Raw genomic sequence first — 523,675 nt, 5'->3', positions numbered from 1 at the left:
CCTTGGGTTCAGTCCCTAGTACCACAAAAATAAATAAATAAACAAACAAACAAATAAATAAAACAACTGGGAAGCAATTAAAGGCAAACTTAGATAACGATTGTTTGTCTTTTACTTCATTGTAAAACATAGTTCTAAGGACTGGGGTTATAGCTCAGTTGGTGGAGTGTTTGCCTGGCATGTGTGAGGCCCTGGTTCAATTCTTAGCACCACATATAAATAAATAAATAAAATAAAGGCCCATTGACAACTAAAAAAAAAAAAAAAATACATAGACTTTTAAAAAAAGATTAAAAAAAAAAGTTCTAGCTTTTAGTTACTTGTCACAATCCAACACTTTTATTTTTAAGTGGAAAAAAAGTCTTCTGGATTAGCCTTCCTAAATCTTGTTTTACTACTCCTTATAGATATAACTTTCTAAAAAAAAAAAAAAAAAAGATTATTCCCTCATTAAGAGTTTTCTAGTTGTCTCATTTTCAGCTTTGATAATTTTAATCAAAGAATCTAGACCAACCAAAATTTTCCTAGAAATATAAATAATGAAATCTCTGTCCACAAAAGCCTTTTCTATAATGTTTTTATTACTAGCATCTCCTTTCACAAATTCTTTTGTCTCATCAAATTTTCCTAGCACTGTTAGCCAGTGATATACATGTGGAAAAAAAAAATTATCTTGATATCCTGTCCCTGTTTGTAACCAACAAGGTAAGAAGTGCTAATGAAAATCAATCACATACAATAGAGCAATGCAAATACCTTGCTTTCTTATTTATTAAAAACATTCATTAATACTGATGATGGTGGGCCACACCTGTAATCCTAGTGGCTCCAGAGGCTGAGACAGGAGGATTGCAAGTTTAAAGCCAGCCTCAGCAACTTAGTGAGGCCCTACGCAATTTAGTGAGACTCTGTCCTTAAATCAAAAATAAAAAGTGTTTGGAGATGTGGCTCAGTAGTGAAACACCCCTGGGGTTAATCCCTAGTACCAAAAGAAATAAACTCATTAGAAAAAGAAATATTCATTAATGATTTTTCTCCTTGGCATTAGACTTTCACAGTCACATATTAATAGATCACACTAATGTTAACTATACTGTTATTTCAGATTAAGATTAGGGTACTACACTAGATTTATTATTTTTCATTACTACTTTACAATGTATACCTCACATGGTTTTGGTTTATATGTTGTTAGAGATAATACTAAGGCACATATTTTAGCAGGAATGGTGAAATTTATTTTATTTTATTTATTTATTTACTGAACCAAGAATTGAACCCAGGGACACTTAACAATTGAGCCACATCCTCAATACTTTTTTAGGTGGACACAATATCTTTATTTTACATTTATGTGGTGCTGAGGATTGAACCCAGTGCCTCATGCATGCTAGGCAAGCACTCTACCACTGAGCCATGACCCAGCCTGAGTACTTTTTATTTTTGATTTTTGAGACAGGGTCTCATTGAGTAGCTTGGGGCCTCACCAAGTTGCTGAGACTGGCTTTCCACTTATAATCCTCCTGTCTCAGCCTCCCAAGCTGCTGGGATTATAGGCATGCACCACTGTGCCTGGCATAGGAATGGTAAATTTTTGAAAATGTAAAGAAATGGTTATTTAGTAACATGAGGGAAGGAAGCCAAGATTAAAGAAATACTGGAAGTTGAATATTTGACAGTTGGACACAGGACCCAGAAAAACCACTAACATCTAAGAAAGAAATGAGAAGTCAAAAGATATTGGAAAAAGAGAAAAGATGATAATTTCAATTTAGAAAAAAGTGGGAAAAGTGATCTCTGAACTATGCACAATTCATTGCAAATGTACTATTATATAATCCTAAAATTATAATAACTGCAGATGTGGGCTTTCACTTGAATTATTCTGTTTGAAAATATGGATCTACTATAGTTTAAACTGATATGTATATTCAGTGCTTTTTGTAATATTTTTTGTGGGAAGGGGTAACTGGGGATTTAACCCGGGGCAATTTACCACTGAGCTACATCCCCCAGCCCTTTTTATTTTTTATTTTGAAACCGAGTCTAACTTAGTTGCTTAGGGCCTGGCTAAATTGCTGAGGCATTTTGATCCTCCTGCCTCAGCCTCCCTAGTAGCTGGGATTACAGGGGCATGTTGGAATTCTTTAAGAGATGACTGCCAACAGTTTTCACAGTTTATACAAACTACAGCTCCTGATCTGGGGATGTAGCTTGTCTACTGGAATATTTGCCTGGCATGCCTTAACATGCCTAGCATGTGTGAGGCCCTGGGTCAATCCCCAGTACTGCAAAAACAAAGAAAAATAAAAGAACTAACGCTCTGGATTCAAATGCAACCCAAAGTTTTTCCTACTACCTCAACCTTACTACTTTGGATGGTGAAAATAACCCAACAGGGTTAAGGATATAACTCAGTTGGTGGAGTGCTTGCCTCACATGCACAAGGCCTTGGGTTCAACCCGCAACACCACATAAACACCAAAAAAAAAAAAAAAAAAAAAGAAGAAGAAATAACCCAACATTCTAAATATAATTAACAAAACCTTCCAAAAGTGTTCCTTAAACATAGATAAGGAAGTCAGATTTTCATTATTACGTACAGATTGAGAAAGGAAAAATTTTTAAAATGACGCCAAAATTCTCAAAATGTAGGTAAATTTTCCCAAGCCCCTTAACTACATACAAAAGTATAGACTTTATAAATACCTTATAATTTTTTTTAAATGTCCCCTAAAGAACAATAAAATTACAAGAGTCCTTGATTATGTATAAGTAACCTATTGCGCACCACCCCTGGGGGTTCTTATTGTTGGACGTTATGGCCAGGACTTTCCCTGGGGAAAGGAAGATCTCGATTCATATTATGCCTTAGAGCCTAACATTGACCCAACGAGGTCAAATTATCTTGCATTTGTTCTCAGGGGCGAGCTCACACTGCTGCCCTCGATCGAGACCTGGGGGGATTGAGCAGGATCGGAAGGCGGGTCCGTAGGACAGCGCCCTGTGGCTCCGGGGACGCAGCGGGGCTGGCGGTCCTTCTGGGCGCCAGCTACCGGGGAGGCGCAGCCAGCCTAGTCGCGCGCAAACACCTGTGAGCCTGGCGGGTTCCACCGAGGGCGATTGGTTCTGCCGGCTCAGATCGCCAAAGAGGAAGACCGCCCCTTGACACGCCCCCACCTTGAGGTCACTTGACTCCGTCCCAAAACTGCGGAAGAAAGGGCCCTGGAGGAGGCCGTAGACTTCCCATAAGGGCCTGGCCTCTAAAAGACTGAAGCAAATATTGTACTTTTTTTCAGTCCCCAAACCCTCTGTCTTTATTATAACCGGAACAATTTTACAGCGATACAGTATGTTTTTTTACTAATTTAAAGGTTAAAACAGTAACAGTAAGATTGTTGAGACTCACGAATGTGTTTGGGGGTTATACTGTAAAGTCATTATTTTGCTTGATATTTTCTTTAAACTTCCTCGTATCATTTAGAGTGTCAAACTTAAATTTTAACTAAACATCAGTATGTGTTTTAAGAGAAAAAAAAAATTTTAGTTATTTTCATGATAAAAGGGTGAACAGTAATGATTCTTTGAGTTATATAATTGTGATTTGCCAAACATCTTTCAATATTGGCTCACCATTTTGCTATTGAGCGTAATTTAAAGCAGTTTTAAGTAATTTAAATTTTGCTGTGGCTTGCCACGTTTTCATCTTGCTTGTGCCAATTGAAAATTATTTTTAAAGGGTATTTTAGAATATGATTAAGCCAAGGAATTATTTGGACTGAGAAGCCAAATAAAATGGCACTTCTGATGGCAGACGCTGTCCTAATATTTATAGTATTTAATGTAATTCTACTACCCACATTTTATAGATGGAGAAGTTATATGCAGCAGTTTATGCACAAAAAGCAAAAACAGACACTCTTTTTTAAAGTTTTTCTTTTTCCTTTCTTTTTTTTTTTTTTTTTGGCATAAAATGGTAAAATGCAATGTACCACATTGCTTTTTTCACTTAATACCTATTGGCAATCTTGTGAGTCTTTTAGAGCCTCACAAATAATTTGAACCCGGAAAATCTGCCTGGAGAGCTAGTCCTCACCCTTCCCAACAGCTGTAGGTAGCCTGCTGTAATGAAAATAGCAATGGCATAAGAGTCAAATAATCAACAATTCAATCCACCCTCTCCCACTTATAGATCTTGTGACAGCCACCAGTTCTGGATTCCTCTGTGTGCATCTGTGAAATGGGTCTGCTCATCATTTATGCTTAGAACCTACCTCATAATTCGAATATGCAATGACATGCAAAGACATGGAGGCACTTTATTAAAGAAGGCAGTGTGTCTAAGGCTATTTGGAGAATGCCTGCCTTGTTTTTATGCCTTGTAACATTAACTTGAGTCAGTAGAGAAAATAAACTCATAAATATCTTGTTAATTATAAACATTTAAAAATAGGTGCTACAATCAGGCAAGAGAAGGAAATTAAAGGAATACAAATAGGGAAAAAAAAAAAAAAAGTACAAATTAGGGCTGGGGATATAGCTCAGTTGGTAGAGTGCTTGCCTTCCATGTACTAGGCCCTGGGTTCAATTCTCAGCACCACACACACACACACACACAAAGTGCAAATTATCTCTGCTGATGAAATGATCCTATATTTAGAAGACCCAAAACACTCTACCAGAAGACTTCTAGAGCTCATAAATGAATTCTGCAAAGTATCAGGACACAAGATCAACATCCATAAATCAATCATTTTTTTTTTAATCTCCAATGACCAAATTCACAATATCCTCAAAAACAAACAAACCAAAAAACTTGGGAATCAATCTAACAAAAAAAGGTGAAGCAACTCTACAATGAAAACTATAGATCACTAAAGAAAGAAATTGAAGAAAACCTTAGAAGATGGAAAAACCCCTCATATTCTTGGATAGGCAGAATTAATATTGTCAAAATGGCCATACTACCAAAAATACTATACAGATTCAGTGCAATCCCCGCCAAAATTTCAACAACCTTCTTCATAAAACTAGAAAAAGCAGTTTTGAAATTCATTTGGAAAAATAAGAGGCCAGAATAGCCAAAGCAGTCCTTAGCAAGAAAAGCAAAGCAGACATCACACTACTGGTCCTCAAGTTATACTATAGAGCTATAGTAACATAAACAGCATGGTACTGGCACCAAAACAGGCACGAAGACCAATGGAACAAAATAGCAGACAAACTCACATACATTGTTATCTGATAACAATTGTTATCTGTAATCCCAGGAGGATCCAGAGTTCAAGGCTAGCTTCACTAATGGTGAGGCACTAAGCAACTCAGTGAGACACTGTCTCTGAATAAAATACAAAATAGGGCTGGGGATGTGGCTCAGTGGTTGAATGCTCCAGGATTCAATCCCCATACAAAAACAAAAACAAAACCCACCATATAGGAGAAAGATAGCCTTTTTGTTTGTTTGTTTTGGTACCAGGGTTGAACCCTGGGGGACTTAACTACTGAGAAACATCTGCAGATCATTTTTAAATTTTGAGACAGGGTCCTCACTAAATTGCTTGGGCCTCACTAAATTGCCAAGGCTGGCTTTGAACTTGGAATTCTCCTGCCTTAGTCTCCCAAGCCACTGGGATTACAGGCAGTTACCATTGTACCCAGCAAAAGATAGCCTTTTTAACAAACGGCTCTGGGAAAATTGGAAATTTATATGTAGTAGAATGAAATTTAACCCCCATCTCTCACCATGCACAAAACTCAATACAAAGTAGATTTTAAAGACCTTGGAATTAGATCAGGAAACCTGCACCCACTAGAAGATGGAGAACCAACACTCAAACATGTTGGCTCAGGAACTGACTTCCTTAACAAGATTTCTAAAGTACAAGAAGTAAAATTAAAAGGTTATGGAGAGATTGCAATAAATCACTGAGTCAATCTTAAAGCAGGAGACAGAACCATCTTTATTCACTAGCACATGGAATAGCAGCTGGAGGGACAAGGGCAAACTGCAAGTCACACTACTCGACCCCCTCCAGGGGTTAGAGCATACCTTTTATATCGTAAGTAAAGCCTATCAGTACATTAATCATAAATGTCTAATGTTATGATAACCATAAACAAAAATCATGATATCTGAAATCATAAGCAGAAGAGGAAGTGGGTCAAAACAACCCTATTTGAGTACAATTTGAAGAATGGTTACTAACGCCTAGACAAACGTTAACATTCTATGCAGTTAGGGTACATTGCCCAATACAGTGTATAATAATGGAAAGAAAAATTTTGCCAATATGCTATGCTAAGCAATTGTTGATAGGTACACAGGTGCGGTGTTCCCATCGGGAAAGCATTTCTCACATGACATGGAGTCTCAGGGCAAAATGGAGTCTGTTTGTTCATTGGTAAATGTACAGGACTTCAGAGGTCAGTCTTTATATCTACTAACATTTGTTGAGGAACTGGGTTAGCTCAGTGGTAGAGTGTGAGGCCCTGGGTGTTCCATCCCCAGCATCAGGAAAAGGGGGAAAAACAAAACATTTATTGGGCATGTGCTGTGTGCCAAGAACTAGCTAGGCAGTGGGGGACAAACTTAGTCCCTTCTGGATGATGTACGTGATGTGGCAGAGCCCTGGAGAGATAGAGAAGGGAATATTAGGAGGAAACAGAGGCTGGTTGCAGTGGTGTATGCTCAAGGCCACTCTCAGCAACTTAGTGAGGCCCTAAGCAACTTAGTGAGACCTTGTCTCAAAATAAAAAGTAAAAAAGGCTGGGGATATGCCTCAGTGTTTAAGCACCACTAGGTTCTATTCCAAGCCCCTTTCCCATCCCCCCAAAAAGGAAACAGAAGACAGCAGGAGAGTATGAGCAAATTGGATCAAGTAAGCCTACGGTTTCTTGGAAGAGAGCAGCAAGGAAAGCTCAAAAGAGGAGAGCTGGGGAGGAACAGTGGGAGTCAGCCAGAGAAGGAGGCCATAGAGGTGAGTGCTTTGGGTGACTGCCCTAGGAAGAAATTGTTCTCCACAGACAGGAACAGAGAGCAACATATGTCTGTCTGGGGTATTCATGGAAACCCCCTGAGAAGCTTGTGAAGAACACTGGAACACTGTTGACCAACTGGCCTGGGTCCAAGTCCTGCATGCACCACACCTTACTGAAAGTGTTGCCAAGTATTTGGTGTCTTTACAAAAGGAAGACAATAATACCTGCCCCATAAGATTACTATGAAATTTAAGAAGAGTATCTCAGGTACAGAGCATGGTTTTTGTTTCTTTGTTTATTTTGCTTTTTTGCACCAGGTTAGAATAATAATTTGCAGGGAATTATTTGTTTCTTTTTCATTTGTTTTAAACCATGATGTATATTGTATACTGCTTAAAGAATGAGACAGCTCTGAAGCTGGAATGTCTTCAACTGGAATCCCTCCTGTTGGCTATAGCACAACTAGCCACAGGATGTTTAACAAGTGATTTAGCCTCTCTAAGCCTCGGTTTTCATATTTATAAAGTGAGGATAATAGTAAATAAATATCTACCCCTTTAGCATGTGTTGAGGATTAAATGAAACAACGTAAAGTACTTAACACAGAGCCAAACACTAGGGTAAGCATTCAATAACTTTTATTTATTTTTTCTTTTTTGGTGCTGGGGTGTGAACCAGGGCCTCACACATACACATGCTATACCACAGAGCTAGCTACATACTTAGCCCTAATAACTCTTAATGGTTGCTTGTTATTTCATTTTTTTGTTATTTGAGATTCCTCATTAACCGAGTGTTGATATAAAATGAAGAAATGAAGTTTCCGTCTTTCTTTCTTTCTTTTTTGGTGCCAGGGATTGAACCCTGGGGGACTTAACTACTGAAAAACATCTGCAGAACATTTTAAAATTTTGAGACAGGGTCCCTCTAAGTTGCTTAGGGCCTCACTAAATTGCTGAGGCTGGCTTTGGACTTGGGATCCTCCTGCCTTAACCTCCCAAACCACTAAGATTACAGGTGTACAATACCACACCTGGCAAAATGAAGTTTCTTTATTAAGAATAATGGCATAGCTGGGTATGGTGGTTATGGAGCACACCTATAATCCCAGTGGATCCGGAGGCTGACACAGGAGGATTGGGAATTTGAAGTCAGCCTCAGCAATTTAGCAAGGCCCTAAGCAACTTAGTGAGAGTCTGTCTCAAAACAAATAATGAAAAGGAATGGGGATGTGTCTCAGTGGTTAAGCCTCCCTGTGTTAAATCCTCCCCACAAAATGACTGGCATAATGACCGTTTGCTTTGAGTTCTATGTTTCACATTCCTGCTTTTCTCTTATTGATTTTCCGCTCAGTTTCACTTTCAAGATCTTTCTTTTGTGGAGGATGGATGGGTACTGAGGCTTGAACCCAGGGACGCTTTACCACTGAGCTACATACCTGCCCTTTTTTTCTTTTGAGATAGGGTCTTACCTAAGGTGCTGAAGCTGGCCTTGAATTTAAAACCCTCCTGCCTCAGCCTCCTTATAATACTCCTTAGGCAGGTGTGCCCCACCATACCCAGTTAAAGAAAAAAAAAAAAATTTAACTGGGAGTGTTTTAAAAATCAAAGGCAATAAATAAGTCGGGCATGATGGCACATACCTGTAACCCCAGTGGCTTGGGAGGCTCCGGCAAGAGGATTGCAAGTTCCAGGTCAGCCTCAGCAATTTAGCAAGGCCTTAAGAAGTTTAGGGAGACCTTGTCTCAAAATAAAAAATAAAAACGGTTGGGAATGTAGCTCAGTGGTTAAGCACCCCTGAGTTAAATCCCTACTACAAAAGAAAAAGGCAACTGGACAGTTAACCTTGATTCTGAAATCCTGTCATATCGTTGTACTTTCTAAGATTAAATGTCCTTTATCCTTTTTTCATTTTTAGTACAGTATCTTTTGAATTGTTGCTGTGTCATCTTTGTTTTCCTAGTACCATCTGTTTCCAGTATGTCTATTGGCAAGCCATTCCTGTTGCCAAAGGAACTTTGCAGACTTAGTTTTAAAAAAACACCCAATCATTCTGTATTTCACACAATCATCAATGAGAAGGGGAAACCAGGTCTCAATAACTGGGCAACCACTGAGGTAAATTCTTAGATCTTCATCTTCTTTCTCTTCCTTTCGTGTGATTCTGGAGATTAAACACAGGGCCTTGCCAATGTCAGGCGAGTACTCTGCCACTGCACTACATACCCAGCCCTGTTTTTACAATTTTTTTTTTTTTGAGACAGAGTCTGCTTTAGTTTCCCAGGCTGGCCTCAAAGTTCTGATCCTCCTGCCTCAGCCTCCTGAGTCTCTGAGATTACAGTTTTGTCTTCCTTTTTGTTGCGAGCCATTCATGGGCTGTGTGTGTGAGCTATCCACACTTGAGCATATGAGGGGACTGGTCTGGCCTTGCGCATTGATTGGGCTGTGTGATGCAAGTGTGCCTTTCCTCTCACTCTGCCTGTGATCCCACACAACACCTGAGACGTGTGTGACTTGCCAAGATGTCAATCAATCTGCTGACCACAAGAAATCACCAAGCAAGACTCCACCCTTCAAAACCCTACCCCTTGCCTTATTTGGGTGGAATATTCTATCAAATGTCTTTTCACAATAAATAGGGGGGTTCTGGGTACGTTCTCTCTCTTGCTCCTTCTAGCGCTGTTTAGCATGGAGCTGACCCTTGAGGTCACTGAGCAGTCCCACCCTTGAAACTCATGTTCGTGTTTTGCATGATTTCTTCACGGTTTTCTCAGTTTATTGTTGCAGTCAGCTCCTTTGAACCCAGCTCATCCCACCAGCCTGGCCAGCTGGTGACACATTTTTTTTCTTTTCTTTTTTTTTAGGACAGACTCATTCAAATAGACCAAAGAAGCTGAATGCCATCATGTACATAAAGATTATTGACAGCGGTGGCGCACTCCTGTAATTCCAGTGGCTCAGAGGCAGGAAGGTCACAAATTCTAGGCCAATCTTAGCAATTTAGTAAGGCCATAAGCAACTCAGTGAGACCCTGTCTCTAAATAGAATATTAAAAAGGGTGGGGGATGTAGCTTAGTGGTTAAGCACCTCTGGTTCTATCCCTGGTCCAAAAAAAAAGACTATTGACAGTGTTTTCCATTAATTCATATATATATATATAGTCTTTTATACCACTATATATATATATATATACCACTTGTGTATCCACTGCAAAATAACTACCACAGTCCTTTTTTGTATAGCACTTAATTATCTCCATATTTGATTTAATTAATTCCACGTAGGGCTGGGGATGTGGCTCAAGCGGTAGCGCACTCGCCTGGCATGCATACGGCCCAGGTTCAATCCTCAGCACCACATACAAACAAAGATGTTGTGTCTGCCGATAACTAAAAAATAAATATTAAAAAATTCTCTCTCTCTCTTTCTCCCTCTCTCTCTCTCTCTCTAAAAAATAATTAATTCCACGTAACTATACCAACCTTTGCTCTCTAGAATAATAGACTAATAAATAATAGAATAATAAAACTAGTGAAAACAACTGGTTTTATAGTTGAGGAAAAATAGAATGACTGAGGGATTTGTCCATTGCTAATGTAGCTAAAAATCAATCCTGCCCATCCTTAGACTTCCATTTTTTTCCCTCCATTAGATAAAGCAATAGGGATTAAAAGTACATATTCTAAAAGTGGGCATGATGGCACATACCTATAATCCTAGCTACTTGGGAGGCTGAGGCAGGAGGATCACTTGAGCCCCAAAGTTAAAAGGCAGCTTGGGCAACATAGGTAGGCCCCATACACCCCCCGCAAAAAAAAAAAATGCAGTTGGGCATGGGGGCACATGCCTTTAGACCTAGTTGTGTAGGAGGCTAAGGCAGGAGGACCACGGGTTCAAGGTCATCCTTGGAAATTTAGTGAAACTCTATCTCAAAATAAAAATTAAAAAGGGCTGGGAATATGGGACTAGGGTTGTGGCTCAGTGGTAGAGTGCTCGCCTAGCATGCATGAGGCACTGGGTTCAATCCTCAGCACCACATAAATGTAAAATAAAGATATTGTGTCCACCTAAAGCTAAAGAATAAATATTAAAAAAAAAAAAAAAAAAAAGGGCTGGGGATATAGCTCAGTGGTAGAGCCCTCTTGGGTCTGCTCCCTAGTACCACAAGGGGGAAAAGTACACATTCTATAGCCAGATTAACTGGGTTCAAAGCCCAGTTCTGATATTTAGTAACTATGCGACCTTAGAGATATTACTTAACCTCTTTAAATACCAACTTCTTCATTTCTAAAATGGGGATAATAGTACTTATTTATAGAGTAGTTAAGATGATTACATAAATTAGCATGCAGATTTTAATGTTCTTCATATTCTCAAACTATTATTATTTTGTGTTTTATTCATTATTCTATCCTCAGTACTTAAAACAGTATCTGTACAAAAAAATATTTGTTAAATGAAGAGCTAAATAGAGAGTAAGCTGCCTCTCTGTGACAAAATTAACTAATTGACTCAAGAAATTTTTAAAAACAGCACATTATATACAGGGAAGCAATGATTGAAGTGACTGTATAATCTCAGCAGCTCAGGAGGCTGAGGTAGGAGGATAGCAAGTTCAAGGCCAGCCTCAGCAACTAGGCAAAATCTTTTCCCAAAATAAACAATAAAAAGGACTTGGGGTGTAGCTTAATGGTAGAATTTTAAATTATTAAAATTAAGTTCAAATTTTCATAGCAGCTTTATTGTAATCACCCAAAACTGGGAACAATGCAGATATCCATCAACAGGTGAATGGATAAGTAAATTATGATTTATTCATGCACTAGAAAGCTGCTTAGCAATAAAGAGGAATGAACTACTGACTTGATGACATGAATACTTTCAGAATAACTGTGTTGATTGAAGAGGACATACAAAATCAAACAGAATACAAATTGTATGATTCTTAACACATATAAAATTCTAGAAAATGCAAACTGATCTGTGATGACAGAAGTATATTAATCATTGCTAGAGGATGGGGAAGGGGGCTAGGCAGGAGAGAGAGGAGATCACAAAGAGATATGAAAAGCCTTTTGGGGAAGATGAATATGTTCATCATCTTGACTGTGATGGTAGTTACATGGGTGTACATATGTGAAAACTTATCAAATAGGTACAATTTAATCATATGACAACCATACCTCAAAACCTTGAAAAAAATAGAGAGAAAACAAAAGAAGGCAAAATAGATACATTTTTGTATGGGAAATGCTACAAGGGCTGGGGGCAGGGGGACGGGGGGTGGTGGGCAAAGCTCAGTGGTAGAACATTTGCCCAGCATGTACCTGATTTTTAAATTCTCAATACCACAAAAATACATAAAGGAAGGAAGGAAAAGAAAGAAAGAAATGCTTTAGGATGTTCTTTGGGCAGAAGAGAAATAACATCAAGTGAAACCTCAAATCTTTTGGAAGGAATAAAATAGAGAAGATAAATATCTAGGTAAATATAAAAGACTTTTTTTTCAGTCACTGTTGTATGACTATAATCTCAGTAACTCAGGAAGCTAAGGCAGGAGAATGAAGCCAGCCTCAGCAAGTTAGCAAGGCCCTAAGCAATTTATCAAGACCTTGTCTCAAAATAAAAAAATAAAAATAAAAAGGGCTAAGGATGTAGCCCAGATGTAAAGTACCCCTGGGTTCAACCCCCAGTATCATCATCATCATCATCATCATCATCATCATCATCATCATCATATATTTTACTCTCATTTACTTGTTGAGCTTGGTTTAAACCTCTAATGCCATCAGTATAAGGGATTTGCAATTTTTTTTCTATAAAGATCAGATTATAAATGTCTTAGATTTTGCTGGCTGTATGGTGTCTGTTGCAATTACTCACTTCTCCTGGTTCCTTAGTAGTGAGAGATAATACATGAATGGGTGTGGCTAAGTTCCAATAAGATTTGGGGGGTGGGGTACTGAAGATTGAATCAGGAGCACTCTACCCCTAGCTACATCCACTGTCCTTTTTATTTTTATTTATTTTGAGACAGATTTTCACTAAGTTGCTGGGGGCTCACTAAATTGCTGAGGCTAGTCTCCAGCTTTTGTGTGTGTATTGCTGGGGGAATCAAACACAGGATCTCTTGCATACTAGGCAAACCTCTATATTCTCCTTCCTTCCTTCCTTCCTTCCTCCCTTCCTTCCATCCATCCATCGAACTCAGGGACACTTAATCACTGAGCTAATCTCCAACCCTTTTTATTTTTTACTTTGAGACAGGGTCTAAGTTGCTTAAGGCCTCATTAAGTTGCTGATGCTGACTTTGAATTTATGATATTCCAGCCTTAACCTCCCAAGCCGCTTGGATTACAGGCCTGGGCCACGCATCTTGTTTAACATTTCTTTAATATCAAGCCTCTCTCATGTCTGAACAGTGAAAGTACTAATCAAAAAACAAGACCTTACTCAGGCTAACAAATTATTATTCTCTATGACACAACTACAAACTGCACCTTAATTAACAGCCTTGCTAATTACTCCTTCCTAATGGCTCTTTTTAAAATCATGCTGATCATACATGATCTAATCCTCTGCATTTGACATTTGACCCTTCGCCCCCTGCCCCAAAGTTCATTCACAGTTTGTCTTTCTTGGTCACTTTTCAACTTTATCTTCATCAGTGTTAAGCTATTACAGTCCAGGAAGAACAGTTTTGTAAGAAGCTCATTAAATAGCTAAGGCTTTTAATGGTTTGTTTGTTAGTTTGTTTAAACTGAAACATTACTCAATGTGTGGCATGCTTTGCAACTGTGTGAGTGTAGTGAGTTAATATCAGCTTGTGAGTACCATTCATTAAAATTCAACCTCATTGTTAACTTGGAGAATGATGATAATGCAGTAATACTGCCAGTTGGAGCTTCCTCCCTCTTGATTACCGTGCTAAGTTCCCAGAGGATAAAAAAAGAATATCACTACTTTTAAGGAACTTGAGCTTCAGTATAAGAGACAAGATGAATGTACAGAAACCGTAATGGATTCATTAAGTCCAGAATTTTCAGTAACTGTAAATTACTGTATTATACATCATTTAGCCCTTACATATTAAATGAGATACATGTTATAAGCATTTCACAGATGAAGAAACTGAGACTTTGAGAAATGAAGAAACCTGATCAAGGTGGCAATTTGCAACTCACAAATCAATGCTTGGCTCCAAAGCAAATTACTTTCCCCGTTCATCATTCCAATTATCTGTCTACTCTCCTCCATTAAGGAAATAAAGGGTTAACATGGGGGAAATAATTGATCTACTCCTAAATTAATGATTTATAATAATGACAATTGTTAGCGTAAGTAATAAAAAATATGTGCTTAGGCAAAAAGGCCATACTGATGTAAGAAGCTCATATTTGACAATCCAATATACAGGAACATATTTTGCATGGGGCATAATGCTGTATAGGAAACTTTTAAGATGAAATTTGAAACATTTAGTCTAAATTTAGTTTATAATTTTAAACATTTTATTTAAATCTAAATTTAGTTTGAAGGTTTTTGTTTGTTTGCTTTCCAGTACTGGGGATTGAAGCCAGGGCCTTGCAAACATTAGGCAAGTGATCTACCACCAAGCCACATTACCCTAATCTTAGGTGGTTTTTTTGGGGGGGGCGGGGGGAGGGTGGTGGTGGTGGGTACCAGGGATTGAACTCAGAGGCATTTGACCACTAAGCCACATCCCCAGCCCTATTTTATATTTTCTTTAGAGACAGGGTCTCACTGAGTTGCTTAGTGCCTTGCTTGTGCTGAGGCTGGCTTTGAACTTGGGATCCTTCTATCTTAGCCTCCCAAACTACTGGGATTATAGGTGTGTGCCACTGCACCCAGCTCTCATCTTAGTGTTGAAATAAAGCTACAGTGCATTGTTGGTGCACACCCACCAGTGTTTTTTGTTTGTTTGTTCATTTGTTTTTAATTTTAAAAAGGGCTGAGATGTAGCTCAGTGTAGAGTGCTTATCTAGAATGTGTGAAGTCTTGGGTTCAATCTTTAGTAACTCCCCGCAAAAAAAAAAAAAGAGTCTTTACTATAGCCTCTATTCCTTATAAATGCCCCAGGTCTTAGGAAATGTGATAATATAAGGTTCAAGGGCAACCATGAACTCCAGTTTATCAGAGAAGCAAAAGTTTATAGGTTAGAAATGCAATTATCAATCATAGGACTTAGGAATTACAAATCACATCTTAAAAGCAAATAGATATAACTCCTTAGTCTTCACCTACTAGATTGCTTCAGATGGCTCCTCTGATAAATGAATATTCTTGGCCTTCCTATATAGATAGCACCAAGCTTTCAACTCTTAAGTGCTACAGTGGTGTAAATGTTAACTTTTGGGGCTGGGGATGTGGCTCAAGCGGTAGTCCGCTCGCCTGGCATGCGTGCGGCCCAGGTTCGATCCTCAGCACCACATACAAACAAAGATGTTGTGTCTGCCGAGAACTAAAAAAAAAATATTAAAAGAATTCTCTCTCACTCTTTCTTAAAAAAAAAAAAAAATGTTAACTTTCTTTCTTTTTTGGAAAGGGAGGTACTGGAGATTTAACCCAGGGGCAATTTACGACTGAGCTGCATTCCCAGTTCCTCTTTTATTTTATTATTTTTTTTATTATTATTATTATTTTTTAAATTTGCCTTCATGCAAGTGTCTTTTTCTTAGGATTTTTTTTTTAAGAGAGAGAGAGTGAGGATCGAACCTGGGCCGCATGCATACCAGGTGAGCACGCTACCGCTTGAGCCACATCCCCAGCCCTATTTTTTAAAAAATATTTATTTTTAATTTTTATTTTAATATTTATTTTTTAGTTGTAGTTGGACACAATACCTTTATTTAATTTATTAATTTATTTTTATGTGCTGCTGGGGATCGAACCCAGGGCCTTACACATGCTAGGCGAGGGCTCTACCACTGAGTCACAACCCCAGCCTTCCTTTTTTATTTTTTATTTTTTTTTATTTAGGGCCTCAATAAATTGCTGAGCCTGGCCTTGAATTTTCTATCCTCCCGTCTTAGCCCTATGAGTCGCTGGGATTACAGGAATGCACCACCAGGCCAGATTAAATGTTTTTCATCCTTTCTCTCCCCTTTAATTTTTCTTTTCCTTTTATTTTATACTCTATAGTATAAAAATACTGGAAAGTGATTTTCACTAATATTTCTACATTAGTGAAATATTAACAATAGATGTCTCTAGTTAGTGGGGCTATGGATGGGTGGATTGGGGACCTCCACTTTCTACTTTCAGGTTTGCCAATGCTACATCAGTCAGCAAAGTAAAACACTTCTCTATGAGAAGGGAGCCACCTTAAGATGAGGGTCTACTTTGAATCTTCATCAGTAGGTGTACTTTTTGAAAATACTAAAGAGAAATTAGAACTGTTCTCTGGCTCCTCCCCCTCCCCCTCCCCTCCCCTCCCCCTCCTCCTCCTCCTCCTCTTCCTCCACCTCCTTCTCCTTCTCCTTTCTTGCTGACCCTGTCTTCTTACCCTCTCCAAATGTGAATTCTGTATTAGGAAAGGAGCTGGATGGCACTTGCTGGAATGAAGGAACCACTGTCCTGTTCTTGCTATGTAAGTTTAAACCACACACTGCATTTCTGTCTGGCCTCTTTCTCCTGCAGGCTTGAGATGCCTCTTTGTAATTCCCCTGCTATTTTTAAACGTCCCTACAGGGTAAGGAGAAAGCCATCCTTTTCATCTCTGAGCTGGTCAGACTTCCCTCTCACTGTTCCTCTGGCAAATAATACAGAGCTGAAAGCTTCTCCAGGATTTAGAAAGTGATCTTGGATAATGACTTCTTTCCATATTCCCAAAGAAGCCACCCTCTTAACGCCTTTTTTTTTTTTTTTTTTACACTGGGTCTAAATTGCTTAGGACCTCACTAAATTGCTCAAGCTAGCTTTGAACTTGTGAACCTCCTGTCCTCAGCCTCCTCCTTCCAAAAAAAAAAAAAAAACCTGGAGTCTCATCTGTACTGGGCAAGTGCTCTACCACTGAGCTGCACCCCCAGGCCCAGACTTCTCAGTTATTAAAAGACCACAGGAAAGTCAGAGAATTTGTTTTGCATTTTTGAAAGACTCTTACAATCATTTATACCCTTAAGTTTGTATGAGAGAAGAAATCCTTAAGCAAGGAACATCCCGGTGCATACAGCAAAGGCAAAAGAAATCCGGGTCCTTGCACTCCAGACTCAGTCCCCGGGCCATGTGGCCTTAATAATTTCCCTGATTGCTCAGGAGACTGTTAATTTTTTAGTGTGTACTTGAAACAGAGCTATAATTGTCCACAGAGCGCAGAGGGAGAAGGTAAAGCAGTCCCCGGAGAAGGCACTGCTGAGCAAGGCGGGTTGCCATGGCTGTGCCCGTCGCTCGGCTGCGCTTGGCTGCTCACGCCTGCGGAAAACGCGGGTCGCCGGTCTGGTAATAGGGAAATGAATCATGGGTCCAGACACAGCTATCATTTTTTTTAGCTATGGGGATTATTTAGCAATCTACAGTCTCAGTTTTCTTCGAATTGTGAAGATCCCACTTAAATATTTCAGATAGCACTAAAAGTAGAAGTCCCTTGACTTTTCAGAAAGACAAAAAGTTTTAGTCATTTGCATCACCATAGATGGTTATGTTGGTACAGTTACATTAATACTTGTCATTAACCAGGAGTAGTGGTGCAGGTCTATATTCCCAGCTGCTTTGAAGGTTCAGGCAGGATTGCAAGTTTGAGGCTAGCCTGGGCAATTGAGGGAGACCTTGTTTTAAAAAATAAAAAGACTGGGTATGCAGCTCAGTCTTACAGAGCTCCTGGGTTCAATCCCCAGTACTCGAAAGACAAACAAACACTCAAATAGTTCTCGGTACTGGTTGGGAGTTCATAAAGCTTCTCATGGTAGACTTTGACTACACTTGTTCTCAAATTTTCTTTGGAATTGTGTTGGTTACTCTTTTACATAGAGAATAAATGTCAGGTGAGACTTCAGTGAGATGAAGAAAACAATAAGTTTTAATCAGGGGTTTAAACTGATAGGAATAATAATTTACATTTATTTGCCAAGTGTACAGATACATAGGTAAACCAAAAACAAGTAAATTTGGAAACTCATTATTTGCTTCATTTATACAAGAAAAACAAAACAAAACCCTAGGTAAAACCAGATTCATAAAATTTAAGTTATTTATATGCTGACTCTTTCCCATGAAAGAAGTTAAACAAATTTAAGAACCTAGTGAACATGCCAGTGAGTGTTGCAGTAGATGACCATTCAGCCATTTTAATTAATGTATGTATCCCAGTGTCCTTAGTAATCCAGAGACATAAAAGATAGGTCATTCACCCTCAGGAGGGCTGGTGTGGATGGTCTGAGCACGAATAAGAAATGAGTAGCTCAGTATGGCATTAAAAGTCTTCAAATCCTTCCACCCTTGAGATATGAAGTTTCTGAGTGGCTCAGGGAAAGGATGTCATAAAGGGTTGGGGGTGTCTAGGACTGAACTCAGCAACTGTCTTACTTTGCCCAGGGTAGCTGCAGGGTGAAGGGGATGAAGCGCCTCATCTCTATTAAAGATAGAAGCTGATTGGTCCTCTTTCCCCCCTCTTTCTTCACTAATTTGATCTCTATTATTGTCAGTTTTGTTGTTTCTCTACCCTCTTTCCCCACCCTGCAGCTTCCTGTCTTCTCACTGAACAAAAATCACAGAGGTGCACTGGCTTAAGCTCTAAACTCAAGTATGCAGCAGGCAGTTGACTTGGTTAATTAAGGAGCTAGGTCTAGTCTACAGCTGCTACACTTGGGCCTCCTGTTTTCTTGCTTTTGTCTGATCAGGAAACCTTAGGGCAAAAACATTATTTTTTTCTCCAGGTCCTGGGGTTTGAACCCAGGGGTGCTTTACCACTGAGCTGCTGCATTCTTACTCACACTTTTTAAAAATTTTTTTAGATTCCCAGCACCACAAGGAAAAAAAAAAAAACCTGCAAATAGCCACTGCTTATATCTATAATAGAAACTAGAGAGTTCACACTCCCTCCCACACACACTCTCAAAGGAATCTCACTTCTACTTTCAAACTCCCTTTCCAAACCCAGTTTCTAAGATACAAATCATTGAGCAAATCCTCCTTCCATACCATTTTTAATCCTATTTCCACCATTAAAATAGGCAGAGTCAAATTTTATGTATGACAATTATAGTACCATAATCTTCTTTGCAAAGTTGAAAGTGACTTACTTACATAACTGGGCATGTTGGCGGTGGCAGTGGTACACACTTGTGATCCCAGCATTGAAGAGACTGAGGTGGGAGGAGCTCTTGAGCCCAGGAGTTTGGGATCAGCATGGCAATTTAGCCAGATCCCATCTCAAATAAATAAATAGAGTAAACAAAAAGTTAATTTAGGATTAGCACTCAGTGGTAGGGCACTTGCTTGATTACCTGACATATGAGGCCTTGGATTTCATCCCTGGTACCACAAAATAGCAACAACAGAAACAAAACCACAAGGAAAAAAAGTGGGGGAAAGAAAAAAAGAAGTTAACTTCAAATAGTTAGGAATCAAATTTAGGTGTGGTGTCTGTAATTCCAGCAATTTGGGAGGCTGAAACAGATTGATCACAAGTTCAAAGAGAGCTTTGGCAACTTCCGCAAGGCACTGTCTCAAAAAATTAAAAAATAACAGCCAGGCGTAGTTGCACAAACCTATAATCCCAGTGGCTCAGAAGCCTGAGATAGGAGGATCGTGAGTTCAAAGCCAGCTTCAGCAAAAGCGAGGTGCTAAGCAACTTAGTTAGACCCGTCTCTAAATAAAATACAAAATAGGTCTGGGGATGTGGCTCAGTTGTGGAGTGCCCCTGAGTTCAACCCCTGGTATCAACAACAAACAAAACAAAATCAAAAAAAGACCCAGGGACTAGGGTGTAGTTCCATGCTCAAGGCCTTGGGTTCAATCCCTGACACCAAAAAAAAAAAAAAAAAAAAAAAAAAAAAAAAAAAAAATCAAAGAAAATAAAAGCCAAATAAAAATCAAAGTCTCAAAAACACATTCTAATCCCATCACTTCATTTCTTTAACTTTCCTATGGTTTTCTTTTTCCCCTCTGATTCTCATACATTCGATTGCTTATTTCTTGCAATGCTGAAGATTGAATTCAGGACATTGTACATAATAGGTGAGCACTCTACTCCACTGAACTACACCCCCAGTCCGTTTCTATATTTTCAAAGGTAGGGGAAACTGGGTGTGGTGGTTCCTTTCGGTAATCCCAGCAACTCAGGAGGCTAAATCAGGAGGATTCAATGTTTGAGGTCAGCCTCAGCAATCTAGCCAGATCTGATCTCAACATAAAATAAAAGGGTGGGGGTGCTAAGGAATGAATTTGATCAAATTACAATGTCATATTTTATGCATATACAGTTTTGTTTTTGTTTTTGGTGCTGGAGATTGAACCCAGGGTCTTGTGCATGCAAGGCAAGCACTCTACCAACTGAGCTGTATCCTCAGCCTGCATGTACAAATATGTACAAATGTGTGACAACAAATCCCATCTATGAACAACTACAATGATCCAATAAAAAATGTACTAAAAATGGTCTGGTGCTCTATATGTGTAATATGAGATGAACTGATTCTGTCATCAAATTAGAATGGATAAATAATTTAATAAACAAATCAATAAACAAATAAAGGTATTGTGTAAAACATGAATAAATAGATTCTAGATGGACATCTAGAAATAGAGCTTAAACTATACCATATTTCATACCTGAATGATAGCTTTGCACAGTGGCAGTATCGTAGCCAATGAGGTTTATCCGAGGCGCAATTATTGCTAATTGAAAACTTTTCATACCTGATTGAGTTGCTAGTGATTAAAAATTCAAATGTTAAAAAAATTCACTTAGTGGGAATGGTGGCACACACCTGTAATCCCAGCTACTTAGAAGGCTAAAGCAGGAGGATTATAAATTTGAGGCCAGTGTGGGCAACTTGGCAAGACTATCTCAAAAGCTCAGTGGTGGAGCACATGCCTAGCATGTGTGAGGCCCTGGCCCTGGGTTCCATGCCCAGTTCTGCAAGAGAAAGAGAGAAAGAGGGAGGGAAAGAACCATAAAGTTCCAGATAAAAGCTTTTATATTCTTGGTGTGGAGGATACTTTTTAACAATGACACAACAGTAGAAGACATTAAAGTAAAGAAAGATGGTGGAATGAGATGGACATCATGACCCTAGATATATGTATGATTGCCCTACATTATGTACAACCAGAGAATTGAACTGTTGTGCTCCATTTGTGTATAATAAATTGAAATGCATTCCACATCATATACAACTAAGTAGAACATAAAAAAAAAAAAGAATAAAAAGTAAAGGGAAAAAAATGACCTGGTGCTAGAGCACCCCTGGGTTCAATCCCCAGTACCAAAAAAAAAGAGGGGGGGGGGGCAGTGTTATAGCTCATTGGTAGAGTGGTTAATCTAGCATGTGTGAGGCCCTGAATTTGATTCCTGGAACTGAAAAAAAAAAAAAAAGGGCTAAAAAAAAAAGATAAAAAAGGAATAATTTCCTGACATGAAAATTCTATAAAATTCACATTTCAAGGTTCATCCATAATGGTCTATGCAGACATAGTCATGTCCGTTCATTTACATGTCATTTGTGGACTTTCATGCTACAACACTACAATTGTTCAATTGGAAAGAGACAGTATGGCCCATCAAGTCTAAATTTTTACTATCTGGCCCTTTATAGAAAAAAAGTCTGCTAATTCCTGCTATACAGAGCTTTGCAACTCAAAGTGTCGTTTGTGGACCAGAAACCAGGGGCAATCTCTGGGAATTCATCAGAAAGGCAAAATCTTTGACCCATCCCAGACCTGCTGAATTCAAGTCTGAATTTTAGCAAGTTTCCAAATGATTTGTATGCACACTTCGGTATAAGAAGCACTGCTAAAGTACTGTGCTGTTTTAGTTGAAGGGTTTGGAGAAAAGCAAGACTAGCAACTAGGAAACTAAGCGGTTTAAGAATAAGAGACAGAGGGCTAGGGCTGTAGCTTAGTGGCAGAGCGCTTGCCTAGGCACTGGGTTCTATCCTTAGCACCATAAAAAATAAATAAAATAAAGGCATTCTGTCCATCTACAACTACAAATTAAAAAAAAAAAAAGGAGACAGAGGTAGAAGGGACAAGGTCCAAAGACATTAAAAGAATGTCTGCCATTGGGTGTGCACAGACAGCAACACATTCTTGCCTCTAGGCCTCTGAGATTCCTGCATATTTAGTGCAAGTTAACATACAAATCTGCATTCCCCCACCCCCACTACGGGCTCTAACTCAGGGTCTTGAGCAGGCCTTATACTACTCTCTACCAGAGAGCTACATCCCCACCTCCCAATTGCATTTCTTATGATTAAAGTGTGTTTTGCTATGGCATCTTTTTTTTTTTTTTTTTGGTATAGGAGATTGAACCTGTGGGTTCTTAACCATTTGAGCCACATCCCAAACCTTTTTATTTTGAGACAGGGTCTCACCAAGTTGCTTGGGCCATTGAAAAGTCCCTCACTAAATTGCTTAGGAACTGGCCTTGAACTTGCAATCTTTCTGCCTCAACCTCCTGAGCCACTGAGATTACAGGCTTGTGTCACCATGCCTGACTGCCATGGCTTCTTGAATTAGCAGAAAGATACTCAAATTAGACAATACTCAATATTCTCATCTCTGTAACAGGCAATAGCTTCCATTCTGCCAGAAACTGGCCTGAAGCACTGCTATAGTAAAGTGTTTTTGTTTTGGTTCTGGAAATTGAACCCAAGGGTACTTACCACTGGGCTATATCCCCAGCCCTTTTTTATTTTTTATTTTGAGACAGAGTGTCACTAAATTGTTGAGGCTAGTCTCGAATTTGCGATCCTCTTGTCTCAGCCTCTGGGATTACTGGGATTACAGGCATGTGCCTCCATATCCGGCAGCAAACTATATATATAATTTTTTTTTTACTATTTTTTGGGGGTACTAGGGATTGAATTTAGGGGCACTCGACCACTGAGCCACATCCCCAGCCCTATTTTGTATTTAGAGACAGGGTCTCACTGAGTTGCTTAGCGCCCGGACTTTGCTGAAGCTGGCTTTGAACTAACAATCCTACTGTTTCAGCCTCTCAGCCACTAGGATTACAGGTGTGCGCCACCGTGTCCGGCTAGCAAACTATATATATATATATATATATATATATATATATATATATATATATATATATATATATATATATATATGTTTTAGTTGTAGATAGACACAATGCCTTTATTTTTATGTGGTGCTGAGGATCGAATGAAGAGCCTCACACATGCTACCACTGAGCCCCAGCCCCAGCCTGCAAACTATATTTTTAAGGATGATTTTACATTCATCTAACTAAAGAATGTGCTAGACTTCAAAGATGTACATTTATATATGTGTGTGTGTGTGTGTGTGTGTAACAGGACAAAATGGGTCTGGATTAAAGAGAAGATAGTATGTGAAATAGTAAATAACAAAACAACATTTTGAGCAAGCACAGGGAATGAAACAGTGATTCTAACTTAAAATTCTTGAAATGCTGGTAAGTGCACACACATACATTTTTATATATTTACATATAATGTTGTTAACTGTAATATGCATTTATATATGTATATAATATCTCTTAAATTTTTAAAATCACTGATATAAATTCTTTATTTAAACATTAACTTTGCATTATTATTTTAGGGTATAAAGATTTTCATATACATTGGACAATGTACTATGTATCTCATCATCAACTATTTTTTTTTTAATTTTTGTAGTTGTAGTTGGACACAATACATTTATTTTATTTATTTTTATGTGGTATTGAGGGCCGAACCCAGCGCCTCGCACATGCTAGGTGAGTGCTCTACCGCTGAGCCACAACCCCAACCCCCATCAACTATTTTTTATTTAAAAATATTTAATGGGCTGGGGATGTGGCTTAAGCGGTAGCGGGTAGCGCGCTTGCCTGGCATGTGTGTGGCCCAGGTTCGATTCTCAGCACCACATACATACAAAGATGTTGTGTCCGCCGAAAACTAAAAAAAAAATATATATATATATATATTTAATATTATATTTATTTAGGCACAGTCACTTTTTTCACTTTTTTTTTTTTTGGTACCAGGGTTGAATGCAGGAGCATTTGCCCTCTGAGCCACATCCCCATCCCTTTTTCTATTTTACTTAGAGAAAGGGTCTCACTGAGTTGTTTAGGGCCTTGCTAAATTGCTAAGTCTGGCTTTGAAATCTTGGTCCTTTTGCCTCAGCCTCCCAAGCCACTGGGATTACAGGTGTGCACCACCACTTCGGGTGGCACATGTACTTTTTTTTTTTTTTAATTGTAGATGAACAGAATGCCTTTATTTTATTTGTTTATTTTTATATGGTGCTAAGTGTCGAACCCAGTGCCTCACACATTCTAGGCAAGCACTCTGCCACTGAGCTACAGCCCCAGTCCAGCACATGTACTTTTAACTTTACTTTTTAATAAGGAAAAGTTCAAACACATGAAAGTAGAAGTAATGAGAAAATATTTCTTCCCTGATCTTCTCTTCTCCATATACCACCCACCAAAATGCATCTATTATTAACTCTTGGAGGTCTTATTTCATCCTACTACTCCCGCCTTTCAACTAAATTATTTTTGAAACACATGGCAGGTATCGCAGCATTTTTGGGAAAAGTAATGCTGGTTTGGGTCAGATTTTAAAGGACGTATAGGATCTGCCTATACCAGGAAGAGAGTAAGAAACCTCCAAGGGGAGGGTCTGGTTTGAACCCCAGTAGGAGGGCAGGAAAATGCAAGTCCAGACCATTTGGCTGGTGGAAAGAATTTTATAGGTATTTGTGGGAAGTAAGTTTGAAAGGATGGTTCAGCTGGAATGAGGGCAACAACCATGCTTATCTTTGTGGTTTTGGTACACCTTGAGGGAGAGTAGTGCTCTGTTAGGACAAATATTACAGGAGATCATTGTTTTGGACTAAGCTCCTTTGTAGACCAGACTAAAAATCAAAATGGAGTCTCTCACACTACAGTTCCAGGTCACCAAACTGAAACTGAGCTGTTTATCTGAACTTCACAGAAGTCAGGATTAAAGGGATAAACAGCCAAACTCCAAATCAGCCAATTTCAATTGGCATGATAATGAAGTTCCATGTGCTTTAATCCTTCCACAAGAGAAGTAACCTGAGGGTAATTAATCAGTTATTTCCCCATGGTACTATCCCCCTATACAAGGAAAATAACTGAAGCCAGGTGCTGTGACACACACCTGTTACCCAGATACTTAAGCCTGAGAGTGGAGTATAGCAATTTCAAATTTGAGACCAGACTGGGTAATTTAGCAAGACACAATCTCAAAAGAAAAGAGAGTGCATTGGCACAGACCTGTAATCCTGGTTGAGACAGGAGGATCACAAATTTAAGGTCAGTCTTAGCAATTTGGCTAGATCCTCAACAACTTAGTGAGACCCCTGTCTCAAATTTAAAAATTAAAAAAAACAAACAAAAAAATGCTGGGAAAGATAGCTTACCTCAGAGGTACAGTGCTTGGCATGTGTAAGGCCTCGGCTTCAATACCCAGCACTGTAAAAGAAAGGCAGGGGAGAAGAGGGAGAAAGAAAGAAATAAAGAAATATAATATGTCATACACATGCCAAGTCCTCCATGGGAATTGGTCTTGTAGGGTCTCGGAAATAACCATCTGTTTTAATGCAGCTTCCTGCCCTGAGTCTCTGGTAATTGTAGACCTCACTGAATTTCTTTTTCTCTTATATTTTATTATCATATCATTATCATTTTGGTAAATAATAACATTGGACCCATGGGTGCTTTACTACTGAGTTTTTCTTTTTTTTTTTTTTTAAGAGAGAGAGTGGGATATCGGTGGATACCCAGGCAAGCGCACTACCATTTGAGCCACATCCCCAGCCCCATTTTTTTTTTTTTTTTTTATGTCTCAATAAGTCGCTTAGGGCCTCCCCAGATTGCTAGGCTAGTCTCAGCTTTAACTTCAGTCTCCTGCCTCATCCTGCTGAGCTGCTGGAATTACAGGCAAGCACCAACATGCCTGGCATGAAAAATATTTTAAAAATATCTTTTTAGATGTAGATAGGCAAAATACCTCTATTTTATTTTTATGTGGTGCTGAGGATGGAACTAGGTGCCTCACACATGCTAGGCGAGTACTTTACCGCAGAGCCACAAATCCAGCCTCAGTGAAGAATATTTTTAACATGTCATATACATGGAGCAAACAGCAATTTTATTTATTTGTTTATTTACTGGTACTGTAATAGTGATCAACTACAGCCCTTGCTGCTCGGCCACTGCAACTTTTTAAAATTTATTTTTTAGTTATAGGTGGACACAATACCTTTATTTTTTTTGTGGTATTTTGAGGATCAAACTAGTGCCTCATGCTAGGTGATCACTCTACCTCTGAGCCACAACCCCAGCAACCACCAACACACGTGCAACTTATTTTTATTTTTTCTTTAGATTTTATTAAGTCATAAATGTACAACAGCTTCTTAACTCTACACATGCACTTATTTTTTTAAAGGAAAAACGTTATGTCTTATTACATCATGATCCTGGCTAATAGCTTTTCAAAACTTTGAGAAAAATCTTAAAGTTTTCACATGTCACCTGAAACTTACAAATTTAACATTATCAAAGAAGGAATGCTTCTACACTTAAAGAACCGCTAGAAAGTAACAACAATTAAAAAGCTAAGTAACTGTCTCAAAGGCTTTTATTATTTTTATTTTCTACAATCCTTCCCCCACAGTAAGGTAATGTTATTAAATAATCTAATCCATTCCCAAAATGGCTCTCTGCCATCTGCTCTGGTGTCTTCTGCCATATCATTGCATATTTATGCATGACTGAGAGAAGAGTTTCCTTAACATTGTTATTATTTCGATAACCTGAAGCTGTTCAGTTACCTTTGAGCTCTCATCCTCTCCTATTTATACAATGAAGCTCAAGGCAAATAGGATGAAGCTCAGTATCAGCTCCTCCCACCAGAACCCTCACTTCCTCCAGGACCTTAATTTCCTCTACCACGGGGTCGCCCCATGTTCCTGCTACCCAAGTTTCCACTCTTCAATAGACTATATTTAGAAGGTTGCTGGTTACAATTTCCAAAATCATTATGACTTCCACTTCCATAATTTCCTCCTCCAGAGTTGTCATAACCACCTCCATAGCCCCCACCCCGTTTTCCATATCCAGATCCTCTACCACCATAGCCTCCTCTTCCTCCTCCATAACCAGGGCTACCTCCAAAATTGCCACGTCCAGGTCCTCCTCCAGATCCATTAGAGCCATCCCCAAATCCACGTCCGCTTCCATATCCATCAGATCTTCCTCTAAAGTTGCCTCCTCTTCCACTCCTGGAACTTTGGACTTTTTGCATTTCTTGTCTAGACAAAGCCTTTCTTACTTCTGCGTTATGACCATTGATGGTGTGGTATTTTTGCAATACAATTTTGTCCACAGGATCAGGGTCATCAAAAGTCACAAAACCAAAGCCTCTCTTCTTTCCAGACTGCCTATCGGTAATTATCTCAATGGTGTCAATTTTTCCATATTCTTTAAAGTAATCTCTAAGGTGGTGTTCCTCGGTATCTTCTTTAATTCCGCCAACAAACAGCTTCTTCACAGTCACACGGGCCCCTGGTTTTCCAGATTCCTCTCTTGCTACAGCTCGTTTTGGCCCAACCACTCTCCCATCAATTGAATGAGGTCTTGCAGCGATGGCAGCATCAACCTCAGCCTTGGATGAGAAAGTTACAAAACCAAATCCTCTTGATCTTTTGCTTGCAGGATCCCTCACAACCACACAATCTGTAACTTTTCCCCATTGCTGGTAGTAGTTTCTTAAACTTTCTTCTGTGGTTTTAAAACTTAAGCCACCAATAAAGAGTTTACAGAAGTGTACCTTTTCTCTCTCCATGGCGGACTCAGTCGCTTCAGCCCGATTTCCCGCAGGCAAGTGAGATAAGAGAGATCTCTGCAGACAAACACCAACCGGACTCGTCCTGGCGCTGTAGTGAGAACTGCTGCTGAAGAGCACCTCCACACAGGACCCGCGCTGCTGCTGCTGCTGCTGCTGCTGCTGCTGCTGCTGCTGCTAGAGAGGCTGCCGTTCTTTTTCTAGAGCCTTCCTCCAACTCACTCCAATTTATTGTTAAAATGGACTTGCTCCTCCCTAATCTCTCCCCTCCCTAATCTCAGGGAAATGGGATTACCTTTTTTCGCCCCCATGTTAGGCAGATTTATCTTGTCCTTGAGTTCACACCCACCATAGGAATGAAGTAATCCAGACTTTCGGGAGGGTATCAGAAGATCTCAGAAATGACTCTCTCCCAAATTAACAAGTGAATTATAACTCCAGACAGAAAACCTGTGGAATGTAGCCTTTGAATCACCTCTTTAAAAGTCCCTTGTTCCTGCTGATGGACAGAATCACAGCCTTTAGGACAGGTGTCCCCTGTGTTTCTCCTTTGCTAGCAAAGCAAAAAAATCGTCTCTTTTTCCTTTTTTCTCAAAACCTTGTCCTCATTATTGATTGGCATCAGGGACAAGGACCAAGCTTTTATCAACAAAAGGAAGCTTGCTGCTGTGTTTTCAGCATGTCCCTGGCATGTTCTCAGCCCACAGACAGAGTCAATTTTCCTTTGCTCAGCCAGTTTCATGGCAAATTGGTTGTGCAAAAGAGCTGGGTACAAAGTATCCATACTTCAGTTTGTGTCCACTTGGCCTGTTGTGTATATTTTCTAGAAAATGCTGGGGTGGTATGACTGTACATTTTGAAGAAGAGTAAATGAGGGGCCAGGACAGTGACACATGCCTGTAATCCCATCGGCTCCGGAGGTTGAGACAGGAGGATTGTGAGTTCAAAGCCAGCTTCAGCAGAAGTGAGGCACTAAGGAACTCAGTGAGATGCTGTCTCTAAACAAAATACAAAATAGGGCTGAGGATGTGGTTCAGAGTTCAATCCCTGGTACCCTCTTACCCTTCCAAAAAAAAAAAAGAGTAAGTGAGGGAAGCTGAGCAAAGGTGGCTGAGGGAATAGACTAGCAACCAAGGATTTGGATTTAGACTGCCAAGGATTATTAAATTGAGATATAAATAAAGTTAGCTCTTGGCATGGCCATGGATTCAACAAACCATTGGGGATGCTCAATTTCATATACCATGCAAGTCAGAATGAGAAACAATGGATTCAAGGTTTTCACACTAGAGCTACTGCAAGAGCCCCTGATACTTTAGAATAGTGTTTGTCACACTTCAGGATTCATTCACATTTCCTGGAGTCCAGGTTAAAACAGAATCCCATCACAGAATTTGTGAATTATTAAGTCCCACCCAGAATCAATACTTTGCATTTTAAAATAAAATAAAAAGGTCTGAGGATGTAGTTCAGTGGTAGAGTAGCCCTGGGTTCAACCCCAGTACCACAAAAAGAAAAATGAACCAGTGACTTGTTACCATCATGGAGGAGCCTCAGGGCTACTTCAGCATACTTCCAAGCCTCATCCTGTCAGCTACAAAACCAGTTCAGAAGTGTTGTTTTCCCCAGTCATTTTGCCCTGTGTTATGAATATCCAAGTTAGTTTATGTGCATAGTTGTAATAGTTGACCAAGTATGCTTTTTGATATAATAATGTCTTTCTAAATCAAGAACACCACTACAGGGGCTGGTAGAGCACTCACCTAGCATGCACAATGCCCAGGGTTCAATCCCTAGCACCTGGAAGGGGGGAAAAAAAATCAAATACCACTACATAGACTATAGGATAGTTTCAAAGAATTCATGTTTATAAAATGGATGCTCTCCAAGTTGGCCTCTCTTTGGAAAGATGGTCAAACCCTATGGGCCCCCAGAGTTCCGGGGCAGCCAATCTTGTTGGTGCTTCTTTACTACATAACTTACTTTTTTTTTCTGACTCCCTTGGTGTTGCCATTTTCCCCTCACGTGAATGTACACACTGGCCACAGCATCTGGAAAAATTGTGGTAATACAGCAGTTTGGGAACGGAACAGCAGGATTAGGGCAAGTCATGATGAGTAAGTATACTTTCAACCAGGAATATCCTACATCGTTGGAAAAATTACTACCTCTGCACTGAGATTGCTCCAGACTGCAGAGGCACACAGCTGTAGGGACTCAGATGAACCAAGAACCCATTGTGGAAGCTCAGTTGTGTTCAGCACACATAATCAGGAGTCTCTCTGTTTATCTAAATGCATACTTATTAAGTGCTTCCTCTTTGGGTATGTTTATCGTGCTTCTCCATTTCTGTATGTTCCCTAATGGCACACAAAGATTAAATTATTTTAAGTACAGCTTTGTTGTGCCAACATGCATTTATTCACTCATTTATCTGTTCATTCTCAGTCACTTGTCTACTAAACATTAATTCAATGTCTGGCACCATACTTGGGGTGACATTAGAAGTACAAAGATGGGCCAGGCATGGTGGTACAGGACTGTAATCCCAGCTGCTCCAGAGGCTGAGGCAAGAAGATCACAAGTTCAAGGCCACCCTCACAACTTAGTGAGGCCCTAAGTATTTAGTGAGACCCTGTCTCAAAATCAAAATTAAAAAGGATTAGGGATGTGGCTTACTGGTTAAGAGCCCCTGAATTCCAAAAAAGGAAAAAAAAAAAAAAAACAAAAACAAAGAACAAAGATGAGTAGATTAAGTAGATTATAGTGTCAGATCATTAGGGCTCTCAGGGTTCTAGAGGACACAAATGTGAAAGCAGATAATTCCTACAAAGCTATAAGGAGTGACAGGCAGGTATATACAAAATACCCGACTGATGGAGCCCCAAAAAATTACCCGGAGGAGATGATAATGGACCTGGGTTTTGGGTAGGGACCCCAGTAGGGAGACTCTAATCTAGATCGAGGAAACAATGTGTATAAAGACAAGGAGGTAAGAAAGCAACTGACTTGCTCATGGCTGCCTGTGGCCAAGGAGTGGCAGCAGATGGAACTGGAAAGGTAAGCAAGGACATCAAGTAAAGCAATTGCCCACAAAACTAGATATACCTGCTTTCGCCCTGGATAATATCATTCAAAATATATTGGTTAAATATGCAATAGGAAAATTTCAGAAAGTATGACACAAATAACTGGGGGTTTTAGTATATTAATTTTAACCTTAAAGTTTATTAACCTTAAAAACAGTCATATTGTTTGAATATTATCACTGTCATAGGAAAAAGGTTAAGACTCATCAGAAGGAGATTGTTCCCATTAGACCAAACAATATAAATTTTCTCCAAGTTTGTACAACTTTCTTTTGGGTGCACTCTACAAATAGACTACATCTTAAGCCCTTTTTATTATTATAAGACAGGGTCATGCTAAATTACCTAGGCTGGATTTGAACCTGTCATTCTCCTTCCTCAGCCTCCCAGATTGCTGGGATTACTGACATGAACCACTTTTACCTGATTTGGGACTGATTAGTTAGCTTATCAATGTTATTTTTTTTAATATTTATTTTTTAGTTGTAGTTCAACACAATATCTTTATTTTATTTATTTATTATTTTTATGTGGTGCTGAGGATCAAACCCACGGCCCTGCACGTGCTAGGTGTGCATTCTACCGCTGAGCCACAACCTCAGCCCAGCCCAGATTATCAATGTTAAAATTTCTCATTTCAAATTTATACTTTTAGTCTTGACTGTCTATAGAAAGAGGGATGTTCTCATCAAAATTTCCTTTCCTTTTACAATTTTAGTATAAATTAAGTTTATCTTAAGCACAGTCATACAGTTATTCTCTGATATGTAGCTACCAAAAAAATCTTTTTTTCATACTATTGAGTGAACCCAGGGGTGCTTTACTGCTGAGCTACATTTCCATCCCCATCCCTTTTTTTTTTTTTTTTTTGGTATCAGGGATTAACTGAGGGGTACTTAACCACTGAACCACATCCCCAGCCCTTATTATTACATTGTTGTTGTTGTTATTCTATTTTTGAGACAGGGTCTTGCTAAATTCTTAAGTCCTAGTTAAATACCTAAGGCTGGTTTTGAACTTTGAATCCTCCTGCCTCAGTCTCCTGAGTTACTGGGATTAGAGATACGTGCCACTGAGACAGGCTTAGATTCTTCTTTTTTTGTAAAATATTTTTAGTTGAAGATGGACACAATACCTTTTATTTGTTTATTTTTATGTGATGCTGAAGATCGAATTCATTGCCTCACACATGCTAGGCAAGCGCTCTACCACTGAGCTACATCTCCAGCGCTCAGATTCTTTTTAGGCAGATTTCCTTACAACATTCAGATGCATTTGTGTTTAGTACAAAAGAGAAAAGGAGCTAGGCTCGGTGGTTCACACTTGTAATCCCAGCAGTTTGGGAGGCTGAGGCAGGAGGATCACAAGTTTGAAGCCAGCCTCAGCAATAGCAAGGCACTAAGCAACTCAGTGAGACCCCATCACTAAATAAAATACAAAATAGGCCTGGGGATGTGGCTCAGTGGTCAAGTGCCCCTGAGTTCAAAGTTCAATCCTTCCCCTCCTGCCCCTTCCCCTCAAAAAAGACAGGAGATGCAGTCTTTTTTTTTTTTTTTTTTTTTTTTGGGGGGGGTACTGGAGATTGAACCCAGGGGTACTTAAACACTGAGTTACATCCACATCCCTTTTTATTTTTCATTTTGAGACAGGGTCTCGCTAAGTCACTTAGGGCCTCACTAAATTGCTGAGGCTGGCTTTGAACTTGCAATCCTCTTGTCTCAGCCTCTCAAATTGTGGGAATTACAGGTGTCTGCCACAAAGCCCAGTAGAATATTTCAAACATTTAAAAGTACAGCAACTAATATGTTACCAATATAACTAGCCTCTAGATTTAACAGATAGTAATTTTTCTTTTTTTAAAATTGAGCCCTCAAAGTTGAGAGCAAGCTAGGTATGGTAGTGCCTTTTCCTACAGTCGCAACTACTCCTTGGGCAATACAGCAAGATCTCCTCAAAAAAAAAAGAAAAAGAAAAAGAAAGGAAAGAAAGAATGAAAGAAAGTAAATAAAAAGAAACAAACCCATGAGCACTTTTTTCCTTATAAAAAGAAGTCATAACCCAGGCATGGTGGTGCATGTAATCCCAGGGTCTCAGGAGGCTGAGGCAGGGGGATCACGAGTTCAAAACCAATCTCAGCAATTTATAGAGGCCCTAAGCAACTCGGTGAGACCCTATGTCTAAATAAAATACAAAAAAGGGCTGAGGATGTGGCTCAGTGGTTAAGCACCCCTGGGTTTAATCCCCAATATCCGCCCCCCCAAAAAAAATCACAATGTTAAACACTTACAGAATTTAATGGCTTATAAAGAATTTTACATTGTAGAAAATCACCCTTCCAAAGCTGAGGAATATTAAGAAGGCATTTTAAAGACTAGAAAACAGAGCCTTAAGGAGGCCTGTGACTTGCCCACTGTACCAGCACTGAGTGACAGATCTTTGGCTAGAAGCCACATAGATTTTCACTATACCACGTAGTCTTTTTTTTTTTTTTTAGCACTGGGGATTGAACCCAGGACCCACACATGCTAGCAAGTGTTCTATCACTGGGGTGACCTCCCTAGACCTCCACATTACTACTTTTGACTGACTGGTGCATGGTGTATTCTCTGAGACAGATTGGAAGAGTGTCTTTGTTAATTGTGGCTCTGCCTTCCCTTCTAGTTTTGGAGCTATAAGACCTGTACATTTTAAGTGAACCATAAAAGTATGTTTGCCTTAGAGCAGGTTTGTACAGGCACTGTAGCTGCTTCTAAGTAACACGTGCTGAATTGAACTTATAAGCATGTTTCTTTTTTCTTTTTTTTTAATAAAATTGTTTTAATTGTAGATGGACACAATACCTTTATTTTATTTATTTTTATGTAGGGCTGAGGCTTGAACCCAGGGCTAGGCGATCACTCTACCACTGAGCCACAACCCCAGCCCTTAGGAGCATTTTTCTATCACTCACATAGTGGCATTTCTTTAGTCCATTTTCTTATTGCTGCTCCTCTTTAACTATGGCCCTGTGTTTGTCAATTCTGTCATCAGACTTTCTGGCTTTTCTTTCAAATGACTCATACAAGCAGTAGGTCTAGGCCCCTGCCAGAAAACACTGTCCTATCAACAGCAGAAAATGTGACTTTATGGGCTGTCTCCTGGCAAAGGGCTCCTGCTTGTTCAGCTTTGGGCCAGCCCCAGGGTCAGTCCAATCTGGGAGAGGTATTTTAGGGATGTGACAAATGTCTGCTCTGGGAGATTGTGCAAGCTCTGGCTACCTTGAGAGCACATTGCAATAGCAGCTGCTGGGGAAGGGACTTCTGGCCCTCCTGTGCTCCAAGATGACATCTGCAGCTATGCTGGTGCACCTGGTGAATAAAGGATCTTTACTTCTAATTCACTGGCAATTAACACCACTGAGCCACAGAAAGATCCTAAGAGGGATCCAGAAGAATTAGCTAGGGCTGGGGTTATGGCTCAGTGGTAGAGCACTCGCCTAGCACGTGCGAAGCCCTGGGTTTGATCCTCAGCACCACATAAAAAAACAACTAAACAAAATAAAGGTATTGTGTACAACTAAAAAATAAATATATAAAAAAAGGAATTAGCTAAATATCTTTCTTGTGAGGAATGCTGGTGGAGGAACCTGGGCATAGGAGATTGTAGATCTAGATTTAAGAGTTAGCTCTCACTTGATGCTTTGAAAACACTTACTCAGTCTGGTTTAAAGGAAAGGAAAATATATTTTTTTCTAACCAGAAGTAGAGTGAGCTGCAGGCCCTATATGATCAGCGATGTTAATAAAGAAGCAGGCACGATGACGCACACCTGTAATCCCAGAAGCCTGGGAGGCTGAGGCAGGAGGATTGCGAGTTCAAAGCCAGTCTCAGCAAAATTGAGGCGATAAACAACTCAGTGAGTGAGACCCTGTCTATAAATGAAATACAAAATAGGGCTGGGGATATGGCTCAGTGGCCGAGTACCCTCGCCTCCCAAAAAGGAAGCAGGGGTCCTTTTGTCCTCCTACTCCTTCTATCCTGAGAGTTGGCATCATCCTAATGCTAGTCCTGTCTGATTTCCTCATGGTTTCAAGATAATTTTCACTAAGACTGCCAATGACAATCAGAGCTACAGGCTCCCTTGGTCTCTACCAACAGGTGGAAACCTCTCCAAAACAGGGACAATAAATCAGGTGCTTTGGTCTGACTGGCCCAATTTAGGTCTCCAGCCAACCACACTACTGGACCCATAATGGCTACCATGGGAATGTTGTGCTGATGGGCTCAAACCTGCCCATCAGTATGCCAGTTACTAGACATTGGTGGCAATTGAGCTCCTGAACTGTGGCTGGTCTGAAATAATATATGTTGTAAGTGTAAAATACATTTCAGATGTAAAATAATTTTATACACACATACACGTAAGTAAAGCCTCTAATGTTTTTTATATTTATTATACATAGATTTTGTTTTGTTTTGGGGAGTACAAGATGTTGAACCCAGGGGCACTTTACAGCTGAGCTATATCCCTAGCCATTTTTACATTTTTATTTTGAGATAGTATCTCCCTAAATTGATTAGGGCCTCACTAAGTTGCCAAGGCTAGTCTTGAATTTTCGATCCTCCTGCTTCAGCTTCCTGAGTAGTTGTGATTACAGGTGTGCACCTTTGTGCCCAGCCTGATTACATGTTTAAATGATGTTTTCGATATACTATGCTTCTCTCTCTCTCTCTCTCTCTCTCTCTCTCTCTCTCTCTCTCTCTCTTTTTTCTTCTTTTTTACACTTCTGGGGATCAAACCCAAGGTGTTAAGAATGCCAGGCAAGTGTTTTACCACTGTGCTGTCTTCCCCACATCTGTTTTGGGTATTTTGGGTTAAATAAATACATTTTACTAAATTAATTTCACCAGTTTGTTTTACTTTTCTTAATCTGGCCACTGGAGCTTTTCAGAACTTGATAGGAATAGATTCCTGAACAAAATCACGGTTTTCTTGGTGTGACGGCAAACATTTTTAATTCCAGCAACTTTGGAAACTGAGACAGGAGAATTGCAAATTTAAGGCCTACCTGAGCATTTTAGGGAAAAACTTGTCTCAAAATTAAGATTTAAAGTAAAAAGAACTGGCAAGGGCAGGGGAAATAGCTCAGTTGGTAGAGTGCTTGCCTTGCATGCATAAGACCCTGGGTTCAATTCTCAGCACCACATAAAAAAAATAAAAGATTGGCAAGAGCTGGGCGTGGGTGTACACATATAATCCCAGCCACTTGGGAGGTTGAGGCAGGAGGATCTCAAGTTCAAAGCAACCCTCAGCAATTTAGCAAGGCCCTAAGCAACTTAGTGAGACCCTGTCTCAAAATAAAATACAAAAAAGGCTGGAGATGAGGCTCAATGGTTAAGTGTCCCTGGGTTCAATCTCTGGTACCCTCCCTCCAAAAAAAATTTTAAAAAGGACTGGCAGGATGGATCAGGGAGTAATGGGGATATAGCTCAATGGTACAGCACTTATCTAGCATATGCAAGGCTCCTGGTTCAATTCCCAGTACAAAGAAGAAAAATAAAAAAGAGAGAGGGAAAGAGAAGAGAGAAAAAGAAAATTGGGCTTAGTGACTCATGCCTATAATCCAAGCAACTCAGGAAGCTGAGGCAAGAGCATAATAAGTTAGAAAGGCCAGACCTTAGCAACTTAGTAAAACCCAGTCTCAAAATATAAATAAATAATCAAATAAATAAATCAAATAAGGGCCAGGGATGTAGTTCAGTGGAAGAATGACCATGGGTTCAATTCCCAGTAAAAAAAGAAAAAGGCTTTTTTTTTTTTTTTAAAGTCTTTTTATGATCAATGCTTCATATTTTTTTTTGTAGATATTTAGCAGAGAGGATGGATGAAGGGCAAACAATGTAGGGCTATACATTCACTGAGAACTATTTGTGTGGAAATGTGCTGTGCTAAGTATTGTGTGGAAAAGAAATTGCTGACTGAGTAGAGGAGATAAGATATGTGGGCCTGTGAGTGGTGCAGATAAAGGCTGTAGGATTTCAGACTTTGGAGAGATTCTGTCTTGTGTGACAATGGAATGACAGTTTGATCTGGGCCTTGAAAGTAAATGGAATTTCAATAAAAGAAGTTGTGTAGAGAGGAATGGCTTGGGAGACTTTCTAGATAGAGGGAAAAGCCTAGAGAAAATGCTGAGGCAGGAAAACATGGAGTTTCAGTTTAGCTTCAGCTAAGGATTACAGGGAAAGAAGATGGGGTCACACTGGCTGATAGTCTTTAAAGCACTGGGGTGAGTTCTTGTAACAGCTTTTATTTGGAGATGGCTAATGGGAGCATTTATTAGAGGTATGGGCAACAATAAAATGTATCTTTAAGTACTTTAACAAATAAGTGTAATCAAGCCTATTTTCAGCTCTCCTATTGCCCTTAGGAAGCATTCACAGATCAGGTCAGTGCGAGTTTTAGGATTTAGCAGCACAGACTCTACAGAGTTTTGTTTGTTTGTTTGATACTGGGGATTAAACCCAGGGGTACTTTATCACTTACCTACCTTCCCAGCCTTTTTTATTTTTCATTTTGAGACAGTCTCTCTAAGTTGCTTAGGGCCTCACTAAGTTGCTGAGGCTGACCTCTACCTATGATCCTCCTGACTAGCCTCCTGAGCCGCTGGGGTTATAGCCATACACTACTGTACTCACTGAATTTTGATAAATTGCTCAAGTTTCCCAAGGTGAAGTACTAGTACCCTACTTAGGGACAAGTTTTCTGCTGTTATGTAAGTATTAATGTAACAGGACTTCACTTGATGCTTTGACTAGATCCCTTGTGGCTTTGAAACTTACGTATTTCTTTTCTTTTTCTCAATCTTCTTTTCCCTAAACTTCTCCTCCCTGATCTCTCCTCCCTAATCTCATTTTCTCTGAATCACCTCTGTAAAAGCCCCACAGCCTTTGGGACAGGAGTTCCGTGTGTTTCTCCTTTGCTAGCAAAGCATTTTCCTTTTTCTCAAGACCTTGTCTTCGTTATTGGATTGGTGAGGACGAGGACTGAGCTTTCGGTTACATTAATAGCATCCATTTCCCTCCGCTCCCCCATTCCAGTACTGGGGATTGAACTCAGGGGCACTGAGTTACATTCATGGCCCTTTTTATTTTTATTTTGGAGAGAGGGTCTTGTTAAGTTGCCCAGGCTGGGCTCCACCTTGTGATTCCCCTGCCTTAGCCTCCTTGTAAATAGAATTACATACGGCCATACACCACTGTGGTAGGCTCCTTTCCCTTTTAAAAGTATTGGTTTGGATGGCGAACTATATGGTTATCTCATCTATAGGAAAAGAAGAGAGTGAAGAGGACTTAGCATGTATTAATTAGCATATCAGTGACTGTGAGTACTAGTGTATCCCTGGAAAGAATTAGAGAGGCAATTTTTGAATTTTGATGATACTCTGGACTTGGGCACAGGCCAGGAGCTATTATGGGCAGATCCTGGGTAAACCAGATGCAGGGGTGCTGCAAGTGGAAGTTTGCCAGTCCCCAATGCCTCTTTTTCTCAGCAGGGCTATGCTCCAGAGTGGCCTGCAAAGCCTGGGCTTCAGGGAGGTTCCACAGTGCCTTGGGCTTGAGGGCAGACTTCCTGAGGGCATTGGTGGAACTTTCCAACTCACCTCAGACCTCAGTTCATCCCAGCAAATACACTGCAGATGAAAAAAAAAAAAAACAAAACACTTGTCCACAACATAGTCTATTGATGTTTTATTTATTTATTTATTTTTGTTTGTGTAACTTTTACTTTCCATTAACAAGATATAATTTTATAATTCACAAGTATAATTAAAGTCAGAGATTAAATAGTTCTTTAGGGCTAGTACATAAAAAAAAATCACAAGTTTTTATGAAAATTAAGTTTTATACATTGCATTGTTAATGGGTGTTTTAAATTTAATATTCTCTCATTATGTACTGATATTTTGAAGTTTAAATTTATTCTTCCTTTTGATTATTGCCTGCATCAACCCTAGTCACCCTTACATCAGTTGAGCACCGCAGGCATAATTGTATCATTATAATTTTTATGGGAATTAATAAGTTCTGGTTTCCCATCTCCAAATCTTCTTCATATACTTTATTATTATTTTTTTTTTCTGGTTATATACAAAGTATATTCACACCAATTCGTGTCTTCATACCTGTACTTTGGATAATAATGATCATCACATCCACCATTATTAATAACCCCATGCCCACTCCCTTCCCCTCCAACCCCTCTGCCCTCTCTAGAGTTAGAAAAATATGGAAAGCTTCACGAATTTGTGTGTCATCCTTGCACAGGGGCCATGCTAATCTTCTCTGTCGTTCCAATTTTAGTCTATGTGATGCCGAAGGGAGCGCTCTATTGATGTTTCAAATGTTGGCTGCACCCTCTAGATTCCTCGACAGTAACTGAATCCCACAGATGAAACCCAAGCTCAATAGATTCTGTATGAGGTGATTGCATTTTCAGTTCTTCTAACCACCCAGGCCTCAGGCCAATTTCCTCCACTTTTGCCAGAAAGGGCCAATTCATTTCCAGTGAAGTCCAAGCTGGCCTCCTCCCATTGTAGTGAATCCCTCATCCCTCCCTGGCCTGGAAGCAATGGTTTAGGATGTGGGGTTCTCAAACTTTTTATTTTATTTTTCCTGAGGACGGAATCCAGGGCCTCACACATGCTAGGCAAGCATTCTGACACTCCCCCAGCCTTTCGCCCTCTTTTTTTCAGCACAGTTTTCTCTCTCTTGCTTTCTCTAGTCTCTCTTCTCCTCCCAATCCCCGATATCTCCCTCCCCTCCTGTTTCCCTTCTCCCTTCTGGGTATTGAAGCCAGAGGAGCTTTACTATGAGCTACATCCCCAGCCCTTTTTATTTTGGGACAAGGGCTTGCAAATTTGCTGAGGCTGGCCTCGATCTTGCGATCTCCCTACCTCAATCTCTTGAGTCGCTGGGATTACAGGCATAGTCCACTGTGCCTGCCTAAACATGTTTTCTTAATTTACCCGAAAACTATCCCCCAGGGCGCAGGGGTGTCCACCTGTAATTCCAACAACTGGAGAGACTGAGGAAGGAGGATGGAGACTTCACAGCTAGCCTAAGGGATTTAACATGTCCCTGATCTCAAAATAAAAAACAAAAAGGGCTGGGGATGTAGATCAGTCATTAGATGCCCCTGTGTTCAATACCCTACTAAATAAATAAACAAACAGATAAATAATTGTAGTCTTAAAAGCTAATTTTGCATTTTAATCTAAAAATCAAGAAATTAGGGGTTTAAAAGGTCACTTTTTGCCTAGCATCCCTGCTGCCGCCCAGTGGTCGGGGCGGGTGTAGACGCGGGTTCCGAGACCTCGCAGTGACTTTCCATTCAGCTGGAGGCCGGCTCCCACCCTAGGCTGGGCTGAGTCATTCCAAATTCCTTTGTGTTTTCTCTCCCCGAGCGAGTGCGCAGAGATGGTTGCTTTAATAGTCACTTTCTTTCCTTAGACAAAAGAAATCTAGTCTTTGATAGTTCTGATTCACGAGTTAGCAAAAATATGAGTCAAACTCATGTTTCCTGAGAGCTATAAATATTTGCTCTCCCCGCCTTGATGTGAAACGCCCACCCATCGTTTCGGCACTGAAAGGCTCGAATCTGGAGGATTCCAGTGTAAAATGATCCACGCCTCGAGTGGTGTTTTTTAGGCAGTGAGAAATGCGGTGTATTCCAAACGCTTGAAGAGAAGAGGAACGTGTTTGTATGCTTTAAAAATCTGTTCTTAATTTAAAAGAGTCTTTAAAAGTATAAAATTATGGACATTTAAACTGTGATCGGGAGCAGAAAGTAGGAGAGCTGAATGTCAGCCTCCAGGGATGTCAGTTTGGCTTTTTGGCAAGTAAATATGGGTCATTTGGCATGGCTTGTGGGCTGACATTAATATCGACAAGAGCCACTTTGTAGGCCGCGGAAACCTCTTCAGTTGTCCTCCCTGCAGTGTGAAATTTGAGGAGGTTGAAGCCGGGAGGGGCAGGGCACTCCAGCCTGGAGCTCCAGGCCAGAGATCCTGGACTGAGCAGAAGTAGGGTGGAGTTCAGGGGCTGACTCTGAGTTTTTTCTCCTGATCAAATGATTTTTAAAAAATTTTTAAAATAAATAAAAAGCCCAAGAAAGAAAAAATTAAATTATCTTTTATCCATTATCCAGAAATAATCGCTGATTATTTTGATATTATTTTGATGTGTGTTCAGTTTTTTTTTTCCCCCTAGGCCTTTTGTTTAAACAAAAGTGGTATCACTAAAGTAAAAAGAAATGGAAGACATAAGCTCATACAAAACATCTGTAAGCAAATGTTCATAGAAGCATTATTTACACAGCCAAAAAATAGAAACAATCCAATATGTCCATGAACAGATAAAGTGTTCCCATCTGACAGGACTCCAGCCTGCCCCAGCCCCCCCAAAACCCAAAGAACCAAAACCAAAAACAGATGAATGATCAAACAAAAAAATGGTATAAAAAATGTATTTGCCCTGGGAGGTGATATATACCTGTAATCCTAGAGGTTGAAGCAGGAAGATAGCAAGTTCCAGGTCAGACTGGGCAATTTAGCAAGATTCTATCTCAAAATAAACAAATAAAGAGGCTTGAAATAATAGCTCAGTAATAGAGCACTTGTGAGGCCCTGGGTTCAATCACCAGTACCACACACACAAGAAGAAATGACATACTTATATTGCTTACAACAGGACACCTTGAAAACATGCTAAGAGAATGAAGCCAATCACAATGGACCATTTATTATGCAATTCCATTTACTTAAAGTCCAGAATCAGAATATCTATAGAAAATGGAAATTAGGGGTTGGGGTTGTGGCTCAGTGGTAGAACATTCACCTAGCACGGGTGAGGCACTGGGTTTGATCCTCAGCACCACATAAAGATAAATAAACAAAGCTATTGTGTCCATCTACAACTAAAGCATATTAAAAAGAAAGAAAGAAGTCTAGAAAGAAAGAAATAAGAAAGAAAGAGAAAAAGAAAAAGAAAATGGAATTAGAACCAGTGAGTTTGAGCTAAGGAGGAGGTCATAGACTCTAGAGGCTGAGGCAAGTTTGAGGCCAGTCTCAGCAACTTAGTGAGACCTTAACCTACTTAGCTAGACCCAGTCTCAAAAAACAAAAACAAAAAAACAAAAAAACGTTGTGGGGAGGTTTAGTGGTAAAGTGCCCCTGGGTTCAATCCTTGATACAAAACAATAAATAAGAGATGAAAAGTTAGATTAGTGGTTGAGGGGGATAGCAAGTGACTGCTAAAGGATCTAGCATTTCTTTTTTTTGTTGGGAAAATGTTCTTATTAGATATTTGTTAGCTGTGTAATTCTGTGAATATATTAAAAGTCACTGGCCAGTTGCAGTGGCGCATGCCTGAAATCCCAGCCATTCAAAAAGCTGAGGCAGGAGGATCACAAATTCAAAGCCAGGCTGGGTAATTTAGTGAGACTGTCTCAAAATTTAAAAAAAAAAAAAAAAGGGCTGGGAATGTAGCTCATTGGTAGAGCAGCCCTGTGTTCACGCGCGCGCGCGCGCACACACACACACACACACACACAGAGTCATTGAATTGCACTCTTATTTATTTATTTTATTGTGGGACAGGGTCCTGTTAGACAATTACCCTACCACTGAATTAAATCCCCAGCTCTGAACTATACATTTTTATTGTTGTCTCAGTACTGAGGTTTGAACCCAAGGCCTGGGGCATCCTAGGCAAGCACTCTACAACTGAGTTACACCCCCAGCACTATTTTTAAAATTTTGTTCTGAGACAGCGTTTCATTAAATTACCCAAGCTTCTGCCAGGCATGATGGTACATGCCTGTGATCCCAGGGGCTTGGAAGGCTGAGGTAGGAGGATCGTGAATTTAAAGCCAGCCTCAGTGACATAGTGAGGCCCTAAAGCAACTTAGAGAAACCCTATCTCTAAATAAAGTATTTTAAAACCCTGGGGTTGATGGGTATATGGCTAATTGCACAAGCAAGCTACGCTTGATTTTGTGATGTTTTTGTCTCAGCCTCCTGAGAAACTGGGTTTACAGGTATGTGCCATTGAACCTAGCTGAATTGTGCACTTAAAAAAATATTATTATATTTTAAGTTGTTGATGGATCTTTATTTTATTTATTTAAATGTGGTGCTGAGAATTGAACCCAGTGCCTTACACATGCTAGGCAAGTGTTCTACCACTGAGCTACAACCCCAACCCCTGAATCGTACACTTTTTAAAAGTGAATTTTATGGTAAGTGAATTATAACTCAATAAATCCCTAATTAAAAAAAAATAAATAAAGACAGGTGTGGTGATACCTGCCTATCATCCCTGCAATTTGGGAGGCAGGAGGATCACAAGCCTCAGCAATTTAGTGAGATCCTGTCTCTAAATTTAAAATAAAAGGGTTTAGGGGATGTAGTTCACTGGTAAAGTGCACCCAAGTATTCATGTTGTAGGAGTTGGGGATATAACTAGTGGCCTAGTATGTATAATGCCATGGAACTGCAAAAAAGAAAAAAGAAAAAAAAAAGAAATCAATCAATCACTATAAGATATATTATGAACATTAATCCAACATTCCCAATAACTATTCTTCTGCAGCATTTTTAATTTAATTTAATTTTGAAATTTTTTATTACTTTTATTTTTAATTACTAAAAGAATGCACATTCCTTATAATTTTTAAAAAATATCTTTATTTGTTTATTTTTTAATTTTTTATGTGGTGCTGAGGATGGAACCCTGGGTCTCACGCATGCGAGGCAAGCGCCCTACCACTGAGCTACAACCCTGGCCTAAATTTTTTTTAAATACAGAAGAGTAAAAAATTAGAAAATATTTTCTCCATGACCAATTTTAACATACTTAGAGTACTGACTTAAAAATTATTTTTATCACATAGCCTTCTCTTTATAGAGCCTTATGTTCAGTGCAAGCCCACAGTCTTTATTTTTACTTCCCTCCTTCATCCCTCATCTCTACTCATTCTCCTCCCCTGCATTACTACCCACTCTATTGTGTTTATTATGCTCTAAATTCTGAAGTATCCTTGGAAAAACACCACTTTTTTTTGTATTTTTGGTTAGTTTTTGGAAGTAGTGTTAACTATAAATCTTCTTGCTAAATACTTCTTGAGGTTTCTGTACATTATTACTATATTATGTCATTCCTTAATAAACATCCATTACATTTAACTTTTATTACCCTAATGATAAACACCTGGGTTGCCTCCAGCTGTGTCACAATAAACAGTGTGGTACATATGTTCTTTTATGGACTTGAGCAAGAATTATTCTGGAACATAAATTCAGTTGTGTGGCATATATATAGGGCCAAGAGGCATAATCCCTTTTGGTTTCCGAATGGATTTACCAGTTTATAATCCTCCCCACTTCTCTGGTGGAAAATAATTTATATTTCGCTACATCCTTTGCTAACACTTAATGGTATCAAATTTACTTTTTTTCTTTATATTGTGGTATGGAGGATTGAACTGAAGGCCTCTCAGTGTTAGGCAAGTGCTCTACCACTGAACTGCTTTTTTTTTAGTGGTAGGTGGACAAAATGCCTTTATTTTATTCATTCATTTGATGGCCCTTTATTTTACTCATTTATTTATATGCAATGCTGAAAATTGAACCCAGTGCCTCGCACATGTGAGGCAAACACTCTACCACTGAGCCACAACCCCAGCCCTTATTCATTTATTTTTATTTGGTGCTGAGGATGGCACCAAGTGCCTCACATGTGCTAGGCAAGCGGTGTACCATTGAGCTACAACCTCAGCCCCACTGAAAGGCATTTTCATCATCATAATAAAATTGTTATTTTATGCTGGGCATGATGGCACCCTCCTGTAATCCCAGCAACTCAGGAGGCTGAGGCAGGTGGATTGCGAGACCCTGTCTCATTAAAAAAAAAAAAAAAAAAATTAATAAGGAGGCTGGGTATGTCGCTCAGTGGTGAAGTGTCCCTGGGTTCAATCCCTGGTACAAAAAAAAAAAAAAAAAAAAAAAATTTGTTACAGGTTCTCGAATTTGTGATCCTCCTGACTCAGTCTCCCAGGTAGCTAGAATTACAGGGACATACCACTATGCACTGGGCTTTCTTTTTCTTTTGTTTTGTACTGGGGATTGAAGCCAGGGCACTGTACACTGGGATATACCCCAGGTTCTTTTTATTTCTTATTTTCAGACACTCTCAGCTTCCTGAGTCACTGGGATTACAGGTGTGGGCCATCACGCCTGGCTGCAGTTTTTTTTTTTTTTTTTTTTTGAGATGTTATCGTTATCTCAGTATGTTTCCCAGACTGGTTTTGAACTCCTAGGCTCAACTGTTCCTTTTCCCTCAACCTCCCAAGTAGCTGGGGCTACAGGTAGGTGCCACTACATCTGTTGTATTCAATTGTTTATTATACCACAAGATGCTACTACATTCAATTTTGAATATATCTGTTCACTATATCCTCATCTACTTTAATTTTTACTCACTTGATCATCTCAGATAGTCCTGGTACAATCCATTCTACCTTCTTCGTTCATATTCTCCTCAGATTTGGAGTAGAGGAACTAGGACTCTGAAGAGTTAATGTAACATAGCCCAAGACTGCCTTCCCTCGAGAGAAGCTTACTTACTCATCAGCATCCATAGACTCCATTTTAGAGTGGGACTATTGTCTGAGGAAGCTGCCCAGATAAAACAGAGGTAATGTATATGAGAGTGGTATACAAATGCTGTTAGCATATGCTTGCTTCTCTGATGGTCAAGCAGGATTTGGGTATGTCCCAAGATAAACCTTGTATCACTGAACAGCACTATTGCCATCTATTTCTTTTTTTTTTTTTGTACTGGTGATTGAACTTAGGGGTGCTTGATCACTTAGCTCTATCTCTAGACATTTTTGTTTTTATTTTGAGACAGTGTCTCAATAAATTGTCCAGATTGGCCTCCGATTTGTGATCCTCCTGCCTCAGCCTCCCAAATACCTGGGATTATAGGTGTGTGCCACCATGCCCAGCTGAAATTTTTTTTAACGTTAAAAAACCAAGTGCATTATAGTAGGTATTGTATGGGTGATTTATACAATATACAGACTCTAACAGCATCACAATACTTCACACAAAACAGTCCTTGAGCATTAAAAAGACCAGACTATTTACCCTTCCCACATTGCTTTCAATCTCAACCAGATTGCTGTGGAAAGCTGAAGTTTCAGACTGTGGAGGGAAACTATAAAATGCTTACAACAAGGAGCTATTTGTGGTATGCTGAAAGAAGACTGGGACCAATATGCACAGTTGATCCTGAGAGGTGACGGCACAGTTGAAAATACGAGCGTATTTCAGTTGTTCAGCCAGCAAGAGTGCTTAAGAAAAAGATTTCATGCTGTATATGTGTGTATATGTATATTTAATAATACCTATATATCTGTATCTATATCTCCCCTTGCCCCCATGAAAGTCTAGACTATTTTGGCTGAGGATGTGGCTGGCGGGGAGAGAGAGTTCAAGCGCTTTTTCAGCTCAGTAGGGCAATAATGGCTACTCCATTATCAGCACAGGACTGGCAGTGACTAGGAACTTCTGTTTCCTCCTCCCCCAACATCAAGATAAAGTGAAAGTAAACAGGCACTCTGGAAAATTACTAGTGTTCTTCCTCCTGAAGGCACATGAGAAGAAAGGACAGAAAATTCATTACCTTTCTTTTTTTTTTTTTTTTTTTCCAGTTTTGCTTAGACTCAGCCTTCTGTTGCAGAACTCCTGGAAACAATTTTCTCTATTATCCTTTATCAGTAAGAACTTTTATGGTTGGCTTTTCTACTATGGTTGCTCTAAAAAGCAGAGGCATCTGAAAAGATTTTGTAATCTATCTTAATTTATATTTCTACAAGAAAATTAATTAAAAAAATAGAAATTACATATTTACCCATGTCTATTTATCTGAGGCAGTAACATGCTTTTACTGAGAGGAACCAGGCCATTTCCTGGTGCTCTTCCTGTCTTCAAACTTAAATACTACATAAATATTTCTGTTTGGGGCAATTTTATTTTGAACAGTAATGTGCCACCCTTAGAGAGGAGGCTAAACAATCCACTTTGCAACAGGAATCAAACTCAAATTCAAGCAAAATTCTCTGCTTTCTTGAAAAATGAAACAAATGCTGAAGTAAGAATGACATTATAGTGACTGATTTTAGCATTTGTCTTAATTTTTTTTTTTTTTTTTGGTTCCAGGAATTGAACTCAGGGGCACTTGAGATCACTGAGCCACATCCCCAGCCCAATTTTGTATTTTATTTAGTGACAGGGTCTCACTGAGTTGCTTAGTGCCTCATTTTTGCTGAGGCTGGCTTTGAACTTGCCATCCTCTTGCCTCAGCCTCCCAAGCCGCTGGGATTACAGGCGTGTGCCACCACCATCTCTTTTATAAACCTGATTTTCAAGGTCAGTTGGCACACTCATTCCCACAGGATTTGATTGTTGGGTGAAGTTTTGCATGGAAGTTTTTAAAGGCTGGAACTTATGAAGCAGAAAAAGGTTTGATAAATAAGAATGTGAACCCTATGAGAAAAGGGGTATCCCCCTACCCCACCACTACCTTATCCCTGTGTAAAGAACAATACCTGGCACCTAGTGAATGCTTAATAAATATTTAAGTAAGTGGAAGAAGTGTTTTGCCTATACAGAATTTAGCTATTCTCAAATACTTTCGAAGTCATTTACAAATAATTGCTTCTTATAACTTATTTTTTTGCAATTTTTTATACCTTTATTTTATTTATTTTTATGTGGTACTAAAGATCGAGCCCAGTGCCTTGCATGTGCTAGGTGAGCGCTCTACTGCTAAGTCACAACCCCAGCGCCCTTATAACTTATTTTGAAGTTTACATATGTTCACTATAAGGCATCATTTCTTCTTGATAAGAGTTAAGGTTGCAGGCTGGGGTTGTGCCTCAGTGGTAAAACACCTGCCTAGCACATTTGGGGCATTGGGTTTGATCTTCAGCACCATATAAAAATATAATAAAGGTATTGTGTCTGTCTCCAACTTGAAAAAAAAAAAAGTTAACGTCACATTTATCCCAGCCCCACCTCACCCTTTTGGTACTGGGATTGAACCCAGGGGTACTTTACCACTGACCTGCATTCCCAACTCTCTCTTCCCCTTTCTTTTTTGAGACAAAGTTTTGCTAAATTGCTTAACTTGGGATCCTCCTGCCTCAGGCCTCATAAATTGTGAAGGCCCTATATCCAAATAAAAAATAAAAAGGGGCTGGGTGTGGTGGTGCACCTGTAATCTCAGCAGCTCAGGAGCTTGAGACAGGAGGATTGTGAGTTCAAAGCCAGCCTCAGCAATGGCGAGGAGCTAAGCAACTCAGTGGACCCTATCTCTAAATAAAATACAAAATATGGCTGGGAATGTGGTCCAGCGGTTGAGTGCCCCTGAGTTCTATCCCTGGTACCAAAAAAAAAAAAAAAGTTTGGGTATCTATCACAGTGGTAAAGTACCTCTGGGTTCAATCCCCAGTATCAAAAAAAGAAAAAGAAAAAACAATGTGAAATGAAAACTTTTAATTTATAGTTCATTTAAAGAGTTCCTTACAAAATGTTTATTGAACACCTAAAACTGACTAAGCACATGTTGTGAGGGAGGCCACTGTGTGAGAATCAAATGGAGCTTGCCCTTAAGATGCTTGTGAAGGAGCTGGGTTCAGTGGCACATGCCTGTAATCCCAGTGGCTCAGGAGGGATGCTGAGGCAGAAGGATCCCCAGTTCAAAGCCAGCCTCAACAACTAAGTGAGGCCCTAAGCAACTTAGAAAAACCCTGTCTCAAAATAAATAAAAATGGCTGGGGATGTGGCTCAGTGGAAGTGCCCCCGTGTTCAATCTCTGATATTAAAAAAAAAAAAAAAAATGTTTGCTAAGAATCTAACAAGACACAGACATGTGTTCTTAAGTATGAGAAAGAAGGGGAAAGGTGATCAGGAACCAGACTGAGCCCCAGGAAGGGAAAGCAATGGCATATCAATGGCCTATTGGTATCATTATTAATTAGAAAAAAGAGGAAATACTTAATATTTGTTAAATGAATAATTTATCTCTTCCTCATAACTGAGCTTAAATCCTTGAGCCAAACCTAAAGAACCCCAAATAAATAAATAATATAGTGTTTTAATGGATCAAAGGAAGAGATTGTCTCTCCATCAGGGAGGGTGGGAAAAATCGGGGTCATGAAGGAGGTGGGATTGAAGAGCAACCTTCTAGGACCAAAGGATGAACTCTTGAACCACATTCCAAGCCCTTTTTATTTTAAGACAGGGTTTTGCTAAGTTGATTAAGACCTTGAACTTGGGATCCTTCTGCCTCAGCCTTTGGAGTTGCTGGTACTGCAGGTGTGTACCACCATGCATGGCACTGGGACCATTTATCTTTTATACTCCAGGGGGAAACAAAAGCTACAAGCCTCTATTTTTTAGGAGATAGCAGAAGGATTAAAAAAAAAATTCTATAGACATAAAAAAACTGTTATTGAAAAAAAAAGATAGGCAGTTGATTAGATGTGTGGTTGGGGATGGGAGACCAGGAAAGAACAAAACATGATTCCAGGTGCAAGCCTACATGACTGGGGAAATCTTAACAGGAATAAGGAAGGTGGCAGATATAGCTGGTTTTATCTGAGGAGGGGAGGGGAGTGAGGTTGAACTTAAATAGTCTCAGTTGCAAAAGGGATAGCCAGTTGGGGATGTCTAGTAGGCAGCTGAAAACCTGGTGGTATTATACAGCAGTTTGAGCAAAAGGTAATTTTATTTATTATTTATTTGGTGGGACTGGGGATTGAACCCAGAACCCTATACAACTGAGCTATGTACCTAGCCCCCCCCCCCCCCCCCCCGCCTTTTTTTTTCAGTATTGGGGATTTAAAACAGAAGCGCTTAACCACGAGTCACATTCCCACTCCTTCCTTCTTTCCTTTCTTCCTCCCTCTCTCCCTCCCTCCCTCTCTCCTTTCCTTCCTTTTTTATCTATTTATTTATTTTGGGACAGAGCCTCACTACATTGCTAAGGCTGGCTTTGAACTTTTGATCCTCCTGCCTCAGCTTCCTGCTGCTAGGATTACAGGCATGTGCCACTGAAATCAGCCTCCTTTTTATTTTTTGAGACAAGGTCTCCCTAAGTTGCTCAGGCTGGCCTTGAATTTGCTATCCTCCTGCCTCAGTCTCCCAGAATTGCCAGGATTATAGGTATGCGCCATTATGCCTGGTGGTGTTTTGCTTTAAAATAATGTATTTGAATAGATTATACTGCTACATTTGGTAAAGTAAAAATTAATTCCCCTTCTTATTCCTGGTGGCCTGTTTTCTCACCCCAGAGGTAACCACTAATTCCAGTTTCTTGAGTATTATTCTAGAGATATTATGGATATATATGCTTTTTATGTCCCTGGGAGATTTTTGTATACTTGTTTAAAGGCTAGAGAAGACTTGCATATCTTTGAGACAGAAGGGAAAGGGTCAGAGAAACAGATGGAAGAAGCAAATTAGAAGAATTACTGAAGCAAGTTCTTAGAGGAGGTAGGAGGAGACAGAATCAGTGATGTCCTTATGTACTTTAAAAAGCAGAGTGCGAGGCTGGGAATATAGCTCAGTTGGTAGAGTGCTTTCCTCACATGCACAAAGCCCTGGTTCAATCCCCAGCACCACACACACACACACACACACACACACACACACACACACTAATAATAGTAATAATAAATAAACTAAAAAAAATAAATAAAAAGCAGGGTGGACCCTTTTAGAACTATGAAGGGAAGATGGATGGTAATAAAGATTTCCGATGCTGTATCACTTTGATGGTCTGTTTCCTCAGTTTGGTGGTGGTTGAGATGCATTTTGAAGTAGATGGATTGCTTCAGGAGAATACAGAGAAGATATAAAAATAGTCACTGTGGACATGAGAAAATACCATGGAACTGTCAGATTGAAAAATCAAAAAGGTTTATTTTGATGATTTATAAAAAAAAATATCACCATAGCAACTTAATTTATATTTACACATTAAAAATTAATTTACATAAATATATTCACATCATCTTATATTAAACATTTTCAGTTAAAACATTACAGGTAATCATAAACAAAACATAAACCAAATTTTAAACATAAATGCCCTCAAAGTATGCTCAATAACCACAATAGATGAATCAGGAAAAATAAGATTTCAGGAACAAACAGTACAGATGATTCCATGGGCCACAGGCCCTGTGGTCTTTAAAAAGCCACTTTCACTTATTTATTTTTATGGTGCTGGAGATTAAACCCAGGGTCTTATGAATGCTAGGCAAGCACTCTACCACTGAGCTATATTCCCAACTCTAAAAGTCACTTTAAACTAACCAGAAGCTTACATGAAGCCAGCTGAAGAAAAAGAGATTTAAATTTTTTTTGTCTTATTTTAATGTAGTTAAAAAAACCATAATTTCAGAATTTATACTCTGATTCACATGAAATTCGTTTTAGTCAAGGATGCTATTATTTGTGGGATAGACTGGGCATCTCATTTTTTTTTTTTTTCCAGATTCCATGAGAGTAGATAGTCCAAAGTGCTGGGAAGGGAAAGTTTGAGGCTGCATCAAGACCATAATTGTGGATCTTACTGCTCTTGTCTATTCAGGGCTTCATATACACATTAATAGCCCCAGAAAGAGAACACCATACAAAGATTTTGGCATTGGCCCTGGACTTGGGTGCTGCTTCTGATAAATGTTGGACACTCTGTCCCTGATGCCAGAGAGGGAATGCTTGGCAGCTGCCTGGGCATGCTTTACTCAATCTAGGTGCCAGGCCTAATTATACAGTGGCTAGCAGCTCTATGGAGATGCTGAAGTTTGAGACTAAGTGTCACAGAGAGCTAATAACAAATAGTTTTCATGAGAAAAGTGAACAAAAACAGGTGTTTACCAAAACCTGAGGTTATTATCTAGTTTGATAAGCAGTATAAGAGGGTTCATTTAATTTCATTCCCTTAAATGCGGCCCTTAACAATAAATAGAGTTCTCCTATTTCATGTCACCTGACTTGCAGCCAGGTATCTGAACCTAAAGTTTAAAGTCCTGCATATATATTATTAGTTATTAAAAAGAGCAAATTTTCCTAATCTGGCAACTAGTGACACTTCATGATTACAAGCCTTAAAATTTAATACAAGTACATTTTTTAATATATAGAATGCTTACACATTAAAATATCAAAGGCACTTTTCAGGTTACATGATAAATAAAAGTACATTAATAGAAAGAGGATTATTTATTGTTTTCTTCAGTTTTTGTGTCCATGGTAATCACTGACAGCCCACTTCTGCACTTCGCCTTTGGCCAATAGTACAAAGAAAATGGCACCAAATACATTAATAGCAGCAGCGATACAAAAAACAATTTGCCATTCTCTAACAGTGTTCTATAGAGAAAAAAAGAAAAAAATGAAATGAAAAAATTTTGTGTCCAGTTTATAAAAAAGGTTGTATCACAAAACTGTTATGACAGCAACTTTATTCATCAAAGATATGCTTGAAATAACTCAAATGTTCACCAGCAGTAGCACTGTGGTGTGTAAGTTCAATGAAATATTATATAGCAATGAGAATAAATGAGCTACAATATGGATACATCTCACAAAGTGTTAAGCAAAAGAAGACAGAGTATATATGAAGTGATTCCATTTATATAAAGCTAAAAATCAGACAAAACTAATTTATGGTTAAAAGTCAGGAATAGTTCCTCTTGAGAGGGGTGAGGGAGGAGTGGCAGGAATATCAAAGAGGCAAAATTCCCTTGCTGAGGGACCAATGATCTATTTATTGATTGGGGAATGGCTACACAGATATGTTAATGTTTTGAATATTGATTCAGCTGTACAATTATAACTTGTGTATTTTAAAAATACATGTTATATTTAAAAAAAATCAAAAAAGCTTATATGTCATGCTCTTGAATCATGTGTTATTAGGCAAGTTATACTCTGCGTTCATTTCCCAAATTCTTAGGTGGGAGGTGTCTGGTGGATCAATCAAGTGGATCTATCAAGTCCTTCTTATCATAAGTTCAGAAGGACTCTGAAGTTCAGGTTTGAGGATTTGGGATGTTGCAGGGAGGCCCGACCAGTGTAAAAAGTTTTGACTGGCACAAAGTAGGGCATGCATGGGATTTGTCTACAAGAAATCAACAATTGTTCAATGTATAACCTAAAAAGTAGTATAAAAACATCAAAGTTACATAACTTTCTGGGTTATAGGACTACCTTTAACAACCAATTATAAAATTTTGATGATTTTAATCTAACCAGAGTGCTACTTTGCAGCATTGTAACAAACAAAAACTAAATAGTAGTACTGGCAACGTGGAAGAAAAGGTAAGGCACTAGGGAAGTCATTTTATTTAGGAAAAAAGGAGAAACATGGAGAAAGAAAGGAGCTACCTGTGACTATTATACTTGTCTGAGGTACAAAATTTTAGAAATACATCATAAATTTTAGCAACTAAACTTAGTAACTAAAATTTAGCAACTAATTTTAGTACTAAAATTTAAATACGCTAATGATGTGTCACCATTCTAGGGGAGAATCTAGTCAATAATTTTATCTTGTACCAGAAAGAAATATTTAAGACAGTTTCTTAGGATTACCTAAGACAAATCTCTATGTGGGCTACCATGATTCGTGATTTAAAATCAATCAACTGTACCAGAAATTTCATTTTTTTTTTCTTTTCCTGTACTGGGGATTGAACCCAGGGTGCTCTGCACAGAGCTACATCCTCAGCCCTTTTTCATTTTGAGACAGAGTCCTTCTTGCTGGCCTGGTACTTGCAATCCTCCTGCCCTAGCCTCCTGAGTTGCTGAGATTACAGATGTGTGTGTGTTTTGTTTTATGGATCTTGAACTCCTGAGCTCAATTAATCCCCCTGCCTCAGGCTCCCAAGGAGCTGATACTATAGAGTGTGTGCCACTACATCCAGCTACATCATCTTCAAAATCCAGCTTTGGATTTTGAACACTCAGGATTTCAGTTCAGGAATCCATATTTCTCTAGCAGAAGTGCTAGAATTATCAACAATAATACATGGTATTATACATTGATAACTAAAACATGGTAGTGTGTAGATCTAAGTTCTTGGGTTGCCACATTGCTCTAAGAAGACAACATAGAACAGTTCTGACATGTCCATATTGAGACACAGAACTTTAGAAAAAACAAGACTGCAACATGCAACATCCTTTTTATTGAGAGGAAATAGTGATGTGAGGCACCAATTCACTTAAGTAAGGAATTAGAAATGGTGAAGAGTGGAGAACAGTGGTGAACACATATGTGTCTGAAATCAAGATATTTGGTAAGAAGGTTTATATGTACTGAAATTCAACAAATTAGATATGATATTGACTGGATCATAAAGCCAAACAGAAAGTTAGGTTTTCTTGAGAGGGTTAAGTTAGCCTATTGAAGAACTTATTCCACCAGCCTTAAGATACTTAAAAAAAAAAAAAAAAAGTATCAGGGATTGAACCCTGTGGCATTCAACCATTGGGCCACATCTCCAGCCCCCACCCACCGCGTGCCCTCTTTTTAAATACTTTTTACTTGTAGTTGGACACAGTACCTTTATTTATTTATTTTTTACATGGTGCTAAGGATAGAACCCAGTGCCTCACACATGCTAGGTAAGCGCTCTACCTCTGAGCACAACCCCAGCCTGCCAGCCCTTTTTTATATTTTATGTAGAGATAGGGTCTCACTGAGTTGCTCAGCACCTTGCTAAATTGCTGAGACTGACTTTGAATTCCCAAAATACTGGGATTATAGGCATATGCCACTGTGCCTGGCTTGAGATACGTTTAAACTTTAGAAAGTAGAGTTGGAAAGAGTAATGTTTCAAAAGGCTCTGTTGACTGACCTGGCCTCATGCTGCCCTCCAGCTTTAAGACCTAACCAACCCTGGCCCACCTTGCCTCTCTGCACTTGGTGCCCTTGCCCAGGCCTATGTGTCAGACCCTTAACACCCACATGGCTTACTCCTGAGGGGCTCCTTCCCCACTGCTCTCTCTCGCAGTAGCATGCCACACTATCTTTTTTTCTGTAGCATCTGTCAAACTGCACTTTAACGCTCTAATTACATATAATCTGTAAATGGTGAATTTTTCAGAAGTATAGGAGAAGCTTGTCATTTTGCCTTTGAATCTTCAATATCTAACATGCTGATAAACACTCCAGAAATGCCTTTTGAGTAAATGTTCCACTGCTTCAGGGCTTACTGACTCACTCATAAGGCAGCACATTTTATAAAGTAACAGCTTTGAACAGAAAAATTTCCTAATGTCTCCCATAACTTCTCTCCATCTGTCTTTGTAGAACTACTGAGAATAAGTCACCATCTAGTCCTTCAAATATGTGAAGACACCTATCAGGTCTTCCCAAGTCTTTTGGCCCTTCAAACATTGTTGACTATTTCAACTGTTCTTCCTTCATTCTCACATTATTTCATGACACCTCACTCACCTTGATGGGTCCCTTTTTTGAATTATTTTACATTGCCAATTTTTATTTGTTTTATTTTATACGTAAATTACTTATATGGTAAGCTACTACAGCTTTTAATACTGTGTGGTTTTGACCACAGGATTATCATTTAACTTAGTTATACTGTTCTAAAACCCAAAGAGTATCCTTTAAAAATGTATACTTTCTCATCCATTAAGGCTTATAGATTTTGTTGCCATAAATAATTTCTTAAGAATACATATTCAAGAGCTGGAGCTGTAGATCAGTGGTAAAACACCTGCTTAGAACACATGAGGCCTGAGTTCAATCACTAATACCACAAAGAAAATAAATAAACATTCAGAACTCTACCATTAAAATATACTCAACTCTGACACAGATGCATAATTCCCAAATCTTTTCAGTTTATAAGCAAAATGTCTACTTACATCAGGGGTCAGGCTTTTAGCAATGACAGGCCCAACCATTCCTGGAATAGTGGCAAATGTATTCGTGATGCCTAGGAGGATACCAGCATACCTGGGGACACATTTTCATAGAGGTTTATTACTATGTTACACATTGAAGCAGTTTTTTCAATAGATTACTATTCTACTGTCAGGTTGCTTTCTTATGAAATTTTATGTTTCAAAGCAATGATTTACCAAACTAGGATTTTATATTCAGCTGATGGAAAACTTGCATTTCAATAGTTAATTAACATTCTAACATTACATAGAGGAATACAACCAGTGAAATTATCCTTTTTATCCTGATGCAGAATAGTGCTGACATATGATTTCTATACATCACTGTATCTAGATAGGAAGTTTTGTGTGTCTAGCTTATTATTACTATTTTTTTTTTTTTTTTTTTGGTGCTTGGGATTAAACTCTGGGTCTCATCTGATATTATGCCAGCTCTCCACCACGGAGCTGCATCAGCAGGTGCAGTTTTTTGGTTCTGAGGATTGAACCCAGGGGCACTCTACCACTGAGCCAAATCCCCACCCTTTTTATTTTGAGACAGGGTCTTGCTAAGTTGCTGAGACTGGCCTTGAATTTGTGATCCTTCTGCCTCAGCCCCCTAAATTGCTGCGATTACATGTATGTGCCAGTGTACCTGGCTTAGATAGAAATCTAAAGAATTTCTGCTTATATTTGAAAAATGGTAATGTCCTGTTGATTTTTTCAATTTATAATATATAAGGAATGTATGTAAACTAAAAAAGTATATTATGGCCAAGATCTTCAGGAAGTACCATCTTAAGAAGAATGAAGTACTTATCATTTTCTATAAAGAAATCTTGTTAGACTGATTATCAGAAATCTAAAGTTTTTTGGGGGGATACTGGGGATTGAAGATTGAACCCAAGGTTGTTATACCACTGGGGCACAATCCAAGTCCTTTTAATTTTAAAATTTTGAGGTCTTGCTAAGTTGCTTAGAACCTCACTAAATTGTTGAGACTGGGGCTGGGGATGTGGCTCAAGTGGTAGCGTGCTCGCCTGGCATGCGTGCGGCCCGGGTTCGATCCTCAGCACCACATACAAACAAAGATGTTGTGTCCGCCAAATACTAAAAAATAAATATTAAAATTCTCTCTCTCTCTCCCTCTCTCTCATTCTCTAAAAAAAAAAAAAATAAATAAAAATAAAATAAATTGTTGAGACTGGCCTAGAACTTGTAATCCTCCTGCCTCAGGCTCCTGAGCTACTAGGATTGCAGGCATGTACCACCACACTGGGCTAGGAACCTAAATACTTCTAACCTAGATCTACAAGGTGTGAGCTCATGCAAGTATGTGATAGATTGTCATGCAAGATATGTGATAGATATCTATGTGATAGATAGCTCATGCAAGTATTGATAGATTATCTATGAGTTCACAGATATGCACATGTAATATGTCCAGTAGTCCCAATGGAGCACTCTCACACCCTATTAGGTGTACTAATAATTTTTTTTTGTTTTTGTTTTTTTGGTATTAGGGATTGAAACCAGGGGTGCTCTACCACTGAGCTACATCCCCAGCCCTTTTTATTTTTTATTTTGAGACAGTTGCTGAGACTGGCCTTGAATTTGTGATCCTCCTGCCTCAGCCTTCCAGGCCACTGGAATTATAGGCATGTGGCATGGCACCTGGCAAGGAAATCTTTTTCAATGTAACATACATATGAAAAAAATACACAAGCCACCAGTGTACAGTTTGCTGAATTTTCACAAAGCAAAGACAACAATGTCACTAACACCTAATCAAGAAATAGAACCTCAGAGAATAAACATTCTTTTTTTATTTTTAAACAGAGAGAGAGAGATTTTTTTTTTTTAATATTTATTTTTAGTTTTCGGCGGACACATCTTTGTTTGTATGTGGTGCTGAGGCTCGAACCCGGGCCGCACGCATGCCAGGAGAGCGTGCTACCGCTTGAGCCACATCCCCAGCCCGAGAATAAACATTCTTAAGGGCATTTTACATATAGTTGATCAGCCTCTCAGATTGTATAAAATTTAATTTGAATAGTCATGATTTTGTCAGGTCACTCCTCTTCTACTCAGGTACCTACAAGGATGGTCTAACATTTACTTTAAGAAGACTGCGGGCCAGGTGTGGTGACACATGCCTGTGATCGCAGTGGCTCAGGAGGCTGAGGCAGGAGGCTCATGAGTTCAAAGCCAGCCTCAGCAAAAGTGAGGTGCTAAGCAATTCAGTGAGACCCGGTCTCTAAATAAAATACAAAATAGGGCTGGGGATGTGGCTCAGTGGTAGAGCACCCCTGGGTTCAATCCTCAGTCCAAAAGAGAGAAAAGGCAAAAAAAAAAAAAAAAAAAAAAAAAGAGGATTACAGTCTTTTGCCTGGATTTACCATGACCTGGCCCTGGCCCATCTATACAGCCTTATCCCCAGTACTGCACAATCACACCTTCAGATCATATCTGCCATATTCATCTCTGCTATCTATTTTTGCTCATACTATAAATATGCTACCTAAAATCCACACTCCTTCCATCCTAACCCCTTGCTTGGTACTTCTCATACTGACTAGTCATATCAATATCTTTATGGCTTTAAAGTAATTGTCCTAATTTGAGTTTGCTGATTCTGACTCCAGTCTCACTTCAAACTCATGCTTTATTGCCCTTAATTATATCTAGTGCCCAGTACAATGCAAGTGCTTATTCAATACATATTACTAATGAATGGTGGCATGTGACCTACAGCAGAGAGTCATGGGGCCCGGACAACACTGAATGTGGGAGCTTTGATCCATGCAGAGTAGTCCTCCCTTCCCCCTGGGAATGGGCTCCATGGGTGCAAATTTCTGATCAGGAATTTTATATGACTAGAAGACCCTGTCTCAAAATAAAAATAAAAGGGGCTGGAGTTGAATGTGGTACATGCCTATAATTCCAGTGGCTTGGGAGGCTGAGGCAGGAGGTTTGCAAATTCAATGACAACCTCAGTAATTCAGTAAGGCCCTAAGCGACATAGGAAGACCCTGTCTCAAAATTAAAAATATAAAAGGGATGGGGATGTTTCTCAGTGGTTAAGTTCCCCTGTGTTCAATCCCTTGTATGAAAAAAAAAAAAAAAGGTGGGGGGAGGGTGGCCGGGATGTAGCTTAGTGGCAGAGCACCCGGAGTTCAATCCTCAGTACTGCAAGTAACAACAATAACAAAACCAATCTGTGGGTATCATCTAGTTCATTTTTAAAAGTTGCTGTCATTACCCTCTCTCTCTTTTGGTACTTGGGATTGAACCCAGGGGTGCTATACTACTGAACTACTTTTCTAGACCATTTTAATTTTTTATTTTGAGACAGGGTCTTGCTCTGGGCTTGAACTTGTGATCTTCCTGCCTTAGCCTCCCAAGTAGCTGGGATTATTGTTGTGCACCATTCCTGACTTGCTGTCTTTTTTTGATTGAAGATACTGAGATGTTTGTCCTGTACATATTCCTAAATTTTGGATTTTATAGGTTACATCCCTGAAGTGTCATTTAACATAATCCCCTCCCCTTTTATTTTGATATTGGGGATTGAACTCAGAGGCACTCAACCACTGAGCCACATCCCCAGCCCTTTTTTGTATTTAATTTAGAGACAGGGTCTCACTGAGTTGCTTAGTGCCTCGATAAATTACTGAGGCTGGCTTTGAACTTGTGATCCTCCTGCCTCAGCCTCCTGAGTCACTGGGATTATAGGTGTGCAACACCACGTCCAGTTCATTTAACATAATTTTTTTTATGTCCCCTGTGTTTCAGCACATTGGAGGGATGTAGCCTGTAGATGCTAGAGGACTCATTAGATTTAGGTTTGATATTCTGGCAAAGTGATAGAGGAGTTTGGTTAAAAAAATTACTTAATGGGTTGGGTTGTAGCTCAATAGTAGAACGCTTGCTAGTACATATGAGGCACTGGGTTTGATTCTCAGCACCACATAAAATAGATAAATAAAACAAAGGTATATAAAAACAAGTACTTAAGCACATAAATGGCATTTATTAATTTATTTTTCATAATGGTTACCTAGACATATACAAAGTCTAATCACAGCTTTCAATTTCTTTTGAAAGAATAGGTGTTATTATAAAGTAAAATTTTGGTTGAAAGTAGTTTGTTGTTTTATTCATTTATATAGTCCTTTTTTAAAAATATTTTTTTTAGTTGTAGATGGACACAATACCTTTATTTTATTTGTTTATTTTATGTGGTGCTAGGGATCGAACCCAATGCCTCATACATGCTAGGGAAGTGTAGTCTTATTGTGGGATAAAGCAATTTCTATTAGGGATTTGGATCTTCAATACCTAGGCTACAGACTATTATCTGAAATCCCTTTCCACATTTTGAATGGGAAGGTGCCTAAATTAAAAAATCCTAGCCAGGCATGGTGGTGCATGCCTATAATCCCAGCAACTTGGGAAGCTGATGTAAGAGGATCATAAGTTCAAGGCCTGCCTTAGTAACTTAGCAACCCTGTCACAAAATAAGAAATAAAATGGCTGAGGATGGGACTCAATGGTAGAATGACCCTTGGTTCAATTTCTAGGACAAAAAAAGATTCCCACTGAACTAAATTCAGTTATCTGTACACATCACAATTTTTTTTTTTAAAAAACCATACATCCATACATAATACAATACCAAAACTATGAGGCACAGATTTTTTTGGCTTATCCCCTTTAGGGAGTGTATCTTAAATTAACCAAGCTTGGCAGGCCCTGTCTCCTTCTCTCTTTTTTAAAAAAACTATTAGCACCTTGGCAGTAGGAGGAATCTGTGATGTTGCCAGGTCTTTTTGGTGACAGATATTAAGTGCAGATGAATGCTGTGAAATTCTAAATGTCAGCACCAAGAAACTCATTCAAGTATTTATATTACACTTGGCCAGGAAGGGCCATGAAAGACTGATGACTGCTTGGAAGAGAACATTGTTGTATGAACTCAGTCTGGATTCTGTGCTGTTGGAGTACTAGAATTCTGTGACAATAACTGTTCAAAATCCTATCCTATAGGGTAGGTAACTTGGATATTTTTTTCTTCTCTGGCATCCACTTCCATTTTCTTTTGACAATAGCTCTAATTTTTATTTGATGATCTGATTTTCTTTCATTTCTAGTTCAAGAGAGCAGGGTTTCACCTGATTCTAGAACTTTGGATAGACTTCAGGAACCTGATGAATCCTAAACTATACTTCTGCTCCATGAAATAGAGTAGGTAGATTATTACCTTCCTTCAGGCTGGGTGGCTGCTGAAGTAACTTTATATTCTCTATAATTTTTACTTCTTATATTTATTTACTTAGTTTTATGATACATTTACATCAATTGAAGCAACCATGTATGTGTCTCTGCAATGAGTTCTTTCCCCTGAGTTTTCAAAACAACTACGAGGATCTCTAAACAACCAGTTCTTTAAGATTTTCCCATCTGTAGATTCAACCAAACACAAATCAAAAATATTTATTTTTTTTTTTGCTCTTTTTGATGGATTATTCAGGAGAAATTTTTAGAATTAGTTTATTTGTATGTGTATTTTAAAGGTTTTTAGTGATGCTTCCCAGACTTTCTTTGAGGAAGAATTACCAAATTATGTTTCAACAACAGTCTGTGACTGGTTGTTTTCTTTAATTTTTGTCCAAACTGGACTCAAGCACCCTTTAGGCTTTTTAAATTTAATTTAATTTTATTTTAGTTGTAGTTGGACACAATACCTTTATTTTATTTATTTATTTTTAATGTGGTGCTGAGGATTGAATCCAGCGCCTTGCACATGTCTGGTGAGCACTCTATTGCTGAGCCATAACCCCAAGCCCTCAAAAATATTTTTAAAAATTCTGAACATGTACATTTTTTCTTGTCATTATTCCCTAAATAATACAGTATTAAAACAATTACATAGCATTTACATTATATTAAGTATGATAAGTTATCTAGAGATGATTTAAAGTAGGGCTGGGGATGTGGCTCAAGCGGTAGCGCGCTCGCCTGGCATGCGTGCGGCCTGGGTTCGATCCTCAGCACCACATACAAACAAAGATGTTGTGTCTGCCGAGAACTAAAAAATAAATATTAAAATTCTCTCTCTCTTCCTCTCTCTCTCTCTCTTAAAAAAAATAAATAAAGTATATGGGAGGGTGTAGGTTATATGCAAATACTATGCAGTTTTTTTTAAATTTTTTTAAATATTGTTGTTTTAGTTGTAGTTGGACACAATACCTTTATTTTATTTATTTATTTTTATGTGGTGCTGAGGATTGAACCCAGGGCCTTGCACGTGCTACGTGAGCGCTCTACTACTGAGCCACAACCCCAGCCCTATATAAGGGATTCTTTATTTTATTTTTTTGGTCTGGGGGATTGAAGCCAGGGGCACTTAACTGGTGAACCACATCCCTAGTCCTCTTTTTTATATTTTTTGAGACAGTGTCTCACTAAGTTGCTTAGACTCTCACTAAGTTGCTGAGGCTGGCTTAAACTTGCGTCCTCCTGCCTCAGCCTCTGAAGCAGCTGGGATTAGAGGCATGCACCATTGTGCCTAACTCTATATAAGAAATTTGAACTTCCTTGGATCTTAGTTGCCATGGGAGACCTGGAACCAATCCCTTCTAGATATCGAGGGACAACTGTAAGTGAGAGGCAACTTGAAAGATCCTTGGACTCTGGAGCTAGAAGACCTGATTTTAAGTCTTAAGTCTACCACCAAGTTATATCCTTCTCCCTTTATGTTTTTGATTTTGAGACAGGGTCTGACTAAGTTTCCTAGGTTGGCCCTGGACTTGTAATCATCTTGCCTCAGCCTCCTGAGCAGCTGGAATTATAGGTATATGCCACCATACCTGGAAGTATGGATTCTAGTTCAGTAGGTCCATGTTGGGGCCTGAGATTCTACATTTCTTCTGAGTTCTCAGGTGATGTTGAGGCCTCTGGTCCATGAACAGGACTGATAGGATGAGATTACTCTATATCCTCCTGGTTCTAACTTTCTATAATTCTGAAAGCTAGCTACATAATTGAACAGTATAATTTGTTTAAGAGAAATATTTTCAAGATTTGTTTCTTTGACTTAGTAGCATAAAAGAACCTATTTCAATTCTTTATTTACTATTTCCTTGAATCCATTTTAGGTAATTAGGTTTAGTTCCTATTTTATAAATTTCAAATACATGCCCCTAGTCACTGTGTATCCACATTAGGAAAGTAGACATCTATCTGCCCTTTCTCCCATAGAGGTGGCTTCTTGTGCCTTTAGTCCTTAACTTGAAGGTTTGTTTATTATTTCAAATTATCTGATTTTTCATATTATCACTAAATTTAGCAAAGTTGCCTTGAAATTACTTTGCTTTCCAAATATTCCTTTCCTTCATTGTTATCTATCTATTTATTTATTTATTTAGTTGGATACACTACCTTTATTTTATTTATTTATTTTTATGTGGTGCTGAGGATCAAACCCAGGGCCTTGCACTTGCTAGGCAAGTGCTCCACCACTGAGCCACAACCCTAGCCCCTCCTTATTATTTTAAGCTTCTTGAGCTCATATTTCATCTATATGTACACTCAATAAACAACAAACATTTATCTGTGGACAGAGGTGATGGTAGTTAAAAGTTTAAATTTAAAAACAACTGCATAGCCCCTGATTGAACCCAGGGACACTTAACCACTAAGACATACCCCTCCCCAGACCTTTTTCGCATTTTATTTAGAGACAGGGTCTCACTGATTTGCTTAGTGCCTTGCTAAATTGCTGAAGTTGGCTTTGAACTCGTGATCCTCCTGCCTCAGCTTCCTGAGCCGATAGGATTACAGGCGTGTGCCACCATGCCTGGCTTTCAACTGTAAATCTTATGTTATTTATGTTTTACCATGATTAAAAAAAAGAATTTAAAGTCAATCACAGCAACTCTTTATACTTGTACTCACGAAGGTGCAATATCCAGATGGTTGATGCTAAATCCAGAAGAGCAAAAGCCTCCCAATGTTGTTGATATAGTTAAGAATGCAACAGCCAAAGAATAATCACAGCCTATAAATCCAGCAGCTACCAGGAATACTGCAGGTCCAATCATTCCTGGAGTTAAAAAGTTATAAAAGAAAAAGCTCCCGCATTAATATTTGCTCTACCTTAAGATAGTGTAAATCTGAAATTCAACACTGCTGCCACCTAATGTAGAAACATTGAATTGCCTATAACACATGAGTGATGTATGAGTTTCATCAAAGAACAAAACTCCAAAACTGTTAGAAAACTATGGGCAGAGCTGGGGATGCAGCTCAGTGGTACAGCACTAGAAGCATGCATGAGGGCCTGGATTCAATCCATACCACTGAAAAAAAAAGAAAGAAAGGAAAAAAACATATGGGCATAATACAACTAATACAATAGTTAACCATAATGAGGTTAACCAAAATCTTATTATACAATCTGCATGTGATCAGAACTCAGCTAAAGGACTATAGAGTTAAAAAAAAAAAAAGATAAAAAAGAGAATGACTGAAAAGTATGAGTGCAGAGAGAAGCCATATTTAACAAGATGACTTAAAATTAGAATAACAAAAGAAGATAAATTAAATAATAAACTGTATTGCATAAAGTTAGAAAAATCTCTGTTTTTAATAAGTAAAAACTGTTATGTATAGGTCATTACAGGCAATTAGGCATAAAGTACAAATTGTGGTTGTCAGTTTTTTGGTGTCTACAACAATGCTATATAGTAACTCTGTGATAATGGAAATGTTGCATTTGTATATACTACAACTGAGGAACTTATTTTAAAATTTCAATTAAATTTAAACAGCCCCCTTAAATTTAAATGGCTAGTGGCTACTGTAAATGGCTAGTAGCTTTTGTATTGTATAGAATGGAGCAGGTTCATCCATAGAAAACTAAAAAAGAGAAATCAGGTTAAATCCAAGGGATTTATGTCATTTGTAGATATGGAGTCAAAGGAAGTAAGCAGTGGAACAGGACAGCATGTTCCAGTGGTTAGATGGCAGATGTTTGCAGAATTAATATAAATAGGATCCTTTCACAATGTAATTACTGAAGTATAGCCATCAATAACTTCCAGGGTCTCTAATTACTACAGACCTTTAAAAAGCTAAATAACTCTCTCAGATAGTTCTAAAATTTAACTTTCTGAAAAGAGTCTCAAACACATGAGTACTTAAGATTCCTTGGAGATCTTTGATTTAGAATTCATTTGTTATAATGATATTAGTAAATATTTTGAAGTTGAAAGTGCATTTACTTAGAAAAACTATTTTCATTGCCAATTATAGATGAAACAAAGTGATTATAAAATCCTGGGGATGATGTTTAGCAAAATAAGTCATTTTTTGTGACCATGAACTATGACAGAGACAACAGAAATTATAAATCTTAATCCTCAAAATGTATGGTTCAAAAAAACCCATCATGTACTAAATGCACTAAATGCATCAGAGTGTTTTAATATGTAAACAAAATAAATGACAGATTATTGTTTTTATTTTACCTTGTTTTGTTTTGATATTATAAGAAGAAATATATATTTGGTCTCTGCACATAGCTCCTAAGAATTCTGGAGTGATAAGATTGTCTTTTGTTTGCTAATAAGATGACTGGTGCTACTGGGACTAGTGCCTGTTGCTTCTGGATGGGGGCTGGTGACCAGAAAGACCAGGGCATGATTAGAAGATTGGGACTTTTAGCTCTAGCCGCCTCCAATATTTGGGGGAGGGGGAAGGGGCCTAACAAGAGTTGATCATCAATGTCCAATTATTTTACTCAACAATGTCTGCATTATGAAGCCTACATAAGAGTTCAAAAGGACAAGGCTCCGATAAGCTTCCAAAAAGCAGAAAATGTGAAGGTTCCTAGAAGGTAGTGCTCCTGAAAAGGGCATGGAATCTCATTGCCCCTTTCCACATACCTTGCCCTCAGCCACTCTTCCATCTGGCCATTCAACCATTGGCTTTGCAATAGCCTTTATAATAAACAAGTAAACATAAGTAGTGTTTAACTGAGTTCTGTGAGCTGCTCTAGGAAGTTAACTGAACTTAACATGGGGTCATGGGAATACCAATTTATAGCTGATTACTCAAAAGTACAGTGTACAAGCTGTGTGCAATGGTCCATGCCTATAATCCCAGTGGCTCAGGAGGATCACGAGTTCACAGCCAGCCTCAGCAATTTAGTGAGGCCCTAACAACTTAGTGACACCCTGTCTTAATAAATAAATAAATAAATAAATAAAAAGGGCTAGGATGTAGCTCAGTGGCAAAGCATCCTGGGTTCAATCCCCAATACAAAAAAAAATTATATATATATATATATATATATATATATATAAAAATATAAATGACTTGAGATTGGCATCTGAAGTGTGTGTGTGTGTGTGTGTGTGTGTGTGTGTGTGTGTGTGGTCTTATTGGACTCAGCTCTCAACTTGTGGGACCTACAGTATACATAGGTAGATAGTGTTGGAATTGAAATACAGAACACTCAGCTGGTATCCACTGCAGAACTGGCTGTGTGCGAGAAATCCCCACACACATATTGGTGACCAGAGGTAAAATGTTTTGGTGTGGAATATTGTGTTAATTATGTGTGAGAGTAGAAAAATACTTTGTTCTCACTGGCCCCCCATTTCAACAACTGTAACCCCAAACAGGGCTGGGGTTGTGGCTCAGTGGTAGAATGCTCGCCTAGCACGTGTAAGGCACTGAGTTCGATCCTCAGCATCACATAAAAATAAATAAAATTAAGAAAAAAAAAAAAAAGAACTCTCTGTAACCCCAAACAAAACTTGATTCACTTCACTCACCAATAAGGGTAAAAATTCTTCGAACACATATAGTTGAAACATTCCACTTTGCCCTTAAATTGTCAGCAGCTTGACCAGACAGAATCATACATAACCAACAACCAAAATAAGGCAATGCAGACAAAAATCCATTCTGGAAGAAATAAGAAGATACAGATTAATTATGGTGGAAGGAAAAAATGAAGTGTGTGCATGCATGTGCATGTGCGCACACACACACACAAATACATGCATATCAAAGCCAACTACCAACAATGATAACAAAAGAAATAGGTAGCAATATTCTGTTAATGTTGATATAGTTACATGTTAGAGTCTGTAAACAAGTCAAGATGGTGCCTGGCATTTTGCAGAGGGAGTGGTTTGTGAAGTAATGCCAGCAAGCCATTAAGTGTGGAGATTCCTTATTGGTTGACTGCTGTATCTAGTTTATGTTAATTAAGATAAGCTGTGTGGAATGTATATATACCCCTCTGGTCCTACAATAAATGGCTCCCACTCCTGCTGTATCAACGTACACAAGTTGTTCGTCACCCCACCCCCCCACCCCCGTTCAACGTAGCTCCCTAAGAATCTGTTTTAGAGGGAAACCAGGCTCATCATAGTCTTGTCTGCTTAAGGTAATCTTGGCTGTTACTCTGAAATATGGGTTGTGGGAGAAGATAAGTCTTTCTATTAGCCTGTTGATTCTCTCCACTAACCATTTTTTGTCTTTGATTTTTGCTTTTTAAATTTATTTGGTACTGGGAATTGAATCCAGGGCCACTGAACTACACCCCAATCTTTTTTATTGTTTTAGTTTCAGACAGGGTATCCCTAAGTTGCTTAGGGCCTAGGGTCTTGAATTTGAGTCCTAATGCTTCAGCCTCTCCAGTTGCTGGGATTATAGGCATGTGCCACCACTCCTGGCGATTTTTACTTATTTATTTCAAAATGTATATTTTTATTACAAAATAAAATGCACACAAAGAAAACCAAATGAATTAAATGTAAAGCTTAATGAATTATTCTAAGAACCACCTAGGTCAAGAAATAATTCTCTTTAAGAAATAGAACTTTGCTGGCCACTACAGAGCCCTTCCATGGTTCTGGCCCAATCATAACCATCTTCCTTTCCCCATAAGAAAAGCATCATCTTGCTTAGAGCAGACAGTAATCATACTCACAAGTATCTGTAGATGTGCCTTCCTAGACACCATAGTTTTAGTTTCTTTATTCTGAAACAGGATCTTGCAACTGCCAAAGCTGGACTCAAAACTTGTGATTACAGGCTTGTGACCCTATGCTAGCTCAAACTATTTTAGAGCTGAAAATGCATTTTATGTTCACATATAAGCATACAGTTTTTTTCTTTTCCCAGAATCTGGGCGCTTGGTAGTTTCTTTTCCCACGTTTTGCCTCCAGCACTGTCTGTCTACGTCCTTTGTCAAGCACTGTCTGTTCTACGTCCTTTACAAAAAGATGAGTCTTTCTGCTTCTTTGTCTACCCTTCTTCTACCCATATGAGGCACTGCTTATCTATTGCCTGGACTATGGCTCCAATCTCCTACTTTCTGCATAGATGTTCCTATTACTAATAACTTCAACCTTTTGATTATCTTAGTTTCATGCTTCCCATTGATTACTACCTATCTCACCAGCTCACTCCCTCTAATACCTAACCCTAATCCATTGACTCTGTCACATTTTTACTGTCCTTTGACTCTTTTGGTACCAAGGATTGACTCTGTCCACCCCCCCCCCCTTTTTTTTAATAGAGAGAGAGAGAGAGAATTTATTTTTAGTTTTCAGTGGACACAACATCTTTTATTTTTATTTTATTTTTATGTGGTGCTGAGGATGGAACCCAGGTCCTGCCCGTGCTAGGCGAGCGTTCTACCGCTGAGCCACAATCCCAGCCCCGTATCCCCTTTTTTAAACCAATTTTTGAGATAGGTTGCTTATAGTATTGCTGAATTGCTGAGGTGCAGGAGGCTTGAGAGTTCAAAGCCAGCCTCAGCAAAAGCAAGGTGAAAAGCAACTCAGTGAGACCCTGTCTTTAAAGAAAATACAAAATGGGGCTGGGAATGTGGCTCAATGGTCAAGTTCCCCTGAGTTCAATCCCTAGTTACCCCCCCCCCCCCCAAAAAAAAAAAAAAAAGGCTTCTATATGATAGAAATATTTTCAAATCCTATTCACATATCTTTTAAATACATAATATATTCCCCCCTCCCCACACCCCAGGGCTGCGGATGGAACCCAGGGTTTCAATGCTCTACCACTGAGTCACACCTACAAGAGGATCTATGTTTGTAATTTTCTTGAGTACAGACCTAGGAATAGAATTGCTGGGTCATATGATAACTTTTTAACTTTTTGAAGAAGTATCAAACTATTTTTTATTTTTAAATAACTTATTTTTATGAGATGCTGAAGATCGAACCCAGGGCCTTGCACATGCTAGGCGAGTGCTCTACCACTGAGCAACATCCCCAGCCTCCAAACTATTTTTTATAGCAGATGTTTTACATTCCTACTACCAATGTAGGAGGTTCCAATTCTTCCACATCCTCATCAACACTTGTTATTTGTGTGTGTGTGTGTGTGTGTTTTAACAGCCTTTGTAATAGGTATGAAGTGATATCTAATTATAAATTTGATTTGCATTTCCCTAAAAACTAATAATGTTGAATATCTTTGTATGTACCTACTGGTCATCTGTAATCATTGGAGAAATGTCTATTTAAGATATAAGGCTGGACATGGGTAAAGCCCTACTATCATTCTTTTTAGAAGAAAGTATTGTTTAAATTTGTCATTTGATATCCTAGCATACTGCCAGGAATTAATAAAAAAAAATTTATTTATTTATTTATTTTAGGGGGGAGAGAGAGAGAGAGAGAGAGAATTTTAGTATTTATTTATTTTTAGTTTTCGGCGGACACAACATCTTTGTTTTTTTTTTTTTTTTTGTATGTGGTGCTGAGGATGGAACCCAGGCCGCATGCATGCCAGGCGAGCGCGCTACTGCTTAAGCCACATCCCCAGCCCAATATATATATATATATATATATATATATTTTTAATACTGGGTATTTAACTCAGGGGTACTTGACCACTGAGCCAATATCCCCAGCCCTATTTTGTATTTTATTTAGAGAGAGGGTCTTACTCAGTTGCTTAGTACCTCGGTTTTGCTGAGGCTGGCTTTAGATTCGTGATCCTCCTGCCTCAGCCTCTAGAGCTGCTGGGATTATAGGTGTGCACCACCATGCTGGCCTAATAATATCTTTTTTAAAAAAATATTTTTTTAGTTGTAGATGGACACAAAACCTTTATTTAACATATTTATTTATATATGGTGCTGAGGATCAAACCCAAATGTGCTAGGCAAGTGCTCTATCACTGAGCCACAACCCCAGTCCCCTAATAATATCTTATAGATAAAAGGATTCTAAGCAAAATATATCATGAATTAAGAATTAACACAGGGCTGGGATGTAGCTTAGTGGCAGAGCACGTGCTTAGCATGTGTGAGATCCTTGGTTCAATCCCCAATACCAAAAAAAAAAAAAAAAAAGTTAACATAAAGAGAAGGCTTAACAGTAGAGACAAAAAAGAAAAGTTCCTAAAATTTAGTACAGCAGAGTAAAAGGGAAGACACAAATAACTTCAGTTTCAAAATATATAAAAATAAATTCTGCATGTAATTGTAAAATGTATATTCTATTTAAGAAACAGATAATTATTATTTCTTACCTCTTGAACATTGAACCTTAGGATCTCCTTCATGTAAGTAGGCAATAATGTCAATAAAGTATAAAAAGTCCAGTTGTACGAAAAATGAGCAACTACAATAGCCCAAAGTGGTAGTGATTTTAAAATGGGTATCCATGGCACTGACTTCTGTGAAGAAAGCTAAAGAAAACAGACAAAGCTAGAATAAGCTATAGCTGTGTTAATGTTGAGACCTGTATCTTATCAGCTGAGACTCAATCTAGACCACATAGAGAACATCAGCCCTGATTAGTAAATTCTACATTTAAAAATCAACTCCTTTGAGATATTAAATAGAATACATTATAAATGTTTGTTTCATTAAATATATACACATACATATAAACATATAAGTTCATATATATATATAAATATATATACATACATATATCAATATACATAAATATATACATACACACATATAAATATATATATAAATTTATATATACATATATATGTATTTATGTATATTAACTAGAAAGTTCAGGATTCGGATTACAGGAAAAAAATGGCAATATAATTGTAGAGTTATAATGTCAACGCTAAGAACTCCTTATGATGTTAGAAGTCACCTTCAACATCAATATCTCCATGAAATAGAGAATAGTTTCAAAATCACAGTAAAAAGTTCACATAAGGATAAATAAAAGAGATCAGAAGATCAAGTTAGAATTCATATTTTATTATTCAATCTTTATTCAATTTAAATGATTCATAAGAGTTGTGCACGCTGGGTATGGTGGCTCACGTTGCTAGTACTGGCTACTTGGAAGGCTAAGGTGGGAAGATTGTTTGAGCCTACAAGTTCAAGACCAGCCATGGCAACACAGTCTGACCCCATCTCAAAAAGAAAAATAAATTATGTAATAGAAAGGATTTGTATATAGCCATATCTAGTAGTGGTCTTCAAAGTAAGGTGTAAGCACCCCAGAGATATATATATATATATATATATATATATATATATATATATATATATATATATATGATGACCCACTGGGGTGAAGAAAGACTTATTAGAATTTCTATTTACACTAAATTTTTTTTTCTGAAAAAGAAACTAAACTCTATCAATATTTAATAAATAGGCTGGCTCTAGATATATTGGATGATCATGTATGGAATGATTTCCCTAATTCAGAGGAGTTAATAATGGCATCCTCACTTGTCTATTTGCCCTCAGTGTTTTATGACATATTTTGAAGTTTACAATTTAAGTAATATAAGTGGATTTATGATTTGAGTTTTAATTAAAACAAACCTCAAATAATGGACCATGTCTTCAAAAGATTCCTACAGAGCAATAGAAGAGAATCATAGTAATATAAGCACGGTGAACATTAAGAAAGTATCTAATGTGTAACTGATGTGATTCTGCAATCTGTGTATGGGGTGAAGGTGGGAGTTCATAACCCACTTGAATCAAAGTGTGGAATATGATATGTGAAGAAATTTGTAATGTTTTGAACAACCCACAATAAAAAATTAAAAATATATATAAAAAAAAAAGAAAGTATCTAAGCTGCCATTTTTCCTCCTGATTATTTTGTTACTAACTCATCAAGCAAAACAACAGGAAATCATAAAAGACAGCATATTCAAACACATGGCCTTCATTAGACAGCAGTATTATGTTAACTAATTAGTACTATTTTTAAAGTGACAGCAAAAAGGTTATTTCTATTAAAAACTTTAAAAATATACATGTATACTTTTTATTTCATCTTATTCACCCTTTAAAAGGTCTATTTTTTGGGCTGGTGATGTAGCTCAGTGATAGAGTGCTTGCCTAACATGTGCAAGGCTCTGGGTTTAATCCCCAGTACAACACAAAAAAGTCTATTTTTGTATATACTTATGATGAATGCAAGTACAATAATATATTTGGGTAACTTCTGAGTAAATATAAATACATTCAGATTGTGAGCCCCCTACCTGTTTATGGATGGGTTGCATGATCAAGAAAGCTTGGAGATCACTAGTCTGGGGTATTGGATTTTTATATTTTCTATACACTGAGGTTCTCTGGTTCCTTTCTCAAAAACAAGAACAATTTGTTTCTGTTTCCAGGGTTCACTGTTATTTCAAAAAGAGGAAAAATCAGCATTAACCTTCTTCTGGCCTTTTTCATATGGACTTTTTACTGGATATCTTAGTAGATATACTCTTTTATTTCCTATCTTATAACAGAGATATAAGGGGTATGCCAGGTGCAATGGTGCATTTCTATGATCCCAGTGACTTGGGAAGCTGAGCCAGGAGGCTTAAGAGTTCGAGGCCAGCCTCTGCATTAAAAAATGACAAAATCATAGAATTTGCAGGGAAATGGATGGCATTAGAACAGATTATGCTAAGTGAAGCTAGCCAATCCCTAAAAAACAAATGCCAAATGTTTTCTTTGATATAAGGAGAGTAACTAAGAACAGAGTTGGGAGGAAGAGCATGAGAAGAAGATTAACATTAAACAGGGGTGAGAGGTGGGAGGGAAAAGGAAAGAGAAGGGAAATTGCATGGAAATGGAAGGAGACCCTCAGGGTTATACAAAAGTACATACAAGAGGAAGTGAGGGGAAAGGGAAAAATAATACAAGGGGGAGAAATGAATTACAGTAGATGGGGTAGAGAGAGAAGATGGGAGGGGAGGGGATGGGGGATAGTAGAGGATAGGAAAGGCAGCAGAATACAACAGACACTAGTATAGCAATATGTAAAACAGTGGATGTGTAACCGATGTGATACTGCAATCTGTATCCGGGGTAAAAATGGGAGTTCATAACCCACTTGAATCAAAGTGTGAAATATGATTTGTCAAGAACTATGTAATGTTTTGAACAACCAACAATAAAAATTAAAGAAAAAAAAAAGAGAGTCCGAGGTGTATAGTAAGACCCTATTGCAATATAAAATTTAAAAAAGGATAGGTATATAGCTCAGTAGTTTCCCTGTTAAATCCCCAGTACAATGAAGAGGAGTGGGAGAGATAAGGGGTAGAAGGGAAGAGGGGAATTTATTCTTTTATAGCAGTGATTTTTTTTTTTTTTTGTACTAGGGATTAAACCCAAGGACACTTAACCACTGAGCCATATTTACAGCCCTTTTTATTTTTCATTTTGAGACAGGGTCTCACTGAGTTGCTTAGGGCCTCACTAGGTTGCTGAAGCTAGCTTCAAACCAGCACTCCTCCTGCCTCAGACTCCCGAGCTGCTGGGATTACTGTGCCAGGCTTACAAAAGTGATTCTTAATTCCAGCTGTACTTCAGAATAACTTCTAGCACTAAAAAATTGCAGATGCCTGTACTTTACCCCTGACCTTCTGAACAAATGAAAACAAGCAAAACAACAACAAAAATCATCTGAATGTAGTACCAAGGAATCTAAAATTTAGAAGGCTTTTACAGCTGGTTCTATAGAGTAATGGTTCCTAAACTTTGCTGCCATATTAAAGTCAACCAGGGAGATCAACATCATTCTCCACAACAATTACATAGTTTGGGGATGAATGAGAGGTAGGCATCTCTCCCACCCACCTCTAATCTATCTACTGTTGTCCATCTATGAGAGAGAGAAATCTATCCATCCAGACAGCCATCTACATTTTTGAAGATGAGGTCTGTGTTGCCCAGGCTGAACTCAAATTCTTGGACTCAAGTGATCTTCTTACCTCAGCCTCCTGAGTAGCTGGGATTACAGGCACAAGCCATTGTACCTTGCTGGCATCTATAGTTTTTTAAAGATCCCAGAGGATTTCAATGTGCAGCAAGTTTAGGGATCAATCTTGCTGTAAAGATTAGATTAAAAGAAAGCCCACTTCCTCTCATCCCCTTGATTGAGGAGCTCAGGGAAGAGGATTTTAGAGACTTAATGAATTAAGAACATTTTAATATGGTTTTAAAATCCATAAAGGAAGTGAAATATTTCAAAGATTGTATGGGTCTGTATGTGTCTTTTATAGTTTTCTGCCAGTATTTAGTAGTAATCTTATTTATACAAATGAAACAATTTTAGCCAGACTGGCATATTTTCACATCCTATAAATATCAATTTAATTTTTTTTAGAGAGAGAGAGAGAGAGAGAATTTTAAAGAGAGAGAATTTTTTTAATATTTATTTTTTAGTTTTCGGCAGACACAACATCTTTGTTTGTATGTGGTGCTGAGGATCGAACCCGGGCCGCACGCATGCCAGGTGAGCGTGCTACCGCTTGAGCCACATCCCCAGCCCTCAATTCAATTTTTGATAATCTGATGGAGTTTTTTGGGAGAATCACCCAATCAAAATCAGTTGTATGTCCAACATATGAGCCTGACAAAAAGTAGGTTCTCTCTTTTTTTGGTACTGGGGATTGAACCTAGGGGTGCTTTAGCATTAAGCTACATCACAAATTCGATTTATTTATTTATGGTACTGGAGATTTAACCCAGGGGACATTCTACAGTTGAGCTACATCCCTAGCCCTTTTTCATTTTGAGACAAGGTCTCGTGCTAAGTTGCCAAGGCTGGCCTTAAACTTGTGATCATCCTGCCTCAGTCTCCCTAGTAGCTGGGATTATAGGCATGTGCTACTGTATCTAGGAAAGATAAATTTTTAAATGTTATTAGGATAAACTACCCAAGTATCTAGAGACATTAAAAAAAATTCTTCAAGGCTTTTTTTGGGAGAATCACCCAATCTCCCAAAGGTAGCACTGTCCCAGGTAGCACTGTCTAATAGAACCTTCTATGATAATGCAAATGTTCTTCTGTATTTGTGTTTTTCAATGGTAACCAATAGACATGTAGCTATGACAATGAAAATGTTATTTTATATTTGTGTTGTTCAATATGGTAACCAATAGACATGTGGCTATTAAGTCCTTACAATTTGGCTAATGTAACTGATAACATGGAATTTTTAATTAAATTACTATTTACTAAGGGTGCTAGGGATTTAAATGAGGGCCTCATGCATGCTGAGCATGTGCTCTACTACTGAGCTACACCTTCTACCCTTAATTATATCAGTTTCAATTAAAATTTAATGTCCACTTGGGGCTGGTGGCTACCATACCGGATAGCATAGGTTATCATAGACCTTAATGAAGTACAAACAGCTTTTTCTGATTTTCTAAATCCAGAGATTATTTTCTTGTTATTATTTCCAAGACATTATTATCAGAGATGATTTGCCAATGAAGCAATATAAACACATATTCTCCATGGCTTCATTATAGCCAACTGTTGGCCAAAAAATCTTATGAAAGCTTTTATTAGAGCTCTACATTCTTCTAAAATGCCACTGCTGATAAATGAAAATACATACAGGTAGGAAATTTAAAAATTGCTCAGATCATTTGTCAAGGCAATAGTTTGAAAGCAAACTTTCCTTAGAGATCTGAGTGATAAAATAGGCATTGTGGTTTATGTCTGTAATCCCAGCTACTCAGGAGGCTAAGGCAGGATGATCATAAATTGAAGGCTAGCAACAGCAATACAGAGATTATGTCTCAAAAGTTAAAAAATTGAAAGGTCTGGGGAGTCAAGTCAGTGGTAGAGTTCTTGCACAGAATGTGCAAGGCCTTGGGTTCAATCCACATTACTGTCAAAAAAAAAAAAAAAGCAGTTTTGAGTGATAATGAAATTCATGGAAGAAAAATTGATGAAGTATTGAAGTTTAGCTAGAGAATTTTTTTTTTAAAGGGAGAGAGAGAGAGAGAATTTTAATATTTATTTTTTAGTATTTTGCGGACACAACATCTTTGTCTGTATGTGGTGCTGAGGATCGAACCTGGGCCGCACGCATGCCAGGCGAGCGCTCTCGCTTGAGCCACATCCCCAGCCCCTAGGTAGAGAATTTATCATTAAATTTATAACAATAGCTCAAGCAGCATTTTTTTTCCATACAAATTGAAATGGAAAAGAACAAACTATAAAAATTATTTGTTGCCAAATGTGTAAAATCTTGAATATAAGGAGAGTAAGATCATTCAACAAATACTTGAATATATTCTAGTGTGACATTGCATAGAAAAATATTTTCTTATAAAATGCAAACAACAGCAGTTGATTTACAAAAGTTGCATGCAATAATTTTTTTTTGTACCAGGGATTGAACTCAGGGGCACTTGGCCTCTGAACCCCATCCCCAGCCCTATTTTGTATTTTATTTAGAGACAGGGTCTCACTGAGTTGCTTAGCGCCTCACCATTATTGAGGTTGGCTTTGAACTTGTGATCCTCCTGTTTTAGCTTTCGAGCTGCTGGGATTATAGGCATGCACCACTGCGCTCAGCATCTAATGTTCTTAATTTACAGCAACTAAATATTTAAGCTCAGTTTCCCATTTTATTTCCTTCATAATGCTGCAAAATTGTACATTATTTTTAAAAGATAAAAGGAAAAACAAAACAGTTGTAAAACATCCTATCCTCAATAGTTAAGAAAAGAACAAAAACCAAACAATACCAGGTATACAGAAAATAAAAACTCAGTGGTTGAAATGGCAATGTCTTCCTATATATTTTTTTTTTTTTAAAAAAAGATCTTTTAAAACAGCAGTAGTTGATGATCTTAAAGTAGTAGTACAAGTGGTCTATAAGCTAGTCATGAGACAGCCTTTTGAATTAATTTTATGGTGCCCTAAAGTTTTGATTCCTCTTTGTAGCAATTTCTAAATCAGAATTAGAACTACATATGCTATACAGTAAAGGAGATGATTAAAAGCATGAGGAGAAAACCTACAGAATGGGAGAAAATCTTGGCCAGCTACTCCTCTGATAGGTGACTAATATCCAGAATATACAAAGAACTCAAAAAACACCAAAAACCCAAATAACCCAATCAATAAATGGGCAAAAAGAACTAAACAGAAACTCCTCAAAAGAAGACAAATGGCCAACAAATATATGAAAAAAATATTCAACATCTCTAGCAATCAGGGGAGATACAAATCAAAACTACACTAAGATTTCACCTCACTCCAATCAGAATGGCAATGATCAAGAATATGAACAACAGCTGGGCACAGTGGCACACGCCTGTAATCCTAGCAGCTCCAGAGGCTGAGGCAAGAGGATGGTGAGTTCAAAGCCAGCCTCAGCAATGGCAGGGCGCTAAGCAACTCAGTGAGACACTGTCTCTAAGTACAGTACAAAATAGGGCTAGAGATGTGGCTCAGTGGTCAAGAGACCCCGAGTTCAATCCCCAGCACCCCCCCGACAAAAAAAATGACCATAAATGCTCCCACTCCTTGGTATATACCCACAGGACTTCAAAACAGCATACTACAGGACACAGCCACATCAATGTTTATAGCAGCACAACTCTCAATAGCTAAACTGTGGAACCAACCTAGATGCCCTTCAATAGATGAATGGATAAAAAAAAATGTGGCATATATACATAATGGAATATTACTCAGTAATAAAAGAGAATAAAATCATGGCATTTGCAGGTAAATGGATGGAGTTGGAGAATATAATGCTAAGTGAAGTTAGCCAATTCCCAAAAAAAACTTATAAGAATGCTGATTCATAATGGGGAGTTGGGGGAGTTGGGGGAGGGAGCATGGGTAGATTAGACCAACTCTAGATAGAGCAAAGGGGAGGAAGGGGAAGGGAGAAGGCATGGGAGTAGGAAAGACTGTGGAATGAGATGGACATCATTACCCTAAGTACATGCATGAAGAGAATGGTGTGAAAATACTTTGTATACAACCACAGATATGAAAAATTGTGCTCTATATGTGTAATATAAATTGTAATGCATTCTGCTGTCATATATATAACAAAATAGAATTTAAAAAAAATCACAAAATAAAGATCAACCAAGACATTAAAAAAGAAGAAAAACAAACTTAATACTTACTCAGTTGATAATAATTACTTTAGAAGGTTTAAAATGAATATTTTATTTTATTATTTTATTTTTGGTATTGGGGATTAAACCAGGGTCTTATGCATGCTAGGCAAGTGCTCTACAACTGAGCCATACTCTCAGCCCCTAGAATGACTTCAAAAAGTAATTTTTTTCATGGTTTTAATCTAGAAAAAATTGGAATTTTTTCAAACAATTTATTATAATAATAATAATTTTTTTGTGTGGTGCTGGGGATTAAACCCAGGCCTTGTGCATGCGAGGCAAGCACTCTACCAACTGAGCTATATCCCCAGCCCTGACAATTTATTATTTTTGTAGTACTGGGGATTGAATTCAGGTGTGTGCTACCACCAAGCTATATCTCCCAGCCTATTTTTAGTGTTTTTTAAAAAAATCTGTTCTAATTAATCATACATGACAGTAGAATGCATTTTGACACTGACACAATGCACACAAATGTAGCACAACTAATTTTTTTAAAGGAATTTTAAAAAATAACTTTATTTATTTATTCATTTGTATGTGGTGCTGAGGATCAAACCCAGGGCCTCACATGTACTAGGCAAGCACTCTATCGCTGAGCTATCACTCCAGCTCCTAGCACAATTTCTTCTTCCTCTGGTTGAACATGGTGCAAAGTTGTACCAGTTGTGTAATCATACATGTATATAGGGTAATAATGTCCATCTCATTCCACCATTCCCACGCCCCCTCTCTTCCCCTCACTCCCTTCATTCTCTCCCCCCCCTGCCATTGTGGATCAGCATCCATTTTTCAGAGAAAACATTTGACCTTTGGTTTTTTGGATTTGGCTTATTTCTCTTAGCGTGACATCTCCAGCTCCATCCATTACCTGCAAATGCCACAAATTCATTCTTCTTTAAGGCAGAATAATATTCCAGCCTTATGTGAAATATCACCACATTTTCCTTATCCATTCATCTGTTAAAGGGCATCTAGGCTGGTTCCATAGTTTAGCTACTGTGCTATTTTTAGATTTTGAGGCAGGATCTCAGTAAGTTGCTGAGGCTGGCCTTAAATCTGTAATCCTCCTGCCTCAGCCTCCTGAGTCACAGGGATTACAGTCAGGTACCACCAAGCCCAGATGATGCCTTAGCCTCCTGAGTAGGTGGGATTTTAGGATGTACCACAATACTTGGCAGGTTAAATTTTAAACTTACCAAAAGGTAGAAAACATAACAAAACATATATATTTCATTTGCCCAGGCTGCTTTGCTTAAGGAATGCACAGTAGAAATATCTATTTTAAACAATTGGTATCTTACTTTAGAAAAAAGAAGTGTTTAAAATTATTTTTAAATTTTGCCAAAGTCCATACCTGATTTTTTAAGGATGAAAGAATGTATTCCTTTTCATTATTGGAGATTGTCTTGTGAGTTTCTGGTGTATCACTAACTAGCCACATCCATAAAACAAACCAAAATATTCCAACTATACCTTAAAATAGAAAAATAATAAATTAAATAAAATTAGAATGGACCAACATCAATTTCTACATGTCTTAAAAATTATGTGACTGTAGGTTCAATGTAAAATTAGTTTCAATTCTTTAATAAAATAAATGTTATAATTATATTATTTCCTACACATTTTGAAGAAAACTTAAATACATGACTCTGCCTATAAGGGTATATCAGACAATCTTTTGGAAAATAAATTTCCATAATCTACATATTTCTGTAGGTGTCTGTTTTGTTTATTTGATTTTTTGTTTTGATGTACATATACCTTCTGCATGAAATGTCTAATCTACTTATAAAAAATTTGTGATATCCAGACAATGAATCTAAGAAATGAAACATACCTTGGGACTACACAAAATTTTAAAAAAGATTAAAATTACCAAGTGAGAGCATCTTATTTTGCTTAAGAATAAATACTTTTAAAACACACATTTTTATAATAACCAAGAGAGTAACTTTTGAAAGTGTGACATTTAAGTTCAGGATGCAGCAGCAGTTTCTATTAAGAAATATTTGAAAACTAACATCAGGTCATAACTCAGATCCTTTTAATCACATAAACAGGTTACTAGTGTTTTAGAACTTTGTGGATTAGGAGATGATTATTTTAGTGAGTCAGAATATATATTTTTAATAATTAGGCTACAATTACATTTAAAACAATTTTTTTTGGTACTGGGGACTGAACATAGAGCCTCATGCATGCTAGGTAAGTGTTCTATCACTGAGATATTAATCCACCCCCTGACTTGTTTATTTTTTATTTTAAACGTATTGACAACTTGCTGAAGATGGCCTTAAACTTGTGATCCTCCTGCATTAGCCTCCTGAGTAGGTAGGATTATAGGATGCACCACAATACTAGGCAGGTTAAATTTTAAACTTACCAAAGAGGTAGAAAACATAAGTCCAATTCATATAGTAGCAGATTATTCCACAAAGAGGAAGTGAAATTACTGTCCCAAGCTGTGCTCCTAAAAAACATGTAAGACTTCATAAACTTTGGAGAGAGAGAGGAACACAGAAAGGCAAGAGCTACTGCTTCAAGAGGATGGGGAATAGAAAATAAAGAACAGAAAGAATGACTAAAATCTGAAGGAACTGAATTAGTCTCATGTAAATATAAATAATCTACTTTCTTAAGGGAACAATTTCTACAAAATCTACAATATGTAAAACATGTACATTAATATGTAGTTATATAAACTGCAACTATGTAATTATTGATGAGTTAGGAGCCATCAACCAAGAGAAGATTCATTACAATATGACAAAGTAAATGCTACATTTTTTAGAAATCCAGGTGCCTGGGTGCCAGTTCAAAGGTGGTTTCTAAGGCTGAAAAAAATAGCCTACTACAGCATACTTGTTGAAATAAGAATAACATTTACATTATAAACAATTATTTCAGATAAATGTTATAAAATATATTTTAACCATTAAATGTGAGACATCTTAGTAAATGCAATGAATCAGATATTATTTGTAGTCCGAAACATCCCTCTTAGATAGAAGATAAATAAATGATTGTTAAGTTTCACAGAGCAATGTGGAGTTCAAACATGGTAGATATTATTCCCAAGTTCCGGAGGTGAAAAGTTGTATGTAGCAGGCAATAAGACTTTGAAAAGGGTTTAAGATTTGGTCCCATAGAAACATAAGAAAGAAGATATGTGCTAATGTTACAGGATCAGAAAAGGAGTGGAAGTAGGTGAGCAGAGAGTAGTTTTGGGAACATTACTTAGAAAAATAAGTTGAATGCTTACTGTGTACATAACTCCATACAGGTACTATGTACCAGGGCCTAGGCTGGCTGTAATGAAGTGATAGAAATTATAAAAAAATCTTCACCCCCTAGGTCTTCAGACTTTATTCAATAGGTAAAGGGGAAACATAGTATCTGTCATTGACTTTATCACCAGATTTCTCATGTCAATCTCCTTATAACTACAAGAATGATTTTTAAAAAAGTAAACTGGATCTTATCTCTCACTTGATTAAAAACCTCTAATGTCTCCCCACTCTATATTAGGGGAAAAATCTACATTCCTTCCTGCATCCTGCAAGGTCTGATATGATCTGGTTCTTGTCTATTTCTCTAACCTCATTTTCTACCATTATCTTCTTTATTCATTTTGTTTTAGCCACCCACAGTGGTTTTTCACTTCTTTGAACTCATTATTTTCTGCCTGAGAGCCCTTGTACATGCTGTTCTGATTGGCTGGAATGCTCTTCTCTCTGTTCTTTGCATGACTGGTTTCTTCTTATCCTGCAGATTTTTGCTTAAAAGTTATCACAGACAGGCCTTTCTACCACATATTTAAAATCAGTCAGGTGGAAAATTTTCCATTCAGTCAATGGAAGAAAGGCTAGGAGTTCTTATGTAATCTTGTTGAATAAAAATTCACATATATAAAGCTCATGCTATCTCACCTGTAGCTCTAAATTGTGAAAGTAAGTGCATAGGAAGATATGTGAAGAGAGGGGTTGAGAGCCATGATATGTTCATTACACAGTCAAATTAGAAATCACAATTAAAGAACAAAAGTGCTCAATTTTCCAGCTCATGGGTTTTTCTTTTTAAAATACATAGCATTTTCCATACCAACATTTCAAAAGAAAATACACTTTGAAATAAATGGTGGCAGAGGGGAAAATATTAGGCAGTTAACATACACTGCAATATGCTGCTGAGCTAAAGATAAAAATTAATAATACAGTTATACCCCCAAAAGTTTTATTTTCCCCCAGAAGAGGTACCCAGTATTGCATGATTCTGGCATGCAGGCACTTTCTCCCCAAGATTGGTATATACCTAATAATGAATCATAGTAAACTTTTTATAAGAGTAGTTATCTTACCTGCATATGAAATACTAAGAAGCTTGCTTCTTTCTAGAGGGGGAGCCCAGGAAGACCACATGGCATGCATGGCTGGAAACGTAACACCCTGAGGAGTGGGGAAAGTATTTCTTATGAAATATAAGGTGGCTTTGTTAATGTTTTAAATTGAGTACTTTGTTACAAAAGAAATTTTCAGAATTAGATTTCATTAAGTGAGATGCTTTTACAGTATTAAGTGAACATATCTTATAACGAAGCATTTTCAAAATATAGACAATGATTTATGGATTTGGGGACTTCAACCCAAGGGTTATGATAAATCTGTACTACTAAGTGGTGACATAAAGGAATCTTCTCAAGGTTTATTTTACTCATTTACTTTATTGACTTGGATGACATAGGAATATTACTAATTTATTAATTTTAATAAATATTACTAATTTATTACTTTTTAAAAAACACTGACTTAATACTTTGGGATACTAGAGGATACTGAAATTGACCTAAATCAAAAAGAAAAATGGTCTTATTAGAAAAAGGATAAATTCAATGAGAGTGTTTATAGTCTTTTATTCCCCAGTGATAATGTATCAGTATATGCCAATTACTGATAATAGAGAGGTAATGGGACATGGAGGCAGGGAGGCAACAAATTTCTCCTGTGGATGGAAAGACACCACAGGAGCGTATGAAATGATAGGTTTGGGCACACACAAATCAACAGATTTGAGGGCTTGGAGTACAGCTCAGTGGTAGAGCAAGCCCAGTGCTTATTCTCTAGGAGAGAAAACAAAAACAAACAAAGCAGAAAACCTAAAACAAACTCTGCCTCCCCAAAAATCATATCAATGAATTTTTAGTTCTTGGCCACTCATGAGCTGTGTAACCTTAGAAAGACTAATTAACCTTCTTGAACTTCCATTCTTCAACTTTAAAACAGTGGTAACATGCCCTATCTTGCATAATTGTAAATATTAGTGGTAGCTCATATTATTAACAGAGAGAAAAATAAATGTTAATAGTTTGTGCTTTCTGCTGAGTTCTTCAAAAACAAAAAAGGAAGAACTACCAAGAAAAAACTAAGATCATTTAGGCTACATGGCAAATCAACAGGAATCTATATGCATGGGACAAATCACTATAGAATAAAACTTGAGATGTCTAGAAATGCCCACAGAGATTATGTTGTGGAAAACTTTAATATAAATTTTCTTAGGGATAATGAAGTATATTTATGGTAAATCAAATAGTAAGGATGAAAGATACTGACCTAAGTTTATGGATGAGGCACGGAAGAACAGAGAAAGATTAGAGAACCTAAGTATACACAACTTAAATTCTATTTAGAAATAAAATGGTCACCTAGATAGCAGTAATAATATATGCAACATGCTATGATATTAAATTAGAAGCATAAATAGGAAGCTAAAATATGAGAATACATTGAACAAGGAGATTTAGTACTTGGATCAGAGAAAATTAACAAATAAATATATTTTATCTTGATAAACAGAAGAAAAATCTGGTAATAGAGGGGCAATTTTAATTCTATAATTATAAAGGTTTATTTAATATATCTCTATTGATAAGGACAAAATAAGAACATTCAATGAGTGATAAATGTTAAATTAATTTGGGGGTGGGTACTGGGGATTGGACTCAGGGGCACTCAACCATTAAACCACATCCCTGCCCCCACCCCCTCCTTTTTGTATTTTATTTAGAGATCTCCCTGATTTGCTTAACACCTCGCTTTTGCTGAGGCTGGCTCTGAACTCACAATCCCCCTGCCTCAGCCTCCCAAGCTGTTGGGATTACAGGCGTGTACCACTGGGCCTGGTTGATAAAATGTTAAATTTAAATAATACTTGACAAATTTTCTAAGTACTCTAGCATATATAAGCTTTATATCTATCCTGTGATTGACAATGGGCAGGTATTTTAGTGTCAATTTGGTCTAGTGGTTAGGACTTAACTCAAGGTTTTAGTCTTAGAAATTGTTAGTAGATTTTTAAAAACTTTTTTTCTTTTTTTTTTTTTCAGTTTTGGGGATCAAATCCAGGGGTCCCCTACCACTGAGATATAATCCCAGCCCTAAAACATTTTTTATTTTAAGATAAGGTCTCAATATGTTGCTAAAGCAGACCTCGAACTTGAGATCCTCCTGCCTTAGACTCCCAAATTACTGGGATTAGAGGAGTAATCCACTGTGCCTGACCAAACTCTGATTTTCTGACTTGATAGTCAAGTGTTCTTTCCAACATAGTATGACAAAATATTACTTGACATGACATTCATGCTATAAGCCAGATCCAGAGGGCCACTATTTTGCCTGAATTGAAAAAATGCAAGACAGAAAAGTAAATCTATGCCTGGGTTACAAAGGTGAAAGTTCAAAGTTACAAAGAAGAGATAATAAAAGATAGCAGTATAGGGACGGGGTTGTGGCTCAGTAGTAGAGCACTTGCCTAGCATGCGTGAGGCACTGGGTTTGATCCCCCGCACCACATAAAAATAAACAAATAAAATAAAGGTATTGTGTCCATCTACAACTGAAAAGATTAAAAAAAAAAAGACAGTAGTATACAAAAGAGAAATAGAGAGGAAGATAGGAAGTAATTTTAAAAATGGGGTTGGGATATAGCTCAGTGGTAGAGTACATGCTCAGCATGCTCAAGGCCCTGGGTTTGATCTCTAGCACTAAAACAAAAACAAACAAAAATTTAAATAAATAATAAACATCTTGAGAGGGAAAAAAGAGATAAAAAATTGATGATAACAATGCTTATAGCATGAAAGTCCAGAAGAATCATAGAACTAAATCAGGATAGTGACATATAATCATAAATTATTTATCACTAAGCTAGAAGACCAGAAAAAAGAAAAAAAAAAAAAGACAAAGAGGAAGTTTCATGAATAACAACAAATTGAAAAATAAAGTAAAGCAATTCAACAGTCTATCTTGTAAAAATTGGCAAAAGTACAAGAGGAAATAGATGAGGGAAAGGAAGTCTAGTAGAGTAGAGGAAGGAAAACAAGGCTGGATGGGAGGGGAAAAGGAGAGGGATAAGGGGGTCCTGAATTGAATACCATGCATGTATGAGTTTGCTGGGATAAACCCAAATACTATGTGTAACTATAAAGCTCTAAAAAATGTAGCAGAGATAAAGATGACCTATCATAACCATTTTTTTTTTTTTGTACCAGGAATTGAACTCTGAGGCACTCAACCACTAAGCCGTATCGCCAGCCCTATTTTATATTTTATTTGGAGACAGGGTCTCACTGAGTTGCTTAGTGCCTCGCTTTTGCTGAGGCTGGCTCTGAACCTGCAATCCTCTTGCCTCAGCCTCCTGAGCCACTGGGATAACAGGCATGCACCACTGCGCCCAGTTATTAACAATTTTAACAGTAGTTATTTTTCTTATCTCTTTAAGGTTGAGCTATAAAGTCTCCCTTGGAAAATGTTTTCTCCAGTCTTTCAGTAAAGCCATAACTTTGGACTGCTCCTACTCAATGACTTTATCACTACACAGGTTCTTTAATAATTAATTAATTTTTTTTTCTAATTTGTTATTGTCCAGTGTTACTTCTTGGTTCATATTCACACCAAAGAATGAGATCCTTCAAAGGAGGCGAAGGAGATTTAGGCTAAGAAGTAAAACAAGAGACAAAATAAGGAATAAAGAAAAATTAAAAAAAAATTAAATCACCTCTCCTAGTCCTTCCAGTGCTCTGAGTACAATGAGAGCTGCAACTCCTAAATCTGCAGCGATGGGAGTGAACAGGGTAAAGACAGAGGTGCCAAGGATCCCAAATCCTAGCAGCAGTTTTCCCCCTATTTTGCTGGCAACATATCCTCCAGGAATCTGTGTGATAATGTAACCATAAAAAAAAGAACCAAGAATCCATCCTTGAGTTTCTGCATCCCACTGGTACCTTTTGCCCTGTAAAAAGTAGAAGGGAAAAAAAAATCAATCCTTTAAGACTTGATTAAATTGCACTTTTCTCTTATTGAATATAAGTCCATACAAATAAAATTGTGCATCACTCCCCTGGATTGCAGAACATGCAAATGTTTTAGCAGGTGGGTGAGTGACCACAATATAAACATGCAGTTTCTAGAAAACTGGAAAATAATTAAAGTGAGAGCAAAAGAAGTAAAAGCCATAAACTTAAAGAAGGCTTGCTATTTTATGAAAGAAGACAAGAGGATGAGCTGTAGAGGTTTTCTAATATTCCTGACCAAAAAGTCCTCTAAAAGAGCCATTGGCTTAATCTAGAAAACTATTAAACAGAATACTGGAGTGATTGAGTCAAGTTTTGGAGCCAGGCCTGGGTTAAAACCTAGCTCTATCACTTACTGGGTATGTGATCTAGGAATATTAAATTTAATATTAATTAAATATTCACTTAATGTTGGTTATTAGGATGCACAAATATAGATAATAATATCTCTCCATTTCAGACCAAGCACTTGAACAAGCTCATAGAACTAAAAAACAATAAGAATTTAAACTAAGCCATAAACTTAATATGAGTAGGACCTGTCTTAATTAGGAGCAACACGTAGTAAGACACTAATGAAGATTTAGTGATGATCTGAATAGCTGAACTTTTTTTTTTTTTGGTGGTGCTGGGGATTGAACCCAGGGCCTTGTGCATGTGAGGCAAGCAGTCTACCAACTGAGCCATGTCCCCAGCCTAATTAGCTAACATTTTAAATACATGAAGCCGTATAACCAAGTCATTGTGTTAAGAACCATTCCAGGATTTTTTTTTTTAACTACCTATATAAGGCAGATAGGTCAACAAATGCACTTACCAAAGGGAAAGATACAAAACAAATCTCTTATAATTTGTAGTTTATTTGTGAAACCCTAGATTTTGTGAACTGACCACATTTCATAGAGGTCATTGAGGTTGGAATGGAGACATAGGGTATTGTGTACCCAAATACATATTCAGTAGTATTATTAACATTAAATAAAGCAAAGTAAAATAATTAAAGTGTGTAAAACTCAATCTAAACAAATTAAGAATATATTTATCAATTATTATAACACAAAGCAGGAAAAATGACTTATGTAGCTTAGGTTAGGCATGTATAAATTTTCACAAAGAAACTGATCTAAGAAATTGACCAATTTATTTTTCTCAACCTGCAGCTGAAATTATCTATGGTCTCATGCAACTGTTATATTATAAGTGAAACAGCTATTAAATAATAGTTCTGTCACAACTATTTAGTAATATTTAAAACAAGCTTATTTTCTGGTAGATCAAACAAGTTTCTGCAAATTCTCTTCATGGAAGGCATGTTTATAGAGGAAACTGAAGAGCTACTTTTCATACAGATCAAGGTATATGATAGCGCAACAGCAGTAGCTAGAGTTGTAAGTTACTGTTCAACCAGTTCCTGGGAAAACACAAAAAGGAAGCAATTCAGAGTACATATAAAATCAACTGTTTTGGTTTCTTTCAGATGAAGAAATATTTTTCAATATTTTTACTTGGAAGTATTTTAGGATTATTTGCTTAGAAAACAGTACCTACCGTTTGATTTCGAAGAACTTTTATGGGAGCAGAATGATCTGCACACTCCTTGGAAGTTCTATTTTCTGCTAAAGTTGTATTTGAATCTACCATATCCACTAATGCAACACTCAGATTCACACGTAATGCATAGAGAACGAAGAAACCAAAGAAGGCCAACATTGCTAAGTTGTAACGAGCAGAGCAGCATGCTGGAGCTGAAATACAGATCCGGAGAAAACTAATTAAAAGGGTAAATTAGATACTGTTGCCTAAATCATGAAAACGGTTATTTTTTAGAAGTCCCCAGAGATTAATAATCATCAATATTTTCTAATAATAACCTCAGTTCAAACATATCTAAGAAGATCTATCAGAGGGAATTTGTTCCCCTTGTTTGAAAGAAATTTAACATGTGAGAGTCTGACCTGTAAGAGCTCATTGAAATACGGAGGTGACAGCTTTATCAATTTTGCCTAGAAAAATCTGTTCTACAGTTAAACTGAACCCCTAATCCCAGTCAGCTGGCAAAGACTGGCATGAGAAAAATAGGTAAAGTTATTTAATGGCATCATAATTCCTAAAAAATCTCAACCCTATCTCAAACAGGGTCAATAAGTACTTGAATACTTTGATATCACATAAAAGCTACTGGGTTAGTAGCCATTTCACTTAAATGCAGCACAGAAAAAAAAATTATTGTATAGGCACAGAACCCCTCTTGATCAATTTCTTACCTGGGAGAATATCCTCAGAAGCTGGGTTTAAATCAGAAGCCATGATTAATATACTTAAGGCTCTCCTAAACTAAAGGTACTTAAGAATCCAGAAACAAACTTGCAGAATCTTTTACAGTTGTAGCATCTATGACTCAATAGGTATTATGCTTAAAGGGCCCAAAGTAGAAAGGGAAGTAAGTAAATATACAAGACAGCAGAGTAAGTTGAAGGAACCAATGAAAGAAGGATCATGTGAGAGGAGTTTGACCTAATCTTTACTCTAATTGTAGAGTTCCTTTTTCTTCATTTACTGAGTTGCAGAATTGGAGAGAAAATACAGGAAACTAATAAGGGTGTTCTACCTCTTAGCGACAAGGAGAAACTGGCTAATTTATGGTCTTACATCTTTAAGTTGGTAAATGTTGAGTGTTTAGATAAATACCTGTTTAAAAGCTGGGTGTGGTGGTGTGCATCTGTTGTCCCAGCTACCTAGGAGGCTGATACAGGAGGCATACTTGAGCTCAGGAGTTTAGGGCAATAATGAGATAATATAATGAGATTCTGCCACTTAAAAAACAAAAATCCTGGGCTGGGAATGTAGCTCAGTGGTATAACATGTGTCTAGCATGCATAAGATTCTGGGTTTGATCTCCAGCAACAAAGATATAAACACTGATTTCATTAGGCTATACAAATTAAATTATACATGAAAATGTGTTCTTTTATTTGGTATTGATGCATTAACATCTGTGTGTGTGTGTGTGTGTGTGTGTGTGTGTGTGTGTATGTATGTTTTCCCCTTACTCAGGAATCCTCTTGTTTTCATTGACCTGACCTCATACAAAAATATATTGTATAAAGGTCTTGGTATTGATTCAGAATGATTGTTTCAGACTGAAACATTAATGAATATGGCACAATTATACAACTAGATAGGTACTGGGAATTGAATGTAGGGTCTCATGCTTGCTAGACAAGCACTCTATAAATGAACTACATTCCCATCCCTACGTGGGTGGGTATATATTAATACATTATGATTCCACTCACTTTTCTATAAGCCTTCATACACTTAACTATGACCAATTTTTTTCTTTGTTCAAGTTAACAGAAAACTTGTCATTTGATACTCTTAAATCCTTTTTTTAGGGGTATAGCTATTAGAATTATAGTGCTACTACCATAGTTAGATCTAGATCTGTGAGAACTACGTTTCTAAGGCTCAATTTATGCTGTCACTGTTACATGAATTTATACAAATTTGCTCTCTGTTCCAATCAAGTGGTACCTTTCCAGTTAAGGACAGTTTGGATGCTGTCAGTTATGTTCTATAACAGAATACTTTATCATCACTTTGTTGGGCAATATTACATGAAAGTCTGGATGGAAGAATTGTGATCTCATCAAATATGGGCAATAAAAACACATTACTTTAAATAATTTTGAGCAAGAAAAATCTGGATTCATGTGCTATGTCTGTTTCATCATGGTCTCTATTTTAAAAGTTCATTACATCAGCAGAATGACAGGATGTGAGTTTTGGTTTAAGAGCTTATCTGGCTGCTGTGTGAAGATTGTTAAGGGAAGAAATGTGAATGGGTGTGGGGGATGTAGACTCAGGGACTGTTATTGCAGCTTTCCAGGTTGAGATGAGGACAGCTTAACCTGTGATGAAAGCTGAGGCAATGTAGAGAAATGGGCAGATCTGAGGTGTGGTTAAAGTCTTGCCAAAATGCTAGATGTGGGAGAAAGTAAAAGGGAAGAATGAATTTATCAGGAATTCTTACTCTAAACAACTTTATTTTATGCTACTCTTGCTTGTAATGTCATTATTTTGTTCTATCCTTATTTGCTGTTACCTTATTTTACTGTTTGTCATTAGTTTTTCCTCAAGTGATGTTTGATTTGGACTATGATTTTCCTTATCATGTGAGGAAGTTTTAGGGGTAGAAGCTTGGGAAGTGAAAGAAAGGTGAGTAAAGTGATTTTAAATGACTAGTGGCATTACTGTTTTAGTTATCCTTTGATCACTGTGACCAAAACCTGATAAGAATAATTTAAAGGAGGAAAAGTTTATTTTGGCTCACAGTTTCAGAGGTTCAGTCCACAGTTGGCTGACTTCATAGCTCAATGCCTGAAGTAAGGCAGAACATCATGATGAGAGTAAGTGAAGGGAAAGCAGCTCTTAACATGGCAACCATGAAGCAAAGAGATTGAGCCCTGATTACCAGGGATAAAATATAAACTCCAAAGGCATACCTTCTGTGACCTACTTCCTTCAGCTATACCCCATCAGTTTACTGTTACTACTCAGTTAATCCATATCTGTTGGGTTAATCCAACAATTAGATCACACCTTTCATAATCTGATCATTTTACCTCTGAACCTTCTTGCATTGTCTCACGAAAGAGCTTTTAGGGGATACCTCATATCTAAACCATAATACTGACTCAAAATCTGATCTAAAAGTTATGGGTCAGGCAACTTTATATTTTGGGGGTAGTCAGAAAAATAGAGCCTACAAAGATGCCACAAAATATATAACTTTGAAATTTTTAGGAATTAAAACTACATAGTTGCTTTATAAAAATTGTTGTGATTATAAATCTATTTAGTCAAAACAAAAAGAAAATATAGTGGTAGGACAAAACATGCCAATGAATTTAGATAACCTCTGAAGTTGATCCAACAGAAGAAAGGCTGCATGAAAAAGGACATCCATGGAGCAACGACCACACTGAAATCAAGTTCAAAGCAAAATAATGCTTGCATAACGAACAAAGAAACCATCAAAATAAACATGAGCTTCTAAAATGTGCTTTAAACTTAGGAATGTAGAGTGGGTGTAAGGGAAAGAACATAGGCTAATTTAGAATGAAGCAGACCTGGGAATGAATTTCAGTTCTGATTTTCACTGGCTGAGTGGTTTGGTAGAAGTTATTAATAGTTTTAATTCTCAGGTTTCTCAGCTCTAAAATGAAGAGACCAACATTCACCTCACTGGAGTACATGAGATTATATGAAAAACCACCATTATAGTATATCCTCAGTAAAAGTGAGTTCTTTCTTTTTTTGCCTCAGAGAAAGTTATACAAATAAAATAAAGTGCTATGCACATAAGTGTAACAAGGGAAAAGGAGGCCCATCTGTCTGCCTGGGGTCGGTGCTGGTCAGGGAAGGTCATTCAAAGAAACAATATTTGACTGAGTCTTCCTTAATGAACCAGAGGAGAGAGAGCAACCCAAAGGCAGCAACATTCTCAGAAGTATGGAAATGAGAAAGGCAAGCACAGGGAGAATAGGAAATTCTAAATGATCTGAGGCTACTGGACAAGGGACTGTAGCAACTCTAAGAACTAACATCAGTTATGGTGATGCACGTCTGTAACCAGTTATGGTGATGCACGTCTATAATTCCAGCAAATTGGGAGGCGGAGGCAGAATTGCAATTTTGAGGCTAGCCTCAGCAATTTAGCAAGGCCCCTAAACTAGTAAGACCCTGTCTCAAAAGGGCTGGGGATACAGCTTCATGGTAAAGCACTCTAGGTTCAATACCCAGTATGAGAGAGAGAGAGAGAGAGAGAACACTAATACTATTGAGGGGGATGATAGCAGGTATTGAGTTTAATAATGTAATAACTAATATTTATTGAGAACTTACTATGTGCTTGGCACAAGACTGTTTCGTATGTATTAGGGTTAATATAACAATTGGCTGAATTAGTATGTATAAAACACTTAGGGTACTGCTTAGTACATAGTATCCCTCTGGTAAATGAATTGTTGATAATATTGTTTTTCTAGATATTAGAAATTGAAGTCATATGTTAGGAATCATTTGTGAGAAATTAGGATTTGTGGGATAAGAGATGAACAGACAGGACTGCCCAACGGATGGACTCTTATACAGAACTGGTAAAAGCAATCTGCCCTAGTATGTAACTTTAAGCATTGCATGTCTGTCCTCAGGAGTAGATGCTAAGAGAGCAGACAGTTGGCACTCAGATGTGATGACTAAGCAGAGGACAAGAGAGTTTAGAGTACTGGCAAGAAAATAAAATGTCGGAACATGATTCTAACTCCAAAAGAAGGTAAAATGGAGAAGGCTAATAGTTTAGGAGTATAACATTTCTGTGAGGGCAGGAACTTTTGCTCTGTTTTGTTCATCTCCAATACCTAGACCATCATCTGCTAGAACTAGCATACAGATGTTTTTTTGTGGCTGAAAAGTAGAGTGGAGTCTCCTGATAGTAGTACACAATTCTACCTATGAAGACCTTTTGACAGTAGATAAGGCAGACAGAAATCATAATCTGATCAAATCTCTATATCCACTAATTACCAATTTATAGTAAACATGCGGAGTGCAGAAGAATATGTTAAATGATCACACAGGGATATAAACTGCAAGAAAGAAATGGGGCAAGGAACACCTAAGGATGAAAAAGATATAAGAAACATTTCAATCATTTGGAAGGGATGGACATTATTAGGATCTTGATTTGAATAAACTACAAAATTATGACAAATATGAGCACTGAGTAGGAATTATTTTTATTTATTGTGATAATGATACTGAAATTATGTTAAAAAGTATCATCTTTTAGGGATATATATGGAAATGTTTACTCTTAAAATGACATGATATCTGGAATTTGCTTCAAAAAAATCATGTATGAAGTTAAAAATAAGTGAAACAAGATTGGTCATGAAGTATTGGTTATGTGGGGGTTCATTATACACTTCTCTTCTTATTGTATATGGGCATATGTGTGAACTTTAAAACATTTTTTTGTTATAGATGGACACAATACATTTATTTATTTTTTATATGGTATTGAGGATCGAACTCAGTGTCTCACACATGCTACGTAAGTGCTCTACCACTCACTACAACCTCAGCCCCTATATGGGTGAACTTTTCCATTAAAAAAAAAAATGAATGTCACTGGGGAGGCTGAGGGAGGAGGATCACAACTTCAAGGCTAGCCTTAGTAACTTAGTGTGACCCTGTCTCAAAAAAAAAAAAAAAAAAAGAAAAAGAAGGTCCAGAGGAAATTAGACAGTAGTCAAAGTAGGGTGGTTACACAGGCAACTAGGAAGGATGTCTAGCTGTGGTCAAAGTAGTTGTGGGAGATGACATGGTATAAGATGACCAGAGGAGGGAAAAAGTCATAAGACATATAGGAGCGCAGAGAACTGAGGGACATGGAGTTGGATAGGAAGTCAATAAGGATAATGGCAGAAACTATAGAGTGTGGAGATGGATGCGAGTCAGGTGGCAAAGCCTATGGTGAATGAAGCAAAATGTGGCAGGAGGGTAGATGATAGCATCGATGTAATGGAAAGGTGGTTTAGCCCCAAAGCATTGGGGTTGGGGGTAATTGTCTGGAAGCATCATTGTGGAACAAGGAGTCCTCAACTCTATCAATTAGTATGAACATGAAAAAAAACCACCTCTTGAAAGATCAGTGGGGAACAGATGGTAGATCCCCTAAAAGCCAGGCTGCTACTTCTTTTTTGAGATGGGGTTATCACTAGGACTTCATTTTCTTTCCTTGTGGTGCCAGGGATTGAACCCAGGGCCTCCCACATGCTAGGGGAGCATTCTACCACTGAGCCACAGTCTGGCCCTGAGATGGGGTTCTCAATGTTGTCCAGGTTCATCTCAGTCTCCAGAGTAGCTAGGACTATAAGTGTGTGCCAATGTGCTAGCTAAAGCCAGGGTTCTGATGAATAAAGAGGTACTATTGTTAAGAGAGGCTAGTAAAAAATTTAAGGATGTCTTAGTATTTATTTGGAGAAAGATTTCACTGTGGGGAGGCGGCTTGTGCCAGGAGCAAAACAAAAAACAAAAACGCAGGGTCCTTTGGCATCCATAGGGGATTGGTTCCAAAATCCCAAAGGGTACCAAACTCTGCAGATGCTCAAGTCATTTATAAAAGATGGTGATCTTGCAGATAACTACACACATCCTCCCGTAGAATTTAAAATAATTTCTAGATTGCACAAAATGCAAATAGTTGTTATATGGTATTGCATAGGGAATGATGACAGGGAAAAAAGTCTATACATGTTCAGTACAGATGCAACCATCGTAGGCCTAACTATATAGGACACCTCTATAAAACCTTTATCATATATATTATTTTAAATCACATATGTGTGTGTGTGTATATATATATATACATATATATATACATATATATATATACATATACATATATATATATATATATATATTTTTTTTTTTTTTCCCTCCAGTACTTGGAATTGAACCTAGGGACACTTTACCCCAAACTACCTCTCCAGCATTTTTATTTTTATTTTGAAACAGTGTCTCACTAAGTTTTCAAGGCTGGCCTCAAACTTGGAATCCTCCTCCTTCAGCCTCCCAAGTAGCTTGGATTACAGGTATTCCAAACCACTCCTGGCCCTTTATCATATTTTAAATAGCAAAAATAATGTGTTGCTATTATTTTTTCCTTGTTCTTTTTAGATATATGTGAATATAGAGTGTATTTTGACATATTATACATACATGGATTATAACTTATTCTAATTAGGATCCCATTCTTGTGATTGTACATGACATGGAGTTCCACTGGTGCTGTATTCATATATGAACATAAGAAAGTTATATCTAATTCATTCTGTCTTTCCTATTCCCATCCCTTTGTTCCTCTTTGTCTAATTCACTGAATTTCTATTCTTCCCTGCCCCCACCCCTGTTGTGTGTTAGCATCGGAATATCAGAATATTTGGTGTTTGGATTTTGGGGATCGGCTTATTCACTTAGCATGATAGTCTCCACATCCATCCATTTGCTGGCAAACATCATAAAGTGATTCTTTTTTATGACTAAGTAATACTGTGTGTGTGTTGCTACTACTTCTACTTCATGTGTTTTCCAGAGGGTAAGTTAAAAAAAAAAAAAAAAAGAAATAAAAACGGAAATGGTGTAATGAAGGGAGTCACCTGAAGTCAGGAAGAACAGAGTGTACATACATTAAGAACTATATATTCAACCTATGAGTCAAGTGAGGGATGTTCTGAAAAGTGACAACAGGAGCTAATCTTTTTCTGATCAGTTTTATCAAAGTCTAATTTATGTGATAAATGTATACATCTGTCCAACCCAATTAAGATCAAGATGTAGAACTTTATTACCTCAAAAAGTACCTTAATGCCTCTCTGAAGTCAATTTTCTTCTGCCTGAGTCTCTAGCCAACCACTAATCTGCTTTATATATTACCTTTGCTAGTTCTAGAACTTCATATTGATGGGATCATATATTAATATGGTGGTTTATTTTGCTCAGCATGTTTTTGAGATTTACCCATATGTTACATACACCAATATTTTGTCCCTTTTCATACATAGTTTGTATATTCATCCACTAAATTCATCTATTTCCAGTTTTTGACTATTTTTTGAATAAAAATGTACATATACCACAGGTATATACATTATGTGGTCATGTGGTAATATAAAAATTTAAGATTTCCCAAAGTAGTTGTACTATTTTACACAGTTACTAGGAATGTGCAAGAGTTCTAGTTATTCCACATCTCTGCCAATATCTGGTATTCCTATCTCTCTATTTATCTACCTAGGGATTGAATTTAGGGGTACTCTACCACTGAGCTATATTCCCAATACTGCTTATTTTTTTTGGGGGGGGGGCGGGGAGTACTGGAGATTGAAATCAGGGGCACTCAACCACTGAGCCACATCCCTAACCCTATTTTGTATTTTATTTAGAGACAGGGTTTCACTGAGTTGCTTAGTGCCTTGCTTTTGCTGAGGCTGGCTTTGAACTCTCAATCCTCCTGTCTCTCCATCCTCCTGTCTCAGCCTCCCAAGCTGCTAGGATTACAGGCCTGTGCCACTGCACCTAGCTAGTACTGCTTATTTTTTGAAACAGGTTCTCACTAAATAACCCAGGCTGGCCTCATACCTGCAATCATCCTGTCCTCACTGCTGGGACTACAGGCTTGCAACACTGTGCCAGGCTCCCAACCTTTGAATTTTATCTATTTTATTAAGCATTGAGGTTTGAATTTGCATTTTCCTGAATAATAAAGATGGTTGACATTTGAGCTAAATTTTCATATATGTATATATGTATGTACATACACACATATATTCCAATTACAGCAGAATACAGTAGTATATTAAATAGTCATTTGTTTCTGCATTTCTATGAGATTATTTTATAGAGGAAGATTATATAATTATAATGTTATAAGCCAAGGGAAAAGATCAGTTTATGGAATTAAATACAACTTTCAGGTAAAATACTACTTTGGTACAGTTATTTACACCTAGCATTGACTAAAATAAGCTCCAAGATGCAGGACGGAGCTACAATGTTGCCACCTCTACTGCCACCATCTGGTAATGTTAAAAACAAATAAAAAGAACATAATATGCTTGGTCAACAAAAGTCAGATTTCCAATTCTACTCTAATACTTTGAATCTTTGAAACTACAGAACGCATGCAAACTTATCTGTTTTTTTAGTTTTCATTACTTCTTAAGAAGCTACATTATAAAAGTGGAAAATAGCAAAATATTGCTATTTTCCTAAATTCAGAGACCATGCTTTTTGAAATACCTCCTTTTCGATTTGTTGCAAGATCTCTGGCAAATTATCTTACAGCTCTGTAGATAGCTTATCTTGAGGACAACCAAACTGTTTCCTAACTTAAATTGTAGACTGCTAGAAGGGAAGAAAATTGAAATGTCTGCAATATTTTTAGTCTCTTATAGCACAATATCAAGATATTTTTGTTGGATTATGCAACACTTGCTCTCTGCATACTCAGAAATATTATATCTCCTATCCTTTTGTCTCCTCTCCCTGCCCAACTTGCAGGCTGATACGCAGCTGTGGAAACCAGGAGGTCACAAGGCAGGAGACGAATCAGCCTGGCCATTTGCTCACCGATTTGCAAGTTTCTCCCCCAGTTCGCCCTTTCTTCTTTTTGTGCCGGGGATGAAACCCCAGGGCCCTCAGTTCACCCTCCGTCTGGCCCTTGCCCATTGATTTGAAGGCGCTCCCCAAGTTGGGTTTTTCACCGGGTTCCCGGCTCTGCACTACTGAAAACAGTCAGCAGCTCAAGCACCTGCCGCGCAGAGCCGCTCCCCGCTCCAGCCCAGCCGAGAGGCACTAGCGGAGGCCAAGCGAGCCCGGCACAGCCGTTCCCGCCAGCCCGTCAGACCCTCGGGCGTCGGAGAGGCTTCCGGGCACTGGGACAGGCGGGGCTAAGAGGGGCCTGAATGGGCTTTCTCTCCTCATGTCCCCTCGGCGCCTGTCAACTCTGGACCAGACGGCGGGGGTGCCAGTACCCTTGGCCACTTCTGCCCCAGTACCACCGCCCGCCCCGGGAATGTTGCGGGCCTAGAGCCCGTAGACGACCCGGCTGCTCACCGGCTTCGGCCTGCCGGGCGCCCTGAAGGAGCGGGGTGCTGTCGGTGCTGTCCTCGCCATCGTTCACCACCGGACCTCGAACCGAGGACCTCATGATGCCTACAGGGAGCTGGCTGCTCTGAGGAGAGGAGCTCTGCAGCCCGACAGCCGAAGCCCCCGGCTGCGGTGGCTGGGCGGGCCGGGGCGGTGGCGTGGACTCTGGTACCGCCCCCATCCTGGCACCACCTCCTGGCCACGTAGTGTCACCGCTGCCCCGCCCAGAGGCAGCCGCGCCGGTTCCTCCCTGTCGCCATCTTAGGTTTGGGCAACCCTGGCGTAGGTTGGGCGGGGAAGGCTGAGTTCCGGGACTTCCGCCGGGGGGGTGGGGCGGGGGGGAGGAGATCGGTGTAGAGATGCACAGCTCCGACGGCTTTGCGCGTGCTAGGTGGCCAGTGCTGTTGAGAACGTGTCCCTACAGGAGACCTCCCGTAAAGCTCCCGTGCGGCCCTTCCAGAGCGAGGATAAGTGGAAATCTGCAGTCGCCTGCGGGGACTTTAAGCGTGCCTAATTAAGGGGAGGACTTAAGTCGAGGTGGTGTGTACAGTTGTCATGACTGTTGGCAACCTTTGTACTGTCTACCCCGTGACAGCATACGGTCCCTAAATTGCTTTTGAGGTGACGAAGCAGCAAATGGAAATATATTAAAGTTCAATAGGGTTGCCAGTTTTTTTTTTTTTTGGGGGGGGGGCTCGGGTGAAGTACCAGGGGTTGAACCCAGGGGCTCTTAACTAATGAAGCACATCCCCACATCCCCAGCCCCTTTTTAATGTTTTGTTTTGAGAGGATCTTGTTAAATCGCTGAGGCTGGCTTTGAACTTTTGAGCCTTCTGCTTCACCCTCCCAGGACAGGGCCGCCAGGGATTACCTGCGTGTGCCAAGAGACTGCCGATTTTATAGAAAAAATAACCCAATATAAACAATTTCATATGGTTCAAGGTATCAACTCTTCTGATGCATCTCTCTGCGTGTGTTTTTTCTTCGCACTTCTAATTCAGAGAGATTGTTGTAGTTACTGACTCAACAGTAAGAGGAAACTAGGAAAGAGGAAACTAGGAAAATGCTTGCCTAGGCTGGACAGACCTGGAGCCGCTGTTCTAGCCATAGGCTTCAGTTCAACAATTTTCCTGGGTAATAGAGACTATCTTTGTGGAGATAGACGGGAAAATAAGATGTGTCAATGCCCTCGAAGTGTTCAGGGCAAATCCGGAAGACTCACAAACCAATAATTCAGTAAACGAGGGGAAAGGATTGGTGAGGTCTACATGGGAACAAAGACGAAGCTCCTTTATCCAGAGAAGAGGGTGCGGATTTTTGAAGGCATCCCTAATTTCCAGATTAGTAAATTCTAGGCCAGTTTTCAAGTTAGGATAACAAATTAGACCTTATTTCTGAGTGACAGAAATAACCACGTAGATTTCAAATTGGGTTGTTGAGATGACACTCTTATTTGAGTATGCATATAATCACTTGGTGGATCCTTGTAATATAGCTTCAGATTCAGCAGGTCTGGTGTGGTGTTTATTTTATGTGTCAAATTGGGGGCTGTTTTTGGATGAAGTTAACATTTAAATTGGTGAAACTGGTTGCCCTCCATAATGTGGGTGGGCCTCAATCAGTTGAAGGCTACTAGAACAGTGTCACTCTCCGTCTCCCTACCCCAAGCAAGGGGAATCCTCCAGAAGACTATTTCATATTTCTTTCTTTCTTTTTTTTTTTATGGTATTGGGGATTGAACCCAGGGGGTCTCTAGCTACATCTCCAGTCCTTATTTTTTTATTTTGAATTAGGGTCTCATTAAGTTGCTGAGGCTGGCCTTCAAGATGTGATCCTCCTGCCTCATGTTCTGGACTAGCTGGGGCTACAGGCCTGCTCTACAAGGTTTGGCCCTCTCTTCAGATTTCATCTGCACCATCAGTCTCCTTGAACCTCCAGGCTTCTGTACAATTTCTCTCTGGGTATAGATCCTCCAGGCCTATGCTGGGTGAGCCTCTACTTTATACATATCTTCTCTTTTTCTCTCTCTTATTGGTTCTGTTTCTCTGAGAACCCCAGTATATCTGGGATGGGCCTGAGATTTCATATTGCTAACAAGCTTCCAGGTCAATAGCAAGGTTGTAAAGATTTTAGGCCAGGGAATAGATTCTAATAGTCTTGAAAGGTTTTAAACTAGAGGAGGGCCTTGCTTTTTTTCTTTCTTTCCTCCTCCTCCTCCTTGTCCTCTTCCTCCTTCTTTTTAATATACCTTTTATTTTAAAAAATAAGTTACTACCTAAGCTTACTGAAAAGTTGTGAAGATAGCAGTGAGTTCTCCATCTTTTACCTAATTTGACCTGTTGTCAAGATCTTATGTAAGTATGTTAGTATGATATATTTATAACAACTAATGAACCAATATTGATATATATAATTAATTGAAGTTCATACTTTTTTTTAGATTTCTTTAGATTTTACGTCCCCCCCCCCCCCTTCCAGGATCCCAAGTAGGCTGCTGTTACATATAGTCATTGTGTCTCCTTAGGCTTCTTTTAGCTGTGACAGTTTCTCAGATTTTCCTTGTTTTTGCTGACCTTGACAGTTTTGTAGAGTACTGGTAAGCTTTATAGAAAGTCTCTCAATTTTAGTTTCTTATAATTAAACTGTGGATATGGGATTGTTTAGAGAAAGACCAGAGAGGCAAAGTGCCATTCTCATCATATAATTTCAAGGGAATGTGCTGGCAGCACAATTTATCACTGATAATTATCGCTGACGATGTTAAGCTTCATTACATGCTTGACTTAGTGTTCGTCAGGTTTTTCCACCACAAAATTACTGTTTTAACACCCCCACCCCTTTGCATAACCTTTCTCTTTGGAGGGAAGTCAGTATGTACCGCCTACACTTAAAGTGTGTGTGGGGGGCAGTTATGCTCTACCACTTTCAGAGGCAAAATTATTTTGTATGTGAGATTTGGCTATTCTCCCCTATTTATTTACTTATTCAGTCATTTATACTAACAGAGTTCTTATTATTTTATACTTTGGATTGTAATTTGCCACTATGTTCTTTTATTTTGTCAATCAACTTGTTTCAGTTTTGGCAACTGGGAGCTTTTTCTATTGGCCCCTCTCTTTTAGTGTTTCTTTTAAATGCTCCCCTTGTAATGTTTTCTGAGCAATATCTCACTTTCTGGTACAATGAAATGTTCCAGGTTCACTTGTATGTTCTTTGCTCTTGCCATTTCTCCAAGGAGAATGATATTAGAAATCAAGATCTAGGAACTGGGTTTTCTTCTTTCTGCTGAGGTGTCATGATTTTAGGCCCAGAGAAGATACTTTTGTTATTGCATTTAAAAAAAAATGATTATCCCAAGAGGAGTTTTTATTTTTTAATGTTTATTTATTTATTTTAGTTATAGGTGGACACAATACCATTATTTTATTTTTATGTGGTGCTGAGAATCGAACCCAGTGCCTCATGTGTGCTAGGCAAGCAAGCCACAACCCCAGCTCCCAAGAGGAGTTTTTAAAAAGTATAAGATGACATCTTTTTCTTCCTTAAAATCTGGCATTTACTTCCTGATTTCATATCACCATAGAAGATTGTTGTTATGTTAATATTATTTATTTTTTGATTGGTAATTCCTTCCTTTGCTAGTACTCTAGACAACTGCTATTCAGTAAAGTATAATGCAAACCACATATGTAATTTAAAAATTTCTAGTAGCCACATTAAAAAGTATAAAAACAAAAAAAGTGACATTAATTTAATAACCTACACTGTTTAATCCATTATATCCAAAAATTATCAATTCAACATCTAACCAATATAAACTTATTGAAAAATGCATGCTCTTTTTTGGTATTAAATCTTTGAAACCCCGTGAATGTTTTATACTTACAGCACATCTCCATTAGGACCAGCAACATTCCATGTACTCAGTAGCCCCACTGTGGCTCAGGCTGCCATACTGGACAACACAGATGGATACTGTGTGGGAGCTTATTCTCCCTGCCTCTTCTCTACCCTCCAAATTCTGTTCTTCATTGGGAAAGGAACATCTTTTGGGCAGGGTACCTAATTCAAAAGTCTCTACCTGCTTTCTTCAGTTTCCTCTTTAAAATAATGTGATATACACTTTACCTCCCTCCCCCACTATTTTCTTCCCTCTCTAATCTAGTTAAATTTCCTAGATTTTCACAAAAAAGCTGGGAAGGAATCATTAAGGGCTTTGCTTCTCTTTTAGAATTGAGCTAGCTTGAGTCAATTTCTGTGCCTGCAACCAAAAGAAAATTAATATAGTGAATTGAGTCAAAGGGAGCTTTCTCAGTTTTTCTATTGATAGCTTTATATTTTTTAAGGCAATGTCACTTTGTTTTGTTTACAAATATATTTAATATCTGTCCAGATTACTATTTTATTATTATTATTGTATGAATTTCCTTGTCTATTTTGCTTGCTTGTTCTTGCAGATGGAATTTATTATTTTATTAATGTTGCCAAAAATTTTAAGTAAAATAGCAATTATAATAATAAAATGATTTATGAAAGAAAAAAAATAATGTGATATAAAGCTCAAGGGTTATTTTAAGGATTAAATATTTAAATAAGATGATGCATGTAAATTACAGTACCTGGTGGGTAGTAAGTCTCAATAAATTAGCAGTTAGCATTTTATTTTGGCCAAATTTGCTTTAAAAAATTAGCTTACACATCTAAGGAACACCTATTTGATTTTCATTGTATTTCTTTTAAGACACATACTATATTACATGTGGAAGTATGGAGTTGGTGGTTGGTTATATAACTGTTAAGTTCCCTTTTATGACTGTAGGTTGCCTAGGAGCTGGGACCAAACAAATATTATTCATTTTTGTACCTGAGCAGTTCCTAACACTGGTTCTCCTTTTATATATATATATATATATATATATGGACACAATATCTTTATTTTATTTTTATGTGGTGCTGAGGATCGAACCCAGTGCCTCATGCATGGTAGGCGAGTGCTCTACCTCTGAGCCACAACCCCAGCCCTGGTTCTCCTTTCACTGTGCTTGTTATATTTCACAGGATCTCATCATGTTGGCCTTGGATAGCCTAATATGAGAATTTCAAGTAAACAGGAACATATGGGGAGTAGAAAGTTGAATGGAGGACAAATACTCTAACCATTAATTTAGAAGTGATAAAGTTGGTAAAGGAATGTTTTGATGACCAATGTTGTCTTATAAAAATCATTCCTTTTGTGCTAGGGATGTAGCTCAGTTGGTAGAGTGCTCGCCTCACATGTACAAAGCCTGGATTCAATCCCTAGCACCACCAAAAAAAAAAAAAAAAAAGAAAGAAAGAAAAAAATTTTTTTTTTTTAATCCCAGCTTTTCCTTTAAAATGATAATCTCCAGTTTCATCCATTTACTAGCAAATGCCATAATTTCACTTTCCTGCCCATTTTTACTTTTAAATTTTGAGACAGGACCTTGCCAAATTGCTGAGACTAGCCTCAAACTTGAAATCCTCCTTCCTTAGGTTACCTAGTTTCTGGAATTGCAGGCAGGTGCCACTGCACCAGATATTGCAACTTTTATGGAAGTGTTAATAAAAAAAACAAAATCCTCAGAATATTTACTCAGAAAATAGATTTATGCAGAAGAGACACACTAAAACTTTAAGTACCACACATGTCAGCTTAACTAAAACAATGACCTAATGTAATTATTTAAGGTGGAATGTTAAAAATATTTTTAAAAGATATCTTGATAAGTAACTTTCTAGTAAGTCTAAGATTTCCCTCCACTCTAGTATATTCATTTTGCAATACTTTTTCCTGTGAAAATGCTCTCTTAGTAATGTGGGTAGGGTACTATTGTCTCTTTTAAAAATTTCTTTAATGTAGTAATTCATTGTTTAGGTATTCAAATTTTATGGTTGTTTCTCCTATCAATAAAAGTTTGTTTTTTATTTTATTTTAGAGCTTAGTAGTTATATGGAGTGGTTGGATTCATCCTGACAAACTCATACATGCATGGAAATTGATTTCAGTTCCATCAGTAAAAATTTTAAGATACACCTAACATGTGTTTATTTCTTTATATGCACACACACCCTAAGGTAATCAAAATTAAAATATAGAAATAAACACAAGTTCTGATTTTTCCTGGGATCATTTTGCAGATGTTCTTGGATGAGGGCACCCTACTTTGGAGACCCATTTTTTAGAGAATAAAATCCAAATTCTTTGGTATAGAATATGAGGCCTTTGCCATCTGCCCCAGTTTATGTTTTCAATCCCATCTTCCACCATATCTGCCACCTTCTCTGTACTCTATGCTTTGTTTTACTCATTGAATCTTGTGCATATCATGTCCTCTTTATCTTGTTCCCTCCACCTATTTGAAGCCTTGGCTTATGGTGAATTCTAATTTGTCCTTGAGTCTAATGTTGCCTTCAACTTAATGATTCCTTGATAATCTCTCCCTTACTCTGCTCTTATGTGTGTTGCAATACCTTTATTGTAGCACATTGTGTTAGTTATCTAAGATAGTTTAATAAGGAGTCATTCCTTGAGAGTAGGAATCTTGTCTTTTTATCTTCCATTCCTAGCTCTAAGCACAGAACAAATATTTATGGAGCTCCATATTTTGTGTTAGTCAGTGTACTGGTTACCATGGGGGCATCCAAGATATATAAATACAGTTTCTGCCTTTAGGGAGTTTAAAAGTGAAATGTACTTTGAAGGAAATATTTCTTAATACTATCCAAGGGAAATATATTTTCCTAACAGTTATGAAAGTTAGAAGGCATATTTTAATTTCCATTTTCTAGAGAGCAGGTATTGTGTGATTAATGTATTCCAGAGGAAGAAACCACATGTTTTTAGGGAGAAGTCTCAAAAATGGATAGTCAGATGTGCTTTCCCATATCCTATTTTCTTTAGGCAGCTGTATGGTTAGGTGTTTTCAGACAGTGATCAAAATAAAAACAAATAAGACAGGAAAATATAAACAGTTTTCTGTCACATTGATATGATATCACATGTTAATAATTTTCACAGCTGAGTTTGAATTTCCTCATTGCTTTACAACTTCAAAATTGGGTAATTCTTGCAACATAGAAACATGTGAGTATTAATTATAACTCTTTCAGAGAGGAGACCTAATAGATGGCAAATGAATTAAGTGATTTGTCCAAGGTCAGTGGGAGCCACTATTACAATTAAGATTTTATTGCTTCTACTTATATTAAATCATAGGATGGTGCTTCTTCATAATTCCCTTAATTTTCTGTACTCTGTATGTTACCTTTGCATCATAAAAACTGTTTTGTTGTTGTTGTAGTGCTGGGGATCTAATGCAGGGCCTTGTGCATGCTAGGCAAATGCTCTGCCACTGAGATACAACCTCAGCCCTGCAAAATTTCACTTAGACTTAGTGAAATTTCACTAAGTCATCTTGATGGTAAGTATATAATAAATGGGGTTGTCAATTGTTGCTTATGAATTATATGGAATTTTCTTTGCCAATTTCCTTTCATTTACCTGATGTAGGGGAACTATAAAAGTGGCCACATTAAAACGAAAAAAGGACATAAATAATACTGCCTCTATAAGAGCCTGGTAGAGACTGATATCTGAAACTTAAACATACTGAAACATTTAAGAAGACACACCATAGCTTTATCTCTTCAACTTGAGGGAGTTTTAAATAAAATTTGCAAATGTTGTGAAATACCAGTGGAACAGATAATAAATCAGCTGGGAGAATCACACAAGAAGCATGAGAAACAATGACCTTCACAAATGAGCTATAAGTGCCTGCAAAGCAACACAAAATTGAATGACTCAGGTAGATTAGAAGATTAAGGTTCAAATCTATTCTGGTAAGTAGTATGTGAAGTCATAGTGCTGTTGAGTCAGCCTTTCCTGACAATCCCTTTTGGTCAAATTTTTTTCTACATATATATTCATATTTTCTGACTAATGAAAAGTGTAGTGGCTCAAAAATTAATTGTTATCATTTTAGAACAAAAGAAAATCTGAAATCAATGTAATTAAAACAACTATTGAGACACAATTATTATATAAAAACTACACATATTTATTGTATATAATTTGATGAGGTTGGACAGATCCTTGCACCCATGAAACCATCACCACAGTTGAGGTGATAGACACAGTTCACCACCTCTAAAAGTTTCCTTGTGCCTCTTTTTATTTTGTGAAAACACTTAATGTGAGGTTTACTTTCTTTTTAAATGCACAGGACAGTATTCTTAACTAGGGACACTATGTTACATAGCAGATCTCTAGAATTTATGCATCTTGCATGACCAAAAAAAATTTTTTTTTGGTACTGGGGATTGAACTCAGGGGCACTCAACCACTGAGTCACATCCCCAGCCCTATTTTATATTTTATTTAGAGACAAGGTTTCACTGAGTTGCTTAGTGCCTCCATTTTTGCTGAGGATAACTTTGAATTTGCAATCTTCCTGCCTTAGCCTCCCAAGCTGCTGGGATTGTAGGCATACGCCACTGCACCAACTGACCAAAATTTTATACCTCTTGAACAACTCTCCCTTTCACCCTGCCCCCAATCCCTGGAAACTTCTATTCTTCTCTGCTTCTAGAAATCTGATTTTTTAAAACATATGTTATACTTTGGGTCCTAATTACTGTCCCTGAGAGATGCATGGTTTGAAGGCTTGGTACCCAACCCATAATTCTACTGGGAGGTTGTGGAACATTTTGGAGGTGAGATCTAGTAGAAGAAATATGCCCTTAGTGGAGCTATGAGGAACCAGGTCGCTCTTTTTTCATCCCAGCCACCATGAGGATGAGTACATTCTCTCCCATGTACTCCTTCCATGATGTACTGTGCTGCCATATGCCCAAAGCAACAAGGTCAACTGACCATGGCTGAAATCTCTGAAACCATGAGCCAAAATATTTTCTCCTTAAAAGTTTATTACCGAGGCTGGGGTTGTAGTTCAGTGGTAAAGCGCTTGCCTAGCACATGTGAGGCCCTGGATTTGATCCTCAGCACCACATATAAATAAAAAATAAAGGCATTGTGTCCAACTACAACTAAAAAATACATTTAAAAAAAGCTTATTATCTCAGGCATTTTGTCACAGTGACAGAAAGCTAACAAACCTCATACAAGCAGAATTTTACAGCATTTGTTCTTCTGTGCCTGACTTATCTCAGTAAACGGTGTCCTGGGGGCTGGGGTTATGGCTCAGCCGTAGAGTGCTCATCTCGCATGTGCAAGGCCCTGGGTTCGATCCTCAGCACCACATAAAAATAAAAAAAATAAAATAAAATGGTGTCCTGTAGGTTCATCCATGTTGTCATAAATGGCAAGATTTCCCTCTTCTTTGAGACCAAGTAATATTTCATAGTATGAATATGCTGTGTTTTCTTTACTCATTCATCTTTCAATGGACATTTGGGTTTTCATATCTTGGCTACTATGAATAATGCCACAATGAACATGGAAGTACAGATATATTGTCAAGATCCTAATTTCTTTCTTTTAAAATTTTTTTTTTAATATTTATTTTTTTAGTTTTAGGTGGACACTATATCTTTATTTCTACGTGGTGCTGAGGATCGAACCCAGTACCTCATGCATGCTAGGCGAGTACTCTACCACTTAGCCACAATCCCAGCCCCAAGATCCTAATTTCAATTATTTTGGATATGTACTTATAGAAGTGAAATTGCTGGGTCATATGCTAGTTCTATTTTTAATTGCGGAAGTACCAGACTGTCTTTCATTGTGACTGTATCCCTTTACCTTCTTACCAACAGTGTATAAGGGGTCCTTTTCTCCACATCTTTACCAATAACTGTTAACTTTTGTTTTTTGATAGTAGCCATTTTAACAAGTGTGACATGATATCTCCTTGTGGTTTAAATTTGCATTTCTCTGATGATTGATATAGAACACCTATTCATTTTCTTGCTGGCCCTTCATACATTCATATCTTCCTTTGAGAAATGTATGTTTAGGTCCTTTGCCCAGTTTTTAATTAGGCTATTTGTTTTCATGCTGTTGAGTTGCTTGAGTTTCTTGTATTTTGAATTTTAACCTCTTATCAGATATACAGTTTGCAAACATTTCTCCAAATTCATGCGTCTCTTTATTCTGATGACTATTTGCTATGCAGAAACTTTTTAGTTTGAAGCATTTATTTTTGCTTTTATTATGTGAGCTTTTGATCTCATGCACAAAGGTGACTGTTAAAAGCTTTGTAAGCTTTTTCTTCTAGCAGTTTTACAGAACCAATGTCCTGGACTTTTAGGGCATTATCCTAGGAAAGAGGGCTAAATGGTTTATAGAGCCTCATGACTCTGTGAAATGGAAGAAGATACCCTGAAACTTCTCCCCCAGGAGAAGGAAGGAATGAATATGCACATTCATAATAAAGATTTGAAAGTCTCCTAGAATTTCTACCAAGGCCAACTGGTAAAAGTCTTTCTCTATTGAAGTCAGTCCTCAAATCAAGGAAATTTTGGTATTGAGGAACTGAACTCAGGGTCTCACATGTGCTAGGCAATAGTTCTGCCACTGAGCTACTGCCTAACACAGCCCTGTTTACTTTTTTTATTTTGAGACAGGTCTTGCTAAATTGCCGAGTCTGGCCTTGAACTTGTGATCCTCCTGCCTCAGCCTCCCTAGTCACTGGGATTAGGGGTGTGTGACACCACACCCAGCTCTGATAATATATTCTTAAATTTTTACATAAATTGAATTTGAAGATAACACATGAGAATTTGCTATCTATAGAGAAGCTATGATTAATCATTTTGAAAAAGTTTAACTGAATTTTCAGTTTTTGTGTTCTTTTAGTAGGACACAGTTATACTGGATTTTCTCTTCTAACAATTTAAGTAAAAAGAGAAATACAAGTCATATCTGGGTTATCTTTTTTTTTTTTTTTTTTAATGTGGTGCTGGGGATCGAACCCAGGGCTTCTTGCGTGCTAGGCAAGCACTCTGCCACTGAGCCCCAGCCTCAGCCCTCTGGGTTATCTTCTTAATTGAAATTTTTAGGAATAAAATTTGTTTATTTTTTTTTTAAAGAAAGAGTGAGAGAGAGAGTGAGAAAGAGTGAGAGAGAGAGAGAATTTTAATATTTATTTTTTAGTATTTGGCGGACACAACATCTTTGTCTGTATGTGGTGCTGAGGATCGAACCAGGGCCGCACGCATGCCAGGCAAGCGCGCTACCGCTTGAGCCACATCCCCAGCCCCAAGGAATAAAATTTGTAAACTTATAAATCTAATAAATAATATTATAATGCTAATGATCAGAATATTAAACTTCCATTATTTCTGTTTTTAAAAAGTCTGCTAGAAATGGTTAAATGGTTATGTCAATTGTGAAATAACGCCAATCCCTGTCAATAGTCCCCCTTTTGTGGAAACAAACAAAACCATTGAACAAAAATGTGACAACAGTAAAACCCAAGACTTATTCATAGAATATGGTTAATTGACCACCCTTTCCAACCCCAGTAAAAACCAACAACAGTAAAGCACATAATTAATAATGCATATATTAACATTCTTTCAAATAAAGGAAAGCACTTCAGGTACTTTTAGTTTTAATTTATAAAATATGGTTGTAAAATAGGTGTGTGAGGGAGAGAGATTCAGGTACTAGCTCTTAAAATAGTTCTAGGAAGAAAGAAAGTTCCAAAAGTATTTTGAAGGATACAGCAATCAGAAAAGGGTATTTAATCTGTTAAAATTTGTATTCTCTTTGACCTTAATTTGTGTTTACTGGGGAAAAAAAATCCCAACAGTCGTATTGCTTTATTTTTGCACTATTTTTTCTCATGTAACCAAACTGCCAGCTTCATTATAGTGATGTCAACAGAGGCAGACCCTATACAATACTTTTCAAGGAGAAGAGTATCAGCTAGATAAGGAAAAAATGTATATTTTTTGGAGGGAGATCAAAGAAGGCAGATTAGAGGAAAGGGTGCACTTTCCAAGTGCTCCAATTGCTCAAGATTCAAATAGTGGGGAACACTCCTCCTCATCAAGGAGGGTGACAGAGGAAACTCACTGATATTCAATAATAGAGAGTGAGAGAATCATAGAGACCCAGAGTTCAGGTGCTTTGAACAAGAAAGAACACATTGGAGCCAATCTGGTGGGGCAGCCTTGCTAGTTCACTGCAGAGGGGAGGGGTAACACAAAGAGAGAGAAACACATTGAACTGATTTGGCACAGGAAAACTTGTAGAACAGAAAAGTAGTCTTAGCTGAATCAGAGGCTGCACAGTGAGCTGGTGTTTGAAAGGTGCTCCGGGTTTCCTAACTGGCATGTGTAGAGTTGGGGCCAGAGCCATCTTGAGGAGGCCATGCTGTAGCTTGCTGCTGTGGGAATTTAGGAGATCATAGCGTCTGGCAAGTGTATACCATGTGGCCTAGTGTGTGCCTAGCAGAATGCAATTGAAATGGGCACAGAAAGGATTGTACTTAGGGTGATTCAGATTCAACATATGGAAGGGAACGCAACTTGTTTTCCTTTTGTGTCTGATGGCTCACGTGATCAGCCAAAGAGGGTAGAGGAATCTGGACAGGTGGGTTGCAATTGCCCTAGGGAACTGAGTCTGGGAAGGTCACATTTGTAAGTGTGTGAAACTTGTAGAGGGTTAATTTGTAGAACAAATGGAGTTCTTGTAAGGCCCCTAGATCTGCATGCCCAGCAGAAACCAGCATCTGTATCTGCACAGCCCCAGGAGTATTACCTGACAAAGTTCCAAAGTCTGATGAGAGCTAAATCCTAGTTGCTGGAACTTCTCATTTAGAACTCTGTATCAGCCCCACTCAGGGAGTACATTGATTTAGTCTGTTTGGACAAAACTCCAATTGACAGTGCTTTCCATTCTGTCCTACTTTATATTGGTAAGACAGGAAGCTTTCCAGGCCACTCCAGCTGGCAGCTTGGTGAGCAACACAAAAAGAGGAAGGATTTAACCACCCCCAACCTTTGCTCTCTCTCTGAGGAGTACATAGCCCAAAAAGAAATGGAGAGAAGGCCAATCTGACATAGGCAGTGAACACCCATCCTTGTGGACAGTTTTGATCACCTAGTGGAGACAATCCTTTCATTTTTCATCAAGAATTTTTTTCTCCTTTCTCTCTTTCTTTCTTTTTCTTCCCTTTTTTATTTGTGTGTATTCTTGCTGTGGTGATTGGATCATGGAAACAAATACAAACACACATATTTGTTTCTTTTTCCTTTCATTTTTATCATTTTTCTATGTGTTTGTTATTTCACTGTGTTTTGATTATTAGGGATTTTTGTTTCTCTTGTTACTCTTTTTTTTTTTTTTAAATCTTTTTGTGGTTATAGATGAACAGAATGCCTTTAAAAAATGTTTTTGGTTGTAAATAGACATAATACCTTTATTTATTTATTTATTTATTTGGTTCTGAGAATCGAACCCAGAGCCTCACATGTGCTAAGCAAGTGCTCTACCACCAAGCCACAACCCCAGCCCAGAATGCCTTTATTGTACTTGTGTATTTTTATGTGGTGTTGAGAATCAAACCCAGTGCCTCACATATGCTAAGCAAGCGCTCTGCCACTGAGCTACAGCCCCATCCCTCTCTTGTTACCCTTTTTTCATTTGTTTGTTTGGTACTCAGGACAGACCTTGTGGTATTCTTGCACTGAGTTATATTCCTGACCCTTTAAAATTTTTATTTTGATATAGGGTCTTGCTAAGTTGCTGAGGCTGGCCTACGAATTTGTAATCTTCCTGTCTCAGACTCTTGAGTTTCTGAGATAACTGGTGTGTGCCACTGTGCCTGGCTCTCGTTTGTCTTTTTTCCCTTTCTTCTACCTGTAATAACCAGGTTATCTTGTTCTTTTTCTTTTTTTTTAAAGAGAGAGAGAGAGAGAGAGAGAGAGAGAGAGAGAGAGAGAGAGAGAGTTTTCTTAATATTTATTTTAGTTTTCGGTGGACACACATCTTTATTTTATTTTTTATGTGGTGCTGAGGATCGAACCCAGCGCCCAGCGCATGCCAGGCAAGCACATTACCGCTTGAGCCACCTCCCCAGCCCAGTTATCTTGTTCTTTTTCTCTCTCCTTTTATTTATTTTATTTCTCCCCCCCTTTCCTTCCTTCCTTCCTTTTTTCTATCTTTCTTTCATTCACCCCCTTCCCCTTTCTCTTTCTTTCTTGGTACTGGGGATAGAACTCAGGGGCACTCTACCACTGAACCAGCCCTATTTTGTATTTTATTTAGAGACAGGGTCTCACTGAATTGCTTACTGCCTTGCTTTTGCTGAGGCTGGTTTTAAACTTGCGATTCTCCTGCTTCAGCCTCCCAAGCCAATGGGATTACAGGCGTGCACCACCACGCCCAGCTCCCCTCTTCTTTCTTTAAGACCATTACTTACTATTTCTCTTCTGCTTTCTCTCTGTTCACATTTTGAATATTCTTAACTTTCTTTGGATTTTCTACCCCATTTTCTTTTATCTTAATGAACTGTAATTTTATCATCTTTTAGAACAAGTTTATATAATTCCTGCCCCACCATTCATGTTGTCATAGTTATTAGTACTGTGGATAATGTGGTTGACACCTGCCATTTACTTTAATACTAGATCTAGTTAATGGCTACTTATTGTTGTTAATTGCTGATCCTCACAATATCTCTTTTTGTGATAATTAGCATTTTAAATGTCATAGTAGGTACTGGGTGTTTATTTTATGCTGTATATTGTTTGTTACTATTATTTGTTGCCTCCTTTTGTGAGAGGTGCTGGGAATCTGCTGGAAAACTATGAGTTCACAGGGTAGAGACTCTGCTGCTGTGTTACACCCACAACCCAGCCAAGAGACAGCACAAAACCCCAAACTGATGACAAAGCCCAGATAGGAATAGGTAGGAGAGCTCTCAGGTCCCATTCATGGATACTTTCTCCTATAGCAATAAGAGTGAAGTTCCAATTTGGCAGCTCAAAGGAATCTCCAGTGTTGCAGTGGTGAGTTAAATCAGCAGTTCTGTAGTGGCATACTGAGAGGCTTTGGGGGTGATTACACTGAGCCTATGTGTTGACTCTAGGATATACCAACAGCACAGCACTTACTACAAAAGATATAACTACCCACCAAAGGACCCCCTTATAAAGGAGGAAGAGAAGTCTATCTCAGCAAATATACAAGCGTAAGAACTCTGAACACACGAGTAAACAGGCAAAGAAGCACCCCCTCATCCCCCAACAAAGGAACCACAGATATTGAAGGGAATAAAATTCAAGAGAAAGACCACAAAATTTTGATTATTGAGCTAAAGACTCTATAAAAGCATAAACAAACTAATTCCACTGCTCTTATTATTGGGCATTGCTTTGGCTATTCTGGGTCTAATTTTAAAGCTAAGGGAGCTCTATCTTGAGAATCTCTCCTAATGGGTCCCTGTTTTTTTTTTTTTTTTTTGCAGGGGGAATACTGGGGATTGAACTCAGGGGCACTCAACCACTAAGAAAACATCCCCAACCCTATTTTGTATTTTATTTAGAGACAGGGTCTCACTGTTGCTTAGTGCATCACTTTTGATGAGGCTGGCTTTGAACTTGTGATCCTCCTGTCTCAGCCTCCCGAGCTGCTAGGATTATAGGTATGCACCACTATGCTTGGCTTGGGTCCTTGTTTAAGAGGTGGACATCAGGGACAGATTTGGGGTAGAAGCACTTATGAAGAGGGAGAGACTACTTGGCTCACACTCTGGGGAGTAACGGGTCACCTCTTTCCTATGTCTTTCCCGAAGACCTCAGATCAGACTATGACTTCATCTCAGGATTCAAGATTCATTGGGTGAGGGTGCTTCCCACCATCAGATCAAGTCAATCTGAAACAGACAGGCAGATAGTAGTCAATACTTGGTACCCCTGAGGGCTGTTGGGGTCAGACTAGGGACATGAGACCCTCATGCAGAACCTGGGAGTGACCCCAAATAGCTGTCTTTAGTTGTCTCAAGTTTTCCTCTGTTCCATGCACCACCTTTCTCCCACAGAAAAGAAACTGAAGCAAGTCAGGACTAACATTCCCAGTACCTGATTCTTAGGCATGAGACTGTATAAATGGAATACTATGATGCAGGTTTAAGGAAATTACCCATATTTATTTATTTATTTTTTATTATCTACACATGACATTACAATGATCTTGGCAATTCATACATTTGTATCATTGGGGAAATTACCCTGTCTTTAGATTGGATTACCTAAACAACATAAAACTTGAAAAAGAATTTCAATTTTACTTAGTTAAAGCCTAATCATCCCTACCCTTTCTCCTCTCATCACTGTACAACAGGGGTGTGATTTGAAAATCTAAATTACATTCTGTTTCAGTTTTTTATGTAGTCATGAGGGAATCAGCTCAGAATAATCCTTTAAAAATATTTCAGAGCACATGCCTTAAATTTTTTTTATTATGAAAAATTTAAAATACGCACAAAATAGAGTATGGAATAATAAACTGCTATTGACTATCCAACATCAATGATCACTAATATCTTGCCAAATTTGTTTCAGCTATCTCTTATTCTACCTTGTAGCTCTCTGCTTTCTTCTTCCTCCACACCTTCCAATCCCCCAAAGTGATTTCTAGACATCATTTTGTTATTTCAGTTGTTTATTACATCAAACAAATTGCACAATAATTCCCTAGTATCTATCACCATTCATATTCTAAGTTCTCCATTTGTGTCCAAGATTTTTTCTTAGAGTTACTTGGTTAGAATCAGGATCCAAAATACGCTCAATCAAAAATGGTTGATATGTTTGTAAGTCTCTCTCTCTTTTTAATTAGTAGAAAATATAGAAAGTTCCCAAATTTCCCTCTCTTGCCATTATGATTAACTAAAGTCCATAGTTTACTTTGGAGTTCACCCTTGTATTGTACAGCTTTCTGAGTTTTACCAAATGTGTAACTTCATATTACCATCCTTAGATATCATACAGAACAGTTTCTCTGCCTTAAACCCCCCAGGCTCCATCCTTTCCTTCTGTCCCCCAACTCTTGATCTTTCTAATGTCTCTATAGTTTTGTCTTTTTCAGACATCATGTGGTTGGAATTATACAGTATATCACCTTTTCAGATTAGCTTCTTTCAATTAACAGTTATAAGCATAGAAGGTTCCTTCCTATATCTTTGTTGCTTAAAAATGCATACATTTTTATTGCTGAATACTATCCCATTGTATGGATATTCCATAGTTTATTGATTTAGATATTTAGTACATCTTGGTTGCTTCTAACTCTTGGCAATTATGAATAAAGCTCCTGTAAATATTTGTGTGCAGATTTTTATATGGACGTCAGTTCATTTGGGCAAATACTAGGTGTTTTTGCTAAAGTGTATGATAAGAGAATGTTTACTTTTGTAAGAAACTGGCAAATCATCTTCCAAAGGCTGTGTATTTTGCATTCCCACCAGGAATGAATGAGGGTTCTTATTAACTCCATATCCTCACCAGCATTTGGTGTTGCTAGTGCTTTTGAATTAACTACTGTACTGATATCTCATTATTTTTTAACATTTAATTCCTAATGACTTATGATATAGAACATTCTAAGTCTCTTTTAGCCTATAAAGGTTATATAAATGTTTTCTTCCCTTTTCTGCCATTTCTTTGGTAAAGAATCAGGCCATTTGATTTTTAGGATTTTTTTTTCTTACATTCTGACAGAATCACGTATAAAATTGCCTCTTTGGCTGAGGGTTAATATTGTCATCTTCATGTTTAAAATTTTTTTTTGTAGTTGTATATGGACAGAATGCCTTTATTTTGTTTGTTTTTATGCAGTGCTAAGGATCAAACCTAGTGCCTAACACATGCTAGGCAAATGCTCTGCCATCAGCTACAATCCCAGCCCCATCTTGATGTTTGAAATATACAGAAATGTTGTGCATCATTGTACATGCCTATAATTCTAGAAACTCAGGAGGGTGAGGCAGGAGGATTGCAAGTTCAAGGTCAGCTTCAGCAACTTACTGAGACCCTGTCTCAAAATAAAAATTAAAAAGAATTGGGATGTAGTTCAGTGGCAGAGCATCCCTGTGTTCAATCCCAAGAAACACAAAACCAACTAACCACAGACAAGAGATCCTATTGTATTAAAAGACCTTAAGATTCTATGGCAATTTAATGATCGCATTTAAGTTTAATGTTTTGAAATGATTTGCTTACATACGGATAGAGAAACATCATGTTATTTTGGAATACTTCATATATTTTAGATGAGTTTTCTTTTTGTATGCTTTTTCTGGTCTTCTGTCAACCAATAGGATTAAAAATAAAAACTCTGGCCAATACGAGTTAAAGCCCCTCAAGGTCTGCTCAATGAGACTTATTTCTAGGAATTTAGGTGCACATTAAAAGGCATTTTGACCTTGGGAGGCTGAGGCAGGAGGATCGTGAGTTCAAAGCCAGCCTCAGCAAAAAATGATTTTTTTTTTTGTGCTAATCAACTCAGTGAGACCCTGTTTCTAAATAAAATGCAAAATAGGGCTGGGGGATGTGGCTCAGTGGTTGAGTGCCCCTGAGTTCAATTCCCAGTACCAAAACAATGCAAAAAAAAAAAAAAAATAGGGCTTCGGTTGTGGCTCAGAGGTAGAGTGCTGGCCTAGCATGCGTGAGGCACTAAGTTCAATCCTCATCACCACATAAAAATAAAATAAAGGTGTTGTGTCCACCTACAACTAAAAAATAAATATTAAAAAATAAATGAAGCATTTGAAAATATAATTTTCTAAAATTGCCATAGGCTAATTATATTTTTTGGAAAAGTGATATTCTAGCTCTCTTTTGGAGTAATGAGAACTCAAGTGTTTGATTTAAAATGGATTCAAAGGACTACCATTAGAGTTTTACTTTCCAAGTTCTAGTGTGCAATTGGTCATGATGTTCCTGCCTCATGAGGTAAGGATTTCTCTTGAAAAACAGCATTTTTTTCCTTTTAAAAAGGATCTACTACTTTATGGTTCATTACTCTTTTAATTCCTATGTCTTAAACAACAGTGTGGAAAAAATTGTTAGTATTGTTGGTAATCTATGAACTGATGAACATAACAGAAAGTTGAAAAGAAGCACATTTTCTATGTTTAAAAAAATACACATTTTATTTGTTTAGAAGCAACACATGATTTTAAAAATAAAGATTTAATTTAGTGAAAACCATGAACTATAATGCTCAGTTTTACTACTATACTTCCCATGTCATATATATTTTGGGGGACTGACAAATTTTTATCCAGATGTCTTAATATTTCTACGGAAACTGTTCTTAAGTCTAGACTAAGCTGTTTGTGCTATTCAGATTCATTCCTGTTCATAAGGAGTCTCTTAAATTCTTTACCCCATTGTAAATGATGGAACTAGTGCATTCTGCTCCAGAAATAAACTCGGAACTTCAATGTTGCCTAAGGAAACTCTGCATGTCTATAATTATATTCTTACTTGGGAATTAATGGAATTGCTGGATGTTAGTGTTGGTTATTTTGAAGGAATAATATTGAACTAGCAATTATTTCCTCAAATTTTAGCAACCTCTAAACCTTTCTGACAGACTAGGGAAAGGTAGAGAATGTCAAACCTTTCTTCTTCTCCTTCTTATTTTGTGATGCTGGGAATCAAACCCAGGGTCTCATGCATGCTAAGCAAGCACTTTATGTCTCAGCTACATTCTCAGTCCCAAATATTTTCTAATAGTTACAAATCCCATATGTGTAAAAACAAAACAACAACAAAAAAATCCATACAAACAAACCTGGGCTTAAAGAAAAGTAGATTTTAAAACATAATAGCATTTCATTTTCTGGCACAAAGCCAAGACATGAAGACCAATGGAGGAGAATAACGACACAGAGACATACCCACACAATACAGTTACCTCATACTAGACAAGGTGCCATACACATACACTGGAGAAATGATCGCTTCTTCAACAAATCATGCTGGGAAAACTGGAAACCTATATGTAGTACAATAAAATTGAACCCCTGTCTGTCTCTCACCCTGCGCAAAACTCAACTGGAAAGGTCGATCGAGGACCTAGGCATTAGATCAGAGACCCTGTGCATACTAGAAGAAGTAGTAGGGCAAATCTCCATCTTGTCAGCTTAGAAACTGACTTCCTTAACACTCCTGAAGTGTAAGAAGTAAAATCAAGAATCAATAAATGTGATGGGAGGGCTGGGGCTGTAGCTCAGTGGTAGAGCGCCTGCCTCGCATGTGTGAGGCACTGGGTTCGATCCTCAGCACCACATAAAAATAAAAAAAAAAATAAAGATACTGTGTCCATCTACAACTAAAAATATAATAAAAAAATAAATGTGATGGTATCAAACTAAAAAGCTTTTTCACAGTTAAGGAACTAATCAAGAACTTGAAGAGATAGCCTACAGAATGAGAGAAAATCTTTGCCACCTGCACCTAAGATATAGCATTAATCTCCAGGATATACAGAGAACTCAAAAAACTTAACACCAAAACAAAACAAAAACCAAATAACTGAATCAGTAAATGGGCAAAGGAACTGAACATACACTTCACAGAAGAAAAAATACAAATGGTCAATAAATACATGAAAAAATGTTCAACATCTCTAGCAATTAGAGAAATGCAAATTAAAACTATACTGAGATTTAATTTCACTCCAGTCAGAATGGCAATTATCAAGAATACAAGTAACAAAAAATGTTGGTGAAGATGTGGGGGAAAAGGTACACTCATATACTGCTGGTAGGAACGCAAATTGGTGCAACCATTATGGAAAGCAGTATGGATATTCCTCAGAAAACTAGGAATGGAAGCATCATTTGACCTTGTTATTCTATTCCTCAGTATATACCCAAAGGACTTAAAATCAGCATACTATAGTGACACAGCCAATCAATATTTCAAGCAGCTCAATTCACAATAACTAATCTATGGAACCAACCTATGTGCCCTTCAACAGATGAATGGATAAAGAAAATGTGGTACATATACACAATGGAATATACTCAGCCATAAAGAAGAATGAAATTATGGCATTTGTCAGTAAATGGATGGAACTGGAGACTACACGCTAAGTGAAATAAGCCAGTCCCCCCAAAACCAAAGGCTGAATGTTCTTTCTGATATGTGGATGCTGAAACACAATAATGGAGGGGGGAGGGCAAAATAGAAGTTCAGTGATTTAGACAAAGGGGAATGAAGGGAAGGGATGGGGCACAGGAATAGGAAAGAAAGTAGAATGAATCAGACATAACTTTCCTATGTTCATATATGAATACACCACTAGAGTAACTCCACATTATGTACAACTGCAGGAATGGGATCCTAATTAGAATAAGTTATATTCCATGTATGTATAATATGTCAAAATATACTCTATTGTCATATCTAAAAAGAACAACAGTGACCTGGATGAATGCCTTGCTTTAGTTTAACAGTGACCTCATTTATTGTGTGGATCTCTGTTTGCCAGACTCTATCTCATTTAATCTTTGTGGCTCCCTCTTTCGGACAAAGATATTGAGGCTTGGAGATGGTAGGCGATTTGCTTATGGACACAGATGGTAAACAGTAGAGAAAGGATCTAATCTAGGTGCAGTATTATGTTCTGAAATTCCTAAGTTTGAAAGTTTAAGTGATGCACAAGTTGATACAATGCCTAGAGCACTGTAGACTTCCATGAATCTGTATTTGTTCCTTTCTCCCCTAGACCATGGAGAAGAAATACCCTCCTTCTTATGTATTCTCTTCTTTCTACTCTTTTGCCCTTAAATATGTAAGATTAGTTTGTCACTGAGTATATCCTACACTGGATCTGTATTAATATATGATTTCTAGTCAACAAGAGATGAAAACTTTTTCTGGCCTAAAACCAACCAAACAAACAAATAAAAAGCCCAACATGTTAAAACACTGATTAATTTCAAATTAGAGATTAGCATTATTGTGGAAGTCTGGGTGAGTGATGCCTTTAAAGTACGTGTCGACTAGAGGTGAAGCTCTGAATGATCCATGAATGGTCCCTACAAAGGATGGCTTTGCATATTTAGGGCTCTAAGCTTGGGAATGGTCTTGACATTTACAGTACCTCTCTAGAGGCTGCCTCATGGCTTGGTGTCCTCCACAGCTACTACTTTGGAGATACCTCGGATTGTGAGATCATTCAAACTTACCCTGACAATCTCTGGAGTTGGCTCAGAGTAACTCAGAGTAACTCCTTTTCACAGCAAAGGTATTAGAAAAACCTATTCTCCAGGAAGTATGCGCGAAAGATATCTCTAGGGTGGTGGCTTTGTTCTAAAGTTGAGTTTGGCACTGAGTTGAGGCCATCTCCATGTTTTTTTGAAGGGAGTTAACATTCTTTTGTCCATAGTGATGTCTACAGTGACAAATATAAGGTCTCCTATGATTATGATGGTAATCCTGAAGTCCCTTGGGTCCTTATCTTTATTCCTTCCTAGATCTTTATAGGGCTGAGATGACCATTGAACTGTGGTGTAAATTGAGGTTATTTATGGAGTTTCACTGATGTTTAAGTAAGTGACATTATACAATCATCTCAGGTAGACTCCTAATTACACAACAAATAAGAATTACATTTCTGTATCATTAGGAGCATCTTATTTATTTATTTATTTATTTTTATTGATTTTATTTTTAAAATACATAACAGTGGAATGCATTAAATTCTTATTACACATATAGGGCACAATTTTTCATATCTTTGTATATAAAGTATGTTCACATCAATTCATGTCTTTATACATTTACTTTGTATTTTTTTAGGAGCATCTTCTTGTATGAACCTTTTCAACTATTATTGCTGTCACACTGTGCTCTGTTCTGTTTTTCCCCACCCTCATTCATGCTAAAATCTAATCACTAATGTGATGGGGTTCTGAAATGGGTCTTTTGGGTGGGCTGATTGCCCTTATAAAAGAGTCCCCAGAGAGCTGCCCTGCCCCTTTTACCATGTAAGGTCTTGGAGAACAGGTACCATCTGTGAACCAGGAAAGAGGTCTGCACTAGACACCGAAAGCACCAATACCTTGACCTTGGACATCCTGCCTCCAGAACTGTGAGAAATGAATTACTGTTTATAAGATTGCCAGTCTGTTATAGCATCTCAAATGGGCTAAGCTACAGTGTAACAGGAAGTTCTACTCTCCTCTCCACCTTGATTTTACAGAATAACCATTGACTCTGAGGCCTAGAAAAGGATAAGGTTATGTACAGTTTGTCTGGTGACCCTGGTAATGTGATGCATCAACTTCTGTGACCACTAGGTGTCAGGCTGGCTGCTGTGGGGGAAACGAGTGTCCCATGTCTGGCAGGTCTTGTGGGCACTGGCATGATCATGGTGACTGTTTTCAGCATGCTTTTCCTGGATCCAGAATTTAAGATCTGGATAAATTCAAGCTTTTGTCACTTTATGGTCCTATAAATTCAATTATTGTTCCTTCTCATTTCTGCTTTGGACCTTCAAACACAAAAAAGACTGAGGATCCTACTTCAGATAATAGAAATGATAACGTTATCCCAGTTGACCCCTAGACAGATATCTAGGACTTAGAGAAATCACAATCTACAATTTTGAGTCATTCCTGGAAGCTCATATAACCATATAACCAATATTTAAAAAACAAGATCCAAAGAACCCAGAAGAGGTGATAGAAATCCTAAAGAAGGAGTCTATTTATTTATTTTTTAAAAATCTTTTTAGAAGTTGATGGACCTTTATTTTATTCATTTATTTATATGTAATGCTGAGAATCAAACTCAGTGCATCACACATGCTAAGCAGGTGTTATATCACTGAGCTACAACTCCAGTCCCAAGAAGGATTTATTAACTACAGTTTCTGGATAGTTGCGGCAGCCCCACAAAATTGTATCCCTTTTTATGAGAAGTCAAAAGGGTTTCAGTCTAAATTGGTTTCCAGTGGCAAATCCCTGGTAGTGATCCAGTTCTTTTCTCTTTCACTTTACTCTTTTCTGCTTTGTTTCTCCAGTAGTGAGGTTTAGTGTCCCAGCCAAAATAAAGCAACTTTAAATTTTTTTTCCCTATGGTACTTGGGATTGAACTCAGGGATGCTCTACCACTGAGCTACATCCCTGGCTGTTTTATATATATATAAATATATATATATAAATGACAGAGTCTCACTAAGTTGCCAAGGCTGACCTTGAACTTTCTATCCTCTTGCCTCAGCCTCCCAAGTCACTGGAAATACAGTTGTACACCACTGTGCCTGGCTGTAAAGCAGAAAGTCTACTTTTATCCCAAACTGAACTGACCTAAATGACCCCTGTGGGTAATGTTGTTGTATGGTTCAGTTACTGCCTTTGATGCCTGAATCTTCCTGGATTCTTCCCACCTCTCCCTCCTACCACCCGGATCTTTTCTTTTATAACCTTACCTGTGGTTCCAGTTCAGTGCATTCCTCTATGGTGCACTAGCTTGTATTCTTGCTCACAATTCCAGCCCTGCCTTGATAGTCTTGTTGCCATGTTACTGACCAGGCTCCACTGCTAGCTCCTGAACTTCTTACCTCTGCTGCTCCTGTTTCAAGACTCTTGTTGCTGTTCACCATTTGTATTTTTCATTTTCTTATGGTTGCTTTATAGAAATGAAGTAACAGAAAATCCAAGAGACACTATGGCCAAATTCTTAAAACCAGTAAGAATTCAGCAAATTGCTGAATATAAAATTGATATGTAAAAATTAATGATATTTTTGATAACTCATTAGGTAATAGAACAGAAAAATATATCATTTACAATAGCATCAAAGTCTATAAAGCTGACATGAGATATGCAGAACTTTTATGGAGAAAAAGTACAAGATGTTATTATAGTACATAAAAAACATAAAGATAGGGCTGGGGATGTGGCTTAGTGGTAGAGAGCTTGCCTGGAAAGCCTGAGACCATGGGTTCAATTCCCCACACTATACACAAACACACACACACACACAAAAAAAAAAAAAAAAAAAAGAGAGAGGAAAAAAAAGACCATAGAATTATACCATATCCAATTATAGGAATACTGAATACATAAAGATGTTGATTCTCTGTAAGTTAATCTATAAATTAAGTAAAGATTAAGTAGAAGTATTTTTATTGCTGTCATGTTATTCCCTCAGTCACTAAAATCTAAAGTTTATAAGAAGGAGGAGTAGTCTAGGAATAGCTCCCCTCAAAAAATTTCTGAAAAAGAACCTAGGAGGGTATATTTGCCTATAAGACATCAAAACTTCACAAAATTATACTAATTAAAATGTGGTATTTGGCCCAGTGATAGATAAATGTAACAATAGAAGAGAAATAAGAGCTTAGAAACAAACTGAAGTATACATTCAAATTGACATAAATGTGGTATATTAGTTAGAATTTTTTTCTGTGAGGGGTAGAAAAAATATTTCCTGAAAGGTGACCATACTACTTTCACAAACAACTCTTTTGCCAGAACATGACCACCCCCAGTTGCAAGTGAGAATGGGAAATATAGTCAGTTCTGAACACCCTTTATGGAGAAAGGAGAAGCAGAATACTGAAGAACAATTAGGTGATCCTGTTACACATGTCAGTATAAACCAATGGAAGATAGACTTATTCAATACATGTGTTGGAACAGTAGATTCACATGAAAAATAAAATCAGATACCTTCCTCACTCTGTACGTAAAAAATCTTAGGTGGATGAAAAACCTAAATGAGAATAAAAAAAACCAAAAAAAAAAAAAAAAAAACAACCCAAAACCTTTATGACTACTTGAAGCAAATATGGCTGTGTGTGGTGATACACTCCTGTAATCCCAGTGACTCAGCTGGATGAGGCAGGAAGGTGACAAATTTCAGGCAGGTCTCAGCAACTTATGAGACCCTGTCTCAGAATAAAAAAATAAGAAGGGCTGTTGATGTAGCTCAATGGTAAAGTGCCCCTGGGTTCAAACTCAGTACCAGAAAAATACATATTTACACATATATATGGATATACATATGTATATATCTCTTTGCACTACAAAGAAAGTTTTTTAAAGCAGGAGACATAAAGTACAAATCTTTAAGTAAAAATTTGATATATTTGTCTAAGTCCTAATTAAAAGCTTCTGTACTACAAAGGACAGAATAAACAAAAACTGAGAAAGACATTTGGAACATATATTAAGATAACATTTTAGAATCCAGAATATATAATTTCCCTCGAATCCATAAGGAAAAGACAATATAAACTGGACAAAAATCTTATTGAGGGCTGGTGCTGTAGCTTAGTGGTAGAGCAGTTGTCTTGCATGCGTGGGACTCTGGGTTTGATCCTCGGCACCACATAAAGATAAATATATAAAATAAAGGTATTGTGTCCATCTATAATTAAAAAAAATAAAAATCTTACTGAGGCAATTTATGGAAGATGACAACAGAATGGCAATTAAGACATGGAAATATATTCAGCTTTACTAGTTACGGTATTGACTGGAAGGATGCCTACCAAATTCCAGTGATGGTTGCTTCTGACTGACAATACCAAATTTCAAGTGAGGGAGAAGAAAAGCAATGGAGGAAACAATAAAGATGAGTTTAATTTCTTAGATAACTGCTGGTCTTTAAGTTAAAGAAAGAAAAAGAAAAGAAAGGAACAAATCCAAATTATTAAACCTTATTGGTTTTCCTCAGCTTTACTTGTATACTCTTGGATGGGGCTCACTGAGGTCTGCCTATGCACTTCTCCTGGCTGCATGCCAAGTGGAGAAGGGACAGCCTGAAGTGTTAAAGCACTTTCCCTCCCTGATGACTGTGTTTGTCCTGATCTTTACCAAGGCCCTGTGAGGAAAGTGACCTATCATTTTTGCTGACACCCTCTGCCTCTAGTTCTCTTGGTTTTCATATCTCTATGAAGGGAAACACAGGGATCCTGTTTTGGCTTTTGAATAGAATACCTGCTCTTTTCCTAATCTTGCAAGAAGCTTCTGCTATTCTCTGATTCCGGGAGGCATATAGGCTACCTAAATCAATTTGTTCTTTCTTTCTTGGCAGGATATCATCCTGGGACTAGAATTCTTAACAAAGTCCCTCATGGTCCCTTACCATGGGTTGGACCTAGATAATTAAAAGCCAAAAATAAAAAGGCAATGTGCAATAAAATCTTTTGATAATTGAAAGAAACATCTGAAAGGAGGTCCTCATTAATATCTGATTTCTTAACATATTTCTTAACATATCTAAAATGGCTGGGGATATGGCTCAGTGGCATAGTCCTTTTCTAGCATACATGAGAGTCTGGGTTCAATCCCTAGCACACACACAAAAAATTTAACCTATCTAAAGTAGAAATGTTATCTTTCTGTCAGAGACCATACACAAGAATAATTTGATGGTGGTATGATAGCTATAGTGTTCTTTAGAAGTCTGAAGTATATCCATAACACCTGTGAAAGCAAGGGATTGAGAACAGCCACTGCACAACTTTGGAACAGAGATGAGCCCCAGAAGCAGAAGCCAAAAGGAGTTAAATGTGCATGAAGGAACACAGACCGGGGTGAGCCTATAGAGCAGGGACTGCATGGCAAAGCAAATCAAGCCTACATGGGTAAGAAAATATCAGACAGAATTAAGACTAACAGAGCATATCTTTCTGGTAGAAGGTCATGTTGAATTTAAACAAATGACTATTAAAAGATAATTTTAGGGAAGAATGGATTTAACTATTGTTAAGTTTCTCAAGCTCACATTTGAAAGTTTCTACAGTAAGGGACCTCATGAAAACAGAAGGGAGATCAGTAGAGTAGAGGAAGGGAATCGGGAGAAGAAGGAGGGAAGAGAAAGGAGAGGCACTGGGGATAAAATTGATGAAATTATGTTATGTGAAAGTACAGATGTGTCACAATGAACTCTACTATTATGTACAATCATAATGAACCAATAAAGAAAATCAATTAATTAAAAAATAAAAGTTTCTGTAGTTTATGGTTAAAATACTGCAAATTCTTTACCCTTGGGTAATTAAAAAAAAAAGCTTAGTATTTTATCAAACAGGGAAAGGCAGCATTTTATATTTCAATACTAACAACAGTAAGGAAGACATGAGAAAAACATTGTAAATGTTTTTTAGGTATATTTTTCTTTTTCATTACAGGAGATTGAACTCAGGGCTTCATGCCTGCTAGGCAAACACTTTACCATTGAGCTACATCCCCAGCATCCCCTTCCCCTGTTTTTAATTTTAAGATAGAATTTCACTAAGTTGCCTATGCTCACTTTGCAATACTCCTGACTATGCCTCCCAAGTACCTGGGATCACAGGTGTGTGGCATTTTGCTTGGCTTAGTTGTATTCTTGGGAGCCATGTTATACTTCAAAAATTTAAGATAGTGCTTTCTCAGAAGAAAATAAAACTATATTTATTTATTTTTATGTGGTGCTGAGGTTTGAACCCATGGCCTCACACATGCTAGGCAAGCGCTCTACCACGGAGCTACAGCCTCAGTCCCAGAAAATAAAACTGTATATGGCTGAAAAAGAAGTGAGTCCAAAATCTACAGGCAGGTAACCAAAAAGAGTGAAGCTGAGACAACAAACCCAGTGATTTGAGTGGATTCATAATTTCTCTCTTATTTCTCTTATTTGTTTCCAATTGAAGCCTTTTTATTTTTGTACACTATTTTCTAAATATATTAGGTACAGATTTATATAATTGTTTTATATTATTTTTGTTCTTTTTCTTATAATTCCTTTTTGAAAAAAATCTGTGATTTGCTAGAAGTGTAACAGGAAAATGCATTTTAGCACAAGAAAGTAAATATAATCTTTTTTTTTTTTTTTTTTTTTTGTACCAGGGATTGAACTCAGGGCACTCAACCATTGAGCGGCATTCCCAGCCCTATTTTGTATTTTATTTAGAGACAGGGTCTCATTGAGGTGCCATTGCTGAGGCTGGCGTTGAACTAGTGATCCTGCCTCAGCCTCCCTAGCCTGGGATTACAGGAAGGCATGGGCAAGAAAGTAAATATAATCTTATAGCAGTCACTGCAGTATAATTGGGTGATACTCATGACTTAAACATGACTGTGGAAGGGTATGCCATATTCAAGAGAAAAAATATTTATGAATGGGTGGATAGCTGTGTGATGTGGGGCATGCTTGTTATCCCAGCTACGTGGGAGACAGAAGCAGAAGCATCCCAAGTTCAAGACCAGCCTCAACAACTTAGTTAGACTCTCTTTCAAAATAAAAATAAAAAGGACTGGAGATGTAGCTCAGTGGTAGAGTCCCTGGGTTCAATCCCCAGAAACACACACACACACACACACACACACACACACACACAATGGTGGAGACTTTGCTCTATGTCAAGAAAGTTTAAACCTGGTTGAAATCATTGACCTCAATAGTCCATTGTATTTTGTGTGAGCTGACAGGATGCAAGGGATTACTTTCATATTTGGGACAAGTCCTGAAAGGGATATAAATACCTGCATATAGCTTTGAGGTATCAGCAGGTTCACTGTGCGGCTGGCCAAGCTTGCCCCCAGGGAGAGTCCTGGGGGAAAGGCTCAGTCTGAAAGTCAGGCACTAACTCAGGAGCTCCCCCAAAAGCAGGTGGACTGAGGGGAAAGTGGGCATTTGGAGCAAGCCAGGGCTGCTATAACTGCTTAATTGTGCATTCAGTAATCCAGTGTTCTCTCTCTCTCTTTTAAATTCTTCCTGGCTTTTGTCTTGTGAGTTGCAAAGTATAATGCTTGTGCTCTGAGTAGGATGAGTGGAAGAGTGAAGGATCAAGCCTCCCTTCAGGAGGAAAGTCTTCCTCTGTAGTCTTTTTTTTTTTTTTTTTTTACCTCTTATTGTCTGGAATTATGTCTCATGGTCATGCATGGCTGAATTGAGCCTAGAAAGTTTTCTATTATAGCTTCCAACCACTCTGGCAAAGGAATACAAAGCAGAGTGAGGCAATGCATAGCTTTTCAGAAGCCATTCTGTAGTGCTTATTTTGAGGTAAGTTTACATAGAAGGCGTTCCAAACCCAAAAATGAACAATAAAATGAAAAATAGATGTGAAGTGATATTGGCCAAATTAAATTATTATATTGTGTGCATGTATGATTATGTAACAAAAAATCCAATCATTATGTACAACTGTAATGCACCAATAAAAAAATTGGGCAGGTGGTGGGGAGAGAAAAGTAGGAGATGCCAAGAAGTTAAAATGTGGCTAACAGAGCAAAGCAAAAGTATTAGGTCAATGTGACACAATTTTTTATGTATGGGTAATGTTGACCTGGTTGAAAAATCTAGACACAGAGTCCTGGTTCTGCCTCCTTTGAAAAATACGTACATTTAACTTTTTTCTTTTTGCACTACCAGAGATTGAACCCAAAGTACTCTCTACTGAACTATATCCGCAGCTCTTTTTATTTTTTATTTTGAGGCATGATCTCATTAAGTTGTCCAGGCTGCCCTCAAAGTTGCTATCTTCTTGCCTTAGCCTCCTGAATCACTGGGATTACAGGTTTGTGCCACCACACCTGGCATTTTTTTAAAAAACTAATAATAGTCATCCTAATGGATTTAGAGTAGTTTCTGTTATTTTGAAGCAAATCCCACTTCTTAGGTGGTGCTGTGTTGTTCTATTGGAGGACATGGTATCTGGATGTTTCCCTTGTGATACTAGCAGGTACTTGTGATCTTTGTTAAGGTCTTTGCAATCCAATATGGTAGTTATCAGTCACATGTGACTATGTAAATGTAAAATAACTTAAATTAAATTTAGAGTTAAATTTCTCAAATCCACTAGTCACATTTCAAATGTGCAATAAACTCAGGTTGTTCATAGATACTGTACTAAGAAATTTTCCATAACCAGAGCATTTCCATAATCACAGAAAGTTGTATTGCACAGCACTATTCTAGACACATTAATTCATGAATAGTTGTGATACTGTATTATTCTTACATCCATTTTACATTAACAAGCTGGAAAACTTTTAAGGGAAATTTTCCCAAATAAACTATTTGGTATCCAGTGATATAGTTCATAAAGGAAAGTCAGAATAGAGCTTAATTCTTTCCCTTTAATGAATTCATGATATAGCATTCTCTAGAAATACTAATTTTAAAAATCATTACCAATCCATGAATTTAAAAATTTCTTTCTTTCTTTCCTCTTCCTCTTCTTTCTCTCTTCCTTCTTCCTTATTTCCTTGATAGGCTGATTGGTCTTCATGGGAATATTTTTCTGACAAACAGAACATGGCTTTGGTCAAACTTTGGTAACTGTTTTGGTAGACTGAATTATCATTTCCAATTTTCTACCATCCATATCCTTAGCATATAATAAAATTTATTCTTCTAAAAGAAATGTAGAACATGCCACCTATTCTCGACTCTGTCCTTGACCATGGAGAATGAGAAACATGGAGTTATAAGCTGCCTCAGCTGGCTACAGAATTGTGGATCTGAAATAAAAGTTTATTGTTCATATTATTCCAAGATTGTTTCTTTGCTTATTAATCAGTCAATTAGTTTGTTTATAAATCATTCTATTGGGTGACATCTATCAATTTCCAAGCTAGCACTGGTGGAGGTCATCTTCCCCAGGTATTATGTTGTTAAAAATTTTATAATGGAAACCATGCACTAGTATGCTTGGGACTTTGTAAGAACTCAAATTAGCTGTGATTTTGTGTTTTCTGGTAATTTTTTTTTTTTGGAAAATACTCTTTAGTTTTATTGTGATTTTTATGGTAATTACATCAATATTTTAATTCCTAACTTGTGGACTAATACTAATTATACAAATTAGTCTCTGCCAGAGTTCTTTTTTTTTTTTCAGTCATTATTTTTATTTTTGCTAGTGAAAAAACTAAACTTTCAAGTGAGTTATGATCCCACTTGAATCAAATGTATGAAATATGATATGTCAAGAGCTATGTAATGTTTTGAACAACCAATAAAAAAAGAAAAAAAGAAAAAACTAAACTTTAAAGAATTCACATATGCATCCTAATTTCACTCATTTAGTTAACAGTAGAGTTATAATTATTGTAATTATTCCATGACTTTTAGTCACATAGAATATTCTGCCTCACAAAATAAACAGTTTGATAATGGAGACAGGCAATTACAATATATGTATTATGAAAAGTGTTAGTACATCCTTATGTGTTCATTTCGGTTCTCTCTCCTCCCCCCCCCGCCCACTTCATACATTGAGATCTCCACACTCTCCCTTCTCTTTTTTTCACTGCTATTCTGTCTTTGGACTTATCCTATGCTTCAGACTCTTCTTCACTACTTTCTTTTGTACAGTCTTCAGTGATAGCTCTCACCCTCATCCCTCCTTAACAACATTATATCCCTAGGACTCTAAAAGGCTTTCTCTTCTTATTCTGCCAGAGTTCTTAAAGTCATTGTAATTTCCTGAAGATAAGCGTGCTACTGTGTTATAATATTTGGTCTTTGAACCTGGTTCCTGGCACAGAGCTCCTAAGAATAAAAGTGTTTGACATAGAACTCCTAAACCCTTTCGAATTTTCTGGGTGATAGGATTGTCTTTTGTTCTAATGAAATGACTCTTGTGGACTTCTGCATTGAGAGTGGCCACTAGAAAGGCCAACTATGATTGTGAGCTTGAAGCTTTCAGCACCACTTTTTGAAGAAAGGAGAGGGGCTGGAAATAGAGTTAATAATCAGACATTCCTGCATGTTGAAGCATCCATAAAAATCCATCAATTACTGGGTTCTGAGAGCTTCTGGGTTGTTGAACACATCTGCATGCTAGGAGCATGGTGTATATGAACGCCTATAGGTGCAGGAACTCCTGTGCTTTGGAACCTTCCTGACCTTGCCCTATGTATCTCTTCATCTAGATGCTCATCTGTATTCTTTATTATATCCTTTCTTAATAAATAGGTAAGCATAAGTAAAGTGTTTCTTTTATGGTTTGAATCTGAAATGTTTTCCAAAGGCTTATGTGTTGAAGACTTGGTCTTTAATGCAGCAATTATCAAAGGTAGAGCTTTTGGGAAGTAAGTGGATCATGAGGGCTCTAACCCTATGGATCAATCTACTAATGAATTTATAATTTGATGGACCTTTGGGAGGTGATGAAAACTTAGGAAGTGGGACCTAGTTGAAGGATTTGGGTCTTTGGAGGCATGACTTTGGGGACTGTGTCTTTTCCCCCAGTCCCTTCCTGCCTCACTTTCTTTCTCTCTCTTCTACAAGGTGAGCAGTTTTCCTCTGCCATGCCCTTCAGCCATGATGTTCTGCCTCACAGACAGACAGAAAACAATGGAGCCAGCAGATCATGGATTGAAACCTCTGAAACCATGAGGCAAAATAAATCTTTTCTCCTCTAAATTGTTTTTCTCAGGTATTTTGGTCATAGCAATGAAAAGCTGACCTACACAGTTTCCTTGAGTTCTGTGAGCTACTCTAGCAAATTAACCGAATCCAAGGAGAGGATTGTGAGACTGCAATTTATAGTTGATGTGTCAGTATCGCAGATCACAACCTGTGTTTTCCATTGGCATCTGAAGTGAAGAAACAGTCTTGTGAATCTGTTGGGATCTGATGCTATTTCCAGCTAGTGTCAGAACTGAGTTGATTCAGAGAACAACTGACTGTTGTCCACTAGCATATCTGCTGGAGATTGATTGCTTGGTCGGTTTGAGGAGGAAACCCCACACATTTCATTGAACAGAGGTGAAGTGTGTACAGGTGAGTGTATGGGAATAGGAATATACTTTGGTTTGGTTTTTCCTATATTTTCATAATACCTTTACCTTTAATATGCTTATGCCTTATTTCTTGATCCAAAAACAGTAGGCACATAATTTTTTACTTTATAAGTTTCTTACCTTCTTGGTCATCCCTTGAATTCTCCATCCCAGTTTGTCGTCTTAAATTTTGTCATCTGTACTTTTTCCATGTTTTTTCTTTCCACAAATTTTTGTACATAGTGATGGGATTTACTGTGTACATGCACATAATAGAACAATATTATTTGGCCAATATCACTCCCCAGCACTTCCTCCCTCCCTTTCCTTCCTCCCCTGCCCCTCCCTGTTCTTCTTCCTTTGATTTTCTTGAGATCCTCATCCCCCACCCGTCTTTTCCTTTTTTCTCTATAACTTCCACATATGAGAGAAAACATATGACCCTTGACCTTCTGAGTTTGGCTTATTTTGCTTCACATAATGTTCTCAAGTTCCATCCATTTTCCTGCAAATGATGTAACTACATTTTTTAATGGCTGAATAAAACTCCATTGTGTTTATATACCACATTGTCTTTATCTGTTCATCTGTTGATGAACATCTGGGCAAGTTCCATAGTTTGGTTTTTGTGAATTGTGTTGCTATAAACATGGGCATGTATGTATCACTATAGTATGATGATTTTAATTCTTTAGGATAAATACTTAGGAGTTGTATAGCTCGGATGCGTGGTGGTTCCATGCCTAGTCTTTTGAACTTTTTCCATTTTAAAATGTTAATGCAATTCACATTTTGTTCTGTAAACACAGTATATTTCACATATTTCATCAATCTAAGATACCATCAGTTCTAAGATACACCATTTTCTCTACGTATTATTACCAAAAAATAAATTTCTAGTTATAATTATAAAGTACCATTGATTATAAGTTCAGAAATGTTAAAAATGTGTATTTTACTCATGTTTTACTATGTTGCCCAGGCCAGTCTCAAACTCATGGGCTCAAGTGATCCTTCTGCTTCAGCCTCTTGAGCAGCTGGGACTAGGGCCATCACATCTGACTCCTCACTCTTCTTTATCAGTGTTTTGTCCTATAAGTTATAAATAAGTAAGTAAACAACACTTTCAATGACATGATTATATAATTTTTTGCTGCAAAACCAAATAATGAATCATGCTTACATTTTTTTTTCAATTCCGTGTTTTGTTTCCCATTGAGGTTCTAAATTCCCTTCCCTTTTATTGCACTATTTTACTTTATCACAGTCTCAATTTTCCATTGTGCATATCTATACTATTAGGATTTTTTTTATTTCCCTCAGGACCTTACTCCCAGGGTTCTTCCTAGTAGAAATTCTTTCTTCATTACTATCAGGGATTATACATACTTTTACCTTTTTCTTGGCTTATTTCTTTGGTTTGTTCACTATGTCCTCCTAAAGTAATTTTTAAAAATGTAGAAAGCAAAGTTTCTGAGCCATTCCGTTTCTGAAAATGTTTTTATCTCATCTTTGTTTTTGCTTGATATTTTAGTTGGGTACAGAATTCTAATTTCAAATTCTGAACCCTCATATAGAAAGTTAAGGCCATGTACCACTATTTATTATCACTTATTAATTTCAAAATCATTCCTTGTCTTCCAGTGGACAGGAACTTCCTTCTGCCCCTAGATAAAAAAAAATCTATATAAATAGTTCCCAACTGGATCTCAAATACATGATGAATATAAGTAGACATTAATTCCATACATAATATTTCTGAAATTTTAAAAATTTGAACTGCAAAAATAAAAAAAAATAGATTCTAGAATGTGGCATGTGCTCAAAATCAGCAATGAATATTTTTCTCCTAAAGCCAACTTCTCTGGTGTGAGAAGAAAGGGATGGAAGTAAGTGGTTCCTCTATTACCTCTAGTGATCCACTTGTGAAACTTTTGCTTCTCATTCCTGCAGTATGGGGCTCTTAAGAGATCTCAGTACCAAGACAGGAATGCTTCCACTATGGGACACCATGATGGTTCTGTCAAATTCAAAAGTTAAGACTGCCACCTGGCTACTTGGGGTTCCTCTTGACAGTGCCTCAACAGCCAGAGAAGGGGTTACTCTACTGGCTGGAGTGATTAATGATCCTTATCATAAGGGGTTGCCACTAGTCACTGAGATAGAATTTCTGGAATATACAGGAAAGCCCTGGGGGCATTTCTTGGTACTCAGAGGGCCTGTGATTAAATAGAAACAACAACACAATTGAGAAAAAAGGGATATTTGTATCACATTAGGTGAAAGTATGATTTTTCTATTTTATGAAGTTAAATCGTTAAGGGGGTATATGTGGATGCCAAGTGCCATTGATTTATAAGTTCAGAAATGTTAAAAATGTGTGTTTTACTCATGATGAAACATTGTAATTAAAAATTTAAAATTTGAGATGAGGCATGGACTTTGGTGGCTTTGTTATTGTGCCATCTTCTCTAAGACAGAGCTGAACTTCTCAGATTTCCCTTTGCTTGTGCTTTTAGATCATGTTGGCCATAGGACATTTTGCATGAATTTGGAAGCCAAAAGTGAAGGAGAGCTATGTATCTTTTTACCCTCTAAAGATCAAGGTAGGAAGAGAGCAAGGCAGGTACGAACACTTGCTGTAGCAAGTGCTAGCTCACTTTTTGGTTGTGAGGTGGTGTTCAGGCCTGCAGTTGCTGAAGTTCTCTGAGGATCTCCTCCTTCAGTTTGTCTGAATTGTGACCCAAACACATATGCAGCTTCTCTGCAGGTTACCCATGACATTGAAGTTGGAAGTGGTAAGAGGGGCTTGAGTTTCAGTTCTCTATAAGTTTTTTAAAAAATTTTTTTAGTTGTAGTTATTTTTATGTGGTGCTGAGGATTGAATCCAGTGCCTCACACATGCTAGGCAAGTACTCCACCACTGAGCCACAACCCTAGCCCCGTCTATCAGTTTTTCTTTGTTGTTATCTATATTTAGCTTTCATCCCTTGGCTGATCTATGGTGACTTTGGGAAATTATCTATATGGTCTGCATTACCACCTCCAAGGATTTCTTAGTATCTGTCTGTCTCATTTCAAACAGTCTGCCATTGTCACTGAGCCACAAACTAAAGACAGTTCTGAAGGGACATGGGAACAGTGTGGGGTTGTTATCTTGAAGAGAATTCAGTTTTCATGGGAGAACACACATAATATTTTTGATTTAAAAATTAATGAACTTGTCAGGCATGGTAGTGCATGCCTGTAATCCCAGTGACTTGAGAAGCTGAGGCAGGGGTATTGCAAGTTCAAGACCAGTCTCAGTAACTTAGTGAGGCCCTAAGCAACTTAGCAAGACCCTGCTCAAAATCAAATAATAAAAAGGGCTGGGGATGTGGCTAGTGGTTAAGCATCCCTGGGTTTGATCTCTAATACCAAAAAAAAAAAAAAAGGAATTTTACTCAAGAATTTCTAGGATACATCCTCAAAGACTGTTTACTAAGGCAGCATCATTTTGTTTTCTTCTTCCTACAGGAAAAATAATACATATTCTTCATCAGAAATATGGCACAAGGATTATAATACATATTCTTAATAATAATACATATTCTTCATCAGAAATATATCACAAGGATTCTGATAAGATTTTGGTGAACACCTTTCAAATCTTTCTTTAATATGTATAACTATAATGAGAATGTACACTTTATTTTTATGAAAATGAAATCCCACTTAAATTCTATTTTATTAAACAGACTTTTCCAGGGCTGGGGATGTGGCTCAAGTGGTAGCGCGTTTGCCTGGCATGCGTGGGGCGCTGGGTTCGATCCTCAGCACCACATTAAAAAAAATAATAAAAGATGTTGTGTCCACTGAAAACTAAAATATAAATATTAAAAAATTTTCTCTCTCTGTCTTTAAAAAACAAACAAATAAACAAACAAAAAAAACAACAGACTTTTCCCACCCAATAATATATCATAAATATTTGTAATTCAACACCATGATTTTTAATTACTTCAGAGTATAGTATGACATGGATATATAGTCATTTATTTAACCCAATCTCTTATTGTTAGATGTTCAGGCCATTTTAAGTTTTTTTTTTTAATTAATTAAGAAAACCAAAATTCTGAGATGAACATTTTTAATTAACCTTTTTTTTTTAATTGTGTAGCTATTCTGTACCAAGTTTGAAATAGCATCATCTTTATGCGAACCCAAACATCTAAATTTTTGTAAGTTTAAAACTTTCAACAAATGTGCATTGTGGGGGGGTTGGGGTTGTAGCTCAGTGGTGGAGCGTTTGCTTGGCATGTGTGAGACACTGGGTTTGATTCTCAGTACCACATAAAAATAAGTAAATAAAATAGTATTGTGTCTATCTATAACTAAAGAAAAATTTTAAAAAATGTGCATTGTGAGAAGGAAGGCATAAACTGGGAAGGTGCATCAGTTCAAAATCTACACAGATTTAATTTCATAAAATAAGTAGGTGGTTCTGAATCTTTCTGTAGGTCCTCTTGTAATGCAACATTATCAACTAGTCTTTTGGAGTCCTGCTTATATTTGCTTGCCTGAATTTACTGTCTACTGTTCTGAATTGAAAGCTTGAGGGGCTGGGGATATATCTCAGTTGATAGAGTGCTGGCCTTATACGCACAAGGCCCTGGGTTCAATCCCCAGCACCACAAAAGGTGTGTGTGGGGAAGCTTGAGAATTATCTTAATGATCTCAACTTCATTTGCTCATTTGAGTGCCCCCAAATTGTCCCTATGTGTAGAATCTCCATGATCCACTGTCTGCTAATGTGAAGCAGGAATCTCTGTCCACATCCTGTACCGCTGAATCAACATCTGCATTTTAATGTGATTCTCATACACATCAGAGAGTGAGAAGCACTATTTAGACCACGGCACTTTGCCCACACTTGAACTTGATCTTCCTCTCTGAACAACATAGGTGAGGCCAGCCCTACAGTAACAGCTATGTCAGGAACAGGCAGCTTCTGACACTTCTGGCCATACCCAAGTCCCGCATGCACAGGAGGTCAGTCACTAAAGATAGGCTGCCCTGGGAGAGGAATGAGGGATGCTTGCAGGCTGTTCAGCTGGGTGAGAAAGGGTGGAACAGGAAAGGGAGGAAAGCAAGTTCCTGGACTCCAAAAACCACAGTTGGTCTAGGTGCTACTTTCTCCTTTATTTAGCACATAACTGTGCCATGAGACATTCTTTTGCTGACCTCTTTTCCGTTTGCATTTTGCCCCATATTAAAATTTCACCATCTAAAACTTTTCCATGAATTAGAAAGTTTAAGTTGTGAGGGACTGAATGTGCTGTTTTCCAACAGTTTCTGGCAGTTCCTTGCTTTTATGGTGTAGTCATGGTGAAACCTGAGTCATCTGAAGATGGTGGCAGTGCCAAAGAGGGTGGCTGGGCAGGAACTACAGACAAGCCAGGAGAAGAGATGGGGATCAATAACTGTTGAGTACCGCCACCACTGGCCACTGGCCTTTATTCCAACAGGCCCTAATTGTGTTTAGACAAATTACCCTAGGCTTTACAGTTCTTATGAATACTTTCTGAAGTAAATGTTTAGTGAGAGTTGTAAGTATAAAAGCTTCTTCCCAGATAATTGTTTCTCAGAGTTGCACGAGGCAGGGGACCACTCCCCTTAACCCCCATGGCACCCAGGGCCGCGCGCATGCTAGGCAAGTGCTCTACCACTGAGCAACACTGCCCCCTCCTCCTTTAAAGTGGAGAAACCATAACGCGTTCTCGGCGAGGAAAGCAATATACTTCAGTTTTTGTTTTAAGGAGAAAATGTTTTTCTCTGTTCCCAGTCCTATACATCAAACAGCTACCCTCCAAATGTACCCATTTGGCGTGCATACCGGCGCCCGCGCGCGCGTCTGCATTTCTCTAAAATTCTGACTCATAGTCTGGAGGACAATGATTGATTTTTTTCCACTTCACATAGTTGCTATGAATTTCTCCTCACAAGGATGGGCTTGTTTATTCACTCCGGGCACCGTTGGTAGAGCGCTAGTGTAAACAGCCCTAGGAACCCGGTGGGCCGGGGAAGTGGGCGCCCTCAGGTCTACGCGGGGAGCAGGGATGGCGGGGTCAGGTTGGGCTGACCGCATTTAGAGACCGCTTTCTAACCCCCTGGATTGGAGAAGTTTGCCAAAGCTGAGAGAAGCGCCATTGTAATGCGGGTGGGAAGGGTGGAGCCACCTAGTCCCGTCTCAATTTAGATCTCTCACTCCGCTTTTAGGCGCTCCCATTTCAGATTGCTAAACTCGAGTCAGGAGATAAAATTCGAGAGGAGGTGACAAGCCACACCCCGCAGTGCCTGCGAATTTGCCCAGGAGCCGACCTTCTCACGAGCAGACGCTGCCGAGATGCCAGGCCCGCCGCTCCTGACCGCTGCCCACCTTCTCTGCGTGTGCACGGCCGCGCTGGCCGCGGGCCCCGGGTAGGAGCGCGGGCGCGCGGGGAGGGTGCGCGGCGCGGATGGGCCTGGGCCGGGGCTTCGGGAAGTGGCAGCGGCTGCGCGGTCGCAGTCCCCAGCCCGACCTTGGCCTGGATGTTTGATCCTATCGCTGCAGGGTGGCTCTTCCTGGGACAATTGCGTTCTCCACCCATAATGTTTAATCGTCTTTATGGCTATAGCAACTTTATAAAGAAAATAATTTTATTTTTAGCCCATGTTGCCTCTGCCTTTTGCTTCTCAATCTTTTGCTTCCAACTAATGTGCTGCCTTCTCTCAAAGACAGGATAATTATTTTTTTCCTAAACAAGATGTCTCAACTTTGGCATTGTCAAAGTGGGGCTCAAGTACCTGAAGTATGTGTTCATAAGAAAGATCAGAACTTTAAGATAATAGTGCCCCATTCCTAAAGATTTTCGTAGTTGATCCCTAAACTGTAGATTTAGCAAATTAGCAGATAATGAACTACCTTAGTGAGGTGTTTTTTTTTTTTTCCCTCTGTTTTACCCGGAAATTTCACCACTGGTAGTTTATTTTCAGATGGTATATTTCAATCAATGTTTTTTTTTTTTTTTTCCCCTTGGCTGTATGCCCAAGTATAAAGGTTTGAATAAGAAACGGGCAAAATCCTAGTCATTTTTTTTTTTAAGCCAAGAAAAGCAATCACACTGGGATGAAGTTAATCTGTAAAGTAGAAACTTGGAGGCTTCTACCTTGCCTATAAGTTCTGCATGCTCCAGTGTAAGCCTTTCACATCTCAGTTCCTCTTGTGCTCTTTGTGGTTTATAAAATGGAAATAATAACAAGCCTTCCTTTAATAGTAATGCATGGATTACTGCATTATAATAGTGTTTTGGGAATTACTGTTGTTTCATAGGATTTAACTGCATTGCTAAATGGAGCAGTGGGGCAACGTTAATTGTAAAACTGCAATAAGGACAGTATGGAGAGTCTGTCTCACTCTTTATGATATTGTAGGGTCACAAAAGAATGAAGATGTGAGGATAAAAACTTGTCTTTTCCCTTGTTGGGAACTCTTTAGGCCCCGTTTTCTGGTGACAGCCCCAGGGATCATCAGGCCTGGAGGAAATATAACTGTTGGGGTGGAGCTTCTGGAACATAGCCCCTCACAGGTCACTGTCAAGGCGGAGGTGTTCAAGACCATGTCAAACCTAACTGTCTCTGTTCTGGAAGCAGAAGGAATCTTTGAAAAAGGTGCGTGGATTCTTACCCTTCTGCAGTAAAAATTGGAATATGTTAATAAAGCCATGGAGTAGGTAGTGTAACAGAGGAACTCAAATTCACAGTGACTTTCATAACACATTTTTTTTTTAATTGTTAGCACCCCTCTCAATCTTTTATTTTTAAAAATTTTTTAGATGTTAATGGACCTTTTTATTTTATTCATTTATTTATATGTGGTGCTGAGAATCGAACCCAGTGCCTCAAACATGCTAGGCAAGTGCTCTACCACTGAGCCACAACCCCAGCACCCCCATAACACACATTTAATTTTTATTTTTGTAAAGTCCAAAATGGCATTCCTGAATGCTCTTCCTAGTGGGATTCAGACACCCAGGTTCCTTCCATATTTAGCTCAATCATCATCAAAACATGGCTCCCCAATTTGTAGGGGAAGAGCACAGAGTCTCTCATATAAGAGGATTTTCTGGAGTAGGCCTAGAAATGGGTCATGCTACCACTGTCCATTTTCAGTCAGCAAAGGAGGCTGGGGCCCATGATCATATTGGCTCAGTGAATGTTTTCTTTTTTAAGAAAAAGGGAAATAATAAGTATAAGGGAAAAATAATTTTAGGGGGTTAATACTTAAATACTTAAAATGTACACTTACTGTATTTTTTCCTTAGTTGCAAGAGCAATATATTCTTGGTACTTACAACTTGATTAATACTGGAAGTAAAAGAAAGAAACCTAAATCACCCATGATTCTGCCACCCAAATATAAACACAACTAACTAAATTCCTATAAAGTTAAGAACTATCTTTAAAAAGTCATTTAAGGGAACATAGTGAAGAATGGATGGGATTCTACAGTTCTTTCTTTCTTTCTTTTTCTTTTCCCCTCCCTCCCTCCCTCCCTCCCTCCCTCCCTCCCTCCTTTCCTTCCTTCCTTCCTTCCTTCCTTTCTTCCTTTCCAGGGGTGCTTAAACACTGAGCCAAATCCCTAGGCCTTTTTATGTTTTATTTTGAGATACAGTCTTGCCACGTTGTTTAGGGCCTGCTAAGTTGCTGAGGATTGTCCTGCCTCAACCTCCCGAGTCACTGGGATTTCAGGGGTGCGCCACTGTACCCAGCTACAATAGTTCTTTATATAAACGTTTATCCTCTACCAGCATAGAGAAATTAGCACTATCATCAAATGAGATAAAAGTTTATCTACATCTGTGGATCTCTTCTCCAGTGAAAGGTGACCCACTGGGTGGGTAAATTTGGTCTAAGAATCAAGGAGAGGAGTGTGTGTGTGTTGGGGGGCAGGTCACTTTGTTACTTAGAGGAGCAATTCAGAGAGGTGGTAGGCTTTGTTTTTCTGGAGAGGAAGTGTAGGTTAGGTCTTAACATCTGAGTTTGAGTTCTAGAACTGTTCTGATACTAGTTTTTTGATCCTGGGCAATTTATTTAACTGCTCTGAGCATCCATTTGCTTATCTGTAAAATGGAGATAATGAAGCCAACTTCCCCAGGCAGTTATGAAATTGAAATCAGTATGTAATATACCTATTATGTACTCAATACAGAACAACTGCTAATATTATTAGAAATAATACTGAAGAAGAAGATGCAGAAAGCATCATTTCCTTCTTCACTGGAGGCAGATCTCATTTTTGATTACTGAACTGTTGTTTCTGAAAATGAATGAAACCTGGTCTTATACTAGGGCTAAAGAAAATATTGAAGTATTAAATCACAGGGGAGATACTGAAGATAGTTCCATGTTTGCTATTTATTCATTAAAAAATTATAATTTGGGCAGTTTTACTGCAGTGCAGAGGTACAAAATAACAGATGATTTTAAGAAATGTTTGGTCTTTGCTTGGACTTTGGTCTTTGCTTGCATACGCTTATTCTAGAATTTCTCTGTTATCTTTTCTGCAGTGTCCTTTATCAGTCTCTCTTTAAAAAAAAATTTCTAGTTGCAGTTGGCCATAATGCCTTTATTTATTTATTACTTATGTGTGGCGCTGAGGATCGAATCCAGTGCCTCACACATGCTGGCAAGTGCTCTACTACTGAGCTATAACTCCGGCCTTATCAGTCTTTCTTGTACAACAGACAGTACCTGCACTGGGAGTACATGATACTGTGGCTTGGTTTTAAACTTTATTCTTAGATTTTTTTTTCTTTTGGGAGAAGTGTTCCTCATGTATTCCTGGGAAGGACAAGTGCTCAAGACTAGGTCCGGAAAACCCTGTCCAAGGAAGAGAATGGATCTCTGAAAAGGAAAGAAGGAAAATGCTACTTCTTTCTTGGGCAGTTTTTGACTCTGTCAACATAGAGTTTCATTGAAACTCTCCTTGCTAGGAGCATTCTCTCTCTTTCAAACGAGAGTGTTATTCTTTTATCAGAGCTGTGAGTATTGTTCTCAGAACAGGTGCTTCCTGTAAATGTTAGCACTTAAGGATCAAGTCATTTCTCCCTCCTTGTCCTTAACATCCTTTACTTTATCTAACTTCTTACATCCTTTGTTTATGTAACAATTTGTAGATAAATGAGGACTTTTAAGTCTTCTGGGTCTGGATCTTCATAAAATTCATGTTTTGTAATTTCCCCCCATTACTGTAAACACAAACAAATGCATTTCAGATCTGATTGCTTCATCAGCTTTCTCTGCAGGCCTCCAAGCAAAGACTGGTTTTAATGGAGATTTATCTTTTAGCAGAGTTAAGGAGAGGGACTGATTTTGAGTGCCTCAATTCCAATGGTCCTGGACAGTTTTAGAAATCCCTGGGGTGGGTTTTTTTTTTCCATTAGCAAAATATATTTTGGGTTTAATTTGTATTAGAAATAGTAATAACTAATGGATTCAGATTGCTGAATGTACTTTAATAAAGGCAGAAAAATATGGCTTTTCTTCAGGGGAGAGTTCATTATTTGATGGATAGACATAGGGGAAATTTTATTTACATTTCCATGCTTGAGGCCAACAGTATTGATTGCATTACAATTATTCATTTTAAAAAATAGATTACTCCTACGTTTATTGGGGAGTGGTGACTGGTTATGTTTTTCTTCCTTTCTTCTAATTTTTTTTTTTTTTGTGTGAAAAGTAGCCCTAAAGAAAAAAATGTTTCTACTAAACTTTATGGAATTCTGTAAAGGTGTATTAATGTCTTTTTTTTTTTTTGGTACTAGAAATTGAACCCAGGGTGCTTAACCACTGAACCACATCCCCAGCTCTTTTTTTATATGTTATTTAGAGACAGAGTCTTGCTGAGTTTCTTAGGGCCTCACTAAATTGCTGAGGCTGGCTTTGAACTTGTGATCCTCCTGTTTTAGCCTCCTGAGCTGCTGGGATTATAGGTGTGTGCTAGGCTTTTTTTTTAAAAAAAAATAATAATAACTTTATTTATTTATTTATTTATGTGGTGCTGAGGATCAAACTCAGTGCCTCACACATGATCGACAAGTACTCTACCACTGAGCCACAACCCCAGCCCCCAATGTCTCTTTAAAGATTTAGATTCTCAAGAGTACTTGTATCAATCTCATGTCACTGCCACCACTATCATCATCAGTAGCATCATCACCATCATCTCTCAGTTAAATCAACTATAGAGCTATTTTAGTAATAAACATAATTGATAAAGCATTTGGAAAAGTTCAGCAGGTAATAAATACCAGAGGAGTGAAGATGGAGCAGCCCTTGGCTTGGAATCAGTCTGTAATATTGGGTGGAGAGTGAGTCTGGCCCCTTTTCTCTTCCTTAGTCTGTTTTTTTTTTTTTTTTAATCTCTTTCTCCCTGCAGAATTGCCCTGGAGTTCCATGCCAAATTAGGAAAAAAAGTTTAGAACATTGGGATTCACCAGTTGTAAATGAGAACTCTTAAGGCATATGAAAGCATTGAATTATTCTGATGTCATTGAAATAATCTCCATTTTATTTCCCTTCTCTTTCTATAATATGAAAATTTCATTTATACACTTTCACTAGTTTTCTGGAGCAAGATTTACTTCAAATAAGAAAGAACATAGTCTTTCTCTCCATTAATGAATTAATTTTCACTAGTTTTGGAAATTTGATTTAAATAAAAAAACTGAACTAAAATGCTAGCTGAAAATGGGGGGACTCTGCATGGGCCTCCCCTGGTGAGTGCCTTTTGGCTGGAGGCACCGTTAGATTTTAATGTTGCCAGACCTACTCCTATTTAATGTTGCCAGTACCACTTTCCATTAAGGTATTGGGATGAGGTACTCTCTATGTCTATATCCTCTGATAACTTGCTTTTAGTTTTTGCCTTAAACTTTGGAGACTTAATGGAGCATCTTCACTTCCTATTTTTTCAGAATTTAAAATCTATTTTGTCTTTTATTATCTTTCTTTCTTTGACTATGGGGTATTTTATTTTTTTATCATGTTCTGGTAAGGGTGAGAAAATTTTAAAATTTGAGATATTAGCTGAAGAACTTAAAAAAAAAAACCCATCTGGTTCATTTAGAATGGCTTTCTGGTGAAAACAATGCTACTGAACATACATTTCATGCTGCACAGCTCAAAATCAGTCCCATGGTTTTTATGAAAGTAGATTAATTAGTGTAGTGTGTGGGCAGATCTCCCAGGGCAGGTTTTCACAGGCAGCTTTGCCAGTGGAACTCTGTCTGAACCTGTAGTTATGTGAGAATTATTTTTAAAGGGTGTAGGCTCTTCATTCACATATCTTTGGTATTGTGTGGGATATATATTAACAGGTAGGTGGATCCTGAGGATAAAGGACCATAGTGTAACAGATGTGCTTGGGCTTTGGAGTCAGGCTACCTGGGTGCAGGTGCTGGTCTTTTTACTTAATGGTTGTGTGATTGTGGGCAGTTATGGTTTCAGTTTTATCATCTGAAAAATAGTGGTTTCTGCCTCATACAATGTTATGCTTAGTGTGAGGATTAAATGAGGTAACATTTAAAGTACTGAACACATAGGAATTGTTTAAGAAATTGGTAGCTACTGTTATTATAAGAAAATAGCAACAATTCATGTCAAAGGCAATTTTATTAATCACCTATTGGGATGATCTCAAACTGAGAACTCTATATAAAGACGCATCACTAGGAAAGAATGGGAAGGTATTTAGCACATTAAATATTGTGTTTTCCCACAGTGCCAGGGACTTTATGTGAAGTATTTAATTTCTATAACCTTTTGAAGTAGGCACTATTATTTTCATTTTGGAGATGAGGAAACCTGAGAGAGAACAGTTTATTTTCCCGAGTTAACCAGGTTAGTAAATAGTGAAGCCTGAAGTTAGTTTGAGGTCTAGAGACCAGAAGGTTTTCTATTACCTGGAGAAGAGTGAAAGATTTTTGGTTTGCTTTATTTTGGGATATTGATGGAATGCTATATAGTCATCTTTCTCTAAAATCATTCTCACATTTGCTTACAGTTTAGACTGGGAACTAATGAAATCTGATTTGGATCTGAAAAACTTCAAGGTAAAATACCAGCTCTCCTCTTAGTTTATCAAGAGCTTTATAGAGTTTTGGAGCGGAAGGGATCTCAAAGATAAGCCAACTTAAACATCTTATTTATGGAGGAGGAGACGGAGGAGAGGTATGGTGTTTGAGGACTTAGTCAAAGTTAAATCACTTATTGGTGGCAAAGCTGGAAACATATTGTAGGTCTCCAAAATTTCAGTCCACTGCTATTTCCATTATCCTTCAAGAAACTTTCCTAATATATGGAGAACTCTGGGTAAGGCCTATAATATATTTGCAAATGTTAATTATTCTGATGTGGAAGAAAATAAAGCTTGGAGTTTGAAAATGATTACTTGCATATTTGTGCAAGTGTCTTGTTTCACTTCAAGGTAGGGCTGCTTTTATGGACTACTGCTTCTGCATAAGGGGTGGAGACTAGGTTGGGAGCATCATAGATCTTTAAAACATTAAATTCTATAGCCATGTTTCTCAAAGTATGAATTGTACTTTCTAAAGATGCAGATTAATGGCCACTCTCAAGAAATGGGTAAGGTATAGAAATGTAAGTTTTAGGTTCAGCCATCACAACAGGTGATTCTTAGCCATAATAAAATGAGACCAACTATCTTTAGTGTCTCATAAATTGTACTTGACCAAATACTGGAAATCCTGGGAGTGAGTGGCATGCCCTTGCAAGCCTGAAATGACTCATGGCAGCTGAGAGGGCCCCTCCTGGACTTCTGTGTTTGCCCTTGGAGCAGCCCCCAATCCACTGGTGTCAATTTTCAGCAACAGAGAAATGTGCCTTGGGGCTTGATTGTGAATCAATGATTGGGTAAAGTTGAAAGTAAACACATTAATTCTTTAAAACTTAAGTTAAACATGTGCTGCTCTTTTTCTAACACTCAATGAGTCACTGTCTTTGTGACTCACTGAAGAGTTGTGGTGGAAATAGAAATCAGATCCTGTAAAACTTTGGGCTGGGTTACTGTTGATCCCTTATGTTCAGTTAAGATGGCTTTATAATACTTTATAATACATGCCATTCATTAATTTATTATTTATGGATTATTTCTTGTGTGTGAAGCATGAATGAATGGATTGTGGGACAAAAGGAAGGATTTCACTGGAGATTCCGGAAGACTAATATACAATATTTAAATAGCACAGTGAGGCTTATCAATTGGTACTAAGTTACAGTTGCATGTAAGGCATTCTGGTGTGCTATTGCATTGTAGGGTGACTATAGATAACAATAATATACTGCATGTCAAAAAGCTAGAAGAAAGGATTTTGAAAATTTTTGCCATAAGGAAATGATAAATGTTTGAGGGGATATGTTTAACTTGATTTAAAAATTACATTATGTATACATCACATGGTTCTCCATGAATAGGAACACTTTTAATGTTTTTGTATATCAGTTAAAGTAACTTAAAAAAAGATTTCTGACTTGAGGGATTGGATAAATGCTAGTAACATACACATAAAATGCAGAAGACTGGAGAAATTTTCATTTTTTGTTTGTATAAAAAATTCAGTGTGGTTTGCAAATAGTGCTTCTTGTGTCTGACTCTGTGCATGGTAGTTACCGTTTACTTCCAGATGGATAAAGATGCCCATTCATACATGTCCCATGGTTATTCACAGACTAGAGAAGGGAAGGGTGTGCCAGAGGAAAGAGCTGATGGCTGGGAGTTGTGTCATGGAGGTGGTAGGGGTTTCTATGTGTTTTCTGAAGAGACATTTCGTTCTGCTCTGGGTGTGAGTTTGATGATGCATTCAGGTGGAGATGCTCAGCTGACAGTTTTGAAATTGTAGTGGGGGAGAGAATTTAAGGCATTGTTTCCATAGAGACAGACAATATTTGGAACACATGAATGGAAGAGAAAGACTGAGGGCAGAAGCTTTGGAGGAGGAAAATAAGCCAATAGCTGTCAGAGAAGAGTAGATTGAAGGGGGTGAGGTGTCTCAGAATCTAGGGGAGGAGAAAATTCTGAGAAGGAAGCTTTGACAGCACCAAGGAGTCCCTAAAACCAGAGAGAGACGAAAAGGTAAGGGCAGAGGAAAGGACATCTGTGACCTATATACGAATGGCTCTAAGTTGCATGTTGGGAGCAAAGACAAGTTTTTAGGAATGAACAGAAGGTAAGAAAATAAATCAGAAAGTGGTTTCTTTCTAGAAGTTTGGAGGTTGAAAGGACAGAGGCAGATAGTCTTTTAAAAAGAATACTAGCGAGATAAATGTGACCAAAGGTGGGGATGGATAATTCATGGGTCAGGAGAGGTGGAATCAGGATCAGGATCAGGGGCACAGGGGATTGGATTATCTTTAAAGTTGTACTTTTCATTTGATGAGAGAAAGAAATAGAGAATATGTAAGGAAAGAAACATTTTGACGTATAATTAAGATGAAAAAATAAAATTGAAATGCAGTTTTAGGAAAACTTTGCTACAGTTATCTACCTGTCTCTGAATAATACAGATCCTGCCCGTACAGAAATTCCTCTCTGTAGGAAGTAGGGATAAATGAAGTGGCACACCAGAAAAAGAAACAAAGAATTGGAAAAATTCTCTGGTAGTGCCCTAAACTGCTGGACTGTGAGAAATTGGAATGCAATTTGGACTTGTGTTAGTGTCTAGAGGGCAGCGTGGGGAGAATAAAAAGGAAAGGGTTGTTTGTGCTGATGGTGTGCCTCACCTGAAGAGTGAAAGGATGGGTAGAGTTATTTTATTACTGTTATGTTGTCAGTGTATGGAGTGGCATTATAACTATTTCTTGGTCTGCGCTAAGCTGACCATCATACCAAAGGTATAGTAACAAAATTTGAGGAGGAGGATTTTAGTGGATCCTGGCCTTGATTTATCTCTTTTACTCTTTACTTCCCTCAGGAAAAGTCTGAATTGACTTGTTATCCCTTGCCAGGCTCATGGTGAAGTTGGTCAAAGAAGATTTAGTGGGGGGAATAGCAGTATGTAGCTCTGTGGGACTTTACTTCTGAAGAAATGATTCATGAATTAAAATCTAAAAACCAGAGTGGTAAAGAGGTTGGAAATAAATGGGGATTTTTTTTTTTTTTAAGACCGCCCAGAAGCTTCCATTTGGTGGGGCAATGTAAGGAATTTACATTTATGAGGTTGTAACTGGCAGAAATGATTTTGTATTAAAAACCTAAATTTTGCTAAAATATGTATGATGTCTCCTCAGGCACATAAAGATAGGCCATTTATTACTTTAGCATTTTAAACATTATTACGCACCAAATTGTACATGGCACGATGCTAGGTGACATAATTTGTGACCACACATAATTCTTGTCTCTGTGCTCTTCCCAGGGAAGCAGAGTAGGCGTCATTTCATGTGCCAACTGTAATTGATGGTAAAGGCTGGTTGGTGTGCTGTGTGGACAGTTTCAAAGTCAAGTTGGGTTTACTGGATTGAAAGTTAGATGAATTCACTGTGTGTGCTAGTGGGAGGGGAGAGTATGGAGTGAATGTTGCAGATGATTCTGTTGGGTTGGAGAGGCATGGTTATCTATGTGGCTGAGTTTGAGTTAATAATATGGGCAAGAGAAAAGATAAAAGATGGGATTTATTCAAATACTTATGTGAGAGTGTAATAAAACTATGGAGGGAAGATGGGAATATGTTTGGACTACTTTGGAAGGAATAGCTCCCTCCTTTGGAGGGAGCACAATAGTATGTTTGGAAGGCACATGTGTCAGAATGAAAGTTCTAGAACTACACTGAAAATTAATCCTTACATCACCTGATAATCATAGTGCCTACCTCACAGATTTGTTGTGCTTTAAATTTGATAATGCTTTAAAGCTGAACCATCCAATATGGTAGACACTAGTTAGGTGGTTTTTAAGTACTTGAACTGTGGCTTATATGAATTGAGATGAGCTATGAATATAAAACAAATTGGGTTTTGAATACTCGGTAACAAAATTTTAACAATACTCACAATTTTTTGTATCGATTATGTTTGATGATAATATTTCAGACATATTGGGTTAAATACAATATGTAATTAAAATTAATTCGACTCATTTCCTTTTTCTTTTTTTAGTGCATTGCTTAGAATGTTTATTACAGTGCCTGGCATGTAGTAAACAGTGAATGTCAGTTAGTTGGCATTTCTTAGTATTGGATATTAATACTAATGCTTCCCTTTGGAGGGAGCACAAGCTTGTGGCACGAGTCCATGGCTCTCTGTTCATGGCTGATGTTAGGCCTTCAATCTTATTCCTTGAGAAAGGAGGTGGTGTCTCTAAAAAGTGCACCATACCACATCGGGTAACAACCTTTTTCTGTAAAGGGTAAATACTGTAGGTTGTGCTGCAATAAAGACCTCTTGGTCTTTATTGCAGCTACTTAGTGCTGCCTTTTAGCTTGAAAGCAGCTATAGACTCTTCATGAACAAGTGAGTGTGGCTGTGTACCAACAGAACTTTACTTATGGATGCTGAAATTGGGAGTGTGTATAATTTTCAATTATCATGAAATATCATTCTTCTTTTGATTTTTCCCCATCTGTTTAAAAATGAAAAAACCAGGTCTAGTTCATGGACTATATAAAAAAATAGTTGTGGGCCATATTTACTCTGTAGGATATAGCTTGCCAACCTTGCCATTTAGCAGCCAAGACTTTTGCCTCTTAGTTTTTCATTTGTAACTAACCTAACATTTAATTTATACTGTGTATTTTGTTTATGTTTAGTGGTTTTTTTTGTTTGATCTGATTTCACTGAACTGTCTAAATGGAATAAAACATTATGTATGAAACTCTTATTTATTGAGGTATTTGTAAGCAAGGGGAGGCAGGCGAGAACAATCAAAGAAACAAACACCAAAAGGAGGATCTAAGAGACCATAGGAGATTTTGTTCTGTTTTGATGACTTGTAATTTCTATATAAATTCAATTCACTGGATGATTATTTAACCTCTAAGTGACAATAAACTATAAAGTAGAAACATTGTATTTTAAGATTTGTCTTCCACAGATTTGAGGTGGAAATCCTTCCTTCTCATTCTATCCATTTGTAGATCAAAGAATATGCTGTCTAGTGAGATAAAATTTAATATGTTGATAAAGGGGTCAAAAATTTCAACTAAGAAAAAGTTTGTTACTGCTTATGACTAAAAAGCAAGAGGAACCAATGAGAATTAAGAGGTAAACACTAAGTGAGACTATATATAGTGGAAAATCCATTTTTTTTTTTGGTAGAGTATTTCTGGACCTAGATGGATTTCCAATTACACACTCTGCCTTCAATGATTCTTCAGGACAGATGTCAGAAGAGGCAACATATGGTATTATAGAGTGTGTTTAAAAAGTTAAGGGAAGGTTAGTTTTTGTGTATGCTTATTATACAACTTAAAAATAGCTTTGACTCTATTTGTAAATCAAATGGCCGGTTCTCAGGCTGTGCCAAGCGTGAAGTCTTAAAACAAGGTCTCTTTTGAGTTGCTTAGGTGACGTGGGGAAGGAGAAACCATCTGAGAGGGTTTTCAGATTGACTATCTCTGGTCATACACAAAAATAGTCAGTTTTACAGAGTTATCCAGAATAACACTAAGAAGAACTGTAAGTAAATTGTATCTTTGGTTAGTGGTTTCAAAGACTTCCCTGCCCCCTTTTAAGAGATGGTGACTAGTTCCCATGTCTCAGTGGAGCCTTGCCAAAAGGGAAAAAATATTCACAACAGTTTGCAAGTACTATCCATTTAATTCTCAACCTAGCAACAGCAGAGAAAGAGATTATTATTCCTCACCTAACACTGCCCCAACCCCCAGTACTCCTAGTTTTTATGTTTTGGTGGCATAAATTATTGCTAAAATGTTAGGACTTTCAGATATTAATTCGGACTCAATAAACACCTAGGAAATTCCAAGCTGTGTTTGTAAATTTAAAGGGAAGACAGAAAGTTAAAAAAAAATTATTATTTAAAGTTGACCTTTAAATAAGAATACAGGAAACCAGTAACTATTCCATCAGTCCGATTTCTCTTTGCATTGTCTGAGCTACTCCTGGGATCCAGCAAGAATGAGAGGTGGGTGAGACACTCTAGTTTTTGGATGGAGCTTCTCTCTCTCTCTCTCTTTTTTTAATTGATTTTATTTTTTAAATACATGACAACGGAATGCATTACAATTCTTATTACACGTCTAGAGCACAATTTTTCATATCTCTGTTTGTATGTAAAGTATGTTCACACCAATTCATGTCTTCATACATGTACTTTGGATGATGATGTCCATCACATTCCACAATTATTGCTAATCCCCTGCCCCCTCTCTTCCCCTCCCACCCGTCTCTGCCCTATCTCAAATTCATCTGTTCCTTCCATGCTCCCCCTCCCTACCCCACTATGAGTCAGTCACCTTATATCAGAGAAAACATTCGGCATTTTTATTTTTGGGATTGGCTAACTTCACTTAGCATTATCTTCTCCGACTTGGATGGAGCTTCTCTTTCTGGCCATGTATCTTTCTTGGTTTTGTGAACAGATGTGGTCACATGTCTGCATGGGACCTAAGCATGCAGTCAGTCAACTTCTCTCTAATGAGCAAACCCTTCCAAGGTTTGACTAAACTAAAAACCACATTAAAAAAAAAAGTTATAGGAAATGGGATTTCTTGCCCTTCAAATCTGGCGAACTTGTTTTGATTTGCTAAAATGCTTGCCCTCCACTTGATCAACCTACGAGATTTATTTGAATGGATTGTAGATTCCCATCCCTTTCCCACTTTCTCCTTGCTTGATGTCACTCGGACAAAAATAAATTCCCGCCCCCCCCCCCATCCCTCCTTATCTTTGCAAATTTGCTGGCAGTTGGAGGCAGACTGTCGGTCAGACCAGGGGAGAAAGGAAGCATATTGTTTCCTCCAATCACTAAGCTGACAAAATAGTCAACCCCTGATGATTTATCCCACAATAATGAAAAATAAGTACCTCTCAGTAATGGAGGGCACTGTTTTATTGGTGGAGCTCATTACAGTTTAATTTTTTCTGTTTTATTCTAATGTGGGACACTAGTAGACGTTGTGCTGGACTATTCAGATCCCCTGCAGGCATGAAGGACTTCTTCCTGCAAGCTGCTGAGGATCCTGCTGTCTACTGCTCTCAGAGCGGTGCCCTTTTCCCACCTTTTGGAAAGGGCAGCATAGGCTCCTGAATCCACAGATTCTGATGACTGATTAACATAGAGTTGAGGAGAGAAAGGAGTTCAAGATGACTGAGATTCTTAACCTCTGTGATCGAGGAAGTGAGGGCTGGCAGCATTCACATGGGCTATGCAGGCTGTGGAATTTTGATAGTAGATGAAGGTATGTACGAGAGTGTAACTGCTTCTTGTACTGAGAGTCAGGGCAGAGCAGTCATAGCTCAGACCCAGGAGCCTGGCTGCCTTGTCAGAGCCCTGGCCCCATCACTCTAGTCTGTGTGATCCCAAGTGAGTTTCTTCACATTTCTGTGGCTCAAGGCTCTCATTTGTAAAATAGAATTGTTGTGAGGATTAAACCAGTTCATGTAGGCAGTGCTTTTAGAACTCTATAAATAATATTATTATTTTATTCACAAAATTAAAAAATTGTATTCTTTCAGCTCTGCTTCTAAGTAAAGATTTAAGTATTATATCCTTTAGGCTATGGGTGTCTAATAGAAATATTATAACTACGTAAGTCTTGCTGAAAGCTCGGGCCTTGTTCCTGATGCCAATTCAATAATGAGGACACGGTTTTGAGAAAAAGGAAAATGATTTATTGCTTTGCTAGCATAGGAGAAACATGGGACTCTGTCTCAGAGGCTGTGATTCTATCCATCAGGGTAACAAGGAGGGCTTTAAAAGAGGCCATTTAAAAGCTACATTTCATGTGGTCTCTGTTGGAGTTGTAATTGTTAATTTAGGAAGTAGTCATTTCTGAGATCTTCTGGTACCATCCCCAAAGTCTGGATTACTTCCTTCCTATGGTGAGTGTGTACTCAAGGACAGATAAATCCGCCTAAAATGGGAAAGAAAAGTACTCCCATGTCCCCTGAGATTAGGGAAGGGAGAGATTAGGGAGGAACAGGGAAGGAGGAAGAGAAGGAAATGCCAGTGGCTGAGCAGCAAGGGCTACATTAAAAGCACAAAGTGGACACTGTTACATAAATAATTGAAAATTTTCTAGTAGCTCTATTTAAAACGGTAAAAAGAAACAAGTAAGATTAATTTTATTAATATACTTGAACCCAATAATTTACAAATAACAGTTCAACATGGATGAAATTATTGATAAGGCATTTTATACTCTTGTTCTAAGTCTTAAAAATATGGGGTGTATTTTATAAGTGCTGTGTATTTCAATGGCTCAATAGCCACATGTGGCCAGAGGGTACCACATAGGACCTCCCAGCTTTAGAGGTTGCTAATTAATCTTGTTTCACAAGTGTTCCAGTTACCTATCTTCATGAAATAAGCCACCCCCAAATTTATTAGTTTAAAACAACAGTGGTTTATTATTTCTTATAATTCATTTTTTTACTTTTCATCTTTTATTCTGTCACCATTTGATTATTATTATTATTATTATTATTTGAATCAAATGGGGTATATTCTTACGCAGCTTATTTGTACTTACTAGATTGATGATTATTGCCTGATCAAATATTTCTGTGATAGTTGTGAAATTTTCTAATTCTAGGATTCTGTCTGTATTTGTTAGATGAGATTTTATGATAAGTAAGAACTTCTGTTCTCCCTCGTTTAACCATTTATTTAATTATATAGCAGCATGTTCATTGAACTTTGAATCTTGTTACCAATTTTTATGTCCATTGTCAGGTTGTCTGGCCATAATATTTTTATTGAGAAAACATTCTCTCCAAAATGTAATGAGGTGCCTATTAAGAGTTTTATTTTTCCTGCTATATTGAAATGTTCAATTGTTTCACCTCAAATCTTTCACAGGGCATGTCTTTTTGCTTGCAGAGCACCATGCTTCTCTCATGGAAGGGCCTTGTGTATGCTGGGCAAGCACTCTACCACTCAGCCATACACTTAACCTAACAAATATTTTGTAAGACAGAATTTGTTAAGTAAATTGGCTGTATTTTTTTCCAAGGATTTACCAAGTTTAGTTGCTACAGCACCCTAGGGTTTTCTAATTTGATTTCAATTCATTGTGGAATATATTTATTCTATTAAAAATAAAACCTTAATGAACAGAGCCCCTTACCCCATTGAGATATTCTCAAAGCACAACTGAGTATATATACAAAGGATATGAAATCAGCATGTCAAAGACATCTGCACTCCCTTGTTCATGGGAACATTTCTTGTAGTGATTATTACATTGAATCAACCTGTCTGTCATCTGTAGGTAACGGGATAAAGGAAATTCGGTATATATTTACAATGGAATACAGTTCAGCCTTAGAAAGGGAGATTCTGTCATTTGTGACAACATGAATAAATCTGAGGGTATTATATTAAATGAAATAAGCCAGGCACAGAAAAACAAATACTACATGATCTCATTATATGTGGAATCTAAAATATTGAACTTAGAGAATCAGAGAGTAAAATGATGTTTATAAGAGGCTGGGCTGGGAGCTTGGGGAGATGTTGGTCAAAGAATACAAAATTTCCATTTGACAGGAGGAGTAAGTTCAGGAGATCTATTGTACATCATGGTTATGGTGATTAATGACAGTATTTTATATACTTGAAACCTGCTAATAAAGTAGATTTTAAGTTTTCTTACTACAAACAAATGAGAAATGTGTGAGGTAATGCATATATTAATTAGCTTTTTAGCCATTGCACAAATTATATGTATCAAAACATCTGTACACCATAAATATATGCAATTTTTACCTATCAAAAAGAATACAAATATTTCAAATATGCAGATTAAACCTATCACACAATAACATTTTACTAACAACAACAACAACAAAAAATCCAGGACAAATGCTAAATCAGGATGTGGATAACAGGGTCACTTGGGATACTGGTATAAGGGCTCACCCTGTGCAGAGAGCCAGCCTCACCTCTGCTGCCCTCTCCTGGCCAGTGGCTTGACCCAACCAGGTCTTTGCTTCTGTAGACCTCTGCTGCTCTGGATTTGCTGCTCCTCTGCCTGGAGCATGCTTCCTGTCCTTCTCCACCTTGCTGATTTCTCCTATCTTAGAATGGTAGATGCTGGCATCTTTTTCTCTAGGTGTTCTCCCTCCATTCCTTCTAAATGCTCCCCACTCACCCCCTCTCTATCTGTTCATTGTGGAATATATTTATATTTTTCACTTTCCTAAAACATGTTTTGTCCAGCGTTCTCCACCAACTGTCAATGGTGACAGTTAGATAAACTGATTTATGCTGGGTGACAAATGATGGTGATGACTTTCTTGTCTGCTCCTGAAAATGTGTTTGTGTTTCCTTGAGTTCCACGGAGGCTGTGGTCTTTTGTGGTGGTGTGCGACCATCTGTACAAGATTATTTATAAGAGTTAAGGTAGAAAATGTACTTTCATTTTTAAAGTTGAGAAAAACTAGGAAATTAAGGTTTTCTAATATTTGATAGTTTGAGAAAACACATGTACATAACTTTATGAATGTAGTTTGACATGGGCAATGTGTATTAAATATTTTTATTTATGGAGTGCTTCATTATAAAAGTTTGAAGAACATTGTTGTAGAGGCATGCTGACATTCCCAGTGGAAAACTCTTCAAGCTTTCTAACATACATCAGCTGTTGCCTATGCATCAGGATCTGTTCTGTGCACTTTGCAGGCATCAATTACCACCTCACTACCACCTTGTGAGGTTGGTGTGATTACCAACATCCTCATTTTATGGATGAAAACACTGGGCTGGAGAACCAGATAACTTGTTCAAAGATAGGGCTGGCTTATGGCAGATTCATGATAGAACCTGTGAGATCCGACTTCAGAAGCCATTTTTAAACTTCTGCTCTGTACTGTGCCACATTTTAGTGCCTCTCTGATCCCACATGATAAACCCATGTGGCTTCCAGGAGGAGAGGGATCATATCTGTCTTGTTAATTTTGGTATCTTTAAGATATAGTTTTTAAATTAATCAAGGAAAGGAGGTCCTATTATCACCTCTGATTGGGAACCTCAGATAAATACTTTTTAATTTCTAACTTGAAACCATTTTTACCTCAAAATAAATGGATATGATGAGAAATTGGTATGAATTAAAGTAGCAGTCCTATGTTTAGAAACTCTATGCAAAAACATCTGTACCACCTAATACTCGTGAGTCAGTGGTGAGTTTCAGCTCCTCCTTGACATGACTAATGTCTTCCTTTTCTTTCTTTATCACGAGAATATGAGAACATAAAAAATAAACATTGCTGGGGCTAGGGCTGTAGCGGTAGAGCACTCATCTGGCATGTCTGAGGCACTGGGTTTGATCCTCAGCACCACATTAAAAAAAAAAAAAGGTATTGTGTCCACCTACAACTAAAAAAATATTAAAAAAACCCACATTGCTGGGAGTGTAGATCAGTGGTAGAGTGCGTGTTTAGCATGCATTAGACTGTGTTTAATTCCCTGCACCACATATAACAAGCAAGAAACAAAGCAAAAAGTCCCTCAACAGCAAAATACCCTCTTCTTGAACTCCCAAACCGCAGGTTCCCCTATATGCTCTATGAAGTGTCCCTCAGAAGCATATTAACTTAGGACAGCGATGAGAGCCTAGCAGCAATGAGAACAAATAATAATGGCAAGAGAATCAGATCTTCTGTTTTGGGGGCTCATTCACTGATGTCTTTTTAATTGAGATCCTTAAATCTTTGGCACAAGGATATATGATAATTTCTAGTATATTCTGGGCATTAATAAAATTGTTTTGGTTTGACCAAATGCATTTATAATCCCATCTACATCTAAGAGTTTTATGAATTTTGTGTTATAATAGTACATTCAGATTATGACAAATCTCCTTTCTTTCCTGTTCTTCTTTTAGGTTCTTTCAGGACACTTACTCTTCCAGCAGTAAGTATTCATTTGCAACTTTTGGTTTCAGAAACACATTGCCTCAGTGAGCTGAATAAATTAACATTTAATTGGCTTTTGTGTTTATATACATTTCTTGGAAGTTTGTCGTGAGTCAAGATTAGCCTTTTGATTGTTTAAGAATACTGTTATTTTAATGCTATTGGTTGTTAGGTTCTTCAAACTCTTAGCAGGGATTTTCCTTTTGTGAAATAGAGAAGTTCACTGTATTTTGTTCCCTGATGCCTTAATGAGCCTTACAGTCTGGAATGTGCAATAAATACTCTTCTCTTTAGTTTTTTTTTGGTCTTTGAAGAGGGCAGTGCCATGGGAGCCATTTTGGAATCTGAGGCAAAAGAAGTCAGTAATACTGGTCCTGTCTTTGTTAAACTTTTAACTTTGGGGGTCATAATATTTTCTTTATATTAATTTTGATATTTTAAAATATTACATTACATATTATTTTCTTGGTTATTGAGTTATTTGGTGCCCCTCAAATTTTGCCTCTGAGGTAAGTGCCTGACTCACCTCACTCTATTCCTGGCCCTAGAAAAGGGATAAAGATAGTCTGTAGCTCATAGGGATGCCTTGGAGTGAAATAAGATGTGAAAGCATTGTAAAATTTACTACAGAAATGGAAAGGGTTATTATTTTGTTGAGAGAGCCATCAGACCTTATTATTATATGTTGTTTATGAACTCATCCTGTTTCCCATGGCTTTGATTTTGAAGTCTGTGTTTTAATAACTGTGCTTTGTTCCGGATTTTCAGGCGGTTAATGTACAGTGGACTAGACCTCATCATTCAATAAGAGTCACAATTTGATGTTTTTCTGAGACTAGATGACTAATGACTTTGGCCCTAACATATTATATACTTGTGTAGGATCAGTATTATCTCATTAGCTGATTCACTTATTACTTCTTGATGGCTATTTGTTTAGCACATTCGGAAACCACATTCATTTTGGGGGATTCCTAGAGAATACTGTGTCCCAAACAGTATTTATAAAAATTACTTAATATGTCTTATCAACTAAGTTTCTAACATATTTGTGTTTGTACTTTTCTTACTGAGAAATATGCAGTTGCTTGCTGGGCACTGTGGCATGTATCTGTAATCCTAACTACTCAGGAGGCTGAGGCAGGAGGATTTCAAGTTCCAGGCCAGCCTGGGCAATTTAACAAGATGCTGTCATGAAGAAAAAGAGAAATAAACAAGCAAACAAAGAACAACAACAAAACCAATGAACAAAGGAAATGCTTAACTAGCTTGTGCGAGAACTCCTGGGTTCAATTAACAGCACCATAACACACACACACACACACACACACACACACACACTTCTGCTAACAATAGAAAGTAGAGTGAGGGTGAGGAAAAGGCATGAACAGGCAGAAGTGGGATGCCCCACCCCACCATAATCTTTGTGACAATTAATCATTAGCTGGCATTAATAGAACCTAAAACAGTAGATTCTGTGTGCACAACTGCTGAAATGGGAGGCTGGTGGTGAAATTAAAATAAATCCTGTGTATCATAATTGCTCTGTAGCAGAAGGAGAGAGGGATTTAAGTTCAGGAATCATAGTTTGATGCCCAGTAAACTATTTGGTTTCCTCAAGAGTTTGCATTTTCACAGGCTGGAAGTGTAGAAAAGCAGGAAACAGGAGGAAGCAGGGCAAGTAGTACCACGTGGTTTAAACCGTGCTTGTCTGGAATGTCCCTAGCTAGAAATTTGACTACTAGAGTTATTTTTTAAATCTTAAGTTTATGAAATACTAACTACAAACCCTACGTTTTAAATATTATATATGCCATTTCCACGCTATGTAGCTATAGCAACTATTTATTAAAAGCTTTACTAGAGATTATATTTAGGAGTATTTCCCTTTTTAGTAGAACAGATTTTTAAAGACTTAGTCATAAAATGTCTGGGCAACTTTGATAATACTGGCAAAAATAGAAGAGTCTATATTTTCATGGGTGTTCAGTTAAAGGGGACCCAACTTTTAAAATGTACTTGCAGTCTGATGTTTGTAAATGTAATATTTTAAATTATTTTTTTAAAGGTCTTTATGATTTTTTACTGAAAAACATGTGTATTTTAAGAGTGAACTAAAATAAATGTGTCTTATCTGATTTAGTCATTGTTACTTTTTTGATACAAATAGCCCTCAGTAAGAAGAAAGTAAAAACCATAATTGATGCTTAATATAAAGATTATTTTGTGTTTAAAATATGGCAGAAAGATTTCTCTTATTCTCATGCTAAATGAATCCAACTTAAAATGAGGGAGTGGTTTTATTAGAAGTGTTTTAAAAATTTACTTTAAATAAAGTGATTAAAAACTATCATCTTAAATTTATCAGTTTTTTTTGGGGGGGTGCCTGGGATTGAACTCAGGGGCACTCAACCACTGAGTCACATCCCCAGCCCTATTTTATATTTTATTTAGAGACAGCATCTCATGGAGTTGCTTAGTGCCTTACAGTTGCTGAAGCTGGCTTTGAATTCTCGATCCTCCTGCCTCAGCCTCCTAAGCCCCTGGGACTATAGGAGTGTACCACCACACCCAACCTTAAATTTATCAATTTCACCTAAAAAATTTATCTTCTAATTCTTTAGTAACTGGCATGTGTAAATAAAGATAAACATTATTGTGTCATTTCAGATTTCCTTAGTGCAATGAATCTGTCAGTGGAGGTGAAAGAGCTCAGATTAGAATGAATTGTGCTTATTTACTGTCCACCAAGGATCTTTTGAGCTTGCTTTTCTTATGTACCCTGGGCAGAAAGTTATCATTGACTCAGACAGATTGCATTTATGGATGCACAGAATAGGCTTAGCATAATTGAGAATCAACAACTCAACCCAGAGGCTGATATTTTGTCAATAAGAGCCTCTTGATACTGTCAACTCCTACACTTTGTCTGGCTGCCATACAGTTTCCAACTTTGGCAACCTCTCTCTACCTTCCTCCAGCTCTGTTCCCTCAGGTCAAGGAACAGGAGTCCCAAATATCCATGGGAAAACTCTGATTTCCTTATAAGAGATATGGACGTCTTTTATCAGGGGACTGCATTATTACCCATTCTGGAAATCCTTTTTTAGTAAATGGCCCCAAGAAGGCAGAAGGCAATTGACCAGCACAGATGCATGAGCATCTGTGCCCCAGGGTGTCCAGTCTGCTGTGGAAAGCAGGTTACAACCCATCCCAGGTCTGGCAGAAAGAGAGTCTGTCTATTCATGTGCCAAGGCCCATGTCATAATTCTGACTTTCTAGCACTGGGATTAGCACTTAGTCTTTGAGGCTGCCAAATTACCTAAGTTTTATGTATGGTCAAGTGGGGTTTATAATGGGCAAAAACTGAAAAAGTGAACTAGTTATGATAGCCAAAAGGAGCAAAAAGATGGGCAGTAACATCTCCCTTGGAGTCAGCGTCAGCTCCCTGAAGGAGGAGGGAGAAGGGAGCACAGGAAAATGTTTTGGGGGCACATTTGTGTTAATTCTAATTCTCTGACTCTTTGCTTCCTTGTGGTTAAGAAGCCTCTGCACTTCTGCATCATTAATTTAACATTAGTATTTAATCTACCATCTGTTCTGGGGCTCTGTACCAGTAAAATAATCAAACTATATCCAAATTATAAAGAGCAATGCCATCAAATATCTTTTGTTTTTTTTGTACTGCGGACTGAACACAGAGGTGATTTACTACTGAGTTGCATCCCTAGTCTTTTATTTTATTTTGAGAAAGGGTCTCTCTGAGTTGCTAAGGGTCTTGCGAAGTTGCTGAGGCTTGCAACTGAAATTGAACTTGCAATCCTCCTCCATCAGCCTCCTGTGCCACTGGGCTTACAGGTTTGCATGGCATGCCTGGCTCAAGTATCTCATTTTTGCATAAGAAATATTTATAAATCTGTGCCAGTTAAAAGCATATTATACGCTGGTTCTGGACATGTATATTTTCTTGCTTATAGTATTAAGGAATCTGATTAAAATAATCAGAGGACTGAAATATCACTTCAGAAAATAGAATATAAAAATGCAAGACTAGACTCTCAATTCCTCGAAGGCACGGGCCTTTGGTTCAAGTTGTATTCCAATGCCTAGGAAACCTGGTACATAGGAGATGCTCAATAAATATTTATTTATTGAAAAAAAGCAAAAATTAGTACCAGAGGTAACTTGAAAGCAGCATTATTATTATTTTTTTTGAGAGAGAGAGAGAGAGAGAGAGAGAGAGAGAGAGAGAATTTTTTTTGTAGATGGACACAACACAATGCCTTTATTTTTATGTGGTGCTGAGAATTGAACCCGGGTCCCGCCCGTGCTAGGCGAGCGCTCTACCGCTGAGCCACAATCCCAGCCCCTATTTGTTTTTTTTTTTGGTAACATTTTATTATGAAATTTTCAAATGTACAAAAAACCTTAAAGAATTTCATAGTGAACTCTGGAGAATAAGTCTCACATTTTTTTTTTTTTTTTTGCCTGTATTGTGGATTGAATCCAGGGCTCTGCTCATGCTAGATAGGCTCTATATCACTAAGCTACATCCTGAGCCCTAGGCTCCACCTTTTGAAGGGAGAAAGGTTAGAGACTTTTGAACGTATTTTAAAATTACTACATGAAGTTTTCTTTTCCTTTTTTTTTTTTGGTACTGGATATTTGAACCAAGAGGTGCTCTACCACTGAGCTACATCCTCTCCCTCTTTATTTTTTGAGATGGGATCTCACTAGGTTGCCTAAGCTGTCTTTGAACTTGTGATCCTCTTGTATTAGCTTCCTGAGTGGCTGGAATTACAGGTGTGTACCATCACCCTCAGCAATTAAGGTTCTTTTTAGAGTAGTATAGCTCATGTTGGGTTTGTGTCTGGGCTAGTGACCTGAAGAAACCTCTTTAGCTCCTCTAAGCCCTAGCTTCCTTGTTTGTGGAATGGTTTTAGTCTAAGCATCTACTAAAGGATTGAAGTAGAATGATATAGTTAATTGTTTAGTATGGTTTCTCATCTGTTAATGGTAGAAGGTAGGGTTTCTGTTATTAATAATAGTAATGCAATTAGCAGCACCATCATCCTTACTGAGACTGACACATGATGAACAAGATGCAGGAAGACAATGCAGATGTACCTTTCATGGGTGGACTGTCTCGAATAGGGCAAGCACAGAAAGGATGTGGGGGATGTTGAGGGATTCTGACCCCTAATAACTGTCGGGGAGAATAATTTGCAAGTGGAGTTGGAAGCAATAAATTGTCTCTTGCTGAGAGGGAGCGAGCTGTGGGGTGTGTGTCCTCTCTTCCTGAAACCCTTTGATATAATCAGAGAGCAAACTATCAGATGTTAAAAAAGGAAAACAAATTGTTTGGTGCCCAGGAAGGGCAAATTGTTCAACATTGCAGTTACTTCTGATAATACTGTGTATTTAAATTTTCTATTCTAGATTATAATGAAGACATTTTTGAGGTAAAAAATGAGACCTTGATATACCTTATCTCTTCTCCCCCACAGCTACCTCTGAACAGTGCGGAGGAGATTTATGAGCTACGTGTAACTGGACATGCCCAGAATGAGATTTTATTCTCTGATAGTACACGCTTATCATTTGAGACCAAGAGAATATCTGTTTTTATTCAAACAGACAAGATGCTCTATAAGCCAAAGCAAGAAGTGAAGTTTCGGGTTGTTACACTCTACTCGGATTTCAAGCCTTATAAAACCTCTTTGAACATTCTAATTAAGGTAAGTCGCAAACACAAGTAAAGCAAGGAGTTCAAACTGCCTTACCAAAGCTCTCTTGAAGTTCTGTTCATGTTCAGCAATGATTTAGGATTTGGTACATGACTGTTTTGTGGTGCTGCGGATGGAACCCAGGGCCTTGTGCATGCTAAGCAAACCTCTACCAGAGAGCTACATCCCCAGCCAGTTCTGCTCATGTGACTGACACTGTAATATCTTAGAATTTCACCTAAGATAAGCTTTGTTCTCAAGATGGGAATCCTCTGTCTAGGAAGGGAGGTGGTAGAGGCCTGGGTTCAGAGCTCAGGCTTCAAGGTCAGCCTGTTTCGGTTCGAGTCCTGGCTTCTTCATTTTTTTTTTTTTTTTTTTTTTTTTCATTTGTCATACATTTAATGGACTTCTGTATTCTAGGTACTGACACAGGGCAGTGAAGAGAACAGATTAAGTCCCTGCTCACATCAGGTCAAGTTTATTCTTTTTTAAGTATTTTTTTTTTTTTTAGTTCTGTATGGACTCAATGCCTTTATTTGTTTTTATGAGGTGCTAGGATTGAACCCAGTGCCTCACACTTTCAAGGCAAGTGCTCTGCCATTGAGCCACAACTCCAGCCCCAAGTCAAGTTTATTCTTGGTATTGTATCAAGTTTATGGGTAGTGAAGAAACAGATAGTGAATAGCATATATAAATATATACATATATATGGTATTTACATATATGTATTATATACATACATATATGTATGTGTACATGTATATATAATTTATACATACACTTATATGCTATTTATATGTAATATAAATACATATATATGTGTGTGTGTGTTTGGGAGAGAGGAGAGCAAATTAGTTTGTGTTTGCTATTTTCCATAAAGTCGTCAGTGGAGACAATTTGAGCAGAGGAAATAAAAGGAAAGGAAAATAAAAAACATGAGCCTATACAAAGGAAATAAAAGAATGAGCACATACAAACTGAGGGAACAATATGTGCAAAGGCCCTGAGGTGGGAGCTTATTTGGCACATTGAAAGAACTGGTGATGCACTGGGGCCCAGGGAGTGAGGGGACGAGTATTAGGAGATGAGATCAGACACAATTAGTGGGTTGGGAGCTGGGCCCATGTGGGGTGTTTTTGGCCATCATATGGACTTTATATTTTACACTGAGTGAAATGAGAATTCACTGGAGAATTCAAGGAGAGGCATGACACGATCTGACTTAACATCTTAAAAGCTCACCGTCAACTGTAAAAGAATAGATGTTAGTGTGTGACCTTGAGAAAATTAACTTCTCTGAGCCTCAGTTTCCCTGTCTATAAAATGTGTAGTAATAATACTTCACGATGCTTTTGGGAGGATTAAATGAGATAATTTGAGTGAACCATTTAGAACCGTGGCTGGGGCCTAGTACATGATCACCAGTGATTAGCTGTTACTATTATAATAAGAACCTTTTTTTTTTTTTTTATTTTTATGGTGCTGAAGATGGAACCCAGGCTTTGTACATGCAAGGCAAGCACCCTACCAACTGTGCTATATCCCCAGCCCCAAACCCTTTTTGAGAGAATTTATTTGGTATCTGCTGCTTGAGCACTCTGATATCAGAGGGTAGCATGGCTGCAGATTGGGTATTTCCCCTTTGAGAGTGAAACTGAGGTCCAGCTGGGCTTGGTTTTCTACATTTAAGTGGAGGAACATGCTATACGTTTGACCATCATGTGAAAAGCTTATTCCAGTTGGCCTGGGAAGCTGCTGATTTTAAAATCATGGGTTTCGGGAGTCCCTCAGTCCTGTGACATCAGTTACTCTAAATGTTTTAATAAATAACAGGGTGGAAGATAAACCCAGGCTTTTTATTTTTTTTAATTTTTATTTATTTATTTATTTTTGAGAGAGAGAGAGAGAGAGAGAGAGAGAGAGAGAGAGAGAGGGAGAGAGAGAATTTTAATATTTATTTTTTAGTTTTCGGCGGACACAACATCTTTGTTTGTATGTGGTGCTGAGGATCGAACCCGGGCTGCACGCATGCCAGGCGAGCGCGCTACCGCTTGAGCCACATCCCCAGCCTGGCTTTTTATTTTTTAAACATTTATTTTTTAGTTGTAGTTGAACAAAATACCTTTATTTATTTATTTATTTATTTTTATGTGGTGCTGAAGATTGAACTCAGGGCCTCGCATGTGCTAGGTGAGTGCTCTACCGCTGAGCCACAACCCCAGGCACAAACCCAGGCTTTTTAGTTTGGTATTTTTAGTTTTTTCTTTTTATAAATTAAAACCACCACCACCACCACCAACCAAAAGGGCAAGTACATAAATAAAATTCAAGCCAAGATATGTCTATAGCAAAAATCATGTCGGTTGTCATGGTGCCCAATGCATATTTCTTGAATTGAAATATGAAATCTTTTGAGTCTTCAGTTCTGTGAATTTCTGCCTTTGCTAGCTAGGTATGGAGATGTCCATAAAGCATGTTGATACTGTGAATAGCGCTTCTAAGTTCATGGGGCTCTGAGCAGGGTTGAACTGACTCTGTTCATACCATCTGTCATTATTCACGTACCCTGAGGACTTGCTATTGATGTAAAATGATGGTTCAGAGGTGAGTGCTAAACAGCTCTCTGGCTGTTTTCAGCTGTTTCCTTCCATCTACCTCAGGCAGAAAAAAAAAAAAAAAGACAGCACCAGAGAAATAGCTTGTTCTAGGCTTTAAATCAGAACTACCACTGCTGATTCTGGACAGCTGTCCTCTTTTTCCTTTTGTCCTTCCTTCCTTTCCATTTTATTTTTATATTTTGTGGTACTGGGGAATGAACTTGGGGCCTCACATGTGCTCAGCTATCGCCGTGCCTTTGAACTACACCCCCAGAACTGGCCTCTGCATTTTTTGAGGTTCTGCCTCTCCACTCTAGACTCTGTCTTTGAAACTTTAGATCTGTAGATTCTTTGGACTCTTCTGTTCAATTTTGGACCAGGCCCCTCACATTTGGCTTTCCTAGTGAGACCTTCCTCTGTTAGCTCTGTGTTAGCTCTAGGATGTGTCCCCCTCAAAAGCTTGTGCATTAGGTAATGTGGCAATGATCAAAGGTGCAATGGTTAAATTATGACTTCATCCGTGGATTTGATGGATTCGTAATTTAAATGGACTACAAGGAGGTAACCGTAGCATGGTGGGAGGAAGTAGGTCACTGGGGAAGTGCCCTTAGGGATTACATCTTGTCCCTGGCACCCCACTTTCTCTCTCTGCTTTTTGGCTGTCATGAGCTGAGCAGCTTTTCTTTGGATGTCCTTCTGCCATGATGCTCTGCCTCATGTCAGGCACAGAGATATGGGGTTGGCTCACCATGGACTGAACCTCTGAAACTATGAGCCCAGATAAACTTTTCTTCCTCTAAATTGTTCTTGTTAGGTATTTTTGGTCACAGTGACAAAAAGCTGACTAACATACTCTAGTTCTAAGGGATCCTACTGGCCTGGCTAGTGTGTGACCCTTTTGCCCAGGGGACAGGAATTTAGGCTGAAATGCAGTGTTTGGGGTCAGTTCATGAGGGTGGCTATATCCTCTCTGTACCTGGAGAGTGAGTTTGGCTAAGGAGTCAGATCTAGCTATCTCCCTCTTGTAACTTGTAGAGGCCAGGTTGGGCATTGATATGAATGCCCACACTGTTGTATTCCTTCTGCTGAAAGCAGTCACTTGGGACAGGACCTTGTGATATTTTCTGTATTTTTCTTTTTTTTTTTTTTTAGTGTAGAATAATTGGTTTCTGGGCAGAAATTCCAAGAAAAAAGTTGCAATTTGTGAATCTGAGCCCCTGACAAGGTCGGTTATTATACTCCTAGCAATACCACCTGTAGGCTGATGTGCAGAAGCACTCCTGCAAGTCAGCAAGCTGACTTTTTGGGAATTATTTTACCCAGCCAAGAATGGCTGTAAGACCTAACTAAGATAGGGACCATCACTGCCTATTCAGGGACCTTCAGTGTTTTTTTGTGGGGATTGCTGGTGTTATTCATTTTGCCTGCCCCAGTCATTGGCCTCAGGAAAGAAAGGGGCTTCAGAGGCTTTTTGGCAATGAGTAACATGCCTTAACTTGAACATCCTCTGTCAGTTTGGCCTAATGTTATAGACATAAGGGTCTCTGCCACTGTGAAGGCTGGCTTCTACCCTGAACTTTTTTGTTACTCCTGGTATAGGTGAACAATCTTGTGTGGGAACAGGTATATTTGGCTAGGGGTATATCCTCTGACTGTGCCCTGACACTCTGCAGAAGCTATCGCAACTTCAAAACCATAGCTCTGGTCAGGTGAGGGGGCCATCAAATCCTGAGTGATTTGACTTCTCTGATTTTATATGCCAAACAGACACAAACCTTGCATATAATCCTGCATTCCAGAAGCAGTCCTTGTAGACACATTCTCCAGTCACGGAATTTACTGCTTGAGACAGTCTGGTGCAGGCAGCAGGTACAGTGCTGTGCTGAGGCATCTGATGGAGATCCAAAGCCATCCAGAGGTGACTCGAAGAGTCACCATTCCAGTGTTTCTGGCACACAGCTGTTGTGGCTATACGGGGGCCACTGTTCAACTCTAAGTGGCCTCCTGTGTGGGTACAGCAGGAGCTGACCATGTACAAATGCTGGACTCTGCTGTGATGGTGCCATGCATGGCCTGTTCAAATCCCGCTGTGCTCGGTAATCATTTCTGGTGGTTCTATATCGCCTATGTCTTCCTTACTGGTGAGGGTTAGATGTAAGTCCAAGATGGGCTTGGGAAACCAGAGGGATTATCTCATGCACCCCACAACAGAGATCTTCCAGGTACAAAGTCACCAAGATGTCAGTTCATGATGTCCTCTGTTTAGAGGGACATGACACCTTCACCACAATAAGACATTGGCAGAATATGGGTGTTCCCTCCCTCTACCCTTTAAGTAATGTTGAGAATTATTGTTCATTTTTAAAGTCTTTGTCAGTCTACAAAAAGAAAAATAGTACTTTATTGTTTTCATTTTCATTCCCTTAATTACTAGACAGCACATATTTATTAGCTATTTATATTTCTTCCTGGGCCTTTAAAGTGCACAGCTTTCCCATGCCTCATGCTGTGGCAGGCCCAGTAGAGCCAGCTGCCAGTTACAATACTTGTCTCAGGAGTTGGCCAAGGGTACAGTGACCTGCTTCTTCTTGATCTGCCTTTGGTCACTGGTTTTAACAATTAGTTTCTAGCTTACTGCTTGATTCTCAATTGATTAAACTACTGCCTACTCAGTTCTCAGCACTGTGCTTACCCTAACTTTCATCTCCCTACTCTGGCAGAGAGATTTCTTCTGGTTTCTAATAACAGAGCCAACTCGTTAATTTTAGTCAAAGGACAGAGAATAAGAATCAGAGAAAACATTTGCTCCCTGCTGTCAGGAATTCAAATCTAGTTGGGAACAAAAATATTTTTTGTAAAATAAAATATATACAATAAACATTTTTTTTTTTACTGCCTATACTAGTAAGTTACACTCAAGAGGAGTAAACTCCAGAGGTATTGAAGGTTCAGTGGTGCCCACATAGTCATTTTTGCCTGTTGGAAGTGTGTATGGAGGGTAAGAAGCTGGAGCTCATTTCACTAGTGATCAAAGAAGGAAGAACATTCCATGTAGCAACTGCAGAGGTCTAGATGTGTGGACTTCCTGGGTGAACTGCAAACAAATTTGTATGTTTGGAAGAAGATGCGTGTAGAAATGTAGATGGGGACAGATTGCTAAGGGCCTTGTAAACCATGCAAAAGTGTGGAGAGTCCATTCTGTAGACTAAAGTCATCAGTATCCACTGGTCTATTAGAATGATCACTCCAGTGTTTACTCATTGCTTGCTACATGCCAAGAACTATGCTCAACATTTCAACCATGTACCTCATTCTCAGATCTATGTTTCAGATGGATCACACTGTGCAGTGGGGAAGCTGTATCAGAGGGGGCAGACTGGAGGGATGAGATTATTTGCAGTTGTTAGAAAACAGGATATGGTGGTAGACTGTGAGGATGAAAAGGAGAGAGAGAGATAGAGAAAGAGAGAGGGAGAGGGAGAAGGAGGATGAGACAGAATTGATGGGGCTGGGAATGTGAGAGGAACCTGGGTTAGCTGCTGGAGTGCCTGGGGTGAGTACTCCATGAAGAGATACTGTCTGGGAGATTACAGGAAGACTCAAGTGATTTTCATCTATGTCCTTAGTTAAACATCTCTCTGATATGCTGTGATTGAATTGAAAGAGACCCGGATTTGAATGCTCAATTCCATCATGTGTTTGGTGCTAGAATATTGGGCCAGGCATTAGTTTTCTCAACTACGAGGTGAAGACAATGCAGTCCTGCAGAATTAGAATTATTTGAGACAAGGCAGAGTGCCTGACATAGTGAGACTCTAATAATTGGGGCCTGTTATTTCTACAGCAGATTTTTCTTTTGGTGATGTCCATGTTGTAGAAGGAAACATGGTGCCAGGAATTAAAAGTTGGAGCAGAATCAAGATGTTCTCGGGGGAAATAGAAGAAAAAATTTTGATTTGTTTTCTTTAGTAGTATAGACGTGACATTTCCCCAAACCTATCTTAGTGTCTTATTTTGGGGAGTGTTCTGGATGTGTCTCAGGGTACTACAAACATCATTCCTAACCTAATAGGATACATGTGTACAGGGGCAACCTTTATATAGTTAACATGTGTGGTTTTTGTTTTAGGACCCCAAATCCAATTTGATCCAACAATGGTTGTCACAACAAAGTGAGCTTGGAGTCATTTCCAAAACTTTTCAAGTATCATCACATCCAATCCTTGGTGACTGGTCCATTCAAGTTCAAGTGAATGTAAGTATAAATGTGTTTTGGGGGGATATTAAAATGATTTAAATCATTCAGGTGGGAAAGTATATCCCAAGTCGCTTATTTAACAAATAGGAAAAAAAATTAATATGACCATCAAGACAATATAAGTGGTTTATTTTTAATTTACCATGTTTATCAGTGGGTTAGCTATCATCAAAACATTTTAATCATTGTTATCTTTTTTCTATAATAAAATGTTTGAAAGCTAAAACCTTTTAGCATTTGGGTATAAAACTGATTAAATAAGTGTTTGCTTACTTATTACATGCATTGAGTATTTTAAAACTAAGAAATGACTACGTAGCTATTTACTTGGCAAATTTTATGTCTCAGAACAGTTCCTGGCAAGTGATTGAACTAACTAACCCTTTGTCTTTGTTTTAAGAAATAATGACTTTAAACAGTCATGTTGACCTCTGTTTCTTAAACCTTCTCTCTCCCCAGTGCCTTCACCTATTTCCTTTATTTGCTGCCAACTTGTGTAGCTCTGAGATCTAACAGGGCAGGGCATTAAAATACCTTCATCTCTCTGCCTCAGGTTTTCTCCTGTGCATTACTGTATGATACTTGAAGGTCCATTCAGTGTTTCCCCATTTTTCTTTGGAAATTTAAAAAATATATATTTATGAGTAAGAGCTGTAAACAATAATTCTATTAGTACAGGGCTTCTCACTATTGATGTTTGGACAAAAATTCTTTCTTGTGGGCACTGTCCTATGAACTGTAGGACATTGAGTTGTATGTGTGGCCTTTACCTACTAGATGCCAGTAGCAGCTTCCTCTCCCCTGAGTTGTGAAACAAAAATATCTCTAGTCATTGCCAAAGTTTCCTGTGAGGGAAATACCCTCCTCCTGTACCACTGAAAGCTACAGTATTAGAAAGAGTAATCACTCATTAACCTAAGATCCGAGTAAGATAAGAGTACCCAGTATTTAATAGGTGCCTCAATTTTAGGTATCATTATTTGGTGTTGGGGATGGAATCCAGGGTCTCAAACATGCTAGGCAAGTGCATTACAACTGAGTTACAACTCTAGGTGTGCTCCACATTTAATTTGTATTATCACAATCATTAATTAATAATTCTGAAAACAGATTTTATTAAACTCAATTTCTAGATGAGGAAAACAAAGTTTGAAGGAGTTTACCAATTTGCCAGGAAGCCTGGAGCCAAAAGCCTGTGCTCCAAATTAACCCTATAATTCCATAACCACAACATTATGGTAAAAATACCTTGAATCTGGGCCCTGGTTAGTAGATGTAAGAGGTAGTACACCTTTCTTCACATTCAAAGCAGTATCTTTTAGATGAGTTTAAAAGAAAAAATGATAAATTATCAGTTTGGACATGAAATTATCCTTTTTTAAGGTCAACAGTGCCTAATAGCAGCAATTTTATATGGTTTAACCTAACAGATAACCTACCTCCAGGCAAACTTGTTATTGATAAGAGGAACCTCAGTAAACAAATGGAAATACATGATTTTTTTTATCATATCTTAGAATTGTGATTCTATTTCTAGGAATTTCCATTCCCCAAAGAAGCAACCCAGGGAAAGAGCTTAGCTTAGTTTTTGAAATTTCAATTAAAATATTTAGTATTCTTAATTCTTTTTTTAAATACCTTTATTTAATTAATATATTTTTTTGTGGTTCTGAGGATCGAACCCAGGGCCTCACATGTGCTAGGCGAGCACTCTACCACTGAGCCACATCCCCAGCCCGTAGTATTCTTAATTCTTTCTTCAAAATTTTGTTCTTACTTTTGCTCTATTTGAAAATAATGGGCTCTTCTTAACTCTTAAAAAGGAAGGCCATTCTGACACCTGATGAACCTTGAAGATATTATTTTGAGTGAAACAAACCAGTCACAAAAGGACAAATGCTGTGTGACATTTACAGCAGTCAAAATCATGGAAACAGAAAGTAGAATAGTGGTTTCCGGCGGGGTGGGGGGGTGGGGGGGTGAAGGGGCAACTGGGGTTGTTTCATGGTAGAGTTTCAGTTTTCTAAAATGCAAAGTTCTGGAGATTTGCTGCACAGAAATGTGAACATATTTAAACAGTACACTTAAAAATGGCTAAGATGGGAAATTTTTTGTTATGTGTAATTTACCATAATTAAAAATAAAGAAATTTAAAGTAATGGGATATAAATTGGTCATTAAGTGCATAGTTGATATTTATTTTTTTATAATATGTATATTTTATAACCTACAAATCTATGTTTTTCCTTATGTCAAATAAAGAAAATATATTGTAAGTTTTTCTTTATGTAAAAACTAGGTGATATGTAAAATGATCTGCATGATCTGCATGAAATTACAGCTTGCATGATGCACTGTAGTTTGGAGTCTCGTGTAGGACTCAGTTGTGGGAACTGACCTATATGAAAGAGGATTGTGTTAGGGTCATAATAGGACTCTTTTTTCCCCCTCTCACCATGAACATTTAAAAACTTTTTTTTGGTCTTTTTTCCATATTTTTTTATTGGTACATCATAATTTTAAACAATAGTGGGATTGTTACATACTCATTTGTGCACACAGTATAATGACATAATTTGACCGATATCATTCCCCAGTATTTCCTCTTTGCTTCTTCTCCTCCCTCCTGCTGGCCCATTTCCTCTACTCTGTTGATCTCCCTTCTATTTTCATGATATGTCCCACCTTTCTTTTCCTTTTTCCTCTCTTATTTCCACATAAGACAAAACGTACAACCTTGACTTTCTGAGTTTGGTGTATTTTGTTCCACATAATATTCTCAAGATAATCCATTTTCCTGCAAATGACATAATTCTATTCCTCATTCTGGCTGAATAAAACTCTTTTGTGTATGTATTCCATGTCTTTTTTATTCCATAATGGGGCTTTTGATACTTGCTTGATAGCCAGACTTCATATTTATGGATGTTTACAAGATGTGTTTACCAATTTTATCCTTTTTAATTTAGCAGAAGTTCTATTGAGCACACGATATGGTTTTAAAGAATATTGGAGGCCATGTTATAAAAAGTTTCAAACTTGTAGAGAAAAATGTTATGGGTAATTATTAAAAGCATGATTGGGGCTGGGGATATGGCTCAGTTGATAGAGTGCTTTCCTAGCATGCACAAGGCCCTGGATTCAATCCCCAGGAACACACACACACACACACACACACACACACACACACAGAGCATGATTGTAGGATTGGCATCTGAGGTCTTAAGTTATTTTATTTATTTATAATATAGCTAAGTAATAGCCAAAACAAAATGTTAGACAAATACAAAATTAGAGAAGACATAGGGGCACTGTTTTACAGAGAGAGAAGGGCTGGTGTTCAGGGGTTGCTTATAATGTAAACACTGGGCCTTCATACTCTTTGGTTTTATCAGCTAGTCCTCTCTGTAGTGTCATGTAATTATAATGAGTTTTAAGAAGGTTGGCCTGGCACAGCCAAGGTATTTTAGATATGTTCTCGTATTTATTCTGCATACTGTGTAATTCTGTAAGGTGGGCATGATTGTGCCCATTTTATAATGAGATACTTATCTTGGCCCAGCCACATAGAGGAACTTCCCAGGTATGCTCAGCTAGTAAGCATGAGTTGTTTGACTTCTCATTTGATCTTTAGTTCAGTTTGGAGTAAAAGGCTGCTTTCTATTCATTTTATTGCTTTAAGATTCTCAAGCTCTCAGTCTGGGGTTGTGGCTCAGCGGTAGAGCGCTCGCTTAGCACATGTGAAGCCCTGGGTTTGATCCTCAGCACTACATAAAAATAAATAAAAGTAAAAGTATTGTGTCCAACTATAACTAAAAAACAAATATTAAATATTAAAAAGGATTCTTAAGTTCTCTATATTAGAGCAATAAACTTCATAATGTCCACAATCTATAGATATATAAGTATTCTGTAGACTCAGTTCTTTTCTTAAACTGAGGAACAAAATTCTTTAATTTTTTTTCTCCCGTAGTTGTGTGGGGCCACATGCTAAAAACAGCAAACCAAGTATTCTTTAACTCTTTTAGCTGCCTAAAGCTGAAGAGCACACTTGGCCTGTGGAGAGGTTGTGGTATGGGGTGAGGGTGGGGGTGGGGAGGCAGATGCAAAGTGAGGAAGCACAGAGACAAGACACTTGAGCTTGTAGAGAAGGAGGAAAGTGTTGGCATTTGTGAGACTAAGGGGAGAGGGAAGGATTTGTATAGAGGCAGGGAAAATGGAAGAGTACCTGTGTGTCTGGAGATTCCGGAGAAGTTTAGTATTACTGGAGCATGTAGAGAATGATGGAAATTGGAGACGAGGAAGCATACTATAAATTTTAAGGAGTTTGGATTTTATTTTCAGTTCTCCATGAGTCAGTTGTTTATCCATCCATTCATCCATCCATCCATCCATCCGTCTGTCCGTCCAATGTGTGTTGAGGGATTATAGTGCTCTAATGAATATAAGAAAGCTAAACATGTGATATCTATTTTCAAATATCATAGCTGTGGTGATATGAATAATATTATTCAATGTCACAAGGGTGACAGAAGAATACAAGGCACTGGGGCTGGGGATGTGGCTCAAAGCCGTAGGGCGCTCGCCTGGCATGCGTGCGGCCCGGGTTCGATCCTCAGTACCACATACAAACAAAGATGTTGTGTCCGCCGAAAACTAAAAAATAAATATTAAAAAATTCTCTCTCTCTCTTGAAAAAAAAAAAAAAAAAGAATACAAGGCATTCAAGGCACTGTAATAACAGCAAAGGATTCCATAAGATGGTTGAGCTACCTTGGTGATAAAGAGTGTTTATTGTAAAGATGAGTGCCAGTGCTTTTGGGGCTGTTTTCCCGCCTTATGGGCCTTCATTTTTTTTTCACTTTTCCACCAACCTTTGAGATGTTCTCATCTAGATATGAATGGGGCTGGTTACACTGGCCCAGAGCCCCAGAAGCAAACCTCTTTTTGAATGGCTGGCTGTCTCCTGATGGGCTGCCCTTGGGTCAGCATGTCCTTTGCTGGTCCATTCAGAAACCACCTCTGCACAGTGAACAACAAGGGCAGTTTTAGCTGGAGGAAAGGTCCTAAGTGATTAATTTGTTCAATAAGTGGTGGACAGAATAAGGACCAGTGATAAGAAGAGTAAGAGAGTGGAGGAAATTTGTGGGAGAGATCTTTCTGTTCAAAGATCAACAAAATTTCTTATGTAGCAGTTATGGACTTGAACTCTCATATTGCTTTGGTAGGGGGAAAAACACTCTTAAGGTAATTTAGTTGCTTAACAAATTAAAAAAATATTCACAAGATCTAACCTTTTCTCACCTCTTTGGTCTTAACTTCCACCTTACCTTAAACTCTGTGCTTTAGAATACTATATTCTTTTTAAAAACTATTTATTTTTTAGTTTTTAGGTGGACACAATATCTTTATTTTACATTTATGTGGTGCTGAGAATCGAACCCAGTGCCTCACGCATGCTAGGCGAGCGCGTTACCACTTAAGCCACATTCCCAGCCCTAGAATGTTATATTCTTTATATCTCTTGAACTCGCAGTCTGTCTCATCCTAGAGCTTTTCCTCATTCCATTCCCTCTGCCTGGGATGCTATTTTTTTCTCCTGGTATTCTAGCTACTTGCTTTTACAGGCATTCTCTAATGTGGCCAAACCCCTCCAAACATTCCCCTAGCATTCTGTGCCCCTCTCGTTGCATTCATGTCCTTTTAGTTGGTGGTCCCTAATAGACTGTGCTCTTTATAAGGGTAGCTACTGTTGTTCACCCCTCCATTCCTGGGACCTAGCACAGTGGTTTACATATAAGCAGCAGTCAACAGTTATTAAATGTCCTGAACTAAATACAGTCCCCCTTTCTACATTTTATTAAATATCTGTTTCCTTTTGAAGGCAAGCATATTTATCATGTACTTCTTATTGCTGATGAAATATTAACTTGTGTCCCACAACTATGAAAAAAAACCCCCAAAAAACAAAAAACAAAAAAACAAAAAACAAAAAACAAAAAAACCAAAAACCAAAAAACCAAGCCATCCTTAAAAAAACTTTTTAATTGCCACCAGGGGTCAGTAGAGTCAAAGAAATATTTGGAAATGCCACCCAGACTATCTTCATCTCTGGTTTTTGTCCTCTGTTGACTCCTGAGCATCACTAAGGACTATATATTGCTTATTATCAGCTTTTCTTTTTAGCAGTGAATAATGACTATGGAGGAAATATATTTATTATAAAATAGTCCACCATCATAGATTACGTTTTTACTTTCCTGAGGCAGTGACCATACTCAGTATAAAACTCAGTGAGGGGAAACTTATTTTCAGTACAATATATATATATTTTTTTAATTTTTTATTGTGGGTTGTTCAAAACATTACAAATTTCTTGACATATCATATTCCACACTTTGATTCAAGTGGGTTATGAACTCCCACCTTCACCCCATACACAGATTGCAGAATCACATCAGTTACACATCCATTGATTTACATATTGCCATACTAGTGACTGTTGTGCTCCGCTGCCTTTCCCATCCTCCCCCTTCCCTCCTCCCCACCTCTCCCCTCCCCTCCCCTCCTCTCTCTCTACCCCCTCCACTGTATAACCCTGAGGGTCTACTTCCATTACCATGCAATTTCCCTTCTCTCTCCCTTTCCCTCCCATCTCTCATCCCTGTTAAATGTTAATCTTCTTCTCCTGCTCTTCGTCCCTACTCTGATCTTAGTTACTCTCCTTATATCAAAGAATACATTTGGCATTTGTTTTTTAGGGATTGGCTAGCTTCACTTAGCATAATCTGCTCTAATGCCATCCATTTCCCTGTAAATTCTATGATTTTGTCATTTTTTAATGCAGAGTAATACTCCATTGTGTATAAATGCCACATTTTTTTTATCCATTCATCTATTGAAGGGCATCTAGGTTGGTTCCACAGTCTTGCTATTGTGAACTGTGCTGCTATGAACATCGATGTAGCAGTGTCCCTGTAGCATGCTCTTTTTAGGTCTTTAGGGAATAGACCAAGAAGGGGAATAGCTGGGTCAAATGGTGGCTCCATTCCCAGCTTTCCAAGAAATCTCCATACTGCTTTCCAAATTGGCTGCACCAATCTGCAGTCCCACCAGCAATGTACAAGTGTACCCTTTTCCCCACATCCTCACCAGCACTTGTTGTTGTTTGACTTCATAATGGCTGCCAATCTTACTGGAGTGAGATGGTATCTTAGGGTGGTTTTGATTTGCATTTCTCTGACAGCTAGAGATGTTGAGCATTTTTTCATGTACTTGTTGATTGACTGTATGTCCTCCTCTGAGAAGTGTCTGTTCAGGTCCTTGGCCCATTTGTTGATTGGGTTGTTTGTTCTCTTATTGTCTAATTTTTTGAGTTCTTTGTATACTCTGGATATTAGGGCTCTATCTGAAGTGTGAGGAGTAAAGATTTGTTCCCAGGGTGTAGGCTCCCTATTTACCTCTCTTATTGTTTCTTTTGCTGAGAAAAAACTTTTTAGTTTGAGTAAGTCCCATTTGTTGATTCTAGTTATTAACTTTTGTGCTATGGGTGTCCTATTGAGGAATTTGGAGCCCGACCCCACAGTATGTAGATCGTAGCCAACTTTTTCTTCTATCAGATGGTGTGTCTCTGATTTGATATCAAGCTCCTTGATCCATTTTGAATTCACTTTTGTGCATGGCGAGAGAAAGGGATTCAGTTTCATTTTATTGCATATGGATTTCCAGTTTTCCCAGCACCATTTGTTGAAGATACTATCCTTCCTCCATTGCATGCTTTTAGCCCCTTTATCAAATATAAGATAGTTGTAGTTTTGTGGATTGGTTTCTGTGTCCTCTATTCTGTACCATTGGTCCACCCGCCTGTTTTGGTACCAGTACCATGCTGTTTTTGTTACTATTGCTCTGTAGTATAGTTTGAAGTCTGGTATCGCTATACCGCCTGATTCACACTTCCTGCTTAGCATTGTTTTTGCTATTCTGGGTCTTTTATTTTTCCATATGAATTTCATGATTGCTTTCTCTATTTCTACAAGAACTGCCGTTGGGATTTTGATTGGCATTGCATTAAACCTATAGAGAACTTTTGGTAATATCGCCATTTTGATGATGTTAGTTCTGCCTATCCATGAACAGGGTATATTTTTCCATCTTCTAAGATCTTCTTCTATTTCTCTCTTTAGGGTTCTGTAGTTTTCATTGTATAAGTCTTTCACCTCTTTTGTTAGGTTGATTCCCAAGTATTTTATTTTTTTGAAGATATTGTGAATGGAGTGGTTGTCCTCATTTCCATTTCAGAGGATTTGTCGCTGATATACAGGAATGCCTTTGATTTATGCGTGTTGATTTTATATCCTGCCACTTTGCTGAATTCATTTATTAGCTCTAATAGTTTCTTTGTAGAGCCTTTTGGGTCTGCTAGGTATAGAATCATATCATCTGCAAATAGTGATAATTTAAGTTCTTCTTTTCCTATTTTTATGCCTTTAATTTCTTTCGTCTTTCTAATTGCTCTGGCCAGTGTTTCGAGAACTATGTTGAACAGAAGTGGAGAGAGAGGGCATCCCTGTCTTGTTCCAGATTTTAGAGGGAATGCCTTCAATTTTTCTCCATTCAGAATGATGCTAGCCTGAGGCTTAGCATAGATTGCTTTTACAATATTGAGGAATGTTCCTGTTATCCCTAGTTTTTCTAGAGTTTTGAGCATAAAGGGATGCTGTACTTTGTCGAATGCTTTTTCCGCATCTATCGAGATGATCATATGGTTCTTATTTTTAAGTCTATTGATGTGGTGAATAACATTTATTGATTTCCTTATATTGAACCAGCCTTGCATCCCAGGGATGAATTCTACTTGATCATGGTGTACAATTTTTTTGATATGTTTTTGTATCCGATTCGCCAGAATTTTATTGAGGATTTTTGCATCTAGGTTCATTAGAGATATTGGTCTGTAGTTTTCTTTCTTTGAAGTGTCTTTGTCTGGTTTAGGTATCAGGGTGATGTTGGCCTCATAGAATGAATTTGGAAGTTCTCCCTCCTTTTCTATTTCCTGAAGTAGCTTGAAAAGTATTGGTATTAGTTCCTCTTTAAAGGTTTTGTAAAACTCTGCTGTATACCCATCTGGTCCTGGGCTTTTCTTAGTTGGTAGTCTTTTGATGGTTTCTTCTATTTCCTCAATTGATATTGGTCTGTTTAGGTTTTCTATATCCTCCTGACTCAATCTGGGCAGATCATATGACTTAAGAAATTTATCTATGCCTTCACTATCTTCTAATTTATTGGAGTATAAGGATTCAAAATAGTTTTTGATTATCTTCTGTATTTCTGAAGTGTCTGTTGTGATATTGCCTTTTTCATCCCGTATGCTAGTAATTTGAGTTCTCTCTTTTCTTCTCTTCGCTAGCATGGCTAAGGGTCTGTCGATTTTGTTTATTTTTTCAAAGAACCAACTTTTAGTTTTGTCAATTTTTTCAATTGTTTCTTTTGTTTCGATTTCATTAATTTCAGCTCTGATTTTCATTATTTCTTGCCTTCTACTTCTTTTGCTGTTGTTTTGCTCTTCTTTTTCAAGGATTTTGAGATGAAGTATGAGATCATTTATTTGTTGGTTTTTTCTTTTTTTAAGGAATGAACTCCAAGCAATGAATTTTCCTCTTAGAACTGCTTTCAATGTGTCCCATAGATTCCGATATGTTGTGTCTGTGTTTTCATTTATCTCTAAGAATTTTTTAATTTCCTCCTTGATGTCTTCTATAACCCATTGATCATTCAGTAACCTATTGTTCATTCTCCAAGTGATGTATGCTTTTTCCTTCCTTCTTTAATCGTTGATTTTCAGTTTCATTCCATTATGATCAGATAAGATGCATGGTATTATCTCTACTCCTTTATATTGTCTAAGAGTTTCCCTGTGACATAATATATGATCTATTTTTGAGAAGGATCCATGTGCTGCTGAGAAAAAAGTGTAACTGCTTGATGTTGGGTGGTATACTCTATATATGTCAATTAGGTCTAGGTTGTTAATAGTGTTATTGAGTTCTATAGTTTCCTTATTCAACTTTTGTTTGGAAGATCTGTCCAGTGGCGAGAGAGGTGTGTTGAAGTCTCCCATGATTATGGTATGGTGGTCTATTAGACTCTTGAACTTGAGAAGAGTTTGTTTGACGAACATAGCTGCACCATTGTTTGGGGCATAAATATTTATGATTGTTATGTCTTGTTGGTGTATGGTTCCCTTAAGCAGTATGTAGTGTCCCTCTTTATCCCTTTTGATTAACTTTAGCTTGAAATCTATTTTATTTGATATGAGTATGGACACTCCTGCTTGTTTCCGAAGTCCATAAGAGTGATATGATTTTTCCCAACCTTTTACCTTCAGCCTATGTATGTCTTTTCCTATCAAATGCGTCTCCTGTAGGCAGCATATTGTTGCGTCTTGTTTTGTGATCCATTCTACTAGCCTGTGTCTCTTAATTGGTGAGTTTAAGCCATTAACATTTAGGGTTATTATTGAGATATGGGTTGTTCTTCCAGCCATATTTGTTTATTTATGTTACTAAACATGGTTTGTTTTCCTCTTTGATTATTTTCCCCCGTTTAGTGTCCTACCTCCCACTGTTGGTTTTCATTGTTATTTTCCATTTCCTCTTCCTGTAATGCTTTGGGGAGGATGTTTTGAAGAGATGGTTTTCTAGCTGCGAATTCTTTAAACTTTTGTTTATCGTGGAAGGTTTTAATTTCATCTTCCATCCTGAAGCTTAATTTCGCTGGATACACAATTCTTGGTTGGAACCCATTTTCTTTCAGTGTTTGAAATATGTTATTCCAGGATCTTCTAGCTTTCAGAGTCTGTGTTGAAAGATCAGCTGTTATCCTGATTGGCTTACCCCTAAATGTAATCTGCTTCCTTTCTCTTGTAGCTTTTAAAATTCTCTCCTTATTCTGTATGTTGGGCATCTTCTCTTATGATTTTGCACATTTGGCGTCCTGTAGGCTTCTAGGATTTGGGATTCTGTCTCATTCTTCAAGTCTGGGAAGTTTTCTCGTATTATTTCATTGAATAGACTGCTCATTCCTTTGGTTTGGAGCTCTGTACCTTCCTGTATCCCAATGACTCTTAAGTTTGGTCTCTTAATGTTATCCCATATTTCTTGGATGTTCTGCTCATGGTTTCTTAACAGTCTTACTGAGCTGTCTATGTTCTTTTCCAGTTGAAATACTTTGTCTTCATTGTCTGATGTTCTATCTTCTAAGTGTTCTACTCTGCTGGTAGTATTCTCCATTGAGTTTTTAAGTTGGTTTATTGCTTCCTGCATTTCTAGGATTTCTGTTTGTTTGTTTTTTATAACCTCTATCTCCCTGTATAGTTGATCCTTTGCTTCCTGGATTTGTTTGTGTAATTCATTGTCGAAGTGATCTTTCATTGTCTGATTTCACTGTTTAATGTCTTCCTTGATACTCCAGATCATCTGAAGCATGTATATCCTGAATTCTTTATCTGACATTCCATCTGCTGCAGCTGTTACCTCTTCTAAAGTTGCGTTGACCTGCATTGCTTGTGGTCCTTTCTTTCCTTGTCTTTTCATACTGCTTGCGTATCTTTCCTGCAGGCGCGGGCGGCGGCTCTGCTCTCTCCTTATTCCAATTGGGGTGTTGTGGCTACCACGCCGGCAGGTCACTGGGCCTGTTCTGGGCGCTGGCGGCGGCTTTGTTCTGCCCCTACTCCAATTGGGGTGACGAGTGTACCATGCCGGCAGGCCACTGGGCCTGATCCGCCGGTTGGTTTGCAGGTTTGCCTACCCTGCAGGCGCGGGCGGCGGCTCTACTCTGCCCCTACTCCAAATGGGGTGACATGTCTGTCGTACGGGCAGGCCACTGGGCCTGTCCCGCTGGTCGGTCGCAGATCTGCCCACCTTTCGGGCACGGGTGGAGGCTCTGCTCTGCCCCTACTCCAATTGGGGTGTCGTGACTACCCCGCCTGCAGGACGCTGGGCCTGTTCCTGGCACGGGCGGCGACTCTGCTCTGCCCCTACTCCAATTAGGGTGGTGTGTGTACCATGCCGACAGGCTCCTGGGCCTGATCCGCCGGTCTGTTGCAGGTCTGCCTACCTTGGAGGCGCGGGCGGCGGATCTGCCCTGCCCCTCCTACCACGCCTGCGGACCCCTGGGCCTGATCTGCAGGTTGGTCACAGGTCTGCTCACCCTGCGGGCACGGGTGGCGGTTCCGCTCCGCCCCCCACTCCAATTGGGGTCACGTGACCACCACACCGGCAGGGCCTGATCCGGGCGTGGGAGAAGGATCTGCTCTGCCCCTACTCCAGTTGGGGTGACATGTGTACCACACTGGCAGGCCACTGGGCCTGACCCGCCAGGCTGTCACAGGTCTGTTTACCTTGCAAGCGCGAACTGCGGCTCTGCCCTGCCCCTCCTACCACGCCCATGTACCACTGGGTTGCGGGTCTGCCCACCTTGCGGGTGCGGGTGGCGGCTCCGCTCCGCCCCCTCTCCAATTGGGGTCACGCGGTCACCACGCTGGCGAGCCACTGGGCCTGCTCCGGGCGCTGGCGGCGGCCCGGCTCCTCCCCTCTGGCTTGACGACAAATTGAGGAGACTCGGGTGTCTGTGCCTCACCCCCCCTACCAGGAGACCAACTGCTTATGTCGCCGCTGGTATTGATGAAGTTCTCTCCTCTGCTGCTTTCTGATGACATCAGATCTCTGCCATGTTGGTATCCTATGCGAATGGCAGCATTTCGTTCCCCTTGCCGGGCAACCAAAGCAACGGTTGAGTCCTGACCGGCCCTCAGCAGGACCCGGACCGAGAAGCAATTTCCACGGGCTCCTAGCCCTGGGCCAGGGAAGTTCCGGGAGCCGGAACTCGGCCGCTCCGTGCTCGGTGTAAGCTCCTATAAGTGTAGGCTCCAAGAAGCATTCCCCGCGGGCTCAGTTCCGGGAGCCGGAATTCGGCTGCTTAGTGCTTGGTGTATGCTCTGATAGGAACAGGGTCCAAGAAGCAGCCTCCGCAGGCTCCGCGGCCCTGGGCCAGGGCGGTTCCGGGACGGTTCCGGGAGCTGGAACTCGGCCGTCCTGCGCTCGGTGTTCGCTCCGATAAGATCAGGTTCTAAGAAGCACCCAGGCGCTGAACCCTAGCAATCTGTCTGCAAGCCGCAGGCGAATTGCAGCCTGAAATTACCTGTTCTATGGCTGAATGAGCTGCGGTCAGTCGAAAACAGGTATGGTGACGTCAGCTTTCCAACATGGTGGCTGCTGGCCTCCTCTGTGGTCTGACCGGTGTGGAGAACCGAGATGGACCGCTTTCTTCCCCCGTCTCGAACCCAGAATTCAGCCCTGAGTACGGTGCTTGCACGGCTGGCAGAAACTGCAGCGCTGTATCCCTGCGTCGCTATCTCCTCGTTTCCCAGCGCGCGCTGCAGACTCTAGCCGCGGGGCGATTTGCTGAATAAGCAGTGTTACCCTCCGTGCGACAAACCTCTCGCGTTAGAGTCCCCGTAGCCGATCCTCGTGCGATGGAAATCCTTCCTCCAGGTTCCGGAGCACCCCACTATTGCTGGAAATTCCTAACAAGATATCCTTTAGCCGTCCTGACTTGTCATACTCCCACACAGTGAAGCAGCACACGGGGGCAATGCACTCCCCTCGCCGCCATCTTCCAGCAGACTCCTCAGTACAATATTTTGAATCCCATTTGTCTGAAGATAAGGTATGCAATGATGTTATCATCACCACTGAAGGCCAACGTATTAAAAATACAGGACTTATCAGATTATTTGATTCATAGTGACTATGTGGATAATCAGAAAGTGGCTTTCTTTAAATATACTTTCTTTTAGGTCAGAAAAGGGTCCTTTAGTGAAACACATTTGATGGACTCCATGGCTTTTATCCAATTATAACAAGTTAATTGTAGAAGATTAAGATAATGTGTCATTTATTTTACTGTTAACCTTTCTGGAGTAACTTAAATTGCATTTCACCTTCAAGTATTGCTTTCACCTTCAGTATTTTTAATGATGAATTATGAAATGATGAGTACTTATTTTGATCTAAGTTTTACTCTTTTTTTTTATGTCCTTCATTGTGTGGTATATGGTGGAAGGACAAGGACAGTTTATATATTAACGAACCTATGATTTTTTTTACAATGCTTTTTTTAAATATATATTTTTTAGTTGTACTTGGACACAATACCTTTAGTTTATTTATTTATTTTTATGTGGTACTGAGAATCGAACCCAGTGCCTTGCATGTGCTAGATGAGTGCTCTACTGCTGAGCCACAACGTCACCCCTCAAAGGCTATTTCAATTGTAGAGGAACTCTTGATTATTATTTTGAAGTCTTCTTAAAGTCCTTTGCTAATTTAAAATTAGTAAAATTTCATAACAACACTGACACATTTTGGTGTTATTTATGCATATGCTTAATTTGCATAATTGCATCAAATGTGCAGTTTTTTTTTTCCTGCTTTAGGGACTATACTTCTCTTTAAAATTTTTTTTCTTTAATTGTAGGTGGACATAATATCTTTATTTATTTCTTTTTCCCTGCTGCTGAGGATTGAACCAAGTGACTCACATGTACGAGGCAAGCGCTTTACCACTGAGCTATGGCCCCGGCCCTGTACTTCTCTTTAGAAGAATCGCCGTCTCTTCTACCTCTCCCATACTTTGAGTGCTCAGTTCTCTTCTGTCATTTCTCCCTCAGCTTCCTTGAACACCAAGCCTCCCCTCAAAGGGAAGAGGTTTATTTTTAGCTGTGACATTTCAGCATTGAAGTATGTTTTATGGGGCTGTCATACTTTAGCTACATTCTAGGTTAAGTGGGGAAATGTGTTCTGATTTGAATTAATGTGCAAATACACTATGCAAAGATAACTTGTTTTAAAAGTTAGACCTTGCTTGTTTTTTTTTTTTTAATTTTTTATTTTTTGCAGTGCTTCTCTGGGCATTTTATCTTTTTGGTGGTATTGATGTCTTTCCCAAATAGTTGCAGTTTTCCTCTGTTTTTTAAGTTGCAATAAAATACACATAAAGTTCACTGTCTTAATCATTTCCAAGTGTATAGCTCAGTGGAATTAAGTATATTCATATTATTGTGCAACCATAACCACCATCCGTCTCCAGAGCTCTTTTTGTCATGCAAATCTGGAACTCTGTACCTATTAGACAATCACTCCCAATGTCCCTCTTTGTTCTACCTTTGGCAACCACCTTTCTGCTTTCTGTCTCTGATTTTGACAAATGCTAAGTACTTTGTATCAAGGAAATTCTAGGAAATTATATTTGTTTTTTTGGACGACATTTTGAGAAGTACTGACAAATGACTAGAGAGTGAGGCGTCTTTAGTATTTATTCTATTGAGAGACATTGTTGTGTAATGGACACTGTATGGAACTGGGGACAGGTTATCTGAATTATTTGAATTTCCTAGTGGTGACACTCTCAGCTATTTACTTTATCTCTCTAGGTGACTAGCTCAGTAGATCTCCCTGCATCTTAGACATACTAAATGAGAATTTTTGGGACAATCTATATTTTTACAATAGCATCTCTGGTGCTTCTGATACACGCCAGCTTGGGAACTATTAAGCCCGATAATCTTGTAGTCTCTTGTAGCCATCACTGAAGTTTCTCAGCCTTTGTCCTAATCTTCAGTGTTGAGAACGGGAACAAGAAATAGAATGCTCATATAGAATGCTCATAATAGAAAACTCAAATAGATTCAAAGCTTGAAATTTCTCTTTTGGGAGACTGTATAATAAATTGTGAGTGTCAAATTATTTGTAATTAATAAACAATTTTCATTGAATTGTTCCTTTGCTCATAACAGTGGCATCTACTTTCTCTAGAGTTAGTTGTAGAGGGCTGCAAAGATCTTACTACTTTTCAAAGCTTTTCAGAATACTCCTTATCTTTCCCAGTCTTGCTGCCCTGCTGTTGCCTACTAGGTCAACTTGTATTCACTGTCAGGAGCTGTTTTTCCTTTGCAAATGAGCACATCTTTGTTTGGACAAATCTTGTCCCTGAAGCACTCTACAAATAGCATCTGGTAACCCCTCTGGCTTGTGATGACAACTTAACAGGAAGCACGAAGGGTAGAAAACAGTGGCATCTTCTCTGGAATGTTGATGAGGCTTCCAAAATACTGTTGCTGGCCTCTGCTTATAAGAAGAATGCTTTTTTTTGCAGGGAAAGATCTCCAGTTCTTACTTGCATGTGCAGTGAGAAAGTGAGAGAGGAATTGGTTTTAGAATGCTGATTTCTTGGTAAAAGTGTCATACTTTGTTCTCCATTCCTCAGAGCCTTTAGAGACAGCACTATGACAGCACTTGTTGATCAGTGTCTTTTTTTTTCCATTTAACAAATATTGTGAAAAGATACACATAACATTGGATTTGCCATTTAATCAGTTCAGTGGTATCAAATACCTTCACATTGTGATGCCACCATGACCACTGACCAACTCCAGAATTTGTTTTATTTTCTCAAATTGTGACCAGTGTAGTTAAAAAAATATGTCTCACTCATTAGACTGTGAGATCCTGACCTGTTTTATTAATTTTTATATTTATTCTGATATGGCATTTGACCTGTTATAGGAGCTTGTTTATGTTTGTGGGTTGAAAGAAAGTGAGAATGGAGTGAAGGAACAGTTTCTCCTGAGCTCCTGCTATCAGTTATTATCATTTGTGATGTTCTTTGACTTATATTCATTCTATGCTGTATGGTTCTGCAATTTAGTAAGAATATGTTTATTTTTTTTTTTCATTTTGAGAACTTCAGCCAGTGGGGAATATGACTTTTGGATTAATTTTCTGGACTTCCTGATTTATAAAATTAAAAAAGATTGCAGTCAACTTGTATTCACTGTCAGAGCTGTTTTTCCTTTGCAAATGACCACATCTTTGTTTGGACAGATCTTGTCTTGATGCTTCTAATTCCTCATAAAATTTAAACTGTCCTTACAGTTTTCATTGCAGATTATTCCTATGACTTTATTGAGCCATTTGATCTATTACTGCCAGTTCTTTGATGGTGTGCATTTTAATTTCTGAGAACCCTGTGACATTTTTTTTTTTTTTTTTTTGGATACTGGAGGTTGAGCCCATGGGCATTTTACCAGTGATCTATACCCCAGCTCCTTTAAATTTTTTTTTTTTTTTTGTATTTTGTGATGGGGTCTTGCTAAGTTGCTGAGGCCTTGGACTTGTGATCCTCCTGCTTTAGACTCCTGAGTTGCTGGGATTACAGGCCTGTACCATTGCACCCGGCTGATGTGAATTTTTGTGAGGAATTCTTATGTTGCTCTTTCTCTCTCTAGGAACCACCCTTAGGAGTGCCTTACTTTCAAATGTCTTGTCCCTATCCCTCATCTTTTTAGCATCAGTTAGAAAACTTTAGGATCAGACCTAAGTATGTCATTATCATCAGTAACATTGAAGATCTAAGGAAACCCCAGCACATACTGTGGGGTTTCAGAACTGGAGAGATTAGACATCGCTTGGGTCCATCTCCTCATTTTATGAAGGAAGAATCTGAATGAAGGGTGGTGATATGGTAAGATTCACATAATGTATTATAGTAGGGTTTGGGTGAGAAGCTAGATTTCTTGATACTTTCAGCCCTATAAAATTAAAATGTACAGCTATTGCTGTTTTAAATGATCACTTTTTTTGGTGTGAATTTAGATGTCATCAGAACCTGCTCTACCCATTGATGGAGAAGATGCTGTTGTGTGGTTTGAGGGTGTCACATGGATCACCTCGCCACACATGAGATTGTTCCTATGTGTCTCAGATCTTGGCCACAAGAGCCATGCCTTCTGAGTGAGCATGTGAGACTAGGAGACTTGGGTTTTAGCACATAGGTTATCTGGTAACCATTATCCATTACTGTATTATTAGAGATTAGCTAGCATTTAGCCAGCCATATAATCTTGGTCATATAAGGCATAAAAAGATTAATCTTCAAAATAACTTTATTGGCTTCCAATCACTCCTGCAAGGTAGGCGGGCCTGCGACCCACCGGCAGAAGAGGAGCAGCGGCCTGCTGAGAGGCAGAGCCGCCCCCTCCCCCTGCGCCGGCAAGGTAGAGGGAACTGGGACCACCCACAGAGCAGGCCCAGCAGCCTGCTGAGGGGCAGAGCCGCCCCCCACCCCCTGCGCCTGCCAGGTAGGCGGAACTGTGACCACCAACAGAAAAGGCCCAGTGGCCCGTGGCGGGACAGAGCTTCCAATCACTCCTGCAAGGTAGGCGGGCCTGCAACCCACTGGCAGAAGAGGAGCAGCGGCCTGCTGAGAGGCAGAGCCGCCCCCTCCCCCTGCGCCGGCAAGGTAGACGGAACTGTGACTACCCACAGAACAGGCCCAGCGGCCTGCTGAGGGGCAGAGCCGCCCCCCACCCCCCGCGCCTGCCAGGTAGGCGGAACTGTGACCACCGACAGAAAAGGCCCAGTGGCCCGCGGAGGGGCAGAGCTTCCAATCACTCCTGCAAGGTAGGCGGGCCTGCAACCCACCGGCAGAAGAGGAGCAACGGCCTGCTGAGAGGCAGAGCTGCCCCCTCTCCCCGCGCCTGCAAGGTAGACGGAACTGTGACCACCATCAGAACAGGCCAGACCTGCAACCGACAGACAGAACAGGCCCAGTGGCTTGAGGAAGGGTAGAGCCGCCCCGCCCCCCGCGCCTGCAAGGTAGGCGGACCTGCGACCCACTGGCAGAACAGCCCCAGAGGCCTGCAGAGGGGCAGTGCCGCTGCCTGCGCCTGCAAAATAGGCAGAACTGCGACCACCGACAGAACAAGCCTAGCGCCCCGCAGAGGGACAGAGCCGCCGCCCGCGCCTGCAAGGTCGGCGGACCTGCTACCGACCGGCAGAGCAGGCCCAGTGGCCTGCCGGCGTGGTAGGCACATTGCCCCAATTGGAGGAGGGGCAGAACCGCCACCAGCGCCTGCGAGGGACACTTTGCAACTATACAAGACCAATATAAATATATAGGGGGAAAATTCAATAGCACAACAGTTTCACCAAGTAGAAAGGAACGCGAACAGTATGAAGAGACAAGGAAAGAAAGGACCACAAGCAATGCAGGTCAACTCAACGTTAGAAGAGGTAATAGCTGCAGCAGATGGAATGTCAGATAAAGAATTCAGGATATACATGCTTCAGATGATGTGGAGTCTCAAGGAAGACATCAGACAGCAAAATCAGACAATGAAAGATCACTTCAACAATGAATTACATAAACAAATCCAAGAAGCAAAAGATCAACTACACAGGGAGATAGAGGTTATAAAAAACAAACAAACAGAAATCCTAGAAATGCAGAAAGCAATAAACCAACTTAAAAACTCAATTGAGAATACTACCAGCAGAGTAGAACACTTAGAAGATAGAACATCAGACAATGAAGATAAAGTATATCAACTTGAAAAGAACATAGACAGCTCAGCAAGACTGTTAAGAAACCATGAGCAGAACATCCAAGAAATATGGGATAACATTAAGAGACCAAATTTAAGAGTCATTGGGATACAGGAAGGGACAGAGTTTCAAACCAAAGGAATGAGCAGTCTATTCAATGAAATAACACGAGAAAACTTCCCAGACTTGAAGAATGAGACAGAATCCCAAATCCTAGAAGCCTACAGGACGCCGAATGTGCAAAATCATAAGAGACCCACACCTAGACACATTATAATGAAGATGCCCAACATACAGAATAAGGAGAGAATTTTAAAAGCTACAAGAGAAAGGAAGCAGATCACATTTAGGGGTAAGCCAATCAGGATAACAGCTGATCTTTCAACACAGACTCTGAAAGCTAGAAGATCCTGGAATAACATATTTCAAACACTGAAAGAAAATGGGTTCCAACCAAGAATTGTGTTTCCAGCGAAATTAAGCTTCAGGATGGAAGATGAAATTAAAACCTTCCACGATAAACAAAAGTTTAAAGAATTTGCAGCTAGAAAACCATCTCTTCTAAACATCCTTGGCAAAACATTACAGGAAGAGGAAATGGAAAATAACAATGAAAACCAACAGTGGGAGGTAGGACACTAAACGGGGGAAAATAATCAAAGAGGAAAACAAACCATGTTTAGTAACATAAATAAACAAATATGGCTGGAAGAACAACCCATATCTCAATAATAACCCTAAATGTTAATGGCTTAAACTCACCAATCAAGAGACACAGGCTAGTAGAATGGATCACAAAACAAGACCCAACAATATGCTGCCTACAGGAGACGCATTTGATAGGAAAAGACATACATAGGCTGAAGGTGAAAGGTTGGGAAAAATCATATCACTCATATGGACTTCAGAAACAAGCAGGAGTGTCCATACTCATATCAAATAAAATAGATTTCAAGCCAAAGTTAATCAAAAGGGATAAAGAGGGACACTATATACTGCTTAAGGGAACCATACACCAACAAGACATAACAATCATAAATATATATGCCCCAAACAATGGTGCAGCTATGTTCATCAAACAAACTCTTCTCAAGTTCAAGAGTCTAATAGACCACCATACAATAATCATGGGAGACTTCAACACACCTCTCTCGCCACTGGACAGATCTTCCAAACAAAAGTTGAATAAGGAAACTATAGAACTCAATAACACAATTAATAACCTAGACTTAATTGACATATATAGAATATACCACCCAATATCAAGCAGTTACACTTTTTTCTCAGCAGCACATGGATCCTTCTCAAAAATAGATCATATATTATGTCACAGGGAAACTCTTAGACAATACAAAGGAGTAGAGATAATACCATGCATCCTATCTGATCATAATGGAATGGAACTGAAAATCAACGATAAAAGAAGGAAGGAAAAAGAATACATCACTTGGAGAATGAACAATAGGTTACTGAATGATCAATGGGTTATAGAAGACATCAAGGAGGAAATTAAAAAATTCTTAGAGATTAATGAAAACACTGACACAACATATCGGAATCTATGGGACACATTGAAAGGAGTTCTAAGAGGAAAATTCATTGCTTGGAGTTCATTCCTTAAAAAAAGAAAAAACCAACAAATAAATGATCTCATACTTCATCTCAAAATCCTAGAAAAAGAAGAGCAAAACAACAGCAAAAGAAGTAGAAGGCAAGAAATAATGAAAATCAGAGCTGAAATTAATGAAATCGAAACAAAAGAAACAATTGAAAAAATTGACAAAACTAAAAGTTGGTTCTTTGAAAAAATAAACAAAATCGACAGACCCTTAGCCATGCTAGCGAAGAGAAGAAGAGAGAGAACTCAAATTACTAGCATATGGGATGAAAAAGGCAATATCACAACAGACACTTCAGAAATACAGAAGATAATCAAAAACTATTTTGAATCCTTATACTCCAATAAATTAGAAGATAGTGAAGGCATAGATAAATTTCTTAAGTCATATGATCTGCCCAGATTGAGTCAGGAGGATATAGAAAACCTAAACAGACCAATATCAATTGAGGAAATAGAAGAAACCATCAAAAGACTACCAACTAAGAAAAGCCCAGGACCGGATGGGTATACAGCAGAGTTTTACAAAACCTTTAAAGAGGAACTAATACCAATACTTTTCAAACTACTTCAGGAAATAGAAAAAGAGGGAGAACTTCCAAATTCATTCTATGAGGCCAACATCACCCTGATACCTAAACCAGACAAAGACACTTCAAAGAAAGAAAACTACAGACCAATATCTCTAATGAACCTAGATGCAAAAATCCTCAATAAAATTCTGGCGAATCGGATACAAAAACATATCAAAAAAATTGTGCACCATGATCAAGTAGGATTCATCCCTGGGATGCAAGGCTGGTTCAATATACGGAAATCAATAAATGTTATTCACCACATCAATACACTTAAAAATAAGAACCATACGATCATCTCGATAGATGCAGAAAAAGCATTCGACAAAGTACAGCATCCCTTTATGTTCAAAACTCTAGAAAAACTAGGGATAACAGGAACATACCTCAATATTGTAAAAGCAATCTATGCTAAGCCTCAGGCTAGCATCATTCTGAATGGAGAAAAATTGAAGGCATTCCCTCTAAAATCTGGAACAAGACAGGGATGCCCTCTCTCACCACTTCTGTTCAACATAGTTCTCGAAACACTGGCCAGAGCAATTAGACAGACGAAAGAAATTAAAGGCATAAAAATAGGAAAAGAAGAACTTAAATTATCACTATTTGCAGATGACATGATTCTATACCTAGCAGACCCAAAAGGGTCTACACAGAAACTATTAGAGCTAATAAATGAATTCAGCAAAGTGGCAGGATATAAAATCAACACGCATAAATCAAAGGCATTCCTGTATATCAGCGACAAATCCTCTGAAATGGAAATGAGGACAACCACTCCATTCACAATATCTTCAAAAAAAATAAAATACTTGGGAATCAACCTAACCAAAGAGGTGAAAGACTTATACAATGAAAACTACAGAACCCTAAAGAGAGAAATAGAAGAAGATCTTAGAAGATGGAAAAATATACCCTGTTCATGGATAGGCAGAACTAACATCATCAAAATGGCGATATTACCAAAAGTTCTCTATAGGTTTAATGCAATGCCAATCAAAATCCCAACGGCATTTCTTGTAGAAATAGAGAAAGCAATCATGAAATTCATATGGAAAAATAAACGACCCAGAATAGCAAAAACAACTCTAAGCAGGAAGTGTGAATCAGGCGGTATAGCGATACCAGACTTCAAACTATACTACAGAGCAATAGTAACAAAAACAGCATGGTACTGGTACCAAAACAGGCGGGTGGACCAGTGGTACAGAATAGAGGACACAGAAACCAATCCACAAAACTACAACTACCTTATATTTGATAAAGGGGCTAAAAGCATGCAATGGAGGAAGGATAGCATCTTCAACAAATGGTGCTGGGAAAACTGGAAATCCATATGCAACAAAATGAAACTGAATCCCTGTCTCTCGCCATGCACAAAAGTGAATTCAAAATGGATCAAGGAGCTTGATATCAAATCAGAGACACGCCGTCTGATAGAAGAAAAAGTTGGCTACGATCTACGTACTGTGGGGTCGGGCTCCAAATTCCTCAATAGGACACCCATAGCACAAAAGCTAATAACTAGAATCAACAAATGGGACTTACTCAAACTAAAAAGTTTTTTCTCAGCAAAAGAAACAATAAGAGAGGTAAATAGGGAGCCTACATCCTGGGAACAAATCTTTACTCCTCACACTTCAGATAGAGCCCTAATATCCAGAGTATACAAAGAACTCAAAAAATTAGACAATAAGAGAACAAACAACCCAATCAACAAATGGGCCAAGGACCTGAACAGACACTTCTCAGAGGAGGACATACAATCAATCAACAAGTACATGAAAAAATGCTCACCATCTCTAGCAGTCAGAGAAATGCAAATCAAAACCACCCTAAGATACCATCTCACTCCAGTAAGATTGGCAGCCATTATGAAGTCAAACAACAACAAGTGCTGGCGAGGATGTGGGGAAAAGGGTACAGTTGTACATTGCTGGTGGGACTGCAAATTGGTGCAGCCAATTTGGAAAGCAGTATGGAGATTTCTTGGAAAGCTGGGAATGGAGCCACCATTTGACCCAGCTATTCCCCTTCTCGGTCTATTCCCTAAAGACCTAAAAAGAGCATGCTACAGGGACACTGCTACATCGATGTTCATAGCAGCACAATTCACAATAGCAAGACTGTGGAACAAACCTAGATGCCCTTCAATAGATGAATGGATAAAAAAAATGTGGCATTTATACACAATGGAGTATTACTCTGCATTAAAAAATGACAAAATCATAGAATTTACAGGGAAATGGATGGCATTAGAGCAGATTATGCTAAGTGAAGCTAGCCAATCCCTAAAAAACAAATTCCAAATGTCTTCTTTGATATAAGGAGAGTAACTAAGAACAGAGTAGGGTCGAAGAGCATGAGAAGAAGATTAACATTAAACAGGGATGAGAGGTGGGAGGGAAAGGGAGAGAGAAGGGAAATTGCATGGAAATGGAAGGAGACCCTCAGAGTTATACAAAAGTACATACAAGAGGAAGTGAGGGGAAAGGGAAAAATAATACAAGGGGGACAAATGAATGTCAGTAGAGGGGGCAGAGAGAGAAGAGGGGAGGGGAGGGGAGGGGAGGGGGGATAGTAGAGGATAGGAAAGGCAGCAGAACACAACAGACACTAGTATGGCAATATGTAAATCAATGGATGTGTAACTGATGTGATTCTGCAATCTGTATATGGGGTAAAAATGGGAGCTCATAACCCACTTGAATCAAAGTGTGAAATATGATATATCAAGAACTATGTAATGTTTTGAACAGCCAACAATAAAAAATAAAAAAAAAACAAAATAACTTTATTTTGAAGTAGATTCACCGGAAATTGCAAAGGCAATACAGAGAGGTCTTGGGTATCTTTTATGTAGTATACCCAATGGTGATATCTTCATGACTATAGTTCCACATCAAAACCAAGAATTTGACATTTGTGTAATATATGTTTATAGTTCTATACGATGCTTAATTTTCAGTGGCATAGAGGGAATTTTGGAATATTATAACTTGCTGGTGCTGACTGGAGGTGACAGTACCAGAGTGGGGTGCTAAAAAGGATTATTAGTCTTCCCCTGGATGAATTGAGGAGTAAAGGATAAGAAACAGAATTCTGTTACTGCAGGGACAATTTTCTCATTAAATATGAAGCTGTGGCTATGTTACTGCTTTTTCCAAGCCTTGCTTGCCAGAGTTTCCAAAAAAGGTAGTCATGTTATATGTTTTTACAAACCTTAATTCTTTGGGAAAGAGAGGGCTATGTGAGTGATTTTTGTTTGTATGTTTCTAGTTAGTACTGTTCCATCAGGGAAAGCCAGTGTTTTTTCTTGTATGGTGCAATGTACTTGAATAGCAAATGGGAAAACTTTTTAGGAATGAGTATGCCTGTGCCACTGGATGCCTGACCACTTTCCTTCTCACTGGAGCCTTGTACAGTTCATGTCTGACATCTGAGGTAGCTCCATTTCCCCCAAGTCCTATCATTATGATTAACTGTCAGGTATAGAATGACTTCAGCTCTTCAGATGGTTAGTTCCAGTCTTCATGAGCAACAGAATATTTACAATATTTTCTGAGGAGGGACTCAGGAAAAGTCTGTCTCATAGGAAATTCTGGTTCCTCCCTCCTCATCCCAGGTAGATTCTCTCCCGCTCTGCTTCACAGAACTCATCAGATGGGTCTTTCTTCAACTCCTATCTGCCTCTGTGTCCATCTCATGCTTACTGTTCTACAGAAAAGATGTTATTCTTCATATCTAAGACCAATACTTCTACTCTGCCTTGGCTTCTCCCTTCTACTGCTATCTCACAAAATTTACAGTACTAATAACCTCTCATTTCTCCTAGATCATCAACCTGGATCCCTTTCTCTTTCAGATCATTCCACAAAATCTATTATATTTAAGTCTTTCACATAAACAAACAGAAATAGAGCACTTTGACCTTATATACCTCTACAATGATTTCATACTCCCTGTCTAGCCAGTCTTCTAAACAGAATCTCTTTGCCTCCATTTTTCCAACTCACTCCAGTTTTGTTTTCCTGTTTTCCAGCTAATTGACTTATTCTGCATTCATCTAGTTGTACAAGTGGGTGGCCTTGGAGTTCTCCTTAACAGCTCACTCATTTCCTACTCATATGCAGACCATTACCCATTCCCATAATGTTTACCCTTTAATATTCTTCAGATATTTAGATTATAAGACACATGATTCGGTAGCTCTGGGGTGGGAACCAGGATCTCTATATATTAAGCTCACCATATTTGATCCTGCTGCTCAGTTGGGTTAAAACCCTTACAGAAGTAGATGGCAACTATAGTTTAGACCACAGATGTTTATGCCCTAAACAGGAAAGGAAAGGATAATGTAAGTGCTAATAAGTGAGTTAATCCACTGAAATGGATTAACTGGTGGTAAACATAGGCAGGTAGGTTGTAGCTGAAGGAAGTAGATCACTGGGTGTGTGCCTTAGGGGTTTGCATTTTGTCCTTGGTGAGCAGAGCTCTCTCTTTGTTTCCTGGTTGCCATGTCCTGAGCTGCTTCTCTCTAAGTTTTTACTTTCCCCTCTCGCAGCCAATTCTTCACTCAGCAGTAAAAGGAATCTAAACATTTTTGGATCTTGTTATTCTCTAGGTTAAAACTCTCCAAAGACTTTCCATTGCTCTCAGAATAAAATTCATACGTTTTACTATGGCCTACATAAGGCCCTACCTGATCTGGCTCTTCTTTCCCCATCTCATCTCCAGATGTCTTAATTCTTGTAGGTTTAATTCACAGGCTTTATCATAGTTTGTAATTATGTACTTATATGTGTGATTATTTGATAAATATCTTTCTACTTAGGAGAAAATCTCCATTCAGGGAAGATATATCCCCACCCCCCAGCACAGTGCTGTTGAAGGAGTAGATGGATGAATGCATTGCTATGTTTGGGCCTCAGCCTTGATGGTTCTGATTCGGTAGCTCTGGGGTGGGAACCAGGATCTCTATACATTAAACCCACCATAGTTGATCCTGCTGCTCAGTTGGGTTAAAACCCCTACAGAAGTAGATGGCAACTATAGTTTATAGATGGAGTTTAGACAACAGATGTTTAGGCCCTAAACAGGAAAGGAAAGGGTAATGTAAGTTCTAATAAACACTTATAGTCATTTTGTGAATCCTGTTGACTCCATCATTCCTCTAGGTAGGCAAATATACATCTAATGGGGCTGGTGTTGTAGCTCAGTGGTAGAGTACTTAGAGTGCTTGCCTAGTATGTGTGGCGCACTGGGTTTGATCCTCAGCATCACACAAAAAATAAATAAATAGATAAATAAATAAATGAATAAAACAAAGATATTTAAAAATATACATCTACTGACACTTTTATAGGATGATATTTTCATTGTGATTTCTTATTTATTTTTAAACTCTTTGCCAATTTTATGGTAAAGATAAAAGAGGAGAAAAGACAGGCTGTTATGTGATTACTGTTATGCTGGCAATAGATTTTAAACAGAGCCAAGTTAGTAAGGATCTAAATAAAGCTAAAACTATGTAACTTTTTTTCTCATGTGCTAGATCAGAGGAAACACCAGCCAGGAAACATCTGAAGATGATAAAGACACCCTATTTTCAATGAGCTTAAAATTGGGAGGCTTCATGTAGTAAATGCAAAGAGTATTATTGGATTGGAAGTTATGAGATGAGGGTCCTGGGCCCCCGATGAGGGATTGTGGGCAAGTTGCTTCAGCTCTGAATCTTAGTTTCCTCAACTGTACAATATAAGACTTGGATCAGAGAGCTTCACAGCTTTCCAAGTCCATGTAAATAGGTGGGGCAAGAGGGACCTTAGGACTTGAATGGGGATGAGTGGAGGTGGCAGTGAATGGGGCTCTGAGTTAGGTGACAGAGTCCTAATGTTGGGAGCAGAAATGTGCCTGGAATGAGGGCTTGTAGATAGTAGCAGTCAAAGAGAAAGTCGGAAGAGTTTGTGAGCTGACCTGTGGAGGGTATTGGATACCAGGTTTAAGTTTTAGATTTCCTTTTATAGAAAGTAGAAAGCTCTAAATAGTTTTATTTCTCTTTCCTTTCCATGCTAATCAGTGTTACAATTTCATATAAACTTCTGAGGACAAAGAAAGCACACACACACACAAAGTGTGTGAATGAGCTTCTTGAATTATAAATGATAAAATCTTACCTTTTCAATTTTTCTGATTGTTAAAGCAATGCATAATTAAGATAAAAATATCTAAACATTACACATTGGAAAGTATAATACCCTTATGATAAACTCCCAAACAGAAAAATCATTAACATTTGTTGTCTTCTTGTTGATTTTTGTAGAAGTTTTTAGGTAACAATTAAAAAAAAATTAATACCTCCATTTTTATGCCATGCTGAGGATTGAACCCAGTGTGCCTCATGCGTGCTGGGCAAGTGTTCTACTTCTGAGCTATGCTTCCAGCCCTAGGTAACAGTTTGACATGATTGAAGCAGCATTTTAGGAAGCTCATTTTGGTAGCAATGTGTGGTTTTGGTAAAGAGGGGAGAAACTGAAGTCCGAGGATTAGGATCATTGGTTAACAAATATCTGAATATCTTCTGTGTTAGTGTGTAATAGTCCAGTCTGAAGGTCATAAGGGACTATATGAGGGGTGCAGAAAATATTAAAGAGGAATGGATGAATTCAAGAGACAGTTTAAAGGAAGAATCATCCAGTGACTGAGTGGGTCATGATTAGGGCAAAAGAGAAAGAGGAGCAGAAGAAGGTGATTGAAATTTCAGATGTGAGTCTTTGTGAGTCATTTGTTAAAGCTTTGGGGAGGAAGCCCAGTTTAGGGAGGGAGATAAGCAAAAGATATTTGGACTGAATTATCAGAAATTACCACATTTAGAATCTCAGAAGAGGAGACACTCAGAGCATTGGAGAAAAGACAGCCAGACCCCGGAAGAGAGAGCCAAGAGAGTGCAGGCACAGAGCAGTGGGACAGAGGTTCAGAAAGAGTGGCTACAGTGTCAGGTGCTGAGGAGGCCTTAAGGAGAACAAGCAGAGAGAAGGGATGGGCAATTAGAGGCAAGCTGTGCTGTTTCCTGGACATCCTCTGGTGCTGTGAAGTGGTAGAGGTATTATCCAGATTACAGGTGTCATAAAGAGTGGCTTGTTTGAAACTTTTGTTCTAAGGAAAGTGAATATGGTGAGGATAGCAGCAAAAGACTGTGTAATTTCCTTCATGTTGTGGTATTCTCAGGGTATTCATATTCATGCTTGACATGCTTATGTTAGGCAAACCTTTGTGAATTGGCCTAGAACTGATTGCTGTGGAAAAACATCTTACAAGTTGGAAATTTGGCTATCTTCTTCATCCTCAGCCTTTCATAGAAGAACAGCTACCCAGTTCTCTGTGCCCAGTTATTTCATGTAACCGTGAGGTTGGTAAGATTGAAAATTTGTTACTCAACAGGTATAATAGTAATAATAAAAAGCCCCACAATGTTATTCTTTTGCCATTTAGTCCTGTTCTTTAGTACTAATTAATCGTTTTTGGTTATATTCAACCTCTCCCTGCATACCAATCTACATTCAGTAACTCATATGTACTACTCCAAAAAACATAGTGCTCCCTTCTCCCAGCGTGGGTCTTCTTTGGTATGGCTCCCTGTTTCCAACTTACTGGGCTGCCTTTAGTTCTTCCTGGTTGAATTGGGAGAAGGGAAGAGAGAGGAACTATAAAAAAATTCTTGTTATTGCGCTGGGGATGTGGCTCAAGCAGTAGCGCGCTTGCCTGGCATACGTGGGGCGCTGGGTTCGATCCTCAGCACCACATAAAAGTAAAATAAAGATGTTGTATCTACCGAAAACTAAAAAACAAATATTAAAAAATTCTCTCTCTCTTTAAAAAAATTCTTGTTATGTATAAAGATGAAATATATGAGTTTGCAAATATTTATCCTACAAAATGTGGTTCACAGTAACAGTGTTGTCATGGGGCATAAGAACTCTCTGGGCTTAGAAGGCATTTAAAACTAGCACTTTTTCTTTTTCAAATTGATTTGTGGGTTATTATTTTTTCTTTTCTTTTTTTTGTGGGAAGGGTACTGGAATTTGAATTCAGGGGCACTGACCACTGAGCCACATCCTCAGCCTTATTTTGTATTTTATTTAGAGACAGGGTCTCACTGAGTTACTTAGTGCCTCACCATTGCCTAGGCTGGTTTGAACTTGAGATCTTCCTGCTTTAGTCTCCAGAGCAGCTGGGATTACAGGCATGTGCCATGCCTGGCTCCTTAGTTCTAAGCATTTGTTTTTGAATCTAGAAGCCAAAGTTGAAAGAAACTGACTTGCATTTATGAATATTTGTAAATGGTCATGTAGTGTGCCATATTCCTTCAAATTTGTTAAAAATAGAAACTCTGAAGAGCTGGATGACTTCATGATTAGAGAAGGAAAACTCTGTAACTGGAATAGATGGTTTCAATAATTCATACGTCTGCAATTTGTACCCTAGTCATAGCATGACTTCTTAGAAGTCCTTCCTAGAAGGCAGTAAAAATGTTTTCTCTCTTTCCCTTTCATTTGACTTATTTACATAACACATAACCTCATAAAAAGTTATTAATTCAGGATCAACGTTTAGAGAAGTTACAAAGATTGCTGTAGGAGTTACAGAAAATACCCACTGGTTCTTCTTTTCTATTTTTGCTTTAGAAGTTGTTTAGAAAATCTAATTGAGGAAGGCTTGCATCTGATGCAAACAGATGCATCTACTTCTAAAGCAGAGGTTTCTCTATGGAATGATGACTATATTGGGTAAGAAGAGCTCAGAGGGCGTTGATAAGTTATGTATTCTCTTGCCAGGAAAGGTGCTTGTTTAGAAGACAGGCTGTCCATGTATTTAGCCTTCAGGTCATACTGCTTTCTCCAGTTTCTGGCAGAGTGAATGAGCATAGCCATATTTGATGACCTAAATTGACATACCAAGTCATTTGGAAGGAGGTTCAGTTCCTTTGAAACTGAATGAAAATCATTTAGTAAAGCAAACTCGTACTTCATACAAAAGACCAGGTTTTTTTTTTTTTTTCCTCCATGGTTTTAGATAAATTCAGTCAGGTTTTATTTAGTTCAGCTAAAAGTAACAGAGAGATTTCAAAATAAATTTAATTCCTTTTATTAGATCAAGAGGCAGCAAAGCCTAGCATGAAGACAAAGTTCAGCCTGATACCTGTTTTTTTAAATATATATTTTTAGTTGTTGATAGATCTTTATTTTATTTATTTATATGCCATGCTGAAAATTGAACCCATTGCCTCACACATGCCAGGCAAGTGTGCTAACGCTGAGACCCAGCCCCAGCCTCTGATACCTGTTGTTGTAAATAAGGTTTTATCGGGACACAGTCCCCCTCCTCCTCCCCCGCCCCACACATATTATTTCTAGCTGCTTTTGCAGCACAGTGGCATTATTGAGTAATTATGACAGAGACCATATAAACTGCACAGCCTAAAATATTTACTGCCTGCTCTTTGCAGATCCCTATTCTAGACTAATGAAAATACTTAATATCAATATTGTTTTGGTTATGTATGGCATGAATGGCTACTCTTTGTATGAATTGTTATTAATTTAAAGTATTTCGGTATCTTCTACCATTCTGGATTACAAACAACTTTTATAAAAATAACTAACTCATTGTGAAGATTAGTATCCTGATTGGCTAGTAGACAATACACTAGATGTTGCAAAACTCGATTTTGTTTTTGACCAAATCCTTTGGACAGTGTTCTAGTCATCTTTTTCACTGGTGTGACTAAAAGACCGATCTGCACAATTATAGAGGAGGAAGAGTTTATTTGAGTGCTGGTGGTTTCAGAGGTCTCAGTTCATAGAAGGCCAGCTCCATTCCTCAAAGCTTGAGGTGAGGCTGAACATCATGGCAGGAGAGGAGGGTGGAGGGAAGCAGCTCACATTACAGTGATCAGGAAACAGAGAGAGTCCACTTTCCAGATACAAAATATATACCCATAGCCAAGCCCCCAATTAACCACTTCCTCCAGCCATACCCCACCTGCCTCCAGTTACCACTCAGTTAACCCCACTCAGGGATTAATTCGCTGATTAAGTTAAGGTTCTAACCCAACCATTTCTCCTCTGAACCTTCTCGCATTGTCTCATACATGAGCTTTTTGGGGACATCTCACATCAAACCATAAAAGATTGTAAAACAACTTATTTCTTAGTATGCATTTAAGCCATTTGTAAAATCTCTGGGAAGATATGGTATGATACAAAGTGTGCTGTCAGCCCTTGATTGCAAGATGATTTCTTGATTTATGTAAGTAATTAAAATGACAGTGAAAAGAAGCATTTTCCTTTTTCTTTTTCTTCAGTTTTTTTGTTGGTGGCCTCGTCTACTCCTTAGCATTTATATTCCTTCCAAATAAAGGGCAGAGGTAAGGTTATTCTGAGGGTCATTTGCCTCCTTGGTGTAGCCTGGTTCTTCTCAAGAGTTATTTTAATGTCTTGCAGGAGATACTTTTTGATAACTGAGGCTAATCTCATGAGCACCATCAGAATCAGCCTGGGGACAAGAATCAGTTTTCAGTCATTTACAGATACATGAATTCAACAAACTTTGACAGTTTGCTGGCCAGGTGCTATGCTAACAGGATTTCATAGTCATTTATAGGAGATGATGTAGAACAGATAATTAAAATATATGTGTTAAATAAAATGGTTGAGTAAATCACAGGGCAGTATGGGAGAGAAGGGGATTCAGCATGTCACAGAGGAGCACATCATGAAAGTCTACTTGGAAGGGGTAAATCTATATAAATAAATCTGGGACATTTGGTGGAGATATCCAGCAGGTGGATTTGAACCTGAATTCCTGGGTTGAGGTATGAGCCAGAGATAAAGATTTAAGAGTCTCTAGGATAAAAATAATGGTTAAAAACACGAGATTTGATGAGCTCACCTACAAGTTGGAGTGGGGAGAGCATTGGGTTCATATGTGAAGGGCCAGAAGTTAAGAGTCAGAAAGAGAGCACACAAAAGAAACAGGAGTCAGAAAGGTATTTAGGAGTACAAAGAGAACAAAAGACTTGAGGGGAAGAGACAGACTAAAGAAAGATTGAAAACCCAGGGAGTCATCAGGAATGATTGGCAAGGTAGGGGGCAGTAGGAGAGAGAGAACTTACTTAAAATATTATCTTCTATAATTATGTGGTAAGCAAATAATTGCCTAAAACTTGGCTTTAAGCCTTTTGTTTAAAGTAGGCCCAAATAAATGTGATGATTTTCTACATTTGTAGAAGCTAGTAATTTTTTTTTTAAATCTAACATATTTATCCAGCACCTTTCTTTTTTCTTTTTTTGCATAAGACATGGGGTAGGTTAGCAACCCTAGGGATAAACTATGAACAATACAGAAACCATCCAACATGAATCTAGACCTGACAGAACTTGCAGCAAGAGAAGGCATGAATCTAAATACTTACAGTACAGGTAAAAAGTGACGGGAAGTAAAGGAAGGGGCTAAAATGAATGAAGGCTTAGAGGGCAGAGAGATTGCTTTTCGTTTGGGGATTCAGGAAAACAATTTTGAGCTAAGCCTTGGAAGATAGGTAGAGATGGAAATATCAGTAAGTCAAACATAGGAAAAAGTACGAGCAGAAGCACCGGGCAGAAATCCTGAGACACTGTCAATCATGTACAGTGATGCTTCACTTAATGGAAGGAACACAGTGTGAGAAATGCATCACTAGGCGATTGTTTTTGTATGAACATTGTGTATGGAATACACTTTCGACACTGAGGTGGTACATCTTCCTACACACTAGGCTGTATGGTGTGGCCACCACGGTACCGTGCCCATTGTTACATAGTACATAGCTGTTATAGCCTTTGACTATGTCCTTCTCCATAGCTACTGATGCTGAGGTCTGAATTCATTTTTATAGAACCTCATGTGGTGTTTTGCATGTACTACTTAATTAATATTTGCTACGTAAATTTAATTACTTATCCACAGCCTTACTTGTGCTGGCCTCAGTAATAAAGCAAAAACCAATTTTAAGACTAGAATTCTTTGCCAGTAAAATAATACAGGTACTTGAGTACTTTACCTTCTTGATTTGATTTTTAAGATGACAAATTAGAACTAACAAATGAATTAAATACATGTAATTTATAATATTTCTGTATTTGACAAGAACAATTTAAGTCACACATCACAGATATGATTAAGTTTGATCAGAACAGCACAACTTATTTAGGATATTATTTAAATGACCATATTAAAATCAACTTTCAGACGGCAATTTATTATTTATTTTTTGGGGACTGGGGATTGAACCCAGGGGTGCTTAACCACTTAGCCACATCCCCAGCCCTATTTTTTTGTGGGGGAGATAGGGCCTCACTAAGTTGCTGAAGCTGTCTTTTGAGCTTGCTATCCTCCTACCTCAGGCTCCCAAGCTTGTTAGGATTATATATGTGCGCCACAGCGCCTGGCTGGACAACTATTTTGTTACATATAAGTACTTATATTTGTTTTATATTTTGAAATGCACTATATCCTTACTTTTTTTTGTTTTCTAAATAAATCCATACAATTTTATCATTAATGTTTGTGTTCTTTATCTCCGGCATAGAAGGACTATTAATAAGGAGCCTTTAAAAAATAATGGAATAGCTAAATGTCAGAGGAACACTTTCATGCATGACTGTTTTAATGAAAAAATATTGGCTTTTAAAAATTATATTATTTTTAACTCACATTAATTGTACAATTAACAGGTTTGACTGTGACATTTTTATAAATGCATATATTGTACTTTGGTTATATCCACCTTCTCACTGCCTTCTCTTGCCATACTTTCCCTGTCCCCCATGGTCCCTTTCTCTTCCCTAAAATCCCCCTCTACTTTCAGATAATCTTATTTATTCATTTATTCTATTGTCTCAACACATGACAGAAAATAAGTGATACTTATTTTTCTGTGTTTGGCTTATTTTGTGTAACATGTCCTCCAGTTCCATCCATTTTCCTGCAAATGACATGATTTCATTCTTTATGATTGCATGATACTCCAGTGTATGTGTACGTTTTACCTTTTCTTTATCCATTCATCTGTTGATGTGAACCTAGGCTGATTCCACATTTTGGTATTGTGAATAGTACTGCAATAAATATAGGTAAGGAGATGTTCCTTTTGTATGCTGACTTCATTTTCTTTGGATACGTACCAAAGAGTGGGATACTTGGATCATATGGCAGTTCTGTTTTTTAGTGTTTTGAGGAACCTCAACACTGTTTTCTATAGTGGCTGTACGAATTTACCGTCCCACTGAGAGTGTATGAAGAGTTCCTTTTCCCCACATCCTTGCTAGCATTTGTCATTTTTTACTTTGTTGATAATGGGCATTCTAACTGGGGTGACATATAATCTCATGTAGTTTGTTTTACATTTCCCTGATGGCTAAAGATATTGAGCATTTTTCATATACTTACTGGACATTTGTACCTCTCTTGGGGAAGTATCTGTCAGGTCATTCATCCAGTTTTTTTTAATTGGATTAATTTTTGGGGTTTGTTGGTAAGTTTTTTGAGTTCTTTATAATATATTCTGGATATTTAATTTCTATCGGCTATTCATGTATATAATCTGGATATTAAATTTCTTTCAGATGAATAGCTGGCAAAGATTTTCTCCCATTCTATAAGTTGTCTTTTTATTCTGTTGATTGTTTCCTTTACTCTGTAGTATTTTTTTAAAATTTTTTTTTAAGAGAGAGAGAGAGAGAGAATTTTAATATTTATTTTTTAGTTTTCGGTGGACACAACATCATTGTATGTGGTGCTGAGGATCGAACCCGGGCCACATGCATGCCAGGCGAGCGCGCTACCACTTGAGCCACATCCCCAGCCCTCTATAGTATTTTTTAATTTGGTGAAACCCCATTTATCAATTTTTGCTTTTGTTTCCTGAGCTATTAGAGTCCTATTTAGGAAATTGTTGCCTATGCTAATATATCAAAGTGTTTCTTTTGTTTTCTTCTAGTAGTGTCAGAGTTTCAGGTCTTATATTCAAGTCTTTGATCCATTTTTTTATGGTACTGGGGATTGAACCCAAGGGTGCTTAATCACTGAGTCACATTCCCAGTCCTTTTTGCATTCTATTTAGAGAGAAGGTCTTGCTGAGTTTCTAAGCGCCTCATTAAGTTGCTGAAGCTGGCTTTGAACATATGAGCCTGCTGCTTCAGCCTCCCAGAGCCGCTGGGATTACAGGCATGTGCCACTGCGCCCAGCCTTTTATCTATTCTGAGTTGATTTTTGTGTGGGTGATAGATAGGGATACACTTTTAGTCTTCTACATGTGGACATCCAGGTTTCCCAGCATCATTTGTTAAGATGCTGTTTTTTTTCTCCAATGTATGTTTTTGACTCCTTTGTTGAGAATCAGATGATTGTAAGAGTGTGGATTATTTTTGGATCCTCTGTTTTATTACGGTCTATGGGTCTGATTTTATACCAGCACTATGCTACGTCGTTACTGTGGCTATGTAGTATGTTTTGAAATCAGGTCTTGTGATGTTTCCATTGTTGCCCTTTTTGCTTAGGATTACTTTGGCTATTAGGGCCTCTTTTTTTTTTTTTTAAAGAGAGAGAGAGAGAGAGAGAGAGAGAGAGAGAGAGAGAATTTTTTAATATTTATTTTTTAGATTTCGGCGGACACAACATCTTTGTTTGTATGTGGTGCCCGGGCCGCACGCATGCCAGGCGAGCACGCTACCGGTAGCTTGAGCCACATCCCCAACCTATTAGGGCCTATAGCCTTCCTTTAAGATTAATAAATAACTTCTTCCATAGTGGAACAGGGGGATAGGGAAGAATGAAGGAATTTTGGCTTGTGTAGAGGGGAAGAAAGGGAGGGGTGGGACTGTGGGGATGGCAAGGATGGTAGAATGAGATAGACATTATTACCTTATATACATGTGTGATTATACTATGGGAGTGACTCTGTACCATGCACAGCCAGAGGAATAAGAGGTTGTGCTCCATTTGTGTACAATATATCAAAATGCATTCTACTGTCATTAATAACTAATTAGAACAAATTTTAAAAAATAAATTCCCAGTAGACAGTAAAGAAATAACTTCTTGATATGCAGATGTTTTAGATTTAACTTTAGGAAATGTTAATATTTCATAGTCATATCAGTGTGTTTGCTTTGATGAGTTTAGGGAATCAGATTTAGAATACAGATTTCAATGTTGGAATTACTTAGTTATTTTGAAAAGGTTCTATTTAATGTGTTATAATTTAGAATGGACAGTTTGAAATATGAGTTAGAAAAATGATATAATAAACCACATGTTTTCTTCTTGATATTAGAAAAGGAAATAATTATGGTATCTATTAAATTAGAATAAACTGTATTGATTTAATGGTTAACTAGATAATAATTCAAGGAATTAGAAAGGTGGAGCATGTTGGTTCATGATGATTTTGTATCCTAGATTATGTATAAGAATTTGGAATTCATCATGATGTCTCATGCCTGTGATCCCAGCAACATGGGAGGCTGAGGCAGGAGTATTACAAGTTTGAGGTCAGCCTCATCAATTTAGGGAGAACCTGAGCAATTTAGTAAGACTGTCTCAAAATAAAAAAAAAATCAATTATGTTTAACATCATTTTAACCATTGTTTATTTTATAGTGATACCAAAACAAAATTGAAGTCATTCCTATTTAACTGATATGGTTTATCCTTACTTTATAAAATTTGTTGATTATCAAATTTAATCCTATTTTGCAAATGATGGAAACCATATTAAACAGTTTTATTTAAATGACCTATCTCAAGAGATAGGTCATCTGTTTATGTAAGCAAAGTTGAGAAGTAAAACTCTGAAATTTTGTAAGCTTATTATTGCAGTTGTCTAAAAATAAACTTTCACAAATTAAGATAAACTGTTTTGTTCATTAAATCATAATTTAATGAACAAAGTTAATTTTCTAAACGTTTATATGCAGGTAAGTAAGCAAGCAAAATGATTGAATAAGAACTCATATGCTTTGTCTTTTTTCTTTTTCCTCCCAATAGGACCAGACATATTATCAATCATTTCAAGTCTCAGAATATGGTGAGTTCCTCAGTTTATTTTGAAGGAAAACAACAACAACAACAACAACACATTAATTACTTTCTACAGAGATAAGAGAAATTGTCAAGAGATAGGCTACTTAAAGTGGAGATAAAATTCTGGTGTTCCTTATAGGCCTAAACAAGTATTTTCCTTTATAAAGTTCTAAAATCTCACTAAAAGAATAAAGTAGGAAAAAATATTACCTAAATTCTCATTATGCTAGTCTTTTCCTTTTATATAGTTTTTCTATTTGTTGTGACCATAAAATATTTAAAATTTTTTGAGTTTTTAAAAGTCGAAACATTGGGGTTAGTTGTGTGTAGTGCAGTGATACATGCCTCTAATCCTAGCAACTCAGGAAACTGAAGTAGGAGGATCCCAAGTTCAAGGTTGGCCTCAGCAACTTGGTAAGGCTTGTCTCAAAATAGGAAATAAAAAAAAAAAAAAAAGAACTGGGAATGTGGCTTGGTGGTAAGGCACCGCCGGTACCAAAAAGCAAAAAAAAAAAAAAAAAAAAAGAAAAACATTGGGGTTCAGTGGTAGAGCATGCAAAAGGCCCTGGGTTTCATCATCACACCACAAAATCAAATTTAAAAAAACTCTCATCTTACTGTCAATTATTTTCCACATTTTATTTGGTTAACATTGCTGAAGACCACCTATTTAACTCGGGTTAATCATATTCTTATAAGTGCAGCACTTATAATATTGTGTTAAAAACAGATGAAAACTGTGGATTCAGCTAGTTGGTTTATGAATGGAGGAGAGATGAAGGTGAAAGCATGGGATTTCCATCTTAGTTTGTATATTGAGTTTTTTCATTTAATTTGTGCCACTTTTTGAGGCTGTGTTTCATTCAGGCAGCTGAAATTCTGGAAGTAGTGTGCTTATCCCTTTGTGGCTCAGGCTTAGGATCTCAGCACACACTGTTTCTAGGGGGTGGGGTACAGCGTATGATTGCCAACCTATAATGTGTGAGGAGAAGGTATTTGAATTTCCCTTTTGGCCTCCTGTCTTAGACTGGTCCAGGGTACAGGAGGGACTTGGAGCATGAAGAGGGCCTGTAGCATTATTTGAGCTGAAAGTCTTCCCTCATGGGACCCACAGGTCTTTTTGATATTTGTCTTCTGTTAATTGAGTGGTGAGGTACCTTGTTATGAGACTTAGATTTGTCTTTGATCAGTGAAATTATAGAAAAAAAATTTCAGTAGATCAGAAAAAAGCAAACAGTTTTTATTCTGGTGGGGTGCTTTATGCCAAATAGTATTAATTAATACATATTTCATACTTGATTACATAAAGCTGACCTAAGTAAGGATTTCTAATTTGAATAAAATAAAGGGGTATTCATCTGTGTTAATGTGTGTTTGGATTCTAATGATTCTAAGTTTAATAAAAATTATCAATTCTTTCAGAAAATTTTAATTTTTTATTTTGCTCAGCTGAAGATAATGGTAAAACATATTCTTTAAAAGATTGCTTTTCCCCCCCAGTGTTACCAAAATTTGAAGTTGCTTTGCAGACACCATTATATTGTTCTTTGACTTCTAAGAATTTAAATGGTACCATCACCGCAAAGTAAGTATTACTTTTCTTTTGATAAGACTCTCAACCATTATAAAACTGTAAAACAAAAAGCTCATTATATATTCCAGAATATTAGCACTATGCTTTGCTTATCAAAGTATCCTAATAGGTGATAAACAACTATTTATAATAAGTAATCAAGCATGAGACAGGTCTTTATATCCATGTCTCTGTTTCCAAGCGAATCTAGTCCTAAAATATTTCCCCAAACCAAGACTACTTTAAGGATATACATTATAAGTTGCCATATTAAAAAAATTATGTATATTTCCTTATTCTCCATTCAGATGATGTAGAGTTGAGGCAACTAACTTAGCTTTTCTTAAATCCTATGCTGTTTTTCTCATTGATAATGGAGGTGGGAGAGGAAGTGGTTGTCTTATTGAAATTGGCAGATATGTGAATAATCAACATTCATTCATTTCACCATATGTACACAGAGACCTTCAGTTCACCCTGTCTCACATATGTCTGGTGGCTGTCATGATTTGGACCCCCTAGCTTGAACAGCACAGCATTTTGTATTGCTGAGGCAAAAAGCTTACTCAGAGTTCTAGACTAGTGGTTCAGGCTGGGATGGCCCTCAAGTAATTCAAAGATTGGTCTTTTGTAGCTTTTATTTTTTGATGTGTCTGTATCTATGCTTCAGCTTCTGAAATTTATTTCTAAGAGCTAAGAAAAACTGGACTCCCCTACTACTGTCTCACCACTGTATCATCACTGGTGAGAATCTATGTCAGTGTAAGCAATGGGCAGTGAATCTCCTGGCAGAAGCACTTCACAATCCAAAATGTTCTAAAAATTCCTGCTTTAAAGTGTGCAACAACAACAACAAAATTACATGAAACACACAATACAGAAACAGAATCATGTCTATGATTTATACCAAATTATTATCTGCTTATGTTCAAGAAACAACGTCCAATATGAATTTGGAGGTTGTGGATGGACTTGTGGTTTGGAAAACACACAAATGCCTGCATTTTACATAATTATTATACTGTACTTGATTTCAGTCAAAGGTTCAGCATCCTGTTTGGGGTTTATTTTGAGTTCTTTGGTAATGTTTTTAAAACTTTGAACAACTCTGGTACAAACCCCAAATATATGTAGATCTGCACAATCCATGTCCACATAGGTTCGATTGAGCCTGGATCTCTTCTTTGATTCTGTTTTTGGTTTCCAGAGGTGTGCCAGAAAATTTAGTAGAAACAGTCAAAACAGTGGTTGTTAAAGTTGGGTAACCTCCAGAAAATTTTACATGTAATTTTAGGGTGCCATGGACCCTCTGAGCTCTCACCACTAATATCCTTACCTCAAGCCCAATAGGGAACCTTATAGTTTCACCACAGTTTGTAATGCTTGAATTTCTAACTAACAGTTGAGAATGACATATTTGTGATAGTCTCCTGGCATTTCTGTAGTGCTCGCTGTATTGCAAACTTAGTATGTGTATAGAGGTTGGCCAGAGAAGTAGAAGCAGTAAGAAACATATAGTAATATATGTTTAGTACAAGAGGATATAGTACAAGAGATAGGCTTAGTGATTGCGGCACTGGTTAGGTAGTGCAAGATCCATAGGGCAGGCTGCCAGGAATGGAGGATGAGGTTATAATTCTCAGGCAGAGGCCTAAGTTGCTTCCACAGGCAGAATTTAGGGAAATCCTAGCGCTGCTTTTAAGATCTGTGAATTGATTGAATCAGGCCCACTCAGATATCTAGGAAAATCTCTTTTACTTAGAGTGAACCAATTATGAATTCTAACAACATATATAAAATACCATTACCTCAATACCTAGATTAGTGTTTGATTTTGTAATAGGATGATCTAGCATGGTGAAGTTGACACACCTACAGGACCATCACAGTGTGCTTGGTATCTCAGGTGTGGATAGTGAGCCTCTTTGCTGCTTTCAGACCTGGCTAGCTCTGATGAAGGTTTATTCTGTACTTCCTTTCTATTAACATCTCCTTCAGGCTTTAGTTGCCTGGAGGTGATGCCCATGGGGGTGACAGATAGTTCTATTCCAGAGCAGTGCAAGTAAGAAGAATTGCAACTAACATGGCCTAAACCCTTCCCATTCCATGCCAAGGCCTGTGAATAAATCATGAACATTCCTTCTATACCAAAGTAGAGTGCTGGGCCTACCAGTGAATTTCAGAAGAGTGTGCTTTTGCCTTTAGGATTGAAAATCGGACTGAGAATGTAGTTTACAACATCGCAGTAGAGTAAGGAAATACTTGAGATTTTTTATCAGGTTTTTGTTTTGATACTTGGGATTGACCCTAAGGGTGCTTAACCATTGAGCTACACCCTCAGCCATTTTTTTTTATTTTTTGAGAGAGGGTCTCACTAAGTTGCTTAGGGACTAAATTGCTGAGGCTGGCCTTGAACTTGTGATCCTCCTGCCTCAGCTTCCCAAATTGCTGGGATTACAGGCATACACCACCATGCCTGCCTTTTTTTTTTTTTTAAATCAGTTTATAGCTGAGCGTACACATACTCTATAAATACTGTGTCCCAGTAGAGGTGGAGATGAGGTGGTTACGATCTCCCTGTCTGTATCTCCATCATCCTGACTGACTGTCAGGATGAAAGCTGCAGCTCTTTTCCTTCTAAAGGCTAATTCTTCCACTTGTTCCTTGTCAGGCTGCTATCAGGAGAGTTCCAATCCCACTTCCTCTTCCTGAGTTGGAACTTTTCCATTCAGTATCTTTAACCTTTTGTTCTTTAGAGGCATCTTCACTCTTAATCATTTCTATCATTAAAGAAACAAACCCTCCCCTGTCCTTCCATCCAGGGCCCTATCTCTGGCTTCTTAACAGCCAGTCACAGATGCATTTTCCACTTCTTCACATTTCATTTATTCCTCAACCACCTACAATCAGTCAGAATTGCTTTCACCATGATCACAAAGACCTCCTTCCTGCTCAGTCTCATGGGCACATTTTTTAAAAATATTTTTTCCCCTTTTGTAGCATTTGGCATTGCTATCCACTCTAATTTCCTTTCTGGGTTTGCTCCTTGCCTTTAACTACTCCTTTAAGACTCTTTGCAGTCTCTTCTTTCCTGGCCATCTTTGAAAAGTTCTTGTTCCTCAAAGTTCCATCTTTGGCACTCTTCTTTCTGTACACGTTTATTTCATTTCCTTCCCCATGGCTTGGGATTTTGCTATGGTGTATAATTTGACGACTCTTAAATCCTTGTCTCCAGCCCCAATATCTGTCTTGAGGTTTAGACCCTCATATCTTGCTGTACACTACACATCTTCCCTCAGGTATCTTATAGGCTCTTAACTAAGCATATCACCTCTCTGAAACCTGATGCTTCTTTTGTGACACCCCTCCTGCCATCTTGGTGGACTGAACCATCATTGGTTTAGCTGCTCCAGTCAGCCACGCTCTTCCTTCTCTTTTAACAATTCCCATATCCAATCAACAACCAGTGCTGTTGATCCTGTCTCCTTAATATCTCTCAAATCCATCCACTTTTCTCCACGGCTACTTCCTTGATTCAGACCTACATTATCTCTTCTTAATTACTGTTGCAGTTTCCATTAAATGTATTTCCTGACACCATGCAGCCCCTTCTCCTCTCTCTCAAACTCTACTCCCCAAATTTTACTTGTGCTTTCAAGAAGGAAAAATGCTTTCTATGATCTTTATTTAGGTAATTTCAAGGCGTGGCTACTCCCCCTGACCCTCTTTTATCACAGAACTAGTTGCACAGCTTTGCTGTTTGCTGGTTCACTTCTTTGAAAATGAGTCTGTCTTACTACTGCACCTTGGTGCTTAGTACATGTCAGCTATGGAATAGGCATCCAGTAAATACTGCTGAAAGAACATTGGATGAACAACACAGCTCCTAAGATTTCAGTTCCAAGCTGTATGTAGCACAGCCAAGGTCTTCGTACCAAATTTAAAGGTTGTGATTTGGAGTGAACCAGATTGAGTTGTATGGGCAATAGATTTGGTCTTATCAAATTAGGGAGTAGAACCCGAAATCAAGTTCCTCAGGTGTATTTTGAAAGATGGGTTCTGTTGTCTTACTTTTCATGTAGTTGTTTTTAAATTTTAGAAATGGTCTTGCAAATAAATATTTTATAATAGCTGTCATAGTCATCTCTAAGGGTGCATGATAAGAAATTTAGGTTACTCTTTTTTGCAAGTAGACATCTGTTCCATCAAGGTTATTTTAAATGTACAGGGCATTGCTACAAATTTCTTGGAGAAGGTTAAAAGGTTCTATTTGGTACAATACCCTATGTGCATATATTACTTCATGATTGGTGTGATCCTATATCACATACAACCAGAAGAATGAGAAGTTATTCTCCATTTATGTATGATGTGTCAAAATGCATTATACCATCATATATAACTAATTAGAATGAATTAAAAAGATTTCATTTGGTTTTGAGATCTTTAAATGAGGTGACTAAAAAAATAAAAGTTTTTGGTGTATTTGTCTGTTACCTTTGATGTGAATATCTGCTTATTAACTACCTCATTAAAAATAAATAATAGATTCTTTCTTCCTAACCACAATGAGCTTTAGAGGATTCTAAATCAAATAACACAGCATATATCTAGTTTGCTCCTACAACTCCTGGGAACAGTAGAATTAAAATAGATTATTTAATCTAAGGTTTATTAAAATGTATTTATTTGATGAATTAAGACATTTGTATCTTGGAAATAACATGAAGGAAAAAAAGGTAGGTGGAGAGAAACATGAATTATAGGGTTCATTTTTTAAGGTGTTATTTTATAAATTTTTGTACTATGGATGTTTTTAGAAAAAAAATTCTTGTCTTCTTAATGATACTATCCCAGAATATCTTTGATTTGCTTTGTCAAATGTTGTCAAGTTATTTTATGAATAATTAAGGTATTCTAAATACGTTCAGATTTTATTTAGGATACTAATTTTCAGTATTCCTGTTTCACAGTGATTATTATCAGCTTGGTAGAAAGCTAAGTCAGCCTCACATTCGAGCCAAAATTAAAAATTTGCATCTGAGAGTAAATTATTATTTAAAAACTCTACTAACATGTGATACAGCTCTTTTAAAATACAATATGCTGGTATTATAGCTTTGCTTTTATTTAATCTTTAACAAGATACAAACAATGTTAGGTTTGGAAGACTTTAGAGTAAGTGATTTTGATGCTAAGGTTTCTAACGTGGGTTTCTACTACCTTTACTATTTTTGTTTGGAAGGGTGATACATTGAAGGTTGAAAAATTTTTTTTTGAGATTTGCAATGTTTGCTTTTGAGCTGAGTTGACCCGGATGAGGGGCTATTTCTGTATCTAATCACTGGATTCAGGAAGCTGTAGTTTACTATACAATTTATAGAATTCAAAGCAAAATTATTTTTACATTTGGCTTCGCATTTCATAATAGAGATGGAAGAAATCTAGAAAACACATTTTAAAAAGACTTCCTGGCAGTAAAATGATTCATCAGAGTGCCTCTCCTTTGCATGAGGAGAATTTCCCATGATGAGAGTGGATACTAATAATACATAGACTGCTAACATCAGAGAAGGAGATTTGATTCAAGAAGATAAGTTTGATACTATAGATTTTAAAAATCACTATTTTTGATTTTTCTTGCAAAAAAATAATTTTTGGCAGCTGTGAGTTCATTCAGTGCTTCAGAATCTAAGATCAAATAATCCCTCCTGACTAATACTGGAACATGCAGTCATTGGCCATGGTGATTGCAAGTTCAACTGACATTTAAAAATCTTCAAATTGGGTGTGGTTCATACTTGTAATCCCAGCTACTCAGGAGGCTGAGGGAGGAGAATTGAAAGTTTGAGGCCAGCTGGATCGATCCTGTCTCAAAATAAAATAAAAATAGTAGAAGATGTAGTTCAGTGGTAGAGCATTTGACTCGCATGTGGGAGGCCCTGGGTTAGTTTTTAAAAATTTGCTGTAGGAGCATGTATTTAATATAATTCTTCTATATTAGATTGCTAGTGTATGCTATTGAAAGTAATATTTTTTATTTTGTTCTTCTGATAATGTTAAGTTTTTTGGGAAAACAAAAAAACCCTGTTTATTGTTTTTCAGGTATACATATGGGAAGCCAGTGAAAGGAGATGTAGTGCTTACATTTTTACCTCTATCTTTTTGGGGAGAAAAGAAAAATATTACAAAAAAATTTAAGGTAATTTTTTTCAGTTTATAACTCGTGATGGGAAAATATGTGTATTTTTCCTAAAAATAAGATTTTGTACTAAATTAGCAAAAAAATTGAATGTAAGAAAATCAAGAACTTTGTGGCATTGGAAAAGTGAGAATTTACCCACTTACAACACTGATTAATATGGAGCCGTTGTGGTGTTGTGACTTAGTTTGAGTTTTATTTCTAGAATTTGAATTGCTAAAGTGAGAATAAAACTGAACTTTTAAACAAAACAGATAAATGGATCTGCAAACTTCTCTTTTAATGATGAAGAGATGAAAAAGGTGATGGACTTTTCAGATGGGCATTCTGAACACTCGGATCTCTCTACTCCTGGGCCAATAGAAATTCTAGCCACAGTGACAGAATCACTTACAGGTTTGTGGACATTGACTTGAAGGTAAAGCTACTTGTGTGTTGCTGCTCTGAAATCTCTTTTTATAACTTGCACTTTCACTTGGGGGCATTAGTTGCTTTTTTTTTTTTTTTTAAAGAGAGAGTGAGAGAGGGAGAGAGACAGAGAGAGAGAGAATTTTAATATTTATTTTTTAGTTCTCGGCGGACACAACATCTTTGTTTTTGTATGTGGTGCTGAGGATCGAACCCAGGCTGCACGCATGCCAGACGAGCGTGCTACCGCTTGAGCCACATCCCCAGCCCCCATTAGTTGCTTTTTAAAAGATGCTATTTAATGTTGAAGTTTTCAAGACTATAACTTGTGAGATGTTTTCATAATAGGAGTGAAACTTATTTTCTGTGAAAGTTTGTGCTTCAATCACATGTGATAGCTATTTGCATTTTTCAATTTTTAGTCTCTTTTTAGCTTGAAAACCACCCAGAAAGGCCTACATTTTCAGCTATTATTTCTTCTTCCTCTTTCTTCTCCTTCTTTTTTTTTTTTTTAGTTGTTGATAGACCTTTATTTTATTTATTTATATTCGATGCTGAGAATCAAACTCAGAGCCTCACACATGCAAGGCAAATGTGCTACCGCTGAGCCACAACCCCAGTCACCTTCTCCTTTTTTTAAAATTACTTAACATAATCTGAAATCTCACCTGGTTCTAGATGATTTTCTCCTTTAATTAAAAAAATGTTAGTTATTTGTACATTTCTGTTGTTATTTCAACAGCTTTAACCAATCACTGGAAGAGCAAAAGACTATTCTGTCACTGGCCCTAATCTGCTTTTGTGTGTCTATGTCACTGAGGGAGGATGATGGTAGTAGTGTTTAATTAAAAGCAGTCCACAGAGAACATAATAGACCATGTGGTTCTCTTATTGTGTGTTAAGCCAGTATAGAAATGAGGCTTATGTGTCCTGATATCTTCAGCCTCTTTTACAAGTAGCTTAGATGGAAAGATTTGGTGGATAGAAGCTGTTGGTGAATTATTTCTTTTTCATTCTAAATGATGCAATTTCCAAAATAGGCATCTCAAGAAATGCAAGCTCCAATGTGTTTTTCAAGCAACATGATTACATCATTGAATTTTTTGATTATCCTACTGTCTTGAAGCCAACTCTGAACTTCACAGCCACTGTAAGTTGGTATATTTATTACTAGTCCATAGCAGCAGTAAGTTCAGTTGAATGAAACAGAATGGGAAAGAGTATACTCAGTGTTTCTTCAAAAATTTTAGTCAAAAATTCGATATATTACCTTTTCTCTTTAGATATGTGAGGTATGTAGAATTGTTTCTAAGTGATCTGGGCCTACTTTTTCCTAAAAGAGTCATTTCTAACAACAACAAAATATCTTCCTAGAGATTTATTTAGCAAACAGTTTAAGTTAGATTTGTTACATTGAAGCTTTTATTAATTGAAGGGATTTGATAGTGATCAAAATTTTAATTTAAATCACTTTTCTTTTTTTTTTTTTTTGGTACTGGGGAATTGAACTCAGGGGAACTCGACCACTGAGCCACATCCCTATCCCTGTTTCCCTATTTTGTATTTTGTTTAGAGATAAGGTCTCACTGGGTTGCACCTCACCTTAGAACTCAATCCTCTTCTCTCATCCTCCCAAGCCATTGGGATTACAAGTGTGTGCCACCACACCGGGCTTAAATCTGATTTTTATAATGCTAATTTTATTTCTAGAAAAGATACAGCTTTAAAATTTAACATCAAATCTCTTTTTTTTTAAAAAAAATGTTGAATTAACACTTGTTACTTTAATACATTTTGACAGAGTGCAAGGTGTGGTGCAAGGCAGGGCTTATGGAGCTAAGAAAGACCCAGTGCTACCTAGTTCAAGGTTTTTCTGATGGTGACAAGAAAATATGCACAGAACTATAATTCAAGGAAGTATAAGATTCAGTCATGAGTTAGTTTCTGTAGGGATTTAAAGCAAGTGTTGCAAACTTTTACTGTAGAGATTAGATAGTAAATATTTTTAGCTTTCTGGGCCATGTGGTCTTTGTCACATCTACTCAACTCTGTCATTGTAATATGTAAGTAGCCACAGCCGATTTGTAAACAAATGAGAGTGACTATAGTCTAGTAAAACTATATTTACAAAAATACTGGATAGGCATGCCTGCTTTCCAGTTAGCTAACTCTTGTTTAAAAGAAAGGAGGGGCTGATCCTTCTTGAATGTGTGAAGAGAAGTTTTAGATAGCTACTGATTTCAGTTATCTCAATAATTTAGACAATTTGAAAGATAAAAATCACAAGGCTGCTGACATTTGTTTCCAGATGAGGGAAACAATGGAGTTCAGGAAGGAAGGTTTGGGTTTGGGTTAGGAATGGGGGTTAAGGAATACTATATGGAAGAGGAAGTTCTGAATGCTTTGTTAAAGATTAGTAGAGTTTTAAGTGTTTGGGCATGGGGGTGGGAGGTGGGGAGCAAGATGAGTTGAGACAAAAAACAAACAAACAATAGTGAGAGGCTGGTTGGCAAATTCGGAGGTATTCAGAAGACAGTGATTGGACAATTGCAGTCCCAGCTGAGCATTGTTTCTGGGAGTGATAAAACTGGAGGATCCTGAATGTGGACAATTGCAGTCCCAGCTGAGCATTGTTTCTGGGAGTGATAAAACTAGAGGATCCTGAATGTCTCCCATATGGATTTGAACTTTATACCCTAGGGATATGGCGGAAACTGTTTGAGTAGGACTGATGGGGTTATGTGCTGGAGGATGGAAGCAGCCTCGGTGTGGGGCGATGGGGAGCCTCGTGGTGGTGGCTGGGAGAGTGGCAGGTAGATTCAGAGAAATATATGACTTGGTGTTCATTGGATTTTGGAGGTAGGGTGAGGGAGGGAACATTCGGAAAGTAAGTTTTGAAGAATTGGGGTATCAATGAAAAAAGCAAGGCAAGATGGTTGTTCTGTGTTAGACATGCTGAGTTCCTGGTGACTGGTAGCCAAGTGAAAATTTCTTGGAGGGAATTGGAGGTATTTTGTTGTGAGATGCAGTGCAAGGTAAAAACAGGGTTTTTGAATTTGCCGTATAATCCCAAGGAAACAACAAGCTAAGCCCTAGGAACACTGAGACCTTTGAGGAAGAGTTTACTGATTATTTGGCCTTGACAAATTCCCATAATTTGTGAGAGGAAAGGGGAACCATAAAGGACACTGAGAGGGTGCACAAGGAGAGGTATGAAATGAAGGAGACTGTTGTGGAGCCATGGAAGTCAAGGAAGCCATAATGTTAAGAAAGCAGGATCGTGGGCCTCTAGATGCCTCCTACAGAGAGGCCAATGAATCTGAAGATGAGAGTGCCATCAATAACTGTTGAGACTTAGTGTCTTGGGATATTACAGATGGAAACTGCAGCCAGCTGAACTTAAATCATTTTTTAAAAAAATTACCTATTTTAAAAATATCTTGTTTTGACAATTAGGTGAAGGTAAGCCGTTCTGATGGCAACCAACTGACTCTTGAAGAAAGAAGAAATAATGTAGTCATAACAGTGACACAGAGAAACAAAACCGATTTCTGGAGCAGACAGAACCGTGGCAATCAGGACATGGACACTGTCCAGATCATGAATTATACGGTCCCCCCAAATGGAATCTTTAAGATTGAATTCCCAATCCTGGACAACTCCAGTGAGCTACAGCTGAAGGTGACCTCTGTTTCCCACAATTATGGTTCCGGGACACCATCATCTCAATTGTAACTATGTAGATACTCAACCTATCAGAGCTCAAAGTGCAAAGGAAGTGGACATGTTTTTGTTTTTTAAAGTGGGAGAAAGTGTTAGAAATAATTTGATGATAGTGACTAAGGATTGGCCTGAATGTTTCCTTGTAAGTTCATTTTGAAGAGCAGAGTAAAATATAACAATGTGAAGATATGATGGAGAAGCTCCACAAAACCAGGGTCTAGGTTGATTTTTTAGTCATTTGAAATTTTATTTTCAGTGTGTGATACACATCTGTAATGGCAGTTACTCAGGAGGCAGAGGGAGGAGGATCACAAGTTGGAGGACAGCCTGGGTAACTTAGAGAGCCATATAAAAATATAACATAGGAAAGAGGTAGGGATATAGCTCAGCAGTAGAGCAATTGCCTAGCATGAGTGAGGCCTTAATTAAACATGGCTTTAATCCCTAGTACTGAAAAATAAAAATAAAAGTGAATTTATTTTAGCAGGAGATGGAATCAAAGAGGATTATGTATTTGTAAAACCTTTGCTGAGCTTTCTTTCCCAGAGTGGTTTGAGAATCCTCAGCCATCCCTGTTGCCTGCCTTCTGATTACTCTGTCCTGCTCCATTCAGGGCCCTGGCTGAGCAGGGTGCTCCACAGAGTCTTCTTTGATTTTCACTCTGAACCTTGGTGGATTGAGTGAGGTGTTTGTGAGCTGTGTGTTGTGGAAAAGGAAAGGGTTCCTTTTCTATTTCATTATCAGAATGTTTCTTGATAAAATAAATTTTGTTTCTGAAAAAGAGCTGTGACACCCCCCACCCCAGCCCAGGTTATTATAGTAAAGACTCTGTGTTTTTCAAATTGGCAGATTCTTGATGGTATAGCTATAAAATGATGAAGATGAGTATCTGGTAAATGTATTTTTACTGCTCAAAAAAAAGAAAGTGAATTTGGCTTTTAGTAATTATTCATCAGACAGCATCTTTTCTCAAGGTTACTCAAGGTGAAAATTTATGGCTTTCTTTGTTTTGCTCTAGGCTTATTTTCTTGCTAGTGTAAGTAGCATGGCAGTTCATGGCATGTTTACATCTCCCAGTAAGACATACATCCAGCTAAAAGCAAGAGATGAAAATATAAAGGTAATATGTATAATTTACCTGATAATTACAGTACAATTGGACTCTCTTGCCATTGATATGTGCATATTAACTGAGTTTTTTTTTTTTTTTTAAGGTGGGATCACCTTTTGAATTGGTGGTCAATGGCAACAAGCAATTGAAGGAATTTAGCTATATGGTAATTTAAATTTATGATTTATGAATTTAAATTTATGATTTATTATATAATTATTATAATTATATATATTATATTATTATAATTTATGATTTATTATATAATTATCTTAAATGGTATCTATATTATGTCTACACTGAATTTATTTTAAAATTAGGCTGTCCCTTTTATATTGCAATCAAAATATTTTTAAAAATTTTTTCATCTGTGTTTGCATTTCTAATGTAAAATGGACGATTAATTTTAGCACTGTGTTTAAAATTCACATTTCTATTAGATTAATAATATACATCCTTGGGTAGAAATTTGTAAAATATAAGAGAAAATAAAAATTGGCATGATGGCTTTTAATATTTTAAATCCAACTTTCCCAGTGGAGTCCTGTATTTCTCCAATCAAAAATAGATTCTTTACCAAGATGAAGAAATGATAATTGTTTGAGGGGATAGATATGCCAGTTACCTTAATCTGATCATTACATGCTGTATTGAATATCATACCATGACCCACAAGTATGCACAAATGTTACGTGACAAATAAAAATGAAAATGCCAATAAATTGAGAATTAAAAATGTTGATTTTTGACTACAAAGCTGTTACTCCAATCAGCATTGTTTTAATCTTCAATTTCTATTTCTTAGGTTATATTATCTGTCAAGTAGGTTTTCTTGTATTTGAAAAGGTGTCAAGACTGGTTTAAGTCAAGATTTATGGATTTGCTTAAAATTATGATAAATATAACTTCAATTGAGCTCCTTACTAGCTTTAGCCAAAAATTAAATTTATCTATTATTTTTTTCAGGTAATATCCAAGGGACAGTTGGTGGCTGTAGGCAAACAAAATACAACAACCTTCTCTTTAATACCAGAAAGTTCTTGGGCACCAAAGGCTTGTATAATTGTGTATTATGTTGAAGATGATGGAGAAATTATAAATGATGTCTTAAAAATTCCTGTTCAGCTTATTTTTAAAAATAAGGTAAGATTTAGATAATAATATTTAAAAGAAAACCTTATATTAGTGAAGTCTGAGACATATACTATTTCTTTAGAAAAGTATCACTAAGCTGAATTGGTTGGGAGGATATATTATTCCCTTTAAAACTATGGTAAAGCCTCTTCTGTATTTAATTACTATGTATGTATTTAAAAAAATTTTTTTAGTTATAGGTGAACATAATGCCTTTATTAAAAAAAAATTTTTTTTAGTTGTAGTTGGACACAATACCTTTATTTTATTTATTTTTATGTGGTGCTGAGGATCGAACCCAGCATCTCACACAAGTGCTCTACCACTGAGCCACAACCCCAGCCCCCCCATAATGCCTTTATTTTTATGGGTTGCTGAGGATCGAACCCAGTGACTCACCTGTGCTAGGTGAGCACTCTACCACTGAGGCACAACTCCAGCCCCTACATATGTGTTTTTGCATGTGGAATTGTTTGGCTGTATGGGTCTTATTTGTGACACAATGTTCTTGGCTGTAAGACTTCAACTTAAAAACATGAAACCATTCAGAACTTTTCAAATAGTTGAGTTGATGTTGCTCGGTTGTGAAGTTCAGTGGCACCGTAATATTTGTGTGGTTTGACATTGCCATGGAGTGAGGAAGTGAGGCCATCTGCAATGAATTTAAGAAGCAGACCTGGGCTTGGTTTATCTATTACATCAGCTGGAAACTAACCTGGGACAGATTTTTTTAATATACTTGGTCACCTTGCACATGAGGACCTGTGTGAAGCCTGGCCTCCAGATGCATCAGTGCTTTTTATAGCCTGAGTAATCAGCTTGTGTAGAAAGCTGCCTTGGCCCCTAACTGAAAAAAAACATGATTGAATCATCTCACATGGATCAGCCATAGTTTACTAAAAATTACTGTCTTTCTAGTCCTCATTGTTTTAAAGCAGTGGTTTACAGAGTATGGTTCTTCCATGCTTTCTTTTGTTGAGATTGTTAACCCTAACTTTGATTATCAGAATATAAACTTCTACTTTTGTCTGATGAAAAGACACGAGATATTTTTCTTTTTTAAGAAAGAAAACACAGGGGTTGGGGGTGTGGCTCAATGGTAGAGCACTCACCTAGCATGTGCGAGGCCCTGGGTTCGATCCTCAGCACCACATAAAAACAAATAAATAAAATAAAGGTATTGTGTCCAACTACATATTAAAAATTGTTAAAAAAAGAGGTTGTGGCTGGGGCTCATGGCAGAGTGCTTGCCTAGCACATATGAGGCACTGAGTTAGATTCTTAGCACTGCATACAAAATTAGCACATTAAAAAAAAGTCATGCAACTACAAAAAAAAAAAAAAAAAAAAGAAAGAAAAGACTATATTTTGTTAACTTCAGAGCCCAATTTTTACTTCTAGTAATAGTAGTCACTTGACAAAAATGAATTTTAAAGTAGGAGTCATGGAGGCTTAACCAAGGAGACACATTTCTGAAAGTGAGATCGAGCTCTAAAAGTAGTAACAGTGTACAGGATCATGGACGTTGAGGAAGCAGAGTGTATTGATAGCATATTTCAAGAAATTTCTTAGACATATGGGATAGGAAATTAGTTTCAGTTCCATTTGCAAAGATATATCTTAAACTTTTATGCAACAATTATTGCACTATGCAGAAACTGCATGAATCATAATAGAAAGTGTTTAGGAGAAAATTTGTGAATCTTTGTTGATGTTCAACGATGACAATGGAATGAATGAATGAGATACAGAAAGGGATAAGAAGATGTAGGTTTAGAAATTATCCACATGGAAGTGTAAGTTGAAGCCATGGGGTGTCTGAGGTTCAGAGAATAGAGTGAACTACAAGGTCTAAGACAGCTTAGAATACACTACTTCCTACCCTATAACCCCTCTCTCTTTTAGAGTGTAGGTGAAGAAAGTAAACTAGATATGATGGCTTGAGGAGTGTATTGCACCAGATCAGATAGGCAGGAGGGGAATACTTTAACTCAAGACTCTACAATGGACTAGAGATTGAATTCAAGTCTATTGAAATAAAACGCAGGAGAGTGTTAAAGCATTGGGTGAATTAAAATAAAAGTACTGGAGGTTGTTGTGGGGATATTGGTAAGTGTTTAGACCCTCAGTTTTTGCTAATCGGCAGTTATTGAAGTTGGCTCCCACTTTCCCATTTAGACTAAGAAAATAGCTGGGACTCTGCCTTTCTTTATGATTACACTTTGAGAGGATGGCTCCCACCAGGATATTTACATTTTAAAGAGTCAGAGAAAGACTTTGAATTGCCAGTTGTCTAAAGCAAATGTTCTAAGGAAAGGAATGTTGGGGGCTACAGTCAGGAAGAAGCCTATCCAAAGTTTAATGAAGCCTAGGGTGGCATTAAGGCCACCTTGGACAAATGGTGCCATCATTGATACAGGGGAATGTAGAGATGCTAGATGAAATGAGAGTCCCCAGTGGGAAGGGGCCTCATGACAAAGCCCTTCTGTTCAGCAGTCATGCAATGACTGACAGTTTCTAAGAAGTAGTAGGACCACATTTCGTTGTGTATAATGACAAGAAGTTCAGGTAGCCATGGAGACATAGGACACAAAGGTCTTGGACAGAACCCCCATATCTCACAGCCCAGCTAGTTCTGTGCGTCCTCTGGGAGCTCTCTGTGTTTATTCCCAAGTCCAGGTCACCTACACATAGGTACTTTAGGTTTCTTTCCTCTTTTGTGTGCCCCTCTAGGATGTTGTCCTTTCCAGGTGTACTAGACACTGCTGTCTTATGTCAAGCATTGGCTGGGGGATGAAGAATGGGAGAGGGAGAGAGACAGGGAAGAGAGATGGGAAGGATAATTCAGATTTATAACCACTGTGAGAAGTTGACTTGCAAGTATGAGGGAATAGTTTTCTTTTTTTTTTTCTTTTTGTTATTTTCTTATGTATGGTTTTAGAATTATCCCTGGACCAAGGCAAATAAAGAAATTTTTAGATTTTGAGTCGTTGATCTGTTATTGGTAGAGTATGTAAGTAATGATTTTTAAAAAGTGAAATCAATCAATCCTATTTTATCCCTTTCTTAGATAAAGCTGTTTTGGAGCAAAGCTAATGCTGAGCCTTCTGAGAAAGTCTCTCTCAGGGTCTCTGTAACACAGCCGGACTCAGTAGTTGGGATTGTAGCTGTTGACAAAAGTGTGAATCTGATGAATGCCTCAAATGATATTACAATGGAAAATGTGAGTTTAGCTTTTTAAAAATTATACACTTTTTTTCTTTTTTAAAAAATTTGTTCTTTTTAGCTATACATGACAGAGTGTATTTTGACACATTATACATTCTAATTAGGATCCCAACTTGTGGTTGTACATGATGTGGAGTTTCACTGGTGGTATATTCATATATGAACATAGGAAAGTGATGTCCGATTCATTTACTGTCTTTCCTGTTCCCATTCCTCCCCTTCCCTTCATTCTCATATCCTTTTTGTCTCCATGGCATTTCCTTCTCCTCCTCTACCCTGACCAGATGATGGTGTCGTTTAATTCTGCATTATTATGGATTGCCCTCTATGTTCTTTTTTTTCAGTTTTTAATTCTGCAAATTTGTATTCACTCTTTTTTTCTTCCCATTTTATTTTTTATCTCTTTCTGGGACTCCTATTATTCAGAAATTTGGCATTTCTACTTTTATCCTTTGTATCTCTCCATTTTTTGTTTCATGTTTTCTGTCTCTTTTTCTGTAGTTCTCTGAGAGTTCTTCCATTGATTCTTACAGCTCTAAGATTATTTATCACCTTGTCTATCCTACTTTGATAAATTTTATTTTTTCCTTTATGCTGGCTGTGATTTTCATTTTTGTTCTTAATTTATTTTTATTTTGTTAGCTGTTATATTTTTAGTACCTGATTTTCATTTCATATATTTTTAGTACCTTTTTTCTTTTTCTTGGTAACAGGGATTGAGCCCAGAGGTGATTAACTACTGAGCAACGTCCCAGCCCCTTTTTGTACATTATTTAGAGACAGGGTCTCACTGAGTTGCTTAGGGCCTCACTAAGTTGCTGAGTCTGGCTTTGAATTTGTGATCTTCCTGCCTCAGCCTCCATAGCCATTGGGATTATAGGTGTGTGCCACTGCACCTGGCTTTTTCCTTTTTCATATTGCTAATATTTCTCTTATATCTCTTTATACATGTTTACTAGGCTTATTTTAAATTCTTGAGTTGATTTTTTTCAACAATTATGCTTCACATGCCATATGTTGTCCAGTTGGATATTTTTCTTTGGTAGTTATAACCTTTGGGTGTCTCTCTCCTCTGATAACATCTATTGGGGGAAAACTGAATACCAGGCTCCAATTTTTGGTGTAGGTCCTGAGATTTTAAAGATAAAGAATGGGTTGAAACTCATTACTCTTGTTCCTTTATTTTTGCTACGTGCTTCTATTCAGAGTTTCACTTAAACTCTTAGGGAAATGAAGCACTAGGAAGAGATTATGATCCAAGCTCTGAGGGTTTGGAAGAGTTGGGGAGGAGGGTCTGGCCATGTTTTTCTCACATCAGAAATGCCCACCTGCTATTATCTTTGGGGCATCTACAAGGGCAGTTAGCTGTTGATCTTGACAGGGAAATTGAAAAGAATGATTTTCCTGATGATATCTCCTGGAAAGAAGCAACAGCAGAATTATAAAAACTTTCCTCCATCCTGTCTCCTAGTTACCCTTTAGTTATCTTCTGCCTCAGACTGAAGCCATTTGCTTCCTTCCAGCACCAGTTCAAGATATCCTCCACTCTTTTGGGGATTTTCGTATCTCACTCATCCAAATTTTCTGTTTGCTTTTATTATTTCTCCAGAGTTGACTCTGAAGGTGGGAGTTAGGAGCCTGTGATACCAGTCTGTCCTGGTTTCCCTGTTTCTTGTTGAGTGTTTAGAGTAACTTCAATTGTACTAGATCTTCCAGGAACAATTCTTAGGCATTAGCCTTCCCATTGTTAGCTTGTGCTGCAGCTTTGCAGTGCTTTTTATTGAGGCAGTGAGAAAAGGAGGATTGCTTTATGAGATACATGCTGATTCTTGATTAGTTAACATCTGTTCCTACTTGAGTGAGAGCAAAAGCAGATCTTCAAGTATTTGTATTTTGTGGCAGAGCTATAGTCATGAAATTAAAACCTTTTCTCTCATTATGTCTGACTCTGGCTCCGTTGTCTATAGTTGGCCTAACTACATTTGCTAGCTTTTTGAGACATGATGAAACTTTTTGTTTTCTCATTTGATTGTTTTCTTATTGGTGCCTGTTATGGTTTGGATTGAAAGTGTCCCCTAAATGTTACTGTGTTAATGTAGGAATGTTCAGAGGTGAAAAAATTAGGTTATGAGAGTTGTGACCCAGTAACTTAATGGGTTAATACTTTGAAAGGATTACCATCCTAGGTGGTAACTGTAGCCAGGTGGGTCATGGCTGGAAGAGGTGGGTCACTAGGGGCATGCATTGGGGGTTATAGCTTGTCCTCCTGAATCCTCCTTCTCTCCCTCTTTGCTTCCTGGCCACCATGTCTTAAGCTGCATTCTTCTGCCATGCTCTTCCCCATGATGCTTTGCTTCACCTTTGGCCCACAGCAATGAAGTCGGCTGACCACGGACTGAACCTCTGAAACTGTGAGCTCAGAATAAACTTTTTCTCCTCTAAATTGTTCTTGTCAGGAATTTCAGTCACAGACACAAAAAACTAACACAGTGCCAGATCATCATGTTTGCTTAATGTGGATGTAACCATGGTTATTAGCTGAAACAGAGGTTGCAAGTGTTTAACTCTATCCTAGAATGAGTTTTTTCAACTTAGATTCTTTCATGGTTTTTACCTTTATCTCAGTTTGTCTTGGTCAATGCTAACGTAAATAGGGAGAAGTATCAAAACTGACCTAAAAATATATAATACTTTAATTTTGTTATTATAGTAAAACATGTATACCATAAAATTTGCCACTTTTACCATTTTAACGTACAATTCAGTGGCATTAATTTCTTTGCAAAGTTGTATAACCACATTAGTATTTCCAAAACTTTCATTGCTCCAGAGATGCTGTAAAATTCAGGCAGTAATTCCCCATTTTCCCCTGGCCCTGACCCCTGGCAACCTCTAATCCACTTCTGTCTTTTATGAATTTGATTGGTTTACCTATTTATTTATTCTAGACATTTACTTATTACTTCTACCTTTTGGCCATTGTGAGTAATGCTGTAATGAACATTGTATAGAAGTATCCCTGAGTGTTTGCTTTTGGTTCTTTTTAGTATGCATCTACGAGTGGAACTGCTGAGTCATATTCTAAATTATATATTTAACTTTTTGAGGAAAAAGAATGAGAGTTTTCCTCACTCTTTTAGCCTATTTATCTATTCTTGTTAGCAATGAGTACTATTCTTAAAAAATAATAATATTTCTAATGTTATTATTATTGGTATAATTTGGAAATATTATCTTATTGGTATAATTTGTATTGTTTTGATCATCAATGAGGTTGAATATTTTTTCTTCCTATTAATAATTTATATTTCCTCTTTTCTGAATTGTCTGCTTAGGTTATTGAAAAAATTAGGTAAATGATATTTTATAGATATATTAATTGCCATCCAGTTTAAATATCTCTGCCAGATAATTTTTAATGCTGACCTTTATATGTTGATCTGTCAAACAATGACATTTAAGTTCCTTCTGGGCAAAACTCAGTTTTGCACTCGAAGGAGTTCTGGATTGCTAAGCAGAATAAAAATAAGTTTATTGAAATTGGTTGGAAGAACTATAATTCCAACCAATTGAATCATGAGCAGAACATTCACATATTCATTACTCCTTGATTTGAATCATTTTCAAGTTTAATAAGCCTGGGGGCTATGACTAATCTAAGTTACTTATAAGAAATAATGTGGAAGACAGAAAGTATTGATATGAAACTAATCATTCTGTGTATTTTATCTTCTTTGTAGGTGGTCCATGACTTGGAACTTTATAACACAGGATATTATTTAGGCATGTTTATGAATTCTTTTGCTGTCTTTAAGGTATGTTCAGTTTTATCTATAATTTGGGGGGCTGGGGATGTAGCTCAGTTGGTAGAGAGCTTGCCTCGCATGCACAAGGCCCTGGGTTCAATCCCCAGCACCGCAAAAGAAAAAAAAGAAAGTATTAGATTTGTTCTATAATTTGAAGACCATAGTATCTTTTACTATATCAAACACTATCAGAATTAATGATCATTGTGAAATGTTAACCTTTTATTATATGTGTCACTAAAGTGCACTATTACATAAGTATAATTGGAGATGGAAAGATAATCATCCTTTCAGTTTTAAAAGTAAATGGAAAAATTCACCATTAGAGAGAGAAATGGAATTATCACTAAACAAATAGTTTATTTCCTTCATATTACTTTCTTTGACTTTGAAATGGCTGTTCATGCATATAAGAGAGAGAGAGAGAGAGAGAGAGAGAGAGAGAGAGAAACTATGTATCTAAGCTCTCAAGAATGGGCAAGAGTGAATCTAGAGTGTTGGAGACTTCTGTGATTAGAGAACATCTAAATGGTTATTTTAAAAGAAAATTAAAATTATTTTTTCTAGGAATGTGGTCTCTGGGTATTGACGGATGCAAACCTTGTGAAGGATTATGTTGATATTGTTTGTAAGTAAAAACTGGCAGTATGCTTGCAAGATATTTGTCTTTTACATCAGACATTTAGTATTACTTTATACAGGTATGGATATTTTCTGGTTGAACATGAATATTGTATCTTAAAATGTTTGGAATTTAACATACTTGGAAGTACATCTGGGCCATGACATAAAATGTTCTTCTGAGCTCCTGTCTTTGAAATGTGTGCTTTTCATTTGTTTTGTGTAATCCTTTGAGGTGGTTATATTTTGAACATATTGGTTCCAATTTGTATTGAAAGCTGTGCTATTATTTTGGAACTACTTCAAAGAAGAAACACAAATGTTTTGAAACATTTGTGTTTTCTAGCTTTTTGATGTTCACTCAGAAATAGCCCAGATGCCAAAAGTAGATTCTCTCTCTCTCTCTCTCTCTCTCTCTCTCTCTCACACACACACACACACACACACACACTTCATCCGTGGAGTTGACCACTGAAAAATAAAAAAAGTGTATACTCTTACAAAGAAATCATAAAATATTTTGATTGGAGGAAATGTATGGGTGGTTAACTGTAGGAGCTATTCCCTCTTTTTTTCAGGTAAAATTTACTAATATCATTTTGAAAGTGTTCCAGAACTATCACAGTTCCTCTGTCTGAATTCCCTGTCAGGTGTTCTCAGTTACTCTGCACTCAGCCCCAGGCTATCTGGCTTTCCGTTGGTTCTTGTCACACCTTGTGCCTCTGTTCTGAAACTTAAAAAATATTTCATAGTTTTAAAGATTTATGACTTTTTATGATATTTATTTATTAAAAACATGTGCTACACTTAATTTTTCTCATACAATTCTCTATCCTACGAGCCTTCCAAGAATCTGTCTTTATCCATTTTACAGTCTCTGTTTTTATGCATCTTTTTTCATCTCTACTTATCAAATCCTGCCCAACGCCTGCTATAGTCTTTATTTTATTGTCAGCACTAAGGAGGTAGAAAGAGAGGAGTATAAAAGTTATAAATGGCTTTAAAATGATACTTTTAAATACTTAAAAAAATCAAGTTAAAAATTTAAGCATTTGAACTGTAAGTATTTTTTTTATTATTATTGGTCATTAGGGACAGGAAACAGTTTAAAAAAATTATTTCTGGCTCTGAGGTCACTGTCCATGTGGTGTTTGGTAAATCATTTGACTTCTCTGCCTATCAGATTTCTCATCTGAGAAAATGAGAGGGTTGGACAAGACAGACTAAGATCTCCTGCAGCAGAGAGGGGCTATGAGTCCATGCACCAAGTTTACAATTCATTTTCTCCCATGACTGTTTTTCTAACCACTATCAATATTTGTTTTTAGATGATACTGCGGAGTATGCTGAGATGTTTGTGGAGGAAACCCAGGGGTATCCAGTAGATATTAATGATTTTTCTTCATTTAGCAACCCACGTGTAAGAAAGCATTTTCCAGAGACTTGGATTTGGCTAGACACTGATATGGGGTAAACATTTATAAAGTTCTTTGTTCACACATATTTCACTTAGTATATGTTTTAAATAAGGTTTGCTCTTTTTCTAGAGGGTATAGTACATAGTTGATGAAGAACTAAGTAGACCAAGAGGATTTTGTTTTAGGATGTTCATCAAATCTAACTGTAGTATTTAATAAAGCCACATGGAAATTATGGCAGGAGATTATTAACAAGAAGATGATAGGTCTTTTTATTTTTAATCCCCTAATGAAGTGTGATTTTAACTTTGAAGTCTCATAATTCTCACTGGAGAAAAATTGCTGGACATACATTTGTTGCCATTAGGTGAGAAGCACTAGTGATCACCTCCTGGACCACTGGCAGTGCTGCTACTGATACTCATAAAACATCCTCAGGGGAAGGAGGGACATGGGGGGTGGAAGGAATTCAGCTTCACTGCTAAACACTGTGCTACCTGATGAGATAAATTGTGTTCTACACAGTAATATATAGATAGCTATTTAGGAATACTCTAAATAATCTCAGAAAAAAATAAATAACAGTATTTATAGGGATATAGAAAAGTAACTCTTCTTCAAACTGAGAAAAAATTGGAGTTTGAAAATATGTATTTATTCTTTATATAAAATTTATGAAAGTATAGTGGTAATTCTGAAGATATAAATATTATAGAAAGAATTTATTGGAATTTGAATTAGTATGAAATATTATGACCTCTTTTTTGAGAACTTGGGATCTGCTTTTTTTATGCTAAATGGTTTTAAATTTAGATATATAAGTGATATATAAAATTAAAATTCTTCCAAAAATAGTTGTTGACTTATTTTGAAATATGTCAGCTCTTGGTTTTGTGATTTCTATGTTTGTCTTGATTTCAGATCCAAGATTTACCAGGAATTTGAAGTTACAGTACCTGACTCTATCACTTCTTGGGTGGCTACTGCTTTTGTGATATCCGAAGACTTAGGTCTTGGATTAACGACTGCCCCAGTGGAGGTAACCTATGGATGGGCTGCTTATTACTGTTACAGTACCATGAAGCTAAGGAAGTTCCAGCTACTCAACAGATTTTTAAAAAATGATTGCTTATAATGTTTATCATAGTTTAGAGATTTTTTTGATTTTTCCTTTCTGCTTTTCATCTGTTTTAAATTTTAGAAAGAGAGCTATATTAGAGTGTTAAGTGGTAAGTGTCCATATTAAGATTAGGATAGAAAAGTTTATTATGGATGTGCTCTAACAACTTCCAATGGCCAGAACAGAGAGAGGAGAGAGAATTTCCATGTGTCCTTCATGGATGAGTACAACTTCTCAAGATGTCCCCTAGTAGATATGCCATCACATCTCGTTTCTAGTTACTAAGAGGAATAACATGACTATGAATGGCCAAAGACCAATACTTCTTGCTTCTGTTATTCTTTTTCTTTTTAATTCTTTTTAGATGTTAATGGACCTTTATTTTATTCATTTATTTATATGCGGTGCTGAGAATCAAGCCCAGTGCCTCACACATGTGAGGCAAGCACTCTACCACTGAGTTACAACCCCAGCCCCTCACTTCTGTTATTCTTTATAACATATTTATTTTGCCTCTTTAGCATCCCAAAATGAAATTAGGAGAAAGCATAACATACCTATGTATACAATTTCAAAAAAGTTAACATGATGCCTTAAGTGAGATACTAAGAGAAATAAAAATAAAGTAACACATGATAACATGATATATATTTCAATATGTTCATGATCAGGCATTGTTGCACTAAAGATATAGCGAAATTTTAAATGCTTATGCCATGCCTGGAATCACCCTGTGTGCAATCTACAGGCTTGTTTTGATGTACATGTATTGTTTCAGCAACTCAAAATCCTTGAGTGGTGCTGCCTGTAAATTTCTGAAATGGTGAACAACTTTTGGTAAAGTTACAAACAAACCAAAATGCATTCTTCTCTTACAAAATAGTTGTATTCAGAAAAATTTAGTGTCGTCATATTTAAATTGGAATTATGTAGTAAGCTTAGGCCATTTTAAATAGGTACTTTAGCTATGTGAATATCTAAAGAAACATTCAAGAGTCCTGAGGAATATGAAACAGTCCTTCATTGTTTGGGTCGGTCCTGAATATTGCAGACCTTCACCCACTAAGTGCCAGTAGCATCCTCCAATCATTATGATGACCTAAGACACCTTCACAAATGTCCAAAGAAACCTCTAGAAGGAGTTACTGTTGCCAGTGTGATCGTGGCTTAAACTAAACCTCAGAGGCAGGGGAGGGGCTCAGCCTCCCCTGCAGGACTTAGCCAACATTTTCAGAGTTGGACCACCTGGAGGAAGCACACATGGATGTGTGTGTAGAAGTAAACTGTAACCAGGCCGGCTGTGTTGAGGTTTACCACACTAGTCTAAAACAGAGACTGTTGATTTGGGTAATGGCTTTCAAAGCAGATGATGGAGTCAATATAACATAAAATAAGAGCAACTTGCTTCAGTATTAGACAGCAACTTGCTTCTGGTTTCTCTACTTGCCTCCAACTTGAGGTTCTACTAGTGACAGATTCCATGAACGTTACTTTGCTATTTAATAGGAGCATAGAGTCTTTATAGATTTATAATGATTAAGTGGAATAATTTGTGAAGTGCCTTATTCCTCTTAGGCATTTAATAAAATGTAGGATTAATTATGTTGAATAACACAAATCAAGACAATTTGGTATAATTTATTTGGGAAAAGTTGTTATTTGCCTTCTGTTGGTAAGAAAGCGGACAATTCTAAGAGGACTTGTAAATTTCACAGGCTTTGTGAGGATTGTTTTTAATTGTATATAGTGTGAAGCATTTGACCTGAATAAAAATATATACTCACTGTGTTCTTTCCAGCTACAAGCCTTCCAACCATTTTTCATTTTTTTGAATCTTCCCTACTCTGTTATCAGAGGTGAAGAATTTGCTTTGGAAGTAACCATATTCAATTATTTGAAAGAGGCCACTGAGGTAATGTGTTTAAGGTTTTGTTGCTTGTTTATGTTTCAGGAGAAAACATGTGGATTAGCATGGGTAGTGTTTGCACATCTGTGCTTCTAGGCATGCTGTACCTTTCTGGGAGATTAATATGGATGTACTTAGTTAGTTGTTTCTTCTGTAGTAACGTCTAGGGAATCATTAGCAGGTCTGTGCATTTCCTCCTGGATTCCCAGCACAGGTTCTCCCCTTCATCCACAGTCCTTCCTTATGGTCTTGGAGGCATGCCTTTCTCTCTCCTGTCTACCCCCCACCCATGTTTCTCCCTGGTCTCCCACATCTAGAATGTGTTGTCACATCTCACTGACGTTCTGTGCCCAGTGCATTTGGCAAATTTATCCCCTTCAGGACTTGGCTTGGAACCAAGATGCCTTTCCTGAGGAATCTAACCTGATCTGCTGTGTTTACAGTCCCCATAGTTATACAGTATATTACACTTTCAAGGATTTATTTTTTGAGTCATGTGCTTTGTGTCTCCTTAGCTAGTCAGTTCCTTGGAAGGCCTGGATGAGGGCCATTGCTTGTACTGTGCCCACAGTAGTGTTAACCAAATGGTTGATATTTTCCCCCAGAGTAATTTGGGATATGCAATTAACTTTATTGTATGGAAAGATATTTTTTTATTTTTTTGGGTACTGGGGATTGAACCCAGAGGTCTTTAACCACTGAGCCACATCCCCAGCCCTTTTTAATATTTTATTTATTTAAAGATAGGGTCTTGCTACATTGCTTAGGGCCTTGCTAAGTTGCTAAGGCTGACTTTGAATTTGCAATCCTCTTGCTTCAGCCTTGTGAGCCGCTGGCATTACAGTCATGCGCCACCACGCCTGGCTGGAAATGACATACTTTTAAAAATACTATATCTATAGAATAAAATGTTTAATATTATTATTATAATTACTACTACTACTTTTGGTGCTGAGATTAAACCCAGAGCTTTGTTCATGTTAAGCACACACTCTACTAGTGAGTCTTTAAAATTTTTAATTATATTTTTTTTAATGTAGTCAGCATGGTACAGTGTAACAAAAGATTTGCAGTCAGAAGGCTCAATGTCCAGTCTGCCACGTACTAGCAAATAACTTAATTGTAGTTTCCTCATCTATAAAATGGGAATCATAACTATTATCTACACAAAAGTATTTTGAAAAGCAGTTGAGAAAATAGATTAGAAAACAATCTGTAAAATGTAAGGCTTAGAGAAATGCTATTCTTGATGCGACTAGCAACTTTGGCATAATTTACAAAAGTTTATAACCAAGATACACTTTAGGATTGATTTCTGAGTCACACTTTCCTTGGAATAACTTTCACAGAGATTCTCAATGGATGTAATAGCATCTCATCTTGTTTGTCTCATTGTTTTCTGATGGAACGACACAGTTAAATGAGGCTGCAGGTGGTACCTACATCAGGTTCTGTGTATAGCCTTATCATTCAATGGCTTTGCATAATGACAGAATTTAATGTAAGGGATAGGACTAGAAATGGAGGTGAAGAGTGCCTTTTCCTCAAATATCTTGAGGTAGAAAGGAAAGCATATGAAATGAATGAGGATTTTCCTTTTCATTCTCTCATTGGCTGAATTTTTGCCTCATCTTTCTCTTGTTTTGAGCTGCAAGTTGTAACAGCACTTATGGTGGTGGTAATACACTTTGCTAAAGAGCACTTATTATACAAAACCACAGGTATTTTTTTCTTCCAGGTTAAGGTAATCATTAAGAAAAGTGATGGATATGATATTCTATTGACTTCGAATGAAATCAATGCCACGGGACACCAGGAGACCATTCTGGTTCCCAGTGAGGATGGGGCAACTGTTGTTTTTCCTGTCAGGCCAACACATCTGGGAGAAATTCCTATCACAGTCATGGCTATTTCACCCACTGCTTCTGATGCTATCACCCAGAGGATTTTAGTAAAGGTAAATATTTGGAGTCCAAAATAAATGAAAATATGTATGTGGAATTGGAAAGGACAAAGAAGATGATTTTTCTTTTAGTTAAGTTTGTTGGCAAATATAGTACATCTTTTCCTCAATCCTCCTGATAATGCCCAGTTATTTTCTCATCTCTATGTAAAAATATAACATATATGCTTAGAAATAATTGCCAGCATACTCTTTAAATTTAATCAGGACAGTGAGTTTCAAGATCACAAAGTCTCTTTTATAGTCATTTACATCTTTAGTCTTTGTTACATTGGGATCCTATTAAATCATGGTCAGATTGATAAGTAGATTTGAAATTTTGGAATTCTCAGTGCCTGTAGAAGATATTCTGTAGACTGTCTTAGAAGACATTCTGCAGAAAAAGACAAGTCAGCATAGCACATGTGCATTTAGATTCTGGGGTGAGAGAGCCCTCATTTTGTATCTCTGCCCTGCTGAATGTGATTTTGGATGAAATATTTACTCCCTCTCTTTCGATAATAAATAGAACCTACCCTATACATTTTTTTTTCTCATCACATTTTACCTTGGTTGTTTCTACCACACTCTGTGAAACTTTTTTCTAATTCAATTAGAAGGTAAACACTTAACAGATTTGAAGTCAGAATTAAGAAATGATAATTATCTAGCTGTACAGAAACTATGGAACAACAGGCCTGATGTTTGTGTTCATATCTGCATATAGTTCTCTGTAAATAGATGTGCAGAGACCATATTAATTGTGTTCCTTTTTTTTCAATAGGCTGAAGGAATAGAAAAATCATATTCACAGTCCATCCTACTAGACTTGACTGACAACAAACTGCAAACTACCATGAAATCTTTCAGTTTCTCATTTCCTCCTGATACGGTCAGTGGCAGCGAAAGAATTCAGATCACTGCTGTTGGTAAGAATATATTCCCCTCTACTGATTAATTTGTGTATAATAATATATATTATTCATTTATTTATACATGTATTTTCTTATTATGAGAATTTTTAATTGGTCCCAACTGATGATTATATTAGAAAGGTTAGCAAATTATGCATCCTAGAATAGTTCTTCTCAGTCTTATGTGCATATGAATCAACTGGGGATCTTTTTGAAAGCCCTCTTGGTGGGAGCTGGGATTTTACGTTTCTAATCAGCTCCCAGGTATATTATCGTGAAGCTTCTGGCATATCACACCATGAATAGCAAGGTGCTACCCTGCTGTGGTTGGACGAAAGGGTTGTTCCTAAAAGCACAGCTTCTTACCTCTTGACCACTGGGGAGTATCAGAATCTTCTGTGAAGCTTGGTAAAGACACAGATATCTGTGCTTTACTCTGAACCAACTATAGTAGAATTTCTTGGGCTATGGGTAAGGCGGGTACAGTGATTGCAATAACCAAGAGATGGAAGCTACTGCCTAGAGCAGTTAGTTCTCTGCAGGACACAGGTTACCTTGAGGATAAGAAACTATGCACTGACTCTAGTTATGTCTCTTAGTAACTTAAGTGCCTTGCAATCTAAAATACTTTAGAATCAAACATAACCTTTGCACACTGGTGTCTTAGGGTTCTCTCGAGAAACAAAATCTCACATTAATCTCATCCAGAAACACCCTCACCAGGTACACCCAGGAACAATGTTTAGTCAGGGCACACCTGTCCTACTCAAGTTGACACATAAAATTAACTACCACATCTAATAGGTCCTTCTAAATGACATAGATGAATACTCTTATAAATTATATTTTACAAATAACTGTAGAAAATGTATTAATTAAAGACATCTAAATAGTTTGTTAGGCCTTTAAGACACCAGGATGTCAGGCCTTCAGACTTTTTAAAAAATCTTACCTGCAGGTGTAATGTTTGTAAGCACAAAGAACTAATCACAGTTCAGAGGACTTTATTTGAAGCCTGAGATATAATTCTTTAAAAGAATGAAAGAAGTTCTCTGTTTAAGAACATTCTGCCTATGCTTCTCTCACAGTGTTGGTATTTTGGGAGATGCAGAAGAAATACAGTGCAGGTACAGTATACATCTGCATATGCACATATAGAAGAATCCCTGAATTAAAAAAAATATTCTTGTTAGTTGTAGATGGACACAATACCTTTATTTTATTTTTATGTAGTGATAAGGATTGAACCCAGTGCCTTCAATGCACATGGCAAGCACTCTACCACTAAGCTACAATTCCAGCCCAGAATCCCTGAATTTTAAATGTATACTACCACTCTCTAAATAGGAATGAGTTTGTCCTATCTAGGGTCACAAAAATACTCAGAGGTTTAACTTTTTTTGCTGAATGCAAAGAGTGGATTTTCAAGTATTATTTTTATATGATTAAAAAAAAACACTTTGAGGTCCAAAATGTATGAATTCTAGCTTGTTACTTTGGATTTTGAAATTGCAAATTTATGTTCATTTTGAATATTAAAAATGTAACTTTTCAGGGGTAATAATAAGAACTGTATTTTTTTTGTGTTAACATCTAAAGCTTAAGACATTTTGGCATGCCTGCATCTTGTTCATATGAAAGAGATCTCTTTTTTTGTATTCATTTTTTTTAGGATCAGATTTTCACTAGTTATTTGAACTTGGCATGGTGTAAGTTTTCAAAGTAAATTACATAGACAAATACTCTTCTTCATACAGCTAACAACAGTAGGGGTCAAAATTAAAAACTCAAGCTGTATCTGAATTTTTACTTATTTCCCAAGGGTGTTTGAATGTGGGTAGAAGAGTCTGTTAAGTATCTATTTTGTCTTATTTTTAGATTCCTACCTTTGAAGAATATTCCCAATATTTTTTGATTCTAAAGGTCATTGGAAACTTATACTTGTTATTTCTAATTTGTTGCTGCCAAATAGAGGACAGTGAAAAACACTACCACCCCTGTTTTAAGAAATAACATTTGCCAAGCATTTGTATTACGTTAGTAAGAAATAAAAAGTTCTATTCATGTGAAGAATACTAATAATAAAACATTTTGTTCATGTTTAAGAATGATGGGTCCTCATGGTCCATTTCTTACATTTTTATTCAAGATTTAAAGAAGAAATATTTTTTGCCTAATTTTTGTCACTTTTTTCATATTTTATTAACATGTTAACTTTATGATTTTATAAGTCACTGTGACATTTCCATACATGCATATATTGTGCACTGATCATGTCCAACCTCCCTTATATATTCTCTCACTCTTTCCTCTCATTTCCCTTCCCCCAGTTCCCTTCTCAGTCTTTAGTAGGTCCTTCTTACTTTCAAGCTTTTTTTTTTTTTTTTAAGTTTCTACATACAAAAGAAAACATGTGATACTGTCTTTCTGTATCTGCCTTATTTTGCTTACATGAAGACCTTACATGTTTATCCATTTTCTTGCAAATGGCATGATGTCATTCTTTTTTTTTTTTTTTTTAAAGAGAGAATTTTTAATATTTATTTTTCAGTTTTCGGTGGACACAACATCTTTATTTTATTTTTATGTGGTGCTGAGGATTGAACCCAGTGCCCTGCGCATGCCGGGCGAGTGCGTTACCGCTTGAGCCACCTCCCCAGCCCCATGATGTCATTCTTTATAGCTGAATAATATTCCATTTTTGTGTGTATATATATCTATATATATCAGTTTCTTTATTCATTCATCTGTTGACATAAATAGGCTGATTCCATATTTTGGCTATTGTGGTAAGTGCTGCAATAAACATGGGTAAGGAGGTATCTCTTCTGTATGCTGACTTCATTTTTTCTGGATATATACTCAGGAGTGGGATAGTTGAATCATATGGAAGTTCTGTTTTTAGTTTTTTTGAGGAATGTCCATATTATTTCCCATAATGGCTGTACTAATTTATATTTCCACTAATGGCATATTAAGGGTTCCTTTTTCTTCATATCCTTGCCATCATTTAGTTTTTTAATTGTTTGTTTACTTTTTGATAATAGCCACTCTAACTGGGGTGAGAATTAATCTCAGTGTACTTCTGACATGCATTTTCCTGATGGCTAAAAATATTGATCATTTCTTTCCGTATATTTATTAGCAGTTTCCATTTATTTACTAGTTGCTTGTACTTCTTCTTTCAAGAAGTGGTTATTTAGGTCATTTGCCCATTTACAAATTGGATTACTCATTTTTTTTTTTTGTTCAGTGTTTTGAGCTTTTTTTATATTCAGGATTTTAAAACTCTTTCAGGTGAACAGATGATAATGAGTTTCTCACACTCTGTAGGTTGTCTCTTCACTTTATTGATTGTATACTTAGTAGTGCAGAAGCTTTTAAATTTGATGTTATCCCATATATCATTGTTTCCGGAGTGATTAGAGTCCTATTCAGGAAATCATTGCCTGCAATGGTGTTTCCTCTGTGTTTTCTTCTAGTAGTTTCATAGTTTCAGATCTTAGATTAAGGTCTTTGATTCATTATGAGCTGATATTTGTACAGGGTGAGAAATAATGTGTCAAGTTTCACTATCCTGCATATGAATATCTAGTTGGCCCAGCACCATTTATAGAAGAGAATGTCCTTTCTCCAGTTAATGTTATGTTTTGGGCACCATTGTTGAGAATAAGTTGCCTGAAGGTGTGTGGATTTAGTTCTGGGTCCTCTCTTCTTTCTGTTCCTTGGTCTATGTGTTTATTTTTATGCCAATGTGCTGTTTTTGTTACTGTGAATGTCACATATTTCACTGAGCTAAAAGTCTCCTAATTTATCATCTAATTTACAAGTTCAGTACCATTGCATTATTATTTTTCTTGTCAGGTAATTTATGTAAAGCTTCCACTCTGTTCTAATTGCTTCAGTGACAAATACCTTCTGTTTTCAGTGGAAGACTTGCCATCCGCAGATAACTGTGAATGACTACTGAATGGATTGCATGTCTTGTGCTTTCAGGAGATGTTCTCGGGCCTTCCATCAATGGCTTAGCCTCGCTGATTCGGATGCCTTATGGCTGCGGTGAACAGAACATGATCAATTTCGCTCCAAATATCTACATTTTGGATTATCTGACAAAGAAGAAACAACTGACAGATAATATAAAAGAAAAATCACTTTCATTTATGAGGCAAGGTAAACATTTTAGAAATATACTTTTATTTGTAATAAGAAGTTTGTTCTTTTTTTTTTTTTTCCAGGCAGGGTTTGCCTTAGACTATTTCAGCCTAGATGGGTATTGTACTGGTGTGCAATGGTGGGACCAGATGGTGTTGAATGTGTTAGAAGCTGTCACCATCCTTCATCCTTCATGCAGCTAACTGTTCACTAACTGCTGCTAAGGTGTTCTCAGTGGCTTAAGCAGGTAGTTTCTAGAGGGGTTTGTATTATAATAAGGGATTTAAAATTTAAAACTCTTTTAAAAATCTAAAGGAATGAGTGTTCCTTTAATCAGTACACATTTATGGAGCTCTCTTAATGCCAGGGTCAATTCTAGTGCTGAGGGAATAGAGGAAGTTGGGGCCTTTCTTCTCAAAGAATCACTGTCATTGGAGAAGACAGTGTCCTGTGATGGGGACCTTCTCACTGCATTTAAAATGTCCATCAGATGGAATTTAGGAGAGAAGTGTTTGTATGGAGAGGACCTTCCAGCTTCTCAGAAAATTCCATATTGGTGATGACTCTGCCTTGACTCTCTGAGAGGTGGCGTTGTTTATTTTTCATTTTTTTTTAGTTTTATTGATTTTATTTTCTTAAATACATGACAGTGGAATGCATTACAATTCTTATTACACATATAGAGCACAATTTTTCATATCTCTGTTTGTATATAAAGTATGTTTACACCCAATTCGAGTATATATACATGTACTTTGGATAATGATGTCTATCACATTCCACCATCCTTGCTAATCCCCTGCCCTCTTTCTTTCCCTTCCTCCCCTCTTCCCTATCTAGAATTCATCTATTCCTCTCATGCTCCCCCTTCCTACCCCACTATGAGTCAGCCTCCTTATATCAGAGAAAACATTCGGCATTTATTTTTTGGGGATTGGCTAACTTCGCTTAGCATTATCTTCTCCAATGCCATTCATTTACCTGCAAATGCCATGATTTTATTCTCTTTTATTGCTGAGTAAAATTCCATTGTGTATATGTGCCACATTTTTTTTATCCATTCATCCACTGAAGGGCATCTAGGTTGGCTCCACAGTTTAGCTATTGTGAATTGTGCTGCTATAAACATTGATGTGGCTGTGTCCCTATAGAATGATGTTTTTAAGTCCTTTGGGTATAGTCTGAGGAGAGGGATAGCTGGGTCAAATGGTGGTTCCATTCCCAGATTTCCAAGGAATCTCCATACTGTTTTCCAAATTGGCTGTATCAATTTGCAGTTGGTGGCACTGTTTAGATACCAGATGGCTTGGGCACTTGCTAATATTCACAGTTACCAGGATTGAGAGCTTATTATGTATAAGGCAGTATTCTAAGCAATTTACATCTAATGTCTCATTGAATGCTCACAATGAATATTAGCATGACCCCATTTTTACAGATGAAGAAGTGGAGGCACTACATGACACCTTGACCAGGGTCATGTAGCAAGTCAGTAGCAGAACTGAGATTTGGACCTAATATCTGGCTCCAGAGTCTGGGCTCTTAGTATTTACATCTAGGAGCAAAATGAAGAATTCTGAGATATTTTTAATAATAATAATAATAATAATAATAATAATAATAATAATAAATAATCGATTTTCTGGAATATTCCAAAAATTATCCTGAAGTTACAGTTTCAGTTTTTGCATTTCCTTATTAGAGGAAGATCACTGTGTGACTGAGTTTTTCCTGTCTGTGTGATTTGTATGCTGTCCATCAGAATCATGAAGGTTTGAATGGTTTATACAAAATGACTGGAAAATGCTTATTTAGTATGATCTAAGTAAAGTATAGTTCAATGTTTTCCAATTCTTAAGTTCTTGTTTTTCTTTCTTATAGTGAATAGGTTAAATGCAAAGAGAGGCAAGCTGTTAGCCCTTTTGTTAAATTTTGCATAAAAGAATCGGAAAACTCAGTAAAGACTGCTTTGATGTGAGCTTTTCTTGCATGTTCCCTTATTATTAGAGACCTGTTTAACCTAAAGTCTGTGTAATAATGGTAAGAGCAACTAACCCCGTTGTAAAGCCCTGCGCATGTTTCATTTAATTCTAGGAGGTAAATGGACTGCTATTTCTGTTTTATAGATGAGGAAATTGAGGCACAGAGAGGTTAACTAACTTACCTATGGTTACTCCCAGGTCATCTGGTTCCATCCATGATCTTCCTCAGAACACTACAGGATAATTCTAGTTTGCAACGCTGTTAGGTTGTTAGAAGCAGTGGGATAGAATAGAAGAAGACCAGGAATTGGACCAAGGTGCTGGAGTACCATTAATGTACTGAGGTCTTGGTGAATGTTCAGATAAAATGGTGAGAGAGAAACATGGGGTCCTGTGGGGAAGGCGACACCACAGGTTAGAATCTGCAGTGTCAGATTATAACAGTGTGAACTCTTAGGTGTTGAATTGAAATAGATGAAGTACTGTCTGTGGGCCTGGATGGTACACACAAAGGCTGAGTGGGAGTCAAGGGGTTACATCAGGAGCAATGCATGCAGTTCATGACAAACTAGGGTGATCAGGATTTGGAATTAGGGCTAAATGTGACCTGAGTTCTGAGTGAATGGAGATACTGGTATATTTTCCTTCAGATTATGGCAAGGTCCTGCAGACACTGACTGGTTCTCAAACCCAGGAGGTGGTTTGCCCTTTAAGGACTCAAAGATCTAGCAATTTACTTGTAGAGTTTCCCACTTAAAATTGCCATTTGTTATACATATATTTGTGGATTATTTATATTTTAAATGCACACATATAATAACTGTTTATTTTTCAAATTCTGTCATAATTTTGTTTAAGAAGTGCTATTAGAGCTCTCTATGGCATATTGTGTGCCATGCCTAAAAAATATGAGATCTTTATTCATTGGTGTATTAGTTATATTTAAGAAGATGAGTAAAATTTATTGGAGATTATCCTAAGTTAACTCTGCACATTTAAAAACAAGATCTGGTGTGTAGTCAAGATTTAGTTTGTTTGGTTTCAAGAAAAGAGTGCATTTAAGAAGTACACTGGTGTTTTTTAATTAATTATATTCACTCTTTGTGATATTTTAATACAGTGAAGTGAAATATTTCAGGAAATGCCATAATTTCATATCTATATATGCTTTATGAACTTTGGCTAATCTAATACTAATGCTTTTGAAAGATGGAACCTTAAAGGAATAGTTTGAAACATTTAAGGAATGATAACTTGTCCTTTAAAGATAATTTGAGGGGCTGTGGCTGTGGCTCAGTGGTAGCGCACTTGCCTGGCATGTGTGAGACCCTGGATTCAATTCTCAGCACCCCATATAAATAAAATAAAGGTCTATCACCAACTAAAAAAAGAAAATAGTTAAAAAAAAAGATAATTTGAGATTGTGACATAGATCCTTGGCTCCGGGTCAGGAAAGATTTTTTTAAAAAATGACTGGTCCAATTCTTTTCCAAAGAGCCCTTGCTCCAAAAGCAGTGCTAGTTCCTTCAGGCCAATCCTGACTAGGCTGGTGCCAAACTGTAAGTTTTTCTAAGCAGCCCTCTGAACATCTCACTGATTACTTGGGAGCTTTCTTCACTTTTGTTGGTTGTTAGAAGGTGCATAGCAGCCAGAGGGCAAAGAAATGTTTGGTCTCTAAGTGCCAAATGGTCCTCCAAATTGTTCAGACTGTCCAGCACTACTGCTGTAAAGAAAGCCTGTCTTCACTTGAGAGAAACTGGAGTCTAGGTGTTATAGCACCGGCTAAGGAGGCAGTCAGAACTGGGCTCTAAATCCTGGCTCCTACCTTGGGATTTTCTAGCCCTCTTGGAGCCTCAGTTTTCCCACCTGATACAGTTGACTTGAGAATGAAATATTTCAGCACTGTATTCAACAGTTAAGTATGTCAGTTATGAGAGTGGTTTCTTCTAACTCTGGAGTTAGGGTTGAAAGTCAGCAAACAAATCCTGACCATTCTACCTCTAGAAACAAATAAGAAATCCTTCCACCTCTCTCCATCTCAGGGCTCACTGTTCCAATTCTAACAGCATAGTTACTCATCTGGACTAATCCGTTGGTTGTCTAATTAGTCTTTCTGCTTCTGTGGTCCCTCCTCTTCAGTATATGATCTCCATATATTATAAAAGGGATCTTTTGAAAATTTCTAGATTATGTAATTTTCTAGCTTAAAGTCCTCCAATGGACTACTGACCTGGCCCCTCCAGGTCCTGAGTGAAGTGGCTTCATCCTCTATTTTTCTCCCCAACTGCCACCCTCTCTGCTTCCTTTTCTGCACTGTCTAGAGCATTCCCAGCTTCTAGCTACTTGCTCTTTCTTCTCCTGGAGTGCTCTTCCCTCAGATCTTTCCCTGACTGTCTTCCTTAGTTAGCTGTGTTTTCCTTAGAATGACCTTCTTTGACCATTTACTGACTCTGATTTACATTACTCCATTTTGTTTTTTTTCACTTAACATTCTTTAAAATTATCTTGTTCGCCATCTGTCTCCTACACTTGGAGAATGAACTCTGTGACAAGGTTTAACTGCATCTTCATTGTATTACTTTAGAAATATCTCAGTAAATAGCCAATGGATGAATGAATTATCCATATTAACTTCTTTCTTTGGGCTTTAGATTCACCATCTTCATGTGGAGATGGGCCTAGAAGATTTTTGAAGCACTTCCACAATGTAGTGATTATCTGTAGACACTCAAGATTCCCCCTGGTCTCAGCGAGAGGTCTTGTCAGCCGGGATATGTGACCGGTAGTTTCAACATGTTCCCCTTTGATATGGTGAAGTGACTGATGAAAGTTAGCAAAACTGAGTTCCCCAAAGACATCATTTCACATGCTAGTCCAAATTACATTTCAAAGTGGTAGACAAAAGTTTCCTGGTATAATACTTTTCATTATGAAATCAGACACTGATTTCATAATGAAATCAGAGACTGTCTTTTCTTTTGCCATCATATTTGCCCAAGTCCTTTAAATATAGTGTAGTTGTTTTTCTTTTTTAAGAAATTGAAGTGGCTTTGGTGTGAGTCATGATTACATTATTTAAATGTCATTTATGGACAGCGCATTGTTTTACTTAAATCATGCTTGGCCCAGGAAACCTGTAACCTAACCCATTGATTTTTTGGGTCAAAACAACAGCTACATCATTGAATGAAGTGTGTGTATTTTGCTGTTTAAAAAAGCAAAAAGCAGAATCATAAAATGAAAACTGTTTCTGATAAGGACTGGAAATCCGGTTAACTGAAGATTTAAACCTTATTTTCCTCAGATATTCAAATCATAGCATTTGTGGCTCAAGTTTTTCAAGTGAGAATCAGACCAAGTCTGGTTGAAAACACTATATTTTTGTCTATTGAAATAAAAACAGGAAAAAATGGGCTTCAGAATTCTGCTGCTGCCTTTGGCCATCACAAGTGTAGCTGGAGGTAATAGTGAAGAACCTAGAGGAGAAAAAAAACATAAACTTCTCTATCTATATCTCATGTCAGAGAAAGTAAGGAAGTGAATAATGATTATTTTTCTTTTTAGTACAGAAAATATCTTTATCAGCTTTTTCTAGAGAAAGTGCTTCAGTAGTCAAAAAAAGCTGATTTTACTTCTTTTATTTACATATAATTTTGATATTTAAGGTAAACTGTATTCAGAATGTTACTTTTTTTTTTTTTGGTGCTGGGGACCAAACCCAGAACCCTCCTGTATATGAGGCAAGTGCTCTACCACTAAACTATATCTGAAGACCTGGAATGTTACTTTTTGATGTGTTTCTGTAAACAGTACTTTTATCTTTACTATGGTAAATTCTGAAGATTTTTTTTATTCATGGTTAGCCTAAAGAAAATTCATGATCCTGAAATGTATGTGTCCTATTTTGTCATTTATAAACAGTGCTTCCTGGGTCATTATCCTAAAAGTCTCTTGACTTCTTCTGTATTTCAATTTTCATAAGTGTCTGACAATTCTGTTTATGTTATTAATTTCAAACTCAAGATCTGGTCATAAAACTATTAATTTAAAAGTAATAGTCTTGTTTTTTCATAAACGTTTGGAGAAAACCATGTTTTTGACATTCTCACTTATTGTGATGAAAAGTCATCAACTCAGGTGACTGCACTGGAATGTTGAATTGTTTTATTAAGAACAAAAGCTGTAGCTCCATCAACAGTGTCCTTTTCTGCTCATGGAGTGGAAATGAGGCCTGATGCACTAGGATGCGCTGGAGGACAAACAGCTGAGGGTTCTCCAACAATGCATGGCTGGTGTAACAGGAGGAGGGAAACCGCTCAGGGGATGCCCACAAAGACAGTCATATAAGTTCTTCTCGCTGGGTTCTGCTTGTTTCCTTTATTTTTTCATGGGAGCAGAGCTGGAGGTTTAGACTCTCAGGTTTATCTAAGTCAGTTTAAGAAATTCACTCCATTACTGGCTCTACATGGGCTCCTCTTTTCCTCTGGGCTGGTTGCCCCTAGTGGAAGAATGGTGCTAGTTGTTGATATTAACAGGAATGTTGGAGGTCAGCCACCTGAGGGTAATTTCCATAAGCACTGATCTCATCTCCATGATCTCAGCTCTCTGACCGGTTTTACAAGATCTCATACTTGGAACTGCAGTTGTTGATGTGTGGGGGCTTGGAAGTACATGGATTTCTCCCCCAGAAGAACCTCCTCTAATGACGGGAGGCCTCCAAAGGTCTCCTCTCCCCTCCACTTCCCTGTTAGATTGAGTTCACAGTTGAACCCTGGCTATCTAGTGGATTTAGTCCTGAGACTGTCTTAGACTCTTTTGCTAATATTGTTTGTGAAGATTAAGAAATTATTCTGCTTCTCTGTGATCTCTGATTGCCTCTGAAAAATTAAGAGCTTATATACTGTTTTTTTTTTTTCAGGGTTGTATAAAAACTAAAACATGATGAAATGAACTAAGTAGTGTTCATAATAAAGCTGATGATTTATTTTTTTTCTATTTTTATTTGTTTTTTGAATATGCAGAACATTAACATGCTTCTAAAAGTGAATTTTATTATTTTTTGGGGGTACCAGGGATTGAACTCAGGGGCACTTAACCACTGAGCCATATCCCCAGCCCTATTTTGTGTTTTATTTAGAGACAGGTCTCACTGAGTAGCTTCCACCTTGCTCTTGCTGTGGCTGTCTTTGAACTTGTAATCCAATAAGATTACAGGCATATGCCACCATGCCCATCCTGTGAATCTCATTTTTAAAAGTATATTTAAAGAGATCTCTTTCCCTCTCCTTTCTCTTCTTCCTACTCCCTGTGAGTAACCGACTTTATTAGTTTCTGGTTTATCTTCTCTTTTTGAAAAAAATAAACATATACCCATACGCTTTATATTTCCTCTTTTTTCTTGTACAAAAAGTAGCATATAAGATATGCTATTTTAGATTTTGGCCTTTTAATTTAAAGGTATGTCCAACAAATGACCCTACATCAGTTTATTGAGATATTCCTCTGTCATTTTTTCACAGTCACATAGTACTTTGTTCTACATATGTGTAATTATTTATTCAAACAATTTCTGACTTGGGTACTATTTAGGTAGTTTTCAATATTTTATAATTACAAATAATGCTAAAATGAATAATCTGCATATATAGTTTTATGTTATTGGGGGTGTGTCTCCGGGGTAGATTCCCAGAAGTGGGGTTACTGGCTCAAAAGGGGAGAGACACTCTCCTAAATAGTTATATCACTTTGAATCTCCTTTAGTGATGGATGAATACTGTCTTCCTTACATAATGAGTGGTCAAGCTTTTGAATCTTTGCTAATCTGATAAATAAGATATGGTAGCTCACTGTAATTTTAATTTATATTTTTCCTATGATGACGTTGAACATTTTTCATATATTTAAGTTCATCTTATATTTTTTTCTATGACTTGTCTATTCTTGTCTTTTTGTTCACTTTTTTCCTATAGGACTTAAAAAAATCTTTCCCCTGAAGTTTAAAATTTTTTTATATATGTATATATAATGTCAACATATAAATATACAAGTACATTTATTGATTAATATTATTTATGTTAGCTATTTATCCATTTTATATGTTGCAATATGTCCTTTTATTTTTTCAACTTATAGTGGTTTTTTTTTCATTGAGAAATTTAAAATCTTTTTTAATAGTCAAACTTTTCAATTTTTATTTTGTCATATTTGGTGCTTAGAAAACCTTTCCCACATCCCAGTCAGAGACCAATGCCTATCGTTTGTTGAGAGCTTAATGTGCTAAGGACTTTTCATGCAGTGTCATGTTTAATCATTGAAAGAATTCTTTGAATTATTTGGAGCTGGTTAGACCCTGGCTAATCCCACGTTCTCTATCTACCAGTTGTGACTATGTAGGTAGTATTTTTATACTCTGAGTTTCAGCCTCATTATCTGTATAAAGAGGATAATAATAGCATCTACACCACAGGGTAGATGTTGTGAGAATTACCTGAGTTAATACTTGCAAAGGACCCTGAGCAGTTCTTGATATCTAGTCAGTGTTGAATGAAGGTGGATTATTTAATTACCATATCATAATATTTCGATTGTATAAAAAGATCATAATCTAATTTCAAACTAAGCAAAATCGTTATCACTTTAAACGTTCATATTCCTTTTTCCGTTAAGTCTTAAAGATTACTATGAAACATAGTACTTTCTTTTCTTCACTATGTTTTTGGCCTATGATTTCTCAGTCATTGGACTTGGTCCTGTATGTATTGCTTTGCAAATATGAAACAACTGCATTTGATTTGAGATAATTTGTTTGCAAATATGAAACATCTGCATTTATGAAGGCAAATATTTGAGTCTTAACAAGCCTCTCCAATTTTTACTTTTAATAGTAATAATACTTCAGTTTTATGACCAAGTACTTTTTTGAGTGGAAATGTGGAATTGCTGTGGTAGGCTGACCATTGATGTTTTGTTTTGCCTCAGTTGGCCATGACCAAAAAATTTGAGATGTTATCTCAGATTATATAGCATTTCCTCTTATCTATTGCTGGTATATGAGTAGAAAGTAGTTTTACTGTTTTAGGTCTTGTAAACTTTAACTATGATACCATAGGTAAATACTATTTTTTTTTTAGGCATCAAATAATTTTAGATGACTAAGCATAAAAACCATCTTGATGAACACTGGAGCGTTAAATAAAACTCTGCCTTTAATTTGCTTGCTTTTGAAGGTCTCCAAGTGTTGTCCACGATTTAAAGTCTTTTGCATTTAATTTGGGGATATTACAGTTCTTATTTTCTGCATTCTGCTTTAAAAGTCCTAGTATTTTAAATTTCCTATAACACTTAACATAGGGAGTACTCATTATTAGGTGTTGGTTTATGTTTTCTTCTTTCCACTTCTCTGCTCTATTTCCTCAACATGGAGTCATTATTAGAAACTTTTATTATGGCAAGTTGATTACATTGAATACTAGTCCATTTCTGTTTCTTCAGGTTACCAGAGGGAACTTCTCTACCAGAGGGATGATGGCTCCTTCAGTGCTTTTGGGAATAATGACCCTTCTGGGAGCACTTGGTAAGTGATTTTTCCAATCCAACACATGTGTCATGGGATGGGCTTTTACTAGGTCACACTGGCCGTGGAATTGATAGACATGTCTCTGTGTATAGACTTGGCAGCTGCTTTTCTTAGAGCCCCATTAAAGGGATTTTCTTTTTAAAGCATGGTTTAAAACATTAATAAATCAAATACTTTTTATTTAGAAAAGATAAATTACAATTTCTCTTTTGTTTGTGGGAAAAACAGCACTAGAAATATCTTGTGATAATGATGCAGCTGACAAGGAAAATTGATTATTGTGACATTGTTCTTTCTATAAGCTGATCTGATTAGTGCAAGTGTTTTGTTAATACAGTCTATGTGGTTTATTTAAGGTTGTTTTATTTAAAAAAAAAAACAATGATTAGATTAAGTAATGAGCATTTGGAGTTTCCTCTTGAATGAATCTCTATGTGGCTGATTTTGGATAATTAATCTCTCTTCAGTTTCATATTTCAGAATAAAATTGACTGACTATGTTAGTCAGTTTTTTGTCACTATAATGAAATACCTGAGATAATCTACTTATAAAGAGAAAAGATTGAACTGGTATATAGCTCAGTAGCAGAGCACTTGCCTAGCATGTGCAAGGCCCTGGTTTGATCCTCATTTCTGTGAAAAAAAAATGTTAAAAGAATGTATCTACAAAACTTTTTTTTTTTGAGGGAGAGAGGGAGAGAGGGAGAAAGAGAGACAGAGAGAAAAGATTTTGGATATTTTTGCATATTGTAGTCCATGGTTGACCCTATTGTTTTGAGTCTGTGATGAGGCAGCACTTCATGGCAGAAGCTGTGGCCGAACAAAGGCTCTGACCTCATGCCTAGGAAGCAAACAAGCAAGCAAACAAACAACAAAACAAAACAAAACAAAACAACAACAACAACAAAAAACAAAGAAGAAAGTGTCAGGTTCCCACAGTTCCATTGATCCATGCTCTAAATGCCCCAAATGATCTAAGGACTTCCCCATAGTCCCTCACCGCTCACTAATGGTTCTACCACTTCTCAATAGTACCCTCATGAGTACTCCCTATATTAAGTGCTATAGGAAATTTAATATACTAGGACTTTTAAAGCAGAAAGCAGAAAATAAGAACTGTAATATCCCCAAATTAAATGCAAAAGAATTTAAATCTTGGACAACACTTGGAGACCTTCAAAAGCAAGCAAATTAAAGGCAGAGTTTACGCTTCAGTGTTCACCAAGATGGTTTTTATGCTTAGTTATGTGACTTTGGGGGAACACATCTTGGAACACAAGATCCAAACTATAGTAGTAAATGCTAAATCTCAACAGCATATTAACAATGGTCTCTTTTGTTTGCTGCATTTCCACTGTGGGTCAGCAGGGGACTCTGCTCTCTGTGCTTTGGCAGCCAGCATCTCACCATCAGAACAGGAGGCTCCAAGCTTGCCACAGCCCTAAAAGAGAAGGCTGCAGTATCTTGCACTGGCAATTGGATGCTTTAGTCTAAGTGTAATATTTCTACTCACTTTATCATTATCGGAGCTGGTGCCAAGGGGGCAGGGAAGTGAATCCCTTTGCATACTCAAAGTAAAGGAAAACTGGATATTATTGAACATTAATACTTAAAGGAGAACTGCATATTATTGAATATTAGTGATATTTATCATGCTAAAACTTTTATAAGATGAAATGGATTCTGCTTCAAATTTTCTCTTATCACGAGTCAGGATATAAATCCATAAATAGACGATTTTGTATATTCTTTTTACTTTAATATAGTGTTCCATATCAAGGTTGGAAAACTTTTTTCTTTTTAATTTTTTAATTAGTTATACATGACAGTAGAATAGAATGCATTAATGTACTTTGATATATCATACGTAGATGGGATATAATTTCTCATTTTTCTGAATGTACATGTTGTAGAATCACATTGCTCATGCAGTCATATATATATACATAAAGTAATAATGTCTGTTTCATTCTACTATCCTTCCTATCCCCATGTCTCCTTCCCTTTCTCTTCCCTCTACCTAATCTAAGGTAACTCTATTCTTCTCTAGTGCCCCCTTCCTTATAAATTAGCATCCACATATTAGAGAAAACATTCAGCTTTTGTTTTTTTTTTTGGGGTTGGCTTATTTTGCTTAGAATAATATTCCCCAATTCCATCCATTTATCGGCAAATGCCATAATTTCATTCTTCTTTAAAGCTGAGTAATATTGGGGGCTGGGGATGTGGCTCAAGCGGTAGCGCACTCACCTGGCATGCGTGCAGCCCGGGTTCGATCCTCAGCACCACATACAAACAAAGATGTTGTGTCTGCCGAAAACTAAAAAATAAATATTAAAATTCTCTCTCTGTCTCTCTCTCTCTTTAAAAAAAAAGCTGAGTAATATTCCATTGAATGAATATATATATATATATATCTCACATTTTCTTTATCCATTCATCTATTGAATTCATCCATTCATCTAGGTTGGTTCCATAGTTTAGCTATTGTGAATTGAGCTGTTATAAACATTGATGTGGCTGCATTACTGTAGTATGCTGATTTTAAGTGCTTTGGGTATAAACCGAGGAGTGGAATAGCTGGGTCAAACTGTGGTTCCATTCCAAGTTTTCTGAGGAATCTCCATACTGCTTTCCATAGTGGTTGCACCAATTTGCAGTCCGACCAGCTAAGTATGAGTGAAGCTTTTTCCCCATGTCCTTGCCGACATTTATTGTTGCCTGTATTCTTTTTTTTTATTGGTTGTTCAAAACATTACAAAGCTCATGACATATCATCTTTCATACAAGTGATTCAAGTGAGTTATGAACTCCCATTTTTACCCCAAATATAAATTGCAGAATCACATCAGTTACACATTCACATTTTTACATAATGCCATATTAGTGACTGCTGTATTCTGCTGCCTTTCCTATCCCCTACTATCCCCCCTCCCCTCCCCTCCCATCTTCCCTCTCTACCTCATCTGCTGTTGTTCAGTTCTCTCCCTTGTTCCCCCCCTTTCCTCTCACAACCTCTTATATGTGATTTTGTATAACATTGAGGGTTTCCTTCCATTTCCATGCAATTTCCCTTCTCTCTCCCTTTCCCTCCCACCACTCATCTCTGTTTAATGTTAATCTTTTCCTCATGCTCTTCCTCCCTGCTCAGTTCTTAGTTGCTCTCCTTAAATCAAAGAGGACATTTGGCATTTGTTTTTTAAGGATTGGCTAGCTTCACTTAGCATAATCTGCTCTAATGCCATCCATTTCCCTGCAAATTCCATGATTTTGTCATTTTTTAGTGCTGCGTAATACTCCATCATGTATAAATGCCACATTTTTTTTTATCCATTCATCTATTGAAGGGCATCTGGGTTGGTTCCACAGTCTAGCTATTGTGAATTGTGCTGCTATGATCATTGATGTGGCAGTATTCCTGTAGTACGCTCTTTTAAGGTCCTCAGGGAATAGTCCAAGAAGGGCGATAGCTGGGTCAAATGGTGGTTCCATTCCCAGCTTTCCCAGGAATCTCCATACTGCTTTCCAAATTGGCCGCACCAATTTGCAGTCCCACCAGCAATGTACAAGTGTACCTTTTTCCCCACATCCTCGCCAGCACTTATTGTTGTTTGACTTCATAATGGCTGCCAATCTTACTGGAGTGAGATGGTATCTTAGGGTGGTTTTGATTTGCATTTCTCTGACTGTTGCCTGTATTCTTGATGAATGCTGTTCTTACTGGAGTGAGATGAAATCTTAGTGTAGTTTGGATTTGCATTTCTCTAATTGCTAGAGATGTTGAACACATCATATATTTGTTGATCAACTGTTTTTCTTCTTCTGTGAAGTATCTGTTCAGTTCCTTTGCCCATTTATTGACTGGTTTATTTGTGTGGGTTTTTTTTTTTTTGGTATTAAGTTTTTTGAGTTCTTTATATATCCTAGAGATTAATGCTTTGTTGGAGGTGCATGTGGTAAAGATTTTCTCCCAATTTGTAGGCTCTCCCCTCACATTATTGATTGTTTCCTCTGCTGAGAAGAAGCTTTTTAATTTGAATCCATCCCATTTATTGATTCTTGATTTTACTTTCTGTGCTTTAGGGATGTGTTAAGGAAGTCAGATCCTAGGTGAAGATCTGGGCCTACTTTTTCTTTTATTAGGTACAGGGTCTCTGTTTTAGTGCTTAAGTTTTTGATCCACTTTGAATTGATTTTTGTGCAGGGTGAGAGATAGAGGTTTAATTTAATTTTGCTACATATGGATTTCCAGTTTTGCCAGCACAATTTGTTGAATAGATTATCTTTTCTCCAGTGAATGTTTTTGACACCTTTGTCTAGTATGAGATAACTGTATTTATGTGGGTTTGTCTCTGTGTCTTCTATTCTGTGCTGTGGTCTACGTTTCTATTTTGGTGCCAATACCATGCTATTTTTGTTACTATTGCTCTGTAGTATAGTTTAAGGTCTGGTATTGTGCTGCTTCCTCCTTCACTTTTCCTGCTAAAGATTGCTCTGGCTATTCTAGGTCTCTTATTTTTCCAAATAAATTTCATTATTGCGTTTTTTATTTCTATGAAGAATGTCATTGGGATTTTTAGAGGGAATTGCATCAAATCTGTATAACACTTTTGGTAGTATGGCCATTTTGACAATATTAATTCTGCCTATCTAGGAGCATGGGATATCTTTTCATCTTCTTAGGGTTTCTTCAATTTCTTTCTTTAGTAGTCTGTGGTTTTCATTGTAGAAGTCTTTCACCTCTTTTGTTAGATTGATTCCCAGGTATTTTTTTTTTTTTTTGAGGCTATTGTGAACGGGGTAATTTTCCTGATTTCTCTTTCAGTGGATTCATTGCTGATGTATAGGAATGTGTTTGATGGAAAACTTTTTCTATACAGAGTCAGACAGTAAACACGTCAGACATTTTGGGACACATAGAGTCTCTGTTGCATAAGCCTTACCTCCTTCCCTCCCTCCCTCCCTCTTTGCATGCCTTTCTCCCTCCCTCTCTTCCTTTCCTCTTTCTCTTCTTCCTTCCCCTCTCTTCTCTTCTGCTTCTCCCTAGGTTTTGACATTGTTGATAGGTGTATGTGTGGGGTGCAGACAGAAACATGCCCTGAGTTGTTTGGCCTGAGGGCCAGATTTGGATCAAACAGATGGGGTATGTGGGCTGCAGTACTTAAGAGAGAAAATGCCCAATCCTCTCACTTGGAGGACTACAGTTAGCTTGTGTACTAACTGTAACTAAAGTGTATACTTCATCCACAGCTTTAGGCTGAGCCACACGTTTAAGTACATGTGTAGAAGAATACAAGGATGAGTAACCTTGGGCAATTTATTTATTGCTTTCGGAGTTCCAAAGTCTCAATCTGTAAAATGAAGAGGCTAGATTAGGTGGTTTCTAAATTCCTTTTCAAATCTGATGTTTTGTGATTCAACCTGGAATTTCTTGGCCATGCTCAAGTAGAAACCAGATCTGTCTGCTAGGCAGTTGTTCATTCATGCTGTCTCTCTTCTTTCTTCCTTGTTTTTCTTTTTCAGAGAAATTCACCTTTGGTGAATATTTTGATGGGGAAAAGAGTTGTTGTTTTGCTTGCTCAGTGTTACTTGGAGGACTTTGTAAAGTGTGTTTTATGTCTTTTTCCCCTTTTCACCAAGGTTGTCAGCTTTTGTTTTAAGATGTTTCCTTGAAGCTGATCCTTACATAGATATTGATCAGAATGTGTTACACAGAACATATACTTGGCTCAAAGGACATCAGAAATCCAGTGGTGAATTTTGGGAGCCAGGAAGAGTGATCCATAGTGAACTTCAAGGTAGCAATAAAAGTCCAGTAACACTTACAGCCTATATTGTGACTTCTCTCCTGGGATACAAGAAGTATCAGGTACTTAATCTATAATAAATGACAAGTGGGAAATCCTAGGAAAGTAGATTTTGGTGGGTCAAATCTATGTCTGGAAGCTTAAAGAATTTTGCAGTTTCATATTGGGTTTAAAACTGAATTTGGGTGACCTTTGCTTTCAATTTGTGGCCACATCCCAAAATCTGAGTATAAAATTAATTCACTTTTCAGAATAAGAGAATTATAAAATATTTTCTAATATAGGTATTGTACTTGCTATTAGTAAGAGAAGTCAATACATATCTTATTATTGTTTCCTGGACACTGTGCTGATTTTCTTTTTTTTTACACAACACCTTTATTTCACTTTTTTTTTTTTTTAATGTGGTGCTGAGGATCGAACCCAGGGTCTCACACATGTGAGGCAAACGCTCTACTGCTGAGCCACAACCCCAGCCCTTATCTCATTATTGTTAGGGAAAAGAATATTCTTAAATATTGGGAATGTGTTCTAGCAAGATGAGATTGTGAAGGATTTTTATTTCTAAAATACCATGGAACAATTGCAGTGTTGGTTAATCTGGTGGAAAGCACACCCACACTCTGAATGGGCATGGGTGCTTGCATGAGAATGAGTGTGCATGGAAAGTTACACTCATGAGCTTAATTTTGCTCCAGATGTTTGACATCTTGGTGTTTGACACCTTACTGCTAACTCTCAATTACATTTTATAAGATCAGCACTATTCTTTTTATTAAGCTCCTACTATTTTCCTAGCCCAGCACTAGTCATAAACTTTCCCTTAAATTTAGAGATTCAGTATCTGAAATTAAATCAGAGAAATATTTTTCTTAAGCTGTATTTTCTTTTTTTATATCTAAGTTTATGATACTCAATCAGTTGCAAAAGCTCTACTTTTTATTTCTCATTCCTTCGAAAATAATGGTGCTTATTTAATTATAACAAATAAAAGCAGTATTATTTTCAAAATACATAGCAAATCTTTAAATGTCAATGAGCATTGTTGATTCCTATTGCCTAGGTCAAGATCAGGTGCTTAAGAAATGTTGAAAATTTTTTTGAATAAATGTTTCAAAGTACTTTTTGTTTTACTGTGTGGTTATGGGTTGAGTAGTAAAATCTAAATATTTTTCTTTCAAGCCTAATATTGATGTTCAAGACTCTGTCACATTTTTGGAGTCTGAATTCAGTAGAGGAATTTCAGACAATTACACTCTAGCTCTTATAACTTACGCGTTGTCATCAGTGAAAAGTCCTAAAGCAAAGGAAGCTTTGAATTTGCTGACTGAGCGTGCAGAACAAGAAGGTAACATGTGAACTGGATTGAATTTTTTTGGACTGTTAAGCATTATGGAAGATGTAAATTAAGTGAGAAGATTTTATAAGCTGGATATGAAGTTGGTTACATTTACAAAAATGAAATACAGAATGAGTTCAGGATGGGCCTGACATGGTGACGATGCCTCTAGCCCCTCTGGGAGTTACCTATAGAATTTTGGGGCTCAGGTATCTCCTTTTAGATATGTTCTGCTGTACATCACTTGCCATTTTTTGATTTGAAATGTTCTTTAAAATCTTGTGTTCTGAAGAGACTTGGATTCAAATTCTAATTCTGTAACTTAACTTTAAGAGTTCCAGTTTCTCCACTTTACAAGTGGAACTAACACCTGTATTAGGATTAAATGGAGAATTAAATGAGATCATGAGTGAGAATTAAATGAGATCATGTGCAGAGCCTGCCTTATAGCAAGTGCTCAAAAATATGATCTAAATGCAAATATCAAAAAAAAAAATGCTGCCAAAGCACAAGTCACAACAGTCAAATTATGGAACCAACCTAGGTATATGTTGACAGATACCTAGGTTGGTTCATACATATATATGTATACACACACACACACACACACACACATATGTGTATGTATATACACAATGGAGTTTTATTCAGCTATAAAGAAGAACAAAATTTTGTCATTTGCAGGAAAATGGGTGGACAGTGCATTGTGACAGAACAATGTGTTAAGTGAAATAAGTTAGAAATTCAAGGGTCATATACTTTTTCTCAAATAGTGGAAATTAGAGAGAATAAAGGAAAAAAAAGGGGAGGATCTAGTGAAAATAGAAGGGAGACCAATAGAGTAGAGGAAAAACACTAGAGGAGGGAGAAGGGAGAGGGAAGGTATTGGGGAATGAAATCGACCAATTCATGTTATGTGCAAGTGTGAATATTGTAATAGTGAATCCCATTGTTATGTAATTATAATGTACAATTATAAAAATGTAGAATAAATATAATAAAGTGATTATAAAAATAGTAAAAGAGGTGCTACTAGTAGTAAGTGGGTTGTATTTAGGACTTTTTTTTTTTTTTTTTGGACTGGGGACTGCTTTTTGGCTACAAAAGGACAAGTGTAGTTACTATCCAAATGGGCTATGAAGTCAGTTGTACATGTATGTGTGTAAGAGGGAAAGAGAGAGGGGTGGGTGGGCAGAAATAACTTTAAATGACGCCCACCGATTCAAATTTCTGTTCATTCAAGAAGTGATAAATGTAGAAATTGTTTAGAGACTTCAGAAACTATAAAAGATCTTATGAAAAAGGGAGAGGTTTCCCAGAATGTGAGATCTGGTTAGTGGCCGATTTCCAGAACAGGATTCTTTCCCATATGTCCTAAACTATTTTGGGGATGTCCTGGTCAGATAAATTATATACATTATTTTCCTGGAATATAATATGTTTTTTCTTTTATTTATAGTCATTTAGTCTTAAGCCAAACATATGGAATTTCTCTTGGGAAAAATAGTTCCTCAAAACATCCTCAAATAGAGGCAATATAAAAAGGATGAAAATTTCTAAGTAATAGTTTAAAAAGTGACATATGTAAGTGTGTGTGTGTGTGTGTGTGTGTGTGTGTATGTTTCTGCATAAACATATACTGGCTTGGTACACACATATACATAGATTAAAATATATATATTTTTTAGATTAAAATATTTTTATGCTAATCAAGCAGAACTTGGATCAGTGTAGGTTTAGTGGAATTAAATGTAATTTTTGATAGTTAATTGAAACATTAGTCCTTTCCTTTTTCAGGAGGCATGCAATTCTGGGTGTCATCAGTATCCACGCTTTCTGAGTCCTGGCAACCACGCTCTCTGGATATTGAAGTTGCAGCTTATGCACTACTTTCACACTTTCTGCAGTTTCAGATTTCCGAGGGAATCCCAATTATGAGGTGGCTAAGCAGGCAGAGAAATAGCTTGGGAGGCTTTGCATCTACCCAGGTGAGAGATGGTAGTTTTCCCCCTTTAAATTAGGAGCATATGATTCCTTTTTTTCACTATGACTTCATAAACTTACTCATTTTAAAAAGCTTAGTAACTTAACTCCAACACTTAAGAGACTCATTTTATTTTTTTAATATAAACTTCATATCTGACATTTATATGGAATAAATTAGTTCCCCATCTGTATTGGCTATTTTGTATCTGTAGTAACTGATAAAAGAGTAGATGCTCAGTTTGAAAATTTCTAAGTTATAATAGTTTAAAAAGTGACATATGTAAGTATGTGTGTGTGTTTTCTGAGCAATGTTCCTGGGCAAATGTTTTCTAAGCCTCTGCTATTCTCTGAGCCAAGAGATTCAAAGATGAGTTAGAAAGGCTTCCATTTTCAAGGAGGGTAGATGAATGTACAGTAGGTTTCCTAAATCTGACTACTCTTTGGGGACCTTGATATATACTTATATGGACAATCATTTTTTTTTTTTCTCTCAACAGGATACCATTGTGGCCTTAAAGGCCCTGTCTGAATTTGCAGCTCTAATGAATACAGAAAGGACAAATGTCCAAGTGACTGTGTTGCAGCCTAGCTCATCGAGTCCTGTAAAGTTTCTGATCGATACACAGAACCGCTTTCTCCTTCAGACAGCAGAGGTGTGAACCAGGGGTAGTTATTTAAAATTCTGTGAAGTTGGTTATTTGTACTGGAATACTGCTTTATTTTTAATCTGCTGACATGAGCAATGACTTCTTTCCAGAGCCCTGCAGAGAGATGGTGGGGGTGTCCTTTCAGTTGGATTTTCTGATCTCAGGAAGGATGGAGGAGATGGGAACTTTGGAAATATTGGTAGAAAAAGAGAAAATACGGGGACTTCCACATTGGAAAGGGAATAACCATGCCTTGCATTCCTGCCTATTTCTCAGGGCATCTTTCTTTTTTTAGTTGTCACACTTGAGAGGAAATGTGTGTTACTTCTGTGTCTTCTTGTAACATGGTATCTTTCAGTTCCATCTATTGTTCCTGCACAAGACAGAATTTTGTTCTTCCCTAAGGCTAAATAACATTCTATTACGTATATTTTATATATTCCTCATCAATTCTAATGTTGACGGGTACTTGGCCTGATTCCCTATCTGGGTTAAATATGAGTATGTAGGTGTCTGTCTCTTTTGCATGCTGACTTCATTTTTCTTTTCTTTTCATTTTTGGCTACATAGCCAGGAGTGGAATAGCTGGATCATAGAGTAGTTCTATTTGGAGTATTTTGAGGAACTTCTATACTGTTTTCCATAGTGACTCTACTAATTTACATTTTTACCAACCATGTATAAGGGTTTCTTTTTCTTCTTCTTCACAGCCTCACTAGAATTTATACACACACACACACACACACACACATATATATACATATATATTTATTTACATATATACATATATAATATTCATATATATAATATACATATTTATTTTATTTATTTTCTTTCTTTCTTTGTTTTTTTGATAACAGCTATAATAAGTGATATGAGATATAATCTCAATGAAGTTTTGATTCACATTTCCCTGATGGCTAGAGATGTGGGGCACTTTTTCATATATTTATTAGCCATTTGTACTTTCTTTTTTTTTGAAGGGTCTATTCAGGTGATTTGCCCACTTATTAATCAGAATATTTTATTTAGGATTTTTGCATTGATGTTTATCAAGGGTGTTGGTCCTTACTGTTCTGTTTTGTTGTGTCCTTATCAGGTTTTGATAGTAGGGAAATACTGACTTTGCAGAAGAGTTTGGAAGTGTTCCCTCTTTTTATTTTATGTAATAGCTTGAGAAGCATTGGTGTTAGTTTGTCTAAAAGTCTGGTAAAATTCAATGATGAGTCCATTTGGTCCTGAAGTTATTTTTTTTTGGAGACTTTTTTAAAATTACAACTTTAATTTCATTTTCATTATTTTTGATTGATCCTTTTAGAATTTTTATCACCTTGATTCAATTTTGGTAGTTCATGTGTATATATTTCTTTCAGATTTTTCTAATTTATTGGTATATAGTTTAAAAAAAAATTCCCTTTGAATTTCAGTGCTTTCTCTTGTATTGTGTCCCTTTTACAAAACTCTATGTAAAAATTTGGATCTTCTGTCTTTTTCTGATGGTTAGTTTAGGTAAGGGTTTGTCAATTTTATTTATCTTTTTAAAGAACCAACTCTTAATTTCATTATCCTTTGTATTGTTATTTTAGACTTTATTTCATTTATTTCTTCTCTGATCTTCATAATTTCTTTTCTTCTACTAATTTTTGGTTTGGTTTGTTCTTATTTTTCAAAGACCTTGAGATGCATCATTAGGTTATTTATTTGAGATCTCATTTTTTGGATGGTCTTATTGTTATACATTTTATTCTTAGTACTGATTTTTCTGTATTCCGCAGATTTTGTATGTTTTGTTTCCTTTTTTGTTTGATTCAAGAATTCTTTAATTTCCCCTGTGACTTATTCCATGATCCACTGTTCAATAGTGTTTTTTTTTCAGTCTCCATGCATTTGTATAATTTCTGTAGCTTCTTTTGTTGTTGATTTCTAGTTTCATTCCATTGTGATCACATAAGATGCAATAAATTATTTCAGTTTTTTGAATTTGCTAAGGCTTGCTTTGTGGCCTAATATATGACCTCTTCTGGAAAAAATTCCATGTGCTAATGAAAAAAATGTGTATACCACAGCTGTTGGCTGGAATATTCTGTAGATGTCTGTTAAATCTGTTTGATCTATAGTATAATCCAACTTTGATTTTTTTTGGTTCATTTTTTTTTGTCTGGATGATATGTCTATTGGTGAGAGAAGGGTAGTAAGTTCCCCACTATCGTTGTATTAGGGCATCTCTCTCCCTTTATGTCTAGTAGCATTTGTTTTATAAAACTGGGTGCCCAACATTCAGTGAATTTATATTTATAATTGTTATATCTTCTTGATGTATTGTTCCCTTGAATGATAGAAGCTATGTTAGTCAGCTTTTAGTTGCTGTGACCAAAATACATGACATGAACAACTTAGAAGGAAACATATTTCTTTTGGCTCATGGTTCCAAAGGATTCAGTCCATGCTTGACTGGTTTCAAGGCAGAAACATCATGGTAGGACATGATAAAGCTGCTCAGCTCATTGCAACTGGGAAGAAGAGAGAGATATAGGAAAGGACCAGGGACAGATGTAGTCCCCAAGGCCGTGCACCCAGGGAATTACTTCCTAAAGCCATGCCCTATCTTCCTACAATTACCACCCTGTGGTCCATTCAAGTTATTAAGCCATCAAATGGGTTAATCTACTGATGAGGCTATAGCCCACATAATACAATCATTTCCTAAAAGCTCCACCTCTGAACCTTACCATACTGGGGATCATACTTTGAATAGATGAACTTTTTGTGGAGACATTTCCAATCCAAACCATGACTATGTCCTTCTTTGTCTCCTTTTTGTCTCTCTCTCTTTTGATTTTTCTTAAGTCTATTTTGTTGCATACAATTATAGCTACACTGCTTTTTGGATTCTATTTGTTTGGAATACCTTTTCCATCTTTTCACGTCCTGTCTCTATTTGTCTTTGTAGGTGAGGTCAGTTTCTTGTGTGCAACATATTTTTGAGTCTTATTTCTTAATCCTTCAGCCCACCAGTGTCTTTTAATTGTAGAGTTAAGACCATTTATATTCAGAGTTATTATTGAAAAGGATATACTTGTCCCCCGCCATTTTGTTAACTTTCTTCTAGTTGTTTTGACTATCCTGTGTTTCTTCCTCTATTAGTTATTCTTAGATGTTTGCTGGCTTATTGCATTGGTAATGTCTGATTCTTTCCTGTTTCTCATTTGTGTGTCTACTCTTTTAGTGGGATTTATTTTTTTATGTTCTCTCATAATTGTGTTTATCTTTCTTCTTCTTCTTCTGGGTATAATATTTTCTTTTATAATTCTGGTCTAATGGTCATGATTTTTCTTTGTTTATGATTATCTTGGAAGGTCTTTGTTTTTTCTTTGATTCTGAAGGATAACCTTGATGGGTTTAGTAATTTTGGCAGTTATTTTCTTCTAGGACTATGTCCTCTTGGCTTTTTGAGTATCAGATGAGAAATCTGATGTTAGTTTACTGGTTTTGCCTTTAAATGTGACTTAGCACTTCTCTGTTTTAGATTGTAATATTCTTTCTTCATTCTGTACATTTGGCCATTTAACTATAATATGTTGTGCAAGGGTTCTTTTCTGATCATGTCTATTTGTAATTCTAAATTCCCCCTGTACCTGGATTTCCATATCTTTCCAAGACTTGGGAAATTTTATGTAATTATTTCATTGACTAGGTTTTCTGTGCCCTCTGTATGTTACTTTTTCCCTTTGGTATACCAATTATGTGGATGTTTGATTTTTTTAATGGTGTTTCAGAGATCTTGTATGTTCTCTTCATTCTTTTAATTTTTTTCTTTATTGCTATATGAATGAAATATTTTGGTAGAGTTGTTTTCAAAATCCAGTATTCTTTTTTTCTAATTGATCTACTCTGCTGTTGAGGCTTTCAACTGAGTATTTTATCTGACTTATTGTGCTTTTAATTTCTAAGATTTCTGTTTGGTTCTTTTTCAGATTCCATATATTTATTGACTTGCTCATTCATATTCTGCATTGTCTTCTTCAGTTCCTTCAATTATTAATTTATATTTGCCTGGATCTTATTGAGTTTTTAAAAAACTCATTCTTGTGAATTCTTGGCATTTCATCCCCTTCAGTATCCTTGAAATCTGTTACTATGGAGGTAGAAGTTATCGAAATATTACCTTATTTTTTCATGTCTCTTGTTTTTCTACATTGAGATTCATGCATTTGTTGCGATTGGTATCTCTTCCACATTTATGTTGTGTCCTTGTGGTTATGCAGCTTTCTTCTGACAATATGACTTAGGGTGTTGGCTTGTTGCATATTGTTGAGTTTATTTCCAGTGGACTATGTAGTGTAACTTTCCTGTAGCTTCTTTGGTTGTGATTTATCAGTTTGGGCCTAGAGTGTTCCATGTTGGAGTCAGAAAAGCCCCTACTCTCTCTGCAAGTCTTTAAGAGTGGAAACATTCAGGCAGATGTGGTATAGGAAGCAGGGTAGATGGAATGTGCCCTCTGTAGCCACTTCTATTAAGAGAGTGGAAGTCCCCATCAGGAGTTGGGATTTTCCACAGGTACTATTGATAGTAGCTTTGTTATGTGAAATCGATTCTGATGCTGGTTGCTCCAGTTGTGTTGAAGGGCCTCCTGAATCACTTGTCCTCTGATAAAAGATGGGGTGAAGATCTAGGTAATTCAAGAGGAGAGGGAAGGGACAGAGTTGAAATCACAGCTCCTTGCTGTGGCACTTACCTTAGTCTTATCAACCCTACATGATGAGACCAGTGCAGATGCAGCTTGTTAAAATTTTTCTCAGCTCTAATCAAACTAGTTGGGGCAGAATTCAGGTGGCATCAGGTGGCATCACTTTCCAAACCTGTATTCTTTCTGGAGGTTTTTAGCTAATACACGTGGGGCTATGGCAAGCACCAAACTAACAGGGTCTTGAACAAATTACTAGCCTTGAAGAGGTTGGGAAGACAGTGGAATAGTGACACCCCACACTGGCTTGCTCCTCTAGAGGATAGATGCAAAGCCTCATTTTGTAACTGCTTGAGGAGGTGAGCTTTGGCTTGTAAGACCATGCAAAGCTCTCAGAATTCTCCATGGATTGCTTCTACCCATACTGAGGATATGGGTACTTGGAAGGAACTAGATATGGAAAATTACACTCATTCTTCATTCATCCCCCCCCCCCCCCCCGTTTGTTCAGATTGCTGTGGTACAGCCAACTGCTGTTAATATTTCTGCAAGTGGTTTTGGATTTGCTATTTGTCAGGTATGTAATAATGTTTATTTTTAAGCTAAGTATGACTTTTAATAATAATTCTTTGGGAACATTGCTAAATTTTATCTTAGACGATTTGTATAAAATTCTTAATTATTTATTTCTATGACTTAGGTAAGATATACTACTCTTCTTTAGTAAAAGGTATTAGAGATGTTATGCACTAGTGAGTAGACAAGAGTCATGTATTGATAATCAATTTGAAAAATGAGTTTGGGGGATTATTTGCCTTTTGACGTGAGAGTTAAAATCTTTTAATATGATTCAAGTGAATAGTTGGGAACTCCCACTTTTTTGGTAAAAACACAATTCAGAAATTGTACTGTTGGTATAGTTTCTATTATTACCTGATGAACAAATACACATTTTACTTATGTATTCTGAATATTTGTCCAAGAATATAAAGGTCAGTGTGTCATTATAAGTTTTTGTCTTGAAAATAGGAAATGCATTCCTTTAATGTAAATCCTTATATAATAGTAAATAAAAAAATTAGAGCATGATTATGTTGAATGCTGTGGTACAGGAAGAAAACGAAAAGAAGCCTACTTTTTGTGATATAGCAGAGCTACAGTAAATTGGAAGTAGTATGAAAATACTGACTAGAATACGTATTACACTGAAAATACATGAAAATAATACAGACTTTAAAATCATCTCATTGGAACCCCAAATAATATCTGATAGGATTGAAAATGATTATACATATGAGTAAAAAACCAAACCAACCTCAAAACACTTGCCAAGAAAGTAATACAGTGGCTATTACTGAAAAATGGTACTTTCAAAAAAAATCAGTACACTAATTCTAATTGAGAGAACTGGTATGCTGCCAAGGGCAGGTATACCTTGCTTATTAGCAGGTATGATTTAGAAATTTCCTGATAATTTTAAACAATTATTTAGATTATTATTTACATTATTAAGAGAATGAGTACATAATCTCTGTTAATTTTTACTAACAAAGGCCATGGGAAAATTCTTATTCCTGAACTGTCTTAAAGCAAAGAGTAAATGCCAATGTAAATATTGCAGTATATTTTAGACAATATAAAAGTTATGTATGCTTAAATCAACAAATTGTTGGGATTCATTTTCGATAAGCCAAATATAGATGAATCACTGAAACCGAATGCTTGTTACTTAAGGTTTGAAGGACACAGGGATAACTGTGGTACCTAGTATTTAGAATGTTCATTGTCCCATGTCTATATAAATATGTGGAAAACAAATAGAAATGACCAATAGCCTCTTCTTATACTGGAGGGAAATAATTGGAAAAACGTTGGTCACCCAGAAATGGATATTGAGATTCTTGTGTTCTGGAAGAAGAAGAGCTCAGAAAACTATTATATTTGTAGTAGCTGTTAAATTCTTTTGGGTAATAAAATGCTAAGCTGTTGGAAATCAACTGCAAGATCTCTTGGAGGTCTATGTGAAGTGTAGAGCTTTACTGTGATCCATACATAAGTCCTAACACTTAGTTGTAGATGGGTATTAATTATGACACAGTGGAAAAATCTAATAGTCCTTGTTTGATGACATTGATCTCTGAAGGGAAAATTGCATGCCACTGAAGGATCATGATGAAAATAACAAAGACCATCTCTCCAGTTTTATGAAACCATCAACTTCTTCTCCAGGAATAATTAAAATCAATAATTAAAATTATTCTTAAAATTAATAATCAATTATTGTAGTTTGGAAAGCATTGGAGAATGTCCAGAGTAAGATAATCAGGATGATCAAAGAGATGGAAGATTACATGATTATATGATGGAAGATTGTTGGGTTGTGATAGAATAAAAGACTACAACTCTTAGATTTGAAAAGTGAAGTTTAGTGAGAAGATTTTTTCAAAGTATCTAAATATAGGAAGGACACTAATGTTTACTTCTGAGGGGTATGTGTATGTGTGTAGAAATAAAAGAAAATATAATATTGCATATTAATATTCAGCTTTATGAACCTTGGTAGTAAAAAAAGTGGATGAAATAAAACAATTAAGTAGATTCTGTTTCATCTTGGGATGAGAATGGCCTAGGAAATTTTGAGTACATTCCTAAACTTCTGATTTAGGATCACTTTGAGGAAGATACTGGCCCTCACACTGCCCCAGTATTCCCGTAGCACTTTTCACATCAGTGGTGGGCACTGACTGTGTTCTGTAAAAGACCCATTTGACTTCAAGTCCATCATTTTATCATCTTTGAAAAGCATTATATCATGAAAAAGAATCCCCAGCAGCTGAACAGGCAATGTTTTAGTTTTCATTTATCTTACTGAGAGATTTTTTGGTTCCAGTTTGTGAAAAACATTCCATTTGGTGTTAAAGTTAGAAATTCGATAAAACTCTCAAGAAGATAGCTCCACCCTTTCCTCTCAAGGGTGTGCTTTATATTCTTTATAAAAACAATATCCCATGAATATTATACACTGTTTTATGGTGCTTGCTTTGGAATATTACCTAAAATTTTTGATATAGATTTTTTTTCCTTTGTTTTGGTACTAGGGATAGAATCTAGGTTCTTGTGCATGATAGGCAGATGCTCTAACGCTGACCTACAACCCCACCCTTACCTACAATTTTAAAAATAATTTTTAAATAATATTTTGTAATAATTATTGGCCAGTGAAATGAGTTTTTTCTAGTTGTGAAGGTTACAAATCTTTTTGGTTTATCCCAAAGAGAATCATTAGCTAATATTTAGAATGTAAAATGATGGCAATTGATTGTTAATAAATATATTGCTAATTTATTATTTCTGCTAATTTGTTATTTATTGCAGTTCAATGTTATTTATAATGTGAAAGATTCAGGGTCTTTTAGAAGAAAAAGTTCTATCCAAAAGCAAGAAGGCTTTGATTTAGATGTTGAAGTAAAAGATAATAAAGATGATATCAATCATGTGAATTTGAATGTGTGTACAAGGTAGGTATCTCTTTAGGTCCTTCCTCTTCTTTAAAAATAGATTTGAAGATTTAATTATGTATAGTTATCAAACTATATGTAGGGACTTTTATTTCATGAAGAATTCAGTTATGTAATTATGACTTCAGATTACAGACTAAAAGTACTGCTGATTGTTTTCAGCATTTCTTAGACATGTCCAGAAATTGTTCACAAGTTTTTGTTGTATTTTATAACATACTAGAATATAAAAATATATATAAATTCAAATCTAATTTAGTAAAACTTTAACCAGTCATGTTTAACATTCCAAAATAGTTATTTATTGCTGTTAAGTCATTTTTCTGTCAAAATAATTTCATTTCAGGTTCAGATTTAACCTTAACTTTTTATACTTTTTTAGTCTGTTTTTTATTAGTGATATATATATATATATATATATATATATATATATATATATATATTATGTCATTCTGACATTTCATAAATGCATATAACATATTTTGCTCCATTTAACTTTTATACATTTGACCCTGAACTTTATAAGAGCATGCACATTCAATGAAGAAAAGTTTTTTTTAGATGCACTGAAAATATTCCAGTTTAGATTTGCATCTTGAATAATTAGAACCTGTCTGGAAGTACTTAATTGAGGTAATTCTTAGATGGGTTTGTATCCAGAGCATCTGAGGGTCTTAAGTCATAAGAAAAGAGATTCTACCTCAGAACTGCTGACTTCACAGTAAGGCTGTGAAGCTGCCTCTTCAGCTTCTTGGTCATACTAATGCACACACAAGTTTGAGAACAACTCTGAGAAAAGTTCTTGAATCAAGAGGCTTTGCAGGTTCTTCCTTCTCAGTCTTTCCTGTTACATCTGCATTTTTTGGTGTGAGCTGGGAGCTACTATGAAAGGATGCACTAACACCAAGGAATTGCTGTCTGCACTTTTCAAATATCCCATACCATTATGATTGAACTTAGCTTGTTGTTGGGCTGAAGGTCACTGGTGTGGTTCAGAGCTTCCAGATGTTCCTCAAGGCCATCTCTAAGTGTTCGTCCTGATGTTCAACCGATGCCTGAATCACCTGCATTATCACTACCATTTGTACTATCTTTGGGCCTTCTTATTCATGACTTTGGGACACAGTGTCACATATTTGCACCTTGCATTACCTTCTTGGACATTCTGTACTAGGAAAAGCAGCATCTCTGCAATGGCTTCCTTTTCAGCTAAGAAGGAAGTGGGGCTCCTATTATTATTATTGTTATTTACTAGGTTTGCAGTTGGTCTCTGTTCAAGAATGACAACATCAAATTGTTGTTATTGTCAACAATCAACCTACATTTATCACAAATCTATATGCCAGGCACTGTACAAAACGCTTTTACATGCATCTCATTTAGGCCTCTCAATTACTCCATGCACTAAATGCTATTATTTTCCCTGTTTTTTTCTTTCACTCATTCATTCACTCTATAAATATTGGTGAAGTCTCTTCTGTATGTCAGTAGTCAGGCATGAGAATATAATGCTGAGCCAAAAAAAGACACCAGGTTGCCTTCATGGAATTTACTGTTTGGAAGGGGAGGCAGAAATGAATACAAAGTATCCTCAAAGCAAGTCTAAAATTGTGGTTTTGAAAAAGTCAGAAAAGAGCTTTGTGGAGCTGTGAGAGGGGGATTTGACCTCTCAGGGACATCAAGTGAAGAAACAGATGAGGAAATGAAGTAGAACCATGATTCAGATCATGAAGAGACCTATTTATTTATTTATCTATATTTTTGGTGCTGGGGATTGAACCTAGGGCTTTGAACATACTGTAGGCAAGCTGAACTACATCCTCTGAACTACATCTCTGGCTAGAGATCTCCTCGTTTGTATGGGGGTTTATGTAAGGAAGCAGGATTTTAAATCTTAATACAGTATGAGGAATAAAATGGGCAACAGACATTGATTGGTAGTTAGATCCTGAAGAAGGAAATGTCTTCATGTGAAAGTGGAGGTTTTATAAAAGGTCAGCTGGTCCATCTGTCCTTCTTTTCTCCTTTCCTTCTTTTCTTTCTTCTTTCTTACATAACAGTGGATCAAACCCAGGGCATCATGTATGCTAGGAAAATGTTTTACCTCTGAACTACATTTCCAGTCCTTTTATTTTATTTTGAGACAGGGTCTCACTAAGTTGCCCAGGCTGTCCTTGAACTTGAGATACTCCTGCCTCAGCCTCACAAGTAGCTAGGATTACACAGGCATATGCCATTGTTCTGGCTATGAAGACTTTTAAATGCAACTGCTAGTTTTCTGAGAAAAGCTATTACATCAAACACAAACAACATAAAAATAATTGAATTTAATAATAATTTTCAGTAATAAAAAGCACTGAATTTTATTTTTAGTGATACTTTATAAAAATATTGCCTGATAATACAGGCATTTTATTCCTATCAACAGGGTCTAAGACGTGACCTCAGACAAGGTTTTCTGTGGGGCAGGATAATTTAGCAAATTCTTCGTTGGCTAGTAAACTAGTCTTTCAAATGCCTTTGGTCAACCAAGGTGCTTTGACAAGGTAGTGAAAGTATAATCTGAATTATACTTTTAAGCATCTAAAAAGATTAACTGTTCTTCTCATCTTTAATTTTTGCTCACATGCAAACTCCTCTGGTTTCAATCCACTTACTAAGTTTTCAATAGCACCTACTTTGGCTAAGTGCATTGCCCAGCAGATGGTTTCAGTTGCTTCAGAGTGCTGAGCCAGCTGAGGTTAGAAGTTGCATTGAATGGCTTTTCAATCAGTCATGTTTGGCAGGCATCCGCTTGCTGCTCTAAAAAGCAAACTTTTCTAATCAGCCTTCTTGCTTTTGCCATCAAATGGGACAACAGGAAGTAACTTAACAATACTATGATCCTTTTGTGTTGGAGGCAAACTTCTTTCTATAACCACACGAAACTCCTGTTCCAGATGAAAAACTTCTGCCACCTATTTGTTTTCAAAAAATATGTATTTTGAAGGAGACAACATGTTGTTGGTGCCCAGATTCTTTGATGCTCACACTGTGGTGTTGAGCTGGGAGTTACTATAAGGGTGAGGTGGGAGGTGTGACAGGGTGAAAGAATGCAGTGCAATAAAGCTTTCCAAGGCTTGCAGATCTCTCAGGGTGGCTCAAGAAAACATGTACTGTGCTCAGTGTGTGTGTGAAAACAAAGGGGAAAGCCTCTCCCTGCTAGATTTCTTTTTCTAAAACCAGATGAAGAAAACCTGCAGGCTTGGTTGGCATCTGCCACTAAGTGGTCAAGCAGTGTCTCCTCTAAAGGTCTTGGGCTTTCAGCTGGAAAGTTTGATGCTGTTAACTTTTGAGAAAGTGAAAATGACATACAGTTTGGAATCACCACTGAAAGCACCACTAGAATTTGTCGAAAGGATGTGCGTTGTACTTGTGACAACCTCAAAGCACAAGCCTGTTGGATTATAGACATTTCATCCTATCTGTCCAGTGACCTCATTGTTGTATTAGCATTACTCTTATGGTTGAAAGAATATTACACATGTAGGAAAAGGGTAACCTGTTCAGAAATATTCTACAATCATTTTTTTGAACTTAAATGGTATTAGAGTAATATTTTGCAGTTTTAATTTTTGTCTGAAAATCATTTCCTAACAATTTATAGCTTTTCCTGAAGGATTTTCTCCTTTTTTCTTTTTCTTTCTTTCTTTTTTTTTGATGTAGGTTTTTGGGCCCGGATAGGAGTGGCATGGCCCTTATGGAAGTTAACCTTCTTAGTGGCTTTACTGTGCCTTCAGATGCAATTCCTCTAAGCGAGACAGTGAAGAAGGTGGAACATGATCATGGAAAGCTCAACCTCTATTTAGATTCTGTAAGTAGTAAAACCTAAGTTTCAAAAAGGTAATTATTGATAAAGTCACCATTTTTTTGTGCTCAGAAATCTACCTTAGGGAATGGGGATGTAACTCAGAGGTAGAATGCTTGCCTAGCAAGTGGGAAGCCTTAGGTTTAATCCCCAGAAATACACACACACATACACACACACACACAGAGTCTTTCTTACTTATGTTTTCTTTAAGTCATTATTCTTTTGGCTTTTTGTGTCCCTGAATGATTTTAACATGACGACCATGTTAAAGGACATTAAAAAGACATCACCGTAAAATTAGTTTAGAGTTATTATTAATGATGAGCCTGAGGAAGATCTTGATAATGAAATCATTATTTCATGTTAGATGCAAAATGTGTAGAGATTGCCATCTTATCAGTTCAGAAATTCAGACCAGATCTCAATTTGAGAACCCCTCTATCTTCAGGAATTGCTAAACATACTTGCTCAGATGCTGAGGATGAAAGCTTTAATTACATGTTCTAAAATGCTCTTGTGAAGTTTTTAACAAATCTCTAAGTGATTATTATTCCTGTCTTAAAAGGTTATGTGCTTAGGGTTGGGGATGTGGCCCAGGGCCAGAGCGCTTGTCTGGCACGTGAGAGGCCCTACATTCTATACCCAACATCAAGAAGAAACAAAAAGGTGCTTAAATTATAGAAGAATATTGTCAGAGGTTTGGTCTACACCAAGAATTATATGCAACTGTTTCCATTGCTGTCTGAGTGGTACTGATCCAAAGATAAGAGTAAAAATCATGGCAGGAAGAGGTTAGGGAGGAATTCCAGCCTTGACTTGTTAGGTTTCAAAATTGCTGGTATGTGAATTTTTTCTCTTCTTCTAGCATCTATATGAAACTCAGAGGTTGAACTGAAACTGATTTCTAAGCATTCTTGGGATTGCATGTTACATGGGAGGAACTCATATGTTTCTTATTCCAGTTTTGCTAAGTATGAGTCAGAAATATACTAAATATTGCTAAATATTTACCTTTAAAAAGCTAGATCCTGAATGTTCTTCTTTGTTTCAGCACTTCAGAAATCACTCTGATTAAAGTCCTGTTAAAGCTAATTTAGTCTTTAAGTTACTTTGCTGTTAAGGAATTTTCTTATATTAAATTATGCTTGAAAGCCATGGACCTGATTTGGAACTTAAAAAAAAGTTTAAAGTTTTTATTTAGTAATTGTTTCTGGAGTTTGTCTTGCATCTTTGATGTGCTTGTTAATGTTTTAATTTGAGTGCCCAATAATCTCTGATTGATTTAATTTTTTTCATTTACTGCTATTGGTATATAATGAATGTTTGAAGGAATTTATTAATTTTTGATTTCTTAACTGACATTATTTGTCAGATTGGCATAAACTGCTCCTCCTGGAGTGAGGGAGGCTGGCCTTTTGTATGTGTGTGGTACTGAGGATTGAACTCAGGGGTGCTCTACCATTGAGCTACATCTCCAGCTCTTTTCATTATTTTGAGAAAGGGTCTTGTTAAATTGTCCACGCTGGCCTCGAGCTTGTGACCTCCTGCACCAGCCTCCTAAGTATCTGTGATTATAGACATGCACCACTGCACCCGGTTGAGGTGGGCCTTTGGTACTCCACATTGATCAGGGGTATACCTAATTGTGGGGTGCACCCCCACCTCAGGGCTTCACTTACTGCATGAGGTGGCCCACATAAGCTGAGGGTAATTCTCTGGAGGAGGGGGCTTCTGTGAATCATTAAAGGACAGGTGCACTCTCTGAAAGAGAGGATTTGGATAAGGAACCATGTCCCCAGAAGCATGCACCCTTAGGCTGAATGTTTGCTTAACAACTCTAATTCTCAATATCCCTTTCAGCAAAATAGAACTAAGAACAATACCTGACTTGTAAGGGTTGCTTTACAAGGTAGAAAAGATAATTAATAGAAAGTATTTATTGCAGTACATGGTAAGTACAAGTCTTCCCTAAATATCAGTTTCTGTTTCCTAAAAGGGTAAGAAAAAGATCTCTCTTACTTTTTTATGAACACATGGTGTGCCAACCCATAACCCCTTAAAAGTCTTTTTTGTATTTTTCAAGGTAAATGAAACCCAATTTTGTATTGATATTCCTGCTGTGAGAAACTTTAAGGTTTCAAATACCCAAGATGCTTCTGTATCCATAGTGGATTACTATGAACCAAGTAAGTTGTGGTCTGGAGTTCATAATTGTTAGAGTCTGTAAACAAGTCAAAATAACACCTGGCATTTTGCCAGGGGAATGTTAGAGTTAGTAAACAAGTCTGGATGGTGCCTGGCAAAATGCCAGAGGGAGTGGCTTGAGAAGTAACAAAAGTGAGCCATTAAGTGTGGAGATTCCTGATTGGTTGACTGATGTATCTAGTTTATGCTAATTAGATAAGCTGTGTGGAATGTATAAATACTGCTCCTGTCCTGTAATAAACGGCTCCCACTCCTGCTGTATCAATCTACACAAGTTGTTCGTTACCCCCTGGTTATTTTGCTGCAGCCAGACTGCGGCACATAATACTTTACAAGTGAAGCCAGGCATTCAGTTATCATTCTTCTATTCACAAGAAGTGGGGGCAAGTGTAGGAGGTGGCCTCTAGGAGGTGAGCTTTCTATTTGAATGAAGACGATTGATAATTTACAATCATTGCTAATGACAACATTTAGCATAAAAATGTTATATAGAGTGACATTTTCGCTAATTTTTTTTTGTTTTTGTTTTTTTGATACCGGGATTGAACTCAGGGGCACTCAACCAATGAGTCACACTCTAGTCCTATTCTGTATTTTATTTACTAAGTTGCTTAGTATCTCCCTTTTGCTGAGGCTGGCTTTGAACTCATGATGCTCCTGCCTCAACCTCCCAAACCACTGGGATTATAGGCATGCACCACAGTGCCCGGCATGTTTTAGGTTTTTAATTCATAATCACAAACTTCAGAGGAGAAGGTGATGAAAGAATCATCACCTTGTGGTTTTATTTATTTATTTTTGCTTCTATTTCAAGCTTCTATTCTATCAGGCTCCTGCTGTCAAGTTGGAGCTTTTTAAGGAAAGAACATTTGCAGTTGTTTCTTCATTGGGAAGGACTGATGTTTTGCTAAAACTTTTATGCATTATAAAAGGATTTTTCTTAGTGTATCGAGAAAAATACAGACTGGAAGATAACTTCTTTGATTTGACTATTAATGTTTTATTTTATAAAATGATAGGAATTTAGGATGTGAAAATAGCTGGCCTAGAGATAGCCCAAGTTAATTGTGAATAATCTACTTTCATCACAGAGTGACTTTCTGTGAGTGTGGGATCTCTGGGCTAATGTTTCTAATTTTAATGAGTCTTATCCTGAATAAGCACTCAATCATCAGAATGCATGAGAAGGATAAACCTTCTCTTATGGTAGGTAGTTTCAGATAATTACATGTTAAAAAAATGAACTTGATCACTATATACTTAAGTTTTGATAGTGCTTGACAGAGTATTCAAGACTCTCTTTCTGAGTTTTTCTCTTGCCTTATTCCTCCTGTTGGGATTGAAGACGAGAAAACCCTTGGCGGGATATTTTGCAAAAACAGGAGTAGCACTCTTTTTTCCTGGTAGAGAGATGAGATCCACCACAGAGACCCAATGACTGTACCTTGCTAGCCAACTTTGTTATTTAACCTGGTTGCAAAATCCCCCAATTAATGTTTCTTAGGTGCACGGGAAACATTTCAAGCATTTAAGAAATGAAAAAGATTCCTTCTATATAAATTTTTTTGGTGTGTGTAAAACAACCTATTTATGAGGATGCCATTGAAAAATGAGATTATGAGAAAGATAAGAATAATTAAACCCACCAATTCATTTTTAAAAATTCCAAAACAGGTTTGTGATTTACAAAACAATTACACAGAAACTAGAAAATAATGTTTTTTGTTATTAAAAATCATAAAATAAAACTCAGTTTTTTGTTTTGCAGTGAGCTCATTATAGTGCTCTATATAGCACTATAAATAGAACTAATAGACTCTTTATATAGTTTATAAAATATTTGTTTGTGCTATAAATTATACTCAGATTGAATAGTTTTTAACCCTATGTTCTCAAAGTTTTAAAACATTGAAACAAGGCATTGCATAGACAGACTTCACTACATACTTAAGTATTATTACTTTTTTTTGTTCACTTTTATTGGTGAATTGTAAGTATACATCATAGTGGAATTTATTGTTATATATTAGTACATGCACACAAGGTAACCATATAATTTGATCAATTTTGTTCCTCAGTCCCTTTCCTTTCTATTTATGTATTTTAAAATAAAGCCAGGGCCAATATTTTTTTCAGTTGTTATAATGATTAGAATTTGGTTTGCAGTTTGGGCCTTTCTTGAGCATTTCAGTTGTTTCTTGTAAAGAAAAAGAAAATGATGTGAAGAATGGAAAACTCACAAAAGTGTATTGAAATGCTCTTATGTTCTGGCAAATTCACTGTTTCTAAACAAGGGAGACGTGTAATCTGATGTTTGCCTCTCTGAACAGGGAGACAGGCGGTGAGAAGTTACAACTCCAGAGTGAAGCTGTCCTCTTGTGACCTTTGTGGAGACGTCCAGGGCTGCCATCCTTGTGAGGATGGAGCTTTAGGCTCCCTTCATCACTCTTCAATCCTTGTTATTTCCTGTGTCATGCTTCTGTTCTCTCTGCAATGTTGGTTGTAACTTATTTTTAAAGGACTCCATGTAAAATGAACATTTCCAAAAGTCATATATGATTTTTTTCATAATCCAATATTGCCTCTGACATATTTGAAAAACATTTTTTCCCACCTTCTGTGGGACTTGGGAGATGGTCATCAGGTCTTAGTATGTAGAATTGCATAGATTTCTTCACCTGACCTTGGTGGAGAAGATCAAAATGATTGCAGTTGTGTATCTTTTTTCTCCCTCTTGAAATCTTTTAGGATTGTTTTGAGAAGTGTTTGTTTTCTCCACAATAGAAGTGTTATTTTAGATTATCATTATTACCTAGGTTCTTCAGCATTATCACATTAACAGTTTGCTTTAGTATTCAAGATGGGTTTCCCTGGGAAACTGTAGGAAGAGCTTATTCTCTGTCCTTCCTACCCTAACCTTATTGCCCATCTCATGCCCCATGGTCTCAGTACATTTTTTTTTAAGTGGACACTACTTTCTTTTTAGAATGTAGGTAGTGAATTTTTAAGAGTTAAATGGTCTTTTCCCACTCCAAAACTTTTTACCTGTGCTCTCCTTTTTGTCTAGCGAGAATGAGAAAGGTTAAGCTCAGGGGTGAGGAACATACTGAAAACTGTTCTTAAGGGTGCTGCTGCTGAGCTCTGCCCTCAGGCCTCAGCCCCACACCTTGGCTGTGACAGGACAGAGTTCATTACTGCAGTATGTGCCTTAGGTGATTCAGACCAGAGTATCTTAGGACAGGAGATGATCTGAGCTACTCTGCACATCAGCCACAGCAGACTGACCTCCCTGTGGTCTGGGGAAGGGTCAGGATTTGTGGAGACCACAGAGTCTTGACATGACTGTTGATCTGAAGTTCCATAATGTTGGCCAGGGATCCTTAAAAACTTTTCCAGGCTCAGAGGTCTAAGCATCAGACTGCCAGCTGTCAAGTGACATTTGATGCTTGCTGTGGATCTTTAAGAATATTCCTGAATTCTGAGCACCTAGTTCATTAGTTACCCTGTTTTGTGAGGGTTGTATTTCTTTTTTCTGGGTGAGAATTTTAAAGGAAAATCTTTTTCCTGTTTCTTCCCTCATTTCCCCTTCTCTCTTCTTTCTTTTCTTCCTTTCAAATATATTGAAATATTTTAGACATATAAAAAAATTAGGCATTTTTTAAAAGTAAATCTGAGAAGTGGTTTAATTTTGCTCCTGACTCCATGGCTTTTTTCTTAAGTGCTGTGAAATTCTTGCCATGGGCTCCAGAGGGTGCTTTATAATATTTTCAGCTATTTAAAAATAAATTTATCAAAATCAAAGTATGCAAAGATATGTTTTAAAGTTAATTTTTAAAAAGAATGCTTATATTTAAAGAAATTATATTGGAGTGGATGTGTGTATATTACTCATGGATATTTTGGATATCATTATTTTAGTGCTTGCATCCTATTTGTAGAAAGTAGACCTTCAGAGAGTGGTAGTTAAATATTAAATATCTAATTTTCTTTTCAAGTGGAAATTTTTTTTTAATCTGTTCTACAGTCTGTTCTAAAAGTGGTACTTTTAATATTTGAGCCTCCATGTGATGATATCTGGCCTTTATACTCTGGGACTTCTTCTTAGGATGAAGTTAGGGAAGGGTGCTGGCAAAGGAAGTCCACCTCTCCTGCTCTTCCCAGGAACCTTGGACTATCCAAGGTTACATTTTGCAGTAAATAATTTACATTGAACTTCTAGTGTCATATAGTAGGAATGGAAAGGCCACTGGAAGACAGGTTCATTTAAAAACTAGAACTCAGATACTTTTTATATGAAGTACTTCAGATTTTCAGGTTAAAAGTTACCTTGTAACTCATCTCATTTTATATAAATATATTAAAAGTGAGGAGGAGAAAGAGGAGGAGAAAGGATGAGTTAGAACAGCCTCAAAGCGTGTGAGCTGTGGAGGTGTCCTGGCCTCTTCTACTACAGGCAATGGAGCTGGATCTTCAGTGTTTCAAGGCTGCAGACATAAGGAGAAAGGGTGTGAACATAGTCATGATAATTAACCAATAGCTCAGACTATTTTCTTCACATGTTGTGAGTAGTAATATTAAAAATACTCATTTTACCTTTAAGTTTGCTTGTGCTGAAGCTCGTCAATTGAGAATACTGTCAGTTTTGCTTACTCATATGAACTAATCTCATCTTTTCCACTGCCTGGGAATCTTATTAAGATACCAGCATATCTCACTTGCATTTTTGTCTGGCCAGTGGTTGCACAGACTGAATGTTGGGAATAACTAATAGCCAAAAAGTCCTAGAATAGAACACTTAATCCAGACCCACCATCTTAATGCCTTTAGTTACTGTTCCAAAAAAGAAATGAAAGCCCATTAGAGTGTGCTCAATCATTAAAAGGCTTCCTCTTTTTATATTCTCTGCTGCACCATGCTTTTCAAAATATTATAAAAGAAATATCTTGGGCTTAGTATTTCAGTTATGTTATAATATGGGGAGCAATGTGCTTATATAGAAAGCAGGTATATAGCAGGTATAAAGCAGGTATATAGTTTGTTCTTATCTATGCAACGTCATGTCCTAAACATAGGATTTTTCAGAATTGAAGGCACAACTTTCCCTGTGTCAATTCTGTTGAATCTGGGTATAGTTTTTTTTTTTTTTTTTTTTTGTGGACTGATTATATGAAAATAAAAAACGAATTTAGTCTTTATTTCTGCTTTTGCTAAATATGATTATAAATAGATTGGCAATATAATGTCAATTAACTTTGTTTTGACTTAATTTAGCTATTTAATTTGACATTTTTGGGTGTCCCATGACATTAAAAAATTGGAACTATGATTTTTCTTTTTTTTTTTTTTTTTTAAAGAGATCTTATTAGACTGCTCGCATAATCTGGAGTTCTCTTGTAACAACCTAACTTTTTGTAATTTGCTTTATTGAACTGTTGAATACTCATTTCTATAAAAATATGTTGTAAATACCTCTTTGGCAAGATTTCTCAGCACCAGGTTAGCAATTGTTTTGAGTCTGCCAAGTGACTACCATGGGTCAAGTTACTGTTGTTGGGTGCATAATTTCTTTCACATTGTAAATTTAAGACAAGTGGACTCACTCTTGGGTAAACCACCAGAACCTTTTACATTTTCAGAAGACAGCTCTGTTCAGCAGAAGAGTATATTTAACATTTCCCCATATTCTCACTCTTTAGTAAGGCTTAGCAGTTTTACGAACTTAACATTTTCTTGTTGCCTATTCAGATATTTATGTTAATATTAAGTATCTTAAATCACATTGGGAGGAATTTGAAGTTCAGTTATATTTTTTTATCATTACTTTGAGTCAAGGACTATTATTCTACTTTCTTCAAGAAACTAAACAGCAAAGGTAATTTTTAAATTAAGTACATACCAGTAAGAATTGGCTTTCATTAAAACTGTTTCTAGGCAGTGAGGTCTGTTTATATGTGCCTCATCAAAACCCAGTGTCATGTTGCATCATTCCTTAAATATATTGTCATTTTCATTCCAATTATAACACAGGAAAATACACATTTCTTAGATGATTTCCAAGTTTCTCATGTCAGAGGACACTTATATTGGTATGTGTGTGTCTCTATTATGGGAATTATATTGGCACATGTGTTGCTATGTTTAAGAATCTTTCTATGTCATATTGTTATGAGGTCAACACTTACCATCTTCTGCCCAGGGTATTGAATTGGTGGTAGAGGGTAGTTCCATGCTCCATTGGGAGGTTTTTAGGATTTATCTTTGATAATGTCAGTAGGACGTGGCTTGATTTTGGTCCTTCAAGCCTTTGGGTTTTGGACTTTTGGTAGGGTGCAGTTGATATGGTAAAGTAGATCCTTTTTGTACAAAGGAAACTGTATAAAGTTTCATTTGTAAATCCCTCACTTTGAGAAGCTGTTTTACATATGAGAAGAGTACTGTTGCAATAAAACATTATTTTTCCAGGAAGTAAAGCTTTATATATAGATCAAGGTGATTAAAAAAGTTTTTATTTTAAATGTTGGAATGCTGTGTTATTGTTACTTGCACCCTTTTATGTATACTTAATAGGAAATCATGATGTATCAATAAAAATAAAAATTACCACCTCTTTGTTATCTGTGTTCTTTTTATTTTAGCTCAAAACATGTTTATAGCACATCTTCCTTACTTAAATCTATTAATTATGCCATCTGGAATGTCTGAGGGCAGGTTAGAGTAAGCATTAATTTTACAAGGGGTTAACATGAGTGAGGTTTAAGACATTTGATCACCAGTTTCCTTCACCTTTCTCCTCATTCTTTGCTTTATGTGCTGGGGTGGGGTCTGTGGAGAAGGGGGTGATATACAAAATATGGACTGATTATATGGAAATAAAGTGGTTTATGTACACATAGGAAAACAGGGGCATGGACTATCATATCCAGAGTGCAATACTCCAAGTACACATTCTTGATTCCTACTCAACCTTATTTATTGCCACAAATTTTCAGGGCTCCTGTAAAATGATGAAGGATAGTGGTTCTTGGGGTGATTTTGCCCTCAGATGACAATATCTATGGATAGTTTTGTTTTTCAGAACTGGTGATAGTTCTATTGGCTTCTAGTGGGTAGAGGTCAAGGATGCTGGTAAACAAGCCACAGTGTACAGAACAGCCCCCTTCAATAAAGAATTGTTTGCTCCCCAAAATCAAAAGTGTTGAGATTGAAAAACCTTCTAGCTAAGTGTTACTGGGTACTTCTAGCTTACCTGCTAATGCCAATTAAATGACTAATATGATTAATGCATCCTTCCTGCTATGGTTTGATTATGGATTGTCCCCACCAACACGGAGGGTTAATCCTCAATGAAACAGTGTTGAGAGGTTGTGGGGCCTTTAAGAAGGAATTAGGTTTGGGGGTCTCCACCCTTATGAAGGGATTAGTGCAATTCTTCTGAGAGCAGGTTGTCATCCCTCTGTTCCCCCCCTCTCTTCTGCATGTGTCTTTTTCACATGCAGTGATTCCTGGCACTTCCTTGGGATTCTGTAGAGTTCCCTACCAGAACAGGTCCTGATCTTGAACTTCCAGCCTTTGGAACCATGCCAAATAAACTAATTTTTCTTATAAATTATGCAGTCTCGGGTATAGCAACAGAAAATAGACGAAGGTACTTAACACAACAAGAGTCATTAGAATCACTAGGCTGATACTTAGATTAACACTAAATCTGTATTCCAAGCTGAGGAAGCATAGCTTGGAGACTAGGGAAAAGATATAGTGATTTTTTATAAATGTCTGTGATGATAGTTTCTAAACTTGATTGATCATAAGACTTCCCCACAGAGGTTAATTTCACAAAAAATTCCTGTCTTAATTATAGAAGCTGCAGTTCAGCAAGTCTAGGTTTAGGTTCTAAATCTAAATTGTTAAGCCAACGATCTGGGAATCATTGATATATAACGAGTTTTCCAGACCTCACTGGCTTAGATAAAATGGGATGCTGAATATAACATTACCTATCCGATCTAAATAGTGTAGGACCGGCAGCCTGCAGAATACTACTTCCCAGTCTTTCCCAGGAGCATCCAGGAACATTTCATGCTCCCCCCCAAAGATGCTGAGGGCTGTCACAAGAGATTCTCTTTTTTTTCTTTCCTATCTGGCACATTTTGTTTGTGTCTAGTATAGCAGAGACTGCCACTTCTCTATCCTACTCTGTCTCCTCCATCTCCTTAGTTTTGGAGTTTAGAGTTTACTCAGCATGGCAGCTATATTTCCCAGCTTACTTTGCGGCTAGATGGAATCCAGAACTCTTATTCTATCCAGTGCGATGTCATCTGAGATGTGAGTGATACTTCCAAGATGTATCATAACAAAAAGAAGGGAGTAAGCCCCCCATTTCATTTTTTTGCAGGGAGCAGGGGCTTTGCTTCCTCCTGCTACCTGGATTGTGAATGGCTCTCTGGAGCTCTGACACAACCTTTTGATTCACTGGAGGAAGGCCAACCCCTAAGGATTACGAGGGAGCTGAAGAGTTTGAAGAAACTGGGTCCCTGATCATGATGGAGCAACCCTAAATTGTCTACCTTCAGATTTCCTTCACACGAGAGACAACTTTTATCTTGGTTAAAGCAGTTGAGGTGGACAACTTAGAGTGGTTCTCATGAACCTGACTGCTAATATTCATGCTGATGTGTATCCCCCTCCCCTCGAGTTATCTACAACTTGCTTCCAGCCAATAGAACATGGCAAAAATAACTGGGTGTACGTTAGATTGCAGTGCCCCTCTTGTTGGATTTTCTGACTTTGAAGAAATGAGTGTCATACTTTGGGTTCCCTATGTTGGAGGCCCATGTGGCAAGAAACTGAGAACAGCTTTTAGGAGCTGAGAACAAACTCCAGTTGACAACCAGCAAGAATCTGAAAATCCTACAGCTGTACAAAATTGAGTTCTGTCTACAAATTTAGATTTTTTCCCTTTGAGCATCCTAGTGCTGTTGGAGACTGAAGTTCCAGCTGATACCTTATTTTGTTTCCCTGACTCTGCTATATTTTATCCTTTGGATTCAGGAGTGGGGTTGCTTATGCCTCATGTTCGGAATTTTTAATGGAACCACTTTTAAAATTTCTCCTTGTACAGTAGATTCCCTTCTCTCCCCACCTTCTATTTATCTCTCCCCTTTCTCTATTCTTCTCTCCTTCCCTCTCTTTCTCTCTGGCACAAATCTAAGTCTAGGGAGACTGGGCTACATGCCACAGGGTATAGATACTATACAGTCATCGAAATCTGCCTTCTTTCTGACACACTCAATCCCTGCCCCATCACAACTCATGCAAAATTGAACCCTGGTTGCCCATCCTGCCAATAGTTCCCTGGACACATTTGTATACAGATACTGCAGTAGGTAAGAGTGTGGGCTTTGGTCTTAGGCAGGAGCATGAGTCCTCACTGTCCAGACCTTTACAGTGTCTCCACAAGGACATTTCCTGCTAGAAGAGAGATTTATTTACTCTCACTGCTTTCTTTAGGCCCAATCCCACCCCCAGCAACCCTGTATTTTATCTCGGTTCTTGATTCTGAAATTCTCACTTTTCTCTCTTTTCCTGTCATTTACTTCCTTTCAGAAATCAGCAAGTTCCAAGTCTTATCTTTTGCCTTTTTTCCTTTGTCTCTTGTGAGCCACAAGTCAGAGCTTTCTCTCTTCTGCCTGTTATAATGCTAGTTTATATCCCTAGGGTGAAGGAGTGATGAGAGAACTTTGGATGATGCTTTCCTCTGATTGGTAGTTGGCTTTTCTTCCCTTTTATGTTATCCCAATTATGTAAAAGTTCAAACATACACCTGAGTTCAGGATGAGGGCAGCAGTAACTGGCAACAAAGTGTGTATTGGTAACAAAAGCAAATGTCTCCAATTTCTAGTCATGTTCTAATATAGTCTGTGTGTTTCAGAGCCTTGGGACAAGTTACCAGTGTTGCAATTTAAGAAGGTGCCCCAATAGGAATCCATGTGGGGCAAAATGGCCATAATGTTGTCAGGTTGAATGATCAAAGTATGGGCAACACTCAGCAGGTAAAAGAGGCAGTGTGGATTTTAAATGCTTGTCTTCAAATATCTGAAAGGATGCTGTGAGCAAGCTCAAGTTGCCAAATCATTACTAATGGGTAGATTTGGACAATATTAGGAACCAAATAGAACCCCCTTATTTCAGAAGGTGGTGATTACATGGTGCCTGGAATTGGTTAGCAAAGGCTGATGATAGCTGGTGACTGGCATTTTAAAAACTGGTTATCTTATCCATTATTATTATTATTATTGCATTGTGTGTTAAAAATGATAAAGGTTAAGAAGTTTTCTAATTTAGCTCTTATGAAAAATTGAATGTGTCCTCTCCAAAAACATAAAGTCTTAACTGCTAGCACCTCAGATTATGGCCTTATTTGGAAATAAGATCATTGCTGATGTAATAAGATGAGGTCCTACTGGTGAAGGATTGCCCCCAATACAATAAAACTGGTGTCCTTTTAGATCATATGAACATGGCTATGTTAAGACAGTCACATAGCAAAGACTAAGGCAAGATTGGAGTTATGAAAACTGCAAACCAAAAAATGTCTAAGGTTGCCAGCAAATCACCAGATATTAGGAGAGGAAAAGAAGTGTACCCTACCTCTTTCACAGGGAATGGCACTGCTGAAACCTAGATTTCAGACCCAGACTCCAGAACTGTGACATGACAAATTTTTCTGTTGTTTTTAAGCCACTAATGTGTGGTACTTTGTTACAGTGTTAATAGAAAACTAATATCTACCATACTTATTATTCCCAAGATAATAATTTCTAAGATATAGGGAAATTAAGTGCCTTGCATAAGCTGTACAACTGCTTTTTCCCTCTCCAACATCATAAGAGCAAAATTTGGACTTTTGCATAGCAGGTAGCAGATAGTCAAAAACCATCAGAGTGAACAGCCCCTTGTTTTACCTTGTATTTGAATTTTAGCCTGTTAATGACTTTCCTGTTCCTGCTTCCTGTCCTATGAGGCCATTGCTAATGGTTAAGTCCCCAATACTCACCTCTGCTCTTGGCATTCTGCCTTCCCTCATCAGTGGGAAAAGTGGAATTGCTATCTGTTCTAAGCTAGTGCATTGTATTTTAAAATATGCTTAAAACTGTGACACCAATAGATTTCCTCTGGAGTACCAGCTGAAACCAATGGGAAATGACTATTTGAGTGGGGAGGTGGGGGAAAGGTTCTGCCAGAGATTTAAAGGCCATTTCCAAATCCAATGGCAATAAGATTGGAATCAGGATGTCTTCATGGGCAAGCCAAGATCAGATGATGGCATTTGAACTGAAACTTTTTCATTCATGCTTTAGGGTGTATGGTATATAACTTAGTAGTCAAGTAAGTTGCCTTTTAATGTGGGCGGATGGTTTTTATTCCTGTTGGTCTTGATTCACTTACCATATTGTAAGCTTGCATTTTTTGAATTTTCTCCCCTACATGTAGACTTTCTCTCTCTCTCTCTCTCTCTCTCTCTCTCTTTATATATATATATATATATATAGAAAAACTATATAAAATACTATATTTATAGATAAATGCAATCTATCTGATATATTCGATGACTCTGGGGACTCTGAAATATGGAATTGGTGAGTAATAATAATGTTATCATAATAAAGTTATGCACTAAAAGTCCTGGCATCTCAAACAAGTAAAAACAGACAACTACCTTTCCTTCTAAAGCCTTTCATTTGCTAGTTTGTGTGTTTTCTCCTAACCCCTTACTACAAGTTACCATATATTTTGTTTTCTTAGAAATCAGGCTGACAGATATTGAAGAACAGGAGAAGTTATTTAGGAATATAAGATAGGAACATAAATCAGCAAGAAAAATTTGTGGTTTGAAGGATTTTATTTTTCTTTTTGATTTTACAGAAGCACACTGAAAAGGATTTTTCCTGTTTTTAGGAAATTCAATCCAGGTTAATGTCATTTCTCTTGGCAGATTATGAGAGTCCTTTGCTCACCCTGAAAGTTGCCCCCTTTTCTTCCTTTATCTTTTCTCTCCTATACATCTCAGGTGCAATTAAAAGCAAATTTCTGGAGGGCAGAGATATTGCCTTGCTCAGTTTTGAATCTTCAGTATCTGAAGTTTGGCATATAGTGGATCCTCAACCTGGTGGATATCAAATATTTATTTTTTGGAATGAATGAAGGTAATATCTATTTTTTAGGTCTGATTCCTTTCAGAACCTTGGCTAATTTGTTTAGATACTAACCACAAGGAAGAATACAATATTATACCCATGCTAGGTACCTCACAGTACATGATATTACCTTCTACATTGCAGATGTTCAGAAATGCGTAAGTGAATATAATGAGAAGAACCAGTGATTAATTACTTCCTTGCTATTTTAGTCAGTTTTTTCGCTGCTATGACTAAAGGAACTGACCAGTACAACTGTAGGAGAGGAAAAGTTTATTTGAGGGCTCATGGTTTCAGAGGTCTTAATCCATGGAAGGCTGGCTGGGGCTCGAGGTGAGGCTGAATACCATGGTGGCAAGGGTGGCAGAGGGACATGAGGAAGCAGAGAGAGAGAGACTCCAGCTCCAGATACAAAATATATATATCCCATAGCCAAACCCCTAATTAACCACTTCCTCCAGCCACACCCCACCTGCCTCTACTTAATGCTCAGTCAATCCCATCAGGGATCAATTCACTGATTGGGTTAAGACTCTCAGAATCCAATCATTTCTCCTCTGAACTTTCTTGCATTATCTCACATGTGAGCTTTTGGGGGATGCCTCACATCCAAACTATAACATTTGTGTACATAAATGAAAGATTTAGGAGTAGCAGTAGAGGAAGTGAAGGGGGAAATCACAGAAAGAAAGACATGCAGATGGGAGAGAAATAAGGACTAATTTTAAGCATGAGCAGTAGCCAACTGGTTAGATTTCCGATGTAGGGATTAGTGGAGGATCTTATCGGATTTCATTTGAACACTTCATAAACACTGAAGATGTTTCAGTCCTGTGTTTTAAGTGCTCAATAAAAAGTTAACCTTAATTTATAAAGTTATGAACAAATGTGGCTCTGTGTGTTCATATTAAATTATATAATTTCTTGTTGACCTTGCTTGAGAATGCAGGGATAATGCAGAAGATTTTAATTACTTATTACTAAATATACTTTGGATATCATAACAATTGTGGTGGTTTAAAGGCTTGAAAGCATGGAATATCATCACCTTCTCTTAGAATTCAAGACATACATTACCATGTCAATGGTAAATTCACAGCAATAACATTTGCTTTTATTTTCTATACTTTGTCATTAAACAGGGTTTTTGTTCGTTTGTTTGTTTTGCTTTTTCACATTAGACCCATTGGCATCCTGTATAATACACCTTAGGCATGTAGGTTTTGGTTCAAACCCCAACCCCAAACCCATTTTCTTTCTCCTCAGGATAGTTAGGACTTTCCTTCTTTGTGATTCTTCTTCCTTTGTCACATCTGTTATTCCTCATTATAACAATTTCAGTTATTTCATTTGAACACTTTATAGAAGGCTGGTGAGGTGATATTCCATATTGAGGATTCCAGTGAAGGAGCAGGACCAAGTCATTGAAATGCCACTCCAGTAAAGGAACATGGACAATATAACAACTTGCATGATCTTTTTTGGGGGGGAAGAGGGGTACCAGGGATTGAACTCAGGGGTACTCAGCCTCTGACCACATCCTCAGCCCTATTTTTTTTTTTTTTTGTATTTTATTTAGAGACAGGATCTCACTGAGTTGCTTAGCATCTCACCATTGTTGAGGCTGGCTTTGAACTCACAATCCTCCTGTCTTAGCCACTTGAGCCACTGGGATTACAGCTGTGTGCCACCTCACCCAGCTTGGATGATTGTAAGGGTGTTTGCTTTTCAATGGAAAAAAAATCTTCCAAAGGTTATATAGTATGATTTCATTTATATAACATTCTCAAAATGACAATGATTATTTTGATGAACAGCAGATAAATAGTTGCCAGGGATCAGGAAGGAGACAGGGGGTGGCTATGAGAGGTATGAAGGAGTTCCTTAGTGATGAGATAAATTTGTATCTTGATTAGATTGGCAGGTAAATAAATCTACATATGTATTAAAATTGCCTCAAGTTTTGAAAAATATATACAAATAAATGCATGTAAAAAAGATCACAAATATAGAGAAAGGTTTGTAGTCTAGTTAATTGTATTATGCCAATCAATACCATGGCTTTAGTAATGCCTATAGTTATTTAAGATGTCACCGTTGGAGGATGCTGGGTGACAGGTATAGGAGACCTCTATGTACTATTTTAAATTTTTTGCAAGTCTATAATATTTTAAAGTTTAAATTTGTTAATGAGATCCTGTGTCTTGAATTCTAATAGAAGGATATGATATTCTCTGCTTTCCAAGCTTTTAGACCACCACATGAATGCCGTTTTTTCCAGATTATTTCTCTCTTGGAGTTTTCCAGGGAAGATATTTTAAGTAAAGTTGCTGTAAGTTACTATGCAATTTTAAGTACTAAAATGATCATGAGGTTTTATCACATTGTCAAGCGTGTTTATTGACTTTAAGATTTATAATAGGCATAAAGTACAATAGAGGTACTCTAATGGTGGAAATACAACAAAATATTCTTTGTGTTGGGCATCTCATTTTACTGCCACGAGGGGGCAGCGGAGGATTAAGAAAAGAAAACTCCCAAACTTGTTGCCAAATTAAAAATTCCTGTTGTATACTAAAGACGAAGAGAGATCTGAGTTGTTATTAAAGCAGTCTGCTTGCTTCTATTACCATACAACTTTTTAGGATGCATTTTTATCTTGGCATATAATTGATGCATAATAATTTGTTATTCTTAGAGTAAAAATATATTGCCTAGAGTAAGAGTTGCTTTTTGACTTTATGAAAGTAACTCCTGATGTTGAAACTGAAGAGATCATTAACCTTTGGACAGTATAGAAAGAGGCAGTATTGCCAAATTTTGCTATCATTCCTCTAGCCTGTTTTGGTTAGTGAATAAGTCATGGCAAGTAAAGTTTGACCTAGAATTTATGGAATTTTAATCTCCTAATAGAATCAAAGAGTCTTGATTAATCATCTCACACGTACTTATTGCTATCATTTTCCACCTACTTTCCTTTGCTCTTGAAATATCTCCCCTGCCCCCTTTCTTCTCCTTTTTTACTCACAGCTGGAGAAGAATAAATGCAACTAAAAAAGAAAAAATGGCAAAATAGGTGCTTGTTAGTGGAGGTTTGGTTGCCCCTTGAGCTTCTCAAGGTGTGTCTTTTGTACAACTCTAGACTCCCACAGGTTCCTTTTCTTTATGAACTAGCTTGTCTATATAAAAATATTTTGTGAGAATTGGGAGACCCCTTTTATTTGGGAGGTTGGTCTATAAATTCTCGAATAGGAAAATCCATTATTTGGCTTGATAGGATAAGGAAGGGACCTCTCTCCCACAGGGCCCCATGGGCTCTTTTTACATCAAGTGAACACTTGTTAGTGATATGATTGTCCTGGTGAGGGGACGACAGTCCTGGGGTTGGGGTACATCTCTCAAAAGGGGCAGTCATTCCTGATGCGGTGATCTGGGAGCTTTGGGTTCTTGGGAAGCTGGGACTTAGGGATGGGAGCACTTCTCCTTCACTGGGCATTTAGACATATGCTCCCAGGTAGGAGGAATTTATGTGGCCTCTTCTGTATGGGTGGAGGTGGATGACAGACTGGAGGTTGAAGATAAGCAGATTATATCATCTAAATTCAATTATCTAGTTGATCATTTTTTTCTCCTTTTGTTTTCTCCTAGCATCAGTGATTTCTAAACATTTTGGTCCTTTTCAACTGTACTGAGGGAATTTAAGGAAGAATTTAAAGTTGTGAGAGTTATGCCTCCATGTGAGCCCAGTGTGGAAGTGGCAGCATGAATAGATGAGACCTTGAAAGCAGGAATTTGAATGTGAGGGTCAAAGGTTATAGTCAGGGTCACAGGGCCCAGCCCTCCCTTGCCATGAGAACCATTTTTCATGGCCACTTGAAAGGGTGGGTTTCTCTCAGATACCCAGAGTAGGACAAGTGGAATGAGGGAACAGCGGGGATTTCTTCTCACATAAAATGCTACAGAGAGCTAGCTCCACTCCTGACAAATTTCTTTTAAATCTCTCAATTACTAGGATAAGAAAGTCAAGCAGGGGATTTTTCTATATTTATTAACAACTTAGAATGGACTCCCTTGTTCAATTGTTTTCAATTGAGGAAAGCAAAAACAACTTCAGAGAACTTAGTTGATGTTTCCAAAAGTCACCAGGTTAAAGTTGGGGCTGGGGCTAAAACTCAAATTTCCTGAATCCAAGTTCTTTTACACTGCCCCAAACAAGGTTATTTCCGTTCCCTTTGCTGGGTCTTATTTTGTAATGAGACAAAGATTTCAAAATATCAGAAGATGGAAAGCAGTCAATTTTTTTTCCTACAGATTCTTTATTTTTCATCAAAGATAGTGGTAAAATGATCTTAGATATATATTGCCCAGTCTTCAACTTTGTTAAAGTGGGGTTCTGGGTCCCCAGGATGTGAGGCTTATTGATCAAAGGAGCAAACATAAAAGAATTTTTCCTGCAATCCATAGCCTAGCCTTGAGGGTCTGACAAAGTGAGTGTTTCAGAAGGGGGTGTGTGTGTGTATGTGTGTGTGTATGGACACACACGTGCGTCCTCTTATTGCCTATTTGGGAAAGAAATGTAGGACCAGAGCAACATCAAATCATTGTCCTCTTCATTAATAGAAACAAAATGGCAAAGTCCATGAAAGAAACAAGACATATCAAGGAACATTTCTCAGGAGATTTGGAGAGTTTCTTTTTCTTCTCTACAGTGCTTTCCTTGAAAAGCAATACTATGTTGATGACAACTGCAATTGCTTAATAATTATAAAGTATTGACCCCATGTGTTTCTCTGAGGAAAGAAAATCATTGTAGAGCCTTGTCAGAAGCTCTTTAACACTCATCCTTCTCCAAAATGCCCACCACATTATTCACAGTGATTGCTTGACTCCAACATGTTCAGCATTGTTCTGTGTTCTTTACTAGATTTTTGCCAGACAATTCTTTCAAATGACTTACAAGGTAAGTGCATTATTACAGATGAAGATGTGAACGAAATGAGATGAAGTATGTATCAATAATAGTAGGTGGAGATTCTCATCTCAAATCCTGGCCGTCTAGTTCCAGAGCAAGTACTCCTAAGCCGTGTATCACCTTGCTATACCCATAGCATTTACCTGGCTTCCATTGTCCAAGATTAAACTGTGCAGAATATATCTACAATTCCTTGGGTTTTGGAATGATCACAGATATGAATGATTTATGTTTTGTTTGGGGAAAGCAATCCAGCGGAAAAACTAGAGTTGAATGATAAAATCAGTTCAGTACCATATCAGTGACCTGACGTGTCATTCCCTATATTGGACTCAATAGTATTTTCAAAGGATGAGACTAATATTTATTGAAATATTTGGTACTTAACCAAATGTCTCACATAATGCTTTATATTTATTACTTTTTAGTCCACCTGAAAAAATGGAGTACGTGTTATTATTGCCTCTTGTTTAAAGATGAGTTACTGAATTATTCCCCAACATTATATAGCTTCTTAAGAGACAGAAATGAGATCGGAGCCCAATTCTGTGGCTCGATGCCGACATTCTTCATCACAGAGTTTTATTGGCATTCTAATTTTCTGTCTTGCAATTCAGAACAAACATCTTTCTAATCAGTTAGATTTCCTGAAAAATTGGGAGCAGTTCAGACTTCATCTCTGTGTTCCTGAATTTTATTTTGCTGATTCTGTTCTGCTCCTGAGCCATCTGTGTGCCATTCTTTCTTTCTTTAGTATTCAACATTTATCATCTGGTTTTGATTTGCTCCAACTTCTTTCTCTATGCAATTTGTATTGTTTTAGTTTCTTTTTCTATGGAAACCATGTTTTAAGTTAATTTAATAATACATATTTTTACCACTTTGAACACTTATTCTTTAATTATGATAAAGGAATTTATATAGCACAAGGACTGATTTTTTTTAAATAAAAATCATATATGATGGCATATATATGTAATTTTAAGTTTATAAATTTTGGCCTTTATTATCTGAGTTATTTGACTATCCTTGTGAATTGACTGTCAAACACCACAACTGATCCAAACTCACTTGCCAATGTCACTACTTCCACTATTGCCCTAAAATATTTGTTAATGACAAAGAGAAATAAAGTAATATATCCAGAAAATCCTGTGAAAATGCAAATAGGGTCACCCTGAAAGGACTTATGTATTAACTTAAGAGCCAAACTAATTGTTTCGAGCGCAGAGAGTGGGGCAGAATTGTTGGTGAAAGGGTTTGTGACAGGTAAATTCCTTCCAAGTATAGAACCTTTTACCCAAACCATGTCTAGGTGGACCAGTGAGTTTGGTGAGACTAAGAACCTTGGAGAAGTGGGTGGCAGTAGGAGAAAAAGAGAAAATTTAGAAGGATGAAAAGCTAAAAATATGTGAGAGGGCTCATAGCAGCCATCAATGCCACTGCTGGCCAGCTTGCAGTGGCTTTCCCTTAGCTGGTAACTTCTCGTCCCCATATGGGGTTACAGTGGGAGTGGACAGGTTTGCACATGCCTCTGCCATCGTGATTGACTGGAAAATGTAGGCCTGTATGTCCCTTTTCTAATTCAGCTCTTGAGAACAAGGCATTCTAGACAGTTGACATTCTTCCAAACAGGGGACACAGAGCAAGACTTCAGTGAGAAAGAGTGAGGCAGCACTAGGCAGTGGCAGAGACGAGAAATTGCTTCTACGCAGTGTTCTAGTCTCTGCTTTTTATGACCCATTCCCTAGTACCATTTGTAACTCTGCCTTTGGCATTGACAGATACTTCTGCCTTATAATACATTTTCCTTTGGCTTAAACTTTCTTAAACTTCCTATCATGTATAACTAGTCACTTTTTATTGTGGTAAAAAAAAAAATATATATATATATATAATGTAAAAATTTTATCATTTAAATGTTTCTAAGTGTACAGTTTGGTGGAATTGTGTATATTCACATGTTTGTGCAAACATCACCACTGTCTATTTCCATAAGTTTTTTCATCTCCCCAAAGGGAGACAACATACATATTAAAGAACTCCCCACTGTCCCTCTCCCCTGCTCCTGCAATGTTATTTACATATATTCTGGATACTTATCTCTTATGAAATATGTGATTTGTAAATATTTTCTCCCATTACAGAGATTGTTTTTCACACTGTGGTGTTCTTTGATGCATAAAAGTCTTTAATTTTCATGTAGTCACACACAAAAAAGTAGTAGCCATTCTACTTTCTGTCTCTACATACCTTGTGTAAGTGGAATTATACAGTAACTGTATAATTAGTGACTGGCTTATTTCACTTAGTGACTGGCTTATTTCACTTAGTGCAATGGTTTCAAGGTTCATTCATGTTGTAGATGTGTCAGGATTTCTTTCCTTTTTGTGAGAGGGAGGTATTCCATGAAAAGAGAAGAGAGAGTGGATTAGAGGAAGGGAATTGAGGGGGAGGGAGCAAGGACAGGAAAAGGAAGAATGGTGAAATGAATTTGACCAAACTTACTTATGTACATATAGGAATATACCAAAGGAATTTTACATTTATGTATATCCACAAGGCACTAATTAAAAAAAAACTAAATAATAGAAAATCAATAGAGTAAAGGGAAGGGAACAGGCAAAGGGAGGAGGTGAGGGAAAGGGAAAGGACTGGAGACTGAATTAGAATAAATTATATTCCATGCTTGTATAATTATGACAAAATGAACTGTAATATTATATATAAATAAAATGATCTAATAGAAACGTTTTTTAAAAATTTCCTGGGCTGGGGATGTGGCTCAAGCAGTAGTGCACTCGCCTGGCATGTGCAGGGTGCTGGGTTCGATCCTCAGCACCACATAAAAATAAAATAAAGATGTTTTGTCCACCGAAAACTAAAAAATAAATATTAAAAAATTCTCTCTCTCTCAAAAAAAATTTCCTTCTGTTAAAGGCTGAATAAAATTCCATTAAATACATATACCATATTTTATTTATCCATTTAATCCACAATGTGCACTTGAATGACTTCCACCCTTTGGTTATTGTGAATAATACTGCTACAAACATGGATGTACAGATAGCTAGCTATTCAAGTACCTGCTTTCAGTTATTTTGGGTGTGTCCTAGAAGAGATTGCTGGAACATATGATAATTTTGTGTTTAATTTTTTGAGACATCATCATCCTTTGATAGCAATGTCACTATTTTACACTACTGTCTGCAGTATACAAATTTTCTAATTTCTTCATATCCTTGCCTATATTTTTTATTTTCTATAATTTTGATAAAAAAAAGCCATCTGAGTGGTTGTGAAGTGTTTTAGTCAGTTTTTTTTTCTGATACAACTAAAAGACCTGACCAGCATAACTGTAGAGGACAATAGTTTATTTGGGAGCTCACAGTTTGAGAGGTCTCAATCGATAGACAGTAGGCTCCATTCCTCAGGGCTTGAGGTGAGGCTGAACATAATGGTGGAAGAGTGTGGTGAAGGGAAGCAGTTTACATGATGATCACAGAGCAGAGAGAGAAGGAGATCTCCACTTGCCAGATAAAAATATATACCCCAAAGCCATACCTCCAATGCCAGTACCTCCACCAGCCATACTCCATCTGCCGTCAATTACCACTCAATTAGTCTCATCAGGTGATTAATTCACTGATTGGGTTAAGGTTCTCACAATCCAATTATTTCCCCTTTGAATCCTCTTGCATTGTCTAACACATGAGCTTTTGGGAAGCAATTCACATCCAAACCATAACATGAAGTGGTATCTCATTGTGGTTTTGATTGGCATTTCCTTAATGACTAGTGATGTTGAGTATCTTTTCATGTGCTTATTGGCTATTCATAATTCTTCTTTAGGGATATGTCAATTCAAGTATTTATTTTTATATTGGGTTGTTTATTTTTGTATTGCTGAGTTGTAAGAGATATTTATATTCTGGATATTAATCTCTTATGAAATACATGGCTTGTAAATATTTTTTCCCATTACATGCGTTGTTATGATTTAGATCTGGTGTCCCCCAAAAGCTCACATATGAAACAATGCAAGAAAGTTTGGAGGATACATGATTGGGTTATAGCCTTAACCTTATTGGTGAATCAATCCTTGATGGGATTAACTGAGTGGTAACTGGAGGCAGGAGGGGTGTGGCTGGAGGAAATGGTTCATTGGGGGTGTGGCCTTGGGATACATATTTGTATTTGGTAAGTGGAGTCTCTCTCTGCAATTCTGACCACCATGTGAGCTGTTTCCCTCTGCCACACTCTTTTGCCATGTTGTTCTGCCTCACCTCTAGCCCCCAGGAATGGAGCCTGCTGTCTATGGATTGAGACCTCTGAAACCGTGATCCCCTAAATAAACTTCCTCCTTTATAATTATTCTGGTCAGAACTTTTAGTCATAGCAGTGAAAAAGTTACTAAAACATGTCTTTTTTTCACATTGTTGATTGTGTTCTTTGGTGCACAAAATTGTTTAATTTTAATGTAGTCACACTTACCTGCTTTTCCTTTTGCCTGTACTTTTGGTATAATGTATAACAAACAACTGCCAAATTTAACACCATGAAGCTTTCTTCTGATATTCTTCGAAGACTTTTATTTCTTATATTAGGTCTTTGATCCATTTTAGTTTTCATATATGATATAAAGTGAAGGTCTAACTTCATTATTTTTTATGTGGATACCTATTTTTCCCAATGCCACTTTATGAAGATGTTGTCTTTTTTTCACTGAATGGTCTTGGAACAATGGTCAAAAATCATTTCATCATATACGTAAGGATTTATTTCTGGGCTTTCTATTAAATTACATTGGTCTATATGTCGATCTTTGTATCAGTAGCACACTGTTTTAATTATCATAGCTTTATGGTAAATTTTGAAATCAGGAAGCAGGACACTTCCAAATTTGTTCTTCTTTTTCAATATTGTTTTGTCTATTCAGTGTTTCTTGATATTCTGTATGAACTTTAGGATGGATTTTTTTATTTCTGCAAAAAATGTCATTAGGATTTGGATAGGATTGTCTTGCTTGAACTTTCATTTTTGCTTTATGCTCCTGTTTTACAGAAGTAATTAGTTAATTAAATTTTGAAGTATTTTTAATCTTCTCTGCAAAAGTATTTTTCTTAAATTTTGTTTGCCATTTGTTTTTCTTGTTATTGTCTCTGCTTCCCCTCCCCCATATTCCTCCTTCCTCTCTCTCTCTTGTCTTACATCTGAGCCCGGTCTCTCTCTCTGGTGGTATATTGGTGAGGTTTATCCCATGGCTTCTTTATTGTTTATTCACCCATTCTTGAGTGGAGAATGAATAGAGTTCTTTCTGCACCATATATTACAGGAAGTTCATGTAAAAGAAGGGTTAGGAAAGTTTCCAGGCTTATAGAAAAATTCCATTACAAGTAAAATTATTTATGATACAAGATCATGTGGGTAAATTCTTCTAGCTTTCATTTTCCCCCCAACCACCTGAGATTGGCAGCCACAATACTATTCATAAGGTATGTATGATTAATCACTCCTACCTACCTTGATCCAGCCTATACAGTGTCCCAGGTCATCATACCAGCCTTGGTGACTTAGGTTTTGATGACTTTGAGATCTTTGGCTAAATATTTCCTCTATGGGTGTCTTTCTACACTTCTCTTTGACCTTCAATATATTTGGCAATTCATCCTCATGTATTAGGTTTTGAGATTATAAATGTCTCTGAATTTTATTTTTTAAATTTTTTTTAAAAAATTTTTTGTTGTTGGTTGTTCAAAACATTACAAATTTCTTGATATATCATATTTCACACTTTGATTCAAGTGGGTTATGAACTCCCATTTTTACCCCATATACAGATTGCAGAATTACATCAGTTACACATCCATTGATTTACATATTGCCATACTAGTGTCTGTTGTGTTCTGCTGCCTTTCCTATCCTCTACTATCCCCCCTCCCCTCCCCTCCCCTCCCCTCCCCTCTTCTCTCTCTACCCCCTCTACTGTCATTCATTTCTCCCCCTTGTATTATTTTTCCCTTTCCCCTCACTTCCTCTTGTATGTACTTTTGTATAACCCTGAGGGTCTCCTTCCATTTCCATGCAATTTCCCTTCTCTCTCCCTTTCCCTCCCACCTCTCATCCCTGTTTAATGTTAATCTTCTTCTCCTGCTCTTCGTCCCTACTCTGTTCTTAGTTACTCTCCTTATATCAAAGAAGACATTTGGCATTTGTTTTTTAGGGATTGGCTAGCTTCACTTAGCATAATCTGCTCTAATGCCATCCATTTCCCTGCAAATTCTATGATTTTGTCATTTTTTAATGCAGAGTAATACTCCATTGTGTATAAATGCCACATTTTTTTTATCCATTCATCTATTGAAGGGCATATAGGTTGGTTCCACAGTCTTGCTATTGTGAACTGTGCTGCTATGAACATCGATGTAGCAGTGTCCCTGTAGCATGCTCTTTTTAGGTCTTTAGGGAATAGACTGAGAAGGGGAATAGCTGGGTCAAATGGTGGCTCCATTCCCAGCTTTCCAAGAAATCTCCATACTGCTTTCCAAATTGGCTGCACCAATTTGCAGTCCCACCAGCAATGTACAAGTGTACCCTTTTCCCCACATCCTCGCCAGCACTTGTTGTTGTTTGACTTCATAATGGCTGCCAATCTTACTGGAGTGAGATGGTATCTTAGGGTGGTTTTGATTTGCATTTCTCTGACTGCTAGAGATGGTGAGCATTTTTTCATGTACTTGTTGATTGACTGTATGTCCTCCTCTGAGAAGTGTCTGTTCAGGTCCTTGGCCCATTTGTTGATTGGGTTGTTTGTTTTCTTATTGTCTAATTTTTTGAGTTCTTTGTATACTCTGGATATTAGGGCTCTATCTGAAGTGTGAGGAGTAAAGATTTGTTCCCAGGGTGTAGGCTCCCTATTTACCTCTCTTATTGTTTCTTTTGCTGAGAAAAAACTTTTTAGTTTGAGTAAGTCCCATTTGTTGATTCTAGTTATTAACTTTTGTGCTATGGGTGTCCTATTGAGGAATTTGGAGCCCGACCCCACAGTATGTAGATCGTAGCCAACTTTTTCTTCTATCAGATGGCGTGTCTCTGATTTGATATCAAGCTCCTTGATCCATTTTGAATTCACTTTTGTGCATGGCGAGAGAAAGGGATTCAGTTTCATTTTGTTGCATATGGATTTCCAGTTTTCCCAGCACCATTTGTTGAAGATGCTATCCTTCCTCCATTGCATGCTTTTAGCCCCTTTATCAAATATAAGATAGTTGTAGTTTTGTGGATTGGTTTCTGTGTCCTCTATTCTGTACCATTGGTCCACCCGCCTGTTTTGGTACCAGTACCATGCTGTTTTTGTTACTATTGCTCTGTAGTATAGTTTGAAGTCTGGTATCGCTATACCGCCTGATTCACACTTCCTGCTTAGCATTGTTTTTGCTATTCTGGGTCTTTTATTTTTCCATATGAATTTCATGATTGCTTTCTCTATTTCTCCAAGAAATGCCGTTGGGATTTTGATTGGCATTGCATTAAACCTATAGAGAACTTTTGGTAATATCTCCATTTTGATGATGTTAGTTCTGCCTATCCATGAACAGGGTATATTTTTCCATCTTCTAAGATCTTCTTCTATTTCTCTCTTTAGGGTTCTGTAGTTTTCATTGTATAAGTCTTTCACCTCTTTTGTTAGGTTGATTCCCAAGTATTTTATTTTTTTTTTGAAGATATTGTGAATGGAGTGGTTGTCCTCATTTCCATTTCAGAGGATTTGTCACTGATATACAGGAATGCCTTTGATTTATGCATGTTGATTTTATATCCTGCCACTTTGCTGAATTCATTTATTAGCTCTCATAGTTTCTTTGTAGACCCTTTTGGGTCTGCTAGGTATAGAATCATGTCACCTGCAAATAGTGATAATTTAAGTTCTTCTTTTCCTATTTTGATGCCTTTAATTTCTTTCGTCTAATTGCTCTGGCCAGTGTTTCGAGAACTACGTTGAACAGAAGTGGAGAGAGAGGGCATCCCTGTCTTGTTCCAGATTTTAGAGGGAATGCCTTCAATTTTTCTCCATTCAGAATGATGCTAGCCTGAGGCTTAGCATAAATTGCTTTTATAATATTGAGGTATGTTCCTGTTATCCCTAGTTTTTCTAGAGTTTTGAACATAAAGGGATGCTGTACTTTGTCGAATGCTTTTTCTGCATCTATCGAGATGATCATATGGTTCTTATTTTTAAGTCTATTGATGTGGTGAATAACATTTATTGATTTCCGTATATTGAACCAGCCTTGCATCCCAGGGATGAATCCTACTTGATCATGGTGCACAATTTTTTTGATATGTTTTTGTATCTGATTCGCCAGAATTTTATTGAGGATTTTTGCATCTAGGTTCATTAGAGATATTGGTCTGTAGTTTTCTTTCTTTGAAGTGTCTTTGTCTGGTTTAGGTATCAGGGTGATGTTGGCCTCGTAGAATGAATTTGGAAGTTCTCCCTCTTTTTCTATTTCCTGAAGTAGCTTGAAAAGTATTGGTATTAGTTCCTCTTTAAAGGTTTTGTAAAACTCTGCTGTATACCCATCCGGTCCTGGGCTTTTCTTAGTTGGTAGTCTTTTGATGGTTTCTTCTATTTCCTCAATTGATATTGGTCTGTTTAGGTTGTCTATATCCTCCTGACTCAATCTGGGCAGATCATATGACTTAAGAAATTTATCTATGCCTTCACTATCTTCTAATTTATTGGAGTATAAGGATTCAAAATAATTTTTGATTATCTTCTGTATTTCTGAGGTGTCTGTTGTGATATTGCCTTTTTCATCCCGTATGCTAGTAATTTGAGTTCTCTCTCTTCTTCTCTTCGCTAGCATGGCTAAGGGTCTGTCGATTTTGTTTATTTTTTCAAAGAACCAACTTTTAGTTTTGTCAATTTTTCAATTGTTTCTTTTGTTTCGATTTCATTAATTTCAGCTCTGATTTTCATTATTTCTTGCCTTCTACTTCTTTTGCTGTTGTTTTGCTCTTCTTTTTCTAGGGTTTTGAGATGAAGTGTGAGATCATTTATTTGTTGTTTTTTTCTTTTTTTGAGGAATGAACTCCAAGCAATGAATTTCCCTCTTAGAACTGCTTTCATTGTGTCCCATAGATTCCAATATGTTGTGTCTGTATTTTCATTTATCTCTAAGAATTTTTTGATTTCCTCCTTTATATCTTCTGTAACCCATTGATTATTCAGTAACATATTGTTCATTCCACAAGTAATGTAGGATTTTTCCTTCCTTGTTTTATCATTAATTTCCAGTTTCATTCCATTATGATCAGATAAGATCCATGGTTTTATCTCCACACCTTTATAATTTCTAAGAGTTGCCCTATGGCATAATATAAGGTCTATTTTTGAGAAGGATCCATGTGCTGCTGAGAAAAAAAGTATTCCCCCTTGATGATGGTTCATATATTTTATATATGTCGGTTAAGTCTAGGTTATTAATTGTGTTATTGAGTTCTATAGTTTCTGTATTCAACTTTTGTTTAGAATATCTGTCTAATGGTGAGAGAGGTGTGTTAAAGTCACCCATAATTATTGACTCTTGAATTGAGGAGTTTGTTTTATGAATGTAGCAGCACCATTGTTTGGTGCATAAATATTGATAATTGTTATGTCTTGTTGGTGAATGATTCCCTTTAACAGTATATAGTGTCCTTCTTTATCCCTTTTGATTAACTTAGGCTTGAAGTCGATTTTATTCAATATGAGGATGGCCACCCCTGCTTGCTTCCGAGGACCATGTGAATGGTATGATTTTTCCCAACCTTTCACCTTCAGCCTGTGCATGTCTTTTCCTATCAGATGAGTCTCCTGGAGGCAGCATATTGTTGGGTCTGTTTTTTTAATCCAGGTTACCAGCCTATGTCGCTTTATTGGTGAGTTTAAACCATTAACATTTAGGGTTACTATTGATATATAGTTTGTACTTCCCGTCATGTTTGTTTGTTTATTTATTTATTCATTTTTAATTTGGTTTGTTTTTCTCTCTTTGATTAGTTTTTTTCTCCCCCATTTACTGATTTGCCCAAAATGCTTTGCAGTACTGGTTTTCTGGCTGCAAATTTTTTTATCTTTTGTTTCTCTTGAAAGATTTTTATTTTGTTGTCAAACCTGAAGCTTAATTTTGCTAGATACAATATTCTTGGTTGTTACCCATTATCTTTCAGCGTCTGAAATACATGTTTCCAGGATCTTCTCGCTTTCAGCGTCTGTGATGAGAAATCAGCCATTAACCTAATTGGTTTACCCCTGAATGCAATCTACCTCCTTTCTCTTGTAGCTTTTAATATTCTCTCCTTCTTCTGTATGTTGGATATCTTCATAATAATGTGTCTTGGAGTTGGTCTATTGTGGTTCTGTATGTTTGGCGTCCTGGAAGCTTCTAGGATTTGGACATCCATTTCATTTTTCATGTCTGGAAAGTTTTCTAAAATTATTTCATTCAGCAGAATGCTCATTCCTTTGGTTTGGACCTCTATACCTTCCTCTATCCCAATGACTCTTAAGTTGATTTTTTTTATGATATCCCATATCTCTTGGATGTTTTGCTCGTGGTTTCTTACCAGCCTTTCTGAGTTGACTAGACTGTTTTCGAGATGATATATTTTGTCTTCATTGTCTGATGTTCTGACTTCTACTTGATCTACTCTACTAGCAATACTCTCATTTGAGTTTTTAATTTGGTTTATACTTTCCTTCATTTCTAGGATTATTGTTTGATTCTTTTTTATAAACTCTATCTCCCGGTAGAGTTGCTGATTTGCTTCTTGAATTTGTTTATGTAATTCGTTGTTGAGGTGTTCTTTCATTGTTTCGATTTGCTGTCTAATGACCTCTTTAAGATTCCATTCCATCTGTGTCAGGTGTGCCTTGAGTTCTTTATCTGACCATTTTTCTGATACCTCTAGGTTCTCCTGTAGATTTAGACTGTCCTGCATTGTTTGTAATCCTTTTTTTTCCTTGTTTTTTCATGATGCTCGTGTTATTTTCTGGCTCTGTTTGACTGCTGTGTTACTATTTACTCCTATAAATTTGTTTTGGTTTTGTATATCTCCGGGATCTCTCCTTTGTGGTGGGAGACCATGTCTAGATATGTTGGGTTTTATTGTACTTTAAAGCAAATACATTCATTTCATGAATGACATACAGATTCTGATGGCGTATAGCGATCAACGGTTTGGTCTTAGGACTTTATGTTTGGGTCGGGTGATATGATGGTATGGGGATTGGTATATCTTAGCAACCTTGGAAGATTGCTCTACTGAAGTGGGATATTTACAGGAGAATGGACTGGAGTATTTGGGGGTAGCTAGGGACTTGGCAGTACTGTAGACCGCCTCGGAACATTCACCTATATGCATTTAGTAAATTACGCATAATTGAAGTCATAATGTTTGGGAGGAAAGCTAGGGGAAGCAGAAGGAAGAAGTCATTAAAGAGAGAGATAGAAAGAAAAAATAGGAAGAATAAAGGAAAAGGGGAAAAAATTAAAAGTTGAAAAAACAAACAAACAAACATAAATGCAGTCTTAAGAGTTTCTTCCAGTAAGTGGAGCTGTGCCCTCTGGGCCAAACATCTGCCCTCAAGATATAAGAAACAATCCCTGTGAGACAGCTCCTCCTCCCCAGCTGGGTGGCTCACCAATCCTGGTCACCCAGGGCCGTTCTTGGTCACCAGCAACCCCCCCCACCCCCTCCACCCATGCTTCTCCAGCCCGCCAGGCCCCACTCACTGGTGCCATTTTCCACAGATCTAGCTACACTCCAGGCCTACAGCCCCCTGGGTACCCTGTTCTCTTGAAAGACTGGGCACTCTCTCTATTTGCTGTTCACCCAGACCCCAAGGTTGTGGAGCACTGGAGCTGGGGGCCATTGGCTTATTTTGCCTAATTCCCTCAGGTAGCCACGCCCCCAGGAGCTTGTGAAAAATGCCTCGGCTGTCAGCGCTGTGGTCGCCAATTTCATTGTGGAGGGATCCATCCCCCGAACTCTGATGACATCAGTTCTCTGCCAGGGTGGACCCTGGTTTCCTTGCCAGGGTGTCCGATGGGAAGAGTGGGTCTGGTCTGTATCTCCTAAATCCTACCTCAGCTCTTGGTCTGCTGGACCATGGAGGCTCTGTTGGCACCACTCAAAAGATCCTCCAAAGCTCCAAAGTTTTGTTTCTCTACTCTGCTCAAGGGTCTCTGTAGCACTGAGTCGCGGTGGGTCGGTGGCGGGTCACAAATCAACCAGCCAGTAACTCCACGCTCCAGGTGGCCTGGATTCACCCTTACCTGAGCACACTGTGGCCTCTGAGACACTCAAACTGCTCACTTAGGTACCACCTCAGCCCAACATTGCTAGGCGTTCCTGAGCAGACAGCATCCAGACATTCTGAAGTCTCTCTTTGCCAGCATAGCTGAGGAGGTCATGGGATTGCTCCTTCTGCACCCACCGCCATGTTCCAACTCGGACATTTATTTTTAATTAGAAAGTTACAGATTCTGTTATTTTGTGCTGTGATAGTAACATATCACAGAAACTTATATTTTACTATTCAGGAAGCTGAGAGTCCAAGATCCATGAGACAGCATTTGGTGATAACTTTCTTGCCGGGTCATCCCATGGCAGAGGGTATAGAAGGGTAAGGGGGCACTAACTTACCCTGTTATGAAATCCTATTCCCACCATAACAGCATAATCCACTTATGAGGGCAGAGCCTCATCACCTCAAGAAACTTACCTCATAATATTTTTTCAATGACAATAAATTTCAACGTGACTTTTGGAAAGGACACAGAATCAAATCATAACAACCTTATTGACGTGAAATAAAGATTATAGTTTTATATCATCTAAAATTGGCACTACTGTAGAAAGAATCATAAACAGAGATAACATGTTAGCACATTTTGCATGGTGAAAACATTAGATGAAGAGAGGCACTTTGAAGAGAAGGGAGACCTATAAAAATACTTGGCTAAAATATGTACATATTTTTAAATAAAAATTTGAATTTAAGATATTCTTTATAATAATTCTCACTGAGTTTAACATGTATATCACTAATTGTAGAAAGATTGTTTTCCTGATTAAAAATATAATATGCTGAAAAGAGTCAACTGAGAAAATCAATATAGGCAAATATTAATTATAAAATTTAAGCATGACCAGGATTGTGGGAAATGCACTGAAGTTTTTAAATGAGATCTTCTTTAAAAATATATTCTTCAGAAAAAATATCTCTGGCATGATATTAAGGAACACATGAGGTTAAGAATCTGATTAAAGAACATGGATGTATACAAAGAGCTATCATTCTTCAAGAGTTTATAGCCAATATAAAGATTTTATCTTTTTTAAAGACACTTTGGTACTTATGAACTTTTGGAATTTTAATTTGCATAAAATATTTGATTTAAAATAAGTTTTTGACTAGAACCATTGTAGTAAATAAAACCATTACTTGTTTTAAATGGAACTGTTGTTTTACTAGAATCATTACTTTTTAACTATACCATTGTATAGGCATAGTGAGAAAATAAAGCTAATCATCAGCCAATATAAAATGTTCCAAATAATGTATAATTTTATTGTTGACTACTTCTTATGCCCCCCTTTTTTAACTCTCAAAATGTTTCACTTTGAATCTTAAATTATATGGTCACAACATAAAATTTAGACAAATAATCTAAGTTTTTCAGTGGGTGTTTAATACCAAAACACAACACCAAAAAAACAAAACAAAACAAAACAAAACAAAAAAACCCAACAAAACAAAACAATGTGTCAGACCTCTATTGAGAGCTGATGGAAGCTTATGGAAGGCCCATAAGGCTTGAAATCTTACATTTATTGATGTTGCTAGAGGTGAACATGAGTCACTGAGAAAAGGTTAAAGTATTCACAGTATCAGCCACTTAATATGGGAGAATATTTAATAGTTATTGTACAAATCTGGTAGACTCAAATGATACCTGTCTACTAATTGCAAATAGTATGTATTTTGAATTCGTTATACCATCTTGATATTGTTGAAAGCCCAGTGCAATAAGGAGGACACGGTTTTGAGAGAAAAGAAAACGAAGGCTTATTGCTTTGCTAACAAAAGAGAAACACAGGAGACTTCTGTCCCAAAGGCTGTGATTCTGCCTATCAGCAGGAACAGGGGGCTTATAAAGAGGTGATTCAAAGGCTACATTCTACATGTTCTCTGTCTGGAGTTGTAATTCACTTGTTAATTTGGGAGAATCATTTCTGAGATCTTCTGGTACCATCCCCAAAGTCTGGATTACGACCTTCCTTTGGTGGGTGTGACCACTCAGAGAGAGAAATCTGCCTGAAATGGGGAAAAAAAGATAATCCTGTTCCCCCTGAAATTAGGGAGGAGCAATGAGAGAAGAAGAGAATAAAAACATATCTACTTAAAAAATGAGTTACAGGGGCAGAGCGTCAAGAGCTCTATTCAAAACACAAGGTGGACCACTGTTACATTGACACCAGATGTGTGTAGCACTATTAGAATATACTGTGTGAAAGCATTCAATATGAACAAGAAGACTGCTGTTAACAAGGAAATGCTGCATTGATGTGCATGTGCCCACACACACACACACACACACACACACACACACACACACACACTCTTCTGGTAATTAAGAATACAAAGCAATGGTAAACCATTTATTCCACAAGTAGTTGATGAATACAAAGCATACGCCAGGCCCATTTTTGAATATTTTGTATTTGTTCAAAAAATGACTTAATTTCCAAAAATCATACCATAGGGTAAGATATAAAATTTCAGCAGATGGAGTGCAGCTGCACTTGAAATTGCATCCGGGTTTATTTTGAGAATGACTTGTAAGTATTAAGTGGCCACATGTGTGACCCATTTTATTTTGTTTCTTTACTGATATTAAAAAGCCTACATGTTCAATACTGGAAGTAAATTAATAATCTCCTTGAAAGATACAGGTATTTGGCAGAAATGCAAGACAACTTTTACAAAGAAGAGAGGTGAAACTAGTATTTGCATGTTGCGGCCCCTACAATGATTGAATAAAGGAGTTTTGAAGACTTTTGAAAGACACTAGGGGAAAAAAGCAGATGAGCAATACACTAGAGCCTGGGTCTCTGACCTGTTACCAAAATCCTTGGGCCTTGTCCCTGATGGCCATGCAATAATGAGGAGAAGGTTTTGAGATCGAGGTAAAAGGAGGTTTATTGCTTTGCCAGCAAAGGGGAAACACAGGGGACTCCTGTGCCAGAAGATTTGATTCTGCCCATCAGGGAAAACAGAGGGTTTTTAAGGAGACTATTCAAAGGCTCCACTCCAGGTGTGCCCTGACCAGGGGTTCCCAGGTGCATCCTGAGCGTGTGTTATGATTAACTAGTTGATCTGGGAGCTCATCACTTCCTAGTTCTTCTGGTGACTTCTCCTTCCTGTGGAGAACAGATAACTCAAGGTAATCTTGTTCCCTGCCCCCAGGTTAGGGAGGGAGACAGGGAGAAGGGGAAAAGAAAAACATTTCCCTTTTAAAATAAGCAGCCAGGGTTATATTCAAAAGGTAAAGTGGACCACTCTTACAACCCCAGTGCTTTCACCAATCAACTTCACCATCCAAATTGAATTGTCAAGTGTGTTTATGTCCAGCTGAATATTTCTGGAAAAAAATATAGTTCTCTTTTTCATCAGGTCTTGACCCCCAAACTGTCAAGTTCCATAGACAGAGTAAGTTCCTGGGTCCTTGGTCCACTTAGGGTGCATATGACCACTCTTTATGCAGTCAGTACCTTTATGACTGCATTGATTGCCTAGGAGATAATAGAATGAGAATCCTAGAAATGAGTGGACCTAGAACCACTCCTCATTTGCCTTTTGGCCTTTGATGTTCCCAGAGCGAGTTTTTGAACTGGGCACGATATTTGTTGGTAAAAGGCAGTTGTGGCTGTTTTTTCCCCAACCCATCTCCAACTCTCTCCTTGTTTTCCCCCAACCCCTGTCCTTGCCTAGCCCTAACCTATCCTAAACTTTCCAGGGACATCCAGACCCATCGATCATCAACTTGGGTCAAACCATGCACCCCTCGCATGGATCTAGACGGGCAGAAGACACCTCCTAGACCGGGCACTCTGGAGCACAGCGCCCAAAATCCACAGCTTCCTTTGCAGGTAAACCACCTTGCATTGGAGATTATACAGTAGTGAAAACCCTTGGCAAGGGGACCTTCGCCAAAGTCATGCTGGCCCGTCACGTCATCACAGGTAAAGAAGTGGCAATCAAGATCATCGATAAGAGACATCTGAAGCCACAAGTCCTCCAAAAGATGTACAGAGAGGTGAGAATCCTCAAGATGTTAGACCACCCACACATCCTGAAGCTCTATGAAGCTCTGGACTGCGAAAAAGCACTCTGTTTGGTCCTGGAGTACGCCAGTGGAGGGGGAGTTTTGGACTATCTGGCCAACAAAGGAAGGCTGCAGGAAGAGGAGGCAAGATCTATATTCCGGCAGGTCGTGTCTGCAGTCCAATATTGTCACCAAAAGCAGGTCGCCCACCGAGACCTGAAGGCGGAAAATCTGTTATTAGACTCACAGATGAAGATCAAGGTAGCCGATTTTGGACTCAGCAACGAGTTTACACTTGGGTATAAACTCGACACGTTTTGCGGCAGTCCGCCCTACGCAGCTCCAGAGCTCTTCCAGCGCATAGAGTACGATGGTCCCGAAGTGGATGTGTGGAGTCTTGGCGTGCTTCTGTACACCCTAGTCACCGGGTCGCTTCCTTTTGTTGGGCACAATGTGAGAGAAATTAGAGACAGAGTGCTACAAGGTAGATACCGAATCCCTCTGTACATGTCAACAGAATGTGAAAATCTGCTGAAAAGCTTGCTGGTGCTCAATCCAACTAAGCGCAGCACCCTGGCCGAAATTATGGGAGACAGGTGGATCAACAGAGGCCTTGATGTCCTCCAACCTCTTGTTGGTCCAGAGGTGGCCATCTCCCACAGAAACATCTCATTGGCTAAGCTGCTGCCAAGCAGGGTCCTCAGAAAGAGCACCAGCTGGCCTCCTCACCGCAAAGTGCAGCAAAGCGTTTCCACTCAGAAGCAGACACAGTCCCTGGACCATGCTGGAACTGGGCCATATCCGACCAGCACTGCCCAGAGTCACCTCAGAGAACATCAAATGGCCTCCCAGAAATCCGGCGGCAGTGCTGTGGGAGGAAAGGGAATTTCTCCAGCCAGGCCCCTACCTGGGATCACCACCAGTCCCAAGGAGCTGGAGACTCCTGAATTCAAGAAAATGCCTGCTGCCTACAAGAGCAGCACACCATCTGGAGGGAGGACACTGTGGAGTAAGTACATTTGCCGCAAAACAACCAAAGCAGACACACGTTCAGTGAGCCGGAATGGTCAGAACAACAGCAACTTCCCTGCTCAGAGCCCTCCAGTGACTTCAACCCACAGTGTCCCAAGTACCTCCACCCGGGGCCGCATCTGCTTCCCCAGAGCCAGTGCCCTTCGTAGAATGTTCCACCGCCAGCCCCAGGAATCCCAAACTGCAACACACGAAGGTCCTCTTGCCTCACCCAGCTGCTTCCATCCAGCTGAAGCATTGCCCCAGACTCAAAGAAGAGGCACCACTGGTGTTTTTACTAAGTTAACATCTAAATTCACAAGAAGGCCTCCAACTGAGTCTGAGAAGACCCTGAGATATAAGGGTTCAAGTCAACATGTCTCTGCTGAGCAGAGAAAGGAGAACCAAGAAGCAAAACCTCGCTCCCTGCACTTCACCTGGGGCATGAAAATCGCTAGTGCCATGGATCCTAGTGACATCATGAGGGAAATCCGCAAGGTGCTAGATGCCAACAACTGCCAATATATGCACAAGACGCCCTTTCTGCTCTTTTGCATCTATGGAGATGGGTACACCGAGAAAGTGGTGCAGTGGGAGATGGAGGTATGTAAACTTCCCAGACTGTCTTTAAACGGGGTCCGCTTCAAGCCCATATCAGAGAAATCCAAGGCATTCAAAAATATTGCTTCCAAAATTGCCAGTGAGCTCAAACTGGAACCCAGTCATTAGGATGTAAATTAAGCAGCAACTTGAAGTGTTTTCCTCAACACTGATGGACATATAGAATAACATTTAGGCAATTGTTGGGAGCAGTGACTAAATTAGGGTTTTCTTTAATTGTCCCAGGAGGTGATGCCCCTCCTGGTAATTCTTGATGCAAGGCGCTGGTCAAGACTGCCCAGTTACTTGGGTGAAGACCTGTTCCACCTGTACCACCCAGGGAGCTATTCAGTTCTTGAACTTGTGGTTCAGGTGGCAGGGCTCAGCGGTGGAACATTATGGGCACAAGCTGCCACTCATAATTGGACTGGTCTACATATGACCTTGGTTTTGATGGCTTTGCCCAAATTTTCTCACACACACAAAAAAACCTTTTAAGGATAAAACTTATATAACAAACGTGTTGAGCTGGCTCCTGACCATTGCACTCTACCAGAGTGTAATGGACACCAAGTTCCAGCTTTTTCGCCCCTTGGATTTCTGACTTTTCTCATCCCCCATGGCCCCTCATCTGGTTTCCTCAATCAACCACCCTGCAGGTGGCAGCAGATGGGACCCAAACAGGCTATTACACTGTGGAGTGCAATGACCACAAGCCTTCTCAGTGTGATCAATGAAAGGGGTTTTGGGAGAAAGTTTGTGCAAAGCAACCAAACCAGGGTCATAAATAGGGGCAACCCGATTATGATGACCAGCTTGCTTTGATAAACTTCTAACTCCCACACCTGGCATCCAAACCTCATGGTCAAGAAATGAAGAACTCCATGAGTGTCACAGAACCTCTGTTTGAACAGATCATTCCCATAGCAACTGGGAAGTCTCAAGGGGCGCTTTCCCACTGAGAGTTCCCAAGACAGCCTTTGGCTTTGTCACAGAACATTTCAAAAACACTAATCGGATGCTTCAGAGAGGCATTGTCATTTCCATCTTCCATCTTCTACTTCATGACCTGAAAATCTGAGGTGAAGAACACCACACCTGCACACCTGGGAGTGGAAGCTGGCCTTTACTATGAATGCCCTAAAGTCATGGGACACGGAAAAAGAAAAAGAAAAAAAGAGAGAAAGCGGCATTTGAGACATGCCAATTCCTAACAGTACAGTGCTCCATCAATGGCTTTCATTTCAGAGGTACTCCATCTCTCCTTACATGCTCTCCATTGGATGATCCCAAGACAGCCATTGCCTCTGTCACAGACCTGTAAAGAACTCTAATGCAGTTGCTGCTTCAGACAGTCATTGTCATTTCCATCTTCCATCTTCTACATCATGACAGTAAAATCTGAGGAAAAGAACACCATGACTGGGAGTGGAAACTGCAGTTTACTATGAATGCCCTAAAATCAAGGGACACCAGAAAAGTAAGAAAGAAAGAGCCATTTAAGACCTGCAAATTCCTAACACTACAGTAATGCATTAAAGGCGTCCATTTCAGTGGTAATCCATTTCTCCTAACAGATTCTCCATTGAATGTTTCCAAGACAGACCTCGCCTCTGTCAGATCATTCAAGAACCCTAATCCAGTAGCTGCCTCATACTAGCATTGTTGTTTCCATCGTCCATGTTCTACATCATGACCGAGAAATCTGAAAAAAAAAAAAAAAAAAAAGAACACCACGAATGGGAGTGGAAACTGCCTCTACTATGAAAGACTTAAATTCATGGAACTCCGAAATAGAAAGATGCACTTGAGACCTGCAAAAACTTAACACTTCAGTGCTCCATTAATGGGTTTCAGTTCAGAGTTAATGCATCTCTATCACATGCTCTCCATGTAATGTGCCCAAGACAGCCATTGCCTCTGTCACAGACCCATTCAAGAACCCTAATCCAGTTGCTGCTTCATACAGCCATTGTTGTTTCCATCTTCCATCTTCTACATCATGACAGAAAAATCTGAGAAAAAGAATATCAGGCATGGGAGTGGAAACTGGCCTGTACTATGAATGCCCTAAAGTCATGGGACACCGAAAAAGAAAGAAAGGTAGACCCATTTGAGACCTGCAAATTCCTTTTTTTTTTTTTAATTTTTTATTGTTGGTTGTTCAAAACATTACATAGTTCTTGATATATCATATTTCACATTTTGATTCAAGTGGGTTATGAGCTCCCATTTTTACCCCATATACAGATTGCAGAATCACATCAGTTACACATCCATTGATTTACATATTGCCATACTAGTGTCTGTTGTGTTCTGCTGCCTTTCCTATCCTCTACTATCCCCCCTCCCCTCCCCTCCCCTCCCCTCCCCTCTTCTCTCTCTACCCCCTCTACTGTCATTCATTTCTCCCCCTTGTATTATTTTTCCCTTTCCCCTCACTTCCTCTTGTATGTACTTTTGTATAACCCTGAGGGTCTCCTTCCATTTCCATGCAATTTCCCTTCTCTCTCCCTTTCCCTCCCACCTCTCATCCCTGTTTAATGTTAATCTTCTTCTCATGCTCTTCGACCCTACTCTTTTCTTAGTTACTCTCCTTATATCAAAGAAGACATTTGGCATTTGTTTTTTAGGGATTGGCTAGCTTCACTTAGCATAATCTGCTCTAATGCCATCCATTTCCCTGTAAATTCTATGATTTTGTCATTTTTTAATGCAGAGTAATACTCCATTGTGTATAAATGCCACATTTTTTTTATCCATTCGTCTATTGAAGGGCATCTAGGTTGGTTCCACAGTCTTGCTATTGTGAACTGTGCTGCTATGAACATCGATGTAGCAGTGTCCCTGTAGCATGCTCTTTTTAGGTCTTTAGGGAATAGACTGAGAAGGGGAATAGCTGGGTCAAATGGTGGCTCCATTCCCAGCTTTCCAAGAAATCTCCATACTGCTTTCCAAATTGGCTGCACCAATTTGCAGTCCCACCAGCAATGTACAAGTGTACCCTTTTCCCCACATCCTCGCCAGCACTTGTTGTTGTTTGACTTCATAATGGCTGCCAATCTTACTGGAGTGAGATGGTATCTTAGGGTGGTTTTGATTTGCATTTCTCTGACTGCTAGAGATGGTGAGCATTTTTTCATGTACTTGTTGATTGATTGTATGTCCTCCTCTGAGAAGTGTCTGTTCAGGTCCTTGGCCCATTTGTTGATTGGGTTGTTTGTTCTCTTATTGTCTAATTTTTTGAGTTCTTTGTATACTCTGGATATTAGGGCTCTATCTGAAGTGTGAGGAGTAAAGATTTGTTCCCAGGATGTAGGCTCTCTATTTACCTCTCTTATTGTTTCTTTTGCTGAGAAAAAACTTTTTAGTTTGAGTAAGTCCCATTTGTTGATTCTAGTTATTAACTTTTGTGCTATGGGTGTCCTATTGAGGAATTTGGAGCCCGACCCCACAGTATGTAGATCGTAGCCAACTTTTTCTTCTATCAGACGCCGTGTCTCTGATTTGATATCAAGCTCCTTGATCCATTTTGAATTCACTTTTGTGCATGGCGAGAGAAAGGGATTCAGTTTCATTTTGTTGCATATGGATTTCCAGTTTTCCCAGCACCATTTGTTGAAGATGCTATCCTTCCTCCATTGCATGCTTTTAGCCCCTTTATCAAATATAAGATAGTTGTAGTTTTGTGGATTGGTTTCTGTGTCCTCTATTCTGTACCATTGGTCCACCCGCCTGTTTTGGTACCAGTACCATGCTGTTTTTGTTACTATTGCTCTGTAGTATAGTTTGAAGTCTGGTATCGCTATACCGCCTGATTCACACTTCCTGCTTAGCATTGTTTTTGCTATTCTGGGTCTTTTATTTTTCCATATGAATTTCATGATTGCTTTCTCTATTTCTACAAGAACTGCCTTTAGGATTTTGATTGGCATTGCATTAAACCTATAGAGAACTTTTGGTAATATCTCCATTTTGATGATGTTAGTTCTGCCTATCCATGAACAGGGTATATTTTTCCATCTTCTAAGATCTTCTTCTATTTCTCTCTTTAGGGTTCTGTAGTTTTCATTGTATAAGTCTTTCACCTCTTTTGTTAGGTTGATTCCCAAGTATTTTATTTTTTTTTGAAGATATTGTGAATGGAGTGGTTGTCCTCATTTCCATTTCAGAGGATTTGTCGCTGATATACAGGTATGCCTTTGATTTATGCGTGTTGATTTTATATCCTGCCACTTTGCTGAATTCATTTATTAGCTCTAATAGTTTCTTTGTAGAGCCTTTTGGGTCTGCTAGGTATAGAATCATGTCACCTGCAAATAGTGATAATTTAAGTTCTTCTTTTCCTATTTTGATGCCTTTAATTTCTTTCGTCTGTCTAATTGCTCTGGCCAGTGTTTCGAGAACTATGTTGAACAGAAGTGGAGAGAGTGGGCATCCCTGTCTTGTTCCAGATTTTAGAGGGAATGCCTTCAGTTTTTCTCCATTCAGAATGATGCTAGCCTGAGGCTTAGCATAGATTGCTTTTACAATATTGAGGTACGTTCCTGTTATCCCTAGTTTTTCTAGAGTTTTGAACATAAAGGGATGCTGTACTTTGTCGAATGCTTTTTCCGCATGTATCGAGATGATCATATGGTTCTTATTTTTAAGTCTATTGATGTGGTGAATAACATTTATTGATTTCCGTATATTGAACCAGCCTTGCATCCCAGGGATGAATCCTACTTGATCATGGTGTACAATTTTTTTGATATGTTTTTGTATCTGATTCGCCAGAATTTTATTGAGGATTTTTGCATCTAGGTTCATTAGAGATATTGGTCTGTAGTTTTCTTTCTTTGAAGTGTCTTTGTCTGGTTTAGGTATCAGGGTGATGTTGGCCTCGTAGAATGAATTTGGAAGTTCTCCCTCTTTTTCTATTTCCTGAAGTAGCTTGAAAAGTATTGGTATTAGTTCCTCTTTAAAGGTTTTGTAAAACTCTGCTGTATACCCATCCGGTCCTGGGCTTTTCTTAGTTGGTAGTCTTTTGATGGTTTCTTCTATTTCCTCAATTGATATTGGTCTGTTTAGGTTGTCTATATCCTCCTGACTCAATCTGGGCAGATCATATGACTTAAGAAATTTATCTATGCCTTCACTATCTTCTAATTTATTGGAGTATAAGGATTCAAAATAGTTTTTGATTATCTTCTGTATTTCTGAAGTGTCTGTTGTGATATTGCCTTTTTCATCCCGTATGCTAGTAATTTGAGTTCTCTCTCTTCTTCTCTTCGCTAGCATGGCTAAGGGTCTGTCGATTTTGTTTATTTTTTCAAAGAACCAACTTTTAGTTTTGTCAATTTTTTCAATTATTTCTTTTGTTTCGATTTCATTAATTTCAGCTCTGATTTTCATTATTTCTTGCCTTCTACTTCTTTTGCTGTTGTTTTGCTCTTCTTTTTCTAGGGTTTTGAGATGAAGTGTGAGATCATTTATTTGTTGTTTTTTTCTTTTTTTGAGGAATGAACTCCAAGCAATGAATTTCCCTCTTAGAACTGCTTTCAATGTGTCCCATAGATTCCGATATGTTGTGTCTGTGTTTTCATTTATCTCTAAGAATTTTTTAATTTCCTTTTTAATGTCTTCTATAACCCATTGATCATTCAGTAACCTATTGTTCATTCTCCAAGTGATGTATGCTTTTTCCTTCCTTCTTTTATCGTTGATTTTCAGTTTCATTCCATTATGATCAGATAAGATGCATGGTATTATCTCTACTCCTTTATATTGTCTAAGAGTTGCCCTGTGACATAATATATGATCTATTTTTGAAAAGGATCCATGTGCTGCTGAGAAAAAAGTGTAACTGCTTGATGTTGGGTGGTATACTCTATATATGTCAATGAGGTCTAGGTTATTAATAGTGTTATTGAGATCTATAGTTTCCTTATTCAACTTTTGTTTGGAAGATCTGTCCAGTGGTGAGAGAGGTGTGTTGAAGTCTCCCATGATTATGGTATGGTGGTCTATTAGACTCTTGAACTTGAGAAGAGTTTGTTTGACGAACATAGCTGCACCATTGTTTGGGGCATAAATATTTATGATTGTTATGTCTTGTTGGTGTATGGTTCCCTTGAGCAGTATGTAGTGTCCCTCTTTATCCCTTTTGATTAACTTTGGCTTGAAATCTATTTTATTTGATATGAGTATGGACACTCCTGCTTGTTTCCGAAGTCCATATGAGTGATATGATTTTTCCCAACCTTTCACCTTCAGCCTATGTATGTCTTTTCCTATCAAATGCGTCTCCTGTAGGCAGCATATTGTTGGGTCTTGTTTTGTGATCCATTGTACTAGCCTGTGTCTCTTAATTGGTGAGTTTAAGCCATTAACATTTAGGGTTATTATTGAGATATGGGTTGTTCTTCCAGCCATATTTGTTTATTTCTGTTACTAAAACATGGTTTGTTTTCCTCTTTGATTATTCCCCCTCCCTTTACTGTCCTACCTCCCACTGTTGGTTTTCATTGTTATTTTCCATTTCCTCTTCCTGTAATGTTTTGCCAAGGATGTTTAGAAGAGATGGTTTTCTAGCTGCAAATTCTTTTAACTTTTGTTTATCATGGAAGGTTTTAATTTCATCTTCCATCCTGAAGCTTAATTTCGCTGGATACACAATTCTTGGTTGGAACCCATTTTCTTTCAGTGTTTGAAATATGTTATTCCAGGATCTTCTAGCTTTCAGAGTCTGTGTTGAAAGATCAGCTGTTATCCTGATTGGCTTACCCCTAAATGTAATCTGCTTCCTTTCTCTTGTAGCTTTTAAAATTCTCTCCTTATTCTGTATGTTGGGCATCTTCATTATAATGTGTCTAGGTGTGGATCTCTTATGATTTTGCACATTCGGCGTCCTGTAGGCTTCTAGGATTTGGGATTCTGTCTCATTCTTCAAGTCTGGGAAGTTTTCTCGTATTATTTCATTGAATAGATTGCTCATTCCTTTGGTTTGGAGTTCTGTACCTTCCTGTATCCCAATGACTCTTAAGTTTGGTCTCTTAATGTTATCCCATATTTCTTGGATGTTCTGCTCATGGTTTCTTAACAGTCTTGCTGAGCTGTCTATGTTCTTTTCCAGTTGAAGTACTTTGTCTTCATTGTCTGATGTTCTATCTTCTAAGTGTTCTACTCTGCTGGTAGTATTCTCCATTGAGTTTTTAAGTTGGTTTATTGCTTCCTGCATTTCTAGGATTTCTGTTTGTTTGTTTTTTATAACCTCTATCTCCCTGTATAGTTGATCCTTTGCTTCCTGGATTTGTTTGTGTAATTCATTGTCGAAGTGATCTTTCATTGTCTGATTTTGCTGTTTAATGTCTTCCTTGATACTCCAGATCATCTGAAGCATGTATATCCTGAATTCTTTATCTGACATTCCATCTGCTGCAGCTGTTACCTCTTCTAAAGTTGCGTTGACCTGCATTGCTTGTGGTCCTTTCTTTCCTTGTCTTTTCTTGCGTTTCTTTCTGTTTGATGAAACTGTTGTGTTTTTGAAATGTTTTTTTCCCCTATATATTTATATTGCTCTTGTATAGTTGAAAAGTCTCCCTTGCAGGGTTGGGCGGCGGTCTGCCTACCTTGCAGGTGTCGGCAGTGGCTCTGCTCTCTCCTTACTCCAATTGGGGTATCGTGTCTACCACACCGGCAGGTCACTGGGCCTGTTCCGGGTGCGGGCGGCGGCTCTGTTCTGCCCCTACTCCAATTGGGGTGATGAGTGTACCACGCCGGCAGGCCACCGGCCCTGATCCGCCGGTCAGTTGCAGGTCTGCCTACCCTGCAGGCGCTGGCGGCGGCTCTGCTCTGCCCCCCCTCCAATTGGTGTGACTTGTCTACCACACCCGCGGACCGCTGGGCCTGTTCTGGGCGCGGGCGAAGGCTCTGTTCTGTTCCTACTCCAATTGGGGTTACGTGCCTACCACCCCGGCCGGCCGCTGGGCCTGATCCACCGGTCGGTCGCAGTTCTGCCTACCTTGCGGGCACGGCGGCGGCTCTGCTCTGCCCCTATTCCAAATGGGGTGATGTGTCTGTCGCACCGGCAGGCCACTGGGCCTGGCCCACTGGTCGGTCGCAGGTCTGCCTACCTTTCGGGCACGGGTGGCGGCTCTGCTCTGCCCATACTCCAATTGGGGTGTCGTGGCTACCACGCCGGCAGGTTGCTGGGCCTGTTCCTGGCACGGGCAGCGACTCTGCTCTGCCCAAACTCCAATTGGGGTGACGTGTGTACCACACCGGCAGGCTCCTGGGCCTGATCCGCCGGTCTGTCGCAGGTCTGCCTGCCTTGCAGGCGCGGGCAGCGGCTCTGCCCTGCCCCTCCTACCATGCCTGGGGACCGCTGGGCCTGATCTGCAGGTTGGTCGCAGGTCTGCTCACCCTGCGGGCACGGGTGGCGGTTCCGCTCTGCCCCCTCTCCAATTGGGGTCACGCGACCACCATGCCGGCGAGCCGCTGGGCCTGCTCCGGGCGCGGGCGGCGGCCCAGCTCCTCCCCTCTGGCTCAACGACAAATCGAGAGAGACTCGGGTGTCTGTGCCTCACCCTCCCTACCAGGAGACCAACTGTTTCTGTCCCCGCTGGTATTGATGAAGTTCTCTCCTCTGCCGCTTTCTGATGACATCAGATCTCTGCCATGTTGGTATCCTATGCGGATGGCAGCATTTCGTTCCCCTTGCCGGGTAACCAAAGCAACGGGTGAGTCTTGACCGGCCCTCAGCAGGACCCGGAAGAAGAAGCAGTTTCCGCGGGCTCCTTAGCCCTGGGCCAGGGCAGTTCTGGGAGCCAGAACTCTGCCGCTCCATGCTCGATGTATGCTCTGATAAGAGCAGGCTCCAAGAAGCACTCAGGCACTGAGCCTGAGTAATCTGTCTGCAAGCCGCAGGCGAATGGCAGCCTGAAATTACCTGTTCTATGGCTGAATGAGCTGCGGTCAGTCGAAAACAGGGATGGTGACGTCAGCTCTCCAAGATGGTGGCCTCTGGCCTCCTCTGTGATCTGACCGGTGTGGAGAACCGAAATGGACCGCTTCCTTCCCCCGTCTCGAACCCAGAATTCAGCACTGAGTACGGTGCTTGCACGGCTGGCAGAAACTGCAGAGCTGTATCCCTGCGCCGCTATCTCCTCGTTTCCCAGCTCGTGCTGCAGACTCTAGCCGCGGGGCGATTTGCTGAATAAGCAGTGTTACCCTCCATGCGACAAATCTCTCGCGTTTGAGTCCCTGTAACCGATCCTCCTGCGATGGAAATCCTTCCTCCAGGTTCCAGAGCACCCCACTATTGCTGGAAAATTCCTAACAAGATAGCCTTTAGCAGTCCTGACTCGTCATACTCCCACACAGTGACGCGGCACATGGGGGCAATGCACTCCCCTCGCCGCCATCTTCCTGTCTCCTCTCTGAATTTTATTAAAAATAGAGCTATGCTTTCTGTTTCTTATTCTCCTAGTTGTTTTTGGGTGATTTCCTGAAGGAAAATAAACTAGCCTTATAGTTTCCAACAATGAATCTGGGAAGCAAGAACCTTAGCTAGTTGAAATAACAATCATAGAAAGTTGACTTTCATAAGCAAGAAATGTGAGGAGAATGGATAATATCAGAATACCAAACAATTTCTTTATGGTGAATTCTAGCTAAGTAAAGACACCTGCATGTCTGGGAGAACTCGTAGATGATCTGCATGAATGACAACATGTGGAATGCAGAACTGATGCGAATTAGCTGCCATTGCCCTTAACAGTCCAATTTAGGGTGTTCTGGAGAGCTCTGCTTTAGTCTATGTGTATTTCTTAGATTTTTTTTTGAATCTAGTACTGAATTGTGATTTGATGTTTACATCTATATCCTGGTTCAAATATTTTCACAATCTTCCCTGTGGCCTTGACTTGGACATACTTAGTCCGTCATCTTTGCTGTCCTTTCTTCCTTCCACCCATCCCAGTCAACAAGTATCTGCTTAGAATACTAGGTAAATGTCCAGATTTTGAGGTAATATGAATGTGACAGGGGAATAGTCTTTGTTTCCATTAAAGATGCCGTAACTGAACTTACGAAGAGGAGATGAGACATCTGTGGTTGTACCTTACATTCAGGATATGATCAGAAATTGTAATCAGGTCTGAATAGAAAGAATTATGCATACCATATGAGATCAGAAATGCCCCAATAACATCACTGTTTGGCAGCCAAGAAATGGAAGTGGAATACCCTAAGGAGGTGTTGTAGAAGAGAGATTTAGATGAGGATTTATTTCCTTTATACTTAGCACCTGCAAGATAAGTGTGCCATAAAATGTATTAATGGGTAATGTCAGAGTGGTATGGTGCTAGAGATGGTGAGCATTTTTCCACGTACTTGTTGATTGATTGTATGTCCTCCTCTGAGAAGTGTCTGTTCAGGTCTTTGGCCCATTTGTTGATTGGGTTATTTGTTTTCTTATTGTTTAATTTTTTGAGTTCTTTGTATACTCTGGATATTAGGGCTCTATCTGAAGTGTGAGGAGTAAAAATTTGTTCCCATGATGTAGGCTCCCTATTTACCTCTTTTATTGTTTCTTTTGCTGAGAGAAAACTTTTCAGTTTAAGTAAGTCCCATTTGTTGATTCTTGTTATCAACTTTTATGCTATGGGTGTCCTATTAAGGAATTTGGAGCCCGACCCTACAATATGTAGATCGGCGCCAACTTTTTCTTCTATCAGACGCAGAGTCTCTGATTTGATATCTAGGTCCTTGATCCATTTTGAGTTAACTTTTGTGCATGGCGAGAGGAGGGGATTCAGTTTCATTTTGTTGCATATGGATTTCCAGTTTTCCCAGCACCATTTGTTGAAGATGCTATCCTTCCTCCATTGCATGCTTTTAGCTCCTTTATCAAATATAAGATAGTTGTAGCTTTGTGGATTAGTCTCTGTGTCCTCTATTCTGTACCATTGGTCCACCCTCCTGTTTTGGTACCAGTACCATGCTGTTTTTGTTACTATTGCTCTGTAATATAGTTTTAAGTCTGGTATCGCTATACCGCCTGATTCGCACTTCCTGCTTAGAATTGCTTTTGCTATTCTGGGTCTTTTATTTTTCCATATGAATTTCATGATTGCTTTATCCATTTCTACAAGAAATGCTGTTGGGATTTTGATTGGCATTGCATTAAACCTATAGAGAACTTTTGGTAATATCGCCATTTTGATGATGTTAGTTCTGCCTATCCATGAACAGGGTACATTTTTCCACCTTCTAAGATCTTCTTCTACCTCTCTCTTTAGGGTTTTGTAGTTTTCATTGTATAAATCTTTCACCTCTTTTGTTAGGTTGATTCCCAAGTATTTTATTTTTTTTGAGGATATTGTGAATGGAGTGTTTTTCCTCATTTCCGTTTCAGAGGTTTTGTCGCTGATATACAGAAATGCCTTTGATTTATGCGTGTTGATTTTATATCCTGCCACTTTGCTGAATTCATTTATTAGTTCTAGTAGTTTTTTTGTAGACCCTTTTGGGTCTTCTAGGTATAGAATCATGTCATCTGCAAATAGTGATAATTTAAGTTCTTCCTTTCCTATTTTTATGCCTTTAATTTCTTTCGTCTGTCTAATTGCTCTGGCCAGTGTTTTGAGAACTATATTGAATAGAAGTGGTGATAGAGGGCATCCCTGTCTTGTTCCAGATTTTAGGGGGAATGCCTTCAATTTTTCTCCATTGAGAATGATGCTAGCCTGAGGCTTAGCATAGATAGCTTTTACAATGTCGAGGTAAGTTCCTGTTATCCCTAGTTTTTCTAATGTTTTGAACATAAAGGGATGCTGTACTTTGTCGAATGCTTTTTCTGCGTCTATTGAGATGATCATATGGTTCTTATTTTTAAGTCTATTGATGTGGTGAATAACATTTATTGATTTCCGTATATTGAACCATCCTTGCATCCCAGGGATGAATCCTACTTGATCATGGTGCACAATTTTTTTGATGTGCCTTTGTATCCGATTCACCAGAATTTTATTGAGGATTTTTGCATCTAGGTTCATCAGAGATATTGGTCTGTAGTTTTCTTTCTTTGAGGTGTCTTTGTCTGGTTTCGGAATCAGGGTGATGTTGGCCTCATAGAATGAATTTGGCAGAGCTCCTTCTTTTTCTATTTCCTGAAATAACTTGAAAAGTATTGGTATTAATTCTTCCTTAAAGGTTTTGTAAAACTCCGCTGAATACCCATCCGGTCCTGGGCTTTTCTTGGTTGGAAGTCTTTTGATTGCTTCTTCTATTTCATCTATTGTTATTGGTCTGTTTAAGTTGTGAGTATCCTCCTGACTCAGTCTGGGCAAATCATATGACTTAAGGAATTTATCGATGTCTTCACTATCTTCTATTTTATTGGAATATAGTTTTTCAAAATAATTTCTAATTGTCTTCTGTATTTCTGTAGCGTCTGTTGTGATATTGCCTTTTTCATCCCGTATGTTAGTAATTTGAGTTCTCTCTCTTCTTCTCTTCTTTCGCATGGCTAAGGGTCTGTTGATCTTATTTATTTTTTCAAAGAACCAACTTTTAGTTTTGTTAATTTTTTCAATAGTTTCTTTTGTTTCAATTTCATTGATTTCCGCTCTGATTTTAATTATTTCTTGCCTTCTGCTACATTTGCTGTTGTTTTGCTCTTCCTTTTCTAGGGCTTTGAGATGAAGTGTGAGCTCATTTATTTGTTGGTTTTTCCTTTTTTTGAGGAATGACTTCCAAGCGATGAATTTCCCTCTTAAAACTGCTTTCATTGTGTCCCATAGATTCCGATATGTTGTGTCTGTATTTTCATTTATCTCTAAGAATTTTTTGATTTCCTCCTTTATGTCTTCTGTAACCCATTGATCATTCAGTAACATATTGTTCATTTTCCATGTGATGTAGGATTTTTCCTTCCTTCTTTTATCATTGATTTCCAGTTTCATTCCATTATGATCAGATAAAATGCATGGTATTATCTCCACCCCTGTATATTTACTGCGGGTTGCCCTATGGCATAATATATGGTCTATTTTTGAGAAGGATCCATGTGCTGCTGAGAAAAAAGTATATCCACTTGATGATGGTTGATATATTCTATATATGTCAGTTAAGTCTAGGTTGTTGATTGTGATATTGAGTTCTATAGTTTCTTTATTCAGCTTTTGTTTGGAGGATCTGTCCAATTGTGAGAGAGGTGTGTTGAAGTCACCCATAATTATTGTGTTGTGGTCTATTTGATTCTTGAACTTGAGGAGAATTTGTTTTATGAACGTCGCAGCACCATTATTTGGTGCATAAATATTGATAATTGTTATGTCTTGTTGGTGAATGGTTCCTTTTAACAGTATATAATGTCCTTCTTATCCCTTTTGATTAATTTAGTCTTGAAGTCAATTTTATTTGATATGAGGATGGCCACCCCTGCTTGCTTACGAGGACCGTGTGCGTGGTATATTTTTTCCCAACCTTTCACCTTCAGCCTGTGTATGTCTTTTCCAATCAGATGTGTCTCCTGGAGGCAGCATATTGTTGGATTTGTTTTTTTAATCCATGTTACCAGCCTATGTCGCTTTATTGGAGAGTTTAAGCCATTAACGTTTAGAGTTACTATTGATATATGGCTTGTACTTCCAGCCATGTTTGATTATTTATCTTCTTCTTCTTTTTTTTAATTTAGTTTGTTTCTCTATGGTTAGCTTTCCCCCCGCCCTCTGTCTTTATAGAGGCACTTCCCACTGATGGTTTTGGTTATTGTTTTTCATTTCTTCCTCGTGTAGTGTTTTGCTCAAGATGCTTTGCAATGCTGGTTTTCTGGCTGCAAATTCTTTAAGTTTTGTTTATCATGAAAGATTTTTATTTCGTTGTCGTACCTGAAGCTTAATTTTGCTGGATACAGAATTCTTGGTTGGCATCCATTGTCTTTCACTGTTTGAAATACGTTGTTCCAGGATCTTCTCGCTTTCAGCGTCTGTGATGAAAAAATCCGTTGTTAACCTTATTGGTTTACCCCTGAATGTAATCTGCCTCCTTTCTCTTGTAGCTTTTAATATTTTCTCTTTGTTCTGTATATTGGATATCTTCATAACAATGTGTCTTGGCGTTGGTCTACTGTGATTTTGTGTGCTCGGTGTTCTGTATGCATCTACAATTTGTATATCCGTTTCCTTTTTTATTTCTGGAAAGTTTTCTGTAATTATTTCATTCAGCAGGTTACTCATTCCCTTGGTTTGAATCTCTGTACCTTCTTCTATCCCGATGACTTGTAGGTTTGGTTTTTTTATGTTATCCCATATCTCTTGGATGTTTTTCTCGTGGTTTTTAACCAGCCTTTCTGAGTTGGCTAGGCTCTTTTCAAGATGATATATTTTGTCTTCATTATCTGATGTTCTGGCTTCTACTTGCTCCACTCTGTTGGTGATACTCTCAATTGAGTTTTTAATTTGGTTTATCGTTTCCTTCATTTCTAGAATTATTGTTTTTTTTTTTTTAATAATCTCTATCTCCTGATAAAGATGCTTAACTTCTTCTTTTATCTGTTTATGCAATTCATTTTCAAAGTGTTCTTTCACTGTTTGGATTTGCTGTCTCGTATCTTCTTTAAGGTTCCATTCCATTTGTCTAAGGTATTCCTTGAGTTCTTTATATGACCATTTTTCTGCTGACTCTAGGTCCTCCTGAATATTTAGGCTGTCCTTCATTGTTTGTACTCCTTTTCTTCCTTGCTTTTTTATGCTGCTCATGTTACTTCTTGTTCTGTTTGACTGCTGAGTTTCTGTTTACTCTTATAGATTTATTTGATGCTTGGGAGGAAAGATATTAGAAGGGAAGGGAAGAAGTCACTAAAGAGAGTGAGAGTAGGCAGGTAGAATTCAAGGAAGGGGGAATAAGAAAATTGAAAAGAAATGAAAAGACAAAAGGAACAAAAATAACAAAGATTAGATAATAAAGAAAGAAAGAAAAGACGAGAAAAAAATTTTTAACAAAAATAATAATGATAATAAAAAAATGAAAATTAAAATTAAAAAAATAATAATAATAAAACAAAAAAATAAAAAAAATAGAAACATTGAAAAAAGTTAAAGAACATCAACAAATAAAAATTGAAAATGAAAGAAAAAGAAGGAAAAAAAGAAAAAAAAACTGATAATAATAATAATAATAATAAATGCAGTCCTAGAGTTCTATTAACTTCTCTTCCAGTAGGTGGAGCTGTGCCCACTGGGCCAAGCTTCTCCTCTCAGTAGGTGGGAACCATTCACTGTGCAGCAGCTCTTTCTCCTAGACTGGGCTGGTCTCCAATCCTGAGTGTCTAGGGCCTTGTCTTGTGTTTCCTCAAGCCAGGCCGTGCTCACCTGTGGCGCTCACCACAATACTGTCTACACGCCAGGTCTGCTGCTCCTGGGAGCCCTGTTTTCATGAACACCTGGGCTCACTCTCCCTGTTTGCCTCCCTCAGACCCTAAGTTTGTAGAGCTTGGGGCTGAGATCCCCCAGCGAATTTGCTTGCCCTCCTGTAGCCACGCCCCCGGTAGCTGGTGCAAGAGCCCTCAGTTGTCAGCACTGGTGGGAGCGGTAGCCGGGAGTTCCGCGCCACAAGTCCCGCGCCACTCCTGATTCCCTCGGTCTGGTTATTGCGTTCACAGGAGAGCTGGGAGTGGCCCTTAAGGTTTCCCCGCTGTGTGGAGAGAGATGACTAGGGGATTACACACCTGTCGCGCTGGTTTCAATGCAGTTATCTCCTCCGCCCGTGACGCCATTTCTCTGCCATGGTGGTTTCCCATGCAAATGGTGACCGTTCGTTCCCTTTGCCGGGTGACCAATGCAACGGGTGGGTCCTGACTGTCTCTCCCAATCCCCGTTTCAGTCCTGTGGCCACTGCCTATGACGGCTCGGTTGGCTTTTACCTCTGTAAGTTCCTAAGGGCCGACCAATTATTTCAGTGGGATCGTTAGTGCTGAGTCACACGAAGCAGGCGAACCGGAGCTTAATTGCCTCCGATTCGGGCTCTGTGTGTGTGCTCTGAGGGGCCCAGCCTGTACACCCCAGATCCACGTCAGCTCAGCATTGCCTAGTGATCCTGAGCAAACAGCATTTAGACAGTTTACGGCTCCCTATGCCCGCGCAGTTGAAGATGTCAGAGACTTGATCTCTCTGCGCCTGCCACCATGTTAGATCTCCTCAGTAATATTCATGTTGCCCTTACAGCTTCCTGGCATAAGCAAGTTCTTGGGTTTATACAAACTGCTGCTTCTGTTTCCAGTCCAGATTTCTAGGAATGAAACCCTGCCGCCATCGCCTCTGTCTCTGGGCCGCGCTCACGGGCGCTGCGCTCGTGTGCGACCGTAGCAGAGCCGCCCTGGCCTCCGCAGCTCTTCAGCCCGGTGCCCGGCCCCTGGGGCCCAAGCGGCTGCCGCCGCGGCTCTCCGTCCCCCTCCTCCGGAGCATGGGTCCCCTGGCAGGGGGGTGTAGAACGACCCCAGAGCAGGCTCTGCCCGAAGGTGCAGCGGCGAACAGGCCACCGAGGCGCTCAAGGCTGCAGTCCAGCCTTTGGAGGACAGGGCTCGGCACACAGCCCAGCTCCAACCTCTAGGCGCGGCTGCAGGACAATGTATACGGAGCCATCAAGACAGCAAGCAGAAAGCAAATGGCGGCTCCCGCGGAGTGGATTTTCGGCACAGAAACCACAGCCCCGCCAACAATCCCAATCCACAAACTCTCCCTGTATAAAAAATATTCAAAAAAAAAAAAGAAAAAAAAAGGCGGGGCGCACTGAGCTTTCTTTGCCTTGGGTACTTACAATCCACTGCTGATTACACACTCAGCTTCTCTGCCCGGAGCGAAGCGAAAGAGCCATTTAAATTTTAGAAATGAGAAACCTAAGAATCTTGTATCAAGAGCTGTGCTTTTCAAGAATTTATAACAAGAATCAAAAATGGGACTTACTCAAACTAAAAAGTTTTTTCTCAGCAAGAGAAACAATAAGAGAGGTAAATAGGGAGCCTACATCCTGGGAACAAATTTTTATTCCTCACACTTCAGATAGAGCCCTAATATCCAGAGTATACAAAGAACTCAAAAAATTAAACAATAAGATAACAAATAACCCAATCAACAAATGGGCCAAGGACCTGAACAGACACTTCACAGAGGAGGATATACAATCAATCAACAAGTACATGAAAAAATGCTCACCATCTCTAGCAGTCAGAGAAATGCAAATCAAAACCACCCTAAGATACCATCTCACTCCAGTAAGATTGGCAGCCATTATGAAGTCAAACAACAACAAGTGCTGGCGAGGATGTGGGGAAAAGGGTACACTTGTACATTGCTGGTGGGACTGCAAATTGGTGCAGCCAATTTGGAAAGCAGTATGGAGACTCCTGGGAAAGCTGGGAATGGAACCACCATTTGACCCAGCTGTTCCCCTTCTCGGTCTATTCCCTAAAGATCTAAAAAGAGCATACTACAAGGATACTGCTACGACGATGTTCATAGCAGCACAATTCACAATAGCTAGACTGTGGAACCAACCTAGATGCCCTTCAATAGATGAATGGATAAAAAAATGTGGCATTTATACACAATGGAGTATTACTCTGCACTAAAAAATGACAAAATCATGGCATTTGCAGGGAAATGGATGGCACTAGAGCAGATTATGCTAAGTGAAGCTAGCCAATCCCTAAAAAACAAATGCCAAATGTCTTCTTTGATATAAGGAGAACAACTAAGAACAGAGCAGGGAGGAAGAGCATGAGAAGAAGATTAACATTAAACAGGGACTAGAGGTGGGAGGGAAAGGGAGAGAGAAGGGAAATTGCATGGAAATGGAAGGAGACCCTCATTGTTATACAAAATTACATATAAGAGGAAGTGAGGGGAAAGGGAAAAAAAACAAGGGGGAGAAATGAATTACAGTAAATGGGGTAGAGAGAGAAGAGGGGAGGGGAGGGGAGGAGAGGGGAGGGGAGGAGGGATAGTAGAGGATAGGAAAGGCAGCAGAACACATCAGACACTAGTATGGCAATATGTAAAACAGTGGATGTGTAACCGATGTGATTCTGCAATCTGTATACGGGGTAAAAATGGGAGTTCATAACCCACTTGAATCAAATGTATGAAATATGATATGTCAAGAACTATGTAATGTTTTGAACAACCAGTAATAAAAATTAAAAAAAGAGCTGTGCTTTTGTTATCATATTTTAGACTTGTAAACTTTTAAACATTGAAAAAATTTAAACTTGCAGGAATAGAATATTAATTTTATGCATGTTCTTCACTTAAATTCATCAATTGTGTTTTAGTCAGCTTTTTCATTGCTGTGACCAAAGGACCCAACACGAACAATTTTAGAGGAAGAAAAGTTTATTTGGTGCTCATAGTTTCAGAGGTCTCAGTCCATAGATGACTGACTTCATTCTCTGGAGGGGAGACAGAATATCATGGTGGAAGGGTGTGAAGTACAAAGTAGCTAGGATAGGTCATGGGATGGGTGAAGGAGGGAGAGAAAGAGAGAAGAAGGGTGGAAGCAGGGAATGCTTCTCTCACCATGGATAAAATATATACCCCAAAGGTATGCCCCCAATGACCTCCAGTCATTCCCTGCCTGCCAACAGTTACCACCTATTTTATCCCTATCTGGGGGTTAATGAACTGATTAGGTGAGACTCTCATAATCCAATCACTTCACCTATAAACTTGCATTGTTTCACACATGAGCTTTTGCAGGACACCTAACACCTAAACCATAACATTTTATTTTTCTTTCCTTCTCTTAATGTGGTTGTGTGTCTACATATGTTTCCATATTTCCTGTGCCTCCTAAGAACAAGGAATTCTGTTGTAAACCATAGCTACACTGTAATGATTACATTAACAAACTTTAAAATTGATATAATACTACCTAATACATAGTCCCTATTATGTACATTCCATGTAGGTATTATATATCAAAATGCATTCTACTGTCATGTATGACTAAAAAAAATAAATAAAAATTAAAAAAAAAAAGAAAAAAAAATTCCAACTCTACCAATATTCTCATAGAATTCTACTTGTCTCTTATCTCTTTAATCCAGATTAAAGAATTGCCTCAGGGCTTTTTTTTATTTAAGGGTTTTATTTTTTAATTAAAAAAACTTTAAAATAAAAATTAAAATACAGAACAGAAAATATAGAACAGTTATTTTGTAGTCTGAATGTTCTGTGTTTTCCCAGATTAACATGGTGCCAGAGCTTTTAGTGGTTGTGTCTTTCTCCCTGCATCATACCAGGTAGTATATGGTGTCAGTTGGTCCCATTATTTACGGAAGCTTTGATTACTAGGTTAGGGTGTATCTTTCGGATTTCTCCACTATTATGGTATCAATAGCCCCCTTTCCCCCCATATTTTTTATTTATTTTTATTAAATTATTTATTTATTCTAATTTATTATACACAATGGCAGAATGCAATTCTGAAATTCATATTACACATATAGAGCACAATTTTTCAAGTCATTGATTGTTCACAAAATATGAAGACACACCATTCATGTCTTCATACATGTACTTAGGGTAATGATGTCATTCCACCATTATTCCTACCCTTTTGCCCCCTCCCTTTCCCTCTCTTCCTGTTGCCCTATCTAAAGTTCCTCCATTCCTCTCGTGGTTCTCCATCGCCATCATGAGTCAGCATCTTCATATCAAAAAAAAAAAAAAAAAAAAAAATTCAGTCTTTAGTTTTTTGGGATTCGCTTACTTCACTTAGCGTTATATTCTCCAACTCCATCCATTTACCTGCAAATGCCATGATTTTATTCTCTTTTAATGCTGAGTAATATTCCATTGTGTATATATACCAAAGTTTCTCTATCCATTCATCTACTAAAGGACATCCAGGTTGGTGCCACAATTTAGCTATTGTGAATTGTGCTGCTATAAACATTGATGTGGCTGTGTCCCTGTAGCATGCTGTTTTAAAGTTCTTTGGGTATAAATTGAGGAGTGGGATAGCTGGGTCAAATGGTCCTTCCATTCCAAGCTTTCCAAGGAATCTCCTTTCTGCTTTCTATATTGGCTGCACCAATTTGCAGTCCCATCAGCAGTGTATGAGTGTGCCTTCCCCACATCCTTGCCAACACTTATTGTTGTTTGTTTTCATAATAGATGCCATTCAGACTGGAGTGAAATGAAATCTTAGAATAGTTTTGATTTGCATTTCTCTAATTGCTAGAGATGTTGAACATTTTTTTCATGTGTTTGTTGATTGATTGTATATCCTCTCTGAGAAGTGTCTGTTCAGTTCCTTGGCCCATTTATTGATTGGGTTATTTGTTTTATTGGTATTAAGGTTTTTGAGTGCTTTATATATACTAGAGATTAGTGCTCTATCTAGTGCTTGTGGTAAAGATTTGCTCCCATTCTGTAGGCTCTCTATTTACCTCACTGATTGTTTCTTTTGCCAAGAAGAAGCTTTTCAGTTTGAATCCATCTCATTTATTGATTCTTGGATTTAATTCTTGTGCTATAGGAGTCTTATTAAGGAAGATGGGGCCTAAATCAACATGATGGAGATTTGGACCTACTTTTTTTTCCATTAGGCACAAGGTCTCTTATTTAATTCCTGGGTCCTTGATTCACCTTGAGTGGAGTTTTGTGCATGGTGAAAGATAGAGGAACTTATTTTGTTGCATGTGGATTTCCAGTTTTCCCAGCACCATTCTTTTCTCCAATATACATTTTTGGCACCTTTGTCTAAAATAACTGTAATTATGTGGGTTAGTCTCTTTGTCCTCTATTCTGTCTACAGGTCTATTTTGATGCTAATACCAGGCTGTTTTTGTTATTATTGCTCTGTAGTATAGTTTAAGATCTGGAATAGTAATACCACCAGCTTCACTCTTCTTGCTAAGGATTGCCTTGGCTATTCTGGGTCTCTTATTTTTCCTGATGAATTTCATGACTGCTTTGTCTAAATCTATGAAGAATGTCATTGGGATTTTGATTGGTATCGCATTGAATTTGTATAGTGCTTGTGGTAGTATGGTCATTTTGACAATATTAATTCTGCCTATCCAAGAACAAGGTAGATCTTTCCATCTTCTAAGGTCTTCTTTAATATTTTTCTTTAGCATGCTATGGTTTTTATTGTAGAGGTCTTTCATCTCCTTTGTTAAGTTTATTCCCAAGTATTTTATTTTTTTAAGGCTATTATAAATGGGGTGATTTTCCTAGTTTCTTTTTAAGAGGATTTGTTACTGATGTACAGAAATGCCTTTGATTTATGGGTGTTGATTTTATATCCTGCTAGTTTGCTGAATTCATTTATTAGTTCTAGGAGATTCCTGGTGGAATGTTTTGGGTCTTCTAGATATAGAATCACATCATCTGCAAATAGTGCTAATTTGACTTCTTCTTTTCCTATCCATATCCTTTTAATTTCTTTCATCTGTCTGACTGTTCTGGCTAGAGTTTCAAGAACTATGTGAAATAGAAGTGGTGAAAGAGGGCATCCCTGTCTTGTTCCAGTTTTTAGAGGGGAATGCTTTCAATTTTTCTCCATTTAGAATGATGTTGGCTGGAGCTTAGCATGGATAGCATTTTCAATGTTGAGATATGTTCACGTTATCTCTAGTTTTTCTAGTGTTTTGAACATGAAGGGGTGCTGTATTTTGTCAAATGCTTTTTCTGCATCTATTGAGATGATCATATGATTCTTATCTTTGAGTCTATTGATGTGATGAATTACATTTATTGATTTTCTTATGTTAGACCGATTCCATCCATTTTCACAGTTCCATTCATTTTCCTAAAAATGCAATATTTCATTTTTCTTCATAACTGAATAAAACTCCATCGTGTATATATACATTTTCTTTATCCATTCATCCATTGATGAACACCTGGACTGGTTCCATAGTTTGATAAATAGCCCTCTTTTAAAATTAATTAATAAATCATCTGTGGGGAGATATTTTAAGATAATATAACGTGTCTGTTCCCTACAAACTTTCATTCAGTGATTTTAGCCTCTGGTTCTTTCTGAACCAGTTATTGTTATAATAGTTGCAATGGAGTAATTTACTAGCCTCTGTTATTTCTTCTATATTTGTTAGTGAGATTTCTACTTTAAAAACATTTTTATCTTGATTATAGTCATTTGTTGTGTGACATCAGTATGAACTCATGGATTATTTTTATTAAAGATGCTTTATGATCCATGACTTTCAATATTCATTCATGCTCTAAAGGCTGCAAGTTTGGGCACTGGGAACCCTATCAGGCTGACTCAGAAGTCCATTTACTATGTCTCCACCATTTTTTGAGCCCTACCTTACTTGGCACAATAAGATATTTAGATTTTTTATATATATATATATATATATATATATATATATATATATATATATATATATATTTTTTTTTTTTTTCTGGAACCTGCTTTTATCCCTTTAGTTTGGAAGTGACATTTAAAAAACAAGATCTGGATGTCATGTACTCATAGCTACTAGTATGTCTTTATCTTTAGGCTCTTTCAGCTGTCAGAGCTAAAAATAGATTTCTTTCAGAAAAATTAAATTTTTTTATTGGTTGTTCAAAACATTACAAAGATCATGACATATCATCTTTCATACATTTGATTCAAGTGAGTTATGAACTCCCATTTTAACCTCAAATACAAATTGCAGAATCACATCAGTTACACATTCACAATTTTTACATAATGCCATATTAGTGACTGTTGTATTCTGCTGCCTTTCCTATCCCCTACTATCCCCCCTCTCCTCCCCTCCCATCTTCCCTCTCTACCTCATCTGCTGTTGTTCAATTCTCTCCCTTGTTCCCCCCCCTTTCCCCTCACAATCTCTTATATGTAATTTTGTGTTACATTGAAGGTCTCCTACCATTTCCATGCAATTTCCCTTCTCTCTCCCTTTCTCTCCCCCCACTCGTCTCTGTTTAATGTTAATCTTTTCCTCATGCTCTTCCTCCCTGTTCTGTTCTTAGTTGCTCTCTTTATATCAAAGAAGACATTTGACATTTGTTTTTTAAGGATTGGCTAGCTTCGCTTAGCATAATCTGTTCTAATGCCATCCATTTCCCTGCAAATTCTATGATTTTGTCATTTTTTAGTGCTGCGTAATACTCCATTGTGTATAGATGCCACATTTTTTTTTATCCATTCATCTATTGAAGGGCATCTGGGTTGATTCCACAGTCTAGCTATTGTGAATTGTGCTGCTATGAACATCGATGTGGCAGTATCACTGTAGTACGCTCTTTTTAGGTCTTTAGGGAATAGTCCGAGAAGGGCAATAACTGGGTCAAATGGTGGTTCCATTCCCAGCTTTCCCAGGAATCTCCATACTACTTTCCAAATTGGCCTCACCAATTTGCAGTCCCACCAGCAGTGTACAAGTGTACCCTTTTCCCCACATCCTCGCCAACACTTATTGTTGTTTGACTTCATAATGGCTGCCAATCTTACTGGAGTGAGATGGTATCTTAGGGTGGTTTTGATTTGCATTTCTCTGACTGCTAGAGATGGTGAGCATTTTTTCATGTACTTGTTGATTGATTGTATGTCCTCCTCTGTGAAGTGTCTGTTCAGGTCCTTGGCCCATTTGTTGATTGGGTTATTTGTTATCTTATTGTTTAATTTTTTGAGTTCTTTGTATATTCTGGATATTAAGGCTCTATCTGAAGTGTGAGGAGTAAAAATTTGTTCCCAGGATGTAGGCTCTCTATTTACCTCTCTTATTGTTTCTCTTGCTGAGGAAAAACTTTTTAGTTTAAGTAAGTCCCATTTGTTTATTCTTGTTATTAACTCTTGGGCTATGGGCGTCCTATTAAGGAATTTGGAGCCTGACCCCACAGTGTGTAGATCATAGCCAACTTTTTCTTCTATCAGACACAGTGTCTCTGATTTGATATCTAGGTCCTTAATCCATTTTGAGTTAACTTTTGTGCATGGCGGGAGAAAGGGATTCAGTTTCATTTTGTTGCATATGGATTTCCAATTTTCCCAGCACCATTTGTTGAAGATGCTATCCTTCCTCCATTGTATGCTTTTAGCCCCTTTATCAAATATAAGAAAGTTGTACTTTTGTGTATTGGTTTCCATGTCCTCTATTCTGTACCATTGGTCCACCTGCCTGTTTTGGTACCAGTACCACGCTGTCTTTATTACTATTGCTTTGTAGTACAGTTTGAACTCTGGTATCGCTATACCTCCAGATTCACACTTCCTGCTTAGAATTGCTTTTGCTATTCTGGGTCTTTTGTTTTTCCATATGAAAAATTAAATTTTTATTGTGATAAAATACATAGAATATAAAATTTATAGATTTCTTTTAAAAAATTTAAATTTTTATTGTGATAAAATACTCAGAATATAAAATTAATTTTCTTAACTGTTTTTAATGCACAGTTCAGTAATGTTAGTTACATTCACAGTATTATACAGCCAATTTCCAAATCTTTTCTCACCTACCCAAACTAAAACTTAATATCTAATAAATTAGAACTTCCCATTCACCTATTCTCCCAGCTCCTGGAAATCACTGTCTCTGTGATTTTGACTGCAATGGATACCTCATATAGATGAAGTCATATAGTATTTGTCTTTGTAACTGGCTTATTTCATTTTAGATTTGTTTTCTTTATTTCTCTTATTTTTTTGGTGCATTACAATTATACACAACAGTGGGATTCATTATGCCATATTCATATATGTATATAACAAAATTTGATCAATCTCATTTGCCAGTACCTGGATTCCTTTTTAATCACGAACTGAACAAGGGTAATTTTGAAGCATTATGATTGGGTTTTATTAAAGTTGATGAAACATTTTTTTTGACAAATGCCATTTTAGCAATAAGTGAAGTTTCCAAATACATGTAGTATAGGCAAGGATGTTGATCAAGTATTTGGTATCTATACAACTTGGAAACTTGGCTTTGGTAGTTTATAAATCTCATCTACTTTTCCTGAAGACACATTATTATTACTTGAATTTTATGAGTGCTTATGAAAGAGACTATGACTGAAGAGCTATCCTAAGCTGGAAAGGGATAAATGAATTTATAAGCAGTAAAACTATCACTGATGAGCATACATTTACATTTTTCTAGCTGGAAAACTGAAAAGTCACTTAATCACTTTTTAAGATATTTTAATCTCCATATCTATCTATATGCATGATAGATTAAAATATGAAGTATTTGATTTTCTAAGGGAGTGTTTTACATATATGAGATGATGCTTTTAAAAACTGACCAGAGAAGCCAAAAACTACTAAAGGCTGTAAAAGAAGGACCCTTTGGAATTGCATGTGATTCAGATTTTTGGATGTGTTCTGAGTTAGGATATTTAAACAAATTTGGTTTTAATTTATGAAGGATTGTCTCAACACGTTGCCAGTTATGTATTTATCATCTAATACTGAAAGTAGCTTGAACGCTATTTAAACATTCTAACAACCTCCTCCCCTTTTTGTGGTACTGGGGATGAAACTCAATGTGTCCTATATGCTAAGCAAGTGCTCTACCACTGAGCTACATCCCAGTCCTTTTCATTTTATTTTGACACTGGGTCTCTCTAAATTGCCCCGTCAAAGGAAAGACAGTAGAATGAACTGGATATAACTTTCCTGTGTTCATATGTGAATACACAGCCAGTATAACTTCACATGGTGTACAACCACAAGAATGGGAAATACATTCCATGTATGTATAATATGTCAAAATACATTTTATGGTCAGGTATAACTACAAAGAACAAATAAAAAAAAATTGCCCAGTCTAGCCTCAAAATCACGGTCATACTGTCTCAGTCTCTCATATTGCTGAGACTACAGGTGTGTGCCCCTTGGCTCTCTATCTCTATAAACAGCTAAGCTTTTCAGTTCTACTCTTTAAGCTGATTTAAATTAGAGGATCTTTTGAATCTGGAGTAAAGAGATCTAATAAAATTCATTGTGAAATATGGGTCTGGGAATTGGGAATGGGGAGTGGGAATTTATTTTCATAAGTAAGCTTTTCATTAGGGCCACTTAGTTACTGGGCTGGCATCATAAAATCAATCTAGTCCCAAACTCTCTCTTACAGAGATTGCTAAATCTCTTTCCCACAGCTTATTAATCCATCATTAGAAAGCTCTGGATACTAGAAAATTGTCTCCTTACAGCTATCACGCACATGTCCTGTTCAATACACTGGTGCCATAGAGAAATGTCTAATCTGTTTTACCCATGACTACCCTCCAAACATTTAAACAATATGATTTTCATAGACTGGGATCTTTCATCAATATAGCCTAGGGCACAATTTAAAGGGGCAGAACAGATGCGGAAGAGGAAAACAAAGAACTAACACAATTTCGTTCACAATTTGTCCACCTCTTCCCACCTCCCCTGCTGCCCCATAAACTAGAACAAGATCAGCTAGTTTTACCAGCCAGATGTGTCTTCCTCACTCTGCCTCCTCCATGCAGCCCCTGCTGTCATCAGCAGACTGCAGGTGTGCTCCAAATTCCACAGTCAACCCTTATAGCTTCTTGTTACTTTTAATAGGAAAAAGAGTCTTCCTGGCTAGCTAAAACACATACTTATCCTTGAAGTTATTTAGGGATGAGCGCACTTTGCTGTTTCACAGCTAAGAGTAAATCAGGGCACTTTAGTTGTCAAAATTGTAGGGACTAGTGGGAAGGGTATTACTTCCATCCCTTTGTTTGACTAGAATATTGAATTTATATGTATCACATCTGAAGTGTTGAGTGTTATAAATTCATGTAAAAACATTGTAAGATTTATGATGTGTTAATCTCACAGTTCAGGAAGAAAGAGCACGTGGAATTTGTCTTCAGCAGTCTCACTCTCTCAATGATCTTGCCAGTTTGCACCCCATGGCAAGCACTGGACTATGCGCTACATTGGTCCCTGTCCAATCCCAAGGGCGGATGCTGGTGATTGTCAAAGTTATGTGTGTGTGGGGAAGAAAGAGGATATTTTAGACATTAGGTTAATTCTTTGTTTTGTGGAATTGTTTTATGTATTTGAGGACATATAACACCACATATAACATCCTTGATCCTGATCTCTATTATCTAAATTCCCAAAGCATCTCCCATCACTGTGACAACTAAAAATAGTTCCAACATTTTTAGGTGCACATGTGAGCAGAGTGCGGGGTGATACAAAGTATAGGAGGGCATGTTGGGGTGTGGGGGCTCCTAGTTACACCGAAAGCCTCAGCATAGGGCAATTGTGGAGACCCCTTTTCTCTTGACAATGATTGGTGTAGGCATGGGGTTCTGATGTAATTCCGGCCAATGAGAGTTGTTCTGGGAATGCTTTGACTCAATGAGACACATGAGAAGAAACAGTTTATTGTGGATAAACAAAACATTTATCTATCCAAGAAACAGTTTCTCTGTCATGTCTCATTGTCATGAAGATATGATGTGTAGAAACTGTGCTGCCATTTGTTTGAGGAGGAAGTGAATTTGCTGAAGACAGCTAAGCAAAAAAGGAAAAGAACTTAGTCCTTTAGAGGTGCCCATGAGCTGCTAAGTCAGCCTGTCCTGGAACAATTTTGTACTTGATTCTTACTATGTGAGATAATAAATTCCTTATTGATTGAGTCAGTGAGCCAAAGTTTTTGGTTTGTTAAGTTAAAAGCATATTAAATGATACGCTCTATCCTGCTTTCTTCCTCCTACCTTTTCTATTTTAAAGATCACTTTATTGACACACGTTAGTATTAAACACCAATGCTCCTTGACATATCTGAATATGTCTTCTACACTAGTCAGAAATAAATCATAAAAATAAAGGCTGAGTCTTAATTCCAATCGATGATTCCAAAACCAGAACTAATTCTATGAGTATCTAAACATTTTCCTTTAAAAAGTTTACTGGTATTTGAATACAATTCACATGACATCATGCTATGTCACAATATTCAATCATGGTGGCCTTTTCTTTTTATCTTTTTATTCTTACTTGAATCATAACAATTTCTAAATGTTTTTTCCAGCTGGCATTTCCCAATTTGACCTTGGCTTTTGCCTGAAAATAAACACATACTTAGAAACTAAGGGCAATGTCTCATAGATGAATCAATTAATTAGTGGTGAACTTTGATCTCATTTTAACAAGTTTAAAATATTTTCACAGATCTGTGGAATTTTTGTTAGAATAATTTCAGGAGCAGAAGTGGGTAGTATAATGTGTTTTAAAGTTGATATACAGTCCTTAAGAAATAACATGTCATGGTGATATAAAAGAGACCAGTGTTGGGATGAGATCATGTTAGTTCTTGGTTTTACCTTTGACATTTCCCAGGAACATGACAAGACTAAATTACTTACCCCAGTTTCTTGATCTATAAAATATATTTTAAAATATTAGTTCTGCTGGTCTTGGAAGGTTGTTGTGAGAATTAAACAGAACAGTGTGTTATCCAGAGAAAAGGTATTAAAAAACACCACCATAACCACACTACACAACACACTGTTGGGAGAATTTATTTTGAGTAAGAACCATGGCAGATACAAGTTAAAAACCAGAACTCCACTGCTTTCTGGGACTACTTTACCCCTTTTACCATCAGGCTCACTCTTCATTCATCATCAGTCTCTGCCTGGATATCACTTCCCTTGAGAAATTCTTCTGGTCTCCCAAGAGTACCCTAGACCGGGTGCCCTTCCTGGAACATCTTTACTGTCCTATTCAGATGTTACAGCCTTTACTTGTCTCTGAATTTCTAATCAGCAGAGTTTCTTTATGCATAAGAACCACCAGGGAAGTCATTATATGTGAGATCACTGGGCCTACTCCAGGAGATTGAGATTCAGTAGGTCTGAGACCTGGGAGTCTGGATATTAGCAAATCATTGTTGGTGATTCTGATGAAGTGGTCTTTAGGCTTTACTTTTGAAGTTTTGATCATCTCCAAAGTGATCTCCACAAGAGCCAGGCTTTTATTTTCTTCTTTGGATCCCCTGTATTTAGAATATAGTATATATATATCTATACTAGATGCTCATTGAACAAATATGTACTGAATGCCAAGTGTTTTCTGAGGTTTAGTACATAATTTAGATATATAATTCCTTTTGTTTCCCACACAGTAATTTATACATATTTGAAAAAGCAATATACACCTAAGAAGTTTTGCCTTTTTGGTTCAAACATTGATATTTATGAAATTATTATCATTCTGTTAAAAGAGAAACCTTTCAGCGTTTTCCAGATTTTACAGAAAGGCAGAGAAAATCTTTGTCTATTCGAAGGTAATTAGTCAATTACTTTCAACATACATACACTGTGTTGGATGCCACAGGATTAGGTATTACAAATAAATGTTAAGAGTTCATTTGCTCATGAACTGGACATCCTGGGTAAGTATAAAAGTCATGTAAAATAGCTCTGCAAAGTACAAATGAGAAAGTAGAGATTATTTAGGATGGAATTTGTGGAGTTGTTGAGTCTTAAGGAATTAGGAAATGAGAGGGACATACTTCTGAAGAAGATAAAACATCTAATGAAAGGCTTAGAGTAAAAAAATAATATGCCTTACATCAGTACAAAAAATGTGTAATATGTGAGATGATGGATATTATAATTTGCTTCACTTATAGTAACTATTTTACTATCAATATGTGACTCATAACATCATGTTGTGTACCTTAAATACACAAAATTTATTTATAAAAATTATGCAGGTGAGAAAGATGCACAAATGGGGTCAACAAGAAGTGATGACCACCAGGATTATAATCACAATGTCCACACTTGTTGGAAATGGCAGCCAGGAGTGGGTTTGTTCTATCTTCACAGAATCCCATCAGGTTGTGTCTCAGTCCTGGAGTATTTTCTTCTGGGGAGTTGAGGAGCTCTCACCTGTGCTGGGTTCATTGCCCTGTTTGGGAGTACCTTTTCCAATATTTCATTGAACATACTTTGTTCTGCTTAAGGGTGTGTGTCCAGTGCTTTCTGGCTAGCCTCACTACTGAATCTTCTGGAGGAGAACAGAGGGAGGAAAAGGGGTCCTTTTTCTGTAGTTCAAGTGGGACGTGTGCAGACTCTCTTCTGGCGTGGGCTCTGCACAAGACCTGGAAGCCATGGGGACTGATATTCACTATTGAAGCTGCCTTGCTATCTCTTCTCAATGTGAGTAAAATGCGTTCCACCAACAACAACACTAGACATGGCTCTAGCAGATAGTCCTAATAGGAGTACTAGGGGCTCTCCCTAATGATGCTACTTCTTCCCTCCCCCAAAGCTGAACAAACAAAAATAAAGCAAAAGATAGTAGCAGATAAGAAACCAAGATATTGTCTAGATTTTAATATATATTTTTATTTGTTCTAATTAGTTATAACAGTAGACTGCATTTTGACCCATCATACATAAATGTATAATTTCTCATTCATATGATTATTGTCTTCATTTCTGATGAAGGCTAAATCTGAGATTCTGGTTTTGTGTGAAAGCCAAAGACATGATAACTAATCACTGGAGAAGTAGCACAATGAATAGTGTATATAGGTGGTTTTCTTCTAAAAGAAGGAAAGACTGAGAGGAGCAGGCTCCCCACATTTTCTGATCACATAAGTCACTGCACTGCATCTTACATACTTTCAGAGAGAGAGAAGTGGCAGCGTGAGGTCTCCAGTGCCACTTTCATTAAACTCCCTCTACCTGTAAGGAAACAACAGGAGTAAGAAGGAAATGTTCCATTTAACAGTCCCTGCTTTGTGCTGTCTTTCCCAATGGGCTTACCATTAAGCTCAAGGTAAACTGAAAACACAGCTACTCCCAGATAACATAAGCTGCTGTCTTTAGGACAGTCTTGATCCACCAACATGTAGTCACCCTTCAATACTAACCATTGCTCCTTTGGGTCTCATTGTGGGAACACTGGTGGACAGTGTATATTTCTATCCAGAAGACAGTGAAGTGGATAAAATGAATATTATCTAAATAAGTTCAATGAGCACTTCATGTCCAGGGGTGAAAAATATTTCCATTTTCAAATTCATATTTATCCCAATTTATGTTTAGCCATGTAGTCCAATATCATTTCTCAAGGTTTCAGTGAGATTATATGTAATTGCTAAATAAATGTAATAATAAATTCTTTGCCTCTTAAGCAAGTATTGTGTATTCTTTCCACAGAAATATAGAGCTACCCAAAATCTAAATTTAAACTCTTGTACTTATAAAAATTAAGAGAATTGAAAAATCTATGTAAAAAAATAAGGTCCAAAATCATATTCTATAACCTTTGTGAATTAGAGCATACATTCTGCTCAGTCTTGGCTAAAGGTTCTTTGTTCCTGTAAAGACAGCTGGACCTTGTGTGTCACTCATACAGAGGATTGCAATTGGTTTAGGGCCTCAGAATCTCTGATGCCAATTCTCTGACAAAACTTTTAAAAGAATCTAAAGAATCAACAGAGCCCCATAGTATTAGTCCCATACTCATCAACTTTAGTGAGTAACCTAGGCAAAATTATATTTCCAGAACCTAAGACATAGTGTTGACAAAAGTTATGGAAGAAAGCCAATGGCATCTGATGTAAGGAGTGTAGATGACACAAAATAAAGCAATAACAACCAACCGACCAGAAAATCAACAACAACAACAGCACTTGGTTTTAGTTTCTTTAGAATGCCAATCAATGCCAGTTGTCCATAAACCACAACAAATTAATTTAAAATCAAGTGGGGGAAATGTCTCATTGGTTTCTTTTTTTTCTTGTTGTGTTAGGTATTGAACTTAGGACCTTGTACATGCTAAAAAAGTGCTCTAACACTGATCTACACCCCAAGCCCAACTTTTCCCTTTCCTTTCTCAAAAAGTATTTGAGACATTGATACCTTCTTATAAAGTTTAGAGATTGGCAGCCCTATCACCCTCATTGTGTGCAGCCATTTTGGTCCTGCATCCCAGTGGCTGTTTCCACTGCTTCTTCCTGGGGGATTTGTTAAGTCTATAATATCTACCTCCTGAGGGGGGATTCTTTCTCATGTGTGATTAAATTCAGAACACACTTGATAGCCTTTCTTAGTGAGTGACTGTAGAAGTAGTGAAAAACAGTGAGGCTGATGGTGGTTAACAGTGCTACCCTTGGAGATGCAAAATGAAATCCAGTGCTGCCAGGCTAGTGCTGCCTAACCTAGTCCTGGCTATGAACAGCTAAATCTAGAACTTGGAGAGTGTTCAGTTGCATTGGCAGAACTCATCCACATTGAAGACCTGGCTGAGAAACACAGTAGGTTAAAAAACTGGTAAATAATCAATTCTACCTACAACTGAATCCTTACCTAAGCCCACCTTTGTTGCCCACTGGCTTATGTCAGGACTCCTAAGGAAAACCCTCTTCTTCTTCTGAGGTTCCCTCAGGTGTGCAAGTACAAAGTTAAGCCCTGCAGCTGGGTCTTGAGGCTGCCTGTAAGGTGCTCACCTACCATTTGGCTCAGCCTACCACATATATCACTCCCAAGTGAGACATTACAGTTTTAAGCCCCACGTCTTTGACAGCTTCACTCATGTCGATTCCTCTACCACTCTCATTTTCACTTAAGACAAGGCTTGCTCAAGCCCCTCAGCTTTGCTGAGCCCTCACAGCTTACCAATACCTTGTTCTATTCCATTTCAGGTCATCCAGGCTAAACTGTCTATGTTTAGTTACATTGATATGAAATCTACCTAGTGAGCCAACCAATAACTGTGGGCAAGGATTTAAAATAGAAAGTGTGGGCTAGACTGGATAGTATGGTACCAAATGGAGCCATTTGGATATTTCCAAGAGTTAGAATAGAACAGGGTCAGTGGGATGCAAAGTCTTGCAAGCTGTTCTGACTGCAGATCCTACCTTACTCATTCTTTCTTCTCTGCTCTATCTCTTGAGAGGAAGGGTGTAACATCTAGGAGATTTCAAAGGGAACATTTATTAGGTGACAACGAAATGGTTGTAACGCATGTCACGGAAGAGTCTTGGCAAGCCTCAAGTTATCCAAGTTACGCTGATGTACAGCATTGGAATGTGTGTCTGTTTTCCCCTTTCAGGTACTTGAAAGATGCCCTCCCGGCCTGGATATAATCCATCCTGATGGTAAGTCTCAGACATCTGGTACTAAGACAGTGCTCCTGATGAATGGCTAACATTTTAAATAAAGGAAAATGTTGCAAATGGCACTGGAGTCACTAGATGTGTCAATGTTAAAAAGTCTCCTGGACTCTAGGGAGCTGGGAGTAATGAAAAGAATTTTGCAATTTCTCCAAATTTCTAGGCCTTAATTTAAAGAGCATTGCCTGAAAGATTCATCTTCTTTACTCTTGTAAAGGGAGAGAGATTACTTTTTACCCAATAATTGTTCAGCTATCATGGTAATAATGTCCACCTGCTTTCTACTAACACAGATGTTTTTCTCCATTCCAGAACAACTGGGCATAAAGTGTCTCACCCACTATCAGCACTTAGCTTCTAGGGCCTGACTAGAATCCAGATTGACATCAATTCCAGTGATCTCCTAATGAAACACAGCCTTACAATCCATAAGTGAGGTAAGGCATCCTTGCTGGGGCTGGGCTCCATGCAGTGCACCCCAGAAGAAAAGGGGATAAGATGTTTTTGTTCCAGGAAATTTTCCCATTTATGTCTCTGGGGCCATTTGGAACCCATCAGTAAGATATTTTAGTTAATAAAATGTTTTACTTTTAGTCAGAAGGAAAACATCTGGAGGAAAACAAGAATCTGTTTCTGTGTTATTTAAAGGAAAAATGCCACTTGATAGTCACCACCAAAATAAGCCTGAGGAAGAATTGAGCATTGCTTATGGGTAAGGCAGTGAGCTTAATGCTGAACAAGACTTGTGTGTGTGTGTGTGTGGTGCTGGGGTTGAACCTGGGTCCTTGCACATGTTAAATGAGTGCTGTACCATTGAGTTATATCCCCAGCCCCCTGAATAAGTTTTTAAAATGAAGAAGATCTAATTTCTACTAATAGGAAATTTATAACATAGGTGTACTGATGGCCACTGACTGACTTTTAGAATGTGGAGTTCTTGATGAGTTGCTGTCTCCTATTTCCACCCACAGACTTCACAGGGGACCTTTCATGGACGACCTGTGCCTTAGTCTCTTCCAAACCAACAAACAAGCTACTCAGGTGTTTGCAACTTTCTTTACTGAGGGGCACAGATGATTCAAAATAAGAGGAATTTATACAAAGGAAGTGGAAAGTAAAAGAATGTATTTTGACTTTCTTCAAAGTCCAAAGGGCAAGTAGTTAAGCAACAAGCAAGCCCTTCTCCCTGAGAGGTGTTTAGGGGCACAAATCTCTTAGTGGGTTCAGCAGGGTGAGAGCCCTTCTCTTCAGCCTGTGCATCCTTTTGTGATGCCCACCAGTGAGGGAGTTGCAGGCTTTACATCAGGTATTCCTCCTGGTAAACTTGGCAAGTGCTCACATATATCCCAAGGCAAAGCCTTAATTCTCAGGCACTGGCAGTCTCAACTCCTGAAGAAGACCATCTTTTTTTTTTCCCCCCTGTTTTGTAATTTGTAAGCTGTTTCTCTCTTTTTTTTTTTTTCATGCAAAGTAGTGTTCTTTTTATTCTTGTTTTCTGATCATGTACCTTAGGGACATGGAACAGGAATGGGCCTACATTTCATCTTCTATTTATTTGCATATAAGAAGGCAATCTGTGGGGCTGGGGCTGGGGCTCAGTGGTATTGCACTTGCCTGGCATGTGTGAGGCACTGGGTTCGAGTCTCAGCACTGCATATAAATAAATAAAATAAAGGTCTGTCAACAACTATAAAAAATTAAAAGAAAAAAAAAGGAAGGCAATCTGGGAGATGAGAGTTCTAGCAAGGGTTTTCTTAATCAAGGAGTTATTGTTTTGTGGGGGAAAGTGAGAGAGAGGGTCACTGGTCTGGCATATCATTTCTGATCTTGATGGTAAGCCATATATCTTAATTATTGAATTAGCATCTTTAGGTTACTAATAAAACCAAACACTTTCCTATACATTTATCTGCTCATTTGTATCTCTTCAGAAAATTGCTTGTTCTTATTTCCCCAGGCATGTCATATTTTTCTTACTGATTTGTAACAATGTAAGCATCAAATCTGAGAGTGCATACCATCATGCAAAATCAACGTGCTTATTCTATTTTCACATAGAGTAACTGTTGTGTTCTGAAAAACTTAGGCTAGATAAACTCTTTCGAGTTCTGTCTGTGGTAGACTATCTTAATTTCAAGCAACAGGATGGATGATATGCACTGATGATATAAGATCTTATATATTGTCTTGCGTCCTTAAAAACTCTTTTATATGCACACATTTGGAACCCAGTGAGGTGTACCTAACTTCTAAGACCATACAGGATGAAGTCTCTTCGTATATCTCACAACTATATGAACTAGCTTGTTATTGTTTATGTTCATGGGACTTCAGGCTCCTGGGCACTGTGTGTCTCATATTACAGCTGATGTCTGTAACTACCCCTGGCTAATGCTAAGAACTGGAGGAGACGGGAACCTGTACCTTGGCTTTGATGTTCACTTTGGCTGACCCAAGATTTGATTTGGATTCAATGGAGATACCACTGCTTCTTTAAAAATTATTTTAAATTGTGACAAATAAATTATAAAAGTTACCATCTTAACTATTTATAGGTATATAGTTCAATGATACATTGTACGATTGTCACCACTTTGCATCTCTAGAACTCTTTTGTCTAGTAAACCTAAAACAGTAGCTTCTGGTCCCATTGGCATTCCGTGGCAATCCCCATTCTACTTTTTATCTCTATGAATTTGACTATTCTAGGTAACTCATGTGAATGGAATCAGAAGTATTTGTCTTTTTGTGACTGACTTATTGTACTTAGACCATTGGCATTTTGGGCAGGACAGTTCCCGGTTGTGTGTGGCTGTCTGTCCCTTGCATGATATTTGGCTTCTTGGGTTACTCTCAGACACTCGATGCCTGTGGAAATACCACAGCATTGTGACAATCAAGACTGGAGGATGGTATTGCTCCCAGTTGAGGACTCAGCCTTTGGCTAGGTCTCCAAATAAAATCTCCAGACCATCTGAAGTTGATTCTTTCAAAGGCAAATATGTATTTGAAATGTAAATAGCTTCTTATCCCAATCTGTGTAAACAAGCCCCAGATGCCACTCTTAGACCTGAGAAAGCCAAGCCAAGTTTCATCAAAAGCTCTTTCAAAGTTCAATCCTTTACCAGGCACTTGTAAACAAGTTTAAATGCTGTGCTTGGAGTGTGCGGTTTGCATTTAGGCTGTAAGAATCCAGAGCTCTTGACTTCTTCCAGCAGGGATAGACTGCTCAGCTTCTTCACTTCTAATTTCCTCCACAAACCACTTTTGATAGTTCCACTTAATGCTCTCCACATAAACAGTTTACTGCCATGTTTATTACTATTGATTTTTTCCATATATTTTTATTTTAGCAGAAATACCACAAATAGCTTAAAAATGCTTCAAGTAGCCAGCATGAAGTGCCAGTGGAGATGAGCAGCCTTCCTGGTAGAAATGGTTCCTCAGTGGCTCTGGGCTTTCACAGATGTGAAGAACAGATAATACTGAGGGTTGTTATTACCACACACACTCATCACATAGGACTTTATTATTTTTTTAAAGTTATTTTTGTATCATAAAAGTAATAAAAGCATATTAGGAAATATATAAAATAAAATTATGAAGCAAAAGAACAGGAAGAACAAGAAGAAAATGATCACATGTAATCCCACCATCTACAGGAACCTATGGTTCACCTGTTGGTTCGTCAACTCTGGTACATTTAACGCATTTAAAAAACTCAGTTTCATCTATGGCCATACTACCCCTAATGAGCTTGATCTTGCCCCCAAAACCTAGTTCCCACCTATCTTCCCAAATACTAGGTAGTAGTTCTATTTTCAAAAGGAACACGTCTTGCTTTCATTTGTGCTAAATTGATTGACCATACATTGTGGGGCTAAAATTGAATCTAGTGGTTGGCCACTTCCCCCTCATTTTATAATGAAACACTTTGGACCATTATATAAATATTGTGCTGTGGTCACACGACTCTCTGTAGCTATTTTTGGTAACTCTTCCATTCATGCAGTGGATAATTCCAATGACACTTTAAGTTTGGAAAATTATAAAACCCACCTAGAAAGGCTGTATCATGAACCGTGAGTGCTGTCTGTTAGTCCTGTGGCTGTGCCTCTGCTTCTGAAGCCTCATGCTAGTTCTTCTTGGTTAGGGCTTATAATGCATTTCTTCCTATCCACCCGTAACAGTTGCTTTGTAAGGTTACCTGGTGTTTTGCCAGCTCTGCATATATCCCACCTAGAGACCTAGAGAGGTAGGTTGCTATCAATCACACGTCAATCTGGTGGAAAAGAACTAATTCAAAACAAGAAGGCTTGATTTCACCTTTACTTTGGGCAGTCACAGGATTTCTTTAAACTTCACTTCCCTTCTCCGTTAAATGGCATAGCAATGACAATGGACAAGCTTCTCTAAGGGTTAATGAGGTAATTATAAGAGAACGCTTTTAAATGAAGGCTAATGTGAGTATATTATGCCCAGATCACTGAAATTATACAGAAATGTTAGATATATTTCTCATTTTTGAGGAAAGATGGCCAAACTGAAAACACATGGTCAAAGTAATGTGCCCAGGTTAATACAGCCATTTACATACCCCTGGTGATGTTTCCTTTTGAATTTCTTTTAATGTGAATTAACCAAGCAATTGGTCTTTGCCACATGATCAGTACACATCTTTCTAAGGATCCTTTTGATGGTCATTTGTGCATTTAATCTTCATAATCAGTATATATATTCCTGGAGGGTCTGTCCTTTAACTTCTATTTTCCACATCTTCCTTGTAGCATGGAATGCAGATCAGGCACAGACCAGGCTTCCCTGTTCATGCCCCCTGCAGAGGGGTTCTCAGTGGAGGAGTGATCAGCACAACTCATAGTGTCACTTTGCATGCGTGGCTAGCTGGGTGGTGGGAAGAGGAAGAAGATGATGGGTAGTATCAGCATACAGGTATAGGAATTAATAAACAGAAGAGAAGGAGCAAAAGGATGGATTTGAGACTCCCAGGACACATTTTACCTACATTCGATTTTGCTCTGAAACAGGCTTGATGGTAGAGTTTGCTTCATGTCCCATCATTTGGGAAAAGAGTGACTTGGAGAGAAGGATGTGTATACTATCTCACAGGTGGAAACATGCAGGGCAGCCTCTGCCGAAATGTTCTTCCTGCCTCCATCCTGTAATTCAGATCTGGCTTCAGAGATCATTTCGCTAAAAGGCTTTCCCCCTGTCACTTAACTTAAGGCTATCCTGTCTTCTGTCCCCCTGAAACAATCACTTTCTGTGTAGCACTGCTGATTTATTTCTGTATGGTCTTTGTCATTACTTGAAATGATACCCTTTTATAAATTCACCTTTTTATTACTTTCCTTTCCAGTAGATAATAAGTTTTCATACCTCTCTCTTGTTCTTCTCTCTTATTTGTTCTCAAAACAATACCTGGTCCTGAAAAAGTGGTGGGCGAATAAGCAAAAAAATTCCATGTAGTCACAATTAACTATAAGGAGACATCCAATTATTTTGATGAATTAAAATTTTATTATTAAATATTTTTTTAAGAGTCTACCATTTGAATAAGAATTGAAACTAAGTGTGTTTTGTATGGTAATGAAACTTGAACTATTATTATTACATTACCACTAGATGGCCACAAAATATTATGGTTAGTTGTGAGAATGGGAAAAAAGTCAAAATAACACTGGGGAATGAAAAGTATGCCAGGTATAAAGCTCTTTATCTCAATGTTTTCATCTGCCTAATGACAGAATTGGAATATTGACCATCTCAAGGGACCTCTGTAATTCTGTGTGCTTTTTGTAAGAGGAAGAAAAAGCAAAGTCTTTAACATGTGTATATGAATCGACAGGTTAAAACATTTCTTTAGAGGAACATAGGATACCCTTTTAAGCCATTGTGAAGCGTGCCCATTAATGAACTGATTATGGTTCAGTCTTGTAGGAAGAGCTTAGAGGAAAATGAGGTAGGAAATAATTTCCAATAGCTTTCATTATTAAACAGACAGCTGTCTGGTCACTACAGGAATTTTCCTTTAATTTAGACCCCAGTTGATGACATAAATTGGCTTGTCCAAGCATACTGGGAAATCTGTAGCCAAACTTGGAGTTTTTTTTTTAATCACTAGTTTTAATCAAAACTTACTTTCCAACTCCAAGAATTAAGTTGCTGCTGCTCTTCTTTCCAGCTGCAGGCTACTGCTTTCAGTCTGATTATCTTGGGACTAGGTTTCCAATATGAGCTAACAGAAACATTTTAAGTAGAAGATGGTAGAAGGTCAAAGCTTCACTTACAGAGAATTTGGACCAGTCTACTTTTCCCTTTAAAAATCCACTGCAAATGAGTAATTAGAGTGTCAGCAATGTCTCATGAATGCAGGAGCTGAAAAAGCACTTATAGTGTCTTCCCTGTGGATTGTGACAGCAGATGCCAAGTAACATTGACCTTAGATGGAGGGTCTGTGGCCAGGTGAACTCACTTTATTAGATCCTTCATACATATCATACATATCTGTAACATACTTCATTCACCATTTAAGAAAATGAATTCTTATTTTTCTTTTGTTTCTAAATGTTAATGAGCATTAAGGTAACCCTCCCCCACAAATTGACCTGTGTAATACAAATCCCAGCAGAAAATTTTAATTATTATTTGTTCTTGTGGTGCTTATTTAAGTAAAGCTATAAACATCATTGATACTTTTACAGGGAAATACAGATGTGTTCTGATTGTTCAGCAAAATTACTTGGTTGTTAATCAAATCATGGTGACTTTAATGAGATTTCCTTTAAAAATTAATCTTAAAACATGTGTATGAGTCATTATCAGAAAAGCAACATAGTAGAGTGGAAAGAATTCTGGATTGGTGGTCAGAGTACCTGGGTTTAAATCTTGGTTCTGCCTCAAACAGAGAACTTTTATAATCTTTCTGCAACTTCTTTGCAACTTTTTTGTTTATAAAATGTCCCAGTTTGGATTTCTTCCTGGCATGTGATCCTAGGGATTTAAGGATTTATGTAAAAATTCTATCAATCTTTGAAAAAATGATTTTGAGGAAATCAGAATGAAATTGATACTAAAAGGTTTTAAAATTGCTGTTGATCATTTTTATTGGGATTTTCTATTTCTTGTCCCATTTTCTCTTTGTAAGGGAACACAAACTCCCTATAAGTTTTAGGGAAGAATTTTTTTTTCCTACCCAGATGTGAGGGAAGATTTTTTTCTCCTGGCAACAGTACTCCTTGTTGGAAACATCATTCAATTAAAGATGGCTCTTCTCTTGGCCTCCACCTGAAAGGCAGAAATAAATGGGGGAATAAACTGGGAAATCCAGAGATGCCATCTGGCAGCCCAAAACTTCCTGGACTCTCTGGGTTGTGTGGCATGGAGCTTGTGCCTAGGATCAGCCTGTGCACTCTGGAGTGTGTCTATCTGCGTGTGCATGTGCCTGTGAGATAGGTGAAGGAGGGAGGTTAAGAAATTCATTTTTCTTAACCTGGCAGGATACATTGATGTGAGCCTTTTAATTGAAGAATCAGCTTCACTAAATGTTTTAAATGCCTACTTCTGAAAAAAGACAAAGAAAGAAGACTCTTTCCCAGAAAGTTACTATTTTGTGCCAGCAATCAGTCATTACTTGATACATGCTGCAGGGTATGATCTGATATTTAGCCTAAGCACATGCTCCATTTATTTTCTGGATACAGAGAAGGCATTATAATAATTCTTTTGTTATGGTAGGACTTGTTATAAAAGTGTTTCCTCCCCTCCTTCAAAACTAGAATTACTCAAAGAGTCTAGAATTAAAAAAAAAAAAAAATTGGGACTGGCATTTAAGAGTTTCTTGGGCCCCTGCAACCATTTTCCTAGAAGATGATGAACATGTTTTAGTGGTTCACCATTTCTGGAATGTGAGCAGGACCAGTCTCCAGGGATCCAGTGCAGGCCTGCTGACCTTGTAGCAGCCTCCAGTCTTGCTGAGAACAAAGCACACATCTTTCAATTGCTCTTCTATATTTCATTTCCTTCAATCATACTCATTAAACAATGAATAATATTGAGATATGTGGAATGAGTATAATAAAACCAATCTTTTTGCTTACACGTGTTAGCTGTATGTTATCCTTCTATGTAACAAAATGTCTTAAGTTAGTTTTAATAATTATCTAGAATTTCAGAAGTGATGGGGAGATATTTCTTACATAACTACAACGCTCAGTGCTCAATAAATCAAAGCAATATAGTTGTATGATTTTCTACAGATATGAATGGCCATTGGTATTTTCATTATTTAGTTTTCCTTAAAATGAGTAAAAGTATCATTAAATAAAAGCGTTTGTATGGCCTTTAAACTTTCTAGGGCACTGTATTTTTTTCCTCTCTGTATTATTTTAGTTACTTCTGATATCTATAACTAAGCTCATGTGATATGATACTCTATTTTTCTTTACTTGCACTGTCCTTACATAGTTAAGAAATTCATTTTTCTTAACCTTTCTTAATTTGGCCCTTTTTTATTGAAAAGAAAGTCTGATTGGATATTTAACTGTTTTCTAGAATGATTGATATTAATATAGAATTTAATGGATAGAGTTTGATATAACTTACATACAAAATTATTTGTTTCTTTTTTCTTTTAATTGGGAAGGGATATCTTTACCTTTTTAGATTCTTTAATGCTTATTGGTTTATTCAAGCTTTCTATTTCTTTCTGCACTGCTTTAGCTTTTAAAAATCTTCTAGCAATTGAACCTTTTTATGTAGGTTTTCAAAATTGTTCATATGCAATCCTTCATAAAACTTTTTATTATTTTTAAATTTTCAAAATATTTATATTTAGACTCTAGTTTCTCATTCTGCATTTTTCTTCTTTTATTTGTTCTTTTTAGTTATACATGACAGTAGAATCTATTTTGATATATTTATACATGCATAGAATGTATCTTATTCTAGTTAGGACCCAACTCTTGTGGATATAACCGATGATGAGATTTACTGTGGTGTATTCATATATATTTACATAGAAAGTTATGTCAGATTTATTCTGTTTCCTATTCCTAACCCTTATTCCTTCCCTTCATTCCCCTTTGTCTAATCCACTGAACATCTATTCTCCTCCCCTTCCCTCTTGTTGTATGTGGCATCCACATATCAGAGAGAATATTTGGCCGTTGGTTTTTTGAGATTGGCTTAGTTCATTTACCATAACAGTCTCCAGATCCTTCTATTCACTGGGGAATATTCACTCTATATATTGTTTATTTGTCTTTTTTCTTTATTTTTCTTGAGTTTTGATAAAAGTTGGTTGGTATTATTAGTCTTCTGTTCAAGGAACCAGTTTTCAGTTTTATTACTTTTCTCATTATTGGATTTCTAATTATTAGATAATCGTTCTCTTTTTATTCCTTTTTCTCAATGTTTTTATTATTTCTTTTATTATGTGTCTTCAAGTTTTCTCTTTTCCTAATGCCTTGAATTGAATGATTCACTAATTTGTTTTATATCTTTCTTGTTTCTTCATAAATGTATTTAAAGTTAAAATTTCCACCTGATTATTGTTTTAGTTATTAAGCACAAGTTTGAAAAACAGGTTTTGTATCATCAGTCATTTCTAAATATCTCTTGATTTTCTCTTTAGCACAAGAATAATTTGGTAACACATATTTCCAAACACACACACAAACTCTCTCTCTCTCTCACACACACACACACACACATATTTATATACATTTTTTTTGGTACTGTGGATTTAACTCAGAGTTGTTTTATTACTGAGCTACATCCTCTAACCCTTTTTTGTTTTTTTATGTTGAGACAGAGTCTTGCTAAGTTGCTTAGGGCTTTGCTAAGTTGATGAGGCTCACCTTAAATTTGTGATCTTCTTGCCTCAACCTTTGATCTTCTGGTATTACAGGCATGACAACTGGCTAAAAGAGATATTTTAAAAACCACTTGATTGTTGTTAATCATAAATTTTATTTTATTATGCTAGAAGAATGCAATATATAGAACATTGATGCTATGAAATGTAATGAATTTTCCCTTATGCCTAATATAAGATTTGTCTTTTAAAATATTATATAGTGTATTCGTGCAGAATGAATCCTTTCTGTTAGGTGGAAAGTTCTTTCAGTATTTAATAGCTGTAGCTTATTATTTATATTATTAAGATAATTGATATCACTATTTTTTTTTCCTGGCTGGAAAGAAGATATCTAAGAGGATAGTTAAAAGCTCTAGGTAACATTGTTGATTTATCTGTACACTGATTGATATATTTCTCAAGTGTTTCTACTTTTTAATTTTAATATATATTTTAGTTGTAGATGGGTACAATATCTTTATTTATTTATGTGTGATGCTGAGGATTGAACCCAGGGCTTTACACATGCTATGCAAGCGCTCTACTGCTGGGTTACAACCCCAGACCCCAGGTGTTCCTACTTTTTTTTTTTTGTAACTGTCATTCTTCTCCATTCCTTATGGCAGTTTTTACATTGAATTTAATTTTTTCAGATATTATGATTACCATCCCATATTTCTCATATTTATTTGTATGTCATTCTCATCCCTGTATCTTCATTTTTTTCTGTATTTTTTTGTTTTTCATATATTTTTTGTAGACAACAAAGAATTATTTAAAAAATTTAGTCTGAGAGTCCTGACTTTTCATTTGCTAAATTTAACAAGCTGTAAAATTTTAAAATTATTATGTGATTTTCTTCTTTCTCATGATGTTGATATTTTCTAGGGCTTTAGCCTATTGCTTTTATGCTTATACTTTCTCTCTTTTCTTGATGATACACACACACACACACACACACACACACACACACACACACACATATATATATTTAAATTAGTTCATCCTCATTTTCCATATTTTTTGAAGCACTTTCTGATTTTTTTTGCCCCTTCTTTCATTTGAATACTTCTTCCAAAACAGTCTGAAATGTCAATCCTTGGGTGGCAAACCTTTTCAGGATATTATTGAGGATTTTTTAGTATTTTGACTATATATAAAATTCACAGTTCAATTCTTTGCTTAAATATCTCAAAAAATAGCTTTACTATTTTTTTTTTCATTTATTTTGCTGTTGAGAATCAGATGTCAATCTTTGTTTCTTTATAGGTGACCTGCTTCTTATCTCTGGAATCTTTAAATGTTTGTCTGATTTTAACATTTGAATTTCACTTTAATATATTTGTGTGTGTGTGTGTGTGTGTGTGTGTTTTGGTCTCTTCTGTTTGGCACGAATTGGGTCTTTTTTACTATTGGTCTTTCATCAATCTTTAATTCTATGACAATAATGTGTGTGTGTGTGTGTGTGTGTGTGTGTGTGTGTGTATTAGAATCCATGCATAGAGGGGTAGGAGACACATTTCCAGGAACAATTTGTGTATATATGTATGTATGTATGTGTATATATATATATCCTTTAAAGACTCTTTCTATCTGGATGTCATTTCTTGCACTACTGCCTTCTAACTCTCTAAGTTTTCTAATTCTTGTTGCCTTTCTGGGGGAACTCCTTGACCTTGTTATCTAACAATTCATTTTCAAAGTACCTACTTCCTTTACTCCAATTTTCTGTGTTCTATATTTTGACAATTTTCATATCTAATATTTCTATGTGGGCTTTTTATTTTTAATTTCTTGTCTTGATTTCATTTTGTTCTTTTTATTTCCTAGCAATATCTATGATGCTTAATTTAAAATCTTGATTTGTCTGTTCCAGTAATTGCATTTCAAATGGTGTTATTATAATTCACTGATAAATAGTATAAAAAATGATGTACATCTTTCAGTTTGTTGGCTTTTTTTTAAAAAATAGAAGTTACAGTCTTCATATGTCTTTTTGAATTTAAGTCTGTGAATTCACATCCTTCTGGGGCCACCAACTATTGTGTATTGGGAAGGGATATGGATAGTCTTTAGTATTGGCAAGTTAGGGGAGAGGGGTGAGGAGAAGCCCGAGTTACAGATTCCTGTTGATAATTGTTTACTGATCATATGTTCAATTACTCTCTGGTAGGGGATTGATCTTGCCATCCCTGTGGAGAAGCATTAACGGAGGAGATAGCCTCCTGGGTTATAAGACACAGCCCTGGGGTTTGGAGGGTTGAGGATGGGTAGTCAGTCACTGTATTTTCTAAAATTCTTTACCCTAGATGAACTTGTGCATAGCTCTCATATTTCCTCCCTGCCATCACAAATTGCCCAGGTTATTGTTACTGGTACCTGTGATATAGATTCAGGAACAAATATTCTAAGACAAACTGGAATGAAGCAAGAGCAGAATTTTAAAAAAGTATTTTCTGACCCAGTCTCTCACTGCTAATTCCTGGGCTTCATCCACCCAACTTTCACACAAACCAGTTTGTGGCAGGCTTTAGTCTCAGGGGATTTCTCATCTTTTTATTTGTTTTTAATTGCTATGATCTGTATTTTCTTCTAGCCTCTTTGGTTTTTCTAGAGTTGATTTTGGGAGAGGAAGCCAGAGGCTTGTCCTAGATTAACTCTTGGCAGGAGCCAGAGCTGTCTTCCTATCTCTCCTCCCACAGTCCTGCCTTTATTAAAAACTGTTCAGAGAGTATGAAGCAAATATTTGGTAGTAAATTTAAGAAATCCATTTGTTTTCATTCAGTAAAAAGTAAATCATGTAGGCAAATGGGAACCTGTGTACATTCTCTTAGTAGAAACAAGAAGCCTCAGTTGGGCAATGGCATTTAGTAGCAAACCTCCTCATTCTTTTTTATTTTCCCAAAAATATCCAGAAAACATATTTAAAATGGATGAAAGCTCAGTTGGTGTGGGGAAAGGAGTCTGTAGTAGTGGGCGCTCAGTTCACCAACCTCATATTGTAGCACATGGGGAGGCTCCTAACGCAGCACTACAAAACCTCAGCCCTTCATCAATTAGAAAATTAGCTTGTCTATGTTTTAGGAAATTTTCCCTTAACTGTTCTACTTAATACCATTTAAGGATAAATTAAGTAAACAGGGGGTCATTGGCCAGAGTGGTCTCTAGACTGAGTTCTTGTTCAACAAACTTCAACTAACTTAGTATGTAAACAAGCTGAAATTTAAGAGCATAACAAATAAATCTCAGGCAATCACAAGCAGTTAAATGATCAGACCATAACTAAATAAAGGAAATGCTGTATCACATCATATCCAAAATAAGACTAATGACTATCCATAGCCAAACAGATGCTTCCATCTTTGGCCTATAAAAAGCTCACTGCTCATGCTATTGGGTGGAGCATTCTGAACCTCTTCTGGTTCTGGGTGCTGCCCAATTCATGAATTATTCTTTGCTCAGATCAACTCTGTTAAATTTAATTTGTGTAAAGTTTTTCTTTTTACACTAGTTATTTGCTACCTTGCATTCTGTATTTTGCTCTTTTTATAATTTTCTCAGATAAGAGAACTCTATCCAGATACTTCACTATGACATAGACAGGACTGTTTTTGTGGGAGAATGTTTTGGGTCAGTGTTTTGGAATCTCTTCCTCAAAATGATATGTCAGAATAGTTTTACAGGGGTTCTGGGTGTAGCTCAGTGGTACAGCATTTGCCTAGCACATGCTAGGCCCTGGTTTTAATCCCATAACCTCACCTACACACACACACAAAATCTCACTTTTGTTACATAAAAATTGCTAATATAAACAATATACAATGTTCAAACAATAAAACATTCTCATTTATATCATTGTCCTTTTTTTAATAGAGGAGTTCTAACCTTATTAACATAGTTTCATAAGTTGGTATGTTGTTTCTCTTGCTTTTTCATAGTCTGCTGTGAGATGGTGGTTTTAGTGTCCATGCTGCAGGGACCCAGAGTCACTAGTTTTGAGTTCTATGATTGGTGAGCATTTAAGTTCAATATTACTTGAGTGTTAGGGCATTTGGTGGGAGGAAGAACACTAGAGTCTGAGAAATAAAATTTTGAACTAAAAAAAATAAGAGATCTGGTGGTTTGAGGATTTGGGTGGTGGATTTCATGGACCAAGAGATAGTATAGATGCTCAGAATCAATATTTATTACTGGGTACAAGAAAATATAGATTATATAAGTATACTTAGAAGGTTACTTTCTGTCAGTTTAATTCTATTATCTTTACTATCATTCTCTTTTTTATGTTACTCCACATGTCCTTGGCCTCAAGATGATTCATTTGCTTCATGTATTTAAATTTATGCCAAAGTTAAGATTCAGTATTTCTTTAAATAAAAATGTAAAAAGATAATATTCTCCCCATTTTCTACATTGTGTAACCTATTTCTCTGAAAATATTATTCCAAATTATATTTTAGACAAAGAGAATACCAGCCTAATGATAGATATTCCATATAATTTTGAACAACTGAAACTGTTAGTTTTCAGAAACATTTTGAACACCTATTTGAATTTGTGACTTCTGATGCCAGTTTCACACTGTTCATACATTTAAAATAAAATACTACCAAGGCCATAAAACTTTTCAGGGTACATGTAAATGTATTTTTAATATATTTCATTGCTTTTCATGGGCTCTATGCAAGATTCAATTTATACTATGCAACATTCCCCAGCCATATGAACATATTGATCAATAGTCATATACTGATCATGTATAAGTAAAACAAATGCTCTTTATTCCTTATTTGTGTTGTCTTCATCAAAAATCCCATTCAGTAGAGGTTGGATGTTCTTGACCTGCCTTACATGTCCATTGTGTCCTGACTCATTATTTTTACATTTCCATTACTTTCTCTGTACTCAGAAGAGAAACTTTAGATGATGTCAAAGCAGACTTCTAAGATGATCCTTAATGACCCTGACCCTGTATAATTCCCTTCTAAGATGACCTTACCCTGTATAATTGTGGGTAGAAATGAGCTATGATATAATGTCAGAATTATGTTTTATGACAAGAAGAAGATTGTTTTGGTTGGCCTAACCTAACCACGTAAGACCTTTAAAAACAGAATTTCCTTTGGCTGGTTGACAAAGAAGTCATCAGAGAAATATAGTTTGGATAATTTAGAGAAAGGTTAACAGATGTGCTGAGAACTGCCTATGATAGCCACGTGGCAAGGATCTGCAGGTGGCATCTGGATGCTGGTTGAGAGCTATTAGGAAAATCAGACCTTAGTCCTACAACCACATGGAAATTAACTACCAACAGCTGAGTTCAGAAGAGATCCTGTGCTGCAGATGAGAACCGTTGCTCTGATTTCAACCTGGTGAGAGCTGGAGCAGAGAATAACACTGTGCCATTATTGGATTCCTGGCCTGCAGAAGCTATGAGATGATAAACTTGTGTTATTTTAAGCCACTAAGTTTATGGGAATTTTTTATGCAGCAAAAGAAAGCTAATACATGGGAAAAGTGCTCAGAGCTGAAGGTCAGTGACAGGTCTACATTTGCCTGTGGTAATGATGCCCATTCTGATGTTCTGTGTTCACGGGGTTCAATTCAGTCATGTTGCTCAAGACGTACATATCTACATCTTGAGACTAAGCATAAAGTCACAGGTTTAGAAAGCTGTTCAGAGTTTTCTGATCAGTTTGGATCCTTACTGAGGCTTTGCAGCACAAACCTTACCATTAATCAGGTACTGACTATAATTAATAAGACGCTTATTTAGGTGCATAGCAAAAGCAAAGACATCCCAGAGCTTTTCTTTCCTTATGTATCTTCCCAAACTTCTAGATGGAGTAAGTCAGTATGGAAATCCTGCGTTGCTTCATTGCTCAGTAAACAAAAAGATAACAGCAAACCAATGTATAGCATTGATGAAGTGATATAGCCACAAGCCATGAAGCCCCAATGATTGCCACCAAACCACCAGATGCTAGCTCTCAGTGGAAGCATGGCTATGATGGCTCCTTAGTTTTAGACTTCTGGTCTCCAGAACAGCAGGACAATAATTTCTGTTGTTCTGGCCCACCCAGTTTTGGTCTTTTGTCACAGTAGCCCTAAGAAACTAAAATAGCTGGCAAGGCTTTACCTGAAGTAAGGAAGTCTGAACCACTTGCATCTGCTGCTGAGTGGCCTGAAGGAATTTTGTGCAAGGGGTCAGTGACGGCACTTGGTATTTGCTCCTTGCAGAGTGGAAGGCAGCAAGACTGTCTCTTGAAATTTTTTCCCCGTTCTGCACCAATCCCTCAGTGTCAGGAAAGTGTGATCTCAATTAGTAGTCTAATACTTTGCCAAGGGATCTACTGAAGACCCTTTCACTTGAATAGCATTGGCTTTGGATCACAAAATATTGGTGTAAATATTTCCATTTATGTTTGAGGCAGCTTTTTTTGTGCTGCTGTGACTATAATACCTGAAAACAATAATTTATTTGTTGTTTTCAGATATACATGATAGTAGAGTGTATTTTGACATATTATACATATATGGAGTACGACTCATTCAAGTTAGGTTTCCATCCTTGTGGTCGTATGTAATGTGGAGTTATACTGGTTATGTATTCATTTATGAGCAAAGGAAAGTTATGTCTTATTCATTCTACTATCTTTCCTATCCACTGCCCCCTTCATTCCCTTTTGTCTAATCCTCTGAATTTCCATTCTCCCCCTTCCCATCTTCCCTTGTTGTGTTTAGTATCCACATATCAGAGAGAACATTTGGCCTTTGGTTTTTGGGGATTGGCTTATTTCACTTAGCATGATATTCTCTAGCTCCACCCATTTATTGGCAAAATTCATAATTTCATTCTTCTTTAAGGCTGAGTAATATTCCATTGTGTATATATACCACATTTTCTTTATCCTTTCATCTGTTGAAGGATACCTAGGTTGTTTCCATAGCTTAGCCATTTTGAGTTGAGCTGCTATAAACATTGATGTGGCTATATCACTGTAATATGCTGTTTTCAAGTTGTTGGGATATTAACTGAGGAATGGGATATCTGGGTCAAATGGTGGTTCCATTCCAAGTTTTCTGAGGACTCTCCATACTGCTTTCCACCAGCAATGTATGAGTGAAATTTTCCCCCGGACACTCTCATCAACACTTATTGTTACTTGTATTCTTTTTTTTTTTAAATCATTTATTTACTCTAATTTGTTATACATGACAGCAGAATGCATTTCAATTCATAGCACACATACAAAGCACGATTTTTCATTTCTCTGGTTGTACACAAAGTATTTTCACACCATTCGTGTCCTCATACATGTTCATCTCATTCCACCATTTTTCCTACCCCCATACCCCCTCCCTTTATCTCCCTCCCCTTTGCTCTATCTAAAGTTCCTCCATTCCTCCCCTGCTCCACCACCCTCATTTCCATTATGGATCAGCGGCCACATTTCAGGGAAAACATTTGGCCTTTTGTTTTTTGGGATTGGCTTACTTCACTTAGCATAATATTCTCCAACTCCATCCATTTGCCTGCAAATGCCATGATTTTATTCTCTTTTAATGCTGAGTAATATTCCATTGTGTATATATACCACACTTTCTTTATCTATTCATCTACTGGAGGGCATCCAGTTTGGTTCCACAATTTAGCTATTGTGAATTGTGCTGCTATAAACATTGAGGTGTCTGCATCACTGTAATATGCTGTTTTTAAATCCTTTGTGAGATGGAATCTCAGTGTAGTTTTAATTTGACAAGAACAATTTTAGAGGAGGAAATGTATACTTAGGGGCTCACAGGTTCAGAGGTCTCTGTCCATAGATACCAAGCTCCATTCCTTGGGGCTCAAGGTGAGTCAAAACATCAGGGCAGAAGAGTATGGCAGAGGGAAGTGGCTCACATGATGATCAGGAAGTAGAGAAAGCTCAGTTCACCAAATATATACCTAAAGGCACATCCCCAATGACTATTCCTCCAGTTATACGGTACAAGCTTCCAGTTACCACTCAGTTAGTTCCTGTCAGGGAATTAATACACTAATTGAGTTAAGGCTCTTATGACCCAATCATTTTATCTCTGAGCCCTTTTGAATTGTTTCACAGATGAGCATTTGGGGGATACCTCTCATCTAAACTATAACAATACCTTACTAGAAATTCTTATTTTCTTGAGAGTAATTACAAACCACCAACATTTTTTGCTAGTATGGTAAACAATATCTCTCAAAGCATGAAAGGTTTTTGAGGCCAAAAGCACTTAGTGGTGAATTAAACAAAACTGAATATATCTCTTCTTCCATACTTCCTTGTAGAATTTCTCATAGTCTTCAATATGTTCATATATTGGGAATCTCTAAGGCATAAAAAAACCTGGGGAGACATTTTCAGGGACACCCAAAGTTATTTGCCTACATGCACTTTTTATTTTGAAGGAACAAACTGAGGACCAATGTTCCTCAAAATATAATTTGAGAAATGCCAAAGCAAAATAATAGGATTTTTAGAGCTGGAATATGAGTTGGTGATTTATCCCAATCTTGAGGTTTTAAATTATTGAGAGTCACACAAAGAATTAGTGGCGGAGCTAAACTTACAGCTCAGCCCTCTTATGCCCTCCATACCTACTGTTAACCATTTTGTATAACCTATACATAAAGATAGAGCTTTTAAAATTGCATAAATTTATTGGGTCAAAACAAAGAAATTAAAACTGGATGTTCAAGTTTAAATTAACTATGAAACTGATGCTCTATCTTTCTATTATCTGAATAGCACTCACGAGAATTGTTAGCATTTCCTGTTTGATCAGAACCATGCCTGCTTTTCATGAGAGGAAAGTGTTACCCTTAGATTTTGGCATTGTCTGTTGAAGCAGAAGGCAACTTAGAAACAGATGGAGACCAGGAGGTCTACAGATGGGTGTGAGGAACTGGAGGAGTGGGAGACAGAAGAGGAGCCATCCAAATAAATGATGCAGGAACAGCTGAGTCAAACCCCAGCTTCACTAAGCTTTTCGGTTTCTCTCCTGAAATTTGGAAATATTAACATTCTGCAGTTCCCTCAGGGTTTCACTTGCCTTTTCACAGACGGGGGAAGGCAATGGCAAGCCGCCTGTTCCGCCATCATTCCCAGGAGCTCTTGCCTCTTCAGCCCTCACACTCTGTGTGCATGCCAGCATTGCTAACTCCAAGACACTGACCTCATCTCAGGCACTTGGGGGGAAAGTATGTGTCCTAGGACTGGGAAAATCTTTGTCAGCTCATTCTACTGGACAACATCAGAGATAACTGTGGCAGTCTCCTCAAATTGCTTTTCATCCATCTGATCTTTCTTACCTGATATGGGAAAACACACAAAATGCAACAAGTACATGGCCCTTTGGAGATGTCCAGGATCTAGTCCAGGGCCTCAGAACATCAGTCATCTGTGGATTTTTTTTTTTCTCAGTCTCTGGATCTTTTTGAGGACCATGGATAAAGTTCAAAGGGTCTGAGAATCCCTGAAATGGTATGCCATATTTGTGACCAAAACCTTTTCTGGAGGGCTGAGATTGTGGCTCAGCAGTAGAGTGGTTGCCTAGAACGTGTGGGGTCCTGGGTTCGATCCTCAGCACCACATAAAATTAAAATAAAACAAAATAAATATATTTGTCCACCTACAAGTAAAAAAAACAAAAAACAAAACAAAATAAACCTTTTCTGGAAAATAAAGCCCATGGCTTCCAATAAGCTGATATCCCAAGAAAGTTTAAAAATTATCAATCCAGCCTAACACTACTTACTAGTTTATATACTTGAGTAACTGAATCTCCGAGAAGCCAAGTGATATTATTTAGGAATAAAATTATATGGCTTTCAGTGGAGATTAGGCCTGTAGTACTCTTTCAATCCAATTTGAACTCATTATCTAGCAAATGTGAGTGGCTTTTAAAGAAATAAACATAAATTATCTAAATATGTTCTCCACCAGTAAATTCTAGATAATATAAATATTTTCTCTATTATGATATATTCTATATTATACATATTTTCTATATTTGAGCATTCATTGTTTGAAAAGGATGTGGGTTCCATATGGGATTAGTTATCATCCCAGGATGAGGCTTTTAATCCTCCTTTGTGAGACATTTAGAAGTGAGAGGATAGAGCTCCTCCATCTGCTGTTATTGCAGATTTGTTATTGCATATTTTTCTTCCATTCTTTCACTAAGTATATCTTCTTTCCTAGATACTTTCAAATACTCATGATGATGAACAGAAATTGCAGAGATGTCTCATATTGTACATGGCTTAGGTTTTATGTTGGTTAAAGTCCAGCCCGAAAACAGTACAATGACTTTGAGATTTTTAGTAGAAGCAATTTAATGAAGGGATTGATGAAACAAGTGATAAGAGAGCTCAGCAGTTAGACAGGAGATGGCGAGGCAATCCAGAGAACATCAACAGCAGCACGTTGCTCCCTCCATCATGCCAAAGGGATAATAAGGAAAACGATATTTCCAGACTTTAAAATTTAGAGCTATATGGAAAGACCTAAAACCATGGTAGAAGCTGTCTAGAGGGCGGTGGACTACAGAGGCAGTACAGTGGCACCACTGGTAATAGCACAGAAGGGAAGTGGCTTCACTACTCCTCTGCTCAGTTTTCTGCTTCTGTCTGGCCAGAGCTACCTGGAAGGCAGAGGGCAAGAAACCCTGGAAACCATAACTCTGGAAAGCACATAATCAGAAATGGGGTATGATGGATATGAGAGTAAAAAGGAAGCCACCGGGCATAGATACTAAAGGTAACATTAAGAGCAATGTTGTATAAACTCAAAAATGTGTTTAAAAGGTCCTTAAGAAAAATGCCACTTTGGGGGATGGGGTTGTGGCTCAGTGGTAGAGCGCTCGCCTAGTGCAGGTGAGGCACTGGTTTTGATCCTTACCACCACATAAAGATAAATAAATAAATAAAGGCATTGTGTCCACCTACAATTAAAAAATATTAAAAAAAAAGTAAGAGGGCTGGGATTATGGCTCAGCGGCAGATTGCTCCCCTAGCATGTGCGAGGCCCTGGGTTCGATCCTCAGCACCACATAAAAATAAAATAAAGATATTATGTCCATCATAAAATGTTTTAAAAAAATAAGAATGTATATGGAGCCTGGAAATACTGGGAAAAAAAGCCACTTTGGATACAAACTCACATCCCTTATGAAGTTTGGTACACCTTCTTTTTCTTCTTCTTTTTTATTTTTTTGATTGAGCTATAGATGAATCTGAAAAGAACAGGGGTAAACACAGCTTTACACCTTTCATTTCACACTCAGAAATTTATCTGTCTTTCTCAAAAAAAGAGCATAGATAAATAGCTAGTTGGCTATAGATGTAGATATAGACATGTATTAGAATGCATGGAAGAGTTATCTATACCTTATAATTGCTATTTCTCTATTTTCTATTTCTCTTTTCTATTCTTCCTCTTTTTTCCAGAGACCAAGTGCTTGAAACTCTTGTTAGTTAAATGCTGCTATAATGTTGCTCAATTCTACTATGTGCCAAATATTTTGCTTAGGGATAGAAATAAAAGATGAGTAAGACATGGTTTCTGAATTTAGAGGGCCTCTTTGTAATCCATACTTCATGCAGACTACTGAGAAATAATTCAAGAAGACTATATGTTTTGTATATTAGACTATTTTTTGGGGAAATTATTTTAAGAAATCCATTATTTGAAGGGTGTTAACACAGACCTAGTGACACATCACGAATCAAATACCGAAACCAAAACAATACCCAGGTAAAGAAATACTTTTGTTGACTCCTTGCCCACAAAAAGTTATGATTTATTCCTCATGTCTTGCTTGTTGTGATATGTGATATGAATACATTTAGTATTCATCCCAGTTTTCTGGCATATAATTTCCTTAGGATCTCTGAAACTCTTGTTAGTTAAATGCTGCTATAATGTTGCTCAATTCTATTGAATTCTACTATGTGCTAAATATTTTGCACATAGTAAAAAAATAAGCATCTTTTGCATGCTAATGAGGTAGATGATGGATGGCTGAGTACTCTAGAAAAGCCCCTAAAGATGGGGACTAATTATCAAGGAAAACCACCATATGTTTAGAAGATTGGAAATTTCAGTCCCACCTCCATGCTTCTAGAGAGAAGAGAGGGCTTGAAAGTGGAATCAATCACTGATGTCTAATGATTTAATCATCATAACTATATACTAATGCCTCCATAAAACTCCAAAGGAACAGAGTTCAGAGAGCTTTGGGATTTCTGAACATGTGGAGGTGCTGGGAGAGTGGTTCACCCAGAGAGAACAGGGAAACTCCATAACCTTTGCTCCACACTTTGGTTTCTCTCCTTATCTGGTGGTTCATTTATGTCCTTTAAATTACCATTTTTTTCCAGATAAAATATTATAGGTTTTTTAAAAAAACTTAAATTATCATTCTTAAAAAATATTTTAGCTGATGCATAAAAATGTACAAATTATACACACTAATTTTTCAATACATGCATACATTGCACAATGATTAATTTATTAAGCTATTTATCTCTGTTTTAGTTAGCTCTTTTGCAGCTGTGACCAAAATACCTAACAAGAACAATTTTAGAGGAGGAAAAGGGTATTTGGCACTCACAGTTTCAAAGGTCTCAGTCTACAGAGAGCCTACTCCATTCCTTGAGACTTGAGGTGAGGCAGAACATCATGGTGAAGGGTGTGGCAGAGAAAAACAGCTTAAGTCATTGCTCCAGGAATTAGAGAGAGGGAGAGGGAGGGTGGGGGAGAGAGAGACATGGAGAGAGGGAGACAGATAGATATGGAGAGAGAGGGAGAGACAGACTGACTTTCCCCTTATCACAGACAAAACATGCGCCCCAAAGGCATACCCCCAGAGACTTACCTCCTCCAGCAATACCCTACCTGTTTACAGTCACTACCTAGTTAATCCTTATCAGAGTATTAATGCACTGATTAGATTAAGGCTCTCATAACCCAATAATTTCATTTCTAAGCTTTCTTGAATTGTCTTAAACATGAGCTTTTGGGGACATCTCATATGTAAACCACAACAATTTCCTCAAACATTGATCACTTATTTATGGTGACAACTTTTCAATTCTATTGAAACATGCTGTTTATTAATGCTATCTATACTTATACTACTGAGCAATTTAGCACATCAGACCTTCTTACTCATAAATATAACTAGGTACCCATTGATCAACATTTCCTCACTCCTCCCACCATTTTGATGTCCACCATTCTACTTTCAATTTCTATGAGATCATTTTTTTTTTTTTTCAGATTCCACATATAGGTGAGTTCGAGCAGCAACTGTCTTTCTGTTTCTGGTTTATTTCCCTTAACATAATGACTTCATTTCACCCAAGTTGTCTTAAATAAAATACAAGTGTCTTAAATAAAAATATTTAATTTTGGTTGAATAGTATTCCATTGTCAAAGCAGATGGACACTTAGATTATTTCCATTTTGTGGTTATTGTGATTAGTGATGTAAGGAACATGGGTATGCAGATATCTCTTTGACATACTGATTTTATTTCCTTTGGAAATATACACAGTAATGAAATTTCTGGATCCTATAGTAGTTTTATTTTTTAGTTTTTGAGGAACTTCATGTTGTTTTCCATAATGACTTTATGTTTTCAACAGTGCACAAGGATTCCCTTTTCTCCACACCTCATCAGCATTTGCTCATCTCTTTAATAATAGCCATTCCCTCCCTCCCTCTCTTTCTTTCTTTCTACCAGGAATTGAACCCAGGGTCACTTAGCCACTGAGTCACATCCACAGCCTTGTTTTTATTCTTTTATTTTTTATTTTGAGACAGGGTCTTGCTAAATTGCTTAGGGCCTCACCAAGTTGTTGAGGATGGCCTCAAACTTGCAATTCTCCTGCCTCAGCTTCCAGAGCCACTGGGTTTATAGCACCTGGCTAATATAAGTCATTCCACACCCTAGAGATTAGTGCTCTGTCTGATGCGCAAATGGTAAAAATTTGCTTTTTTTTTTTTTCTGAGAAGAAGCTTTTCAGTTTGAATCCATTCCATTTGCTGATTCTTGGCTTTAATTCATGCTCTATAGGAGTCTTATTAAGGAGTAGGGACCTAATTTGATATGATAGAGATTTGTGCCTTTTTCTTCTACTAGGCAGAAGGTCTCTAGTTTAATTCCTAGGTCCTTGATCCACTTTGAGTTAAGTTTTGTGCATGGTGAGAGATAGGGGTTTAATTTCATTTTGTTGCATATGAATTTCCAGTTTTCCCAGCACCATTTGTTGAAGAGGGTGTTGTTTCTCCAATGTATGTTTTTAGCACCATTGTCTAATATATCATAATTGTAATTATGTGGGTTAGTCTCTGTGTCCTATATTCTGTACCATTGGTCAACCAGTCTATTTTGATGCCAATACCATGCTGTTTTTGTTGCTCTGTAGTATAGTTTAAGTTCTATAGTGATGCCACCTGCTTCACTCTTCTGGCTAAGAATTGCTTTGGATATTCTGTGTCTCTTATTTTTCCAGATGAATTTCATGACTGCTTTTTCTAATTCTATGAGGAATCTCATTGGAATTTTGATTGGAATTGTATTAAATCAGTATAATGCTTTTGGTAGTATAGTCATTTTGACAATATTAATTCTGTCTATTGCTAAGAGTTGCTTTGTGGCATAATATATGGTCTGTTTTAGAGAAGGACCCATATGCTGCTGAGAAGAATGTGTATTCATTCATTGAAGGATTCTTTTCAGGATTATATATTTTGTCTTCATTATCTGAGGTCCTGTCTTCCAAGTGGTCTAATCTGTTGGTGATGCTTTCAATTGAACTTTTAATTTGATTTATTGTTTCTTTCATTTCAAGGATTTCTGTCTGGTTTTTCTTTAGAACCTCTATATCCCCATTGAAGTAATATTTTACTTCCTGTATTTGCTTATGTAGCTCTTTGTCTAAATGATTTTTGCTGCCTGTATTTGCTCTCTTATATCATCCTTTAATTCACAGAACTCCTGAACTCCCTTGCTGTCATTTTATCTGCTGTGCTGACCATGGATTCTAATAATGTGGTATCTGATTTGTTTGGGGCATTTTCTTCCCTTGTCTTTTCATGTGGCTCCTATGTCTTCCTTTTTAGCTCTGTGGATCCAAGGTGTTACCATTTTTACCCTATAGGCTTATAGTGCCCTGTAGGGATCCAATACCTCTCCTTTGAGGTGAAGGACAATGTTAACAGATCCCAATATAAACAATATACACCCTAAAAAACAAATGTTTGCTATTAAGCCATTTACAGTTTGGTTACAATATAAGGAGGCTGATTCATAGTGGGGTTGGGAGGAGATGCAAGGGTAGATTAGAGGAACTCTAGTTAGGGAAAAGGGGTGAGAGGGGAAGGGAGGGAGCATGGGGATAGGAAAGACGGTGGAATGAGATGGACATCATTACCCTAAGTACATGTATGGAGACATGAATAGTGTGAATATACTTTGTATACAACCAGGGATATGAAAAATTGTGTTCTTTATATGTTATATGAACTGTAATGCAATCTGCTGTCACATATAACAAATAATAATAATAAAAAAGATTTATGGTATATGTGCACAATGGAGTATTACTTAGCCATAAAGAAGAATATAATTATGTAGAATTATGTGATTTACAGGGAAATGTATGAAACTGAAGAACATCATGCTAAGTGAGATAAGCCAGGTTCAAAAAGTCAAAGGTTATATGTTTTCTCTCATATGCAGAAGAGAGAAATCAAAGGATAGGAAAGCAACCTCATAAAAATAGAAGTGAAACCAGTAGAGAAAGAAGATGGGTGGAGGGAGGAAGGAAGGGAAAAGAGAGTTATGGGGGAATGAAATAGACCAGTTTATACTATGTGCATGTATGATTATATTTGGATCATGGTTTCAGAGGTTCATTCAATGGTGGAATAATTCCATTGCTCTGGGTCCAAGATGAGGCAGAACATCGTGGTGGAAGCTTGTGGTGGAGGAGCTCTGCTCTTTTAACAGTGACTAGGAAGCAGAAAGAGAAAGGGAAAGAGGCTGCAGGGCAGATGAACCTTTCTAAGACATGTGACCCACCCCCTCCAGCCATGCCCCACCTGCCTGTAGTTACCACCCAGTCAGTCCATTTACACTAGGATGGACTAATTAGATTTCAGCTCTCACAATCCAATCATTTCACCTCCAAATATTCCTGCATTAACACAGAAGGTTTTGGGATGCTCCCATGTCATTATCACAATGAATCCCACTATTATTTATAGTTATAATGCACCAATTAAAAAAAAAAAGAAAGTATTGTCTTTTCTCCTACATGTGTTCTTAACACCTTTGTCAAAAACCAGTTGGTGTCCACAGAGAATTGGAGAATACTTAGTATGAGAAACTCCCTTCCCCATATCTGGCCATGGAAATGTTTTATGTTGAGAGTGAGTACAAAGAAAAACAGTCATCAGTTGGTAAAATCATGCATTAAGGGAGAGGCAGAATGCTACTTGGACAAAGTCAAAAGGAATTGGCCAGCAGTCTTTTCCAGACTGATTAAAAAACAAAACAAAGGAACAAACAAACAAACAACAAAAAAAAACCCCCAAACAATCTTAATTATTAATGGACTTCATTATTAACCAGTTAGTAGCAGTAAGTCCTGATTGTTATTTAATGTGACATAATTTGATCTGATACAATTTCTCACTGATCATCTCCATTAATATTATAGGTGGACATTTCCTCTATTTTCAGGAAGGAAAACCAAGATTCAAAGGAATTAAGTGAGTGGCTAAGTATCATACAGTTACTTGTGTCAGACCAGTAACCCTGTTCTTCTGTCTGAACATCACATAGTTCTATGGAAACTACTTCTGGTCAGAGGCAAAATGATTTATAGACTGGTATATAATTAATTATTTTTACTAAAGAAATAATAATAGGGATTTGATAATACAAGTAATTTTATAAATTTTTTGATAAAATGTTTTATATTGGATCCACTGATTACTTTTTTACTAATTTTTTATTGGCAAGATTCATTTAATTTCTTAAAATGAAATGACTGATGTGACTTTCAGTCATTAATGGTTAGAATGAGAATGCAGGGAAAGCATAAGTATAATCCCTTACAAATAGTTTTATACAAAAATCTTAAAAGTAGTTTAGAAAATCGAACTCTCAGAACAAGTGAAATGTCAAAGGGGAATGAAGGGAAGGGAGGGGGGATAGAAATAGGAAAGACCCTAGAATGAATTGGATATAACCTTCCTATGTTCACATATGAATACACAACCAGTGTAACTCTGCATCATGTACAACCACAAGAATGGAATCTTAATTAGAATAAGTTATACTCCATGTATGTATAATATGTCAAAATAGACTCTACTGTCATGTGCAGCTAAAAAGAACTAATAAAAAATTAACAAAAAAATCAGAACATGAAAAACAAACAAAATATCAAGTGGAATGTAATTTTACCAGCAGAACAGATTTCAAATTTTGTTATGCCACTCACTGGTAGCTAGTGTGATCTTACATGTACCATTTTACCCTTTTAAATTCTTTAGAAATTGTGTGGTACAATAGAAAGTGCATGACTTCAGAGTTAGAAAAACTGGGTTCAATTTTTTTTTTGCTCCATATTTATCTAGCTGCTTGACCTTAGCCTAGGCATATAATCTACTAGGGCTTTTTTTTCTCATATGAAATGAGAATTAATAGTATCTACTGTGTACAGTTGTAGGAAATCAAGATAATTACTAAAAAGTACCTGACATTAAAGTTGTGTTTAAGAAATACTGGCTATTTTTATGGATTTATAGTTTTCTCATATTGGCTCTTTTAGACTTGATTGCTGTATAAAGATTCATTACTTCTCAAAAAAATGTTTTTTTCGGGTCAAATTTCAAATCAAGAAATTAATTTTCTTCTAAGAGGTTATATGATGGGGTAGCCAGCAGCCTGACAGGGTAGGTTCCTGCTCAGGAGATGTGAGCTTCCTGGGAAATAAAAAGTCTAAAATAATCAGTAAGAAATAAAGACAGAGCCAGTAAGTAAAGAGGAGCATCTGATGGCTCTTCCAGTCCTAAAGGGAGCTGGAAATGAACACGTGATAAAAGGCCCTAATTCTTTATTTACAGGGTAGTACATCAGAAGCAGGGATAAGGTTTCAGTGGGAGGAGTCTTAGTTAGGTGCTTGCTTCTGGGTGTGGCAGAGATCTTGCAGTAAACAGGTTGATTGGCATTTTGGCAAACCACACCCATCTCTGGGAGGCTGTGCTAGAACCTGAGTGATGAGCTAGGTAGGATGCCACAAGAACCAGGCATTCCCAAACCAGTAGGTTCCTTCTGGGAGTTCCTGACACCAGGTTTTCCTGCCTAATGGCTCCAACATCACTTTAGTTCACACATGGTTCATGGATGGCTCCCCATGAGGTCTTTTTTTGTTGTTGTTGCAATTTTCTATAAAGGTTCTTTTTATTGTTTTTGAAGTCTTCTATGAATTTGATGGAACTCTTATTCATTTTAAAGCAGGTTTGTAGAGTTCTATGATTGCATTTAATGTACCTCCAGTAGATTTGTACCAATTGTCTACCTTCTTAAAAGGTTTTGTGCATTTGTCAAAGTAAAATGAATGTTTCTTAATTTACTTTGAACATCCCAAATATGTTTATAGTTTCCAAATTTAAACATATTTGACATGTTCTAGGAGTATCTAGGTCTACTTATTTCTTCAAAGTCAGTTTGATAAGTTTTAAAGAAAGTTCATTATAACTATTACCTGTTATATGCATAGGTGCAACAAAATTCTTGATGTTTCCAAGCTTTTTAGTATGGCTTTGTTGACCTTTCTGAAGCTATAGAACTTGAAAAATTCCAAATAATAAGAGATAGGTAGAGATACTGAGTTTGGTGCTAATAGCAATTTTTTTCTCACAAGCAAGAGCAGGACTAGTGCTTGAGGCTGAGACTATAATTGCAGAAAGAGAAGAAAAAACAATCTAAACTTAGGGTACCTGCTCCCAAGCTGCAGCCTTCTTCCTGTACTCTACCATTTCTGGATTTCCAATTCTACATCTCCAGTTGTGAATTTGTTACCTTTCCTGTAAGTTATTAACTTTATCAAACTTACAAGCTTTATCAACTTTATCAAAACTAATTCTCATGCTTTTTCCAAGCAATCTTGGGAACAATTTTGCCTGACTTATCACTGAACCTCCATTTGCCAAATCTGCTTAAGCATAAGACACTGAGCCAGTTCCTAATGCTTCTAACTATTTGTATTCTAGCTTATAACTATTTGTATTCTATCTTCAGGATGTAGGCTTGTGCCACTAGGGAAGAAAGAAATAGCTACTGTAGTGGTATTTTTTTTTTTTATTAATAAGTACTCTGAACTGAAAAAAATGATGCTTTCCTGGAGTGCTATAAAATTCTTATGTCTTATTTGTACAAGGTCAGGTGTGGGATCACATAATAATGTCATATCAATAAAGCTATCTATGCCATTTTCAATTCCCATGATGGTGAATGATAACATTAACATCATGGTGTAAACAAGCTAAGTCAGGGAAACTCTTAAGTAATGTTCTCATTAGTTTCTTGTGGGTGACTGCCTTGTGGGTTTGTTTCCACTACCAAAACATGCAAAGCAGCACATAGCAATTTTGGAACTAAAACATCTATTTATGTATACTGCCTCATTCTCTAAAAAAGAAATTTAAGCCTCAAACAAGAAATCATTTGGGTTTAGAAATGTCAAAACCTTAACTAAAAACCTTTATCATATTATCATTAGATAAAATACATAAAAATGACTCAAATCTCATAACAAATCAGGAGAAGGTTGGGAAACAGAATTCAAGCACCGGAACTCTCAGCTTAAGTAACAAGGCAGGCTCTTCACCATACCTGTACTTCCATGTGGAGGCTAAAGAGTATAATCAACAAGCATGCTGATAGTCCCAGAAGTTTGGTTGAATCAATAGCTCTCTTTGGCACACAGCCTACAGCAAATGTTTAAAAATGTTCTTGGAAGGAAAGATGAATGTAAATGGGGGATAGAGGGTGAGAGTGAGAGAGGGAAAGAGAAAACGATGAGAGAAAGGGAAGAAAGGGAGAGACCAGGTAATATTGCACCGTGCCCTAGAAACAGAAGAAAGTAAAAATCCACCTCCAGGTGAGAACCTCAGTCTTATCTCTGTTTATCAGTCTCCCTCTAATCTCTTCCAAAATGGTATTTCTAACATACTAACATTTCATTGTTCATAGACAGGCTCAGGAACACAGCATCTAAAGTTCATTTAAATTCTTCTTTCAACCTTTCTTTCTTATTGCATTTTTCAATTTACTTTCTATGCCAATTTGGCTAAACTTCCAGGTGTCTCATAGAAACACATTCTTTTTCTATCAGCATTTCAGCTGCAAGCAACAAAATCCTGAACTAAAAATGGCTTAAACAATATGGATAGTTGTTACTCAGATAATAGGAAGTCTGACAGCAGACAGGATTGATGATTCAGCTGCACAAATCATGAAGCACACAGGTGGTTTCATGTCTAATTTGCATTCCAGTGACACCAGATGAAGCCTTGTGTTCATTCCCAGCTCCAGGTTTCATATGATCTCACATAAAAGAAGAAATGGATTTGTTCTTGTATATTGGTTTTATTTTGTTTATTTTATTTTATTTTTTATCAGAGAGGAAGACCTTTTCCAAGAAGGCTCCTAGCTAACTTACTTATAAGTTCTATTTCCTAAATGTGAATCACATGTTTGTCCTTAAACAGCTCTTGGCAAAATCACAATAGTGTTAATCCTGTGTGGTTGGGTAGGAATGTATTGACTGCAGGGTGTTGACTTTTAATTTTTCAAAACTCAGGTGTCTGTTATCAAAGATGTCACAGAGTTGCCACTATTTTTGTGCACTCTCATTTGCACGAGTTGTTCTGCTGGTCTTGAATGACCTCTCTTCTCTTTAACTTATCTTCCTGCTTATCAAACCCTTGCTCAAAAATTACATCTATATGTAACTCTAACTCACCCTACCATGTAACACTGATTTATCTAAACCCAAATTGTTTAGAAATAGAAGACACAGAGACAAATTTACATAAATACAGTTATCTGATACTAGAAAAAGATGCCAAAAACATACTTTGGAGAAAAGATAGCTTCTTTAATAAATGGTGTTGAGAAAACTCAAAATCCATATGTAGCAAAATAAAATCCCCTATGTCTCACCCTGCATAAAGGTCAACTCAAAGTAGAAAAGACCTAGGACTTAGACCAGAAACCCTTGTAACAGCTAAAAGAATATTTAGGCCCAACCCTCCACCATGTAGGTTTTGGAGCTGACTTCCTTAACAAGACTCCTAAAGAGAAAGAAATAAAATAAAATATCAATAAGTGGAATGGCATCCAGTTAAAAAGCTTCTGCCCACCAAAGAAAACAAGAGTGGGGAGAGAGAACCTACAAAATGGGAGAAAATCATTGCCACGAATTCCTCAGATAGGAAATAATATGCAGTTTATATAAAGAACTCAAAAAAGTTAACACTGAAAAAAAATAACCCAATCAATAAATGGGCAAAGGAAATAAAGAGGCCCTTCTCAAAAGAAGAAATACAAGTGGTCAACAAACATACAAAAAATGTTCAACATCTCTAGCAATTAGAGAAATACAAATTGAAACTACATTGAGATTTTATCTATCTATAGTCAGAATGACAATTATCAAGGATACAAATAGCAAAAAAAAAAAAAAAAAAAAAGTTGCAGGTGGGACTGCAAGTTGTTGCAGCCACCCTGGAAAGCAGTATGGAGATTCCTCAAAACTCTAGGAATGAAACCACCTTATGACCTAACTATCCCAATCCTTGTTATATATCCAAAAGATATAAAATCAGCATACTATAGTGATGCGGTCACAACAATGTTTATAGCAGCACAATTCACAATAGCCAAGCTATGTGCTTTTTAACAGATGAATAGATAAAGAAAAGTGGTATACACACATAATGGAATACTACTCAGCCATTAAAGAGAATGAAATTATAGCATTTGCTGGTAAATGGATACAACTGGAGAATGTCATGCTAAGTGAAATAAGTCAGTGCCAAAAAATCAAAGATCTGTTGTTTTCTTTCATAGGCAGTAGTCCAAGTGCGGCCCGGGTTCCATCCTCAGCACCATATACCAACAAAGATGTTATGTCCGCCGAGAACTAAAAAATAAATATTAAAAAAATTCTCTCTCTCTCTCTAAAAAAAAAAAAAGAAAAGAAAAGAAAGATCAGTAGAGTAGATAAAGGGGATTGAAGGGAGGGAGAAGGGATGGGATATGGAAAGAACAGTGGAATGAATTTCACCTAATTTTCCTATGTACATATATGAATACACAACAGTGAAGCTCATGTACATCATGTACATCAACAAGACACTAAAGTACCAAACCAAACCAAAAAACCCTACAAGTAAGTAGCAGAAAGATCAGTAGAGTAGAGGGAAGGAACAGGGAAAGGGAGGAGGAAAGGGAAAGGGGAAGTATTGGGGACTGAATTAGAACAAATTATAGTCCATGCTTTTATAATTTTGTTAAAATGAATTCTAATATTATGTATAAATAAAAAGAATCAATAAAAAGAAAAAACTAAAAGAAGAAACTGACAAAAACACAATATAGTGTAAGACTTGAACATGGGTCTCTTAGAATTTGACCTATCAAATAGACAACAAAGAGTATAAGAATTTTGAAAAATAAAATTAACAATCTTTCTCTTTCTCTGCCCTCAATATAAAGAATATTTAATGTATTAAAATTCCAGTGAATTTTACTTGAAAGAATCAAGTAAAAATTAAAATAATTGTTCATTAGGAATAAATGAAAATTATACCATTTGATATTACAAGAAGTCTATAAGATACTGCCTAGAAAGCACTAAATATTTTAATCTAATGATATTTATTAGTAAAAGAATATTTTTGTGATTTTGGTATGAGGAAGACCTATGAAAGCTAGATAACTAGATAATTTCAGAAAAAAATATGGACATATTTTAATTACATAAAAATTTAAAGCTTTGAAATGGCAAATAACACTATGATTAAAATTAAGAAATGTTTTATATATTTATAACATAAAATAAAGGTGTAATATGTAAAAATACAAAGACATGTCATAATATTAATAAAGGAAGAGGACATCAATGTAAGTAAAGAGGAGGTGAAAGATATGAACAGGAAATTCAGATGAAATACAAATGGTCGATAAACTTGAAAATACATAAATTAAAAGAAAATCAGGTAAAGATTTTTGCTTATAAAAGTGGTAAGCATTTTGAAGTTTGATAATATTGGCATGGGGTGAGCCTATGAAGGAGTTTATACTCTCATGAATAACTGTAGAGAAAAAAATTGCACCACATTTTTGATGAGCAAATTAGCAGTGCCAATTTACATTAAAAATACACAAGACCTTGAAACTAGTAACTTCAAGTATAGATATTTATTCTACAGTATTTGTACAAGGATGTTCATTTTAGCCACATTTAATCATCAAAACAAACAACAAAAGAAATACCTTATATCTTCATAAATTTGGAAATTGTTGAGTGAATATATCCACTTTTTATAATGCCATTTTAGAAAGGGGTGTAAATCTACGTTGTCTTACAGAAAGACGACTGTGTTGTATTAAGAGAGAGAGGAAGTTGCAGAATGATGCTGTAATGTATTTGTATCGTGGTAAAAATTATATGTTGACATCAAATCCCCACATTTCTAAGATGTGCATTTCCTTCTTAGTGTATCTGGAGTGCAGAGTGGAAAAAGTTGCCCGCCAGGCATAGGAAAAACTTATGGCATGGTTTTCATTGTACATGCAAAAACCATGCTATGCACAGATGTCATCAGTTCATATAATTGCCACTTCAGTGTACTCATGACATTATTATCTCCACACATGGTTGAGTTTTAAATCTGATTCTTAATAGTCACATAAGCCATCTTCAAAAAATATTATACTATAACAGCAGTAAAATGAAAGTTGTTTCTGCCTAAGAATGCATGCCTTTGTATAGATGATATAATGAAACAGTAGCAATTACTATGTTATCTCAGAATAGGTTGTAGTATTTTCAAAGGTAGACGATTGTGCCCTTTTTATGTATTCTAAGAGGTTATTGCTCAGAGAACAGATCCATCTCAATCAAAAAACTTGTTTGTCTTTCAGGAAAGATTTTTTAAGTTCTTTAATATGGAAGTCAATTGAAGAAAAAAAAACAGGAAATGGAATTAATGGCTTCAATAAACCTTGAGATTCTATTGTCAGTTGAAAAGATGTTGAAAAATGAAAATCAGGATCTGGGTAATAAAATGTGGAAGTCACCCTTGTGTTATACACAACTGATGATGGCCAAAAATTATTCAGAAGAGTCTTGAAGAAGTCTTAAGCTCAGACCTTTGTTCTGACACTGCAGGAGAGGGTGACGTGTAATTATGTGGACATATGCCTCATCATTGTGAATTCATGCTGTTAGGAATTCATTCTTCTTTAAGTCACAGAAGACCTCACTGTTCAGTGGCTCATATGAATGGTGTTTAATTTATATTTTCTGAACACTGAGTTGTCAGAGATGCTGTCAAATGCTGTATAGAAATTCTTTGATTCCTCCTAGCTTTCTGCTAGAGTCATTCCTAGGGAGTGGCTTTTGTTTTCAGGGATGCAAGATGGTTGGCTACTCTGTCTCTGAATATTCCATTCATATTTTAGGCAGGAAGAGGGGAGGAATATAAAGGGAATATGTGAATATGCTAAATCTTCTCACTTTGGATGATCTTCCCTAGAAGTTCCGTCTAGAAACTCATTAATCAGAAGGGTCTTAAAGCAATTCCCATGTGCAAGGGAAGCTGGAAATGAGTTTTGGATGGGTATACTTTGCCTAATGTCCTAGGTTGATTTCTAGGGGGAAATAGATTCTGAGATGACTATTTGCATGTAGGGAATTTACTGGGGAAAATTCTCAGAGTCAACAACTGTGGGGAAGTAATGGAAGTTATGCTGGGCAGAGAGAAGATTCGAATTAAGATGTGTTTGCAACAAGGTTATTTCCCTCCATTTTGGAGATGGTGCAGACATTAAGAATTTAGCCATTTAAAGTCAGGAAAGTCCAGATTTTATGTTGTCTGTTGACCAGTCAAGGCTGCAGAATGTCACTGGTGAAGAGGTGTGAACTTGGGTGAGGTGGCCTTCTTTGGATGGGAACAATTTCTCAGGAATGGATAATTGAAGAATGGCAACTGCCAACACTCCCAAGATCAGGGGGAAGAAGCACCTCAGTTCTGGAGGGGGCACTCTGGGTGTGCAGTATAGCATTCTTAGCTGAAAGCACTTTGAAGAACATGGTTCGGCAAGTAGGCTTTTGTTCTGAATGATGTAAATACTTTTTCTTATAAAGTATTTATAAAGGATACTTTATTTGGTTTGCTATATCCCCCTTAAAATTTGTTTTTGAATACATGGAATTTGAAATGACATGTCAGTGTTTCCTTTGTAATTTCTTTTTTTTTTCTGTTTTGCTTAGGAAGTTCTTCAATGTAATAATTTAAAAACTTTTAGAGATCTTTCTAAAAACATTCACAAACTTAGATAAAAGTTGTAAGAATAGAGACTACTTATTCCCTTGAAACATTTGAGTAAGTTGCTTGTCTTATGCCCCATTACTCCTAAAGTCTTTAGTGGGCACTAATTTAGCTCATCTTAGTCACAGGGATATTCTCCTACGTAACCACAATGCAACTTTCAAAACTGAAAAATCTAATCAGGTAGTAACTGTAGGCAGGTAGGGTGTGGATGGATGAGATATGTCATTGGGGGTGTGCGATCGGAGTTTGTATTTTGTCCCTGGTGAGTAGAACCCTCTCACTTCCCAGTGCCACGTCCTGTGCTGCTTTCCTCTGCTATGCCCTTCCTATAGGATGTTTTGCCTCACCCTGGAACCAGAGCTATGGAGTCAGCTGTCTGTGGACTAAAGACCTCTGAAACTGTGAGCCAAAATACTCCCCTTTGCATTGTTCTTGTCAGGTCTTTTGGTCACAGCAACAAAAATCTGACTGAAACACTCTGAACCATGAGCACATTATTTTCTCACTTTGTTGAGGTTCTGATTTCCTATGCTTGGCTTGACCGATATCCCTACCGATATGAATGTCCTTACCTTCTCAATCTTTGAGATTCCATAGAGGACAGAGATACTCTCCTCATCCAACCTGGCCCATGACACCTGACTTTGGATAACTTTGGATAACTGTTGTGGATACCTAAACTTGTTTAGCCTCAGGTAATGTCTTTAGGACTGAACTTTTAAATAAAGAAGGGAAGCAAAAGAAAAGAAAGAGAAAATGAAATATTATGGGCTAAATCCTTCCTCCAAATTCATATGTTGAAATTTTAAATCCCAATACCTCAGAATATGATGATATGGATTTTAAAGAGGTAGATAAGTTGAAGTGAAGTCATTAAAGTTGAGCCTTAATTCAATATAAGTGGTGTCCTTAAAAGAAGAGGCAATTAGGACACACTTAGACACAGAGGAAAGATGATGTAAAAACATCTACAGGTCAAGGAGAAAGGTCTCAGAAGAAACCACTTCTGCCAACAGTTTGATTTTGAGTCCAAGCTTCCGGGACCAAGAGAAAATAGATTTCTGATATTTAAGTCCCACAGTATGCAGTACTTGGCGATCGAAACCCTGGCAAGTAAATATAGGAGGTATTTAATTGTTACATGTAAATTTAATCTATTTTAGTACATGGTTTGAAGTAGAACTGTACCTTAATTCAACCTATTCCTAACTCTAATTAGTTAGACAATTGTCCCAGAACTATTTGTTACATAATCTTTCTTTCCCTCACACATTGTATTTTCTCACAAAATCATACTTTTAAAAATACATATTAAGGTCTATTTTGGGCTTTTTGCTTTGTTTATATACCTACTTTTGCTTCTCTTCTAAATTATTTAAATCAGTACATTCGTAAAATATGTTATAGTATCAGTAACACAAGTGACATCTTCTCTCTCTTTCTCTCTTTTTTTTTCCATAAAATGCACCCACTGTCTTCAGACATGGAATCATTTTACAAAACAGAATGATAATCCTGTTTAAACTTTCAGTTTAAATTGACACATACCTTAATTTAGGAAAACTGGCATCTTTAAAAATAGTCTTCTCATTCAGGAGCATAGAATATCTCTTTATTAAATTTTGTTTTCTTAAAAACTATGTTTCATTAACGAATCATAATTTTCTTCAAGAATGTCCTATGCACTTTAAAATAAACTTATTTTTGTTACTAGAGACTACCAAAGTGGACTGGGAATTGATTACTGTGCTGAATATCATGAGACTAGCCTGCTTTTTGATTCCTAGTTTCCAATTTAATAGTTTCTCTACTCTCTAGTCTTGCCATCATGGTATGCTGTTCATATCCACTGTTGATCAAAGGTCTAATTTCTAATACTCTGTTTCTAATGTGCAAGGGACTGTGAAATGAATTAGTAATGGTGACCAACATTTATTGAATATTTATTAGGTGCTGAGCATTATTCAAGGTACTCTAAATGAATTATTTCATTTAATCTTTGGAACAACCTAAGAGATGAGTAGTGTCATTTTTCCTTTTGTCCAGATGGGCCCTGGAGGAGCTAAGTAATGTGGCCAAGTTTACATAGCTAATATTCACTGGGTCTGGAATTCAAACCCAAATAGTGTGACTCTAGTGTTTTCTTATGCCACTTCATTTTTCTAAGACATTTGTCTGAAAAAAGTAATAAGTGTGAATAAAGTTGTTTGTTTGCTGCAGGCTGAGTTTATTTAGAGCTTTTAAATGTTTGTTCTTGGTTCCCATTTTGTTCTAGCTTTGGGGAAAAGGCTATAATCAGGTGATTGAAGTGATACCCAAGAAGTAATGTTTAATTTTTGCTGATCCTCCATAAATCCTCTTCGTATTTATCATGATTAGTTTCTAAAAAGCTATTAGTTTTAATCTCAGTATTAGATGTGCCAAAATCAAATTCAGTCATGGTGACCTTGATCTGATATTTAAGTTTTCTGATAATTTCAGGGTAACTAAATCTTAAAAGCATTTATGAAGAAAACGAACAATATTAGTGTTGCACCATAGTATTTTGTTTTCAAGGCTGATTTATATGCTTAATAAAAATATCTCAGCATTCTAAATCATCGCCAATTTCTTCATTATGAGAAAATTAATGAGTATCTTGATTTTTATGATCATTTAAAAATGCACAATTAGTTTCTTTCATTGCAATAAACATACCTAAGCTTTTGGGGGTCAGAAGAAATTGAAAATTCTACCTGAAAATCCTCTTTTTTATCTGCTAGGTGAAATAGTCCCCATTTATGGTCACTTGCCTTTTTTTTTTTTAACAGTCTCTTTATAAACATTCAGTTGGCAATTCTGTGCCTGTGGTACCTTGGTTGTCTTTCCCAGCAGATTCTAGATAAATATGTTGTGGGTGAGAAATAAGTCTCCTTTGATTTTAATCTGTGCACAGTCCTTGCAAAAGATTAATAAATATAAATTCTGAATACCACATTGTCCTTCTGTCCTTTATGTGAATTCATCTGCCTTGTCTTCGGTAAACACTGTCACTTGGGCTTTGATACTCCAGAATCCTGTCATTCTCACCAAAATATAGTATATCTTCTACCATGATACATGACCCTCAGAGAGCAATGACAGAGCTTTGGTTGTTAGTGTTTTTTTTTTTTTTTTCCACTAATGTATTTCTCAATACCTTTGTAAATGAAATGTCCTTTGGGCACCCTCAGGAATATAGCAGGACTGGGTGGGATCATGAGTCACGTGATAAATCCACCTCAGAATTCCTATCTTCCTTAAACTTTGATTTCCTTTCTCTGCATTGTTAAGGAGATTCCAAAACCAACTTTCTTAAATGGAGACAAGTGTTAAGTCCAAATTTTCACCAACAAACAAGTAAACTGTAGGAGCCACTTTCATCTTGTGTATGTGCTATTGCATTAAACCCCAAATCTCTGGTAAGTGTAGCCATAGCAATAAATTTAGCCCAGCCTGGGTCATAGTTTTTTCTTTTTCTTTGTTCTTGGGTTTCTGTCTGTTAAATGAGTAAAATCTCACAATTCTTTTGGTATGTAAGAAGTTTCTTCCTAGGTCAAACTTTCACTTTCTCTTCCTGGAACACAATAAGATGTGACCCTGGTAATGGGTCTAATGGCAACAAAGGGTAGTTTGGGTGAGTCTTGGGGATGAACATTCCTTTCGAGGCATCTGTTCTGAGTGAAGCATTATGTGATCTTTAAGCAAGGGATGGCTAGTCTCTTGGAACCTGGGAGGATGACTTGTTTCCATTATCAAGGATGGCTAGTCCTCACCTGGATGTTTCTCACCTAAGGGAGTGGCAGGAATTGGAGGTGATTTAAGGTCATATAATAAAATACTTGTCTATTATACATGATAAGGAATAATTGCAAGATGAATTATGCTTCATAAGTCACATTGCTGTACTTTTCTGGGAAAGTAGAAAGTAAAGGAAACAAACAAAACAAACAAACAAACAAAAATCCAGCCAAACAAAACCCCCTGATATTTTAGTTGCTTTCAAAATGGTAAGTGCTGTAGTATCCATTGAGCCTTTTCCTATTCAGTTTTAGAACGGCTTCTGCTGCCAGAGTGCTATCATTAGAATAATTCAATCATGGATATACTTGTATGGGTTAGGTTCAATTACAAAAAGACCAACTTTCTTTTTCTTTTTGTATCATGTCTATTTACAAACACGCTTTAGAACTTTCACTTTCTTTTAAGTTCACTTATCTGGAGATTCATTGACAATGGAAGCATTCCACGTATTTTTTGTTTTATTTTGTTTTCTACATTCTTCATGGCTTAATCTTTATCAAATACTGTGCATCACTCCAAACCTGATCCCAACTGAACTAAATCAGAACTGCTTTTGAACTACTTTTTCCTTTTCCAGGCAAAAAGAATATATATTAGATTACAGCCTCTTTCATTAGAACATGATTCTCCCTTGTTCACATTTCAAATTCAGTTAAATTCTAAGAGAATTGTTTAGAAGCTACTTTGATTTCTCTCTCTTTCTCTTGCTCTCTCTCTCTCTGTCTCTCTCTTTTACAGCAGGAGGGGCCTGCTTATATTTTACAGTTTGTTTAAAAATGATTCATTAGCTTCACAGACTCATCAATGTAGATAAGGGAAGGACCCACCATTAGATCATCTAGTTTCATATTCCAGTCTAATACCAAAGCCACCCCCACAATGCATTTGTCAGTGATAACTTCTGTTTATCTAAAAGGTTTCAAAAAGCACTAGTACTTATAATATCTACCCAAGGTGTGATACATAGGATAAGAGGTCATGTAAGAAAATGTTCTTCTTTTCCCCTATAGGTTTACTTAAGTGCCACAAAAAACTTAAGAATCAATTATCACATGGGTAATATTTTGACTTAGTTCCTACAGTAAGAATTTTCATATTCTAGAAATTGAAGTTTAGTAAACCTCCATCTGTAAATTCTCTTAAATTAAAGCTTCCCTGTCTTACATGTAGGTATCTTACTTTTTATCTTTCTTTGTTTTTTAAAAATTTCATATTTATTATACATCTACAGAGTCATGGTAGGTAGTAGTATTTCAAGTATTCTGAGTAGCATTTATTATTTTTCACTTATGTACATGTAAATTGCTCCACATGCTAAAGTTAAAAGTAGCTAGATAATAACTTTAATTTCATTTATTTCTCTGTCATGTGTTGACTGTCTCAGAATTTTCTTGAGCCTCTTGTTCAAGAATCAGTGTAGTTCCTGTGTACAGTATACAGGTTTTATATTTGCTAATCTGACCTTATAAATCTCTCCCTGGTCTGTGCCTTTTACTTCCCTAACTTTGGTAGTATGTATTGTCATCTGCAATTTCCATACACACTTTGGTAACAAGTGGAAAATAATCTCCTTGAGTTTAGGGACTTCGTCTTACCCATCCCTATCAATGAACAATATGGTATATCAACTCAGTAAATGTGCTGAATGGGTAGGTGGATTAATTATTTTAATTAATTAGTTAATTAATTCTATTTTATTCTTATAATTTGATATTTATATGATAACTTATGAAAATTTTAATAATGTAAGTATGATTTAATTTAATACATTTAGATTTATAGTCACATACTTGAGGAACTGTAACTCCATTACAGCATTATGGTAGAGTCATAGCTTTTGATTTATCTCTTCAATCTCTGCTCTAAGGAATTTTTAATTTGACACATAATTTTCATATTTAATGGACATAAATTTACTTGTGAACTATGTTCAACATCGGCATAAAAATCGTAGAATGCAATTATCTAGATGCTGACCTAAATTTTCACTAATCATGGAAAACTTACCCAGTCCAATCCAGTGACTTCTCCCTCAAATTCAGGATTATTTTCTTAGTTACATTCCAATTTACAAGATATGTTTAGGTTGTTCTCTCCCTTGTCCTGGCCCTTCCTGCTGTCTGATGGGCATATGTCTGTATGGGTATATGTGTGTGTGGATTGTATGCATATGCACTTATGTGTGTGTGTGTGTGTGTGTAGCTATGTTTTTTGTGTATTTGTTTGTGTTTGTGTTTTTGTGTGTAGGTATGTGTCTTAGCCACTAGTTGTGTTTGTGTGGGTACTTGTGTGAGTTTGTGTTGGAGGAACCCATTTCCATGACTAGTCTCACATTGGTGGTACAGAAGGTTTGCTTTCATCTGATCTCACAAGCTTGTCACTTCTCTGTGTTGCCTTTGAAACCTCTGTGGTTTCCTGATGTGGGTGAACCCCCAGAGATGCAATCATTTCTACTGCCCCAAATCGTCAAAACTGGGAGGCCATCACTCAGCTGAAGGGATTGCTTGGTGTACTGGCTCATCCCTCCAGTTAATTTTGGACTCAGAAGAAAGGTGTAGATTCCCCTACACCAAATTTGAATGTGGGAGAAACTTTGGGAGAAGCATTTTAGAATATTGATTTCCCCTTGTTTCTTGGACTTCCAGACCTTAAGAAGGACAAACATATATCTACTTCTTTTTTAATTCCTGACCTCCTACCTAGCTTCCTAACTGGGGTATAGAGATGGTTATTGGTAATAGGATAATCACACTTTCTTCACCTACACTTTTCTTTTAAAATCTCCCTACCCTTCCTCTCTCATCTGCTTGACACCTTCTTCTCTAACAATATGGAAGAAATCCCATTTTGTGGGTTTGCATGACTCCTCTGTGGTCTTTCCTGCCTCACTTCTGTCATTGTCTTATGAAGCTAGTAGTTCAAAATTTGTTGTTCTTACCCTCATCAGATTATGTGGGGTGGTAACTGGGAAGGAAAATAGAATATGCTGTTTGAGATATTAAGTTTAATTGCTAAAAGTAACTCTTCATGAATCTTATTCCTTTTGAATTTGGTAATGCTTAGCCTTTAACAGGTGGCTGCTCAATTGCTGTAATTCAAGATGATTCAGGAGGTTCATGGTGTTGACTCCCCTCAGTGGAAGTAAATATTCTGTGACAAGATTCCTGATGGTGCTGTTTCTCCAAATTCTTCCTCTTCACTCCCTGACTTCCATTCTCTATTTCACTAGGATCGTCATGGAAAAGATCATGATGACCCAGTGGAACTTGAAATGCTCTCTTCTAGAAGTTTTGTGAAACAGTGGCCCTATTTCTATCATACTAAAGCAGCTCCAGCTGTTCTCAAACTCTAGGTAGCTTTCTCTTGCCATCTCTGGGACCTGAGGGAAAGTGGAGGTACATCCACTTCCTGGGGCAGCAGCAGGTCCAAGAATGGCCTTGGCTGTGGTTTCTGGAGAAATTCACTTTACAGTGGACTGACTGCAAACAACTAGTGGTGAGAAGTTGCTGGGAATTTCAAACAATAAAGACATATTCTAACTGCTTTCAATAATAACGGAATTTTATTTATTCATCTACTTGTTTATTCATTTATTTAATAATTTGCCCATTAAACTGCCACCAGGACTAAATGTCAGGCAATTAGAAGACTGATTAGGATTTTACCATACTGTAAAAAGTGGTCTTCCCTCTGACAGCCACTTGGATCTGTGACCTGATTTTTTTTTGTCAAGTAGGTAAAACCATCAACTAAGAAGGGAGGAAGAAGTAGCAGGAGTAAATACTTGAAGAGACACACAAATATATGAAATAGCCTCAAGATGGAATATGAAGAGAAGCCACTCAAGGAATTTTCACTAGCATTGAAATTATAACTGGGGTTCCAGATTGTAAATATGTCAGAATTCAAATCTTTCATTTCATAGTTCATTTGTAAAATCTTTTTACTCAATGGAAGTTAACAACCTGGATATGGAGCAATGAAAATAAATGGATTGGTTCAAAGTTGGTGTATTTCTAGAAAAGCAAAATGGAATGGCAAGTGGCAAGACAGTTCAAGTCTCATAAAGGTCTGCTTTAAGTGATGGTTATAGAAAATAGGGAAGAAAACTATAAAATGGAGAAATAAACCATTTGTAGGACTCAGTGAGGTTGAAGAATAAGCCTACCAGATAAAAGGGAAGAAACAAGGTGGACAAGAAGTAGACATGAGAGAGCAAAGCACTAAAATTTAAATCTCAGGGCCTGGGAATAGCGAGGTGAGAATAGGATGCCAGGCACTCACCAAGGGAGGGAATGGGGAGGGAGGGAGGAAATATGAAATCTGTGCAATTAGAGGAAGTCAGGGTAAAGGGAGGATGCAGGGCCCACCTGAACACGCATTCCTTCTGGATAATGACCTCCAGGATGCCATACATCGCTGTTTCTTGCACAGAAGATAAACATAACTGTGCTCCCAATACTGGCTGAGTATAAGACTGTGATTTATTGATGTCTGGAAACTCATGTACATAGCGTAATGCCTGGGATATAATCAGCGCTCATTATATTTTTATTGAATGAATAAATGCTCTAGAGGTGATAGGGAAGTTAATATTCTTCCAACCTATTTATTTTTCATATGAGACAAATCAAATGGCATTCTTTGTTGTCTACCAAAGAAAGTAGTAAAAAAAAATGGAAGTGAAGTTGAGAATGCAGAAGTTATGGGATTTCTTTATGGAAAAAAGCTTGGCTCAGGTATTGATGATTGTCATCACAGTAACCAATAGATTACTGTCTAACTACATAAGAAAAAAAGACTGTTAACTAGTCCAACTCATCCCCCCAAATTCATAATTTTCATGAAACATTTTTTTTGACATTAAATCTTGGCCAAAATGACCTGGAAACAAGGCAGAAAAAGTGAGTAGAGTCAGGTTAGGGTGTTCTCTGTGTCTCATCTGTATCCCACAGTTCTTCATCGTTGAAAGGACTTTTCTGCTTTTGGTTCCATGGAATAAGAAGACAGTCCTATGGCTTACGTTCTTTAGCTTTCCTTTCTGTGTGTTATCCAGGGCTGATCAGCAGGTTCATGCCCAGTCTCCTATCTACTGACAGTCATCAGGGTGGAGAAGTGAGAATTGGAGCCGCCAGCAATGGCCTCATGGCCATGGGATTCTACAGAAATGCGGAACATTAATTTCTTTCCTATCGATAAACATTTCTTATTCTTATCTTACATTTAAGCAATGCGTTTGTGTCCTTAGGACTTTATTAACATGCTTGAAATCATGCTAAAATCTTTAAGTTTATTGTACATCATTTTAATCTTTCAAATAAACGTATGAGCAGAATTCTAACAACTTTTAAAATAACCATTTTAATAATAGTTAATAATGTGTTTGACAATGATTAATGAAAAGAAAATATATAGATTCAAAGATTAAATTTCTAGATATTTTATTCCTTCACTACCTTCATATTCGAGGGATTTAAATGTTCTTTATTCAGCAAATGTGTAGAGACCTAATTTTGTTCATCCATTGAAAAATGAATTAAGAGTCTGAAAGCTTAGTTAAGATAATATTTTTTTGATATAGAAGACTATTTATGAATTTAAACTTGTAAATATACATTATTCCTTTGTGGAAATCTAGTACATTTTTTATTTTCTCATGTTCTAAACATTGGGAGTCTGTGTAGTTGGTAAAATTTTGGATTTTGCCGTCAATCTTTTCCAAGATAACTGCTTGGATAAGTGTTTTAGTCAGCCTTTTCACTGCTATGACCAAAAACTTGACAAGAACCGTGTTAGAGGAGGAAAAGTTTATTTTGGTGCTCACATTTTCAGATGTCTCAGTCCATAGCTTAGGGCTGGAGTTGAGGCAGAATATCATAATGGATGAGTGTGGTGGAGGAAAGCAGCTGAAGACGTGATACAAGGAAGGAGAGAGAAAGCTAGTGAGAGAGCACTCTGCTCAACCACCACAAAATATATACTCCAAAGGCCTGCCCGCAGGGACCCACCTCCTCCAACCACACCCTACTTGCCTACAGATACCACCCAGTTAATCCCTAGCAAGGATTAACGCACCGATTAGATTAACATTCTCATAACCCAATCATGTCACCTCTAAATTTTCTTGCATGGTTTTACACTTGAGCCTTTGGGGGACACCTAATCTTTAACCTACAAGAGTGAGTAAAGTTTTGTTTAAAGCTAATTGATCAGGAAATTCTCCCCACCAACTCTCCCAAGATCAAGTATAGAGAAATCTAATCTTTTAATTTTCAAAGGCAGTTTGGGAATTCTAATTCCCACATCACCAGGTTCCTTAGATACCCTTCTGGTAAAAACAAAAACAAACAAACAAACAAAAGCAAAAAACAACAGCAAAAAACAAAACAAAACAAAAAACACTACAATAATTTGTGGGCTTCAAAACACACAGGGCACAGGTGCTTGTGTTCTAGGTCACTGCAGGGTTTCTGTGGGTTAGACTGCTGCTTGAACTCCTGTACATATAGGACAGGCACTTCTTTGCTAAGCTAAATTATTGAAATAAGACCCCAACAGTAAGTGGACTATGTTTCAAGGACCCATTATTAAACAGAGACATTAAGGAAGAGAAATCACCGGATCATTTCTACTATATGATGGCTGATTGCCCAATATATGAGGATGGAAGAATTTGATTTGGTGTAAGAACTTTAAATCACTGTGTGTGTGTGTGTGTGTGTGTGTGTGTGTGTGTAGGGGTAGTGGTGGCAGGAAGTGAAGGATAGGCTGACTCTTAGGGTGGTAGAATATACTATCAATACTTCAAACTTCAAATAAACTATAACCTTTAAATTTTTTAGTATAAAGCATTGTTTCTTAAAGCAGAATTCTAGAGATGCTTGTTAAAATTCAGATTCCCAGGACTTATATCACATTTCTCAAATCAGGGATTCTGAGGATCAGGATTGGGAATCTGTATTTTTTGGCAATTTGGGATGAATTGGGCTGGGGATTGAACCCAGGGCTCTACGCATGTCAGGAAAGCACTCTGCCACCGAGCTACATCCCAATCCCCCACCTCTTCTTGGTTTTATTTTAAAACAGGGTCTTGCTAAATTATCCAGGTTGGCCTCAAACTTAAGGTTCTTCTGCCTCAGCCTTCTCGGTAGCTGGGATTACAGGTGTGCACCACTATGTCCAGTGGGAATCTATATTTTGACAGATTCCCTTAATGACCCTTATGTGTTCAGAACAACTGTGACTGTAAGCAAACAAGTTCTTGTCTGCTTTCTGTCACTTGAACCACTAAAGTCCATATGCTTCCTTTTACAGTCAAGATAGATTTTAGCATGGCATCCTAGAACCACAGCTCACTGGGTTGCTACAATAAAGGACTTGCAAATTTTAGTTCAAGCAAAATGCAAGGATTTCAGAGTCCTAAAATCCCTACTCTCTGATAATAATCTCATTATTTTGGGCATCAATAATTTTTGATCTCTTTATGTGAAATACCTCATTTGGAGAAGTCTTGAGTGTTTCTTGTCTGTGAATTAAAATGAAAATATGAGAGTGCAGAATTACACAATAAAAAAGGGAGGTAGTTGTATATTTTATAATAGTGCTGTTTGTATTCCAAAATTATTTAGAATATTATTTTTTATAATATTATTTTTTAAATACAAAGTTAATACATTAGAAATGGATTTCAACTTGCTAAAACATGGAATTCTAAAGTATTTTTTTTAGTAATATACCTATTATATAAATAGCTTTTTAGACTAAAAATGACTTTGTGTTATAGAGACCCTGAAAAGGTCAGGAGGCTCCTGTGGGAAAATATGTAGATAGGTTTAAACTACCTGGGAAACAACTGGTTTCACCATCTCTGCCAAAACCATGTATCGTGTATTATTGCTCATGGATTGTTGAGTAGCCACTGACTAACATTGTTGAGCATTTGGGGCATGTGATTTCTGTAGGAACTGACAAAATTAATTACTTGTACCTGCTTGAACCTAACACAGATGATGCTCAACTCAGCGCAAATCTCCAATCCTGAGATTCTTTTTTTTTTTGCCCCTAAAACTCTGGGACTTTGAAAAGATTTTCCCTAAGCAATAGAAATTTCAGCTCAAGAGCCCTGTTTCAGAGTCTGCCATAAATGATCCCCTGGTGGATGTCTTGCATGTACCTTTCACCTCTGTGGATCTGCTTTTGTTTTGAGTTCTTTGCTTCTCTGCCCTGACATGCATTTCATTCAATAAGTTTATAGCAGCAACAGAGAAGAATAAATTTGCCTCAGGCAGTTTGACATTATCAATGGGCCAAAACAAAGGAGCGTTTGTGTTGTCCTTATGGCATTTTCAGGATTTCATTATTTGATCTAGTAAGAGATTCTTGCAAATTTAAATATTTTATGAGTTTAAATCAATTTTCCATTTTATCTTTACAAAACTGCTTTTACTTTAATGTTATCCTGGACATAATCTTTGAAAAACAAAATGCTCCTGCTCTGAACACTTGATTTTTCCTAGGAAAAGTGCCAAGAATTCAACTTCAGTAATTTATATCTGTTGATTGAAAGCTTGATTTCATTTTGAAGAAAACCCTTTTACTTTAAAGTAGTACCACAATTGGCATGTGTAGAACTTTTACCTTTAATTAAGAAATAAAGGTTTTATTTTTTCTCTTAAAGTGATTTTAGGTATCAGGTGGGTGAGGAGATGGAAGGTAAGCTGTGCCTCGAGGTTACAGCTGAAATGGTGTCTATAAGATTAAGTAAGGGGCTGGGGATGTGGCTCAAGCGGTAGCGCACTCGCCTGGCATGCGTGGGGCGCTGGGTTCGATCCTCAGCACCACATAAAATAAAATAAAGATGTTGTGTTCACCGAAAACTAAAAAATAAATATTAAAAAATTCTCTCTCTCTCTCTCTCTCTCTCTCTCTCTCTCTCTCTAAAAAAAAAGAGTAAGTAAGGTGGAATTGAGATACAGTGAAACTAGAGGTATCCCCAGAGAATCTTTCCAGAGTGTTTCTTGCACCCTAGGGGTGGAAAAGCTCACCTAGGGGTAGTTTCCTGAAGGATGTTGGAGTTTTTAATTTGTCATCATATTCCACCAGAGCTCTGAACTATCTGGTTATCAGTAAAAAAGACCCCAATAATGGCAGCTTAACCAAGTTAGAATTTTTCCCTTACATAAATTTTGAAAATAAGTAATTATGGTGGGTTTAATTGTGTCCCCCCAAAAGATATGTCCTACCCTACTTCCCCTTACCTGTGAATGTGAATAGACAGAAATAGGGTCTTTGTGGATATTAAGTGGAAAAATGAAGTCAAATTGGATTAGGGTATGCCTTAGTGCTATGACTGTGTCCTCTTTTTTTAAAATTTATATATGACAGTGGAATGCATTACAATTCTTATTACATATATAGAAAACAATTTTTCATATCTCTGGTTGTATACATAGTATATTCACACCAATTCATGTCTTCATACCTGTACTTTGGATAATAATGTTCATCACATTCCACCATCATTAATAACCCCATGCCCCCTCCCTTCCCCTCCAACTCCTCTGCCCTATCTAGAGTTTGTCTATCCCTCCCATGCTCCCTCTCCCTATCCCACTATGAATCAGCCTCCTCATGTCAAAGAAAGCATTTGGCATTTGGTTTTTTTTTGGGATTGGTAACTTTACTTAGCATTATCTTCTCTAACTCCATCCATTTACCTGCAAATGCCATGATTTTATTCTCTTTTATTGCTGAGTAATATCCCACTGTGTTTATATGCCACATTTTTTTTTATCCATTCATCTATTAAGGGCATCTAGTTTGGTTCCACAGCTATTGTGAATTGTGCTGTTATAAACATTGATGTGGCTATGTCCCCATAGTATGCTGTTTTTAAGTCCTTTGGGTGTAGACCGCGGAGAGGGATAGCTGGGTCAAATTGTGGTTCCATTCCCAATTTCCAAGAAATCTCCATACTGCTTTTCATATTGGCTGCACCAATTTGAAGTCCCACCAGCAGTGTATGAGTATACCTTTCCCCCCACATCCTCACCAATACTTGTTTGTATGCATAAAAGGTTCCATTCTGACTGGAGTGAGATGAAATCTTAGAGTGGTTTTGATTGCATTTCAATAATTGCTAGTGATGATGAACATTTTTTCATGAACTTGTTGATTGATTGTACATCATCTTCTGAGAAGTATCTCTTCATGTCCTTGGCTCATTTGTTGATTGGGTTATTTGTTTTTGGTGTTTAGCTTTTTGAGTTCTTTATATACCCTAGAGATTAGTGCTGTATCTGATGTGTGAGAGATAAAGATTTATTCCCAAGATGTAGGCTCTATATTCACCTCACAGATTGTTTATTTTGCTGAGAAGAAACTTTTTAGTTTGAATCCATCCCACTTATTGATTCTTGATTTTAATTCTTGCACCAGAAGAGTCTTATTAAGGAAGTTGGGGCCTAATCCCACATGATGGAGATTAGGGCCTACTTTTTCTTCTATTAGACGCAGGGTCTCTGGTTGTATTCCTAAGTTCTTGATCCATTTTGAGTTGAGTTTTGTGCATGGTGAGAGATAGGGGTTTATTTTCATTTTGTTGCCTATGGATTTCCAGTTTTCCCAGCACCGTTTTGTGGTAAGCCATTGTTATAGATCGTGGCCGCCATTAGAAGATGGCGCCGGCTTCCACTGTGGCCTGTGGTAAACAACTCCTTTTATGGAGAGTTGGCACGTAATCCCTTATCACCCTATGAGAAAGATCCACGTGGCAGCTTAAGATTGGTATGCGGGAGGCTTTATTAGGCTATGCTTGGGCGCTCGGCGGGGGGTCGCTAGAAGATGAGACTTGAATCAAGGCCTGAATAAACTGCTGAAAGAAGAATCCTGTGTCGTGTTTTCCCTTGCCGGCGAGGGGTCGCGACACCGTTTATTGAAGAGTCTATCTTTTCTCCAATGCACGTTCTTGGCATCTTTGTCTAATATAAGATAATTATAGTTTTGTGGGTTAGTCTCTGTGTCCTCTATTCTCTACCATTGGTCTACCTGACTGTGTCCTTGGATATAATGATACACAAAGAATGGGTCATAAGACTTGGAGATTAGAGTGGAGATTAGCATGATTCCTCTACCAAACAAGGATTGCTAGTGTAAATAGTAAGAGGTAAATACAAATTAAAAATAAAAGACTTACTTTTCCCATGAGCATTTAATTTAGAAAGCTTTTTATTTCTTTTTCTCTTTGAATGTATATATTTTAAAAGCAGAAAAAAAAGGCTCTTCCAGCCTTATGCTCTCCAGGAATGTCTTTCTCAAGTACCTGTGAGTCATCTCTTTGAAACGCAATCATTAAGGAAAATGGAGCTCCTAGTTCCCATTTTCTCTGAGAGTAAGAGCTTAACTTCAGCAGGAACCTCTCTGCAAAACTACCTTGTATTATGAGAATATGAGTATATTTTTCCTTTGGATAAATCAAGTTAGCAAACATAAATGACCATTTCAGTTACCAGGTAAATCTAGCATGTGTGACAAATGGTGTTGTCAGGTCCACTTAGTTGAGGACTAGTTATTGTTTATCTTGACAGCATGAGTGAAATGAATTGTACTGGTTTAGCTGCCTCAAGGAGTATAATTTTTTCCGCCTGTCTTTGAAGTTTCTTTGTGGGTTTCCCATGACGAACATCACATTCTAAGTTAATACTTACTGGATAATAAAATTGTTTTCCTTCTCTTCTTCCTTTGTTGAAAGATTTTCTAGGATTGGAGATTTCATTTTTAATTATATTTCCTCAACACTAGCAACCATCAGAAGTCAGAGATGCAAGGGGATATTAACAACCTAGAGGTTTCAGAGGGAACATGGACCGGCCTACATACTGATTTTGAACTCGTAGCCTCCAGAACTGTCAGAGAATCATTTTTGGTTGTTTTAAGCCACTCTAGAAAATTATTATGGCTGCCTTAGGAAATTAACACAATAATTTAGGCCTGATGACGTATCTGCATCTTAGCAGCAGGATGGAGGAAGGGGCCAAGGGCCAACATCAGTTGTTTCATAAGGAAGTTTCTGAAAGCTATTATAGAAACTTCTACTTATTTGCCTTTGGATAGTGCTGAAAGGTCATAAAGCCACAGCTAACTTCTTGGAAATGTGTTTATTCTAGGTGGCCATGTATGCTGCTAAAGTCTATAAACTGTGGAGAACAGGGACATCAAGGACAGCTTACAGTGTCTAAATGTTCCCATCTGTCCTTTTCCTAGTTCTTTTCCTGAATACATTATAAATTCTTTCTCTCGTTCCTAACTGAATTTACAGCCTCTCATACCTTTTCTCTCCCAAGGATTGTGAAAGTCAAATTTTGTAATTTGCATTATGTCTGAGATGTTATTTAGTTAAAAATATTTTCATAGATTGTACTTAAGTCGCCCCCTACAATTTGATGTCTGAAAATGTACTGAAAAATGAGGTTTGTCTCAAGTAGTAAGATTTCTGCTGTAGCAGGCTGAAATTAGGAGTTCTTCACTACAGTTGGACTGTTAGCAGGAATATGAATTCAAGAAGACACAGAAAATAAAACTGCCCTTAATACTGCATACATGACCTAATTATTATATTACAACATGTGGCACTGATTTTAAAATAACCCTCTGTCTTCATGCAGGCCTGGATATTCTAGAAGATATAAATGGAAGTAACCTCAGAAAATAGTCTAAAATTCATGTGAGAATTTAAAGAAAAATCTTAGAATCATTTTAATTTTTAGCTTTTACCATACTATGAAATTAAATGATGGGGTCTTTTAAAAAGGTCTCAATTTAGTTTTATATTGAATATTAATTTGGGGATGTGAAGGAAGTGATGGTGGTGGAGTTTCTGAGTTGTAAGCTTTTTTCTTCAATATCTCCAAATCTTATGACAAATGAAGTTCCCATCAGCTTCACAAAACATTGAAAGACATTTAATTAGTTTTCATGTCTTTGAATAAAGAGAGATTTTTCATCTTTTTTTTTTTCATGATTGAGTTTTCAGTCTAGCTGCTCCCCTGCTTTGTTCTTGGCATGTTCCTTCTTCATTTCAGCAATGTGTACAGCCCATTCTTGTTTGCACTAAAGGTTGTCATATGGATTGTTTTGACTGTTTCCATGACATGTAAATGGACAAGGATTTTAAAAAATGTTCTCGGCCCTAAAACAAACCATATTTATTTACACATCTAGGTAACCAGAACTCCTCTTAAACTTTATCACTTGTTCTTCTTCTGGATGAAAAGAGAATATTTTTGTACTTATTTATGAGGGGTTGGCAAAATGCCTGTTAGCTCTCTAACCTCCTGTTAAACATTGCTATGGACCTTCACCTGCCCTTTCAGTTACTCATAGTGTTCTTGAACAAAGGGTTCCACTTGTCTGTCCACAGCTAGTTGGACACAACTTCCATCTAGTAGGGCATATTGGCAAATGAGGCTAGAGTCTGAGCAGGGCCTGAGGAGCCTTCAGCTTTTCAGGAAGCGGAGTTCCCTAAGGTAGGCATCCCTAACAGCTGAGCTCGGAGTAGCAGGAAGGGGAAAATGCCAGGAGAGACCATTCAAAGTTAGTATCATACAGTAAATGTTCCTATCATTTATGTCTGAAGGTTAGAGCTGGTTATGCAGATGTAGGATCCATTTGTATAGAGGGGATAGCTGAAGTTTTCTAGGAAAAAGGCGATTTCAACAAAATCTCAGGCCAACCTTGGGGAGAAGGAAACGGAGTCAGAGATGCGGTAGTGGAGGTCAGTGATGATAGTGACTGAGACAAAGCCCTTAGGTTGAGAAGCCAGTTTCAGTAGCATGTAGGAAACCAAGTCTGATTGTAATGGGATAAAGAAACAAGCAAATGAATTGCAAACAGCCCCTTTGAGAAGTTGTGTGGAAAAGGTGAAGAAGGAGGATGGAATAGTTGATGGAGGTTACCTGGTGGCAGAAAAGTATTTTTCCAGGCTGAGAGGCCTGAAGAGGGAGAGATCAACAATGAGTAAAAGATAAAGGAAAACCATTGCTAATAGGGGAAGAAGCACAGGCTTTAGACTCTGATGGTGCTTTCTAGAATCCTGTAACCATATGGTGCTGCTCAGGTTAACTGACCTTCCTGAATGATTTTCTTCATCAGTACAATAAAGACAAAGTCGAGTACAATAGACTGACTCCTACTATGACAGCAGCAAGAGGCAAGATGGCAGTATGTTAGCGAGGGAGAGAATTGTAGGGATTGTCAATGCAGCACATTCATTTTACAAAGAAACACCACCCTGAGGGGTGGAGTGACCTGCTTCAAGTTATGCAGGTAGTTGGAGAACTAGAATTTGCACCTGGGATTTCTGATTCTTAGTCTTCTGTTCTGTTGCAGCACTGACTGAGAAGAGAAGCCTATAAGAAAAATGCTATCAGTAAAGTTCTTTGCTTGGCTTAAAAATTAAACAGTGTAAGTTTGGTTAGGAAGGCATAAAGGAGAGCTGGTTCCAATCCAGTCCATCTGGGAAAGACTCTGGAGATTTTAGCTTTCCATGAGTATAACATAAGCCAACAATACAACCTTCTAAGAAAGGGTGATGTGGAGATGGCTCAAATCAAGAAAGTTGGCCTTCACCGGAAGTGCTCTGCCCAGCATTGCACATCATTTCCATGGGACCACTCACAACTTCCTGTGGAGGCTGGGATCAGTGAGCAGGGTGTAGTGCTATTTAGACTTTCAGAGAAGTTGAAGGGATAGTAATGAGTTCCTGGCTACCCCAAGTGAAGATTTTAGGGCCCACTGAAAAGTAAAAACATACCTAGGACTGAAAGAGTAAAAATTGCCTCAAACTAAAAAGAAAAAAGCAGCCTTTGCCTTCCTCAGTTGAGAGGACAGATGTAAAGAAGTCAGCTGAAATATTAACAGGACATTATTTCTCCCAAAGTCAAGTAGTAGCTCTATATGTCTTAATGGGTCCAGTGTTTGAGAGACTAATGCTTTCCTATGAATGATGCACCAAGGTCTCCTTTTTAATTCCTACCTATTCCTGGGGACATCAAATTGCCAAACTAAATTTGCTTAATGATAGTATACAATTCCTAGTAATCCATGTTTTTCTTAATCTTGCCACAAAAACAGCAGCCAATCTAGAACTGGTTCCTGCTTCCTTTCCATCCTCCTCAGAATCTTTTATAGAACTCCACCTTTAGAAAGGATGCCTCCTTCCTAGGCTCTAGCGGATGCGCTGGAACATCCTCCCTTGCTGTATCTGGGTTTGTTGGGCTTGTGCTTGGTGGTCTTTGGTGGATTAGCCTTAATAAATTGTTGATGTCTTGGGTCTTATGCACTCTTCCATATATTTCAGAGACTCTGTACATGAATGTATTAGGATGACCTATTTGACATGATTCTGGGGGCAATGAATGAGTAAGATGTCAAGCAGCCTTTTGGAGTGCCTGCTAAAGTGATTAGATTGGTAATGATGGAGTAAGGCTCTGTTATACTAGCTTAAAATTTTTAGATAATGCTTCTGTTTTGTTTGTGGACAATTAGTAATATCCACAATGTTAGCAGCCCCTTTTATTTCTGAAAAGTCCACTTATAGGGGACATAGATCAGACAATGTGCCAAGTGTTTCCAGGTACTATTTCATTTAATCTTCATAATGCTCCAAATTTCAGATTGGGAAAGTAAAGTTCTAAGGAATTCAAATTAGCTAGGTGGTAAGTGGCAGAGTTAGGATTTGAACTTAGTGCTGTTAGCTACCGTTAAGCTTTTCTTTATAGATTTTCAGCAGCTTCCAGCATGGTAAGTTTCAACTGTGGGTTTCCCCACCTCATTTTTGCCTCCTGCTCCAGTTAAGTTTCAGACGAATCTTTTAACTTTTGTTAATTGCAAAATGGATCTTCAGTAGGGGAGGTACTTGGTGTTCTTGGGCATCCCTTGCATGGATAGATGCATTTCCAATTCTGATGGAAGCCATTGCTTTCTGAATCTGGCTTCAGTTTTTCAAGATCTTCTCTGCTACCTCCATATAGACAGAGTCACCAAAGTAGACGTAGAATCCCTTTGAAGTTTAAGAGATCATTGAACATTACTGCAAGTTTTTATGAAGTTTTCTAAATCTTTACTGCCTTTTTTTGTAAATGTCTTGGTTAATTAGAAAAGCCCCGTGGTAGACTGACTTTGGTTTTGTTTCCTTGAAGAGGCTTGAGGTTCCAGGCTTCTCAGCTTGGTAGAGCTTAGTTGGCACCAAGCACAGTTTGTTCTCAGTGAAATTCATGTGGTTGTGGTCAGTGAAATAATTTCTTTCATGCTTGTGAGACCCCAAAAGTAACTAGAACTTTCTTCTCTCTAGGAAATTTTCAATGACATACTGTGTCAAAAGGCCAGCCAATTACTAATCTGTGAGGACTGGGGGATTCATATGGGGTCTTTGCCTACTCCTCTTCCCTTAAGAACTTCAGAAGCAAGTATTTACTAGCAATGTAACCACCAAGATGGGGACCCAGCCTTTCCATCAGGTTTGGGCTCAGGTCACCTTGATCTTTGCCAAAATCTCTTGCCAGTAGTAAAAAGTCTCTGATTAACCTTGTCCTGTCACTGGAATTGAGTGAAAGCTTACCCACTGAAGAAATGATTCCTTTGTGTGGAAATGGAAGAATGTTATCATTTGATAAGTTGAAAAGTTGGAGGATGGAAAACTAGCTGAGGGAGCCTGAGGGGGAGATGGGACACATTTGATAGCATTTACAATGGCGATCTTGAATATTGTGGGATGATTTCATAGACATAATAGGAAAATGTGATATTTATTATAAATATGTTTGGAGTAATAAATGTTTTACAGGAAAACATCCTATTCTTGGCAGGAAGTTGTACTTCCTGATCTAAAAGTTCTTTTCTATATCTAACTTATTTGATTGAATCAATGTTTCTGAGTTGTGAGGAAATGTATCTAGACATTACCGCTACAGAAGAAGGGCAAAAGAAGACAAAATATTTCTTTGAAATATATTTCTTAGGAGAAAGCAGCAGAGTCCAGTACAAACAAACAACACATACACATATATACAAGATTTAAAATCAGAAAGATAAAAAAATCAAGCCTCTGCCTTGCTACTGTTGGATAATTTGGATGTTGGATAATTTGCCTACTCTCTGAACATTGATTTTCTTATCTATAAAAGTGAGAAAATAATCCTCACTTTATAGGGTTTTTATTAAGATTGAGTAAAAGAACAGAAGAAAAGGGCCTGTGACATACAACAAATGATACTTTAAATTATTATTTAGGTCTTACTAACAGATGGGGCCTCAAAGCCAAAGAATTGGCAGATGAGAACAGAAAAAAATTAACTCTACAACCAAGAATTGCTTTAAAATATAAAACACATTAAAGTTCATGTTAAAGTAAGATGAACTTTAGTTTAAGCTTTGAACTAACAAAAGGCTGTTTGGAGGGAAATGAAAGGAGAACAAAAGGGAGTCCACACTCTGCGGGAGCAGCCTGAGACTCCCAAGGGTCCTTTGGCTCCACCCTTTGGCAAGAGGAAATACCTGGAGGGGTAAGTGAGGAATTCACTAATGCACCTGGCTCTGGAGACTCCTTGTTTCCTTTCCCAGACTTTTTAAGAGTCTGGCAATCAAAAGTTTTTCTCTCTTTTTCATAGAGAGGCTTACAAGAGGGTATTCTTAGAGTCCAATTACAGGAATTTGTTTCCATTTACAATTAGCCAGTGATTGCTCAACCAAGGGCAAATAAAGGAGGTTCTAGGAACTCAAAGGGTAATAGCTATGTAACTTAACTCTTTCATAAAGATCTTCGTGATGCTCTAGACCTCGTTCAGGTGATAGTTGATGAGACTGCAATACAGTTCAGATGCATCTAGCCTGTCTACTCTTTAGACTATTTCATTATTGATCCATTGTCCCTCCCTCTCCTATTAAAAACTATCTCCACTGACTTCAGGCCCAGGGATTTGATCACTTATATCCAAATTATATATAAAACACAGTTAAAGCATCTCTTTAAACATTCTTTGGCTACTCCCTTTTCATGGAACTCTCTTTCCTTTGGATTATGTAAGTTAGCATGATTGCTAATTATTGTGTTTGGATTATTATATTTCTCCATGACTGCATTGTTAAATTTAAGGGCTGAGCTATATCTCTTACTTTTTTTGTGTTTCCCTTAGCATCTATTATTAAAGGTGCTTAATAGCCAATACAAAAATATTAAAATTATAATATTATAGTATGCTGAAGTGAGATAAATTAATTTTTTTGAACAATATGGAAATGATATGCAGAGAGAACAGAAAGTGGCAATTCTCTTTTAATTTCCTCTTGCTTGGATTTAAGGGGAAATTGGTTTTCAATTAGTCAAGTATAAAAATGATCTGTTTTTTAAAAGTCTTGTCAAGAAAAGACTACACCATGAAACTTTCGAAGTCCTCATTAGATATGGTTTATTTTGTTACGTGTGTTGTAGCATAAGCTCCTGCTATTTTTTTTTTTTTTTGGTGGTACTGGAGATTGAACCCATGGCTTTGTGCATCTGAGGCAAGCACTCTACCAACTGAGATAAATCCCCAGCCCACCCTGCTATTTTTATTCCAAAGGAATTATTACATTATTCAATGAGAATTGATTTTTTTTTTAAATTAAGCAACTCATGCTAGACTGCAATACATCCACTAGATGGCAGTCAATTGTTGGATGATGAGAGAACCCGAACACGAGTTATTTTTTGGTATTGGTATATTTCCACTGAGCTGTCTCAGTCAACAGGCCTTGCCAATAACTCCTTAATTTCTATAAAGTTTTTCAACGTTAGCTTTCCAGAGATTTTAAAAGTGATTGCAAAACATTCTGTGAAATATACCAGCCAGATAGTTTTCCACTACCACATCTAACCCTAGACTGACCTTTTATTTCTCCTAATTTTCTTAAGCCATAAATGGTGTCCTGACTTAACATGGGAATTAAATTACAACAAGAAAAAATGCACTATTCAGAGTAATGAATAAAATCACACAAGTTTTTATTTTATATGAAACCTTCACTTCAATTTTTTTTTTTACAAATTATTATTATTTTTTAAACAAAGGAGTGAGATATAATCATGCCCATCTGTAAGGACTTTCTAAAAGAGTCACATGAACATTGTCTCATTTTGGAACGAGTATTAGCACGTGCACTTGACATGTCCTGTGGATATTTGATATGATTGCAAACCTGACAGCAATCTTCATGCACTTACTTCCACAAGCAACCAGACACATGGGTTGGTGTCTATACATCTCAAGGGGCCTTGCTTGGCTCCCTCCACCCCAGTTATGCATACTTCTGTCTTTTTGCTACATTTTTCATATGTGGTTTGTTCTCTCGGGATGCTAATAAGATTTGTGGGAGAAATGAAGAGCTCTACTTACATCCTTAAACAAAATAAAGGAGACTATCTATGGGAACTCTGCTGGTCTTGGGCCTCTTTAGAGTCCTATATTTTCCTATCACTGTGAATGAGACCTGAGGTGAATACCACCCAATTAATTTATGATATTCAGACATGTATCTTAGAATTATTATAGGTCATATTAAAACAGATTTTATGTCATATCTGTTGATTACAAGCTCTTATATTCATTGCCATCAACATTAGTATCCATACTTGGTTTAATTGAAAATGAGAGTCCAAACAACAGCTATGAAGTTGAAGATTTTAGTGTGACATGAGTATCAAAGTTTTCTTGTCAGATGAATCTTGAATATCCAAAGGATAAATTAATAACACATTCAGTGCATACCTGTGACCTAAGGTTTCTTCCTGGCATGCTGTTAAGTAATAAATGAGAAGTGATGGCTGGGATTGACAGAACTGCTTGCTAAAGACACCGATACTCTACCATCTCAGCTGTGGGAGATTTAAAATCTATCATCTAGAGATAAAAGCCCAGGATCTTTGAATTGGGCTTTCCATCCTCCCACCTTATACATTAAAAAAATGCTATTTGATTATATTTTGTGCATTTAATATTCAATTTAATTTCCATGTTTTCAGTGAGTAATTGTTCTTAATTATCCCTGAAATCTATGCTGTAATATGTAATAAGATAAAAAAAGGGCAATTGCAACTCCTATGCATTTATATATTTGCCTAATAAAGAGGCTTTGTCCCATCAGCAATTAATGATTGTCTTTGGCAGAAACTATTAATTTAGCCTAAGGAATCACTGGGAGAAAAGACATTGAATAAAACTTAATTAATTCTTTAACCAATATTTACCTCGTGCTAATATTGCCCAAACAAAGTAGTACCTTGAAGGAAATGAAGAGTTCTACTTGTACAAATGGAAGGCAGGGAACTCTTGCAACAGATTTCTGTCCTTGCCTTTGACTTTTTTGACACCATTAGAAATAATCTCACTTTTAAAACTAGCTAGCTTGGTCTCTGCATGTCTTGCAAAGATTGTCTGGTTTGCAACAACACTATTTGTTCATTCGAAATGTGTATTGCCTGCATTTTAGCACAGTACCTGATGCTTTACAAGTACTAAATGAATCAACGGAAGCGCTAATCGGTCTTTAAAATGGATCTTGATCCTTTTGCTTATATTTTGATTTTCATTTAAAGTACATTTTGCTTTGTTTATTTTGTTTATAATTTGAAAACCAATTTTAACTTGGCTAACAGACTTTTCTGGCTGCTCTTCAACCTAATTTAAAATTCTTTTAAAGATAGTTATTTGTGTGATTTTTTTCATTTTTCTGTTTTGCCTACCTAGGAAGAAATTGTACCTCCTTAGTTGGCTAAGAGTGTAGTGACTGTGACCATATAATTGGCTGTTTCCAAATCAGGACTTTTTTGAGAGTGAAAGAGCATTTAATCAATACTTTTTCTAGAAATGATAGGTGTAAGCTGGAACTGTCCCAGACAATTGGGATATATGATCACTCTACTTAATAGCTCACTTTTGGCCTGGCTTTTTCTTGCACTGTTCATCTTTGAGAATAAATAAATGTGGATAACCAGTTCCAGAGTGAGTGATGATCTTGTGAAAGATTATTTTTCTTGCCACCTCATCAGCACTGTGGGTCATTGATGTTTTTCTTCCATTTTAAATTTTTAATTGGTTTATTGATGTACAACACCTGCACACTTTAAGGTGTACATGTTGAAAAGGTTTGACATGTGAACCTGTAAAACTTTCATCATACTCAAGATAATTAGCATATATATCTTCCACTCCCTGAAGTCATATCCCTTCTTATGTCTTCCCCATTCTCACTGATACTTTTTGTCAGTTAGATTATTTTGTATTTTCTAGATTGTGCATGAGTGGAATCATATAGTATATATTTTTTTGGAGTGGGGGTCTGGCTTTTTGGAGGTCTTCCTTGTTGCTTGTATCAGTAGTTCATTTTTGGTGTTGTTGTTGAGCAGTATTCCATTGTATGGAAATGTCAAAGTTTGTTTACCTACATGTCTTTTGAAGGTCATATTGGTCATATGTTGTTTGCAGTTTTTAGTTATTAGAAATAAAGATGTTATGAATATTTGTGTATAGGGTTTTTTTTTTTTTTTTTTTTTTTTTTACAAAAAAGGTGCTTTCATTACTTTTGGATAAATACCTGTGACTGGAATGGCTGGATTGTATGGTAGGTTTATGTTTAACTTTTAAGAAACTGCCAAAGTATTTTACAAAGGAGTGGAACTAGTCTATAGTCCTGCCAGTAATGTCTGTGAGTTCCGTTGCTCCACATTCTTGCCAGTACTTGGTACAGTTCAGTCCTTTAAAAAAAATTATAGACATTATAATAAAATATGTAGTTATTTTAATTTCTGGTTTTAATTTGCATTTCCCTTACAACTAATGATGTTAAACATCTTTTTGGATGCTTATTTGTCATTCATGTATTACTCTTTGTGAAATGCTTGTTCATTTTTTGTACTTTTATTGGATTGTTTGTTTTTATTATTATTGTTTTTTAGGAATTTTTAAAAATATATATACTTGGACATTAGTTTTTAACCAGACATGTGAATAGGAAAATATTTCTCCCTGTTTGTAGCTTCTTGTCATTTGCTTAACAATGTCTTTTTAAAAGTAGAAGTTCTTAATTTTGATGAAATGTAACATATCAACTTTTTCTTTCATTTAATATATATTTTTTAGTTGTGGATGGACACAATACCTCTATTTATTTATTTTTATGTGGTGCTGAGGATCAAATCCAGTGTCTCACATGTGTTAGTCAAGTGCTCTACCATTGAGCTACAACTCCAGCTCTTTTCTTTCATTTTTTAAAGACTTTTTTCTTGTTATTACATCGAAGAAATCTTCATTATGTAAAGTGAGTGGATAACAGACTTATAACTAAGGTGAAATTAAATGAAATAAAAAATGACAGTAGAGAACTGGGATATCCAGTCAACCCAATCTATATAAATATATATATTAATTACTTTATATATTTATTTTGGTATTGAATTTCTGAAAGAGTTTATTAGTTAGTATTTTCAATATGTAGCATGATGGATTTTTATTTTCAATATGTAACAAGATGGAGTCTCACTTATTTAAAATGTAACCTGGTTCAAGGCTCCTTAACTGAAGGCATAACCATGAATGAACTGCCAGATTCTGAAAGCAAACTAAGTTGAAAGCACCTTCATGATAGCTCTCTTCCCAGCCCAATTATGTTTCTGTGGCTCTTAGGTAAACTGTGACTCCTTGAATTAATCTATGACTCTCTTTTAGGCACTTTCTCTTTTCAAGTAGATATTGTATTGTGCTGAATGACTGGAACATTTTTTCAACTGCTGTATTTTCTTCTCTACTCAGATGCCAGAATTATCTAACATATAAATGTGATCACACTGTGTTTTTATTTATAATTCTCTTACAGATTCTTCTATACCTTTAAAATAAAGTCCAATCTCCTTAATGTGGACAATTAAAGTGACCAAACTATTTTTGTTCCAATGCTTTTATTAATAGCAACTCCATTCTGTTTCTAGAATGTTTGGTTGATAAGTCATATGGTTGCTCCAGTTATTATAAGACCTCACTCTTCTGTACTACATTTATACCAAATTCCTTTCAGTTCTATTTTTTTTTTTAATATGAAATCACTCACCACTGAGCTTTGGGGCACTCAGCTCTTTCCTCCTGAAACACTCACCCTTTTGCCTGACTAGTTCCATTTATTCCGGTATATATCCTTCAGATGTCAGACTGCATTGAACTTGTTCTGCACAGCTTTCCCTGGTATTCCATATTCACTGGTCTATGTGTACAACTACTAAACGCTTTTTGTGAGCAGGAGAATTGTCTGACCCCTTTTCTAATATATCCAGCATTTAGAACAAATAGTTGTCAAGTGCTTACTGATCACAGCATCTGCATATTAAGATCCTGAGGCAATAAAAAGCACCCTTCCTTAATTAAAGAATCTAGAAACCTCTGATCTAGAACAAAAAACGATAGGGCACCTGCTATATTCTAAATAAATGAAAATACAGCCCTTCCAAGGACTGAGTAAAGTGCTCCTCTAATGATCAATGCCCCTGTGTGAGATTTAAATGTTCCGCAGTGTCTTTTGTGAATCCTTGCCTTTCTTTCTATCACTTTGATTCTCACTGCACATCTTGACTCTCAGAATTCAGTTTTTTTTCTGTTTAGACCTAAATATGAAAAAAATTCTTTTATTAACCGAGCTGAAAGAGACTGGAATTATTTTCTAATAGATATGCAAAGACCAATGACAGCCCAAAGAAAGGAAAAATCAGGAGAAAATAGCAATGCTACAAAAATTAAGCACGTCAAAAGTAAGGATGTCCTTAAAACATAATCTTTATCTTAAGTATTTGGTAAAGACAGCAGTAAACTGGACTGTGCTTCACATTCCCTTATCATAAGACAATGACAATGTTAAAATCTCAATTAGGTTCCCAAAGTGTCTTATCTGTTCTTATTGAAGCCCCGTTTTTATTTCGTTCCTCAGTATCTGGAAATATTCAGTTTGGACATCCTACCCAATTAAGGGCAAATATCAACTTCCTTAAGCTAGGAATTTTTCAACTTTTCTTGAGGGTCTTTCTTTTAGACTTGATCTTAGTGTGAGATGAAAGCTACTGATTGCCAGCTGCTGATTGCCAGCACAGGACAAGCTGCTGATTGCCAGCACAGGACACTATAAAGCACCATAGAATTGTGCTGACCTTTTAAGTTCTAGGCTTTGGTTCTGTACTCCTGAAACCTGGAGTGCCAGCTCATTGAATCTACAGCATACTTATTTATGAAATGATAACATGCATATACAGTGTCGTTCAAATTTACCCGCTGCATTTAAAAATTGTAATAGTGCTTTTGCCATAGCCATCACTTGCATAAAACAAGATTGAAACTAATAATTACACATGACCTAATATCTAGTTTTTCATTTATTTGATTTGGTTTGTATAACCTGCAGAGTCTGGTAGGCTATTATAAAAGGTTGATCTCAAAATGTGATCTCATTTGCTTCATTCCAGATTTGCAGAATCAGAACTGTGGAGGTGGGACCCACATATCCATGTCTTAGCAAGCCCTTCAGGTGAAGTCTTAAACAGTTTTAAATATAAGAAGCACTGTTTTAGAAGAATCATCTCCATTTTAGAATGATATATAGAGAATTGATTGCATTCAACTATTAGTTGCTTTGATAAAAGAAGAACTTTAAATAGCAACCAGCGAAACTTCACCTCTTCCAGCAAATTTCTGTGGGCCCGTTAAACATTTTTCCATTGCCAATAAATTTGGAAGGAATGGAGTGAAGTTCAAGGAGGCAGATTACAATCTCTGAACTAGCGAAAAGTTAAAATTATCCTTGTTGCGATTACAGGGAGGAAAAAAAAAATCTCTAAAGCCTGAGCCAAAACTGTAAATGGACAGTGGCAGGGTGCTCCTTGGAATGAAAGGTAGAACAGGCCTTGGCTGTGGGATTGGAGAAAACCTTCCAAGATAGGTTGCAAATGGTGTTAATTCTGTCCATATCTGTCTTTCATTTATGTGGCTTTCATTTGTGACTGGGTCTGCCTTATAGGTGCCCTGTGTTCCAAAGATTGAAGATCAAAAGAATTCATAGGAAGACACTTCTCAGGATATCAGCAATAGATAGCCAAGATATGAAATTCTCCTTTGGTATCATCAGTTTTTTTTTTCCCCCTACTAATGAGGCATCTAGGTTTCTCAGAGAAAGAGAAGATAAGGGAAGATACTTTAGGGCAGGTATCTTTAAGGGAAGATATTCTCTAAAACAACAACAATAACAACTCCTGTGTAAAGGCTTCAACATGCCTTCAAATTATCACTGTTCCTATTATCACTGTTTTTCCATAATTGTTGCAGGGCGCTTGAGTTATAATAAACCCAGGGAGAGTTTCAGCCTTGTCTCACTCGCCAAGAGCTTTTAATAGGTTCTTGTTGTATGTATTTTACATAGTCCCACCCTGGTCAAGCAGTTGGCATGTGATGGAGACTCCTCAGAGGCAGCAGATTCCTGAGAAAGTGTAGTGGGTGTCCTGACACAGAATGACCTGGCAGGGGAAAGAGAAACAGACATTTTTTCCACCCTCTGCCTATGGAGTCTCGCCATATCCTGTCTGGGAGAGAGTCATTTTGGCTTCCAAACTTGGTGTTTCATCTGGAAACCAAGTTTTTTTTTTTTTTTTTTGTCTGACTACTTATGTTAGGATTGGTGTGAGGAGTCATGTGGGATCCTATTTTATTGACTTGACTATACTATGTCCATTCCAACATATGTTGCTGGTACCTATTTTTTTTCCCCCTCAAGTCTTGGCATTACATTTGGGAATTAGAAAAATGTTAGCTAGTTTTAGAAACAAATCTTTATGATTGCTATATATAAAGAATGCCTGTGGATGTGGGTTTTAAAAATGGTGCCCTTGAAGCTCCAGACTCATTCTAAGGGCATGCTTGGTCAACATATTATCTCTAACATATCAGCCTGGGCTTTTTCTTGGACTTCTTTATTTTTTTTGCCAGGGGGTCGTAATGGGAATTGAACCCAGGGCCTCATGTATGCAGGTGCTCCACCACTGAGCTACACTCCCAGTCCTCTTTTGTTTTCTATTTTGAGATGAGGTGTTCCTAAATTGTTCCTGGGTTTTCCATTTCATTCTAGGATTAAACCATTTTCCTCTTGGAGGGCACTATAGGTCTAGCAGATCTAAATTTACCCATTATGTATTTATTTTTGTTTCTATATTTCAACAGTATGGATAAAATGCACAATTTAGACCTGTTTTTAAAGTAAAATTTGTTAATTTTTTAAAATTGAAAAATAAAAAAATTGCCTATATATTGTGTAATGATGTTTTGAAAGAAGTATACATTGTAAATAGCTAAATCAAGTTAACAGATTTATTGTCTCACATATTTATTATTGTGTTTTGATAAGAACACTTAGAATCTTCTCTCTTTGAAAACTTCTGTTTTTATGTCAGTACCATTCAGGTTTGATCACTATAGCTTTGTGTCAGTTAGTGTGATGCCCTCCAGCTTTGTGTTATTGGTTTTGTTTTCTCAAAATGGCTTTCAGTATTTAGGGTCATTGTGGTTTCTTTTGAATTCTTTTTCTATCTCTATGAAAAATGTTACTGAAATTTATATAGGGAATGAATTGACACTGTATATTGCTTTGGGTAGTATGGATATTTTAATAATATGAATTCTCCAGTCTGTGAACATGGGGTTCCTTTCCATTTACAATTATCACTTAGTATTCATGGGGAACAGGTTCCAGGACTCCCCATGATACCAAAATCTCTAGATGATGCTCACCTCTTTGATGTAAAATGGCATATAACTTATGCATATTTTAAATGGTTTCTAGATTACTTATAATACCTAATACAATGTAATGCTATATAAACTGTCATTATACTAGGGATAATGTTTAGGGAGTAACAACAAGAAATTAGTCTGTACATGTTCAATACAAACACTAATTTTTTTTTCCTGAATATTTTTGATGCTTGATTGGTTGCCTCAGAATATGTGGAAACTGAATGTGTCTTCTTCACTTTCTTTCATCAATGTTTTATAGTTTTCAGTGTATGTTTTTTTTTTTTTAACTTCCTTGGTTAAATTTATTCCTAAGCATTTCTTGTTTTCAGTAGCTATTGTCAATGAGCTTGTTGTTGTTGTCATTTTTTAAAATTTATTTTTCAGATAGTTGTTGTTAGTGTATAGAAAGGTTACTGATTTTTGTAAGTTGATTTTTGTATCCTAAAAATTATTGAATTCATTTATTAGTTTGAGTGATTTTTTTTTTTGTGGAATTTTTAAGGTTTTCTATATATGAGACCATGTAATTTGCAAACAGGAACAATTTAACTTCTTCTTTACTAATTTGAATGCTTTTTATTTTTTCTTTTGCCTAATTGATCTGGCTGATACCTCCAGTATTACATTGAATAGAAATAATGAGAGGTGGGCATCCTTGTCATGTTTTTGATTTTACAGGAAAAGTTTCAGCTTTTCACCATTGTGTATGGTGTTAGTGGTAGGATTGTCATCGATAGCCTGTAGTGTGAGATACATTCCTCGTGTATTTATTTATTTATTTTATTTTTTTTAAACATTTTTTTTAAGAGAGAGAGAGAGACAGAGAGAATTTAATTTATTTTTTAGTTTTCGGCAGACACAACATCTTTGTTTGTATGTGGTGCTGAGGATCGAACCCGGGCCGCACGCATGCCAGGCGAGCACGCTACCGCTTGAGCCACATCCCCAGCCCTCCTCGTGTATTTAATTTGTTAATTTTTTATCATGAAAATATGTTGATTTTTATCAAGTGATTTTTCTTTATCTCTTGAGATAATTATGTTTTTTTCCTACATTGTGTTGTGTCAATGCAATTTATATCACATTTAATGATTTGTGTCTGTTGAACCATCTTGGCATGCATGAGATAAATTCCACTTAAACAGTGAATGATCCTTATAACAGTGAATGATCCTTGTAATAATGAATGATACTTATGCTACTGAATTCATTTTGCTAGTTTTCTTTTTCTGAGAATTTTTTGCATCTATGTTTCTCAAGAGTATTGGCCTTTATAAACCTGATACACTTTATTTTATTTATTTATTGTTTAAGAGAGAGAGAGAGAGAGAGAGAGAGAGAGAGAGAGAGAGAGAATTTTTAATATTTATTTTTCAGTTCTCAGCGGACACAACATCTTTGTTTGTATGTGGTGCTGAGGATCGAACCCAGGCCGCATGCATGCCAGGCGAGTGCGCTACCGCTTGAGCCACATCCTCAGCCCAAGATACACTTTAAATAAATCAAATGTTCTGGCACACCAGTAAGTAGAAAACAATAGAATCATCTCCAAGTAAATTTGGTGTCAAGTGGGACAAATAGCTATGGTTTCCTGGAATTCTTACCATTCCCAGAAATCCATTTTAAGACCATCAGATATGATGCAAAATCTTATAGAGCTGTGTACATTGGATTAAGAGGCAGGAGATCTGGTTTCTTCTTGTGGTTGTGTGACCAGTAGGCTACTGTCAACATGAATGAGGCAATTGCCTCTCTGTGCTTTGGTTTAGTCATTTGGAAACTGATGACTGAATCTCTTAATTTTTAAAATACTCACGTTCAAGCAGTCTAGGAATCTTACTAATGCTTTTCAAGGATTGTTAATAAGTTCCATCTCTATGTTACTTTGTCCTTCCCCACTTGAACATCTTTTTCCAACTCATCAGAGGAACTTGATTGAGGGAAAAGGCAAACCATAAATTAAAGAGAAAGGAAGATCTTGTTAATAGGTTATTCACAAACAGCATCAGTTCCTGCTTCCCCACTGCCATATTATCAAGAGCTTTACCATCTAGGATCAGATCTATGGAGTTCCAGAGGCAATGGGAACCAAGCCAGGTATCTCCAAGAGCTCCACTCCCTCCATCAGAGATGGGGAGGGGAAAGATGTGTGAAGTGTCTAAATCTAGAATGTGCTGGTCTTGAGGGAGGCTCTTGGTTTACCAAGGCACAGCTTTAAATTCTTTGCCTTTCACTCTATTACTTGAGTGTACCTAGTTATCTGCTCATGAACCAAAAGGTCCTGACCTTCTATTTAGTTGATATAAGCTCCATGTTCCTTTTACTACAATAAATGTTAATTTCCAGTCCTTACCCCTTTAGTCACTGATGGAAATCTGATTTTACGGGAAATGGGCCTCAGTAGAACCATGATGTTTTCTCCCAATAGACTAAAATTACAGAATGCACCGTGATAACTTCTGCTGGCAGCTTCCTTTACCATATTGATCCTTGGAATTTGGACACAAGTCTTGATTGATCACAAAGTTTCCATATCTTATTCCTATGCACTTTGGACTCCAGATCACCCTTGACTCATATCTCAGGCCCTAGTTTAGTCTTTCATATGAATGACCATTGAAATTTTTAATTTTCTGCCAATAAACCATGTGGAGTTTGACTAACATGAAAATGAACTCCCATGTTAATGACATTTTTAGGTTGTTCAGAGAAGTCTTAGTTTTCTTTCTTTCTTTCTTTTTTTTTTTGCATATATTTCCCCTGGAAATCTGAGAATATGAGCATTCTATAAGCAAAATATTTTAAAACTAGAGTTGATCACATCAACAAAAATGCTTATATATTTTTCTTTTCTTTAAGAGGTAATGACTGAATAGCAAATTACCCTGTCAGAGCTAGTGGAGAAATTAATTGGTTGCCCATTTGTAACACTTGGACTTATTCCTGAGAGTCTTCATTTGTCCAAAAATAACCCTAAAGAAGAATTGCACATTAGATATAGTACCTACTCTTTTGTATTTTGTAAGTACAATGATGGAAAGCACTACTAATTTATTAATTTAGAAAAAAATTTGGTATAGTTGAGTGGAAATGAAGGTATTAAGAATCTGTTTTAGGGGCTGAGGTTGTAGCTCAGTGATAGAGCACTTGCCTTGCATGTATGAGGCACTGGGCTCGATCATCATGCACATAAAAATAAATTAACAAAATAAAGATATTGTGTGCATTAATAGATTATTGATTAAAATTTTAAAAAAAATTTAAAAAATTTTAAAAAAGAAAAGAATCTGTTTTAGCTGGTCAGGGTAACCTATAATCCCAGTGGCTCAGGAGGCTGAGTAAGGAGGACTCAGCGACTCAGCCTCAGCAATTTAGTGTAGACCCTAAGAAACTTAGCAAGCCCCTCTCTCAAAATAAAATATAAAAAAGGGCTGGAATGTGGCTTAGTGGATAAGTGCTCCTGTGTTCAATCCCTGTAACCAAAAAAGAAAAAAAAAAAAGAAATAAAAAAAGAAAAAAAATGTACTCAAGTTATAGTGAGAAAAAAATTATATACTCAAGTTTTAGAAAATATTTATGAATTTGATCAGAAAAAGCTTCTCATTTTGTGGTAACAGCTGCTCACTGAAAACATGGCAAGTTTGCTACATTGCAATACTGCTGCCTAACAGCTTAGTTGTCAGGTCAAAAGGTATGAGGCAAAAATCACAAGATGTTTTTGAGTATTTGAAAATTCTTAGGGAAGTCATTCTTATTTAAAAGGGGGTAAGTTTTTTAAAAAATAAATATTTCTTTTTTTTCTATTTGAAAGAATTCTTGGGACATCATTATTTATAATTGCTGTAGCTCTCTGACCCAATGTGGAGGAAACCCAACTTGAGACAGAGACCCCATGTGGTGTGCGAGTTGGACTGTTCCAGACCATGAAGGCTTGCTGGACTTCAGGACTTGGTATGCAGTAGAATTGATTCAGAGGTTATAGAAGATTGAAGCTGCAAGTGTCCTTTCAGATCATTTAAACCAGACCAGAATTTTAAAGTTGAAGAAATTGAGACTCGGCAGGTTAAAGGAGTTGATCAGGTCCCACATCTTTTTAGCAGAAGTGGTTGTAGAATTTAGGACTTCTAAGTTTCATTTTGATTGTCCTTGTACTAGATGCTGGAAAGGATTAGGACTAAATGAGAAAAACATGAGCTAAAGCATTGCTTTCATCGGTGCCTTTATACAGACTTCTGGTGTTGAAGCTGAGCAATGACATTTTAAAGGGATTTTTAACTCAGCCACCTTTCAGTTTATTGCCCTTTTCTGAGATAGGTCTATAGTTAGCCTGTTCCTTGTATTCCAAGTTTAGTATTTTGACCTCCTTTGAATTTTGCACATAATTAAAATAGATGGTTCCTTTGGATTTAGGGGTTGGCTTTTGTTTTCTGTCAGTTTATGGAGACAAGGTCAGATAAAGGAGTTCAAATGAATTATGTAAAGTTTCTGTAAAGAGAGGGATGACTGTCCCACATGCTGAGAAAATGTGCCTCTGTGTTCTGGTTTGGGACTGTGTGTATTTAATTATGCACAGAATGTGGTGCTGGGAGAAACTCTGAATGGATGGACTAGGCTGTCAGTATCAGCAATAGTGGTGCTTTGAATCTGAGGCCTAGCAAGAGGCTCAGGAAGGCAGCCAAAGGGAAGTGAGCCACCTCATGGGCCTCTAGAGGGCAGTGAAAACGTAGAAGTCAGAGGTCAAGATCTGATGTGAGGCCACAAGGAATGAGCAGTACTGAACGTCCTCTTATCCACTCTTCTTGGAGTTCTCTACGTGCATAAGAATAACTCATTGTGTTATGTGCTGGTATTTTTTTTCAAGCCTGGATGTCTTGGACTCATTTTGGAGTTTTAATCTTTGTGATGTAGAGAAAAGGACACCAAAGTATTAGCTGGTCTGGAATCTTGTTCTCTGTCTGTCAGGGTTGTTTACTTCAGAGGTTTAAAGAGGGTTATCGAGATGTCTTGGTAAACCTCTTCTGCCATGGCCACCAGGTCAGAATCCTCTTGCAGGGTTGCTTCCTGGCAGCGTCACCCTGCTTAGCTAGTCACCAATATACCTGGTTAGCAGAAATTCTTAGTGAGGGTATAACTGGTTGGCAACAGCAGTAATTCTTGACCTTGGATTATTGACCCTCGTTATGGGTTGTATTGTGCCATTCTTCAAATGTACATGTTGAATTTCTAGTTTGCACTATCTTGGAATGTGGTCTTATTTACAAATAGGGTCATTACAGATGCCATAAGAAAAAGTTAGGATGAGGTTTTAATGGAGTAGGTAGGTTCCTAACTCAAAATGACTCAACTGGTGTCCTAATGAAAAGTAGACATTTGGTCATATACTTGCACACAGGGAGAATGTTATGTGAAGACTGGGGTTATGCTGCCATAAGCCAAGAAATTGCCAGAAAACAGGAGAGGTTCCAGGGAGAGATCCTTCCCTAGTGTCTTAAGAAGGAACACAGCCCAACTGACCCCTTGTCCTTGAGCTTTTACTCTCTAGAATGCAAATCAATAAATTTTTGTTGTTTTAGCCACTTAGTTTGTGGTACTTCATAACAGCAGTCCTAGAAAATGAATATAACCATAATAGAACCTGTGGATCTTTGCACTATGTGTTAAATGTAGTTTTTCCTGGATGGCTAGGAAATCATAATGACTTGATCTTGTTTCCTGTAATGCACTGTCAATATCAAAGTCAATATCACTAAGGTTGTTCAAAATGACAGAAATTTTTCTATTGCATAGGCTATGTGATAATTTTAGTAGGAAGAATACACCTATTTGATGTTGACAGCCACAGCCGAAGGGGCCCCAGCAAACTTTCAGACTGCCAGATGATGATTGGCTCACAGCGGCCCCAGCAACATCTAGCTGATTGGTTCCTCTTCGGTGATGCTCATTGGGCTGTTTCCCTGCCCTTTCAGACCACGGAGCTGCTCACTGGGGGACTTTTTTGGCTCTGCCCACGCAACCCAGCCAATCGGCCTCAAGAGCAGGAGGATTGTGGGAGGTGGAGGTGTTTGTGTTTGAGGGAGAGGCTTGTGGGAAGCTGGTGGTGGCAGTTGGGCTCTGAGGGTTTTTCTTGAGGAGCTGTTTTGTTTGGCATGTGTGGTTCTAGAAATAAAGTTCGTTTCTTTTGACAAGTGGCTCCTGAATCATGCCCAGCCAGACTGCGGCATTTGGTGGGCCGCACGGGGAATGACTGAGGGTAAGTGAGAAGGTAAACTGCTCGCCTCTGAGGGCAGGGCGAGAGGATGGGTAGCCATTTTAAGATTCTTCTTTTGTTATTTTGTTTCACTTTTGTTTTAAGTTGCCTGTCCCTGGAGATGTGTAAAATGGAAGAAAAACCACTCACATCTGAGGAACAGATAGGGAGAAAGGACAGATGGACATTTCAGGAGGCTATTATAATGATTTTGTGTTGTTCCAATTTTGTTTCACTCTGTTTCAGTTTTGTTAGGCATTATCTTGTTGGGTTGTATTATAGTAGAAATATGGGATCAGAAATTAGTAAAAAACAAACTGAAAGAGTGTTAAGTAAATTGTTAGAGGAAGGAGGCATCTCAGTAAAATCAAGAACAGTCAGGGCATACGTTGATACAATACAAAAATGTAGCCCATGGCTTTTTAAGGAGGAGTTGTTAAATATATCCCAATGGAACCATCATGGTGAAGATTTAAAAAGAATAGAAAAGAAAAGCCCAGGGACTCTGCCAGTTGGCACATTGCCATTGTGGATGTTGGTATCTTGTTTGCTTAGTCCAAAGCCTTCAGTTCAGACAAAGGTAGAGGAAGGAGAAGACATATTGATTCAAGTAAAAGAGAAGGTCTCTCAAGTTAGTCAGAAAGAGGAAAAAATTCAAGTAAAAGAGAAGGTCTCTCGAACTAGTCAGACAGAGGAAAAAATTCAAGTAAAAGAGAAGGCCTCTCAAGCTAGTCAGACAGAGAAAGAAAGTGTAAAGCAGAAAAAGCCATCAGGGGGAAAGTTACAACAGGAGACTGCTACTAACACCTTTCTATCACCAGAGGATGTAAGTGTCCAACTAACAAGGCCACCTCCATATGCTGGGAGGCCTCCAATCCCCGCAGTTGATAGTTGGGATCCTGAGACAAGATCTCAAATATTAACATGCCCTGTATTTGAGGCAGGAGGGCAGCGAATTCACTATGCTTTAAATTTCAAAACAGTGAAGCAGTTAAAGGAGGCTGTAACAACCTATGGTCCTCAAGCACTCTTCACTGTAAGCATGGTCGAATCCATTAACAACTTGAACATGAGGCCAGCAGATTGGGCTATGTGTAAAGCTGTGCTAAATGGAGGACAATACCTGTTATGGAAGGTTGCCAATGAGGAATTTTGCAAGGAGACGGCTAGGCGAAATGCAGCAGCTGGTTATCCTCAGAGAAATCTAGATATGTTGTTAGGAAAGGGACCTTATGAGGATCAGCAGCAACAAATTGCATATGATCCTGGTGTATACGCACAAATTGCTGTAGATGCAGTTAAGGAGGTTTACAAGGTCAATTATCTAAGGTAATACAAGGAGCTAATGAATCTTATGCTGAATTTGTAGATAGGCTTATTCAAACAGCTACCAGAGTTTTTGGGAATACAGAACAAGCAATGCCATTAATAAAACAACTGGCTTATGACCAAGCGAATTGTTGGTGCAGAGATATCATTAGACCATGGAAACATGAAGATTTAAACACATATATTAAATTATGTAGAGACATTAATGAACAAGAGCAAGTCGTGGCAGCTGCAGTAAAACAGGCTTTAGATGCCAGGCTAAGAACAAGCTACAATTGTGAACAAACAGGACATTTTAAAAGGAATTGCCCCATAGGAGGAGGGTTTCACAAAACTAGGTATCAAAGGAGTAGAATACCGGGTATTTGCCCACGATGCCGTAGAGGGAGACATTGGGCTAATGAATGCCATTCTCAAACCACCATAGAGGGTACTCCATTATCAAAAAATGAACAAGGACCAGGTGTTTATCCACAATATCGTGGAGAAAGGCATCGGGCTCTGTTGCCAAAAAATGGACAGGGGGGCCCAATGCTCCGGGGCCCAAAACCACAAATATACGGAGCACTGGAGGAACCCAGCAACCCCATCAGGGTAGTGCCCGGGACACATTGTCCATCAGATCCCTCATCAGACAAACCAGAGGGAGCGCAGGATTGGACATCTGCGCCTCTGCCAGATCAGTACTAACTCCAGAGATGGGAGTTCAGATCATTCCCACAGGGGTAAAAGGACCTCTTCCCAAAGGAACAGTAGGCTTATTATTGGGATGCAGCTCTTCTACTCTAAAAGGACTTATGATAAGTCCTGGGGTAATTGATCCCGACTATGAAGGTGAAATAAAAATTATAGCCAGTTCTTCAAAGGGTATATCAGTAATTTCACCAGGAGATAGAATAGCACAGTTACTAATAATACCCAGCCTACATGATAAATTTTCCAGTCATGCTGTAGAAAGAGGTTCCAAGGGATTAGGCTCCACAGGTGTAGATTGGGCTATGCTTTCTTTAAATTTAGATTCTCGCCCCATGCTAAAACTAAATATTCAAGGACATGAATTAATGGGCTACTGGATACAGGCGCAGACCTTAGCATCATCTCTCATCAAGAATGGCCAAAACATTGGCCATTACAACAAGCCACTCAAACGCTTCGAGGCCTAGGAGTGGTGACTAATCCCCATAGAAGTGCAATGGTATTAGATTGGAAGGATCCTGAAGGATGTGAAGGAACTATACAGCCATATGTATTGGATCATCTTCCCGTAAATTTATGGGGACGAGATGTCCTAGATCAATTAGGTTTGACATTAACAAATAACATCAACCAAAATGCACCCACTATTATGACAGACAAGGTTTTAGGAAAGGAAAAAGATTAGAAAAACAAGAACAAGGTATAGCAGCACCAATACAAATAGATCAAGGAACAGACAGACATGGGTTGGATTTTCAGAAAGGGCCACTGAGACAATAAAAATTACTTGGAAATCAGAAAGACCAGTATGGGTTCCTCAGTGGCCCCTGACTAAAGAAAAGATACAATCAGCCCATGACCTGGTCAAACAACAATTAGCGGAAGGACATATACAACCTTCTGTATCTCCCCATAATACTCCCATTTTTGTCATCAAAAAGAAATCTGGTAAATGGAGATTACTGCAAGATTTAAGAGCCATTAATAATGAAATGGTTATTATGGGACCTGCTCAATCGGGGATTCCTCAATTGTCTGCTTTGCCAAAAATCTGGTATGTTTTAGTTACAGATATTAAAGATTGTTTTTTTTTCAATTCCAATTTATCCTGAGGATAGTCCACGTTTTGCATTTACTATCCCTGCACTGAATCATGAAGGTCCTGATCAGAGATATGAATGGAAAGTACTCCCTCAAGGGATGGCTAACAGCCCAACTATGTGTCAAATTTATATTAACAAAGTAATCCAGCCACTTATAAATCAAAATCCTGAACTACAAATATTTCACTATATGGATGATGTATTATTAGCACACAAAGATAAAAACACATTGCTAGAATGTTATGCCACACTTACAAACTTATTAAAAAAATTATAATCTAGAGAATTTGAGGGTTATAGAATTTATCTTTCTTTAATATTTTGTAACATTTATGTCCTCCCAACTTAAATTGCCTTCTGAAGTCAATAAAATGGGTTGGTTGGTCAGTGATTAAAAAATAATTTTCAACTTTAAATAGTATTGAAATACAGGAATTTTCATTTGCCAAATAAATAAGGACAAAATTTGAACTTTAGCTTCTCCTAACAGAATAGGTCAATTCACAACTCCAGTTTTTGAGCATAGCAATGAAGAGAGGGATTAACTATAGTCACTTATGTTACTGGAACCTGTCATCTTAGTCTGTCTCCAAGGATTACCCCAAACCAAAATATACTGAGAAAACTAGGGCAAAGGAGGTATGCCAGGGAGTGGGAGGTGAGGGTGTGAGGAGAAGAGCTTGGGGAGAAAGGCACGTTTTGTCACACTCTAGATTCCTGCAGGAAGCTCATTAACACTCATTAAAAGTTCTTTCACTAGGTATTCTCTATTCTCCAAACGAGGCAATATTTCCTTTAAATCAACATGTGCTGCCCAGAAAAATCTGGGAATATAAGATATTTTGGAAATCATTTGGAAATTCTATAGCTTTGAGTTACATTATGTTGGTGTTGTTTGATAGTCCCTGAAGCAGATGTTGACTCTGACTTCATGCTGTCAGTTAAATTCATCCCTGATTTCTGTACTATTTGCATCCCCTTTCCATCATTGGATGCTGTCCAAGGCCCAGATAACTACAGCTTGGGAGACAAACCAGCAGACTAAAGTCTCATGGTCATGGTTGTGAGTAAATATAATTCTCCAATTATACTTTTGATTTTGATGGACATTTTTCATGAGTTCCTTTACCTTACAAGCAGGGAACAAAAGGTTAGCATTATATATATAATTAATATAATATTTATATTAATATAATCATCTATCTATCTTTCTATCTATCTACAGGGAGACCTTAAATTATATATCTTTAGCCCTAGACAGGGTATAGATCATCAACTACTTATCCTGCTTTAGAGATACAAGGACATAGATTTTTGTTTTTCTTGTTTTTCCAAATTAACTTAAACTCTAAATTTCCTACCAGAAAAAGAAAATAAATATATCATGATTATGAGTATTAATATTTTTAGTGAAAGAAAGCATACCATTCATTTCATGAATAAAGGATTAAGTAACTAGACTTGGTTGATTGGAAAGAACTTGGCATTTTGGTGACATGTACCAAGTTGGCAGAAGTCTTGGCAAGATTTATAGAAGGGTCTGCACTAAGTGAAAAGATACTCTAAAGGTACTGTTTTAAAAATGAGGTGCAGATTTATGAATAACTGTGTATAAAATAAGTTGATAATAAATTTTCTTTGACAAAAGCAGGGTGCCTCATTTTGAGTCTGTTTCATGGAGCTCTGTTTACTTTTGGGCTTCTGTGGGGCATAGATCCTCAATATCACCTGAAAATTGTTAATTAATTATAAACCATCAGTTGCAGTCACTGAAATGTCTTTATTCACCATTTTATTCCACAGAGAAAGCTAATTATGGGTTGTATGAGTTCTATATAACCCCATAACAAGTTATCCCAAAACTTTGTGGTTTAAAGTAACAAATTTTTGTTACCCTTCAGTTTCTGTGGGTCAAGAATCTAGGCGCAACTCAGGGTCTTTCTCTGGTTGTGATCAAGGTATTGGTTGGGGCTGCCTCATCTCTAGCTTGACTGGAGAAGGATATGCCTTCAAGATCATTCTTCTGGGTGTTGGCAGAATTCAGTTGCTTGCTAGCTGTAGGCTAAAGGCCTCTCTTTTCCATAAGGAGCTCTTTTCCATAGGGCGGCTTTCAACATGGCAACTGGCTTCCATCAGAGCAAGTGAGAGTGTGAGAGAAGGTAAATTAGATAGAAGCCATAACTTAATCTTGGAAGTGATATTTTATCACTTTTTTTTTTATCTTTACTAGGTCTAGGCCTAGTACCCCTACTAGGTCCACAGGGAGCTACACATTAAAAGCAGGACATGGGCTCCAGTGAGAGCCACTTAAAGGCTGCTGACCACATGGATAGTAGGTTTTGTTGAATGAAGTAGCTGTTTTAATTGAATAATTTTCAAGGTTTGTGTCACTGCTTTTCTATTTAAAAGGTAGTCTATTCCACAAGGACTATATAGAAAAGCATATAATCAATGATCTATTTTTCTCTACCATTTGATAAGATGAAATGATATTTGCATAGTGTTTATCATTTTCAAAGCATACAAGTACAAATATCCTCAAAAATATCCTCTGTGAAGGACAAATTGCTACAATCATTTTGAAGGTGAGATACATATTGGAGAGATAAGTGGACTTTTACAGATCCTATGGCTAAAATATGACTTTCATGGTTATTTTTAAATGTATTATTTATGAGGACTTTTTGTCAAAAATTCTTCATGACTCTAGGGAAAAACTGTTTTAATTGTTTCTTTTGATTATCTTTTGGTCATCTATCAGTATATGTAGCAAAGAACACGCGTGGACACTAAAACTAAATTATGTTATTTGGAATCCCTTCAGCCTTTCCTCGTGATCCTGGCCCAGAATTTGGTTGCAGTAGATTGGGGCTATTTCTGTTTTTTCCATATTTTTTAACTGGTGCATTATAGTGTACATAATGGTGGGATTTTTTGTTACATAATCTAACAATATAATTTGGCCAATATCATTGATTTGGGATATTTCTGCTACGATTTTTTAGGGAATATTAGAGTACATAGATCATTGGAGCATAGTTCTATCTGGGGATGACTGAAAAAAATGTAAGGTATTTTCCCCCAATAGTATGAATTTTTGATCCACTCAAAAAAGAATCTTGGTTATTACCTTTTCACTTACTTTAGAAACTTAGAGGATAGGGGATATAACTTGATAGAAAATAAAATAAAAGAGAGGATGAAAGAAATTCAGATAGGGTAGACAACAGGGCAGGGCACATTCTGGATCTCTAGATATGCACTCAGAGTTAGCTGGAAGAGCCACTGCTTCCGTTGTGGTAGGCTGCATGAGGAGTGGCTGCTCTGTCAACTGTCAACATGGGTCTGGCTAACAGATAAAAAAATAACACCCTGGTTGTGTCAGTTGTAAAAAACTATACAAAACAGATAGAAGACAATGGATTGTTTGACAGACCGAGATGGTTTTATATGGATTTTTGATGACCGTAATGACTAAACCAGTTGTGCATGTAGAAACTGTCATGTTTATGGTCTACTTGAGAAAAAATAGTAGAGTATGCCTCAGAAATTGTGAAGAAACATCTGAACTTTATAGCCTCCTTAAGGTCATAGACAGAAAAGAATTTTCAATTTTTTGCTAGTGTTCTCAGTTTGAACTGTGTTTCTATGGGAAATAGGTTCAAAGCTCCAACTGAGGTGGATGACCTCAGTTTCCTCCTATTGGGCTGCCCCACCCCAACCTGTGTTGGCTTCTTTCAAACCTGTACCCTGCAGTCTTATTAACTTCTCTAAAACACCTATGTCACTATGTGCACAGAAACATTTATTGGCTTCTTCTCCAGATTAAAGGCCATATTATTAACATTTATTCCAGGCTTTCACAACCTGCATAAACTTTCTTGTACCTTTGTAACATTGCTTAATGAATATGTGACCTTACCATATGTCACCCAATCTTCATCTCCAACTGGCTACTTGATATCTTGACTTAGATACAGATAAACCTTCTATGTTTTGTGTCTGAGACAAAGACCTCTGATTCCCTTACCTGTCCCTCTGCCAGGGTTTCCCATCTCTGTACAGATGGTTTTCAACTAATGGTGGTTGGACTTAAAAATTTTCAAATTTATTATGGTGCAAACGTGATATGCATTCAGTGGAAACTTCAAATTTTGAATTTTGATCTTCTCTCTGGCTAGCAATATGCAGTGTGATAAGCTCCTGTCATGCTGGGAGCAGCAGCAGCAAGCTGCAGCTCATAGTCAACCTTGCAATCACAATGGTAAACAAAAGATGCTCTGCAATGTACTATGTTGCTATGCTATGATCTCCAGCAAGTTAGGTGTATTCAGTGAACTTTTGACTTGTACTAGGTTCAAATTATAATGGGTTTAAGTGAACATAACCCTACTGTAAGTTGAGGGGCCTATGTATAAATATATCTCCATCTATCATGAGATAGAAAGGTTGGAAGTCATCCTGGATTCCTGTGCTCCCCTCTGACTCTGCCATAATCAACCTGCCATAACTTTCTATTAGATCACCTGTTGAATAGTCCAAATTGTAATATTTCATATCACACCCAGTGTGGCCACTGAGTCCACATTACCATCCTCTTTTACTTGATGATTCTTATAGTTTCCTAAATGTGCTCATGGAAACAAGAGCACATATTAAAATCTAAACTTCCATACATAAAGAAGAATCATAAGATTTAAACATATATATTTTTAATTGATGCATAATAATTATACATATCTATGGGTTACAGTGTGATAGTTCAGTGCATATATACTATGTGGAATGAGAAGATAAGGGTAATTGGATTATTTATCACTTCAAATATTTATCATTTCTTTGGTTAGGAACATTAAAAATCTTCTATACTAGCTAGTTTGAAATATACAATGAATTGTTGTCAACCAGAGTTACCTACTGTGCTATAGAACATTGGAATTTATTTTTTCTTTCCAACTGCTCTTCTGTACTCATTAAACATACTCTCTCCATCCCCTCCTTCCTTCTCAGGCTTTGTTTACCACTGTTCTCTATTTCCATGAGATGAATTTTAATTTTTTTTGCTTTCATGTATATATGGGAACAGTTGGTGTACGTTTTTCTGTGCCTTACTTATTTCACTTAAGATAATGTCCTTCAGTTTCATTCATTTTGCTGGAAATGGCAGTGTTTCATTATGTTTATGACTAAATAATATTCCTCTGTGTGTGTGTATTGCATTCTCTGTATCCATTCTTCCCATAATGGACCCCTAGCTTGATTCCATATCCTGTGTACTGTGAATAGTGCTATAATAAGCATGGAGCACAGTTATCTCTCTGACATTCTGATTTCCTTTTCTTTGGATATATACCCAAGAATGGGATGGTGGAATCATATGCTAGTTCTGTTTTTAATTTTTAAAGGAATCTCCATGCTGTTTACCAAAATGGCTGTGCTAATCTATATCCCCACCAACAGTGTATGATAGTTCCCCTTTTGCCAGATCTTTTGTTATATTTTTCCATAGCACTTGTAATTTTTGTCTTTTGAAATAGACATCCTAATGGGGGTAAAGTGATCTCTCATTATGATTTTGGTTTGTATTTATCTGATGACTACTGATGATGAGCATTTTTTCCATAGATGTGTTGGCCATTTGTATATATTCTTTTGAGATATACTTAGATCATTTGCCCATTTAAAAACTGGATTGTTGGGGCTTTTTGTTGTGTTGAGTTTTTTAGTTTTGTTTATTCTGGATATTCATCCCTTTGGATGACTAATTTGCAAATATATTCCTACATTCTGTAAGTTTATCTCTACACCCTGTTGTTTTTGTTGCTGTGTAGAAGCTTTTTCATTTGATGTAATTCTATTTTCCAATTTTTGCTTTTGTTGCCTGTGCTAACCCCCAAACTTAGTCTATTCCAATGTCATGAAAATGTTCTTCTCTTCTTCTAGTAGCTTCATGTTTTCAGTTCTTAAATTTAAATCCATCTTGAGGCAGTTTTGATAAGAATGAAGTAGACCTCCATCTCTCACCATGTAAAAGAGGAATATTTAAAACAACACATAGTCATGTATTGCTTAATTCCAAGAACACATTCTGAGAATTTTATCTTTTATCGTTTTGTCATTATGTGAGTGTCATGGTATATGCACACAAACTAAAATGGCTATACATTTAGGTAGATATTATAATCTCATGGGACCACTGTTATATTGTGGTCAATCACTGACCAAAACATTGTTATGTGGCCCGTGATTGTATATATCACTCCCCTATTTAAAACTTTCCAATGACTTCCCATAATATACACTCGCCATTCTATTTTGCTGTTTTATACTCTTTGCAGAATTTACTACTATCTCAAATTATTTTTGTTTACTTATTTATCATGTACCTTTACCCACAAGACTTAAGTTCCCTGAGAAATGGAGCCCTTGGCAAACTCAAACTTTTTCACCTTCTGAAAATTGTTCACATCTTTCAAATCCCCATTCAAAGCCTGACTCTTAGGTAGAAATGGTACTCTTCTGGTTTTGCATTACACAGTGTTGTTATGGAAGACTGGCTTATAGGAAAACTTTATCACAAAAGCAGAGTGGTCTTCTGCTACCTGGAATAAAGAGAATGGGTGAATGAATGACCGCAGTTCATTAGTTTCCTATTGCTGCTGTAACAAGTCACTACTAGCTTACTGGCTTAAAATACCAACAACTTATTATTTTATAGTTCTGGAAGTTAGAAGTCCAAAGTTAGTCTTATTGGGACAAATCCGAAGTATTGACAGGGCTGGTTCCTTCTAAAGGTTCTGAGGGGAACATCCATTTCCAGGCCTTTTGCAGATTGTAACGGCTGCTCACCTTCTTTGGGTCATTACCTCTTCCTAGCATCCTTTCATCTTCTTTCTTCCATCGTTGCATCTCTTACATGACCCTAGAGGGTCTTTGATCCTCCAGCTTTACTCATCTTTATATCATTGTGTGTGTGTGTGTGTGTGTGTGTGTGTGTATTGGTGGAGACCTGGATAATCCAGGAAAACTCCACATCTTCTGATCCTTAACTTAATTAAGAATCTGTGCAGTTCTTTCTGCAATTATAGTAACAAATTGGTATTACAGACATCTTTGAAGGTTCTTTATTCTGCCATCACATCTACATATACAGATACCTTTGAAGGTAACTTGTATACTGATGGAGTCAATGTTTTAACAAGACCCCTGAAACTCAAGAAATAAAACCTAGACTTAATAAATGGGATGGTATAAAGTTAAAAAGCTGTGTGACAAAGGAATAAGATTGTGGAGAGCCTACAGAATAGGAGAAAATCTTTTTTCAGCTACTCCTCTAATAGGGGATCAAGATTCAGAATATATAAAGAACTAAAAAAAAAAAAAAACTTAACACCAAACAACAACAACAACAAAACAAAACACCAAACCCAAACCCAAACCCGAACCAAAGCCAAATAACCCTATCAATACATGGGCAAAAGATCTAAACAGACATTTCTCAAAAGAAGAAATGCAAATGGCCAAGAAAGAGGATCTCAGGTGGGCGGAGTAATATGTAGCAAAATCATGTTAAGGAACCATAAGTAGTGTGGTATGAATGGGGAAAAGTATCTTTCTCTGGAATTACTCAGTGAGTCATGTGTGGATGTCGTGTAAGAGGCAAGTTGATTTACTCAGTGTCTTAGACAATTTGGGCTGCTGTAACAGAATACTAGACTGGGTTGCTTATAAATATAAAAACATATTTATAATCCATAGTTCCTGAGGCTGAAAGAGATTAAGATGCTATCCCAGTCAGAGTTTGGAAAGAGCTGTCTTCTGGATTGGAGACTATATACCCACGGTAGGAAGAGAGGGAGAAAGCTCTTTTTTTATAACATCACTAATTCCATTCATGGGGAGCTCTACCCTCATGATCTAATTGTCTCCCACATATCTTCCCTCCTAATATCATAATATTGTCTGTTAATATTTCAACATATAAATTTTGGTGGGGAGGGGAACACAAAAGTTAATTCATAGCACCAAGGTTTAGAGTTCTGCTGTGATGTTGGGACAGCAGGTCAAGGGGGCTTAGGATGGTGGTAAAGGCACATTTAAAATAATGGATCTAGTAGACTGTGCAAAGAAATGCAGCAGGAAGTGAGGTGAAATCTGGGGAGAAAAAATATGATAGAGACCTTCATGAGGTTCCTTCCAGGTGTGGAACAAAAGAGCCAGCATGTTCAGGAAGTCAAGCCTCAGAACTGAAGGCTATAGAAATGGAGCCCTTCACAGTGTGATTCTGGGAAGATAAAAAAAAGTCTAAACTGACCTTGAGGAATGAGACTGGCTACAATATGGACTGACAAAAAGGAGGGTAACAGGTTGACCATATGCAGTTGGTTAGGTTTGGCTATTTTATTCCAGAATTTGAAAAACTTAATTTATAGGAACCAAATTTGTGGAAAGAAGATCTTGTGGAAAGTAACATACAATTTAGAGATTTCTTTCTTTTATTTCCTTTAAGAGTACATCCATTGGAATCTATAATTAAAAATATGGTTTTACAATATACACTGAATTGATAAACATGAAGATGAAAACACTTTGCTTTCTGTTTATAGTTAGAAGACTTCTTATTTCTCTTGGAAGGAAATGCCTGATAACTACTGCATAGATGTCTACCTTTTGGAAATGACTGCCTCTGGCTATCATGAACCTCTGGGGAAGGCCACCCCTATCTCCCACTAGGGCCCTCCCCTGTTATTGGAGATTACAGGATGTCAGGCTTCTTCCAGTGAGACATGTGGAATGAACATCTTAAAATATGTTTCTCTGTGAAATATGTTGAAACCACCTCTAATCATTCCAACTCACACACTCTTAACTTCATTTGGAAGCAGTTTGTGTTCCCTAATTAATCATAATTATAGGGAACATTATAAAGAAAATAAAAATGTTTAATGAAAAATTGACGACAAATTCTACTCCAGAGTTCCAGGGACATAATATGTAATATTATCATTTATAGTCCCTTCAGAGATTTGGTTCTGACAAAGAGCTGCTGGTTATTAGTCTCAAGTTATTTAACATCTGTTAAAGCAACAATGCTGTGCTGTGGTGACTACACATTGAACAGGCCTGAAAAAGAGGGATGGACTTCTTTAAACAGCATTCAAAGAGGATCCTGTTATTTCAGTCTTGCCTCATGGATCCAGTTGTATGTGTGTTTTAAACATTCCAGAGTACATTTTCTATTCTTGATACTGTGATTTTTTTGGTGCAAATATTAAGCAGAACTGAATCAGTTCTTCATAGTTCCTGAGGATCTTCAAAGGAGTTTTCCAAATGATTCATACATTGATAGCTGATTGACTCAGCTTGGCGGGGCATTTGTTTGTTGTGTCTTATAGTCTGGATCCTTCTTCTTATAAACAAATTCCTTTTGAATAATAAGGGACATAAAACCTCATGCTTGTGGCCCAGAAGCTGGAACTCTTTTAGCAGTTAAGCTCTGCTCTCAGGATTTATGGGGAACTGCTGATTGTAATTACCTGAAAACATTCAGAAGTCTAACTTTAAATAAAGACTAGAAATTCTCAGAGTAGTTATTTATTTATGACTGTGGTTGTGGGGAAATTTCAAACAAATAAATCTAACACATCAAGTCAGGGAATGAAAGAATTCTAGTGGTTGAAATAAGTATGTAAAACATTTGGCTTGATAGATCTATCTTTGCTTTAAGAACAAATAAATATTTGGACCCTTTTGATTTATCTAATAGGGTGGAAAACAAATTTCTCCTTAAAATGTGTCATCATTATTAGCCTGGATTGTGATAACTAGGCAGTGGGTTGAGTATCCTATTTTTGTTTTTAAATAAAAATTCTTTTTAAAAAACTCTTTAAAGGTTTATATACTGATTATAGAAAACCCAGAAAAAAAAAATAAAAAACAAAGCAAAACAACAAAACAAAACCCAGTAAACAAAAGCAGCCTAAAATATCCTCATATATGAATCCAAATACCTTGTCTTCTATCTTGTCTGTCAGTTTTCATTCTCTTTACCCATGACTTTAACTGGAAGCCACTTTAATGTGGGGGATCACATTCTAAGAGAAACTTGGGGTGATGATAAACTTTAGAACAGTATGAGTGGCCAATGAAAGGCAATGAACATGACCTATGTGGAACATGAGATAATCATGCTCCATATCATTCATAAATCTTTAAAAAATTCTACACAAGCTGGGCACAGTGGCGCATGCCTGTAATCCCAGTGACTGGGGTAAATAAGATATAAAAAAAGGGCTGGGGATGTGGCTCAGTGATTAAGCACGCCTGAGTTCAATCCCTGATACCAAAAAAAAAAAAAAAAAAAAAAAATCTAGACAAATAGGTTTAGTGTACATTTATCACGATTTAGTGTACATTTATCAAGTGTGTCATATCCTATGACACACTATCTTTTCTCTGGAAACTGTTCACTTTTCATACCTTTTATCTTTTTTCTGTGGTTAATATAAACTATGTATTTTCTATTCTGGTTAGAATACCTTATATTTTAAATTGTAGAGATTATGCTAGATGTGTCTAATAATGGTCATAGGTTATAGGTTCATTGCACACAGTTGTTGGAAACTAAACTGGACCAAGACAATGATAGCAGTTTTGCTCCATGACCACTAATCCTGAGGCTGCAATAGCTCCTTCCAGGGATACCTGGAGAGATCAGTATTGACCATTTTGCAATAGTGAGCCTAGAGCTAGGAAAATTCAATACATTTTGATTTACTTTTTTGTGTTAGGGGTAAGGATCTTCAAATGGCATTAGAGCACAGGAACTTCCATGGCTCTATAGATCTGTGCCCAATTAATTTGCTTTAAGAAATGTAAGTAGTTTTGGAAGCTAAAGGCATGATGTTAATACATTTAATCAATTAAATTCATTTGGGAATTCCAAATAGAGAGTAAAAAGGAAAATGAGATAAAGATTTTTTTCCTCCTCATATATCTAACTCTTGTTTAAATTAAGCAAATTGAAGAATATAATGCTGAAAGTAGTCACTGCTGCCATGGCTAAGATAGAATTGGCATGGAATCCAGTAGTAGAAGGGAACTTCTCTAGTAAACATACTGTATTGCTTAATCTTGGAGTGACTCTGAAAGCCAGCATCAGAACAGTTGCCTGATTGGCAAATGATCTGAATGATTGAGATGACTTCAGTGAGAACCGTCAACTTCTTCCCTGGAAGTCTGTAATACACTTGTGTGGGCAATGTCAGGACGGGGTTGGGCCGGCAGGGGCTCAGGAGAGAGCCAGACAGATGTCCAGGTCTGAATTAAGCCAGAAATTTGGGAGCCAGAGAATGAAGACCAGGCAGTTAGTAGCTTATTGTAGCCAAGAACAAGATGGAGGTCGGAAAATGAGGACAGACAGGGTCAGGGAGGAGTAATCAGGCCTGGGCCATGAAGGATGAAAGAATAAGAGGTTCAGAAGTTCATGTTATTTGCAGATCTGGTATAGAACAGGCAAGGAATGAATCCAAAAGAGAATTAAAGCAGACTCTGTCTGGTAAGGTTAGGCTTGGACTATTTTACCAAGTAACTCTGGAGACTTGGGAGATGTGATCTTTTCTAAATTTCTACATACTCTAATTACCAGCTGTATACCCTTGGTCAAGTTATATATATTCCTAAGCTTTAATTTCTTCACCCATTAAAAGGAGATACTATTGCCCACATTCCATGAGTCTTCTGAAAGTGTGTTTTGTGATAATTTGTCTGAAAACTTAAAATACGTGTACTTTTCTGGTGATGTGGTATGTATAAATAACATATTTTTTAAAAAAATCTGCCTGGTAGAGAGTGGAAATTATTATTATTAGTGATTTAAAATTTGATGCGGGGATGGCAGTTATAAATAGATTCATGAAAAAGTCACATTTGAGATAATTCTTTAAACCTGGTTGTATTATCAAGAAAGCAATTCCATTTTCAATAGCTACCAAAAAAGTACCTGGAAATAAATTTAACTGAATGATCGTTATAATTAAGGATATAAGACATTGATGAACTAAATTGAAGAGAAATAATAAACTTTAAAAACATCCTTTGTTCATGGATTAATTGAATCAATATTGTTAAAATGTCCACACTACTCAAAGCAATCTACAGATTCAACTCAATCCCTATTAGAACACCAATGAAATTGTTCAAGGAACTAGAGAAAACAACCCTAAGATTTATATGGAATTTCCAAACACCTCAACAACCAGAGCCATCTTGAACAACAACAACAAACAACAAACAACAATAAAACACAAACCAAACTAAATTGAGATAATTGAATAAAAATTTTAAAATATAGGGTTCACAAAATAGAAAAAAATATTCTTTAGGTTTAAAGCTTTTTAACCTCTGAGAATTCATTCTTTCATGAATATTTATTATTAGCCTACTATGTTCTTTATGTTCAATATTCTGGAATACATGAATGTTAATAATTTTATTTATGAACAAATAACTATGACCAATATTTTTGATATTAGCTCAATGAAAATTGAAATATTTATTATAGCCTGGACTTACCTCTGACATTGGTGTGTGTGTGTGTGTGTGTGTATGTGTGTGTGGTGATACAATGTTGGAGTTTAAGCACTGAAGTGCTAACTTGTATAGAAAAACACTTAAAGATGTTGTTATTTCACTCTTCAATGTTCCTTTTGATTTGATGCTTTTTTTTCCTTTTTTAATCTTCTCAACATTAATGTCTCTAGCACACTGAAATAATGGTCATCCTCTAACGCCAGTTTAACTCAAATTAATTTTATTTTTTTTTTTATTTATTTATTTTTGAGAGAGAGAGAGAATTATATATATATATATATATATATATATATATATATATATATATATATATATATATTTAGTTTTCGGCGGACACAACATCTTTGTTTGTATGTGGTGCTGAGGATCCAACCCGGGCTGCACACATGCCAGGCGAGCGCGCTACCGCTTGAGTCACATCCCCAGCCCTCAAATTAATTTTAAAATGAAAGATGACATATTTATTCAAGGTCATTTGAAACAATATTTTTAATGGTGCCTTGAAGAAACACTCTGTATAAAGTAAGCATGGATTGGCTTTGAGCAGTAGATTACTATCCTTACTCCACTAAGTATGGCCCATAACAGTGCACTTGAACCCAACCCCAAATAAAGGCTCCTGCACTGGGTATATGATGGTGGTGATACTGGTCTTTGAAAATTAGAATCCGGTCCTCATTCCCCTAGTGTTGAAGATTGAACACCTGAGAAACGCTTAGGCAAGAGCAAAATGTTAATTTTATTTAAGAAACAGGAGGGGATGGGGTGGAGGAACAGACAGACACAGACCTCCGGAGAGGAGGGAGCCCAGAGCTGGTGCCCAAGGAACTGGTGGTGTCTTGACCCTTTTATGTATTTCATGTTTCCTTTCTTTTCATGACTCCTCCTCCTCTAATCTTGCCTATCTGGTGAACTAAAGGCAGGAAGAGAGCTGTCTGGGGGTGATTTCTTTGTTGGAAAGCATCCCCCAGAGGCAGTTAGCAACTGCGTGATGGGGAGTACTATCTACCCATTTCCTTTTCTTTGCCCTAGCTTCAGTAGCAAGGACCTTCCTGTCCTTTGCCCTAGCCTCAGTAGCAAGGCCAACAGTACTGGTGTAGTTTGCCTCTGTCCGAGGGTCTCACTCCCCTGGGGGACTCCAGATCATAGCTGTCCAGTAGCTAGCCTCTTTCCCAAGATCACTTCCAGGTTCATAGTGTTAGATGGGCTCACTGCTCTGAGCCGAGGAAGATCCCCTCCTCCTCTAACACCCCCAACCCCACCATGCCCTGCCATTTTCTATATTAGTCTTCTTTACGTGGGAGTGGGAGCACCTCATGTTTGGTTGAGGGTATGGGAGAAAAATGGGCAAGAAGACCATTTTTGTTGTTTTAGTTTTAGGTTACATATGTTTTCTTAACTTTGATATGGAGTCTACCACAGGTCAGGGTACTGGTCTACCACAGCTCAGAGTGCTGGTCCACCACAGCTCAGAGTGCTGGTCCAGACCCAGAGTAGTGAAATGTTTACTTAATGGCCATTGCCTTCTGTGCATATATTTTCTGTGTATATATGTAGTTCTCAGAGAATCAGGAAGGAGACAGTTTAAGGACAGGATTTTGAATCAAGTTCCAATGTCTGAGCTATGTTTTCCTTCATTTTCATAACTGTAAGTCTGTACCATTGTTGAAATCCTTCAGATATACTTTGCAGGAAACTAGACCTTCAAATATAATAGGGAGAAGAGTTGGATTTTGTTTGTTTACATATAATGAAAAACGAAATATGATAAAAATCAAACAAAAAGAAGTTCAAAATAATTATACCATCCATAACCTTGAGTTCCACTCACCAGAGGTAGTTCCTTTCAACAATTTCTAATGTATGTCTCCAGAAGTTTTCCATTCATATATACTAATGTATAATTTTGAAATATGTAAATAAAATTAAAATATAATTTAAAAAACACATATTCCTGAATGGAATTAAACCACTGTGCAATTTACTTCTTAAAAGTTAGCAATATCTTGAAAATTGCTTTATAATAGTGCCTGGGGACATACCTCATTCTTTTATGGCTGCATAGTTTTTCTCAGCAGGGGATGTATAATAATTTATTCAATTGCTTTAAAGATAATAATTATTCCATTGAACAGAGTGTGTTGGATTGAAGATATTTCTCCCAAAGTAAAGATCTCCTTTTATTTTTCCCTGGAAAATAAAAATTCAATTGTATCATATTGTCGGAACTGTGAGTTTTGGAGATGTTAATGTTAGCATCAGTTAAGATAATAGCAACACAAATAAATACACAGCAACAAAAACCTTGGCTGTATAGTATCCAAAGCGTTGACCTGTGTTTTGAATATTTCTTTCCTTTGAGTACCTTGACAACTCTCCTTCTCGACTGTTGTGTAGACAATAGCCACCAGCATCTGAAGCACTCCCAAGGACAGGGAAATTTGTATAGAGAGGCTAAGAGGATAAAATGTCAGGCCAGGAGATTCAGAGAGGTTCTCTTAGGTCTCAGAAACTACATAATTCTTGGACTGGGAAAAAGAACCAAGGAACTACGTAGAGAGAGAAAGGAGTGGAGAAAAACCTGGGAGAGGAATAGAAAAGAACCATACTGGGAAGTGGACATTTCCTTTCCTGTGTGGTTCTCATTCTCCCCTCACCTTTTCTAGTTTGCTACCTGTGATCAATCCTGGACAGGAAAATTTTGCTATTGTTGACCAAGGCATGATTGAACAAAGTAGTTGGAAATATCCTTGTGTGCTACCTCAATGGTAGACACAAGTCTCATTGCCAGCACTGTAGTCAAAACTTGGTGAATGCAGAAGAGAACAAAGACCCTTTGAGAAATAAAGTAGGTAGATATGGACAACTCTTTGGAAGAGTTTGGCTATAAAATGGAGCAGAGAAATGAGACGGTTGGGTTGAAGAAAGGTGTTAATTACAGTGTAAATCAAAACATAGACATTCATATCTTTAAAGGCTTTCTATGTACAGATTTTGGGTTGAGAGTTTCATCTGTATTATCTCAATGAATCATATCAACAACTGTAGGAGATAACTCTATCTCTTTATATCTACATAAATCAGGTAAGAGGTACAACTGTAAATACTTGGTCAAAGTCATGATAAATCCCTAAAAATAGCATTGAGTTATAAACTATCCTGTAGAACAACTGGTTCCATTTTTAGTTTCAGTTTAATATTCATGTTATATGAATTATTCTAAGAGATATGCTCAATAGTGATTTTCCATGGTTTAAAAATTTTGGAAATATATTATTCTTATTTTATTTATACCAGCCATTAGTCAATCTTCCATTTATCAAATGTAAATAATTTATAGTGAAAGATAAAAAGAATAAATGATTTTTTAAGACAATGAACTTTATATTGAATTTATTTCAAAATATTTATTTGTACTGTTTTTACTTGTATTTATATTGTTCAAAAACAATCGTTGCAATTTTGTCAAGTTTTTATTTTGACTTTTTCTCCACATAGGTAATACTTTGAAATTGGTAAAATTCCCAAAGCATTAATTTTCCTTTGAACAATTTAACCTATGTCAACATTTCATGCTTAGAAAATTGTGGTACATGTACTATAATGGAGAAAACTTGAGAAAGATTTCTAATGGTAATTATTTTGTAACTAGGTAAAAATTATTAAATTCCTTTTAAAAGCACTTGACTCATTCTACCTGGAGAACAGAATCTTAAGCTTCTAAATTTCTCATGATATTTTGGAGTTAGCTATGGAGTTATTACCTTAAGATAATCAAGGATGGGCTTATTATTGGAAAAAAATGAGTGTCTTTCTAATTTAATTAAATACATTTTTATTAAAGTTATATACATTTTGTATATTAAATCAGTAAGTTTATTTTTTCTCTTCATAATAACTTTAAGTATATTTTGTTTTTATAAAAAATGAAGATGATTAATTTTTTTAGAGAGAGAGAAAGAATTTATATATATATATATATATATATATATTTAAATTTTTGGTGGAAACAACATCTTTATTTTATTTTTATGTGGTGCTGAGGATCCAGTGCCCCAGAGCCCCATGAAAGCCAGGTGAGCGTGTTACCGCTTGAGCCACATCCCCAGCCCAAAGTTATATACATTTTGTATATTAAATCAGTAAGTTTATTTTTTCTCTTCATAATAACTTTAAGTATATGTTATTTTTATAAAAATGAAGATGATTAAGTTTTAATAGGAAAACCAGCAATAAAGGATTGATGCCAGAAAGCATTGAAGATATCACCTTTTGGCTTCCTACATTCCAGATATTTTCCACCACGAGTGAATAACTTTCCTTTATAACTTTTTCAAAAGCATGTTTTCATAAAATCAAACTCCTTTCTTCCATACTTGCTTTCTTAACTTTGATATAGAGTTATTATTGCAAGCATGATATTGGGTTGGCTTATAGATGGAAGGAAAGCTGAACAATCAAGCACTGTGCAAGGTAGAGACTGGGCAGCTCCAGAGATCTTAAAGAGGGGGGATGTTGTATGACAAGTACTGCTCTTAAACTTGACCCAAAGCTGTCTCTGTCACAGGTCCTGTCCTTCTAAAAACTAGCATAGAAGGGAATGACTATAGCTAAACTCTTTGCGTTTTAGTACTAACTTCGTATCTTTCTATATTTTAGAAGGTCCAAACCTTAAAAGAAGACTGCATTTTTCTGTGTGGACTTAAATCATTATATGGTGAGAATAATGGGAATATAATTTTTTTATATGGTATTTAAAAGCAAGCATAACTTTGTCTAGATTTTAGCAAACATATTTTTTATAGAAGACATTTATTTGTCTGGAATCCAAAAGTCTAGAAATCTGATATAATCACCCCTTCCACCCCTCCCCAGGAGAAGGGGAACTGGAGCAATCTTCTTCTGGTGGGTGTTTATCTCCCAATAGCAGTAAGTGCTGGGAACTTGGTGATATGGAGACAGAGAAGGAGGGGAAATCTAGTTTCTGTGAGAACCAGCATATTCACATTCTTACGAGGACTGTAAACTCCTTGAAAGTAAGGGGATGGGTTTAGTTTGTTTCTGTGATCTCGCTAATATACTCTTTGTACATAGTAGGTACTTAATACGTTGGTATTAAATAAAAAGACCCAATCTTCTCTTAGGGCATGTGTGAAATGATTAATTTACTAAGAATCTGAAGGTAAATGAAGGACTTAGAGGTGATATAGGATGCAAAGAAGAAAACTGAGCTTTGGCTGATGGGAGGATAATGTATCAAGACACAAGTGATAACCATGAATTCATTCACCAAGAAATATTTACTGAATAATTACTCTGTATTGTACATGCACTAGGCTTTTGGGACAGAGGCATGAATAACATGAAGGAGGTTTCTCTGGTAGCAAGTAGTCTCTATCAGGAAGATTTAACATTTGACAAATAATACAATATTAATGATATATGCATGGTTCTATAAGAACATGGGGATGCTTAATAAGGTGAGAGTTAAAAAGACCTCCTTAGATGATACTTAATCTGATTCCTAAAGAAAGCAGTGGTCAGGTGAAGAGGAAGTCTGTTTAGGTAAGGAGAACACCATTTGCAACGATGCTGTGGTGGACAGGAACTTTGTTCTTGTGACAAACTGAGAGAAACCAGTGTGATCAGCAAGAGACATTAGAAGGGAATAGAATTAAAAGTGGTTAGGAACCAGATTATGCCAAACCATGCAAGACTCTTTAAGGCTTGTTTTGCTTGCAAACAATGGAAACCTTTGGCTGACTTGAAAGGAAAGAAACGGGGGTAGTTATTGCAAGTATGATATTGGGTTGGCTTTTAGATGGAAGGAAAGCTGAACAATCAGCACTGTGCAAAGCAGAGACTGGGCAGCTCCAGAGATCTTGGAGGGGGTATGTTGTATGGCAAGTACTGCTCTTAAACTTGAGCCAAAGCTGTCTCTGTCACAGGTCCTGTCCTTTGGAGGGTCCTGCTTTGGTCTCCCTAGCTATGCCCCTCTGCATGGAACAAGGGGGTCTCAGGGCCAAGGGTAAATGCCTACACTACGGCTACACCCACTCTCTAGCCTATAGCTTGTACCTGTGATTCAGTCTTCTGTCCAAAGGTTTCATACCTACTTTTGTAATTTGTGGGGCTCTTTTCCTCCAGAGGGTAAAAGATTCACTGAAGTTAAGGCCCTGGAAATAGTCATTAAGAGGTGCTTATGTTTGAAGATAAGATGTGAAGACTGAGATAAGCTGGTTCTCTAATATATTGAAGCATTGCAGGTCCTCAATACATTGCCAATCAATGAATGAACAGTATTAAGCTGAAGGGGTATACTGGCATGCACATAGGATCTTTCAGAGTCAGAAGAAGCCAACAGCTGAAAGAGAAGGGCATTTGTTTCAGAACTTTTAGGAATTGAAAAAGTGAATTTGAATTGACCTTCCAGATTTTTATGAAAGACAAAATATATCTTACTTAATGTATTGTAAGCTTAATTTATGACTTTTAAACATTTTGAAGTATGGTGTATTGGCCTCCATTTGTATTTTTCACCCTGGGTCCTGCAAATATTAGGGGTGGGTCTCAGTGTGGAGTTTTTCTAAGACTCTTTCTTATATTGTGTAGATTCAGGGACTAACTTCAGTTCTTGTCATCTTTGAGACTCAGGCTTCATATATCCAGGAAAGAAAAATCAGTTGAGGGCAAGGCCACATGAAATATACACTGTTTTAGTCAGTTTCTACATCATCATTGTGACTAAAATGCATAGTGAGAAAACTTAGAGAAGGGAAAGTTTATTTGGGGCTCCTGGTTTCAGAGGTCTCAGTCCGTAGACAGCTGGCTTCATTGCTCTGTGCCCAAGGTGAGGCAGAGTATCAAAGGAAAAGGGCATGGCAGAGGGGAGCTGCTCAGCTCATGGTGGGGTCAGGAAGTATGGGGGAGAGGGGGCCAGAAGGAAGAGGATCCCTTCTAGGGTACTGTCCCAGTGAACTACTTCCTCCAGCCATGCTCCACCTGCCTACAGTTACCATCCAGTAAGTCTATTCAAACTAAGATGGACTGATTAGGTTATAGCTCTCATAATTGAATCACTTCACATCTGAGTACTCCTGCATCAACAGGAGCGTTTGGGGAAACCTCATACCCAAACCATAACAGACACCAAGATTAGGAGAAAATTCTGAGTATTGAATAGCTCTAGGTATGTGTTTTAAGAATTTTCAAGTTTATTCTGAAACCGGTACAAATTATTAAAATGTTTTGAAGGGGAAGGTGACATGGTTCCATCTGAGTTTTGAAAGGATCCCATTAGTTTCTTTTGGAGAATAGACTGGAAATCACCAGCAGTGGTTGTTGTGGGGCTCCTAGGAAGTTATTGAAGTAGTGCAGGTAAGTTGGCTTGGACAAGAGTCTTGGGTGGTGGCAGTGGACATGGAAAGAAATTGACAGAGACATGTTCAGAAATATAATCAACAGAAATTGCTGAATCATTGATTGTAGAAGGAGAATAAGAGGGTGATGTCAAGTATTTATCCTAAATTTCCAGCTTAGGTAAGAAGACTGACACAAAGCTAACATGAAGAGCTACATTCTTTTTTGAATCCACCTCAATTAAAGTTTTGTCTTTACCATTTCTGCCAAACTCTCCTTATCTAGGCCATCAGGGAATTCCATATAGTCAGATTAGTAGTTAATTCTCATTTATCTTCTTACCCTTCTATTAGGAGAACTGGACTGAGCTGGTCACTCTCTTTAAATCACTTTCTTAGGCTGTAATGGAATCTTCCCTTCAGGTTTTTTCATCTCATCTGCTGTTCCTTCTTAGGCTAATTTGCTAGAGCTTTCTCAAATTGCAATATTCAAATACTAGAGGAACTTCCTGAGTCCTTGGAATATTTCTTTTCTTTATTTTTGTCCATAGGTAAGTTTATTGAGTCCTGGCTTTAAATTCAACCAGCTACTTGCAAATTTATTATTCCCTTCCTAACTTCTGTGAACTATAGACTTACAGCCCACACTGCTGCCCAAATCTACTACTTCCTCAGTTTTCCCACTCCTTCCATATTTGATAGCTTTCTTCTCAGGCCCCAAACTATGAAGTCATCCTTGATCCCTTTCTTTCATGCCCACATCTGATTCATCAGAAAATCCCGACAGCATGCTCTTTGAAACATATTCAGAATACACCTGAGTCCCACAACCTGCTCTGTCCCAGCCACTACCACCTCTCACCTGGAAAAGCGCAGCAGCTTCCAAGTAGCAGGTACACTTATTCCAGTCCAGCCAATCCCCTCCATGGTGGTCTTTCCAAAGAAGAAAAGAAGCCAGTCATCTTTCTTTTAAAAATCTGCTGCCGATTATGCTAAGTGAAGCTAGCCAATCCCTAAAAAACAAATGCCAAATGTCTTCTTTGATATAAGGAGAGTAACTAAGAACAGAGTAGGGTCGAAGAGCATGAGAAGAAGATTAACATTAAACAGGGATGAGAGGTGGGAGGGAAAGGGAGAGAGAAGGGAAAATGCATGGAAATGGAAGGAGACCCTCAGAGTTATACAAAAGTACATACAAGAGGAAGTGAGGGGAAGGGGAAAAATAATACAAGGGGGACAAACGAATGTCAGTAGAGGGGGCAGAGAGAGAAGAGGGGAGGGGAGGGGAGGGGAGGGGGGATAGTAGAGGATAGGAAAGGCAGCAGAATACAACAGACACTAGTATGGCAATATGTAAATCAATGGATGTGTAACTGATGTGATTCTGCAATCTGTATATGGGGTAAAAATGGGAGCTCATAACCCACTTGAATCAAATTGTGAAATATGATATATCAAGAACTATGTAATGTTTTGAACAGCCAACAATAAAAAATTAAAAAAAAAAATCTGCTGCCATTTTATGTTGGATAAAAAATCAAAGCCCTTATCAAGACCTACCTGACTCCATATTATTTGACTGTCTGTTACCTCACTAATGTCATCTCTGATCACCTGTATGTTTCTCTGCAGTAGCTACAAAAGGCCTCACAGATATTCCTCAAAGACCCGCATCTGCTTCCACTTCAGGATATTTCAATTACTGTTTTGCGTATCAGAAATAACAATTGCTTCAGCTATCCACATTGCTTTCTCTTTCACATTTGTTCAGATCTTTGCTACCAAACCATTTTATTAGTAGGGCTTTCCAGACTCCCCTTTTACAACCAAAAACTCACGACCCTCCGACCATCACCATCACCATCTTCTTATTCTGATTTATTTCTATTCACATCACTTACCACCATCAGACCTGTTGATGATCTCTCTCCTTTCCCTAGAATGCAAGCTGTAAGTTCACTGGGATTTCGTCTCTGTTTTACCCCAGCAGCGGTGCCCAAGTTGCCTGCTACAAGTGTAAGAGTACTGACTAGTTTTGAAAAGAAGAAAGTTCAGACGTTAGTGCAAAGGTGACGAAGGCAGAACTGAAAGAAGGATTTGGGATAAGATGAGGAAACTGCAAGGCTGGAAAAGTGAGACTAAATTTTTATGTGGGGGATTCTTGAAAAAAAAAAAAAACAGAATAAAGCAAAGTTTAATAGGAAAAATGTGCTATTTTCCAAGTTTTGCCCAGGGCAGACTCAGTCTGACTCATACTTAGATTTTTGACTTCCAAAACATGTCCTTTGACCACTGACCACTCACTGAAGACATAATGCAGCTGGGTCTGATGTTTAGAAGTTTTGTGGCCTGGAAATTTCAAATGATAAATGGCTAATCTTACCATAAAATAAACAAGATGCATCTTAAAATAGCTTTTAAATACATGGAATCTCATATGCTCTCTGATTAGGCTTGATAAGGTCTTGGGAAAATAATTTCAGCCCAACAGAGAAAAGAACTACAAGTTGGGTCATTCAAGATTGATTTGTTGGTCTGCATAATTCAAGCACTTTATTAAAAAATAAATATTTTTGGTGACTAAGTTGAAAGATTTATGAGACAATGATATCAGTATTGGTGTATGAATGAAAAATGCTGTAAGAGGAAATAGAGATTAAGAACTTGATAAAGTTTGGCATTATTTTATTCTTTCCACATAAATATGGGGATGCAGGGCTTGTAGTATGCACCATCCTGTTACTGTGTCCATCATGTGCTATACAACTATTTCTGGGTATGATAAAGACCCAACAAGGGTTGATTGGAGCTGATGGTAGTTTTCTCCATGAGAAAAGAGAAGTTTCTTGAAGTTTTGTGGTTGTTGAGCTTGCCTTATTCGCTTGAACATTATTGTCTTGTTTATTTATCCTGTCCCCATGCCTCTAATCAGTTAACATTTTTTTTTGCAGTCTTTCCATCCTCTCTCACATCATTCCTCTTCTTCCATCCTCACTGCTGCTGCCTGTTTAAGTCAACTTCTAGGGGTTCTGCAACCACATCTCCTTGCATCTAAGCTCTCCTGGTGCTTCATGTCTTGGTTAACATAAAGACTTTTCATTGACTTTATTTTAGCTAGTCTGGTAAGTGTGAAATGGTATTTCTTTTTTTAAAATTTTTTTAATTGTTGGTGTACCTTTATTTTTTATTTGTATGTGGTGGTGAGGATCGAACTCAGTGCCTCACACATGCTAGGCAAGTGCTCTGCCACTGAGTCACAACCCTAGCCCGTGAAATGCTATTTCATTGTGCTCATAATTTGAGTTTCTTGAGTGATTGGTGATCGTTAGCTTCTTTTTTATACTTATTTGCCATTTGGATATCCTTTTGTAAAATGCCTTTGAAATATCTTGCTCATTTTTCTATTAGATTGTCTGTCTGATTACTTTTAAAGACCTTTTTCAGTATTATGGATCAAAGCTCTTTGTTGATTGTGTGTATGGTAAAGATCCTCTCCCAGTCTGTGGCTTATTTGTTCACTCTCTTAATGGAGTCTTTTGCAAAACAAAAATTTACTACTATTAATGCTGTTCAATTTATCAATTTTATCCTTTGTAATTGGAATGTTCTATGACCTGGTTAGGAAATAAAACAATGTCCTCTACTGTATTCCAGAATCTTTGTCATTATTTTTGCCATATTTATTTATTTATTAGGTGTAGATGGACACAACACAATGCCTTTATTTTTATGTGGTGTTCAGAATCGAACCCAGGTCCTGCCCGTGCTAGGCAAGCGCTCTACCGCTGAGCCACAATCCCAGCCCCTTGTCATCTTTAGATTCATAATACATCTGAATTGATTGTCATGTATGGTATGAGATTATTTTATATTGTTATTAAATTACAAATGATACTATTAACAAAAGGGGCTTTATGTGATGACTACTCTTCAGTATCACCTTTAACAAATAGAAATCATGTTTCCATATACATGCTTGTCTTTTTCTTGACTTTCTATTGTTCCATTGGTCGGCTTGTCAAAATGTGCAAAGTCATGCTGGTTTTGTTGTTTTCTTGGAGAGAAAAGAAGTACTTTGAGTCTAGATTTATGTCAAGAAAATACAAAAAATATGTGAAAAATCTGTGTAAATATGTCATGATATATATGTATCACATTTATGGAGGTATAATGTATTGTGAATATAAAATTATATATATGAACATTATATATGTCATATATATTGAGGTATAATTTACATATAGTAAAATTTACCTCTAGCTGTTTAGTTTAGTGAATTTAGACAAATGCCTACAGTTTTGTATCTACACCATAATCAAGATTTCCATTTCCAACATCTCTAAATTTTTCTCAGTCCCCTTCCTGCCAATTTTTCCCCTAGTCTCAGTCCTTGACAAGAACTGATTGCCTCTGTCCCTATAATTTTCATTCTCTTAACAATGTCTTTTTCAGGACAGATAATTTTAATTTGGATGAAGTCCAATTTAACAATTTTTCTTATAGATCATGACTTTGATGTTGTATCTAAGAAATCTTTGTCCAATGTAAATCTTTTCTCCTATTGTTTTATAATTTTAGTTTTTTTATGTTTAAGTATATGATCAGTTTTCTTTTTCTTTCTTGTACTGGGGATTGAATCTAGAGGCTCTCAACAGTAGCCACATCCCCATCTTTTTATATATTTTATTTGGGGACAGGGTCTTGCTTATTTGCTTAGGCCCTCGCTAAGTTGCTGAGGTTGGCTTTGAACTCACAATCCTCCTTGCCTCAGCCTCCCTAGCTGCTGGGGTTATAGGCCTGCACCACTGCAGTCAGCATATGATCAGTTTCAAGTTAATTTTGTGTATGATATGAAGTAAGTCAAGTCATATGTAGAATGTGTATATAGGTCTTTCCAATATACTTTTTATTTCTTTAAGTTAAATAGTATAATCATTATTCCAAAAATTAAATGGTAGTACAGGTATATATAATATACTTTAGGTACAATGTGTGGTTCTGTTTCTATTAAATAACCATATTAAGAGTTTTTCTTCTATTTAATATACATTTAGTTGTGTTTTAGTTGAACACAAAACCATCCTTGTATCACCACTGGTAACTGATAATAGCTCTTTCCCTTATATTTTTTAAAAATCAGCATGCCATTTTGTGCAAAAAATGTCCTCCTGGAATTTTAGTGGAATTGCACTGATTTTATAGACCAGTTTAGGGAGGGTTAACATCTTCACATTATGGAATCATTCAAACCACAAGGCCACTGGATCTCTCCATTTATTTATAGTTTTAATTTATCAGTTTTATAGTTTTCAACATATAGATTCTGTATACATTTTTGTAAGATTAATATCTAAATATTTCATGCTTTTTGGTGGTGCTTCAAATGTTACTTTTTAAAGTTTTATGTTCAGTTATTTTTGCTAGCATGTAGAAATACAATTAATTTTCTTTTGATACTGGCCTTAACTATTTCCCCCAAAAACTTATTTCATTGCTTTTAAACATTCTTTAGAATTTTTTTTTTATAGACAATTGTGATAATTTGTATCTGAAGTGTCACCCAAGGGCTCATATATTGAAAGGTTGGTCCTCACTGGAGTAATTTTCATAGGTAGGACCTACTTGAAGGGAAGGCGGTCCTCAGGAGTGTGTCTTTAGGGACTATATCTTGTTCTTGGCCTCTTTCTTTCCCTGCTCTCTAGCCATCATGAGGTGAGCCACCCTGCTCCACCTTGACCTCCTGCCCTGATATTTTGCCTCACTGCAGGTCCATAGTAATGGAACCAGTTGGCCGTAGACTGGGACCTCTGACACCATAAAGCAAAACCAATCTTTCCTTCTTTAAATTGTTTTGTTGAGGTATTTTATCACAACAATGAAAAGCTGATAAATATAATAATTAGCCTGTGAATAGAGACAGTGTGATTTCTTCTTTTAGTGGAATTGCACAATTTTCAAGACACCTATTGTACACAGAATATTTTTACACTATTCATGTCTTATACATGTATTTAGGGTAATGATATCTAACTCATTCCACCATCATTCCTACCCCCTTACCCTCTCCTTTCCCCTCCCTCCCCTTTGCCCTATCTAAAGTTCCTCCTTTGCTCCCATGCTCCCCGCCTCCAATTGCCATTATGCCGTGTGTGTCCTCATAAAAACAAACAAATAAACAACAACAACAACAAAAAAATAAAACAAACAAAAAAAATCCCCAAAACACCACTGGGCTTTTGTTTTTTTTTGGGAATTGCTTCACTTAGCATTATATTCTCTAACTTATCCATTTCCCTCCAAATGCCATGATTTTATTCTCTTTTAATGCTGAGTAATGTTCTATTGTGTATATATACCAAAGTTTCCCTATGCATACATCTACTGAAGGGCATCTAGGTCAGTTCCATAAATAAGCTATTGTAAATTGTGCTTCTATAAACATTGATATGGCTCTGTCCCTGTAGTATGCTGTTTTTAAGTCCTTTGGGTATAGACCGAGGAGAGGGATAGCTGGGTCAAATGGTGGTTCCCCCAGTTTTCCAAGGAATCTCCATACTGCTTTCCATATTGGCTGCACCAATTTGCAGTCCCATCAGCAATGTCTGAGTGTGCCTTTTCCCCCACATCCTCGCCAACACTTATTGCTGTTTATATTCTTAATAGCTGCCATTCTGACTGGAGTGAGATGAAATCTTACAATAGTTTTGATTTGCATTTCTCTAATTGCTAGAGATGTTGAACATTTTTTCATATGTTTGTTGATTGATTATATATCATCTTCTGAGAGGTGTCTGTTCAGTTCCTTGGCCCATTTATTGATTGGTTTTTTTTTGTGTTAAGGTTTTTGAGTGCTTTATATATTCTAGAGATTAGTGCTCTATCTGATGTGCTTGTGGTAAAGATTTGCTCCCATTCTGTAGGCACTCTATTCACCTCACTGATTGTTTCTTTTGCCGAAAAGAAGCTTTTCAGTTTGAATCTATCCCATTTATTGATTCTTGGCTTTAATTATTGTGCTATAAGAGTCTTATTAAGAAAGTTGGGGCCTAATCCAACATGATGGAGATTTGGACCTAACTTTTTCTTCCATTAGGCACAAGGTCTCTGGTTTAATTCCTTGGTCCTTGATCCACTTTGAGTTGAGTTTTGTGCATGGTGAGAGATAGAGGTTTAAATTCATTTTGTTACATGTGGATTTCCAGTTTTCCCAGCACCATTTTTTCCTCCAATGTACATTTTTGATGCTTTTGTTTAATATAAGATAACTGTAGTTATGTGGGTTAGTCTCTGTGTTCTCTATTCTGTACCATTGGTCTATATGTCTATTTTGGTGCCAATACCAGGCTGTTTTGTTACTATTGCTCTGTAGTATAGTTTGAGGTCTGGAATAGTAATACTACCAGCTTCACTCTTCTTGCTAAGGATTGCCTTGGCTATTCTGGGTCTCTTATTTTTCTTGATGAATCATGATTGATTTTTCTAATTCTGTGAGGAATGTCATTGGGATTTTGATTGGCATTACATTGAATTTGTGTGAGCTTTTAGTAGTATGGTAATTTTGACAATATTAATTCTGCCTATCCAAAAATAAGGTAGATCTTTCCATCTTTTATGGTCTTCTTTAATATCTTTCTTTAGCATGCTATAGTTTTGATTATAGACGTCTTTCACCTCTTTTGTTAAGTTTATACCCAAGTATTTTATTTTTTTTTTGATGCTATTGTAAATGAGGTGATTTTCCTAGTTTCTCTTTAAGAGGATTTGTCACTGATGTACAGAAATGCCTTTGATTTATGAGTGTTGATTTTATATCCTGCCAGTTTGCTAATATATTTATTAGTTCTAGGAGATTTCTGGTGGAATGTTTTGGGTCTTCTAGGTATAGAATCATATCATCTGCAAATAGTGCTAATTTGACTTCTTCTTTTCCTATCCATATCCTTTTAATTTCTTTCATCTGTATATTGAGCTAGAGTTTCAAGAACTATGTTAAATAGAAGGGGTGAAAGAGGACATCCCTGTCTTGTTCCAGTTTTTAGAGGGAATGCTTTCAATTTTTCTGCATTTAGAATGATGTTGGCCTGGAGCTTATCATAGATAGCCTTTTCAATGTTGAGATATGTTCCTGTTATCCCTAGTTTTTCTAGCATTTTGAACATGGAGCGATGCTGTATTTTATCAAATGTTTTCTCTGCATCTATTGAGATGATCATATGATTTTTATCTTTGAGTCTGTTGATGTGATGAATTACATTTATTGATTTCTTTATGTTGAAACAACCTTGCATCTTTGGGATTAACTGTACTTGATCATGCTGCACTATCTTTTTAATATGTTTTTGTATTCAACTTGCCAGAATTTTATTGATAGTTTTTGCATCAATATTCATTAGCGATATTGGTCTGAAGTTTTCTTTCTTTGATGTGTCTTTGTCTGGTTTTGGAATCAGGGTGACATTGGCCTCATAGAATGTATTTGGAAGTGTTCCCTCTTTTTCTATTTCATGAAATAGTTTGAGAAGTATTGGTGCTAGTTCTTCTTTAAAGGTCTTTTAGAACTCAGCTGTGTATCCATCCAGTCCTGGGATTTTCTTGATTGGTAGCCTTCTGATGGTGTCCTCTATTTCCTTGCTTGAAATTGATCTGTTTAAGTTGTGTATGCCATCCTGATTTAGTTTGGGCATATCATATGCCTCTTAGAAATTTGTCAGTGCCTCGATATTTTCTATTTTATTGGAGTACAGTTTTCAAAATAACTTCTAATTATCTTCTATATTTCTGTAGCGTTTGTCATATGTTTCCTTTTTCATCACAGATGTTAGTAATTTGAGTTTTCTTTCTCCTTTACTTCATTAGCGTGGCTAATAGTTTATCAATTTTATTTATTTTTCCGAAGACCCACCTTTTTTGTTTTGTCAATTTTTCCAGTTGTTTTTTTTTTTTTGTTTCAATTTCATTGATTTCAGCTCTGATTTAAATTATTTCCTGTCTTCTACTGCTTTTGGTGTTGATTTGTTCTTGTTTGTCTAGGGTTTTGAGATGTAATGTTAAGTCATTTACTTATTGACTTTTTCTTCTTTTAAGGAACAAACTCCATGCAATAAACTTTCCTCTTAGAACTACCTTCATAATGTCCCAGAGATTTTGATATGTTCTATCAGTGTTCTCATTTACCTCTGAGAATTTTTTAATCTCCTCCTTGATATCTTTTCCAACCCATTTTTCATTAAATAGAATATTATGTAGTCTCCAGATGTTGGAGTAGCTTTTATTTTTTATTTTATCATTGATTTATAATTTCATTCCATTGTGGTCTGATAGCTCTACTTTTTTGTATTTACTAAGATTTGCTTTGTGGCATAATATATGGTCTATTTTAGAGAAGGATCCATGTGCTGCTGAGAAGAAAGTGTATTTGCTTGTTGATGGCTAATGTACTCTATATATGTCAGTTAAGCCTAACTTATTGATTGTATTATTGAGTTCTATAGTTTCTTTGTTTAGCTTTTGTTTGGAAGATCTATCCAGTGGTGAAAAGGTGTGTTAAAGTCACCCAGAATTATTGTGTTGTGGTCTATTTGATTCGTGAACTTGAGAAGAGTTTGATTGATGAATGTAGGCGCTCCACTATTTGTGACATATATATTTATAATTGTTATGTCTTGTTGATGTATAGTTTAGTTAAGAAGAATGAAATGTCTGTCTTTATCCCTTTTGATTAACTTTGGTGTGAAGTCTACTTTATTTGATATGAGAATGGAAACCCCTGCTTGTTTACATAGACCATGTGAATGGTATATTTTATCCCAACCTTTCACACTCAATCTGTGGGCATCTTTTCCTATCAGATGAGCATCTCGAAGGCAGTATATATATATATATATATATATATATATATATATATATATATAATCCAATCCATCAGCCTATATCTCTTGCTTGGTGAGTTTAGGCCATTAACATTTAGGGTTATCATTGAGACATGAATTGTATTACTGGTCATTTTTGTTTATTTTTGTTATTTCGGTTGTTTGGTTTATCCTTTGGTTGGCTTTTACTTTACTGTAGTTCTTACCTTTGCAGATTTTCATTGTTGTTTTTCATTTCCTCCTTGTGGAATATTTTGCCAAGAATGTTTTGTAGCACAGACTTTCTTGTTGTAAATTCTTTTAGCTTTTGTTTATCATAGAAGGTTTTAATTTTATTACCAAATTTGAAGCTTGATTTTGCTGGATAGAAGATTTTTGGTTGGCATTCATTATTTTTAGAGCTTTGTATATGTTGTTCCAAGATCTCCTGGCATTGAGAGTCTGGGTTGAAAAATCTGTGGAGATCTGAATTGGTCTTACCTTAGAGGTAATCTGATTTTTCTCTCTTGTGGCCTTTAAAATTCTATCCTTATTCTGTATGCTAGGCATTTTCATTATAATATGTCTTGGTGTAGATCTGTTGTAATTTTGTACATTTGGTGTCTTATAGGCCTCTTGTGTTTGATTTTACAATTCATTCTTTATGCTTGGGAAATTTTCTGATATCATTTCATTGAAGAAATTGTACATTCCTTTGGTTTCAATCTCTGAAGTTTCCTCTATCCCAATAAATCTTAAGTTTGGCCTTTTGATGGTATCCCAAAATTCTTGGATGTTCTGTTCATGGTTTCTTACCATCTTCACTTTCAGGTCAAATTTGTTTTCAAGATTGTATATTTTGTCTTCCTGTCTGAGGTCTAGTCTGTTGGTGAATATTGTTTCTTTTATTTTGAGGATTTCTGTTTTTTTTTTTTTTCAGTATCACTATCTCTTTCTTGAAGTACTCTCTTGCAACCTGTATTTGCTCGCTTATCTCTTTGTTGGTATGATTGATTTTTGCCTATATCTGCTTACTTGGGTCATTTTTTAATTCCCAAATCATTTTAGTTATGTGTATTCTGAACTCCTTCTCTGACATTTCACCTACTTCACTATCTATGGTTTCTATTGCTGTAGTGTCTTGCTTTATTTGGGGCACTTTCCTCCCTTGTTTTTTCATGATGTCTATGTGTCTTCCTCTCTTGCAGTGTAGATCTGAGGTATTACAGCTTCTGCCCTATTGTCTTATAGCATGCCTACAGGTTACCAATACCTCACTTTTAAGGGCAAGATCAATATTATAGCACTCAATGTTCCCAACATGCAGCCATATATCAGTTAGCTTCTATTTTTACATTTATAGTTTTGTCAGTATAAACAGAAATGATAAGTTTAGTTATCTTCTACCATACAGTCAATAGGTTTTTGTAATGGTTTATAGTTTCTGATGGTGGAAGTGAGGGTTGGGGGTTTGGCTGAGATGTTTATGAGTTAGGATATGAGAATATAGATGTATTAGATTATATGGGAGAGGATAATCATAGAAAGTTTGCTGTTAGTAGGAGGAACAAGAGATAGGCAACCCCAATGCAAGACTCCCTGTTACCTCAGCAACAGAATAACTATTAGCACCCCTTGTAGAGAAACCTCTGGTATAGCCAGTCCACAGGGACCTTGGTGACATCTTCCTAAGTCCTTATTGTAGTCTCTTGTTAGAAGCGGCGATATCCCAGTTTTGTGGTGGTGGCAGCCTCAAGCCTGTATGTTTCTTGATGTTGGGCTGTGGATCCATGCTTTGATGAACAAGGAATCCCAGTGCGGGGTAGATCTCCACGTGGGTGCAGGGTGGCTCTGCAGTGGGTGTGGGGTGAGTGGGTGGACTCTGCCTCTGGAACTCGAGGCCTGAGTTTGGGTTTCGTTGTTGATACACTTCTCTTCAGCATGCCACACACAATTTTGAATGATGAACAGGGATAGAACAGAGTTAATGTAGGATGTGATGATTATGAAAGAGGGGGAGAGAAAATGGAAGTAAAAAATTAATGGAAGAATGAAAGAACAATAGAGATTGACTGTTAGCAGAATAAAATAGAGAAAGAGAAGAGAAACAGATAAGTGAGAGAAAAAATATGTAAAATAAAATTTTTAAAATTAAAAATAAAATAAAACAAAACTGAAACATACTAATTAAACATCCTAATCATCAAATACTGACCCATGAAAAATAAGTGCCTTCAAAAAATGATAGAAATGAGAAAAAAAATAACAAATATGAATATGTATAAATGTCCAGGAACCATTCTGGTTACAATTTAACAGAGAACAGAAAAAGAAAACAGATGAAGAAACATTAAAAAAAATCTTGATGAAAAACTAAAGAAGTGTTTGCATTGCCATTCAAAAGATTCTTGGCTTCCCTTCTCAGCAGTGTTAGTTGGTGTTCTTGGAATGTGAGAAGAGATCCTATAGGTGGAGTTCCTGGAGGCAGGGTTTAGGCTTAGGTTGGCTCCAGGGCTTGTTTTTTTTTTGGTGATTAGTGATCAGTCTAAAGATTTGAAATCAGCACACCTTCAGGTCCCAGCAGGTGCTGGTCCGTGCTGGGAGATAGCACCCAGGGATCTTCTCTGGGTTCCACTTGTGTGGCAGAGGAGTCAATCCTTAGACTCCTCTATTATCCATGGAAACTGCATTTCAGTCTCCAAACTCAATCACTTCTGTCCCTTCCCTTTTGAATTCCTGGATGAAAGCATCTCTCCCAATTAGTCCTGCAAGCAGTTGGTTTGGAGGGGAAGCAGGGAGCCTGGTGGATTTTCCCCTCTTCCATGTTTGATTTTCCCCTGTTCATTAGGCACACTCTATGTCTTATGGTGTGGCTTTGCCAGGCCTGTATTTTGGGCCAAGCTCGGACTTGTGGAAATTGGCTCCCCTAGCTGCTGCCCCAACACCTCAACTGCAAAATAGTTCCTCCCTCTTTTCTCTGGAGGCTGCTGGGGAGATGAGGTTTCTTGCACAGTGCAGTGCCTTTCAGATTAGTTCTACAAGGTCTTTGATCTCTGATCTCTCCATACTCAGGTGTTCTTCATGCCTCCTAAAAATACAGGTTTCTTTAATCCCCTTATCCTTCTACTTTGTGGGGGTGCTGCTGGTGTTGTTGGCAGTGGCAGCAGCTGCAGTGCAGTGTGGATTTCTTCCTTATTTTATTGTATTCCACCTCCTGATTCCCTGATCTGCTTTGAATGTCCAGAATTAATTCCCATGAAAGACACCCCCCACACACACACACATACCTTCTTTCCACCCACCTTGATGAGAAACTGCCTAATTACTTTCTTGGTTTCATGCCACCGAGCAACCAGGAAAGCAACCTCCTTTATTCTGCCATATTGAAACCCTTCTCTCACACTTCACATTCTATAGAGTGAGTTCAGCTTCACTTAAGTCCTTTTTTGGTCACTTTTATTAAGTCCTGTGCTCTTTTTTTTTTTTTAACAATAGCTTTATTTTATTCATTTATTTTATGTGGTGCTGAGATTTGAACCCAGGGCCTCACACATGCTAATCAAGTGCTCTACCACTGAGTCACAACCAGCCCCGTGTCCTGTACTCTTGACCTTATTGAACTAGTTTTAAAAAATATGTGATCACATTGAAAATAACACAGGTAAGTGGTACCTCTTTGAGAATATTTTTTTTAAAAAACTCTCTCCTGTTTGGGTGTTCTGTACTTACTCTGCATATATAACCCACTCTTCACTGTCATATAGGTGTCAAATGAGATCCCCACAAACATTCCTTTCAGAATGGGGAGAGACATTAAAAACTATCTAGTGTATGTGCTTCAATCACAGAAGTAGAACTGCTCACATTCATACCATTGAAAGGCTTATCTGGATTAAATCTCAGTGTTCGTCACATCTTACCTTCTTTAAGAAGAAAAAAATCATAGGACATATTCCCATAAATGCCAAAAGAGCCTTTGACAAAATTCAGGATTTATTTTGAATTTAATGTCCAAGAGGAATTCTAGGTATACTTTTTTAGCATACCTTTTTGTATGTGTACCTTAGTTCTAAATTCAGCTCCTTACATAATTCTAGAGTAATATCCATGTGATTAGCAACAAGACAAGAATGCTTATTATTTTTACTATTTACTATACATGAGACTTTAACCAATTTGATTAAATATGAGAAACTAAAGTCATGAAAACAGGTAAAGAAGAAATAATGAGTTTTGATTTGTAGAATATATGATGAAATATCTGGAAAATCCTAGAGATTCAAGGGTTTTGAACACAAATAATAATTTAGAAAGTTAGTAGTATATAAAACTAACATCCAGAAGTAAATCACCTTTCTATATCCAATAGTAAACAGAAGACATAATTATAGAAATGATAGCTTAACATGAGATGAATGAAACCTCTAAAAGACAATTATTAAATGTTTCTGTTTTAATCTTTTGCATGGCTGTGACCAAAACACCAAACAAGAACAACTTAGAGGAGGAAAAGTTTATTTGGGGATCATGGTTTCAGAAGTCCATAGATGGCTGACTTCATTGCTATGGGCCCAAGGTGGGGGAAGGGTCAGAAGGAAAGCTGCTCAGCTCATAGTGGGGTCAGGAAGCAGAGAAAGTGAAGTATCAATGACAAAACATAAACCCCAAAGGCACAGGCCCTGTGACCTACTTCCTCCAACCCACTCCCTACCTGCAACCTATCATTAACCACTTAATCCATTCATAACTTAATAATCTAATAATTTCACTTGTGAACATTCTTTCCTAGTCTTACACAGAGGTTTTGGGGGATATTCAAACCATAACATATCCAAACCATAACAACTTCTCAAAAACACAAAGGTAAACTTGAACGAATGAAAAGGCATTTCTTATTCTTGTGTAAGATTGTTCAACATCATGATAATGTCATTTTCCCCAGTTAATAAATTTAACACAAATTTAATAAAAATGCAATCTTTTAAAATTGAAAATATTCAGTTTATACCAAAGTCCATATTTAATAATGAATGCACAAGAACGATGAAAAGAGAAGCTATGAGGGGGGAAACTACTCCCATAAGTTGTCAAGACACACTATAGAACTTCTATTGTTAAACAGTGTGGTTGATGGCACATGAATAGATAGATCAGTGAATAGAACAGACAGTCCAGAAGATGACAAAAGTGCATGTGAAAATTGATAATGAGACAAAGATAATATCTCAAATTACTGGGAAAAAAGATGAACTTATAGATAAATGGTCTTATGAGAAATGGACGATCTTTGAAAAAAAAAAAAAAGAAATCTAATTAGATCTACAGGTCACAACATACCCAAGAATAAATCAAATGGGTCAGTGATCTAAACAAATACCAGAATTTCATACAATATTTTTAAGGGGGAAAGACTTCTTTAAGGGATTCCTAGGTTTCAAATGTACCAGCTGTTGACAAGGAAAATGTCCAAGCCTTGGTGAATGTCTTCTGAATGTCTCTGGGTGTGGAGGGGGTAATTAACTCTAAGGGCACATACTGGTTAGCTGACTTATTGCAGCTATCAGTCTCTCCCACCTACTGTGAGTGCCTTGAGCATACAAATTTGTCTTGATTTATAGGAATTTGTCTTTCTGTTCAATCTTTTAAACAACCAAGAGGTGGCAACTTCAGGCCTGAATAATCGACACTTTGCTGGGGTCTGTAGACCCTATTCCTGGCTGCACTCACCTGCCCTATTAAATTCTGCTCTGTTGTTAATGGAAGTTGTCTTCAACTCCATTAATGCCAACTAGCCCTAGATAAGCTTGAAGGCAGAAAAATATTATCATTATAAAAATTGCATAATATGCTATGGCCATGTTAAAATTCTACTCCTCATTGAGAAAACTATTTTTTTTCTGATGTTGCCTCTGAATATTGGTCAAGTGTTACTAATATAGTTTTGAAAACGTTTTTAAAATCACAGAGTAAATGTGATTAGGGCAGTGTAGTACGTAAAATATTGGCTTCTCACAAAGATATTCACATCCTAATCTCCAAAACCTGTGATAATATTGCCTGACTTGGCAAAAAGGACTTTGTCAGTGTATAAAAAGAATTTGAGATTGGGAGATTATCCTGGATTATATAGGTGGGCTCTATCTAATCAGGTAGGTCTTTTCCTAGGGGTGGGTAGAAGCTAGAAAAAGGTAAGGAAATGAATTATCTGGTAGAGACTTCAGTAAATAATGTAACTTGGGAATCACTTAATTTTGGTTCAAGAGACACACATTGGACTGTAAGATAACAAATTAATGTTGTTTTAATTTAATGGTAACTAGAAAGCCATAGAAGTGAATCCAGCCAGTGTTTCTCTAAGTATGGCTCCTCAAGGACCTACATTGCAATCAAGTTGCCTTCAGGGCAAGGAAAATCATGGATAAAGGGGACATTACATAATGATAAAAAACTTAATTTTTCAAGAAGACTTAACAATTCTTAATATGTATATTACTAACAATAGAGCATTAAAATATGTGAGATAAAAGCTGATAGATTTGTAGGGAGAAATAGATGAATTCATTATTATAGTTTGAGACTTCAACACACTTCTTTTAGAAATGGACCAATCCAGAAGACAGAAAATCAGGGATGTATTTGAACTTGAGAATACCATCAATCAACTGGATATAATGGGCATCTCTGAGCTACTTCATCCAAAAAACAGCAGAATCCTTGTTTTCTTTAGCTCACATGGAACTTTCACAAAGACAAACCACATTCTGGGCCATAAAACACATCTTAACATGTTTAAAAGAGTAGAAATTATACAATGTCCGCTCTTGACCACGACAGAATTAAACTAGGAATCAATAACAGAAAATTAACTGGAAAATCTTCAAATACATGGAGATTACACAACATACTTCTAAAAACACATGGGCCAAGGAATAAGTCTCAAGAGAAATTACAAATAATTTTGAACTAAATGAAAATGAAAATACAATTTATCAACATTTGTGGGTTGCAGTGCAAGAAATTTGTGGAGGGATATTTATACCATTGAAGGATTAAGTTGTCAAAAGTACAGATTCTGGTTTGTTGCCACAGATCCATTGAACTGGGTCTCTGGGGTAGGGTGGAGCTAAGAAAACTGCAATTTAGTTACAGCCCTAGGGGACTTTAATATACTCTGAAAATTTAGGGTTCCTTGATTAAACTTTATTTTTCTAATTTGTTCATCATGCAAATAAAGACAAATCATTAGCATATTTTTCTTTTGAGGAGACTAATTGATTTGTTATAACACTTCTACTTTTATTTCCATGATAGCCACCTGTCATTCTTGCTATTCCCTACTGGCTAGAAACTCTCTTAAAACATCTTAAACTGCACACTGTGATTTCTTAGTAACTTTTAGACATTATTAGAATGTCTTTGTTCTGATGTTTATTATTCACACCTTTAAGAACTCTGATCAGTTATTTGCTTAAAAGATCTTCTCTTCTTGAACTAATTGCCAGCTAGGGCAGGGTTGGGAAGAAAAAACTCAGAGGAGGGCAGAGGAAAAGGTGGGTGTCTTCTGATAAGAGGTTGGGTCCTCCTCTGTGTTCCATGCAGTTGTGTTTCTTGGCTTGTTCCAGTGTAAACCTCCAAGCAGCACCCCTGGATACTGATGATTTCAGTGAGTAGATGGATCTCAGTTGATGGTACCATAGGCATCCTTCTTTTCTTCCCACATTCAGTGGTCCCAACAGGAAGGAAGTTGTCAATCTCACCTACCCTCCTAGGTTAGCATTCTGATCTGGGGGCATAGGGAATCCCTTACATACAGTTGTCTGTCTGGGATGGAGACTTGAGGTCCCCCACTCTACCTTGACAGTGCATATTGTTTTGTCTTTGTCTTTCACTTATTTGCAAAACTTCCAGCCAAACATTCCACTGGAGTTCCTGCCTTTACATCAGAGTTCTTTCCCCTGGAGCTCAGCAAGGAATGTACTTGGCTTTCCTCAGTCACAGGACAGAAGGAGTGGTCCCTCAAAATTTAGGCAGCTCTACTTCCCATACTCCTTGCCAAACTTACTTCCTTTACCTCTCAGTCATCTTACTCCTGATGGGCATGTGTGGGAAGTTGGGGTTTATTTTAAAGCCAAAAATAATAAATTGATCTCTCATAGTTAACCCTGAGAGAGATCATCGTTTCGTAGAACTTACAAGATGGAGTAGCCAGCATTTGTTGTCTGTAGCTATGGGCCTTGGTGTTGGCTCCAGGAAAATAAGAAAAAGCTCACTCAACATCTTATTATATTCCCTGATGGGAGTGTTGTATCCATTTCAGAGCCAAGAAATATCAATTGTCACCAAAGCTGTTTATACAATATACTAACCTATTTTATGTTTTAGCAATATAAACTATTGTAAATGAATGGATCCTCTCTGAGACTCTGAATCATAACCAAATTTTTACCCTCTATAGACTAAGATACCTTTATAAAGCTATCTTAACATGAAGTTTCTGGGTATGGTCCTGTCCAGTACTTCTTTTTTTGAAATATTTTTTTAGATGTTGATGAAAATTTATTTTATTCATTTATTTATATGTGGTGCTGAGAATTGAACCCAGTGCTACCCACATGCTAGGTAAGTGCTCTACCACTGAGCCACAACCCAGCTCCTGTCCAGTATGTCCTTTTTTTTTTTCTTAAATTTACAAATCATGTGGTTTTGTTTTTTTGGAAATTTTTATTTGTTTTAATTAGTTATACATGACAGTAGGATGCATTTATGCACTTTGATATATTATACATAGATGGGATATAATTTCTCATTTTTCTGAGTGTACATGTTACAGAAGTGTACATGTCATGCAGTCACATATATACATACAGTAATAATGTTTGTTTCATTCTACTATCTTTCCTGTCCCCCCATCCTCTCCCCTCCCCTCCCATCACTTCCCTCTACCTAATCTAAGGTAACACTATTCTTCCCTAATGCCCCCCCTTATTGTGAATTAGCATCCGCATATTAGAGAAAACATTCGGCCTTTGGTTTTGTGGGATTGGCTTATTTTGCTTAGCATGATATTCTCCAACTCCAACCATTTACTGGCAAATTATATAATTATACTCTTCTTTAAAGCTGAGTAATATTTCATTGGGTATATATGTCACATTTCTTTATCCACTCATCTATTGAGGGACACCTAGGTTGGTTCCATAGTCTAGCTATTGTGAATTGAACTGATGTAAACATTGATGTGGCTGCGTCACTATAGTATGCTGATTTTAAGTCCTCTGGGTATAAAGGAGTGGGATAGCTGGGTTAAATGGTGTTTCCATTCCCAATTTTCTGAGGAATCTCCATACTGCTTTCCTTAGTGGTTGCGCTAATTTGCAGTCCCACTAGCAATGTATGAATGTACCCTTTTCACCACATCCTTGCCAACATTTATTGTTGCCTGTATTCTTGATGATTGCCATTCTGACAGGAGTGAGATGAAATCTTAGAGTAGTTTTGATTAAAGTTGATAAATTTGAGTGTGGCACTAGCTGGTTAGGTCTTAGGAGAGTTGTATTATGTGGATAAAGCTTCATATTTGCAAAACTGGCCAATTATTATAAGACTGCTAGGGAAACATGGGGTGTGGTGAGCATATTATAAATCTTGGGTGTTGGTGTAATGAAATCAGCCATTAGGGTAGGTTATGCCTTTAGGTTCTTTCATGCAGTCAAAACTCTTTGCAAGCCAAAGCATTCTTTTTGTCATCAGTCAGTTTCGTTTTAGTAGCACTTTCTACTGTAATCAATTTTCTAATTCTTAGCTACTAAAATGGGGAAAGGAACTGAGTTTCAAATGTATAGCAATACAGCCAAATTGGAAAACATGAGTGAATTAAAAATTTATAAAAATGTTTGTATAAGGCTTAACTCAAGTAGAAATTATTGAGATTGAAGAAAAAAATAAAATAATTTGAATATGTATGGGAATATTAACAAAGTATTTCTTAATGAGTATACAGCCTTTTAAGTTTACAAATATCACAAATTAGGTTAAAATATTTGACATTTAATAAAGTCCAAGCTCATTGTACCCAGTATTTTCTCCCCTTACTTATTTATTTTTGCACCATATGTAATTTTTTAAGGCAAATTTAATTCACATGTTTTGGACTCATTTGGCTATGTCATCAAAATTCTGTTTTGTAAGAACTACATTGGATCCAAGTAGTCCTTGAGTGTATTTGAAAGTAAGTTTTTTATTTATTTATTTTTATTATGTTGTTTTTTACTTTGTTAAATAGGACCATATTTTTTCCTCTGGTAGATGTATTCAAACACAAAGATATGTGTTTTATTGACAATCCATAACTCTGGACACTAGATTATTTGTTACACTGAAAAATTAAGTTCATAGTATTACAAAATTAATCAGTTTAGTTTACTGTCTGCATTTGGAGAACATTTCATTAGTGATAATGATAGACAGGACTTGGTAATTATGAATATAATCAGGAAGGTTTACATAGTTATTTGGTAAATATAAACCAAAAGTCCCAAATCTAATCTCACTTTCAACACATGCAGCAAGTTCCAACTAGTATTATTGATTATAATATATATGGGGTAATAGACTTGAAATTTCACATTTAATTTAAAAACATTTATTTTTACATTTTTCTGAAGTGGGCATTTCATAAAAGAGACAGCCAACATTCAGTTAGGTTAGATAATTGTCCAAGGCCATACACAGAGTAAATGGTAAAATCAGAATTTGGACTAAGGTAGTCCAATTCCAAAATAGGTTCTTTGTTTGCAGAAAATAATTCATCATATCTGTTTTAATTATTTAAAATAATATTATGAATTTTCCTAGAGATTAAATCAATTTAAGTATAACAAATTATACTCTATAAATGTTACAACGTAAGGATTCAGGTTACTTAAGAACATGATCATATCATTGTTCTTCAGTTAGACAACTTCTTAAATTCAGTAATTACATACTGAGTGCCTACTGTGAGCAGATAAATTAGTATTGAAAAAATAATTATAGATTTATCAATATTTGTCACAAAAACTCTGCTTAGAGATTACCAATTAGTTTTAAAAGAGGATTAATCTTAGAACATTAAACAACAACAGTAACTATTACTACCATCACTAAAGTAGAGAAGGGGATATGTTGATATGCTACAAAGAAAATTTTCTTACCTAGTTTTGTCTTCCTGTAAAATTGGTAAAGTCCATGTTATACTACAGTAAGAAATACTTCTCAAATCTCAATAGCTTAAAATAATGAAAGTTTTTTTCCTTGTTTATATTTTATTTCTAAAAGTCTATGGTGAGAGCAGATCGGAGGACTTATTTTAGTTATTTAGGAACACATATTGATGGAGTTTCGATTTTAACAGTGAGAAAAACTTGAGATCTACTTCTATTAATGATTTACTTTTCAGTGTTAGTCTCATAGGATGCTAAACTTCAGAGATGGAAGGAAATAAAATTATGGAAGCAGAGGGGAACCAGAAATCAATGAACAAGATAATGTCTGCTCTGGTGCTTAACCAGTCTTTGCTTTTAATGAATAAACTAACTTATCCAGAATTTGTGTTGATTTAGAATTGATTTTGGAAATAAACAGTAACTAGAATAATTATGTCCAGTATAGATAAAATTCATTCAATGTATAATTACATTACTTTCTCTATGTATTAACTATACAATTATTAGTAGGTAAAAGTACAAACCCAGATGTGATTTATACATTAATTGATTCCACATGTGTATGTGAGTTAGCTTCTGCCAGGATTATCATATTATTTTGGTGATCTTCCATTGGTTGTGTTACTTAGATATTTGATGTGTTAGGTAGTAGTTAGATGATCCTCATCTCTAGGATCGGATTCCATCTTTTCTCTATTACTTTTCTCCAAGTTTTACTGTATTACATGGATTTGTAAACTCTGAATTTTCCCTTCTTATGGGATTATAAATTAACTCTAGGGTCAAGAAAGGACCACTTTGGGCAGTGCAGCAGGGGAGACAGAAAAGTTTTAAACTGAGTACGTTTTCTCCTGCAAAATGCAAAATGCTTTATTTTTCCTTGTGGCCTCACCATCTGTAGCAAAGCTGTATGGAAGGAGGCCAGAAAGTAAAAAAAAAGAGGAAGGTGTTGGAAATGTAGGGAAGATTTTTGTATTAGTCCTCATAATTGTGCTGTGGTATTTAAACAAAGTTTTTCTTTTCTTACACATTTTTAGTTATCATTAAAATTAATATTAAATGGAATAGTATAAATCATATAATGTTAGAATTACAATGTCATTAGCTGAAAAAAACTCTTGTTTTCCAATAACAATGACATGTGACATGCTTAAGGAAATTATTTATTTATTAGTTCTAATAATCACTTATACATGACAGTAGAAAACTCTTTGGTTCATTGTACACAAAAAGAGCATAATTTTTCACTTCTCTAGTTGTGCATGAAGTAGAGTTACATCATTGTGCAATCATATATATACCTAGGGTAATGTTGTCCATCTCATTCCACTGACTTTTCTACCCCTTTGCCCCATCCAAAGTTCTTCCACTTATCCCATGCATTCCCCCTATATGGATTAGCATCCAAACTATCCCATTCACAATAGCCTCAAAGACTCCCCAAAACTAAAAACCAAAAAACATAAAACAAAAACTTGGAAATGTGTTTCTTGATATAAAATATTTTATGTCTTGGATATAAGTTTCTTTCTCTGCCCCTGTGGGAAGGCATCTCTAATGTGATGATGTGAGTCAATGAGACACCACTAACAATTCATAGTTATTATATTTGAAAAATGTTTGTAACTTTTTTTTAAAAAAAGAAAATCAAGGTGAAGTGCCTTTAAGATAAGTCACCTTATTGTTTATTCTTTTCAAACTGTGGTTTGAAAAGAATAAACTCAGGTGTTTGTGTGTTGGCAAAGGAGCAGATGTTTGTATAAATATTTATGAAAATATAAAACACGTGAAGAGAAATTATAATATTTGTATTTTTCTGTTTCTTTATTAAGTAGTTATTACTTTGTTTTTCCTCTAAATTTATGCACTAAAAATAATTACGAGCACTTTAAGAGATTTAAGAATAATTATGAAAAACAATAATCTAAAAAAATTATAAATAACAAAAACTAAACTGACTCCTTAAGACTGTTCAGTTTAATTAAGAATTTTCCATGGAAAGTAAGTGTTGGCATGTGGCTTGGTGATCATGCTCGTTTGTGTTGTTTATTTGCTGCTCTATGGCAACCAGACCTCATACCAGATTAATAGTGAGGTGTTTGGCAATTGTTTACTTGTGAGAGTCATTCTGAAAATTCTTGTACTAAAATAACTTTTGGTCATTATATTCAATTAAAATTTTTGAAAAAAACCTAAGTTTTTGTACTAGTCAGATAGATGACAAATGCAATTTGATTATCACTACGTTTTCCATACTTATCAATACTGTGGGGGTTTAAGGAAAATTACAAAACTCAGTTAATTTCCCAGTGGCCCTAGATAGTTGGTGTAGTGGGTAAACCCTCACTTGTCTTTTTCCTCTTACAGCTTTGCTTTGAACATTAGCTGTGAAATGATTACTTCCAGGTTTACAATTTTGCCGCTGTCAACTCTTTCTTATTATGGTGGTGACTAGAAGATATTACTGACACCGGAAGCAATGACGTTTTATGTTTAGGAGGTGTGGGCAGTTGCATACATAATTATTGTTTGTAGACTTTCAGAGTATTCACTTCTCTACAAATCTCTGTTTTTGATTGGTTAGGGCTTAGCCTTCTATTATTTGTCCTGTATCTTTCCTGTTAAGAGACCAATAGTTTACAAGCACAGTAGCATGGGTCAGTCAGTACTGCCTCTCAGTGAAAGAGTTGATAAAATCTTTTCCCATGTTTTGGACAAATGGGAGAAGGATGTAAGGGATGGCATGGGAGGAGTCTGGGGAAGAAAGGAGAAGGAACCTATTAAAATAGGATAGAGAAGGGCTATATTAAAATGTCATCTTACTTCCTAATCTTGTTGAGAAATAATTCTCATTATTAGTTAATAGCTTTGCAGAAATAATGAGAAAGCCAGTAGGAAGTGCTTTCTGCATCTAACCTAGGCCTCTGCTGTCATTTTCCTGGATAGAGTTAAACATGTGGGACAGTGTTGCTCTAACTTCCTTCCAAATCAGTAAAATGTGTTTTTCAAACACTTCAGGGCCTTTGGTTTGTTTCCCTTCAGCTACACAGTAACTGAATCATTTTTAAGTCAATAGACTTTCAGAAAACCGAACGTTCACATAAAGTTTGTGAGAGACTGGCTTGAATAATGTCACAAGTCACTAAGTACATGGGGGCAGGCTGGATATTTTATGTTTTATAGTTTATGTTTATAATTCTACTGCTACCCAAATTATTTGCTAGTTTCTTAAAGGAAATGTTGCCCTTGAACCTTTCTTCTCAGATTAGGGTTGGCATTTTTTAAAAGCTGCTTAAAGATGTGGTAAGCAGGATTGCTGCTTGTCACTTGCCACTTAAGTCCTGGAGCAGGCGTTTTCCAGGCACACCCTCAGAACAGGTGAAGCACAGGATGGAGAGAGATCCTGGATGCTCATTCTGTTGCTATCATTAGCTGCTGCCAGGAAGCACATGCGACCCTGGGAAGTGACTGCAATATTAAGCAGACTTTCCAGATGCTCTCGAATACTCTCACTCCTGTGCTCCAGGGAAAAGAGCCCTTTGGATTGGGGCCACTTTCTGCAGCTTTGGCAGCTGCTGAGTCTGAGGGGTGGGGGATAGAGCCAGGAATGATTCTAGTTCCAACAACTATAAGAGAAACATTTCCTTTCACAGGGCTTAAAGTAATTTTGTGAGGGGAAAAAAAAAAGAATTCTAATTTTACTTTATTTAAAGAATTCTAAAAATTATAGAATTAGACAATTGTGGAATCAGAAGATTCCTTAGGTATACAACTCTGTAGTTTTGTGGATAAGAGAATTAAAATCCAAAGAGGATAAGGAATTGCTGGAAACTCAAGCCTAGTTCTTGCAGGGCCTGATGATTTTGTCTTTGGTGACTTTTGAATACTCTTCTCCATAAGTGTCTTGATTTGGCTAATGCAGGAATTTTGGTTCTTATTGTGTTATATTGTTATCATGTTATGTTTATACTATGTCAGTGTTCTACTTGTTGGATGCAAATAAAATATTATCTTTGGAGCTGTATTCACAGTCTGCGGACTACAGAGCTATTTGTTCAGTGCTACCATTTCTGACAATGGAGCTACTTTCTTCTTTTTCTCTTTTGTAGAAATTTCTCGTGACCCTAAATATTAAGTAGAGCGTGAATGGGAAACAGAATGTTTCTTATAGTCCCTCAAATATGGTTTTCTCTTTGTCACTAATGTCTCAGATGTAGGGCCTCCCAGAGAGTCTCCTACCAGATTCTGATGCAAATGGAAGATTGAACTGTGGTGTGTTTTGATTCTTTGTTCCACATACAAAAATCGTGTGCTTTGGGCCCTTGGTTTTCTATTAGAACTCAAAGAATGACCTCACATCTTGTAGCCTTAAGTACTGCATGTTTGATCTGCTTGCTTTTCCTGTTCTGTCTCTTGGGTTCCTCACCACTCAGCCTGCTCTGCTCTTTGCTATTCCCACGTACTGAGAGGGAGAATGTATTTTTTTCCTGTCTCAATCTCTGTGCAAGTTATACTTTAAAGTGCTTCACCCTGATAGACTGTTTAATGTCTTTGCAATAAAATGAGTGAATCTCACAATTCCCATTATCTTGCTAACATTATCAAAATTACATTAGTTAGAATTGCTAAAGTAATCTCATCTGCTTAGTGTATAAATCCATAGGAGTTTTGCTTTTTTCTTTTTAACATGAATCAATTTAATTACAGGTTAAATTGTTGACTTTGCCTTTGTTTAAGTATATTAACTACTTGTATAAATGACAACTAATTTAAAATCCACAGTTCAAATGTCAGACACCTTTATAAAAATTTTTATTTTACCTTAAAATCCTGGTAATGTGGTACTCTTTTGAGAACTATTTGTCAGATAGTGAATGAGAGCAATAATTAACTTTATTCTTTGGTACTTTGAGTAAAGATATTTTTAGTCAAACTTTTGAACACAGTTAGTAAATCTTGCTCAGAACCAAGCTCATATAAATGATTTAAAGCAGAATCCCATCTCATTTCAAATCTTTAGGCAGAAAAAAATCAATTCTCCCTTCCTCCCTTCTGTTCATCCCCTGCAGCTTCCTCCTCCAGGTCTTTGGTTCTTGAGATAAAAAATCGGAGCACAGTTTTAAAAGCACAATTTTAAATAACTAAAACAATCACAAAAGCAGTCTCAAAATTGGGGATGGGTTATATTTTTTTAAAAAATATAACTAAGTTGTTTAAAACTAAGAATTCATTTCCCTTTAAAAGCATTGGATTGGAGCACAAATGGGTGTAGCATTTTGGGAGACAAGTTTGGCAATGTAAATCAAAATTATTTTTCTGCTCCAATAATATTCAGTATCCTCACTCTTACAAATGTATCCATTAGAAATAAACTGAAATATTAAAAATGTATATATAAGCATATTAATAGCAGTGTTGCATGAAATAGTAAAACACCAAGAACGACCTAAATGCTAGATAGGGCAACATTTATATAAATCTTGATACATTAATTAAGATAAATAATGAGCAGCTTTAAAAATAGTGATATAGTTATACCCTTTTAAAATTTATGTTCAAAATGGAAATGTCTGTAATATGTTAAGTAAAAAACAAAATTGAAGGCAGTGTGTATACCTTAATTCTGTTTTGGAAACTACATGTATGTACATATATAAAGTCTGGATGAATGTTAAACTGAACAATTCAATGATGATTTCTGTGGGACAGAATTAGAGATAATTTTCAAATTATTTTGTTACCTTTATGCAGTTCTTAACGTAATGAATATGATGCTTTTGTAGTTGGTGATGATGTTATTTTTGGTATTTTCCACTTATTGCTCTATTACTAGCTTTCATACTCAATTATTCCACATCGAGAATGGGGAAAGGGTAAGTAATAGAACTCTTGTCCACAAAGTATATGTTTCTTCTTCTTTGCATTCTGAGATTACATTTTGATTCTTTTGAGTTTTAATACTTACTATAGGTCTATAAGTAACGTGAGGCTGAAGGACTGTGTGGGTTTCTCATGATGACAGCTACCTCAGTGGCATGGGAACACTTTGGCAAAGGTCCAGAAAAGCCTGCAGTGGGCATGGTCATTGAAGAGTTGCATGCTTTTAAGACAAAGGTTGTATGTATTAAACATCACCATGAGTGAGAGCAATGTGAAATTAAATAGAAGCTATTTGTTTCTCAGCTAAGCCTCTAAGGCTTCCTCTGTGAAGTCAGCAAAGGGCTACACCAAAGAGCACTTCTTAGTACAACTCTCCCTGGCTCAAAAGATGAAACTCTCCTTTGTCATTCCATGGAATATTATTACAGTCCAGATGTATAGTTCACCTCTTCCAGCATATATCTGTGGGGATTGTTCCCCTCAGAGGTATTAGAGTATGTATTTCCAAATTGACTCTTCCTGGCTGCACTTTAAGTCTCTCAAAACTCTTTAGTGCTATAGTGTAACTAATAAGAGGTAAAACTCTGAAATTCAAATGTGAGTGATTATTTAAGGAATAGAAACAAGAGGCCAAATTCTCATTCAATCTTCCAGCCAAAGGACTCAGAAAGCATCATATTTAAATTAAAAGGCAATGTTTTGTGTTCACAGAAATGTATCTCAATCTATATTCTCTGTATCTATATTTATATCCATCTCAGCAGACATGGAAATGCACATGAGAACACACATGGCAAAATTATCTCATTAGAGTCAATTAAGAAAGTCTAACATGACCACAATCTTGATAAAAAATGTTCATCAGTAGTTAATCAAGAAGATTTCCTGTAGGCAAATTCCCCCATACTAGATATGACAAGGGAAGAAACTGAGGATAGAGTTATAGAAAGACATCAAGTGAAGTTAAAAAGCTCACTCTGGAGGTTCCTTGAGGGATGACTTGAGGTAGAGAAGAGTCTTTCTGTAAGAAAATGTAGCTGTGGATTACTGAAGAGGAGAGACAAGGAATTTTAATAGGAGAATAGTAGAGGACCTGAAAGCAGGGTGTTGTGATGTAGGAGGGACTATAGGAAAGTAGGTATCCTGGAAAGCAGGGGTGGAAGGGGGTGGAGAGTCTGGTGGGGGCATGGTTGCTTCAAGATGAACATATCCTTATGTTCTTGGGATTTCAGGATGTTAAGCATCCTTGGCTACTGCATAATAAAAGCTAGTAGCTCTGCCCAGTCATTGTGATAACCAAAAAATATCCCACAAGTTTCCAAACATTCTGGCTGGGTGATTGATCATCCTGTCTCAAGAACCACTTGGCTAGATAATGAGAGCCTCTGATGCCAGGATGAGTGTCAGGAAGCATCAGGTTTTCGTGGGTGAAGTTGTTGTTTTGATTCCCCTACTTCCTTTATGTAGGCATGCTGTAAAACTATACTTCTCTTCATGGTTGACAACACATCCACATCCTCTATAATCTGTGGGGTAATTCAGTTCATAGTTAATTCTTGTTGCTATAGCATCCATTACATACTGCTGAATTTCACTCTATTGCTGTTTATAATTATCTTTATTTATAGCAGGCTTGGGTGAAACTTAGGGACACCAGGGGGTTCATCAAACATCTGGAACAATTTTTCAAAAATTTTGGATTTACTAAAACCCAAACATTTTGCCAACTACCTCTTCTCACCCTCTTTCTCTAAATTAAAAAAAAAAAAAACATATATTTTGGAGAACATCGATTCCATGTGTTTTTAATTCACTTTAGTCTGTACCATCAAAAAAAATTTTTTAAGTGATTTGGAATCTAAGAAGTCCATTGAGCCTTTAAAATAAACCCTTAAAAATTGTCACATAAATATATTGCAACAGCAAAGAATGAAGTTTTGATGGAGGCTTGATTGGGATTGAAATTTGGCAAAATTATTTTTCCACATTGACTTATAGTGTTCCATCCAATTTCCAATCCACAATCTGGAGAGGAGAAATTAGGTTGGTTAATCTAAAAAAAAATACAGTATCAAATTTTCTACATCAAGACATATATCGTCAGAGAAAAAATATTAAAAGAACCAACTTAAATCAAATATTTTATTAATCCTTAATACTGGGGATTTTTACCATATAGTTGGCAATAATGATGTAAGAAACTCTTAGGACACACTGGAAAATGTTAGAAATAATAAGAATAATAGTAATTTGAAAAGGTAAATAAATTTGGTTGAGTTAACTTATGATTGTGGTATAAATTAATAATTCTCATGATCTGGGAGAAGACTAAAGATTCACCAGTGTTCACCAATGAAAAGTATATAAAAACACATACCATAGCACATACCCAGAGCTATATACACATTCCTGTTCATACATTTATGTAAAATTCACCACAGCAACTGAGGCAAATGAACTGAGTGATATAAAATGGCTAAAAACCTTATTTAAATCTGACGTAACCTAAGAGCATCTTCAGGACCATCATGGAAATGACTTTTGATGGCCAGAAAGTAAGAACTCTGAAGTTATATCAAAGACTAGAGATATAGATTATTTGACAAACTTGGGAAAATATTCAATATTTATTGTTAGTATGAAAATGCAAAATTAAATTAGTTACCACTTTTCCTTTTGTATCAGAAAAGATGTTTAAACTAGGAATATCTTATAAATCTTTACCTTCAATATTATTCAAGATCTCAAATGAGCAAATCCATGTATTGATGATGAAAATGTAAGATAAACATGGAGGTGCATATCAAGAATCTAAAAATATTAATAATCTTAAGCCCAGCAATTCTACTCTTAAAAATGATCCTAAGCATATACACTTATATGTTAAACTGAAGCCAAAAAATTGAAGCAACGTAAATGTCCCAAAACAGAGAAGACAAACATATTGATAGCCATAAAATGGAAAACGATAAAATGTTTAAAATGATGTTGACAAAAGGCTTATCATAATTTAGGGAAATGTTCATGTTAGGTGAAATACAAAATATTATGATGCCAATATTTTAAATTGCACAGAAGGAGTATGATATACAAAAACTGATAATGATTTTACTTTATCCATTATATAGCTTTAGGCCAGTTTCTGTTGCAGGGACTCAAGAATCCCAGAGTTTCTGACTTTATTTTAGCATACGGTAAATGCTTGATAAATGCAGACTATTTTTCTTTTTAAAACTGTCGAGTTAATTGCATACAAATTTTCTTCTCTAATGAAAAGGAAATTATTAGAAAAAGCAATTTTTTTTTCCACATAGTGTTTGAGAACAAAAGTAATGTGGTTAAGTAGTTATAAAAAATAAAGAGGTTTGAGTGGAAAAATTCTGTACTTTAAATCACAATTAGAATCAGGTTCAATCATTGTGAAAATTAATTTTTCCAATAGAAAATAAATTTTGCCATTAATATTTTACTGTGTATTTCAGGGGCATTTAATTTGAGGGGAAGTAGAATGTCCTAATCAGGCCAGAGTGTACTATTATTGCCACTAAGAGAAAAAAGTCCAGTATATTCCACTCCAAGTTCTAATTATTTCTCATTTATATGTCTACGACTCTTTATTTTTCAGTGGTTTGGAGAGTGAAAGAGAATTGATGGCTACAGGAGTTTTCTGCTTTCTGAGTAGAAACTGCCTTTGAGAATGTATGGGAAAGACAGATGATAAAGCAGAGTTCCTTGTGCTACAGTCATTCTGGGTTCTGAATGGATCCTGCTTATTTATAAAAAGGTGGGGATTTCCCCATTTACTAGGCTACCTCTGATTTAAAAAAAAAAATTCCCCACAAACGGGTCCCTTCAAGGTCAAAGTTCAAATGATTCCTGAACCAAGTCATTTCTATGAGGGTAAAAGTTGCCTATGCAAGTGGATGGAGACTTAATGCCCATTTCATGACAGATGAGTAATGATGAAGAGCTTGGCTCAATGGAAATGGGCCTGTGCACAAGGCTGATTAAGAGCAACCAAGTTGTCTTTGGGAGGAAGCATGGGCAACAGAAAAAAACAATTTTTCTGGGTAAAATTTTCCTGAACTTAGAGATTAGACTACCTTCTTCAGTAACAGTCCTCCCAAGAATGAGAGGGAGAAGTCCTATTCCAAGTTCAAGGAAATGCTATGCCTCCAATATTGAACCTCCAACGTTTCAGCTCTGTCAATACTTCACACTGCTGAAATCAAACCATATGAATTTATCATTTTGGTAAGTCATAAATGGTTGGTATTGGAAATTCTATGAGGTTCTACCTAACAATAGCTCCTTGGACACAAGTGGCTCCAGGAAGAGTAGGTCAAGATGGCTTCAGCACTTGTATCTTGCATATTAGTCCGAGTCCCCTAAGAAACAGATGCTAAAATGGAATTAAATATGTAAAGATTATTAGGGGAAAGTCGAGTGTGGTGCCTGTATTCCCAGTGATTTGGGAGGCTCAGATAGGAGGATTGCAAGTTGGAGGCCAGGTTTAGCAAGGCCCTAGGCAACTTAGTACGGGTCCTGTCTCAAATTAAAAAAAATGAAAAAGAAGGAGTGGGGATGTGGTTCAATGGTAAAGTTCCTCTGGGTTAAATCCTCAGTACCAAAAAGGAGAAAGAAAGGAAGGAAGGGAGAAAGGAAAGAACAGAGGGAGGGAGGGAGGGAGGGAGGAAGGAAAATATTAGGGGGAAATGCCTGTGTGAAAAGTAGAAAGAGCTCAAAGAGTTATCAGATTGTGATGCTGGTCTGATGGCAAGTGAAGGAGAGAGGGAGACAAGGTTGGGTGCAAGCCTTCTAGACTGCAATATGGCCTAAGGAAAGTTTGGCAAACCCTTGCAGGAGTTCTTGAGCCAAAGTCAGAGAACAAAGGAGTTTCATTTCTCCAGGTCCTTGGCAGGCAGCAGCCTTAGGGAGATGTGACCTTGGTGCAAACACAGGGACGGGTTTCAGGATGTGGTATCTGGGGATCAGACCAAAACAGCTCCTATGAGTGAAGGGCCACCAGGCACATTTTCATGACTGCCATTACCTTGAGACTCAAAGGCTCAGAGGATACCCCGATTCAGTTTGGACCTTGCTTGTTGTCCCTTTACTTCCTGTGCTTGCTTCAACTCTATTTCAGGAGTTTTGGTCTTTATTATCTCTTCAGGCCTTACAGTCTACATTGACTTTTTTGGAGAGGAAGGGAAGGGGACTGTGGTCTTTTCTATTCCAGAAAATCATTGGCTCCTCATACAAATGGGCCCACCTCTTCCAAAAATCTCAGAACATCAGAAGAATAACTGCTTTGATAATTATCTGATAAGTAAAATAAAAGTCCCTTATTTCATATTTTCAAGCTGAAGGTTCAGTGTGACAAAAGTCTGCAAAACTAATAGAGCTCTTAAAATAATCCTTGGATGACTTTTGAATGCCTACAGAGAGCACCTAGGTGCTTTTTGTCCCCATTGAAAGGGAAATGGCCTCTGATGGGGCTTCCAGCTGCATAGCTAACGGCCTATTAAGAGAAAACCCCAAACAACAACAAAGTTAACACTCACCAAAAGTGGAAATAAAACCTTATATTATAAAATATACTTTCTAAATAGAATTTGATTTTCATGTGATAAAAATGTGAAATTTGCCAATAAATAAAATATAGATGTGCTAAAGAGCTAGATATACGAGAAGATTCATATAAGGGCCAACTTTTTAAAAGTAAAGTTAAAATAGAACTTGAATAATTATCCAGATAAACCAAACAGAAGGTTATTTAGATTTTTGGGGTGATGCCTCATTTATTTGTGTGATTTTTATTTCTGTTTAGCCCCCTGTTTAAGAAGGGTTTGTTCCAACTTTATATCAAAATCTGTTCTGGAAGTAATATTTATCCATATTACTTTCCTAGTATGGCTGTTTTGTGGGGAGTTTTAACTACTGTCTTAAGAATAGGCACATGTAAATAAAAAATTGCATGCAAGGAAAAAAATAACAATTTGAAAATCAATGTCAAAAGGAAGGGTGAAAACAGAACTTGAATTATTCTGTTTGAAGAGGTGACTAAAACCGTCCACACAAAGCATCCAGGAGATCTGGCAAACATGTCCCTGCACGTTCCTTACACAAGACGCAGTCTTACACAATTCTTCCATTCACTCATGGGCTCATGTCTGTTGGCCACCCATGATCCCTGAAGAAAACTTATGGCACTGGATTGCATCAGCAAGGCATGATGTATGAGTGGGGACATCTCACCAGGGAGGGAGTATTCTGCATTTGGCTTGGTTTAGAGTCAGATGTGAAGCAAAGAAGAGCTGTAAATTTGGAAGTGATGCTGGAAGAAGCTAAAATTTATTTTTAATCTCTCTAAGTTCCAAAAAAGGAATAAAACCTGCAAATATAATGGTGAGATGATTGGGATAATTTGTAAGGTAATCCATCAAAACATAGGGACTGGGAGTTCAGCTCTTCAGGCATGGGGAGGTGCATAGAAAGGTCTGCAGTTTTAACTTTCCCACTTGGGAGTTCTTATATAGACCTCAAACTCTGGTTCTACAAATGCAGTTAGAAAGGCAGAGAAAGTAGAATCTCCTCTAAACTTTGCTTTTTAATCCAGCTAGATTTTGAAAAAAATGTTGGAACAAAACATGCTTAAACAGAGGGTTGAACAGAAAAGAAAAGGACTTAACATATAAGTACATACATTTAATTAAGAATAGTAAAACCTAATAACATTGTGGAAAGTTTACATCAGTAAGCTTCAGAGGGATTTGTCTGTTTCTTCCCCTGTGCCACCAATTAATGAAGCTGCATTTAAAGTCGAGAGCTTTGAAGGAGAGATTTTTGCAAAGGTGCTTGTGGGATTCCCTTGATTCTTGTGTTATCTTGCTACCAAGTTTGTGCTTGTGTGTACTGGTTTTGTTGACCACTTTTTATGGCAACATTTCTGTGCTTATTTTAAAAGAATTCTTAGGAGACTTTGCAAGGACCATATAATACTCCAATGATGCCCTACTCTCCATCTAGGTAAATAGGATCCTGAACTAGCAATTAAATCTATGCTTACTGAATCAAAGTCAAGAAGGGCATTTCATAATTTTTTGACAACTAAAAGAAATTATTGAGGATGCAGTATATGCCAAGCCATCTTTTGTGTATAATTATGGATACAAAATTGAATCATTTACAGATTGTGCTCTTATTAACTTATTAAGTTAATAAGACAGGTACCCAAATGATTAGATTACAAAGCACAGAATGAAAATTATCATAAAAGAATTTTAGGTGGTTTGAGAAATTCAGAAGAGGTGAGAACCTGCGTATGTTGTAAAGTGAGGTCCTCATTAGAGGTGAGGGAGGGAATTCAAGGCAGAAGTTTTGGTGAACAAACTGTGATATTAACAATTTCAGAGTGTGGATTGAAATGATCAAATGATTCAATTGGGCTAGAGTAGAGGAATTGTTGACAAGAGTAGGCAGTAAATAATGTTGGAAAGAGAGGCTACAGGCCATGCCATGGGAACATGAGAAAGGGAAAAGAAGTTGGAGGCAATGGAAAGCTACCCAAATGTTTTGGAATAAAACTGGCTTATTCATAATTGTGATCATGAAGAGTATATTGTAAAAGTGATTAGGATTGGCATATATTCTGAGGGCTGAGAGACTTGTAAGTCATTTCAATATCATGGGTGATAAGGACTGAACAAGAGGGGAAAAGTGCTGACAGAGATGAAGAATTATTTAGAAAAATATTGCAGAGGTAGAATTTAGCTACTATTGGGAGATTGGGAATAAGAGGAAAAAAGAGTTGAAGATGATGACAAAATTATAAATCTCAATGTCTGGAAAGATGGGTATACTGTTAGTAGGAATGGAGAGTCAAGAGGAGTTGCTGGCTGAGCAGGTAAGGGGACAAGGACACTGAGCATGAAAGGCCCATAGAACAGGTCGAGAGCTTCCGGAAACAGCAGAAAAGACAGGACTGAGACTCCAAAGACAGAACTTGGATTGGGTTTCAGATCTGGAGGTCATAGAAGTGTCAGCTGAAGACAGAGGATTGAATAAATTATTCAAAAGAAAGAGGCAGTTAAGAAAGAGGAGTGAAAGTGTTTAGTGCAAAATCTTGGATCATAAAAACTTGCATTTCAAAAAAGAGAAGTCACCAGAGTGGTGGGAGGAGTCCCAGGGAACATTCTGTTATTGGAAGCCAAGGGGAAAGAAAACAAAAGATCCACAGATGAGAATGGAAATACAGGGGGAAGACCACTGGGGCTTTGTCTATCTAGGATTCAAGTCATCTGGATTTTCATTTGAAAGACTTTTTTTTTTTTTTTTTGTCTTGATCATTCTTTCTTTTATTCTTTATTGACCTGTATTAATGACACATGTTAATTGATTTCAGTGTGATTATTCCACACATGCACACAACATGCACGAGATCAACTTCAACCTCCTTTTTCTTTTTTGGCAATGCTGGGGATTGAACCCAGGTTCTTCTATATCCTAGGCGATTATACCACTGAGCTAAATTCCTGGCTCAAATCCAACTTCCCATTATCCAACATCCTCACCACATCCTTCCCAACCTCTATTAATCACTATTCTACTATAAGGTCAACTTTTTTTAAGCTTCCTATATGAGACAGAATATGTATTTGTCTTTCTGTGTCTGGCTTATTTCACTTGATGTAGTATTCTCCAGTTACATCCATTTTGCTATATAACCAGACTTCATTTCTCTTTATGGCTAAATAATATTCCATTGTGTATATATGCCGTATTTTCTTTATCTATTCCTTTGTTGATGGACACCTAGGGTGATTCCATGTCTTAGCTCTTTTGAATATTACCATAATAAACAAAGGTGTGCAGGTATCTCTTTGGTATACTGAATGCATTTCCTGTAAGTGTACCCAGAAGTGGGATAGCTGGATCTATTTTTAGTTTTTGAGGAACTTATACTGTTCTCTATACTGACTATGCTAATTTACATTCCCACAAGTAGTATCTAAGAGTTCCCTTCTCTTCACATTCTTGCCAGTATTTATAATTATTTGTTTCTTTTACTTTTTTCATTTTTTTGGAAAGCAGTCATACTAACTGTGGTGAGATGGTATCTCATGGTAGTTTTCCTGATAGCTGATTTGCATTTTCCTGAGAGCTGATGATGTTGAGCCTTTTTAAATATACTCATTGTATATTCATCTGCATTTCTTCTTTTAGGAAGTGTATATTCAGAATATTTTCTCTGTGTGTGTGTATGTGTGTGTGTGTTTTTGTGTGTGTGTACACATGGGGGTGCTTGCAATCAGCCCAGGTCCTCATGCAAATGCTCTATCGCTGAGCTACGTTCCCAAATGTCCATTTTTTAAAAAATATTTATTTATTTTAATTTGTAGTTGGACCCAATACCTTTATTTCATTGACTTATTTTTATACAGTGCTGAGGATTGAACCCAGGGCCCCAAGCATGCTAGGCAAGCGTTCTACCGCTGAGCCACTATCCCAGCCCCAGCAAATGCCCATTTTTAATTCAGATTACTTTTTTTTTTGGTTAAGTTGTTGAAGTTCCTTATATATTTTGAATATTAACCCTTCGTCAGATGAATAGTTGACAAATATTTTCTCTCCTTCTGTAGGTCATCTCTTCACTCTGTTGATTGTTTCCTTTGTTGTGCAGAAGCTTTTTAGTTTGCAGAAATCCCATTTGTCAATATTTGCTATTGTTTCTTGTGTGTTTTGGGTCCTATCCAAATAATCATGACCTGTACTAATATTTTGAAGTGTTTCCCTTATGTTTTCTTCTAGTAGATTTAGAGTTTCAAGTCTTTCATTAAAGCTTTTGGTCCATTTTGAGTTGACTTTTGTAGAGGGTGAGAGATAGGGGTCGAGTTTCAGTGTTCTGCATGTAGATATCAAGTTTTCCAAGCGGTATTTTTTGAACAGGCAGTCCTTTCCCCAGTGTGCAATTTTGGCACCTCTGTCAAGAACTTCTTGGCTGTAGAAGTATGGATTTATTTCTGGGATCCTATTCTGTTCCAGTGGTCTATGTGTCTGTTTTTATGCCAGCACTGTACTGTTTTGTTACTATGGATCTGTAGGATGTCTTGAAATCAGGAATTGTGCTGCCTACAGCTTTGTTCTTTTTATTCAAGGTTGCTTTGGCTATTTGTCTTTTTTTATATGCTTCCATATGAATTTTAGGATTTTTTTTCTAGTTCTGTGAAGAATGTCACTGGTATTTTGATAGGTACTGCATTGCATCTGTAAATTGTTTTCGGTAGTGTGGACATTTCAACAATATTTATTCTTCCAGTCTATGTAATGGCTGTTATTACCATATTTTTGTGCCTGCTTCAATTTTTCACTTGTATTTTGTAATATTAATTTAGAAGTCTTTTACTTCCTTGGCTATTTGTAGGCTTTAGTGTGTGTGTGTGTGTGTGTGTGTGTGTTAATTATCATGAGTAGGTTTTGCTTTCATGATTTCTTTCTCAGTAAATTTGTTATTGGTGGGGCTGGGGTTGTAGCTCAGTAGTAGAGCACTTGCCTAGCATGTGTGAGGCTCTGGGTTCGATCCTCAGCACCCCATAATAACAAGTAAAGGAAAGTTATAGTGTTCATCTACAACTAAAAAAAAATTTGTTATTGGCATATAGAAAAGCTACTGATTTTTGTATGTTCATATTGTATCTTGCAACTTTGCTGAGTTAGATGCATGTAGATTTATAATTGTTATACTTTCTTGTTAAATTGATTCCCTGGTCACTATCTATTGATCTTCTTACAATTTTAAAAGACTGTTTCGTCAGATATAAGTAAAGTTATGCCTGCCTGATTTAGGCTTCCATTTGCTTGGAATATTATTTTCCATCCTTTCATTTAAAGTCTGTGTTTTTACTAGTAAAGTGAGTTTCTTGTAGGCAGCAAATTTTGGGATCTTTTTTTTTTAAATTCATTCAGCCAATCTGCACCATTTAACTGAAGAATTTAGTCCATTTACATTCAAGGTTATTATTGATAGGTAAGAACTTACTCCTGTTATTTTGTTGATTTTCTTCTCATTGTTTTGAATATTTGTTATTTTTCTCCTCTTATGGTTTGATGGTTTGCTGTATTGATAATTTTTTAATTCTTTTTTGTTTCTCTTGTGTGTACCTGCCCTTCTAGTAAGATTTTTATTTTCACCTGTTTTCAGGATGGTAAGTTAACTCTATTAAACTTGACCTGTATCATTCTTAATACATATTATGTTTGTTTTAACCTATGCAGTTTGATTTAAAATATTACCCCCAATGCAACTGTTTTAATAATGTTTAAAGGCTCATTTTCAACTTCTTGAATAATAAATATTAACTACATGGTCATATTGCTAAAGAACAGACACTGTACTTAGTTCTTTATATGTATGATTTTATTTAATCCTCTTATTGAAGTGTGTAGTTTTATTCCTCCATTTAACAGATGAAGAAATAACAAAAAGAGGTTAAGTAATTTGTTCAAGATCACGTGATTAGTTAGTGGACAGGGATGTCTATCTCTATGTTCTTACCCTTAACTACTGGTGTATATTATTTCCCTATTTTCATACATATCAAAGTACCAAAAATCTGAAGTGTATTTCTGTGACATTAGTAAGTAGAGTATTTTGGGTCAAGGTGGTTTGTAATAGAAGGCTAACCTGCTTCATTGGTAATGTTTTGTATATATTTTCTTTCATTATGAAGTATTTTTTTGGCTCTTTCTTATTTTCCCTTATCCATGCTATAAGAACCAAATGTTCATTTAATAATGAAAGTCTTAGATTCATGGTGTCTTTATAACATTGAGATCTCAAATAGCCAAAGGAATTTGGATATAATATGACACGAGGGATAGTAAAAGAAAAAAATCAGTTTGATACTTTAATCATTCAGAAATGTGACATCTAGTCCTCATTCACAATCTATAAAGCCCAGACCAAAAAAAAAAAAAGGTCAGAAACAATCTTAGTAAGCATGAAATATACAAAGGAACAGAAAATGTATATAGTTATAAAGGACTGGAGAGTGAAATAGGAAGCAAACTGATTTCTCATTTTTAGAAGCAATAAAATATTTTTAGAAAGACCACACCTAGTTTGAATCTCTCAACAGAGCTCACATATGACTAAAGTGTTATTTAAATCTTAGGGTTTTGTATAAAAAAATCCTGCTTCCCTATTCCTGCACCAATGGATTTGATCTTTCTGCATGTGGAACTGGTTTGTTATTTGGGCAAATGCTCATATTCAACCAGAAATGTATTATGTAGAATATGAGTGTTTCTATCCCGCTCCTGGTTCATGATGACTCCCCCTTTTTTACTTCAGTACTCTTTATAATCCCCATTAGAGGAAAAACCCAAGAAGGGAATGGAGGGTGATCTTGTTTGGGTCATCATCTCTTAAATAGGGGGATTTTAAAAATGTGCCATTTCTCTTCTCCTTGGCATAAGTATATGAAGAATTGGCCATTCTACTGTTTTGACAGAGTTCATATGCAACAAGTAGCCCTTGTAGCTACAATTCAGGTTTAAACAATATGAGCTTCCATTTAATAAAAATTATGTTTCTGTCCTACTTTGAATATGGGATAAGAGACTTAGCTACTTGGTATGTTTGGGAAGGGTGGAGACTTTATCTTAGTTATACACTGACAGAACATTTATCAAGTGACTACTAAATGCCCAACACTGAATTCAAAGACATTGACCTTGTTTTGAGTTTATTTGACTTTGGATGTCCCGATCTTAGGTATTGTTGGGAGTTGCCCCAGCTCCAAAGACTAACTTTCCCATCCCCCAAGAAGAGCCATCCAATGGTGAGCCCTGCTGGCTCACATAATCCTTACCCACCAATCAAAAAGCCCCCCATGCCAACTGTGAAAACCTTCAAACATTAAACTGTCATAAACTGTCAAACCACCCCCGGCTCTATAAATATGCAGAGCTGTTCCTCAATAAATGGGCATTTTCTCCAATGACAAGCCTTCTTTCAGGTATGAACACATGTAAATGTAATTCCATGTTCTTATGCTAATCTCATATATTAACCAAGCTTCACTTTGTTTTGTTTCCTGTGTGTTTGGCCTCAAAGCTGCAGAGAGGAATCTCCAGTAGAGGTGTGAGGGGACATGTATAAATACTTGTGGAAAATATCTTTTGGAAGGGATTGTTTATTATTATATCCATCTTTATTTTTAAAAAGATAAAAAAAAAATACATTCTTAGCTATAATTGCACTGTCTTAATAGGCTTTGACAAATGTTGGTCCATTTTCCTTAGTGATTGAAGGAGTTTAATTTATACTTTAGTGTTTGGTTAAAATTGATTTTGAGCACTTAAAAATTAATATCTTTATATCCTCAACACTTGGCAAAGTACTTGTTCATTAAATTAGTAGAACATATAGTTCTTTAATATAGATAAGACCAGGAATAATGAATTGATGTGGTTTTATTTTCTTCTGTGGGAGAAACATTTAATATACTGGAAAGAATTAATTTGTGTGTGTGTGTGTGTGTGTGTGATGTTGGAAATTGAACCCAATGGCCCTATGTGTCCTATGCAAGTGTTCTAGCACTGAACTACTCTCCCAACCTGAGAACTATCATTTTAAAGATCCTAAGAGCATTCAAAAGTACTCCCTTTATTTATACACAAGTAATCTTTTTATTTTATGAAAGCACATGTCTATTAACTACTCTTTGGAAACAACTTTTTTCAGGCTGAAATGGAATTACATAATATAAATAATAAAAATTTCTTCAGAAACTATATTCATAGTCTGATCTTGCTTTCTCAAATTCACTTCATTAATTTGAATTATTAAGATGTTTTCATATTTATCTATGTGTATATTTTTCTTATATATATATATATGTAGTTTGTGTAAGAAAGATCAATTGAGTTGGGGCTGGGGATGTGGCTCAAGTGGTAGCGTGCTCGCCTAGCATGCGTAAGGCACTGGGTTAGATTCTCAGCACCACATAAAAATAAAATAAAGATATTGTGTCCACCTAAAACTAAAAAATAAATATTAAAAAAATATAAAAAAGATCTATTAAGAATTGTTTTTTTAGATTGAAGTATCAATGCTTCTAAGTAGTTAATCTGATTAGTAAATGGTAAAGAAAAAATTGGAGGATGTAACTCAAATTAACTCATTATAAAATTTAATAAAAATAATTTCAAATAGATATCAGGTAAACTTTCTAATAAGCAATTCTGTTGGAAAGAGATATGTTTTCCTAGTGTGATGATGAGAACACAGTTGTCTTCAGACACTTAGGAGGTAATGAAGTACTGAAATGGATGGCATAAAAGACACTAGACTGAAGAACCTTGGGTAAATAATCCATCATGTCTTTCCTATTTCTTTTATTTTGTGCACATTTCTCCCACATAAAGTCATTCAGCCACTGGAGGTCTCTGTTGGTACAATTTTTAGCAATATGTGTGTGTGTCTGTCATTATTTATGAGAAGAACCATTCTTTTAAAAAACCATTCCTATTGAATAAGGGAGGTTAAAGAGTTATATTTCTGTTTTTATTAGTACATATTAATCACACAGAATAAGGGGCTCATTGTGGCCTATTTGTACTTTTACATACATACTGTATGTAGCTTCTAGATGAAGTCATTAACTTTAGTTCATGCAGCACAAGGTTCATTCTAGTGTGTATGAGATTACATGGTTATCCACCTTCCAGAATATTCAAGTAGTTTTGTCTTCACTATTGTTTTTACTTAAGTGACAAAGTACCAAATATAAGTAGTGAACTGATTTCATTAAAGCTTTCTCATTTTGTATATGGGAAAATTTATCCATTTGTTTTTAAAATAAAATAAATTGAGCATAAACGGAGAATTTGAAGGGATTATGACTATAAAATGCCTTTAAAATATATTTGCAGACCAATAAAAATTCAGGTTAATATATTGGTTTGATATAACATTTGAAAATGTTACCATTTCTGGAGCAATGCCTCATAACCATAGACATAAATGTGAAGATTCATTTTAATGCAAAATTTATTTGGTGAAAACTCCTATTATGTAAGTCAGTATGAATCTCTATGATGCACACAGGTGAGGAAGTGCTAGTCTGTTTAAAAAGAAATTCTAGCAGGTAGGGAGTGAGGACAAAGTCAAGAGAAAGTGTGACAGCACAAATAAGGTGCTGTGGAAACTCAAAGATGAAATAGATCACATCTGCTCCACGGATATCAGAAAAAATTTTGTGTATTGACATTGAAGTGGGTGAGACATTGATAGGCAACTCTTGAAAGGACAAAATTGGGGAAGTGTGGGGTAGATTTGGGAAACAGCAGATGGTACAGCGTGATTAAAGGACAGGGTATATGACATGCAGTGATGTAATGAGGACCTTAAATATGAGTCCAGGAATTTTGAATTTAATTTAGAGAGGCAGAGGAAAGAGTGGATTTCTATTTAATGAATGCCTATTATAAGCTAGGAACTTTATTCATAATAACACTTCTAATTATTATCACCATTTTATCAATGAAGATGCATTGGGAGATGAAGTTGTCTGCCCAAGGTAACAATTTTAAAGTTAAGTTGTTTGAGGGAAGAAGAGATAGTCACCTAGTATATTTCACAAAATCTAAGATACCTTTATTCCAAGACACACCATTATTTTAGGTACCAGTCAAGTCTACTAAGTTAAACCAATGTGCTATTCTAATAGGTATCTTGGATTCAGAAAGGTTAAAAAATATTTCTTAAAGATTACCTTTGAGTTGAGGCAAAGTAATACTTTTAAGCAACTAAGGCAGAAAAGGAAAGCTGATCATCCCCAAAACTATACAGGAGGAGTAAGTTATGAGGAAAAAGTCCCAGATAATAATAAATGATACCCTAGTTATAATTATAATATCATACCTTTGCATAATATGATTATCAATTTATTTTCACATATATTATTTCATTTGAATCTCACAAAAGTTTATTTCTATTATGTTTTCAACTTGAAGAAAGTAACTTGAAGAATATTATGTTTAGTGTGTCTAATTTTTAAGAAATTGACATACATTATATGTATTTTTATTTGAAATAATCATGTACTTATTACTGTATATACTTATATAAAAAATGTAAAGATGGCAACTCTAAGTAGTATCATTGATAAAGGAGGAATAAGAATTTCCCTTTATATAATTTTATATCATTTAGGCTTTATATAATAAGCACATGTTAATTAAAATCCAAATGTATTTTTTTAAAATAAAGACTTGGATCCCAGAGAGTTTCTGAGATTTTTTGAAGGTTCCATTGATAGTAGCTGGGAAAGAAAAGAAGCACTCTGACCTAAAGACACGACTCATGAACTTAAAACTCCTTACTGTTCTGTGACTATTGGCAGAGGCCAACAACTGCTTACTCATTCAACAAAACACAGGAAAGAAAGAATGGGAAGCAATTTTATTAGAAATCTGTCCTTAAAAGGAAATTGATTCCAGGGGAATTATGCTGGATGATCTGTTGGCTTCTTCAAGTAGTCATTTTAATGCAGCTGAAATAAAACAAATATGGATGCAAGAGGCAGCTTTGAAAGAGAACCTCATTTTACAGTGTTCCATATAAAGATGCATATGGCTCAGGGTGTTGAGAAAAGATAAACTGTCATATCAACATAGCTCAGTTTATAGTAATGGGTGTTCATTGACCAAGTGTGTGCGAAAGATAAAGAAAGAAGTACTCCTGTGGGAAAATCTCAGCAAGGTGTCCTGTTCAAGAGAAACACCACTTACTTTCCAGACATGTTTTAAAAGCCATAGATGTGTACTGGAGTCTTGTGAAGAGACTCCACTAAGCACACAGAAAACTAGGCTAATAAGCTTTATCCATCTCAGTATCTTAAACATTACCCTTTGACCTCTATTTCAGTCTCCCACAATACTTTCTCAAAACTCCCTAGAATTCATTTGCTGAATTTAGTCCACACTGGCCCTTCCCTTTCTTTTCATAAGACATCTTCCTTCTTTCTGCTTTGGTTGTTTCCTCCTACTAAAGTGGTTACTCATTAGTTACAACACACCAAAGGCTGAGGAAGCTTATAGTGAAACGTCCTTGGAAGGGATACCTCCTCGGAAGGAAGGCTTTGTACACACTTATACAATCAGAGTGTAAATGGGGTTCCATGTGGCCCAGGGTCTGGGTCCTATCACTGTCAAAGAAATAGCAGTCTGACTCCAAAAGCCAAGAAAATTGTGTTGATCTCTGAATGTTTTGAAAGAGTAGTGCAGGGGTTTGATATAGCACCCTATGCAGAAAACTTCCTAAAAACTTCCCTCGCTCTCTCTTTTCCCACCCAAAGTATCCCATTTAGGCAAATGTTACGAATCCCCATGTAAGAAATTCATTGGATTACTACTAAGTGGAATGTGAGAGTAGTTTATCATATTCTACATAAAGAGTTCATTGGTAGCTTCTTTCATTCAATCAGCAATGTTCAATAAGCCACCACAAGGGGCTGGACACTGGTATAGAAACTGGGGAGACCAAAGTGAATCTGACACCTAGCATGGGTCAGAAAATTAAGCATCACACATTTAAATTGTGAGGAGTATAATATAACATCGTGCACATACTCAATAACTCTGTGCCAAGTATTGTGTTAAAAGCTGTATATTTAATCTCATTTATTGTCTAATCTTTTTAAGAAACCAATGTGATAAAGACCATTTTTAATTTCATTCTTCAGATAAAGAAACTGGGTGTTACAGAGTAAATTAACCCAGTGTCACACATTAAATAAAGGTTAGATCCAGGATTTAAAACAAAGTTTAATTTCTGACTGGAAGATCTTAGCCAATGTTCAAGTAATATTGCTTTCTAGGAGGGAGGGAAGACATAGAACATAAAATGGTTGTTATGGTTTGAATATGAGGTGTCCCCCAAAAGTTCATGTGAGACAATGCAAGAAAGTTCAGAGGAGAAATGATTGAGTTGTGAGAGTCTTAACCTAATCAGTGAATTGATCCCTGATGGGATTAACTGAGTGGTAACTGGAGGCAGGTGGAGTGTGGTGGGAGGAAGTGGTTCATTGGGGGCATGGCTATGTGGTCTATATTTTGTATCTGGAAAGTAGAGTCTCTCTCTCTCTCTCTTCCTCTCTCCCTTTCCCCTCTCCCCCTCTCTCCCTCTCTCTCCCTCTTCCCTCTCCCCCTCTCTCCCTCTCTCTTCCTCCCTCCTTCCTTCCCTCTCTTCCTCTCTATCTCCCTCTCTTGCTCCCTCTCTCCCTCTCCCCCCTCCCCCTCTCTCTCCCTCTCTCTCCCACCTCGCTCTCTCCCTGTCTCCTTCCTTCCCTCCCTTTCTTTCTCTCTCTCTCCCTCCTTCCTTCCCTCCCTCTCTTCCTCTCTCTCCCTCTCTCCCTCTCCCTCCTTCCTTCCCTTCATCTCTTCCTCTCTCTCTCCCCCTCTCTCTCCCTTCCTCTATCCCTCCTTTCTGATCATGATATGAGCTGCTTCCCTCCACCACCCTCTCTTGCCATGATGTTCTGCCTCACTTTGAGCCCTGAGGAATGGAGCTGGCCTTCTATGGATAAAGACCTTTGAAACTGTAAGCCCTCAAATAAACTTTTCCTCCTTTAAACTTGTTTTGTTCAGATTTTTTAGTCACAGCAGTGAAAAAAACTGACTAAAACAATGGTGCCATCATGGAAAGGAACCCAAAAGATTCCACCACCCCCACCATTAGAAGTTGAGCTGCCTGCTAGCAGCTGACCTCAGAGAAAGGAGACAGAATGTCCAGAGAGGATCCTTTGGGGTTGGGTGCCACGGTATTCAGTTGAGGACCTGGTAGAGGTTGTAAAACAAAAAGGCAGATTGGTCCACATCTCCAAGCTAGGAAAGGGGCACAAGCTTCAGGGAGGGGAGGAATAGTCTAATGACAGACCATGTCATCACTATATGAAGGAATACTTAAAAGATTGGCAATTGATAGGGTTCTCAATTTCTCTCTGAAATGCCTTAAATCATACAAAGCATCAGCTGTGACATCAAATAGTTCTGGGGGTAATGATGTAACTCACAAGCTATGTAGCTTTGGGGAAGTATTTAACTTCAGTGCCTCAGTTTATTTTATGTAAACATTAGCTAATGTTTAGGAAGCACTTCCTATAACAAGACAGTATGCTAAGCAGTTTACACAAATCATAGCATTATACAAATCTACAAGGTGGGAATTATTATTCATCCTATTTTAAAGATAAGCTTACTTAGTTCAAAAAACTAGGTGACTTCCCAAGGCTACATATAAATAAATCTTGGTGCCAGGTTTTGAACCCAGTTCTGTCTCCTAAATTTGAAGGAAAGTGACTCGTCTCTCAAGTGGGCCAGCATGGCAGTCAGAGCTTTTGTTGTGTCTGCACAAGATGCTCCTTTCCTGATTCACCCTGATTCTTAGCTTTTTCTTGATGCATTTCTAGGTCACTGTGGAGAAACAGGATCACACACACTGGAGAGAGGAGGGGAGCTGCCTCCAGGAAGGCTTGTGTTCCTACTTTGGATGTGACATCTGGGTCTGTGACCTGTGAACAACTTTTATAGGGGGTTTGAATTAATGTGGCTCCCCATGGTTGACAGGAATGGGCATGGGGCTTTGGTTCAGGCTGTTAAGTAGCTACTGCTGGGACTACATAATCCATAGGCTAGGGATGTTAATATCAGTAATGCATTTCATGCTCGGAGGCTCATCTGAAATCTTTAAAAATGTCCTTGGGTATCTGAGCTCCGGAGGTGAAGTATTAGGAAAGGATGAATGTCCAGGGAGCAGTGAAGATTAGGGCCATTTGGAGCTTTCCATGTACAGAGGGCTTCCAACCACTCAGGCTCCATTTCTTCCTGGAAAGTTTTCTTTCTTTTTTCTTTTGGATATTCTATCTGACTGGGATTATCACATTTTGATTTTCTTGGAATGGCTCAGAGCTCAGAACTGTGGAAAATGGAAAGCTAGTGTGAACGTTCTTTCCCTTCTCAAGGATTTGGAGTCTTATTACTTTATAGTTGCAGCTTTCCATGTTTTTTTTTTTTTTTTTTTTTTAATATTGTGGTCTACATGGAACTAAGAAATGTGTAACACTATCATTTTGCTTCCCTGAGATTTCCTTCAGAGCTGTTATTGTTTATAGTTTATAAACTTAATTATTCTATTTCCAAAGAAGCATTTAAGGTGGTTTCCAATATGAAATAAATGAAATATAGTATGATTATAACAAATACAGTACCATTATTAATTAAAAGGAGATAGATATAGTGATTACTATTGCATCTGAGATTTAAATTTAGCTTTGAACTTCTCAGAAAACAAGGGAAGGGTGATATGATAGATTTTTATAGTCTTTTTGAACTGAGGAAAAAAAGTATACAAATTGTTCCTGTAGAGAGAAAATTCTTCCTGGAACAAAATTCTAGTAGAAAAAATGTGTAAATTATTTTGTGTTATAGAAATATGTGATATATGAGGGAATAGGTATTTATCTTTGTATACAGATACAATATATATATATATATATATATATATATATATATATATATATATATATATACACACACACACACACAGATGTAAAAACATAAACATATGCAGTTTAGTCCTGGTGTGTACATACATATATACATACACACATACATACCTGTTGTAATAAGCAGACTAATGATCACCCAAAGATGCACACATCCTATTTTCTGGAGTTTGTTAAATGGGCTAGGGAACTAGTTTGCTAATTAAAGATATTAATCATCAGACTTTAAAATAGGAAAATTATCCTGGATTATCTGAGTTGCCACATGTAATCACAAGGGTCCTTAAAATTGGAAGAAGAAAACAAGAGAGGTCAGTAATGTGATGGGAGGTGCTGGATTTGAAGATAGAAAGAAAGGACCACAAATCAAGGAATGAGAGAAATCTCTAGAAAGTGAAAAAGCAAGTAAGCAAATATTCTTCTAGAGTCTCCAGAAAGAATGCTCTCCTGGTCCCTTGATTTTGGTTTTAAGAAATCCATGTTAGGCTTCTAAATTATAGACCTATAAGAAAATAAACATGTATTTGTGGTAATTTATTATAGCAGCACTAAAAAAGTTACAATACACACACACACATACATATACATACTATTTACACACGGACACAAATAAACCAAAGATGATAGAAAAAGAACACAAAGAAAAAAAAAAAGAGATCAATGAAGATTTTTTTTTTTCCTGTAGGGAATTAAGATAATGCAGTCTAGATATCTTGACTGCAAACATGCAACTTATTTCTCATATACAATACAACTATATAATAGTATGTAATTGTATGAAAAACTACAATTTATTGACTAACGGATACTCAACAGGGTTTTAAAATTTGGTCCATACTGAAATAAGAATTCTTGGCTTTACTCCCTCTCAAAGCTTATTACTAACAATAATATGCTGAAGCTGACTTCTATCAGGTCCTGAAAGCACTAGTGATCATCACTCATTCAAGGATGTCATGTCTATTGACTGAATTAGGCAGTGGTGAGAGTATTCACCCGATATACTGAACATTACCAAAGAAGGATTTTTCCTCCTGAGACTGGCATACCACACCGCTTGCATAGATTTACCCATCTCTGTAAGTTGTATGACCAGCCTCTGATGCCCAAAGCCTAGAAGTCACCTTTTATTCCTCTTTCTCTCATGGCCTATATCTGTTCAGTTAGCTCATTCTGCCACAGCATATCCATTTTTTTTTTTTAATCTTCATGGTTACCACTCTAAGCTAACAATACATCTGGCCTGAATTATTACAAAGAACCTATAATGGACTACCCCAGTTCTCTTGTTCTCAATTTGCTATCTTTTATAATGTAAATCATGTTACATTATTTCACTGATTAAAATCCTCTACCACCCTTAGAATAAAACCTAAGCTCTTTAACTCCAATCCATAATACTCTCCCTTCCTTGCGTCTCCTGTTTTACTCTCCAATTTCATCTTCTCTATATCTGGTGCCTGTGTTCTTGCCACACTGGTCTTTCTGTTTTTGCCACACTGGTCTTTCTGTTCTTACGTTCACTGAAAGTTCACTGAAGCTGCCAAAGTAGTTTCCTTTGCCTAGAACACTCCTCCCCCTCCCCTCAGATCTTTGCATGGCTGCCTCCTTCATATCAATCAGGGCTTAACTTAAATGTCCTACTTCTGTAAGGCCTTCCTGACCACCCAATTTAAAGTAGTCTATAACATTCCTAGAATATCCCCCTGCATGATTTTCATCTTAGCACTTGTTCCTACCTGCTATTTCCTTGTTCATTTATAGTGCCTGGCACAGGGTAGGCTCCTAAGAAGTGCTTGTTGAAAGAAGGAACACTTACAGTTGTTTAAACACTGGCTGAAATATGTTCCATAGACAGCTTCTTTCCTGTCTGGGTCTTAGTGGTAGGGGGTGGCTGGTAAAAACTCTCAACCCTGGCCTGGCATTAGAAAGTGGAAAATGGTTGAGGTGGTAGAAATGTGAGTTAGAAGGTCAATCAGTTCAAAGAGCTGGATGAAATATTGCAGCCTCTGTAAAAGGTATCAGTCAGATATTAGGATGGGGAGGGTGACTAAGAAATGCTGAACTGTGAGCTAGAAAAGAACTAAGCACATATTCAGTCCGGGGACCAGACCTGACAAGGGGGGGAGCTAGTGCCTGGGCTCAGACTAGGCTCCCCAGTGCTATTGGATGGTGCTTACTACCCTAGATTCTCGAAGCCTCCTCCAGGCCTGACCTTGCCCATTCTAAAAGTTTGACTCATATATCAGATGTCACAACCAAATTTTCTCTTCTGAGGAGTTTCAGGAGAGAGAAATACTCCACTTCTAGAGTTGATTGTTTTTCCCACAATTGACTGGCACTTGTTCCCATTCATTACTTTTTGGACTCTCTAGATATAGAAAGGCAAACTTTTTTATTTTTTTTTATTTGTTACATTGAGGATTTTCTTAAGCAGAACTTTCTAAGAATGACTTTTCTTATCATAGATTCTGATTGAGAAAGGGCCTTAAATTATTTCAATGGGATCTCAAAGAGAGTTTTTACTGTTCAAGATCACAAAGGTAGAGGCAGACTCCAGGCAAGAATCCATATTTATTGACTTCAGGACTGGTAATCAGAAGTGGGAATTGGCATTAAACTGTCATCTGCAAAGGAAAAAAAAAGAAAGGAGAGAGAGAGAGAGAGAGAGAGAGAGAGAGAGAGAGAGAGAGAGAGAGAGAGAGAAAGTCATCATTGAGATTAGGGGTTTATTAAAAGACAGCAAACTCTTCAAATGTTTTATGAGTTAGTTCAGCTTAACTCCTTTTCTTATTCTTTTTGACCTGTAAAAGGCATAATGACATTCTGAATACTGGTTGGGAGGGATATCCTGAGGGAGTTTGGATCAAATATGGATTAGAAAATATTAGATACAATTTCATTATAACATGTTATATTCTAACTCTTCAGAAATTTGTAATACCTGGCTACTGTGTAGGACTTTACAAGACAATTATTCAGAGGCCCTCATTCATTGACCACTTCAGATTGATAGGGGACAGGCAGATGTGACTGGTGGGAACATGAGTTAAAGGTAATCCTATAAAATAGACCCACTGTGCTGACTCCCAGATGCTTTCTTTTCTAAGAAGAAATTTACCTGCAGCCCTACCTGGCTTCAGTGGACAGGTTATGTCACATTTCTCAGCAGACTACTGGTTATCTGCAGGAGAAATGCAGGCCAAAATAATGTCCATAAGAGGAACCCAAGTTACCCTGAAGGGAAATACGACCCTTTTCACATACTGGATCCTGGAACTTGGGCAGATAAGGATAATTTCTCCTAATGATAAAATCTGTAAGAATTTATGGTTAAGATCTAATTAGAACTGGTCAGCATGGGCCATAGTGACCCATAGTTGTCTTGGCAGTGGGGACTTGAAAGTCCACCTCTTGACCTTTAACTGACAGCAGGATGACATCAGACTTTCTTATAGATTTTCTTTTCCTAGCCCTTCAATAAATTCATGCCTGGTACCGTGAGTGACATATCTGAAATATTTCTGACTTGATTGTAAGAATTGGGGCTTAAAGTGGGGGTGGGTTGTACTGCCTTGGTTTCCCAGGAGGCCCCAGCCCTGTAACAAGATGAAGAAATTTGCATTTTGAACAACGTTTTTTGAACCCTTACTTTTAGGGTCTTCTTCTATAACCTGAAGATTATGGTTTATTCTCAGTTCCCTTGAAAAGGAGTGGTTTTTAGCATACATGGTTTATAGTAGATATTGTGGCATGAGAGAGTAAAACTGAACTCATGTATATAAAACAACTAGAGACAGACATATAATGAAGACTCAATTATAGGATGATAGTAGCAATATGGTAAAATAACTTTTTTTCTGATCTCTAAGTCTTAAAGAGTTTGGTAAAAAAAAAACTTATTTTCTTTAGAATTTCTCTTCAAGTTTTCCTTTTTTATTTTTATTATTTTTATACCTTTATTTAATTTATTTATTGTTATGTGGCACTGAAGATTGAACCCAGTGCCTTGCATGTGCTAGGAGAGTGCTCTACTGCTGAATCACAACCCCAGCCCAAGTTTTTTTTTTTTTTTAAGTACTTTAATAACCTTTGTTAAAGAATTAAAATTCTATGTGTTCTTTATTATTTAGAAGGGCTCAGAACATGACAGTGTTTTAGTAAATCAGAGAAATGCTTCCTGAGACTAAATTTTTAAAATTTTGTCAATTTAAAAAAAAATCATTGAATTTCTATGAGACGTGGGCTCTATCTTCCAGCTTAGATTCCAATGTTTTCCTAGTGTGTTAGGAACCTTGTTTAACATATAAATAGAGAAAGCTTTTTTTTTTTTCTTTGCTAGTGCTCTCTAAAGCTGGCAATGTTCCTTGACAAGGAGAAAATTACATGATAATGGAAATAAAAAATTGGGCATTTTGCCTTATCAGAATCATTGTTTTAGTTGTTTGAATAGCACCAAAAGCTGAATTATAGTGGGGGGTGGGGGTGGGGGGGGACCCCTTTCAGGATAGAAGGAAGAAAATATGTCTTTTTTAGCATAAATCTTGGCATATTAAAAATGCAGAATGCTTTAATTTTATAACTTCTTAATTTTAAAAATAATCTGACTTGTAGATAATTAGGAGACAAAAAATGGAAGCTAGATTATACCAACCATTATTTAGTTTTGGATAATAATGGGTGAGGACTACTCATATTGATTATAAATAAAAAGCAGTCAATCCTGGGTAGGTGAAGCCGAATGGAGGTTATTATGTACCTCCAAAAGCCAGAACTGCTGGGAGTATCTATTTGTATTTGCATGGTGGGGTCCTTTCCCAGGAGCCAATTTTGGGGGAAGTGTTAGGGCCTAAAGATTATTTAATCACTCACACTCAATATTCTGGGACCTCACTAAATTATATATTTTTAGTATGCCTATTACATTTCAATTCATTGGATTAGGGACTGTGCTATAATTCCAGAAATCATACAAAGACAGAACTCATGGTCTAGTGGGAAGACAGCTATTGCATAAGTGATTATGAATGTGATGTATCAGGAAATTCATAGTGTTATGGAATCACATAGCCAGGCAATTCATTTAGTCTGGTAAAAGAGAAAAAGTTTATGTAATGAAGTGTTATTCAAATGGAGAAGGAACGATGAGTGGAGGTTATCCAAATGAAGCCCTGTATATGGAGGGAGTACTGAACAGTGTGGATGAGGAAGATGAAGAGATGAGGTGCTGGGTCAGGAAGGTATGTATGAGTTAGACATGAAAGTCATGTGAACAGAAGTAGATGTGGCTAGTGTGCAGGGAATGAGGGTTGGAGTAGGACAAGGATCTGGAGACAGAGGTATGAACCAAATCACTCAGAAGCAGGCTGGACTTCTTCTATGTGTTGTCATGAGAGTAACAAGGAATAGGACAATACTTAAGGAGGGGATTTTGTTGGTTAAAAAAGATCCCTCTGGCATCCTCAAGGCAAGGGTGAAAATAAATCAATGACCTGCCTTGGAAATCTAGGTAAGCAGGCATTTTGGAGACCTTCTCCAGTTAACTCACTGTTGCACCATCTGTGCTGATGTTTCTTTCATCCCTGTTCTCCCTTTTCATTTCTACCATCATTAGCATATGCCATTTTGTTATTTCCAAGGTTTCCCCTTTATCTAGTCTGTAGGGTACACCAAGAGAAAATTATTATTCTTAAAACACCTAAGACAACTATATGCCTTGATTTAGTAAACTTTGTGTTGTTGTGACAAAAATAACTGACGAGGCCAACCTAGAGGAGGAAAAGTTTATTTTGGCTCATGATTTCAGAGATTCAGCCCATAGTTTATTGTGAAACACGACTAAATCAGTCAGGGTCATTTCAATATATATTTGAAGTGACTGTCTATATGCAATACCATCCAGTAGAAGAAAAAAGTATTTCCAGATGCTGTTCCTTTGTAAGCAAATGTTAGACTTGGAAGAAGTCAGAAACATTTTGCCACCTAACATTGCAGCTCCCTGGAGTGACTACCTGCCTCTGCCACTGTGGCAAAAAAACAGATGGTAGGTGGTCCTTCCACATCCTCTCCCTCCATCTTCTATCTCGGATAATCTGAGCCTTGAAGATGGGAAGTGAGAGTCCTGATGTTGGGGTGGTCCTCTGTCTTCCTTCCTCACTGTTAACAGGAACCTACATTCATGAATACAAAGAACATCTGCTAAGTGAGCTGCATAGTTTGGAGGCAAAATAATAGATCTTTCTTCTTGCCTTTGGAAAGCTATGTCCCTCAGCACCACACAGTTAAAAGCAAGGGAGCACCATGTAAGATGTGTCATAGAAACTCCTGTAAGGCTTTGCCCTGGTATGTTACGAGAACTTGCTCAAGTTTTTCTGTTCTGTATTTAATTATGAGATTATATCTTTTTAATTTTATTTCATATAGTCTACATTTTTGCATGTAAAGATTATGAAAGAAGATGATAGAAATGTTAATTTTTTAAAAACTTTATTGGGAAACAAATAGTTGTCAATTCTACTGGCCAGTATCTCTAAAAACTATCAAGAATTGTGAACGGTCTAGAAATTTACACTACTTATAGACCAATAATCTTATATAGGGTGGGAGAAGACACAAGATTTCTGGTCAGATATAAAGGACTTTACCTCCTGTGGCACAACAGAAAGCATGAACACCAGCATACTTACATCAGGTTTCTGGGTCCCAAAGGCAATGAAGAGGGTCAGATGATATCTGTACAGGCAGTAAGTTGCCTTAGAGGAGAGAAACCCTGAGTTTAAGGAAACTGACTCCTTTGTAATGGACTGTAAGCATCTTTCCCTTTGACCAGGAGAAAAATGTCATCTCTCTCCACAAGGTAGTTTGTGAAAGGTACACTTTTTGGAAATATGGTCTAGAATAAAAAACAGAACCATAAGTAGAAGCATATGTTCCCTGTTAAACAAAGAAAATAATTTTTTAATTGACCAAATCTCTAAAACTACTAAATTGGATATAATTACAGAAAATAGGAGAAAGGCAAGAAAGAGAAAAAAGATTTAATTTGTTCAAGTGTGTGGACCAAAGAATAGTTTTTCCTAAGATTTTTATATCTAACTTACTCCTTATTTTAAGCAATTAATCAGCTCTGAAACTTAGTATTTACTGTAAGTGTTAGTACTATGAATACTGGCTTTCAACAATTGATTTATTGTCATGATGATTCTGAAGTGCAGTTGATTCTATAGCAAACAATGGGACTGTGTCATTTGTATTGGTTGGTGGCTTTGCATGACTAAAATTTAACCCACATGAACAATATGAATGTTAGCATTTTTTTTGGGGGGATGAAAAACAGATGATAATCTTGCACTTTTGTGAAGGGCTCACTGTTGTTTTCAAAATGATTAATACTTTTTCTATAAAAGAATAATGGGTTTCTTTTGGGGGAGAAAAAAGTATAAAAATTTACGACAAGCATCTTACATGAAGTCTTTTCTAAATAACTACCCTGATGTTTTTGTATTAAGGATTTGGTTTTGTTAGGATTGTATCCAGTCAGAAATAGTTGTGTGTTTCCAAAGAACACAAGCTAAGGAAGGCTGTGGGTCCTGACTACGTGTCAGACCTACTTGCTTGAAGAAAAAGGAAACTTCTGTAGAATCTGAAGAAAAAAAAATCAGGTTTTTGTGGCAGGAGTTATTTTAAAATATGGATTTCGAAGAAGCATTTTCATCAAAGATATTAGAATACATATTCTGAAGACTTGCATGAGCTTTGAATACCTAGTTACTCTGTCAAGATTTTGAGATTTCTACATTACTTTGTTAAATGTGTACAAATTATATTTTCAATGGTAGGGTTATTAAAGGTCTTTCATGAATTCCTTGCAATATGGATAAACATACAAATGGTATTGTTTTCATTCCTTTGGGAACAATGGTCATCAGCTGTGAGTCAAAAATAATATAATAATTGAAAATTTCATATCTTTTGTTGCAAATAGTGGAGATACAAAGTAGTCTAAAGAGAAATAAAAAGAAGAAAAAACAAAAACAATGAAAAACAAGTGGGTTTTCCAACAGGAATAATTCTGTTGATGGCTGACTACTAAACCACACAATTCAAGTACATCATTCTCTCAAATAGGGACACCAAACATGTGTGCATTTCTTTTCTTTATTAATTAATTAATTTAATTAGGTATATATGACAGCAGAATGCAATTTGGTTCATTGTACTCATTTACAGCACAACTTTTCATTTCTTTGGTTGTACCTGATGTAGCATCACACCATATATGCTGTCATGCATGTACCTAGGGTAATGATGTACATATCATTCCACCATCTTTCTTTCCCCATGTCCCCTCCTCTCCTCTCCCTCCCTTTTGCCCAATCAAAGTTCCTCCATTTTTCCCATGCATACGCCTTCCAAGCCATTATGGATCATCATCCACTCCTCAGAGAGAACATTGGCCTTTGGTTTTTGGAATTGGCTTACTTACCATCATTATATTTTCCAACTCCATCTATTTACCTGCAAATGCCATAATTTTATTCTCTTTTAATTATGAGTAATATTCTGTTGTGTATATATGCTACATTTTTTAATCCATTCATCTACTGAAGGGCATCTAGGTTGGTTCCACAGTTTAGCTATTGTGAATTGGGCTGCTAAAAATATTGATGTGGCGGTGTCATTATAGTATGCTGATTTTAAGTCCTTTGGGTATGGACTGAGGAGTGGGATAGCTGGGTCAAATGGTGGTTCCATTCCAAGTTTTCAAAGGAATCTCCATACTGCTTTACAGATTTGTTGCACCAATTTGCAGTCTTTATGGGCATTTCTTGTTGGTCATAGCACTAGGTGAAGAAGATTTAATTTTAAAAAGTGTAAGAAGCATTGATTACAAGACATTATAGGACTAGTGGCATTGTGGCTAGTAGGGCAAGAGACAGGTAAAGATGAAGCATGTGAGAAAAATCAGACTAAAAGATTCTAATACCAAAGTCTGGTTATGAGAAAGTTGAAAATATATTAGCATATTCAATGCAATCTCCCTCAAAATACCAGTGACATTATTCACAGAATTAGGAAAAAACAGTCCTGAAATTCATTTGGAAGATTAAGAGGCTCAGAATAGCCAATACAATCCTGAGCAAGAAGAGTGATGCTGGAGGAATTGTAATATTGGACCTCAAATTATTTACTACAGAGTTATACTAACAAAAACAGCATGATATTGGCACCAAAGTAGATATGGTGACCAATGGAATAGAATAGAAGACATAGACAAATCCATATATATTCATTCAGTCATTTAATACTTGACAAAGTTACCAAAAACCTACGTTGGAGAAAAGAAAACTTTTTAAACAAATGGTGCTGGTAAAACTGCACATCCATATGTAGGAGAATGAAACTAGATCCCTCTTATCTTGCAAAAAATTCAACTCAAAGTGAACCAAAGACCTAGGAATTAGACCAGAGACTTTGCAACTGCTAGAAGAAAATATAGGCTTAGTATCCCAACATATTGGTACAGGGACTGAATTGCTTAACAAAACCCCTAAGCTTAAGAAATAAAATAAAAAAATCTGTGAGATAGAATCAAATTTAAAAGTTTCTGCACAGAAAAGGAAACAAAAGCATAAAGAGAGCCTACAGAATGGGAGAAGATCTTTCCCACCTGCACCTCAGACAGGGAATTAATATCTAGAATATATAAAGAACTCAAAAAACTGAATACCCCCTCAAAACCACCCAAAACAAATAACCCAGTTAATCAATGGGTAAAATAACTCAATAGACACTTCTCAAAAGAAGAAATACAAATGGCCAACAGATATATTAAAAAAATGTTCAACATCTCTAGCAATTAGGGAATTCCAAATCAAAACTACACTAAGATTTCATCTCAATTCGATCAAAATGGCAATTATCAAAAATAACAAATAATAAATGCTGGTCAGGATGTAGGGGAAAAATATACATATCTGGTGGGATGGCAAATTGGTGCAACTACTCTGGAAAGCAGTATGGAAATTCCCCAAAAGACCAGGAATGAAGCCATTATATGACCCGGCTCTTCCACTGCTTGACATTTATTCAAAAGAACTAAATTCAGAATACTGTAGTGATATAGCCACATCAATATTTATAGCATTGCAAGTCCCAATAGCCAAACTATGGAACTATCCCAGATTCCCATTCAACAAATGAATGGATTAAAAAAGGTGTTATATATACACAATGGAGTTTTATTGAACCATTAAGAAGAATGAAATTATGGCATTTGCTGGTAAGTGGAACTGGAGACTATCACACTAAATAAAATAGGGTCAAATGTTTTCTCTCATATGTGAAAGTTGATCGTTCCCCCTGAAAGGGCAGGGGATCCCATGAAAATAGAAATCGGTGGGGTAGAGGAAGGAGATTAAGGAGCAAGGAGAAAGGATAGAAAAAGAGGACTAGTGGTATGAAATTGACCGAATTATGCTATGTACATAAATGAATATACCACAGTGAATATCTTCTTTATGTATAGCCATTAAGCACTAATTTATAAAAGATCTATAAGTAAGTATAAAGAAGACCTGTAGAGTAGAGGAAAGAGAAGGAGGGAAGGAGGGAAGTACTGGGGATTGCTTTGGAGCAAATTATATTCCATGCTTGTATAATTATGTCAAAATGAATCCCAACATTAAGTATAACTATAATGCACTGATAAAAAATAAAAAAGTAAGAAATAAAAATAAGAACATATTCTCTATATAGCCTAATTGCCATTCCCTTAATGGAAAATCTGATAACAGAAGTAAATTGTGATAGCAGCAAATGTCCTGGCTTGCTCTGTGGTGACACTAAAATAAAATTCCATCAGAAAGGGATGGTAGAGAAAAGCATAGCATACTTTACATTTTTAAGGCAATATTGACCAACTTCAGCCAAATGGGGCCATCACAGGACTTGGCTGTGGAAAGACTGAGGAGAGAGTGTTGGGCCTATTCTTCAGTGTCTTCAGGGTGTGGGTGGTTGGAGTGGATAAGCTCAGTTTCCTCTTTTTCTTTATTCTTGTTCCCAGAAATGAATTATACTGAAATTCTCTGTGAAATACTGAGAGCAGTATTTGGTGGGAGGAGAAAGGAATTATCATTAAAGCCTTTTTATAGAAACTTTCTGGTGAGGGGCATGCTTTCTTTCTGTTCTCTGCAATCATGCTGGTGGATAAATATCAGATGTTAGGGCTTTTCTCAGGGGATAATCTAAACCTTGTAAGTCTTAATCAGCATCAGGTTTGGACCAATGGAAAAAGATACCAGTTACTTAAACATGTTTAACTCTTTGGTCTGGTTCTTTGTTGGCTTTCTACCAGCATAAGAGAAGAAGAACTGAGGGCAGGTTGCTAGCCTACTTCTGTTCAGGTCTTGTGCTGGAAAAAAAAATGGTACTCTAAAGTCCAGTAGGCTCTCTATTAAAACATTAGGAGTTCCTTGGAACCACTACTTGACCCAGCTACCCCACTCCTCAGTTCATACCCAAAGAACTTAAAATCAGCATACTGTAGTGATACCACCACATCAATATTCATAGCAGCCCTCATCACAATAGCTAAACAATGGATCCAACCTAGATGCCCTTTGATAGATGAATGGATAAAGAAACTGCGGTGTTATACACAAGGGAATATTACTCATAATTACAAGAGATTAAAATTATGGCATTTGCAGGTAAATAGATGGAGTTGGAGAATATAATGCTAGTAAGCCATCTCCAAAAAACCAAAGGCCAAATATTCTCTCTGAGGAATGGATGCTGATCCATAATGGGGAAGGAGGATGCATGGAAAAAATGGAGGAACTTTGATTGGGCAAAGGGGAGGGAGAGAAAGGGAGGGGATATGGGGCAGGAAAAATGGTGGAATGAGATGGACATCATTACCCTAGGTACATGTACGACAGCACATATGGTGTGATGCTACATCATGTATAACCAGATAAATGAAAAGTTGTGCTGCAATTGTGTACAATGAACCAAATTGCATTCTGCTGTCATATATACCTAATTAAATAAATAAATTTTTAAAATTAGGAATTTCTAATGGAATTTACAAAGTATTAAGCATAGTACCAGCATTTGATGTAGGAGTAAGCCCGTTCTCTAAACATGGCAACTACTCAGTGAATATCTAGTGATTGGGTGGATAAATGCTGTCCCTTTCACTGGGAGACCTTGCTCTGAAGTAAATAGTATAATTCATTTCAGTTTTCCTCATTTAAATGATATTCTTAAGATATTCAAAATGTCACATCAGGATGAGAAATTATAGTCTCTATTGACTATTGTATACCTGGCAATGTGGCAGATTATGAAGAACCAGGAAGACAATTATATGATTTCTTTTATCAAGAGTTCTCACATGTGTGCAGAAAATAAACAGAACAACAAATAAGTAATATATATGTTTTATTTAAAAAATTTCTTAAAGATGCTTAATTCTGGGCATTCAAATAATACTGGACTGTGAATTACAGGGCATTGATTAGTATTGATGATGTATTTCTGGTACCTCCTGGAACACAGTGGAAGCTGAATAAATGATTATTGAATGAGAGAAGACAGGAATTTTAGGTGGCAAGTTTAATACAATAAAGAATGCAACACTGTTGTGGTTTGGATATGAAGTGTCCCTCAAAAGCTCATGTGGGGGAACAATGCAAGAAAGTCCAGAGGTGAAATGGTTACATTATGGGAGCCGTGACCTAATCAGTGGTTTAATCCCCTATATGTATTAACGGGGTGGTAACTGTAGGCAGGTGGGATGTGGCTGGAGTAGTCACTAGGGAAGTGCCTTTGGGGTTTATATTTTGTCCCTGGGAAGTGGATCTCTGTTTCCTAGTTATCATGTTCTGACCTGCTTTCTCCCACTATGCCCTTCCACCAAAGTGCTCTACTTTGCTTTGGGCCGAGAACTATGGAGAAACTGATCATGGACTGAACCTTTGAAAGTGTGATCCAAAATATACTTTTCTTCCTCTAAGTTGTTCTTGTCAGTTCTTTTTATTACTGTGAGGCAAATGTTGACTAAAATAAACAGATATGAATAAAACCATATCTCAGTCATTAGTGAGTATGAAAGGTTACAAACACAATTCTGCCCTAAAATCAAATAAAAAATATATACCTTTGCTATCCACTCTCCAAAATAAAGTCAGGATTCTCATGATCTATAAAGACATAGACCAGTTTTTTAGAATGTCCTGTGACAAATACATCATTGAAATATAAATAATGCATAAGATGTATAGACAATTTTTTCAAAAGAAAAATTTGGTTTCTTCTATTGAGGAATTAAGTTACTTTTAAAAGCGTTTAATCTTTTTGATATCAGAATACATTTACTTTGACGGAGTTAATAATTTGAAGGAAATATGAGATAAACAGGAGAAACTATTCGTATAAAAACACATTATTTTTTTGTTTAGCAAGTTATGTTTACTAGTAATTAGAACATTAGATCCTATAATTAATTATTTCTTAATTGCTCAATTCCAGGTAGAATCCAATCATTTTCTGTAGAAGCCAAATAGGTAAATTGCTTTCTGTCAAGTATATAATGCTTTCCATGCAAAGAATGAACTAGAAATATATATTTTTTAAAGGCAGTTTACTTGGAAACTGATTGCTGGCTTGGAGACAGAGCATTTTGGTAGGTGTTTGGACATTCTGAAAAATGAGGATGCATTTATTCACTTACCTTGCAGATACCGCCTGTGGAGTTTATTTATTTATTTTTTATTTTTTTAATTTTTTATTGTGGGTTGTTCAAAACATTACAAATTTCTTGACATATCATATTCCACACTTTGATTCAAGTGGGTTATGAACTCCCACCTTCACCCCATACACAGATTGCAGAATCACATCAGTTACACATCCATTGATTTACATATTGCCATACTAGTGTCTGTTGTGCTCCGCTACCTTTCCCATCCTCCACCCTCCCCCCTCCCCACCTCTCCCCTCCCCTCCCCTCCTCTCTCTCTACCCCCTCCACTGTATAACCCTGAGGGTCTCCTTCCATTACCATGCAATTTCCCTTCTCTCTCCCCTTCCCTCCCACCTCTCATCCCTGTTAAATGTTAATCTTCTTCTCCTGCTCTTCGTCCCTACTCAGATCTTAGTTACTCTCCTTATATCAAAGAAGACATTTGGCATTTGTTTTTTAGGGATTGGCTAGCTTCACTTAGCATAATCTGCTCTAATGCCATCCATTTCCCTGTAAATTCTATGATTTTGTCATTTTTTAATGCAGAGTAATACTCCATTGTGTATAAATGCCACATTTTTTTTTATCCATTCGTCTATGGAAGGGCATCTATGTTGGTTCCACAGTCTTGCTATTGTGAACTGTGCTGCTATGAACATCGATGTAGCAGTGTCCCTGTAGCATGCTCTTTTTAGGTCTTTAGGGAATAGACCAAGAAGGGGAATAGCTGGGTCAAATGGTGGCTCCATTCCCAGCTTTCCAAGAAATCTCCATACTGCTTTCCAAATTGGCTGCACCAATCTGCAGTCCCACCAGCAATGTACAAGTGTACCCTTTTCCCCACATCCTCGCCAGCACTTGTTGTTGTTTGACTTCCTAATGGCTGCCAATCTTACTGGAGTGAGATGGTATCTTAGGGTGGTTTTGATTTGCATTTCTCTGACAGCTAGAGATGTTGAGCATTTTTTCATGTACTTGTTGATTGACTGTATGTCCTCCTCTGAGAAGTGTCTGTTCAGGTCCTTGGCCCATTTGTTGATTGGGTTGTTTGTTCTCTTATTGTCTAATTTTTTGAGTTCTTTGTATACTCTGGATATTAGGGCTCTATCTGAAGTGTGAGGAGTAAAGATTTGTTCCCAGGGTGTAGGCTCCCTATTTACCTCTCTTATTGTTTCTTTTGCTGAGAAAAAACTTTTTAGTTTGAGTAAGTCCCATTTGTTGATTCTAGTTATTAGCTTTTGTGCTATGGGTGTCCTATTGAGGAATTTGGAGCCCGACCCCACCGACTGTAGATCGTAGCCAACTTTTTCTTCTATCAGATGGCGCGTCTCGGATTTGATATCAAGCTCCTTGATCCATTTTGAATTCACTTTTGTGCATGGCGAGAGAAAGGGATTCAGTTTCATTTTGTTGCATATGGATTTCCAGTTTTCCCAGCACCATTTGTTGAAGATGCTATCCTTCCTCCATTGCATGCTTTTAGCCCCTTTATCAAATATAAGAAAGTTGTAGTTTTGTGGATTGGTTTCTGTGTCCTCTATTCTGTACCATTGGTCCACCCGCCTGTTTTGGTACCAGTACCATGCTGTTTTTGTTACTATTGCTCTGTAGTATAGTTTGAAGTCTGGTATCGCTATACCGCCTGATTCACACTTCCTGCTTAGCATTGTTTTTGCTATTCTGGGTCTTTTATTTTTCCATATGAATTTCATGATTGCTTTCTCTATTTCTACAAGAAATGCTGTTGGGATTTTGATTGGCATTGCATTAAACGTATAGAGAACTTTTGGTAATATCGCCATTTTGATGATGTTAGTTCTGCCTATCCATGAACAGGGTATATTTTTCCATCTTCTAAGATCTTCTTCTATTTCTCTCTTTAGGGTTCTGTAGTTTTCATTGTATAAGTCTTTCACCTCTTTTGTTAGGTTGATTCCCAAGTATTTTATTTTTTTTGAAGATATTTTGAATGGAGTGGTTGTCCTCATTTCCATTTCAGAGGATTTGTCGCTGATATACAGGAATGCCTTTGATTTATGCGTGTTGATTTTATATCCTGCCACTTTGCTGAATTCATTTATTAGCTCTAATAGTTTCTTTGTAGAGCCTTTTGGGTCTGCTAGGTATAGAATCATATCATCTGCAAATAGTGATAATTTAAGTTCTTCTTTTCCTATTTTTATGCCTTTAATTTCTTTCGTCTTTCTAATTGCTCTGGCCAGTGTTTCGAGAACTATGTTGAACAGAAGTGGAGAGAGAGGGCATCCCTGTCTTGTTCCAGATTTTAGAGGGAATGCCTTCAGTTTTTCTCCATTCAGAATGATGCTAGCCTGAGGCTTAGCATAGATTGCTTTTACAATATTGAGGTATGTTCCTGTTATCCCTAGTTTTTCTAGAGTTTTGAACATAAAGGGATGCTGTACTTTGTCGAATGCTTTTTCCGCATCTATGGAGATGATCATATGGTTCTTAGTTTTAAGTCTATTGATGTGGTGAATAACATTTATTGATTTCCGTATATTGAACCAGCCTTGCATCCCAGGGATGAATCCTACTTGATCATGGTGTACAATTTTTTTGATATGTTTTTGTATCCGATTCGCCAGAATTTTATTGAGGATTTTTGCATCTAGGTTCATTAGAGATATTGGTCTGTAGTTTTCTTTCTTTGAAGTGTCTTTGTCTGGTTTAGGTATCAGGGTGATGTTGGCCTCATAGAATGAATTTGGAAGTTCTCCCTCCTTTTCTATTTCCTGAAGTAGCTTGAAAAGTATTGGTATTAGTTCTTCTTTAAAGGTTTTGTAAAATTCTGCTGTATACCCATCCGGACCTGGGCTTTTCTTAGTTGGTAGTCTTTTTATGGTTTCTTCTATTTCCTCAATTGATATTGGTCTGTTTAGGTTTTCTATATCCTCCTGACTCAATCTGGGCAGATCATATGACTTAAGAAATTTATCTATGCCTTTATCTATGCCTTCACTATCTTCTAATTTGTTGGAGTATAAGGATTCAAAATAGTTTTTGATTATCTTCTGTATTTCTGAAGTGTCTGTTGTGATATTGCCTTTTTCATTCCCGTATGCTAGTAATTTGAGTTCTCTCTCTTCTTCTCTTCGCTAGCATCGCTAAGGGTCTGTCGATTTTGTTTATTTTTTCAAAGAACCAACTTTTAGTTTTGTCAATTTTTTCAATTGTTTCTTTTGTTTCGATTTCATTAATTTCAGCTCTGATTTTAATTATTTCTTGCCTTCTACTTCTTTTGCTGTTGTTTTGCTCTTCTTTTTCAAGGATTTTGAGATGAAGTATGAGATCATTTATTTGTTGGTTTTTTCTTTTTTTAAGGAATGAACTCCAAGCAATGAATTTTCCTCTTAGAACTGCTTTCAATGTGTCCCATAGATTCCGATATGTTGTGTCTGCGTTTTCATTTATCTCTAAGAATTTTTTAATTTCCTCCTTGATGTCTTCTATAACCCATTGATCATTCAGTAACCTATTGTTCATTCTCCAAGTGATGTATGCTTTTTCCTTCCTCCTTTTATCATTGATTTTCAGTTTCATTCCATTATGATCAGATAAGATGCATGGTATTATCTCTACTCCTTTATATTGTCTAAGAGTTGCCCTGTGACATAATATATGATCTATTTTTGAGAAGGATCCATGTGCTGCTGAGAAAATAGTGTAACTGCTTGATGTTGGGTGGTATACTCTATATATGTCAATTAGGTCTAGGTTATTAATTGTGTTATTGAGTTCTATAGTTTCCTTATTCAACTTTTGTTTGGAAGATCTGTCCAGTGGCGAGAGAGGTGTGTTGAAGTCTCCCATGATTATGGTATGGTGGTCTATTAGACTCTTGAACTTGAGAAGAGTTTGTTTGACGAACCTAGCTGCACCATTGTTTGGGGCATAAATATTTATGATTGTTATGTCTTGTTGTTGTATGGTTCCCTTAAGCAGTATGTAGTGTCCCTCTTTATCCCTTTTGATTAACTTTGGCTTGAAATCTATTTTATTTGATATGAGTATGGACACTCCTGCTTGTTTCCGAAGTCCATATGAGTGATATGATTTTTCCCAACCTTTCACCTTCAGCCTATGTATGTCTTTTCCTAACAAATGCGTCTCCTGTAGGCAGCATATTGTTGGGTCTTGTTTTGTGATCCATTCTACTAGCCTGTGTCTCTTAATTGGTGAGTTTAAGCCATTAACATTTAGGGTTATTATTGAGATATGGGTTATTCTTCCAGCCATATTTGTTTATTTCTGTTACTAAACATGGTTTGTTTTCCTCTTTGATTATTTTCCCCCCCTTTACTGTCCTACCTCCCACTGTTGGTTTTCATTGTTATTTTCCATTTCCTCTTCCTGTAATGCTTTGGCGAGGATGTTTTGAAGAGATGGTTTTCTAGCTGCGAATTCTTTAAACTTTTGTTTATCGTGGAAGGTTTTAATTTCATCTTCCATCCTGAAGCTTAATTTCGCTGGATACACAATTCTTGGTTGGAACCCATTTTCTTTCAGTGTTTGAAATATGTTATTCCAGGATCTTCTAGCTTTCAGAGTCTGTGTTGAAAGATCAGCTGTTATCCTGATTGGCTTACCCCTAAATGTAATATGCTTCCTTTCTCTTGTAGCTTTTAAAATTCTCTCCTTATTCTGTATGTTGGGCATCTTCATTATAATGTGTCTAGGTGTGGATCTCTTATGATTTTGCACATTCGGCGTCCTGTAGGCTTCTAGGATTTGGGATTATGTCTCATTCTTCAAGTCTGGGAAGTTTTCTCGTATTATTTCATTGAATAGATTGCTCATTCCTTTGGTTTGGAGCTCTGTACCTTCCTGTATCCCAATGACTCTTAAGTTTGGTCTCTTAATGTTATCCCATATTTCTTGGATGTTCTGCTCATGGTTTCTTAACAGTCTTGCTGAGCTGTCTATGTTCTTTTCCAGTTGAAATACTTTGTCTTCATTGTCTGATGTTCTATCTTCTAAGTGTTCTACTCTGCTGGTAGTATTCTCCATTGAGTTTTTAAGTTGGTTTATTGCTTCCTGCATTTCTAGGATTTCTGTTTGTTTGTTTTTTATAACCTCTATCTCCCTGTATAGTTGCTCCTTTGCTTCCTGGATTTGTTTGCGTAATTCATTGTTGAAGTGATCTTTCATTGTCTGATTTTGCTGTTTAATGTCTTCCTTGATACTCCAGATCATCTGAAGCATGTATATCCTGAATTCTTTATCTGACATTCCATCTGCTGCAGCTGTTACCTCTTCTAAAGTTGCGTTGACCTGCATTGCTTGTGGTCCTTTCTTTCCTTGTCTTTTCATACTGCTTGCGTATCTTTCCTGCAGGCGCGGGCGGCAGCTCTGCTCTCTCCTTATTCCAATTGGGGTGTTGTGGCTACCACGCCGGCAGGTCACTGGGCCTGTTCTGGGCGCTGGCAGCGGCTCTGTTCTGCCCCTACTCCAATTGGGGTGACGAGTGTACCACGCCGGCAGGCCACCGGGCCTCATCCGCCGGTCGGTTGCAGATTTGCCTACCCTGCAGGCGCGGGCGGCGGCTCTACTCTGCCCCTACTCCAAATGGGGTGACGTGTCTGTCGTACCGGCAGGCCACTTGGCCTGTCCCGGTGGTCGGTCGCAGATCTGCCCACCTTTCGGGCACGGGTGGAGGCTCTGCTCTGCCCCTACTCCAATTGGGGTGTCGTGACTACCCCGCCTGCAGGACGCTGGGCCTGTTCCTGGCACGGGCGGCGACTCTGCTCTGCCCCTACTCCAATTAGGGTGGTGTGTGTACCACGCCTCCAGGCTCCTGGGCCTGATCCGCCGGTCTGTTGCAGGTCTGCCTACCTTCGAGGCGTGGGCAGCGGATCTGCCCTGCCCCTCCTACCACGCCTGCGGACCCCTGGGCCTGATCTGCAGGTTGGTCACAGTTCTGCTCACCCTGCAGGCACGGGTGGCGGTTCCGCTCCGCCCCCACTCCAATTGGGGTCACGTGACCACCACACCGGCAGGGCCTGATCTGGGCGTGGGAGAAGGATCTGCTCTGCCCCTACTCCAGTTGGGGTGACGTGTGTACCACACTGGCAGGCCACTGGGCCTGACCCGCCAGGCTGTCACAGGTCTGTTTACCTTGCAAGCGCGAACGGCGGCTCTGCCCTGCCCCTCCTACCATGCCCATGTACTACTGGGTTGCGGGTCTGCCCACCTTGCGGGTGCGGGTGGCGGCTCCGCTCCGCCCCCTCTCCAATTGGGGTCACGCGGTCACCACGCTGGCGAGCTGCTGGGCCTGCTCCGGGTGCTGGCGGCGGCCCGGCTCCTCCCCTCTGGCTCGACGACAAATTGAGGAGAGGGTGTCTGTGCCTCACCCCCCCTACCAGGAGACCAACTGTTTATGTTGCCGCTGGTATTGATGAAGTTCTCTCCTCCGCCGCTTTCTGATGACATCAGATCTCTGCCATGTTGGTATCCTATGCGAATGGCAGCATTTCGTTCCCCTTGCCGGGCAACCAAAGCAACGGGTGAGTCCTGACCGGCCCTCAGCAGGACCCGGACCGAGAAGCAGTTTCTGCGGGCTCCTAGCCCCGGGCCAGGGAAGTTCCGGGAGCCGGAACTCGGCCGCTCCGTGCTCGGTGTAAGCTCCTATAAGAGTAGGCTCTAAGAAGCAGTCCCCGCGGGCTCAGTTCCGGGAGCCGGAATTCGGCCGCTTAGTGCTTGGTGTATGCTCTGATAGGAGCAGGGTCCAAGAAGCAGCCTCCGCAGGCTCCGCAGCCCTGGGCCAGGGTGGTTCTGGGACGGTTCCGGGAGCCGAAACTCGGCCGCCCCGCGCTCGGTGTTCGCTCCGATAAGATCAGGTTCTAAGAAGCACCCAGGCACTGAACCCTAGCAATCTGTCTGCAAGCCGCAGGCGAATTGCAGCCTGAAATTACCTGTTCTATGGCTGAATGAGCTGCGGTCAGTCGAAAACAGGGATGGTGACGTCAGCTTTCCAACATGGTGGCTGCTGGCCTCCTCTGTGGTCTGACCGGTGTGGAGAACCGAGATGGACCGCTTCCTTCCCCCGTCTCAAACCCAGAATTCAGCCCTGAGTACGGTGCTTGCACGGCTGGCAGAAACTGCAGCGCTGTATCCCTGCGTCGCTATCTCCTCGTTTCCCAGCTCGCGCTGCAGACTCTAGCCGCGGGGCGATTTGCTGAATAAGCAGTGTTACCCTCCGTGCGACAAACCTCTCGCGTTTGAGTCCCCGTAGCCGATCCTCGTGCGATGGAAATCCTTCCTCCAGGTTCCGGAGCACCCCACTATTGCTGGAAATTCCTAACAAGATATCCTTTAGCCGTCCTGACTTGTCATACTCCCACACAGTGAAGCAGCACACGGGGGCAATGCACTCCCCTCGCCGCCATCTTTTTCCCCCCTTCCGCCTGTGGAGTTTAAAGGTTACAGGTCTGGTTCCTTTTTCCTGAAATTCTGGAATTTTCAGACAGTTCTATGATAAAGGCAATTTCCCTCAGAAATTCCCATAACCCTTCAATGAAAAGACTGACTTTTTGACCAAATGCTCTCAGGAAAACATGCTGACCTTTCTACATGTTGCTTTTGGGCTTCCTTACCTGAAAATATTCTTGGAGCCATTGTTTGTGGCATAGCTATAGGCTCATCTGCTTAGGGGCTACTGTTGCCAGAAAAGCTTATTCTGTTTTAAAAAGTGCACTACTGTACAGACAAGAAAGTGTTTCACAGGATATAACTTACAAATTTCTGTGATGGAACTAAGAGAAGAGGACCAATGCACTTGGCCAGGGAACAAATGATAATATTGGCAACATTCAAGGTGCAGGACATTGATCAGAAATCATCAAATAATCTGTTTTAAGAAAAGGGAAGATGATTCATTTTAAGAGACAACTGAGAGCAGTGCAAGGGAAAAAGCACATATTCAAATATTTTTATCTGAATTTGACTTTCATTGGAAACTAGATGATTGCTGGCTGGGAGGCAATGCCTTTTGGTAAGTGTTTGGTATCTTAAAACTGAGAATGCATTTATTCACATCCTCATTTTTCAGATAGCCCATTAAGTTAAAAACCATACATAAATAGAAGTTTAAAATGTTAGTAAAAAATAATTACTGATACATTAATGGCTTCAATTCCTGGAACTCTGTTAGGGAACACTTCTACTTGGAAGTAAGACATGACTTTTAGAAATAAGTCTTAAGGGATAAAACTGGAGTACTTCTTGATTTCTGAAGTAATTTGTTTCCCTGGGCATTCACTAATCTGTCAGGTATTTTTGATGCCTACTATGTGTCAGGCAATAGCCCTAGGTACATAAAAAATAGGTCTAAGCAAATAGATTTACATTCTTCTTTAATCACAAGGAAATCAATGTATATATACATACTTATGTATTGATATACTGAGAAGTTTTGTGAAGAAAAAGAACAGTAGTTCAGGAATTAATAGGGAAAGGTCAGGTCTGACAAGATACAACTAAATATCCTGATGGGGGTCCAGAGTGTTAGAAGGAAAGCAATTAGGGAAGAAAGACTTTGGATAAATGAGAGGTATTTTTATGGGATGAAGAACACTGAGGGAGGAACAGGATTTTAGAGGGAGCAGAAGTGTTAGTGCTTATGTTAAGTTGGAAATGCCTATTGAATATTCAAATTAATTTATTGAGTTGGCAGTTGGATAGCAAGCTTATTGCTCTGGGAGAAGTCAGGTTTCACATATAAATTTGGGAGTCACATGTACATTAATGATATTTGAAGCTATGGGATTGGAAAAGATAGCCTGGGGAGTGAGAATAAATGCAATTAAAGGAAGTACTGAGGACTGAGGTCAAGGTCACTCCAACATTTAAGGGTCAAGCAGAGTAGGAACAGTTAAGAATAGGAACAGAGAAGGTACAGCCAGTGTGGTGCAAAGCGAATCTAGTGTGTGGAGTCCTAAAGCCAGGTGGTTAAAGAAACTATGAACTATCATCTGTGACAAGTGCTGTGGAGAAGAAAGAGAATTCTGGGAAATTACTTAATTTTATCTAAATGGAAATAAAATACTTCAGGAAGAAAATACATAATAAAGAATACAGAAGAGAAACATTAGTATTATAGTTGGCCATTAACTCTCTCCATGTCTGTAATGCAACTTCCCTTTGGAATATTATCTATCATGATTTAAGCCTCAAAAAGAGATGTTTACCTTAGAATCTCAAAAGGAGCTTTATTCTGTGACACAAGAGGCAGTTATATTTAAAGTTTCCAAAGGCTGTAGTCCAATGCCATTTGATACAACTTAAAATCCCTGCCTTCCACCTCAACCCACAGCAGGCATTATTTGGTATAAAACATGTCAATACCTGTCAGATTAGCCAATGTCCTCCTAGTTCTGCCCCTTGCTGGGACTACTACAGCTACTCCTGTGTTAGTTCATTAGAGAAACAGCCACTGAGATGAGATTCAGTGTACAAGAGACTTTCTGGGGGGAATACCTGCAAAGGACAAAAGGGAAGAGGTGGGTAAGAGCAGGCAGAAGAGCCTTCTGGCCCCATTACCTTTCCTTTTGCTCTTCATTTCTTTTACTGAGGCCTTCCTTACCTCCCTCAACGTTAGCAGTCTTCCAACTCCTTAGGGAGGGTTTGATCACCCCTTTATGAGGGGTCTCCCTCAGCTATTCTGGCCACTTTGGGGTTCTCTAGTTTATTCCCACAAAAGCACTAATGACATGCAGTTCATTCCTGCATTTTCCTCAAGACACTGCAGATTGTAGATGTTCATTAAATATTCTTGAACTGATGGAATTGGCTCAACAGCCTTGGACCATGGGATATTTGTACAGAGAGGTCATTTGCTGTAGGGATCCACCAACCCCATTGAGAACTTCCTTTCAAATGGCCAGATGGTAAATACTTTAGATTTTGCAAGCCTAGAGGCAAAATCAAGGATCTTAAGGAAGTGCTTATATCAGAGTTGCCAAATAAAGCATTATTTGATGTAAGTACACCCATAACAGCATTTGGGAGACATGTAGAAATTATTTGTTGTTTATCTGCAGTTCAAATTTAACTTTGCATCTTGTATTTATTGAGCAAATTTGGCAATTTATATAATATTTTAAAATGTGGTCATTTAAGAATGTGAAAACCATTCTTAGCTCACAAGCCATAAAAAATAGGAAGCTGACTTCAACACTGTAAAAGCTAAATATGACAAACCCAAGGCTAACATCATTATGAATGGAGGAAAACTGAAAGTATTTCTCTAAGAACTGGAACAATACAGGGATGTTTTCTTTCACCACTTCTATTCAATACAGTCCTTGAAACTCTAGCCAAAGCAATTAGGCAAAAGAGAGAACTTAGAGGGATACAAATAGGAAATAAAGAGCTCAAACTATCTCTGTTTGCTGATGACATGATGCCATATTTAGAAGAATCAAAAACTCCACCAGAAAACTTCTAGAACTCATAAACAAATTCAGCAAAGTAGCAGGATATAAGATTAACACGCATAAATCAGTTGTGTTCCTATACACCATTAATAAATTAGCTGAAAGAGAAATTAGGAAAACTATTCCATTCACAATAGCCTCAAAAAAACAACTTGGGAATCAAGCTAACAAAAAGAGATGAAAGGCCTCTACAATGAAAGCTACAAAACATTAATGAAAGAAATTGAAGAAGACCTCAGAAGATGAAAGGATCTCCCATGTTCCTGGATAGGCAGAATTAATATTTGTCAAAACTTTGCCATACTACCAAAAATGCCATACAGATTTAATGCCATTCCTATTAAAATTCCAATGATGTTATATATAGAAATAGAAAAAGCAGTCATGAAATTCATTTGGAAAAATAAGTGGCTCAGAATAGCCAAAGCAGTCCTTGGTGAGAAAAGTAAAGCAGGAGGCATCACAACTTCAGACCCTTAAATGATACTACAGAGCTATAGTAAGAAAAACAACATGGTATTGGCATCAAAACAGGCATGATGACCAGTGGAATAGAAAACACGGAGACAAGTCTACATAAATACAATTATCTCATACTAGACAACCAGAAGCCCTGAACCTACTGGAAGTAAATGTAGGCCCAAATCTCCATCATGTCAGCTTAGGAACCAAATTCCTTAACAAGAATCCTAAAGGGCAAGAAATTAAATCAAAAAATCAATAAATGGGATGGTATCAAACTAAAAAGCTTCTTCACAGTAAAGAAAATAATCAAGAGCATAAAAGGAGCGCCTACAGAATGGGAGAAAATCTATGCCTCCTGCACCTTAGCTAAGGTGTCAATTTCCAGGATATACAAAGAACTAAAAAAAAAAAAAAAAAAACCAAAAAAACTTACCACCAAAAAATCCCAAGTAACCCAGTCAATAAATGGGCAAGGGAACTCAACAGACACTTGTCAAAGGAAGAAATATGAATGGTCAACAAATATATGAAAAAAATGTTCAATGGCTCTAGCAATTAGAGAAATGCAAATTAAAACTACACTGAGATTTAATCTCACAAGAATACAAGTAACAATAAATGTTGATTATTATGTGGGAAAAAAGGTACACTCATACATTGCTGGTAGAACAGGAAATTCCTGCAACCACTCTGGAAAGCAGTATGGAGATTCCTCAGAAGACTAGGAATGGAAACATCATTTGACCCAGTTCTTCCACTCCTTGGTATCTATACAAAGGAGTTAAAATTGGCATACTACAATGATGCAGCCACATCAGTGTTTTTAGCAGCACAATTCACAACAGCTAAGCTATGGAACCAACCTAGGTGGCCATCAACAGATGATAAATAAATTATGGTACATCTACAAAATGGAATTTTACTTAGCCATAAAGAAAAATGACTTTGTGACACTCACTGGTGAATGGATGAATCTGGAGACTATCATGCTAAGTGAAATAAGCCAATCCCCCCAAACCAAAGGTTGAATAATGTCCTTGATATGTGGATGCTAACCCACAAGGGGGGTGGGGAGAATAGAGTTCAGTGGATTAGACAAAGAGGACTGAAGGATATGGAGAGGGGAAAGGAATAGGAAATACAGTGGAATTAATCTGACATGACTTTAATATGTACATATATGAATATACTACAGTGAATCTCCAAACTGTGCACATCCTCAAGACTGGATCCTAAATAGAATAAGATATATTCCATGCTTGTATAAATATATCAAAATGGATTCTACTGTCATATACAACTAAAAAGAACAAATAAAAATTATATATATTTATATATAATAAGTTTGGGCCCAGGATTGTAGTTTGCTAACCCCTACCTACTACATAATTCAGAGTTCAATTTTAGGAGGCAGAGCCACTTGTAGAAAAGGATATAGTATAGAGACTTAAGTGCTTACAAATGATGGGAATAGTTGGAAGAGGAATTTTACACTGTTCCTCCAGGAATAAGCTCCAGAAAAACCTGCTGGAATTGGCCTGCCAAGGACACAGCTGTTCTGGTCTCTATCTCTAGTACTGTGTCCTTTAGCCTCTGGGAGCTCTGTTGGCTCTCAGAAAGTACTTTACCATCTCACCTCTGATGGAAGAATCAGAATCTACTACCAGTACTGTTGATTTCAGAGCCACAATGTCTTCTCATCAGTGCCAGGTAACTATGTTTCAAGTGCTTCTTCCTCTTTTACCATTTAATTCAAATTGAAATTTAAATTAAGTGATCTGATTGGCAGTCACACCTAGATCAGTAGCTGCAAGGTGTCTGAGAAATTTAGCTTTTAGTTTCCAGTCTCTGAGAATATGGAAAGCTTATGAGAAGAGCAGATGTGATATGGAACAAACCTGTTTACCATGTCTGTCTTCCTCCTTCCTGTCTTCTCGAATTTTCTCACTATATGAGCCAGCACTGTGCAGAAGATTGTGATTTGCATCTCTGAAAATATGGATCAGGTCTGCAGTGCTATACCAGTGAATATAAATGTTTGCCTCTCCATTCTGAATCCTCATCAGTTATTTCTTTTTTTGTCTTTTATTTCTTGGTACCAAAGATTGAACTCAGAGGTGTTTAACCACTGAGCAACACCACCAGCTGTTTTTACTTTCTTAATTTGAGACAGGGTCTTGCTAAATTGCTTTGGGCCTCACTAAATTGCTTAGGTTGGCTGTGAACTTATGATCGATCCTACTGCTTCAGCCTATCAAGCTGCTGGGATTACAGATGTATGCTACCATGCTTGGCTCTCTTTTATTTCTTCTAGGTCTTTGTTCGTTTTAGCTTTGTTTACTATACTTGGTATTTCCCTAAATCTTGTGATTTGTATTTCTTTGTTATTATGACTCCAGCCTCTCCATTTAAATTGTTTAGGAATAGTATTCTTTCTCAATCTGAGGTAAATAGAGCATAAAGACAAGGTACCAGATACAAAGCTAAATTCAAGCAAAACTAAATGAAAAATTCACATGAAACATAAGCTTGTTATGCATGATTTATCCTTGACATAGTTTATTCGTAATGACAACCATTCATAAAGACATTTGGAGAATTTGGACTGAATTTGAAGTTACTCTCTTTCTTAAAACATCTCCACAAAAGTCATCTTCTCCTCCCTCTCCTTCCCTGGATTCCTTCTTCTTCCTCCTCTTCCCATTCCCTTCCCTTTCCTTATCTCCACTCCTTGTTATCCTTTTTTTTTTAATCCTCCCTCCTTATAGGACTAAGTCTTCATACTATACTCTACATTCAATTTTTTTTCCCAATTCCTTTCTGGCTTACACCAGCAATTATTCTTTTTCTCCTCCCCCTCCTCCTCCTCCTCCTCTTCTCTCTTCCCTTTTCTTTCTTTCTTTCTCCTTCTCCTTCTCCTTCTCCTTCTCCTTCCAGAATCTTCCTCTTCCTTGCACACAGACCCAGTTTCCTCCTGGCTTATATGCATTCTTCAATTCTGCAGTCTCTGGAATTATGACCTGTTCTTTTCAGTTTCTTCACAACAGTTCTCAAAAGACTGGTTCATATTTATTGTCTCTCCTTTCTCCCTTTCCCTTCTATCCTTCTGCAGTCTTGCTTCTGTTCCTAGTAATCTGTTACGGATGCTCCCTTCAATAGCCCAATTTGATCTCTTTAAAAAAATAACCAGTGGCCTTTCTCAGGTTCCCTTCTTCATCTTTGCCCAGCATTTGGAACTGTTAATACCCCACAACCATGTTCTCCTACCACTTCCCTGATATATTACCCGATTTCCTTCTAACCTAAATATTTTTGATTTCTTCTTTTGTCAACCTAGTGATCTTCTTTCTTCCTTCTCTCTTATTTATCTTAATATTTGCATTTCTGTGGCTACATCATTTGTCTGCACTTCAGCTTCAGCTCTCTATTTATAAGAAAGAAAAATCCTTCTCTTGAGCCTGATCCCCCACATTGTTTACACTTCCAAAATTCTTAAAAGTTTGTTTTTGTACTCTCCACTGTTTTACAACTTATTCTCTTGTCTGTGATTTTCACAACTTCTGTACTTTACTCCTTGAAATCCTTTCCTTTCTTGGACCCCATAGCCTGCCATATACTGGTCATTTTAATCCTCTTATTTATTTATTTATTTTTTGTGGTGCTCATAATTGAACCCAGGACCTCACACATGCCAGGCAAATGTTCTACCACTGAGCCATGTCTCTGGCCCTTTATTCTCTTTTGATGGCTATTTTTTTGTGCCCACTTTGTTCTATTTTTTCCTTCTCACTCCTAAAAGTAGTGATAATTTCCTAAAGACATGATAATTTTATTGCTCTGCGATCTCACCCCTGAGATAGTAGTCTTGTTTATGCCTTTAGTTATGGTCCTTGAATGACTCCTAAATTGCCATCTCCAGCTCTTTCTAAATTCCTTCATGATAGTTGTCTGGATGAACTGTTTGGGTGCTGGAAAATGGGCCAGGATGGGAGCTGGCTTTGGAGAAGCCACCTGGTGCAGACTGTGTGGAGCAGCAAGAACTGTGAGGGGTTATTTCATGTTAAGTTCTTCAAGGGAGGTTGAATCTATCTGGGAACACCAAAAATCAATAAAAAGTGCTTATGTTAGGACTTGGATTATAAAGAGAGACTTGAGTTAAGAATTAGAGTCAGCAAAAACAAACAACCCCCCCCCCCAAAAAAAAAAAAACCCAGGTGATTAAATGGGAAGGATTAAATGGGAATTCAAAAAAGTCATGAGCATCCAGAATCATTCCTGTAAGTGCTTTTGGGAATGCCCGGATAGTCTTAACAGCATCTAAAACGTTTGGTCTTTCTTTGACTTTTCTCTCAAGTTCCATACAGAATCAGCTGACAGATCCTTTCAACATTTCATGATATTTCTTAGATTTTTTTTCTATTTCTAATACCCTCCCTCTCACCCTCATTTACATATGCCTGGGTACATGTCAATGGTTTTCTAATTGATCTCTTCATGTGTACTGAATTAAAAAAACTCATTTGAATAACAATGATAAGATAATATATGCCAACCACTTTCTTCTGAAGCATAAAATATGTAGGGAGTACTATTTGGGTAAGGGCACTGCGGTAAGGGGTGGTTTAGGAAGGTGTGTTCTCTTGGCTGTTCCTTGGTGTAGTCCCATAGGATCCCTTGCCCCACTTAAGTGCCCTGCTAGAGGACCAACACACTTGACATCATAATTTTAATTACCATTCTTTATGTAATAATATATAAATTTTATTGCCTAAAATTCAAAGTACACAGTTTGATCCTAACCTAATACTCCAATAAGCTGCCACAAATCTTTTATGAAACAACATAAGACATAAATAAATGAACATATGACTTACCAACATTTATTTACAAAGTCCTCTTACCATACAAGAATATAATAAGCTTTCATGTTTACAACTGTTTTTAAAAATAAATTAATTTTTAAATCAATGTGCAGAAGCATAAAAATTGTTTGTATTTGTGCCTTATGGTGTTTTGATTGATGTATACATTGTGCAATGTTCACATCATGATAAACACATCTATCTCCTCAAATGTGTGTTACCTCTTTTAATTTATTTATTCATTCTAATTTGTTATACATGTCAGCAGAATACATTTAAATTCATAGTACACATTTAGAGCACAATTTTTCATGTCTCTGGTTATATACAAAGTAGAATCACACTATTCATGTCTTTATACATGCACTTAAAGTAATGATGTCCATCACCTTCCACTATTTCATCTTTTCTACCCCATGCCCTCTCCCTTCCCCTCCCTCCATTTTGCCTTATCTAAAATTCCTCCATTCCTCCCATGCTCCCAGGCAATCTTCATTATGGATCTGCATCCACATATTAGAGAAAACATTCGACCTTTGGTTTTCTGGGATTGGCTTACTTCACTTAGCTTGATATCCTCCAACTTTATCCATTTACCTTCAAATGCCATGATTTTATTCTCTTTTAATGCTGAGTAATGTTCCATTGTGTATATATACCACATTTTCTTTATCCATTCATCTATTGAAGGGCATTTAGTTTGGTTCCAAAGTTTAGCTATTGTGAATTAAGCTGCTATGAACATTGATGTGGTTGCATCACTGTAATATGCTGTTTTTAAGACTTTTGTGTATATACTGAGGAGTGGGATAGCTGGGTCAAATGGTGGTTCCATTCTAAGTTTTCTAAGGAATCTCCATACTGCTTTCCAGATTGATTGCACCAATTTGCAGTTCCACCAGCAATGTATGAGTGTGCCTTTCCCCCCACATTCTTGTCAACACTTATTGTTGTTGGTATTCTTAATAGCTGCCATTCTGACTGAAATGAAATGAGTAGTTTTGATTTGCATTTCTCTAATTGCTAGAGATATTAAACATTTTGTTGATTAATTGTATATCATTTTCCGAGAAGTATCTGTTCAGTTCTTTGGACCATTTATTGATTGGGTTATTTGTTTATTTGGTATTTTTTATTCTTTAGTGCTGTATCTGATGTGCTTGTGGTAAAAATTTGCTCCCATTCTGTAGGCTCTCTTTTTCAACTCACTGATTTTTTTTTTGCTAAGAAGCTTTTCAGTTTGAATCCATCCCATTTATTGATTCATAATTTTATTTCTTGCACTAAAGGAATCTTGTTAAGGAAGTGAGGCCTAATCCGTCATGATGAAGATTTGGAACTACTTTTTTTCTATTAGGCACAGGATCTCTGGTCTAAATCCTAGGTTCTTAATCCACTTTGAATTGAGTTTTGTGCATGGTGAGAGATAGGGGCTAATATCGTTTTACTGCATATGGATTTCCAGTTTTTCTAGCACCATTTGTTGAAGAGGCTGTCTTTTCTCCAATATATATTTTTGGTGCCTTTGTGTAGTATGAGATAACTGTATTTATGTGGTGTGAAGGGTTATGGCTAGTGGCTGTCTCCAGACCCTGTCCCATGTCCCCAGGTGCAGGATCCTGCATATAGGGAACTATGGAAGTGGTTTCAGTGTCTCAACATGGAAGCAACTCCAGGAGCCCCATGTTGGTGATTGGGGGTCCACATGGGAGTGGTGGCAGAAGGTCCTGAGTGTGGGCAGTGGCCGGGTATCCTGCATGGAAGCAGTGGCCAGGATTCCTGTGAGGATGGGTGGCCAGGGGTCTTACACAGGTGCTGATGCCAGTGGTCCTGCTCAGGCATGGCTACTGGAGGTCCTGCATTGGCTAGTGGCTGGAACTCCTGTGCTGATATTGAGGCCTAGAGATTTGCACCTACAGGGTGGCTGGGATTCCTGCGTGGGAGCTGCTGTTGGGGGTCCACTAATAACTCACAGAGAAACAGTATTGCCACTACTAGAATCCCAAGTCACAAAGCAACACAGAATGCAGCCTCCCTCTAGCCTGCCATCTTGGATCCCTCTTACTCAATCTATTACCTCTTTATGATACAAACATTCAAAATCATTTTTTCTTGCTTTTCAAGTATTCAATATATTATCATTAATTATAGTTACCCTACAATACAAAAGCACACCTGACTTCTTGCTCCTAACCTCAATTTTGTGCCCATTGGCCAACATTTAATTCCCTATCAATCCTTCCCTTATAATGCCCCAGCCTCTGTAAACTGTCATTCTACCCTCAATTTATATGAGGTCAACTTTGTAATATTTTGCATAAAAGTAAGAAAAAGTGGTGCTTGTACTTCTGTGCTTATCTTATTTTATTTAATGTAATAATCTCCATTTGTTTGGGGTAAATGATAGGATTTTACTCTCTTATGGTTGGTGTAGTATTCCATTGTGTATATTCACCACATTTTATGTACTATTCACAAGTGTATATAGACACCACAGTTGTTTCCATTCTAGGTTCTTGTAAATAGTGCTATGATGAACATTGGAGTTCAAGTGTTTCTTCAACATACTCATTTCATTTCCTTTGGATTTATTACCCAGTAATGAGATTCCTGGATCATATGGTAGTTCTATTTTTATTTTTTGAGGGATCCTAGACTGTTTCCTTTAATGCCTGTATTAATTTATATTCCCACCAATAGTGTGCAAGGATTCCCTTGTCTCCACATCTTTTCCAGTGTTTGTACCTATAAGGTCCTTGCTTAGCATCTGCACGACCATCTTAAGTGATAGCTTTCCCCATGAAGGGCATTCCTGAGAATGGATCACCACTCCCTTATACCAACGCCACCCTTAACCACTGACATTAGGATTCCTGAGCCTGCCCTATAAAAATTCCAGAACCCAAAGCCTGTTTTCCTCTCTCTCCTAAAGAGAGATGACCTTTATTTGTCAGCTCTGACAAATGAACTCTCTTATGTATCTCTGCTTGGTCTCCATATTTCACTTGTCACTTACCTGTCTCTCATTCCTCACTTTCCCTTCAGTACCTTTACTCATTTTTATAAGCCACTCTTACTAGGGTGAGGTGACATCTCATCTTGGGTTTGATTTGCATTTTCTTGATGATAGTGATGTTAAGCATTCTTCACATACCTCTTGCCCAGTTGTATGTCTTCTTTTGAAAATTGTCTAATTTACAAATATCTTCTATCATTCTGTAGTTTGTCTCTTCATTCTGTTGATTGTTTTCTTTGTTGTGAATGAAGCAACAATTAAAGAGAGGCAGTCAGTGTAGATAGGCAATTGGGTTGGATTGAGAAAATGGAGGCCAGTTTGGGTCCAGGAAATTCGAGATTACCCCTGGGAGATTGGAATATTAATGCCTCCAGAGCACTTTGATTACCAAGATTAAATTACCTGCCTATACTGCCTCTCCCAGAAGGCTGTGAATGAAGCACTCCTAAATGGTCCAAGAACTGCTAATTAATGTCCCCTAAGCTGCTGCTTCCTTCCTGTCCCAATCATTCCACCTTGGCCCTTCTAGCCCACCTGCTTCTCACCTTTTGGCCATTCCACTGGTGTCTCCTGGACCTAATCACATACACAGAAAGGAGAGCGATAAGAAAGAAGAGGGCAAGAGAACAAACAAAGTCTAAAATGTATAAAAAGAGCAGAGCTCTCTCACTTCTTGGGATACCAGGATACAAGCTATGGCCCCTTTCCCCCTCCAGGGAAAAGTCTGTTAATATATAAATATATATTTTAATAAAACCTGCTTTATACTCTTGTCTCAGCACCTCTCTAATGTTCAACCTTCAACATTTGAGGAAGCAGAACTCATCACCAATAACTGATGGGAATATGAAGAAACCTTTGAGTTTGATGTAATCCCATTTATCCATTTTTGTTTTCATTTTCTATGCTTTGGGGGTCTTATAAAAAGACAGTGGAATGAATCGAACATAATTTTCCTATGCTCATGTATGAATACACAACCAGCATAATTCCATATTATGTACCACAACAAGAATGGGAAGTTATACTCCATGTCTGTATGATATGTCAAAATACTTTCCACTGTCATGTATAACTAAAAAGAACAACAACAAAGATTCTTTGCTCATTTCAAAGTTCTGAAGTGATTCTCTTATGTTTTCTTCTAGTAGTTTCACAGTTTCAGGTCTTATATTTCAGTTTTTAATCCATTTTGAGTTGATTTTTGTAACTAGAGAGAGATAAGGGTCTACTTTCATCCTTCTGCCAATTGATATCCAGTTTTTTTTTAAATTTTTTATTGTGGGTTGTTCAAAACATTACAAATTTCTTGACATATCATATTCCACACTTTGATTCAAGTGGGTTATGAACTCCCACCTTCACCCCATACACAGATTGCAGAATCACATCAGTTACACATCCATTGATTTACAAATTGCCATACTAGTGTCTGTTGTGCTCCGCTGCCTTTCCCATCCTCCCCCCTCCCCCCTCCCCACCTCTCCCCTCCCCTCCCCTCCTCTCTCTCTACCTCCTCCACTGTATAACCCTGAGGGTCTCCTTCCATTACCATGCAATTTCCCTTCTCTCTCCCCTTCCCTCCCACCTCTCATCCCTGTTAAATGTTAATCTTCTTCTCCTGCTCTTCGTCCCTACTCAGATCTTAGTTACTCTCCTTATATCAAAGAAGACATTTGGCATTTGTTTTTTAGGGATTGGCTAGCTTCACTTAGCATAATCTGCTCTAATGCCATCCATTTCCCTGTAAATTCTATGATTTTGTCATTTTTTAATGCAGAGTAATACTCCATTGTGTATAAATGCCACATTTTTTTTTATCCATTCGTCTATGGAAGGGCATCTATGTTGGTTCCACAGTCTTGCTATTGTGAACTGTGCTGCTATGAACATCGATGTAGCAGTGTCCCTGTAGCATGCTCTTTTTAGGTCTTTAGGGAATAGACCAAGAAGGGGAATAGCTGGGTCAAATGGTGGCTCCATTCCCAGCTTTCCAAGAAATCTCCATACTGCTTTCCAAATTGGCTGCACCAATCTGCAGTCCCACCAGCAATGTACAAGTGTACCCTTTTCCCCACATCCTCGCCAGCACTTGTTGTTGTTTGACTTCCTAATGGCTGCCAATCTTACTGGAGTGAGATGGTATCTTAGGGTGGTTTTGATTTGCATTTCTCTGACAGCTAGAGATGTTGAGCATTTTTTCATGTACTTGTTGATTGACTGTATGTCCTCCTCTGAGAAGTGTCTGTTCAGGTCCTTGGCCCATTTGTTGATTGGGTTGTTTGTTCTCTTATTGTCTAATTTTTTGAGTTCTTTGTATACTCTGGATATTAGGGCTCTATCTGAAGTGTGAGGAGTAAAGATTTGTTCCCAGGGTGTAGGCTCCCTATTTACCTCTCTTATTGTTTCTTTTGCTGAGAAAAAACTTTTTAGTTTGAGTAAGTCCCATTTGTTGATTCTAGTTATTAGCTTTTGTGCTATGGGTGTCCTATTGAGGAATTTGGAGCCCGACCCCACCGACTGTAGATCATAGCCAACTTTTTCTTCTATCAGATGGCGCGTCTCGGATTTGATATCAAGCTCCTTGATCCATTTTGAATTAACTTTTGTGCATGGCGAGAGAAAGGGATTCAGTTTCATTTTGTTGCATATGGATTTCCAGTTTTCCCAGCACCATTTGTTGAAGATGCTATCCTTCCTCCATTGCATGCTTTTAGCCCCTTTATCAAATATAAGAAAGTTGTAGTTTTGTGGATTGGTTTCTGTGTCCTCTATTCTGTACCATTGGTCCACCCGCCTGTTTTGGTACCAGTACCATGCTGTTTTTGTTACTATTGCTCTGTAGTATAGTTTGAAGTCTGGTATCGCTATACCGCCTGATTCACACTTCCTGCTTAGCATTGTTTTTGCTATTCTGGGTCTTTTATTTTTCCATATGAATTTCATGATTGCTTTCTCTATTTCTACAAGAAATGCTGTTGGGATTTTGATTGGCATTGCATTAAATGTATAGAGAACTTTTGGTAATATCGCCATTTTGATGATGTTAGTTCTGCCTATCCATGAACAGGGTATATTTTTCCATCTTCTAAGATCTTCTTCTATTTCTCTCTTTAGGGTTCTGTAGTTTTCATTGTATAAGTCTTTCACCTCTTTTGTTAGGTTGATTCCCAAGTATTTTATTTTTTTTGAAGATATTTTGAATGGAGTGGTTGTCCTCATTTCCGTTTCAGAGGATTTGTCGCTGATATACAGGAATGCCTTTGATTTATGCGTGTTGATTTTATATCCTGCCACTTTGCTGAATTCATTTATTAGCTCTAATAGTTTCTTTGTAGAGCCTTTTGGGTCTGCTAGGTATAGAATCATATCATCTGCAAATAGTGATAATTTAAGTTCTTCTTTTCCTATTTTTATGCCTTTAATTTCTTTCGTCTTTCTAATTGCTCTGGCCAGTGTTTCGAGAACTATGTTGAACAGAAGTGGAGAGAGAGGGCATCCCTGTCTTGTTCCAGATTTTAGAGGGAATGCCTTCAGTTTTTCTCCATTCAGAATGATGCTAGCCTGAGGCTTAGCATAGATTGCTTTTACAATATTGAGGAATGTTCCTGTTATCCCTAGTTTTTCTAGAGTTTTGAGCATAAAGGGATGCTGTACTTTGTCGAATGCTTTTTCCGCATCTATCGAGATGATCATATGGTTCTTATTTTTAAGTCTATTGATGTGGTGAATAACATTTATTGATTTCCGTATATTGAACCAGCCTTGCATCCCAGGGATGAATTCTACTTGATCATGGTGTACAATTTTTTTGATATGTTTTTGTATCCGATTCGCCAGAATTTTATTGAGGATTTTTGCATCTAGGTTCATTAGAGATATTGGTCTGTAGTTTTCTTTCTTTGAAGTGTCTTTGTCTGGTTTAGGTATCAGGGTGATGTTGGCCTCATAGAATGAATTTGGAAGTTCTCCCTCCTTTTCTATTTCCTGAAGTAGCTTGAAAAGTATTGGTATTAGTTCTTCTTTAAAGGTTTTGTAAAATTCTGCTGTATACCCATCCGGACCTGGGCTTTTCTTAGTTGGTAGTCTTTTTATGGTTTCTTCTATTTCCTCAATTGATATTGGTCTGTTTAGGTTTTCTATATCCTCCTGACTCAATCTGGGCAGATCATATGACTTAAGAAATTTATCTATGCCTTCACTATCTTCTAATTTGTTGGAGTATAAGGATTCAAAATAGTTTTTGATTATCTTCTGTATTTCTGAAGTGTCTGTTGTGATATTGCCTTTTTCATCCCGTATGCTAGTAATTTGAGTTCTCTCTCTTCTTCTCTTCGCTAGCATCGCTAAGGGTCTGTCGATTTTGTTTATTTTTTCAAAGAACCAACTTTTAGTTTTGTCAATTTTTTCAATTGTTTCTTTTGTTTCGATTTCATTAATTTCAGCTCTGAGTTTAATTATTTCTTGCCTTCTACTTCTTTTGCTGTTGTTTTGCTCTTCTTTTTCAAGGATTTTGAGATGAAGTATGAGATCATTTATTTGTTGGTTTTTTCTTTTTTTAAGGAATGAACTCCAAGCAATGAATTTTCCTCTTAGAACTGCTTTCAATGTGTCCCATAGATTCCGATATGTTGTGTCTGTGTTTTCATTTATCTCTAAGAATTTTTTAATTTCCTCCTTGATGTCTTCTATAACCCATTGATCATTCAGTAACCTATTGTTCATTCTCCAAGTGATGTATGCTTTTTCCTTCCTTCTTTTATCATTGATTTTCAGTTTCATTCCATTATGATCAGATAAGATGCATGGTATTATCTCTACTCCTTTATATTGTCTAAGAGTTGCCCTGTGACATAATATATGATCTATTTTTGAGAAGGATCCATGTGCTGCTGAGAAAATAGTGTAACTGCTTGATGTTGGGTGGTATACTCTATATATGTCAATTAGGTCTAGGTTATTAATTGTGTTATTGAGTTCTATAGTTTCCTTATTCAACTTTTGTTTGGAAGATCTGTCCAGTGGCGAGAGAGGTGTGTTGAAGTCTCCCATGATTATGGTATGGTGGTCTATTAGACTCTTGAACTT

General features: G+C 37.3%; 3 protein-coding genes, 2 non-coding genes and 1 pseudogene across 11 annotated transcripts; 3 read left to right on the top strand and 3 right to left on the bottom strand.

The window, feature by feature from the left end:
• Positions 1–20,774: 20,774 nt before the first annotated feature.
• LOC114087002 (U4 spliceosomal RNA) lies at positions 20,775–20,911 on the top strand. Its single transcript, XR_003581732.1, has one exon. It is a non-coding gene; the product is annotated as a U4 spliceosomal RNA (small nuclear RNA).
• Positions 20,912–27,100: 6,189 nt separating this feature from the next.
• On the bottom strand, positions 27,101–28,009 carry LOC114086921 (heterogeneous nuclear ribonucleoproteins A2/B1 pseudogene; annotated as a pseudogene).
• Positions 28,010–39,356: 11,347 nt separating this feature from the next.
• Positions 39,357–39,461, bottom strand: LOC114086985 (U6 spliceosomal RNA). Its single transcript, XR_003581720.1, has one exon. It is a non-coding gene; the product is annotated as a U6 spliceosomal RNA (small nuclear RNA).
• A 2,138-nt stretch (positions 39,462–41,599) lies between these two features.
• Positions 41,600–98,764, bottom strand: Slc17a5 (solute carrier family 17 member 5). Of its 5 annotated transcripts, none has more exons than XM_071613258.1 (11): positions 98,596–98,764; positions 88,462–88,658; positions 86,619–86,852; positions 82,924–83,011; positions 80,950–81,036; positions 79,918–80,036; positions 70,709–70,867; positions 66,970–67,102; positions 64,085–64,232; positions 56,108–56,198; positions 41,600–41,695 (listed from the first exon to the last, which is right to left on the bottom strand). In XM_071613258.1, exons 1-11 carry the CDS (start codon positions 98,687–98,689, stop codon positions 41,636–41,638), a joined length of 1,410 nt encoding a protein of 469 aa, XP_071469359.1. In that variant the 5' UTR covers positions 98,690–98,764; the 3' UTR covers positions 41,600–41,635. The 5 variants fall into 5 exon arrangements, with proteins under 5 accessions (XP_071469359.1, XP_071469360.1, XP_071469361.1 ...); XM_071613259.1 differs by lacking the exon at positions 41,600–41,695 and adding an exon at positions 43,494–43,628; XM_071613260.1 differs by lacking the exon at positions 41,600–41,695 and adding an exon at positions 50,147–51,072.
• Positions 98,765–98,984: 220 nt separating this feature from the next.
• Positions 98,985–281,298, top strand: Cd109 (CD109 molecule). 3 transcript variants are annotated; one of them, XM_027928246.2, is made up of 34 exons: positions 98,985–99,935; positions 138,627–138,827; positions 139,885–140,057; positions 157,472–157,500; positions 163,010–163,240; positions 169,955–170,080; positions 207,805–207,844; positions 209,341–209,425; positions 215,519–215,615; positions 215,870–216,011; positions 217,064–217,173; positions 219,480–219,704; positions 220,765–220,866; positions 220,961–221,023; positions 221,824–222,000; positions 225,062–225,214; positions 228,960–229,034; positions 229,593–229,653; positions 230,975–231,116; positions 231,986–232,103; positions 233,983–234,096; positions 235,829–236,047; positions 236,817–236,961; positions 240,943–241,119; positions 250,575–250,656; positions 256,300–256,528; positions 257,649–257,814; positions 259,603–259,793; positions 260,289–260,444; positions 265,634–265,699; positions 268,498–268,640; positions 272,346–272,493; positions 274,574–274,676; positions 277,026–281,298. In XM_027928246.2, exons 2-34 carry the CDS (start codon positions 138,754–138,756, stop codon positions 277,199–277,201), a joined length of 4,338 nt encoding a protein of 1,445 aa, XP_027784047.2. In that variant the 5' UTR covers positions 98,985–99,935; positions 138,627–138,753; the 3' UTR covers positions 277,202–281,298. The 3 variants fall into 3 exon arrangements, with proteins under 3 accessions (XP_027784047.2, XP_071469357.1, XP_071469358.1); XM_071613256.1 differs by lacking the exon at positions 98,985–99,935 and adding an exon at positions 138,359–138,420; XM_071613257.1 differs by lacking the exon at positions 98,985–99,935 and adding an exon at positions 138,397–138,447.
• A 26,672-nt stretch (positions 281,299–307,970) lies between these two features.
• Positions 307,971–309,980, top strand: LOC139706118 (MAP/microtubule affinity-regulating kinase 3-like). The gene is given in 1 exon segment (XM_071613804.1): positions 307,971–309,980. A coding segment is annotated over 1 exon segment (2,010 nt).
• The last annotated feature ends 213,695 nt before the right edge of the window (positions 309,981–523,675 follow it).

This window comes from Marmota flaviventris, chromosome 6 (genome assembly GCF_047511675.1).
Source record: "Marmota flaviventris isolate mMarFla1 chromosome 6, mMarFla1.hap1, whole genome shotgun sequence".
NCBI lineage: Eukaryota > Metazoa > Chordata > Mammalia > Rodentia > Sciuridae > Marmota > Marmota flaviventris.
This window is presented reverse-complemented; position numbering and strand designations above follow the sequence as displayed.

Coding starts and splice junctions, on each gene's coding strand:
- Slc17a5 (XM_027928404.2), bottom strand. CDS start 98,689: ATGAGGTCCTCGGTTCGAGGTCCGGTGGTGAACGATGGCGAGGACAGC. Junction 83,012..86,618: donor CACTGGAAGGACTAGGAGAG/GTGATTTAATTT, acceptor CCCACTCCTCAG/GGTGTTACGTTTCCAGCCAT. Junction 64,233..66,969: donor AAGAATTTTTACCCTTATTG/GTGAGTGAAGTG, acceptor TTTTAACTCCAG/GAATGATTGGACCTGCAGTA.
- Cd109 (XM_027928246.2), top strand. CDS start 138,754: ATGCCAGGCCCGCCGCTCCTGACCGCTGCCCACCTTCTCTGCGTGTGC. Junction 217,174..219,479: donor CTCTGAACTTCACAGCCACT/GTAAGTTGGTAT, acceptor TTTGACAATTAG/GTGAAGGTAAGCCGTTCTGA. Junction 256,529..257,648: donor TGGGATACAAGAAGTATCAG/GTACTTAATCTA, acceptor TTTTCTTTCAAG/CCTAATATTGATGTTCAAGA.